The 547,888-nt window shown below is 33.5% G+C and overlaps 13 protein-coding genes, 2 long non-coding RNA genes and 1 pseudogene across 38 annotated transcripts in view; 9 read left to right on the top strand and 7 right to left on the bottom strand.

Moving 5' to 3' along the window:
* slo (calcium-activated potassium channel slo) overlaps nucleotides 1-1,114 on the top strand; it is a 106,935-nt gene extending 105,821 nt beyond the window's left edge. For all 6 annotated transcript variants that reach the window (XM_087410415.1, XM_011063477.2, XM_087410412.1 and 3 more), the window contains one exon: nucleotides 1-1,114. This exon is cut by the window's left edge and continues 4,302 nt beyond it. The gene's annotated coding sequence lies outside the window, so the exon portion shown is untranslated.
* Nucleotides 1,115-3,854: 2,740 nt separating this feature from the next.
* LOC105150428 (lipid storage droplet-1) lies at nucleotides 3,855-11,592 on the top strand. 3 transcript variants are annotated; one of them, XM_011063518.2, is made up of 9 exons: nucleotides 3,856-4,000; nucleotides 4,160-4,272; nucleotides 5,798-5,940; nucleotides 6,197-6,382; nucleotides 6,663-6,885; nucleotides 8,162-8,331; nucleotides 10,117-10,374; nucleotides 10,835-10,936; nucleotides 11,138-11,592. In XM_011063518.2, exons 3-9 carry the CDS (start codon nucleotides 5,812-5,814, stop codon nucleotides 11,267-11,269), a joined length of 1,200 nt encoding a protein of 399 aa, XP_011061820.1. In that variant the 5' UTR covers nucleotides 3,856-4,000; nucleotides 4,160-4,272; nucleotides 5,798-5,811; the 3' UTR covers nucleotides 11,270-11,592. The 3 variants fall into 3 exon arrangements, with proteins under 3 accessions (XP_011061821.1, XP_011061820.1, XP_087266543.1); XM_011063519.2 differs by lacking the exon at nucleotides 4,160-4,272 and having other exon boundaries at nucleotides 3,855-3,962; XM_087410417.1 differs by lacking the exon at nucleotides 4,160-4,272 and having other exon boundaries at nucleotides 3,858-4,000.
* A 3,206-nt stretch (nucleotides 11,593-14,798) lies between these two features.
* On the top strand, nucleotides 14,799-18,073 carry LOC105150429 (lipid storage droplets surface-binding protein 2). The gene is made up of 4 exons (XM_011063520.2): nucleotides 14,799-14,951; nucleotides 15,957-16,311; nucleotides 16,462-16,675; nucleotides 17,354-18,073. The coding sequence occupies exons 2-4, from the start codon at nucleotides 16,000-16,002 to the stop codon at nucleotides 17,611-17,613; spliced, it is 786 nt and encodes a 261-aa protein (XP_011061822.1). The 5' UTR covers nucleotides 14,799-14,951; nucleotides 15,957-15,999; the 3' UTR covers nucleotides 17,614-18,073.
* Nucleotides 18,074-19,960: 1,887 nt separating this feature from the next.
* Nucleotides 19,961-23,793, top strand: LOC105150430 (lipid storage droplets surface-binding protein 2). 3 transcript variants are annotated; one of them, XM_087410166.1, is made up of 5 exons: nucleotides 19,983-20,088; nucleotides 20,819-20,856; nucleotides 21,705-22,039; nucleotides 22,521-22,770; nucleotides 22,881-23,793. In XM_087410166.1, exons 2-5 carry the CDS (start codon nucleotides 20,829-20,831, stop codon nucleotides 23,135-23,137), a joined length of 870 nt encoding a protein of 289 aa, XP_087266292.1. In that variant the 5' UTR covers nucleotides 19,983-20,088; nucleotides 20,819-20,828; the 3' UTR covers nucleotides 23,138-23,793. The 3 variants fall into 3 exon arrangements, with proteins under 3 accessions (XP_011061824.1, XP_087266292.1, XP_087266293.1); XM_011063522.2 differs by lacking the exon at nucleotides 20,819-20,856 and having other exon boundaries at nucleotides 19,961-20,088; XM_087410167.1 differs by lacking the exons at nucleotides 19,983-20,088; nucleotides 20,819-20,856 and adding an exon at nucleotides 20,870-21,208.
* Nucleotides 23,794-24,468: 675 nt separating this feature from the next.
* On the top strand, nucleotides 24,469-28,920 carry LOC105150432 (Lipid storage droplet-2). Of its 3 annotated transcripts, none has more exons than XM_011063523.2 (4): nucleotides 24,469-24,945; nucleotides 25,660-26,026; nucleotides 26,162-26,447; nucleotides 26,758-28,920. In XM_011063523.2, exons 2-4 carry the CDS (start codon nucleotides 25,724-25,726, stop codon nucleotides 26,994-26,996), a joined length of 828 nt encoding a protein of 275 aa, XP_011061825.1. In that variant the 5' UTR covers nucleotides 24,469-24,945; nucleotides 25,660-25,723; the 3' UTR covers nucleotides 26,997-28,920. The 3 variants fall into 3 exon arrangements, with proteins under 3 accessions (XP_011061825.1, XP_087266295.1, XP_087266294.1); XM_087410169.1 differs by lacking the exon at nucleotides 24,469-24,945 and adding an exon at nucleotides 25,070-25,332; XM_087410168.1 differs by lacking the exon at nucleotides 24,469-24,945 and adding an exon at nucleotides 25,070-25,390.
* A 41,063-nt stretch (nucleotides 28,921-69,983) lies between these two features.
* Nucleotides 69,984-434,507, bottom strand: LOC105150439 (uncharacterized). 6 transcript variants are annotated; one of them, XM_087410153.1, is made up of 16 exons: nucleotides 431,730-434,507; nucleotides 168,379-168,567; nucleotides 166,669-166,832; nucleotides 143,942-143,988; nucleotides 122,034-122,173; nucleotides 90,931-91,092; nucleotides 90,534-90,590; nucleotides 86,115-86,181; nucleotides 84,303-84,471; nucleotides 83,568-83,796; nucleotides 82,559-82,816; nucleotides 80,439-80,537; nucleotides 77,862-78,200; nucleotides 77,074-77,286; nucleotides 75,042-75,192; nucleotides 69,984-74,449 (listed from the first exon to the last, which is right to left on the bottom strand). In XM_087410153.1, the coding sequence occupies exons 1-16, from the start codon at nucleotides 432,225-432,227 to the stop codon at nucleotides 73,704-73,706; spliced, it is 3,528 nt and encodes a 1,175-aa protein (XP_087266279.1). In that variant the 5' UTR covers nucleotides 432,228-434,507; the 3' UTR covers nucleotides 69,984-73,703. The 6 variants fall into 6 exon arrangements, with proteins under 6 accessions (XP_087266279.1, XP_087266282.1, XP_087266283.1 ...); XM_087410156.1 differs by lacking the exon at nucleotides 431,730-434,507 and adding an exon at nucleotides 363,500-371,957; XM_087410157.1 differs by lacking the exon at nucleotides 431,730-434,507 and adding an exon at nucleotides 242,551-242,635.
* Nucleotides 156,994-193,248, top strand: LOC147908248 (uncharacterized). The gene is made up of 4 exons (XR_015546317.1): nucleotides 156,994-157,632; nucleotides 158,888-159,282; nucleotides 189,056-189,212; nucleotides 191,252-193,248. It is a non-coding gene; the product is annotated as an uncharacterized LOC147908248 (long non-coding RNA).
* On the top strand, nucleotides 234,632-242,354 carry LOC105152124 (odorant receptor 49a-like). 3 transcript variants are annotated; one of them, XM_087410159.1, is made up of 7 exons: nucleotides 234,632-234,686; nucleotides 235,270-235,566; nucleotides 236,174-236,782; nucleotides 236,976-237,083; nucleotides 237,183-237,335; nucleotides 240,000-240,081; nucleotides 240,236-242,352. In XM_087410159.1, the coding sequence occupies exons 2-6, from the start codon at nucleotides 235,294-235,296 to the stop codon at nucleotides 240,066-240,068; spliced, it is 1,212 nt and encodes a 403-aa protein (XP_087266285.1). In that variant the 5' UTR covers nucleotides 234,632-234,686; nucleotides 235,270-235,293; the 3' UTR covers nucleotides 240,069-240,081; nucleotides 240,236-242,352. The 3 variants fall into 3 exon arrangements, with proteins under 3 accessions (XP_087266285.1, XP_087266286.1, XP_087266287.1); XM_087410160.1 differs by lacking the exon at nucleotides 234,632-234,686 and having other exon boundaries at nucleotides 235,294-235,421; nucleotides 235,500-235,566; nucleotides 240,236-242,353; XM_087410161.1 differs by lacking the exons at nucleotides 234,632-234,686; nucleotides 236,976-237,083 and having other exon boundaries at nucleotides 235,294-235,566; nucleotides 240,236-242,354.
* On the top strand, nucleotides 242,999-246,948 carry LOC105152125 (odorant receptor 94a-like). 3 transcript variants are annotated; one of them, XM_087410163.1, is made up of 6 exons: nucleotides 242,999-243,082; nucleotides 243,692-243,991; nucleotides 244,488-245,096; nucleotides 245,289-245,396; nucleotides 245,694-245,846; nucleotides 246,517-246,948. In XM_087410163.1, exons 2-6 carry the CDS (start codon nucleotides 243,740-243,742, stop codon nucleotides 246,565-246,567), a joined length of 1,173 nt encoding a protein of 390 aa, XP_087266289.1. In that variant the 5' UTR covers nucleotides 242,999-243,082; nucleotides 243,692-243,739; the 3' UTR covers nucleotides 246,568-246,948. The 3 variants fall into 3 exon arrangements, 2 of the variants coding, with proteins under 2 accessions (XP_087266289.1, XP_087266288.1); XR_846907.2 differs by lacking the exon at nucleotides 242,999-243,082 and having other exon boundaries at nucleotides 243,102-243,991; nucleotides 246,517-246,619; nucleotides 246,773-246,948; XM_087410162.1 differs by lacking the exon at nucleotides 242,999-243,082 and having other exon boundaries at nucleotides 243,586-243,991.
* Nucleotides 434,508-442,760: 8,253 nt separating the features above from the next.
* On the bottom strand, nucleotides 442,761-444,904 carry LOC105152123 (uncharacterized). The gene is made up of 2 exons (XM_011066220.2): nucleotides 444,796-444,904; nucleotides 442,761-444,316 (listed from the first exon to the last, which is right to left on the bottom strand). Exons 1-2 carry the CDS (start codon nucleotides 444,808-444,810, stop codon nucleotides 443,429-443,431), a joined length of 903 nt encoding a protein of 300 aa, XP_011064522.1. The 5' UTR covers nucleotides 444,811-444,904; the 3' UTR covers nucleotides 442,761-443,428.
* Nucleotides 444,905-451,197: 6,293 nt separating this feature from the next.
* Nucleotides 451,198-453,731, bottom strand: LOC147908247 (uncharacterized). Its single transcript, XR_015546440.1, has 2 exons — nucleotides 453,335-453,731; nucleotides 451,198-451,719 (listed from the first exon to the last, which is right to left on the bottom strand). It is a non-coding gene; the product is annotated as an uncharacterized LOC147908247 (long non-coding RNA).
* Nucleotides 453,732-458,072: 4,341 nt separating this feature from the next.
* Nucleotides 458,073-510,310, top strand: LOC105152121 (juvenile hormone acid O-methyltransferase-like). The gene is made up of 7 exons (XM_011066216.2): nucleotides 458,073-458,815; nucleotides 459,081-459,128; nucleotides 506,630-506,818; nucleotides 506,901-507,072; nucleotides 507,988-508,120; nucleotides 508,266-508,419; nucleotides 509,778-510,310. The coding sequence occupies exons 3-7, from the start codon at nucleotides 506,632-506,634 to the stop codon at nucleotides 509,960-509,962; spliced, it is 831 nt and encodes a 276-aa protein (XP_011064518.1). The 5' UTR covers nucleotides 458,073-458,815; nucleotides 459,081-459,128; nucleotides 506,630-506,631; the 3' UTR covers nucleotides 509,963-510,310.
* Nucleotides 471,100-478,946, bottom strand: LOC105152117 (circadian clock-controlled protein daywake-like). Of its 2 annotated transcripts, XM_011066212.2 has the most exons (6): nucleotides 478,619-478,941; nucleotides 476,336-476,481; nucleotides 475,288-475,374; nucleotides 474,757-475,023; nucleotides 473,678-473,833; nucleotides 471,100-472,852 (listed from the first exon to the last, which is right to left on the bottom strand). In XM_011066212.2, exons 2-6 carry the CDS (start codon nucleotides 476,403-476,405, stop codon nucleotides 472,704-472,706), a joined length of 729 nt encoding a protein of 242 aa, XP_011064514.1. In that variant the 5' UTR covers nucleotides 476,406-476,481; nucleotides 478,619-478,941; the 3' UTR covers nucleotides 471,100-472,703. The 2 variants fall into 2 exon arrangements, with proteins under 2 accessions (XP_011064514.1, XP_087266550.1); XM_087410424.1 differs by lacking the exon at nucleotides 475,288-475,374 and having other exon boundaries at nucleotides 478,619-478,946.
* LOC105152118 (uncharacterized) lies at nucleotides 484,023-519,585 on the bottom strand. Of its 3 annotated transcripts, XM_087410423.1 has the most exons (6): nucleotides 519,203-519,585; nucleotides 489,054-489,161; nucleotides 487,035-487,124; nucleotides 485,830-486,096; nucleotides 484,945-485,103; nucleotides 484,023-484,357 (listed from the first exon to the last, which is right to left on the bottom strand). In XM_087410423.1, exons 2-6 carry the CDS (start codon nucleotides 489,121-489,123, stop codon nucleotides 484,209-484,211), a joined length of 735 nt encoding a protein of 244 aa, XP_087266549.1. In that variant the 5' UTR covers nucleotides 489,124-489,161; nucleotides 519,203-519,585; the 3' UTR covers nucleotides 484,023-484,208. The 3 variants fall into 3 exon arrangements, with proteins under 3 accessions (XP_087266549.1, XP_011064515.1, XP_011064516.1); XM_011066213.2 differs by lacking the exon at nucleotides 519,203-519,585 and having other exon boundaries at nucleotides 489,054-489,480; XM_011066214.2 differs by lacking the exons at nucleotides 484,945-485,103; nucleotides 519,203-519,585 and having other exon boundaries at nucleotides 489,054-489,480.
* On the bottom strand, nucleotides 489,623-495,927 carry LOC105152119 (protein takeout). Its single transcript, XM_011066215.2, has 5 exons — nucleotides 495,708-495,927; nucleotides 494,348-494,434; nucleotides 492,846-493,115; nucleotides 492,179-492,337; nucleotides 489,623-489,945 (listed from the first exon to the last, which is right to left on the bottom strand). Exons 1-5 carry the CDS (start codon nucleotides 495,781-495,783, stop codon nucleotides 489,797-489,799), a joined length of 741 nt encoding a protein of 246 aa, XP_011064517.1. The 5' UTR covers nucleotides 495,784-495,927; the 3' UTR covers nucleotides 489,623-489,796.
* Nucleotides 495,785-501,691, bottom strand: LOC147908246 (uncharacterized; annotated as a pseudogene).
* Nucleotides 519,586-547,888: the final 28,303 nt, after the last annotated feature.

The raw sequence follows: 547,888 nt of genomic DNA, 5'->3' as shown, positions 1-547,888 counted from the left end.
AGCTGTAAGACAAAAATCTCGAATGACTAGTCTCTAGTGTTTCTTTTTCTTTTTACGAGTTCCTGGCGAAGAACACATTTATCAGTGAACCATGAGAATGCAAGCAAGTCCTTCGCGTTTTGAGTGCCGGAAAAAGTTTCGGCGACTCTGTCTCGCCTTGATTCTATACGAAAATAATACAAATTCGTGCGTTAGATTATGTGAAAGTCGTTTATCAAGCGACGAAAAAAGAAAACTCGTCGGAGCCTTGTGTAGGATTTTAGATGATCGGTCGAGATTTGTGTCGCGCGCTTGGCAAGCCAAGTTAACAAGATGACAAATTAAAAAGAGCGACAATGCCTATTGATTTACTGACAACGTTTTCATAGGTTATTATGTCTCTTTGGCGTGTATAAAAAAAAAATTATGAATTGTTGCGCAAAACAATTACGGTAGTCCTTGCTTATTATTTAAAAATGTGATATATTATTCGGCAAATTTATGCAAATTATGCAATAGACTTACGGCTGGCCAGTCGCGTGTCACAAATTACTCATGCACTCTCTTTAAGAATTAAATCACGCACTGATTCAATCGATATCATCAACTGTCATGTTCTCGTTGTGTCGCGCGGAGCAAATCTGACGCATTTGTGTGTATGTGGAAACGTGTGTATCTAAACAAAGTATATACTTTAAAGTATATACATATATATATATATATATATATAAATATATATATATATAAATATAAGCTCATGAAAAATCGAATAAAGAACCCGCAGAATGGTTCAAGATATAAGTATATATATATATGGGGATTTAAAAAAATGTAAAAAAAGAAGAGGGAATTAATGGCGCGCTGAGCGTACGCCACCTCATTGACCTCATCTAATGCTTTTTTATCTGTACATTTACAATTTGTGTACCAATGAGGAACGTTGTTTAATCATGTTGTTGATGTTATTGTTAAAGAATGAGATTCAATATTGTACATAACTATATATTCATTATAATTGATGATATAAATAATTATATACATAAAAGAGTAAATTCCCCAGAGAGTCCCTCTATGCCTCGCGTTTCGATATGCGGATCCACGTCACTTTGTAATAAAAGGACAAGTACTTTACAAACCTGTGTTGAGCAGGATGAAACTGCCGGCATAACAATCGAATATACAATGTGATTGTACATTCATGCCATGAAAATCGCGTTAAAGTGCTTCTACAATCCGATAGTACTGTTTCTTTTTAAATTGTTTGTTCGATATGCTGGCAGAAGTATCCGTAAGCTCATGAATTATATTTGTCACATAGTTTATAGCTACATAAGAATTTGATAGTTCAATGAAATAGTGTTAAAAGAAAGAATTATTTATTACCGGAAAGTACAATATACTCGTACATTGATTTGTTATTATTGGCGAATTGCATGTCAAATGCTTATTAGCATGTTGTATTAAATACTTTTAATGATTGGTAGATCAATATAAGTGAAAGTATTTTAATACGAGTACATATTCTAATTACTATTTATGAGAAAATATTTTTCTGACAAATTGAGATTGATATGGCAATTAATTTTTATAAAGAATTTTTAATGATTTGTATGAAGAAGTGAAATTTTATAACTTTTTTATTCTATAACGCAACTAGATACTGTATTAATTCAACAGATTTTCAGCCAAAAATTTAAAATTTTTTTTGACACTTACTTCAGCTTATTAAATATAGTAAAATATTTATTAAGAAAATAATATATCAATTCATTGCACTATTTTGAAAGCAACAAGAAAGTTTAAGAGGTAAGTGCAAAATATATATATATATATATTTGATATATATTTTTTATTGTCAACAAAAACAAGTTCCTTTCTTCTTTCACTGTTTTACGATATATATCTTTATAATATATCTACCATCTTTGATTTTATTCATTACGAATATTATTTTAATCTTTTCTGTGCTATGCCCGTATAGAATATAATTGAATTATAAAAATAATAACTAAATTAATATTTTATTAACTTATCTACTTTAAGACAATTGGATCCATAAAGTTTTATATATTCAAAGCTTTAGCTTGAATCGAAAAATCATTTCGCTTCTTAGTTATCTTTTCACATATTGGTCTAATTAATATCAATGTTGTTTATATTGTTTTTATTTATATTTAAACAAAATATATTAGACAAATTTTTAAACTTTGATCTTGTTTCAGCATTAACAAAATAACGGTAACAAGAGAACAAGTTACTTTTAAAAAAATAACTTTTCATTCTCTAGTATAACCAAAACATCTTTAAAGAGCCATCTTTCCTGAAGATGAATACCGCCAATTTTCTAATTGACGTTAGCTGATGTTAGTTAAATCTAGCAACACACTTTATTGTCAAGCAATAAAACAGTTATTCTATTAACTCGATCTTCTGAATTCTTATAATTACCTAATGTTTCTAACTATTCAGTTTCTGGTTTGTTTTACGTCTGCATAGTTGCAATCATACTATACATATATGTATATATCTAATATTTATTTATGCGGAATAAAATTTTGTCAAGGTTACGAAACATTTATTAAACAGCATGCTTTCTTTACGATTATATATAGGTAATCGTAATTTTTCAAAAGATTAATTGCCTAATTAATTAATATGTTTATACATAATAAATTAATAGAATTTTTAGAATTTAGTTTATGTATATTATGCTTTTTCTTTTTATACGTTATTTTTTATTAACTGAGAAATATTATACTGTATGAATCAAATATACATATCAAATAGAATGATATTTAATGTCATATAGTGCTACAGCATTGTGAGACGAATTTTTTATTCCTTTTATATTTGATAATTCATATAAAGACAAGGAAATTGTCTCGATTTGTTATATTCTTTTTGCTGGGAACATTTTAAACATATACATATATCAGCGATTATTGAATAATTTATTATTAAAGAATTAGATTAGACAAGAATAATTTCATCCAAGATAAATAAAATCAGGGTTAGACAAGATAAGCACAAATTAGCAACAAATAAATTTATAACATGGACATATTTATCTTTGTAAAGACAAAATTGCAAAGTGGACTTTGCATAGCAATTAAAAGCGTCTGCCCGAGATAATTTCGAGTTTTTCATAGTTGGTTTTTACTTGATTCATTTTTGTAAGCTGTCTAGCGTCTGGGGCAATAATCTACGATGTCTTACATTTAACCAACGCATCAAATTTGACGTGATATCCTCTATAGAATGAGAATAAACAAATAAAGGAGTTACTATAGAGTGAGACAAACACAATTATTAAACTACATTTATATATTTATACAAATTTATTATCTAAAATATGATAAAAGTCAAATTAAAAAATCATTTTAAAAAATTAGATTTGAAAGTATCGTTGATACCTCAAATATCGTTAATAATGTATATCGCAATATTTTATTGATAAGAGATACAATAATAATTTAAATATAGTTTGGAAGGACTTGAAAGATCAATAAAAATATTATGACCGATTTAATAAAAATAAAATAAATATTCTTATAAATTCGTAATTATGATACAATTATCAATAAGAATTTTGAAGAAAACAGGAACATTCAAGCATTAAGCAGTCACAAATTATATCTCCTTTCAAAAAATAATAACATAGAATTAAAACCATCATGGTTTTGTCAACCACCCATTTTATTTGCAAATGCGAAATCCATTTCACACAATTGATTCAGTGTCTACGTCTTTTTCCGATTTCCACGCACAGAGATGCGCATAGAAAAAGATTTTTATTCGTGCGTCATTAACGTCCGTCGCATTTATATATAATTGATGTGTCATAGGTCAAACCGATAAGATATCCAGTATTTGTAGTCTTCGTCAAGCAGTCAACGGCGCGTTCTGTGGTCGAAACGCCGAGTTTTCATCCGATAGCAGATCCGGACGCGATTGGCTCAGTTACATATATTCAAAACCCACAGGTAGCTTTCCTCCCATTTCATCTCGCTTTTGCTCTTAGGTAAGAATTTCCGCCGTATAAGTACCCATCTCCACTGATTTATTCCGAATTGATAATTTGTATATACTCATGCATGCGTGCATATTTATATGTGTACAAACATGTGTGTGTATGAGTATCTGAATGTGATTGTATAACTGATTATACAATCACATTCAGTTGAACCGAAAGCGAAGTAAAAAGGAGGAAAGGGTAATGCGATCTTTGTGCGAAATCAGCAATTAGTAGTGATTGACTTGAAGGCGAGGAAAGAAACAGCGAAAGATAAAAATGTGAGTAATACGCAATCAATAATTTTTCGCGTTAAATCTACTAAACACCGCTTTGACGCTTAACAAATATGATCGATGATTTATAGTTGCGCGATAGATCAGATTAGGATTTAATCGGAGACGAAATTACGGCAATATAATTATTAAATAGAATATCTCAAGGAAGATAAATAACAAATTATCATTATATAGGTCAGAAAAATACTTATTATTTACCTAGATATAGCAAGCTGACGTTATTTGTTCTGATTTTGATATCAAATAACGTCAGCTTACTAATTACAGGCTAACTACAAGTGTACAAATTATTTTATAAACAAAACGTAATAAATACATCGATACAAGGGCAAGAATATAATCTTGCAGATGAGTAGTAGATAGTACAGATGCAGTGCTACATATATGCACATGAAGAAAGTTTGACCTCTGCGAGAAAGTAAGAATATCCGTCCATCGACATAATCGCTAGGGAAATTTCACCGGAGGGAGTTTCCTCCTCAGTTCGATTGTTCTCAACACAGTAAACTACAGGTGAAAGTCTCGTCGAGAGTTCTACGGAATAGCGACGAGTTTAATAAATTTCTTCTCTCATCCTATTATCAGTGAATTGTGCAAATCTAATAGTATTTCATCCAGTTGAGAGAAGATTATTTGATGCGTGCAAAACAGTTATATATATTGCCTCAATATTAAATAAAATCTTTATTACTGTCTCCTCCCGGTATGACCTCCCTTATCAGTTCACAGAGCGAATGCTGAATGAATCGTTTCTTTTGAGCGACATATGGCGTCGTTTACATTTAGCGAAGAAAACATGTGTTTTTCCGTGCACTGGTGTTTTAGCGATAATCTTTTCTTTATTAGCCACAATTAGAAGGGAAGGGGGTATTTTACTTATAAATATGAGATTTTTCTTTCTTAAATTAAATGAGAAAAAAAGGAAGAGAGAGATTATTTGATCGAAGCGCTGCGTAAATTTTAAATAGTATGCTATTTTATAAATTGTAATACATAGAGAGAAATATACTAAACATGTATTAATTGCTTACATGATGCAATTGCTTGCATATTAATATTGCATGATATTAAGAACTTATTACAAAATGCAAATACACGTCCGAAGAAATTAAATATGTATGTTGACTTAATGTTAACCATTTTAATAAGCCATGTTTTCCAGCTGTTTTCGAGCAATTTTTTAGCGTATATGAATTTATGAATTTATGAATATTAATTAAAACATTTTTTAAAGAATAAATGTATGATTGATCAGAGTTTTTTCTTCCAAGAAAATATGTATAAAAGATAGATAAAAATCTGAGATTCTTTTAAGAAACTGAAAAAGGTTCTTCTAGAATTAAAAAAAAAACATTTTTTTTTTAATATTTGGCAATTGTAAAACTGTAGAAAATATTAAAATATTAAAAATACACACATTAAAATATGCTAGATTATAATGCAGATTATTATTGGGTTAATGATATTTTTTTTATTTTATAATCCAGCATTAATTTTTTAATTGCAGTAACTATTTTCCATATGGGGGAAACAAATGCGAAAAGGCGGCATTCGAATTTGCCGCATTTTGAATCTGTGACTAAGTTCTCCAGTCTTCCTATCGTAGAAAGTGGTATATATATCGCTGGTAATGTGTATACCAGAATAAAGGTACATTCAAAATAAAGGTTTAAATTCTAATATAATACAAAATGTCGCTCATCATGCCATTACAAAAATGATAAATTTTGCTTTCATTTATTCAAATAAAATACATTTGCAGAAAAAAATCTTCTTAAATGACAACAATAAAAAATACAAGTGCAAACAAATAATCCTATTTTCAAGTTAATTATCATTTAATTGTCATTGTTTTCTCATTTTTTTCAATAAGTTTTTTAATAATTTAAACTGTTTCTTTCTTTAGCGTTCGAATTCTTTAATGAACTGGAGTTTAGATACGGCGGAGCAGTCATTAGCAATTGCTACGGCAAAGGCAAGACCAGCAATTGTTGCACTTAATGGACCCATTACGACAATTGATCAATTATTATGCAAAGGTATCGACATCGTTGAGCAGAGACTACCGCCAGTGCAGCTTCCTCCTTATGTTGTAAGTTTATAAATCTTTTTTGCATGACAATATACGAAATTTATGTGGAGATATATACGTATCCTTGCAAATGTATTCATAAAGTAGAGCATAATTACATTCATATTAATATACAATTAATTATATAATTAAAAGAATATTTATTTTCCATTACTATTATAAATTCAACTTAAACAGAAAAATGAATTTTGTGGAAATTAATTAAATTGATTGGTTTATCTTGTGTAAGATTAATAATCTTAATAGAATCGTTGCAAGTTAATCTTGTTTCATGCTCTAGATGTATTTAAATACGCGAGACTATGTAAATGAGAAAATTGTAAAACCGGTTCTAATGCGTGCCGGAAGTATCAAGCAAATCGGTAGTCAAGTCCAATCTACCAACGCCGCTGTTGATAGATTGGACGGTGCGCTGACAGTTGCGGACGAATACATGGATCGTTACTTACCAGAAGATCCAGCTGATAAAGATTCAGCTGATAAACATCAAGCTGACAAAGATGGTAAATATGATAATAGGAGCAATATTAGATATTGTGAGCATTTTAAAAAAACATTTTAAGAAAATATTTCTTGCATAGAATGGAAAAAATTTTATCTATCATTTGATAAGTTTGTTAGTGTTTTATGTATTTTGGTATAAAAGTTAATTATTTTAATGTAAATATTGAAATAGTAGGGTGCTCATATTACTCAGCCAGTGCTCATATTAACTTTCAATAGAATAATGTGGACATTCCTATAAGTAATATGAGCTCAAAAAATTTTTTTGAAAGAAATTATGTGTTATGAAAAATAAAAGATCATGTTATTAATTTTTATGTGCGCAGTTTCTTTGACATCTTAAAATGAAATTATCATTATATTTATAACGTACAATATATTTGTTTATCCATTCATATAACATCCATTTATAATACCGAACTATACTTTATATTTAAAATATCTTTCGTAATTAATAATATTTAATTTTTTTCAATTAGAATTCTATGTTGTTAAAGTTCAAAGTGGTAATTTAAATAACATAAAATAATTTATCTTTCAATTCGTGAAGATTGATAACAGATTTATGCATGCTCATAATAGACGACCTATTCGACTATATTTAACAATAATGGTTTTAGGAGTTTATGAGATTAGGTTGAATATTCTTTATGAATACTGACATATAGAACAAGATATTCTATCTTAATATAGGAAAATAACGTATTAAGTAATATCAACAACATAATGATTATTTAATTCGCGATAAATTTCTGAAATAAATAAAATTTATTTAAATCCCAAGTATATTGAGATGTTGCGAAGATCTTTTCAGTTTTCACAGCAAATTACTAGTACCAAATACTCATAGCAAAAATATAAATGGTGCTCATCTTACTTGTAATGCTCATACTATCTAATCCTTCTCTATAATTCAGATTTTTTTAATTTTATAAAATTTTGCGTATGTAATAATATTATATTATATTTTTTAATCACGTTGCATAGAATTGAACTTTGTTTAAAAGGCGATATCATAGTCCATTTTTATTTTAAAATTGTTTTAAGTAATGTCTTAAAATGCTAATACATAAGATTCTCTGATTGGTTTATAACATCTTAATACTGTATTTTAAGAATAGTCTTAAATGTGAGATCCGACTATAAATATCGATCAAGAATAATTCATTTTATGCATATTATACATATTATATGTATATGATGTATTATTTTATATATGACTAAAGCGTGCGACATTAAAAATAAGTGTTAAATGCTTGGGAATTCGTGTTTTAGAAGTCAGCTCCAATAAAACCATAAGCAAAACGATACGAACGATTAAACATGGCGCGAGATTCTCGCGAAACCTACAAAGAAGATTAACGCGACGCACTTTAGCCGAGGCGCGCGCACTCAAACAGCAAGGAACAGAGTGCGTCCATGTTCTTATATATGTGATGGAATTGGTAAGTCTCGAGATTTAATCGATTTATCATTCATCAACATACTCATACACAGTTTAATTATGTTAAAGTGTGCATCACATGTATAATACATTCAGCTATCGTCTATATCTTGCTAATCCTTATAATATTATACGTTGTATTATGGTAAAATTATTTAATTTTTGATGCATTATATTTTAAATCGTACATATTCGTACATAATATATATAGATAGAGGAAAGTGGGGGAACTGTGCGCACCTAAAGAAAATTTATTGCCCTGGAATGGTTTTCCAAGTTTAAAGCGATATAAGTTTAGAAATAGAAACTATAAACATTTTTTTACATTACGTATCCTCATATCGAGATTTTCATTCAATAAGGTTGTATTTAATCAAAAGAAAAAAACGAAAAAACGAAAAAATTTCTCGCGCGTCGAGTGATTATGCGCAAAACAAAAGTCGTACGAAATGAATGAATTATGGAATGTTGACAAAGAAATCAGAAAATATATTCATTATAAATATATTTTAAATATACTAAGAAAATATATTAAGAAAAAATACAATACTAATATAATGCACATAGACCTTGGCAAAATGAAATGGTAAAATAAAATAATAATGCCAAACAGGAACAAAAAAATTAATGCTATAATCATATAGTATATAGAAGATGGGTAATTGTGCGTATTTCAAAACACTTGCACACAGTTGCCCGTCGCGACCTGATTCGATATGAAATACGATTATTTCAACAATTCCTAACCAAACTTAATAAATCACAACTTAAAAGGTACATATAATAATAATGTACTTTAATAACATAACTTTAATAACGCAACTTAAACAAATTAAAAATATGGACATACCACCTTATTTTCTGAATGCTAAAATAACAAGAAAAGATGTGATTTCATTTTTTTATATTTCTCTGGCTAGCAATGTATTTACGTCATACCTTTTGTAGTTACATCTTAAGAGAACGACTTTCTGCGTAAAAATTTCACCACAATAATGTCTTCATCTATTGGAAAAGTACCAAACTCTCTAGGATGCGCACAATTACCCGCTGCGCACAATTTCCCTAGATTTTTTAATTTTTTAATAGTTATTTTAATAGTAACATATCATCTATAACTGATTAGAAAGATGTTTGCGCAAAATAATCGCTGACAAAAAAGAATATTACTGTCGTAGCTATGAGACACTAAATAAGACATTTTACACATATTTTATGTCCGAAAAAATAATAACTATAAACATTTATATGATAAGTTACTTAAAATTCTTCCTTAAAAGCAATGTTTGCATATATCGTGCAGACATATTTTTCCATTGCGAAATTGTTTTGAGATTCTAAGAAAATCATTTTAATGTGGGTCACATAGAATGTAAAAATTTATGCTTTTATAAAATGTATGAATATATATTAAGATATTCAAACTTTGTCATTTTTATATCTTTTTGTATTTTAAATTTAGAACTAATTGTTTATACAAATATCTATATAAATATCTATATAAACGGATTTGATAAGAAAGTTTTGATGAGAATAAGCTCGGAGATAGGTACATGATCGAGATCACGAGAACGTTCAGTGAACGTTCTTCGCATAATAAATATTTACAAATACACACAGATCATACAGATGAAAAGAAACTCAAATATTAAATCTCAATATAAATACTTACTATGATATGATCATTGAATCTCCTCGTGATTTCGATATAATCACGTGCCCATTTCAAAACTATTCACGTGAACTTAATATATCGAACGAGCATCAATTTTTAATGTCTGCGCAGATAGTCACGGATCCAAAATTAGCTATGCAAAAAGCAAAAGCGTTATGGGCCTCATTGAGTCAATCCGAGCCTGAAAATCAGGCGCGTCCAGAAACGCTCGAACAGCTCCTCGTGCTTTTAACACGCGAATCCTCACGACGCATAGTGCATCTAGTAAATGGTACGGTGACATTGGCAGCGAGAACTCCGAGGCGTTTAAGTCATCTACTTGCCCAACTTTCTCATCAATTACTTGACGTCGCAAACGCTTCATTGCAGGTTACATCAACTTCAATGACCCGGCTTGATTTATATAACTCACCGCCTCGCATTTATATAACTCAATCAATATAAAAAGAACGATATTTTTAATGCATAATTATAGAAATTGTAAAAGGATGTACTTTCTCTTAATCGCACATGTTGATCAAATTAAGAAAAATGATTTAAAGAATAAGATACGCACGCGCGCATAAAATAAAATATTACTTTTATAAATAAAATATAACTTCAATCAGTGCTTATTTTTTAAAAATACAATTTAACGCGTGTTTTTATATTTATTTTAATAATAATATTAGGTGTTGGAATTAATTCGTAGCGTTTTACAAGTGATGGGAAGTACTTTCATTAATGTATTTTTTAATGCTCATGTGAAATAAATAACATTCTTTCATTAAAAAACGCTACGAATTAATTCCAACACCTAATATTATTCTGTGTATATTATATTTTGCAGATGGTACCTGCGCTTATAGGTAAGAGCAATACGGTAAAAGAACAAATATCTATTATACGCTCTGGTATTGAAAGGCTGAGTTCAACTGTAAATTTAATGTTGGTAAGTATGCATTTGTAATGTAATTATTTGAAATTGTAGATATATTATTTAAAGAAAATATAAAAAATTTATGAAAATGCTTATATTGATATAAATCTCAGTTTTCTTTTTACAATCTTGATAAATCAATTATCGGAAGATGTTTTTAAATTAAGCAAACATCTTTTCATCGCAGTATATACAATAATAATTTTCTTGCAGGAAAAATTTGCTGCATTTTTGGCTGGTCGCCCTAGCCCTCAAAAGACACCACAAATGCAAAACCGTGAGCAGAACAACCACAACAACCACATGTCAGAGACTTCCGATCCTCCAACGAACGGTATCGAGTAACAAGTCTTGCCTGAAAACTGCTACGTGCGGGTTTCTTTCCCCTTCTGGTATGGTTTTCAATTACAAGGTCAAAGACACGAGGATAGAAATCGCATTGCTGCTCATTCATTAGCATAACATCTTATCGACCGCGATTATAATATTATTTTATATTCGTGATACAACACGTAATACAACAACAGAATATATTTTATCAATGGCACAGTACTCGTGCTATACTCAATTTATACTTCTTAAGTTAGTCATTAGTCAAAACTAACGTCTACGATAATTAAATGTAAGTGAAGAAATAAAGGACCGTTTTAATTGCGACATCACACAAATTTATATTTATTTTTTCTCCCATTTATTTTTAAGGCAATAAAAATTGTATATTTAAAAAACTTGATTAAATATAATTAATTAAACTGATTTTTAAATTCTTATAACAATACCTTTGAGAATTTTTGTTTATATTTCTACATTTTTATCTATCAATGTAAATATTCTTCATTTCTCAATTTTGTGCGATCACATAAAAAATATATGTTACAGAAAGTATTATACGTATATTGAAAGTACACTTATATATTAAAAAAATATATTATTAAACATATTTCGTGCGTTATAAATCAGATAAATCTATTATTTATTATAGTTTAAAATATTAAATCGTGGACTTTAATATTTAGATGAAAACGTGAGACGTCTTATACTAACATCCCGAAATACTACGCTTTCTTCAGATTTCTTTCAATAGTGAAAGTAGAGAAATCCTCAGGTTACAGAACTGTTCAGGTTACAAATCTGTCATCCTGTGTGTCTCAAGCAAGTTGCAATGTACAATTTCAACTTATATTAGCAGATAAAATGCCGATTATTTTTTTATTAAATACTAATATTGAAAATAATATACCAGTGTGTAAACATTAATTTTAAAAAGTATATTTATTATTATATTTTTTGTTTAGGTCTTATTTATAACTTCAATTTAATAGTTTTGTAGAATATTGAGAAGCTAATGTAAAATTATCTATTTTCTATGTATATATATATATATATATATATATATATATATATATATATACATAAAAACATATGTATTGTTATAGCATAATAATAATATTTATATTTAAATATTATAACCTTTCTTATTATAATTTTTGCGAAGACTGTTTACTATATATATTTTTTTGTATAAACATGTTTATAACTACAATGTGTTGTAACTACAATTTAAGATTTTTTTATATAAAGCATACTATAAAACTTTAAAAAAACATTTTACGTACTATTAATAATACATTTTTTAATAATTTAAATAATTTTTAAATAATTTAACATACTTATGTATTAATATATTAGGTGTTGGAATTAATTCGTAGCGTTTTACAAGTGATGGGAAGTACTTTCATTAATGTATTTTTTAATGCTCATGTGAAATAAATAACATTCTTTCATTAAAAAACGCTACGAATTAATTCCAACACCTAATATATTGAACTATGATCACAACGCAATAATTACGAAATTCTCAAAAGAACTACTTAAACGATTGAGGTCAGATGAACGAGACATATCGCACTTATTTGATGTTCACGCAGTGCTTCATGCACCGCATGATAAAGCTTATCTATAAATCACACTGTCTAGACGAAATAGTATTTATATGTGTATGTACATGCATGCTGTGGACTCTGGAATCTAATGGAGCAGATATAAAAGCAGCTTCAAATCACTCCTTATTATGAAATCATTGTGATAATTATATAGTTTAACCTTGAACTGGTTATCTAATAAATTTTGTTTGTGGTTCAATATCAAAGTTTACAATTTTTTAGTTGTTATGTATGTTTATTTTTCTTTAAATTGATATAATTTAAGAAAATTACAGTACGACTACCTATTCATTCTAAGAAATATCGCTTATAATAATCATTTATTATTATAAAACTGAGGAAAAAGAATAATAAAAATAAAATACAAATAAATAAATATTAACAGTATAAAATAAATTCTTGCTTTTAGTTGTTCTTAAACTGTTACTTAGTTATTTTCGATCATCAAGTATTACATATAGATCAATTAAAGATGATTGATTAAATTATTTAATAAAAATTTATTAAAAATATAATAAAATTACTTAAAAAATGTGTAATAATTGTTATATACTAATTAAAACAATAAAATTTCTTATATAATTGTATAATTTATTAGCATTATATCAATAATAGAAAAGAATGATAAAACTCTAAGTAAATAGTTAATTTTAAAGATTTCAGGTTTAAAAATCTTTGAAATAAATATTTTTGAATCAAGATTTTTTTACGGAATCCGGATGTTCAAATTCTTTTGATAATTTTGAATCATCCGTGTCTGTTTATGCGACAATCACACTAATAATGATAATACAGACTAAATTATCTATCGGACTATGTAGAATGGACGGAATGGACTTTCTACTGAGGAGACAAGATAAAAAAGAACAGTAAAGAACCATATCCCCTTTTTACAGTATTGTACTAGAAATATTTTTATAAGAATATCTTTCTTAATAATGAAGCATTAGAAAGCAGCAAAGAAAAATTATAAATAGTTTTTTTAAAACTGTTATTTTGCAAATTTAAAAGTGCATAAATTATTTCACATAAATTATTTAATATTGTTATGATTTATATATAAATTAATATCCGTTTTTTTCTATTTAATTACATAATGAAATAGAGTCTCTTACTTTGACTTTTTTAAATTAACTAATAGAAATATCATATATATCAATATAAAGGGTGTTTTTTTAAGCTCGATAGAACTTAAAATTGTAAAAACTAACACAAAAATTAAATTATAATCAAAAAATTTTTTTTAGTCGAAAGATCAATGCATGGCATTAACATTTGAAAATGATTTCGGACATATGGCCACCGCGGCTGTTTAATTTAATTTTTTGTTTTATTTTTTACAATTTCAAGTTCTATCGAGCTTAAAAAAACACCCTTTACTTGTAGAAGGAGAGCATTTATTCTTTCAATGGCATATTATTCTATTGGATTGATCTTCGCGTGTGTTACGCATTCTTTTTGGAAAAAAAAAGATATATTACCTAGTCAACGGTCAGATGATATTGTGTGAAATATGTTCGAAAGTTGATGCTGAAAGAGAATGTTGTACATATAACAGATAATTAAAAAATTTGTATTAAAACTGTGAAGAAACATTTATTAGAGAAATATTTATATTTCTTTTTTAAAAAATATCACATCTACAATAACTTTTCAATAATATTAAAAAATATATAAAAAATTAAAATTTGTATAATAAATTTTTGAGTTTGTATAAAAAATTTAAAAAATATGATGTTATTAAGAAATAAATAAAAAATCAATGTTTATACATATATGTGGATATACTTTTTATTAATTTTTTTAACTTATTTTAAAAACAGTTTTGCTTGTGGAATGAGCAACAAGTACTTAAGGATCTGACCATGAGGATGTTTTTGTACGTGCTAACCACAGTTAACAGATGTCGTACTTCGGTCAGTTCACAGTAGTGGCTTATTCAAATTGCGTTTACTGCGCAGGCGGTTTTCCATGTTATAAGTGTTCAACGTGCGTGACTGGAGTCAGCATTCGTGCCGAGGTATCAGACGCGTTCGAGAGTTATACCAGTGAACTACCTGTTGATCCGTGTGTAATCCAACACTGTAAGTACCATTTTACGATAAAATATAATAATATTTAATTCTTTATTTATTGAAACTTTATCTCTGAATGAAAGTAGAAGTTCCATTCTACAGTAAACTGTTATATTTAAAAAATTTTAATTGAAAATTACAAAAATAGTTGTTTCATAACATTTAACTGTTGTTACATGTACTTACATATTTTCGAGAATTCTTGCGTGACTTATAAAAAGTTATATGATTATATAACATGTTACACAAAGTTATCAATAATTTTTTAAATATATTATTTTTTTAATTTTGGAGTTGTAAATTGTTATTTAATCGAAAATTTAATCAAGAAAATTTTTCATTTTCTTTTGAGTATTCAATTAAGTTATTTATATATACGGTCTTAATAAATCGTTTATTATTATTTAATTTTTGTCATAATAAACAGTGCTTTGAGATTGTTTAAATAATATTATATAATTATTTGACAATTAATAAAAATAATAAAGATAATTGATATATATTAATTTGACAATTTATATGCATAATGTCGTAAATATCTATCGATTTTTCAAGGACTTTGTCAAACTGGAAAATATTATGATATCAGTATTTAAAGATATTATTTATGTTTTTATTTATTGTCATGAAGAACGTCTAGAATTTCTCTTTCAATATTTTTGTAGAGTGACTTGATAAATTGAATGATTTAAAATTTTATGCTTTGACAAACTAATTAATTTAAAATTTTATTTAATGTAAAAATGTATGGATGTGAGAAATATTTTTATTGAGAAGTTTTAGAAAGTTTAATGTAAAGATTATTTATTTATATCATTAAATGCGCCATAAGAATATCAATAATTATTTTCAATGTCTAAATAAATCGATTTTGTTAAGTTTTTAGTCTGTTTTAAAATAATTTATTATATTTTTTTATGTGTGTGTTTAAATATAGTTTTAATAAAATTATAATTCTTTAGAAATTTTAAGCAAATTAAATCACTCTTATAATGTATGTTTTTATTTAAACAGATATTATATTTTCAACGTACGCGTGATAAACTTGTGTGAAAGCATGGCGACGGAGGTGGCGCAACTTCCCCATCTAAAGGTCTTCGATCGCGTAATGGAATTACCCATTGTTGAGTTAGCGGTTGTCAAATCCGCAGAAACGTATTCCAAAGTGAAGAGTTCGTATCAATTGATGAATTGGGCTTTGAGCACGGCCGAATTCTCACTAAGCACCGCGACAAGACAAGCGATGCCCATCGCCGTACCCATTGCGAAAAGACTTGAGACTCCCATCAATTTCGTCGATAATACGTTATGCTTTGGTCTTGATAAAATTGAAGAAAAAGTGCCGTTGGTGAAGGAGAAACCCGCACAGGTTTGTGACAGAACTTTTTTCTGTCATATAATTATAATTAATAAACATTAATTTATTACAACATATTCAGTTTGTATTTTTTAATAAATTAAAAGTTGAAATTAAAAAAATAATTACAATAATATATATTGGATATATTTTTTTTCTTAGATTTTAGAGAAGGCGGTATCAAGAATTTCACATGTAAACGATTTGATTCTTGAACAAGCGACGAATTTGCGAGACATCAGCTGGAATACGGCTAATCAAATACTCGATACACGCTATGGCAGTGTGGCTGTGAGAGGTATAGATAACACGGCCATTATCGTTGATAAACTCATTGACAGATATTTCCCCGCAACAGAAGAAGAAAAACCGATAGGTAAAGCATAAAATTTTAATTTTTTGACATTTTATTGAAACAATTAATGTTTATATATATATATATATATATATATATATATATATACCACTAAATAATGTACTGTAAAAAGTGTACATAAATTGTATAATTAAATTTTTTATTTTTTAAAACATTAGAATATTTTAAGCAAAAGTAACTTTACAGCATAATGAAAGTCGATAGTATTACGAGTCAAGAGAAAGTTAGTGAAAGTAGCTAACTTGACAATAAGAGTTTATCGTCATAATTATGGTAGAGAGCCACTGAATATCTATTTTCCCTCTCTATTAGTATTAAAATTTTATTTTTTTGTAAAGGTTTTTGTTTATAATATAAATTTTATGTAAGAATGATTGAAACTTTTTCCAATCATATAACTACTTATCAAAATTATTAAAGTTTTATAATATAAAATATTTATCGTATTTAATAAATAATTAATTTCTACATATATTTTTATTTACATATTACATTCATATTTATATCTATATTATTGTAATTAAATTATTAAAAGTTAAACTAAATAATTATATGAATTTCTTTAAATGCAAAGATAATATGGTTGTTTAATTGTTTTTAAACGTGACCTTTCTTTATACATTTTTACATTTTACATATTTTTAATACATTATCTTAATTATAAATATTTTATTACAGACATCAACTCAGCTGAGAAGGATAAACTGTTACATACTTTACAAACGGTCGGTCACCTATCCAATAAAGCTGCTCGACGTGTATACCTAAACATAGTAAACCACTTGAATACCATCAAGAAGGACGGTTTATCGTCTTATGTTAGCAGTTTAGTTGAGTTCCTTCGACTCACAAAGTATCTTCACACTGTCAATGAAAAACCACAGGCTAATGGTGAAGTAAACCAAGAACCACACGACGAAAAGGAAAAGAGCGAGTAAAAAAGCACTACTTCTATCTCTCAAAATTTCTATACATAATGGTTATTTAAACCATCGAAATTAATATCTTTTATATTTTTTATGTACGTGGAAATAATAGTTTGTATTTATTTTTAATAATTATGCACATATAATTGTTATTTGTTATTTGTATAATTTTGGTAATGTTATAAATATTGTTAAGAATCAAATTACTGCGGTCACACATGCTAATTTCTAACTGCCGAAGAAGTAATCGTCATACGAAAATATTTCGCGTCAATGGAACGCTAATTCATAAACATTCCTTTACATTATTCGCTATAATAAATTATATATTAAAAAATTGTAATAAAAAACGAGATAATATTCATAAGAATAAGATGTAGAATAAATGTATAAATGATTTATATTTATATATTTTGTATAATCTTTATGAAAATGTAAAAAAGCAGATAATAAAAGATACAAATGCAATAAATTTTAAAGATTGTTATCATAAATATTAAATAAAATAAAATAAATTTTAAATAATAGCCAGTAAATAATACAATATAATTGTAACTTGTGATACATATGTATATACATATATATTTTTTATATAATTCACAATCAGGATGCATAAATTTCAATGAAATAATTGGAAATTATAAGATTTCAAATAATTATCGGATCTCAATATATATTTAAATATATTTCTAAAATGTAATTTTATATGGTATACCTACATTTTTATATTTATACATATAATATACATGTTGTATGTATGTATATATATATATATATATATATATATATATATATATATATATATATAGAGAGATATTCTATTTATACGTATATAAATAGAAGTGTTCCGTTTGAAAGTTCAGAACTATATTCTTTCAATTGACATAATCTTCTTTTAATTATTACACAAAAATTTTCACATATTACTATTGACACAACAAGGATATTTTTCCAATTTTAAAAGCAAATATTAATAAACATTTTGTATATGGATATATGTAACAAATATAATAAAGATAATTATACAATACAAATTTACATTCTGTACATTTAATTAATACACTATAATTAATACATTTTAATAAACATGTGGATGAAGTTTAATTTACTATTCATTTTCTTTATTGTATTTAAATTGTACTACTCTATGATAAAATATTTTTTTATTATTAAAGTTTAAAGAAGTTCTTAAGAATATAATAATCTTAAGAATATAATAAATTTGCCATTTATAGAAATTAGTTTACATTTTATTATTCTTATTTTTTATATTTATTAAAGACATAATACAAAAAATTAATTTATTTCTGCATATATTTTATCTAGAACAACATGAATGAACAATAAAAGTTAAATAATCGTCTATTTTTTATATTCGTTATAATACGATTATTGTTTATTAGTAATGAATGATTATATTCTTTACTTTTTTTAATCGTATATTATCGCGTTCGATATAAAATTTCTTGAGCTAATGAAGCTAACATATGGAGCTAATGAAACGACCGAAGTGGATACGAACAATGACAATAAAGAATATCTCGTAGCAATATTAAAAAATTGCGTCAGATTCATTATAAACAGCATCATCGTTACTTCCAATTATCATTCTTCGTAGGGTCAATTTTGTGGACTATTCATTCGCTTTCCACGTGTATTATTTATAGTAGAAGAGTACAAGTATGCGACCGCCACGTCACGGATGAATATTGCGAGATATCTCACTGCGCAGAAGCATAAATGGAACCATAGACGTACTTATAAAATGTAGAACCTAAACATAAGGATGCATCAAACTATATATATGATGCAACCGGATAAATAATATGATGTAATACTATGATGATATAATGTAAAATATAAGAAGTATTTACTTTAAATATGAAAGATAAAAATAGTTTTTTGAAAACGAGTTTCTCTTTATTTAAAGAAACATTATTTAAAACTTAAACATTAATTTATAAATTATTTTTGTTGCTTTATTAAAAATGTCAAAATAATTTTCCAGATTATGCTTAAATCAAGCATAGATATAAAAAATATATTATAAAAGTATTATATATTAACATTAGCTGAAGAAATTTTAATTCCTTCTCTAAGATTTAATAATAAAATCAAGTGATTGTATTCTATTAATAATAAAATGAAATAATGTTTGTCTCTCATAATTTCCCTATTTCTTGTAAATTTAGAATAAACGTTTAGTAAGTTTAGAATAAAAGTTTTTTTTTAAATAAAATGGATGTAAAATAATTTCTACTGTTCTACAATTGGATCTAGTAGAGTCCACCGCAGTATAACTTCGAAAGGATAAAGGAACTAGGAAGATATTTGACGTTACTGTTTCGGTCTCCCCACTTAATGATGTTCCCCCAATACATACCGGTTTTCACACAGATATAACGACAGTCTTATCCGGCGTCTTGTGTAAGTTGGTCGTATATCGATAACTTTCAACAAATTCTTCTCAGCAAGTCATTTAAAAATGTAAGTATCTATTATAAAATAAAATAAAATGTATGAAATAAGAAAACAATAAAATTGAGATATTGAAAATTAAATTAAATATTTCAATTTACATTATGTAAAATGATACATTTGCTGACACAATATAAATAAGTATTTATAAAGTAATGTACATTGCAAGAAAATATTATGTTATTATGTCTTTTATTTTATCTATTATTTTGCATAACATTTTTTAATATGACTGCTATTAAATAACATTTTACATTAACTTAATTTAATAATTATTGGTGATGTTATTATATTAACTAACACGTTTTGTTATATTTTAAATATTCAGTGAACAATTAACGTGTAATTATATATGTATAGTAATAAATTATATTTACATAGTAATTTACTCCTATAATATTATGTTGATCTATGCTCGAAATGTGATTTCGTTTCGAGTAAATTCTATGTTATAACTTGATCCATAGCTGAGGTTAATATTCACAAGAAACATCAATAATTTTCTAGAACAAAAGAGAAGGTTTGCTTTATAGATTATTCTCGTATATACGCACAGAATTAGCATCTGGTTGTCGCAATGTATTACATAGGATCTAAGTTATAAGAATTAGTTTTTAAAAATAATCTGAGAAATAACTGAAAAAAACATTATTTCCAAATAAATATCTTGTACAGATACGTTTTGTACAGCGATGCAATAGCAACACAGAATTTTACTTCATTATTTCGTCTGTTCCAGCGGATGAGTCATGTATTACGCGCATAATCTCATGATTAGTTGAGTACATTAGTTCGTGTAAAGAAAATCTAAATATTTGATTTTGCTTTACATTTTACATTCTTTTTTTCGGCACTGTTATGCACATGGATAAATGTGTGAGATATAGTGAACATTTATGGTATCATACATATGCAATATATGTTTCGCGATGATTTTATTTATTGGTATATTTTTTGTTTTCCTCTTTTGTTTTTTTAATTTGCCGATCGCACGCATATAGATGCATTAAGAAAAAGATGGAGGAAATTTGGTTATTAAGTTATATATAAACAATGGTATCAAAGTACATATCTGGCTTGACACATATTTAGATAACGATATGAATGACTGATTCATCGGCTACCGAAGGTACAAAGATCGTTGCAAAAAATACTTGCAGGCCGCATTACATGCATTTCTGTTTAAAATATTTAAGTGCATACTCGAGCGTGACGCACATAATTATCATAGTACAACCATTTTTAAATAAAATTTAAAAAAGTTTAGCGTGAATGACTCAATAATGTCTTAAATTTAATTAATGACAACTGCACATATTATCGTGCACTGTTATCATAATTTTACCACATTTCTATAGTTTTTATTTGTACTTGTTACTGTATAAATATATTTGTCTGAAAAATGGCATAAAATAAATTTTGAAATTTTGAAAATTTGAATTAAATTTAAGGAGACACAGCTTTAAATTTGTTGCATACATATATATATATATATCAAATTTGAGTATACTTTAATACAAATATTTTCTCTCAACAAAAAAATTTTTTAAAATTTGATACATGCCATTTTTAATACATGATAATCGATATAAATGCCAATTTTTAATTTAATTCGGTTTTTACAGAAAGAATGGCAGATGCCGCTAAAACAACACCAAACTCCCCCGATGGTCCTCGTCTTGAGGTGTTGGACAGAGTAAAAAACATTCCGGTAGTCCATTCAGCGATCGAAAAAACAGGATGTACTTATTCTTACGTTAAAGATTCTCATCATTTGATAAATTGGGCGTTGAATCAAGCCGAAGCAGGGCTACATTATGCGACCGCCACGGCCGCGCCGATTGCTGCACCCTTGGCCAAGAAATTCGAAGGACAGATCAATGCTGTCGACCAGAAACTATGCGAGGGATTGAACATAGTCGAACAAAAAGTTCCGATCGTAAAGAAACCACCTCAGCAGGTAACGCTAAAGGAAACCTGTTCCTTTTTAGTGGGGCAATGATCTCCTCAGAACAGTAGAGAGTAGCTACAAAAATCTGAGCATGTATTATGGAATTTCGGAATAGATTCTGATCGAAATTGTTCAATTACTCTCTAAATTTCTATTGTATTTTCTAGAAAAATGGAATAATTTCGAAATATCCGTTCCAATCCCATAATACGTGTCCTGAATTCCTTTAATCCTAAAAATTTTTTCTTTCTGATGTTTATTAAAAAAATTTTCTGAAAAATTTGATTTCATTATGTATCTTAACTTTTTCTTTTACAAATGTTAATAAAATAATAATAAATAAATAATTATAATTCATATTACAATTATAATTCATTATAATGTAATTATAATGCATAAATAATACATATTATAATACATATAATTCATATAAAACAATCTGACTCATGTACCACTTGTTGATTAATAAATGGCTTTCTGGCATTTACAGATATATGATGCCGCCAAAGCGGTTATGAGCAGCTCTCTACAGCCGACCATCGAAAAACTTAATACAGCAAAAGAATCAGCTACGCAGCAAGCATCTACGTTAAAAGAGATCAGTATAACTAAAGCGAATGAACTTCTAAATACACAATATGGTAACATGGCTGTACAAGGCGTTGACAATACCAGTATACTTGTCAATCGTTTATTGGATCATTATTTCCCACCGGTGGAAGGAGAAGAGAGTACACCACGTATGTTCTCCAAAACTTCATAAATTTAGCATTATATTTATTAATTAACATAGCATTATATTTATTAATTAACCGATATTATTTTAATGGTCATGACGATGTTATTACAGATCCCATCTCCGCGGATGAGAACAAAGTTCTTCATACGGTGCAAACGATTGGGCAACTGTCAACGAAAACTGCTAATCGCGTTTATCATTCGGTTGCCGCTCAATTGAAGACAATAAAGAAAGAGGACGTAGCGACGTACATATCCAGCGTAGTGTCCATTCTTCATCTCACACAATACTTACATCCTGAACAGAGACAAACAGACGATAATGAGACAAATAGTTCGACAGAGAATAAAGATGAGGAGAAAAAATAAACCGAAAGACGCTTTATTTATTCAATACGTTAATTTACGTCCAAATCGATACATAATTTAATTAATTTGTTACGCACTTCGAAGGAAAGTATTAAAAAAAAAATATATAAATTATGAAAAATTGAAATGATACGAAAAATTTTGTAAAAATTTTATAAAAGTTTAATATGGTGTATATATATTTTTAAGAAGGAAGAAATTTTTAAGAAATATTTTTAATACTTTTTATAACAAAAGTATTCTTTTAAAAATACGTCAGTATCAAAAAAAGTATACAATGTTTTTAATTCGAGTAAATTCGAAATCAATGATCTTTGCTGATTGTTTGGATGTATTTATGTATTGTATTTATAATATGTAAATTACGATTTTGTGGTTAGTAATAAGGTATATAATTTTAATATTTTCTATATATGTGACAAATTTATATTAATGAAAATTATGAAGTTTTATTAGTTTTTACAGTTATCAGAAAGAAATAAACCACCGATGCATTATTATTATTATCAGAATCACACTTGTTAATGCATAAAATATAAATGTATTTCAAGTAAAACATATTATATTAAAAAACTGTGAATGAAAGATATAAGTGCGAATATATATTTTATAAAGTATTATGTAGATGCATTTTAAAATATAATTTTGGAGAAAAATTTTTTTATATTATTATTTATTCTCTTATTATTGATTCAAAATATAAAAATTGAAAAATTCAATTTTATAAGTAGAATTCAGAAATGAACTGTATATTTATAATATATGTATAACTGTGTATGTAACTGTTTTTATAATATATGTTTAGAAAAGATTGAATTTATTACAAGTATGTATTAAAGTCTCTATAATTGCTAGTAATTATCGAGACTTTAATACATACTAGTAATTATTTGGTAAAAACGGGCTAAAAATTTGCATAAAGAGACATAACTTAGTAATTTTATAAAATATTATAATATTATAAATGTTACAAGATAAAATTTACTAAATTAACTTGTTTGAATTTTCAATTTTGTTTAGTAAAATTCAACAACTTTTATTTATGTATGTAGGAGATGCAAAATTAACATTTTTTTAAGGACCCATTAAATTAAATTATCCCTCCTGTAAATAGTCGGCACGCTTCTAGCCTGGGGATTTAGTACAGAGACGAACCACGTTTACTTTCAATGATACGATTTTGTCGATAATGTCAGAAATGTATAAGCTGCGTTCCACTTAGCGCTTGCAACGCTCGCGAGCATCGTTTGTCCTTATTTAACATTTGATAAACGACAAGGATGAAATGATTCCATGAGCGTTGTGAGCGTTAAGTGGAACGCAGCCATAGTCATGTAGTTTCTAAACTGAAAATGGATGTACGAGCGATTTCGACGGTAACAGGGAAAAGGCCAGTATGGCCTCTCTCAGATTTCTTTCTGGTATAGATTACTTCAGTCTTTATATTACCAACGCACGATTGCTCCGAAATGAACTATCAAGAACTTAACAGTAAAGGCGTAATCTCTTGGCAAACAATCGTATTTCGCTTAATCGGGTGACGAAAAATGACAAGAAATGGAATTGCATCTCTCTAGCATTAAAGTTTATATAATAAATAATTGAACTCTCGCGGTCGTTTGTCGGAGTAAACAAATAGTGAAATGAGTCAGTGATCAAGGTACAACTGCAGCTATGTTTAAAGAAGGGGACAACGAAAAAGGAGAATAAAAGAAAGAGAAAGTATAACAGAGAGAGGGAGAAATACAAAGCCATAGGACAGCTGAAGGGAAGTTGGCGTCCAGTTACTGTCACAACGATCGTATCCGGTAAGTGTCAAACTAACAATTTTCCTTTATCACATCGTATCACATCGATCGGAGCACCTGTCAATTCACGACCATGACATTGATCTTGAAACGCATATGTTTCTATAACTATATTCCGATGTTTCTATCGATCGAGAGCACAAACAATGAGTCGTAGTAAGCCACGCGAATTCCTACCGCTCGCTGCTTTGTACTCCAATCACGATATTAGTTCTCGCTTAGTGTGTTTAAATGAACTTTTTCTTCTTCTTCGCGAACGCCGTTCATGTCTTGCTTGAATTGCAATTCATATATAAAATGTGTTAATGAAATCTGAGTTAGTATTTATTATTGAGCTGCAGATAGAGTGCTTAATGTAATAATGACACTTATGATGCAATAACAATGGTGAAGAAATTTTATTGATAATGACTTAAATATTATAGTGGAAGACAATTGTTTCTACGTTAGTATATCATTCGTTCTTTTTTTATTTGCATTCTTTATTTGCATAAATAATTCATGCACACAGTTTATACTTTCATAAAGTTCATAATGCTCTTGTGTTTTTCTTAAACGTTTGTTGAATTTTTAATTTAATTTAATTTATAGCCACACAATGGTCTTGCTATATGTATTAAAATTAGTTTTAAATTACAAACTTAATTACAAACTTAATTTTAATAGATGTAGCAGGAATTAATTAATTAGAATTATAATATCTTTTTGTTACAGATTGTGTAGTCTCAAGAATCAAGAGGTTATTCGATGAGAAGAAGATTTCGATTTAATTATAGCCATGAATATGGAACTCTCTGATCAGTTATATCGAATTCAAGCCGTTGATCGCGCCCGTAAAATACCCAGCGTGAATTACTTATGGGATAAATCTACAGAGGTGTACGAACGTGTAAAAGGCACAAACACGTTTATAAATTGGGCTTTCGACACCGTTGAAAGTGTGTTGAATACGATGATAGAGAAGTCTCTACCAGTCGCTCGACTGATGGAGAAACCAATTTATACTCTGGATAAAACATTATGTCAGGGCATCGATTTTGTCGAAGGGAACTTGCCAATAATTAAAGAAGAACCCAAACAGGTTATACATATATATATATATATATATATATATATATATATATATGTATATATATATATTTCCACAGTATGGATCTTTAATTATTTGATTTCAAATTTATAAATGCATTCATTTTTTATGTTCTTTCTTTTCCAGATATTGAATCGCACCAAATCTATGGTATCTGAACATCTCCGTCCTGCGGTAAAAACTTTTACCGATTTAAAACGGGAAACCAAGCAGAGAGTAAGGATTATGACTCTACTTACATATTATAAGGTCCACTACTTACGTATCTACAGCTGGCAACAAGCCGACAGAGTCATGTCAACTGAAACTGGTATCAATATTTTAAAGACTGTTGATAACACTACTGATTTTGCTGAAATTATGTTGAACAAGTATTTACCTCCATCAGAAGAAGAGATTCATACAGATACAGGTAATGTTATATATCAATTGTTACAAATAGAAATTTAACATAATAAAATTAAAAATACTACTTAATAACTTTTTGTTTATATCTTTAAAATGGAATACATAAGAAAATATGAAAATATAAGGAAAGTAGCTTTAAATAAATGTTATTACGCATGCAAATTATGCAACATTTGAATAAGATTCTCTTTCTTAAATGCAAGTCAACCGTAATCGTACATAATAGACATAAAATTATGCAATAAAATTACCGAACTTTAATTAAGCCAGAAAATATTTTTCCTTTAATAACATTAATTAATTTATATTTCTAGAGCGATTATGTAGTGAACACGTTAAGCTGCATCATACGATGGAAAGATTAAGTGAATTCAGTACTCGAGCATACAGACGTATTTATTACGCATTAATGGAGAGATTGCAGCACATGTATAAGATAGAAATACTTATTTTGGTATTACATGTTCTTGTGGTCATTCAGGCGATCAAGTTTTTGGAATCGGTAGTGAGTTTAATTTTTAAATTATTTAGTGACTGCCTCTTTTCGTCTTAGAAATACGTTCTAGTCCGTTTTATAATCGTTTATGCAATAGCACTTAAGAAATCAGACTATTTTTATTACTTTTACACGAAATTATTCCCGAGTATATTTTACTTGCAAACTGCGAATTTTACTTAATGAGAACGTCGTGAAACGTGTGACTATTCGCGGAATAATTTCATGGTCCAAAATGAATTAAAAAGAAGCCGTGCTCTCAGCCATGATATATGGCAACTTTTTCTCATGATATTTCGCATTTGCACATTTCCGACTTTTTAAATAATCTTCCAACTGCCGTTTTTTAAGAGAAATAATCCAATTATTTTTAAGAAGAAACTACATCTCTATATATAAATTAATATAAAGATAATCTTCTTTTTAAATATATGTAGGATATTTTAACTTTTTTTTTCTTTCTCTTAATCGTAAACATTAACCTAAACTAAAATTTCGAAATCTTACTAAAATTAAAATAATTTTAATATACATAATAAAACGTTAAATTTTGAATCATAAGCTTTTAAATTAAAAATTAAGAAATTTTGATACATTAAACAAAGAAATATTAAAAAATCGTAGAATTTATAATAAATTATTTAAAATGGCATTTTAATTTAAAATTATCAAAAAATATAATAATAAAAGAAAATACATATAATAGTGTTTATATTAGTAATGTAATATCCTGTATATTTATTATAATATTATTTTTACTTTGTCATTTAAAATGTTTTAAATGTGTGACATAGATTAAAAGAAAGAAAAAAATATCCCTGTTTGAGTATTTATCTTTATATGTATTTAACCATTACGTGTTACATTCAGATTTTTAATCGAGTTAATAATATTTCAAATGTGTGTGCTGGTCGGATTGTTAGACTGTATATTCGCAAGGATGAATCAGCAAAGCGATTATCGTTGTTCTTTTTTTAAGAATATAACACGATATATTTTTCGATAAGATTTGTCCGTGTTTTTAAAGATCTAGTTGCGCTTTTCGTATCCTGTTATTATGTGACGGGCATATGTATTCGAAGGGCGTGGTACTCGCACATGACATAAACGCTTAATAATGTCTTATTTCTGCCACTTCTTTTTGTTATTTAGATTTATATATAAGGTTTGTTTTTTACGCAGATAAACTATTTAATAAAATGTAATGTTACTGTTGAGCAAAATTGATCCCGAATAGATAACAGCATTTTTATTGTATTGAGCATAGTTGATCTAGACATTAATGCAATAATATATATGTTTAGGGATAATTATGGATGTTAAAACAAGTTGAAAATTGAGATTTTAACTATAACGACTGTGATGAAAAAAAAGTGATTAATTTATTCCTATTTTATATCATATCATGTTATTTTGACTTGGATAACATAAATATGAATAAATTAAACATTACAATTATAAGATTTTGCACACTTGATAATATTAGAAAAAAATTATATAATAAAAATATATATAATTACATTAAGCAAGATGATTTGTAATTAGAGTGCAGAAATTTATTTTAATCTTGGATAATATATTGGAGTATTTGTTTTATTGAAATTTGTGTTATTTTGAATTAAGTATTATCTATTTTGAATTAATTGTCTCTTTCTCTTGTATGACGAAGTTAATAAAAAAATATAGAAAAGTTTTTATTTGGTTTAATGAATAATAGACGCAAAAATAACTGCCACAATAAATTTCAATTTGGAAAATGTCGTAAAGTTTCACATCCTTTGCACTCTATTTATGACAAAGCGATTAGTGACTTATAAGGCGAACAGACTACATATGATTGTACTCATTACATTAACATTATCATTAACATTATTACATTAACATTATTACATTATTAGTAAATCTGTAATTGTTTTCATTCTCTGTACTTACTAATGCATTTGTATAAATAATTGCATATAAAAATGTAATTAAAAACCTACTATCAAAGCACATTTATTTACCCTATGTTCGCGATTGCTGTATATTATTATTTCTGTAATATTTCTATAATAAGATTTATAATAAGGTGTTTAACGTGTGGTCAGCGTTGAAATTGTTATGGCAAAACAGACAGTAAACAATCGATATAAAAATCCGGTTATCCGGTCACGGCTGCTTTTTTTTAAACAAACCATTTCTCAAAGAGTTGGTCTCAAGTCGAGAGATAAGAGGCTCCCGGGACACCAAGCGTTGAAGAAACGAGAGTATATTTTTCTGATGTCAGTGTCGGAGCATTTATCACGTCCCGTCTTGCGATCCGTGGAAAACCGGGATGAAGTGATGCGCGATGAAATCGTATATGCGAAACATTCGGCAAGCTCGCAGCGAGAGAAAAGCTCATGTAGTCGCCGGCGATACAACAGGGCTTTCGCGGTCTTCATTATGATATCTTCGTAGTTGTTTCACATTTAATTCCGTTGCAAGCCTAGGAAGAATATAATAAAGAAGAGATTAATATGTATGGAGTTGTCATGAACATTTTTCATCAAATGAAATCTACTTTATATCTTGGCAGAAAAGCAATGGAAGCTTATACACTTTTTTAATTGTGTGTTTATTTTTTATTTGATTAAAATTAATATATTTCTCAGTTTTCTCTCTTTTTCCTTTCTACTCTCTCTTTCTATGTTATATTATAACAATAAATTCTCAAATTCTTATTATAATAATTAAGTTGTCTCTACTAAACAATTATTAATCCATTGCGGTTATAAAAAAAACTTGAGGTTTTACTTGTCAATGTTAATTTGCTAAAAATACAAATACTTTCTATTATTCTCGCAGATAGCATTTATCTAAGAGGCAACATCCATATAAAATATAGGATGACAGGTATTTGTGCCAGATGTATCTGCTTGCTCGTCACTTACTCATTTAAATTTATTCTTTACATCGTGTAAAACGTGGTACTGGCATATCCGTGGTTTAGGCATTCGTAACGGACAATATAACGTCACATTAATCATCGGAAGTCAACGCGCGTTTCTCTGTGCCTCTTAAAACGTCATTCTTCCTGCCGGCCTCATCACAGCGTATGCATTTGCGAATGGACGGACGTCTTTTCATTAACGTGCTCGCAGATAATCCTGATGTACTACTACTTGGATGTATACGATGCGCGCTGCAACTTTCTCGAGGAATGCGGTTTGATGGGTGTAGCGTTGCAAAAAGAGAAAGAAATGACCATTTAATGTTGAAGCGATGCTTACGCATTATACTGAGTTGTAATGTATGCGAAGGTATTACTTCAAGAAATTGGAAATAGGGTCTCTTGAACCATAAAGCAGCGGTTCTCACAATTCCTGATTTAGCTGATTAAATATTTGAAAAATTGTTAATTATTTTAAATATAAATTGATCACAATTAAAATAAATGCAGATTAAAAAATTTTATTTACTTTATTTTTAATTCAAGGTATCTTCTTTTTTAATGAAATGATAATTGAATGTCGAATACAAATAAAATTTAACATGATTGTAAAAACGGATTTGGAACTTAATCAAGTTTTATTCCATATCATAGTCCCCTGCGTAAAAATATGATTAAAATAATGAGTAAAAATATTAAAATTAATGAATTACTTTCTGAAATATAAATAATTAAAATATTTTAATGTATAAGTCAGTATTATTAAATGTTAGAGAATTAACAGAAAAAAATATTTTACTATTACTTTTAATATTATTTAATATTATTTAAATTAATATTATTACGACTGAACAGAGATCTCGTCGATATTCCTCGAATAAAATTAGGAATAAAATAAAGATCGATCCATGCCAACAGTGCCAACTCATCATTCTTTAAATAACAGCGATTTCCCGGCGATGTTCGTGAATCGCGTTTCTGACAGCGAATATTTCTCTATCTCTCCCGAATATTGTAACGTATATAATAAATTTCAGCGTTGCATTTTTTGTAAACGGAGTTGTTTATTACTCGTGAGAATCTCTCGTGTACGCAAGTATCCGCGAGAGCTCGCGATGAACGGATCCGACAAATGCAATAATATTTAAATAAAATTTTAATTCTAATAAAACTAACAAAAAATAGTTGTAAATATAGGTATATAAACGCAACTAAAAAAATTTGTAATTTAGAAATAAATGAAGAAACTATTATACTTTGAGAAAAATATCCATTTTAATACATTATATTAAGAGAAAAATATCAAAGAATTGCGAAATTGCTTACAACGTTTTTTCTTAAATATTTATTAATTACGAAAAAGTTAAACAAATTAATTATGATGACGAAATATACATTTCTGTGAAATATATCTTATTAATTATAAAAAAATAAAATAGATATGTGCAGAGAATAAAATGTTATTTTACCGTAAATTTAAATAAAGATTTATTTCAGTGAAATAAATATATTTCTTACAAATAAATTTTTAAGTATCTTTTTCTCAGTGTGTCATTGAAAATATTAAGATTCTGAATAGAAAGTTGTTCATTGAAGTTTAAGGATAACAATTGTAGAAATTGCTTCAAGATCTTTTTTAACTTTTTTTTAGTCTATATCATTCTTTCATCTTTCGATATTTCCAATAGTTTCAAAATTATTGATTTTGAAGCCCTTTTGTTCACGCGAGATCCCTGAATGCGCGCTACTGTGGCCATGTAGCTATAAATTCTTAGACCTTCATAAAGTTTGAAGACTTTCAAGATGTGTCAAGACTTTAGCGCTATCGATACTTTACGGAAGTTCTAAAGTATGTTACTGCTAAGAATTTCTTTTTTAATTCCTCCTTAGGGGATCAATATCCTAGAGACTTCAAACAATTCTACAAAAATTCTTTCTGAAGGTATTTTTCACGTATGTGCGATGCGATAAAAATTCTTCGATTATAAATATTAATGCAATATTTAACTTCGTTTAATTTATTATTTAAGCTGGTATAACATAATTTCAATTCAAACATTGAAATTAATATAACACGACCAATTTAAAAAAGTTGATTTACTTGATAAAATAGAGATAAGAAATATTCCGACATTTATTCTTTATCCTGGCATGCTTTAAGATATATGATGTCGCAAAGTAAAGATAGGAAGGGACAAAACAATTCAATTATTCATCGCAGACGCTCAGCGTATACGGTCCACGGTTCAATGAACATCGACGCTAAAAAACATCGGGAACTAGCAGTGGTTTTCGCACGTGAATAAATCATCAGTACATCCCCGACAAAGATACGCGTTGGTTGCACAGAACACACGTGTTCACGAATTTTCGCTGGTCGCGTCGCGGCCTCGTAAACAGCTTCTTGCCAAGGTGCGCGCTTTCCTGGTGGTTGCGGGCCGTTTTAGAAACTATAATGGATTATGGAAGGCGGTCTCTGGCCCGGCTGGTGGTTAGTTATACAGGCGGCAAGGAGGGCTTCCGTACCCGCTGAAAGATCTATGGCGAGGCGGTAGATAAGCTATGCTTCATAAGCAGAGATGTTATCTTCATAAAAGCCGCAGGTCGATGCCTTCTTCCGCCGGTAGTCGACTTGTATCACGCGCTATATACAACGTGTACATCACACAGAATATACTATATTGCGTACCTATACAGCTATTTGTACCCCGATATACGGATGCCAAAGAAACAGTACTCTGATCTTTGTGAAATGAAATTGATTTTTGTACGAAAGATATATTTATCGTGTCACGTTTCGCATACGTACATTCGTTTGCAAACGAAGGTATTAATGTTATAGAAATATGTCGCTCGGATTTCACATAGTACTTTGAGCAATTTTTGAAGAGTATCTCGAATATCAAATGAAGAAATAAGTCACTCCCTTCGTGCGATCGTAGTCACTTCACTTCGTCCAACAAAGAAGAGAGTAACGTAGCTAATCTTTCGCTGAATTCTTCCAGTTCTCCATGCAATTCTTTCTCCATTGCCGCAACTGCGCTGGCGCCTGCGGCAGTGTCATTTATCGCACGTGCCGCGCGAGGAAATAAAAAAAGTTCTTGCAATTTCCAACCTGTGGCGTCCTTTATCCGACCGTCGACCTTACCGTAAGCACGTAACGCGGGTATTTCATCGAGCTCTCACTCTGGTGGCAGCCTCCTTTTTGCGCCGTGGCGCAACCGACGACCGCTCAAAAAGCGCCGGGTACAGTTCTTGGACAGGGTCCAACGACCAAACGGAGAAATTGGTTCCAGCGCGTAGCGTAAAACCGCGAAGCTCGCGGTAAATAGTCGTATTTAAAGAAAAAGCCGGCCGGCGATAAACGAACGATGCTGCACTGTGCAATGCCGCGCCAGGATGGCTGGCTTCCACAAACTGTCCTTTTAGCTACCGGCCCGCTTAGAAATGCCAGTGAAATTTTAATAAATGAGAATTTTTCGCATCGCCGGAACTTTTAATGAACCGCAAGCCTCTGTAGACGCTGCATCCGGAAAGTAAGAATGCCTATATATCTTCGACGAACATCGACAATCCGTGAGAACGTGCGCAAAGTACTTCTTCTTGATTACTCGTATTTCAATTCCTGGCGTTCCAGTATCTTAGTTGAGTCCGTCTTGTTCAGAAATTTGCATATTGTTGTAAATAATCGTTCATTTTTTACGTTAATAATTTTGAAACTTTAATGTTTGGAAAGAGGATAAAATATTTTTTATTCCTCCTTGAATATTTATTTCGCCAATATTAAAAATATTTTATTTTATTTTTCTACACCATATCGATTTATTCATGTACTTCTATTTGTGATGCGAAGAACATTTTTTTCTACATCCGCATTTTTACATCTGAATACATATTATAAAATTGTAATATATATATATATATATATATATATATATGCATGACAGAGAGTCATATTGTCGGCAATTATATACTCTATATATATTTTTTGTCTAGCATATTTTTCCATCTCTATATGCTCAAAGATACCGGTTGTGTAGTGCCATACTTATGAATATGCTATTTTCCAGTGCCGACGCGCATACTATGTTTATTCCTGAGTGATCAATACTGAATGCAACGGCCGAGTCATTCGGAGTTAGAATCGATATCCTATCGTGCTTTTGCCGCAGATCCGGTAATACCTCTAACGCGTTTTTCGCAAACGCTGTAATGCGAATTCGATAATGTCGAAGAAAACCAGCACAGGTTACATATGTCTGTATTGGTTAGCGTTTTTGCATTATAATACTATCAATCATTTTGTTAAAAGCACTATTTAAACTGTAAGAATACAAGCATTCTATAATAACAAAGCTATGTAAAAATTGCACAATTGAAACAAATTGCATTTTAAATAATTAAAGTTAAAAAATTATTCTTGAAACACACTTGTATAACAAAAAAGAAAACAATGAAGAAATATTTTTCAATTAAAATAGAGATAAATCAATTCAATTTAACACCCTCAATAGCAAAGGGTCGCATTTATGTCACAATAGAGTCAGAAAGAAAATATGATGTCACTGTGAGATTGTCATAACAAAATAACACATTTGCACATTACCATGACACTGCTGTGACATCACATTTGTGATAAAGGGGACATACGCACATCACCATGACGTAACTATGATGGTTGCCATGTAACTACGATGTTTTTTGCTATAGGAGACTAGAACGGCAATGCCATTATAACTCCATTAATAATTTCTATTTTTTTCTTTTTTTATATTAGATATAGATACACAAAATATAAAAAATATATGAATACATATACGAATAATTTTAATAATATAAATAACATCAAAATGACTATTCTCTAATCGAAAACAAGGATGGATAAGAAATTACGTATCTTCGGCAGTTCTAACGAAATACCATCGATTGTTACAATGTTTAAGGTTAGGTACAATAGTTTTACACTAATAAATATTACAAGTGTTGTTGTTTATGCAAATAGATCTAATTTTGGTTTTACTTTGAGCTAAAAAAATGTAATTTACTTATGCTGTATATTATATAGCTTCCACGTTAATTATATAATTACGTTTTCTGTTTTATTGCACATTTTCGTTAATTAGCAGCAGTAAATACAAATAGTAATATTTCTCAATTCTATCGAATGACCGGAAAGTAATTCAAATAAGGTACAAAATTTCAAACACTATAAACATTGACATATAATTAATTACACGAACAATCAGTGCATTAGCCTTAAATACGTAATGTTTGACGTAACGTTTGATATATTTGCATCTCTGCTGCAAAAACATTATGAGCTAAAGCAAGAATCTATTCATTCACGATTTATTTACTTCCTTTACAGCTTTTTTTTAAAAGAAGTGTAGTTTATCCTGCTGTGAATGTGTAATTAAAATTTGCGCGGGCTTGCGGTTATTACATGGGGAATCCGCCGACACGTAAAATCATGCAAAATATCCAGCGTAAAAGCTTTGCCGTCAACTCGTCTCCGAACAGAGCACAGTTAATGCACTGGAAGTGAAATAGCAGCTGTTCCAATTTAAATTCGGGAGGAATACGAGTGTGCCCGTGATCTGCTTGAAGGCAAACGTTAAAGTTTACGATAACAAAAAGGAAGGAAAATACCCGTAGAAGTATACTGAATACGATGATTAAAACTTTGGGCTTGGCAGCTTATTTGTCACAATTTGTAACAAACATATGGAACATATCATGCGCAGTCATTATTTTATCCTGATTATTCATTATTAATATCCAAGTGATCCCTATTTTCTACTATTTATAGTAGTACTCGATTAATTAGACTGTTTGACATTTCGCGTATTTATCCAACGAAAATACTTTCAGTTCTTTACAAAAGTACTTCTCATCTTTTTATACTTTGTTTTTGCGTCCTGACGACACTACGCGTACTTTCACCGCGACAAATTGTGAGGATCGATAGACGTCTCTCAACCCTCTGTAGCACCCTCCGCTTCCCCTACACTCCCTGGACTATTTAATATTTATTTATTCAAATATTCGTCGTGGCCCGTTTCCACGTGTGCGCAACGTCGACGTCGACGGCGATACTCTGTGCCGTGACATTCGCCGCGTCGACGGAATTTTACATTTTTTTTCATGGACTTGGGCTTATGGTCACGTCGACGCTTTCCACCCGTTTCATTTCGCGATTAATGCACGACGCAACGTGTTTGCGAGGCACAAAAATGTAAAATCCTGTAACGATCGTCGGTTTTAAGATCGTTACACATCGCCACTTTTCATCTCTTTATTTCAATATCTTTGGAATGTTGTCCTCTGTTTACTTAGAATTTGCCTCTCTTTAAACTTCGTAATTATGTTTAACTTCGTATTAGGCGTACAAAAAGAGTTTATTGGTCGAAGAAAAGCAGATAAGCGTCAGAAAGTTTTCCAACTCTATTCGTTTCTCACAATTTATTCTTTAATTCCCTTAACAATTGGGAATTGATTTACAACTTGGCTCTCTGTATCTAAAGAAATAAAATTCCGACATTATAGGATTAATAGTTTCTGAAAGGATGTTGCATTGAACGGGGGCCGCATGATGCTTCCACGTTCAACTTCGCAACTTCGGGCGACGTTAAAAACGTTATTAGGGCTGCTATCACTTAGTCGGGCGCGAACTTCCGCGCGTAAAAACTCACGATCGACAACTTGCGTAAAGTCGCGACAGCGAAACCGACGAAGGAAGAGAAACTTTCTTGCCGCTTCTCCTATTCGAAAGCGTTTCCATGGATGCGGTATCGCGTCATCGTCGTTATCGGAAACCTTTAACGGGCCTTCAAGTTTGTTAGAAGTGACGCTTGTATTAATTTGTTCTCATAACCGTGGCGAAGAGCTTTTAGGAAAAAGAGAAAAAAACGAAAGGGTGGAGGCGGCTAATGCGGGGTTGGAAGAAGCTCGGACGATGGCTGTGAGCATTTCCGCAGACAATTTATTTGACCGGTTGGAACGATCAAACTTTTTCTCCGGGACCATGTGAAAAATAACACCGCCGAAAGCGTCCTGCTGGAACAACGGGACTATGTCCGGTATCCGCTCGACACTGCGCGCTGCGACCGACGACCTACGGAAAGGAATGAAAGGCAACCGTAAGCTTGGGGAAACTAAACCTCCCCTTGACGGCTTTCGTCGTTTTCTTCCTTTTCCTCCCAACCATTCTAACTCGAACTACATCGGAGAAACTGTGGTAACTTCGGCGAATATCAAAGCACGTATACCTTTGGCTTATATGCCTTGATTTTCATTCCTTTCAGCACCGAACGAGATTTTATTTGATTAATTTTACTCTTATCTGCACTACAATAGAGAAGTTCCTCTGAGGAAACCAATTTAAACTTTAATATTTAAGTCATATACCACTACCGAGAGTCATTAGTGACCGTTTCTATTTTTTTATTTAGATTGATATTTCTTGTGTAAGAAATAAAATTCTGAAACTTTTTAAATAATTATGTTCTCTATATTGATAAAATATTTGGTTTCTTAGCATTTTTTATTTTTATAATAATTTACTTAATTTCTTTAGTGAGTAAGTCGTAATTCTGGTGTTAGACAGTACAAAATAAATACAATATTAATATAGTACATTATTTATTATAATTGTATTAATTAATTAATTTATAACATTAATTATACACAATTTTTTAGTTAATTGATTTTACTATATTTGTTTACACAAATTCTATTCGTCCTTTATTAATACAATTATACTATTTTATTTTTTAAGCTGATAATTTATTTATGCTCAAATTTTTCTTTTTAAAAAGAAGACTTTTAAAAAGAAGTTTACAATTTTACAATAACATCATTCCAAAATTGAAAAGATATTATAATATCATTCACATCTGTGTGGAACATTTGATAAGCAAGTGCAAAGAAGCTTGCTTCATTTTACTCATATAGACAAATTATATGATCCAGGAGTAATTTTTCAAGAGATAGAATTCCGCTCTCACGATCAGTTTGCGTTCGCAATACACGGTATGATTACAACATCACAGTTCTTAACGACTCAACGCGCCACAATTGTACGGATTGTAATTTTATTTACGCGGATCGCGCGGCGCCAGTTTTATTTATCGACGCAAAACTCAAGTACGCGCGCCGCATTCTCGCCCGTCACTTCCAATCTCGGGATCCGCGGCCAGCATTAAAATTTCATCCGCGGAGCGAGAGAGTAATTACGCGGGAAAAAGTTAAAAAGTAATGTTACAGCGAAACGCCAGAAGTCCCCGCAAGAATGGCGCGTAAACTTCTTAATCGTATTACCCGAGGAAATACGCATCCGGCTACATTATTTAAGACAGCGCGGTTGATTGCACGAGCCAGTATCTCGCCCAGAATTAGATACTACCACCTTCCAAGCGCTCTTACAATTCCGCCGATGCAAAACTGTTATTGCCAAGCGGTAGAAACTCTTACTTGCTCTGACTGATTGTGAATTGCATTCAATGGCATTTGACGTTAAAAAGAAAATAATAAATTTCTCATTCTCACAAAATTACCTTTTCTATCCTCTAAAAATAGCAAATAGCTCGGTGAAAGATTTAAACGAATCATTAGTCTTACGATGATCCATCAAGGGCGAACCATATAAATTCGATTTTATGCGCAACGTCACGATTGCGCGAGCGAACATTTCCTGTGATTGTCGAACTACCAAGTTTCGTGCGAAGTACGATGTATAGTTCCCGTATATATATACTTAGCGATGTACTTCGTGATGGAGGCTCTTTGACGCACGGTCGTTAAGCACGTAGCAAGCCGAGGTACGTTCGGCGAGGAACAACGATCCGATGAAATATTCTCGCGGTGCGGCAGCGTCTCGTTACCGCGTTGCTTCATCCTCCCGCTGTTTCCACGCTATTCCTGATTCTTATATACCGGTGCTGCGCGCACCAGTCTGCATTACGAAATTAAGTCCGAAGAGTCTGGGAGGCGGTAAAGGCATTCGACGATTTCCACTTTCTCGCCATTAGCCGGTATACCTGGCCGATCGATAAGGAACAGAGCGAATCTCGTCGTTTTCTATTTTTGCCAGGCGTCCAATCACTTGGCAGTGCACGATTGGTACTTACTTAATGATCCGATGGCTCTTTTCCAATATTTTCACAAAATTAGAAATTGTATGTACGCGGAAAATTAAAGGCAGAATAATTTTCATTGTCAAAAACAAATTTTATTATAAACAGATCTAGACTTTTAAACAGTATATCGTGGATGTAGTTAAGAATGGAGAAGCTTCTAAATCTTAAAGAACAAGAATAATAATTAAAACTGCTTAAATAAAGACTATGAGTATTCTCGAGTTTAACGAGTATCCTCGAAATTAGTTTTTGAAATGGAAAAAAAAATTGAAGATGAAAGTTATAGAAAAACTTTTTGAGAATCCAAGATGGCTAGTGTTATAAATTTAAATTTTTTCAGGTTGAAAAATTATTTTACAATTTTAAGAGAAAAGTAAAGTAAATTAGTAAAATAAATATGTGTGATTTTGTAATTTTTTTCTGCTAGTAATTAATTAAAAATAATAATATAAAACAAAACAAATCCAATAATCTATACTATTCGACTACCTCCCTCAAATTCAAGAGCCTCAATTCTAATCTACTCTCTCGCTCTCTTCTATAAAATCTCAAACAAAATCTCCGTATGTATTGAATTGCCTTGTTGTATTAAATATTGTCACATTGCATTACAATCAAAAAAAAATATTACAATATGTGTAAAGATATTAATAAGCAGTAGTGTTAAATTACAATTTTGTTAAATTACTTCAAATTTGGTAAGCCTTATTTCCGTTCTTACTTTATATATCATTTTAATTAAAATTATAGAGTTAATAAGTAATAATTTATTACATAACGTTATTACACATAATTTGCATAACGCGCATAATAAAACACGACCTAATATAAGTACCATTTATTTCTGTACCGTTACTGATATCAAAAGCCTATGAGGAAAAACTGTGCATTAACATTTACGATCATGCGTAATAAATTACATTTCTTCAGGTATCTATGATGAGAAAAGTTACGACACGCAATAAAACGTAACAGTTTATATTATGATTTACATAGATTGCGTTAAAGCCATTAGCACTGCAAAAGAGTTCGTACGATATATCTCGCGAGCATTTATTCGCGACGTTTGTAAACCAGCCACGAAGAAAATTTTACGCTTGCGAAGCATGTGTCGGCATTACGCAATTGCTTCGTACTAGTAATATCACCGAACACTAATAGTAACACTAGTAACACTAGTAACACTAATAACTTTGTTAAAGAAGAAAGTGGAATTTAGGTAAACCGGTGTCTTAAAGTGGATTAAACAAATAAACGTTTCTATCGCTCGGTAATCTTCGCGTACAAAAGCGCATTTCATCTTTTATAATTATTCGCCGCGGGATATAAAAGTTTTAATCTCGCTTGATTATTACACCAGCTCACCGTCTCATCTCCGTTTTTATTAGTACTTAATCTCGGAAGAATAGTCGTATCTGTAAAGCGCGTTCACTAAAACACGGATTCCTACTTTCTTGCAGCACTCTGATACATATCCGCGACAAGAGAGACACAAAATGTATACGTTAATTTACTCTGACGACATATCTCTCCGCATGTATTAAATTTTTATAAAGAATGGCAATGCGAGTACGCGCCCCAAATTATTCCGTCGAGAGTTGATAAACACACGTGAAAAATATATTACGCAACAGGACGTAATTATAATTAATAATTAGTTTCTAGAGGCTAGAATAATTATCTTAGAATATGTATCTTAAGAATATTATCTAGAATATGTATCTTAAGAAAATTTATATGTTACATATTTGGATCACCAAGTGCAAGAACAAGACAATGATTGTATCAGCCGCGTTTATAATCCACGTGATAATAACGATTCCTCATATGTTTTGAATCTGAGGACCGACAAAAACCACCCTCTTCGTAGCAAACATCATTCATCATTTTCAATAACGCTTTCCTCCTTGCTTTACTTCGCATCTAGCGCGTTGACGCGACGAATGCCTTGAAAAATTCATCACTAGTTAGTTTCGGATCAATACGTGATTAATCATAATCTATCAATTTGGGAACCGTCTGCCAATTTACTAGGCTCCGACCACGCCTATTTACTATCCACGACCAGAACACGGTCAATTCAATTGATAACAAGCGAAGTATATCCATTTATGTTCGCGTTGTATCTTTCTCGATTAATTGACTTAACTCTATCGGCTTTAATCATTTTCCTACTTCAATATCAACTTTTACAGAAGGTTACACTTATTTAAAATATCACTTTACGTATTTTGCCACGTAACTTCAAAGTTGTACAATTTATTGAAGACGCAGGGATATCGTGAATAACAAATGCGATATCATGCATCGCAATGTACGATCGATGTCTGCACGTTGAAATAACAATGATCGTCTCGGATAAACAAGATCTCGCTTTTCGCCAAATGTCTACTTACGTTCAACGCATAGCGATGATGCATCGTCGCAACGGGAGGAAAACCGATATCACGCGTAAGAAGTTGCACGAGAGCAGCATAAATCACACGAAAACAAAATCTAAATGCCACCGTTCTATTCCCTCAAGTCATGCGATGCGTTCTTTCTTCTTTTAAGTTGTCGGTTACTATGCGTCCCTCAAAGTGAAAGGAAAAACGGAAGCTGCGAGTCGTTACTATACTAAAGAGACGCGGCGCAGGAAGTCATCGGCTACTACGAGAAAACGATTTAGGTCCCACAAAATGCTCCTTAGAGCCCAAAGTTCGTTCCAATTAACCCACCACGTTGTACGTGATATTAGTTGGATGTTGACAGTGGCACTGATAGGATCTCTCGACAGCCTGTGTATCTCGCACTCGCTTATTATTCATTAAACTTTAAACTACAGCCAAGCAAGCTTCGTCAAGGCAGGTCGTCTCACGTTCTATTCGATGCATCGCGAATTTCCCGACACGGATAACATACAGACAGTTTGTTTACACTTACAAAAAATGAAGAATACTAGCTACCGCGTTATCGATACGAACAAATTTAATATTTATTATTCACAGCATTTCAGGATATCAGCGTTTAAATCAGTATTTAAAGATATTATTGATTTGTAATCCGTGACGTAAGAAATGTCTAAAAAATGTTAAAAGTTATTGTCTTTTTATTTAGTTGAACAAGAGACATTCACATGTCCCAAATTTAGAAAAGTAAAAACCATCTTGCAGTAAACATAATGATCCGAGGAATCGATTCCAGTTGTAAGTATGAATGATTCGGGTATAAATCTAGTTAGAGATATATTAGAAAATGAGATAAATTTTGTTACAAATTATACTTTTGTTATAACAATTTCCTTTTAACTATTCTAATCTAGAAATTGTTAGTGGTGTTATTTTCTATGGAGGCGACGTTCGATACGGGAAATGACAGGCGTTTGCGGCGAATTTCGCGAATGGTGCACAGCTATGTAGCTGCTTCTCTTCCGTCGATCTCGCTTCCGGTCTGGCTCATTCTGCTTTTATTTTCCAATGTCCTTTCTCTTTTTCGTAGATATCGCTGGCACGAGAGCGCACACACTAGCGAATCGTCCTCTCTTCCTTTTTCTTCTTCGTACCTTGGTCTCTATTGTGTCGTTGTGCGCATCCGCTTCTGAAATTTTCATTCCGGCCGCTGCCGAACAGTCGTTTCGCCACGTACCACCACTGGAGGACCGGTCAATATCGCTTCGAGCGTTATCCACCGGCGTTTTGCAATATTGAGCCTGCGTGTCGTTTCTCGCTCGTGTATAGCAGCCAGTGAATGGATTAACGCTGCCACGGACAGGAGAGAGGTTTCAGTTCGTACAGATTGAACAAACTTAAAGAAGGACTACTGTACGTCCAGTTTCAAAATTCTAGGATTCCTTTAATTGTATTAATGTGCAACACTGACAATTTTCATCTTATGTATATTCAGATATATATATCAAGCAATTACGGATTAACAGTTAAACTGAGACTGTTTCAGCGACTCCCTGGCTGTTTATCTTGCCATAAGTCAACACGTTCATAATTATAAGTTTACAGTAATTAATCCTTGATGACTGGCATACAGACCGTAGTAATAGTTACAAGTACACATTTGCGAAGTAATTTATGTTTCTGAGGCTTTTCTGTTTTGCGAAGGAAAACTCTCGCTGGTTGCTAACTAAAAAACACGCAACCACGAATGGATTAACGTCATGCTTTAATTGACAGTCCATTATGTAGTCCGAAGTTTTAATTAACTGGAAATTTTGCTAAAATCCGTTGTTTGGACAGAAAGTTGCGGAGTAACTAGAATTAACGCATAATTAACCAATAAAAGCAATGTTTATAAATTAGTTGTATACTTTAATTCGTGTAAATTATATAATCATGATAGATGCATTAGATATCTTATTAGATATTTTGTATCGTACATAAATAATTTATGTCAAGGCATATTTTTTATTATTTAATAAAGGCAGTGTATAAAGCAGTGTATAAAGCAGTGTATAAAGCGGTGCAGAGAGTTCTTTCGCGGTTTTTCTTACGCTGCATTTCTATTATCTATTCTTGAGCACACTTTATATTCTCGATTCATCCCGCGTAGTTTGCGCTAGATCGGACACCGGCGTGTTCCCGCGACTTACCCACCATAGAAATCGTTCTCTCAATTGTCAGCGACAACTTCAAAATTGCGAAGAACTTCCTGCGTCCACAGGAAATTCGAAAGTTGGTTGATGTGGCGAGCTCATCGGATGCTAAGGGAGAACGGGTGCACGTATCAAGGTAAACACCGATTGGAAAGTTAGTTGTGGTCCAAATGGAGTCTCGTCTGTAAAAGTTACCGGCCGACAAACAAATCCCTCTTCGTGGTAGCGATAACGGCGAAGCAGGGGAATTGGTCGTACTGTTTCAAAGTGGGTCAATCCGGAGGAAAGACGCGGTCAGTTTATTTGGTCATCTCTAGTCCTGGCAGGAAGGATTATAATATAATCAAAATCTTTTAAATTTTTTAATGATTAACGAGCAAGAAAGAATCACTTACGAAGTAACCCAGGTAAAGCACGTAGTCATAATTAATTATAATAATATTATAGAACATCATCGAGATGTCATTTGTTCACTTAAAAATAAACTTATAAGTAACAAATGGAGTCATGATAACGTTCTTGTGATATTATTATGACTTCTATTTGAGAACAAGGGTAAAAATTATTAGAAAATAGATTGATTACGTTACCTATATAGACATACTCTCTAAATATTTTAGAGTGAAATTCTATTTGAAAAATAAAGTGAAAATAATTACTGAATCGTTCAAGTTGAAGTGATTTTTCATTTATATGGAGTGTATTTTTCCACCTTGTATCGTGAAGTAAATATATATATTTTCACTCATAATAAAGAGTAAATCTGTTCTACATCACTGTAACAATTAAAAACAGTATGCGCCAAGCGAAAAGTTTAGTAAGCGAGTCACACTAATCGTCATTTTGTCGTCGTATTGTATTTGTCATTGTATTTTATTAAATCGATATTATGCGAAAATATTTCTTCCATTAATATTCTATATTCATTAAACGTTCACTTAATTTATGTGAAAAGTAAAATATCACTCCATTTCAAATGGCAGTATTTTTACTATTGATTAGAGTACTTTCCGTTGGTCTTGGAATGTGATTTCACTTTCAAAAATTTAGAGAATGTAGAGAGATAAATATTTATTATAATTTATCAGATAAAAAAATAATCATTAACGTATCACATAAAATAAAACAATAATAAAAACGATAATTAAAAACTTTTTTCTTATTATGTTTGTATTTTAAATTAAACGATATATCTATTCATCTGATTCTTCATTTCAATCAGCGATATTAATACTGAAATATTATATTTTTAATCTGAAACTCGATAGAAAAGTTAACGGAGCACAATATTATACACACAATGTATTTCATACGAAATTAATTCATTGAATACGTACGGTGTACAACTCACCGCGTAAATTAGATTTACTTCCATTACCGTTCGTATTACTATTCCCAATATATCGCACGTAATTCCATCACTTTCCACTTTACACCGGTAACTTCCGTGCATTAACGCGTTACTTGCGCATCAAATTGAGACACCGTAGCTGCTTGCGTTCTATTAGGAGAAGAACGATGGCGCGTGCCCTGAACGATCCTGGAGAACGCGTCGGATGATTGCAACGTTATTGAAGCCTATCCAATATCCGACTCATTATCGTCGTCCTCATCGTCGTAATCTTCGATACCACGTTCGATCCTGTTTACCGAGACCTCGTCCTCATGCCTGTTAGCGAATATTCGCGAAGCGATGTGTCTCTTCGCAAGCTCATTTTAAAGCGATGACACTGTCGGATATTCAAGTTAAAAGTATATTGCCACACATGGCTGTATAAAGAGCTACAGGCTGCCGTATAAAAATCCTGGAGATTATGTCCTTTACATACATAGGTTGACGTTAACCTGCCTCGGTACTCACCACACTACATCCCTTTCTTCCATGTTGCATATATCATGGGATTTGAGTCTGTGCTCGCGCAAAACAAACCACTATCACACTTCTTGCACTACGAATTGCATTGATAGAGTAGGATGCAAATCGGTTCAGAGCAGTTACTTATTTATCTTAAATTACAAAAATTACAATAAAATATAATTTAGTGTACTTCATTTTTAAGCATAAAAGAAATAATTAAAGGTCGACATAACGCAAATCAGCTAACTATAATTTTTCACAGAGAAAAAACGATTTTGTTGAAAGATCTAAAATTTTGCTGGAAAGAGATTTGAAAATAATTTTGTTGGACCATTAAAATAATTATGTTGGAAATTAAAAAATGATGAGCAACGTTGTAAAAATTTTTCTATTCTAGCAACCAGTTTGAATTTCCAACAAAACTTTGATGGTCCAACAAATTATTTTCAAATCTATATCCAGCAAAATTTTAGATCTTGCAACAAAATTGTTCTTTCCATGCAATTAAGAATAAAACAAACATTAAATCGTTTTTTTGTTATGCGTGTCGCTGGCTGCCTGTATGGACAATTAAACGTTACAAATGAATCTGCGCCGCATTAATTTTACATAAGGCAGTATCGTCCACACGTAATGCATTCCCGCGTAATTTTATGGAGTTCCAATTAACATTTCGCCTACGTTAACCTATGAAAACGGCGGGAGAAAATTTCCTACATACGTCTCCTGAATTTAATACGGAAGTCGCGAGCGGGGTATGCGCAATGTAAATGTAGGAAATTATATTTTATACATGTGTATGTGTGTGGATACATAGGATTAACGTGTTTGCAGTTACTGCCGTGAGTTTAGCATGTAGCACGAATTGCACCGGAATTCGTCTAATTTGCATATAAATCGTGTAATAATATTATGCAATAATAATATGGATTCATGAAATATGACTTGTTGATCGATGTACGATAATGTGTATAAATGGCAGCATTACGGTCCGAAGCGCGATGACAGTATCGAAAAATTTAGTAACTTTATTGTTAATTATAATATGTCGCGGATCGCGCTATCGATGTACTTGGATGTATATATTATTTACGATGCCTGCAATTGTAATAACATGATCTATGCGGATTTTATGGACGCGGAAATGCTATTTCCGTAGTTTTGTGTTATATAGCAAACGCGTTCTACAGGCACCGAAATTCTGTTATTTTTCTCGGGTGTATTCCTTACTCTGTAAAATCTTCTTTCATAAATTTTACATCCTCGCATAGCTCACTGAAATCATCCTCATACACTCTCTGTTTGATATCCTGTGATTTCTGTAATTGGCCATTTTCAATTCATACTCTTGTGCACTTTTAGACATGCATGTGAATGTACTATATGTGTAGTGTTGATGAAGTTGACATGATAATATTTCACATATTGAACATTATACAACGCCGCACGACATGCTGCTGCAACATTTTAGCTGATTGGAGTAAACTCTCAATAAATTTACATTCATATTGCATACGTAATATAAATATGTGAAAGAAATTGGATCAATAAATTCATAGAATCCTTCTTAAAGTTAAATTTTATGCCAAAACAAAATCTAAATAAATAAACCAGCCATTTGTTGAAAAATATGCAAAAGCGTGACGCACAATTGTCGAGCAAGAGTTGCTGATAGATATTGCTGCATGTTAATAAATTTTCCTTTTTGCAAACAGATGGTGCAAACTTGTGACGGCGGTCGCACGAAGAGCGCGATTCCCGAATTGTTTTCGATCCGCGAGTGGAGCAACAACAGGGCGATAAACCTTTAGTGAGACGGTTACTACTAAAGGAGACGCGGTGGAAAGCACCGGGCCGAAGAATTCCCCCGGGTACTCGAAATCACCGCGTTAATTCCAAGGTGTCTGAGAAGTGGCTGAGCTAAGGCTGCGGCGCGCCAACGGTGCATACGTAGACACGCCTTGGATGCACGTCTTAGCAAACTCGCGCGAACACCTTGGCGAGTATGCGCCAACTCGCCGAGCACATCGTACTTGGACTTAGTGTTGGTGAATAGCGCAGGGATGGTCGTGGAAATACGCCGAGACGAAAGGCCATTCTTGCTGTGAGTGAATGAGACCAAGCTGCTTGTGTCAGCGTTCCGTTTGTTCCCGTCTCATTCCAGAATAACTGTCGCGAGGTATTAGTTGCAGTTCGGGCTTCGAAGGCGTGACACTTCGACATTGTGGAGTCATTTGTGATAAATGTATTTGGTAATCGGTATCTTTGAATCTAAATCGCTGTATTAATTTTGGATGTTCGGTCAAATGTAACAGTGTCATTGGCAAGAAGCATGATGTAAATAAGATTAATTTTTCTTCTCTAGAATATCTTTAGGTACCTTTTTTAGGATAAATATTTATGTAGAAAATTAAATAATATATTTAGGCTATATAAACCTAGTAAAATAACATCTACGAACGCACACGCTCATACACAAATTATTTATCATCATTTCATTTATAGATGTTGCTCAGCAAAATACACTATCATTTTACGGGTAATTAAAAATCAAAGCTATCAATTCTCGCTAAAGAGGAAAATATCGCACTTTATTTTACATATCCATTCTGTGAAAAGTACATACAAAACAATTTATTTATTTATACTGCGTGAAATTAATTATATACCATTTCTCTCTTCTGACATGAAAACCTATGACTGCAGTGACGGATTAAGCGCTTTAATTAATATTTGATATCTTTAATATAAAATGAAAATGAAATACAGATTATCATTTATGCACAATATGATTTTATCAAATGATTTGTTTTGACATGATCTCATTATTACAAACAAAACCACTTTGTGTCAACATCTCCATTTTATCTACAATCTGCAATTTATAAATGTTATTTTCTCTCCATATATGTATTCCAGACAAGATGAGCAATTCATTTCCGTTAGTCGTTTACAATATTGGATGTAGCTTAAAATTCAAGGTACATTATTACTGTCTGGCGTTTAAAGAAATTTGATTATCTTCAATATTCCTTGGCGATATTTCAATACCAAATTTTATAGCGGTTCTCCTTCTCGGTATTCGCGTAAAATTTTCGATTGCCGATGCCCCAGGGAAAACATCAGTCAGATGCGCGAAGAGAAAAGAAAATATTTCCGTCAACGGAGATAGAACAATTCATGCATAGATGATCATGAAATGTGAGGGTGAGGATTGATAAAAAAATCTTGAAAATCAACGTGCAGCTTAATTAGTAGGATTTCGTTTGCATTCAAACGTCAAAATGAGAGAGGATTATTGAAGATTTATGGCTTTCGTACTCTTCTTCGTTTTTAATATCCTCTATTCGATCAACTTTGTCAATGCTCCTATTATGCGAGATGTAGGAATATTATTAAAGATATTACATAAAAATGGAGATAATGATATTCCAATGAAAATACCAGTTAGAGTTTGTTGAACAAACATTTCTCTAAATCTAATAGCATAAAAAATAATTATAATAATGTTAAATTTTAGTGAAAAATATGCAAATATTGAATAATGTAATACAATTAATATTCAATTAATATTGTTCACTGTATAATAATAAAATTTGAAATTTTGTAATACTTTCATTATTATGTTCTACACATAATTGATCAATGTATAAATTTTTTTTTTTGGTGAAAACTAAACTCATTATTAATCCTGTTGTAGCTTTAGAGCGTCACGGAACTATGACTCGTTGTTTTAGTTTTCAACCGATATTTAATTTTCCGGATACTCGCTTGGATTAAGCTTAGAGATCTTTCTATTATATCATAATAATTCTATCAAATAGAAAGAAACGATACAAGGATATGCGTGAACGCACAATTCCGACAATTCATAGTGAATTCAAGCATAGTTCTCATAAATTTTTTGAGAATTGCGATGAATTTTGGATAAACGACGATGAATGCATACATAATTTGATTTCGCAAATGGACAAGCATAATAATACACATAGCCTTCAAACATGTATCAATGATTTTATCACAAGAGCATTCAAGAATTGCTGTTAAAGCGTTCTGGATCAAATCTATTATTTTTATCTGTTTTACTAATTTTAGTAATTTTTTTTTTTACTAATTTTATTAATTTTTTTTAATTTTTTGTTTAGTCTATTAAAATGGAAATGTTTATTCTTTTATCAAGTTATTTTATTATAATTATTTATATTCAAATTTAAACCCCTAATTAAAGATATAAGTCAGTATTTATAATCAGTTCTTATTTCAAAATCGAAAAATAATATCTTAAATAATATCTTAAGACGCTAATGTGGTTCTGTAATTTAATTTATGATATCTTAAGACTGTGTTTAAGATGATCGTAAATGTAAGAACGGTCTGTGAATATCGACCTTTTCTTTTGACTATTTGCAAATTAAGGCTTATATTGGTTTTTTATGCAATTGGCACACAATCTTATTTCACTTGTTACATTCAAAGTAAAATATTGATTATTTCTTTATAACATAAGCCAAACTATTGTTAGTTTCTTTCAAAATTCTCCTAACTGCAACCTCACTCTCGCTACTGCATCTTCTGGTTCATCAAATTAGTAATTCTCATAAGCTCGACAAGTAATTATGTTCTTGTTTGGAGCGTACGGCACCCAGCAGCGATTGAGAAGTTAATTACGCGACGACAAATAAGGCAGCCTTATAACTTGGGCGTAAATACAGTTACATAGCATGAATAATTCATCGTTACAACGCGAATTATATAGCACAGGAAATGATATATAATCACATAACATTTATCTCGAATTGTTTTTATTAGCTCTTCATTGTCTTTTATTGCTACATGGGTTCTACCTTAATAAAATATTATTTAATTAAAATCTGTACATCCATCACAATTTATTGTTTATTAAGAATATTGAACATTCTTGCTGTTATCATAAAAACATTATTTTGTTTCATTTTCAAATTATGTACATACAAGTATATATAATATATATTTATACAATGCTTACAAATTTACAATAAAACGTAATAAACGATTAATAAAATCCGATTATCAATTCGATACATATACGATACATGAAAATTACATTTACAGTATTAAATGGAATATTTTTGAGACGCGTGATTGTATTGATGTCTATTTATTTGAAACAGTCACTGCAGTACTGTGTGTGTGTGTGTGTGTGTGTGTGTGTATGTGTGTGCACAGTACAATCAAATAACACAAAAATTTAATGCTTAATGAATATTACGTACAGACAAGTGTTAAGAGTATCAAATCGAATATTCAGCCTCTGTTTTAGTGCATTAATTTCAACTGTGTTTCAAAAAATTAATCTTACAAGAAGTAGGAGAATATTTGGTATTTAGTACTGAGTAGTACAAAGTGTTTGTTTATCACATCTCAATTTATAATATTTATCATCAAAATTCATGATTTATTATACGTTTTATTTTATCGTTATAAGGATTGATTATAATTTTAGAAGCAATGATCAAGCCTCATTGAAATCTCCTTCTGTTTCAAGATTAAGTTATTTTTCTAGTTGCACTCACACCAACGTAATCCGAGAACCATTTTTCATTTTCTCCCTGTTCCCAAATTTTCGATACAACAGCATGATCCGCAATCCCACGTTTTTTTTTTATTTAATCCCTCGAAATGGTCACGTATCGTATTTGATTTTTCAACATTCGTCGTTTACCTAAAAATTTTTATTTTACCTTTATAAAAACTAAGCTCTTGAAAGCACTGCTCGGGTCTCGTTTATGTTTTGCCTACACCACGGCTAATTCCTTTTCTTTCCTTTACTCTCACACGGAGACCCCACAGCTAACAGTTCCCCATTCTATTATTCCCGTAACATGCCCTAAGCCGCATAAGAAATTGACTAATTACAATCGAATGTGAGGAGAATAATTAACTATGACGGGTCAATTTCTCACGACTTAAGGCTTACTGTTCTATTATAGACGTCATTTAATACGATTGGTTTTTATATTTAGATCCAGTCAGAAACTACGAATAAGTATTTAATCAGATTAAAGATTTTTATAACAGTTGCAAATCTGCTTCTCTCGTTAAACATTATTGACGTCACATAATCTAATCTATATTTCCTAATTCGTTCAGTCGATTGCGTATAGCGATAGGTTGAATAATAGTGATAGTGCAAGTGCATTATAAAATCATTCAAGTGATAGAGATAGTGCGATTATGGCTTTGTTCCGATATATACCGCTAGTAGTGAAAATCCATAGTACATTGTGGCCGTATCAGACTAGATATTAGAGATCGAGATTGAAGCTGCATTCAGTTCGAATGCTCACACATTATAAGCTCCATTCTATTTTTTTCTTCAATATATTACAAATATTGTAATATGTTATAAAGACAGAATAAAACTTACTCACTCCGTGAGTTCAAACGAACACAGTCTAACAATTGAATTTGACAAATGAAAGTAAAGTTGATTTGTCAACTTCACTGAACTTGATATCGGTTTTCTTTCTTTTGATTGGTTAAATTCAATCTCAATCTCAATCTCTAGTCGCAAGGCTTTATTCTCGATGAAATATCGCACATACGGAAATACTATAGTATATGTTATATATATATTATAGATTTCCCTTATATTTTTATATGCAATATTTTTCAAGAATATACTTGATACGACATAATGTGGATTATAGGTTCTTAATACTGGCAGTATATATATTGAAATATACTGGAATATGATCTATGTGAAATAAACAAAGGTAGAAGGATGTATACTAAGAATACATGCTATAGCAGAAGAAAGAAAAGATATATTCGGAAGCATATAAAAGGGAAGTGATAGCGACATATTTAGCCGGTGAATGAATTACTTGTTGCATTCCGCTTATCACTTATCGCTCAACATTCATAGGACGTTCGGAAATCACCATAGAATAACCACTTATCGCATATCATTTATTAATTATTAAAGCAATACGGTTAATTTCATAATTACAAACGCAATTGAAAGCTGTTGCTTCATTTTGATGCATTATTCCCTATTGTTATATTTTCTATTACAATACGAGAAGGTATTGTCTGCGACATAATATTATTCTATATTATTACAGAATAATTCAATTATCGGATGCTGTATCAGTTTGTTATTAATGAATTGCAGAATATTTAATCCGTTACTCGTGCGAAAATTATTAATGGCTCATAAAGTTCATACAATCTCATTATTCCACGCACTTCTTTTCTCTGCTCGATTAATGATTTTCTGCGAGATCAAATTATTCATTATTTGACGATAGGATTATTTAGCATTATGCGTGCCTTCGTTTCACGTAGACAATCGACCGATTCATCGCAAAGACGAGGAAGAAACGTTGATCGGGTTTTTACGCGCGTCGCGCAGTCTTGCAAGCGCACCAGAACTTGCATCACCATTTTTATAGCGTTTCAGCGGACATAAATGAATTTGCTTCCCCCGCGTGACGGCTCGATCCCGATCTAAATATTATGCGCATAATAGAGCACCCTATAACCCAGGCGAAGCCGAGCTGAGTAACACGGTAATAAATTGACTCGGTGCATCGGAACATGCGCTTCTGCATTGTACATAATCCAATCAGAGCGCATCGTGCTTCCGTAAACGGCGCTACACGTTCGTCTTGTTGTTTGTATGTCGTTTTATGCACCGGAGAACACCAATCATAGCACACGCACATGATCCGAAGGCTTACATGTATTGCGAATTGCTTTGCAAACCAAAGATACACATTTGACCGGAAATGTTATGACTGCGCGCATTCTATAGTACTTCTTGAATATAAGAAAGATTGGTGATTAGAAATTTTACATTTCTCTCCATCAGAAGTGACAGTTCAAAATATTTAAGTTTTCCAGAAGAGGGGAAAAATTATTTTTTAATAAAATAATATTGATTAATCAAATAATATCGATTAATCAAATAATAATAAAAAGAATACTTTATCTAAAACGAATACTAATATTTTGTTTTTTTTTTTCGTTTCACTTCTTCAAATTGATCCTTTTTTAGTTAATACAATTTCGACAATGTTTTATAAAATTAAATTAGTTTATTTTTTATCATTGATAGGGTAATTTATTTAACTCATTCATGCTAATAATTAAAAAATCACGTTTTTTGTGTTGTATTATTTGTGAAGTAAGAAGCAATAATATGATATAATTATAGATGATTTGGTAATAATTAACAGTGCCAAACTATAATGTATTATAAGTTTTCTGTTAAAAATTTATTATGATATCTTCAATGTGCATATTTGAATTATTGATTTAAAAATTAATATCAATAAATTATATAATCATGTAAGTATCATATTTAGAATGAGATTAATAGACTACTAACGCTATATTAAAGATATTGTCTAAATGACATTCAATTCTTCGTATTATTTTGATTGACGCATTATCAATAACTGCAAAAAGAATTAAACGTTTGAACTTTCTGAGCAGGATTCTTCCAATAAACTCAAAAGCTATCAAACTGTATCGATTGATTTCTCTTGTATCGTGAAAGGAAGAAAAAGAAGAGAAAGGGGAAAGATAGTCTAAGATTATTGACGTAAACGCGATTCTCATCTCGCAAGGATTCACATTTTTGCAAGCTACTTTTGGCAGTATACCCTCATTTCGTGGCCCTTGTGGGACGCGTTGCAGGAACTCGGAAAAAGAAACAGCCGGCTGATGGCTTCTGCTAATTTACGGTACCATTAATCACATTCGCCACTTCCATTCTGCTGTCGCTAATTTCGCACGGTGCGACCACCAGCAATTTTTCATCTACCGAGACTAAGGTCACACAGCTTGCCAGGAGGAGGAGGCAGTATCCGGAAAGAAAGGGGTTCCTCTTAATTCCCCCGTGGAATTCGCGGGCTGCGCATATGCGCCTTTCATATTGGCTTTGGCTCAACATATGTGTATAATACATATACATATATATGTAAGGACGCTTATATTTAACAGAAAATCGATGCTGTTCTTGATTCGCTGCACTGTAAGTTGTGTATTATACATTGTATATTTAAAACATATCGATATGCAACAGACAATGTATATTTTGCCAAGAATATCAATATCTTACAAAATTGCAGTGTTTCTTACAATAATCATAAATATAATAATTTAAGGCAAAGAACTTTTTACATACTGAATGTTAATACTATTCGTATATTAATGTCTTTATTTGATACGTTCTGTGCAATATTAATTTTAAGTAAATTGACTGCCACGCTGATATTTCTATTTGCGTTTGTTATATTTATTAAATAACATTTATTTTATAATTAAAAAGAATGACAAAACTATTATTATAAAAAATAAGAATATATTGATAGCGCATCATAATTATGTATTCACTTATATAATAAATTATTTTGCAATTATGTTTCTTTTCATAGTCAAAAACGATCTAAACGGAAAGTCTAGCATAAATCATTGGTAATACACGCGGTATGGTATTACATATACGATAATTGTTACTTTATATTTTCACTTTTAATATTTATATCTTTAGTATTTATATTAAAAGTTTTTAAAGATAAAAAATACGCACTAAAAAACAGTCAATATTAATGCTAAATTATTGGTAATTCAATATTTTTAAATATTTTCATGCATCTTCACTTATATGTTTTGGATAGTATTGTTATACATCTGACTGAATACACACATACATAAAACAAAGTTCAAAAAAATTTCTACATAAGAATATTCTTGATAAAAAAGCGCATGTACGCAATTTGTTTAATAAAAGAGCAGAAAAAAATATTACGTGAACGATATCGCTGATCTTTTAAACATCTGTATGGTTAAAACTGTATATAAGTTTTTTATTGTGTGTTTTTATTAGGATTTTATATATACATATAAATCGCTGAAAATACGCGCAAAAAGAATTTCAAGAAAGACGTGTAACTTTGGCGCAAATTGATCGAGGGTTGTAAGTAGAACCGAAAATCGTTCTCTCCCTCTTCCATCATCCCGAAAGACGTATCGCACGTACTAATTCGACGGAAGTTGTTCGTCAGCAAAGGAAACTTAGCGCTTCTTTTTCCACTGCTCCATTTGTTAACAGCGACCGTTAAAATGACGATTATCCGTTTGGACGTAGATTGAACGATGAGTTTCCTTTTTTGACATAAGGATTATCGCGCGGATTATGTCATCACCAGAGCCGTGTGAAACAATGGTGAAATATCAAGTTTAATTTTTCTAGAGCTGTTCTATAAACGTTAATGTCAAAATGAATTATCCGCTTGAATTGAGCATTTCAGTAAAAGTTTAATTTGTTTTCAGAAACCATTCAGAAATAGTTAATTATTCGTAATTATCAGCATTATTTTCTACTTTCAACATGAGTCGGATGATTTTAAGAATTTTCATTGTCACTGAACAATCTCCAAAAATCATAAAAGCAAATGTAACTCTGCACTGTTAGTGAAAAAAACTTAAAGTTAAACAAACAGGAAAGTAGTTTACCAGCTTCGGTTTCAATGTCCAGCATTTCATTGATTATTTCTACTTCGTCAATTATTTCCTTAGTTGGACCTTCAATAGTTCTAAGAGTCTTCTTCACACAGTTACACAATTATACCAGCCAGTGCAACGTTGCTCGGTTAAACGTGATCAAGTTATTCGAATATCGATCCGCGTACGAACACGTCGAATGTTCAGGATAATTCCTAACGATTACGGGAGCTCCCGGACGTTCTTCTTGAAATTATGTGCTGGTAAGAGCTTCTTATTGCACGGCGACACAAATCTTTAGGAGCAACGAGTTTCAAAGGATCACATAAATCCATCTGACAGATTCATTCATTTTAAGAGGCCCGTAGGTCCGCAAGACGTCTTCGCAATCCATTTAGCTCACCCACTTTCCGAAATTACAAAGAACGCCGGACGCGACTTCGCGCACGTCGACAAAAAAATTGCTCGCTGACGGGAAGAAATACGTTTTATCGAAGACGATGCAATAAACATTTCCTCAAACGCGATCGATGGTATACAGATATCTCTATAGATGCTACTTAATCTCTCAAGCTTTGTCTCGCCATCATTTCGCGACGTTACGAGATTCTTGATTGGCCTTTTTATCACTTAGTTCAGCACATAAGACAAGCAGGGTTGAGGAACAACGGGGATGGAAAAGTGAAGAGGGCGATGTAACCAATTTTTTGTTGAAAATGCTCTTTTGATCACAAATGAGCCTTTTCCTTATCTTTCTCTACCTTTGGCCGTGAATAGAAACGCCAGGATATTGAGATTCTTCGTATTAGCTGAAGGAATCAAAGGCAATTGCTGAGAAATCCGTAGCCTCAAGACGGAATCGACTCCTTGAATAGATACCTCCGTTCTCCTGATTCTTCCTCCTTGCGCAATCTCTCTCTCTCACTTGGTATATCTCTCCTATCTTCTTTGCGTCCGCTGCTGCTTATTGCTTGTAAAGAACTCCTTTCCGTTTGGCATAGCTTACGTTCGGCGAATTTAGGACGACTCGGAGAAGGAAGTCTCGAAAAATAAGAGTTGCAGCAGACGGTTGATCTCTGCTCCTCTCTAATATCGTGGATCAGCTGTTTGTAAAAGTTATATTGGAAAGATCGTAGCTGATTCTTCAAACTTTTCTGAGTCTTCTCTTAATCCAAAAAAATAGCTCACACTGATTTCATCGTTTCCAACAAACTTTTCCTACAATCTCAATATATATAATAGTTTCTTAATTAAATCCTTTCAGAATAAATTAAAGTTCTTACAAATAACATCCAGAAGAATGAATTTATAATTTAAACATTGACATGTGATTGAATAATAAATATTAAAACAAAATGTAATAATATTTTCATGCAGAAGTATTGCAACAAAGAGAGCTTAAAAGTAAAATAATTAAAAAACTTCTTTTTATATAAATATTTATAAAATATATATATATTTATAAAATATATATATGTACGTAATATATATATAAAACCGATGTATGTGTACAGTAAAATATGTTTAATATAATTATATTATATCCATAATATACAATATTCAAATATAAATAAATACATTCTTAGGAATTTTTTCAATTTTATAATTTGTCACATTTTATTATTACAAATTATCACTGCTGCTCTATATTCGTACAATAAATAATAAATAATTATCACCAAAAGAAATATTTTCTTTGATTGCTCACGTTTTCCTTAATTATTTCACACTGACTTCCACCGAAATAATCAGGTTAATTACTTGTCCTCACAAGCAATTAACCTGATTATTTCGCTGGAACGATTGAAATTTTGATAGTTGACTATCCGAGAAATTCTCGACTTAAATATACAAAGAGAGGTCGAAGGTCATCGCAATTTCAAAGCTTTTGAGCTAAAGACTTTCGCGACTGACAACTCTGTTTTATATGCGGAAGTCTGTTAATGAGTGCAACTATCGGTTAACTCTTAAATCAACTAGATTTAAATGACTGGGTCACTGAGTTATATTAATTACTTCTTTGACGAGGAGCACGTTCGCTTTCTTATAAGTTTGTTCTTTGATTTGTTTTTCCTTTCTAATTTTTCTCGTAAGTCTCAGTTCCTTCTCTTGAATGTACCGGCGAGAAATTCGTTATAATTTGCGTTAGAGCCGCGATGTTTAAGCAGCTTTAAAACGGCCCAGAAGCCGTGAGATAATTAATATTCGCCGGCAGCTTTGCGATGGAAAAAGCTGCATAATTTCAATTCCGCATAAAATTATCGCTGACAGCCATGTCGCGTTTGTAATGAGACGATTAGCATTTTATTCAGGTATTTGTATGTTACATGAAAAACTCTATCGGTAATGTCATGATAATTTTCAACTATTTTGTACAACGGTTTGTTCATAGTTCTTATAACTTTAAAATACTTTTTATCATTTTTGAGTTATAAATGACATAACTATGTATATATCATACGTATGTTTAATTTCATGTACTTCAATTTTATTTAATCGTGTGAATCAGTTTTAAACACATAAGTATTTCATTTTTTGTTTATTTAAATTTCCTTTATTTATTTTTTAAACTATATGATCAATGTATTTTACAAATAGGACTTTAGAATTAAGACGTTTCTGCTCTTATAGTATTAAATAAATATACTGCAAAACTCCGTGAAATTTTAACGTAAGGAGTTAATTTACACGCGACGTATAAATTACCCTTAATGCAGTAACAATTTGCAACTGCTTAAAAAAGTTATACGAGATTAATGAGCACTGTTCAAAAGGCAACATTGAAGGATTTAAGAGCCTAGTGACTACAGGTCACGCGACTTGACAAGTTTTCGTTTTTTGAAGCAAAGCGAGAGCGTCGTATAAACTGGTAAAATGTCGCATGTACGCCATGGCGACGCGCCGCGCCGTGATCATGCAACGACCGGAATCGTACTAGTTGTCACGTACAAACAAGCAGTACAGTTCTTGACGTAAAATACGTTTTTATTCGTCACAGAGAACTGCTGGAAAACAGAGACGAGTGAGCATACGGTGATTTATGCGCATGTGGCACTGACATTGTAGGATGATACCATAGCTCATTTCTAATGAGCTCTTACCATTTATAAAAATTAAAAACATATGTATTATAACATAAGTTCATTTATAACTTATTTGACTTATGATGTTTTATGATAAGTAAAATTATATAACATATCTAATTATATTTTTATATTACGATTTTTTTCAAATTATATATATGTTTTGGTGGATGTATTTGTACATTGTATAAATCTAAGCTTGTGTAACTTTGTCGATTGTCAATTTCCTTAATTTCTGCTATTTAAAATTTTAAATTCTTGGAATCGCAATTCTTGGGAATTTGAAGTTTTCAGAAATTCTAAAAAATTTGGAAGATTTTTATAATTTTAGTATCATCTCTTTATTGATTATATTTTTCTAATATATCTTTTTTCGTAAATTTAATCTGTTGCATTAAAATTTAAACTTAAATAGTAATAAATCGTGATTCTTAAAATTTTCTTTATGAGTATTTAATGTAGGAAGATACAGAAGAATATACTTATTTAAGCAAGATTTCGCATTTTCAATGCAGATTTTGTTTTTAAATGTCATAAGTATTTTTATAAATGTATTCGGTAATATAAAATTTATACATTTTCTAAAAAAAGTCTCAAAAAATTATTTTCCAGTTTTTTAGAAAGTCTTGAAAATGTCTTTTAATAATATCTTAAAAATATCTTTTAAAAAAAGACGTCTTTGAGACATTTTTTAGATATGCGAATGATCTGAGTATCACATAATTTCATATCTTTGCTTGTAATATATGTACAAAAAAAATTAATCAAACGTTGGAGGAGAAACCTCTCCTTTAGAAGGAAGTTTATATTGGTTTTGTGGAACTTTCTTACGACAAGAATGAATGACCTAAGGGGAGAGATTTGAATTGTGAGTATAACGAAAAGGCATAATATAGTTAGGTAATTGAATGACACAACGGTTTCGAGACCCTCAGACATACTTCGAGGCGTTTTCCTGCATAAGGATGCTTTTCTCAATACATCAGCGGCTAATGATAATTTCTTGTAAAAATATTTTATTTTTTTAGTCGTTTCTCTCTCATCAGTCACGTAAACTGAAATTCGTGAAGTTTCAGGATCGGTAGAATTGCGCTTTAATTAAAAAGCTCTCATAATATGAAGGGTGCTTTATGCGGTTGTTGGAATTCTTGTCGATCGTCCTCATCTCCCAATTGTAGTTTTGAGTCACAGTCACTACGAATGCTCTTCTCAGATGTGTCTTGTCTTGCTAATCAGTTTGGAGATATTATTATTTTTTCTGTTGTAAATTATCATGTTTTCTTTATTAAATTTATTTAAAAAAGATCAACAATACATTTTTTAATAAACTTATATTATTTGAAAAAATATATGTACATATTAAATGAAAGATAAACAAGTTTTATATTTTTTTGTTATGACGAATAAAAAATAGAAAGATATTCCATAAAATAGAATTAATTTTATATATTAAAAATATTATAAAACATTTTTTTTGCTATGAAAATCATTATTTGTCGATAACACAATTATTAAAAATTAAAATTGTTTGCTCATGTATTGTCAAACTTTTGACAAAAATGTATTATCAGTTATATGTATTATCAGTTATAATTCAAGCTTATTATTAAAAAGATATTAGAACTATTCAACTATCTATCTGTATATTAGCTTGTTAGATAAAACATTCGACTATAGGCGAATTATACTGTTCATCTCCTTCTACTTTCTTCACAATTCCTGCAATTTCGTTCACATTTCCAGCGATCCCTTTTCAAAATCTCCTTTCAGTACTGCCTGATTTCAGTCAGACTGAAAAATCCGTACGCCATTATCCGGCCCGAGTAAGACAGCTGCTTCAAAATCCCGTTACAAATCGCTGCACTCTATCCACGAGGATTCAATTGGCGATATTACGGGATCGCTTTGTCGTATTCGTCCACTGAGACTCTGGATTCAGTTAATAAAAAGTCGCCAGAAAGATACGGGATATTTATCAAGAACGGAAATGAACAAAGTAATCCAACGTTACTTACAAAGAAGCGAATATCATTTCTTCGACTTCTCGCGAGAACTTATTTTACTTTGATATGTGGTATACTTTATTCTAAAGGATGTTATACGAATCTGTTTTTCAGGGAAACTTTATTTACATAAATTTTTTAAAATTTTTTAAAATTTTTTATTAAAAATTACGTTTCAATCTATCTGATTTCATTGATATATAATATCATTTAAAATCAATTATAAATATCAGTTAACTGGTTATAAATCAAATCTTTGTTTTTTGCCATCTATATTGAAAATAATCGTACTAGCGTTTTTGGAAAAAGTAAAATTAAACTATGGTTAAGATATTAAAGAAATTAATTGATAAAAATAGCTTTTGCGTTGAAATTATGATATTAGTCTTGATACTTTAAACGCTGAGTTATCCGATTGATGATAGTATGTAATAGGTGTGATGTTACGCGATAAATGAACCAATTTCCCAAGGATTTAGCCTGTCTCAATATTGACAGTTTTAGAGGCGCGCGTATCAAGGTTCCTGACTATCCCGGATCACGTCGGAGTCGAGCTCCTCTGAGAGATAAGTGGTTATCGACACTAGCAGTGGATTTCTTAGATGAAAAAATCGTCTCGACCTTATCCTAAGATATATAAATCGCTTACCGTGTGTTTCGGAGGTATATCGATATTTTCTTGGCATCTTCGATCAATGAATTTATACCATCATCGCTACAGAAAAGTTATTTATTACTTAAATTAACGTAAGCTTTAGGGGGTTATTTATTTTATACGTGAAGACAATAGATTTTACTCTATCATTACTTGCAGTGCACTATCTTTCATCGACGTTCTCTTATATTATCGTCTAGCCATATTTCTTCATCCTTTTAATTCGATTTCTATTCAATCTAATTTTCAAACAACTCAATTTACAATATGTATCGCTAACAATAGGAAAGATCAGTTTTCAGAAAAGTATATATAATATTATAAATTGTATGTTTAATTAAATTTTTTATTATACGTAGCACTAAATCGAATTATTATAACGGAATTATTTAAATTGAATTAACTATATTTTTATTACAATTTGTTGAATATATTCGCTGTATATATATTTGGCCTTTGCATTCATGCGAGGTTGCAATTCCCTTTTCACGATACACAAAACAGGAAGTTTGTACTACAAATTTGTCCTTTCGCGAATGCGTCCGTTTTCACGCTGTGTATCATTTACGTGCTCTGTGTACACTTGTGCTCTGTGTCTACGCTCACATGGGAAATTCGCACGAGTGTGTCGCGCGTATGTAGCTGAAAGCGCCAGGCGTGGCCGAATTAGACTGCTTGTTCATTGACAGGCTCATCCGCACTTCCGGTAACTCTCCCGCTTCTACTAATTAATGCTTATGTGTACTCACATTCGGGAGTAGTCAACGTGAGATCGATAATTCGGCTAATTTGCTGATTATACTGAACTAAGCTTTGATATTGAGGCTAGCTCGTTAATTTTCGTAGCATACAAAGTTTATTTTAAAAAATTTTTTTACAGAGGAAAATTCAATTGTGAAATATAACGCTGTTATTTTAAGCGTAACAGATATAAAAAAATTGGAATAAGTTAGTTCTATATACTTTGTAAAAATAATAAAATTAACTTGATTGATAGATATGAGATAGATCTAAATTGCCCTATTAAATTATTTCAAAATATTCTACATTATCTCTATGTTCGTCATTAATAAATTTGAAAACTGTAAGTATTTATTTATCTGTATACTCTACGCCATTTATATTCTGATTTATTTCTTTACAGAAAGAGCCAGTATAGAATCCTGAAATAGTCGTATTTTTAAAATAAGAGAAATACAATGAAATGATAAATTATAATAAAGCAATTAAATAAGAAGAAGCGTTAACTACGGTAAAATTGAACAATGGAATTATAATTCCATTATGTAATTTGTTTTAATTAAATATAATACATTTACTTCAGATGATTGCGCGTCGATTCTTCTGGACTTGCGATTAAACTGAAATAATAATAATAATAATCTCACAAATTAAATTTGATCACTGCTTTATAGAATTATTGTTACGCTATATTTATTATATATAATAAATCTTTAAGGAAAAACTTTCTAAGATTTTAAAAACACATTCTTGCCTTCTAAAGATTAAAAGATATTTCAATTCATATGTTTCGATTTTAAAATAAAATAATAATTCTCTCTCTCTCTCTCTCTCTCTCTCTCTCTCTCTCTCTCTCTCTAATAATTCCCGATTTCAATCTTCGTTTGTCAAATTTTCTTTTTCAATCATTTTATTCTGAGACGAATGTCGAAAAGCGAAAATTAGCTTTTATTCGAAAAATGGAAAACGCATATACAGCGCATCCTAAAGTGCTCTTTTTCCTAAATCGTTTCTTTCTCCTCGAACGATTTTGTCCCATGAAATGACATAAGGAACATACTTCGGCATCCTTTCCAGCGGATGCACCCTTCGCATCTGCCTCGTATTGTGGAAATCTCTTTGATGTTCCCTAGGCACATGTGGGTATCCATTGGCTCGGGAATAAACGAAAATTGTCAGAAGGGGTACAGATCGAATGCCCGTTTTTCGTTCCGCGATACAGAATATATCATTAAAGATTTTTCGTTTTGTTGCCAGTTTACATCTTGTCGATGTAATAGCACTATAATGGCGCGCCAGCATTCGACGAGCTTTGCATATTGGATATCACATTGTATTATTATATGCGTACACAGATTGGTGCACGTGCATGTCGTTAGCGTGACTCGTCGGACGTATGCGAGAGCTGACTGCATCCCGGAACTGTCAGTGCTGTCCTTAAAACATAATAATTAATTAGCAAACCGAGCACGCGCCACGTGGATCTATCGACGTAGCGAAACTACAGTTGATATACCGCATCAGCAAGTTTCGTGGAACGTTATTATATCTGTGCACCGAGGATAATTATTCATGTTGATGGAACATCGTGCCTGGCGGAAGTTACTGCGATCTGTGCCGCTTTCAAATGCAAGCGCGCAGATTGAAAATCTCCGCGGAAAACGCATCTGCTTTATTAATGCAACTGATAAGTTATGAAATAAAGATTCAAGGTGCGATTTCATCTCAATGCAAGTCTGGACGCGCTCAATAAATGTTGCGGTGTATTCTTGTTTCTCGTACGCGCACATTATCAATTGCGTTATGTGCTCGCATCGTGAAATAAATTAGATTTCGAGTGCCGCGGATAAACTGCCATTCCTGTCGCGGCAACGGAATTTATGGCCGCAAGCCTTAAAGGTGCCACGTTCTACGTTATTAATGACTGGTTTGTATTTAATGCGCGGCAGTCGCGCTCCCGCACGTATTCTTTATAATACGACCGTATCGATGGAAGAAAATACTATTGATCTCGCTGGCAGTTTTGATGCGAGATTAGAACGCGTGACCTTTCTTGTCGCGCTGATTATTTTAATGTGAATAATTTTTCCTCGTACATAAAAAGATACTTGTCGAAAGAGTTCCTTTTGCATACTTACTATTTCATTAAAATTTTATAAATTTTCATTAGTATTAAATATCAGTAAATTATTACTTAAATTAGCAATATATATAGTTTTTATTGAACAAATTTTTAAAAGCATTTTTAAAACAATTTATACTGTCGAATAAAAACAAAGGGGACATTTAACAATCAAAATTACATAATAAAAAAGGCATAAGAATCAAATGTGGAGATCGGTGCGCAAAAAATTTAAATCGAATATGTAATAAAATTAATTTACTTAAACGGAAAGCATAATTACTTTCAAAATAAATAATTTAGATAATAATATTAATCATACGTTAAGATTTTTCTACATAATATTTATTTGAAATTGTATATGTCTGATCGAAAATATTTGCTGTACAACCATTGATTTCGTTAACTACAATACCAGTCGTCTGAAATAAAACAGCTCAGACATCCTAATTAGAATCGCGAATTCTCGATCGTGAACAACGTGTACCAGATACGGTAGATATCGACACTTCGATCGAAATTAAAACCCGCGTACTAATTAACGTAGATCAGATGTAATTACCGATGCTGAGAGAAGCCAAGTATCACTCTTGGTGTCTCGAGTGCTTCGTGAAAATAGCGCGTTGGAAATCAACCACTGGCATCCCTATATGTATACGCTGATTTGGTATCCGCTTCACGTGTTCCCGATTGTCTTACATTCGACGTTGCAAACGCGCACTCGTGAAAATGCCGGGAAAGTCAGACGCAAAATAGTAATTCCAAAAAAAAAATAGCTAAAAGAAATGTCAAATTGTGGGTACGGAATCAAATAAAGGCATATACACGTATATAAGTCTCCCTGTGATATCAAATATTCCGCTTCCGTGAAACCCGGATATCATTACTTTACATTCGTATATCTCGGCGGTAGTCTCGTCACGTGATACACATCGAGAAAAATCTGATAGGGAGGGAATAAAATAGAATAAGAAGCAGTGCATCGCGTAGATATCTCGCGGCTAGATTCTGCTGTTGGAAGTAGTGACGCAAGGAGTTAGCATACTCTACAAATGTATATGGTTGAATATAAGAAAGAAAATAAGAACAAACTACGAACGTTTCGTACTAAGGATCGGATTATGGGAGAGTTTTCTGGAACTCGAAACTTCAAAACTCCTAAAAAAAACACAAGTTTCGCGCTAACTTCTCATACGAATTTAGAGCGCTGTGTGCTGAGAGCATGCATACCGAGTACTTTCACCAACTGTGTAGCGTCCTATGCCATCATCTAGCGTTCTATTAATCTGAATCTGTAACTACGGTGTGCGGTTTGCGTATCACAGTAATGATATGAAACATCGAGTTTCCCGTTCTCCGTCATAGTGTGACAACTTTACGTTTCTATCACGATATTAATGGAATGTTGTTTCTGTCAGAAACGAGAAACTATGAGACAGGACGCCATAAGTAAATATAATCCTCGCTCATGACTCAACGCGTGTGGAATTTCGTTTTGGATGCAAGAGAAGATATATATCCCAGATATGTGATGAGTCCCTGGCGCAGCATACATGATTGATATTTCAAGTGTCAAGTTTGCTACGTGCAATTCTCTATTACATACTTAGAGTTTTGTATTTACTATAATGAAAGTCCTTTATTTTCGCTGTAAAGTGACGTAACACGACATAACAAATTAGAAATATGAATATCAACATTATGCACTTGCACTTTAATAAAAATTTTAATAGAAAAAATAAAATATTTAAAAAAGAGCTGAGTTTTTTCAAGAAGCATACAGAAGTACGAAAGATAAATCATTTTCTCTAGTAAAATTTTCTTATTTTCTATTCACTTTAGTGCTATATTATTCAGATTATCAATAATTAATTTTAAGTAAGACTTCTAAAGATTTTTATGGACATCTGTTTTGATGCAAATAGTTGATGTATTTTTACGTTATGTGTTTATTTAGTACTATTTAGTAATATTTAATGAAGGAAATCTCCAAAGTAACCGGGCAAAAGATTAAAATCATTATTCGTAATATATAGAAGCGAGTTGTGAAGGGTAGTTTGTCGCCTATATTGGCACTCCCTGTAAGTACATTTAATCCTATTATCGGCTAACGATTGTGGACGGTCATAGTTGTCTTAACTTGTCTAATTATCAGTGCCCAACTTGTTGCTCGCAAACTGAGCAGAACAATAGTTGTTCAACAAGGTGCGGCTAGTTATCAAAGTTTACTAGGATTCAGCCTTTGAGGGTCCAATTAGTCGGCAAGCCATGTAAATTTCAGGTACTTACCTATCGTAGATAGCTTCAAGTTCGATAATAACGAATTAGACACGAGACAAATATTTGCTGATACGTATAAATATATAATGCGCCTGATATCCCCCGTGGAAAGTTCGAGGCTATCTAATACTACGATTTGCAAATATTTAAAAAATATACTCTTGTAAAGTAAAAAACCAAATATACAGTAAGATTTATAGTAAAAAAAAGTCATTTATAGCAACTTTCCAGAATAAATATTAATATTGTATTATAATTTACAATATAAGCAGTTTAGAATTCTTCCTAAATTGTGTTTGTACAAAAGATTTCTAATTTTATTTGAAATTTGTTCTTAATTTTCCATTAATTTTTTAATATATGCATGTAACTTTATCATTTACATATTATTTAAATATTATATTAAACATATAAATGTGACATATCGAATATACACGCAGCTTCGGCGCGTTAGTCCAAAGACAATATCTGCAAGTGTTATAAAAAAAATCTGCTATCACACGAAGGATGCTTTAACGATATCTTCCTGTCACTTAATCGCATCGTCCGTAACTTACGACTACGATCTCCGGCCATCGCGAAGTCGTATTGCATGCCCGGAGGCTATCGTCGTTACAGAAGGCGATCTGCAATTACTGGATATTAGCTACCTCCATTGGCAATCTGTGGCGATCGGAATGCTTTCATTAATACCGCAGAGAATGTAGTTATTTAGGGTGGCACATACGGCAGGCTTACACAGAGACGTGATTTACGAGCCGTCTCGCCGACTCTAATATAGAAATAGATGAACTGATCGCGGCTTTCTCGACATAACGCCCCGCAGGTTGCGGAAAGGGGGTGGGAATGAGGGAAAGGCAAGGGAGAAGAAAAAAAAAGGACGTTCTGGTTTTATCTCGCCTCGGGTGTAAAGCAATCTCGCAACGGAGCTTCGTCCGGCTCTCAACTATGCGCGGTGCCGATAGCGATATCTCCTTGCTTGATTCATTAGCGTGGACAGTAATTAAGGTTGTTATGGGCGTGCAAGAAGCGCAAAAGTCCCCGTGCGAAGTACAACCGATCGTTTTGCCCGATCGCGCAACCGATAACGCCGGGATCGGTTGGAGTGGACGGACGGAATGGATGTCCGATCGCGATTTATGCCACGCCACAATATACGCGTAGCGCTCCGCGCGATAAATCTCGCTTAAAGAAATACAGCGCGGACTCAGCGGGACTCGATTATATTATATATATTAAAATTACGGCAATGAATCGCGTGTCAATTCCGTACAATTGAGATAACGGTGAGATACGGCGTCTCTCCGTAACGACTTAATCGATCAGAAATTTGCAGCGACTACTTTCACATACATTGATTCTTGTACAAATAATTAATATGTAATATCGCCGACGTATTCTTGTAATAACAGAGCACGACGTTTATAACATTGTAAATAAATTGCCGGGCAATGTATCGTAAAATATCATAAAACATTTCTTTTTTCATGTGAAACGAGATGTAACGAAGCGAGTAATATAAGATACGTAACTGAATTCATGGCTGGGCTGAATTACCCAGAAACCGTCGTGATTGCGCGACGCGCGACCCTAAAAGTTAAATTAGATCTCACCCCCGGGGGATGAAGAATTTGCTCACGTGGACCACGAGTTGCGGGCAAAGAAACTCGTCGAGTTATTACCGCCATAATCTAGCGTACTAAAAGTTCCCGCTGTCTCTCGGGGTACGAAATAAAGCTTACGAATAGACACGTACACGCCATAACGTTCGGAGTGATCCTCGAAGGGTGCATTTACATACATTACTAAGTGCTTTTTATCATACTTTCTTCGAAGGATCGTCAGTCTGTCTCTCGCGCGATCGTCTCGTTACGATACAGCTGTTGGCCGAACAACTTCAAATGTCGATGACATATTTCCGGCAGGACGCGGAGAACGTGCCGGTGAAATTAAACGGAAACGATTTCGTACGTCAATTAATGCATGCGATAATGAGATCGCGAGATTCTATCATTAATTGTCTCCAATTAAGAGTACGGGGGTGCGGCTCAACGATGATATTTAATTGCACGTAGGGACAGTGGACAAGCTCTTTGCGGACCGATGCGTAAAATGTACATTTATAATTTAATTTAATCCATAGGAAATGATGAGGAATAATGATCGTTGCGTCGGATTGTCCGAGTACTGCGAGAGACGGCTGCGTTTCCCGGAGTTTCCACAATTACGAGCAATGACGAGCGAGCAGACGGATAGTTAAATAAGAGGATCTTTCCCCAAGTAATGGCAGATAACCAAAGTGAAGTTTGCGAGCGCGGAGTCGTCTGTCACCCGGAACTTCTTGCCGCTAATGGCACCGCGTGGCAGCGTGGCAGCGTTAAAGCGGGAGTTGGTGTCGCGTACTTTATGAAACGACATCGCAACGCTTAGCGTCAACGGAGCTCGTTAATTGGACCAAGAAACCGTCTAATTATTCCGTTTGAGCAGGATATTTTCCAAAACAGAGACCGCAAGAAGAATCTTCGTGCGTCGCTTTGCATTGTTTAAAATCAAACAGCGTGATTGTTCTTTGTCGATTACTTCAGTACGTGTGTCACATGCGTAGTTGCAAAGCCCATTGGATGTACCATTAAATTCTAGTGCAGAAGGTTCGTTATATTTATTCAATAAAGTAAAAAAAAATTCAATAAAAAATAAAACCGAAAGAAATTATCCCCCAGGCTTCAATATACTCTTCTTCTCATTCAGAAAGAAATTCCTTTTTCAAGAAACTTCGATTCTCTGACTTTATTTAATACAAAGGGCTCGATGGAAAAAGGGAACTTTTATACGAGTCTAATATAAATCGTTATAAAAAACCTATAAAGAGAACGACTGCTTGTTTATAAAACAACGGTTTAAAATTAAAATTTTTTTTTAACGAATTATGCATTAATTACATATATTATACTATTAATATTTTTCTTTAGCTGGTTTAAAATTTTAGCAGTCAATTAAGCATTGCTTAGTTGCGCTAGGATTTTGAGATTACACTGTACATGTTATCTTAATGAAGCACTTACCGTTTACCGATGTAGCTGCCCCTTTGTCTCCTGGAGGGATAATGAAGCGGATTATGGATTCGGAAGTTTGCCAGGCGTGATTTTCACGAAATGAAATATGCTCAGATACGAGATGATTTTCATTTCAATCTCTTCCATCGTTTATTTCTATTCACAGTCAATAAATTAACACTTATCGTTGGAAATCATTACGAGAACCGAAATACGATGAGAATTATGTGTGATTCGTGTGTGACCATCTATAAACCCCGCAATTAATCAATAAATACAAAATCAGCTTATAAAAAGGTACGACGATGCGCGCTAATTCGCGGCCGCGATTCGCCGTTTTCTAAATCTGTTGTGTTCTTTTATCGTTTTATTATTTTATGTACATTATATTCGTTAATCACGCGAGAAGAATGGACTAGACCGCTACGTAAACGCTTAATTTCATTCGACCCTAAGCGCCGCACTTCGTGGCATTCACGATCGACGAATAAAATTTATCTAAGCGATCGCTTCGCTGTCTCGGGGATCGTGCATGGCGACGCTATAGGCCTTCTTTCGCCAACGACTCGCTTCTCCCTTAAGGGTACGCTTAAATTATCTATTTCGATTACTGCGCCTTGGGTCTACGATTAGAATGAATTTTACTTTACATCAAATGCTGCATATTTTTTGTTCTTCCGAGCTAAATAAAATCACTATCGTGTCTATATTCGTATTCTCATAAACTCGTTACTAAATTTAACATCACGTCGTCTATACTCTCGCCTATACTCTCCCGCCCTTCCTTTCTCTCTCTTTCTCTTTCACACATCTTCTTTCACGCATACACACACACACGCACACACGCACACGCACACACACCACATACACACACACATGTGCGCACACGCATATTCAATTTTCAATCATCCCTCTCATCCTTTCTCGCTGTTTCAGCCCTCCCTTTAATAACAGCCACTTCACTCATTCTCTGCACATGTTGGTACTCTCGATGGAACGGATAAACTAGCAGACATCACCGAAATCGACGTACCGTTTATCGGATACGTTCTCTCGGTGCCTCTCTTTTGGATCATCGGATCATCGCACAAACTCGATAAAAAAAGTGCCCGCTGATGGAGCTTACGCGCGGGCAGGACGCGACGTAAATCTCAATATTGCGAAATTCGATCTCGGCACGAAAATCGCACGCTGCGGCCGCGATCGAGCGTTAATCGCATTAATCAATCTCGACGTCGATGGAAGCAACTTGCGACTACTCGTTCGGTCTAATCACAGCCGATTTCCGGGCCGATCGGGAATTCATTGTCCCTCCTTCAAAGCACTCCTCGTGCGATCGTAGCGCAATGACGTTGCAGAAGAAGCACGCTCTACGTTATATGGATGGCAATATTTGTGTAAAAAGTGTATGACGTGTGTCGTGCGAAACGTTTTCAACGTTAAGCTGTTATCGCGATAACATATTTTAAATACGATAAATATTGAGATCACGGCAGTGATCTCCACAATCTCCAATTCATCGATCATATTAATTCATATGGAAGTCTCGCTGTTTGGCTTATAACCAATACATATCAATTCATGCTGTATAGCATTTATTCACTCTCTGAAGGTATATCTAACACTCTTGCCGATTGTTATTCCTTGATCATCTAAAGTGATTAAAACCGTGAACAGCAATTGATTTTTTAAATACTTTTTCAATTAACTTGTCAATATATGACTTTAGCGTTTATCGTAATATGGCATCGCGATAACTCTTTAATATTTACTGATCGCTTCCGCATGCTATCCGCCGATATTGTGTCGATCGTTCGTTCGCGGCGGGCGCGCGTTCCTCTCACGTACTTAATTTTTCTTTCTTCTATTTTAATTAATAATGCGCTTCGTCGAGTCGTCGCTGCGTCTCGTAACAGTTAAAATTATTACTTACGATTTATTATTATCCATCGGGCTTCTCGGCTCCTCCCGCACCTGTTCTCGCAGCCCTGATTCTCTGATTGCGCTCCCGCGTCTCATAAATTCATCTATGATTTTACACTATACAAGAGATGTACATAAGATCCAACGGTACGATATAATGTGTCGCGTATGTATATTATAGTTTTAAGTTTTGGCAAACGGGCAAGATCAATACAAAACATCGTTATGTCCTACGCGTAATATTTCCTATGTACATACAAAATCTTTATAACTTTCAACGTTTTCCTCCCGTGGCGTGGTCAATATACACACATGTACAGGTTTATCCATCGTGTCGAAGTACTGACGAGTCGCATCGACGATGGGGGATTGTCGGTCGTTAATAGTAAGCAAAGTCCGAGTGACAAATACGGCGTAATGCGGTGCCGTTCCATGGAGACTTCGGGTTCTCGCTACTCTATACAAAATTATATGCGAACGATGGAAAGTAAGTAGGAGATATTTCCTCGCGAGTCGATGTTCGAGTATCGGGCTTTATTGAAAAGTCGCGTAAATCAGCTAAGTAAGTGAAAAACGCTCGTAAGGCATCCTGTGATAATCCGCATTTACTCTATTACTGTTTAAGATGGATCCTCACGAGTCTGCGCGCCGTATTAAGCGAAAAATTGTCTCGAGTGTCACGGGACGATTCATAACTGTCTTGTTTGCGCACGTTTAACGCACGTCTTTTAGCGACGAGATCGAACAAACGTACAAAAAGCGAGTCCAAAATATACGAGATAAGAGATCGCCGTTCAACGAGAGACGAGAACTCGATAACGCTGGCAGTTTTTGACGAACGCTCGTCGGACGAGCTATATAGTATTTGCAGTGATTAATCGCGAGGTCGTCCCAGACAAAGATGAAACCGACAGATAATATCGAACGCGAAATCAAAACGGACGCATAACGTTATATTGGATCTTCATTCATGTTTCCTTTTTCTTTCTTTTTATTTATTGTACGTAAATGGATCGCGACGACGATTCACGTAACGCAAATGACGGTCGCTTGTTTCTTCTTTTTCGTCTACCTATTCAACTTTAATCGATCGTTATATTGCTACCGTATCACATAGTATTCGCTTATTATTAATTACACGGCTATACGTTAGGCGCGATGTGACTTGGCGGTTTCGAGATGCCAAGAGCTATTCGAAATGCATCTCATTCGGACCGAAACGGACGTAAACGCGAAGAAACTTCGCCGATGCTCCGGGGAGTCCTTGTTGCAATTGTTAAAATTTCGCTCGTTTCGTGGAATTCTGAAGTCTCAGTTCTTTCCCATTGCACATCCAAAGACACGAAGTAACAAAATGTCCCCCCCGACATTACTATCAAAGAGATATTACATCGAGAGAGATATTAAAACTTCCATTCGTGCGCTCGTGACAAGAATTATCAAACAAAGTGAGACCCTTGGTACTTTGCCAACAACAATAATAGGAAATAAGATATTGCTTTGATATAATATTTTAAATGGAGATGCGATTGAGCGCACAATAATCATCGCAACGAGCGGACATAGCGACAACTATCAATTATTATATGTCGTTTGCAATTTCGTTAGAATTGCTTTAACTTTGTGAGTCATCCAAAATGGAAGAAATATCTTATACGCTAAGTACGCTCGTCAGGATCGCTAGTTCGAGAACTACATCTCTCGTTGGATATAAAATGTCTGAGACATTTTGATCCCAATATTATCCAGATATCTCATGGACGAATCGTAGGCATCATAGCCTGAAGATGATCGTGATTGTGTAACCCTTTGAATCCGAACTAAGGCCGCTCCATTGCTCAATCTCTTTATTTTCGTATTTCTTACCTTCGAGTTAAAGTCGCACCACGACTCGTCGGCCTACAAATTTGTTGTGCCTTTCCTCATTGATAACTTCCGTCGTTGTTTTGATTCTTACCGCCCTGGGAAGTTGGCGACGCTCTGCTGAAGCTACCGAAGGTCTTGGTCGGCGAATCCGATGCGGCGCTGGCGGTAGCAAGTACTTTGTCCCTAGGCGGAGGTGCCGAGCTAATGCTGGATGAGCTGACACCAGAATCGCTAGATTTCTCACTGAGACAACCGCGTTGGCTGAGGCCGGTGACATTGCCGGTGTTCTCAAGACCGAGATCACTGGTACCACCGACCATGTACTTGACCATACCGCCCAGTTTCTGGCTGCCTTCGCAAGCGTCCTCAATTACCACCGTCTCGCCAAAGTTGCCTCTCTTCGCGATGTACCGCACGTTGCCACCCCGCAGTAGAGGCGACTTGTCAAATTGGCTCTCTTTCTGACTCGCTACTGAGCTAGAGATCGGTATGTTAGGATGAAAGTCGTCCTTCGTATCAGTTAGACTGCCGTCCGTACCGCCAGCACTGCTGGTGTTCTTCGTAATTGCCGTCGCGTTGTCTAGATTGTTCTCTCTCGGAAGCTTTGACGACGTCGTGGTTGATTCCGGGCTGATGGTCCGTCGACTGGTTGTATTTTTGTGTGCGTCGTAACAGCCAGAGTCCCGTGGAAACTGGCGTCGATTAAACGGGGAACAGTGGCCAGACGTTTGACCGGAGGTTAAGACCAGGCGACTGACCTCGTCACCCTCCGAACTCGAGGCCAGGTCACCTTCGCTGCCCGCTGTAAGAATAGGCAAAAAAAAGAGCGCACACGCGTGTGAAAATTCGTGATTTAATCATCGATTTAATAAATTATTAGATATTAATAATTTTAAAATGCATTCTGAAATATGTGTAAATATACATTTTTTATGTGTGTGTGCAATGCACTTCTGTAGCAATTTAATTCTTTTTAAATATTTTCATTTTTATAAAGTACCTAAATAAAATCTGATGGAAAAATTAAATAAAGTTAAATAAAGTAGAATAAAAATAAAATTAAATCAAAACAAAATACAAAAAATGAATTTTTTGACCGTTTATTTATTATTGAATTTTATAAAGTTAAATAATATTTCAAAATTTTTTATTTTCATATTCCACATTTATAGAGAGCGAGGGTTTAAAGTGATACTTTTTTTTATCTCCTTTGTATTAAATAATAAAAGCTAACTATCCTCTTTATATCAAATTACAATATGATTTTAAAGATGTATAACATGTATTAATTGTAACATGATATATGCAGTAAGACAAATAGCAATGATGATGAAAAGGGCTTTAGGGAGACGTGAATAATACATATGTAGCTGTTATACGTTCGGTATACTCACATTGAAGATCGTGTAGGAGTTGCACGGCGGTGAGTATCTTGGCACGATGCTCGGGTTGATGTATACGCAAATAGTCCAGATCCGCTGCCTCTAACTCCCTGAAGAGCTCCAGATCCTCGTATCCGTTCAGCACAAAAACTGGAATATGTTCCTGCGCGAGCGTAACATTCATCTTTGAGACGCTACCCCCATCTTAACAGAGCTTTGAATAGTTTACTTGTACAACGAAATGCGCTTGCAGTTTAATACACTTGGAAGAAGCTTACGGAATTCTTATAAAATTATCTTAAGAAGCTTACAGAGAATTCCCTTCTCAGCAACATTTCTCACACTTTGATTGGAAAATAAATGCTTTGATTTGAATTAAATGTTATATCTTCACGATTTGAATATAGATAACACATTGCGAGTGAAATAATCTCAAACGATAAATAAAATTATTTTGAAAGAATAAAAAGTACCCTTTTTATATTTCATAATGTAATTTTTTTCCCATTTACTTTTGTAATTTTTGTTAATTTTTTCCTATTTGACCTTTGTAATTCATGCGGGAGAAAAATTCATTTCTTTGCAAAATAAATGTCTTAATATAATAATAATAATGATAATAGTTACGTAATAAAACTGTGCCTAAAAAGCAAGATAAAAGATCTCCATGAATTTGATTTAGTATACGGAAGCATTATAATTATGACGGATTCACTTCAAAGAATCTTAATTGTCTCGTGATCTTTAAGATATTCAATAATCAAACATTTCAGACGTTACTGTACAGTTACGCGAGTTTTAATGACGGTCTCAAGCAATCAGCCGGGAAGAGGATACTTTGGATCTCCATCCGCTGATATAATTCGCACAGAGGGCCATTCGGGCTTCAATTAAGTGTATACCGAGACGCTGAAAAGGCGCACACGAATCTGTGACGCTCATTAAACGATCGATCATAGCGGCTTAATTAAGTGGCACGGCTTCCTGAATCGGAAACGACGTTTCCGGTACAACGACTCCTCGCCCTATCATTTCGTCCCATCCCTTCCTGTCGCTTCCGTACCTTCGACTCTGGAGACTTTGCGAGACACGCCTCTTAACAGTGAATCACGATCGAGTCTAATCTGTCGTCGAATCGCGAGACTGTACATAATATCCGAGGAAGCTACCGAATGTGCTTTTAGTCGTAAATTTTATGATTGAATTTAAAGTCAATTCTTTCTTCTAAAAATAATTGCAAGCAACAGGTAATTATAAACATTTTTGACGTGCAACACAAAAAAATATTAACATAATTAATATCAATAAATGTGAGAAAAAAAATAAACAATATAACAATTTAAAATTTATTGAAGTTTTAAGTATTATATAAAATTTTTGTTAAGGTAAAAATAAAATAAAATTAAAAATAAGATTTGGTTGTCTATTTAGATTCTTGGAACTTAAAAATCCCATAATTATTGATACTTTCATATAAAAACAATTGCCAATTTTGATAATAATTTGATTTTTAAGATTTGCGATTGGAAAGATATACAATGCAGTTTCAGGATATTTTGTATACAGCGAACGTTGGAGATAAATCAGAAAGAAAATGAATGACCAAAATGAGGTAAAAGAAATACCAAGACGTACAGCAGGTGAGGATAAAAATGAGCAAGGCGTAGACAAGAAACGAGAGTTGGAGAGAGAAAAGGAGATGGATAGGAAGGAAGGAATCGAACAAAAAGGACTCGTCATGGTCTGCGGGACCTGCAAGTTGTATAAGGTATAAGCTGGAAAGCTGATGCGATGGTGCGGGAGGATACGAGAGAAGAGATGACGGGGAACGGGGAATGGGAGCGCAATAGGGACACCGAATAAAGAAATATATAAAAGCAAGTTCTCTACTTTGCATTCGACGCCATGCAAATGCGAATCAGTTTGTTCGAGCCGCGGCGAGATATTGCTCTCCCTCCCCCCTTCTCTCTCTCTCTCTCTCTCTCTCTCTCTCTCTCTCTCTCTCTCTCTCTCTCTCTCTCTCTCTCTCTCTCTCTCTCTCTACCTGAAGATTCATTCTCTGCAAGAGCTCTTGAACGGAACCCGGCTTCTGCCTGTATCTCTGACCCCACTTGCCCCGCTCCGGTTCCCCTCGCCTGGGCACCCTGTCGTTCAGTATCTCGACGTTTATGAACTTGAAGTGGCCTATCCTGTTGTGTACAACGCCCTTCCATAGTCCGCTCTTGTTCATCTGTACCACATCGATTACGTCCCCTTTCTGAAACAACGTTGCGAGCATTCGTAAGGGAAATCCTTTCATTACGATACGTTCGATCAAACGTTATCAAATTTCCTCTTTAGATGATTTGAAAAACAGAAACCAGAATACGCGAAAAAAATTACATACGAATTCCAATATAATAATTAATTTCTATACTGAAAAAAGAGTCCGATAATAGCTACCAAATATTGAGTGAAATAATTTCAATTAAATGTTCGGTTAATATAATAATAAAAAATAATTTTACTTTCTTATAAGTATTTAGCAAGTCACATCAAACATAACAATATAATCATTTGGTAATATTTATTAAACATTTAGGAAAGTAAAATTATTTTTGATTATATTAATCAAATGTTTGATTGAAATTATTTCATTCAACATTTGATAATTACTACTATAGATTCTTTTTTCAGTGCACTCGAGAGAATTAAAAACGGCGAGTAGTAGTGAACATAAAGGTACATTGCCAATTATACAGTTGTACTTGCAAGTAATTACGACAAATTTACCATAAGGCTGTTAACGTTTACGGAGTTTCGCATAGAATTTCGATTATCATGAAGATGGACCTTGAACTTTAACGCGTCCTTGTCGTAAGGACTGGGCGTGTAATCCACCAGTGCCCTCGCTCGACACAGGACGGGGCCGATGGACGTCGGGCTGACGGCATCTCTGTCCTCGCAGGATATCGAGCTGTGATTGCTCCCTGCGCGTACCAGAGCCTGCGTGCTTGAACCGCTACCGCTCGGCAGGCTCTCGACGCTGCTCGCACTGCACGGAAAGGCCTCCGAGGAGGCGCGATCCTGGCGCAACCTCGAGATCTTTCTCTGCACGTCGTGCCTTAAATTCCTCGCACGGCCTGCGATACCCGCCCTGGCATCGCCCTCGAGCAGGGCGCTGGCCTCCGACTGGAAATTTTAATTGAGTTTTGGAGAACATCGGGGTCGCACCGTGCCCGGAATACGTGCTCCATCGAATGCATCGGGAAAGAAGCGGCGACGCGCTGGTGGCGCGTTAATTAAATCGAGGAGCTATGTGAAATAGGGATCTCCATTGGCCGAGCCGTTTTCAATAATGCATTTATGGCGCTTTGGAATGTGACACGATAGAGAGTTACGCGCAGAGCGACGCCTGACATGAAAACTATACCATCTTGATTAGATCTTGGTGAGTCAATTTGTTTACATTTAAATAATCATAGATTATTGCACGTCATCATGAAATAATTGTAATTTGCCATCATCTATTAATTACAATACTTGGCCGCCTTATTATTTATCTCTATTATGATTAATTATTTGCATCCTTTTTCAAAACATTATCACATAACTCCTCAAGTTTTCAGAAATAAAAATATTTTTCTTTAATATGTTGAACGCAGTTGGAAAGATTGTGTTAATTTAACACAACATGAATATATTAGAAAGTAACACATATATTATGTAAAAAAATTAATACAAAAATGTAACACTGACACAATTTGTAAGTAAATTGTGGAAGCATTTTTTTCAATAAAATTAACATTTAGAAAATATTAAATTAACACGTAAATTATCATTTATCTCAGAATTTACGTTTTAAAATATATAATTTTTATATTATTTGTTCACTTATTCATAAACTATGTTATTAGGTGTTGGAATTAATTCGTAGCGTTTTTTAATGAAAGAATGTTATTTATTTCACATGAGCATTAAAAAATACATTAATGAAAGTACTTCCCATCACTTGTAAAACGCTACGAATTAATTCCAACACCTAATATTTTGAGAAAAAATATTGAATATTTACTTAATATAACAATGTAAATAATATAATCATATTATATTAAAAGTTGGATATATACATATATTAAAAATTCAACAAAATTTTAATAAAGATGTGAGTAGATCGTTTTTTGAACACAAATACAAAACGTTCTTTACTGTGCATGTATTTGCAACGAAAACGATCATGAGATATTTCGATAGAAGCAAATTATTCTCATTTCCAAATCTATACGCTGACATCACTTTGTCAATGGAGTAGATAAATGTGTTAGAATTATTTCATTTGTTTGAATATTTTATAAAATAAGATACTACACGAAAAGCATGCTACATTTGAAGCAGAATAATAAATGGTGCGAGCGTGAAATCCTCAGAGAAAATCAATGTGCGTTCGAAATAAGAATAAAGACAGAGTACGCCAATTTCGTTTGCGTAAATTGCCATGCAATTCAATATGTTAGAATAATACATACTCATTTATATATATACGTATATTTATTTCTATTCCCATTAACTTTCAATCATGATAAAACGACAATTACGCCGTTATCCTGTTATCAATAATAGGAGATTATATATTACCGTTATTGTCGTAAACGACGTGTTTATCAAGTAATAGACATACTCATTATGAGATATATACTAAAACTTGTATACTTATGACAGACAATCACGATGTAACTGTGATTTTATGCAAATATGAATTAATTGGATAAGATCAATAAACTCCGTTTTGCGTTATGAAAATTAAACGCTGAATACTCACGATTGAATTGAATATTATGGGTTTCACGATAAACATCTATTATTAAATGTAAACAATTTCATATATTAATCAACTTTCTAATCTATCTTTCATGTATTAATCGACTTTCTAATCTGTCTTGTTTTTTAACCTTTCATGTGAAAATCATTTCGCTAAATTATAATACTTAGCTATTAATAGCAGCAGAGAAATTTGTTGTAATGTATAGACCGCGTTTTAAAGAATATGTATGCTTATATCAAGATCTACTATTTATTTATTTCTGGAAATTCAAGGCAGAAAATATTACATAATACTTTTAGTTTATTTAGAGTGAGTACTCGGAAGCGCAGAAAGATTCTTGCCCTTCTATGACAGAACAAACAACAGAGAGGGAATGCAATACTTTGTGATTCTACTAATCGCCCGTCAGTGACAGTTGTGTGCACAGGCATGTTTTTCTTAGTTATCGTACTGTTTGGATGTGCTGCCTGTATCTATTTGTATAATAGTGACTGAGGACGCCATGCATCTGAGTATATACGTAGAAATGACGAAGAAGGAAAAATGCGGAAAAAATAAAACTAGAATCTGCACGTTTTCCCGAAGGACTACTTTCATACGTTACGTACTGTATGTACGGCGGCCGAATGTTGACTTTCGAGTTCTTCTTGATCTTCATAATCGCTACTCTGGCTCGGTGACAATCCCTCCTCGCCGCTACTCCGACTCTAAAATGTTGACACTTCGTAGAAACAGTTCTAATAGCGAAATACGGAAGGAGGAAGCGGACACACTATGATGGATCTAATAGCGCGCGGATTTTGTTAGACAGGGCGACGGTTACGGGCATATCGCTAAGTAATATCGGACACGCGAGACCGCCACTGGTGGTTCAGAGCAGGTATAAGAGGCACAGAGGCATAAAGATATACAGTACCCAATATCAAAAATATTATACCGTACGTGCAAGCGCAAGGGCTACCTCGAAAGTTTTTTTTTTTTTAATAACATAAAATTAGTACGTAAACCTTGAAATAATTGCAATCGATATACGAAAATGTAGAATCTTTTATCTAAATAGATCTCCCTAAATACTTTAGAGTAGAATCTCTCTAAAAAATTAAAATTGAGCCAGTTTTAAAAGAGTTTAATTTTCAATCTTTAAGATTTCAATCTTCAGAGTGACATTCACTCTAAAAGTTTTAGAGATTCGAGACTATGTTCATTATTAAAAGTATCTATTATCCATTTTCATCTATTATCCATTTGTGTATCACAACTTCATAAATAATTGCACAATAAAATAATTTACGAGATGTGCATGGATGAAATCTCTGTTAAGATCAAACTGTTTTCAAATATTTTGAAAGTGTCTACATAATATATTAACTGTTTCCAATGTTAAAACATTTAATGTTTCTTTCGAGGTAACTTTCGCGATAAACTAAATAATAGCAGCAGATATACATGAGTTAGGGGAGTTAAGTATATAAGTGTTACACACGACGTGTTAACCACGTTATACATTCGATATATTAATAGAGAGAGGGATTGCGTGTTACATGAGAAAATAAAGAGCGTATGCAGGCTACGCCGTTTAGATGGGTTAGTGATATACTTAATATTGGCGTGTCAGTGTGTGAGTATTATTTATACACATAGAGGCTGTCAGTGCTGTGTAGGCGTCAGAGCAGGAAATGAGGCACCTTATTCTGGGGTGCTCTGATCAGATTATGAGGTTCTCCAGTTTTTGCTTAAACGTCAAGCACGATTATTATAATGTTGCACGCCCAACTATCACGATTGAACTACAGTAAAGATATAAATCAAATATACATATAGATATGTGTATAAAGCGCAAACCATGGATCATGCTTTGTCAAAAATTTTAAAGGTATCATATTTTTATCAATCAATCCTTTATAATCTCTAGTTTTAAATATTTTAATGATTATATTATAAATTTTATTTCTTAAATTCATTTTATATTTTATATATTTTTATAATAATACGTTATAGTATTTTATCTTTGTTATGATAAACATTGATCGACAGAAAAGAAGAATGAGAAAGAATTATTAAGAAAGCATACATTTCCCGGCAATTCAAACAAGACGCTGATAAATGCTGAAGCTCTACCACGGTAGTGGTATCCGATCGTTATCAAGTTTGCGAAGTCGACGAAGAATAACGTTTGTTCGGCGGACGAGGAAACTGGTAGATTCGACGTGATTTCAACGCAATCGCCACATTGTCGAGCCGTCGTGCCCGATTCCTCGCAAACAATCCGTAAATCTCCGTGGATTCTCATTGTCCGTCCGACGGATGGATCGAGTGGCTCTCAGCGCCTGGATTCACCGAGGCAACACGCCGGAAACTGACCGGAAAACGGCAGCATCTCACTCAAACGTAACAACCGTATATATGGCAATCGACCACGATGCAATTTCTCCGCGAGGGAATCTCGCGATCTGACATGCATGAGATAAGCTGAACGAAAAATCCATATTCACGGATAATACGAAAATCCTCACATTTATTGTATCTAATTAATCAGGATACTCCTCCGTCTCCTGTTTTTGAAGACGCTCGACATAGCTAAATGTAATAAATCGAGCACATACGTCACGCGCCAGACAAGCGTACACAGGTGGGTTAGAGAGAATAGTATGGAAACTGGCCTGGATGTGCCTGCGGGAGAGGTGATAGGGAGAGAGCTACGTCATCCATAGATTCGGCAGATACGAACATATCTGGGAACCGGGCGGCGTTGCGCGTTGCTTTGCGGTGACGTTGCGTCGGTGACGGTGTTGGTAACGGTCGTGCTAGCGGCGGGGTGACGTTGATTGGGTCGGGGTGAGACCGAGTGGTGATGTTCGTGATGATGGCGATGGTTGTGACGGTGCTCGTGGTGATGCTCCGGCCGATCGGGGTGGCGACCGCCCACCGAAGGCTGGTCGCTCCTACTCGTGTCCACCGACACAGTCGACAGTCTCGAGCTCACACTCTGCAGCCCCAAAATTAAATAAATCACGCCGTGACGTACGCCCGCGAGAAGGTAGGCGCCAACCTTTCTCTCTCAACCCCCCGCCCCCCCATTGTCCGCCTATGGGATCCGAGCCGGTCGGATCTGCGCTTCTCACAGGGGAGATCGAATTTGGGCGAGGGCTAAGGGAACCCAACAGTACCCGCGTCCTCTGCGTGGTGCGCTTATCGCAATACAGTGACTTAATGTAATTTCGCTATGGAGTGACGAGTACGATCTAATGGGATTTATCCAGGATTCGGTCCTTCCATATTACGCCTCATTGCAATAATATTACCCACGACTTAATGAGATTCGTGACTTACTTGGGATATGGTGATTTGGTAATTTCAAGCGACGGAATTCTGAAGGGTAGCATGTGTCGTTTTGTTCACTTTGTCAAAGTTCACTTTGTCAAAGTTCAGACTAGTTAACCACACTAGTTAACCAAGACTAGCTACCCCTGAACGTAAATAAAAAATTACAAAAACCATAACACAAAAATATCACCGAGCTTTATTTTTAAGGGACACTAGTTGACTACTTATTCACCATATATATTAACATTCCGCCGCTTATACTAACAATAAGATATTAAAGCATTATAAGACGATGTAACTTGATTGCACTAGCAGCAAAGGAATTTTCGCATGAACGCGACAATGTTTGTACTGCAACATTTACGAAGTGATATGAAGTTACCCGGATTGTCGCTCGATGACGATGGACTTACCTGCACGTCGCTACTCGCGTAATCTCCGCTCTCACGAGAAGCTCTCGAATGCGTTAAGGGTATGATCGTCGGTGGATTATTGTGACCCTGAGGAACAATAAGACCTCGCATTGTTGACGTTGCACCTTTCCTCGAGCGATCGCGCGGCAAACTGATATCACCGGCTGTTCGAAGAGATATCACACCCTCACCTCGATTCTCCGGTCTCATATTCAGCGTGAAACATACCCTATTCGATTATGTTATTTAATCGTAATGAAAAAATCTATATTTTTTCAAGATTCATAAAACTGTACCACTATACTTATAAAGGAATGTTGGAACTGTCCCTCACCGATTCTGATAAGCTTTGAATATGTTGTAGAGTACAGCATCAAAAACAATTAAACTCATATTTTTTTGTCTGATTATCTCAAGGTTTAGGGATCGAAACTATTCCTGAGGGTAAAGATAAATTAAAAATTTTTCAAAAAATGTAAATAAAATGTTATTAAGAGTATGAAATACCATAAAACTTTTGTATAAAGCATTTTTATATACCTCATAGTTTCGAAGATATTCGGAAAATGAAAAAAATCAATTATTTTTAAGATTGTTCAATTCCTAAGGCATGAAAATAAAAAAATATGAATTTAATATTTTTTTATGTTCTGCACATACCCAAAGCTTATAAAAAAAATGTCTATATATTCAATAATTCAGATTTATTCTTATTTTAAATTGCGAAAACATTACCTTCCGTTTTGAATAGTTGCGGTAGGTACTGGACCGCCACTGGCTCCCATAAGAAAGTCTTCGGGATCTGATTCATAAGGTGGTTCGTCATACCAATGACCGCCTGGTCCAGGACCTAAACTACCTGCACCTCCGCATCGCGCGTCTTCGTCGTACATGTACGTGTCATCTACAAATCATTGTTTTGTTTTCTGATTTACGAATATTGACTTGCAAATTAATAATTCTAATTCTCGATTAAAAATTAAAATAAAATAAATATAATTAATTTTTGTGTGTGAGGCATCCTATCAAATTTTGCAAAAACTTAGAAAAAAAATTTCAATAATTTTAAATTAAAATACCGTTAGAAAGATAGCATTCAAAAAGAATAATATTTTTAAAAGATAATATTTTTAATCTAAAATATATTAAAAGAATATAAAAAATAAACAAAAATTGCAAGTTTGTTAATTTAAAAATAAATGAATGTTTGTGTATTATGTCCTAATGATGTACTAAAATCTTCAAAAATGTGTTAACAATTATAGGATTTAAAATATTAATCATGAATGTACTGAGTAAAATTACATTTAATATTAAAATTACTTTAATTTGAATTTGGATCTACTTCTAGTATAGAAACCTGGGAATGACAAAAGTGTGCATGTCATTATGTAAAGGAAGAGAGAGGAAGAGAAAGTGTAAGAGAGAAGTAGGTAGCAAAGAGGATTGGAAAATGAAGATGGCGGGTACTAACAATAACGAGATTAGTCGCATCCCGTTCGCGACGTGCTGAAGCAGCTTTGTGCATAGGAAATAAAACAACTACATTAATGATAAATCGACAAATAAAGAACATATTCATGGAATATATGAAATAACATTAGACGTTGTAATTATCTATCTTTAATAATTCTCATGTATAAAATATTAAAATATATAAATATATAAATTCACATGTTATTAATTTTATAAGTACTTCTTCTTTGTTTCATTATTTAATTTTAAATGTTTGAGAATTTCTCCGATATTTTTAATAAAATATAAATAAACGTCACAAATTATGTGAAACAAGCTTTTAGTAAAATTACATTTAACTATTTACTTCCTCTTAGCATATATTCTCACAATAATAAAAGTAATACAGTTAAGAATGATAGCTAATATGATTAATGTCAATAAGTTTTATCGTTTAAAAATAATAATGATGAATAAAATATTAATCGTACTTATCTTCTGTGTATTTAAATAATTATTAAATATAATTAAATAATTTTTCAATTTACATTTTAATAAGTTCTTTAAATAATATAAACCATATGACCTTACAATCTAGATTTTCAAAGAACGCTTGTTATTATATTTTAACTTGCATTATTATTTATATTCTATGTCATCTTATATTTAACATTCAATGTTAATTAAACAAACCCTAAATCAAAAGTTTTTTCCTTCTTCTTTTCCAGTACAAACACCTTTTTGCGAGGCGTAGGAATCATTCTGGTACGTCTCCATTTTATCGCAAAAAGCTGAGGCTACGGAGAGCGAGATTTCGCGAAAGATTACGAAGGGAGCCATCAGGAAACGAATGCTCAAAATGAGTCTCGCGAGAGTGAGCAGCTACACATACGAGGTGTCAGGCATTTGGGAGTCGATTCTCATACCGGCTGTGGCACGTGCACGTTTTGTTCAACGTGTACACACACGTTTACATTTCCGTACTCACGTACGCGCCTATACATACACGGACAGAGAGCAAGAGAGGGCGGGTTATAGGTCGTGGAGAGACGAGGCGACAACTAGCGGGAGGTTAGTCCTTGATGTACTTACCCCCAGGGAGCTGACCCCGTCCGTCTCGTCCTAGCTGCATTAAACCCTGCCGGATATCCCTCAGTATCTGAAACAGCACAATGTCGACGTCGTGAGTAAACGTTTATCCGGCATTGTGATTAAAACTGCAATTAGCCGCGTTCGCTCTAGTGTTTGCATGCTGCGGAATTGCTTTCGTTGATCCAACGTAATCCCGTAAGCATCGATGGCGAACGCTTGAAAGATTGATCACGGGATACAATCGCCGATTAAAAATCGTACTAAAATAAATTTGATGTTACGAAAAATTTGTTATTCTCATTATTTATTTAATGAGAAATAAAAGAAAATTTTCGAATTGTCATCAAAGATACACTGTTATATATTTGAAAAATTATATTGTATACGAAGATATATAATTAAGTGAAGATGATGTCCCCGATGTAATCGATGCAGAAGAGAACTCATTATCTGAGATTTCTCATTACATAGTAGGAGTATTTGTAAGTTGATTTTTATGTCTTCTTCTTAGATCAAGTTCGCAAAGTTGTGCAATGATTAGGTTTAATCCTTGAAATCCCTGATGTAACTTTAAAATCTATAAAATGTTATTTAAATACATCAGAATCTTTTATTAAACTTTGCAGCATGTCCAGATATTGCTTCTACGCAAATTGCTTTTCTACGTAAGTAGCTAATTGAAGTAATGGCGCGCCTAAGGACTGAATTTCATGCCGGGAGATGCCCTGCCACCGGTAGCGTAATCACGTGTAATCTAAATGGTATTACCGAGAACTTACATGCGCAGGTTCTTTCACGGCGGATAATCGCCGTTATCCGGTCAGTGTTGGACCACCATCGATGTTTTTCAGATCTTCGCAACCATACGGCGAGGCAAAGAGATGGAAGAAAGGATAAAGAGAACTGTGTACATGTATCGCGGTTTCTCTACGGTCGATGACCGCGAGTCCTCGGTAATCGGTGGAACAAAACGAAAAGCGATTATCGATCAGGATGCTGCAGACGTAATGTCCTGATGAGGGACAGTCCGGTCGAAGGTTGTTTCCTGGGCGAGAAAAAAGACCGGAATAGCAGTCAGGGCGGAAGAAGATGAGAAAGAGAAGGAGATTGTTGAGGTGGTCGCCTGCGGCTGGTCGGTCCCTACCGAACCGAAGTTGAGGCTAAAGCGAGGGATAAGAAGCAGGAGCAACGAGAAGAGAGAACAGGAAGGATGACAGGGAGAAGGATTAGAAAGAAAAAGAAGGAGATTCTCTAGGGAGCAATAAACCCGCGGAGGTGACACTAAAACTTTAACACGGATAGCGACCTTTATTTCCATATTGCTCAAAAGGAACATGGCTGCTTTATTTCTTCCAACGGACTCTCCTTCGGTATCTCCGCCCTTTTCTCATTCTCACCCCTCTCCCCCTTCCGAATTGTCGCACCCCCGGATTCGCACGGCTCGTGATGCCACCGGTTTTCGGCAATTTCCAGTGGCCCTCCTCTCGCGCCCCTCCTCTTTTAAAACTTCGCAGAATTTCACAAAGCTTACGTCCACGTAATTAAAACTCCCAGCTCGTGCACCCAGTTACGATGTTCGCGCCGTCTACTTTTACGCGTGCGATCTTTCCCTCTAATGGGCAGTTTTTACAAGCAGCGATGGTAGAGGAAAGAGAAAGAAAGAGAGAGAGAGTCTCTTCTTGTATGGAGATTCTCGAGGATACGCGACACACGTAACGAGCTGCAAGCTGCGCTGCACCACGGCATAGTGTTACTCTCGATGTTGTTACGTGCGAAGCGTGTGTAATGCGTCGCTCGAGTGTTCTCTCGCGTGAAGCAACGCGTTATGCGCATACGCGTGCACCCGTATTATGCATGAGCCACACGATACACATGATTGCATCAAAACGGTCCCGTTTTACGTTAAAACTGCCACTTTTCCTTCATTACTGGGTATCTTTTGAATTTGCAAAATATTCACCGTGTTATTTTCTACGCAGAGAAAATTCTTCGGTCAATTTCAAATATATTTTATTTTAATGAAAATTGATTAAACGCAACATCAAATATCTTGATACAGCAATTTGAAATGTCATTAAAATAAATTTTATTTTAAATTTGAAAAAGAACAAGATTTTATTTTATTATATATCAATGTAAAATTCAATTTTATGAAAGTCCTATACATATATTCTGTTTATATATCCTTGCATTTACATGAAAAGAATGATTTTGTTGAAAAATGTAAAATTTTGACTGGATCTGAAATCAATTTTTTTTATCATAAAAATAATTTGATTGAAAATTAAAAAATGCTGAGCAGCGCTACAAATGAATTTTGATATTCTAATAAACAGTTGGAGTTTTCAACAAAATTATTTTATTGTCCAAAAAATTATTTGTTTATCTGATCCAGCAAAATTGTAAAGTTTTTAAACAAAATCATTCTTTCCGTGTAAACATACATGTGTTAATATGTATTTACATATTTTATAAATTACAATAAAAATATTTTATGTTTGTATAGTTCTCAAAAATTTAATTCTTTTATCGGAAAATATTGCAGAATTACGATAGTACAGAATATGGCCAACAAATAATAGCATCGTAGATAAGATAAACTGAGAAGAAAGACTTCGATTTTTATACGTGCGGCTAACTTTTTAACGGAGTTAATTTTTTAATAAAACCGCGCGGTCGCGACATTATCCCGAGTACCTCTTTCAAGTAGTTAATTTAGTCTGTCCCGTGGTTTCTCTTTTATATACATATTCATTATATCGCAGATAAATTAACGATGATAAATTTTATACCAAAAATTATCATTAAATATTGAAAAGGGTATTGCTTATCAAAGTTAATCTTAGAAGACGTCAGATCGGATAAACGGAACAGTGAAAAGGGTTGCTTATTAAAATTTTCAGGGAACCTTCGTTAAGAATTAGCTCATCAATTTTATTGAGAAGTTATGTCGTTCTGATAATTTCTGCAACTTTCTACATTTCCTTACTAAAATTTTTAAGTCCAACGCTTCATCAAATTTTATCGTTTAATGCTGTGCATTGATTAAATATTTCCTCTTTTTTTCCTAATTAATCATTCTTTATTTTATTAAATAACTATACGGAAAGATTTGCTAAAAATTTAACTAGATACAGATCTGAAAATAACTTTATTGGATCTTTAAAATAATTATGTAGGATATCTAAGCTAAAACTATCAAAACTTTTTGCAGCATTCTTCATGTTTGAGAGTTCTACATAATTATCGTGATAGTCCAATAAAATTATTTTTAGGTCGGTATCTTGTTGAATTTTTAGATTCTTCAACAAAATCATCCTTGTATAAAATAATCAGCAGTAAACAGTGTAAGCTATATTAAACTTGCTGAAATAATGTCGCTATAACACGCAATGTGCCAATTATAGTTTATAGTCCGTGATTGTACGTACAAGACAAGAAGAAGAGAGGCAGAAATCTCATGCTGGACGGGTATACGACGCAAAACCACACGAGGGAAAATAAGAAAAGCAGAAAAAACCCGCACGCGTATATCGCGAGAGATCGTGCATAAGGAATTCACGACGCAACGTTGCGGTACGCATTGACGATTATGATGATATCATGTTGATCTGGCTGCTTTGCATAATGAGAGGTATCAAGTTGGCGAAAGACAGTCTAAAGAAGGGGGTTAGTAGGGAGGGTATGACGAGAAACGAGCTCGTACGCACTTGGAACGGAGGAAGACGTAGAGGGAGTCAAGGTAAAGGGGGGCCTTGGTGATAGCACATACATGCAAATTTCGTCCTGCGAGAATTCCGATGCGGGAGGCAGGATTGTATCGGATAAGGCTACCGGCTCCCAGGGCCAATATCAGTCGAACGACGGGAAGAGGGTTGCCGTTGATCCAGGCAATGTACGGGGAGGGAACCGCGGGAAGAAAATAAATGGGGCACGCGGGTTGGGTTTAATCATGATAAGACTTCCTCCCATCATCCTTATCGCGATCGGTTACGCATGATAACGAAAATTGTCGCTCTAACGCGAAACGCGGGACGTGAGTGTGTTCGTCGCACACAATGCGGTGCGAGATATATCCTTAACGGAAGCGTCATTTAGTAATTTAAAGTGAACGGAAACAAGGGCAACTCTTTATTTAGGTTGCGCTCAGAAACTTCACCTGGGTGCACCTATGTGTCTATTTCAGCCTTACTGTTTACCGAATGTTAAACAAAGATAAAATAAAGTGAAGTTTCTGAACGTAGCCTTGTCAGGCGGGATCGAACGGAGCGCAAACGCGACTGCGATCATTGGTGATTTTTGGCATTCTTTCGTCTCCGCGAGTTCCTTTACAAGTAAGTTCGTTAGCAAAAACCGAAGACAAAAATTTCATTATAGACTAGGACGATAGAGATTGACTTATATAAGACGTGCACTCACCTCCTCATGCTCTTTGTGAAACCGCTCTTTCTTTCGCAGCGCCTCTTGAACTTTCAGCTGAAAAATGCAAGGGATGGAAGCGTTCTTAAGTTTCGTTTAAAAAGGTTTTATCGGCGGTAAAGCGACTTCTTGCAGCGGGAGTAACTTGGAGCATTTCAAGTGAATTCAAGAATCACGATTGTATAAGAGCAAGCGTAGTTTTTACTCAAGAAGTCTAACGGAAACTTATTATATATTATCCATCTTCACTTTTCAATAAAAAAATATTTTAAGAGTTATCTGATATCGAAAAGAATAAAAGGCAAGTGAAATGCATAAAATATTAACTTATAACTTAAAATACATTTAGTGGCTTTAAGCATCATTTTACAAAATATATAAATGAAATATGGTTTACCCTGTGAATGGTTTCTTCGAAACTATTTGGTTGACCGCCGTTCATCTGTAGGTATCTCAATCGATCATAATCTCGAGGATCCACCATCGAACGGAGAATCGTGTGTCCCATGTCAGGTCCGAGACCCAAACCGCTTTGCAAAACACTGTCAGGTGTGTCTACCTGTAAAAAATAAAGCACAATTGAGATTATTAAGATGTAATTATGATAATAACGTAATTGTCATTAATTAACTGAATATTGTTAAAGAGTACATTTACATTAGTAACGTTATATTTTTCTGTTTAATCTTACAAAAGAAAAAGAAAAAATAGAAATGCAAGATACACAGCGAAAGTCATGTTTTTGAAAAAAATATAGAATTTAAAACAGAATAAAGTTTACAAATAAAAATATTGCATATTAAAAATTTTTATATTAATTTGAGAAAGTTGAAGTCATATTCCAATGTATTTCTTTCTCATTTTATATATTTCCTTATCTTCTACCCGTTTATCTGTCTTCTCTTCTACGATATAACATCACGTAAATTACTTTCACGCGGAGAATTCAATTTATGCAAACGTTATAAAATAATGAGAACCATTGTAGTCATAGTCGAGACATTGATTACAAATGATCGTTTGTAGAGATTCTCGCAATAGTTTATTGCAATCGTCGTGGAAATGCGCCTTCGCGCGGATATATTTTTGTACGGAGGTGTAACATTCCTTTTCATAGAGCGTCTCCTATTCTATAGAATGTCGAGCTCCTTAAAAGCGGCTGCCATTTATTCTCGCGACGTTCCTCTGCCGCTAATGGGGCTCGTGCATAAGATATTCAGGACGCGGAGAGGGTCGCCATGGAGATCGTCAATTTCTCGTTCTTCAGTCCCGCGGGAAGAGAGTGAAAGAAGAAGAGGAGGAAGTACAACGACGTCGTGTATTTTGGAAAAACGTAACGCGAGATTCTAATCGTGCGGGCGAAACGGGCGACGTTACGAGCGCTGCGTTAGTCGAATGATTAAGTAGAAGTCTGAGAGTTTCGTTCCCGCAGTAACTTGAAGACAAAGCTCTCAAAGTATTTACAAAGGACCACCTCTTCTACGAGATTAGCCTGAGTAGAGAAATTCATCTCCCTTTCCTTACTATTTTAAGCGCTGTCTTCACTGTCGTCATCGTCGTCGTCGTCGTTTTCGTTATTGCTGTAGCGTCGTCTTACACGAACCGTCACTGTAGAGAGAAACGGTTTACGATGAAAATTATCGCGTTGATACTCTGTAAATGCGGTCTACAGAAATTATTTCACACAGTCTCTTCAAGACATTGTTACTGAAGTGGTACAGAGATAAGAGAACATTTGTAATGATTGTACCGTTGCATTTTACATGGATAGTACATATATTTCCGGTAAAGAAATGTGCTTTCAAAATTGAAATTGCGGAGCGTTATGATGCAATGTATAAAGAATAAAATATTATTAAGTGCTGAAACAATATTGTTCTGTGTTATCATATAGAATGTCGATACTGAAATTTTTTCCACAAAGACAACAATTTTTCATCATCTTTTATATTAAAATTCTTTATTTATGTGTTTCGAATAAGGTTCAGGTTCTCTTACTCTTTTTCATATTGCATTTCTTAATTCTTCTCTCTTAAAAGATTTAAGTATAGAAACTACTCTTATAAAATTCATCAATTTGACAAAGTCTTAAAATGTCAAATTTCTGAGTAAGTCACGTAAAGAGGTATTAATATGCTAATATAGATGAACGCTCATAAACTAGAACGCTTCACGTATCTCGTTAAAAATTAATGAGTTATCGATTTTTATCGATGATTAATAAAAAATCGTGATTAGAATATCGTAAATTATGACACGCTGAGAAAAAGATATAGACCTAATTTTATTTGCAACAAAACTGTTAAATATAATATTTCAACTAGGCAGTGCTCTCCATCTATTCTATAATTATTATTTAAAGAGCCAATTATTCGATAATACATCTATTATAATTAGAATAATTTTAATTATATTCTTTGGACAATTTTTTCAATATATAAAGGAGTTAATACGAGAAGTTAACCTTTTTCCTCTAAGCTTTATCCTTTTATCCTCTTTAGCTCAAGTTTATATCCTTCATCGAATGAAGAAGCGTCCCGTTGTGAACAAATATCGACCCATCCTGCGGTAATCTCGATGCCTAAGGAAGAGAAAAAGCCGTGTTCTGCAGACGCAACGTCGGGACGATTACCTTGCGGTATGCGATTTAATTAAACCACGTGGTATTTATGTTAAACGGATTAGAACCGTTTGTTTGTGCTCGCAGACTGAGCTTGCTCCACGGTAGCGGCCGTAGCATCCACTAAGCCTGAATAATACCTAGAGACAAGGCTGAGAATTTACGTCGCTCCCCTGTTTACCGGCGCGATGTTGACTTTTTCTTCTGGAGCGGACGGCGAAGCAGAATAATCAAAGAAATTCCAAAACCCCGGAGATGCGTTTTAAACGCATCTCTTATCCGCGAATCTCTCACGAAGTCTCTATGTAATCTTTCGATATGACGATGTTATCGCGGATTATTGCCCCTTATGGTATGCCATGGAAGAAGAATAATACAAAGAGATATCTATATATTGTCATATCTCTTTGTATTATAGTTATCTTCCCAAACAACACGCATGTCCGGAAATGAAGAGACTAAAAGACTCCTTTAGACGCTTTATGTCTTAATTTCGGACTTTTTGTTCTCTCGGTTAGAATTACATCGCAATCTAATGTCATTGTACTGTCCACATAATCTATTACAATTGATATTTTATTTTTATTTCTATTATTTTTACTTGATAATAACAAGATATATTCGTTTATTTATACAATCTACGTAGAAAGAATAAATTTATTAAAGGACTTATCTAAAAATGTAGATACAGTAGATTTAAAAATAATTTTGTTGGACCGTCCAAATAAATTAATTAATTGTTGAATTTATATAAGGAGTAAAGTATAATAAGTTACTTTTTAATGAGTAACGGATAATAGTAAAGAGTTATTTTTCAAAAATGAAAGTTTCAATCCTGGCATTACCGTCATGAAAAGTTATAACTTCAATATTAAATCATTATTACAAAAGAGTAACATTACAAGTAACGTGTCACTTTCAATCCCTATACAAGTAATTATGTTATTACAAATTATGTTATTACACTTATATTATATTTAAGAAAAATTCAGGCATGATAAACAATGTTGCAAGTTTTGACATGCCAGCGATCAGTTTGAACGTTCTACATAATTATTTTAATAGTTCAACAAAATTATTTTCAGATCTGCATTTGGCTAAAATTCTAGATACTTCAGGAAAACCATTCTATCCGTGATAAATTTAAATATTTCAGGATAATCTAAAAGATCGTTGAATATTGCGAAAAAATCGTGTTGTGAACTCTCGATTAAACGAATATTAAGCAATCTGAGGAATTCCCACGCTAATTACGTGCAACGAATATTCCATATGATAACGAGGGGATCCTATTACACTTACATTCTTGCCTCATCGCGAGCTAAGGAGCACGCGGCGGTTTACAGATACAAATAGCAGTCGCTCCGAGAAACAATTTTGCTCATTCATCTACCGCGGTAAGATCGACATGGTAATACATCTTGTCTGGAAATAAATGTTGCGATTGCGAGTATGCGAACGTGCGTCTTAGTACGCTGTTGATTTCCATCAGTTAGCGTCCGACCTGTGCGACTCTGCCGTCCCTTCCGGTCCCCTTCCAGGACGACCAGGTATAGGGCGCGAAAGATTAAGCGATCGTTCTCCTTCACCGTTACGTAAATCACAATAAACCTATCGCAATCCACGCGGTCTGGGATAAATGGCGGAACGTACGGCATGCTTGTGTACGGGAAGATCCGTTGGCTGGAACGAAGGATGGTGTCCGAGGGGATGGACCGCTCACGTGCGATCGAACGCGAAAGGAGCGAGGAGCAGTTAGAAAGCACGAGAGGAGGAAATGGCACGGGGAGAGGTGATGCGGGGGTGGAGAAGGGTCAGAGCATGTATATTTTTAAGGCTAAGCAGTTAACTGGCCACCTGGGGCGGACTCTCCTTACAGGATCGGTTTATAGCTACTCTCAGTCAGCCACGCTGTGCCGCCTACCGGTTAATTTATCCCAGCATTGTTATTGCCCCAACGCGGTCCCGGAGAAAGAAAAAGAGAGAAGGAAAGCCGCCGCACCTCGCCGCACCGAGACAGATACGCCCGCCGCGTAGCCTCGTGACAAACGCAATTAAGAATCTCACGACTTCCTGCACCGAGAGAAACCTGTAATCTGGTCATCTAGCCAACTCCGTAGACTCCTACCGGGGAACGCCCTGCGGCACAGGATCGCCGTAACAGGCCGCCGGCAGTTGCATGGAATGCACCTTCGAGACCTTCGTTCGGCGCAACGACAGTGGTCGTTCCCGCCGGATCGAACTGGCGGGACTCATCCGGATCGCCTCCCCGTGCGACCCTTATCAAGATCCGAATCGATTTACGAACATGGTCGAGTAACGGCACTGGCGACGTTAAACTGCTGCGATTTGTTTCTCGGTAATAACGCTATTCCGCGCGAAACACGATAATCGCGTTTCAGGTGATAGAGACAACCGGACATACCTATGGCGGTTTATGTGTATGAGGATGCAAATTATCAATTTTATTATTTTTCTTGCAAGAAAAGTATACGTATACCATGAGACAAGCGCGCGGTTAAATTTACCTTCTCGAAAAAGTACGCCGTTAACTAGCTTTTGTGTAATGTAACTTAATGTAGCTTAATAAAAGAAATCCTTTTTGCAAGGACTTTTCTAACTTCGTTAAAAAAGACTTTGTAAAAAAGAATCGAATTTCTCGCCAAAAGTTTGCGTAGTCAACGTACGATGTACGCCAGAGATCTATTAATATAGTAATTATAAGTTATAACATGCGAAATGCGATTATACAGCTTGCGATTTCATGGCCGGGGTAATATGCAATTTGCTCATCCGTCTGCTTGCCAGTGCTTGCCGGATCCTCTCAGATCGCCGGAGGACACGGTACCCGCGAATAAGGTTACTACTGGATTGAACTACGGAGCTACATGTAGAATATCGTTTCCAAAGTTACGTGTAATGAACATGCATGTGCGCTCAATTAAAATAACTATAGATTACTAAAATAACTCGGTTATGAAAGTATATTATTATGCATCGCCCAGCTTTTACAGATAATCTAATGAATTAATATTAATCCAATGTGCTCTCTCCCATATTATATATTAATATTAATCGAATTTTGATAAAAGTTTACTGTGTGAAATTTATTCGGCGCAATATCAAATATTTGAAAGTTGCTATGATGATTTGTTTTTATTTATTTTGAAAATAAATAAGGTGTTATAATGATATAATTTTTAATAATACATTAAGATAACATAATTTTACAAATTCTGTAAAATCTACAATTCCTTTTAATACGCATACATAATTTAAAAAAAAAAAGATAATTTTGTAATAGGTTTTCAAAATTATTTAGCAGTAGTATAGATCATTATTCTTTTCTCGAAGACATTCTCTGATTGACACGACAGATTTATATTCCATTAGCAAATATTTTTAATTTGATGTGAAAAATTTTACCAAGTGACACCTTTGACTCTTTTTATTTCTACATATTTATATTCTCAGCCCATGTTGGTCCTAATGCCGACGACCACTTCGATAAACAGACATGCATCGCAAAAGAGATCCAATCCTGTTTGGAATTCTGCCCAAGTAGCGTTGGTGATAGCCCCAACTCTACGTACTTCGTATTGCAATACGACGTGACGGTGGATCCAATTCTCGATTCCAGTCACGGGAGTAATCACGGCACTTAGGTAAAAGCGAACGCGAGGACGAAGTCGCCGCGGTGACCGCGGAGAGAGAAAGAGAGAGACGTAACGATCTACCTAGTACGATATCAATGTGCACATACATACGTAAGCGAGAAGCTGGGGATCTTCGCTGTGGGTACGTTGCGGTAGTCGCCGATGGTTGCTGTTTATCGATGGGACAAAGTGACTTCGGACACGTCGAAACCGCGATGTGCTCCACCGCATAGACAGCGGCTATTATCAGAGTAATTGAAACGTAAAACGTGCCGAGGCCGCAGATGCTTTCCTCACGAGTAACCGCATCACACGTCGATTTGACACTGATCGAATGTCTAGACGGAAGATAACCTTGTCACATTAGTGTGACAACCCCGTGGAAAGTTGTGAACTATCGAATAAATATCGGGTGCCACTATAGAACTTCGCTCTGACCTCGTAACCGAAAGCGTTGACAATCAAATGGTACATTCGGGTCACGGAAATGATGGTGCCAGTTAAACGAAATGAGATTGCCTTCTGTCCGCTGCGAAAATTGGCACTACGGAAAGGTTGTCGGTGTATAAAAGTAACTGAGAAAAAGTAAGAGCGGAACGTGTTTATCTTTTCCATGCTTCTCAGCAAGAATAGTCTCACGTGGCCCAACATGGAAAAAGTAGATTTTAATACTATATCTTTAGATAAATTATGTTCTTTTTATCGATCATTCGTTACATTCAAAAATATTCTGTTTAAATTAATTTAATTAAATTAAATTAAACAAAGGGGTCCAACAAGAATGACATTTTTGCGAGACCAAACAAAATTTCTGTTATCATGATCAGAAATTCTGTTTGTTCTTCAAAATGCCATTCTTGTTGGATTCTTTTATTGATTTAGTCGAAACATTTTTTTAAGTGTGTACTCTAATTTCAAATACATAATTAATAAAATAAATACAATGATAAATTTTCAAAATTTATTTATTTTATTAAATTGTTTAAATATACTTTTTAAAAATTAAGATTATGATATGCTTGCATTAATCGATTTGTGTTAATTAACTTATAAACGTCTCTCAACTATACATACGTTTCAGTTATTTGTTTCGGATGAGATATCTCAACGAGATTGGTTGCTCCGACAAGTATTGGAAACTGCGTACAATATCGCACATATCACGTGCCAGAAGATAAATGAAGCTTGCGGGAACTGCGCGGCAGTGAATCTCGGACAAGGTTTACGAACGGAGCGGCGGCACGAGATTATCTAGCGCATCGCAAAATCTACGGTGCATTATATAAATTTGGAACTATTCGATAAAATTCAATCCCGAAGCACATTCCGTGCAAAATATATGGCGCTGACAGTAGTGAACATATATACACACAGATATGTATATATATATATATATATATATACACATATAAATTCGTTGATGAAATATCGATCTTCTACACAACCAGAGAGAGAGAGCAGCATATTACCTTATATTACTCAATATAGAATTACTTTGAGCGAGTTCAGAAGCGTAATCATGATACTTAGCGAAAACTATGTTAGAAGGATGGAAAGCTGCGGTTATCTCGAAAAGTAGCGTCGGCTGCAATAATATCATTGTGCACATAGGAAAGGAGGCAAGCGAAGCTTGCAAGTAAGTACAAGGCTCGAGAGTGCTGCGAAAGTTGCTATTTATGAGCCAGTCAGCGAGCAGCAGAAACTTCGGTAGTACAGTACAAAACTCGACAAACTCGCGATACGAATGATGATGATGCAGACGGAAAGATTTTTGATAACGTTAACGATATGGATTAATAAAGAAAAATTTCTTCTTTACAAGACTGATATGAAGCAAATAATGAAATTGAAACGATATTTCGTGGATACTTCACTCAGATATTCTTGACACCTGCGCTATTATTCTCTAACGCGAACTTAACGCGATGACATGAACTCGGTTATCATTTGGAAGGGCGATATCTTTTACGAGCACTTTACAATATTAGTTTCATGCAGGAAGCTTCCCAAAGTAGGCCTTGTAACGTGTGAGACATATCTGTGTCCTGGAAGTGAAAAGATTAACATCATATATTTGGACACACGCTATATATTTTGCTCTGAAATGAAAGTTCCTAGTTTCAAGACTTGTATTACACTTGGTATAACTTGGTAGATGCGCAAATTTTTAAATTTTGAATCATTATCATTCTGTTGAAATTATCTTTAATAAAAATTTATTAAAATCTCAGATTTTGGCTAGAAAATAATATTAATTGAAAATCGCTAATTCTGAATTACCAAATCAAACATAACTATGAATAGCAATCGCGCTTTAATTAGTTACACAAATAAAAGATGGATTTTTAACGTTTGTGAGGTTTCTTAACGATATTTGATAAAAAACAAAACAAATATATAAAAATATATAAGAAAAATATATAAGAAAAAAGAATAGATAATGTCCAAAATTGTATGCAATAAAAATTTAAAAAATATCTCAAATAAAAATAAAATGTTTAAAAATAAAAATTAATTAATCGAAATAAGTGTTCTTAAAAATACATTTTCAGGCTGTTAAAAAGAATTTGATAATATAAAATTTATATTCTATAGATTTAAAGAGAACACTTTTTAAAAAAATATTTTTTCAAAATTTTTTTAAAAGTAATGTTAAAAAAAAAATTATCTGTTCGAAAATTCATGTAAAATTCTGTGCAATTAATCAAGTACACAGTTCTGTACTATTAATTTAAATTAATATCTAGCAATTTATAATAGAACTCCTTTGATTTATAAAGCAGCTTCGATTACTTATAATTATATGTATACGATTTATAATTTAAAGGAGAATTTACATCAGTATTTCTCGCAAAGCGAAAATAGGGTTAATGATGACGTTGTAAAAGCCTCTTGTAGCAGGCAAGCATGATATGTGTACAGTTTTTATGTGTACAGTGATTATACGTAATAAAGGCATACCTGTGGCAGCAGAGAAACGATTCGTCGAAGCACTTCGCCTGTGCGTGTACCTTTAAGCGCAGAAACGGGTCCTGCGAGATTCGCCCGATTATTCGGTCATTTGAATCTTAATGTTGATATTTGCGAGAGAATGCGCGACCATTTACCTTGACAAAGTATTCGTGGCAGCTGTGAGGGAACATGGCAGGAGGCGCGCCGGCAAGCTTAGCATATACATATATAATAACGATGTAAAGTACTGCATTCGTAAACGTAGGTTGTTGTATAAATAATAATGGAGTTGAAGTCTCGATGGCGCAAATATTATAATAAATTATTAAGATAGAAAGAACTGCTTTATACGCACAGCGTGAATTACATGAGATAAAAATCTATGTAAGAAAAAAAATTAAAAATCTTGACATTATTAAAATTAACTACACGTAAAAGACACAGAGTTATGAAAAGCACATAGATTAATGAAAATATCTCTGCTGCAAATTTATAAAACATACTTTCCGTCTCGACGACGAAGTAAAATAGTAAACGTACTTGTTGAATTTTAAGAATTGAATAGAAAATGTGAGACTCAAATATTTTCCTTATCCAATTTCTTAAGAAGTTCTCTTAAATTTCCCCTTTCCTTGGAAAGTTTGCACTTTCCATCAGATATTGTGGTCTTTAATTTAAAGACTAGAATGACATGGACGGAAATAAGGTATAAAATGAGAAGGAAAAAGATCCGTCTGCGACGTGGATTTTTCGAAAGCAGTGCATTCTCTTCTGGAAACTCGTCCACTGACTGTCATTAACCATGAAGAAGATAGCAGATAGAGACGGTCTGCATACAAGCCGACTGCACCTCGTCTAAAATTTAGCTAACGAGATGGGACGTTACGTCGCTAGTATCTAACGACGAGGGAAACGAGTCCCAGTTATGTCTCGAGCGCTGTAGGGTGTGTTGAAACGACGACACCTGCGGTGGAAGTCGGGGACAAGTATATGCGAATGAAAGTAAATGAACACCAGCAGTGCAAGCTGGAAGATACGCGTAAGCTAATCGTCGTATGTCGCTTGAACCAGTGGTTGCCCGATGTCTGCTTTAATTTCAGATACCAAACTGATCACGCTGGCGCATAACTTTTCGTTTACATCACTAACGCATTCGCACAATATTATTATATGAAATTGTCTGCAGGCTATAATCAAGAACAATCGGAATAGAGAAGTTCTCTACGAGAACATTTCTCGTCATTCGTATTTTGAGTATCGCTGATGCAGCAAGCTTCTTCGAAGGTCATCCGAGTCTACTGTGTGGAAAATTTGAATTTTAATAGTAGTACTTATGAATGTGAATCCATGTTCTTACTCGCTCCTATAAATTGCACTGTCTGTACATACAAGCGGAATGTATTCTGCAAGACAAACTTCTTACTACTTGTTATACAGAATGTGCTACGTTCTTTAGTAGATAAGAAGATCGTTCATTGTGCACAAACTGTTTCATGAGAATTAAATACACATGAGCTAATAATCTTTACGTGATTTGGGTTCTAATATTATTTTATATTATCTCATATCTTAAGCTATTTATTCCTTTGTAGATAGTTATATCTGTTATTGTGAGAATTATATGACTATCCATTCTACAGAATGTAATACAAGGAAAAGTAAATAAAAACGGTATTAAAATATCATTCACCAAGTGTTTCTCAAATTAAATATTTAAGAACATCGTATAATTTCAGATTATAATAAGCTGCCTTATAAATCATACTATAGAGAAATATATTGTAGGAAAATTTATTACAGAGAAACTTATTGTCATATGGAATCTATGAATAAATAATAGAAATGTATGTATAAATTTTATTCAATAAGTTCGTCGTTATTTTTTCAGATTTATAAATAATTTATTTTTATTTTAATTATTTTATAAATAAATCATTTTATTAAAATTGTCATCGCATATTTTAAGTTTATACGAATACTAAAAATATTCTGTTTAACATATATCGATTTTTAAAGTCGTTCTAAATCGCAAAATATCTTACTTTACATTTTTTGCAATATGTTAATCCATATTATAAAAGGAAATGCTTCTTCCTTAATATAGAAATAAGGACACATGAGAAAGAAGGTGCATCGTTCGATGCAAATGAAACGGCGAGGTCGTGAAAAGCCATGGCCCTCGTCAAAATGTTTTACGCAGCGCAGAAGGTGTACGTCATAGATATGTGCCGCATGCCGATCATATTTCATGCAAATTTTTCACCCTCGTGCTCTTTTCAGCAAGTAGCTTCGCTCGAGGAGCAGTTAAGATACACCATTCGCCATTCGCTCGCGTTCGCGCAAACTTTTCTGCTAGTACGGAAGCTTCGAGGTTCGCCCGGCTAATTATGAGGGTTATTTCTTTTGCCGCTGACGCACGAAACACGGAAATTTTCTCGCCACGTAAGAAAACGCAATTTCCATGGTTGTATTCTCTCGGTCGGTCTTTGCTCATCCCTCTTTGTCAAGCGATCTAATTTAATGATAATGAAAGAGAGAGAGAGAGAGAGAGAGAGAGAGAGAGAGAGAGAGAGAGTTGCCCCATGGTTTATTCTGATTTCATTGCGTGCGAAATGTGGTCATTCTTTCTACTATAGCGTGCCAACATTCATTGCCTTGACTTTTTCCATCTCATCGGCATCGGTACTTATGCGACATAGTAAAATCTCTCCATCATCACGAGTTCATGCTCGTTTCGCGTGTAATACGCATTAGTTTAATTAAATTTCTACTGTTTAAAGTAGTACGTTCTTTTTTTTTTAATATGGAATATTCGAAGTATATTATCTTCTAAGATTTTTTTCGGAATTGTTTACACTGACAAATATGAAGATAATTTCAAGTCATAATTTTTTTGTGCGCTAATATTGCATCGCAACAATTCTTTTATTCATTTTATAAAATCTCGATTTTTTGAAAAGCAACTTGTAAGCATTGTGATTTCTTTCCATTATACTTCGAACATGACAATTTACGTAAAAAAATTAAACGCAAATTGTGCTATAAAAATATACTGCTTGCAATAATTGAAGAGTTCCCTGGAAGAACATTCCATTTTTTAAATATTTTATAGAAAATAAAACATTTTTTTAATTTTATGAGAAAAAAATATGTAGTCAACGTACAAGCAACATTTTTCTATTAAAATATCACTTTTTATCAAAATAATGGTTACAATGTTTTTCTAGAAAACCCTTCAATTGCTCACATCAATATATTTAATTGATATAGAAAGCAATTACTACAGTATCACATATTAAAAACGCATTTTTTCCTATAGCAATTATACGAAAAGAAAAAGAACTCGAGATTACATAAATTACAAAGCGTGCCAGATTTGAAACAAATGTATATCAGTAATAGCCAGGGGGTTGCATATCAGTGCAATATTTTTCACCGTATTAAACTAAAGTCGAGCTTATGTCGAAAAAAAATGCAAATCCAATGCGAGTTTAAAAGATAACCGGTGATGGTCGCGCGCCAAGTCGTTCCTCGAGCTCAGCTATGTTTATGAATTGCGAGCAAACAGCTTTAATCCGAGCCAGGACCTTCGATAAGCGGCTTTCTCGAAATATCTTTTTGCATCGCCACCCTCGTTTGCGTACGCACGTAACCAACGGTACGGCTGGTTGTGGTCGCCCGGCAAATCGATATATTCGCCGTACCGTTCTATGCGTGCACGCGATCGACACGGAGGCGTTTCGACTGCACGCGATTTAATAATAAATTCTCATCGCATTGAACACTGTTGAAATAATTCCCACGTGGCGACGATCTCCATCCTCCGTTGGCACTAATTCGGATGACTCGCAAAGAGAAAAGGCGGGCGGTGGTCATTCGCGGAGGCAAGGGTCAACAATACGCGGTCTCTCTCGTCTTTCCACCGTAATTTCTAAAGCCGGCTGGACATCGTGCCGGTATTTATGCGGACCGTATAGGTAGTGCGATTAGGTTTAATCCTCGCGTGTGGTGAAAATGTTCGTGCCGCGTCGTCGGGCACCACATCGGTGCGGCGTGACGTGGTACAGCACGATCGTGCGCGCAGGAAGCGTAATATGAAATTTCGTTAGTGGCAATAAAAAGGAGCGTTTACGTCCTGCCTGAATTGGGTCGTTGTTTCGGAATAATGCCCCATGCAAAAGTCCATAAAAGTCGTGTCTACGCGGTCGAATGACGGCGTACAATTGATACGCGGAATACGCGCCAACGTGAATTCGTGCGCGCTACCTTTTACGACTTGACAAGTCTGAAAAGCTATCACGATAATCATCATTCCTTGTGACGTAAATATCCGTTTCGAAATTGTATCGTATAAAAAGAAGAATGGTTTCGCGGGCGAAACTCTTTTCAATCGTACCGCTTATAACTTCCGCTCTGTAACTTCCGAAAAATTAATTCAATTACGTATAAAAGAGATACAGCATTCCATTAAAGTAACTCACGGCACATTGGATTGAATTTTACACTTCCAATATAATATATAATATATTACGTGTATGTTGTAAAAGAAAAATTCATTATGAAAATGTTTTTTATGAAAATGTGAAAGGAATAAATAGTTTCTTCTCTTAGCCGCATTTTTCTTTAATAAAATTGTCACATATAAATATTTCATAAATAAATGATTTTTATATTATCAAGTTGCAATATTGTCTTTTTTTCAATTTGTGATTTGTATTTTTTGTAAACCATTAACTTTTCAATATTAAATAGTAATTTTTTATAATATTTAATATTTGTATGATTTAATATTTGATTTCAAAAGAACAATATTCAGATTCGATATTTTTTATACGCATTAAAATTAATTCATTTGCTTCAAATTGCAATATGTAAATGCAAACAATGTAAAATCTAATATTTATATCCTGCTGCGACAATGTTCTCACAGCCGAAAGAGGAAATTAGTTAATCTAATAATAGAGAGAGGTAGATATCGCATAAATTAGAAAGCGCTAAAGATTAATATGGATATGATACGTAGTGCGGAGATAAATTCATCTCGAGTCTTAAGATATAACGAGAATCTTCTCTGCCATCTTGGAAGTCAAACATCGATGTTTCTTGCCTTCAATTAATGCTGCAAGATGGTACAACTTCCAGAAAGTTTGCGTGATATAATGTGAGCTGCGAGATAAAGCCTGTGCAACGAGAAGACCAACGTATGGGAACGTGGGAACATTTGCGGTATAGTGCGTATCAGTCGTTATTTAACTCTCAGCATGCTGTAGTTTTGGAGAGATGAGTGCTAATTAAACAAGTTTCTTAAACTTATCGAAAAGATAATAAAAACATCATATTGCGTGATATCGTATTCCATGCGTTAATAGCACTATAATATATACGGATTTATAAAAATATAGCACTTCGATAAAAAAAAGTTTATAGTAATTTATTAAAATTTATACTAACAGTTTATACTATTTATAAATGTGTTCAAATGAAAAAAAATGTTGCTATTGTAAATATCATCGCTTATATTTTATAAAAAATGACACAACTAAAAAATGCAATTTTCGATTATATGAATAAATTAAATAAAGATTATTACCACATATATGAATAAATTAAGTAAAGATTATTCTATCAATCATGAAAAGTGAACTAATTTAACTTCATAAAAAATCGTCCAAATCATCTTAGTTTAAAAAGGATGCTTTAAGGATTGTGAAACAAAAATTACATTTGATCATGTTAAAAATATATTCTTTGTATCGATATTATTGAATTAATCAACAATTTCCTGTTCAGTTTTTTTCCCATTTCTCGGGTTTTTGAGTTGTGTTTTAAATTAAGGCAGAGACATATAAAATACTTTTTCAAGTGTAATGAAAATTTGTAATAAAAATTAAACAATTCCCGAAAGATTAAAATACTAAAGTAGAATACTAACTCTCTTTTCAGAATGAATGTATTAATTCTCGACGAGATTTTCCGTATCCGCTTAATTTCCTTATCTTCTTTCGAAATGAAATGGCACGCTGATAAAATCGATACAGCAAAGCTGTACGACACATGACTATTTCAACTTCGGGAAATATGGTTTTATACAATTTTAAATAAAAGTGATAAAATTGATAAATTTCTGAAAGAATTTAGATTCGATATTTTATTAGAGAAAATTGAATAAGAAGAGAATCATATTGCAAGATTTTCAATGTTCAAACAATTAATGAATTAGATTTTTTTCTATAGATTTTCTATAGTAAACTTCATCTAAATTTAATTAAAGATGAGTCATTCTATCATCAATTGTGTGTCTGAAGACTTTATCATTATTTTCATTTCAAACATCCCGTATATATAGAAAGATATCAACAAGATATTAGACTACGCTTAGTCGAATAACCCGTCCGTTTTTAACGAAGAAACTTTTATATACATCCCGTGCTACGAGAATGCATGCACGCCGACGTAACGCTGAAGTAACTTCTGAACAAAGTTAACTCCGGAGATATCATAATCACAAAGCACGCAATACTTATCGCCCGAGTGTATCAGGCGATATCGAGATATCTTAGGGCGTTCTCCAACATGGACGGTCAAGTATAGAATTCTCTCTTCTTACGAGGAAGAAACTTAAAACTGAAAGGATCGTGAAGTTAAGATAACGTCAATTTTAAGCTGGCGTTATTAAAGAACGTCGGCATAGAAAAAAAGATTTCACAGCTGTGATACACATAATGGAAAAAAGTAAAATAGCAAGATAGTAAGAAAAGAAAGGCTGAATTGCAAAAGAGATGGGAAAGAGAAAAGAAACGAAAAGCGAGAAAAAGATATTGTTAAAGAAGCATGTACATGAAAACTTCATATCTAAGTGTCCAGAATTGCTGAAGAATCCGGCGAAAATAGAGCGAACAGCCAGTGGAAGGTGTACAAAAGGACTGAAAAGGACCCGGTCAGGGATTCTGGGATGCGCGTGCACTGATATCTTGTTTAATTAAGCGAACTCCACAGCGCGGCGTCTTGAGGTAAGAAGTCGACCTATTGTGAAGCTTCAAAGCCTACAGCGGCCGTTACTCGCCACTGAAGAGAAGATTCACTCGTCTCGCTCTTCTCCCTTTCTTCTCCTCTTTTTCTTGCTACTCCTCATTCCTGCTTCGTGGCCCTTCGACTTTGCGCTAACAAATACCGTTGATCTCACGTGTATGTGTGTGTATATATACTAATTTTATGTATACCGTGTCAATTCCGAGATCACGAGAGAGAAAGAGAGGGGGGGGGAGGAGAAAGAAAGAGACAGGCCGAAAAAGGAGCACAGATCTGTATCTGTGTAGGTATATACGAGCGAAATGAGAAGGAGCAAAAATAAAGCACAAAAAAAGCATCGTCGAGGAGAAACGAGGCGACGTCCTAATTACGTGCCGCCACTGCCTGCATGGCTATTGCTGTGGTTGTTGCGGCAAACGGCACTGCAGGGCGCCAGGGTCCGCACAGTTAACGAAAGGCGCGGACACTAACGATTCGAAGCGGTTCGTATCCATGGGTGTTCCATGGAGAAGAATGAGGAGAAACGTCGATCTTGGTCGGAAATGTAAAAAGAACGATAGCAGATAACAATTTCTAGTAGGTAAACAGAGAAAGATACATAGAAGTTGTGTGTATCATGTCATGTATCAGCTGCTACCTTTTGTTATTATTTACTTTAGCGCTGTTATTTCAATAATAGCTATTAAAAATATTAACACGTTAGAAATAATAACACGACACTGGTTACAAATATTTTAATTGCATATGTAATTAATTAAAAACTTTAAGGCATTATGAATGAATTGAATAAACATTATCCTATTAATCATAAAAAATGAACTAAAGTATTTAATATTTTTCGCAATAAGTTCTTTCCAAGTTTTTTAAAGATGCTTAGTATCCTATATATAAAATTAGAATTACTATTAAATTAAATTGATAATCAATCTAATTTAAAATATTAATATTTCAGCTTGTGAATTTGAGATTGCGTTTCGAGTTTGACAAACCGAATTAATGCACAGTTTAAAAAATGTTTCCAAAAATTTGCACGTGAATATTAAGCACCTACTTTGATCGAAATTAATCTTATTTCTCTTAATTGATTTATTCTCGTCTAATTTCGAATATATTTCTAATTATAGTTGAATTAATTGTAACTAAATTTATTTAACTTTATAAAATATCACAGTTCTCAAGAAGAGTGGCTTTTTAAGAGTGTGTGAAACAAATATCATTTGATTATGTTGTAAAAACTAAAAAATATTCTTTATATCGATATTGTTTGACAGGTCAATACTGTTCTGTCAGATTGAAAAATAGAAATTTTCTTCTTTTCTCCTTTTCTAGACTAATTCTTTTAGTTGTATTACTTCTGAAGTAAGAGAGCGATACATATATAAAATTAAGTTTGTATTTATTTGTTTATCATTGCATCAGAGAAATTGTGCATGATCTAATGTGTCCTGATGCGTCACTCAAATAGTTTATGATTTATGTAGCGTTTTGCTTAAAATATCATCTTCGTGAGGCTTAACGAATTAATATCGTCACGTCATGAACAGCGATTTCTGAAGCTAATTAGTGCACGAAAAGGTAACGTGAACGAATATAAATCATATATATATACCAACAAGTTGAGACAAATTGCACTTCAGAAAAAATTCTGGCGTTATGTGTCACGTGAATGAAATCACATGCATTATGTGTGGTTTTAACGAATCGCTGGCTCTATGGATTCTGCAATGCATACCATCGGAGAAACTTGGCAAGTATTTTGAAATATTACAGCGTTGAGATTCAGGAACAGACAGAAAGACCGCATACGCTCTCTATAATTATTACTTCGTAGCTACATGGATACATTCATTAATTGAAACGACTGAGGACTGTTAGTTCTTGTCTCGTGAATCGATGCTCAGACGAGAAAATTGTAAAAACCGTGACTTTGAAAGCTTTGGTTGGTGCGAGACACTGTGACAGGGAAGCCAAAGGTGAGATAAAGAAGAGTTTTTCTGTGCGCGAGGGTAACGTTCGAAAGGGTGGCGAGACTGGTGAGCGAGTAGAAGTTCAAGGGTGGCGACACGAGGGTGTCGCGCTACATCGATCGCACCTGAAACATCCACCTGTCGCGGTCTGTTCAGTTTCCTTTTCTTTTCTACGTAACCCCTCGGGTCTCCCTCTCTCTCTCTCTCTCTCTCTCTCTCTCTCTCTCTCTCGCTCTCTCTTCTAACTCATCATCCATCCTTGGTGCGTTGCAAGTACCAGGATTCTCTTTTAACCCTTCGCACTCTTCGATCGTAGTACACGTGCGCCCTTCACACGTGCGACACGCGTTTGCGTAAGCACATGTTCCACGCCGACGCTCCTACGCGACTTTATATCAGAACCCGACGACATCCAATTGTCCCGGGAATTACCAAATGAATAAGTTACACGGCAACTTTAACGCCGGCCTAAAAAGCCTCATCAAGTTTAATTAATTTCTCGTGAAGTCAGTTTCTTGTTGATCCTGCTGGAGGGGTCCTTCGTAATGGGTTCTTTTCTCAGACTAGTATCACGACTTTCACGGTAATTACAATGTACATCGCATACTATATACCATGACACGCGACCCTAAATAATAATTATATAAAGTTCATAAAAAATGTGCGGAATAATTTCGGAGGTTTGTATTATAGTTACGTATAAATAGAAAATATAATTCGAAGCTTTTCGTTTAAATAAACAATAACTTAGAATAATTAAAAAAACATAATTTTAAACATAATAATTCTCATGTTAAACTATTATATAAATAAAATTCAGATGTAAAAAATTAATGTCAGATTAATATTGAAATGTGAAATAATTAGCAATTTGTAGAAAAAAAGATTTGATGCAATAGAGCTATTATCTAACCATCCACTAATCGATATTTAACTATCTGTAAATAGCGAATCATTCAACTGATCGCTTGTGTTAGACAGAAAGCGAGATGATCGGCGTGTGCAGATGAAGAAACCATAACGTAGCGTTGCAGGGAAGTGAATTAGATGTAACCGAGGTGCCCCGGGTCGCACACTACTGCGGCCAATGAATATGAAACAGTCATTAGCGCGCCAATCTGGAATCACTTAGGTGTGCGCAGAGTGTGCCAGACCAGAGAGAGACAGAGGGGGGAAGAGAGAGAGAGAGAGATGGAAAAGCATTGGAGGCTGAAGCATTGAAATGCATTGCCTGCAGGCCGTCGACGGGCACTGCCGGGTCGTATGGGATAGGCGCTCGCGGCACCTATCGCCCAGGAATACGATCACCCTCGAAATGGGAACGGGAACACCGTTTTATGTGAGTCTGGCGCTCCCATGCTCCGACGATAAGATCGACGCAGCGTTCACGCGTTTGTCGGCTTTATTGGCCGGTTGCGGGCCACCGATAACGCAAGATTACATTACGATCATAAAGTCGCACATCTCGCTGGTGTATCCGCGTAAAGCTCTATCGTCCGCGATGGCTACGCGCTCCCCAGAGCAGCTGGGCGAAGCGCTGGCCCGTGATGGGCGGATGGTGAGCGGCTGCCGGCTACAGCGGCACGTACCTGCCGGTTAAACAATTTCGCTTTACGATCGAAAAACGTCGCCTTTGGGAGAAGAGCGATCGATTCCTGAAACGAGGAACGTGCCCCTAGCCAGACGTGTCGCACGCTGGCAGACGAAATAAATCGGGTATTGTGGATCGTGAAACTTATCGATAGTACTAATCTGTCGAAGAATATGAAAAGAGAAAATTTTAATGACGTGCAGCAATTATAAATATCTTTAAGATAAAGAGAAAGAATGAAAAATATGCAATCAAGTACGTTATGTAACGAGCTTTGAATCATTATTTCCTTTTCGTCATAAATATTTATGTAGATAATTAAAATAATTAAATATAGTAATGTACCTAATAATAAATACGATAAACCTGAAAATGAGCGCATTAAAGTATTTGTAACTTTTAAAATGAATTATTAAAATTGTTTAATTCTTTAATGTTGAGAATTAATAATTAGGAACGAATAATAATATTTAATCGAATTATATTTTCCTACAGGAAATTCAATTTTAAATTCGATAAATATTTTAGTAAGCTTTTCATGCTTTTGCATAAATTCTGCTCAGAAAATTGTATACGTAGACAAGAAAATAGAACGGAACAAATCTTTATTTATTTACCGAGTGTTATTATATGAAAATTATTTAAAAGATAGAATACAAAATTTCACGTTCACGTTTCATTTGCAGTTTAATCCTTTAGGCAACTTCCCGAGCTGTTACTCTACTCAACCGAGTAATTCAAATTCTCCATCGTTACCTCGGACTTTCAAATTTCCCGAGGATTTGCTTATGGAAACGCGTAGGCCGCAGGTCGATCGTGGCTCTGTACGCTCTTTCCGACCCTCTTTTATCCCGAGGCTAATTCAAACGGGGATGGTGCCTCGAGATGCATTACCGGTTAACCCTGGGCTGTCGTAGATCTACTTAACTGCGCCCGTAAGTTTTTCGAACTGCCTCGTTGCCCCGACCCGGCAGCATTGCAATGTGCCCGCTGTGTAAAGCGGTTCGACTTTCGGTCGATACGAACTTCCTACGTACGCAGATATCGGATCCAGAATCGGATTCCAGAAGCAAAAACAACTGGCTATATCACTCCAAGTATCGTATACATAAAAAAGTTCGGATCGGAAAACGCTGCGAGAAAATCGGCTTAATTGCGCGCGCTGTCCCTCGCATTTCCGTACCTGCGTAATTAAGAGGATTCAAGAGAGAAAAAGAGACACAAGAAGAAAGAGTTAATTTTTTTTTGTTTCAACCCGAAGCGATTTGATCCTTACTTCTCTCTTTCACTGGACACTTTATATTCGCGGAAAATCAGCCTTAACGAGATTCCGGCCGATAACGAGAGCCGGCTGATACAATTCTCGTCGTAGCGTAGCCGCTCGGACGCCGTATAACCAGCGGCAAGTGCTGGCAGGCGCAATGCGCCGTGCCGACGATGTAAATGATACCGTAATGCACTCAGCAAGAGAGACATGGTTGACGATATCGTTGGTAAGTAATACGCTGTCCTGAGTAAAGTAGCCCTTACTGAGAGAACAAGGGCGGACGGAAAAAAGAGACTATGTCGAAAGAAACTAAATTATTGTTAAAGCGTTATAAAAGCTCAAGGAAGAAGGGATGTATATTTTTTATTTTAATGACGCTGCACAGTTTCACACTCAGAATGCAATGACGTGCTTTGCCAATGTTATTCACTTCACGATTATAATAGTAACAAACGGAATTCTGAAACTTCTCTCATCATTCGCGAAATAGAATAAAGTTTATAAAATAAAGAGAAAATAAAAGAACCATCGCGAGTCTCACGATACACTTTTAAGAGGATTCATCGAGGGATTTATCGCGGGAACGAAACGTGTTGCTCCACGTGACGCGACTTTTCGAGCCATCGCCGTGAGCGATGATGCACACCCGAAATTAAATTAGGATGTCTGTAGCTGCCGCCACCGCCGCCGTCGTGCGAACCGGAGAGAGTGGATTGGTTTACTGGAGGCGAGCACAGGAATATATTTCTCATGTGTGGCGGAGTCTGTGCTAAGTTTATCAACATGCATCGTATTACGGTTGAGATACTTCGATTATCTCGATTGCAGTGCACTTCATTACAAGAAAATGAAAATTTGCATAATTGATTAAGAGCGAATGTTTGACTTGATTTTATGGGAAACATAAATATTTTTCACTTATTAAATATTTTTTGTTAAGTGGAGAAGTGGAATATAAAGTGGTCGTACGATATTATTATTGATACTAGTATATTATGAGAATATTATTATTAATACTAGTACATTATGAGAATAATATTTATGCAAATATAATATTAATATTAATATCAATGTAAACGTTACACAATGTATATTATTCAACGTCTATATTGTAATGTGATATCAACAATATTGGTCGTGTGAGAGCTGCTTACATATTTAAATTTAAAAAAATAAAGAAAGAAGTATTTAAAAAAATCTTTTAGTAAATATTAATTAATATATTATTTATATTAATTTGTATGTTAATACATTTTGTACATTTAAAATAATTTATTAATAAAAAGAACACTGAAGAAGTTATTTTTCTTTGAGAAATCTAGTTAAATTCTATTTTCATTTGAACGGAGTTATTGTCGCAAAGGAAATACTTTCTTGCAATAGCTAGGGTCACGAGGTTAACAGCTGACTGTATTTCACGCCCCTACCGACCTTAGTATTAGCATATAAAGCGAGGTGATTCGTCTTATTTACATTTGGGAGCCTTCTTTCGTCGAATGTTTACAAGCCCAACCGCGAATAATTATCTCGTTTAAGAACCTACTCTCTTTGATTGTCACTGTTATTTTAAAGACAGCTTTTAAAGCACTCGCGTATGTTAAGTGCAAGTCTATATTTAGACAATATAAGTATACTAGATTCATATATGTATATGAATTTCGCGAAATATTATATACTATATTATACTAAACTATTTATGTATATATATAATATTTATTATAATAATTTTGAGAGCGAAATAATAGATGCTAGAAAGAATCGAAAAATATTTTTATATATTTCGTTTTTACTTTTCATTCGTTAGTATAAAATTCATAAATTTTTGAGGTTGACTATATGTAATAGATTTTATTCTATATGTCATTACACGTAGCATTTCAATGTTTATCGACTCAATCATTCTCTATATGAGACTTTTATTAAAAAAGAAAGGAGGACACGTTATTTGCTTGCTGTACTCGAAGTAGGTTGAAGTAGCTACGAACCTCTCGATTCGCTCTAAACCACTTTAAATTTACATATCTTTGCCGGCAGCCTTTGTACATCGCGTGCTTACTCATCGAGAGCACGCTATCCATTATAATAAAAAGCGCATCACTCGTTGTTATCTTTCTTTTTTTGGCGAGGAACGCGCGGCAAATCTCACGATAATATTCGACATTCACGAAAGTGTTCAAGAATGAGGCGGAACAGACTTCGAATGCCATTTTACAGACTCGTGATGTGTCTCGTGCATATTCTCGTTAATGCTTTTCGTTCCCCTAGTAATGGTTTGCAACCGCATTTCGACGTACAATTTTCAACATTGCGGACACGATGACATCCGCAACTGGATTAATAGCGAGAGCATGGAAATGTGAATTGGTGAAGCGATAGTATACACATTCGTAATGCATACTTTCGGATTAGAGCTGGAAAGATATCTCGGATGGGATAAATCCTAGAAATACTCGACATAAATTCTTCAAGTTGAGAAAAAGAAAAGCACAGTTGCTTCAGTTGCTCTCAAAGATCGCGTCTCTTGTGCCCTCTCGTGCACATTGCAAGTGCTTGTTATAGAATAAGAGAACAACGTATCGAGAGAGATAAATGTAGTTCCGCTTGGATAATTCTTTTTGCTTTTGAAAATGTTATTTAAGCGTTTATGTGCTTATCGTAGCATTGGAAGTACAATTAAAGAGAAAACACGTTGTTATCTGCGTTGGCGCTCAATCTTATACTTTGTTCCTTTTTCGAATATTATACGACTTGAGTAGAATGTAGTAACTTACGTGTTAAGCTTGAAATGCAATCTCCTGGAACGTGACCAGACTACCAGGTTAGATTTATGTTCACGTCAATCAAGAGGCGCATATTAATTTTTGTCAGATCCAACATTGGATTTCCCTCCGACAAGCAGCACAACTGAGTCTTTAATAACGGTTTCAGAAAGTCTTGACATAGTCTTGTAAAGACTTTTTTTTTACTGTCAAAGTGTTATTTCTAATACTTTCATAAACGTTTCTTGCGAAAGTAGAATCAAGACTGTACCTTAATCGTGTTGCATTTACGGCATCCTATTAAAAATTTTATGAAAATCCCAATATCAGACGCGATAAAATATATTGGATCTTTAATCCTGAGAAGATATTCTTTCCCAAGGTTTCTGAACAATAAGGAACAGTGTCTAATATTATGAAATTTCATAATACAGTAAGAACACTTAACTGGAACATAGTCTTGACAACGCGAAAACTTTTCCTAATTTTTAAATAATAACACTTTGGAATAATTTTATGTTTCCCTTTTCTTTGTAAACTTGAAAACTTTTTCAAAAAAATAAAATTAATAACAAAAAATGTATTACGTCCTAAGGATCCATATGTTTCTTTAGCGTCAAAAAATATGTATTCCCATTATGAATTAAGAATGACATGGTTAATAGAAAGTTTCATGGAGCTAATTTATTTTTGTTTAATTAGAGATATAAATTTTGATCGCAAATGGCTTTGATTGAAAGAAGATTAAAAATGTCTCTGTGAATCCTGAGTGAACATCGTACGGCGAGTATTCAAAGTATTCGAACGTTATTAGTCACCGGAACGACCTATCAACCCCGACAACTGCAACGACGCGAGCTCTCGGCGTTGCTGTTGCGGTCACGCGAATCGCTCAGCGAGCAAGCGAGTACGCGTTCGCGGTGAGTACGCCATTAGATTCTCATCTGGACGCGCACTACTACTACTGACAGCAGTCAGGCCCAAACAAGACGAATGACGCGATGCGGTCAGTCGCGTCGCGTCGACATTGCAGTCGCGACGGGACGGAGGCACGTAGAATACGCGGATCGACGCGGTGCACGGCAGAAGCGGTTCATACGGCCGCTGACAGGCCGCGATATTCCATCTGGTGGAATCGCATCCTCGGAGAACTCGTCGGACGTGGCTGGCTGACCCATCACAGTCGCGGGCAGCGATCGTTGCTGGTAGCGATCCTCTACCGAGCAATGGACTCTTTCTCTCTCTCTCTCTCTCTCTCTCTCTCTCTCTCTCTCTCTCTCTCTCTCTCTCTCGCTCGCTCGCTCACTCGCTCGCACCATATCAGCCGCTGCGGCTAGTGAAACCACCAGACACGGCGGTGGTCCACGTCAAGAGGAGGAAGAGGAGAGAGAGAGAGAAAGAGAGAGAGAGAATAGAGGCCGAAGAAGAGAAGGCCGCGGCAAGAGAGATGATCAAAGCCCCGTCCGCATGTCAAATGGAGAGTCCGACCTCTCCGTTGCAGCGATGGCTGACCAACAACTCAGATGATCCCCCGCTACCGCCGAGTAACCTCTCGCTTCCTGGCAAATCTCACTCGGTCTCTCTTTCCCTCCCTTTTCCTTTTCTCTCTTTCTCTTTCACCACCTCCGTCACCTCTGAAATCGCTGCGGCGGTGTGGAAACCGCAGTCTCGCTGCGGCTGCGACGACCCTCGTGTACGACGTGTATCAGCCTCGCTACGTGCCCGCCGGCATAATTCAATTTTCGTCACGGTGGATGCCACCGGTTCGTCTCACCGCTGTTCGTCGTTCTTTCGTCTTCAAGTGCATCGACTCGCGGCACGGTCTAGTCCTGCGGCCTAGCCCGGCCGCGAGAAGGAATAAACGTGGCTCCAAGAAGATCGTTGCTTCTTGAGAGTGAGTGGCTCGGAGGCTGGACTATAGTAAGGACTCTCGAGAGAAAATTTCAGTCCAAGTACTATTGACGTTCTGGCTTTTTCATACACGAATTCTGCAGGCGCGTATCTGTTGTACTCAGTTATGAATAAAAGAGAGGTAAAATTGATAGTCTTGAACTTAATAACGCAAATAAAAACCTATTAATCTTTAGACGTTTAATCTTCGTTGAAGTCGCTCCATGATAAGGCTATAATACTTAAGTAGTTTACACAAGTTTTACAGTTGTTGATCCCGCGCTGGGAATATTAGAAAATATAAAAATAAATGTATAAGTAAAGCTCGATTTTTCATTTTCCGGTTAACGTGTGATTAGACTTAACTTGATGATAATGTAAAAATTCTTTTCTTCTAGCTACGTTTAATTACTGAACTGATGATTTTATAATGATAATTTTTTAAAGATTAAATAAAGCTGATTAAATAGGGTAACTTCGGCAAATAGAAAGAGTGGGGATAATTTTCCCGTAACTACTCTGTTACATGCCTTTATATCAGCCTATTAGTATAGCGTTATTTCAGTTTTTTACTGTTAATATTAATGAAATTATTGTGAGTTGAATCGATTTGTCACTGTGTTAAGTAATACTATATAGTAATAAATCATAATCTACATAAAATGATTACTGTAGGACGTGCAAAAGACTTAGTAGTTATTTCGTGATACATGAGTGTAGAAAAATAGTAAAGCATATTGTATAACAAAATACAAGTATTTTGCTCTTGTATTCTTTGTTTAATTTGTTGTATATCCCTGTTTAGGATATGCAGCATTTTTAGCGGGCGGGATTTATGCTCAAAGCATACAAAGTGTGCAGATTAAATTCAGTGCATTAAATGCAATAAACGCATTATATGAAATGTGTACTTCATGTCATAACACTTGTAATACATGTGGGAAGATTGTAATTATTATTTATTACTTCATATATATATTTATCATTCTTATTCCTTAATAAGATTTTAACGCATTTTATAAGTTATTGTATTATTTTACATGTTATTTATATGTATTATTTGTAAATTTTTCATGAGTTTTCATTACCGTACATACTACTCTCCCCCTATGAGTAGCCATATATCCCACACCTATGGGATATACAGCAAAAATGCAAGAGTTTAAAAAAGTTCATTTTTTAATACGAAATATAAATATTTCAGATTTCTAATATTTTCTTCATAATAGTACAAAGTTTACTGATATAGTTCGTTTACTTTAAACATAGTAAATATTACTTAATAAATTAAGTTTTTGATAGGTGCGACGTATATACCGGAGTTACCTTAACTAGAAAAATACAATTTTTACATTATTATGAGATTAAGTAAAATTAAGTCATAAGTTAACCAGAAAATAAAAATTTATACCTTAGATAATAAAAGTGGTAAATATGTTTTTATATGTTATTTAAAAGAATAAAAAAAAAGTAGAATGTTTTTGCTCAACTGTTAAAAAATTTAAATTAACAGAGTACTGAATGTATAAATTTTTTAATGTAAACTATGAGCAAATTCATTAAATAGTATTTATGTTATGTCTTCATGTAAATTACTGAATTTTATATAAATAGTATACAAATTTATAAAAGTAACTGACAGCTTTTAAAATTCTCATTTAAATTTTTCCGGGTTTATTTATATTTAATTACGTACGTGACTTTACTCATTTTGTTTTATGTATCTATATATACATTACTTTATTAAAGCTGACCGTATTTAATCTAAAACTATTTACACGGTCAATTAAAGAAGTACGGAAAGCATTTGCACGTTAAGCATCCATCTGTATTTATACTTGGCTAAGAAAATACCAGGTTACGAAAATCTTTCTAGAAATGCACGGAAAGCTGCGGAAAGTTGCGATAGAAAACTAGTTCTGTCATGCAATTTCTCAAGATTTAATTTCGAAATCGCTTATGCATTCAACCGTTTGTTATAATTGAAAGAATTGTGATGAAAAATTTGAAAAAAGACGGGAAAATCTAATTAAATTTCCCCATTATTTGTTTCGGCAACTTTCGTGTTTGCATAATAAACAGAAGCGCTTTCATACGATATTGTGAAAACTTCACAAATTTCTTGCCACGTTTCTCTTCTACCTGCGCACATAGGCGAAGAAGATAAAATCCATTTCCTCTCTGGTTCATGTATCCATACGGGTCCATAGCGTCGCTGAAAAATACGCCGCTTCATTTTATCGCCGGGCGTAATGCAAACACATTTTTCCGAATTGCATACGCATAAATTTACCTACGCGGGTCAACGAGTTAACGTTCTCTGTTCGAAGATGCATTTACGCTCTAAATTCGGATACTGCCACAGTAGTAGACGCACACACGCACAAGCACGCATATACCATACATACACACGTGTATATATTTTAAACCAAGCGTGGGAATCTCATTGCTGGCACTTGCAGGATCGCCGGCTGCCCGCATTATGCACGGGTGCAAACGCGTGCATACACATTGATGTGGCTCGTGCACGCGGACGGAATACGCATACAGAGATCAAGAGCAACTCAACCTCGGCTTGTTTGCCGTTAATACACGAAAGCGACGTTACCGGCGTGTGTCAGTATGCATGCCTCCGGGAAATGTTCATTTACAGGAAACTTTTCATCGGATACTAGCCACCGGTTTATAATTTTAAGCTTTGTTTACCTACGAGATTTATTTACAGAAATCACGCGTTTCAGGAAACACGCGTAATGTATAAGTATGATACGGAATATCATATTGAAATGTACAGAACTCGTGAAAAAGGTATATATAAAAAAAAAACTACACACCGATTGTAATTTATCAACATATGTGGAAACAGTAATTTCGGTTATTTGCCAATTTAAAATATTCAATTGTAATCTTTTTCCTCAAATTTCCGGTTTCAATCCAAAGCAGATAATGTTGATAATAACGACCGTTCTATAAAAGTCGTATGAAATTAATGCAGAAATAATTGCTTCGCGACATTTTGCCTGCAACTGCATTTAAATCGAAATTCCACCCACGCGCGAATTGTAACGTAATAAATATTCACTTCTGTTGTTTCACGTTTCCGTTATCGAGATGGCTCGTGAGTTCCAGGATCGATAAGGGTAACTATAATTTGATTACACTAATCGTGTCGCGGTGCAGCAAGCTGCATAAAAGTAATACCTATAAGCCGGCGTAAATGATCGCCGAGCTGAAATTTCACTAGGAGCGATACAAACTGCAGTCCCTAAGCTTATTTCACGATATCTTGGGTATATATACATGTCGGCCGACTAATCTACGGATAAAATTAGATGCACCCGCGACGGCGGGCCGCGTGGGACACGCGAAGTCGTCGACACAGGTTAACAAATTGGCGACACATGGGAAATCTTAGGTATCTTTATTTCTTCAGTAGCACTTGCAGATGCATGTTCTTCTTTCTCTTCTTTCTTTTCGTCGGAAATGTATAGAATTTGTCACGACACGTTATTTTCATTCTTCAGACTCGCAATCAATTCAAAAATTTAAATTATTACTTGAAGTACGTACACGTAATTGCTATTAAATAATATCTTGATGCACTGTAGGAATGAAAGATTTATACGTGGCGTGAACGTAATTATTTTGATCACCTATATGGATTGCGAAGCAGAAATAGAATAGATTATTGAAGATAATAATATTGCAATAACATATGTAATAATTGGTGTTACTCGACACTAGCTATTTGAATCATTCATAACAATTCACCAAATAGACCCCTTATATAGTAACAATCGTGGTTTACTGTAATAGTTTGCACAGTTATTGTACAAGCTAACAAGGCTATCGACCGTATAACAGATTACGATAAACAAGAATTCTAGATGAAAACATGGAAAGCCATTCTTCTCTAATTGAATGATTGTTTAGAGAAATGTATACGACTGATTTTTATCAATATTTTTTAATTTGCGATTTATAACATCGCAACCGTTATTATCGAGATCGTATGGATCAATGGGGAAAAGAAAGTGGAGGAGGGGCCTTATCATCGTGAATGCGATAAATCGATAATTGTTACACCGTGTAGAATCACGCGTGCCGCACGCCACAAAACGATTAACGGCAGCTTTTTTTTAATTGGATACATTTTCGCCGAATTCAGTGGAAAATATTTCGTTGAGTGAAATACAAGAGCGAACCACGAAAATAAACGGGCTATAGTTGTGAATCGCGATCATCATTGTTCGGATTAATGCAGAGAATAATATTTTTTGGCAAATAAAAATAAGATAAAATGCTAAATAAAAATAAGGTAAAATAAATCTTTGAATTACTAATGTATAGAGATAAAAAAGTGGTCGCACTTTATAAATTAGCAGATCTAATGTTGAATAAATTTGTAAAATTCTTGAAAATTGTTTCGATCAATACCGAGTTCGCTTTAAATATAATTTAAATATAATGTATCTTCTAATATATCATGCAATTCTAATATATTAATTTATATTTCTAAGAGAATACAATTGCGAATCACTTATCAATTTTATAACAATAATTTAAGTTGTTAAATCTTGAAATATGTGTATACAATTAATCTATACAAAAAAAATATAGAATAGAAATAGCAGTCAATTCACGTTAATAAATCAATAGATAGATTTTATAATTTTTTTTATACTCTTATATTCATAGTTGAAGAAATTAAAACAAAATTCTAGCAGCGGTCCAAATATAATTTCATTTTGCAATTTTTTTCTATCAGTAAATGTAAAAAAAATGTAGAAAAAATCCATATAAAAATAATTTTTAAATTCTTTGGAACATTAAAAATTATTCTAAATCTTGAGATTAATTTTTAAACCTTAATATTAAGTATTATATTAAATAACGTAAAGATATTCCTGATTCAGGTAAAAGTTTGTTTCATTTGATGTATGCAGTATAATTCACAGGCCAGTTTAATAGTGAAAAAACAAGTCGCCATTAACGCATGTATTAAAGCTGAGCTTGTATTTCACTATTGGACGGCACAATTCACATGAAAAATGAGTAATACCTCGGACTGACTTTTTCAGAAGACAAGAGATGCTTTTCACGAAAAAAATAGTCGTGCATACTAGATGGACAAGAATTCTTCCGAGTTCCGTCATTCGTGTGTCGGCAGTTCGATGTTGGCTGGACATGCTTAGTAAAAAGCGCGAGCCTCAGCAACGGTAATGGAAATTACTATTGTCGAGAAGCTTGCGCGATTAATATTTAGTCGTTAGGATCTCTCACGCAAAAGCTTCACGCACATGATAACGTCGCACGGTCACGCAATTACACGACATTGATTTACGCGGACGCGTTTACGATCGCGGATTTGCAAAACGGAATTAAACGATGTCGTGCGCGCGTTCGCTTTTGAAAAAATTTTCTTACGCAACGAAAGCTGATCCTTTGAGTCATAATAATTAAATCGAGTGCAACGATAAGCAATTTCACCTTATCTCCCGTATATCTGTATAACAAAAGTGCTAATAAAATGAATAAAGAGCTCTGGGAAATTTCGAAACTCGTGCACTCTGTGCATTATTCCGGTCTCGTTGAGCGCAATATTTCAGAAGTTCGTGCTTTTTATAAATTCATACTGAATTCAATTTAGCATGAATCGATCGACCCGATGAGAAAGATATCTCATCATTATCTTTTCAAATATAATTTTTAATATTATGTGACCGTGCATACACACACACACACACACACACACACATACACACTTACTCTTTGAGGTACGCCTATTCTTGCGCGACTGTGTCTGGGAGAGCCTTGTGCTTGGCCTTGTTTCTCTTTCCTATGCGTCTTCAGCCCTCTTAGTAACCTCGAAAATGTTGTCTTCTTCTTGCTTGTATTTTGTCCTTGCTCTACAACATGGATAGAAATTATTAATGAATAGATTATTTTAAACAGTAATGGAATATTATATAAATTTAATGCATAATACGCGATAACTGATGGCAAAGGCAAATATTTTTTCGATTATCACGCACAATAATAATTACTTATCAATTTCTATTTATTTATTTATTTATCTCAAACTCTCGTTTGATTTCGCGTATATTAAAATAAAGAATTATCCTTTTGCAATTTAAATTAACCGATTTTACTGGTACGTTTTAAAACCATATTGTTCATTTGATCAAAATTTTAGAATGTGACTGATCAAGAATGAACAAACGTATGCGCAAATAAAAATTTATATCTCGATTATTTTGCATTCCAATTCTTGAACAAACAGACTCGACGATATCATATTTGGTGCGGTAGTAAAGGTAAAAAAAGATTTAGTTGGATATTTCAATACTGGAATATCAGAGGCCTAAATTTAACAGAATAAAATTTCTAATTACTTTCGGTATTTGCAAATGTTTTTATTTTGTGGATTTTATACGATTTATAGAAAAGACATATAAAGTCTGCATTACTCTTTCAATTTTCTCTGTAATGATAAATTAGAAAATCTATCAATTTTGTAATTCTATTGTATTTTCGGATTGTTTCATTTTTTTTTAACGATTGTCACAATTTATCTAGTCACGTTGGCTTTTTATCATTGTTTAACAGCTGTAACCATATTCGCGGATTAAATCGGCTTAAACGCAGAGAGCTTTATATAGTTGCCATTTAATGACCGATGCGTGTGAAGACCTTTCTGAAATTCCCAATTTGAGTAGCCACGCCACAAACTACTACCAATCTCGCAAATAATCGAATAAATCTGGGTTGCCCACAACATCACTATTCATTAACGGATAATTCAGGTGTACCGTTAGTTATCCGACCGCCCCCTCACAATGTCGATATATTGTATTTAGAATCAACGCATCCATTTATTAGCACTGTCACAGCGTTGCCTAATTAGTAACCTTTACGACGCGAGCGATAGCTGAAACGAATTATCAAGCTTTCAACTGAAGTTATTACATTAGGCTTTCAAAAATTAAACTATTATCCGCTGAAAATTGTACAGATATTAATTAAAATTGATTATTTTTTAAAATATTTTTAACATTTATAAATATACATAAATAAAAAATGTTTTAGGCCCGGTTACATCAACGTTACTTTGACTTTAAACGAGACTTAAAACTCTCTCTAACTCATTTTAAAACCGAAAAGAGACAGAAGCAAAGAGAGTTTTAAACTTCGCTTAAAATTAAAGTAACGTTGGTGCAACCGGGTCTTAATCACTCATATTAAACATACTGCGTATATTTATTAAAACGTTCATTTAAAAAAATATACATACATGAAAAGAACGATTTTGCTAAAGTATCTAAAAATTTAGCTAGATACAGATCTGAAAAAAATTTTGTTGGACCATCAAAATAATTACATAGGAAATTCAAACATAATGAGCAATGCTGCAAAAAGTTTTGACATTTCTAGCAACCAGTTTGAATGTTCTATATAATTATTATATTTTGATGGTCCAATAAAATTATTTTCAGATCTGTATTTGCCAAAATGTTTAGATATTTAAATAAAAGTATCCTTTCAATGTATATATAAAAATAAATCCTAATGAGATAATCTAATCATTTTATTTTTATTACTAATTACTTAATATTAATGTTATATTTCGTAAAACAAAAAGAGAAAAAACCTTTCGACTTGATCGCTTCAAATTATTACTTTTAATCCTTTAATATCACGTTTTCCCTTTTTCAATTTTTTTCTCTGCTAAAAAAATACTTAATAATTTCGTGCTTGTGTTATTCGAGGTAAACTTCATTTAAATTAAAGGTAAACAATATGCACATATTTGCGAAAATACTGGGAAGCCAATAAAAGATATTAATGTCGTTGAAATCGTTACTGAGCACCTAGTTATGTCATGGCCCACGTAATTACAACAGTATCGTACAATGTCCCGATAGTGATAGTATTACAAAATGGTGTTAATGCGCGAATGGCAAACTGAATTTTCCCAGACCAGGCGACAAAGTGTTTACCGGATGGTTACTATTGGTTACGACATCCGAGTCGACATAACCAGCGATATCGTGATTTAATCAAGGACCATCGTAAAGCAATAATTAATGCCGCGCTGTATCGATTTCGTGCGAAGCGACGCGTTAGGACAGTGTAACGTGTTAATTAGAAGGTCGCGGCAGGGGTAGGAGATGCGCCATTATGCATACACGTATTTACGTAGAAAATTATTCGCGCGAGAAGGGAAACGAATTAACGTTGCCGCGCAATTATTACAATCCGCATTTTGCCGTGAACGCGTCCGCTGTTTCCGCAATAATAGCATCGCGTCACGGCTCTTTGCGGTGACAAACATTGAACGAGACTTTAACTTCTTTAAATGGCCTTCGCAGCTGCTGTTGGATTCGTTAAGTCAGATATTTTTGAATTGCATTACGTAATATATTTAATTATTATATTTACGCGATGTTAACCCTGCGCATTTTTTTTTTCTTTTAAATACAGAATACTACATGCACCGAGAAATTAGTTGTACCATTTATATACAATTTTTTTCCGAAAATATATAACTTTACAACTACTTTCTACAATTTCAAATATGTTAAGAATCACTTAACAATTTTTATAAAAATGATGAAAATTAATTCTGGAATACACAGAAACAATTTTGCTGAAATATCTAAAAATTTAGCTGAATACAGATTTAAAAATAAATTTTATTGGACCGTCAAAATAACTATATATGATGCTCAAGTTGATTACTAAAATATCAAAATATTTTGCAGCATTGCTCATCATGCTCCAGTTTTCTACACAAATATTTTGATAGTCCAATAAAATTATTTTTAAACCTGTATCTAGTTAAATCAAATAGTTCTGTAAAATCGTTCTTTCCATGCACTAACAATCTATCGTGTGTAATAAAAACTCGAAAAATCATCGTGTCTACTAAAGATTAATTACATGACAGATTCATATGATAACATTTTGATAACACTAATATTCAACCTAATCAGAATGCAAGATAAACTAATGGTAAAATATCAAAACCATTTTTGGATAGATCGCGTTATTTTTCGAATTAAGAAACTAATCGCCTATCGTTCGAAAATTGATTCGCTCCTTTACGGCCGCAATTATTCGTGGCCGCAATTAAGACGAGTTACAAGGATCTTCCACTGTATTTCGTATGTGGCTTAACGGATCACCGTGCGGCAGTGTCCGGACGATCCTTACCTGACAAAGGTTTCCAAGAGCTGCAGAAAATACTGGGAGCTAATTTCCGAAATCGAACCAGATGTAACGATCGTACGCTCGTTCCCTTACCCTCGCCGCGAGAAAGCGGGCGGGTACAACCATGAATTCCCCAGAAGCTACTATTATTCTAGAGAGGATCGTACGTATTTTACCCGCCGGTCGGCGGGCGGCACGCGGGGGTGGACGAGCGATATGGGCAAAGAATACAAGAGACTCGCGGGACTACGAGAGTCGGAATGTCGTCCCGTAATATCGGAAATATATCGTCCGGGCTGTAACCACAAGTCATGTTCAATCGAATGAATCGTATGGAATAAAAATAAACCTGCCTACACCGTGGAGACGGCCAATACTCTCTCCGTCGGTGAAGGCTGTGGCGCGGGTTACGCGCGGATGAAGGGAGCGGACGCGATGGAGGAAGAAATTCGAGGAAGAGAAAGACACCAAGGAGAGAGAGACAAGACCTACCGCTTCCCGGAGGGTAGACGGCCCAAGAATCGAGAGGAGGGAGGAACTCGAGGGGGATCGAACAAATGTTCCGGCGGCACATGCATCAAATCCTGAAGTTGCGTGAGAGATGGAGTTCCCTGCTTGCTCAGCGGCGAGCCGCGATAAAACGGCCGAGCCGAGTTCACCCTCTTCATCGTCGTCGTTGTCGTTGACTCTCGCTCCGACTCGAAGCCAAGCGTTCAAGCAGTACTTATCATGCGCTCATGAAAGAGAGGAACACGTACAAAAAAATGCTTAATACATCTTGCCCCGTGATAAAATCCTGGTGCTCTTGAATTAAACGTTATGAACCTACCGAGATAGCGCATCTATCTCTTGCCTGCGTTCTCATGAAATTTCGTAGAACGTCAAGATAATCCTTAGCAAGGTTTCGTGCTTAAACGATCAATGTCGATCAATGTTTGCGTGCATCCATCTTGCCGACGTCGATACGAATATTTCCACCACGAAGGAAGTTCGACGAGGGTAACAGTTGCTGGGCTGTGCAGGAAATTGAGGTAAGAAGGAAACGGGAAGAAGATCCTACAGAAAGGGAAGAGAATACAAAATTCTCATTGCTAGACGAAATTTGTGTCGTATGTCGTCGTCACTCTTAAAGAATATTTTCAATTATCATCGTACGTTTTATAATTAGATTTTTATCTTCTAGAAAAATACTTGTAATTTTCAAACCTATGTCAAGGAAGAAAAAATATTAAAATAGTATTTATTAAAATAATAAATGCTTAGGATTTTTTGATTTTGTAATAAATAGTGTTTTCGTAATAAATCTCTGTCTAATAAAACGTACATATATATATATAGACATTATAAATTATATACTAAAATCAACTCAATAATTATACATAAAATGTCAAAAAAAATATCAAATCAAATCAAATCGTATAAATAAAAGTGTACCAATAATTTTATTCCAAATAAAACGATTGCTTAGCGATTAATTTTTTAAAAATAATTTTTTCCTTAAAAGCCTTATTAATAATAATATTTTTCTTGTTTAAAATTAATATGATGTTGGTTAAAATTAACTTTAATTAACGTTCATTATACCGAAGATTGCAGGTAATAATTAACCGTGATTATAACAACATCACGAGAATTACTTTACAATCCGCGCTTTATCTCCGCGCAAGAATATAAACATCTCCGTACGTTTTGACGGTGATGGCGGAAGATAGAGGTACCCGAGAAAGGCGATAGATGCAAAAGTGAGAGCAAAGTGAGACACACGGGGAGAATAGAACTGCACCGAAAGACAAATACGGCGCCAGACTCGGTTACGTTACAGCCGGCTGCATCCGCGCGCGACACTCTCTACGCCTGCCTTGGATCTCGTCCTCTTATTCTTCTCTCGGTTTTATAGAGGCCGTCGACCCTCCATCTCTGTCTTTCCGACACGTACTCTAGATTGTAAGTACGTACCCCTCGAGCTTACGCGAAGGTGGACACGAAAAATTATCCAATCCCCGAGATTCTACCCTGGAACGTCCTTCGTCTTGGCTTCGCGCGCCGGTAGCGAACTTCTCGAGCATGGATTTAAACGTCAACGCGAATAATTCCTCTCTCTCTCTCTCTCTCCTTTTTTAGAAATATAACTTACTTCTTTATTCGTTTAAATAATACTTTAAGATTATACGAACTTATTAAAAAAAATACACATGCAAGATAAAATATATCTCTCTCTGATGTATTAATATTATTTCAATGCACACAGAAATGATTTTTCAATAATATTAAAAAATTCAGTTAGATATAAATCTGAAAATAATTTGTTTGGCCATCAAATAATTATATTAGAAATTTAAGAATGATAACAATGTTGTAAAAAATTTTGATATTCTAGCAATCAACTTGAGCGTTTTACACAATTATTTTTATAATTTAACAAAATCATTTTCAGATTTATATCTAGTTAAATTTTTAGATTTTACTTTGCTAAAACGTTCTTTCCGCGTATAAAATGAATATAGCTATGTGTAATGGTTTGTTCTTATTGGTGATACATCACACTTCGAATTTTTTTTAGCATTAAAATATTGTTACATAAATATAGGAATGCAGAAATGCGTTTGAATATCTCTAGCTTTTCTTTTAAGGAATTTACGAGAGCTTCAAAAGTCATTGTAATTTTATTACATGAGAAATAAAACATACAATACACAGGAAGTACCCGTTAGTTGCTTTTGGTCCATTTCAATTAGCTTTTCGTTGCTCGATGATAAAAGTTCAGATAGAGCGCACGTGTAACTGAAACTCCGCGGTCTAATAATTAGTTCTTCGCGAAGAGTGGTAGGAATAGTGCGGACGGCTGCCGACAAATTCAATTGGTTTCTCGTGAGGGTACCCCTTGATTATAACTGGACCACTGGGGAAAAAGAAGCGGGCAATGATATTTGCCCGGTTTTCGACTCTCGGCACGTTTCCCCGTAAATTACGAGGAGAGTTTCGTGCGCCCTTTTCCGCGGCGGGGGTGTGTTCTCGATTTTCCGCATTGTACCTCAACGCGAGAAGAATTTCACGTGCCGGCGGAAACGCGTTATTAAAGTCTGCGATTTTCTACCCCATCTTCCCTCATACTCTCCCTTGCTACTTGCCCTTTCTCGCTCTCGCTGTCTGGTATGCGTTCGGGCGAAACTTCCTCGCTGCTTCTTCGTTGAATTGTTTTAAAGCAAGGAAGAGAGTGAATGAGAGAGAAAACCGATGGCAAGTGAATGAAGAGAAGAGCGAAAGAGAGAAGGACAACAACGGGGTGGAGACGGAAAAACTTTTTACACAGAAGAGGAGAAGTTAACATTCTTCCCTCTGGCCCGGCCGCGTAAAAAGGAGATGTCGGGGTCAAGAAGCGTCTTACGTATTCTGCAAGCTCAGGTTTACACGCCCGAGTTATGGCCAGAAAAATCGGAAGTTCGCGGCCAGAAAGTGACTGCCGAGTGCCTCGCGTGTGACGCGCATAATAAAGTCGCGAAGATGCAACTTGGGGAAACGTTTGTTGGTACCCGGAAGTGAAATGTCGAGGAAGAAGTGCCACCAGCGTGCCAAATTTGATTTTCAGAGAGGGACGGAGTCGGCAATCCGGCTAGAGCATACTTACATAGTGGAAAGACAATGTTCCTGGGCCCTCGGGGGGACAGTCGTAAAACCTCGCAAACACGAACTACTTTGGAGTAGCGGGATTCTATAAAATGTACGTGATGCTGTCAGACATCTTGCAATTGGTCCTTTCGCGAGAGTCTCGATGATGACATAAAGTTCGCAGACAACAATTAGAATTTCGATGAGAATTTATAATCGCAATATTCCTGGTTATCGCTAGTTCCTTTATATTTTCTCAAACACATATTAAAATTTAACTACCTACAGTTCTGAAAATAATTTTATTGGAAAATAATTTAATTGAATAATTTTATTTTATCAAAATATTTGTGTAGAAAATTCAAGCATGATGAACAGTGCTACAAAAAATTTTGATATTCTAGCAATTAGCTTGAGTGTCTTACATAATTAATGGTCCAACATAATTTATTTTCAGATCTGTATCTAGCTAAATTTTTAGATATTTACTTCAACAACATTTTTCTTTATTCTTTCCGTGTTTAATAATTATTAAATTTTTTAAATTCAATTTTCAACATTGCGTACATTACATTTTTCATATTCTTAAGTTTCTTCGAATTTTAGAAATGAAAATATGCGGAAATATTGCATTTGCGAAATCCACAGGCGTAATTCTACTTTCAGGAGAATTTTCGTCAGCTCAACATCGACTACCCTTCTCGCCTATAACGCCTGCGGACCCTCAAAGTAGAGGGAGAACAAGTCCGTTATTATGAAAATCCTTAGCGGGCGAAAGCCGGGTTATAAGCATGAATAAAATAAGCGGTATTAAAATCCACTTTCTTCTCCCCCTCTCCTTCCTGCACCTGTCCCATCCAACGCCTCTTCGTTTCTGCCCTACGTAGGCGCCCGAGTTCGGCTTCGCGGGCGGAGTAATGGCATTCCTCTTCTCCTTTCTCTTCCACCTCCTCAACAATTTACTTCGTTTCGAAGGGCTTCTCTATCTAAGCCCGCGGCTGTTCTCCCTGTCTCCGTCGCGTCGGTTACTCGATAAACGCGACTCGGCGCGAGATCTTTTGGTGCATGGAACGAGATCTACGATAGCCGAAAGAAGCAATTGGTCGATTATCGATGATCGTACGGAATTACTTAGATATCGGAAATAACCAGGAAAGAATAGTAACGTTTTGGGAATTAATAATTCATCAAAGTCTTTCAAAAAAGTCAGAGAAAATAATAAAAAAATAAAAAACGTATATTTCCTACATTAAAAGAATGACTTTGAATGACTTAAAAAATTTAAAATTTTAGTGAATACGGATCTAAAAATAATTTTGTTGAAAATTCAACCTGCTAGAATATTAAAATCTTTTTGTAGCATTACGTATTATTTTTTAGTTTCCAACATAATTATTTTGATGGTTTAATAAAATTATTTTCAATTCTTTATCCAGTAAAATTTTAGATCTTTCAGCAAAATCATTTTTTCTATGTACTTATATCAAATATATGTACAATATATAAAAAATATTGAAAATTGATAAATATTTTCGACTACAATTCTTGTGATACCAATCTGACGATAGAAAACGTAAAAAAATTTACGTTTTATTGATCATACAATCTCACTATTTGACAATGAGTATCATTAGTTTCATATTCTCGTCAGCGCGCGATTTATTTGCGCACGTACCGATGCTGAAATAAATTATTCGAAGCCTAACCCTTACCCGGGGGAGTCGAGCGACCGGGTTTTAGAGGTAGTTCTATGGTAATGATGGAAGTACATGAATATTGAAGAAGTAATCTTTGCGGTTTACGGCATGTCCTTTTCGCGGCGCAGCCTCTCTATCGGTCCCGACGATAGAGTTGGGTCAATATCGATTTAAAGTTCGCTATTTTTTTACAGCGTCAAATAAATGGACCGACTGAGATAAATGACGAGAGTATGCCGATATTATCGGGCGATCCATTTTTCACTCGAACGATATTGTTCGTATCGGAACGTGGCGGGCGGCCTTCGAGAAATGAATAATTAATTATACGGTCGTAATCAGTAAAAATATTTGATCAATATCGTTAAGTTGAATGAAACCCGATTTAAATCTAGAATTCTCTGCTGCTAATATTGCATGTTCGATGTATGCAATAATAAAATAACGTGCGCCCGATGCTAAAAGCAAATTCACTGTGTTCTAACGAGCAATTATGTGATCATATAAAGCTTGATGTGTCGGAAATAAACAGTAATTGTATGGATGTCCAATTAACATTTATATATCTAGAAGCTTTGTATTCTCTATTATTTCTTTTAACGATTCGACGAATATCACACGTTGCGTCAATGTTATATTTCAAAAAGTTGAGACTATTATTTCTCTTTCGAGCTATCGATTAGTGTTGATTACGATTCCTTCAATATCTTTTTTTTTTATGAGTATACAACGTAATTTTAATAGATACAAAAGACTTTAAATGAAATTAGTGTTAATCGATGTTGGAGAAATTAATACTAAGTAAAATTTCAAGAGCATATCGCGATCCTAACAAAATAAGAATGTTACAGATACGAAGTAAAGAGAGGAAAACGTGAAGGTTACGAAAGTTGGATGCTCTCCAAAGCATGTAAGCAAATGGTGTCCCAACATTGAACCTTTTCGCGTTCAAGCTGACGGAGGGTTAAACATCCCACAACATCCCACAGAGACGTGGGATGTTTAATCCTTACTTGATCACGTACTTAAACACACAAGAGTACAATTCTTAATTGTTTCAAGATAAATCACCCACAAATTCTATTTAAAAAATAAGGGATCCTGCAATTTCTAATTTCAACTTTTAATTAATTTACTTCAATTACTTAATTAATATATATATGATATATTGTATATAAATAATTTACCTAATTTTTCGAGAATTATATATATATATATATATATATATATGAATTTATTTATATAAACCATGAATCTATAAAAATAAACGAATATCTGATTACAAATTATTGGATTGCGTTCCAGATACAATTCAATTTATATAAGGATGATTTTGTTAAAGTATCTAATTCTCAACTAGATACAGATTTGAAAATAATTTTATTGGACCATCAGAATGATTACGTAGAAATCTCAAGTATGATGAGCAATGTTATAAAAAGTTAAAACATTCTAGCAATCAATTTAAGCGTCTTACATAATTATTTTTACGATCTAGCAAAATTTCAGATTTGTATGTAGCTAAATTTTTAGATATTACAACGAAATTGTCCTTTCCATGTACATTAATTGTCTCATCGCGTCTTTGCGATGTACTTAACCGATCCGGAAGTGACAGCAGGGTGATCAAGATTGAGGTAATCGACGAAGCGTCCAAGGAATGTACCAGGAGTTCGACGAACATTTCGAACTCCTTACACGGACGGATGGATAAGATACGAAAACAGATGGGTAAATGGAAAGCGAAGGATGGAGAGCGCGAAAACTGGATGTGCTCCAAGTGATGTCGCGTGCACGAGCTTGCGGTTCTCGCGGCGTCACGTCGAGAATCGCGTCGAGAGGCTTTTGCCGGGTGCGGTTACGTCGTCATTGTCTAGTCTTCCCTATTTCGTCACGCTTTTGCCGTATCGGAGCTCTGTCTGTGTCGTTGCCATGACTACCATCGTATCGAGAAAGGTGGTGCGTACACAAAAGTATAAGACTCGCTCGTTCTTTTTTTGCGACGTGTCCGCCAAGTACGGGGTGACGAGGTTCAAAGTACAAGAAGCACTTGCACCCTTTTGCAAAGAGGTTGCGGCGAGACGTGAGTTTGCGCTATCGAAACGATTACTTTTCATTGCTGTGCTCCTTTCTGCAATTCACGCCTGTGTCTACTATTGTTTTAATTGGAAGCGAAATACTTCTTATTTACAGGAATGTTCGCGAGATATAATGATGTTTTTACGGAAAGAACGGTTTTGCCAAGTATCTAAAAATTCAGCTGAATAAAGTTCTGAAAATAATTTTGTTGGACCAGCAAAATAATTATGTAACACTCAAACTGTAGTTGCTAAAATATCAACATTTTTTAGAGCAGAGCTCATCATACTTGAGTTTTCTACATACATAATTATTTTGATGGTTCAACAAATTATTTTTAAATCTACCTAATTTTTTAGATACTTTAGCAAAATTATTCTTTCGTGTTGAGCATCTCGGGGAAATATAATAATATCGTTTTATAAATATTATATATATCAAGTTTTATAAACACAATATTAAAAAGTAAAATGGATGGAAGGGATGTTTAACAAGGTAAATGTCATGTCCGACATTTGCACCTTATTACAGCAAAAGCTGGTCTACAATGGCAAGTAATAATGATTCAATCATTCATGTTACAGTAGATACATTATGCCTACTATAGATACATTGCCTTACACTTATCTGATTAATTTTATTACAGAATCTCATTATTTTTTAATGCTTCCCATGCAAGTATATCCATGCTATTCTGTTAAGAAGATTACGATCTTTGATCACGTATCTTAATTGTATACACTTTACGGAGGAAGTTATTACTCTTTTTCATTTTAAATTGCACCGCGTTCCGGTAAATGCCGCAAAGAATAAGTTTCACCTGCTCGACCCTCTTCTCACGCAAAAATTAAATCGTTACGCGCCGAACAATATGCGTGCCTAATTTCTGAAGATGCATAATGACAATAATACCGGTCGGGTGCGTTTCTGAAGAAGCCAGGAATGCGGATAAGGGGATAATGAGAATGTTTCGTAGTAATGACGCCGTCGTCGAAGATTCTTCGTATCTCGTACAAAACATCATTGTATTCCACGTACGGTAGCGCACCGGGAAACGACGTGGGTAGGTCTCTGCGGTCGCGAACGATACTATTGGCGATCGCGATACCATGATTGTCACGCGGATAACCCACGCATGCAAAGCAGTCGCAATTAAGCCGGGATGATTTGCATAAAGGTATTGTTTAATGGGAGAGAACGACCGTGTAGGTGAGAGACAAAGAACAGAGCGCGTCGGCCGAGAGAGAGTGAGAGAAATGTCGGTGATGAGCTCACGATAATTCGATTGCATTCCGTTGCGCTGGACGACGGTCAATGTTCAACGGCAAGGCAGTTATCGGCATTGCGGCGAGTGTCAATTAGTCGCAAATTGTACACGAAAAGAACAATTTTGTTAAATTATATCTTAAAAATTTAATTAGATATGGACTAATGTTTTATTAATGTCTCTTATTTGTTCAGTACCTCGAAACCTATTCTCCCGCGATGGGATGGTGGAACCTATCCTTCGCGTTGAATCGATTTATTTTACTTTTAAAGTAAAGCACGGCACGGGGAAAGAGATGCGTTCGCTTATCAATCATTCACGGAAGAAAGTATCCTATCATAATCGCGGAGCCGCGAAAAGATTAACATGCGCAAAGCGCACAACGGAAGAACGATCGCGGTTGGGCGAGGAACGCGAAACGAGGCGTCGGCGTCGGCGTCGTGCTTTATATCCTGCTTGGAAAGCCGGACGTCAATCTTTCTTAGATTAACGCATTCCCTACTGGCGTGCGCGCGCTCGTTCCGCGAGCGTTCGGGGCGATGATTTATGATGTTATATTTCCCCTTGCGGGCATTTGAAATGGAGATGTTTCAATGGTAAACGTTCATCGGGGGAGGTGGGGGGAGGGGGAGAGAATTCCGCTGCGACACGGCGCGGCGTCGTGAAAAGCGCGGCCTCGAGTAGCTGTTAGCGGAAACACGGCTATTACGGACGTATCGAAGTTATTAATTTCCGCCGCGCTACGTTACACCGCCCTCCCGTCACGTCCACGTCGCCCGTCTGTTTCGTAACGAGCGCATCCCTTCGCCGACACGTCGCTCCGTGACTTTGCAAAGGACGGGGAAAGTTGCACGAGCTTGAATAGAATATTTGCAGCTACATCCGTAAAGCACCGTCAGTACGCAAATCGCTTAGTCATTGCGCGATTGATCGAACCGCCAGACATCCCAACAAATAAATGCGATACGAGTATTTTCGCGTTTAATATATAATACGTACAATAAGTGGTGCCGACATGGATATTTCCGACGATGCGTGGCTACATTCTCCTAAAAATTAATATTTCCACGTTTTACCGCTATTTAAATATGTAAGTCTTAATTTCAGCAAACTTTTTGCATTAATGTTACCGTGATATTTTGTTTGATATAATATTACTATCGATACGTAAATTTTACATACACACACAATGGAATAGGTTACTCTTTAAATTAATTAACAAAATGTTTATACATGTTACATTTTAAATGACAAAAATATTTTTAAGTCTTTATAAAAACAAAAAACGTAATTATTAACTTAAAAAAAAAAGCATAAATGCACTATCAAATTCAATCTTAAAATGGAAATGTAGTTCAATGTTTCCTCATAACACTTATTAGTAAAATATGTAATAATATAAAAAATTTAAAAATTAAAATCACTTATTATACTCTTTGTTATAATATTGATATATAGTTAATTAAATTTTTAAACGTTTAAACGTTTGTCCTTGCTAGTCTAACTTGACAAATTAGATCTGATGACCACTGAAAGCACATAGCATTCAATGACCTTGTTCACTTGTAAAATTTACGATTGATAATGTTTTATATAGAGTTAATAAATTTGACAAGAATATATTTATGAGAATTAAATCCACAAAAAAACCTCAGCAATATTGAATGTTTTATCGGAATATTTATCATGCAACTTTGATATCAGTAATAGGAAAAGATAAAATTTAATATTTTTATATTTAAAAAATTTTTCGCTAATCATTTATACTTAAAATGTTTTCAACGTTTCATCAAAAAAAAAATTTTATCAATATTTTCCCTATATCTTCGCGCAAAATTTTTCCCAGATTCTTCCAAATTTAAAAAATCTCCCAATCTGAATCCTGAAGATAAACGTACGTCCATGAAACACAACACGCGAAAGGATGAGATATGCTGAGGAATCGTGCGCAAACTGCTCTATTTACCCAAGTTTCCTTATTTGCGGTGCTTTGTTTTACGAGCTTTGTACGAAGGTGGAGCGCTATAAGTCGTAAAGTAGTATGATGGCGTTAAAAGCATATACTCGTATCTTTTTATTACCTTCATCATTCAATTGATGTGCCACTAAGAAAGTTAAGCTTATGCCGCTTTATCACCTACACCTCGCTAAGGGACTCGACTTCACTTTAATATACGGAGCTTAATTCCTCTCGCTGTGAAAGCATCTTTAAGAAAAATAGCTCCTTTCTTGATACTGCGTAATGGCCATAAAGTATCGCTGATCGAAGTGTCGACATTGTGGAAAAATAATAAAAATATGATAGATCTTTCGGTCAATTTCATCGAGTCATGTAACACCAATCTACTATAATCACGTTACTCTTTCAGCGATATGCGCCAACGAGAACAAAACAGAACTCAAAAACAATACTTTATTTTTCGCTACATTTTCAGATTATTATATCCCTTTTCACGCTACATCATTCGAGATGAAAAACCAATCGGCCAAAGCAACATCGCTAAAAGCACAATAACTGGGCCGCGAATCGCGACGGATAAATCGTGTTACGGCAATCATTGCAGAGCGCCCATGCGATTCGCTTTTTCCTCTTTGCGCGAAAGTTCCTGTTGATTGCCGGCAGTGATTCAATTGCTCGTACGGAAACACAGTCAGGACGCGCGCCGGCCGTCAGAGAGCAATTGCGTTAAAAAGCCTTGCCGTTGGGTTTGTCGTTCGAGAAAACGCGTTCAGTTACTTCCTTTTTTCTCTTTACTTTGGCCGAATGTATTTTCGATCGGCTTTAGCAGCGAAAAACGGCCAATGGAGTCGCAATTTGCCGCGTCGTTATCCAAAAGCCCGAGGGCTGATCACACATCTTTCGCAGCAAACGGAAAAAGAGACGGAAAAATAATCAAAAAGGAGTCCGCTCATACTAGTGAGAAAAATTTATTTCTGCTCGGGTCACTCTCAAAGGATCAACGTAAAAAAAATTTAATTTCGGCAAAAAAAATCTCACAATTAATCTGATATGCATAAATTCGTCTCTCTATACCATCATTTCGTTACATTGTACGGAAAAATGCAGATTTTGAAAGATTTAAAATCAGATTATTTCTTCTTTTCATATCTTTTCTATTGGATCTTCCCCTCATTTACATTTAAAAATTACCAATTCTTTGTGAGTCACCGTGTATATGGAATACAGAACTTTACACGAGACGACAAATCTAACCGTACGTCATAGAATACAAATGGAATCGCCATCGTTTGGATTTTAAATGAAAGCACGGTATGTTGGAGCAATTCACGGCAAGGTACACAAATACGGCTTTCTCTATCGTGGTTCCAATCCAGACGGACCAGATCTGCTTTCCCACAGATGCGTATTTAGCAATCGCTGTATTTAGTGGCCAAGGAATCAATCCACTGAGTAAGCATTCCAGCAATTGGATTTGCAACGACTATCAATTCAAGCATCATGCATATAATGCATTATATGTCTTTATAACATCTTTTCAAGATGCAATTTATCCATTTGTATAAACAGCGTCTATATGTATATATATATTGAATATAAAATCTTTATTGTTATTAATAGCAAATTTCCCACGCCATTTAATATTACTTCAAAGGATAAAATTCTAAGATAAAATGTTAGCACCAGTTACATATCTGTAAAAAATAGTGATTCACAACACATATCGTTATTTTTATTTCAACAGTGCTCGCTTGTAGTATACAGAATTTTAGAACGGCTTCAAGATACGAGAAGGGCAACACACTATCATCAGTTCCGTCACAATAAGCGGAACGTGACATTGGCAAAATGCACTTGCACGAAGGATAAACGCATCAGTCTAGCTGGATTCGACTCTGCAGGAGCGATACGTTTCGTCACAGAGGAATATTCAATGTTCTTACAACAATGATCCGCGAATATTGTTCTAATCGATATATACGGCAGGTGCAGTCTCTTTTTCCTTTTTTGACGCGCAAAAAGTAACTACGAAAAACTCCTTTATCACAAAGCGATAATCAATTATTTATACAATCATTGGAAAAAAATCTTACTAAGATATAACAACTTATTTTCCAATAATAAGGTATCAGCAATTAATACTTTTTCTAACGACTATCCTCAATTATATATACATATTGTTCTTTTATTCCAAAAGTGACATAACTTAAATAACGTGCAGATTTTCAAGTTATTGCCATGAATTAAGTAAATATTACCTTGTCAATTATTATAAATGGATTAACTTAACTTCATAAAAAATTGTTAAAATCCTCACAATTCAAACAAGATATTCTAAGGACAGTGGAACAAATATTATACCTGATTATACCTAACCATACATATTAAGAATATATTCTTTTTACCGATAGTATTTGATTAGTCCATAATTTTCTGTTAAGTTGAAAAATATTGTTCCCCTTTTCTAGAAAATTAATTTTTCGAGTTGTGTTACTTTTGATAAACGAAAGCGATATCTATAATGACAGAAATTCTTCGGTTCCGTTCGTTGCTGTTCCTGTTCGGAAAGCGAAAACGCGCACGTGATCTCGACAAATTCGACATACGATGCGCAAACGTATGATACATTCATTACCATTCATCCCCATGCGGATACCGGTACTGGTGTAGCGCATTACTATCTGAGAAGAGCACGATACACATGCTATACAAGGATAAGCGCACTTCCCTAATTTCTCTCTCTCTCTCTCTCTCTCATTCTCTCATTCTCTCATTCTCTCTCACACACATATCGTCGCGTCTCTGCTTGGCCGCTCGCCTCTTACTTGGATTCCAGTCCAGACAAACAGGTTTGCTCTCTCACAGTCCGCGCGTTTCGCCAAGCAAGCACAACCCGCGCGAGAGTATTTGCGTATCCCGGCAATCCCTGCTCGAGGTTCGGGCTCGGTTCTGGTTGGTCTCGGCTCCGGTTGGTCTCCCGGCGTTGTGTACTACGCGACAACTGCTAAGTGCTGCAGCAATCCTGGCATCGACGTCTCTTACACGGAATTACTGTTAAGCGTGCGCCGCTTCGCGCGTTTCCGCCCTAAACTGATTAGTCCCCACATTTCAGCGTAGTATCTCTGCCGTACTGTACGATGCTATGAGGGGTAGGGTCGAGAATTTCACGAGGGCGCCTGAGAAGCTCGTCGCTGGTCAGGAACGCCAGAAGACGAGGGGTGTCAATGATTCGCCGTTGAACACGTCGGCTCGAGGAATTTTGGAATTTAAGTAATTCCTGTAAAGGTTACAGGAATCATAGTAGAGAAAGAGAAAGAAAATTTATTATGCTATGATATATACTCCTCTCTCTATATTTGATTCCGTATGAATGTAGAATATTTTTATAAAACATTCCGTAGTGTCATCAATGTACTAAATATTTTAGACAAATTAATACATTGTATAAATGAAAGATATACGTAAAGAAGATACATTTTTTATTTCAGTATTGTACAAATTATACGAACAGATCCGTTTTTTCGAATAAATTAGCTAAATCGAATTAATAATATATGTAATAATATATTCACTGAATAAATTGTGATAAAATTAATTAAATCAATGCTTTTGTAAAATTAAGATCACCCTGCATTCCAGAAAAAATTAAAATTTTAGAAGCAATAAAAAATTAAATTAAAGCGAATTTGTTCAATGAATATAAAAAATTCAACCCAATGAATAATCAAAAGCTCGAATGGTTTTAAAGAGACAAAAATAGAAAATGAGACACTGTTAAAGATAAGTATACACTGAAAAAAAGACTAGTTGCTGCAGCCGATTAAAAATGCTATGCTATATTTACATGCTATTTTACTATCTAAATTGTTGCAACAACCAATCTTTTCTTTCAGTGTATTATCGTAATATGTAGGAAAAGAAAAGTGAGAAAAAGGGGAAGAAGAAGAAGACAGGAAGGTAAACAGAAGGAAAGAAGGGAGAACTCCATCTCAATTATGTATTCATAGCTAGAAAAGATATAACGCGTATGAAGGTGGTGGTAGAAGTCAATAGAAATGAAATATCAACGCTCTAGGTCCCCCATCGCTCGGTCCTACCGTCCTCTTCCAGTTCTCCGCCTCTCCAATACGAGATCTAAAGTGTTTTTCGATATCTCGAAAAATTCCGCCGCGCCACGGCGCGCGTTTCCCGTCTTGATTTTATTTCTTCTCTCCCGGGTGCAAGGCCGATTGCATGTGCGCTAGTAATATACGTAACTACCTTCTCGAGCGTGTATCTCACCGGCGAAAATCGGTGGTGGACCCGAACGCCGCGCCATGCCTCGAAGGAAAATACAATCGTAACTTCGAATATTTCTTATACGATACGATATATGAATGATATCAGATAGCAGTAAATATTCATTCAAAATACCTTATCGTACGCAGCAGATGCGGAAATTCATATTGGAATACATGAAGACCCATATTTATAACGGTCACACGAATTATACGCATTTTGAATCAGATGGAATATTTAGTACTTTAAATGATATCACGATACATCAATGCGATAATTAATAAGCATATTCACGTAAATCCGTATTTTTAATTTTTCAATTCACGTTTTCAACTGTGGAGTATATAAATTCAGCATTTTCCAATCATAGAATTTCGTACTTTTTCAATATACTTTTTCACATTTAGTCTTCGTAATCCGTAAAAGTTGAATATAATCTCAATTGATCTTTGATTAAAGTCTGACCATTGAACTATCTAAAAGTAGAAACTTATAATAAAATTCTACCTTGAGATAGTTTAATGATCACACTTTGATCAAAGGTTAATTGAGACTATATTGAACTGAATATGAAAACACGATTACTATGAATTGTGTATAATATAGCTCTGTGAAATGTTATATTTATTCATTTCATGGTTGCATTGTCATCGCTCGATGCCTTCCAGGCCTTTTCCTCCTCTCAGATTCGTTCATCGCATCCACAATACTCTCAAAAACAGAGTTAATTACGATCGCGTGTGGTAATCACCAGAATAATCGCATAGCACTTTGTGGTATGCCCGACGTTAATTACACGCAACGCGTATTTTGCTATTACGGATTACAAAGTTAATAAAAAAAAAATATATATATACATATAAAACTCTATAATCCAAAAATGCTGAATTTTTATCCAGTTGACAAACATTAAAATACGTGTTTATAACTATATTTATTAATTAAATGTATCGTGATATCATTCAATTAAAAATCATTTATAACAGAAAAGTTAAAAAATAAAATATAATTTAAAAGTTTAAAAATAACGTTTTAATACAATATGATGCCATTAATTAAATCAAATTGACGATCATCCAAAATTGTAAAATTGAAATCTAATATTGCAGGCGCAATATACAAAAAAATTTATGTATTATAGATAACCAATATATCATGGTTTTCCATTACGTTAATTACTTAATCCAACGATTCACTTATTACTCCGTACTCTCAATTTGAAAGTATTGAATGAATTATGTTTAAGTCAACAGAAAATTCAGAACGTGATATGGGACATTAGAATCTAATAAAGTTTTCGACTGCAGTGAATTTGGATTAATTCAGGATTAATCAATTAATTCGGAAGGGTCATGAATTAGTTTAATCAGAAATCAAAGTAGAGCATGTGACGTCATCAATTGACCCCGGATCGATTCAAACTACAGTACGTTAAAGAAACTATTGTCTGTACAAATAACATAATAAAATAATTTATAATCGCACGAAATATCTGCTCTTATAAATAATAAATGCATTTACAATGCATTATCAATTGCCAGAGTTAATTAATTACATCGATTGTAACTATGAAATGTTGTTGATAGTAACTAATTATTCATAGAAAATAATCGCGTGTGACATTTCAAGTTAATGTTCTGTTGTTCCTACTTATTATTTCTCATAATTTCTAACTGTTTCTAATTAATTATTAATATAGGATTTGCATAGTAATTATGCACGGCAACATTATCATTTTTCTCTTAAACTCTTCTCAGTCCTAAAAAATATTGCAAGATTCAAACACTGTTAACAAATAATTTTCTTTTAAAAAATTATTGAATTATGAAAAATTAAATTGTGTATCTTGAAATAAACTTCGTCTGAATTTCTCAATCGAATTATGATTGCAAATATAACAAATAATTTTAAGACAAATGTTTTGTTTCTCCTGAATCTTCAGAGGAAAGCGATAATAAATACGAGCCTTACAGAGAAAAAAAATTGTATAATATTATAAAAATTAAGAACTGAAAACTAATCTTTATATTATTCTTATCATCCCTACATTGCGTTCAAGAGCAAGAACAGAATATTCCTATTATTTGTGCAAATATTACATTTTCAGGAAAATAATCTCTTAAGTTTTTAATACTATAAATAGATTCGTGAATAATAATATTATTATTCTTGATGTTAAGAAGTTTAAAGAGTTATGGGCAACCGCAAGTTAAGCCATCGATGAACTTCTGGTTTGAATATGGGATTACAGGTACGTGTTCGTCGATCGATATTATCCGTGTATTGTATAACAAATGAGACGCGAGACAACAATGTTATCCGATGTGCAGAATACGACACCAATTGCGTGAAAAAATGGTAATCGGCTACCGATAGCCATTCAAAGGCGCGTGTTGCAAGATTCTATCTCGTACATTCCTATATAACGACATAGCAGTTGCTGCACATCGCAATACTGAGGATGGCAGGCAAAGTCCGTTCGCAATTGCTCCATTGTTAGACCATTTAGATATGTTTCATTGGTAGAGACGTGCACGAAGGAACGATACCTTAGTCCTTTGGAAATCGTGTTCGTATCCTCGTATGCATGCCCTCGCCACGAGAATCGTGCAAAGCATGCAATCAATGCATTAAATAATGCTCCTGCATTCAAATCTAATGTGGCTTGGTTCCTTTCGTAAGTCTTGTACTTTAGTGTAGTTTTCTCAATCCATTACGAAGTTGCTACGTTCTCGTAAAATGATTTCTACGCCACGAGTATGTCGAATAAATCAAGAGAAAGAACATAATTGAGGATTCCGTGTTCAAAATGGTCCTCTATTAGTCGTGATTTATGTTGAATTGTCATGGAAAGTCGAAAGTATGGAAGTAACATAATGTACGAGATAATTGAGGTTTTCTAATACTGACATAATATTAATGCTATTGTGATTAAACCAAGCATAAAGGTAATGCAACATTTTTGCGTAAAGTATTTCTTAATAACACGAGACATGTAAAAATAAGCTGCTTTACTGCTATTATCATTAGGGGCAAAAAAACCGATATATTTTGCTCCTAATGATAATAGCGGTAGAGTAATGATATTTTAAAACAGATATGCTAATTACACACACGTCCCTAATTGCAAACGCCGCGTTTTACTATTCAGCATCTTGCTTTATTATTCAGCAATTAAAGTGCATAGGCAAATTACGGTTAGTAGGGTAATTCACGATCGATGGAGTTATCTCTTTCAAACGACCTATTCGTGTTAATGGCGATATATAATAACGATATATATATATATATATATATATATATATATATATATATACTGACTTGATCTGAATTAATCACCAAATAAAAATACAATATTACGTTAATAATAGCGTATTAATATTTAGATAGCTATATATATATATATATCGGTTGCCATTCGACAGAAACAGCACTTGTAAACTCATGTAAGTATTCCAGTTTCGTTTCGCAAATGAAAGGATAGAGGGACGAAGCGACGGAGTTCGCGTTTTCTCTTTTGCGTCTCCTAAATCTTAAACAAAGACAAATGAAGCTGCGAAGTCTAGGCGCGACTTACCGTTAGGAGGGAACTCGTAGAAGAACGCAGATCTCGGGCTCAGACAACTGGAACAGAGGAAAATTACGGTTAAAATATGCTAACAATTAAAGGAACGGCGCCGCTTGGCACGCCGCCCGACGTCTACGCGCTTTTCCGCTCCGTTTCCCATTCCTTTTCATCCGCGACGATATTTCGCCGTGGTGCCGCCAGTTACTGAACAAACACACGGTCAATATATATCATACGGTCGCATCGAAATGATGGGTATCGATGTTAAGCGTAATAGAGCGATTGGTTGTCGGGATTTAATACTTCCTTTGATACGCGAAATGGATCGGTCAGCGCGCATTTCGATACTATTACGTGCCGATAATGAATTTACCAGTGTTTAGGGAGTTAATTTCAATTTAGTTAGTGCGTATTATTTCAATTTAATACGTATTACAGTAGCGCGATTTGGTTCCTCGCTCGAATTTAACGCAGTCATTTGCATAATACCTAAAATAGCGTAGTACAGTATGCGGAATATCTTCCTAAGTTCATGAGAATTATTTTTGCAAAATACAAGAAAACAATCCGATTTTTAAAAAATAAAAAACTATTTGGCATTTTGCATAAATTGTAATATATTTTATAATTCGAAGTAATTTTTATTTTGGCTAATGTGAATCGTGTTGAAGTTCCAATTCATACACGATAAAAGATATTTTCTATTTGTGTTAAAAACGAACAACACAATACTAAAATTTTGGGTCGAATTTTTAACATATTCGAGTGATAATTTAATATGCAATTGTGCTTGAAAAAATAAAAATTTTCTGTTAAATTGATGTTCAATATTTCTTAGTGTTAAAATAACATAATTTTAGAATAAAATTTTCTTAGTGTTAAAATAACACAATTTAGAACAAATAACATATAAATATAATAATATTTTTTAAAATGTTATAAGATAAATGAATAAAATGTGTTAATGTTAATTTTAATGGAGAAATATGACTGTTTATAAATTGTGTCAGTGTTACGTTTATGTATTCATTTTTCATATAACATTTGTGTTACAAATATTTATCTTGTGTTAAATTAACTAAAAAATTTGAGTAGATATTTGGGATACTCAAATTGAAATATGCTAAATTTAATGCAAATTTTCCAACTGTAAAGGCGACAATATTCGTCATTTACATTTCTTAAATAATATTTCATTATAATAATAGAAAACAAAGGTTGTTCTGTTCCATACAATTCGAGTTTTGATCTCCCTACGGGCACCAAATTAGGTACTGATGGTCAAAGGTAACATTATACATGCGGTTTAACAAACGCGCAATTCTATGTACCGAAATTATAGAATTGTCATTAATATAGATTTCCGTGGCGATATATATGGTTTACATAACCGTATGTTGTCCACCGAATATTCACGTGATCTTTTTCTCCTCTCTCTCATGTATCTGTAATTGTCTATGTCTATGTCTGACTATCATGAACAAAATACTGAAAAGTGATTATATGACTATTAATGAGTGCGATGTATGTGCGCTGAAAAAAATTTCTAGTTGAAAATGTATTAATTAGAATTAATTAGAAGATTCTGATCCATGAATCAGAATCTAGTTTTCTCAACTATAATTATAATAAAGTTAACCAGAAAATGTTGATTATTTTTTTCATTTTCAATCAGAAATTTTCTGAAAAAAAAATCTAGTTGCATTAATTGGAATTCTGATTCCAGAAACCCATATCTCTATTCCATACGAGCGTCCTAAGTCATTAGACCATTACAAGAGATCTGGATTCAAGTCCCGGCTGAGATAATATTTTTCGCAATAAATTTATTAACAGTTTCAACATATTAACATCTTTATAATATGATGTTTGATGGTAGCACCAAATTATTAAATTGCTTGTCAATTCAATTCGCGATTATTAGAGTACTTTTAATTGCGTTTATAATCCGGAAAAACAATTCGGCGCGCAGTTCTACAATATTGAGAGAAAAGACTACAATATTGTATATATAAATACATATGTAGTGTATATTACTAATTCAAGATTGAATTATTGAAAGCAATGAAGATCCAGCTTCGACCGTAATAGGCATTTTTCTAGAATTAAAATGTATTAAATTTGTGGGGCCATAAACCTCATTTATTTGAAAAAATTTAAAATTTACAGAATGGCAACCATTTGAAATTAAGAGTCAACTTTCACGAACTTTTTTTCGCTTTCAATCTATTCAAAGAAATAATTATTTTGGAAAATTTATGGCATTTTTAAGTTCATAGCCCCATAAAAATTATCTATTTTTCGTAGGAAAAAACTTCATGTCAATCGGATGATTGAAGCTGTACATTTTCCGTCAGTTTGAAAAACGAGAAAAACGCGGTTAAAGTTTTACTTTATAATAACTTTTTGTTAACATATTTTATAACATATTTTATAACTTAATTTAATCAACGATTCCTAGCCTATAAGTCAATTTCTCCTCCTGTTTGAAGAAAATTAATTTTAAATTTTGCTTCATTTAAATCCTTCTTCTTTTGATTCTCGCTTATTTTACGTATAATATCTTGATTTTCGACCGATGCAAGATCCAGTTCAACAAGTGATAAATTGCTTTAAAATTTTGAATATTGCAAAATCCTTTTACAGGCATATTTTACATACTTTAGAGATGCAAAAAGTGTAAAAAAAAAATCGATTTTTTTACCCTCCAAACCTCCCCTTAAGGCACTAATTCGGCTCTGTGATTGATTTATGACATTTTTAAGATTATAAATGGTTTTAAACATAAAAACTGACTATGAATGACTTAAATATAAAACGAATTACAATTATATATCTAATTGTACCTCTCGTTTTTAAATGTTTAATCAACAGCGACAGTACATTTAATTGAACTCTTAGCTCGTAATGTTGGATTTTAATAGTACAGTCGATTTTTTATAGTAAATTTTAATAGATAAATTTTAATCTATAAAATAATAAATAAAATACAATTAAATTGTTATAATAAAAATTGTTGTTAAAGCTTTCACAAGTTTAAAAATTATTTTGCATTTTTATACAGTCCAGAACAATATAAATATTGAAATATAAAAATGTGTATTGAAATTCGAAGATCCAGGTTGTGGACAAAGAGTGAAAAAAATGCCGGTGAAAAGTTAATAACAATTACGTTCGTTCGACAGTTCATTCGCACATACGCGAAAAGAGTCTCTTTCTTTCCATTTCCAAAAATGTGTATATGTTCATGTTTGAAGTTGTTCATGTTTGAAAATATGAAAAGAGAAAAAAATAGAGAGTAAAACAATGGACGCGTTTAGCCTATTTTAGGGAATATTAATTGATTTGTAAAACTGACCGCCAGGTTATATTTTATTGTAAATGGAAAGAGATAATTCTAAATAATAAAAAAAAAAGAAAAAGACTATTTGCTTCTATCGTATATGGAAAAATTCAGAGTCACCATTCTTTTTCCTACGTTCTGAATGCGCATACAAATGAGTAATTGAAATATAACCAGCATAACGACTTAAACGATCCTTTTCCATTTAACCGTACGGAAGAGTATGCGTAAATTCCAATGCACATCTCGGGACACATGAAGCATCGTGTCGCCGTAAATGGCGGTATTCACTGAAGTATTCCAAGTATCTCCCCGAGCCAGTAGAAGCAGTCGATCTCTTACGGTAGATCACGTTGGAATGTGCGCACGCGGCGATTTCCGACGTTGCAGTGTTAAGGGTCGAGCGCGCACTAATCGTCTTATTGGCTGATCCAACGTTCCCGTTTCTACCGAATGTCCCGCACAAAGCGATGCAGCGTAGGAAGTCGAGAAGTGTCGCAGTAGGTACAAACACACGAACTCGCGCATAGACGACAGGTGATGCGGGCGGCAGAATGGCCCGCGGAATGAAGAGAGAACGGCGAAGAGGTCGGTAGTTCACGTACCAGAGAATCGCTAATAGTGCGTCGTATCTTGCTTCAATGTATCCTGATACAACGCGCCGTAATACTAACCGCATACTAATAGGACCCTTTGACGAAAAGCTAACATCTCTCAGCGGGTAAACCACGTTGCAATTCCGGTTGAGCCACTCCCAGCCTCCTCGCCGGCGTGACGAGGTGGATCTCTTCCTGTGTCTCCACCGGCACCTACGGTCAACCATTCGGAATCGATTGCCTGGAGTGGTCCACTCTCCTCAATGGATTCGTAATAGATTCTGCCAGCAACACAATACAAGAAACGAAGAACATCCGTCATTCTCGAGCCAAAGATCGGCATTACGCTCGGATTACCGCGACAGGTAGCCGGCTATCATTCGTCGATCGCAAGGAATCAAGAAATTTTTATTGGCAGTTTATAAACTTATTGAGAGGACTAAAACCTACAGCATTTTTTTCCTAGGTTTTACTTCTCTCTTGTGTAAGTTACTAAATCTTTGATTAAATCTTCGGAAAGTTATTAAGGTACACCTTATTGAAACTCGAGTTATTTACTTTTGAGAGTTCTAAACGTCGCAAGATCGATCGCCACTGATTTGTCACGATTCGTACGTACGACTGTATTGGACTTCCTTTCCCGTTGAGTTCACAGCATCCAGACTAAGAAGGACCGATTACTTCTTTTTTAGTTAACGGCGAATGTCGCTATGTGCCAAGTAGCAATCGATTTGGAAGCTGTTAAGAGTCATGATTACTACAGCGAGAACGAACGTTGGAAGGACGCCGTGCTTCCAAGTCGTACGACACAAATGGATGGTAAAATGTTTCCGCCACCCGCGCAAGGAATCCTGATGAAGTCGAAGAGAGTAAGAGTAAGTACGGAAACTGATGTAAAATATGCAAGACGGCCTATCGGATATTTCGTATGCGATTGAAAACTGTAGCAAGCTCTACTCGCTTCTGACCTGTTTGGTACCGAGCTCGAGAACACTCGGATATGCAAATTCCGGTGAATCCACCACGAGTATTCTCGACCGTTGTGTTTTTCGTGTTACATTTCATTTCTTGTAGTTTCTTCAGGAGATGGACTTTATATTCTCTTATATATACTTAATATTTTCCCCGAAATATATTCTTGAAATCTGATCAGATTTATTGTATCTCTCTCTCTCTCTCTCTCTCTCTCTCTCTCTCTCTCTCTCTCTCTCTCTCTCTCTCTCGCATTTCTCTTTTCAATATTTTTGTATTTTTTTTTAAAGCTTCTGGATTCACAAACTACAATAATATTCGAAAACTAATAATGAATAACTCAGAAGATTTATAATAAATATTGTCTGTTTTAATATACTTAAGAAATGCTTTTTGCTTGTTACTGTCATAATAAATTATGATTATTCTCATATATTTTTCTCATGAACTATTTAAATTAATATGAAACAGTTTGGAATAAAAATCTTGCATCTTTTCACCTCCAGCGAAAGCATGTTGTATAATTTCATGCACGAAAAAAAAAATATATACGAGAAACTTTATTTTACATGGCGCGAAACATGGCAACTAGCTAAATTGCAAACTAGATTCAGTATTTTTTATGGTTGAAGACATGCCTGTGGTTGACGCCGAATACGTAGTACACAGTTGGCGAGAAGGGCATAGAAACGGCACGTATTCGGTGTGCTGCATTAACGTGATTCCAGTATAATCACGCGCGATACATTTGTAATAATGAATGAATTCGACGAGAGAATAGCAGTTTCCGTCGTTATTCATAAGCGCACGTTTCTCGTTGAAACAAAGTCCGTTGTTTTTGTCTAACAAAAATAATCTCGTGTTTCATATAAAATGCATGTTACCGCAAAATTCACATTTAGCATTATGATATTGGATTACGTTTTTAACAATCGCATTTCTTCTACATAAAAGCAATAAATATCTAAATTTAAAAACTACAGTCACGAACGTTGATTCAGCTTTTTAACAGAAACAAGATTCAGACGTACATGAAATAGTTACAAGTATAGTTTATTTTTTTGACACTATCCACTGAAATATGTGTTATTAAAATATGAATTGTCTAGTCAAAAGATTTAACACGATAAACAATATATATGTGTGTAGTCCTGTTATTTTATCAGAATCAAAAGTTTATGCTTGCTAAAATAATTTATTTGATACTAACAATAGAAACATTTATATCACATGAATATCTATTGAGTTATTTCAATAAAATGACATACATAATCAACAATCCTTTTTCTTTCCTCTATTAAAATATTCTTTAAATAATTATTATAATTGATATGTTACATAAAACGATACATTTATACGAAAAAAATTTCTTAAATGAGTCATGTAATTGTGAAACAATAATAACCGTAGCATAATGATAGAAATCATTTTTTTATAATCGTGCATATGATTTTGTTATCAATGATAAACAGCTTCGCAACGAAAATAATGAAGTATCGTTCGGATAATCAGGCTAAGCATTACAATTCAAATCTGCTGCATTTGAAATCGTTCTGCATTCGGTGCCATGTAAATACATCTATACGAGAATATATCATACGTGCGAGAAACAACAGCGATTCCCGGCAGCTTCATTCGGCAGATTGAGGAGGGTGGAGCAACGCGGGGATCAAAAAATCTGTTTTGTCCTGCGGGATCGATCGGCCGGAACGCATGGCCTGACACAATCGCAGGCGGCCGGATGCGAACGAGCCGAAATATGGCAAAGGACTAAAACTGCGATTACACGCGGGATGACGGGAGCGAGGTCGAGAGTTTCGCGGCGCGGATAATCGAGCGCGCGCATTCTGGCGTCGCGACGCTATGCAACGCGATGCGACGCGACGCGACGCGACGTATGCGCCGACGAGTCGATAGGATTACCTGGCCGTCGACACGACAAAACCGACCATCGGCCGTGGCTGTCAGCACGTCAGTCAGGCTTTACTTCGCCGCGTTATTGTCCGTTTATTAATTTATGACCACGGTCCATGCGATTGTTTATAACGCAAATGCTTCGACGTCCGCGCATATGCAGTTGAGCCGCTCAGCCTAACATCAAGCGGCCGATTAATTCTATTATAAATTATTTCGAGAGCCTTATTATTAAAGAGATATATCGATAATTCAGCTTGACGAAGTCGGAAACATCATTGAGAATTAAGCGCAAAAGAAAAATCGAAAGAAGCAGTGACGTTTTGCGCTCATATGTACAGGGTGATAGTTAAGTTTATGTCAACAGTTTTCAAAGATACAAAGTGTAAAAGTTGAAGGAGAAAATTTTTTTTCCAAAAATTTCGGAAAACACCCGGATTATTTCAATAAAACTGTTTTATCAAAATAACCCTAGTAGTTTTTGATTTAAATTATTGAAAAAAATGAAATTTTTACTTCAATTATGATACCTATATCTTTGAAAAATTTAATTAAAACTGAGTAATTTGATTAAAACTGAGTAAAAAAATAACTTATAATCATTAGTTTAAAAAATAGTTGCTATATGAACGCATGCAGTTTGCTGAAAAATAATCATACAATTATGAAAATATAATTTTTGTAAGCATTGAATTTTGAATCCATTATTTAATTAGATATAAAACAATCATGTATTACCAAAAATAAAAATTTTAAAGTATTATTTAAATTTTATACAAATATATATCTATTTTTGCTAAGATCTTTAGAGAATATATATAATTATTTTAGAATAATATATTTTATAAAAAAACATATAATTATTTTAGATAATACATAATTATTTTATATCTATAATTAAATAATGGGTTCAAAATTCAATGCTTACAAAAATTATATTTTCATAATTGTATGATTATTTTTCAGCAAACTGCATGTGTTCATATAATTATTTATCCATTACTTACTACCATATATCCATTACTTTAAAAAATAATTGCTATATGAACGTATGTAATTCGCTGAAAAATAATCATACGGTTATGAAAATATAATTTTTGTAAGCAATGAATTTTGAAATCATTATTTAATTATAAGATAATTATGTATTATCTAAAATAATTGTACATTTTTTTATAAAATATATAATTCTAAAATAATTCTAAAATATAAAATTCTAAAATAATATATATATTCTGTAAAGATTTTAGTAAAAATAAATTTGTATAAAATTTTAAAGTATTATTTAAATTTTACATAAATTTATTTTTGCTAAGATCTTTAGAGAATATATATATATATAATTATTTTAGAATTATTTTAGAATTATATATTTTGTAAAAAAATGTATAATTATTTTAGATAATATGTAACGGTCTTATATCTAATTAAATAATGGTTCAAAATTCAATGCTTACAAAAATTATATTTTCATAATTGTATGATTATTTTTCAGCAAACTGCATGTGTTCATATAATTATTTATCCATTACTTACTACCATATATCCATTACTTTAAAAAATAATTGCTATATGAACGTATGTAATTCGCTGAAAAATAATCATACGGTTATGAAAATATAATTTTTATAAGCAATGAATTTTGAAATCATTATTTAATTATAAGATAATTATGTATTATCTAAAATAATTGTACATTTTTTTATAAAATATATAATTCTAAAATAATTCTAAAATATAAAATTCTAAAATAATATATATATTCTGTAAAGATTTTAGTAAAAATAAATTTGTATAAAATTTTAAAGTATTATTTAAATTTTACATAAATTTATTTTTGCTAAGATCTTTAGAGAATATATATATATAATTATTTTAGAATTATTTTAGAATTATATATTTTGTAAAAAAATGTATAATTATTTTAGATAATATGTAACGGTCTTATATCTAATTAAATAATGGTTCAAAATTCAATGCTTACAAAAATTATATTTTCATAATTGTATGATTATTTTTCAGCAAACTGCATGCGTTCATATAGCAATTATTTTTTAAATGAATTATTATAAGTTATTTTTTAACTCAGTTTGAATATAGATTTTAATTTATTTGTTGCAGAAGTAATTTTTAAGTAATTCTCTTCATTACGCAATTTAGATAAAAGGAGAGTTATTTAAAATTTAGAGAGAGAGAGATAAAATAATTACATATTTTTTCTAAAATAATTACATATATTCTCTAAAGATCTTAGTAAAAATAAATGTGTATAAAATTTAAATACTACTTTAAAATTTTATACAAATTTATTTTTACTAAGGAAATAATTGCTATATGAACAAATGCAGTTTGCTGAAAAATAATCATATAATTATGAAAATATAATTTTTGTAAGCATTGAATTTTGAACTCATTATTTAATTATAGATATAAGATAATTATGTATTATCTAAAATAATTATACGTTTTTTTATAAAATATATAATTCTAAAATAATTCTAAAATAATTATATATATATTCTCTAAAGATCTTAGCAAAAATAAATTTGTATAAAATTTAAATAATACTTTAAAATTTTATACAAATTTATTTTTACTAAAATCTTTAGAGAAAATATATAATTATTTTAGAATTACATATTTTAGAATTATTTTAGAATTTTATATTTTATAAAAAATGTATAATTATTTTAGATAATACCTAATTGGCCTAAATCTAATTAAATAATGGGTTCAAAATTCAATGCTTACAAAAATTATATTTTCATAATTGTATGATTATTTTTCAGCAAACTGCATGCGTTTCGAAAAAATATAGTACTTTATCTAAATTTTTAATAATTCTCCTTTTATCTAAAATCTAAATTATATAAAAAGAGAGTTACTTAAAAATTACTTAAAAATTTTATACAAATTTATTTTCGCTAATATCTTCTTAAAAAAATATATATATTATTACAATAATTATTTTAGAGAATATATAATTACCTTAGAGAATGTGTAATTATTTTATAGAATTACTTTATATAATTATTTTATAGAACATAGAATTATTTAAATCATTTTATTTAATAATGATTTAAAAATAATCATTTTTAAATTATTGTCAAATAAAATGATTCAAAAACTAGCGGAAGAAGGTTAATATTACACAAATAAAAAATAATATTTACCGCCAGGTTGCTCCATCAGTGTCCGATGTCTCTCCCAGACCTCCACCTCCTCTCAGAATGTGCACAGGACACTCGCGTAAAACACTCGCGAATACACTGTAATCGCGCGCGGACTATAACTTGAGTCCAAACTAGAACGGCACTCGCGAAACGCGCGACGCGACGAACCGGCTGCGGTTCGTTCATTTCAAGTAAATCGGCGACGTTAGCTTCCTCTTTGGATTTTTACACGAAGAGAATGATTTTACTCAATATCTAAAAATTTATCTAGATATATACATTCATATCCGAAAATTTTTAAATATTTGAGAAAAATCATTCTTTTCGTGTAAAATATCCTCTGAGCCCTCTCACCACGTCAAGGTGTACCCGTGAGAGGGAAAATAATCTGAAAAATGTAATAAATAGCTATATTACTATGCTATTATTGCAATCGGTTAACTTTTAGAAACGAATATCACGTCTGCAATCCTCATCATTATCATTGCGAAAAAGTCAAAGCAGATAAAAGGGCTGAATCTTTTATTTATTCATAGATAATGTCTGTAAGATATGATTAGAATCTATAAAATAGACTAGTGATTAATAAGAGGAAGAAATGTTTCTTTTATTAATTGTTCCAAAGTTACGGTTAATTTTTTAACAGATCGTAATGAAAGATGCACAAAAACAAAAATTAATTAAATTATTAAACTGTATTAATTGTATTGAAAGCGGGAATTGCGACTTTTTTGCATGAGAGTATTCATATCAACGTTACTTTTCTATGACTCGTGTGATACCGTTCGTACAAACAAGTAGTCGTGTCGCATACTGCTCCTTTTCACATTTCTTTTTGAAACATATAATAATCGCAAAAAATGCTAGGTATAATACGAAATGTTGTATTTTATGAATATTCACATAATACGATTACTAGTATGAATAATTATTCATAAATACAACGTTTCGTATTGTATTAGACACTCTTCGCGAAAAAGATTTCAAAAAGTAATGTGAAAAAAAGCCGCGACACGGCTACGTTGTTTGTACGAGCTTCGGTAAGGGAATAATAACTGCGCGATAACTAGGCGTAAACATGACGCGCCGTTCCGTGCCACCTCGTACCATCCCCAACCGAAGGTCACGCGCCAACCGTCTAACTGTCGAAATACTAAAGTTGACGCCTATTACAAAATCTGTAAAATAATCTATTCGTTACGTTTTAATATTCTTCGATGAATATTACGCGATGCTTTATTATACGATTTACGTTTTATTTTTTGAATTCATTACGCGCACAACTCTATATCTTAGGTCGGTATTCACAGTCGAAGTATTCATATTTAAGACCGTCTTAAGTATAATTTTAAGAAGTCACGAATCAGAGGGCCGTATTAATGTCTTAAGACATTACTTAAGACAGTCTCGAAATAAGAATGGATTGTGAATATCGTCATTGGATATCTAATTTATATATCTGTAAATGTATAATACGAATTATATTTATAACATTATTATATTTCTTGTTTCATAATTTAAAAAATGTTTGCGTTTATCTTTACTTAAAGAATGTATAATATATTATTAATCTTATTATTAATCTTTATTCGAACGTAAATCGTCAAAGAGAGTAATAAAGATTGAGATATAACTCTGAGTACACACCTTAGTTTTGAGAAATATTACTATTTGAGCATCCTTATGTAATTATCAGTTCGCGTTCGTGAATCTCTAATTTTCGTAGATTAATGCGCAAGCGCCTCACGCCACACGTCCGTCTTGCTGCGAAGTCGTCGAACAAATGCCAACGTGATGACGTAGCGGACCATCACGCCGCGCCCCCCTACGCCTTCGCCTCGCGACCCACCGCTTTTCGTCGCGCGCGACCCCCTTCCCCCCCCCGAGCTTTTCGCCAGATGTTGTTTAGATTACACCCGCGTTTGAAAAATATTGAACGGTTAGTACAATTATTCAAGTATTTTTTATGATTTTGACAAACGGATATCGCCGTACATTTCGCGTTTTGCTTTGTGGCATCTCGGGCACAATTCTATATTACTTGCATAATTCTTTTAAACGAATTACTAATTATTAGATATTTTTGATATTCCAATATTGTCTCAATTTTCATAATTCTTTTTAATGATTCATACTTCAATAAAGATTGATAAAATATTCTACATATGTTTTTTATATAAAGATACATGCAAATTTTCTCAATATCGTGAAACAATTTGTGCTGAATACAGCTTTGGCTAAAAGTACTAAACGTCTTGTTAATCATTATTTAATTTTTCAGTTATTCATACTAGTAATAAATTAATTTAAGACACTACTACTACTGCAAATTATCCGTGTTTCGGAAATTCTTTCTTAAACTTACGCCGATCATGGCTCGATAAAATAACATACGAATTATTTAAAATAAAAAATATAAAATAAGTTCCAGAAACTTATTTAAAATCGTAGGAATCTGTAAAAAGAACAGGTACGAAAAACTTGTTTAAAATAAAAGATATAAAAATAGTTTCCGGAAACTTATATAAAATATTAAATAAGAAATAAGTCAGAAGTGTATAGTTATTTAAAATAATGAATTAATACTAAATAACGCTTTTAATTTTTTTATTTAAATTACATACTTTAATTTTCGTCGCTTTTGCAAGTAAATGAAAATTATTAAACGGTTCTTACGTACATTTTGACATCTTTAGAAAGTATTTGTAAAGTTTGATATTTATAACAAATTGTATATAAATTGTTATAACTAAATATAGTTGACAAAATGAGAAAACTGTATTTTTTTATACAAAAGTGTAAAATTCCGAAGCAAAAATATTTAAAGGATAAATATGTTTCATATATAATACATATAATAATATATGTTTTTAAACATGTACATTATTTAATATTTTATATAAGTTTCCGGAAACTATTTTTATATCTTTTATTTTAAACAAGTTTTTCGTACCTATTCTTTTTACAGATTCCTACAATTTTATATTTTAAATAAGTTTCTGAACCTTATTTTCTATTTTTTATTTTAAATAATTCGTATGTTACTTTATCGAGTCATGATGGGCGTTACAATAGGTCTTAAATTAATTTATTAATTGAAAAATTAAATAATGATTAACAAGATGTTTAGTACTTTTAGCCAAAGCTGTATTCAGCACAAATTGTTTCACGATATTAAGAAAATTCGCATGTATCTTTATATAAAAAACATATATAGAATATTTTATCAATCTTTATTGAAGTATGAATCATTAAAAAGAATTATGAAAATTGAGACATAATGTTGGAATATCAAAAATATCTAATAATTAGTAATTCGTTTAAAAGAATTATGCAAGTAATATAGAATTGTGCCCGAGATGCCACAAAGCAAAATGCGAAATGTACGGCGATATCCGTTTGCCAAAATCATATAAAATACTTGAATAATTGTACTAACCGTTCAATATTTTTCAAACGCCTAAATACGCTATAAATAGCACCCGGCGAAAAGCTCGGGGAGGGGAAGGGGGTCGCGAGGCGAAGGCGTAGGGGGGGCGCGGCGCGGTGGCCGATCGTCATCCTTTTCGCTCGACGACTTCGCAGCAAGACGGACGTGTGGCGTGAGGCGCTCGCGCATTAATCTACGAAAATTAGAGATTCACGAACGCGAACTGATAATTACATAAGGATGCTCAAATAGTAATATTTCTCAAAACTAAGGTGTGTACTCAGAGTTATATCTCAATCTTTATTACTCTCTTTGACGATTTACGTTCGAATAAAGATTAATAATAAGATTAATAATATACATTCTTTAAGTAAAGATAAACGCAAACATTTTTTAAATTATGAAACAAGATTAAATATAATAATGTTATAAATATAATTTGTATTATACATTTACAGATATATAAATTAGATATCCAAGGACGATATTCACAATCCATTCTTATTTCGAGACTGTCTTAAGTAATGTCTTAAGACATTAATACGGCCCTCTGATTCGTGACTTCTTAAAATTATACTTAAGACGGTCTTAAATATGAATACTTCGACTGTGAATACCGGCCTAAGATATAGAGTTGTGCGCGTAATGAATTCAAAAAATAAAACGTAAATCGTATAATAAAGCATCGCGTAATATTCATCGAAGAATATTAAAACGTAACGAATAGATTATTTTACAGATTTTGTAATAGGCGTCAACTTTAGTATTTCGACAGTTAGACGGTTGGCGCGTGACCTTCGGTTGGGGATGGTACGAGGTGGCACGGAACGGCGCGTCATGTTTACGCCTAGTTATCGCGCAGTTATTATTCCCTTACCGAAGCTCGTACAAACAACGTAGCCGTGTCGCGGCTTTTTTTCACATTACTTTTTGAAATCTTTTTCGCGAAGAGTGTCTAATACAATACGAAACGTTGTATTTATGAATAATTATTCGTACTAGTAATCGTATTATGTGAATATTCATAAAATACAACATTTCGTATTATACCTAGCATTTTTTGCGATTATTATATGTTTCAAAAAGAAATGTGAAAAGGAGCAGTATGCGACACGACTACTTGTTTGTACGAACGGTATCACACGAGTCATAGAAAAGTAACGTTGATATGAATACTCTCATGCAAAAAAGTCGCAATTCCCGCTTTCAATACAATTAATACAGTTTAATAATTTAATTAATTTTTGTTTTTGTGCATCTTTCATTACGATCTGTTAAAAAATTAACCGTAACTTTGGAACAATTAATAAAAGAAACATTTCTTCCTTTTATTAATCTCTAGCCTATTTTATAGATTCTAATCATATCTAACAGATATTATCTATGAATAAATAAAACATTCAGCCCTTTTATCTGCTTTTTTTTTCGCAATGATAATGATGAGGATTGCAGACGTGATATTCGTTTCTAAAAGTTAACCGATTGCAATAATAGCATAGTAATATAGCTATTTATTACATTTTTCAGATTATTTTCCCTCTCACGGGTACACCTTGACGTGGTGAGAGGGCTCAGAGGATATTTTACAAGAAAAGAATGATTTTTCTCAAATATCTAAAAATTTTCGGATATGTCTGAATATATATATCTAGATAAATTTTTAGATATTGAGTAAAATCATTCTCTTCGTGTAAAAATCCAATGGGGAAGCTAACGTCGCCGATTTACTTGAAAATGAACGAACCGCAGCCGGTTCGTCGCGTCGCGCGTTTCGCGAGTGCCGTTCTAGTTATTGGACTCAAGTTATAGTCCGCGCGCGATTACAGTGTATTCGCGAGTGTTTTACGCGAGTGTCCTGTGCATATTCTGAGAGGAGGTGGAGGTCTGGGAGAGACATCGGGCACTGATGGAGCAACCTGACGGTAAATATTATTTTTTATTTGTGTAATATTAATCTTTTTCCGCTAGTTTTTAAATCATTTTATTTGACAATAATTTAAAAATGATTATTTTTAAATCATTGTTAAATAAAATGATTTAAATAATTCTATATTCTATAAAATAATTATATAAAGTAATTCTATAAAATAATTACACATTCTCTAAGGTCATTATATATCCTCTAAAATAATTATTGTATATATATTTATTAAAGAAGATATTAGCGAAAATAAATTTGTATAAAATTAAGTAATTTTTAAGTAACTCTCTTTTTATATAATTTAGATTTTAGATAAAAGAAGAGTTATTAAAAATTTAGATAAAGTACTATATTTTTTCTAAAATAATTATATATATTCTCTAAAGATCTTAGCAAAAATAAATTTGTATAAACTTTAAATAATACTTTAAAATTTTATACAAATTTATTTTTACTAAAATCTTTAGAGAAAATATATAATTATTTTAGAATTATATATTTTAGAATTATTTTAAAATTTTATATTTTATAAAAAATATATAATTATTTTAAATAATACATAATTGTCTTATATCTAATTAAATAATGGATTCAAAATTCAATGCTTACAAAAATTATATTTTCATAATCGTATGATTATTTTTCAGCAAACTGCATACGTTCATATAGCAATTATTTTTTAAAGTAATGATTATTAGTTATTTTGTTACTCAGTTTTAATTTGGATTTTAATTTATTTGTTACAGATGTAATTTTTAAGTAATTCTCCTTTTACATAATTTAAATAAAAGGAGAGTTATTTAAAATTTAGAGAGAGAGGTAAAATAATTATATATTTTTTCTAAAATAATTACATAAAATATATATTATATAATAAATAAATATAATATATATATAATAATTATAAAATAAATATATTTTTTCTAAAATAATTACATTTAAATAATACTTTAAAATTTTATACAAATTTATTTTTACTAAGAAAATAATTGCTATATGAACACATGCAGTTTGCTGAAAAATAGTCATACAATTATGAAAATATAATTTTTGTAAGCATTGAATTTTGAACCCATTATTTAATTATAGATATAAGATAATTATGTATTATCTAAAATAATTATACGTTTTTTTGTAAAATATATAATTCTAAAATAATTATATATATTCTCTAAAGATCTTAGCAAAAATAGATTTGTATAAAATTTAAATAACTGTAAAATTTTTATTTTAGATAATACATGATTGTTTTATATCTGATTAAATAATGGGTTCAAAATTCAATGCTTACAAAAATTATATTTTCGTAATTGTATGATTATTTTTCATGAATTATTTTTCATGAATTGTATGATTATTTTGCATGAACGCATGCATACTGTATGCGTTCATGTAGCAATTATTTTTTAAATGAATTATTATAAGTTATTTTTTTACTGAGTTTTAATTTGGATTTTAATTTATGTGTTGCAGAAGTAATTTTTAAGTAATTCTCCTTTTACATAATTTAGATAAAAGGAAAGTTACTTAAAATTTAGAGAGAGAGAGAGAGAGATAAAATAATTATATATTTTTTCTAAAATAATTATATATATTCTCTAAACATCTTAGCAAAAATAAATTTGTATAAAATTTAAATAATACTTTAAAATTTTATACAAATTTATTTTTACTAAGATCTTTAGAGGATATACATAATTATTTTAGAATTGTATATTTTAGAATTATTTTAGAATTTTATATTTTAGAAATATTTTAGAATTTTATATTTTATAAAAAATGTATAATTATATTAGATAATACATAATTGTCTTATATCAATGCTTACAAAAATTATATTTTTATAATCGTATGATTATTTTTCAGCAAACTGCATACGTTCATATAGCAATTATTTTTTAAAGTAATGAATTATTAGTAATTTTTTTACTTAGTTTTAATTTGGATTTTAATTTATTTGTTACACATATAATTTTTAAGTAATGCTCCTTTTTCCATAATTTAGATGAAAGGAGAGTTATTTAAAATTTAGAGATAAAATAATTATATATTTTTTCTAAAATAATTATATATATTCTTTAAAGATCTTAGCAAAAATGAATTTGTATAAAATTGAAATAATACTTTAAAATTTTATACAAATTTATTTTTACTAAGGAAATAATTGCTATATGAACGCATGCAATTTGCTGAAAAATAATCGTACAATTATGAAAATATAATTTTTGTAAGCATTAAATTTTGAACCATTATTAATGAGATTTAAGCCAATTATGGTATTATCGAAAAAAATTAACATTTTTTATAAAATAAAAATCTAAAATATTCTAAAATATAAAATTCTAACAATAACTAATCATAGTCTTAAACGATTTGCAATTTGTTAAAAATAAATTTGTATAAAATTTTAAAGTTATTTCAAATGTTATACAAATTTATTTTTGCTTAAAAATAATTGCTAGATGACGCAGCCATTGATGCAAAATAATCAACAATTATGAAAATCTAATTGTGTAAGCATTGCAATTTTGAACCATTATTATTATGATCTAAGATAATTATATATTATCTAAAATAATTGTACATTTTTTTATAAAATATATAATTCTAAAATAATTCTAAAATATAAAGTTCTAAAATAATTATATATATTCTCTAAAGATTTTAGTAAAAAAAAAGTTTAAAGTATTATTTAAATTTTATACAAATTTATTTTTGCTAAGATCTTTAGAGAATATATATATATAATTATTTTAGAATTATTTCAGAATTATATATTTTATAAAAAAACGTATAATTATTTTAGATAATACATAATTATCTTATATCTATAATTAAATAATGGGTTCAAAATTCAATGCTTACAAAAATTATATTTTCATAATTATATGATTATTTTTCAGCAAACTGCATGTGTTCATATAGTAATTATTTTCTTAGTAAAAATAAATTTGTATAAAATTTTAAAGTATTATTTAAATTTTATACACATTTATTTTTGCTAAGATCTTTAAAGAATATATGTAATTATTTTAGAAAAAATATATAATTATTTTTTCTCTAAATTTTAAATAACTCTCCTTTTATCTAAATTATAGAAAAAGGAGCATTACTTAAAAATTACATGTGTAACAAATAAATTAAAATCCAAATTAAAACTGAGTAAAAAAATAACTAATAATCATTACTTTAAAAAATAAAAGTCTTATGAAAATAGTATTCTCTAATTCCTTTCTTTCCTTTATTAAAATATTGTTTTCTTAAGTGATTTTTATGCGATAAAAATTTCTTAAATAAAGCTTTCGTCTTGATTTAGTGTGAAGAATCATCCCTTAAAATCTTTTAGAGTATTTATAACTATACCACCCTGTATATAGAAAAAAATTGTGAAAAAGTTTGAATAAACATGCGAGTGAAAAGTCTAAATAAAAAAGATAATATTTTTATCACGATATGCGGCTGACATGCATGAATCGGCAGATGAATCCCACGAGAAATGAAATAAGACGCACGCGTCCGAAAAAGAACCGGACTGGTTTACTGCATTATGATAATGACGTTGCATTCACGCGGGCAAATATTCTCTGGTGAAAAGACGTGACTGGTCGATCGGGCTGGTCGGTTGCATCATCGCCGAGTGATCGTTAAACGCATCATCGACCGCGTGACAAACGGTCAGCGGTTCGTCAGTCGTGTGCGCAACCGCGTATAATTAATGCAAGCGATCCATTCGTCAATCGGACGCGATATCCATCTACGCGTTGCTAATGAATTCCACGATCATCGTCTAGTCGCTTCAACGCGTGTTCCAACAGCAGATGAATTCTCTCGTTTGAGAGACGGTTGCGTGCATAGTCGGTTGCAGAGTATTTTTCTGCTTCAAAATTTTTCTTTAGATTATATTTTGTTTTAATATTTATTTTTTCGATATTGATTGTAAATATTTATTTTAAGTCTTTTATAAAAATTCATTAATACGAATAAATGAAATATAGTCAGGATGGATCTTGATGCCTGATATTTGCATGAATTTTTACAATTTTCTGTGCCAATTATTTGTCGGTCTTGAAACAATCTTAAGCTGGTATTCATAATCGATTCTTATTTTAAGACAGTCTTAAGTAACGTCTTGAGATGCTAATATAGCCCTCTGATTGGTTTATAACATCTTAAGACTGTACTTAAGACGATTTTGAATATAATATCTATACATATAATGAATACCGGCCTTAGACTGAAGCTGGAATATGTAATATCACAAATTAAATTGACAAGCAATTTAATATTACTGATGTTAATAAACATCTTTAAAGCATCGTAAATAAATAAAAAAATTCATTGTTTAAGAAAAAAATTTATTTTGTTAGCATATTCTAGATGCAGTAAGTAAATCTAAAGGTAGACAACTCGCTGATCAATTCGTCATTCCAACAGGAATATCATTATCGCAGCTTCGGTGAATTTATTAGAAATTGTTACGTCTATCACATGAAAGTCTTTGGTTGAAACGTTAAGCGTGAAAGACGATGCCTCGTCGGCTGTTCAATTTCTTTGCGGCCTGTCTTGTTACGATACAACGCAGTACATACATACTTTATAGCATCGCGATAAATTACCATGAAGTCGGTAATTATTTTTGCGTATGTGAGTAACGAAGACTCTACTTGGTTCGTTGTAACTTGCTGAGTGTTGCGATCAAATTTATGAGCCTATTAAAAATTTCTGGCTAATGTTCTTCGGGGCGTAGAAATTTTTTCAACCACATAATTTCTCAATGAATACGCAATAAAGACGTAATACCAAGTTGATTTTTATTATGTCGTTGATCATCGTTATTCAATCATTTTCATATTGACTACATTAATATATTATATAGTACTACATTAATAATTTAGGTTGTAAATGTCACGTGATAAAGAGAGCAACTAACGACCATATAAAACTAAATACAAATGATTTAATCACTTGTATTCTGTAATATAGAAATATAATATTATGTTAAGTATATTTTTAATTTCCTTAATACCTTATACTGAATTTTGAAATTTTTGTTTAATTGTTTGATTTCTATAATTGTGAAACTGTTTTTGTTTTATTATTTTCTATTTTAAGTCCGCATCTCCAGACCTTTCTAATTTAAGAGAATAATAGACGAGCACTTGGCACTTGAAAAATGCTATTTTCGATTCCTGTTATTTACAGCGACAGAACTCCAATTAAATTCGCAAAAAGCTTCGTCGAATTGATCGTTATTTCCAAGCAATTAATTTTATAGTCGCCGCAAATTAGTACTACACCTAGATTGGATAATAATTAATTGGTATGTCAAACTTTGTACAATGGTAGATGTTTGACTTTATAAAATTTTTAAACTTTTATGTGTACACAGTAAAAAACATTATATATTAATATTGGAAACGGTCCATTCATGTTCTTGTTAACTGATTGTGTTAAATTTCTCAATATATTTAAGTGTTAATTTAACATAACGTGATTATTTTAATATTTTGTGTTAAATTGATATTCAACATTTTAAAACATTAGAAAGTCTTGTAATTTGTAAAAAAAAATGCTTTTTTTATACTATATAATCTCGAAAATCATTTATAGCAGTTCTGTGAATATCATTATTAGTGATCCGTTTGATTTTACGGTAACTTCTAACTACGGCGGTTTTCTCATGAGAGATTTCAATAGTATTAGATCGCGTTGTATCATTATGAAGCCGAGTCATAGTACCGAGGATGCGAGTACGGTCCGTGGAGGTGTATTCATTCGCAAAAACGAGCGTGCTTATCGCGACAATGAGAGGAGAGAGCAATTTTATGAGTTCGGTGCCGTGGTTATTCGCGCGTACGAAAATAGTCGATGGCCATGGTGCGATAATGGAATTTAATAATGCGATATGCGTTCTCTCTCTCTCTCTCTAATATCTCGGTACTCTCTCCTCTTTCCTTTTCACCCTCATCGTCTTTCAGTTTCTCTTCCTCGCAAACGATGTGGCGCAGCACCGTTGAGCAAGTGCATGAGCATGTCGGGCCAAGCGCGTTCAGTGGCTCGGTTCGCCGGTTAATTAGCCATTAAATATCAAGCAGCCGGTACGAGACTGCACGCAGATGGTATTTCGGATCAGTTAGAGCAGTTAGCAATGGGTAATTACGGATAATAAACAGACTGCGCGACTGCGGCAGAGTACGGCGCGCGTGGCGTGTTGTATGAATGGTCCGGAAAGCCGAGTTGCGTTTGTACTATGCAGAGATGCATAAAAATTGAAATATCATAAAATATAATGGATTTCCGATGTCTGGAAAATTAATATGTTCTCTTTGGATTTTTGATACGAGAGTTAAGATCATCGTAAATTGATACGAAAATTTAAAAAACTAAAATCCTAACATTAAAAAATTTAAAATTAAACGTATAAAATAAAAAAAGAATAGGCTCTTCAGGAGAGAAGTATTTATTTCGCATTGACAACCCAATTTTAGATTGACCGTGTTTTGAATCTGATATATCCGTATATGTCATATTTCTTTGTACAAAACGAATATTGAGCGCGTCACAAAAATACTGCGCTTCATGAACATGGAAATTCGGCAACGAGAATACATTCGTGATAATCATTTTGCATTCGTTTCAAGGTAGATTAATTAATCGGCACGCCCAAAATATCGAACCAACTGGATAAACCATTAGCATTAATATTTCATTATTCTCTCATCCTACTCTGGTGTTATCTGACTATCCAGATTGAATCCAGTTAAATAAAATCGTCCTACTATTTCAAGCTTTCTCGAATTTGCTCTATTCGATGAATGTGTTCGATGTCGAATGTTACTGATCGCGATTTGAGAGTGTGATCGATTGCGCCGCGCTGGGTTGCTTTTATCGTAACAAGTCTAGCATTCAAGTGAAATAGCAACTATTACAATTTTGTAGTAATCGTATATCTCTCATTTACAATTAATTAGAACATTTGATAACGAGAAACTAAATTATGTATTTAGAATAAGTGATTAATATGTAATAATATTACGATTATTATATTATGTATATCTAATAAATAATAGAACAATTAGAATAATTAGATGGAGAATCAAATATCACAATCTTCATTTTAGAATTTTAAAATGCAAATCTTCTCTCTAATTAACTTTAATTTATTTTACTGAGTGACATACCTCCATATAAACATTGCATTATTTTTCTTGCAATCGTGTTCGTTCATTGTTATTTTACGCTTTACACGCTAATGAGCAGAATTGCTTTTAACATAATTTACATATTACCATTCACTTGAGACCATATATTTACGGATAAGTCGTTGATATACGTGTATATAAAACGTATATAAAACACGCATACACATATTAGACGGTCTTGTTACCTTTGATAGGTTGCCTGAGGTCCACCCGGTGTCATGGCGGTAGTTGTGTTTTGTGTTGCGAGTGCGAGTTTCTGCTGTCGATGTTGGAGCATCTGCCGGCTGAAGACCCCGTATCCGAAGCCATAGATTTCGTCCTCCTCCTTGTCGCTGAGGCAGCTCGAGGGCTGCACAAAAATGGAGATCGTTCGTTCTTTTCCTCTATCTATAGAGGCGGTGGGGTTTTGCTTGCGAAGCAGTACTGGCTACTACTTATGTTGTAAACGGAAGAAGATAGGGACGGTATTAAGAATTCGTTATACAAAAGTAGTGTTGTGCTGCAGAATTTTATGAGGAAAAAGATGACATAATCGGACGTGAAAATCAGTCTAATCGATGTTGAAAAAGAAACGACAAATCTAAAGATCTAATTATGTAGAATGGCTTCCATTTAATTATAAATCTATAAATCTCCAATTTCAAATTGTAAAAAGTAATTATTATTGTCGATTACAAGATTGTGAAGTTCCAAGCAAATAATTATATTATATTAGAATTTTTAATTTAAGGCCTACTAAAATACTTGTGATGTAATAAATTCAAATTAAAAAGATAACTTAATTAAATTTTTGATAAAGTAGAGTTGACATAAAATTTTGTATTATAATTACACTAAAATTTTGTATTATAATTACGCTAAAAATATTTATAAAGAGAAGTGTATAACATAATTATATAATATTTACAAATCTATTCATTGTGTCATGTATCCATTTTTGCAAAGTTAACTTTTTCTATTTTAAATATTCATGAGATCGTTGTTGTATCTAATTTAAAAAACATTAAAAAATTGTAATGACCAATCGTTTTCGTGCTTAATCAAAACGTGATATTCTGAAAAGAATGACTTTTATATTAATTTTCCCAATCGACACATCATCGATCTTCGAAGCAATCTGACCTTAATAGTCAATCGATTGCTTGCGTTTGAAAACTCGATTAGCCGCGGGGAGAAAGACTGAGTAACGAACAATAACCGATTTAAGCTGGGATCGATAGGGTCTACATGGTTAATCGCCTTAAAGCACTTTGGAAAGTTACTCATGGAAGAGCCACGAGCCCACAAACGCAAAGTGTTTGAACTTCCTTCCGTGAAGGATTTCCCGTCAAGTCTCTCTTTTGCTAAACATATCGTTGAAACATATATAAAAGATAGAGATACAAATCAGCATATTAAAAAAATATTAACTAAATCAACACAATTATATTTCGTATAACAATTTCTCATTATAAGGCTTAGGCACTACTATTTGTTACCAATTACCACAAAATTATTTATTATCTTAGATACATATTTATGTACATATATCGTTACAAAGATTGTTGAAATATAATTTTAGTCTTATGAATACGTTCATATTTCATCGATTGCTTGATAAATACGCGATTGCCTGCGTCTGACAATTTTCTTCGTGATAAAATTGTTCCCGCCCATCAGAAAAAAGAGACAAATGCTCGTATCGAATCAATAGAACGTGTTCTTCTTGCGAGTTCTGTCCCTTCAAAAGCAATTTGGCCAAGTGTCAGGGGAGTAGAGTAATAAGAAGAAATCGCGGCGATAGACAAGCTACTATATGTCACCCTATAACCGCATTATGCTAGCCGCGGAAGCAATAAAAGAAGAGAACGTCGCGGGAAGGGGCAAATAAAAGCGAATATGAGGGATTTGCTCACCGAGTATTTTCCGGGCACGTAAATGGGCTGTGAATGACTGGTGGTGAGCTGGGTGTTGGGCATTCGTGCGGAAGCGTTTGTTTCTCGCCGGCGTAGTTCCTCGAGCGGCTCAAGAACATCCCCGTAATGCGTCCTGAAGAGATCTGCATATCTTGAGGCAAGCCCTTCCAAATACCCTCTCTCGCCCTCCTGTAACACACAATGTCAAAATAATTAGAAGTTATCGAAAAAATTCTACAAATGAAAATGTTTGTGTATATAAGCATATTCATTATTTTCACATGTAACGTAAAATAATATGATTTCATTAAGATATATAATATGATTTCGTATTAGCTAAATCTGTAAAAGATTTCCATAACGATAGTTGTCAAAAATTCATTGTTGACCTCAAATTTTTTAAGAGCTTGCTATAATCAGCAATAGCTGAATAATAAACACACTTTATTGTTATATTGCAATGTCAAAAACTGTTTGCATGTGCTCAAGTAGATTTGTGTAAAATGCGTTATAATTTTCTCATTAGTTGATAAATTAATAAACGATTGTAAATTTTTAAATGCAATCGTCATAAGATCAATTCATATTGGAAATGTGGAACGCATTTAGATTAATTATTGAGCTATTTATTAATGAAGCCTGACAAAAGCACAGAATTATCTCATATATTGCAAATAATAATAAATGACAGAATGTGTTATCTGAATAAATGAGGTAACTTTTCGAAATAATCAGATATACATTGTTACAATCGTAACATGGCGATAGATTTTGTTTTTACTACATAAATATTAATTTTTTTTTAGCATACATGCAATATATTAAATATTAAATCTGTTTTCTCTTGGCAGATAATTCGCATATTTCATATATGCACAATTTAAAGTAAAAAAAACATTTGAAAAATACCATAAGTAAAAATATAAAGTGTTAGAGACAAGCGTTGTATTTCTGTACGATAGTTTTTAATATTGACGATGTTACATTAAAGATCAACTTCTAATCAAGTAAACTGATATTCTCGAAAAAACATCTTCGCGTATAAAAAATGTGTGTATACACATTCGCCCTGTTTTCCTGAATTGGACCAGGTCGGTACAGTAGTATATGATTCCAGGAAAGAAGTAGACAACAGGAAGTAGATAGAAGAAAGTCGAGGATAGAGATCGACGTACGAAGGTTGGTGTCACATTAATATTTCAGGATTCCACTTCCGCCGACTCTTGATTCGACTCTCGGCTCGTTGTAACCATGGAAGGGCTGTGTCCCTTTTATGGCCGCGAGGAGGAAGTGGAGGCGGAATAGAGAGGAGCGAGGAGTTGGTGGGCGTAGGGAGGATCGTGAAACGGGAACGCTTTGTCTGGCGCGAATCGCCTCCTATTTACACTTTAAGCGGCCTCCATCCATCCTCCACATCCGCCGCTGCCGCCACCACCGCTGTCGTCTCTCCGCTAGGTGCCAGCAAACGATATTCCACGGCTACCATCGCGGTCGTCTCTCCCGGATTTAAATCCCATTTGTAAATATTCCCTTCGCGGCTGTGAGTGAATTACGTGGGAATTATGCCCGACGCGAAGAAGCGGTTCATCTTCCGCGCGCGCCCGTTCCAATTTCGCAAAAGGCGCCGACAGGTTTCACGCAGACTTTGCGACAAAGTGCGCTACACGTTTAATTTCTCGATGGTGAGATGGCAAAATAAAGAAGATATCTCTCTTGCTATGTATAAGAATGTAAGATGTACACGATATAAAAAATACTCTTTATTGATAATACTGAGCAAGCGAGTGACAAAACAGCTATGGAGATCGTTTTTTACGATTGTGCACAATTGTTGTCTTAATAAAATCGGTTCGTCGAGTTATTAATCAACAGGACACTTTAGCGATTTTATTTCACATAATTCGTCATAATAATTTACGTTTTTTAGAACGCGACTCACGGTGAAATAGAATACAATGTAAAGATAGAAAACGCGAACGAAAAACGCATGCGCATGACTAATCCTCTGGGATATGTGACATACGACATACATTTCAACAATTCGATAGCCGTCGCAAAATTATATCGCAAATGTTGCCAGATATGCGGCTTCATTCCGCTAAAAGAATTCACGACGCGCTCGACATTACATTGTGTAGTATTAGTAGAGTAAATTGCATGAAAAAATATACAGAATATTCCGTATTAAAATTATACGTATTATACGTATATAAGTAACTAAAATAAAATCTAACCTGTATTCAAATAAAGGCAAATAAAAGTCCGAATATAATAGGCGTATTATATCTTTTTTTTTATGACAATCGACAATTTAATTGAATCACTAAAAAGCTCACTTTACACTTTACATCTATAATTTGTGGCAGATTTCAAAATAGAATTGTGTTCGTAATTTTATATATTCTATTTTTAATAAAAATGGATTACGAAAATGAGAATACATCGAATATGTAAATGAATATACTCGTATAGTAGCAGCTACAATTGCAGCAAAGATTCGGAGGCGACGCAGAGCCGTTGCAATTACTAAGATATAATTATTAAAAAAAAAAAGTACCGAATAACACCCATTCTCTAAAAATCGTAGCCAATATAGCTCTTCCTTTGCTTCACTCCCAAAATTAATCTTGGAAGATACACGATTCCATGAATATAACATGATATGTCATGATATGTCATGTCTTGATATGACATGTCATGTATTTCAGCGATGTTCGCTATTAGTGGAATAATATCAAACTTCGAGCATAACTTCGTTATATACGAAAATTAATGGAGTGAAAGTAAAACGCCAGCTTTTATTAGCTGTATGAAATGAAACCTAAACACGATATTATAAAAAAAACTTGCTATGGAAGTTATTTTTAGTAATATAACTCTTTTTATGTACACGTAGCTAGTTTCTAACAATAAGTTCTTATAATACATCGGATTTCACTTCTTGTAATAATAAGAGAGAGAGAGAGAGAGAGAGAGAGAGAGAGAGATTCTGATTGTAGAATTATATTCAAAAAGGCATATCTGTTTTCATTCTCTATGCTGTATGTAAAGATTTTTGAAAAAATCCCTATTGCATTTTTACAGGAAATATCTACACTGAAAAAAAAGATTGGCTGCTGTAGCAAATTAGATGGTAAAATATGGCATAGCATTTTTAATTGGCTGCAGCAACTAATCTTTGGTTGCAGCAGCTAATTTTTGTTGCGCTAGCCTATCCGTCAGTATAAGATTTCGATAATCTAATACAATCAAAAATTGATTGCTGCAATCAATTAAAAATGCTGTGCCATATTCATTCAATCTTTTCTTTCAGTTTATGAAATCCATCATATATATCGATTATATGTATATATAAAAAGAGTTCAATTATGTATAACTATATATCTGACACCCTAATACTTCCTTTAATGTTATCACAAATTATAAATCGACTTAAAATCTATTTTACATTCAAATCTGTAAACGCGTGTGATACGTAATACGTCGGATCGTAGTGCGCCAGATATTCAATGAATCGATAGGAATAGAGTCATCAATTGCAAAACGTCAAACGTCAAGATTTTCATTACGATATAATCTATTCCGAAGGTTCTACCTCGGGGAGAGTTAGAGAAGACATTAAGGTGAGTGTCGAAGACGCGCGAAGGATGAAACGAACGGAACGAGTCATCGTTCCGCTAACCGCCCCTCTCCTTTTCTCATCCCTTTACGTACCCGTTTCTCTCGCCCCCTTTTATCGATAATCCGCGAGTATTAATTAGAATTCCAATCTTCCGATTTAATACGATGTTCCACCTCCCCCCCTTCCCCCCGTTCCAACACTTTCCTCCGCCGTTCCAGGCCTCTTCCTTCCACTTCCTCTTTCTCCTTTTCCGGGCTTCTGCCCGTCATTTCCCTCCGAGGGGCTTAACGGTCAAACTGAAACTTTCAAATTGAGAGCGCATAAAGCGAACGAATTTTGCACGCGCGGGCACGACTCTTTGGAACTTTATCGCATCGTAAATTAAAATTTCATCCATGAACGGATAATTGAGGAGTGATTAAAGCGTTCATTTTGCCAAGCTGCTTGGCGAAATGTCTGTAGAAATGTTCTTGTGGTTGGCTCCTATCCCGATTCGTTTTGATATCTCATCAAAACGAATCTTTGCAATCACTATGTTTGTGCTTCGATAATATGATTTCAAGCAGCTTACGTTTTTTTCTTATTATGATAAATCTTTTTTAGCACAAGTTATTAACAAATAATACGTATTTATCCATATTTTTTATAATTAAAAAAGAAAAAAATGAATAAATTTCGAGGAGCAGATTGAATTCCCAAACCTTCGCCTAGAAATGCTCATGATATAACGAGAACGCAATTCCTTTTGATTATTCTATGATTCTTCGCCATGTCCTAATTCTTCAATTTTTTGGAAAAAAATGTATGTCCGGCGCCATGCCATATAATTGGATAACAGCGAATTACCGCGGAAAACATAATTGCACCGGTGGTCCACGCCATCTTTAACGAGCGCCGGGTTTCAGCGATTAACCGGATTTTACAAGGGACAACAAGATTTCTTCTGAAACGGCAAAAAATGGCGCACAGGTTCTTCCGCGCAAGCTAAGTACCTGTGCCATGGTAAAAGTGTAAATTCTCCGTGCTACCATTCTATCGTGTTACCGTTCTGGCAGAATCATTTCATTCTAACGAGACAGTGGTATACAACATTAGCTACCCGGTTCGAGTCGACGCTTTGGACGGACATCCGACGAACAACCCAGCAACGACCGCCCCCTCAGTAGCTCGATAACAAGGCGCGCACTGTAATTATGTTTCGTCTCCTCCCCATCATAGATTTTCCGTGAGACTACACGACACACATTGCTATTTGAGGAACACCGTTCCTTTAACCGAGAAAATTTTACGGATAATAGAGACACTTTTTCAGCATGACAAACGACGCCGTTGCGTTATTATGACACATACACACACATTTATATATATATATATACGCCTTATCGTTTATCAAGTTTTTGTTAAAATAGATCTTCATTAACCGTCGCATAAAGCGGAATGAAAAAAATCGCGTAGAGAAAAAGACAAAAAGTAAATAAATGAATGAATGCTAATGCGTCCCGGATGAGCATTTACGCAATGCATTCCGTAATTCAGTGTGACTGCTATCGCATATTTCCGTGCTAAAATTTTCCGCGGAATATCGTTCGTGCTATTCTGTATTACTCGGAAAATGAACGAATCGAAAAATGACTGCACTTTTGTAGCACAGTCAGCATAGAAACGAACTTTTCTACGTGAAATATTATCTCACTTGCAGAAAGGATTACGCTGTACTGACAAGTAAGCTGCTCAGAGTTGACGGGTCGATAATGTTCTGAATTCTTCGTTGCACTTTTCGAGACTCGTTTTTCAGAGATCACAGGAAAATCGAGCGAAAGAGATCGGAAGGGAACTCGGGAGAATAAAATATACTTCTGCCCTATTTATCTATCGCTCACTTCCGCTCGCGGCAAAGAGTTGGCAATTCCTTCGGTTAACTTTCGTATCGACTCTTCTTTCTCTCCTCACCCGTACTGTCGGAATTCAAAGTGGTCAGCGATGCGCGCGTGATCCGCCTCGCTCAAGAAGATAAAGCCTCGCGAAGCCGCTAGTCGTTAAGAAGTGAGGGAGCGGATCGAAAAATCAAGCGCGTCCGTCGGTTCTCATATTTCCTTTGAAGTAGGCAAACCCACTTTCAGAGTGTTAACATTGCCGAGCGCGGCACAACTTTCCGGAAAATTATTTTACTCCGGGCGAAGGCAATCCCTATTGACTCGCTCGCGATCGCTTCGACGAGGTTGTGCGGGATGAGAACGAGCGAGAGGATGAAGAGACGGTTGGGAGGAGAATGAAGGAAGTAGCAGTAGAGCAAGGGAAGAAACGGTCGAGCTGAGATAGAAGAGTGGAAGAAAATTGAAAAGTCAAGAAGCCCTTCCCTCACCCCGCCGACGTGCTCGAGTTTAACCGCGTACTGCAAGACGAGCTTTACTCTCTTTACTCTCTTTACTTCTTTTTATATCGGTCTATTTATCCATCTATACCTTTTTTTTCAGTCTTCTTTCTCTTTCTACTTTTCTCCATTTCTCGATGACTCGCCTTCTTCTTTTTCTTTTGTGGACTCTGCTCTTTTACATCTCATTTTGTTCAACCAGTACGTCGTCATGGGCACGCTTTTCATTCCTCGAGCCGAGGAAGTTCATCGACGGTTGCCTACCGATGTAATTGCAAACGAAATGTCGTGTAATAATTTCACAGTATATTTCCCGATGGAAATTATACTCATCTCGAGAGTACCGCTTTTAATGTCCTTCCAGATTAAATACAGGAGTACAAGGATCTTCAAGCGCGAAGTATTCGATAAAATAAAGTATTCACCCCGTCACGTCGTGTGCTCGGTGGCTACCCGATCTGTTTTCATGGCGGAATGGCATCCGTGAGCCATTCGCCGGAAATGAACCATCTCTCGTAGAGACGCATATCGATTTCGCATACGAACGGCGACGCTTCTCACGCGCTTGAAATCCGAGGCGCGAAGTAGATGGCGGTTTTACGATAATTGAGCGGCCCGTGGGGCACTCCATCGTTTCTACACTGCCGGCGTGATAGAGGACGGAATTATTTTCGGGTGGTCCCTCCAACGGGCGTTGCACCCGCCATTAGCGGAGGCAGAGCAGCACCCCGACGTATTCATTTCCTCACCCTCATTATTTACATATACTTCATTTACTCGCTTTCCCTTCCCACCGACGCGCCAGCTCGCCATCGACGAAATGTAATCCGCGAAAAGCCAGGCGGGTACGGCAATCATGATCTTCTCGCACCAGACGGTTCCCCGGATTCATGCTCGATCGAGGACCTCGGTTAGATAGCAAAGAGCGAAATCACGTACTTATTGTTTTCGATCGATCGGATACGGCTAAAAGCGTCGGAAGATAGACTTGCTCGTTAAAAACGCATCGCTTATCGAGGGGGGACAGAAATCCTGAGAGGCTATTATTTCGTACACTGTTAATGCACGTTCCTCTTACATTTCTTCTTTTCATATTTTTTGCATGTTTCCGATAATATATGTATTTTTTTTTTTATAAGATAACTTACAAATGTGGTTATAAATATATGGGCTTTCATTTCAATATTTTAAATGTACTAAAGGCTTTATGTAAAAACATAAATATTTTATTAATCAGCAAAAACTCGATTCATTCGATTGAACGTGACTGTAATCATTGAGCAATTATTTGTAAAAAATTAATTAATGCTGATAAAATCGAAAATTATAATAATATACTTCATTACTCGTTCACTGTACATTACTCGTAATTGCAATGTATTATAGATAAAAAGCATGTATAAATAAAAAGTAAAACAAAGTAAAAGGGATAATATATTGCTAAGAAAGATTGTAAAAAAGAAGTTTTCCAGATGAACTATACATAAAATAATAGAAACAGTTTTTAATACAAATAGAGAATGGTTTTAGGTTGAGAACTGTTGGCTTCGATAGGGCAAGTATTTCACGTAGTTTCAGTACCGCAACGAGGCGAGGGCGAAGAATAAAACGGAATGACGGTAGGATAGACGCTAAGAGGCAAAGGTCGACGAGTAATGCGCAGCAGACTGGTCCACGAGTGGCGTGGCGTAGTGGATGGTTGGTATTTCGTCCCTTTTCAGACTCGACGAAAGCCTCGACGTTAGGATTTCGGCGTCAGGCTTAAGAGCTGCCGCCTTAATCTCCGCTTGCCCAACCAGCCTTCTACACTCCACAATCCCTTCGTCGTCTTTTCCCCGCGTCTTATTCCTTTTCGGACTCTCATCCTCCTTGCCGTTGGCCGCCGTCAACATCGCAGCGGCAGTCTTCCGCCACGGTGCAAGCACGTCTCGCGGCAAAGCTCCGTGCTTTCCTTCTTTCTCAACTTTTATTTTGACCGTGGTGGGACCGTAGAATGTTTACGGAACCCGGAAGTTAACGGCGGCTAAGAGCAAAGATTGATGCCATCGGAGATGGTGAGGATTCTTCTAAATGGAGATTGTGAGATGTGATGCATGTACGTCGCTCGAAATGCTCGTTCCCGTAAGCTCGGACAGCAAAGGGATACCTTTTCCAGCATTGTTTATTTACAATTGTGTCTATTTTTCTCGAAAACATTGAGATATTTTAACAGTAGGAATCTTGTACACTGAGAACAAAATGTTTTAATTTAACAAATAAAACGGTCTATCGCAAAAATGGTATTTTAATGAAACCAAACAGAATTTCTGATCATCATAATCAGAAATTCTGTTTAATCTTATCAAAATGTCATTTTTTGGGTTGTTGAATCAAAATGTTTTTTCAGTATAAGTATCATGATATTTATTGATTTTGCAATGTTCTATAAAATTGCAAAGCTTAATAATAAATATATGATAGATACTTTATTAATTAAAAAATAAATTTTCATGATTAGCAACAGTTAACAATGAGTGATTTTTCAGTTAAAAGAATTCAATTTCTTATAAAACTGTGACTGGTGAAGTGACGTCGCTTATAAAAATTATCTTCAAATCTCTCCGATGCGTCAGACGATTTCCAGAGAAGCATCGTCGAAGGTCTCGACGTTCTGATGCTACGGGAATCCTCCACCCACGCTCAAACAAATACATACATACGTACGCATACTTCAAAACAGAGTCGGCGTCTACTAAATTTTAATCACAAAAATGCATTGCGCATTGTGCCGGTTGTCGGTGGCTCCGAGGACGTGCGACGGGGATAGACGACGCTTGTTGTTGGTAGATGGATATGTCGCGGGAGGGAGGAGGGGGTGAAAGGGTGCGAAAGGGTGGCCCGACGTTCGAGTGGAAATGACTGGAAGGATTGAGAGGAACGGAGACGCGCGAAAGCGAAAAAAGAAACGTCGATGGATAGAAGGGGTGATGGTGAACAGGAGAACGACGACGATGGCGAGAAACAGCGAGGATGGAGAACAGTGTATGCGTGCATGAATGGATTGTAGCATTGTTAAATGCACGAACACGGCTCTGGAAAAAAAACGCTATTGTCAGTGTTTAACGCACAGCGTCGTTCCTCGCCATTCGCCGGACTTCCGAAAAGTTTCCCACCGTCTCTTTTCACGGTCTTCATGAAGCACTTCGGGGCCTTCTCTCCTTCCTATCCAATACGTGTTTTATCAACACACGAAACTTCTAACATTAAAAGCTTCTTGTCTACGACATTTCCGACATCATGTATTGTTCGTCTTGTAATATTAATGAAAGATAAAAGCTACAGAATACAAGATTACGTTATCTCTTTATATCGGTAGTATGCTTCCTCATTTTTTTTTTTGGGAAAAAATTAAAAAAACATATTTCTTTCAATTATCCTGTATATCATATGAATTGATCAACATTAGTGATACGTCATATTTTTGACATTATAAGAATAAAATGTGTGATTGCGCGATTTGTTTGTATTAAACGTTACACTCGCTTTTCAAAACTTTTAATTTTTCACTTTCATAAAAATGTCCATACATAATGCTTAATACGTTATTAATATTACATTGTTATTGAATACTCATGATAATTTTTTTATTATTGCTTATGCACAAAAAGGAGGAGGGGGGGGGTGGGGTAACAAAGCATAGTTTGAAAATGTATAATTCATATCGTTTCTGTTTCCATTTTCCTGTTCTATTATTTGTTTCAATTTTCACACGAAATATAAAATTGGTTGTTATCGTTTAATGCAAAAATAGCGAATTGCAGTTACACTGATATCGTTTAATATGTCAATAAATACTCGTAAAAAACTATGCCAAAATTAATTTTCCTGCTTTCAATATTTCAAATTTTAAATTAATTCTGAAATTTTCTAATCAAAAATGCTACAACAATTGCTAATTCTAATCTGAATAATTGCGTTGCACCGTTTTTGACCATTGCAAGAAAAATTAGAAAAATTAATTTTAACAACGAGCAAACATACATTTTTTATTTAAAAAGCATAATAAAGCATAAATTGCATATCTTTCCTAAAACCTTATAAAAATTATTTTGTACGTAAATATATTAGGTGTTGGAATTAATTCGTAGCGTTTTACAAGAGATGGCACAAGCAGTACACTATTTCGTTGTTACCTATAGTTCTGTATACATTGTAAACATCTATCATAGGACGTCATTTGCCGTACATAACCTTTCTTGAAATCATAAATAACAATACTGTATAATTCATTGAATATGTCAAAATTTGTGCCAGATAAAGTGTTTTTGCGGGGAGTTTTGCTTCATTACTTTAATATGAACAAAAGTGCAGCTGAAGCTCATCGTATTTTAGTGGATGTGTATAGTGAACATGCTCTGGCTGAGCAAACGTGTAGGAAGTGGTTTGCACGTTTTAAAGCTGGTGATTTCGACTTGGATGACAAGGAGCGACCTGGTCAGCCGAAAAAATTTGAAGATAACGATTTGCAGGCACTGCTCAATGAAAACTCATGTCAAACACTTAAAGAATTATCTACGTCATTGGAAGTTGACTTCTCAACAATAGGAAAACGTCTTAAAAGTTTGGGCATGATTCAGAAGGAAGGACATTGGGTCCCATATGAATTGAAACCAAGGGATATTGAGAGACGTTTTCTCACGTGCGAACTGCTGCTTCAACGGCAGAAAAGAAAAGGTTTTTTGCATCGGATTGTTACCGGTGACGAAAAGTGGATCCATTATGACAATCCAAAGCGCAGAAAGTCATGGGTTAAGCCCGGCGAACCATCAACATCAATGGCAAAGCCCAATATCCATGGCTCAAAGCTCCTGCTCTGTATTTGGTGGGATCAGAAGGGTGTCATATACTACGAACTGCTGAAACCGCATGAAACCGTTACTGGAGATCTCTACCGACGGCAACTGATGCGCTTGAGCCATGCATTGAAGCAAAAACGGTCGGAATACTTCGAAAGACACGATAAAGTCATCTTGCTGCACGACAATGCTCGCCCACACGTTGCAAAACCGGTAAAAACATACCTGGAAACACTTAAATGGGAAGTGCTACCGCACCCGCCGTATTCTCCTGATATTGCACCTAGCGACTACCACTTGTTTCGATCATTAGCTCATAGCTTGTGCGAGCAGAAGTTCACATCTTATGAAGATTGTACAAAATGGTTCGATTCCTGGATTTCATCTAAAGATGAACAGTTCTTCCGACGCGGTATTCATTCACTGCCCGAAAGATGGTCAAAAGTAGTAGAAAGTGATGGGAAGTACTTTCATTAATGTATTTTTTAATGCTCATGTGAAATAAATAACATTCTTTCATTAAAAAAACGCTACGAATTAATTCCAACACCTAATAAAAGACGAAAAAAATAAGTGAATAATATGTAGTAAGATAATATAATATATAATTTAATTTACATTTTCCGATTTTTTCATACTTCTCTAATATTCTCTATTTTTCGCTTCTTTACATATATTCTTCATGTATCTGCTGGTAAAAGAAATCACTAAGAATTTCGTAAATATTATATGTCTTCTCGATATCCCATTACCTTTACGACGTATTTCAGTATTCGTGCAGCTGAGACACGTAGTTATCTAAACTATGCAATTTCGTGGGCCTTGAGGGAAGTGGGCGAAAAAAATAAAAGACAATTTTAATTTAGATTCGGGCCTCGGAAACCTGATTGAGTAGCGAGCGAGCATGGAACCTTTTCGTTGTTGCGGCGCGAGTTGTGCGGAAATAAGCCTCGAGGCATACTGAGTATTAGGCGTACAAGTCCGCTCATTTCCGGCCGTAATCACTGAAGTAACGCTAGACCCTTGTCACATCTGGAAGTGGGTATATTTCATTTATTTTCAAAGGCCGACCCTTTGAGCAATCTCTGTGGCTTGCGGCTACTGAATCGTCTCATCCGCTACGGTTGGTTTTCACTCGACTGTCGGTATATGGTTGAATTACGAGCGGCACAGAGGCGGTGCAAAGAGCAAAGGGACAAGATTTGAATTGCTAAAATACCTTTTCTAGCCGATAAACCGTGATCTTCCTACAAATTTTTATACGGAGGAAAGAAGAAGCGCATAATTCAGGATACCGAATCCTCTTGCTGATCTACAGGCTCTATATCTTAAAAAAGTATACGATAACGCGCACAATTCATTTTAATACGAAACTCAATATTTAACTGTTAAATTTATCTTTAAATGTAGTGTAAATAACACTTTACTTTACTACTGTGCTGTTGCTTGTATTTCCTCTTATGGTTTTTTACGCAGTTGTTGCTTGCATAAAACGTACTCGTTATAGAATATCGGAAACGAAGTATTTTAAAACGATCATTTCTATTATAAAATAGGAATTAATGGCACGGGCTGAGTAGATATAGGTTTCGCGTCAACAAAAGCAATTCACGATGATCAGTGACACCGGCATCATCAAACTACGACACAAAGCGCAATGCTGACAGGCAATGGACGACACGCGTACTCCCCTATTGTGCATTTGTTGCATGCTGTTCATTCAGTTAAGCGTTGAGTTGTAATTCAGTCATGCCGATACGTCCATTTAACTCGTTTTGTTCAAGCTGACATATTAATTTATAAAAATAAAACGAACACTTTTGACGAAAGAACAAAACGGACTAATGCGCGCGAAAAATAGTAATAAAATCTTCGATCAAGTGGCCAAATTTTTTTTTAATAAACTATTCTATTAATAAATCGTTTTTTTTCCTGCAAAACACTATTATTCGCTCCATGTATACAGAAAATATAATTTTGCTGAAGTATCGAAAAATTCGATAGATACAGATTTGAAATTTGCTGGAACATCGATAGATATATATTTGAAATTTCCTGGAAATAATTATATATAATAAGTTCAAACTAGAATGTCAATATTTTTTATAGTATGATTCATGCTTGAATTTTTTACGTAATTATTTTGATGGTCTAACAAATTATTTTCAAATCTATTTAAAGATACTTCAGTAAAATCGCTCTCTCCGTAAAATACCCAAAAATATAATTACATTATTATATCTATCTTTAATTAACACAAAAACCGCGGGTTTAAATTAATCTAATCATGGTTTAAAATACATCTAGAGTTACAAGTAATTTTAGAGTTACAAGTAAAATTACAAGTAATTTTATTTTAATGATGACAACCTTCCCTCGTAATTATGATTATTTATGAAAGGCCAAAAATCTAAAGTTCCACGTGCAGATCCAAATTAAAAAGAAAGAATTATCAGATAGATTAAAAATAGCACAGTCGCGGTTTCAGTGTTAAATACTCCCATAATGTTTTAGTGTAATATTTCCCTAATATAATTCGACAAATATATCACGCCAGGTTTAGAAGAAAAAAGAGATTGGAAATGTCAATAATTTTTCCACCTGTGCTACTTCGAAAACTCACGTTCAAGTTTACACCACGCAGAGTTCATTAAAAACACCCGGAAAACGAACGTTGATTATATCGCACATGATAAACTGCATTACGAGTAGTCTGATCTCCGTAGTCTGATCTTGACTCTCGTATCGTGAAAGTTCAATAACCATTAGCGCATGGCTGTTCCGCGGCATCGGATAACGATGCGTTCGCGCTCGAACTACGCAAGCTTAACTACGTCGTAAAAGAGACAAGGAGTCATTAGAGGATATTCGCGTGAGAGTGAGATGAGAAAGATGAGAGACGAGTCGGAGGCAGAGACGAGCCAGTATCATTCGCTATCGAGATAATAAGACGGAAAATCTAACGACGAGCGCCGAGTAGTTAATTACCTGTAGACGCCGCGTAATGCAAACATTAATTAACATACACAATGTGAATGAAAGGAGGGCGTACGCGCATTACGAACCAGCAACAACACACGTGTACCTGCATTATCCGCTCGATAATATCCGCACGATGTCCGGAACACTGAGCACTGCTAGGACTAACCCTGGTAACCACGAAGGTCGATTGTAATTCACATACACATTACACATACACACGTATCGATTTTTTTATTTTCTCAATATATTTTATTTTCTCAATATCTTCCCATAATAATATTTAACGCGAAAGAGAACAAGACAAAATTACAGTTAGCTTCTCACCATGTGTGCCTCCTTTCACACACTCACCCCTATATCAGTCAATTCTCTTCCTTTTTCCTCTTAATCTTTCCCCTCCCGTCTATATATCTTGCTTTGTAACCCCGGCACCCGTGAGAATAATGAGAGAAACCCCGTGCTCACCCCAGACGCCGTCTCATTAAAGACGGCACATTCAGGTGTCAAGTTTGAAATTTTAATTAGTAAAAAACCAATCCAATTCCGCGCGCACCGCGTATAACCGGTCATCCTTCCTTTTTGCGTTGGCGTTCTCTCTTTCTTGCCCTTTTTCTTTCGCGCCCTCGCTCACCGTGCTCGCCGGCGTGGCAATGAGAGTCGGCTGTTCAAAAGCCTCGAACGTTTCAATTAATGCGGCCGCAAGATCGCAGTCCCTCGCTTTCGATCGCATTTTTTTGTTTGAGCTTTGATAGCTCTTCGCAACTTTATGCTTACAGAAAATTTCAGCTATACTTATAAACGTATTTCTATCTCTTCAAAGGAACCGTCATTTTTAGCTTTTAAACATTTATAATTAAGAAAACTTTAATTCTGTGCACATTAAAATAATTTATTTCATAAACTTTAAATTAGAAAATAATATGAGTTTTTCTTACATTCCTTATATCTCTTGCATTAAATAAAAATTTGAATTATAATTATACTATAATCATTTCTATTTTATCAATTAATTAATTAGAGAGTAACTAATTAATTAATTTACTGATTAATTATATTAATTATAGACTAAAAAATTAATTTAAATTATAAATGCGTAGCAGATTAAATTTTTTGCTTAAACGTTTGTGTAAAAAAATAATTGTTATACGATTTTTATTTACGTAAGATTACACTGCAACAGAACAACAGTTAGTTACTGTTATTAAATAATAACAACGTTTATGGAAAGCGAGAAAAGCTGGATTTCCGCTCTCATAAGCGTCCATTCATAACGTAAAACAAAGCAAATTTAGTCCTAAAATGATGAAAGGAAAAGCTTTCATAATCCTGAGCAAGCTTTGACTAGCGCGTTGAGTATTATTAATCCTCGAACAATCTGGCATGTTATAATAAGCAAAGCACCTAATTATTAACTAACTCAAACTTACAGTTTGTGATTCACAATGAAACTAGATTACGCTATAATAATTTTAAAAAATGTAATAATTAATTCACGAATACATAACGATTCAAAATATTTCATTGCTCAAAAGATTTCACCAGCTATTTTATCAGCCTAATTAATAGCAATTTGCCTAAATATAACACCAATTTCGTAATTCGATCAATACACGATTGAAATTATTTTATCGTGGACGGTTATCAGCAGAATCAAGTTTATAACAATTATTACCATTGTTACCACTAATGAATATACGTAATAAAAACACTTTATATATTATGGAGAATTATTTGTTAGTATAATGCATACGTTAATTAGCGTCTATGGTGTCAAATTGAAGATAATATATAAAGCAAAAAGTAGTATAAGTAAATACAATATAAATTACAGCACTTCTAAACATTTAAGAAATAAAATTGACAGAAATAGAAGAAAAAAAGTAATAGAAAATTATATTATAAAAGAAAGAAAATGCAAAATACTTGGAATATTATGCAGACTTTCATTTCTAGAATAGCGTGATTTCACGTCTAGAATAGCGTGATTTACAAATTTGATGAAACTTTCATTGAATAAAGAGCTTCCTCGAAACTTACTTCATTCAATTATATCGCATTACTCGAAGAGATCTTATAGAGGTATATGGTAGTCAATGTAACTGAGTACTCTAAAAGCCTGGCCGGCTGTTTCCGACTCACGTTCAAGCACGATCCTAGATAGTCTACGATAAAAGCGCAATTGAGCTTCTTAAGTCTCTCGAGCGATTCTTCGCAACGAAATAACGCGATCGGAGAGAGAATCAACGGCGGAGCCGTCTCTCATTCGCTAGCCGATTGTTCCTCGAGCGGGGCATGCTTTTCTCAAGGCAACACGCGCGCGCGACGCGCGGTCGAAAGAGAAAGAGAGAGGAGCAAGAACCGGGAAAAAGAGGGTAGCGTGCGATTTAAGGAAAAGTTGGGAAAATCTTGGAAATCCGATTACGGGAGCGAGTAGCGCCGCTGACTGGTTGGCAGTCGGAGCAGCGGTAAGACGGAGAGCTCAGAGAGTCCAACCGGCAGCCTTACAACGAAGGAGGAGGAAGTAGATGGAAGAGCGGAGGCGGCCAGTAAAGTTGTAGTGAATCAGTTTCGGTGTCACGTAGGTATTCCGTACCACGTCCTCGTACAAGGAGAATAAGGCGTGGGCGGCTGGATCGTAAAGGAGAGTATCTTGAGTTGGTGTGAACCGGCGAAGAGAAAAAGGTGCGAATGTATTGTATATACGCGGCTGTAAGAGAAAAGAGAGATAGACACGCAGAAACCGTGTGTAACCATAGAGGGTGCGATCAGGTTCAGTTGAGGATACGATATATATCAACCGACAGCGCACCGTTATTCAATTTGCAGGTCGGTTTCGTTGATTGCGCACCTTAATGCCATTACCATGGTCACCACCTTTGGATAGAATCCTCTTCCTCCTTCTTGCAACGATAGTTCGAGACGGTGGTTGTATTTACACGTGTGTATGGTTGCGCCTCGTTCAAGGAGGTGAAACGTTGTTGATAACGACGACGAGAACAACGATGAAAACCACGACGAAAACGACGACGACAATGACGGTAATGTTCTACTTATTGTTAGTAACAAGGAAACAGTAGTTAGTCGTGATCAACATGGCATATCATCTGTTAAAGTTCTTATATACTCTCAGAGAGTTACCTTCTTACGTGATGTACGACACGTGTTCCGTGAAATGTGATCGATAAGGTTTTCACAGGTGTGCTTGATATCGCGATTTATTGCGTCAAGCAATAAATGTCACTTCCATTCAATGACTCGGTTATAATCAATTATGCATGTAACATAATATTAATGCTTTAATCTTTCCCACCACAAATATAAATTACAAATTACATAATTGATAATATATTAGATATCTCTATACTGCATGCTTATGCATGTCACTAAAATTATTATTTAATTAGAATTGATGTAATGATCAGAAATATTCTCTAAGAGAACAATTAATGTGTCTTTAATATATACAAATATATGTGTGTGTTATTTTTTAAAATAATTAAAGAATAAAATAAAGATTTTTTAGAAAACAAAAAAATACGTATTTCATAAGACAAGCTTTCGAATTTAACTTGTGTCACTTTTTCTAACTAAATATAACCTTAAATACAGATCGTATCATAGAAAAATAATATAATATTCTAAATAAACTTTTAGTCTATTAATATATAATAGACTATTAATATATAACCGTGATAAGTGTGATTAAATCAGAAAGCTGCTTTTTTATACAGTATTTACTTGATGTCAGAGTCATAAAGTTATCTTATCTTTACGACACCCTTTCCAGTAGAACTTATCTGCAATACTAAGTAAGTGACATGATAGCGGAACGTGATGAACGTGACACGTGGCCGAGAAAACACAAGCATGCGAATTAGCCTCACTTGCTCGAAATGTTGGCATGGCAAATGCAATTCAACGCTTGTTTGATGAGCCAAGTGAACGAGCGCGCAAGAAAGAGGGAAGCTGAACGGAAAAGAGAAGAGGAGAAAGCGACGAGAATAACTGAATGGACTAGTCACGTGCTACGCATGCACGCCGTTACTACGAGAGCACGTGTGCGGATGCGAGATCGATCTACGCGCGTCTTGGAATCCCCTGCTTTCGACTGTCCGTATCGCGTATCGCGCCAAGTTATCGATCTTAATTAATTTTAGAGAAAGACATGACATTAAATTATTATACTTGTAATATAATACAAGATACATGAAATGTCGTATCATTTAATTATATATATATGACATATTTATTTTTAACAAAATTGTCAATTATACCATAGAACTAGTATAATTTATTACCATAGTCTGAAAATTGTTTAAATCGTATGACATTTCATGCAGCGGATATATTAAGCAATTATTCATTTTCTGTAATATGAATGAACAACTCACAGAAAGAACAATTATGTTGAATATCTGAAAACTTTAGCTAAATTTAGATCTGAAAATAATTTTGTTGGACTATCAAAATTATTATGTAAGAATTCCAAGTATAATGCTGCAAAAAATTTTAATATTTTAACAAACAGCATCCTACATAATTGTTTTGATAATTCAACAAAATTATTTTCAGATCTAAATTTAGCTAAAGGTTTCAGATATTCAACATAATTGTTTTTTCTGTGAGTTATTCATTCATATTACAGAAAATGAATAATTGCTTAATATCTCTGCTGCATGAAATGTACGATTGAATTAAACAATTTTCAGACTATGGTAATAAATTATACTAATTCTATCTCTGGTATAATTGATTGACAATTTTGTTAAAAATAAATGTCATATATATAATTAAATAAATAAATGATACGACATTTCGTGTATCTTGTATTATATTACAAGTAATTTAATGTCATGTCTTTCTCTAAAATTATCTTTAGAATTATTTTCAGATCTATATCTATCTAAAATTTAAGAGCATTCTTTAGCAGAACCGTTCTTCCCATGCTCCGTATATGAAATTGCATATGTGGAACAAAGTATAACACATTTGTTCCTTAAATATTATAAAATCAATGTTGTATTACATTCATATATATGTTTCTTCAACACTATTGTAGACTCCTGTTACGACTCTGCTAAATATCGCGTTTGATGTGAGGCAGAGGCGATGACATTAGCGGTACGAATTACTGGTGCATTAATTTCGTCATTCTCTCTTTATTCGTTCGAGGGGAATTTCCCAGCTGAGCAATACAAGTGTATGACAACACCGCGCGATATTTCGCCGTGTCGGCGAGTACAGATATATACGCAACAGTGCGCGAATGAACACAGTGCTATTCAGCGTGGAAACTGTTCAGTAATTTCGTTTCGTAAAACGCACTTCGCTATGATTCGCCGTCGAACGGGAGGAAATGCGTACGACACGAAAAAGAGAAGTACCTCGCACTATTTTCTCGAGAGGGAGTGAAGGACGAGTGTATCTGAAGGTACATTCGTTACACAGCGGGACGCTCTCGAATTAGTTCATTTTTACGGTCGTACAATTTTTGCTCGTTTATTCACCTATCCAGCGAGCCCTGCGAAGTGGCCCGCGGCACCGCGACGCCGCTGTCTCTCTCGGTACCAGTCGCTTTACCGCGAATTTATTCCGCGGAGTTAATCACGCGACGCTAATTTTTACCCAACTTTGTTCATCCGCACAAGGCGCCCGCTGCGGCCGTTTCCGCCCCAACTTCCGCGGAATCGCCCTGAAGCCACCTCAGTTTTGTCGCAGATCTCACCCTTGCTTGAACCTAGAACTTCCTCGTTCCTATTTCCGTAATTTACGAACAAACGCGCCTCTTCATTGTGAAATACAAAGATTTTCGAAAGTTCCGACAATTAGCCATTGCTCGTTTCTTTCTCGTTCTATTTAATGTTCTTAACGTTTTTTTTATCATTTAACGATTTTCTTGGCACTTTACTTTTCCAAACATAGAAATTCATCCATAAAAAGCAAAAAATAGCATATCATTAAGACCGTGTTCTGCGTAATGCATCATTTTATTTTCGTCTAATTTTTTCGAACAAGTATAATGTGATATAGGATGCGCTTTATAGGAAGCTTTAAATGTGCTTATTTAATTAAACTTCGAAGTGACAAGTAATTATCTAATAAAGCCAATCACACAATTTATCATTTATTTTAAGAAATAAATGTCCAAATTGATAATCTAAAATCCAATTCTCTATTATACATGTATATTCTGATTAATACACTGTTAAATTGATAATGTCAAATTATATTCAATTTGACTAATTTTTAATTATTTCTGCACTACTACTCAATATGTCGTTAATTTAACTCATTTAAAAATCATTTAGTTAGTCAAATAATATAACTCAAGAAAATATATTAAATTTGATTCAAATTTAGTATTTATTAAGTACATACGTTGATATGGACGTTGTTTACTTTGAAACTAAACGGATTGATTTACATTTGGATTTATTATTACATTATTAACGAATTTATTTACAAATGAAAGCTAGAAATAACAAAATGTTATTTAATTCAAAGGATTAGTTTAGCGTTTATCTAACAGTGTAATATGACGATAAAACAATTTTGTTAAATATATACAATATATATATATATATATATATATATATATATATATATATATATATATTACAAAATAATCATAATTTTAATATTTTGTATTATATTCTTTTATACAATAATTAACACGTTCAGCGTTAAATGTTATGAGAAGCTAATCATACCAAATTGACTCAAGTTAACTTAAGGCGAAGTAAAACGACGATCAATGTCGTATAAGCAGGAGAAAATAAAAATAATTGAGTTTATACGCGTTTTACTCGATTAAAAGAAGCAAGCGCCGTCCTCGCTCGAATTAATCAAACGTCTTCTGTAATCTAGAGTTGGGCGTCTCGGAAGGCAAGGACGAAAAAAGCCTTCCCTTCCAAAGAATTCGCGAAAGAACGCCTTTAAATTCACAGTCCTAAGACCGAATGGAGTCGAAGGAAAGTGCAGCCGGCCGAATTAACAGCGCCGCGTTTTTCTCTTCGTATTCGAGGTAAGATCTATTCTACTTATACAATTATCTCCTTAATTGTACTGCTCTTTGCTGCATCGCCGCATAAGAACTTATCTACACGATATACCGACGAGATGGATAATTACAAATTAACCCAGTTGAGGTGTCGTCCTCGAATAATGTTTTGCCACGACGTTCTCGCTGGCTTTGCCATTTGTCTTTATTTACGACGTCCGAATCAACGTGAATCTATCGAAGAACGGGAGATAATACATTTTCAACAGCTTTATCTATAGAATCTGATTTATGACGAAAATTTCGTGCCAAAACATTCCTCTTATTATCAACTAAAATGTCTATCAATAAAGATCTAAAATTGTAAGATTAATTAATATTAATTAAGTTAAAGTATCAAGAATGTAAAATATTCGAATATTTTTTTTCTATTTTATATTTATAAATATGTCGAATGAATAAGAACTACAGATTTCTCTTTTTTAACTATTAATTTATATAAGACACAATTAAATTAGAATTTGTTGAATTTTTATAATTTAAAATAATAACTTACGAATTTTGATGTGATTACATAAAATAGAATTCATAGTAAGAACACTTCTTAAAATATTAAGACAAATAATAAATTGTGCTACTAACAGAAAAGATATTGTATTGTAAAAGATTTTGTAAATTCAAGTATCAACCCAGACACAGTTATGACTATCGAGACTTTAAAGTGTGATATTCATCGGAGCGAATGAAGCACGTAGCTGTCGTAAAAAAGAGCTGCATGTATCGTAAACCAAATCACAATTTGCCCAAAGTAATCTCATTCGTCTGAAAGTCGATAAAAATGTCAAGTATCAAACCAGTATGAATTATCTATAATTTTCTTCTTTCAACTATTTACATACAGCATAATATATATACTCGTATCATTCGCGATAGTTTCAATGAAATCGTAACTCCGTGATTATATAGATAAATCTTTAATTTGATAATAATTCATAAAATTGATAAAAAGTTTATAAAGCACATTTGATATATTCAATATGTTCACAATATTCGCTAATCTATTTCATTTTCCCAGTTTTTATGAAAACTCGAAGCGATTTGTTTAATGCATATTTTATAATCCATCGTATTATCAAATGATTTTACATTAATAAATTTAAGAATATTTTTTTCATTGAAATTTTATATTTATTGTAATTTAGTTTTTCTGAAAACTGAATCCAAATTTCAATGATCAAGTTCGTCCATTCTCTTTCATTTATCTCTCGTTGCCTTTATCTGCACATTTCTCACAGTGAAATTCTCATCGCTCATTCACCTGACACGCAACACATGCACAGACACGTCATACGTTATATGTACGCGTTTATGCATTCTATGCGAAATTTTAACAATATATATTTCGAACTATAAACGTGATACATAGTGTTGAACAAGAAAATCTTTTTACGCGTTTGCCTGAGAAATTTTGTTAATATCACAGCATGTATTTTCATTACGTAATAACTCTGTACGTTTCTTTAACGTTATAAGTTTTGTTTCATTTTATGAAATATTTCATTAATTTTAAACAACTATATAACTTCAATATCTAAATAGAATAAGTTTCACATATATACGATTCACAGAATGAGAAATTTTATATATTTAAAATTATGTCTATATATTTATAGTCATGTAGTACATGTACTATAAACTTATTATACCTACGTTTCAATACTGACACTTCGTTTTTATCAGTCGTGCAATTTTTTCATTAATCACAATGATGGCAGTAAATCAATATCAATTAAGAATCGGTCAAAAGTTTGCCAGACAGCCCAAATATTTAATTAAAAAATAACAACAAGGATAGTTCGTCTTTGTTCTTCGTTTTTATCTGCACGTCTTTCATAGAGAAATTCCCATCGCTCACCGACCCAACAACGACGTGACGTACACACATACATACGGATGCTGCATGCTCTATATGCGTTGTGTGCGTGGATATCGATTCGACGAGCCTCGCCCCGAAGCGCGGTCGAGATATCGTGCATTTTCAAGGTCTGAAACACTTTCCCCAGAGAGATGCACGAGCAAGGGATGGCGGTGAGAGAGAGAGAAAAAGAGAGAAAAAGAGAGACGGAGAAGGTTTGGCGGAAGGTGCGAGTGCATTTTTTAGAAGGCCGCCAGTCGTTCCGAGGTGCGTTGACCGACCGTTTTCATGTCTGAGACACGGAAGAGACGAAGGAAGGAGATCGTGTCCGAGAGGAACGAAAAGGCAACGAGAATACTGATAGGTGAGGCAAGGTATACGGAGAGAGATACGAGAAACCCTCTCGGTTCTCCTATCCGCCTGTTCGCCCTTTTGGAAGGGGTTGAAAGACCGGATGGAGGACGCGAGGGCAAGGGCGGTCGTAGGCGGGAGCGATGATACGTGCGTAGAATAGCCTCGGCATTTTGAGCTCCTCAGAGATTTGGCTTGCCGAGTAAGAGCTTGGTGCCGCCACGCCGCCCCATGTCTCACCTCTTTTTTCCTCCCTCCCAACCGAAGTCATCCATTTCTCTCTCGCCGTCTTCTATCTCGCGCTGTCCCCGCATCTCCCGTTCCCTATCGCGACAACTGCGGCGGTGGTATCTACCGTTTCGTGCCTCGATTTCTTTCATCGGTCCTCCGACTCTCTCGTGGAGCCCAGGGCGGTTGAACCACTAGAGGCAACAATCTTAAAATATCACCCCGCGGGTACAGCGCGGCATGAGTTATCGCGGTATTTAATCATCCCCAATAAGCTTGCGTTCCTTGCACCCTCTAGATTTTCTCTCTGTCGCTTTTGTCTCCCTAGTCTTCATCTAGACAGGGTGACCTGACAGGGTAACCTGACGTTCATTTTCGAGAATACATCTTTGTTTTTAGATGTCTCATAAAAAAAATAATCTCGTAACTCTTTTTAAATTTGTTCCACTTAAGGACATTCGCAGTAAGATTTATTTCAATTTGTTAATCCATTTTGTCGTATTAAAGGCATAGTTGATTTGTTGAATTCTAGTAAATAAATTAGTATTTGTAACAAATAAATAAAATACAATTCAATTTCTATGATAGTAAAAATTCATTAAAACTTTCGTAAATATAATATGTAAGAATTGTTTCAGATTTTTATATTTTGAAATAATATAAAAAATCCGCATTAAAGTTTAAAGATTGCAAAGAATGAAAATTTTATATCGGAGACGTTAAAATCATGACATAAGTACTATATAAGCCAAATATAAATATTCTGCGTAATTCAATTATGACGATTCATTTAAAATAAAATTATATTATCAAAATTTATTATTTTAAAAAATTTATTTTGTTTCGTATTTATTTCGTTGTTTTATATATTGTTTGATATATTTTATCACATACAAGAGATTATATATATGTTCTACTTTCATTCTTATTTTATCAAAATTATAAGTTCCTTGTTTTTTCTCTGCCGCTTTCGGCACAAAAAAAATCTTAAAGTCTTAGCATCAATTCTTTCTCTTTATCTCTTTTATTTTCGTCATCTATTTTCCACTTTTCCTATCGCGGTGTATTTTCGACTAGTTCTCCAATGAGAATTTACCAAGTTCAATGGGATACGCCTAACGACACGCCCGAGTACGTTTTTCTTCGGAAGTAATTAAGAACGATTAACGGAAGTCCGTTCGACGATACTCGACGCTGGGACTGTGAAGAAGTTTTGATGACTTTAAAGCGTCTCGAAGGCCATTCGGGTCGATTAATAGCTCTCGAACGGAGCCGCTTTCTTGGTGACAAAGAAGTTTCCTCGTTTTTCCTTCGTAATCCTGACTCGGGCTAACAAGAATCCGCAATAACGAAAGGTGCTGCACTTATATATAGCTACCGACCTTCTTTATCGATATTTATCGTTCGGGCACGGGTGTTGCTAACGATCGAATAGTCGTGCGATTTTTTTAGGTGCGCATTTTAGTGGACCGCGCAGTTTTCGTATAACGCGCAAAAAGAGCATTTCATCGCATTAATTTCTGTTATATTTTACGGAATTTTTCTAAAAAGTAAAAAGAAAGAAAAGCGTATTTCCACGTCATATATTTTAATATTTTCTTCTCTTAAAGATTTTTTAACGATGACAAACTCTTGCAATCATTGAAATATATTGATTCTTTTAATAAAAAATTGAAATTTTAAAGAAATATAAAATTTAAAATAATTTTGATGCTACAAGAAATTCTACTTTTGTTTCAATTAAGTTACTTTGTAACATAAAGTAACATAATCGACAATTACTCTCTTTCTCTTTCTTTTCTCTTTCTTAATCTCTTGCTTTTGTACAACAAACTTGCGGAATCCATGAATATGCTTCCTGAATATCATTTATAGAATTAACGAGATTAGAGAACCATGGAATCGTGAAGGGAGACTCGAAAGGAAGTTAACTTTCGCATCGTATTGATGAGCGACGTTTGATTCGTCGTTGCGAAGGGGATGTTTTAAACAGAGTTTCGTCATCGAATGAAGACTCCTCTCAAGGAATAAAGACAAGTCGTTTTTGAGGAGAAAGGAAAGTGGATTTCATATGGGGATGCAGTATAAACATTTCATGGCAGAAATTCTGATGGAATGGTTGCGTCGTGCAACACACCAAGAGTTTGCTCGGATAAATACAGAGGACATGTTCGTTTCATATTCGAAATCACTTGCAAGCATCGTTATTTCCGTATCGTCTTTGCGGTTCGCACGTGGATCAATCTCACAACGCGTCGTCATGGTATCAGGACCGTCAATCCAGATACATTTTACATCGACATATAACGCGCGGTCCAGATAACTATGACATGCACCGTTACTCGAAAATGCGATAAATCCCTACGTTATAGCGATCAACGTGGCTTTCGAGAGAAGCGTACAGAATGTCCTAAAACTTTTATGTTGCGATCAATTTAAAAGCAAATTTTCAACTATGATCTGATTCATTCTTCAATTTTATTTTCTGTTATTTATATAAATGTTATAAATATTTATATAAATGTTATATCAAATACTATAATGCCATAATATATTATTAACCAACATATTAATATAAACCATGACTGGTATATTTTTTTAATTTTCATAATTAATTATATTTATCTTAGTGTTATTCACGTTATTTTTCAGATTCGACGTTATCTTAATATAATAAATATTATAATATTATAATATTATAATAAGTCATGATAAATGTTATATCGTTTATATCGTGCTTCAAATATATATATTTCTTCATGTGCATTACATTATATCTATATTTTAAACTCAATACCCGAAATCGAATATCAATGGAATATCTTGAATTTCAGGTTTATCGAATAATATGTAATATTATCTTCTTACGCATTTATCATAATTATTTTTCTCGTAATGGAATGTAAACTACAAATAATTTAGAATAAATACCAATACGTACCAATAAAAAGTTTATTTGTCAAATAAATTTGTGGACGAAAATTAATTAAAGAATATTTTTATCCGAAACCAGTTTTACATAACGCAAAAATTAATAACGCATTTAAGGAAGCCTTGCGATAGATGAAAAATGAAATATCCGCTCATAAAAAAAAGGATATCAGCTGGTGAAAAGTACGGATAAGCAGAAGCGTATGCTAATGCTATGCAGTGTTGCAGACTGCGAAAAGCAGTTTCGGCATAAGCGGAACTGTACGTGGGGAATGTAATACAGTCAAAGAATGTAGGCGAAAGAAAAAAAGACTATTCGAAACAAGAAAGTGAAAAAGAGTTGTGTTACGAACAAGAACTTACTTTGCCATACTTGGCGCAAATACTTCGTTCGGTAAGTTAGTTTTACATAGACATGCGACAATTACATGTTCGAGAGTAAGCTTCGGTAATTAATCTAACCTAATAAATAATTGTAATTTGTATATGCATAACGTTAAATCTCGGAATAAATTTGATATTCTATTCCAATTAATAACTCGAGAAATCAATGAATATCCTTTATAATATAATCGGTGATTTAATTTTCTGAACATGGCTTAGCGGATTGACGGGAATTAAAGAGGAGCATTTGTATTGCAATTAAATAAAGATTTATCTTGATAAGATTCTGTCAATTCTGTATTCACGTTAATTCCTATCAAATTATCACGGATGAATGTCGTTTTGTTACAAGAGGAACGATAGCAGATCGATGATTTGATAAAAATCGGCAACCATTGATTGTTCGCACAGTAAATTCGCGCGAGCAGACGCGCTTGAAATACATTTGTCGACTGCAAATCCAGCTCTCGGTTGGTTTTTCAACCCCTATCGGCCATCGGTATGTATCCCGTTCAACCCCACGACGCCCCCGAGAGTCGCCCACCCTGCCATCCTCTTTTGCTCCCTCGAATCGGCGAATGGGGATCCTTCGCGAAAGTTTACGCGCCCGACACTGCTCGAATAGACGCTTGAATTTCCCTGGTGAATTGCGCGGACGTAGTTGTATGTAACTATGCCGATTCTCCCCCGGGACGCTGCCGAAGTGTCAGTCCCAGTGATTCGCTTGAAATAAAATCTGCTTCCGCGTCTGACGGCGGAGGAAGAAGGCGTCTCTTGCGTTATGAGAAATTCGAAAATCGTAAACCGAGTTTTTTGACTAACCGATAAGACGAAAACATTTGTGCTAATGTCTCAGACTGACGTTATTGATTTCAAATTAATTAAACTTCAGATACGGATAGTGATAATTTTTATAAATATAAATAGGAAATCTTTATTATGAGAAAAATAATATATAGTAATTATACTTATATACACGACTAACACACTTCGGAAAAAGATAAGAAAACTGTATCCGATCGATTAAACATAGAAAAAGCGTTTACTTTAAGGGCGATCGAAGCCGTGCCAGGAAGAAACTTGAACACACGAGCCTCCCGAGACGGCCAATAATTTCTCTACGCGAAATCCGCTTGCGGCTAAAAAGGCGAAATCGAGCGAATGTTTCTGATCCTACTAAGAAGTAAAACGTGTGTTTCATGTGAAAGGAATCGGATGTATCAAGTTTTCGTGTTTATTGCAGTTAAGGTCCCTAGGAAAGCCTTCGGGAAACGAGACATTGATTTTTTGTTATATCCTATTAACTGTTTCTTACTGCCAGGCGTATTCGGATTTTCAACAATAACCAATTAGATATTTGTTGAACAGCACGAGACATTTCACAATTCGTGTGATATGGAGATCTGAACGATATGCATCGCACAATTCGTTTTTGCGAAATTCGCGCAAACGGTACTCTTCTCACCCTGCTAGTCTTCACCTTTCTGCTGAGAAAAGACACGCGCACAAAGGAAGGGTAACCTCGTCATCGATACTTTTCAACGAAATCCACCCAAAGAAGTGGAAACAGCCGTTTCATCGATGGTAGTACAAGAACGGAACTTCTTTTTCCGGCAACGTAAAAAGGGAAATCCGATATTCAGCCGAAAGGTGCACGATGCTACGAAGGGAGAAATTACGATCAAAGGGAGATCGGCTGTGTGGAATAATAGCTGTATCTTTCATCGTGCTGAAATGTTTCTTTGCAATACTTTCCACGTCTGGGGGTTTTTCGCACGATAACGCGCGACGACGATATCGCTTGATGTAATGGGGTTGTAATGGAGGTTCTGAGGTTTATGGACGGTCACAATAGTTTTCGTGTTGGTCTTATTATGAAATTCAATACTATGTCCTGACAAAGCTAGATTGGCAAGACGGTGCGAACAAAAAACTGTTTCCATCTGTTACTTTCCCATACTATATTATTTTAAAAAACGTATAATTTATTATTTTTTAATTACATTTATCATAAATAAAACATTTCTGTTATTCAATTCTACATTTTGTAATTTTTATTGAAAATAAGACAAAAGTTCTTCTGAAATTTGTTTTTCTGTATGTCGCTTTTTGTTAGACACACGCATCTTTGATTCTATAGAATTATCTTTTAAAATTCATCCTGAAAATATGTTAGTTGTGATACAATACAATATTAAAAAAATTTTGACCGTACACTTCAATAAAATTAATCAATTAATTTATTTTATATTTTATTGTAGTTTTATTAATGAATAAGAAAAATTTACGTAAAATTCGAAATACAATGCTGTCCTAAAACTACCATATTTTCAGAGTAAACTCTAAGAAAAAATTCTCTCCGTGTAGAATACTATGTATGTAAATTTTTCGTATAAGTGAGTGGGATTATTGAGCTAAGCTATGTCTTCAGTGGTCATTAGATCCCTATTTGCTATGTTAAAAGCTAGAATAAGAAAGAATCGACTTTTAAAAATTCAGTCCGTTATATTAGTTTAAATCCCTTCAAAGTATCATAATAGAAAGCTTGATAAATAATTTCAATTTTTAAATATTTTTTTATATTATATATATATATATATTTTTTTTTTATTAGTAAGTGTTATAAGACAAGACACATTGGCTTACATACTTCATGTAGTTTCAAGTTTAAATTTGGATAGCGTGTTTGTTATTTCTTTTCTTTTATGTTAATAATTAGATTATTTGTAAAGATCTAGATTGTATTATCTAGATTGTAAATATTGTAAACATTAAAAATGTGAAATGTATGAAAATCCTGCGTTACATTAATTAAAAGTAGCCTATTTTTCCGTGAGTAAAATGTATATATCGATAACAACACTGTATGACTTAACATAGATAGGATAAAAAAAAACATTAATTATTTCTATGATTCTCAAAAAATCGTTCAAAAATATACGATAGAAAATCAAAGACAATAAAGTAGAATAAATGGAAATAGATATAAATTTATTAATCAAATTTATCGAGTTACCAGATTGAATTAATAATTCTTTTTTATTCAAACAAAAAATTCCACTTATCTTTAAACAATGATCGATGCAAAATGATTAAGTGAGAAAATTTTCTGTTCATTCATTCAACCTGACAAAAACGGAAGCATAATGCGGGATAATTAACTCAAAGTTTTTTAGAAAAATCTGACGATGTCGCGCATAACACATCTTCTGCCTCAACGGTCCGATATTCCGCTCCAGTTAGGCCCCGTTGATGAATGCGACGTTGGGTAGGGACGAAGGAGATTTTCTTCCGGGGTGGCCACACCCTTCACCTCGGGCAGACGAACATTAAATAGACGCGCTCGCGCGTGGTGAGTCGAAACTTTTTAATTCACTATCAAGATGCAAATTCTCCTGTCGGACGGGGCAATTTATCCCGTCCTTTGAGGTGGCTGCTACTTACTAAGTAGTTCGCGGATCTTGACTTTCGTATATATCCGACAGGGATGAAAGCCACGAAGGCCGCGGGCAACCCTTGGCGACGACGGTAACGACGCTGACTACATGAGGGTCGCGGTCGCGACTAAAAGCGCTGCTCTACTCGTCTTACTATATTCTATCCTTCCGTTGTCCTTATCCACCTGACGATCAATTTCGACAAAAGTATTCCCAAAAAGGACTTTCTATACCTCCGATGACACGTTTATATTTTTATTTGTTTCGTGGATAGCGTTACACTCATAAAAAGAGCACTGGCACATTTTAACTTAATCATAAATTTGGAAAAAAATTGTAGAAGACAAGAGAGTCTCAAATCTCATCAATGATTTATAAACTTCTCCGTTTCTCACTTGTAAAATTCAAGACGTGTAGCTTAGCACACTGCCGTATGTCCTGACTCCTTTCAATTATTCAATGTAAAGAAGCCAGAGATAGTCTTTATATAAAGAAAGGCGCGTTATAATCTTACCGAAATTAGAAGGTAAAATATTATAAAGAGATTGAATATATAATAAAAACATCATGTGTTTAAATAAAACATTCAAGCTATATTTAAATTCAGAATAATTTAATCTGAAGGGTTTTTTTTTGTAAAAGTCAAATAAAGTTTATATTACTTTAATAATATATCAATTTTTAATTAATTCTAATAGAGAGAAATTTTTATATAAAATGTTGTGATTAAACCAACAAAAGAGCCCAACAAGAATAGCACTTTGGTGAAGACAAACAGAATTTCTGGTTATAATATATAAGCGATCAACAAAATATTATTTTTAAGTCCTTTTGTTGGCATACGTAAGATTTTTCTCCGTATACAACATTATTTTGTAATGTACTGATCAAAATTTTAGTGTACAAAATTATAGTATTATGCTTCACATTTTTTCATTTTGCCGAGTTATAAGGTTCACGTATCATAACTTCCTAATGCCTTAAATACCTTCCCGTAGCGGTTCGTTCTAAACCATAAATGCTGTAATTTATATATTGCCTGCATAAGTTCCGGATGCGCCAAACGGAGGATGGATGATAGCCCGCTAACTTGCTGAGTACTTTGTCAAAAGTAATTTGTGTACTCGTGTTTCGCGACGATATCGCAGCGTCCACGGCGTGCAATGAAGATACATCTACGCGAGACGCTGTCGTTAAGTTGACCGTTGGCAGCGCAGTTGCATCGGAACGAAGGAATATCTCGACTTGATTAGCGGTCAGAGGACGGTGAATTTTGGGTGGGCCTGTGTAACGTTTGGTGGAGCACCGCACGACGCATTTACATCGCGCTGTACGCGCGCAGAGCGAAATATGCAAAACAGATTATCTAGACGACCACTCGCTCGGTGGTCAGAGCTGGATAACCTCTCGGAGCTATGCGCACACCACGTTGAGTCGTTAGATTATTCATTAAAGCGTCCTTTATATATTCAGCCAGCGGTGGCCAGAGTTTAATGGGCAAGCGGTTGGTAATAAAGCTCTTAATTACTAATTCGCGCGGGAAGAATAGCCAAGAATTTAGGTACGCGGGCGTTCTTCACCGCCGTCAGATGTACATGTGTGCACGAGTAAATAAAATATTTATACAGTCGCCGAGAATTGTCGCGCCTTGCGCGTTATCACTTTATTCGTTTCGACCGTCGCATCAAAATTAGCTATCTCATAAACAATTGCGTTGCTCTAATTGAGAACTTTATATTAAAGTATATTTTAATCATTGTCTTAAAGTAATAATGAGTCTTCACTTGCAAGTATTAAATAATAAAACGTTTCTCATCGTCTCACCGAACGCGACAGTGCTTATGATGAATTTATAAATTTTCCTATATTTATATTCTCCTACATATGCGTCTACATTAAACTCATTTAAATTAAGAAATACGTCGCAGTTTTATATTTAAGAAATGTTACAGCTAAAATGGTATAACGAAAGATATATGGCACAATTTCATTTTAGTTACCATTATTATCGCCGACATAAATGTATCTACGATAATAATGACAATAATTCATATTTTAGCTTTTTGTGAATAATTTCATATTCCAGTCTTAATCACCCTTAATTAATCTCTTGCGCGTGTTTTGTACAAGACCTTCGAATGCTTAATAATTCCATTATTAAAGGAATGAATTAATAACGAAGGCAGAAAGCGCGAAAAGATCTGCGTGGATCACGGGCTGACTAGGGCGACGTTTAACGGGTCCGTCAGTTTATTCCGGCAACGTATTGTGGACACAAATTGTATATGACGTGTCGTTATAGTAATTAACTGGAGAGCAAGGGGAGATGTGCTTGCTGCTCGCGTTCTGAGGCGACTCCCAGCTTTATGCCCGGAAACTTCTCCACCCGGATTTGCATAACCACCTCAGAAATTACAGATGCATGCATTAAAGCGGTACAGGCGGTTGCGACCAATACTAAATTCCCCTGACTGTCTATTAATTCGCAAAATGGGTATTTTGAGTACTGGCACCGTTCGCTGCATTCGTTTCCGGTATTACGGATTATCGTTAATCATGCAATGCTGTTGTTAGTTCAGAATGTATAATTGCACGAAACGTGATGAATATCAAAACGTTCTATGTCGTTAGGCGTAACGTACGTTTACGTGAATGTCTATGTTGAATTAAGAAATGATTCATAACGTTTACTTCTTTGTCTGTAGCCTACATGATCTGATAATAAAGTTCTCGGAATACAATAAAAACACAGACTCAGTTAACAAAATGTTATGTTTATTATGTCTCAAAGTAATCCCTCATATACATTCATACATCAATATATTTCACACATCTTTGATACAAAATCTTAAAAGCCTTTTTTAAAAGTCCATAGTTGGAATGCTATTTAGAGCACTCATCACATTCCTTTGAATAATCTCAATGTCTCGAAAATTTTTACCTTTTGTCATGTTTTGTTAAATTTTAGAAACATAAAATACGAAAAAATCAGATTTGGCAAATAAGGCTGATCTCTAAGCTTTTCCTTAACAAAAAACTGCTTCGATGACTCTCTTGTGCGCAGGGACTGTCATGCAACTTTCTTGGCTAAGAAAGGGACTTTTGAGATTAATCGTCCACACTGTTAGATGTCAAAAAAACAATAGTCCCTTAAGTTATATAATTATTTTATTATTTTTAATTTTCATCTATTAACCAACTTCCATCAAAGTATAAATCAATCCATTTCTGTGATTAGTTTCAAAGTAAACATCGTCCATATTATCATATGCACTTAGTAGGTAATAATAATATAAATTAAATTTAAGTCAATATATTTCCTTGAGTTAAATTATTTAACTTAGTTTTAGTCAAATTAACAACATATTGAGTAGGAGCAATGTCGACCTATAGAAATAATTAAAAATAACTCAAATTGAGTTTAACTTTGCATTATTCATAATACATTATTTGCCAGAAAAAACATTTTCGAATTTCATGTTGTTTCCAAAACTCAAAAACATAAAGAATAAATATTTCAAGACATCAAGAAATAATATGACGAGTGCTATGAGCAACTGCAGACTTTTTTAAAAGTTGTGAAACTTTCAAAGATGTGTAAAATTTTGATGTCACGAGGGACTATAAAATATAACATTTTGTTATCCGAGATAACATAAATTTTTTTATTGTTGCAGTCTGGAGACTTTATTGTCAGACCATGTATAGTTGTATATCACGTGTCTTGAAAAAATTCGGGTCAAGAATTCGGCGCTTCTGTTTATTGCCAAACCACAAACTGTGCATTAATACAACACTTTTTTGCAAAAAGATTCATTCGTTGTTCTCTATCTTTCGCAATAGCTCATCATACATTACAATACATTGTTCAAAATTCTTACTAAAAAAAAGAACACTTTTTCCTATCACAGAGTTTAATAGATGCGCGACGTCATTTCAAGTAACGACTTGCACTCGCTATTTGTTACGGGCGGCAAATAAAGAAATAACTGAGGAATACATTGAGCGAAGGCGCGTACAAAATAGGAAATAAAAGCCGTCTGCGACACGTTATTCTGCAATTGCATTTTCGCGGATAATACGTACCTACACACGTTAGTATACCGCGCCACCCAAGCCGTGACGCGACGTTTCCGGCTTTACGACATGCGCGAATAGGCTTTCGCACGCTTCCCTTGGCGTTTAATTACACACCAGCCGTGATTAACTTTTTTTTCCTTCCGCACTTGTGGTAATGCGCAATTTCAGAATATGCTTGCCATAATCGAATTACGTCTCACCGTTCGTCTTTCCTTTCCGCATAATGTATACGTAATATTCGACGCGCGCCGCGATATTCGTTGCGATATTCTCGAAGTTTCTCGCTTCCTAGTTCAAAAAGAAAGGCAAGAGATCGAGCCGTTAATATTAAATTTGTTTTACGCTCGGCGCGTTCTCGATCACTGCATATCGATCTTTCCTCAGCATTACATTACACAACCACCGCGTTTCTGTTCTTTTCCCGTCGTCGCGCTTTTTATTTCATGTTTTCGCGTTGAAACGTCTGCTTTATTATATATATATATATATATATATCCATCGCACGTAGTGTCTATCGCCACACCATAGCTCCATCGATGGATTCAGATTACAAAGAATAATAGCTCAATAAAAATGCATAAGGAGCTAATTTCGTCTGCCCGAATATGCGTTCATAGATTAAGAGGTCGTCGAGTTGTCGAATATAAAATAGTCAGTTGGGAAAAAGGAGACAGAGGAGTTAGGGGAGAAGAAACGGGGGCTGAAGACGATAAACAGGATAATAAAACCGCAGTAAGCTCGATACCTGGCAAATTGATCCTGCCTTTCGTTTCGAGGTGACGACAGACGGACCATCATCGCCGTCGTTCCCAGGGGATACGCCCGGCTTGTTTAAATGCAAATCGCTTCGTCATCTCGGCAAAAATAACTCTAGTAATTCGGCAACGGCCCTACTCGCCTGGTCCAGGATGAATTTCTCTTCCGCATGGCCGCCGCCGGATGATATAATCACGCTCGAAATCTTCCTGTAAATAATACGCTCTCGTGTGCCTTAAGCCCGGTTATATCAACGTTATTTTGACTTTTTAGGCAAGATTTAAATATCTTTATCTTTCTTTTTAAATAAATAAAGATAGATACAAATGTGAGTTTCGCTTAAAGCCAAAATAACGTTGGCACAATCAGTCTTTAACTCTTTCTTCAGAGCATGAAGAAAAAAGATATCTGCATTAAAAAGATAGCGAATTGTAACGCATTACTATTCTCAGCGATTTAAATTGTGCTCTTATAGCTTTCGATACGCCATCAAGCTGGTCGAGAAACTAGTAATGAAGAGCATCAATATAGTAGTTTACGAGCGAGTAAAATTTTAGATCCTGTGGAAATACAATAGGTGGTCGTATTAAGACTCGTATTCAGGATACATTATGTATCTTGGACTAAACGAATTTCTGCGCGTATGTACGTGAAAAGTGGATAACGCACTACTTTACGACTAACTCGAACAGAAAGTTGTAAACCAACGGCACTGTAACTTCGCCCGTTGGTGTGCTATTTACATTATCCCGAAAAAGTTTCTGAATTTTGCCAGTACGAGAAAGAGGAAGGTGTGTTCGTACTACAGATCATTTCGTGACAGGTTTTTCTTTCTTCCTAGAAGTTGCTCTGAAGTTGTCGAAAACAGCAGAAATTTATTGCTCTGGTTAGAATCGCGCACACAGATTCACAAGCAGCGATGTTATTCCTAGTATTCGAAGAAGTTTTCTGCACGGATAATAGGAAATATATAATAATTCGAAAAAAACTGTATCTCAAATACATATCTAATTGTATTTTAACTTTTGGATTGTGAGATTTATATATTCAAATATTTCATACTGATTATTTCATGCAACTTAATATCTATTACAAGTTTTACAATTGAATCGATTAGAGTTCGAAAATAATACAAATCCATAATTTTCTAATAGATATAAGTAAAATAATGTATTTTATAAAAATATACATCTACAAGTTTTACATCTTTTAACGTAGTGTATACACATATTTCTCATATAAGGTAACCGTATCCAATATGGCCTATTATTCAATATATATTGTTTGTAGATATATTGTTTGTAGATATTTATACAGTAAATTCAATGGCTAGTACGTCGTACAAGCTGTCCATGTGATTTGTTTGTATCAGTTAATTGCTCAGTTTGTGCATTCAGTTGTTGTCAATAAAACCAGATACAGAACGTCGTGGTATAATATTTGATAGGTAAGTTATTGCTTTTCATAACTACCAAGTGATTATTATTAATTTCCACGGTTAATATTATTGTAGCTCTGTACTTTGTAAGATAGAATTAATATGGCTAATTTAATCTATCGAATATATGCATCGATTGTAATTTTTAGTTTGTTTTTTTTATACTTTTTTTTATTTTGTAATTCTAATCTACTTGTTAAATATCGTGAAAATAAGTATTAATAGATAAGTAGATAAATCAATTAGAAAAGTCTTTTGTGTATCTTTATAAGTCAATAAACATGTCAATATATTATCTAATGCATTTTTAAAAATAACATTGGAGCAGTTTGTTTTTTATTTTTCTAATGTTATAAAAAAAGAGGACAACAACTATATGTGTCCAAGATGATCCTTGTTAATCTTTTTAATCTTCATTGTATCATGTAAGTATTTAAAAATGTCTCGTATTTTTAATTAATATTCAGAAATATTTTCTCTTTTGAATCTAACTACCAATTCAATTTTGAATTCAGTACAAAATTATGGAAGGCTATATTAGGTACGGTGAAGGAGGTTACCTTATATAATAATATTATCTCTTAATCTCAATCTTCATTGTTTTTAAGAGGTAACATCAAGTCATCGCGTTTTCAAACTGATTAGAGCGTCTGAAAGAGACACCTAAGAGCACAGAAGAAATGTGCTCTACGTTTTATCAACTTGGCAACGAAAACCGTTTGTGACGAATAAAAGATGGAACACAGAGGAATCTGCGAGAGTTAAGTAAGTCGACGGTAGCCAATTGAAATCGCACCACACAGTCGCGGCGCATTCTGGCGCGAGTCAGAAGAAAAGAGGAATGGAAGCGGTTTGGCCGTGGCAGTTCTTGGACTGGCGTTAATGGCAGAATCATGACACCGAACACAACGTGACCCGGCATACAGTGTGGAATCTGGGTTAACGGTTTCTACGTTTCCACGTTCCATCGTCGCGCCTCGATAACATTAAATTCCGCGGTCCCGTTCTCGACGGCGGCCACGAGTCTGAAGACATTTTCTGATCTCGATCGCGCAATTCCGGGTTTAGATGCCATGATATCTCCATTAGGAGGCATACGAACCAACCAGTTATGTTTCCCGTCGAATAATCGTACATCATTCGAGCCTATGAACCATGCATTTCGGAGCATCAAAATGCATCTATCCGACTATTCATATGTCTTGATTGCCACATAAATAAGCGAATTCCGAGCAACGGATTGCGTTTCTCTGTAGTGTACTGTAAAAACTTTTAACTCGGCTCGTTAACTTAAATAAGTAAGCGTGAAATATTTTTACTCTCTTGCAATATTATTATTATTATTTCCCTTTTATCGCAAGGGTTTGACAGAATTTCCATTGCGCGGAAATTTTGTCTTATTCCTCAGTAAAAGACACGCTTTTAGCTCTTCCACGCGAAATTAGCGACGATCACAGTAGAATGAATTAAGACAATGCTGAAAGAGACAATTGCTGATAATTTTGAAAAATTTTCCCTTATATTCAGCGCCAATACAATGAAGCGCCGGGTAATTACGTTGTAGCACGTCATCGGTGGACGGCGAGCTTACTTTAAATGGCGTCTAATGCAGGTGCAAAACTTCCGCCATCTCGTAAGGAAGTTCGCGGTGCATTTACGGTCAAAAGCGGATAACGTAGCGCTCAATGAACAATGAATAATGTTCGTTCCGTACCCCGTTTACACCGGTCCCCGCGCGGGGCTCTTATTTGCAGAGCAAACTGCGCGTAGTACGTCAGACCGATTAATCTCGAATGATGAACGGCGCCTTCGCACGCAGCCGTCACGGGTAATGTGACGAATCAATGATCATCGGGGCGCTTTCTCGCGCGAATTCGCGGCCGATCGACGAGATATCAGATCGATCCCCAAAAAGCGAGCTTTTAGAGCATTATTCTTTAAATAATTCACCGAAATAATTGCTAGACCATTAGCGTCCGTCGGTGCAATTTGCAGCGATTTTACTAATGCAGCGAAGTTTATCTTCAATTATTCTCCGGCTACCTCGCCGTTGCAATTTCGCAGCTTCAGTTCGATGCAAAGAGACGTTTTTTCCCCTCTGTAATTTTTATTATTCAATTCGCGTCCGTCGAACGCGCTTTTAGAATAGCAGCATGCCTTCTCTTAAAACAAGCGCCATCGCATTGAATTCATTTGTGGTATGCGTTAACTTCCTAGTCGCTTTGTTTCGTCGTACACGATCAGAATTTTGAAAAAAATGCAACAAACATTGAACTATCGCCATTAAATTGACATTTTCAATTAATCCTGCAACATAAAGCTGTTACATCCCGATAAAATCCTCTCTTTCCTTATTATAAATATATGATTTATACCTTATTTTTATCTTATCTCTAGTTTAGTATTATATTTCGTCTTGGTTTTGATATTTTGTACCAATTTTATTTTTATTTCGAAACCTTATCATACCTTTTATATATTGTAAAATTCTTTTTCCTTTTATAAGAGGGCATATTTAGTTCCTTTTTTAGTTCCTTTAAACATTCAAATCAACGGATAGCTCACGTTTGTATACTTACTTATGCATCACATAGATAAAGAATATCTATTCTTCAATCTTTCTTTTTCTTTTGAAGGCCCTTTTTCTAAAATAATAATTAAACAATAGCATATATGCCTAATAATTAAGTAGTATTATATTAAGACTTTCCCGAATGTGCGAGGATAAATATCTTTATTTTTTTTTCCTTTCTTTTCTTTTTTTCTTTTTCTCCATAAAATTAAAACCAATTTAAAATTTAGAATATATCATTACTTTGCTTCGCATAAAGATGTTAATTAAGAAAATCAAATTTTTATTCTTATCATAAAACCTAGATTCGTAGTGTCGAGAGTAGGGCTTACGCGGAGCCTTGCTGTCTTATCTTAAGAAAACAAGTGCGAGTATAGGCCCTACCAAATCTTGAATAGTGTTGATTGGGAAGACATCCCCACACTCATTGCCAGAATATAAAAGAACTGCAAAAGGTTGTCAGTCAGTCAGTAGAAAAATATAATAATTTCGGAATAGAGTCCGAAAAGGACAGTCGCCTTCGCAAGTAGGAATTATATTTGCACTCCCCTCATATAAATTATCTCACGTTTTTTTTTCCGATATATATATATATATATATATATGTATATAATTACTATTTTTTTCTTTTAAAAATTTAATAAATGACAGTATTAACTTATTAGATCAATTTCAATTTCATTTAAAATCGATCCGCGTGAGCTCTCATATAACTTTCGTAATCCTGCGAGGCTGGAATCTAAATTTCTCCTACAAATTATTATCCATTCTTTCCTTGTAATCATTTTCAATCATCGCACAACCTGATCTCCGATCCCCGGGTAAATTAATGCTTAAATGCATTGACCTAAAAAACGGAGGACTCTCAATTTCTATTACATGTTACGTAACAAAGCATTTAGTAAAGTACAATATTCATCAAATTTTTTTCAGGAATGTAGAATTCTTCATCAGTCTATTACCTTTTCTTAGATGTTACTTTCACCGTTAATTGTTAACTAATTCACAGATTTCACTAAAGTTCCGTTCAAATTAAAAGAATGGAAATTGATTTTTTTTCTTTAAATTTTAATTAAATAAATATCATAAACTGATCTAAATAGTTTTATGGAAATTTTATACATATATATGCAGATTTTATAATAAAATAACAAACTCTGTATGTCATAGATACTCTATAACGATAAGACTAATTGCCTAAAACTGGTTTGTATCGAGAACGATATGCTAAACACAAAGGGGTAAATACATTGATGTAACGTAGTGTGTGGCATTTCTGAAGGGGTGCATAATCACGCATGACGCACGAGCAACGTGAGGATGGATCGCTGGTTTTTGTCACCCCCGAAGTGTCACGAATACACGCATGGAGTAGGGATGCGGAAAAGCACATGCAAAATCCTTTCGTCATTCTCGAGATAAAATAGGTTTTTTCTTATTTTGCAATATTTATTAAGGAAAGCACAAAGGAATATTGATTTTCTACACGAAATACGTGTATATAGAGTATATTGGACGTGATGGTATCATTGTCTTTTATTTACATATTCCATGATAAATCTTTAAAAATTAATTATTCAATCTTATAAAACAATTATAAAATATTTAAGCGCAAATTAATAAGATACGATAATTCATTTCTGATATTTTTAAGTGCATAATATTTTGAATTATAGAATTGTAATTTAAAATTAATTATATGCCAAAATATTTAACAATAAAAATAATAAAATACGCAAGTTTATGTTTATAATAATTAAAAAAATAATTAATTAAAAAATGAAATCAATTTATGATAAAATTTTTGAGTCGATCATTATTCTGTATAATCACTGTTATGTTCACACCAGATTGGTATAGCACAGCAGTATAAATAGTAGCCAAGAGAGTCGACGGTGCGACCTGTGCCTCTTAATTCATTTGATTATCTTAATGTAGAGTTGTGGACCACGGGCTTAGGTAGTCGTACGAACTTAGCCCCGGGGTTATCTTTATTCACGCGATTTCAGTACAGTACTCCTGCGTAAATTTGACAATCTCATCCAGATCTAACTATCGCTGGTAGTCCGCTGATACGTATCCATTATTATGTTAAGTACAAATATGCGAAAAAAATGATTTAGCTAAAAAAATTTAAAGATTTACAAATAGACCTACAAATCTTTGAAAACAATTGTGTTTATCAAAATAATTACGCAGAACACTGCAAAATGGATTAATTTATATCTTAATACACATAGAAGTTAAAATTAATAAAATATTAAATTCAAAAGATTTGACATTGACTCTTTTGACATTGATATATCAAAACTTTTCACAATATTACTCATCATGCTTAAGTTTCCCCACATAATTACTTTGGTCCAACATTATTTATAGATCATATTCCAATTAAATTTTTAAATACTTCAGTAAAATCGTTTTCCATGTAGAGAAATAATGCTACGCTATTTAGTTTAACAGATAATCTCTGCTAATATTCTATTAATTACGATAATTGCCCAGACAAAGTCTAATTAAAACATAAGAAGTCTTTAAGACGTCTTTTAGATCCCAAAGGCGTCTCTCGATTTTGGACACTTTATGTTGTCTAGACTATACGTCTAAAAATTTTGGTTCGTTAAAATTCAACGTATTTCAGTGTTTTATACTAAATATAGAATCCGCATGTAGCGATTCCGGTCTGTAGAATGACTGTTTAATTTACGCTTGGCGCTCTAATTGAGCGAAGACGACCTCGTCTCGGCTCCATTTAGAATGGCGCGACCGTCGCGGATGGCAACATTAAATCTTTCGCAGAAAGAGCGGCGTCAGAGAGGGTGGGTACCAAATTTCGGGGAAGGACGTGTCTCCGGGGCGGACTGTCGCACACTGATAAAGCGTTAGGAATCATCAGGCGTATTGTGCTTACGCACGCTCGTAAATAACCCGAGTTACTTACGGTCGCCAGACCGAAAATACCGCCACGGCAGGGAACTCGCAGGCCCATTACACGGCCGACCAGGCTGGCTTCTGCGACTCCGAGACAGTTTAATGCGAGGGGTGCGGCTGCTGGTGCACGATGGCGACCGGGGTGGCCAAGGACGATGGGTGGGAAAAGGGAGAGAGAGATCCAGGGGTTTAAGCAACGATGAACGACGAGGGTACCGAATGGCGGTCACTTGTTAATGTTATGTTCGAAGCCCTCGGAGCTGGAGGGCTGTGTCGCGACAAAGTTCGTTCCGAATATGCTGTAAATTAAATTGATACTCGCTGGTGTGCGCGACACCCTCGTCACCTCCTTGCTCCCTAATCTCTCGTGACGTGCGCGCGCGGGGTAGTAATTTGCACGCGTTATATTTGGCTAATTCAAGATCATTGGGGATCTATATGAATTAAATTGAGTTAATTGAAAGCTCATTCATTAAAATTTATTAGCACGCCGACCCTCCTTCTATGTCCTTCGTACATAGTTGTGACATCAGCATTTCCTTGAACAACTCAAAACTTTCACACAAATGGAGACTTCACTTTTCGTTTCAGCCATATTCATCGTTTATACGAGAATTATGTAAAATGTAACGGAAAGAAAAAGGGTCATCATTCTGTGTCTATATGAATACGAGACCGTCTTTTATACGCGCCTTTTGTGCACGATTAATACAGAGGTATGTAAAGGTATTGCATTCATCTGATCTTTCTATTAATTACATTAACTTAATTTGATAGTTATAAATCATGTCAAACTAATTTTGCAACTGCGATATGTCTTAAAATCTCGCTGACTGAAAAGTGAATGAAGTTCGTTAAATTCTATGGCCCCCTGATATTGCGCATCCATCTTCGTGTCGCGGAGCATCTCGCGAATAACACATAATGGTTTTTACGGCTTAATAATAAATTTACAAGTTGTTACCCCGGCCGTATACGATTAATCTTGTCTAACTAGATGACGTTTTAGAAACTCGTGCCGTGCAGTAAAGATTAATCATCCGTATTCCGACGGTTACGATATGGAAAACTTATATAACCAAAGCCCAAGTTTTCAGACAGGACGGTGCATCATTCAAGCTACCTTTTCTGGAAACAAGACATTTTTCATGCCATTTTCTGCTTTAATAACAGAAGACTGCTCATCTGATAAAACCGTAACAGATCGTTATGTTCGGACATAGACAAAAGTTATTGATTTTTAAGCTGCTATTTAAAAAAACGACAAATAAAATTTTTTATACAATTTTGATTTTCATTTCTCGTATGTCAAGAGTTAAATAAAGTTTTCTTAAGAGATATTAATAAGCGTGTGCAAGTTAATGAGTGCAGTCGATAAATAATCAAGTCTACAGTTTTTGCGCTCAATTTACGTCAATCACATTACAAAAGCATGATTAGTGAGCCATATGCATTATTAGGATGTTGACAAACATGAAAATAAGTCTACTAAAATAGATATGTAGCTTTAAATTATTCCGGCTCATTTCTTTGTAAAATGTAGGAATTTGGCGATTTCATTTTTGCCAATATAAATTTATCGTCCAATAATGCATAAAATAATAATGCATAAAACTCATTGAACACGATTCACGACAAAAATGCTTTTTATGGCGCGCATAAGCCTCAGTTGACAGAACATACAATTTACTAATATAATTTACCATATTGCATGAAAAGAAGTTACATTAATCGTTTTTTTATCGATCGACATGTTTATCTTAGATGTAATGTATTTCCACGTGACTAACTCTGCATGCAATCAGTTTAAATCGAAGTTTCGAAAGCACTTCTGCTCTTTTTACTTATTCGCAAACCTGTGGATGGCATCGCGTACTTGTGCAGGAAATGGCATGTCAAATTTAACTTTACTCTGACGAATGCATGGTGAGGTCATAAAATTCCAAACGTTTTTCCATAGTCAAATTTCGATGACGTCGCTCGGCACGAAATAATTATTTCGTGCTCGCTCAATCGGCTACAGTTTAACACTCGACTTGTCGTTCGGTTCCAGTTGATCGCCGGTCCGGGACGCACCAAATCGATGACCGGCCATCAACGAATTTGATGCGAATGTCCGACATAAAGTGCTAATAAAATGTTCGAGCATATTAACACGATGCCCTCGCCAGTACATAATGCGTTTTATTACGAGTATACGTTTTAGTACTTAAAGCTTTCGTCACGCCCGCACCAAAAAGTATCGTTGCCGCGACAATTAATGGTTTTTTTTATTTCTTTCGCCATCTTTAGTTTTAGGGCGTTCCTGTCGCGACGTACTACGATCGCTGATATTTTTATCGGCCACATTTTTATTGTCTGTATTACCACCGTAAACCGTCGAGAGCGAAAGATGCAGTGATATGGAAAATATGAACATTTTTGCACACACATATTTTGGACTACTCAATTTTTCTACTAGTAATATGTCTGAACTATCAATCTTTATGTTATCAATTTAAGTAAGCATAGAATGAAGCGCATCGATTATTGTTTATTATATTTTTAGTTTTAACATAATTATTGAAGATAATTTAAGTATTTTATGCATAACGTTATTAAAATAATAGATGTATTGGTCGCGAGATATCTTGTGATATCGTTTTGCGATAATCCATCAATTTTAATATCAATATAAATAATATTATTTCAGCTCAATATTTTATATATGATGTTTAAATAAATCGTAACTTTTCCGATGATATAAATGTCTTTATGCAAAAATGTTCGGAATATACGATATTTTCATTATTTAAAACGTAAAACTATACCGAGTTCATAGACAGTATCTTGCTGTTAATTCTGAAAGAGCGGCAAACAAAAGAATCTTCTCAATCCCTGCTCTGAGTAAAGAAGATACTCAACGAACGTTTCATCTTAGACCGACACTTCCGATCAACAACTTCCGACAAAACGAGCCGCTCGTTTTCTGTCATTATCTGCTCGAAATGGTTATCTTCGGATCGTTACAACCTCTGAGTAGCGAAGTGGCGGCTTCCGATTTCCGTGCCTCCTCGATACAGGTTCGTTACCGTAATTCGTTGATTCGGAGAAGAATCGAAAGTCCACTATCATAACGTGACGTGTGTAACTGATTCAGCTCTCGCAAGTTCCCAAGTCGAAAAAGGATGGCGAAATTCGAAAAACGTCTATACCGAAAACGAAGAGAACGAAAGAAGTCGGAATCATGTGTAAATTGCACAGTGCGGCAAAAAAGAACTTGTCAAGACGGATAAATTAATATACGATAAAGCACCGTCTACAATAAGATTTTAAAGTAAAATTTAAGCCTTAAGCTGTAAGTCTCAAAAGATAATAGATATAGGAAGTATTAAGCCTTAAAAAATTGACTGGTCATAGTCGAGTATTCTTCTTACTTCGATTGTGATTGATTAATTTCTTAAGACATCTATTATGTTTCAGGACTAAGAAATTGACCAATCAGTAAAATGTAAGAAGAATGATCGACTATGATATCAATTTCCTACGGCTTAAGGCTTCAAATATAAATTTTATGCCTTAAAATTTTTTGTAGGCGCCGTTTAATGACGTGCTATAAGATCATCGTCGTCGTTGTCGTTTGCGAGACTCTCTCGTTACGCCTGTCGGAATTTATTCGCAAGTTCTCTTTGAACCAGACAGTCATTAACGCCGCAACCACCGCAGGCATTAAGACTTCTCTCGCGTCTCCTCCTTCTCGGGCTCCCTGACTTTCTTACAACCCCTGCCCTTTTCGGCGCCCTTCATTAAAGAAAGGATCGTACAAATAGTATATATTCGACCGTAGTGCGATTTTCAGGATCAGCCCGCGATGGCGTTGCGTTGCGGGGTTGCGCGTTGACCCGATGTAATTAATACTCGATGAGCTGAGTGGTAATCTTAGCGCCCTCGCACCATTCCTGTTGTGTCCCTCATGCATGGATTTCTCTTGGTTATATTGGCCCTCTGGATTTATTATCGTGCTGCACGATTGCTTTTGCGGATTCATAATAGTCCAGTGGCTCGCCAATAGTGCTTCATCAGAATGAAAGTAAAATACAAAAATGTCTATATACTTCACTGAAGTTTAGGACTTTAATAGAAAAAAATTAATACATCGATTGGATGTATCAATTTAGATAGTTTTAAGTTTCTCCGATAGCGAAAATTACTATTGCAAAATAAACAAATATTGCAGGAAAAATAATTCTATTATTGTTGCACAAGAACGTGGAAAGAACGATTTTGCTGAAATATCTAAAAATTTAGTTAAATACAGAGCTGAAAATGATTTTACTGAACCGTCAAAATAATTATGTGAAAAACTCAAACGTGATGAGCAATGCTACAAAAAGTTTTCACATTCTCGTAACCTACATAATTATTTTAATTAGCCAACAATAATTATTTCCAGGTTTATATTCAGGCTAAAATTTTAAATATATTATCAAAAATCTTTTCGTGAATTCTTTTATTTATATTCGACAAGGAAGAAAAAGAGCCAAGATTTTTTTATATCGTTTCGCCATTATACTTCTCGTTTAATACACGTTCTGACATTTTAAATCGTGCGTATATCTCGCCTGCAACGGTTAACTTCGTGATTGTTATATTATTCCTCGGAAAAGAAAGCCAATTTCGTTGCAAAACTAATCTACCGTAATAATTTTTTCCCGTCCTTATTATTTACCACGAAACGCCCAACGAAATAAGAATTGTTTTCCAAGGATCATCGTGGTCGAGTCGCGAGATAATGGTAGCAATAATTACGGAGTAATACAGCATCGAACGACCACGTAAAGATGATTTGTAGATTCTAAACGCGAACTCCCCAGGCCAATCAAGCTGTACTTCCCCCGCGCCTTCTTCCCTCCCACATGCATGATTGAGAGAAACGCGATTGCGATTATACGGGCGTGCATTCGGTGATTGTTTCTCCCTGCAATCTCGTGGTGAATCCCATTGTTCGTCAGGACGATGCAGCTCCAGTTGAACGGCGCCGCCGTTGCGTATCGTGCGAATCCGCACTCGCGGTAAATAACAAATGGGCCACGTCCACCATATAACCATGATCCATGAGCAACGGGCGGGGGTGGTGGTCGCGGGTGGAAGCGCGATAATGCCGTTGAACAAGCCGTGTTGGTGCGGAGCCATTTGATCCGCGACGGAAGAACGCGCTCTTGCACGGCGGAACCTGAGCTTCGCAGGAACGATGAATTCAGCTCACCCGAGAGGCGGAAACCTTGCTGCTTTGCTACAACAATGCCCGAATGCGCGAACAGTAGATATGAATCGGCGAGCTTGCACGCGAGCGCAGAAGCGGAATTTCCTTTTCCATGTGTTTCTGAATTCTTGATTTTTGTTTATGCAATTAATGATTGCGACATCTTCAAGAGACTACTTAAGATAATAAAAAAGTATAAGTGATATAAAATAAATAAAATATCAACATCGATTGAATTAAACATGATGTAACAGCGTATTCTTCAATTGACCTGAATACTTCTTCGTATTTTTTTACGAGACACATTTTCATTATTTTTCCTATTCTAGATATTCTGATATTCTGTTTATAATAAAAATATTTTGTAATAGATTTTTTCAGATAATTATTGCTTTAAAGATATTTATACCAACATTGACATTATCGCTAATATGTAAAAACGCGCATTAAAAACAAGCATAAAAGCGTACTATTAAAACTATCATTAGCTAATTTAGTACACTTCGGACATATAATAATTAATGTTTTACATACGTTGTAATAAAAAAAAAAAAAACGAACACATTATTAAAATGAATGTGATTTTATACTGAATATTTTCTAATAAATCTAGAAGAGCAATCTGGTATTTTCATGCGTTATTAATCTATTATAAAATAAATTCTTCTATGAAATTCTTCACTGATCAACATCCTAATTCATGATTCTTAGATATTAAATAAAATTTAAAAAATGCAAAAACTATTAGCGTTGTTTGAAATGTTACGTTAAGAGTTCATTCCTAAGTCAACTAGCATTCTCATATTCTGAATAGCTACGGCAAACGGCTGTCGGTAAAGTTTGATCGATGTGAACTATGGTGACCCGTAAGAGAGCTCCGAGAACGTAGCCAACCAAGCAGGCGAAAATCTTCTCGCGTGTTGGAAACCCGTTTTATTTCCTCGCCCGGCATCGCGAGCGGTGCACGTATCTCTGTGCCCGATTCGGGCCGAATCTGAATCAAGCCAATTTCAATGGTAGAGGAAAATAGTCCTCGAATCCCCTTTGAGTGCCCGATTTTAAATTTTCGACGCAATCTGCAAAGCGTCACCGCGAAAGGGAGGTCGTCGGCGCGCATACGAGAGTCGACTCCTATGTATTTCAAGATCTATAGGGTGCGTGCAGTTTTGCATCTAATACGACGACGGCGAGCATACGACGAGAATGACGTTGAAACAAGAAATCCGAGAGTACCTCCAAGCGACGGAAATTCCTGTCGCTGAACCTGTCCACGGAGAGGCATCGCTCTCCGCCTGCGTATTTCCTTTTAAACAATTTCTCTTTATGTATGTGGACGAACGAACTTGTATGACGATTCATGCGGATTGCGCTCGGCTCTCAGCATTTCTCGTCGCGTTATTACGTTCGCATGTACGATAATTTAATAGAACACATTCTATAATTAATTTCCTCTCGAGACTATTTCAGTATATGTTATTGGTTTCTACACGGATGTGTCTATATACGATCATATCGGATTCCTGTAATTCAATACTGAGCTGTTATATGGTAATATCAGAGCTGAACTTAGAAAATCCTCTCGAGACAAGAATTTATGGAAAAGACAATATCGACAAATTTAATTTAATGTACAATCAAATTCGGAGACAAGAATTAGAATTTGATTACTAGATATATTTTTTACCTTAATTTAAGGATGCATTATACCTAATTTTTACAACAACCTTTATGTGAATATTTATACTTTAAATAAATTATATACATGTATAAAAGTTATGCAACAATCTATTTTTCTTGTACATATAAAATACGTTCTTATTGTTTATTTACTATATCTGTTATTTTGATTGTTATAAATTAAAATTGAAAAGACAATAAAATTTCAAATTTTTATGTAAGAAGGTACTTTAAATATTTAAACTATTTAAAATGATTTATGTAAAGTTTCATTGCGATTCAGAGATTAATTACAAAAATTTAGGAAAAATAAATATTTTATTTACACAACTGTATATCGAAAAGGAAGCCGAATTTACATAACAATTAATATCTGCATCGCAATATAACTCACATAAATCATCTCGAATACTTAAAATAAATCCATACAAAATTAAGACTTTTATGATATTTTATAATACATTTTCATACATTTTTATATTACTTCGTATTGAAATAACTTTTAATCCAGACGGTGAACCGTCGTTAAATTTTTTATTATTTTGCGATCTAGAATAACCTGTTTCATAACTTTTTCATTATTTTGAAAATATATGTAATACATCATTAATTCTTCGTTTGCAATCATATTTTTGCTTCTTCTGTCTGCAATCTGAATTTTTGTCCAATTTAATTTTTTACTGTTTTAAGTTTTAAAAAGTGGGAAAAAATTCAGTTTTACTTTTCAACATTTTTATTGCCAAATAGTTTTTGAAAAGTTAAAATATATATTTAGAAAAAATTGAAATACGCAAAAAAATGAGGAAGAAATTTGAGAATGAAATTTCGTTTATGCTAAAAAAAAAACTCAAATTGCAGACAAAGGGTTAAAAAGGGGAAAAAGAAATTGTATCAATATCAATATCATTCAACAATCGGCGAAATAGTAGAAAATTGTCAATTTAAAATGCCCACATGTTATAACCATGAGATGACAAAACTTCTCTCGTGTCTCGAGAGGCAATAAAAAGTTACGTAGTGCTCGTAAAAGTTAACATGTACAACGCGAGCATATAGCTTCTGTTAAAGGATTGCAGACAAATAACATGACCTTATCTACTGTCTTAGTAAGCAGAGATCAGCATAACAATTTCGTCTCCATCATCGTGCCTTTACAAGGTTCGCGAGGTACTCGGCGAAGGTATGCGTGGAGATAAAAATATCTCTCCGTCGAGAGAAAGCTCGCTGGGTATGAATAATTCAAACGCACTTCCTAGATAGCCATGTGACAATCGGGAAAAAGGACAGTCAATCGTTCCTTTTATCCTTCCTTTTCGTGCTGTGCTTTCGCGGGGACCATCACGACAATGATGACGACGTCGTCTGGAGCGCGAGAAAACGTTTCCATAACGCTGCGATGTTACGACGTACCGTAAAATTGCTCGATGAATTTCCGGCAATCGAGCACGAACCTATATAAGATCATAATTCGATAAACGATGGGCACTCGGCTTCCACGGCGAATATACATACACATGTACATGTACTATTACGTAGGCCTCGGTGATGGACGAAAAGAAAAGAAAAAAAGGAAAAGGGTGAAGGGAAGTAGGAAAGGCAGTCGGTGCGTCGCGAGTAGCCCTGGTGCAGGAAGCACGTAACAAAAGAACAAGGGAAGGCTGCCCACAATGAATAATGGATAGACGAAATATGCTGAACCTCTGCGTATATATAGAACATGCTTTCCGCCTGGATCCTTCCGCCTGCTCTACTCGCGTGTGAGGGTAGGGGAAAATAAAAGATAAAGAACAACATGTTGCCGTGGTAAGCTACTCCTTTCAGCCCTCCGGTCGTAAAAAGTAAACGTCGGGTGTGAAATCTCATCCACCGAGCTTCGTGACGTCACAACGAGCGTGCGTCTATACACACACATGTGTATTATATATATATATATATATATATAAGAGAATATATATATATAATAATATTATAGATAGTATATATATATATATTGTGTGTGTGTGTGTGTATACACATCCGTGGTGAATATAATATGTGCGTTCACCACGAGACTAGTAAGAGGAAACTAAATTATCGCAAGGGCCACGTATGCGGCATTCGCGCGATAGATATTCTCGGGGCTACGAGCGTAGCCTGAGAGTTACGAGTGGCGGGCTACTTACTTTAATAATGTATAATTAGAGAACCCAAATGCATTTCGTTATATGTAAATATTATCAGGGACTTGGCAGTTCGCGTGCTTTACGCGCGGCTGTGGTCGAAGCTTCTCTCCGTGCTCCGTTTAATAGATGTATTTCTCCCCCTTCGTATGTTTTAAGCACACTTCAAGGCTTACTATACTTACATTTTGCATACGTACGGAAAGAATTATCGAAACGAGTTTTTTTTTTTTAATATATATGCATTACATGTACACAATTCACATAGAAACTCGATATTTATGTTACGCTATAAAGGAACAGTTACATAAATTAACTTCAATTTACATTACATAAAATTTATATTAAAAATATGAAAATGAAAAGCAAGCAAATGCATACATTCTTTTTAATGAGAGATTTTGCATAAGAAGAATATAGGTATTAATTTTTTTCAACGTATTGAAAAATGGATTTTTTGATGATTTTTCATGGTAATGAACGTTTCACATTAAAATTCCGAAAAATATAAATTTATATAGTGTCTACATATAATTTTTTAGTAGATATAAAAAAAAATATAATATTTTTTTTCGCAATGATAATAAATTCATATTAACCAATTAGTCAAATTATAGCAATGTTTTATAATTAAACATCTAAATTATTTTTACAGTGAAGCATCTAAATTATTCTAGTAAATTAATGCCAACTGTCTCCATCTCTCTCTGCACTTTTCCTTGTGCTTACGTAAATCCTTCCTTGCGCTTACATGTAATGTAATGCTCGTATGCGGACCGGAAGAAACGTATTAAAAGGGCGATCCTCGCAGCCCGACACTGCGGATTAACAACAGCGACTGACTTCGCATGGATGCGGAAAAGCCGCAAACGCGATGTCGCTGTTTTCTTTTCGCGCTTTCTTCGACCAGCAGCTTACCGTATTTGCTGCCTTCTCACTCTTCCGCGTTTACTTTCATTTTTTGTCTCACTCGCAACGGTAATCGAAGAACGATGTAAGCAGAATCACTTTGTGTAGGTGGACTGCTAATTAAGTAATTATTCTATCCTTTGTCCCGACATTTTACGTCGATAATAGTGCCCTTTGCAAAGCAAATGAGAATAATAAAATAATCGGAAACAATATCGAAGTGCAATGAGTGATAGATGGAAAATATAAAATGGAGAAGAAGTGAGAAGACATATGTGTGAAAGTGCAAAAGCACAAGGAGAGAGAGAGAGAGAGAGAGGGAGGGAGGGAGAGAGAGAGAGAGAGAGAGAGAGAGAGAGAGAGACAGAGAAAGAGTAGAAGAAAAAGAGAAGAGATGGAAATGAGTGGCAAAAAATAAGAGTGGAGGCGGAACGAAACGGTATGAAATAAAAGGATTTGCGCTTTATAATCGTGAGACTGTCTGGCCACGATGAATGAGCGGGCCGTTTAAAAAAGATTGGATCTGCTGGACGGCTGGTGGGCTGGCAGTGTGCCTACCATTTCCACTTGTCTCTCTATTCCTCCCATTTCGTTCTTCCCATCCGCCCGCGTCGTCTTCGTCGTAGTCGCAATCGTCGCGTTGACGACTTTGTCCGCGTATTAATGGATAAACGGATTCGATTTCGAGCCAATGAACTCGACACGATCGAAACGCGAACTCCATCGGCGGAATCGTCACTTTTTATATCGCTTTCCTTTTATCGTCGTACATATTCGTCCATTCGTTACGGTTACATGTATAGACCCGATACTGATGAAAGTCCAATACGAGACAATTTTTAATGCCGTGTAATACTTCTGTGGTTTCCCTCGTCGGAATGTTCCGAAATGAATAACAGAGCGAAATGATTTGGCGTCAAATAGTCCCTCGATTTCTGCATGATTTATGACGATCGAAAATATACCAAGAACATTGTAATCTAATTGATTTCCTGTTTTACTATTTAACATTTGCAATGTAACGATAAAGATCATTTTTAATGATAATAAATTAATTAATTTCAACATATCAATTTGCTAAAAATAATATATTCATAAGTGATAAGCAACCTCCCTTATTCCAAATAAAAAATAAGTTCATAAAATATTAATTCAGAAAAAGTGTCCGAGATTGATTATTTAACAAAAGATTAACAAATATATCTCTCTAATAAATATTGCAACAATAAAATCTCGTAACACTCACGATAAATTGGACATTGTAAAGGAACGGAAACATTGTCAACGTAAAAGAGAAAAAGCATCTCGAGAGAAATAGCACACTTATCGTCAACATTGGTCATTCTCCGTTCCAGAAAGGTTCAACGAAGAGCTCTGCAATTGGTATCGTATCTGAAAGCAGCCTTTGAAGATGTTTCAAAGGTGCTTCTCCCCTAGCAATACGAGAGTGATAAAAAAAAAAAGATTCTAGATGTGCAGCACCGTTAAACGACGACGCTCGCGACGGTCGCACTAGAGTTTCATGTGTTTCCGTTGAACGGAGAAACGGACGTCCCTGAACCCCTTTCCTCCTAAAATCCTTCGCTTACGAGTACGTGATAGATGCGTTTGACGTGAATCGCCTCCACGGTTCCGCCGTCGAAAGCGCGATAACGGGCTTCTCGTTTTTCACTCCGAGGGAAGCCGTTGCTTCCGTCTTCTATATGATCGACGTATCTTTAAATCATAGCGCCGTGATATCTCAGTGGTTCTTACCAAGGAAGGATAAGCTGCTGAGATTACAGATCGATTAACGAGTTAATTTCTAAAATAGTGCTCTCACTTTCCGTCGCAGTTCTCGCGTTTTCTTGTTGAGAGATCGTATCTCATTGAAATAACAGGAGTGGCCACTTTCGTCTTATCTAACAAGTAAAAACAACGACCGGAGTAACGAATGTACGATTTTGTACTCGAGATTATTCTCTATTCGGGTAATAGAATAAAATTGGAATATTATCTCGCGTTGAATCTCGACGGACAGCTCGCGGTGTCGTCTATTGAATATCTTGTACCTGTACGCGTTCTGGCATGAGAAGAGCTTGGTAGCACTTGAACCCTGGCACTGGTCAGACTCCCTGTTTACCGACACGGTGATAATTACTGATACCGCTTTAACGTCTGCGCCGTGTCCGTGTCTCAAGGCTCAGAGCCATGGACGCAGAGCCATGAACATCACGGCGCCAGGACGTACCACAGCTTGTTTATATAGAAAGCGGAAACTTCATCGTACCCGTGGACCACCCACACACGCTACCGAGACCACCGTCATGCGTGCTAAAACCACCGTACGCAGCCGAAGCAAACCGATACGAGATACTCCGTCGCACGAATTATAGGCGCAACGTGATGTGTCATCAGTCACATACGAAATTCGACACCGCTCACGTTATCAAAATTATGGCCATGCAGATGATTTCATTATTGAACGCGTCATTATTGAACGCATTATTAGTCACGTTTGATGCAATAAATTCTACTTTTTTCATAAGTGCATCTTTGTGATAAAAAAATAAAATAATTAATAAATAAATCGTTTTCAGTGTTAATAAAATTATTATAGAAAAGAACTATAAAAAATTTTCATTTGTTATATTATATAAATTATTAAACGAAATTAACTTGTAACTTAAAAACATTAATAATTAAATAAGTTCTAGAAAATTAAATTGTTGAAACAGTACTTCTTGAAAGATTTCTTTCTTATGCCATTATTTTATTTCTACATTTTCATGAGAAACAGCTAAACCGAACGTATCATTTAACCAACAACGAAACAATCTCTGTAATGCACAGATATTCGCTTCACTAATAAATAGTAGCCATTCAAAGCTACTGGGAAACAATTCAACCAGAGTCTATACGTAATCGACATGCTTATTCTCATTAGTCGTCTACACCCCATAGATGGTATTTGAGCAATGTAGATCGAATCATCGCTAATATTCAGTTATTGCTATGCGTCTTATCTTAAATGCATGCCGATTATGATCATCATTCCCTTGATCTGAGAGAGAGAGAGAGAGAGAGAGAGAGAATCGGAAATTAAAGTTCATTGTCAACAATATTAACAAACAAGTTTTTGCATGATTAATTTATTAAATGTTCTAATTCAGATCAAATTTAGCAGATATTATTTTTTTTATTAGAAATTATTATTTCCAATAATTGCATTAAAAAAATTGGCAATAATAGTTTAAATCATTTATATTCGCCTTTAACGTTTGTGGAAAATAGGAATAGTTCGATAAATTAAAAGACTTCAATCAATAAAAATTTTCCAATACGCCAAAGACACGCGTACAAGTTTTCTCGAGTTTGCCGTACGATCGACATCGCAAAGCAATCGGAATGACACGAATCGAAATAGCGAAGCTCGTGTACAGACAGTGGGAAAGAAAGAACATGGAGAGAGAGAGGGGGGGGGAGAGAGAGAGAGAGAGAGAGAGAGAGAGAGAGAGAGAGACAGCAAATAGCGAATACGGCCTGTCGAAGATAATCGAACATAGCGGGGACCCTTCTGAATCATCAGCGGCGTTGCTTCTAATTTGTACTCCTCGACCCGCAAACAGGGGAGGCTAAATAAACATTGACTGAGCTGACAGGTGAAGAGAAGGAGGTGAAGAAGTGTGGAGATGGAACGAGCGCAATCACAGCAGTGAGATTCGATCCGAAAGAAGAAAGTTTATCCGGTACCCAATCAGAATTGCGGGTTTGTACCAATAGATTATAATATAAATATATGCTTCTTTATAGACAATCATTATTCGATCGTTCCTTTTTCAAAATTAGATATACACAATAAATATTAAAATAATAAAATTGATAAGACTCAGTATATTGGTTTTCTGTTGAATTATTAATAAATCTATATGAAAGCAATAAAACCGCGTTTGGTTATTCATGACATACAACCTCTAGAAAATTTATGCTCTTATTATTAATGATTAACACAATTTCTGAATATTTCATCGATAATTTACTAAATAATTAAAACATAATTTCTACTACATAAATATTTATAATTTTTTATTATCTAAAATAAATTTGATTTGAGAATTGAAATAAATAATTAAAGTAAGTTGCTCTCATATGATAATAAACATAGAATAAAACTTTATAATGTGAAAATGATCCTTTTTGAGCTTAAATTGAATATGGCCAAAAGAAATATAGAGTCGGTTAAAAAAAACTTTCTTTTTATATTCTCTTGGACGATATTCTCATAAATTTTTATGAGCATCCTATAGAAATTGGAAAACGAGGTGTCTTTAATAAAAGTAAACGGTGCCAAATTTTAGCGAAGATTTCGTAGCCGATACAATTACGTCGAACGCGTTTAAGCTCAGAGTATATCGTCACGATTAGCCGAATGAATTCAATCGTAAATGTAACCCATGCTCCACGTAATGAACACATTCAGTTTAGTCGTTCGCGAAAGGTTTGCGAGTGTATGGCGACGCTGTTGCACGTTACCGATCGGCCTGACGCGGTCATTTAAATACAATTACGAGCCATTCCGCATCGAGGGTCGTGTGCGGGTCACAGCACCGGGAACGCGACGACGTTATTAAAACGAGACTGGAATGAGAGCCGATGTTCCTTCACCCAGTCAGGGATTTCTTGAATTTCTCTGGATTAATTCTTACGGCGGAGCTTCGGGCGACTCTAGGTAAGTCTGTTTCTGTGCACGAATCTCTTATCGTTCCGATGGTCATTACATTTGCATCCGCATCGTCCCAGTGGCTGCGGGATGGTGTCGCTGAACTTATTTGGGACACAAAACACGCCCGGCAAACTCGAACGGCTCAAAACTGAAATTATTCAATTAGCTTAAAATCCCGGTAGAGACCACGAGTGGTCTCATTAAAGATCGGGCTCTAAGAGGATTTCTCCATGAAGTAGGTTGATACAAAAGTCCGGAAGCACAAGATAGCGATGAGTACGATCGCTGCAGTGACCTCCATGCAGCAAGATTGGCAACAAGCACGATGAAATCGTCGGCATTGAGCTCTACGAAGACAGTACGTTCCTAAATTCCGTTTCTCAATTATTTCCTAGAAAAAAAATGGAAGGAACGAAGGGTCAAAAGATAGATAATGCAGTAGCGTTTACTGAATACAGTAAGCTTCTCTCAATACGTACAATAAGCTTCTACTGGCACACTCGATACGTTTCCAAAATAATCAAAGCTACGAAAACCCTACAAGAGCAAATATAAAGGCTGCTTGCATCACTTAAAATCCCTTAAAATTTTTGTAAATAAAATTTCCTCGTAAGAAAACAAATATATATTCGGACGTTGAAGAGAGAAAAAGCGAAGATGCTGAGTACAGGCAAGGAAAAGTACAAGCAACGCGAATAGACCAATAATTTAATCCTTCATTAATAATGTGAAATTCATCGTAGTCTACAATCTGGGTTATTGAGGTTTACATTTTTTTCAATGAAAAAATATAGCAATAAATTTCTATCTGAAAATCTGAAGACACGGTAGTGTGTAAGACAAGGTAGGCTAAAACAATATATTGAGTCTCTTTTTGCGTGTCTTAAGACGTAGATATTAATAATTAATAATTAATGATTTAATATGTAGATAACTAAAAGATTTCTTTCTAGGTAAATTATGTCTATTAAGTAACATATCGATATTATTTTTTTTTTAAATCTTGATAATCCTCCAATTAAATTTCCTGTTACAAGAATTCTTATTTACACAGAAATATTTAATAATTATGACGTACTAGAAATACAGAGAATATACGTGAAAGTTATGTTTATATCTACGTACATCTATTTTCATTGTCTACGTTGCTTTCTGCGGATGATTGCAGTATCACAGATCCCACTGCTTACTCTAATAGGAGCGTGCAATAGCACATAAATAGCTCCGGCTTTAGGCGTAGTCCTCTTACTGACCCCGCTCGTCTCAACCCCGGCAAAGATCCTGGTATATACCGTCTGCGGTAACTGCCGCCCGTAGTTCCGGGATTCCTTATGTAAATGGTTATCACAATAGCTGCAAAACGAGAGCAGAAGGAAGGAGCTGAAGAGAGAAAGGAAAAGAAAAGGAGATACAACTGAAGGAGAAGGCAGGTGATAGGGAGCCAGGGACGGCCGATAAGGACTCGCTGTCGAGCTTTCCCAAGTCGTCCGCCTACCATGAGAACTACGACACCGCTATCGCAAACTCCGTGTAAAGGGTGCAGTTAAACTTTATTGGCTACGGCAATAGTACAGCGAGACAGCGGGGCCACGATTCTGCGAAAAGATTCGCGCCTTAAGAAGTAGCACGACAGGCGAAACGTGTCGCGGTAAGATCTCGAAACGAACGCTCGCAATCTAACGGGCTACAGTCACGTTTGAATCTTGAAATTCATATAAGTGAGGGCTGCCCGTATGCGGTCGGAAACGTGCAGCGTGATATCGAATGAGAAAATGTGAATTGCAGCGCGGTGTATTGTTAGTACATACGCGAAGCGCATTCAGGGTCTCGCATTCTGTTTTCTATCCATAGATTTCGTGATCAATAATTTAAAATTGACTTCTCTCTCTCCCCAGAGAAAATTTATTTTGGTCAGTTATATACAATTTGTAAGATTGAATTTTCGATAAAAAAAAAAAAGAAATGAAAACCCATTGGATAAAATATACATATTTTAAATTAGTTATTAGTTTTCTTAACTTCAATTCAAAATAAAAATTGCTAAAAAACTGTTGTGAAACTTCAATCATTCTTATATTTCAGAATTACTTAAATAATACATACATTTACCGTAATAAAATAAATAATTATACAACATAAATTGTGGTTTTATATAAGCCAGTCGTTTTATCATGCATAAAGAGATGCGTAAGCATAATATACGACTTTATTTAAAGCACAACACGTTAATGTCAGTTTAAACATCTGTGTGTAAAGTGTAATTAACCGTGGATGCCATTTTCGTTTACGAATTTCCAATATGCACGTCCATGAGCAACAAAATGTTAGCTCACCACTAAAATCGGATTCCACCGAATACGTTCACGTGGTGCAACACGGAAATGGCGAACAAACTAATTGGCTACGTACCTGCGATTAAATAAAGTGTATACCGTGGTAATAGCCAATAACACGCTTTCCTCGCACATTTTATCGGGCGACTATATTTTCTATAAATAAAAGGCGAATATACTTTTCCACGAATGCAATTTTGTGCGAATGCAATTCTGCGGCAACGCTGGCGACCTTTGGCGTTCGATGGGATTACTGGGTGTTGGGAGAGCAACTATTTGCAGTTTGGCCAGACGAGTGACCATTTCAATTAACATTATTCGCACATCTTCCGCACCGAAAGCCCCGCAGACCGGTTTCAAATTGAAAGGGCTACAGGAGAACATTAAAACCATCTCACACAATGTAGACTGTTTGAAAAAAGCGTTCAAATTTATACAAAAATGTTTAGTTTTCAAATATTCTACGGTGCAAATGGCGTAGAACGTTGATATGCTGTTTACTATGGATGCATCCGTAAGAAAAATAGCAGAATCAAGGATATTACACGCATGCGGGAAAACAATTCATTTCGAGTTTTTTATAGCAATGTCATGTTATACTACAGGCTGCGTCGTATTTTTTTATGATAACGTAATTTTCATTCGCCAAAAAACAATTATACGAAAGTTTGAAGCTCACGGTCTTTAAGTGCATTAATCGTGCAAGTTCTTAGGAATATCATAATTAACGTTGAGACGCTGTATGTGCTATTATACAACGTGTTTTATGTATCCACACTTAACCCTCGAGACAAATAATGAAAGAAATACTTAATTTGTATAATCAACCATTGAAAAGATTTTTTAAGAGATTTTAAGAAACCTTTTAAGAGATTTTTTTAAGATTAAGTAATATTTTCGTAATTTTATACTCGCATTAATTAAAAATTGTTTATTTAAAAAATATAATTTTCTATGTCTACTTTTAAATGCGCGCTTAGTGTTAAAATGAGAGAGAGAGAGAGAGAGAGAGAGAGAGAGAATGAGATACACTTAACGAAAATTTAATATAATCTTTCTCAAGTTTTTTACAATTTAATAAAATCTTTATCATAAAAAATTGATATAGAACATGTAGGACAGATTTCATACTGCGGATAAGTTACGGTTAACTCGTTCAACTAAGCATAAATTTTCCGACGTTGACTCATCGATTAGATATTTCTGATTTATAGCCGATAAATGCGGACGAACGACAAGTATACAAGGCAGATACAGCCACATCGCTGGGACGATTGTGAGAGTATCCGTCAGATCTGTATGGATTGAAACAAACTCAAATATTCCATTCCGTGGTACGCATAAAAATTCATAAAGAGCGTGACTCTGCATTATTCAGGGTGACTCGAGTATCAGGCTATTGAAGGAACGAATAAAGGAGGAAGATCGTTATAATTTCAGAAGATTCCTAGAATTCGTATGCTGTCGATACGTTCCTTTAATGCGACTTCTCATATCCTTTTTTCGTTATGATATGACTTTGGACTTCGATCGATTCGCGATGTATTAAGCGAATAATAATATCGTTCGTCTTGGGCGAATCGTTAAAGCGAAATTGTATACCAGTAACGCGACGCACACGGACAAGACGTATAAATTTGTGTACAAATAACTGCGTTTAACATGTTTGGAGATGGTGCGGATTCAAATGCAAATATCGCTTTAAGCGCGGCTTTGCGCCAACAGCTACAAATTACCTGTATTCCGAGGCCTTATGATCATAACCGGAGTACAAATTATATTTATCGCTTTAGCTGTATTCACGCAAAATTGTATCTCGGGGTGCGTTAGCACAATGATTATCGTAACGCAAGAAATTAAGTCGCGATAATTAATGGCTATTAAACATTTACGTGCTTCCTGTCAGACTCCGCTACCTCGTACTTCCTCCAGCGTCTATTCATATATACAACTCATTTGTCTTGTTTACAAATATTAGCCAAGTTGATATAATTCATTACCTTATATGAGCTAATATACGTCCGTGGCAATATTGTTATTCCAGAACTGCATATCGGCCTTCGGGTAATAACCTTAATAATTTTGCAGAGTTTGATTAAAATTTGTGTATTTAAAAATTACAATGCGCGACAAGAGGAGACTTTAAGTAAACAAATGTTTTTTTTTTATAATAACTAAATACATTTTAGTCGTTTATTCGTAATTTGATTCGATTATTTCAAAGCGATAAAATTTGTGTATATTTTGCTATTATTGAAAATTGTTGCAATTCATAATTCCCACATATTACAATGATATTCTTTGGATGTCAAAGTATAACCGATGTCAGAGAGTTTTCATGAATTTTAAGTTCTTTAATTGTACGTGACAATGCAGCAAAATTCGCGGTACGTTTTTATTTCGATTCAGCGAATATTTGACGAGTGAATACATATCGGCCGGAGCCGACTTTATTCAAGCAGTGGTTACACCTACCAATTCAGACACACACGCGCATTGCACGTCGAATTTCGAATTCTGAACTGACGCGAAATCCCGCCATCGCCACGATATTTTCACGAATATTCGTCTATCCGCCAATCTGATAGCCAAAGTTTGCTGTCGTCCAGGGATAAAGATCGCAATGTCCTTCCATGAAGCGAGCGTGACGGACGAGAAAATTGCCATTGATTTTGTTGCAAGTGCACACGATGCCGGATGTCACGAGGGTTACCAAGTCACGTTCTCGTCAAATCTTACCGCGTAAGCGTTCCAATTGAAGGGTGTCTGCGAAAAATCGGCGGTATACGAAAACTGCGAACGGGAAGAAAATCAAAATAAAATCGAAGAGCGGCGAGAGCAAGAAAGAGACCGGCAATGATGTGGTAGAATGTGTTGTAAGATCATGTCAACCATCGGCACCACTTGGAATTCGAGACGAGGGAGGTCGAGTGAGAACGCGACGGAATTACATTTTGACGGCGTCGTTTGTCAGGAGTGGCCGAGATTATTAGGTTTACGAGTGGCTGGTCTCGCAAGCGTCCATTGAGAAAGACGTACGGCAAGAGAGAGACAACGACGTCGACAGAGGGAAAGTATATATACGGCTGAAAGAGGAGATAAAAGAGCAAAGAAGGAAACGAACACGAAAAAGACGAATAGGGCGCGCGAAGAGAAACCAGATACAGAAGGAAGAACGTGAAGAGAGAATCTAGCGGTTGGCCAAGCGGATAAGCCATTGAGAGATTTCTCTCTTACCTTACTTTCCTCCATTGACGTCGATTCGAAGAAGTAAAGCTCCCGCCGGTGCTTCGGAAACATTCCTCTCCTGCACTTTCCTCATTCCCCGTTTTTTTCCTTATCATGTGCGCTATACACGAAACGCCCCGCGCAATTTTACGATTCCTGCGCGAGTTTGTCGATCGTTATTCAGGAACTGTCCCAATTATCGTCGTGATCGCGGCGCGGGTTACATCGACGGATTTTTCAGATGTCTGCTAAACTATCCGATATCGAAATAAAACGTACCGTGTCGCAGTATAACCAGATAGCTGACAAACATCTCCCAGGTGAGCCGCGTCGTAACAAGAGGAAACCAAAATTGCATTTTCAGCGCGTGACATTTTTTTGTGTGCGCGCAATTTCATTCCGCAATCGACATTAATATCTCACACAAATAAACGCGAGATAAATAGGATTCATTATACAATATGGAATTTTCATACGTGTTGGTTTACAGTCTAATCGAACGAGCGATCACGAGTTTCATCACAACTCGCAAAGATTATTCATGAATATTGTATAAGAAGCTGATGAAATCTATCGTTTCACATTCTCTAATTTCTAAATAAATGGACAATCTTGCATCTATTGAAACATAATAATCTACATGAAAAAACGGTTTGTTAAAGTGTCTAAAAATTTAGCAAGATACAGATTTGAAAACAATTTTCTTGAATCGTCAAAATAATTATGTAAAATATTCAAGCTAGAATCGTAAAATTTTTTACTTATCGTGTTTAATTTTTCTGTATAATTATTTTGATGGTTCAATAAAATTATTTTCAAATTTGTATCTACCTAAATCTTTAGATATTTCAACCAAAAAATTGTTCTTTCCATGCAGATACAAATTATAATAAATGATCAATATATACCATACTATTAATATACATTTATACGATTACAATGTGTATAGTTTTCACTGGAAGTGATAATATTTCATATGCAGAAACGAGGAGCTATCTCGAAAGCTCAGCATGGTACAGCGAGGGTAACCAAGAATAAAAATTTAATTCTAGCCATTGAAGTTCAGATTCAAACCGCCATTGAAGTTCAGATCATCTCTCATAAATATTCTCTGTAATTCGTTAACGTTTCACGACCTCGACATATCATTTGCTTGAATAAGTCTGTGAAGAGAATTTTTCATATCCAAAAGAAGACAGGAACAGAAAGATAAAGAAAAAGAAAGAGAGAAAGGAGAGGAGGGATACAGTGGATGGGTCACCATGGATCAACGATTTTCAACCCCCAGCAGGATTTGTCCACCATCTATCCATCCACTCTCTCCTACGTTTCCATGAATTTTCTGAAAGCCACGAGGTTAGTTTACGGTTATAATTCACGCCGTTTTGGGCTATGGTCGACAGCGGGGACGGACGTCCGCGTCGGAATACGACTTCCGTTTGCCACGTGACACGAACGCGAGAACGGGCGTCGGATGAAGAGGGCGACGAATCGCCACGCAACGGGCAGAGTTTATACGGCAAAAATGAGCTCGCGCAATCTTGCTAAGTATGTAATTCAACTAACAGAATGTGAAATTGCTTTGCAACGATTTAATTATTGCATTATCAGGAGATATGATAATGGCTCGCATTAAGAACACACACAGCGATATAACACTGAAAGCGTCCGAATGTAGCTATAAGGTTATTATTTATATGGCGTGTACGCGAGGTTAGTAAAAATGTATTTTTATAAATAATGATAACATAAGCATGATGTAATGGTACAAAATATCGTGTGTAATCATATCGAAGATTCGTCGTTGATTAATCAGGAGACACGGTAGTGTCTCACGCTAAGACCAAGCGCATTTATATTTCATGTATACGCGCATTATGACTGTGGACAGAAATACGATGACAGATTTCGGAGCAAGATTAATATACCGGAGGAAAGTAAGTGCGCAAAAATACTATACTAGATATTAATAAACTAGATTTTGATTAAAAATACGGAACAGTTAATTTTCTCCACGTGCATATTGTGACGCAAAGTCTGAATGTGTGAAACTATATTATATCATTTTCTAAGATACGTAATTGTCGTTGTCGTGTTTCTCGCTTTCGCCAAATATCATCGTAATGCGTCTGCGGAAATGGGAGAAGATACACGCAGAGAGAAGATATGCACACTGCGCATCTCCTCTACTCAATTCTCACGTGACTCTCGTCTCGAATTTGGTACCACTACTGACACTCTGTAAAGGCGAATGACATTATAAATGTTTTCCAGAAAAAGAACAGTGTAACAAAATGATGATAAATATTATTTACATTCTTGTTATTCACTAATGGTAAACAAAAAAAAAAGAAAAATGAAATGATTTACTATGTTTTACTGTATCCTTGTTGACAACGTCTTACAACTAAATATATATATTACATACACATTTGAATATACATACGACTACTGATCAAAATCGTTTCAGATATAAGTTCAGTATATAAATTTTATACAAAATCTCTATTCTTAATATTTCGTACCGATCGGTTTCTTTGTTTTGTTTTAATTTTTAGTTATTAGTTTTTGATTAGGTTTTGATGAAGAGATCAATAAAAGGAAACTCTTAGTACCTATCTATTGTATATTATTACTATTGTGTAAGAATATCAAAAGATTATTATTGAGAGACTTCGTTTGCAAGCAAAGATTAGTATTCTTTACATCAATTCGTTCTATTATTTTGAGCTTAAAACTGTTCTTAAAAATATTTAGTCAGGTTACAAAATCTTCGATAATTCTCTGCAAGATGAAGAGCGCCTACAAAATACTGTATCTACTAATTTCTTTTATAGTACATCTTGAAATGCCATTATAAATAGTAATGCCACAGTAGTAGTATCACTTTATTAAATTAACAAGCAATTTAACAATCCTTTTGATGCTAGTAAGCATTTTTAAAGAATATTAATAATCAGATGTAAGATTATAAGAATCTTAAAACTTGCGAATAATTTATTGCGAAAAATATTGCCTCAGCCAAGGTTTGAACATGGAATTTCAGTAATATTATTATTCTGGTTTTGCTCATGATGGCGTTTCAAGACCGAAAAAAATTTCAGCAGTAATATGCAGAACTACATACGTATATAAATTCACACAATATTTAAGCATTATAAAATCCAACTTTGACTGAATGTTTAGAAACAGGAATTTTGGTATTTAATTAAATTTATTCTGATTGATCTAAATTCATATTATATTTACTATTATCATCTTTTAATGCTTAATCAATATTTAAACAAAAGCGTATTACAATTTTATTAGTTATTGCATTTAAAAGACTTTCAAGTGCACTCTCCTAATAATATGTGTAAAGGGAAAATATCGTAAATATCAATGAAAAAAATATCGAGCGCAGGTGCTGAACAGAAATCTCCTTTTTATAAAGATATCTGCTTATATTCTCAAGTTATATAAGCATCAATATATACGTTGTGAACAACGTTTCGATTGATAGCGTAAAAAGCATTGTTTATCTCAAAAATAAAAAATATTGTTGATGTAAAAAAGATAAAATTTATGGAAAATTGTGAAACACTATTGATCAATATGTGCATATGTTTAATAAGATTATTATGTTACACATTAATTCAGCAAAATGTATAACAAAACATATCAATAATACATACAGTAAGATAAAATGTCAAGCATAGATGATTGAATGAAAACTCTTTTATTCCGACTTTTCTCTGCTTATATCCTCACTACTAAAGTGTATGAGTATCAATATTCTTTCGGTGTTGTGCGCATAGCCAACAAAGGTATACTGACAATATTATGATCAATAAAATAGTTTTTCTTAACTCATACAAGAAAAGAGAATCGTAAATCTGTTTTTAATAAGTTAAATAAGAAGAAATAACCCTAATCTTTTAGAAAAAATAACCCTAACATTTTACAATGCAACCTATGCGGTCCCGCGGATCCGTCTTGCTATTCTCTTTGAAGTGCAATTTTCCTTATGTTTATAGTTCATCTATAGGCATAAGAAACCTAAATTATGATCCATTTCAAACAATTTTATCGAATGACATATACAATTGACTACAAAATTAGTCGTTAATTTTTCAAATTCTCGATAGACCTACAATGCGAATAATAAATGAAAAGATACATAAAAGCAATGCTAATGCAAGTTGCAATTCTTCAATAGTTTGGATTTGGCTTGACAAAATAGAAGGTAAATTCTCTTCCTTTAACTTTGCACCATTAAAACCGTCATATTGTACGTATCAAATACTGACAGATATTTCTAGCGATATTTCTTAGTTGAAAGTTTTCTAACATAAAATTTTTTCTTGAACGCAGACATTACGCAGCGCTTAATATAATATACGTATTTATTCAAATTTTGTACAAAGTGACAATTTTTTTAAATTTATCATTTTTTTTTAGACGTTTAAAATATATTATTCTAAATTTCTGTAACAATAAGTGTTATAATAAAATCGTAACGTTATAATGTGACTTGTTATTAGTTATAAAAATAAAAAATGCATTCATCCCAGTTTTTATAAGTACAGAATGTTAACATTATTGGATATATTTCCATTAAAATTATATTTCGATTAAAAAGATGTAATTATTGTAATTATTGTTAAAGCTACCAAAAAAATGGTATTAATAACAAACATATATTAAAAAAATAAAAATCGAAGATATTACTTCTCATTAAGAAAACTCAAATTTCTTCTCTGTTAATTTTGTATTCCAAAACTTAAATTTCTCTAATATTTAAAAAACATTGGGTTTTGTCAATTTAGAGGACATTCCTTTGAGTTATATGTATGCCAGATGCAGGTATTAAGATGATTAATAAACGGTTGAAAGCGTATCGCACGTATCAACGTTTCCTTCGATCTTTGCTTACCATCACTGGGTGTTGGCACATACCAACAAAGTTCGGCAAATCAATGTACTATTGGTCAGTTTGTGTATTATTGTTAATGATTATTTACTCAATGCTAAGCTTGCGTATGATCTATATCGCCAGACATAACATGAGGATCATGATGAAATACGTTAACTTCGTAATATCAGGATTGAGCACCGTTCTCAAGGTACTGTTTATAAGGAAATAGCATTCCATTACATAACAGAACAGATTTAGAAAAATATTTTACATGTATACAATAAAACATTAATAAATTAATTTTTATATAAATTAATATACGCACATTAATATAATTAAAAAAATAAAATATAATGCAATACACAACATAACAAAATATAATTTTACAACATAATAAAATATATGATATAATGTAATATATTGACGCATTAAACTTCAATATATTAAAGAGATTGCAAAATTATATTTTTCAATTAATTTAAAAAATAAATATTACTTAACATATATTTTTATGTACATATATTAACATTTTAAAGAATCAACTCAATTTAGAATTGAACGAAATGAAAATTTAAAACAGAAACAATTTATAAAAAAGAAGCGAGCATAATTAGCTAATCGATTAATTTTTGTTATAAACACTATTTCAATAAATATTATTCTTTTGCAACATCTTTCGAGAAAAAAAAGAGAAATTTTGGTTTAAAATTCAAATATTACAAATTTAAAAGCGTGATGTTAAGATACTACTTTCTAATTAACTGATTTCTGTTTTTTCGCACGGGAAGAAACATGCATTTCTGGTCTTCTTTAAGGTGGCAAGCTTCATAATAAATCGTGAGTCTTTGATAAATTATCATCGGACGCTCAATGATCTTTTTGAGGAGGAGCTTATGCAAAACGAAAAAATCTCGACAATAATATTTTCGTCCCTGCGCACAATATATACTATGGCATATACATATTTCGCCATTCTGGCAGTAATGATGTTTGCATATTATAAGTCTTCGTATATTTGTATCATCCACAATTTTCTCCATTTTCATTCATCTATGAACTGTACTCTACCAATCAGCGGGGGATTCGGATTATTCTCGATCAATTCTGATAATTTTTTATATTATCTACGTTTGTTCTATGAGCCAGGCTTAATGACACTCAGCAGCATAATAACATGCGCTGTCGATAGCACTTTTGGCTTTTATGTTTATCAGTTCAGCTCGGTACTACGCGCCATGATATCCACTCTTATGAATCCTCTGTCCACTGAGAAGTTCTCGGATCTCCTGAAAACGTGCGCAGTAAAACATCAGAAACTACTTCAATGTCGCAACTCGCTGGAACACATCTATGGACCCATCGTCTTTTGGCATGTTGTTACCAATGCCATGCTAATTTGCGTGTCGATATACGACTTCACATCAGTATGTAAACATTAATGCAAAATATATAGATGTTTTTATTTTGTTATCCAATCCACTGTGCTATGTACAGTCGTAACCTGTTATAAAATATAGAATCAAAGGTTACGTTGTGCTTGAAAGTTTTTCACTCCACTAATGGTATTACTTTACACAAATAGTCACTGACATAATATTAATTAAACATTTGCAATAGTTATCGGTCTTTAATTTTCGAAACCTATCTTCAACTGTGATATACGCTGCAATAAAACTACTTCAAACATATATGTACGCATGGTATGGCACTTTTCTCACAAATGCAGTAAGTTTTTATAATCTAGTTTTTATGATCTTCTAGTTTTTATAATCTTCTTAAAAACAATTATTATAATTCAAAATTGATCATTTTGGATACATTTAGGGTGAGGATTTTCGTAATGGAATATACTTCAGCAAATGGCCCAATTCAAATCTCGATCGTCATGTAAGAACAAATATTATTCTGATGATGATACAGAAACCAATGACTGTTAACGCAATTTTTTCTCCCATAGATGTAATCATGTTTATCAATGTAAATATTTAAATTATATTTCAATTTATATAAAAAAATCATACAAAAAATTTTCATTTCCTGAATTTTTTGGTCGCTGAATACGAATTTAATTTTCAAATCTCTGCTTTGCTCTAATACGTCACAATTTTGAGAAATTTTCAATTGTGAAAAGATTTTTGACATGTATGTATTATAGAAATAAACCTTTAAAGTAGTTTTGAAAAAATATATATACATATTTTTTTAAATAATTGACATTTTCTGAGATATTGCGCGGATCGAGCAAATGCTTTCAAGAAACCGGTTTCTAACTTATTATGTCAGGATTCTTAAGATAAGTTGGATAAGCGAAATGATATAAATTTTAGCTATTACAATTGGTCTACATACATGATACTCGTTATAAGCACTTGGATTATATACATAAAAAAATCAATATTATTTTAAAACGGTTTTTCTTAAAATTACAATATATTTACAAAATTGTGGAGAAACTCTCCCGAAGAAACGACTTGATACTTTGTACATTTATTACGGATACTTTTTTTTGCAGTTTGTAAACTAGAATTTGTTTATATTTATCAATTATATAATCCATATAGAAAATGCTCAAAAAATGTTGAAAACATGACTTTCGCCTTACTGCCACTTTGTTAAATTTCTATATTTAATATTTTAACTCAAATACTGATTTAATGACTGCGTACCAATGCAGAATACAGATGAAAAAGAGTGAAATATTTTAATTACTGAACTGCCAGGAACATTTCTTGCAATTTTTATGTTATTCTTGATGCGCAAAATTTAATAATACAGGAGAGAAGAATAAAAGAGTGGGATGTATCATTTTACCTCTAAAACTTATAACACAAAACTTTCCATTAAAAGAAATAAAAATTATCTTAATCAGTTGTCTAATTTATTCGCAATTTACTTTAAAAAAATCAACTTTTACATCTTTGAATGAGGGAGATTCTTTGAGAATGTCAGGATTTGTGGAATTTTCAGCTTTCGAAAGGAATTTTTTGTGTCGGCTATGATTAATAAAATATTCATAGTTAAATATGGGATTTTTTTTAAAAAACTGCGAATTAGATCATTGACCATTTATCAAATAACTTTCAATTAAAATTCAAACCTAAGGGTTTTTTTTTAGATCGCTTTTAGGTCACTGAATACAAATTCAAAATTTAATATGGATATCAAAACATAAAAATCTGATTATTGCAAAAATTTTTTGCATAAAGTCTTTCATTATTTTGAATTTGTCAATTTTGACATCGAATTCAACGATTTAGAAAACTCTTAAAAAATTAACTTAATAAGTAACTTAATTCATCTCTTTCTCTCTATCTCTCCAGTAATATAAACTTTATATAGTTAACCACATAATATCTAATAATAGATGATACATAAACATATTTAATTTTGATTACAATAAAAATTCTAGTTCATCGCCATATAATACTGGAAGGAGAATGCAGTGAAATTTCTTTGATTTGTCATCTTGACAGACCTAGAGAGAAAAAATATATAGGAATGGAATTCTCCTACTATTATTCTATGTCGAATTTTGTTATAAAAGAGAGAAAGAGAGAGAACAGTAGTGTATTTTATCCATACATTAGTCAATCTCTTTCTAGGCCTGTCAAAATGGTTTCAATGTTATGCTCCGTCCGTTATATATCAATATATACATTACATGTCGAAACAATAATATGATAAAATATATGCAAAATACTTTTTTATAATTTTAATTAGAACAAATTTCAAATGTCAAAATTATGATATGATGGAGCAATTTAGAAACTTCTAAATTACATAAATAGATAAATTTAGAAAATATCAGTAAGAATATCAGATAAGAATCTCTTGTAAGCGGCTCAAACAAATTTTGAAGGAAGAAATGATGTACACAAAATGATGTAATTAAATAATATTAAAAAAAAATAATTGTTAATAAATTTTTTTCAATTTTTAAAAATAATTATTTCATAAAAATATTATTAACATGGATGAGGTGTATAAATTTATAAGTAATTTTATAGTAAAACTTTTATATAAAACATTTTTTTTATTTCTTAAATAGTTCTTGAAATACAATGAAAAAGTTGAAAACCGTTTTACATATAAGGGATGATTTCAAATCTTAAAATCGTTTTTTAGCAGTAACTGACATTCTTTAAATTTATCTATTTATGTAATATATGTATGTGAATGTGTATATATATATATATATATATATATATATATATATATATATATATAAGCTTGTGACTTTTTAATCATTTTTAGTTTTATCACTGTTATTACTTTAAAATAACACATCTATATTTTAATTTTACAAAAATAAAGATTCAAAACATAGAAAAATACAAATTCCAAAAAATTTGAATAATATTCTATAAAACAATGAAAATTATTTTTAAAATATAGGATGATCTGTGTATTATAGAATTTCTGCAAAATAAAGAAATAAAGAACTAGATTTTTAATGTTATTATTACGTCAATTAGAAGATTATTTTATCTGTGAAATTGATTTCTTCGAATTTTTATTAATTCTTTTTTGCAAAGTTTAGAAAAGTGTCTACATTGGTAATATTTATAATATTAATAATATTTACATTTGCATATTTTTCTTATATTAATATAATTCTAATTATTTTGCTTTCTTTAATAGATGGTGAATGCTGCAATATCCTATTTTTTTCTATTTAAATCTATTAATATATGGAATAAAGATGGATAGAAATAGATGTTACGTAAGTTTTACAAACACGAATAATTCGTAAAATCATAAAGTTATTATTGTGTTATTAATATAATCTTAAAAAATACAACAAATGTAATCTATTAAGATTGATTTTATTATTATAATAATTAATGATTAATCTATATTTAACTCTTTCTTTACAGCACACGTAATCACGAATATGATTCCTTCCTCTGCATGAAGAAGTCTACCGTACACTTGGCATAGACAGAATGAAACGTGTGAATAGATAGTGTCATAAAGTGTAGATAAAAAAATTAAAATGTGAATACAGATAGTGTCATAAAGTGTAGATAAAAAAATAAATAAAGGAATGACCTTATAATAGATAATGTATAACCTTATGAGCTTGAGATTGGAGATTAAAGATTGAAATTTGACCAATGGAGACACAGGAATTTTAACTTCTATATATATTGTTTTGTGATTGATCAAATTTTAATCTTTCAATTTTCAATTTTAATCTTCAATACGTAATCTAATTCTGGTTTTAGCGATATTGCTTATTTCGAGTGCGTTCCGGATTATACATGAAGTGCAGAATGTATCATTTTATCTTTTTTTATTATTCGGTGAACAACAGAAACAAATAATATATCATGCGTTTCATTCATAACTCGGAACGCATCTTTCGTTTCCGGGCAAGGCGTGAGAGTTTTATGAATACAGTCTTTCGAGAGAGTTTGACTGAGAAGATATAGAGTCGTTCTGACGAACAGACGATCCGATACGTCCGAGTATCTCTATACGTGAAATAAAGATCTTAATTATTTATACGTATGACTGAGAATATATCCCTTATATTTTAAAATGTTTTTATTTTTTGTCTATGAGCGGAGATATTGCTCAAAGTTTGAATGTGTGAAACTTTATTCTTTTTTTTAAATACGTCATCGTTATCGTCAACGCCGCCGTAGAGTGGAGGAAATATCCTTTTGGAATTTTTGGCGCAAAAAGCACTAGAATGATAATGGCATAAGAGGCGCTGGCGATAGTCAGCGAATTACAATTCTTCTTCATCATTCTGCACTTTGTACAATCAGTGATGCACATAAAGATGTTAATTAGTGCATAAAATAAAAACTGTTCATCAAGATTACTTCAGATAAGTTTTATACTAATTCTAAATATTTTATTATACCTAAATCAATTTTATGTATTGTTCTTTATTTTCAGTTATCAGTGATTTGAAAAGACTAATGAGAAGAAATTACCTATACTGTGTAAGAATAGAAAGACTATTATCTCAAGTCTTCGTCTACAAGCTGACAGAGATCGATTTCCTTTACACATTAATTTATACTATAATTCTGTGCATAAAAATACAAAAGTACGATTATAAAATTTTATATTAATTTTCTGGAAGACAAAGAGGTAAACCGATATAAAATGTGAAATATTATATCGTAACCTGATATTTCAATAATATACTTTAAAACATCATTATGAACAGAATCAGAGTAGTATCACTTTATTTAATTAACAAGTAGATATTTAATAGCTTTCTTTTATGCTGAAAAACATCTTTATAATATGTTATTAATAATTAGATAAAAATTTTAAAATCTGTAAATAATTCATTGCAAAAATGATGCCTCAGTCAGGATTTGAATCTGAAATTTCAGTGATATTACTATTTTAATTCTGCTCATGATGGCATTTCAACACCGAAAAAGATTTCAGCGCAGTATGTAAAATCAGATGTATATGAATTTGCATAAAAATATTTAAGTACTAAAATTCTGCTTTGACCAAATAGGAATTTTTGTATTTAATCAGATTTATTTTCAACGGTATAAGTTCGTATTATACTGTTTATTATACTCTTAATGTTTAATCTATATTTAAATAAGATGGTGTTACAACTAATTATTACGTTTATTATAAAATGCAATATTTTATATAAATGTATTATTATATATATAAAAGGGACAATTAGACTTAAGTTGTACATTAATAGTAAGTAAAGGGAAAATATATCAATATCGTAAACATATTAATGAAAGACGTATCGAGCAGGTGATTGAATAGAATCCTTTTTTATAAAGATATATGCTAATATCCTCAAATTATGTATTATCAATATATATGTTGCTAATGATACAACAACAATGTTTCGATTGACAGTATAAACTATTTTGTCTCAGAAATAAAGATAATCGGTAATCTCTTTGTTATAAAAAAGATAAATTAATGAAAAATTGTGATCATCGATCAATATAACGTGTGTACACATATATATTTAATAAGATTATTAAGCTGCACTTAATTCAGCAAAATATATTAGGTGTTGGAATTAATTCGTAGCGTTTTACAAGTGATGGGAAGTACCTTCATTAATGTATTTTTTAATGCTCATGTGAAATAAATAACATTCTTTCATTAAAAAACGCTACGAATTAATTCCAACACCTAATATATTTTTATAAAAAAATATATATCAATAATATATACATACCAGAAAGATAAACTACCAAGTATAGGTGACTGAACAAAATCTCTTTTATTCAGACTTCTACTTGTATCTCTTCACTCTACCAGAGCTCTAAGTGTATAAGTATCAATATCCTTACGGTGCGCATAGTCAACAGGTATACTAACAGCATTATGATCAATAAAATAGCTTTCTTGACTTAAGAAAAGAGAATTGTAAATCTGTCCTTAATAAGTTAAATAAGAAATAACCCTAATCTTGATGCGTTTTGCAGTGCAACCCATACGGTCTGGCGGATCCATCTTTTCATTCTCTTTGAAGTGTAATTTTCCTTATGTTTATAATTCGTCTATAATTCCAAGAAACCTAAATTATATTCCATTTCAAACAATTCTATCGAATGATATATTAAATTGACCACAAAATTAGCCATTAATTTTTCAAATTCTCGACAGACCTACAATGCGAATAACAGTCAATGAAAAGAAATTTGAAAGCAATGATAATACAAGTTACAATCCTTCAACAGTTTGGATTTGACTTGGCAAGATAGAAGGTAAAGTCTCTTCCTTTGACATTGCATGATTAATAGTAAAATCATCGTTTTCTACCTATCACAAACACTGATAGATATTTCCAGAGACATTTGAAAGTCTTCTAACATAAAAATTTTTTCTTGAACATCGCAGACATTATGCAACAGTCAACACAACATACATGTTTATTTAAATTTTATACAAAATAACAGTTTTTAAATTATCATTTTTTTAAACGTTTGAAATAAATTATTCTAAATTTCTGTAACAATAAGGATCGTAAAATTATAATGTTATAATGTAATTTACTATTATTAATTATAAATATAAAGAATACATTCATCTCAGTTTTTATAAACACGCAGGTTCGGAAGTTAACATTATTGGATATGTATATCTAATTATACTTCGAATATGATTAAAGAGATTTAAATGTAATTATTATTATTATTGCAATTATTGTTAAAGCCACAGGAAAAATCAGTATTAATAACAAACATATATTTGAAAAATAAAAATCAAAGATATTTCTTCTTATTAAAAAATTCAAATTTTTTTCTGTGTCAATTTAAACTCCAAAACTTGATATTTCACTGATATTTAAAAAACATTGGGTTTTGTCAATTTAGAGAGCATCCCTTTGAGTTATATGTATACCTGATGCAAGTATTAAGAAGATGATTGATAAACGATTAAAAGCATATCGCACGTATAAACGTTTCTTTCGAACTTTGCTTATCATCAATGGTTGTTGGTATATGCCCACAAAATCCAACAAATTAATGTATTATTGGTCAATTTGTGTGTTCTTATCAATGATTATTTATACAATGATAAGCTTGCATATGAGCTATGTCGTCAGACATAACATAAAGATCATGGTGAAATTCGTTGGAGTAGCCCTATCAGGATTTAGCGCCATTATTAAGGTACTGTCTAGAAGGAAATAGGAATTTTATTATATAAAAAAATAAAATAAGAAAAATATTTTACATGTAATAAAATATAAATAAATTAATTTATAAGAATATTAATATACACACGTAATATGATTAATATGATTAATTCAATGAATCTAACAGATTACAAAATTATATTTTTTAATTAATTTTAAAAATAAATTCTGCTTTACATATTTTATGTACACATATTTACATTTATTAAAGAATAAACTCGATTTAGAATCGAATAAAAGAAAAATTTACAAAAGAAACCATTTGTAAAAAAAGGAATAAGCGTATTTAGCTAACCAATTAATCTTTTTATAAACACCATTTCGGTATATAAATATTACTCTTTTGTACGTTTTTTGAAGATAGGAAGAAATATTGATTTGAAAAATTTGAATATTAAACATACTATGTGTCAATATCTAATTAATTTCTATTTTTCGAATAAGAAATATCATCTCTTGTTTTATTTAAGGTGCTAAGTTTCAAAATAAATCGCGACTCTTTGATAAATTATCATCGGACACTGAATGATCTTTTCAAGGAGGAGCTTATGCAGAATGAAAAAGTGCAGACAGTAATATTTTCGTCTCTGCGTGCAATATCTACTCTAGCATACATATATTTCGTCTTTTTAATAGGAATCATAGTCGCATATTCTAGGTCTTCGTATATTTATATAATTCAAAATCTTCTTTACTTTCATTTACCCACGAACTATACCCTACCACTCAGCAGGGGATTCGGATGGTTCTGGACTGTTCCTGACAATTTTTTATATCATATACATATGTTTTACGAGACAGGTTTAATAACACTCAGTTGCATGATGGCGTGCGGTATCGACAGCGCTTTTGGCTTCTATGTTTATCAGATCAGTTCAACAATACGCGCCATGATGTTCGCTTTCACGAATCCTCTGTCGACTGAGAAGTTTTCGGATCTCTTGAGAACGTGCGCAGTCAAACATCAGAAGCTATTGCAATGTCGTAACACGCTGGAGCACGTTTATGGACCAATCGTCTTTTGGCATATTGTCAGCAATGCTGTGCTTCTTTGTTTTTTGATATACGACTTCATATCAGTACGTAAATACATTAATGTAAAATATTGAGATATTTAATTTTATTATCTAGTCCACTGTGTGCAGTCGTAATCTGTTACAAAATACAGAATCAAAGGCTGCGCACTGCTTGAAAGTTTTTTACTGCGTAAATGGTATTGCATTACACAAATAGTCACTGACATAATATTAATCGTTAAACATTTGCAACAGTTATCGGTCTTTAATCTTGAAAACGTTTCCTCATCTCTGTCATACGCTGGAGTAAAATTGCTTCAAACATTTATGTACACATGGTATGGTACTTTTCTCACAAATGCGGTAAGTTTTTATAATCTACACTGTTAAATCTGTAGTGTCAGATTTAACCTAATGTGAGTCGCCACTGCACCTACTCAATAATATTGTTATATTGTATTAAAACAATAGTTATATTTGCCACTATATAATATCAAATTAATATAATGTAGTGTTAAATTTAATTATCATTTTAAAATAATGATATATTTAGAAGAAGAGTGCGACATACACTAGATTAAATTTGATATTACAGATGTAACGAAGCAGTAAAATAATAAATGTAACTCAAAATTGACTATTCTGGATACATGTATTTAGGGCGAGGAATTTCGTAAAGAAATATACTTTAGCAAATGGCTCAATTCTAATCTCGATTGTCATGTAAGAACGAATGTTATTCTGATGATGATGCAAAAGCCAATGACTATAAATGCAGTTTTTTCTCCCATCAATGTAACTATGTTTACCAATGTAAGTATTTATTACAATACAGTTCAATAAAAAAAAACATCAGAATAAGATTATTTACTTCCTGTAATTTTTGGACGCTGAATATGAATCTCATTTTCAAATTGCTCTATTACGTCACAATTTTGAGAAATTTTCAGTTAATTGAAAAAAGGACTATTTTCATATGTTTTATTATTATAATTACTATGTATGTGCTTCGTATGTCTTAAAAATCTTTATGTACAACTTAAATTTTTTTTCGATAATTTCTATCAACTTGAACTTTTTCTATATTGAACTTAAAATTTTTTTGAGATTGATGTTCAATTATAATAATGTCCAATGGTTGACTCTTTTTGTCAAGCCGAAACCCTATAAAATGGTCAACTTTTTAATAAGACTCCTGATTAATCGTCATAGTCATATCGTGATATTATAAGCGAGAAATAGCACGTTAAAGTTTTTTTCATGCCATTTATATTATAACTAAAGAGAATTTAGATAAAATAAAATGGTGACATATTTTAAAATACTCATTATTTTGTTTTATTATAAATTCTCTCTGTAAAATTGATTTCTTTGAATTTTTATCAATTTTATTTTTTTTGCAAGATTTAAAAAAATTTCTATGTTGGCTAATAATATTTCTTGGTTATTAATCTAATTCTAATGATTTTGCTTTCATTAATAGTTCGTGAATACTACAATGTCCTATTTTTTCCTGTTGCAATCTATGGAATAAGGACAGAGATAAGATGGATAAAAATGTATAACGTTAGAAATGGACACTATATGTACGTTTTATAAATCTCAGCAAATTTGTAAAATCCTTACGTTATCATTTTTTAAATTAATATAATTGAAAAAAATACAATCAACGTAATCTATTAAGATTTATTTTTGTTATTTCAAAATTTAATAATTAATCTTTAACTCTTTCTTTACAGCATATTTGGATGCGAGTATGATTTCTCTGTAAGTAGCAGTCCGCCGCGAATGTGCACTTTGCGTAGAAAGAATGAAATATATGAATAAATAATGTTAGGTAGATAAAGTAAAATGTGTAACTTGATAAAATAATTTTTTAAGTGTTGAATAAAAATCAAATTTAAATAAAAACAAATGTTTCCCTAATTATAAATATTATACTGTCAAACGGAAAAAATATAAAACCACATTTTTAATACATAATTAATCCAATAGAAATTGTTTATACAAATGATAATATCACTAGAGTTAAGTAAATAATAAAGGCAGTAGCACTTTCTGCGAAAGCAAAATATCATGTAATTCAAATTTTCGAGAACTAACTGAAAGTGCGACTTCATGAAAAATTTTTAACCAATAATAGCATTTTGCTGCGCACAAAAAGTCAGAGAAAGTACACACGTACAAGACACACAGTACAGCCCTCCTCTATTCAACTCTCGCGTGGCTTCGTCTCGCACTACTACCCTGGTACTTTGTAAAGATGAGTAACGTTGTGTGTATTTTCTAGCAAGAGCAATGTAACACAATAGTAATGAACATTACGTCTTTGCTATTCGCTAAGAACGTTAAGGATAAAATAAATGATTGTATTACAGTGCATCCATACTGGAAAACGTCCTATAACAATTGTACCTTAATGGTTATCTACTTTCGCTTACGAAACATTGGACCTTCTTCAGTACTTGTCATTAGTATTTCATACAATGACTTTCTCTAATAGCAACATCAACATAATGCAAGACATTATAATAGTACATAATGAGTATGTTCAAGACAACAAAGTCTGTTTACCGAGCGATTAAACATGATTAGTTCTTACTTCTAGTCTAATACATCCAATTAATTACATTCAATCGTTCTCCGAGCAGGTTAGTTACTTCATTTGATTTAAACACGATCAATATCCCAATTATTTTTTGCTACATTTTGGTGCATTTAAAAGTTATGTTTATACAAAGTAAAAATCTATTGAGAGCGAAACTTCTCCGTAATAATATCAGACAAAATGATAGATTTGTAAAGTCCAAACTGACTCAATAAAAATAATAAATGGCTTTACAGCAAATGAGCAATAATAAATCTAAGTTTCAATTTATTGTTCAACTTTTTCTAATTTTAAGAAATCGCCAAATGAAGTGTCTAACCTGTTTGCAAAATGATTAAATATAATTAATTGTATCTATTGGAATTTTAATTGTAAGAATTTTTTATAACTTCAATTATAACAAATATCTCAAAATTATAACTTGATGGAGCAATTTAGAATAGAATAGAAACCAGTTTTGTTCTCAGCATCCAAAAACTACAGAAAAACTATAATCTCATAATCTTCTAATATTGCAAAAAAAGTCATTTTTTATTGAAATAAGTATTCGGTCTATCTGACAAGAAATCATCACTGTTTTAATAAGACTTTGTATATACATAAATTACGTAATAGAATTTAGAAAATATTTAGAAAATATCAATTGCGGTGAAAAAAACGATTTTAAGCATTTTTTAAGCAAAGTTAAATAATATTTTTAAAAAATAATTATTTAAAAAAAATTTTCAAAAATTTTTAAAAATAAATATTAAAAAAAATATTTAAAAAAAATATTATAACGTAGATGAGGGTAATTTTATAGTAAAACTTTTGTTTATAAAACATTTTTGATATCATCTGTAGTCGATCTGAGACGCTACTAATATAAATGGTAAGGCGCCAAAATATTTGAACATTCCATATGAAATAATCCCCCCTAAATTAATTCTGTAAAGAATTTATAAATAATACTCTATCGAGCAAAGATATTATAATTATTTAAAAATAAAATCTACGTATTATAGAATTTATCCAAAAAGAAAAAAAAATAAAGAATTACAAGATTTTAAGTTCCAATTATGTCAAATAGAAGATTATTTTATCCGTGAGTTGATTTTTTCGAATATTTTATAAAATTTAGAAAAATCTCTACATTAGCTAATAATATTTACAATTGCTTACTTGTTAATTCTAATTATTTCACTTTCATTAATAGTTCGTGAATACTACAATGTCCTATTTTTTCCTGTTGCAATCTATGGAAAAAAGATGGATAAAGATGGATGCTACGTATATTTAGTAAACGCCGGCAAATTTGTAAAATCATTAGCTTGTCATTGTGTATTAATATAATTTAAAGAAATACAATCAATGCAAATTTATTAAGATTTAATACATGATTAATCTACATTTAACCCTTCTTTTATAGTACATGCAGCAAACCCATGATCTTTTTGTTCGATATGTTCGAACATCACAGTTCGATCATCAGAGAGTTCAATAGATTGTGTGTTTTCGCAATCTTTTTGGCGTCATTACCGAGATGTATAATGAGTATCCGTGTGGTATCGAGTTGTGCTACGGGGTAGCAGAAAAGTGCAAATGGGTTTGCGAAAAATACAGTAAGTAGAAAGGGGAGAACAAGAAGAGAAAAAAGAGTGACAGGGAACGCTCAAGAAAGTCGAAAAAGAGAGGAATTCCATTGGGGAGAGAACGTCCGGCGCAGTAAAGAATTCTCTGCCGCTGCTCGCTTTTCCCATGCGACGATAAGACAGCGCAATAAATATTCTCCTCTGCAGATCTGCTACCGGCGATCTCGCGCGCGAGATAGATGCGGAGTTTGGAGAAATAAAGCCGACTCTGACGGTGGCGCGACGCAGATGACCCGAATTGATTTCGTATCGCGACGCCTTCCGCGCCTTGGTGGCTCTTACCGTTGCTTAAAAGTCAAGCGACGAACATACGTGCCCAGTTGTATCATTTGGAGATTGTGGAAATTCAATTACACGGTCTTCTTTCCCCTCTTTTTGTTTTCAAACCTCGTTCTACTGTCTCGTTAGTTGATTTCACGGGACGACAAAGCGGAAGGAACAGGGAAATACCGGCTTGACGATAAGCTCGACGATAAGTAGAGGAATTCGGGAAAATTTCTAAATGGAATTTCTGATAAAGACGGAAGCGGGCGCAATGCAGACGGTATAACCTAGGGCAAGTACGCCCCAGCCGAAGAGCGAAATCATACTTTTCGGTATTGCTAAAACTATTTCAAGAACGTGGTGTAGAATAACGGCTCTGCACTTTTTAAACAATTTCAATAATCTCAAAAAGTGACCTAGGAAAAGAATCTCTCTGTACAGATAGATTTGAAACCATTTTTTAATTGCAAAAACTTTTTTAACATAAACAAATTTTTTGAGAACCCCAATTTTAATGTGAGTATTATAAAATTCTCATTGGCAATATAAAATTTTATCCTTCGTCGTGAGTCTTCACAATTTGGATCTTCAAACTTCAGTTCAAATTTTTATATTATTCTGGATCGTATGAAAATCTAAAAAAAAATTCTTTCTCGTGAAAACTTTAACGAGTTTTTACCCTATAGAAGTTGAATTGTATTTCACTTTTATTTATTTTTTTTTTTACAGATTTAACCTACTAAAATTTACAATTAAAAAATCGACTATGCACTCAAAAAAATTTCTGATTGAAAATGGACAAAAAAGATTTTGATCATATCAATCAGAATTCGAGATAGTCAGATATCCAATTATGATGACTGGAATTTTGATTGATCAGAATCTTCTGGTTCGTCCATCTTCAATCAGAAATTTGTGTCAGTGTGTCTTTGAAGTCCAACATTGGTGAAGGTTTAATATAAAAATGTTATCAGTAATTAAACATTTTCCTTTATCAATATTTAAATTTCAAAAATAAAAGTTTTTATTCCATTTTGTCTTTTATAAAATTGATAAAATGTTATGCGGATCTATTATTATTAATGAGGCCTGGACCGTTATTTGTTAGTGGTCAGTATCCTTATCCTTGTGCAATAGTATAATAAATTAAGCCGTGAATACGAATAATCCTGATAATGCATTGTTGTACATTATTGATATTACGACAATGAGTTTCGTGCGTGGGAAATACCGCCATCGGCAAATGGGTTGCTTCGAGTTCGTATAATCCCGCGTATTATGAGAGCAGTGCATATTATAGTGCAGAATTTGCGGCTATTTTCTGATCTAAAGCGCTGTTTAATACGAATTGACTTTACTACTGCATTGATTACAAACTTTAGTCGATACACACCGCACTAGTACAGTTCATATATTAATGTACATTACATAGATCTAGTAGATAAATGAAAATTAATAGAGCGTACGTTAAAATGTAACATTTAAGAGAACAGGTAATATATTTTTTTAAGTATAAAATACCATGCGATAAAAAATATTTTTTAAAACAACAAGACAATGTTTCTTATCCGTTTAAAAATCACTTTAGTCTTTTACGTGTCACTTCGCTATTTTAAAGGTCATAAGGTTGTGTTATGGTCCGCGAAATATATGTGGACACCAGACAAATATTCCGACAGAGATAATTCCATCAAAGTAACACGCTGGCGCTCGCGAATTAAATTGCCTGCGTATATTTGCCTACAATGGCGCCGACTCAGCGAGGGCATGAGGAAATTTTCGTTTTATAATGACGCAATTAAAGCATAATGCAGCGACGCGCGTATCACATTACGCAAATGCCACGGGTGGATGTCCTGACAGGTGAAAGACGGGGGAGGGGTACGATAAAGGGGTGCAGCGCAGCACCGAGTGCGAGCTTAGCGGGTATATAAGTGTACACCCATGTGCATAGCCGGTGCTATAAAGAGAACACGCGGGGATTAAAGTGGAAGGTTCGTTGAAAATTAACCGTAAACTCAATTAATCCTGAAAGCGACGGCGTCGTGCTCGCGTACATTAGTGCAGGCATTACTAAAAAGAAGTTGTGTTTTCGAATCAGTAGTAGTTAGTGCGACAAACTAAAAATCTTAAACCGATAATGATACGGCCATGCTCTTGCTATTATTACTTTTCCCATTGCGAATATGTGATAGAGGATATGATTTTTTTTTCGACAATGTCTGATAATAGTTGAATCAAACGCTAAATAAACTCAACAATAGTCTACAAATTGTTCTTTTTCTGCAGTATCATATTAGCATAATTTAAATAAAGCATCGCATAGGATTGAATAAAAGGATACATTCTTTTAAAGGAGAAGCAAATTATGATGCTGTTTATTGCTTGATTTCAAACGTCGAGCTATACTCTTAGTTATAAACACGACAGTCATTGTATAAAAATAAAGTAAAGATAGAAATGCTCCTTGAAACGTATCTTGTGATAAAGATTTAATGAAACGCGCGGCATGAGATAAGAAAGAAACAAAGATGCAATATCTTTTTCGAGTGATTTAAACATTGAAATGTCCGACTTGGAAGGGAGTAGAATCGACAGTAACCAAACAGAATTGTTGGAAGCGTTTCTCATATTTTATTAGCAGCCTTGCCGCGCTCTACGGCTCTTTTTACATGCCGGTGCATTTTTAACAGGTATGACTTTATAAATACAAAACTGTGAGTGTGCTGCAATTCAAGGGGCGAATACCGTTGCCGCGTTCTCTATGACAGCCGCTATCGCGAGAGTAATATTTAAGCGATGAATATGGGAGAGGCGAGGCGACGGTGTGCAATAATGATCAGGAAATACGATGCCGTGGTATCGTTGAAACACGCACCTGTTCAATTCCCTGTGTAAGCTACGCAGTGTCTAGATCGCTTATTATCTCATAAGGGGATCGTCTTTTAAGTACGTCGTTGTTTAACCTTTATCTGGATAACTAGAACCCGGATGCTTTGATATAGGTATATGAGTAGAGTTGATGCAAACAAACCGGATACTTTGTCGACTATACTTGGATCGATTTCATAAAGAATTCATATCACACATAAGAATTTATTTTTTATTACAAAACGGTAATAGGGTTTTACTTAGATTTTATTAGGTTTGCATGTATAATTAAATATCATTTTGATTATACTTGATTTCCTTAATTATTTGATATATTCAATTCACTTATAGATAAGTATCGTATAAAATATAGTCATATTTTAATATTACTAATATTTTAATATTATTAAAGTATTGTAATTGTAACAAAATTTTACAAGCTGCAATAATATTTAATGAGACATTTATATTTGTGTAATACATAAAAATATAAAAAGTCATCTTTAAAAACCAGCGAAATTGTTTGTACAATTCCTAAAAATTTCGTGAGGACAAAAGTAGAAATTTTTACAAATTTCCATTTGTCAAAAATCTTTTATTAATTTCATTTATTAAATATTTCAACAAAAATTCCTTTTCTTTTGAATTTAAAACACGAGCCTAGTTATTGCTTAACTAACGATGCATGTTTGGCCTGAGATAATTAGCATGCATAACGTTGTACAAGCGACGATACATCGCATATGAAACTATTGTCTGCTGTCGATTGCTTGCTAATATCATCTGCTAAAGGATCAATGTTAACGACCATGCATGTAATATATCGGATTCCCATTATAATCAGAGAGTAAGATCGACTACAGCATTGCAAACGTCAACTAGGTTGATTGATAAGATAGTCACGTAATATCGTACAATTATATTCACCTGTCGCTATTGCCGGCGAGAATAAATCAATGCAAGTAATTGCGCGATAATATGTTAGAAAAAGTAAAATGAAGGTGGTGTGCAAGTTCTTAACCACATCAAATACACGATATCAGTCATAAAAACGATGGGAACTCGCATGTAAAATTTTGAAAAGAAATAATTTCATTACATAAAACACTGTGATGATGACAAGTCTAATTATATGAAACTACTGTAATAATCAACACTCCAAAAACGGATTTAATTAAAACGAAAGAGCATTTGCGCATTTAATTCATACACTCTGTACACGGTGCTAAATTATAACGCGAAGGTAGCGTAGCGGTGTACGACGTAAATTTACTCTCGGCGGAAACACCCCATCCCAAATTTTTCGATGGAAACGTGGCAGCGCGGTAGTACATGGTCCTTTAATGGCAAAAGGGAGAGTAGTCCTTTCTGGCCGGTAGCCCGGTAAGTCTACGGGTGTAGCAGTTCGTTAAGCTTGTGGCCGTCTCTGAATGAAGGTAATGGAGTGGGCCGGCCTGGTAATCTAAATTTCTCATGTCGGGGGAGACGTGTAGCCCAGCGACACGGCATATCGCGCCGACGCTCCGCTCTTTTCGTCGCCATCCTGAAGAAAACGCGGCCCTCGACGAGGTCGATCCTCGTCGAGGTCGATCCTCGTCGAGGGATAAGTCTCGCGCGTCGCGCGCGTTCGAATCAGCCGCTCGCAACCGTAATAAAAATTCACGCGGGTCGGCCATCATGCGACCGACACGCACCGCGTATCTTTATGGTGGCCCATAAAGCCGCGTAATTGTGAAATATTGCCGGGCACGGGCGACGGGTTGGTGATGAAAAAAAAAAAAGAAAAAGAAAGAACGAGACGACACGAGAGGAAGCGAAAACGGAGAGGGCAAAGGAAAAGACGCGCGAGCAACTCACCCCCGATGGAAGCCGTCTAAAAATGTCGCTGTCCAACACTGGCACTAAAAAAAAGTCGAATAAATCAAACGGTATTACATGTACAGATAATGTAAGATCGCGACTTAGACGGAGCCAGAAGGAGCAACGCCAAAAGGGATGAACGCAGGAAGAAACGAGCTGAATGAAAGCAAGTCGCGACGGCGCGGTCGTTTACGCGAGTTCCCCTTTAACGAGTCATGGCATGCGATGGCAATGGCGATGGCGACGGCGACGGCGACGGCGACGGCGACGACGACGACGACGGTATAAGCCAGCTGAATTACTACATCTGTTACCGCATTCGCGATGTGCCGCGCCGCATATACGCGAGCCCTCGGGTGATATTCTCGTAATCACTGAGACGAGCATGCCTCTCGATCATCGGAGAACGGCGCCCGGAAAGCTGGAATAGAGAGAAGGGAGAAATTGGTTCGTCAACGCAACGACGACGCGAGGAGCTATTAGAGCGAACGACAGGATTTCACGTCGTTTCCCTACTTCGTACGAAAGATAATCATCGGTCGATATTGCGTGATATAAAACGGCGATAATATGATTTATGGGCCACCAAGAATGTAATCCTGGATTCTCTGCTTGAAGTAGAATTATCTCGATACGTTCTCGGTATCGATCGCACGGAGAGATCCGTATATGATTTAGCAGCTGTTCTCAACATTATTCTCGATGACTGGATTTGCAGGACGTCGATCTGGGATTACGCGCGATTGGAAACGAGGAAGTGAAGAGCAAAAAGGAAAATAGTTCGTCAATGCGCCTTGAAAATTATTCCACAAAACGTCACGTATTTCTATCTGAACTCAATAATAAGGAATTGATGTCGACTCGGGTATCCATACGCTTTTAAATTGGAGGTAAAACGGTTATGCAGTTTCCATAAAGCTATTATTGCACGCTCAATTGGGTATCGTAGAAACATATCGATTCTACGATGCATCGATCCTTTCCACCTTTCATTTGAAAGTTACTTTTGTCATGTTTTCCTCGAGAGATGATTATAGTCGTCGCCGAGAAGCACGCAAATCAAACTACCGATCGCATTAAGATCACGACTTTTCATATTTGCTAGTCTTTATCATCGAAAATAAATCTTCACTAAACGAATTTTGTATGTTTATTTGCTACTAAGAAATAACGCATAATAATTTTGAAATTAAAGTTTTTAAAATAAAACCACAGAAATAAATTACACAAACATATATAGATTATATTACATTACATAAAAACTCAATAAAAGAAAATATTTCTATATTTAAATTAAAACAGGATTACTTATATGAGTATATCAACTAAAGAAGAGAAATGCAAGTTACCAATATAATAATAAATAAATGTATTTCAAATATATGACTGCGCATCGATATGATTATTTTCGGACTTACAATCATACTGAAATAATATTTTTACATTTGATAATATTTCCCTCAAAAATTTTTTTCATTTACGTATGTACAAAAAGAAAAATTTTGCTGAAATCTAAAAAAAAATTTAGATAAATACAGAATCTGAAAATAATCTTATTGAACCATCAAGATAAAAATTATCTAGTTAAATTTATAAATATTTTAGCAAAAACCACGCTCCTTTTGTGGCTAATATTATAAATTTCTTGTGTCTGTGTGCAATCTTTCAGCCTTCACATATTTTCATTATTCTATTAAAGAGAAAAATGTAAGATATATTCATTCATTTCTTCTTTTAGCAATCATATTTTATCTATTCGCATATTATATAAAAGCAAGTAATGCGTTTATTATCTCATTAACCTCTAGCTTTTTATTCAACTCTTTACCTCAAACTTTCAAAGCTTTGAGCTGTTCACGAGGACAAGAACCGGACTAATATACGCGAAGTGAACATGTTGATTTACACGTGGCTGTATTGCCTTATGGTATTTCGTTCCGAGAATGAGCCGGGTGATCCGTTTTATCAATATTTTGCCTCGCGTTTACACCTTTAGCCATCACATTATTGCTCGCCGTGCCATAAGCCCCCAAACCTTCATCCTGACGCGCTGGGTTCGTGATCAGACGGTGAATAGGAGAGCCGGTTACCCGTCGCGGATGAAGTCGTAAGCCGACGGTCGTGTGATTCAACGACCAGGTAGGATTAGGATCCAGAAACGGCTCGCCGAGCTGGCGCTCGCAGGAATTCGCGAGAATACTAGAGAGAGAGAGAAACGAAGGACTCAACAACCCGACTCGTAGGAAAAGCTAGGAGGGGGTTTCACCGCGGAGGGAATTGTAAAGGGAATGTACGATCGGAAGTAACGAGTTTTGCCATACTCATGCGCCGACATTACGCATAGAGTTTCACTTGGTCCAGCTGGGATTAGAAACTTTGACCTTTTGAAAGGTGACGACAGTGTGACAGATCCAAAATGAGGAAATATATTATTGAGAATACATTTATTTCGCGAAAATACATGATGTGATTTTTGAAAACGTCGTACATTATTTATATTATACACGGTAATCACTTGTTCTGTATTTTCAGATTTTGTGCGACACGTACTCGCATTCTGCCTATTCGACATGGAACTATTGCCAGTTAATAGTACAAAGCTAGTTAAGCCACTGTTGTTCCGTAGCACGGAGCTGGATCAATCACTGCTATTGTATAGTTTCAAGTTAAAGCAGCAGACACATATTGAGCATATCACTTGTAACATCCAAACATGAAATAGCATTGATTATCTTCTTCGTAAAGATAACACAATTAAAAACAATCAATTGTTGCAATCTTTTAACGTAAATGGATTTAGGCTTTATAGAAATAAATAATAAATTAAAAAAACCAATAGGAGCCAGATGTATACGTATTGAATAAATGTTACATGTGAATAAATGAGTTTATTACACAAAGATAACACAAAAGTAGATATTTCAATCTTAGTTTATACACACATACATCTTATGCATTTTATTCAATTTATAATGTCGTATAACCTTTTAGACGTGTTTTATAGAAAGAACATCCGCTGGAAAATTCAAAAAGATTCTACATTTTCGCATGTTTTGTTCGAGAGTGAAATGCCGGCGCAGCCTTTTTCGATATATGTCGCCGCTTTCACTGGGGTCAGAATAATTTATGTAAACCACGATTCGTTTGCGAGGATGCAGTGGTTAATATCGCTTTCACGTATTTCCGAGCAGGTTTGCATCGGTGGTCGTACCTCAAGAGAAACGCAGGCGCAAACCCGTAGAATTTCGTCGCCTATGACGTAGGTGTCCCTACGGTTAACCAAGCTATCGGACTGTTTCTCTCCTATTGACACAAAATCATCGAACCATCTGCGGCTTACCTGCTCATCTATCGATACTATTGACCAATCTGCTTGACGGATTAGTTCGACATTGCTCATTCGCAAACGCTTTAATAGAAAGCATAGATGCAAGTAAAGCACGTTAGCATGATAAACGATAATGCACACCTTGGAAACGTGTTACTTTAAAAATAGGTGTTAGAACTATCCCGTTACGGCAGGCATAGTAACGTAATTAATCTTCTACACGGTAATTCCATTTTAATTAATCTTCCTCTTCTCGGGATTACGCACCTTGTTTGAATTAATACAAGAAGCGAGTGGCGTTCGCAAAATTCAACGCGGCACTGTTACCGTAATTATATCAGAGAATCTTTACGAATTAATGTTAGCGCGATACTTTGTGTTTTTGTGAGCTACTCCGAACCGCGAGCTGTCTCATTGTAGATTTATAATCGCAATTGCACAGGTTGAAACTGCAACACTGAATATATATAGAATGGAATTTCCGTTATGCCACAAGCTAGTTAATCCCGCAGTCGAGTTATTTAATAAAACTGCCATAACCAGTATAATTGATATAAAATCGGCTCCAGTAAAGTCCTTTTTGCACTATAATATGTATATAATAATGAGTATTATCATAATTTATAATAATATCCATCACTTTGACATGTAAAATATGTATAACTGTATGCTACACGCTAAGAATATAAAAAATGATGTGCTTTTAATAAAGATAATTTAGTACTTTTAACTCACTATAATAATCTGTACAATTATAATTCGACCGACCGAAATTAGACCAACAAAATATGTAAATTAAGAGAAATAATCCTATTTTTGGTCAAAGTGGATCTTAGTGTGCTTAATATCACATCTATTCTAGAGAGATTACTGTGAAATATAATTACATAATGTAATTAAATATTATCAAGTATATATATATATATATAAGATTGATTGTAATCAACCAAATTACGAACAAAGGTATAATGCAATACATAAAAAGGATTGTGTTACATATCTAAATCTTATCCTAGCGTCAGTGGCAAAATTATTTTAATAAACAGTCCCGAAGTTGGTTTATTCAACGCTGATTTATTCAACATCTCGATTCCAAGTACTCTCGCCTCTCATTATCGATCATCAATATCACTCAACGATGTCTGAATCCTTTGTCGCACATTCAATTCGATCGTTCACAGATTCCGTGGAAATGTAACGCGAAACTCGAGAATCAAAGTGAACTTTGCACGGTTAACCCATAATCAGTGCTCGACTCGCGCGCCGACATTAACGAGGGCTGATCCGTGGCTTTCCCCGCGGTCATCGATACCGATACAGCCCCGTCCGAATGCTTTCCGGTAATTCAGCACCGCCGTGCTCAACCACAAATTATATGCATTTTATCGCGCGCCGCTCCGAGCGATGCCGGTGTAATAGGGAGCAGGACGTGCGTGCAATTTCTCGCTACCGCGCTCGCTATCGGTCTCGTTGTTTCATACTCGTGTTTCGTACCGTTAGGGGAGAAGAGTAAAAGTACGGAACTACACCTCTCTCGAGCAGTGGTGCGCGGCTTTCAATACGTGTACGCATATACAGCCGGCTGCGGTCGGTTTGTCGGCCGGCCGCAATGCGATCATGCCGGCGGCGCGACACGATCGTTTCGCGGCTTGAAAAACTACACCGCGGGAATAATCGTTACGATTCGTGCCGCGAGCTATTCCTCGCGGTTTTCCTTCATTCCCCGTCGGCCATGCTCTCCTTCATCTCATTCCGTGTTCCTCATCCCTTTCTCTTCTCTCTCCTTTTCGATTCTCTCATTTCCCGCTCGTGGTACACGAGCAGGTGTCGTGACTGAAACGTACGTTCGTATACGCTCGTAAATCGGATGGAAGAACTGTAGTTAAATGACTGTTCGGTAACTCATTTCCTCACGCTTGTCCTTACCGCCACGCCATCGTCCCTTTACCATGAAAGTAAAATGCGCGCGGTACATTCCTTTCGTCGCGCAACGACGTGCAAATATAGGGACTACGACGATCGCGCGGCTTTATAGCTCGTATAAGACGGCGGGAGGCGCGGTTCGGATTACAGCCGGGGGAATTCAATAGATATCTTGCGAATATTGCCGAGAGATGTGTGCAATAGTCCTCCGCAACGTGTAATAGATATAATACAGCCAGTCCAATATGTTCGTGCCGTTAATGAAGCCGATATTACAGGTGGAAGATCTGCGCGCATGAGCAGCGATTATTACGTAAAGCTAGGTGATGGGTCGTCAAAGTGAATCAAGATTGATCGTTTCGCTTGATAAAGGACATGATAGGTAAGCTTAACGCCACTTTAGTTCCAAATGAATGAATCCGAACATGTCTCTTCCAGTTATTCTCTTGCGCCGCTAAATGGCGTAAGTTTTTTTAATACGTTTAAAGAAGACCAATTATTCTCTCCCTTGCGTCCTTCTCTCCTCTCTCTCTCTCTCTCTCTCTCTCTCTCTCTCTCTCTCTCTCTCTCTCTCTCTCTCTGAACATTGGATCTTACAACCGTCTCTAAATCCATAAAAGCTCCCAAGTAGATAGTTACATTAATATCATCCTTTTCTGCTAGTAACGGTCGACTTTCCGACAATGTATTTTACAATGAGTTTCGCGGCAATTTCCGTCCCTTCCGATCTCCTTACACATTTAATCTGCATCAAGAGAAGGTTGTTCCGATATTATTTATTAAACGTTAGTCTTAATGACATAAGATTAATGTTTTTATCCTCGCAGGCTATTGTGAAAATAATTTCCGCAATTCGTGCAACACGGTGAGTTTCGCAATTTACCTACCCCCGTTATAAGAGCCGCACGCGGATAATACGGGGCTGTCATATAGTTGAAACACGCGTGACCGTAAATCCGAAGAAGGGTGGTACTTAAAAGGCTGCACGTCGCTACGCCTCCCCGTTATTCACCCCTCGCGACGCTCGTTTTTGCACTGATGCAGACAAGCGGTATGCAGAATACACCGTTTTCATTCGTATAGTCAATGATGTGCAAATGTTAGACGCATAAATTAGAACTTCTGCATTAAGTACTATTGCCACGAGAGATTTCAACAAACTTCATCATTTCTGCAATCTTAATCCCCCATCTGCAATCCAGATCTTTTTCAGCCAGTAAAATTTTTTTTGTTATTCTAGATTTTCGAAAAATGTAGAAAAATTTAGGATGATTTTTATCTATATTAATATTATCAAACAAAATATTATGATTTTAGAAAAAAGAACACTCTGTCTTCTTTAGAAAATTGAGAAATTTCGCTTGTATCAACAAAGTTGATTTTCCAATTTCCGACGGAAAGTTAAGTCTGTTACATCTTATACATCGCAACCTCCGAAACTTTTCAAAAACGTCTCGTAATTTCGTTCATATATACATATATATGTATGTTACATACTATAATAGAAAATGTTTTCTGGAAATTAGGAGAGGGAGAGAGAGAGAGAGAGAGAGAGAGAGAGAGAGTTAATGGGGGAAGTTATAGTAAATAGAAGTTGAAGTAAAGTAGTAACAGAGTTTATTCTCACTTAACATCTTCGAGATGTTTATTCGCCGACTTATTACGTAAAGCACATAGAGGCAAATTATCGCTATTAATAGCTATTGCATCGTCATAAAAGAAAAGATAACCGACTTTCTTTATTCTCGATAAACATGTATTACTTACACAGATATATTCGATGGATATTCAGATATGAATGACGTCCTTGTATTCTCGTAATTTTGCAGATCACTTTACGAACGTTGATTTATGAAATGCTGCTTGAATTTTAACGAATTTCGCGTTCAAAAGTCAATAATGCAATCAAAAAGATTATAAGCCATTTACAAAAAAAAAAAAAAATTTCATCGATAGGAAAAAAAAGATAAAAAAATAAAAGTATTTATAAAAAAAAAGATGGAACAGTTTCTTCTTTATTATTCTTTTCATCATATTTAACTGTTGATTAAATGGTCTGAATGTAATCTTTTTGTAATAATTTTCCAAAGTTTCTCCCGTCTTCCTCTTCTCTGCTTTTGTCACAAGTACATTTTCATTAGCCGCGTTCTCAGATCTAGCGTAGAATCTCATCAAATCAACGTTTTCATTCGCCGATCCGACCCGCGAGTATTGTTACGCGTATTCTGCGTGGTGCGGCGAACAATAGGAGACAAACGTGCAATCTAGACAGAGGGACGAGGAGAAGAACACGAAAAGGGAGGAAGAGAGAGGAGTTGCCATTGAACCTACACCGCGACGTCGGCAGGACGTGGTTGTAATGGAAAGACGCGCGCGGAGTTTCGCGCGGCGGAGGAATAAGAGGATACCGTTGTGAAAGAGGGAATAAAAGCTAACCGCCATAAAGCCATTGATAGAGGTCGTTCGAGTCGGTCGTTAATGGCATGGAAAAATAGCGAAAGCCAAGCTAACTTTGCGCTATGGCTAACTCAGTGCCGGTCGTGGCAGCTGCACCCCGGATACCAACGAATAAAGAATACAACGGTGGTACACCGTACGTGGTCTTCACTTTTTCTACCGTAGTCTGCTCGTTGCGCACATTAACTTCTCCATCCTCTGTTCTTCAACGCGAGTTCTCTTTCTCGCTGTGGTCGACTAAACGTCCTCACTAGAGGCAACCACGCGGAGAAAGTACAGTATCGTTGCTGGTGATTGCAAGGTAACAGCGAGGGAGGAGAGAGGAAGCGACGTCATGGTGGTCGTGATGTATAGACATGACGATGTATAGACATGAGCTGGCTAAATCAGGATACGTTAGAGAAGTCGTAGACGCTAGAGAGATGGAGAAACCTTGGTAAGCAACGACCACCGGCATACTGTGTACTTTCTTAACTGTCTGTCGCGTTTTCGAATGAGCCTCTTTTTAGTCCATCACCTGAACCGAGTGTACACACTGTTCTGGGTGAAGTGAGACGGTCTCAACATTACCGTCATCACATCGAATATATCACGAAAATGTACGAATGCTGAGAGTGGCATTTTTCAAAGCAAACAACGGTTGAGATATTGTAACAAAATGTATCAGTCATTGTAAAATTATATTTCCATAAATCGACATGAAATATGAATTTTGTCATTTTCTGTATGACAAACTTCTGAAATTAAAGACCTTTGTTTGATCATCACGTATTAATTCTTTCTTTTCCAAAATATATTCATAGAGAGTAATTTTTATTTTAAAGCATTGCTTTAATATGTAAATTAAACGATAATTGATACGTAATATGATTCCACACAGTTTTAATTAACTTTCTCTAAGAGTTTTAATTAAGCTTTATAATAATATAAAAATATTACAAAGAATACAATTTCGAGTAAACATAATGCAAAATGAGTTAAAATAGGAGAATAGCGATAAATGTCAGATAAAATATACCGCAAGATGTTGTCATACTTTTTTAGATCTATAGATGCGAATAGAATTACGGAAAGCCGAGCTCGTACATCTTTTTACTCAGCCAGGATTTTCTCGATAATGAAAGAGCAAAGAAAGCAGAGACGACATGATGTGGCAATCAATAACAGAACATGAAGATTACTTATGTCAAACCGGAAGAAAAAAAATACAAGTACATCGTGGATGGTACACATGGTTGAGCACGTAGATTGTGGCTCGAGAAATCGTCGTAATTAGAAGGCAGTTTGAATAGCTCGTGTTATTACGTTAATGCCGAGCGCACATACGCATTGCGATATCTCAACATCGTTGCAACATCTTGCAAATATGAAACTGCAATAGACACATAATGTGCCCGTAAACACGCCATAAGCACAACACAATTGATGTGCAAGTTATCAAGAGATACTGCATGTTATGCCGTAAAGACAGTCTCTTGGCTATTCACAGTTATTTAAATTGTGAAGACTGATTTGTTTAGATTGTTTTTCCTTTGCAAGGATTTTTAAGAGATGTCTTCAATTTAAAATATTAAAAATCGATGCTTAATTTCTTTTCTACAAATATCAATAGATGTTTGAAGGCCTTCTTTAATTCCCGTAATAAATATATCTGTCCCTCTAAGAGGAGAGCCAAATATTTTACTGATTTCGCCTAACTTTAAATATATTTTAGTTTTTATTCCTCACTAATTCATAGGCAAGTAGTACGACGCAATATTCAAGTATTCACGAGAAATTTGCAACAAGTTTCTAGTGCGTCTTCTGTATCAAAAAAAAATTCTGATGGCAATTTCTGCTCGACTGATGTGAAATGAACTAAACAATTGCAAATAAAACAAGATTATATGATATAAATAAAATTCCTTATTCGATTCGGTACACTTACTGTCTGTCAACCTCGTTCACAGATTCACAATCAGTATAGAAGACGCTCGAGAAACTTTCGATGAAAATTTCACGAATACTTGAATATTGCGTCGTACGTTTCTTATGAATTAGTAGAGAGATAAGTACTAAAATATATTTAAAGTTAGATGAAATCCGTGTGTACAATATTTGATCCTCTCCTTGTAAATGAGGAATCCAAGACAATAGATTAAAACAGTAATCGTTATGTTACATGTGAGATTGTGTGAATCTTTTGCGGGACAGATGAAATGGCCAACCGACCGGTCATTGCGGCTTATGAAAATATTACAAGTTCGTGCATTATGATTGCATAAAGTTTGCTCGAGCGGGGGCGAATCTGCAAGCATAATTTCCGGCTATAATAATTAATGAGACTCGCACACGGCAAACCTCTCTATATGTGGCTGTGGAAGGAAAGATTTATCGGGCGAATCCCCGGGTTACTGTGGAGCTTTCTCGATTCCGTCGCTCTTGCTAATTTCCGTGGCTATTCCCCTCTAATTATAAGATTAATTATAACAGAAATGTCAGATAGAGGATGCTCTAAGCTCGATTATTCCATTTGTTCTCTTCAGCTATCGTTTCCTATTTCGATCCCACTCGTTCGTATTACGGAAAAACAAGTCCCCGTTATTTGAACGAAATGAAGAGCTTCGTCGCTAATTACATTCTCTTCGACAATAACGTTCGAGAATGCGTTATTGTCGCGAGTAAGGTCAACAACCGGCGCGCCGAGCGATATTTATTATTCCGAGCCAATTTCCGGAAGGTTATACTCGGGTCTTATTGAGACTCTCAATACTGCACTGAGAGAGATCCTTGCGACATTATCGGAACGTATACACTGCGTGTACAGACCGGTAGTAGTTATCCGAGAAATCGAGGAGAACTGTCGACATGATGGCGACATCATCATTCGCCTAGGCAGCCCACTCGATCACGTTTTGCTTTCCTTGACTGCACTTGCACGTACGGCACTTTGAATACTTGCATCAGTCGATGCTGGATCGCATTTATATTTATCCAAATAAAATACGAGCGTACGCGTCCATTACAATGAATCAATAGTGAAGTTTGACTTTTCAATGAGAGATATCGATTTAATAATACAAAATCCTGTATAAAACATTACCTCGCACGGTAGCGAAAGCGAAAAGCGAAAGCACTTTGCATTTATACTGCAAACATAAAGTGGATTAAAAAAAAATGTACTTGTATCTAATGAAAACTCTCGCACTCAAAAAAGTGATCTTGCAGTTATAATTTATCTAAGTACAAAATTGTCTAAATACAAAAAATTAGGTAAAATAAATAAATTTTTAGCAAGTACCTACTGTGATATTGGATATGTATTACATCATCTAATCATATAGATGACAGAGATAGAATTTAGATTTGTGCTATAAATTCTATGCATATGATACATAATTTTCTATCAGATACAACAAACAGCTATGATTCTAACTGGAGCAGCAAAATTTTTTTTGGAGTAAATATACCTATATAAAATTAAACATTTAAATTTGCAAAACGATATGCATGTAAGACTTGTTAATGAGAAAAATAATGACGACAATTAAAACGTTTTTAATTTTCAATTTTTTTTTTATATTTTCAGTTTCGAGACGTCCAAATATATATCAAAGTAGTAAATACGGCGCGACTTCGTACGCCCTTTACGTTTTTGCTAATGGGCACACGACCAGCTTTTCCCAGCGCCTCGTTTCCCGGTCATGCTTAATTTGCAAGAGGGTTGGGATCGCCTGATGCAATCGTACCTGTTATTCGTTCGCGTGGAGGTGCGCGAGTCTTCGCAGGGGGTAGGATTTACGACGTGTGCACAGCTCGGGCGAAACAAATGCCCGTCGACGTTTTCATTCCCTTGTTGCAAAACGTCAGCTTTACCTCCATTTTTGGGGTGTCATGGCGAGCTTTGCACGCCTCCTCGTAGCGAGGAAAAATAACGGACTATCGACAAATTATTTCGCCAGACTATTTTCGACGTGTGTTGCGCGTTTAACTCTCATTTTTATTGCAAAAAATTCAAAAAATTCTCATATATAATCGAAGCGCGATTTCGAACAATACGCGTAACAATTTCCAGTGCTTTATTAAAAAAATATCTAATTATGTGTATGTGGGTGTAGTGATACTAATATTTTATTTATTAACGTTTCTATCTCTTCGAAAACGTAAAATATTAGTATATACAAGAATAAAACATAACATGTTAATGCCAGTGGCATCAGGAGAAATCAGAAAATGATTGCGGATGGTCTATCTGTCAATAATCACCGTGATTTTCCACAGTCGACAGTTTGCCGTCAAAGCGTACGTTGTTTGCAGATTTGTACCCGATTGTCGCACAACCACTTTAACCATTTATCGAGCCGATTCCAATTCCGCACGTACCAACGACGACCGTTCATTTCGCGCGCACGATAAATTCCCATCTTCCGACAGGCGTCTCCCCGTAACAAAAAAAAAAAAAAAAATCGTGAGACTTACTCGGCACGCTAATTCGCGTTAGCGTCGATACCAACGGTGCCGCCTGTCGGCAGCTGGCGAGGTACCCGGTATATACACGACATTTCAATCCGCAAGCGCCGAAAGCGGTTTATCGCAATTTTCTTTTTTTTTTTTCGCCTCTTTTTTCAATAGCAGCTAGCCACGACGCGTGTACAACACGAGTTCCGCGCGGATACGCCCGGTAAAACGGTTATTCCCAGGTGAACACGTGGTGCTGATGTAGAGCGAGAAGAGAACTGGTTGGGTAAACTCGAACGGATGCGGAGATCAGTGAGACGGACGATGATGGCCTCAATACGTTTTTTTCCCCTTTTTTCGAGAAAATCGGGAAGAAGCTTTCGTCACCACTGCAATGACGAATCTCATCTGTGATCACAATTAATAGTGTCAACGCTGTTGTTCCTTGTTTTCTCGCTCGCTTGCTCACCAACTACCTCCCATCCTTTTCTCTCTCTCTCGCTCGCTCGCTCTCTTTCATTCTCACAATATATCGTGCGGTCAATTTTCCGGTTTTTCCCGTGGGCCGAAAATAACTGGCAATAAGCCGCTGTACGCGCGTGAGCCTTTCCACATATTGAACCCAAAGCTCACCGAAATATTCGACCGACCTGCATTGAAAGGGTGCCGGACGATGTCTGAGTGAGACAGACAAGAATCGCCATCGAAAACGCCGTTTCGACGATACGTTTTGGGAATACGTTTGGACAATGCAATATTGAAGCAGCCACGAGTCATTAAGCCGCGGCGTTATCAGAAGGTGCAGGAGGGAACAAGTGGAAAACCAGCGCGAGGGGAGGAAGGGAAGGGTGGCAAAGAGCAGAGATGGAGCTAAATTGTCGAGAGTGGCAGTCGGAAAGGCTAGGCGGGGAGGGTGGATGAGGAGCGTCTGCTACGCGCTCGGAATAAAACAATGCTCTTCCTTGAGAGATGCCGCCGACGCCGTCTCGCTGCTGTGTTGCTGCCGCCTTCGAGAAAAGAGAAAGAGGCGGAGTGGCTGCTTGAGACAGATAGCCCAGACTGATGTATATACATGCATATTGGAGGCCACCACCTGCACTTAATAATTTAGAAGATCAGCGGTGGATTTCACCTCCGAATTTCGAAGCCCGCAAAATGAGATCTACTTTCGTATTTCCTCAAATCAGTATTTTCTAATTCTTTTAAGTCACGAAAAAATTGAAATGGACAAAATTTAATTTAAAGTTATAAAGATAAATGTATGTATATACGCACATAAAATTTAGTTAGACCCTCTTAATTCTTTTCATATTTTCTTTCATTTTGTCAATCTTGAATTATGAAGTAAATATTTCAACGTTCCTTCCGAAAAACGAGTTGCTTTATATTATATTTTAAATAAAATTAAATATTATCTTCGCATAAATTATTTTGCGTGTGTAAATATTCATAAAAGTAAAAAGTAATTCGTAGTGAAATGAAAATTTTGGTGCTATGGCATCATTTGCATTCTATAATTAATACGATAATCAGGTTATTATTATTACAATAATGATATTATTTTATCGTAGTATATAATCCTGATGTGCTAAATATGTTATTAAATCCAAGAAAATTACGTGTGATGGTTACTCGATATGAAATCGCACGTGTACACGAGTTTATATATCTCGATAATTAATTCCTCTACATGCTCTAATCATTACTGTTTGCACTGATTTTATCCACGAGATCATCAATAACATATTGTCGATAAATGGCTTTGAGTGTTAAAAAGCTGCTGAAGCTTATATATTCTATAATAATACCAAAATTCTACAGTCTTCCCAAAAAGTTTTAGACTCGTATTTTATATCTTTCGTTCAACTTTAAAATCTAATATTTAATTTTAAAATATTAATTTAAATAAAATAATAAATTTGCACACATCTCCACATGTATAAACGTTGGATATTATCAAAAGGAACCAGTATATTTGTATTTATTAGCCAGAAAATATTCTTTAAGATGTACTTTTAATGTCTCGAAATTGTTAATATTGGCTTTACAAGTCACTTAAAAATTTATAATAATATATGCACTTCGATTTAATATAAATAATATTAATATGAGAAAAAGTAGCCAATGTGCTTACCAATTTATCGATCAAAAAATAATTATGGCAAGTTCGATTGTAGAGCTATCGTTACCGGAATAAATGTCCGTAATATTCCTGACATCGTTACAATCCCTTTTCAAATATCTTCTTGTCACGGATATATTATTCAACGTATTTCGATTCGTTTGACATCTCGATTAAATATTTCATACAAAGCGTCGTATTTTCTAAAGTTAATATGTTTTATTTATGTGATGTCCCTGCAATTTTCTTCTAATATTGAGTGATGGTTTAATGGAAGTATTAAAATAAACAGCTGAAAAAGCAACGTAACAGGCTCGATAACGACGATGACGCTGACGACAATGTCGTTGACAGTAATACCCCGCAGGATTACTTCCGTGCTTAGAAACAGCCGGCGCCGTGCTGATACTCCAACGAAGCAAACGGATTAATAGTTTCGTCCCTGTAACCAACTAGCAGCGAGTGCAGGAAATGCTCGCGCGTCATTATGCGAATATCGTGTGAATGTGTATCCAGTGGAATCAAGGAGCGCGGAAGGTTTTGGTTCGAAATCTAACTTTCTTCCTTTTCTCTCTCGCCTTGGCGAAAGTAAATCCGCACTTCCGTCTGACGAAGGAACAATATCGATCGCAATGAATCCTGGCAAAGAGAGCACTCGACGTTGTTTCTTTTTAATACTGAGATATTGGCAAAAGAATAAGACGTTTGAAACGTGCCCGATCTATACTTCGGTTAAGGATTCGCTCACCCTTAACAATTGTGATACAAAGCGATATTTTATTATCATAAAATAAGCAGGTCTCAGACAATAAAATTAAAGAGTAATTTTAATTTACTGTAAAGAAATATTATCATCGCTTACTTGTATTGAAAAGAGAAGTACCAACAGCGTTCATTGCCAAAGGGAACTTACCTGAAACAGAAAATGTTTTACTTAGAAAAATATATACTATATCTTATAAGAAATATTAAGAATAAATTTTAACTCTTTGAGTTGACGTCAAAATTTGTAACATTGATAAGACTCACTTTAACGTTAATTAAAAGTTAATAAATTTCAAGGAAACAAAATGATACAACTCGCATAAAAAATAAATATTAAGTCTAATTTAATAAGAATAATCAAAATTGTTGCAGATGTACAATAACATTAAGAAAATTAAATTGATATTTTTTTACAAAGATATTTATGATACTGAATGAGGGGTTTAATAAACCCACTGTCAGCTTTGGAAAGTTAAAATTATTCTTTCGTAGCACCCTGGCAAATATTGGAGCCGTAGCTCGAGTCTTTGCCACTGAAGATCCATCTCGGAGCTCACGTATGGGCGAGAAAATTATGTTTTATCGTCCTTCTTCTCGACAGCGCTTCTTAAGATACGTAGAAAGCTTCGAGAAGAAACGTGGCACTGATTACGATGGATGATAATGGCGGACTACCGATAAAGTGCAGCGCAACGAGAGCGAGTTCAAGGATCACGCACGGTTCTTCGCGTTTTCGTAAGTATGCCCGTGCAGCCGGTTTCCACCAACGAGCAAAGTTGCAGTCAAAGTGCAGAATCGTGTAAATCGGTCGGTGCGATTCATCAGGGGAGGTCCCAATGACGGCAAACTCTCTAGTTTTACGTCGGAGATTAATAATGATAAGATGTGCAATTCTCTGAGTCGCGAATTATTATTATAGTATTGAATAGCCTAGGTGGCACGTATCTTTAAATATGTACTTGACACCTATCAGCACCGCGAGAATATAAACGTCTACAAACGCGTGAATGTCAAAATAAATATTTTTATATAATCTTTTGGGCTAATCATAAATTTATGTGTATATGTTTAATCAAGCATAACTGCTAATCCTTTTTATCATCATTAATGCGATAAATAGAAATACTATTTTTTAATCATATACTAAAACCTAAATATTTGTTTACACCTTTTTATAAACTTAAGTTAAGATCGGTTTTTTGTATTGTTGATAAGAATTCGTAAAAGAGAAAGGTTGCCCACATTCAAGAACGTTTTGCTTTCATCGATCTCGAAAGAGAGAAGCCTGTAGTGCTTTTATATATTTGGCAAAACAGTTTAAGTTGGATCTTTGAGCGACGGTACGGCATAGACAGACTGACGGAGATCGATTGCTCTAAGCTTAACTATTATCTGCGGGCAGGATAATTCGGCTTACGAAAGTATTTATAGAATCGTTGAAATTATACATTTTTTAACAAAAATTTCTATTAGTATTCTATAGAAATAAATTAATTAAATTAATGATTTTCGTGAAGATATTTCGCAAACTTTAGCAAATTGTACTAAATTTGTCATATTACTCTTCGTCATATTTTTTAAATATCTTTTTTATATTCTCACATCTTTCATGAAATCTTATACACAGTCGACGTTTTTCTAAATCAATCTTTTTTCATGATACAATTTCCGCTTTTAAAATCTCTCTAAATTGAAGAATATTTCGACTCGTCATCTTTTTGACCTTCGTCCAGTTCTGTTGAAAGCTGAAGTATTTGGAACCATAAATACCTGTCGTTTCCGCTTCGCGATTTCGGAGTTGGATACGAGCAAATATCCGTAAAATTGATACGATTACGAGCTTAGGTTCCAATCTACGAGCACACAAACCGTCTTCTGCCTCAAAACCGAGTTTCTCCGATCGCGATGTACCTATAGATCTTCAGGATACTTCGATCAGCGTACGGTATTAGATACGTCTATGTCTTATATATAATACTCACAGCCGCTAAAGCGGAATACTCGACTGGGACAAATCGGGATAAAAGGATCTCGGTGGACCGATTCGACACGATACTCTATTAAATGCACGGTGCTGCGAGCGAGCCTCAGAAGCCAAACTTTATCTTCGTCATGTCGGCTAGATAAACGACGTGCATTTCAGACATGAAGTTTACGAGTATCGAACTGCGATCGGAAAGATCAGTTTGCGTTGAGTACACGAGTTTCCTAACAGGCTGTGTACTTTGGTTGAAATCTCGAGTCTCGATATCCGATAAAACGATCGCGTGATAGAATCCCTCGGAAGTCCTGAAAGCTTCTTAAAGATCCGGAGGGGAGGACAGCCGGATTTTCCCGCCTTCGGTATTTACGAGAACTTTTTCTCAATGTATTCGTTGAAGCAACGTGGAAATTAAGAAAGCAATGTGTCAACAATAAAAAATTGAAAAATATTATTTATATTTTTATGCAATTTGCATCCATGTATTTTGCATTAATTTACTTTTTAAAAGATAAAAAAATATCAACACGAAAAATTATGTGCCACAGTGCAATGTGACATGTGTCCTATTATTTAACAATTTTTCTAGTGCACGGAATGGAAGTTAAAGTAAAATTTAGCTAGATACAAATTTGAAAATAATTTTGTTAGACTAAAATAATTAAGTAGCTCAAGCTAGTTGTTAGAAGTCAAAATTTTTTTGCAGCATTACTCATGCTTGAGTATTTTACATAATTTTGATGGTGTAATAAAATTATTTTCCGACTAGTATCTGCTTAATTAAATTTTTAAAATTTTAGCAAAATCTGTCTTTCAGTGTATTCTAGTTATAGAAGATTAAGTAAAGTTGTCTAATATAATAATTTATTTAATATGATGAATACGTGAGGTAATAGAATATCAATCATGTATTGGAGTCTCTCAACTCTTCTAATTATGTTTGATAATCAGAATTGAGCACTGATCATATCTGTAATATGTTAATCGCATGGAAAGTTAACGTAAAGTTCAACGAGGCAATATTATGTTATTTGCAATCAGCACGATAGTTTAACGGACGGGACACCTCGCTTGCCATTAAATTCGTGTATTCGTCGAAGATCATTTTGGCGATTAAAACGCGCGGGAATTTTCGGAAAACCAAAATGAGTTATTGTCGAAAGTCATTCGTATGAAACACAGCTGCAGCGCGTTTTACTGCGCCGGATTATAGGCTTTATGACGTAATTTAATGTCGCAGTTGAACAATTTGCAGCGCCGCATTACACGGAATTTCGTTCGTTAAAGCAAATACAATTACTGAGATTCCACGGTGCCATAATTGGATGGGAATACCCGCTGCTGAAACTTTAGTTATAACGTATGAAGCGTTATCTGTTCAGCGATATTTACTTATCCAGCGTTATAATGTTGTGTTGTTCTTAATTTCCTGAATTCGCATTTCATCCTATTCATATGTCGATGAATTTAATTAACAAACCGTTTACTCACACATTTAATAAAACTAGTATCATACGCGACCTTCAGTTCAAATTAATGCACAATATTTGCGTATCTTAAGAACTCTGCTATAAAAAAGTTTCATGATAGTTCAATAATTAAAATTTATAAATTTAAAATTTATTATTTTAATATGATAATAATGAGATAATAACACAGAAAATATACATTGACAAAAAAATTTACTAAATTTTAATACATATATTTCTTTGAATAAAATTAAGTAGGAAACATTTATTTACAGTAAATAAATGTTTGCTTAATACAAAAGTGATAGTTAAATTAAATTAATGATTGAAACCAAATTAATTTTTGTATCAAATAAACATATATGTTTATATTTAGTAAATATTTACTTAAAACTAATCGAATAAATATTTATTAAAATTTAATATTCTTCTCAATACAAATAATTGATCAGTATTTATAAACTGTTTATAAAATATTTTCATATATTAAAATTATAAATTATATTGACAAAAATTCAATTTTGTCGTTTTTTTAATTTAATAATTTGAGAAAACAAAAAGCCGTATTATATCTTCTTGAATACATTATAAAAATAAGAAGACTATTAAAAGGGTATTGTAAAAAAGAGTATTAAAACAAAATGATTAAAATGAGTTCACGGTGATTAAGGTAAACCGCTTTCTCGCATCCGATTTTAAATGGAAATCGCGTTGACGGTCTTTCCATTGGTATAAACATCCGCACAGGATTTTCCAGTGGACTACCGTGAAACTACTTGGACCAATTTTCATGGACGTGGTAGGACCTTTAATGGCGACTACGGAAAGCGGCAAAAAAGCTGGCACCAATTTCCTGAACAAATATCTCGCAGTGAGAATTGTCTGGTGCGATTACGGTGCTGGAAAAGTATATCGATTTCTGAACAGTGCGCCAATGGAAATGGTGCAAACTTAAGTTTGCGTGAATATAAAATTTCCTATGACACAATTTAATTACTGTATCAAAACATTAGCCATTATTTTATATATTATTTTATTTTATAATAATTAATATTTGTAATCACGACATACTAGTTATTTGTGGAAAAAGCAGAACATATCATAACTAATAAAGATGCACAATCTAAAGATTTAAATCTTAATGGCTGTTCTCGAATATTATTATATATAATATTATTGTTGTCATATATTATTCATCATATACATGATGTTAAACGTAAAATATCATTGCAACGGATTATAAATTGTAACAATATCGTCAGACAAACATGTCTCATAGATTAATATAAAAAGGAATATGGAGAGGTTTACGACAGTGTCAGTTTGGTCTTTGAAACGCTAAAACCCCTTCATTCATTTAGGACTCCGGCCTAGTGACGTTAACTCAGTTTACGATCACCGTGGCAACATTGTCGTTTTGAATTGACGTAGGTGGACACTTATACGTATGTTACCACGTGTACCGTACCATATGGATGTATCTCGGGTTTTATATGAAGGCGCGAGAAGTAAGTCATGAGCTTTCGCAGGGCAAAACGTGCTTTGCTGAGGTTATTACCTTCGCGGAATCAAATCCCCGCGAGGTACGTGCTCCATGTTAATACCGGGCGGTGAAGCAGTAACAGAACGGAACTCGTTACGGGTTCATTTCGTGAAGGGTTGAAAGGCCAAGATGCGAAGGCGGGAAAGTAAGAAAGAGGTAGCGAGAGAGAGAGAGAGAGAGAGAGACCGATGTTTGAGACCGAATATAGTTCGCAAGCTTACGATTGCGCGCGAAAATGCAAGAAAATCTTATTTTCCACGACGCGTCGCATGTACGCGTCAACCTCGATTATTTAGCTTTAAATATTTGCGGTTTTCCAGGAGATTCCGCGTCATTCCATTCTGCAGAAAATCGATGCTTCGTTTATATGTCATATGAAATGTAAAAAGACACAATTATAGAAATATTGACTTTGTACCAAATGTTCTACGTCAGTATATCAGAATAATTTAGAAATATATTTAATCATGTAAAAACTTTTTTCGCATTCAAATTGCTATATTTATCAGTGCAAGCGAACAGATCATAAATATATCAGAATTTCTATTCTTTTTATTTCAATATTTTATTTCATTCAACTAATGTTAAAACTAATAATCTATTAGTTTGTTCGATTCTATTATAGTGATGAAAAAAAATTATTTCGCAGATATAACACATAAAATAAATGAAAAATAAACTTTTAAATGTTTGCAGAAAAATTAATTGAAAAATATTAAATTAAATTAAAAGATATAGAGAAAAACTTAATCCGCAAAATGTATTGTTCTACTAAATCAATTAATCATTCAACGATGACATTTTATTAAAAGCTCATATAATTATGTACGTTACTTTAATCAAAATATCACAATATATTCCAGATGTATAATTCAAGAGCATTCCAAATTCGCATATGTATCAATATCTTAAACCATTAAGCGAACTGAGAGTTACTCACGATGAATGATTCAAGACCGCAAAACCCGCCGTTTATGAGTCACTCCTTACGACCTACGGCTAAGGTCACATTTCTGCAAGAACCTACATATGAAAGTAATTATCTGGAGAGACGGGGACAAGGAAAGCTGACTGCGTTAATATTTATAGTTTCGAAGAGACCCATTCAGCGCACCACCCACCCGCGCCGTTAGCTCAGTTTAAGCAACCTCGGAACAATGAGGTCCATCAAGATCAGATAGTCGGCGTAATACAGGATCAAGCGGTGCAGCGATATTATCGATCTAATACAAACCCAAACTACTTTGTTAATCTTAATTACAACGGCAATAAAGAAGCACGTACTAGCCCGGGTCTCTCCTTTCACGCGAGCGTGCTTACGGTACTTTGTACATACTTAAGGCGGGCAGATGTGTACATCAGTGGCGGTGGCGACTTAATCGTAGCTCCACATGTGTGCACGAAAGCGGGCCGATCTGGGAAAGCGTGGCTGACAGTGTTAATTTCAGATGATAGATACGAGGGCCGAGGTGCAATGCAAATGAGCCTCACGCGATAGCGGCAACAACTTTGGAGGCTTGATGCATGCGAGATGCCCGCTTTCGTCGTGTCCGGAGTCCGTTCGAGTCCCACTATAAAGCGGGTCCGTGCCGCGCCCGGCTATCGGCTCGACTTCCTATTTCTCGTCTCTCGTGTAATTATCACGTTACCGGGTCTCCTGTTCCGCGGCACCACGGTAACCAAAGTAACGAAGTGCCGATATTACTCTGGGACGACCGATCGTTATTTCAAGTTACGCGCTCGAACACGATATCGATGTATAATACCATTAAATAAACATTACGCTGCATTAACACCGCGTCAGGAAGGTTTTTATAGTACAATCGAGTTGCGTTTACTACTCTAGAAGTGAATTCTAGGTACAGAACGTGCATGGCAAAGCGCGAGTCGAATCGTGAATGCATAATGCGATAACTCATCTCTACAGCTTCGCGTATTTCTCTTGAAAGATAAGTTATTTGCGTAAATAATTTAATACGATCGCGTGTATTCGTGTCAACGCATGAATTAATTGCCATTACTTGCGGAATATTCACATGAGATTTATTTAATGCGCTCTTTTATATTGGAAAAACAATATTAAGCGTTGAATTGGAGAATCGTAATTTATGAAAATGCTCCCATTGTGTGAAAAAGTACAGACCCTTATAAATATAAAAATATGTTCAGAATTAAATATTAAAATCTGTCGATCCATTCTACATTTATGTTTATGTATTATTCATACAAGCGCTAGTCGAGAGAAATTCATTCTTCAAAACTTCATTACAAAAGTATTACTGAAAATAGAACAGATAAACAATTTAATCAAAATATTAATTATATGTATAATAATGTGAGAGCGTTTACGGTGAAATGTTTTAAATTGAGATCCTTAAAAGAAATAAAAGAAAAATAATTTTTCTTCATGTAGAAAAAACGGACAATATAATTCATCCCTCATGAAGCACTTCACATTTCGTTTAGTCAGCGATTCTTATTTGCCATCAAATATATTTATAGGTACTGCTGCATATACATATGTACAAAATATTGCACGTAAACGAAAATCGAAAAGTCTGCGGATAACAGGATGAGGAAGCAAACGGGGAGAGGCTGTAACGATTAAGAGAGCACCCATTTTTCAGCTCGGTCATGCTCGGCGATTAATCAGTCCTTTCTCTTTTTCTCCCTGACTTTATTTTCCACGCCCGTACTCACTTTCTTTGTCTGCATTCCTCTTTGCGTCGATTGACCTATAAATCAGTAGTGTTTGCACTCGCGGCGTTTGTCGCACAAAGAAAGAGCTCGAAATTCCTGTTTAACCTGTCCGCGCATTCGCTTTATTTCCAGTACTACCACTCAGTTCTATTTCGCGATGTCCCCTTTGTCAGTCGTATCGCTTTGATGTATCTTAAATGCAACGCGCATTGTTGTCCATGCTTCATGTTTAAAGGAAACTCTGAGGAAAGGGGTGGAACTGTAGGGACGTATGGTGAAAGATAAATGTCACGTTATTGGACTGACTTGTTTGTGTAACTCCACCAATGCAATACATTTCGCTGGTATTGTATAGAAAAATATGGGCTACAAGCTCCTTTGATATCCATTCTTCATATGCGTCGTTGAGCAAAAATTGAATCTCATTTCACGAAATTGAGTTTTCTCTATTCGAGAAAACTAGCAAAATCAAAGCGCATAATCGAGAAATTTACGAGATTAGGTGCTGATTAGGTATCAACGCTTGTGGAGAAGATGTGCCAATTTCGCGCGAGTTGCTAGCTATTTGATTTCGGCCGAGTTTGCACATAACGAGAAGGGTTGACAGCAGCCGCGGCGACGGTCGGGGATGCCGAGGGTTCAACACCGCGCGGTGGGTGCACAGTTTATTATTAATTTACGAGCACGCGCGTCGAGGTTTGTTTAACACCCTGTTAAATCGCGGAGAATATTCATGACGTTACGAGAAAATTGCGGAGGTATCGGGCGAGACACTTTTTTTCCTACCTCGCTTACGCGACCTCCCGGTGGCCGCCGTTGCGCCGCTTCCTCGGTTTACCCTCCCCGGTTTTTTACCCTCCGCGCCACGTCGCGCTGCACCGCGCTGCACCGAATGCGTCGACTGCAAGAGGATTTATGTAAACCGCCTGCCGGGGCGGAAAATTGCGATAGGCTAAAAATTGATGGAATTTCACGCCGCGGTCCACGGACGCGCGGGAGTGCGCGCGTATACACATCGCGACGAGCAAAAATGAAAAACAAGGGGACGTCGGCAAGTGGTCACCCGACAGCACACTTGCAAATCACCCGGTTGAGGAATAAACCGCGATTGGGCTGATGCGCATATATGCGTGGTACGTGTCTTTTTTTTCTTCTAATCCGGCCGATAAGGCCGATTGAACCGCGTCGCGGATGGAATCTCGCTGAAAAATATTAACGCGTAAATTGTTCATCTGTATGACGAGATGACGGATTTCAGGTATTCTAGTCGAATTACGGCGTTCTTTATGCGAACCCCTCACTACGCCTTCCCCTTTCGAACAATTTACCATATTCAGTCTATAATAATTATTCTTCCCCTCTTTCGCCTATCCTGGCAGTTTTTCTTCCAAGTTTAATTGAAAGAACGATATTCCCTGTCAATAACGAAATTAAATTGGATGCATAAGATTGATTCTTGGAATCTCAATTAAATTTCTTATAAATTGAATTAGACCTCGATCGATACACGTATCCTGTATCGATACACGCCAATAAAGTAACATGGCTGTTGAATCTGTTAAACATTGTTATTGACGGCTCGTAATTTAAATCTTTTCCATTTTCGGACGCTTGTCTATAAATTTGTAATGTGCGAATATATAGAAGCACAATTTCCTTTAATGCAGACGTTCGAACTAAGAATAATACATGGCAGGAATGAGACTATCGAATTTGATAAATTGGATCTCGTACAACTAAAGCGTACTAAATGTATAGGATTCCGAATGACACATATGATGGAAATATATAATACTGAGAAATAGTTACACGCTATTCCCATTAAAACTCTTGTTAATCCCTTCAATACTATATGCATAACGATATAAACGAAAATCCCTCGTCCCACAGTGTTTCCTTTCACCCGTTATCCTATCAAATCCACGTGTAAAAAAAAATGATATTTGCAATCAGATTTGTAGACATGCCTTACTAATCGCGATGTTTCGCCACACAGCTCATATTTACATCTTTTTTTTTTCAAATCCGATAAAAAGCACACATATTACATCTTTATTACATTATATACAAAAATCTGTGATAAAATAACTTTTGCATAAACAATTTGTAGAGCAAAGGGATATTAAAATAAATTAACCTTCTGCGCAAATTAAAATTTATCTCATTAAATGAATTTAAGTAATGAGGCGCATGATAATTAGCGATCAACACTGATGAAAATGTAGTGATCGGCCTGCTCGTATTCGGTCGGGGAGTTGGCGAATTACAGCTCTTTACATCCATAAATAATCGATACGATAATCATTGCATCCCCGCACGCGGCGGCGAGTGCGCCCTCGTAAATGCGGTTTATTTTCATCGAGCGTGCATCGTCGCTTTTCGTGAATTATCGGCCGAAACTCTTAATTAAACAGTGAAAGCGCTATTTGAGCGTTTTGTTCGACAGATTTGTTCGTTCGTAGGACACGTATCGAACGGACGTCCCATTGTTCATCGTCGGCTCGTCGTTGCTTCTTCCATCCTCTTTTTGCGTAGTAAAATTTAATTCTGCGCGCGCTCGTCAGCCATTACCAGTGGCGGTGGTTAGTCGTTAAACGAAGGGAGCAAGCGAGTTCACTGTCGAATGAATTCCAGAACGTGGGCACCGTCGTTGTTGCGGATGTTTGATTCATAACACACCGTCGCGTCTGATCGTGGCAGAGAATGCGCTTAATTAGCGGTTTCAATCGAGCTCCTAGCCAAAGCAATCGTTGGCTAAAGGGACTGTTACGGATGCGGGGTCGTCAATGTTACACTGTTAACGGATAGAACAGAAGGGACTATGAGACATGGTAGTTATGAATGTAATTGGTTTCGGAGATCTGTTCGAAAGTTCCACTTCTCTTAACTCGCTGCATATGTATACACACTCGTAGTTGATTGATATATACACAATAGTAATATATTCGGTTTTAATCTTGGAAATTTAATTAAACTACATTTTAGAGTATCGTATTTTATCGTATTTTATACTATATGAATAAACTAAAAGAATGTATTAAATTTTAATAAATTTGTTTAAATAATACTAACTAATATTTACTAAATGTAAACGTACATTTATCTAATACAAGAATTATTAATTTAATTTAAATATCATTTTTTATTAAATAAAAATAACGGGCCTAAATGGAAAGTTCTTTATACAATAAAATACTAGAATTCATCGTTGTTGCAAATGTTCGATTCACAACTATTATTATGTGTAATTTAACAAGAAATCTATAATATATTTATTAACGCAGAATTTAATTCATTTTGGCATTATATATATTTTGGATTTCTCTCGGAAACATCGAAGAAGATTTATACAATATGTAATCACTAGATTTCGATTATATCATATAAAGTATCTTCTCATCATGAGTTACGTCCAAAACTAAATAGTATCTCTGGTTTTCATGACAATTATATGCGACATGGGTGCACTCTTAGTTACATATATCCACCTTTCTGCCTCATCCATAATTTCTCATTCACGAGAGGTATAACGAGTCCGACGTTTTCGCGTGCACTTTCAGCTTGACCCGCTTTAACCAGTACGATTAAATATCTTCCTCTAGGTCAGTTACCTGATCTCCGAATGCTAAACTTACGCCAAAGCTTGCGTATTTCATATTCCGCTAAAGATCAAAGCTGTCGGTGTCTCTGCAGAAATCGACCCGCTTATATATATTCCATGCCGTGGCAAATGACAAAGGTCTATTTCCCGAATGGAAACGGAGCACATGTCTGCTTCTCCCGAGAGAGCGAGCGAGAGATACATATATAATATTCACTTGAGCACTCTCATGGCTCTGACAGTGCCCGCGGTCCTCCCTGAATCCCTCCTCTTTCGATCGTAGTCGTAAATATGTATGTTTGCGTTTGTTGTTCTTCCACGCGACAAACAGAAGAAGCGCTGCTAGCGATAGTAATAATCGTAACGAGTAAAGAAAAATATCACAGTCTTGACTTCGTAAGATTCTTCCGGCGTCATCAGGCGAAACGTCGTCCGCGTGAAAGTATTTTTATACCTCGCTAAGCCGTGGCATTCATATGCAATTGTAAGAAGAGAGTCGACAAACCTTCCGGTTCCATCGTCGCGTTGGGATTAAGTAAAGTGCATTTTGTTTCTCTGACGCGGAGAAATGCCGAGTTACCCGTTTCGAAAAGGAATCAAATCGAAATTTCTGAAGAGAAATGGACCTCTTTACGAGGAAGAAATGCTACTTCTCATCCTCCAGAGATGTTTCAGGAATTTACGACAATTGATCTTGTGAAATTAAACTAGTTTTATGAGGCGTCTCCTTGATTTGAGATTTACGATGCATCGAAGTACATCACCTGAAGCAAATTACGCTGTTCCAAGTTGAGTTATAAGCGAATTGTTTAACATTCCCTAGTGAAGCTACGTGTTACGATAGCAGTGCGTTCCAGGCATGCCGAGTTTTCGTTTGCACGCTAAATCGCGCGTTTGATTAAAGGCAAGGTTTAATGAAGCATTCAGCCACCGTTTCGGGCCAACGATAATTTTACAACGAAAACAAGGACAATATCCTCATGAGAAGAAATTTAAAATATCTTCAATACCAATCTAAATTTACATTCTGTCACTGACATCACATAAAAAAACAGAATGATATAATGATATAATGATATAATGATACAAATAACAATAAGTGTGAACAAAATATTGTTTCAAATGCTATTTTACAGATTGATGCAATATTATAAAAGTTATTCGTATGACAAATTTTTATGCGACAGATATTAATCCTTTGTGGACGGGTGACCCCATTTGAGGTCGTCCCCTTTTATTTTATAAATTGCTCGTTCGATTTTTAGCTTGGCCTATAGGATTATTTGATGATACTTCATTCGAATCTGAGGTCAAAGACAAAAATATATAAAATGCAATCTAATATGATAGACAAAAATTTTTTTAAATATAATAGTAATAATTTGAAATAAATATAAATAATTTGAAAAAAATATCTGATCATCAAAACATACACAAACAGACACGTCACACACACAACTTGGTTTTAAGTAATTTTTCATTACAAAGTAATCTTAAATTTCTATTTCTGCTTTGCTTGAAAGTGTTATCAGTTATCAGTATTACGAAATTATTAGTACTTATTTCCAATTACATTGACTTCTAAATTCTGATTATGTCCTAGATCTTTCTGTCTTTATATATGTATATTGAAAATTTATTATATTTTTAAAATTCGATTTTCATACTACATTCAAACTCAGCAATAGGTATTAAAAATCTCTTAAAATCGAATTTCACAATAGTCAGATTTTTTAATTTAAATTTTGGAATTTTAAGGTCAGAATTGACTTCAGCATCCTGAAAATTCTTAAAAAATAAGATCTTGTATAAGTTTCTTTGTTAAAAAGTGCTCATTGTCAAAGGATTGATAAACATCAGTCTCATTAGCGTTGCTAATTTATTTAAATTGTGCAGTATTTCTATAAAGATTGTCACGTCTGGCAAATTTGACATTAGCAATTTTTTTTCTAAAATTCATAAAAAATATGGTTCGAGTGAAGCGAGTACTTAAATGAATCATCGAGCTCGTTTTATATGAACAGTTAAGGGTTAAAGGTTGACTTTACATGTAACATAAAATAAATCCTTCTCTTTTTCTTGAAAGCATGAAACCGTCCTAAATGATTCGTGAGAGCGGGACTTGCACATAGACACAAAAAAACAACCATTGGGCATGCAAGTGGAAGAGTAAAAAGAGCCAACAAGGTACTGAGACGAGGGTAAGAGAAGAAAGAAACAAGGTAGCGGCTTGCTGGGCTAGTTAATCCACTTTTTTACATCCAACCGCACTTCACTTTCGTGTTTTGACGGTGTTCATAGCTCAGAGAGTACCTGCGCAAAAATTCGACGGGAGTTTCCTTTCGGCACGTATGTACACATCTCGCGGTTCCCGTAATTGTTCTGAACTAAATTTCATGAATTTCGCATCCGACGCTCGTTTTCGATGACGAAGCGATTCGCGTAACACCAACCAGCGTGCCTTATCGCGCATCTTGAGCTTCTTTGCACGCGAATCTCTCGAGATGCGAATTGAACAGTAACAAACGATCGAAACCAATGTGATTCTGGACTTTCTCTCAAGTTTCTCAATACCAGTATTTTATCGTAATACATAGTCGTTACCACATAATCTTTTCTGATAAAACATTGTCCACAAAGTTGTTTCACAGAGACTAAATGTTTAAAATGAGAGTAAAGGAAAACCATTTAAGTTTCCGTAACTGACAGTAATATGTTCATTCTACTTTTATTTCAACAAATCGTTGTGCAATTTCGATATAGTGAGTGTACAAATAGAAACTATTTTATCTTTTTTTTTATCATAGATATACTCTACTTAACACACAACAAATAAGAAATAAAGGCCATAAACGATCAAACGAGATCTTTAGTGCTTAAATAATTCGAATTTATACTCGTATCAAAACCTGTAATACTGCGTATCGGATTTAATTTTCTTTCTTGAAACGCATTGCAATCCTAATAAAATTAATTTAATAATACTGATGCTTACAGGCATTCTAGAAAAATCTTAATAATCTGATGCTGATAACCAGTTTAAAACTATAAATAATTTTGTTGCGAAAAATATTATCTCGACCAGGATTTGAACGCGGAAAATTAAACTACAGAATTGCATATGTAATATAAATTCACATCAAATTATTTAAGCACTAAAGATCGAACTTGATCATTTAGGGCCCCTATTTTTTATTTATTGTATATTCACATTATAGTTTCAAAAGATACTTTAACACATTATATAAGTACATTCCTACTTTGCATTTTATCGTGCTTTTTTACTAGCATTGAAAGGATTAATTTATATATTTCCAATGTTCTTTTTATACATACGTGTACACATGATGATTTTTCATAAATGCTTTGTTGCAATTATGACAAAAACATTATATCTTCACTGCGGGAGCAACTTTCAGAGAAAAAGAAAGGAGAACGAAGGTGTGTATCTTGGAAGATACAAATAAAAGACAATGTAGTGCGCATCAGAGAAGCAGCTGCAGTGCGGCGTGCACCTGCAACCGACCTAGATGCACGCAAGTTTTTCGTGGAAGTCCATTCTCGATGTGCAGCGAAAGTCGACCATCGCGCAACCTTCTTAACGAATTGCCACGCATTCCGTTGTCGTCAATGGCGATGTGTAACATTTAATCGAAAATGCTTTTTTCGTGTCCTTTGATGCTTGATAAAAAGATCCGTTTACCCGAGAACGCAAGTGCACCTGCGTAAGAATCGAAGCAAGACCTTTCTCTTTTTCCGGCGACTCTCTGTTTAACATAACGCGAGACATTCCGCGCAGGTTCGTGATATATGTAGATAATGACACCCTAAATAATCTATTATAAATTATAAACCAGATTACGCGTTCGTTCGCGAAAACGTTTAACGCGCCCGAAAACGAAAGGGGTCGGAAGTTTGCCTATCCTTAGATGTGTACGGGAATCGTGTTCTCCAAGCTTGCCTGTTTGACTTTCCATTTTCCACTCGAGTCGGCTCTTTCCGTAGTCAGTAAGCGAAAAGTGGAGATAAACACAATGGCACACAAACTACGGTAAATAGAAATTCTTCGTAAAATAGATCCGCCCTACGTGCGTTGTGGCACGGAAATGGAAATTTATCCCTTTAGCTTTAACTTTCAGCACGACGTCACGTGCACTCGTTGCCCGCACCGGTAATGTTATATTTCTTTCTTATTGGCCTTCTCCTCAGGTAAAGCAAAGTGCTTTGTTATGTGTGAGCTTTGTTACAATGAATAGAGCACGAATCCATTTCTGTCCCACCTTGTTGACTTTCCATACTATTACCAGTCCACAAAAAAATTTAGGGACTAGTAATTTTGTAATTTTGTCATTTATCAGAGCTCGCAATCTTCTCACAAAAAAAGCACGACCCAATGAGTGCCTCTTCGAAGAAAGTAAAGAGATACCTTCTTCCAACCTGCTGATCTGGATAAGGATTCTTAAATCATTGCAAAAACGACGACAGTCACGTACCAAAGCCGCCGTATCGGATCGCGTAAAAAGGCGATGTGCCATGGCTTCACTCGAGGTAAGTTTGAACAACGTCGCTTTGCGGAGGTGGTCACGGCACGTACCACCGGGAAGGATATCGGATGAAACCAAATCCCTTGTAACCAACCAGGTGAACAAAGGATTACCAATGGCGGCCTAGATAAGGCCTGTGCCCAGTCCGACGACATGTCTAATTTACATCTTCCGAGTACTCTTCGAGAAAGTCATATCCGTTTCGGTCGACATCGGCATCCTCCGCCACATGCGTTGCGCACAGAAGGGTTGCTAAAAAAAAAAGATCTAAAAAAAGGGAGAAAAACGACAAGACGTAAAGGAGAAGTTAATGAGGGACCCATTTCGTAGCGGATAATATAGGGATTGGACCCCAACAGCACGAATCTTCCTACTTAGGTTTAACCGGAAGAAGGAAAGGAAGGGGAGGAAGACGCGAGAGAAGCTGTCATCAATTAGCCGGCTAGGTTTATTGCTTAATGAGCCAATAACCGGCTTAATGAGCCACGATTATTTACAACGGACAAGCAGCGTATCACAACCAATACTATCTGTGTGATACAGGTACAGACCTCGCCTTTGTGTTGTAGGAGAATATTTTCTAGACAATATTTCTCTTTAAAAAATGCAAGATTCAAATATAAATGTTTTGTGTTGAATAACATTGAATATTATTTTGTCACACGTATGGCAGCGTATCGTTTTTTAATAAAAAAATGTTTTAATAAAATTAATTTTTTAATAAAAAAAATATTGATTGTGACTCTTTTTCTTGCAACTATTGATATTTATAGTAGTATAGCTAAAATTATTGACCTTAAAAGTGCCATTTCATGCAGCTAATAAAAGCTGACGTTTTATTCTCATTAATTTTCGTAGGTATACAGCAAAGTTATGTTTAAAGTTTGATATTCAACTAATAGCGAAACATCGCTGAAATACATGACATGTCATGTCATGTTCATGTCTTCCAAGATTAATTTTGAGAGCAAAGAAAAGAAAAAAATAATGTTCGAAATTGCGATTTTTGAAAATGGGTGCTATTAATGCCGGTACTTTTTCTTTTTTAATAATTGGATATTAGCAATTGCAACGGCTATATGTTGCTTTCGAATCTCTGCTGTAGCTGTTACTATACGGTATATTCTTTTACACGTATTTTTATTTTTGTAATCCATTTTTATTAAAATAAATTAAAAGCTAGGGAAAATAAATAAGTGTCTTCATTAACTTAAAGCCAGCGAAGATACGCTCCATGAAAAGGAGGCAGAAGAAGAGCAAACAGCTTTTGAACGTTGCTTTGATTGGGATGAAGTAGAGGTAAAAAATTAGCTTTCCTTCGCTGCATGAAATTGCACCTTAACTGTTTCATGTGTACATAAGATTCATTTTTACACGGTATAAATTTCCAATTCCAGTCACTTTTTACAGAGACCGTACATCTAACACGTTCTTAACGGTGCAATAAATCTTGCCAAATTCCACTAAGAAAGACGAATGAGAAATACTTTGCTACAACGCCACATATTTTTATACGTGACATCGTCGTCATTGTTGTTAACTGACTAGACCAGCATCATCACAAGCTGCGACTCACTTTGGGAGATGAGAGATATTTCACGCGTTGGTCCATGGATCATTCCATGGCGATGAAAGACAGGGTAAGGAACGACGCTCTCAGAGCGTCCCTTTACATCCCTGTGCTCGGTTAACACTCGCCACGCGCGATTTCTCGGCTTCCATCTACGTCCGGGATTATAATACATTAACGAGATGAGCGGCGAGCAGATTCGTCGGATTTGATGCCGTGGCAAAATTGCCGCCGAGTACTTCTACCCGACGGGCGTAAACGCACGGTTCCAAGGTTTCCACGTTTAAAGCGGTTGCACACCACCGAATCTAACTCGTGCTGAGCAAGTGTGCCAGTTGTTTGACGAGCACGTCGCGAGTTTCCCTCACCATAGCTTGTTAACCAAATAAGCTAATAGACGTAAACATATTAGCCGCGCAAAGTTGCCAAACTGATTTGGAAATGCAAATTTCTAAATGGATGTAATATACGAATCTTTCTCTTTCATATCATAACATGATATGGTATGTATATATTTCGTTATATGTATATATTAACATTTGTTTTATTTAAAAATGAATACAATCTTTTAGAATAATTTTTGAGCTAATTTAATTATGTGTCCATTTCATAATGTAATAGCTGTGAGTAAAATATATTTTTTTCGATAGTGTTCGAGTTAGTTTATTCAGAAGATTTTTAAAGTTAACAAATAATTAATTATTGAGGTACAATAAACATTTGTTTATTTTTTTAAGAATAATACGTTTCTCTCAATTTCCAATTAAATCTGTACTGTTTTATGATGAACCTATTTAAGAAGAAGCACACTTCGAAAAGTTCTTCTTTTCTTAAAGATATTAAATCATGTATTTATATAATACATTTATACATTATCAAAAATTTAAATTAGCAATTAATTGGAAGATTTAATTTCGAATTACTCTGCGTGAATAAAAATTATCGTTCATAGATGGTACATTTGAACGGGTTGTATCATTTCATTTGAAAAACATTAGAAAAGAATCGTAGATTAATCAAGCAATGGCGAGTCAAACGAGAGAACAGAGACGGAAACGATAGAACAATAGACTTTAACGGAGCTATGACAATTAAGATAAAAGTTTTCAGATTCCCTTTCGTGGAAGCAGGAATCGATACTTTCCTCGTTTAGATGAAAGTCTTGCGTTCAACCTCTTTTCTCCGCCCCAATCTTATCGCGTTCCGCTCGTAATTAAGAAAGTCTTCGAAGGAGTTGCCAAAGTCCAGAACGATCTTTCTTCATCGCGAGCTTTTCCTCTGTCGGATGACGTAAAAAGATCGAATGAAACGAATGACAATCACGGACCCCTTAAATTCGACCCAAAGCCCTTTTCGTCAAAACTCGTTCTACACGATTAACGTCTGATCTTGATCAATTTTTCCGACCGTAACCTCTCATATAATCATTTGTAAAAATAATAAAATGCCAGTTAATACTCAAAAGTATATTATTACATTATAGAGATATAAAATATAAAGTAAAAATAATAACTGTACTTTTCAAGAAACCATTGGGATTTTTATCTCGATAAAGTACCATTTTGTTAAAAATAAATTTAAAAAATCAACGTATGATGAAGAAATATAATATGAAGAAGAGAAGATATTTTAATTTATAAAATAAAGTGAGAGAATTCACACATATACACACGCACAGACACGACAGAATGACCTCGTGCCATAATTTAAAGTTTCATATTGAATAATGTGAGGGCTACTAAAAGATATCTATGCTATCAAAAATAATAAACGCCATAGTCAATTTTTGTGAAAGAGTCCATCGATGAATTGATAGTCCCGTGGTAGTGCGATTTTCAATTTCAACGCATTCGCTATAGAAAATAGGAAACAAGCATATCTATTGCACGCGAGTTTACTCAGGAGATAGACCGTTAGTACATATACCTACACGTAGCGCCTCGATTAAATTGACTCGGGCAAACCACTACCTGGATCGACGAAATATGGCCTAATATCGAGGCCGGCATCGAGGGATGGTAGATATATTCTCCGGTAGACATGGTCGTATCGACGATTGGTAGCATTGCGTATGCTATTTCGTAATTCATGAACGGGCACGCAGTTTCGCGCAAAAGCTCACTAAGTTTATGCATAATACACGAAAATTGTACGCGTTTCAATAATACGTGTACGAAATTATTGTATTTAAATATGAAACACAAATGAATAATTGTGATATGCATTTAATTTTAGCATTGCAGAAACCATTTTTTCGCGTTTTTAGTTGGTTTTATTTATAAATCATTCATAATTTAACGTACCGTTAATAATACAATCGTATAATACATAGAATAGAAACTAATGCATTTTTTTTATTTTGAACGGTTAATTCGATTGTGATCTTAAAAGGATTGATATACTTCGTAAAATTTTTTATATTCATTTAATGTACTTAAATGTCTTCATTATAAAATAATTTTGACTATTTTCTATATTATAAAATAATAATGACTATTTTCTTCTAATTGATTTGTTGATTTTTCAACTTTCTCTTACAATTCTTTTTGTTTTTGTTAAATTTTTATTCCTTGTGACTCTGAGGAGAAACGATAATATAAATATAAAATATCAATGCATTGGACTATAGAAAACAATAGGAAAATAAACAAATAGGTTTTTATTTTTTTTCCTTTCCCTACGGAAAAAAATCATCCGAGAGCAGCGACGCGTATGTGGACAATCTATTAAAAGCAATCTTTAAAAATACCCGTCTTTTACATATAACTTTATACGTGACAAAAGAGAAGTCATTTACAGCACAGCTGCTACAAATCGCAAACGATTACGTATATGGATCGAGTCGTGATATAGAAGGTCGGTGGATCTATGTTGCCCAGTTGAAATAGGTTACAATCGTAGAAGAGCACCGATGTTCTGTCCGACACTGAATTGTGCCGTTTGATATCGCAATGCTGAGTTCCAGGCACGTTCTTCGTACAAAACGTTATTTCGTACGTGGGAAGTACCGACTATAAAACTGCCACAATATCTCAGAATAGGAAACAGGTCTCTTTCCGTTGGACAGGAAGCTGTTGAACCTCAATTTGCTCTGTACGAACAGTACGGTTTGACTTGCGATTGTTAATGTTAGTTTTAAGAACAATCGTATTTTCGAATGTCTATATTTCCTGTTTAAAATGTCATAAAATATGCGAATTGCTTGTATAAACCAATAAAATATATGGTATCTGTAAACGTTAACGTAATAAAATTTAATTAAATAATAACAAATTATAATAAAAATGTTATTTTAAAGTATATGATTATATAATAAATCTCATAAACTTCTCATAAATAGTAAATCAATTTTGTTTCTTATAATCTTTTTACTGTTTTTTTTATTTTATAACTTATTCATTTCACTTTTTATGTGTAAGATATTCGTTTTTTCTTCCCAAGTTATTCATCGATTTAATTCAACAAGATTTTTATTTGAAGCATCGCACTGAGTAAATTCGTGAAATCTAGTTTGCTGGATAGTAGTTTAGAGCAGCAACCAAGTAGAGGATACCAAGTACCTTGTCCTGTTATTAAGAGGACAAGCGACCGTCTCGCATGTCGATCGACCATCGGTCGAATCACCGTCACAGCTGTCTGCATCGAGGCGATATGGCCGGTTCTCGTGATATCGTATTCCTTCCTCGACACGAATTGCGCAACAAAATTACCACTCGAAATTGGAATTATCCTAGAATTACCATTGCCCCTGGAGTGATCGCGGGATTGTCCGTGTATCGATGTGTACGGAAGCGAAAGCAGTGCCTCCACTAACGGCCCCGCAACACGCACAGGTTTTCGCGGACTTCCTCGTTCGTCGACGGCCCGAATAAGCGCCAAACGTTTTGTATTCAACGCGCTGCAACGGCTGTGTTCGCGTTTAACCACAGAGAAAGAAGCGAACAAGAAAACGTGTCGCGCACCGCAATGCAATTTTGGACAACGGACGAAACAAGAGACCGCCTGGGGAAATACGTAAATTAATGGGTAAGGTAATTGTTATGAAATGTCACTGCTCATTTGTGAACAATGCAGCCGGCGCGATTAATCTTCCATGAATCAAATTTCATTTATAAAATTGTTCACTCCCACTTAGAGTTGTATAATAAATAAGTAATTATATATTTATTTTAAATTATTATAATAAAATATAAACTAAACTAGCATTCGGGAATACAGCAATTACAAATAATATTACAGAATTCTACTCCAACATTTTGTTTCTTGTCAACAATAAAATTTCATGAGACTGGAAATCGTCCAATGATATATTTATATGCGTTTCGCCTTTACAAATTGTTAATAACGTTACCTAAATTTTGTTTACTGTTAAATTACGTGCAATCGGTTTTGATTATCGCTCTTTCGGCTTAATTTGTACGAATAAATTCATCGAGGTATTCAGCTACAACGCCCTCTCAATAGATATTTGATCGTAAAAAATTCGTATTGGAATTGTATAACAGAATAGCCGCTTAATGAATCTCCAATATCAGCATTTTGATTTCCATCGATTTCACAAAATTTCGATAAACGCCAGTAGATATTAGTGATTCTATAATTACCCACAATATGAAAATACAGACAATTGTCTTTTCTTTCTTTGAGTGTATTTAAATTTTCTTTACGTTTAAATTCATAATATATTAGGTGTTGGAATTAATTCGTAGCGTTTTTTAATGAAAGAATGTTATTTATTTCACATGAGCATTAAAAAATACATTAATGAAAGTACTTCCCATCACTTGTAAAACGCTACGAATTAATTCCAACACCTAATATAAAAAAAAATATATTAAAATTTATATTAATCATTAACTCGCAAGAATTAACTGATAATTAAGCGATTGCTTAATTATCAGTTTTATGTAACATTTACATATGTGATATATTAACTACAGTGTATGTAACATTTACATATGTGATATATTAAATCGAAATATGCACATATAGATCCAGGCATAACGATTCGTTCAAATAAGAGCCTATCACAAGATATCGTTTAAATACTGGTGACGACTATTCCCAAATCAATTTCAACTACAATACGAGAGGTCGGAAAATGAGTGAACTCTCGCGTTCCTCCGACCTTGCCGGTACATCGATATCTCATTCTATCATTGATGGAATCCCCTATAGAAATCATTAGAGTGCGAAGGTAGAGAACTTTTCCTCTCGAGAAAATTGCTCGACGCCCAATGACGGTTTAAGTAGCATCGAATCTCTTAACCATGGCGTTGATAAAGCCAAATATAATATGAGTCAATTTGATATATATATATACTTGTATATATATAATTTAACGTTAAATATGCGAAAAGAGGATATTGACATGATTGTAAAATAGGAGGTAAATTTATCAGATATAATCCTATTAAACGTAAAGCTCACAAGTATTATAAAGCACTATATTATAGTTTTAAAACATTATACTGGCAATGGATAATTTAATATTATATAATGCTGCATGTAGCGAATTTAATGTTTTATAATACCATAGACATTACAAAAGTTGAACAATAATTCGAGTTAATATAATAATTATTAATTAAAAACGTAAAAATTTGTAAATGATTTTTTTAGCCTTTAAAATTTCACAAAACTAGTTTCAAATGACTTCAAATATCAATTCTTGTAAAGTTCACTTCATACTCATATTCATTTAGCAGTTTTATAACGAAAAATTCATAAAATGTTGTCAAATAAAGTTTTACACATGTTACACAATTACATTTTTCGATTGTAGATAGAAATACAACTATTAAAATAGGAATTAAAAAATAGCGCAAATATTAATTCTTCCATTTTTACTTGATATTTCATACAATAAATATTTATTATTTCGTAGTGATTTCAAATTTTCAAATATATTCTTAATGTTTATAAAAGAAAATAATTATAAAACAAAATGAGCAACAAGAAAAAATACGTAATGATAACGAATGTTAGTTGAGTAACAAATAGAGTTTAAAAATACAAATTTTTTATTAATAATAAATGTCTCTATTCTCTAATAATAAAGTTTCTAAAATGTGACTATTATATGTGATACTTAATCCTTTTTATTTTCTATATATGATACATTACTTTCGAAAATAAGAAAAAGATGAAAAAAAAGTAATATATTTATTACTCATTACAATGACAGAAAAAGTAATCATGAAAATAATGTTATGTTTATGATATCTGAAGTCCATCATGTCTCATTTTAATAATATCAGGTTAAAATGTGGTAATACAGTAAAAAGTAGTAATGGAATATCGAATTTATAAACGCAGTAAATAAACAGGCACTTTGATGCTGATAAAGGAGAAACTCTTAAAATAAAAATAACATGCAGTTTAAAATTAACTAATTGAGAATCATTCAAACATATAATAGAGTTGGATAAAACATACATATACTTGAAAATAAGTCTGAAGAGAAATGCTTTTATATATTTAAAAATAGATGCGAAATGATGAGAAAGAGATAAGATCGTCAGACAAGTTATAACATACATTACATACATGATCGCATATTTCTAAAAAAAATTATCATATATTAAAAAATATGTATATCTTTTATATATATATATATATATATATATATACTATTATAAAATTAATGTAATTTAAAATTTCATTTCTTTTGTACAATATATATAGTCTATACATTATTTTTATTTTATTTAAATAGGACAAAAGAATAAATGTTTCTCGTTTTAATTACGCATGTGAAGTTTTGCACTTTGAGGGAAATACATGTATATATAGGTCAAATCATTCACACGGAGGTTAAAGACCAATTTCTATAATAAACAGAGGAAACAAAAACCGTTAATATAATTTTTTGCATTTCTTGTAAACGCTGTATTTGTAGCTATGAGTCACAGAGCTGCATATTTTAAGTGTATTTTTAAATTATAATTGACGTTAATTAACATTAACGGTGATGAGGTCTCAACCTCGTTTCCACCTTCTCGTCAACAGTTTGTCTTCCTCACTTCTCGTTCCTTTTCTACTCCTGTTCTATGTACCAGTCTTTCTTGCTAATTACGTTAAGCTTCCCTTCCTTTTAATTCGATTTAATGGCTGATCTCACAATTACTTTGTCAAGTTTCGAGGGTAGTGTCGTTCAGACTAATTTCAAAATTTCATTGCAACATTGACTTATATCAATTTGTGCTTTATTACTTCCGTCCTTTCATATGACGTTCTATAATTATAATACATACTTGGATAATATAAATCAGTTTTCAATAAAATTTTAAAGTAAATATAATTAATAATGGTCGCATTTTTTCGCATTCCTCGCTATGCGATGAAATACGTCGATATGACAGGGTGTAAAAATGGACTCATTGTACACGCCGTATATGGTTATTGGTTTTACAAACTAATTAACAAATTCCTGTTAATTAAAATTTTGCCCGCAATGACGTACGTGTGTCCTCGCAGATAGGCGGGGAAAAATTATCATGGCTTTGCACAATTAATAGCTCACTGATAACCGTCTAATTAAGCCCACGATGTTGTCCGTTTTACTCTTGAATTTTTAAGCCGGAAGTACAGACTTCTGCATAACGTATTATGCACTATGTAAGGTCCACAGAACAAGAAATGAAAATAAAAATAAACTCTGATTGATTTATTCTCTTACGTCTTATACGTTATGCAAAAGTCTATACTTCCTTCAGTGTGTATCTTTAAAGCGAAATACGTCACATGCTGTAATGTCGTCTTTTGTAACACACTCGTGTTGATTAAAATTATGTTGTCTGTACAAAGAAGGGAAGTATAAATTGTAATTTGTAGCGCGTTTTTTTTATCTTTTGCAATAAATCTCGAGAAAAAAAAAATTGTTCCTCAGTGTAGTTAGCTTGTTGATACATAAAATTCTCGTTTCTGTAAAATAAACCTATAAATAACAAACTTGCTGAAATTACTTCTGTAAAATCCAGGAATGATAGGCATCCCGACGGACAAACTACTTTAAAGTTTTTAATTACAACAGACGTACATTTTATAGTAATTTCACTTCAACACTTGCCCATTTCTAGCGTCAATGAAAAGTGCGAATATCGTTTTTCACGAATACGTTCGACCGCTCTCACGATACCCTCGGCATTTAATAGCATTTCAAGAGGACGAGTAAGTGAAGTACCTTTGGCACGATTGCCTTTAACCGGAATTACTTTATTGGTGGTTTCAGCCGCGAGCTACAATCGAGAACGAACGAACGGACGATCGTACGAACGCGAGAGCTAACCAGGCTCTCCTTCCCCCTCCATCGAATTCCATCGTAGACGTCAATTCGGACCATCCCTTTTTCCTGAAAATTCAATTAAAATAGACCGTTTGGCCGTAGAGATTGGCCGAATAGGGGAGAATTGAATAAGAATAGACAATACATCTACTGGCTTAAGCGCTCTTCTCTTCTGTTTAGGCGAAATACCTATATAATAGAAAAATCTGAGCTTTCTAGACATTATTAATCGTATCTCTAGCGTGATAAAAAAATCGATAAAAATCAATAAATGATAGGCAGAAATTAAGACATATGTAATTGTTCTCAGTTTCTCTTGTAATGTCGATACTTGAAAAATTCGATAATAGAGAGTGTAACAATCTATGTATTCTTCGAGTCACGTTGACTTTTGATAAAAATACGAAAACCCATTTGATACCCAAGGAAAAGAAGAAGAAGGGCTCAAGACGCAAACCTTGTAGAAACTTTCACAACGCGAAACGAAAATTGCACGGTAGCTGAAACGTCTACGGTGCGGGCTGAAAGCTCCCGTCGAGATAACTCATCCCGCTTCACTTTGCCTTTCGTCCGCCTGTCCTTAACCATCCTTTACGCCTGATCGAACTCACCCGTTCGCCCTCAAACTCCGAGAATGAGTCCGCGAACTCTCAGAATCAGATATTTCGTTGCGTTACGCACTTGACTGACGGCCTTCCTCGCTAGAACACCTTTTTCCTTTTTCTCCACTCGGCACTCCCCGTTCATGCGATTATCCACTTTGTGAGTCCTCCGGGCAGGGAAAACCTACCATCGTTGGTGCGAAAAGTTAGCCGGGAATTATTTCGTCAGTTGTATTTTCGACGAAAGTTTTCGTCTCGCGGACGAATCCCGGACGAAACCCACGGATTTGCACGAACAAATGTGCTCGTTCGCGAGGAGATATAGGAGGTATGAGCTAACGGAAATAATGACGTGCACTAATTCGCTGCTAGTTAATACCCTCTGCGTGACGTATGAATATTATGTATTGATATTACGATCGTACACGTTTGTGGATAACAATGACATGAGACACGTATAATTAATAAATATATTAATTATCTCGTGTGTAGTGTTAAAATACAGCAATACATTGCGCTTAAGATCAATATGTATCCTTTTTTCATAATAATAACGTTCCAACAAAAATAGCATATCACAAAATCAATTCCCCGAGCTCGTTTAGCTCGTTTATGAAATTTTTCAAAAATGTTTGTTTTAGCCGGCAAATGGCACACATTTTCGTGCAATGGATATATTCGATTTTTAGGCAATAAAATACTTTTATGTAAATTTAGAGATAGCCTTTTCAGTAACAGTGTTAAATGTTATTTAAACTTTGTATTTTGCTTCACTACATACAAAGGAATATTAATTCCTGCATAACAATAAATATAATAAACTGACAAATTTTCTTAACCGCACTCTTTGATTATTAAAATTAAAAAACTCGTGTTATCCAATGACAAACGATCCGTTTTTTTAGAATATTTCACATCATTTATTTTACAGTCACTACGAAGAGAAGACGCTCAATAACAGGAGAATCGCGAGGAAGTTGCCACTATCACCTCTTTCTGAAACTGTTGTTCCGAGCGTGATATATGTTGTATCGGCGAGTGTCTCAGCGAGCGAGATGAATGAGCCAATTTTCCAAGGCTTAAGTTAGAGACAATATTGCGAGGGCAGGCCATACGCTCCGCACTCCCCGTGCTTTAAACTCAACAAGACAGGGTAGGACAAGGTTGAGGGCTAAACTTTCCATCGCCTTGGACGCGTAGTAGCGTTTAAAGCGCGCCTCTCCATGTAGCCGCTATATCTCTTTATCCGTGCCATACGCATACCGCGTTGTGATAGTATGCATCCGTGCAACGTACATTTCACCGGGCGTTCGCTCTCGTCCGGTGCGGATGAAACGCAGAGCCGCCTCGAGGGGACGGGGATGAAGAGCGTGGGATAATATTATGGTTTCATTGGTGCACCTGAGTCGCGTTACCGTCCGCGCGCATCTCTCTCTCTCTCCCTCTCTCTTTCTCTCTTTCTCTCTCTCTCTCTCCCCTTCCCCCCCCCCCCCTCTCTCTCTCTGTCCTGCTTCACCAATTTGTCTAGTTTGCACTCTCGAGGATCTTTATTTCAGATTTATTCGCCACTTGAGACCTGTACGCTGGGGCAACGTACCGCGAGATGTTGCACGATGATGACGTTCATTCTCGTTGTCTGAAAATACGCGTTATGAACGCTATCGATTTATGCACACACAAAAAATAATCTTTATGAAAAATCAACGGATTTTAATTTTAACAATATGTAACGAATAAATTCTTGAAATATTTGAAAAATATCTGGATAAGTAATAATCAATAATCGGATGCAACAAGGAAGATGTTGAAGCTGGAGGCAATGACAGCTGGCTTTCATCGACGCATAATTATTACCACTGCGCTTTCAAGGATCGTAGAAGTGCGCTGTGTTATTCGAATCCGTGTAGCTAGAGCTCGCATTTATCAAAGATGTGACGTTTCAACTGTACAGATTAAATGGGGCTAGATGTTGCATCTTTGATAAATGTGTGTTCGGAATACGAGCCACTGTCACAGGTTGACCAGATTGCATCCCGGAGGATTTATTCGCGATCATATAGCATTGGCACAAAATCGCTGACGATATAAAGGAAAACGAGATAACTAGGATAGCCAACGAACTTGCTCCGTGATGGTTTAGTGCAGTTTACCAATATGGTAAATTAGGATTTGAGGCAACACACCTTAAATCATATCGGATATAATAAATCGCGTAATATCATGAAAAGTTTATAATTTATATGTCTCTATATATTAGATATGATCCTAGCGTAATAATAAAGAAATAAATTAAAAGTTACACGACAAAATTTTAAATAGTTTGTAATATTTTTCAGTTATCTATATCGTGTATAGAATCCTCACATTTTTACTTAACATTATTTTTGCTATTATCAAATAGCAAACTACTTTCTAATTTCAGTATTGGTCATCTATCTGCAAGATTTCTCAGAAAAATGGCTGAAGTTTTTCAAATTTTGTTTTTGGCAATAGTTACTCAACTTTAGATCCACCGAGACAAAGTGAGTTTATTCAAATCATGTGTCAAGTTGACTCTATAAGGAGGATCAAAGGTCAAAGTCAATTTTAACAAAGTTACAATTGACTTTGACCTTACAATACAATACAATAGTTATAGGTTTTTTGTTATTATTTAATCATATCCGTTGTAAAAAGTTTATTTCAACTAAATGTACTAATTTCATTATATTCTGAAATACAAGTTACATAAAGCCACGAATAGTCATTTCCAACTAATAATACATAGTGATATAGCCGAGAAAATTAATTATGGATTCATACATACCGTAATTTAACCAAATCATACTCTCAATAATTCCATCATAGTAATGTACCTAATAACAGCAGTAACAAATTGAATGAAAAAACGCAAGAAATCCGGTCAGTCGTTTCCATTTTTAATATTTGAAATTTGAATATCACACATATAAAACAGACTTATATTTTCGTATATGAAACGCGAAGTATCTAAATGAAATGTGCACGGGTGATTTTGCCATTTGCCCTCTCGGTTTCATCGCGCATATTCATGATTTGGACAAACGACGTGACGTATGGCAGGCACGAGATGTATATACATATATTTTTAACGGAATTAAACGGCGCGCCTGGCGATTTATCGGCGATAAATGATCAGAGTGTACCAGTTGAGGATTTATCAGTAATCCGCTTCGCGAATGAAGCGGACATCTCCCCTAACGGCATCGGACCTTGTCTGGTGTCCCTGTCCCGCGATTGCCGAAAACGCTTTCCCTTTCCACGATCCGATTTCGCCGGCTATCAGGAAGTGTCTCTTTCCACTTCGTCCTTAGTGATTGCGCAGGGATAAACGAGATGAAGAGCATCGGATAATATTATGGTTTCATCGCAAGGCATCCGAGTCACGTTACTCAAGGTGTTTCCTAGTCCGCAGGTGCGCCGCGTTTTGTTCCGCCACTCGGCCAGATTGCACCCTCAAGGATTTATCCGGGATCCGATTCCAACTCTTTCGCAAGGATGTATTCCACCTCCGTGATTATTTCGCTTCGACTTTAGAAATACACCTCGCGTTCATGCTCGCAAATCTCTTTCTTAGAAATATACGAGTGATCTCTCATTCGGTTGAACAAAAATATCAAGAAAGAAAGAAGCAGGAATGAAAATCGAAAAATTTTATCGATGTCTGAGAATCTCTGTAAATATTATCCAAGACGTATCGCTTTGACATTAAGAGTACTTCCGATATAGGATTGGTGTGGAACTTTGTGTTTTACTTAAAGCGGCGTCTACAATGAGATTTTAAGATGTAAAACTTAAGCTTTATAGTAAGCCTTAAACCGTAAGAAATTCACTATTGCAATTATAGTCGATTATTCTCCTCTACACATTCGACTGTGATTGATCAATTTCTTATATAAGATTTACGCCTTAAAATCTTATTGTAAACGACGCTTTATGTTCCCTTAATGTTCTCATATCTCATCATATATACGACATGCATTGCAATATGCGGAGATTATCATACCTTATACAGACGCAAAATGCGAAGACAAGGAGTTAACAGTAAGGTAGTGTTATGGTTTCGCTGAATCACTCGAGTCACGTTACCAGCTGCTTCCGGAACCACAGGGAGCTTTGTTTCACGGCTTCGTTGGATTGCGCCCGCAAGGACTTATCTCGTTGATCTGCTTCTTCCTTTTGCCGCCTAGAGATATTTCCTCCTTATTCCTTCGATAATTCTTTTGTCTCTTTCCTTTTTATTCTTCTCTCGCTTCCCTCCTCTCGTACCTCGTGCACCGTTCGACTTTATTCGCACTGCGAATGACTCCACGGTATCCGTCGCGAGTTACTCTCAGCTCGTTTATATTACAGCGAATCAGCGCTAGAGATGCGGTTCACTTCTCGTACCTTGGAAACGTGACTGGTGTATTCGCCAATGAAATATAGATTCACCGAGGAAAAAGCTGTAGATCGGCAAATTGTAATATTAACATGCCGTTATTAAAATTTACAATAGTTTATATTACAACATAATGAACGAATACAATCGAATAAAGCAAAAACGAAAGATTATCAACCTTTCCAAATATATTAAACAAATAATTTTGTAAACAAATATAATTTAAATTTTAAACGTATATTAAAGCTTCATTAAAAAGTCTAATAAAATAGCATGTTTTTGTAAGTTATTAACATACAATTTACATACATAATTTTAATATTATTACATGAAATAACATTAATACAGATTTTAATTATAATTGCCTCTTTCTTCGTATTACAGGCTGTACGAAGAGATGCTTATAAGCATAAATAAACCATCATTAAACACGCGAGAGTTCAAAGTCTAAAATTAACTGCATTTATGCTCATACATCGGCAGTCATTAGCAATCTCGAAGCGTATGCCGAATACCATAACAATAACACGTGTCGCGATAGCGATGTGGGAACGCGAAGAATTTCTGAATATATACATAATGAGCACTTCCTCTCCCAAGCGCGCGCGTCTTCTTAACATTCCACAAGTCTGTTTTACGAGCCGCGGTTACCGGCTCGGAGTTTTTCCAGAATTGTCAAGTCCGTTCACGTAGAACTCGATTTATTTCTCCCGTGTAATCGAGTCGCGGCTGCTACGCGCATGTAAAAGACGAACGCGGATGCCCGAGAGCTGTATTGGTGAAGGAAGCGCGTTCCTCGCGAGGTAACGGGAGAGCGCAGGAGCCGCCAAGGTAGACCGAGATTGGACGTATGTCTATGCGTACGTGTTCGTTCCTCTTTATGAAAGGCAAGTAGCTAAACCGCTTTCGATTTGTAATCCGGACAGAGACGCATTCGCGTCTAGATTTACAGACGGCGTATGTTCAGGCAGTGTACGAGGAAAGGAGAGGAAGGAAGAGAAAAAGGTAGTACTCCTCTCGTTCTCTGATAAAGAACGGAAGGAATAACTAGAGGGAAAAAGGAGAGAATGCGGGAGAGAAAGGGGAAAGAGGGATGAGAACGAATCGCCATGGTATTCCGATTCAAAGGAGCAATAACGGCGAATCCGATCTGCTTTCCAGCTTCCCTTTTGGTCGGTGGTGTTCCGACCACCCTTTTTGCCACCGTCAACCACGTCGCTATCCTGCACGCTTATCGGATGAAATATCGGCCGGGCGTATATATGCAGACGTATACGTGCGTACGTATGGATAACAAATTTCGCGCCTACACACCTCGTTACGCGGCGCGTTCCTCTGCGTATCCGACTGCAATCCGTCGCGCAGCATCGCTACGCCATCCTTTCGCCGTCGTTTCTAGTCGTTCTCATCGTCGTTCTCGTCGTCGTTTTCATCGTTGTTTTACGCGATCATGCCGACGTTTGTTTAACACATACCTATATTTGCCGGCGCCTGCTTGTAGGTACGCAAATTAAAATCTCGAAATTCCTCTCGTTCGCGAACGATAGATATATCGAAAGGTACATGTCGCGTAGACACGAAGTGCTCGCAATGTAAGTGAAAATAATCGACATTACACACGTAATGTTGCTTTCGCTTGGTGTTTCTTTCTACTTTTTTATTGGATCCACACAAAATACATATAGCTAGTATAAAATCATATAGACCAATGAGAGCAAGCTATGTAAATCGATATGATATGATTTATGGATGTTCATTGATTCAGACGGTCTTATCAACGGTCTTATGCTATGCTATATTATTCTTATCGCATTTTGTATGCTGTAACTCTTAATTAGCTTCCAATTTTCGAGTGGTAGCGTATACTATAATATTGAACTCAATAACAATGTATGGTAAAATCAGATATTAATGATAGAATTATGTTCAGATACAATTATGTTCATTTATGTTGAATTCATTTATTTTAATGAAAATTTTAAACAAATTGTTATTATCTTTTATTATTATAGTAATTAATTGAAAAATAAATCTTCAATATATCTAATGATACTCTTTTTACATCCTCCAAATTTTCAACGATAAATAACTTCATAATTATCGCATATTTAGGAAAAGAATCTGTGTCCCGTGAGTTTAATATTTCGACATAATGAGATTATTAATGAGCATAGATATTATCGATGCACTTTTCGGAAATTTATTGGACATATAAAAATTAATATTCATGAATATGAAAACACGGTAATAATAAATAATAATTATTTATTCAACTCAGGTTTTATCACGTTGCCTGATATGCCTGAAATTCGATTAGTCTTAATTTCAAAATTTCATATACATTTCAATCGTTATTAAACTGTAACTATGTCCGTAAATTCGAATATACATAAAATCTTTTTCCAATGCACATTCTCGCTCTTCGATTAGCTTTGAAATATTTTTTAACTCGCCTCTGTAAAATTGCATTTTTATCCAGTCATAAAAACAATAAAACTCTGAATACTCATCCGATAAAACAAGCATGGTACTCTTGTTGTCGCATTTTGTACAAAAATTAAACGCAATCTATTGATTTAACAACTAATAGTAATAAATACAATAATCAGCTTCCAACACATATTTTTGTCACATATTTTTTTAAGAGTTAATTCATTATACTTTTAGTAATTATCGTAATGTCGATATGTTTTTGTGAAGAACAAAAAATTATCGATCCATTTATTCGATCATTTAATTATCTTAAATACAATATTTACTATCGTATATTATATTTCAATTTTGAAGATCAATTAAATTTAATTTAACTTGCCTTAATCGACTGGGCAAATTGAATATCGCACCCGCCAATTAAATTACTCTAAAGGTATGTAAGTGCAACGGTGCAAAGTTCGTAATAGGAGCCCTGACGCAATCAACACTCTCCTGTAGAGAGGCAAATGCACTCTCCATGCTACGTCGAGACTTTTCATCTCATCTCCGCGTCTCGTTCCCTGAAAAATACAGTGAGCTACGCTTCTCATTAAACCGCGCGTATGCACGTAAGTATCGTTCGGAAATACCAATTTATTCAGGTGAAGGTAAGGCGAGGAGGGAAAAGAGCGTAAGAAGAGATGCGTACGATATAAAATCCTGGGCGCTTTTGTTTAACGAAAGAATAGATGCACGAAACGCGAATGTCACATGTCGGAAGTCGGGTAATCAAAGTCATGCACGAATAAATGCGATGAAAGCAACGGGTAAGTAAGCTTCTCGTTCAATGAATTGGCTTTTCCTTTTCTCCTTGAGCATCACGCAAGTCTCTTTCAATATTCTTTCTCATAAAACGATATCGTAGTTTAATAAAATCAATAATGCGGTTCTTTTTCTTCAAGAAGAAGATATAATTAACGGATAATGTAGCGCAAATTTAAAACCGAAAAAATCAATTGTCTCTTTTAGAAATACTTAATACTTATGAAATTCAATAAATCTTTTTAAAGTTACTATAAAAAAGTTTTATTTAAAGTTATTATAAAAAATTAGCATAGAACAGCACAGATACCCCAGATCAGTTTGATGATTGAATGCAATTATATTTTCTTTAAAAAGTTTTTCTTTAGAAATCTCCATCAAAATTATTATATTCGTTTTGATAATTATTAAGTAGATATATATATATTATACAATACCTACATTAATTATATGTTGCATCAAGAAGTGTGCAAGAAACTAAAGGATGTAATATTCCTGACATACTCATATTCTCTACTCGATAGTTTACTCTCAAGTATCGACATGTAACTAACATGAAGGATAAAGTGTTGAACGTCGAAAGCAGTCAGTACTGGAAGTAAACTATCCTCAACCGCGACGGCGCGGCGGGGGCGTCAGCTTTTTCTTCATCCTGACGAAAATTCCATCCATGCACACTCGATCGCTGGATTGTCAGTAGGTGTGTACGTACAAGCGTGCCTTAATCACCAACCTGATTTACGATCCGCAATCATGCGAGGCGATCGAACAAGCGCGCGTGTCTCATGCGAGTATATCCCGCAGTGTTTCATTTTTCAATGAAGTCTACAACGAACGGCCGTTCTCTTAATCTTCCGAAGAAAAAGAAGTGAAGCACAATCGAAAAAATTATCTAATAACGAACCCAATCCCCAATTCCGTGATTTCTCGAATCTTTCAGAATGCTCGAATCTTCGAGCATTGTTACAAAAATATCTAAGAGATATAACTAATACTTTAATATGTACCACAATATCTGAAACTCATTTTCTGTCAGTATTTATTATCATAATTCTTCGTTCAATTTTCATCTAATGAGAGAGAACTGCTAGAACTGTTGAAAGTGCAAATTGCATTCGAAAGTGTGCAAAAAGTTAAAGATTCGACGTAATATTCCCGACGTACTCGTATTTTCTACTCAGTTTAGTTTATTTCCAATCGACATGTAATTAATATAAAGGATAAAATATAAAACACCGAAAGTCAGTATAAAAAAATAAACTAATTCTCTACTCTTATTTTCGGTTGATAAAAATTTATTGTGCTATTATTTATATTATTTGTATATTCACATATTTCCAATATTTTATTTTATAATGTATATTTAATATAAAATAAAAAAATATAAATTTAATATAAAATTTAAAAAAATTGAAATGATTAGTAAAGCCGAAATAGCACCATCAACGATTCTACTGTTAAATTACATATCGAAAACAATGCGTTTCAAGAACAATCGAATTAATGCGACTAATTCGCCCTTTCGATCAACGTATTAGCGTGACTTACGGGAGAGGAGGCATGTCGAGAGACACGACAGAAAGGGGCAACAACAATAGTACCATGAAATGACCGGCCCCTTTAAATGACCGTTGGCCTGTGGCAGAGTTATTTGCGTACAAAGATCCACGAACAAGGGGAGGGAAGCCAGTTTGCATCCCCATTTGCAAAGTCCAGCATGGTCCGGACTACCCGTTTCAACGCATCGTTGGCCACTATGAGCCACCCTCACGCGAAGACTATAAACAAAACTAGGAACGACATACACGACTCGGCCTTTTCCTCCTCCTGTCGTGTATCCTCCTCCTAGTCGCCACTACACCACGAGTCGTAAAGCGGAGACTGGAAACAAAAAAAAAATGGATAGCACAGGAGTCCGTACCACTTCAAGTAACGTGGTTTTGTCCCCATCGTTTGCTCTTTACTACTCCACGGTCCCATCGCTTGTATCTGCGCCCTCTTTTCTTTCTGCATTCTCTCCACGTTTAGCTAACATCCTTTCTGTCTCTCTTTTTCTCTCTGCCCCCTCTCCCCCTCTTCCTCTTTCTTCCTCTTTTTCTTCTTCCTTCTATATTCGTGATTCTCTATAGCTCACTCGAAAACAAGAAATGTATGCTAAACTTATGCGGCTTCCGCGATAAATTTGCATACCAGATACTAGGTATTCGTAACCGTGGAATAGAGCAAGCTGCGCAACCACGATAACACCAGACCGTAGGTAAGATACGTTACGCCGGGTGCTATGCGGACGCACATACGTGCACTTACACACGACTGATCCTGCGACGTCGAACGTATAGACTTCTGTTTCAGCATGTTGTTTCCTCTACGCTCCGTCAGATTCTATTCGCCGGCAGTTTAAGACTCCCCCGTGTCAGAGGATCAGTATCGACGTCGTTGGAGATACATCCTCTCTACAATCTCTCTTTCTGTAACGCGTCTCAAAAGCGCACTCGAACGGACAAGGATACGTGTCGGAATGGTACACAATGGTGCACGTCGTCCAGTGAAGAGACTGCTGCTACATTGCAGCTACAGAATTCGGGAAGCTTCACTGAATAAAGATTTACAGTGAACAGATGATCGTGCCAAGGAATGTTACATCCAAGTGTTGCGCATTTAAAGATGTGACCCCGCAATAAATGTAAATAGGAAATTCTTTAATTATAGCGTTCGTGAATAAAAATATATTTAAGGAAACAGCTAAAATTATGAGATTTAAAAAATTAATATAAATGAAGAGAAACGTCACAAATTTTATGTGCTAGAGCTTTTTATTCCTATCACTTTCAAAATTTAACGAAAATATTCAAAAAATTAATGTAATATATATATCTATATATATATATATATACATACATACATACACACACACACACACACACACACACACACACACACACACACTCTAAATCTGAATGATCAGTGGATAATCATTGATATCAGCGCCACTAATAATCATCAGTGAATGAAATGTGAAATCCTTAACTTATTTAACCTTTATTATGTGATCTAACTAACCTTATTTTAGTGCATAAATTCAATGAATATAGTATTGGAAGATTAACGTGCAAATATCAATAATTTAATTATATAATTCAAACATTCTTCCTTTTTTAGTACACTGATTTAGAAACCGATTCACTGATTATGCATTGCCAAGTATGCCATTGAGTAATTAGTGACTATCCACTGATTCAGATTTAGATGTGCGTGTATATATATATATATATATATATATATATATATATATATATATATATACATATATATATATATATATACATATCTCGTCATCATGTATGTTAATGGACATTATATTGTATACCTACATATAAAAGTCGACTTATAAACGATATTAACGGAAAGAAGATGTTAATTCGAGAAGCACCAGAATCAAAGTACTCGACTAAAACGGGGTCCCACGAGCGTATACATACGTCAACGATTTCTATGGTTTTGAGGGAGATATTTTCCCACTGTGTAACATTGGCGATGTTGCGAACCAAAAGTTGGCAGGATTTATGAGGCCGGAAAACGGTACGCGTACCGTGTTCCAATAGAAATCGGAATGAAAAGTTTCCTAGGTTTTCCGACCTCCTTCGATATTTCCGCTAACCACCTGAAGCCGGCTATAAAAATGGGTTGCGAGATTTCGTCAGTGATAAATTACACGTGAAAGAATTATTCTGACTTATCACAAGTCTTACAATAACATCAAAGAATTTATCTCGTAAGTTTGCAGTTATATAAGTAGGTAATATGTTTAAGAATAGGAATGTGCACGCGCGCGTTCAGAAAATCTATATAATATATTCGATTTGTTGTCAAAAGTACAAGTATAGAAAATTATTTCATTATACGATTGTACTTTCTTTATATTCTTTTCCTGCTTTATAATAAGAAACGTATAAATAAATCTGGGAAATTATATATATATATATATAATTTCCCAGATTTATATATATATATATATATAAAACAAATCTCTCGACGAAACTTAAGCACTTTTGCAGATTATCACGCCATTGCAGCAAAAGCAATGTAAAAGTTCAAGAGAATAAATAGAATATAAATCATGTCTCATACACATACCAGACAAGTGCAAACGTCACGGACGCTTAACATTTATTACATCACTGCAAATTTTGCGTTCCATTTATCACAAGCAGAAAGGCTGCCGTTTCAACGCCGGAATATTGCGGTATACGAATATTGCGAGTGTGCGTGTGCGCATAAATGAAATTCGATTCGTATTTATCTCATTTATGTCGTTTCACTCGTAACGAAAAATCAGGAGTAATAGGTAACTCGTTCGCGCTTGGCTATTCGACAACGCGATCGTTTTCTATCCTTTTTTTTTTGTTTCGTCGGTATCGGACTGATACGACAACGCGCGTATTTCCGCAGTTAAAAAGAACCGCCATGAGGGGAACATTTTATGAGTGCGATACTGCTTCGTTAGTATCATCCACCGTAGATATCGGTGACTGTCGTGTGTGGTCGGTTGCGGGGGAAGTTCGATACCGTACGGAATATACGATAATGGTGCATGGAACAAGCGGCAGCGAGCGTAAGCGGGTAGATTGGGCGAGTTCTCTCTTGCGAGTATTCGATTGTCACCAAGTTTTGCTGTTATTTCGTCAATGGTCGCATTACGTTGGGTCGATAGCGCATGGACTATCGCGGTTGGTATAGCGCGACTACTTAGATTGCAATTTAATAGCTGGCTGATCGCACCTGAGCCATGCCTTTACACTTGAAACAAGGACTTTATTACCTCCTATAAATGAAATAAAGCAACGTATAATTAATAACACAGGCACATTGCGCAGATAAATTTAATATAAGATATTTTAATTTAATATAATATATGAAATATTATCGGTCATACATAGTTCGTCCAGATAGCAGAGAATATCTTGAAAATGATAATTACAAAATGAAAAAAAATCAAGATATAAAAAATAGCAAAAGAGCATAATCTTATAATAATATTCAAAACAACTTAATCGTGAAATGATTGAAGTTGGTATGGATTAAAGTGTAAAAATTTATTTCCCACAATAATATTTATTGTTAAGAATGTTCATATGTTATGTACAAGCTTGAAGTATCGTTAATAATTACTACTGTGCAATAAAAATATAAAAGTAGCTTTTTTATGGTATTGCAGTTATTTCCTTGATATAATTCCTGTAATATATGGCCAATAATAAATGAAACGATATAAAATGTCTGTTAAGTTACTTTCGCAGCGCAAAAAAAATTGCAATGATATGCATATGTATGTAAACGAATCAAAATTTATCTAGAAATATTACGTTTTAAATTTTACATGCACATGTCTCTGTTGGCACAATCGATATATGCGCCTCGTTATTCTTACGAGTATATGGAGCATACAGAAATCCTGTTGAATCCAGGAGCGTTCTATTATTCCGCCGTATCGAACGACGAGAAATAACAAAATGTGTCGCGTGAATTGCACGGCTCGACGAAGAATTGTAGAAAACGGGGCAAGTGAGTAGCAGGTGGCGAAGAAGATCGGGACCGATCCAGTTTGCCCTACTGTTCCTGATATAACATCTCTCTAAACGTAAACCGGCACATTTCTAGACTCCGAGGATAGAATTTTTCATTCGTATTTTCCCTCTCAGTGCTTTGCCAAATCCCGCCCTCGTGTAAGATAAGAAGAAATCACATTTATTGTTCATGTAAAATGAGATAAGCCGATGTCACATCTGGTTGGTACGATTAGGAAAAGTAAAAGCCACGTACAACTTTGCGAATAAAGAAGTATATAACTAAATTTAAATATATAACAACATATAAAATATGTAATAAAATACGAAATATGTTATAACATATATAATGTGAAAAACAAAATATGCTGGATCATCTTTTCGCACGTTGGCCATCTTTATAATATCATGTTTCAAAATAAAGATATTAAATTTTTCAAAATTTTCATTAACTTCGAGAAGAAATACATGGTCTGACAATAAAGTTTCGGGACTACAGCAATAAAAAAACAGACATATCAGATAACAAAATGTTGTATTTAATTTTTTTATATATAGTAATCTCTCATACATTAATACATTTCACACATTTTTAACACAATCAAACCAAAATTTTTAAAAAATTCATAGTTAGAATGTTGTTCAGAGTTCTCGTTATATTCCTCTGAATATCCTCGCCGTCTCACTACTTCATAAAATAATTTGGTATAAGATATCTGTGTTTTTTTATTACTACAACCCGAAACTTTATTGCTAGACCATGTCAAATACATTATTATATGAGGACAACAATTGAAAGATAACAACTAAGTAGTAGATAAAATGGAACGTTTTATAATCTGGAAATTTCACTGAGCAAAATGTAAATCGACCGGTATAAAAGACGCAAAAATAATTTGTGCCCCAAAGGACTGATATTAAATGCAAGCATCGCAGATAAGCTTGTGAGCATAATTGCGATCATGCAACGGAGTCACCACTCATTTCCCAAAGGCTGGAGCCCATTTGTCAGCGAGAGAGAGAGAGAGAGAGAGCTCTCTATCCCGTTCTCCCAGCATCGCCCGCGGAACGACGAAGATTGGCAAGCTGCGATTCTGGCGCGGTAGAAGCGATTTCCATCGGACGTTACAACGAATGGGCCAATCGAAGGGAATCGATCGGATTTTGCAATCAGAGACCCGAATCGTCCGTATGGCTAGCGCGTACGCTCTGGCTTTATAGGAAGCAGACGGAACTGTCGCCATTCGTGCCGTTTGGGGGATTGCAAGATACACCCCATAACTTACAACCCCCCTAGCGATCGCATCAGCGCTTGTCCTTGATTCCACGATTATGTTACGCCCGCGAATCTTTCCTACAGTCAGTGCAGTGATTTCTTCTGGGGTTTACGTAGAAAAGACACGAGAAAGCGAGGAAAGTGAGGGGAAAGGGAGAGAGGCTGTAGGTAATTTTCCAGACGATCGTCGAGCTGTGTCAGACGAAGGAAGCACTCGAGAATGAAACAGTTCTTCAGTGTCATTCCGTTGATACCTCTGCAATTCAAACGGAAGCTCGAGATGAATCGAGGAGTAGCGCGAGATCTCTCTCGCTTGCGAAGATTATTCACGGGTTTCTTACATACCACCGTCACAATACCACAGCGATAAGTTAATGCCAAAATCATTTCAATTTAAATTGAATGATTTTCAGAACATTCATGAAGAAGAAATTATTCGCTTGATCAAACATCTTTAAAAGTATACATATTGCAAAGAGAAGAAGATAATTATAAATGATAATAAAATTAACATTGATGCAGTATAATAAACTTAAAGAGATATTTTCTTTTTAGAAAAAACTTTTTATTGCCTTATTTCAAAAATGACACAATTCAAAAAACCTAATTTATGAGTTATTACTACAAATAAGTTAGGTAAACATTGCCCTATCATTCTTACCAAAAATGACTAATTTATAAAAAAAATCATCAAAACGTCACAACTTAAAAAGAATGATTTAAAAAAAAAAATCTTTCAACTTGACAGAAAGTCAAGTTAAAAAATAGTTTTTATCCTTTTCTGAGAAACTTAATTTTTTAGTTGTGAACTACTGCAAATTCTCAAATGCCAGATTTAGATTGTACTTAGATGGCTCAAGATGTGCAATACTCATGTGCATACTACTTTTCCTCTTTCGGTCATCCTGCCTGCTAATTTCAGTATTCACAATTAAGAGATAGAACATCAGCGGCATTAGCTCAGCATTTCGGATCAGGATTAACGACCAACAATTTTGCATTCAGTCTGATAACTTTTTTCCACCATTCATCTGTCCGCTGATATTTCGCCATGCAATCTAATTACATTCAATCGTACGTTGTTCCACAATATTCAAATTTGAAACGTTCACTGTAATTTTATTACGCAAATTGTCAATACGTTTGATATTGTGAATCGTTGGATCATTTGTCACATAGATGAGGAAATCTTTAGAATGTAAAATACTTCAAACAAATAAGTAATAATGAATACTTTATATTACTTTATTTTACGATGTATCGCATTTTTAATCTATTTTACTGAGAGCTTTTTATATTCGCGAAATAAATAACAAAACGTTGTTTGAAAAGTAAGAATTCACGGTATTTCATATATAATATAAATTAATTTTTTCTGTTCAAAGTATTTCCCGTAAAGAATTATTATATCACGGTTTTCCTCGTAAAATTTCCAAAAACACAATTTTGTAATATTCGTACATTCGCTGATATGCGATGACTATAAAAAGAGACAGAAAAAGAGAGAAAACGTGCCGCGTTAAAGGCGCGCTTATTGATCGCGTCAATCGTCGAAGCTTTTTATTCGTTTCGGAAGCTAGAGTGCATCGCTCCGTATACAACTCCACGCACGTTAATTGCTTCTCGATACGCTGCACTCGACATACGACCGAGAGATAGAAATTTGTTGCGACACAACCGGCGAAACACATTGTCACCTCTTCTCGCCGGGTTTTTTCACGCGTTTAACGTGGCAATCTAACTTAATATATAGTCGTAGAGCTGAACATACGTGAATTTTCGTAAGAAAGCGTATAGTTAACATAGGGTGTGCTGAGGAAATAAAAAAATCACAACTATGAGAAGAAATCAATAAACAAGTTGTCATTGTGATTTGAAGCATGGATCTTTTCTATTATCGTCATTGCAAATTTTACATCTTGTATGCCCGCAAAAATTCTAGCCTATGAATATCGGAAATTGTATCTTCATCTCGTAATACGCAGCGATTCGAAATAATCGAATGACTTTTTCAGTTCGGCGCGACAATCGAGTAAACGCTCGAGCTCGACGGATATAGTGAAATACGTTTTGTTATGCCATTTCATAAAATCGTTGCTATTAGAAGTTCCTTCGATTTGTCAGAATCGAAAGAGGGAAAGAACATAGACTATCGGATTTCATCTTCGAATACGATGCAGATAGAGGTAGAAATATAAATAATCGTCCAATTTGCTCAACTGATACTCTTTCCGTTTCATCGAATCCGATTCTAAGATGTAAAAGTGAAGAATAAAATCCTCGCGAGAAGAAATCGTACTGTTGCTTTTCGAATAGATCAAATACTATTTCTAACTTCCTCTCTTTTTTCTCTTTTCTTCTCTCACTTCTCTCCCCCCCCCCCCTATCCTTTTTTTCACTCGTTTTCCCTAATTAAGATTGACTTATTAAATAAATTATCCGAACGCGTCAGTTCTCTTATCTCCAACATATCAAAAAGAGAGATGTAATTATTAATGATCTAATTCAATTAATTTATCATGCCAGCAATTGCAATCTGCATTTTCACTTCGCAATTTAAATTTGATATCTGAAACCGATTTAAAATATTTATTCAATTTACATGCACTCTATACTATTCGCTTTAAGAGAAACTTTTTAGACAAAAAAAGGCTCTCTCTCTCTTTTTCTCTCACTACGGTTTTGTTCCTCTTGTTCTCTCGTTATCAAAACATCGCGCCGTGATTTATCGCAGCATGCTCATATATGCGCAAGACTTACTATAAAGTGGCTCCCTTTGGAACTTCTCGTTAAGGCCAACGAATTAAGGATTTGCCAACATTAAGTATAGTAAGGATATATGTATTATATTCAGTAGTTTTATTCATCCTGTCAGATGATTGTGATAACATTCTCCCAATCTCTTGTGTTATTCTTTAATTATGTCGCCCAACGAACGGCTGCATACATATTATATCTATAAGTGTGACGTATTGTTACCATCGCGTTTACAACTCGATTAATAATAATTAATGAGACTTAATACAGACGCGAAAAGTGAATCAGTTGTTAATAATACATTAATCATTATCAATTTACGTCCGTCGAGCTTACCGAGTAATAACTGTTTTATGGAAACGTGTGATAACGTAGAACATTGGTCACATTGCCGCGTCGTGACGATTAGTGCGATGATTAATGCAATCACGGATTTTCGAACGGTTCGACATGCAGTTCGTTCGTGCAAAAGTAAAAAATCGGAAATCTGTTGTATAAACGAAGAGATGGATAGAAATCGGTCTAACAAAAATGGGAATGAAAGCTGACGAACAAAAAAATGGAAGAAGGGTTAGAGCTGTGCTCGACGGAGATTATATTGACATAAAAGAATATAGTTAACATTTCAACCGATACATCGCCGATGAGTCAAGTATGCCGCGGATTGCCTAGGATCAGAACAGCGAAGAAAGGGACGAAATCAGGGACGAGGGACGAGGCGGGAATACGGGGGGAGGTGGTCTCGACTGTATGGTTATTACCATCAATAATGGCAATTTGGTTTGCAAATGGCTCGAAACGTCAGGCAGAACCGTTCCTACCTACAATTTCCCTCCGTTTTGCGGCAGGAAAGCACTCGCCCTCTCTCGTGCAGTCAGCCACATTGAAATGCCTTGAGTCAACATTTGCCTACGCTCGCGCAAATTGATTTTATTTAAATCCCAAGTACGAGGGTAGAAAGGCGTCTTTGGCCAGGCACTTAATTGCGTTATCGCGAATCTTTAATCGTAACGATCGGACATCGGATATCGGGACTGCATTGACCGCACCAGCAAATTGGCAGTTCGTCCGCAAATCAAACTTTGAGGTATAACCATCGCAATGTGTAGTCATGTTTCTTTCATAACGCTTGGTCTTTTGCTATTTCGACGTATAGAGGAAAACTTTAAACATTTTTCTTACTACACTTCCAACTTTCTTCTCTTTATGTGCATGTATACGTAAATAAGTATAAAGAAGAAAGAATATATGTTTTATTAGACTCGGATATGTGTGTAATATCTATTATATGACACATACGTGCTATAACTTGTCTTTTTATCTTAAGTGCTATTTTTACTTACAATCTAAGTTAAGAGTATCGGATTTCTAAGTCACGATACAAATTATATTATTAGACATTCATGCATCGATTACATGAATAATTTTACATTTTACATTCATATCAGGAAAATCTCTTCTTCCTTTTACCTTTAAGTTTTCTCCTTAACTTTCCGGTTTTCATGTAGTTTGAAGTCCAGCTTGGCGTAACATAAAAGCAAAAAGTAACATAAAAGCCAACATAAAACGTTTCGCATTTTACAACGATTTTTCATATGTGTTATACGAAAGTGCATGCGAAATAGGAATTGCATACACGCACAAGCATACCCCATCCTACCTCCCCTTCGATAATCCCGACCATCTTGTCACACATCATACTTGTATTAGTACAGAAAGTATATAAGCTATATTTTATATTTCAGATACTCGCATTAGCATACATGCTACATAGTTTGGAAGTATGAATTCTACGTTAAAGACAAACGATATGAAAAAATATATGGACAGGATAACGACAGAGAAGAGATCGGAAGGTGCAACTACATGTTCCTCGTGGATGCTCGTAGGTGGTTTCAGCTTAACGAACCCCCGGAAGCGGACTCACCACCGTCCCAATTTCTCGAACGGATCCTCACCCGATTCGGGAGCTAATAAGGTTAAGAGGCAGATAGAACGTGGAGGAGCGTAAGTGCAAGGCATCGGCTACGGAGTCGAGTTAATCTCACGTGTTGGGAATAAAGTTAGCGGCTAGGTTCCCGTTTATCCCACACGGAAGCTCAACCGAGTCATTTTCACTAGCTATTCGATCTCGCCATTCCCAACTACGGTGGTATAGATAGCTGTACAGCCATTAGATAACAAGAACCACAAGGACTTGGATAAGAAACTGACTCTACCATTCTGAAAAGCGCAATTATGAACTCGTGATTGTAAACCTTCTCGAAAAGATACATCGGTTATCCTCCGTCGAAGATAAATTCGCGAATAAAATATCTATTAATTATATAAAAAGGAAATACTCACACATAGATAAGTTTGTAAGAAATTTTCATAATGTATAGCATCTTTAGAATTTTTAGAATAATTAATTATTCTATGTAAAGAATAAGAATTGTACTCTATGTATTAACTATTCTATGTAAAGAAAAAGTTGAAAAAATGTACATTTATGTTATTAAAAAATATTTATATTAATAAAAAAGCATGTACAATAAAGAATTTCAATGTTAAAATTACATAGTCTGACTGAAAATCGTCAAGCATACTCGATATTGTTTGAAAAATATTTCTGCAATTCTTCTAAAAGCTTTAGATTTAAAATTTTTTTCTGAATATATAATAAATATATTTTTCTGAATATAAATATATTGTGTATTTAATTTCACGATTTATCAAAATTCTCTGAGCAATAAATATCAGAAAATTGCCCTTTTCATTTTTTAACTGAAAAGTTATTCATGACAAAGATACGACTGGATCACATCTAAGCTTTCAGAGGAATCGCCGACGGAGAAATAAATAGAGTCGAGACGTTTGCAAAACGAGCGTGAAACGAGCTTTCTATCCCTCGGCTTTCAGGAGCGTCGAAGCCTAAATTAAAAGGGGTAGCTGCTTGATCCTGCTAAATCCTTTTGAGCAAAACACTCGAAACTTTGCTTGCCACGCTCAAAGTTGGCGCATACCTTCGTGCTAACATCCGCAAAAAGGTTTTATCTATTGAATCACCGAATGGATCAATAAAAAGAGAAATACAATTTTCCAATAGAAACGAATATTGGAAAGAATTACACGCTATACTATTATGTTTTCTACATACAATCAAACGTAATGAAAATTTCAAATATTTTCTCGCAATTAAAATATTCATTGTTTATATTCCATATAGTATAAATTATGAAATAGAAAAACATGATTGCTAAAATCAAAACAACGATTTACTATAAAATATGTAAAACAAACATGCACATCGATTCTACTAGTTTTTTTTAACATTGCATCAAATTTTGGACTAAATTTCCCAGAAGTAATGCCATCTCCATTTAAGCACAATGAACGTATTTTTGTGCTAATTGTTGTTCCTGATCCTCTAGAGCCCGCAGCTAGATGTTCCTCTCGCCCCTTTTGTCGATGGACGTCTGGCTTGTAATGGCTAAAAGCTTTTCGCAAAGCAGAGTATTCCCTGATAAACGATTGGTATATTCGCGGTATCCATTTAGCTGCTTCAAAAGAAAAACGGATATATCATATCGCGAAAAAAAATTCCATAAAAGTTGAATGATCATTTACGTGGCCATTGCTTCAGACCGAAGAGTAGTATACGTGCAAGTTAGTTTCATTTTGGCCATCTGTCGTAAATAACAACACAAAAGTAGAAGAGTAAATGGAAAAAGAATTACCATTTTAACTCAATTTAGTTAAAAACCATTCATGAAAAACAAACCATCTTGTTTGCCGAACCAGTATTTATAGTAAAACGATCGTAGCACAAATTTCAATTTGAGTTACAAAATCGTACGAAGTTTTAGTTATATCCAGCATGCATTTAGTTATATCCAGGCTGGTACAAACTGCCAGCTCAATTGATTTCGCTGTCGTCGAGATGTGATAGTTCATCAAATTTATCATGTGTTCCACGCACGAAGTACGCGTCTCCCCATCACCGCGTGATAAACCAGCACCGTCGCATTATCATGGGAAATGTATTCCTTGCATAAGAGGCGTAATAAAGTCCTATGGGAAAACGGACGTGCGTTTCCCCATATTACAATGGTCTGAAGATGATTCTTCCGCGCCATTGAGTTATTGCACCTTCATACGTCCGTTTCAAACTATTCTTCCTTTACACATCCTGCTACTTTAAGTTTAAAAATCTCTCTCTCTCTCCCCCTTCCCTTTCTCTCGTTATAAATATAGCAGCTTTACTGGAAAATATATTTCGAATACTCTTGTTATCAAACCAGTGTTATCATACACACATACAGTGCTACAATATATTTTAATTTACTGTAAGACGGTGTAAAATGCGCGCAATAAATTTATTAAGTTTTCCTCAAACGGGAGTGTTACGTGTGAGCAATACCAGTCCATTCACGACCACGTGATCACGTATGTTAGATGTGCTGACCTTATGAAGCACGATGTACATTTAGAGTTGACACAAAACTAATTTACAATCTAATCTTTCAAAGAATTTAAACCCTCCTCCTTCTATCTTTATTTTTAATTTAATATTTCAGATGCAGGCTTTAAATTCTATTGCAAAAATAATGTTGCACTAGAAATGTTAATGTTGCATATATGCATATATTTGTGTAATAAACATTTCTCATATTTTCACTACTCAACAAAAGAGATGAGCTTGATAGATCATTGCGTGCCAGAAATGTGTTGCGCAGTCCGTATAGCGTCGAAATACGCACCATCTTAGGCTTCTCAACGGTCTTGGCGGCAGTTCTGGACGAGTTTAGATTAGTTTAGTTTAGTTTGCAACGAGTTTCGCTCGGCAATGCCGCCGCCGACACCGCCGCGATTAATTCGCCGCACTTGGATTTATGGTTTGGTCTAGCTGGTCATTTCTCTTCGTCAGGTACGCACCAACGCCAAGCACGTATCCACTTCCGGCTGCGTGCAAACTGTGCGAATTCGCATTATCGGACCTCCTTCTTGGGCGAACAGCGCAAACTTCCTTGACCATTCTGATTTAGCGATGAAAAGCGATTGCAGTATCTATTGTTTCTATGTATGTATAGATAATGCTGGTTCAATGAACGGATAAATGTGTATATCTTAAAAGGAAACATTCTTCGAAGACAATTATGATAAATATAAATCTCTTTGCTCAATAAATTTTTATGATGATAAATAAAAATACAAATTACTGTTTTGCATATTACTATTATTATTATTATAGACTATTATTCTTTAGAAGTATTGAATACATATTTCTCAATTAAGTAAGAGAAGCGCCAATTATCAAAGCAAGTCAAAGTTAAATGTTGGAATAGGTATTATCGATACATATTTTTCGAATCCCAATTTCAAGCCGTATATCAGAATTATAAATGATTAATTTTTATCATAGCGTTAGATATCAATGTTATTTTTATGATTCAATATTTAGATATAGGTATAAAATAAATAATTGTTTCTCCTACAATAGAAAAACGAGTTTCTTTCGACAAACATTTACCCAAACTTCTGCAGTAAAACTCGGTCGAAGTCGACGAACTTTGGCCGTCGTAAGCCAGAGAATGTTATCGAGAACTTCTGGTGTCTCTTATCGACGCGACTTTACTAGATGGCTTCAGGTGCGGAGTACAAATTGAAAGACTTCGTCGTCTTAATAAAGAAGACTAGTATATACTAGTATATATACGTATATAACACGACACGATATAATACGATCCACCTTGTCGCGGTACAAATTAACTTCGTTACTTTGTCGAGAATGATGGTGACGCGACAGTGCTAAATTAATGAAACATTTTCCACCTAGACGGTGTATAATAGGCACAAATTGTCGGAAATAGCCGATAAATTCTCCGCTCCACTGGGAACGAGATGTCCGCAATAGAATACGTTGAACGCGGATTATAGACTGAAATCGATGAAACCTCCTTAGGGATTCGTTAAGACGGAATTCGTAAGAAAGAAGTCTGATAGGGCCGAGGATGAGATCAGAAAAACGAGGTGGAAAAACCGCAAGGAGTTGCAAAATAGTAAGAAGAAAAGAGCAGGAGACGAGGGAGGAGAGAGAGAGAGAGAGAGAGAGAGAGAGAGAGAGATCGCCTAACGGCTTGGAAAGAGGACACTTGATAAACGGTGATCATCACGGTAGGCCGTTAGATACTCGACGGAATGCCATGGATGTGGAAGAGGCCGGGGTTTCCCCGAGGACTAGTATACGGGCGGGTTAAGTTTCCATAAATAGCCAGCCAGAATGTCCCAGCGAAATCCTGGGATTGACGTTTCCGTCCTTGCCCATGCAACGTGCGACCCCGGAGGGATTCTCCCCGACATGCGTCAGAAACGCACGTACATTTCTCTTTGTACATTCCCGATTGCACGTATATTGCGCATTCGAGGCGCTAACACAATGCGCATTGTGCGCCTGCTGGAATCGCGCGGCACCAACGCGCGAATTCTGCAGTACGGTTTTAACGGTAATTGGAAACTGCATCGCGCGACATGTATATCTGAATAACTGTTAGGTTGTTTCGCGTATAAATTCGGTATGTTCTTTACCGTTTCTGCCGTGCAATTTCATCAACATGTTTTCTACAAAATGTAATCAACATGTGTGTGTAGTTTGATTTGAATAAAACAGAAAATATTTATGATCTTGATGTTAAATTGTGTCCGTTTCATGAGGTTATATTTTAAAACATTCTACATTTTAAAACATTCTACATTTTAATTACTATGTATTTCGTTAATAATTTGTTTTTGATAGATGGATATTATATGGTTACAAGAGATAATAATAATATATTAATTATAAATTATTACATTTTATATTAATTTTAAGTATTTTATGCTGTTATTTATATAAAAAGTGATTTAAATTCTCCATTTTATTTGATACTTTTGAAATCATACCCATAAATTCGACTTAGCAGTAGCGGCAGTATGAAAAAGGCATAGAGTATTTCCTAGAAGGATAGATTGCCTTATATAACATATCAACTATGAGGGCAGACAGTGTCACTTTACTTTATCAGGACAACGAAAATAGCGGGAGGTTTATAGCCCTCATCGCTGCTTATGAGGCATTCTAACTCACGAAACTGTGTACTTTGTTTCGAAAACGACGAAGACGAAGCGTCGTAAGACGATAGCTGCCATTGAATCACCTAGTCGACGAATTTCAGCACCTCGCAATGACAAGTCGGAAATTCACTGCGGCATTTTCTGCGGACTTTCGGCATTTCGAAGTTCGTCGGGCGTCATATAACGGTAATAAAACCCTTCGGGATTCTTGAGAGCTTTTTCCTACCTCGACATTGTCCCATCTCTTTTGCGGAATATTACTATAGCTCTTTACCCCTACGATGTTTCCATCGTATGATTTGAAATTCGTGAGCGAATGTGAAAATCGGCAGCGTAAAAAAAGAACTGCATAGTCGTAAAAAATCGCAAGTACGAAAGAAGTTTTTTTTCACGAAAAAGACTCGAAAAGACTTTAATACGGATTTTTATTCGTAATCAATTCTTTACATAAATTCGATAAATTAAATATTTAAAAAATATTTAAAGACTTGTAAAAAGCTTTCCGAGATGTAATAAAAAGACATTGTTTGCGATAAGCTCGAGCTGTCCTCTTTAGAAATGTTATTATTAAATCTTTTTGTACACATAATATAAAATATAAATCTATCTTTTTACAAACTTCCTTTTTATGAAGAAAGTTCCTGCATTTAGTAATGCGTAAAATTTGATGATTATGAACTTTGCAGCTCGTTTCATGATGGTAAAATAACTTCTAAGTTAAATTTATCAGACTTTTAATGATAAACTTCACTAATTCTTATAAATACACATACTTATATAAAACAAAAATTAATTAAATTAATTATTTCTTATTTATATTTCTGGCTTCAAAGTATGTAAGAGAATTATAAAGTGAAAAAGCAATTTTTATTGAATCTAAAAATTTGGTTAAATACGGATCTGAAAATAATTCCGCTGGATCATCAAAATAATTTTGCAGGAATCTTAAGATGATGAATGCTGCAAAATGTTGAATATTCTAGCAACCAATTTTATCGTCCTACCTAATTGTTTTGATGGCCCAGCAAAATTTTTTTTCAGATCTGTACCTAGCTAAATTTTTAAATTCTTCAAAATTGATTTTTGAAAGTATTGGTTTTCCTTAATAAATCGTTTATTATTACTTTGTAAAAGTAACTTGTTTCTGAATTCAAAAAGTAACTTATTATCTTAATCAAAAAGTAACGAGTCAACAATTTCCGTACTTTTTCACAAAATTTTGATAATACCTTTTTTAAAGTGACATCCAATTGTCTTGGTCACTAATTGGCCAGTTCAGTACGAAATCTATAGTAATTATAATAGTTTCATGCATGGTTAATCGCAACGTAACATTTTCTTCTTTTAAAACTCGCTTGTGTACGTTTCGCATTGTACTTGTACAAAGCAACAATATAAGTAACGATTACGCAAGAAAAGTAACTATGTTATCATTAACATTACAAATAAGAAAATATAACATCATTACTTATTCATTACTGAAAAAAAGTAATAAATAAAAAAAATTGTAACGATAACGACGTTAGTAACGTATTACTTCCCAACCTCGATATCAATCTTAGTTAAACTTGGTCGTTCAGTATAAATACCAACAGTACTTAAAATTATTGATTCTCCGTTACCAGCAGCACCTGGATAATATTTGACAAAAAGTGATAAATTTCAAGCACGAAGTGTCCATGAAATTTGATAATAAAACGATCTATCTCGAGGACGCGTCTCGCAAACTCATGTACCAACGTCCATTTAAAAATAAAAGTTCACGTAAGACGTGTGTATACATTCGAAAGAAATAGATCAGCGCGTCGGCACTCTTCCACGCTCGGTGTCGAAAAGTCCATCTTTTAGTAGACGACAGACCCTCGTGAACTTCGACATCGCGAAGAGACGATGGATCCCTTCGGGGCTTTCGCAAGATCCCCCCTGCTTTCCGTGGCACGTCGAATCCACTTCCTCTGGCCTTCTCGTTCTCTTTCTTTCTCTCATGTTCCCATTCTCCGCTCGTTAAGATCGCGTTTTGCTTCGCTTGCTGATGGTGCCGCCGACCACCCGCATCCCTTGTATCGTCAATTCAACTGAGATCAAATACGACGCAAGAGAATGACGGCAGCGAGTACGAAGAGGGAGAGACCGACCCAAGGACGATTTGTTTCCATTATGTCCGCGCGCGCGCACGAATGCTCACTGTGAAGATGAGAGACAAAAAGGAATGCTACCATCTTGTCTCTGCTCTCTTGGATTTGTTCTCGCACGTCTCTTTCTTCGTTTTTCGAGCGGTGTGAGCTACGCGTGAGACTCTCGAATTGATCAGGGAATACGTAAGGCGACCTTGATCTCATCCGACAGATCGAGACGAGAAGGCGAGAAGAACGAGGGAGGCAGATGGGGATGCTGTACGTATGTATGTATGTATGTATGAGGTATCGAGTGCATGAAGAGCCTCGTGAGAAATATCGCGGGACGAAAAGAGAGGTTAGTCGAGGGGGAAGGGAAGGCTTAGCCCGGATTTCAACTTCGCCCACCGTATGATTTTTATTGCAGATACTCGGATTAGCATTGCGGTGTATTTGTTGAATGCATGATCATACAGAAGAATTGGAGTGAACTTCAACAACACGATACACCTGTTCGAATATTCGATAACATATCAGAATGGATGAAAATGTCAAGAGAATGCTTATATACTCTCTGCGATATATCACTCGAAAAGAATTGTTCTTACGCAGTCTCTCCATGCGTCTCACGTGCTTGTAAATGTAACTTGCTATAATTCATGTTTATACGAGTAAATAAGAAATCAACTCATTTTCCTCATTTTGCTAGAATCTTGAGTTTACAAAAGTTCATTATATAAAACTACTTGATATTGTAATATTAAATTACAGAAAGTAAATTACAGAAATATAGTAAACGTTTCTTCTATAAAGCTGTTAAGTTTTTAATAATACACCTGAATTATGTTGAAACTCGTCTTTTAATAAAAAATAAAATATTGATTAAATGTATTGTAGATTAAGAAGTGAATCATTTCATTTCCTATATTTCGTATTTTATATGCGATTATTAAGCTTTTAATTTTAACGAGAGATTTTACTTTCTAATAAAGTAACTAAAAAATATCTTGTTTTCTATAAGGGACTGCTGAATTTAATTCTGGTCTCAGAATTCTAAAATTAAAATTTTAAAAAACTACTCTGATTATCATAAAACTCGGTTTTAGAAGATTCTTGAATGTAGTCTAAAAATGTCGAATTTCAAAAAGATAGTAAGTAACTTTCAATGAAAAAAATTCTAATATAACAGGACTCATATATAATCAGGGTTTGGAAAATCAGTACTAATTATTTGCATAGCACTGATGAGCTCCAAATAAAAAGAAATTGAAAATTTAATGTTACTACGCAATCGAAAATTATCTAAAATTAAGTTTTGTGCTTGCATGCGTGTGCGTGTGTATAATAATCAGATTATTGTTTAAAATTCTGTCCGAATTAAATTAAACATTTTTAATTTTTAATTTTTAATCTCAGATTCAGAATAAAGCGTTATTAAATTATCTCACAGGTCAAGTTTCATAAAAATCGAACGAACAGTTTACAAAATAAAAGAGAGTGACCGCGAATTCGTTCATAAAGAGTTAAATGTTTAAGCATATATTTCTAAAATAGCAAATAAATTAATACAAAAAACAAAGCTCAAATAATTACTATGATTTAGCTATATTTTACATATTTGTACTTAAGCGACAATTAATTGACAAGCGAAAACACACGTAAAACGAATGTATCATTAAAATTCTAACGTCATCTCAAATAATCATGGCTGACTATAATCTCGCGAAGCACCGTAAACCACTCGCAACGGCACGCCCGAAACGTCACAAGTTAATGGGAACTTGCGGACCACACTGCTAGTGTGCATATAAATATATGCGCGCACAAAATGCTCACGGAGCGACAAAATGCACTCGCATCCGGACACGATTGATTTAAGTGGACACTCGAGCGAATAACGGTACATAACTGTCAGCATTTCACCGCAAGTACGAGCAAGAAAGGGTTGTCTCGGGCCATCGCGGAAAGCATTTGCCTTATAACGCAGCCTCATATTCCGCAATTTTGCAGCGGAGCTCGAAAGAGGCGAATAGAAGGCAGGAAGAGAATCGAGAAGAGAAGGCGAACGAGTCCGAGATTCCGTGGTAATTACCAATTATTACGGTGATTCACGGAGCGAGAGGGTACTTCGTAATTCCGTTCAACGTGTGTGGATTATGGGAAGAGCGTGGTGTCCTCTTCCCGTGTGGCACGCGTGTTGCATGCGTTGAATATGCGACTAACATTTCAACAAATGGATCTTCCCACCTACATTGCTCTAACATCAACATTAAACAGTACTCGTGTTAACACGCTTATTTCTTTGAGTATTCGTTGTTTGCGTCTAACACAATTTCGCTTACGTCATGTTAAACATTTAACGCTAATTAAATGTTTGGTTAATAACACTAAAAATTATTTTACTATTCTAAATATTTAGTACTATCAAACGGTTATCGTATTTAGGAAAATAAAATAATTTTTTCATTATATAATAATAATCAGATATTTAGGATGAAACAAATATATGTTTGTTTCACTTCAACTTATTGTACCGATTCAAAATGCAGAAATAAAAAAACAGACTTTTAATTAGCATTATTTCATTAAACATTTGGTAACGATTAAACTCTTTTTTTCAGTGCTTATGTATATCTATTTAGAATTACACGTAATTATATACATACAGAATAATTCAAAGTGCTTGATTTTAATTTTAGTAATAGTAAATTTGTCATATATATTTTTGTCACATTTTTCACAAAAAATTAAAGCAAGCCATCATTGTTGTAATTCTTTAATATACTTAACGCTGCATATTTAAATAATTATTCAAATTGTAATTCTAAAAAGCAGCTTATTTTACATTATTTTATTTAAATACTGACTTACATATATATATATAATACTTTATTTGTAAATGCAATCTCATTGTTATCTATCAGTTTCAATGTATTGTGATCCGGGTTTATGTAACGTAACACTTCATCGATAGTGAAATTATTGACAACATCGGACGTTGATGTAACTTATCGTAAGCTAAACGAAATCGATCAGGCTTACGCGCGCGTATCACGCAAGCGTGTATATACTTTCGCGTGAGCGGATAATTAATCGATGCATTATTAATGCGACTTTCACAGATACCTTGATGAAGCCGTGTCAACAATCGTTCGTGAGTCTTCACTTGCATTTACGTACGCGTATTCCATGAATATTGCAGCAGCAATACGTCGTTACAGTCTGTTATGGACTACAAGTTAAGCTTAAACTATTAAATTTGAAATGAAATTAATGTCGCGATCGATATTTCCACGCAAAGCCAGGTGAGAAATACCTGAGCGTGAAATACGTAATCAGCGCTGGAAAATGTGCAATCGTTATATAATTCAATTTGATCCAGACGTCGAAACGGAACTGGATTAAATGCAATGATCAGTGCAATCGTTCTGTGAGATAAAAATGTGTGATAATTAAAACAGCCTATATCGTATTAAATGTTATCCATTAGCTTTTGATATTATACAATATACATTTTGCTGTATAAAAATTATTTACAAATTCTTAAACATTTCGCACTAAATTTCAAAGAATTGGGAGTTTTAATTTCCAATTCTTTGAGGAATAAGCTCATAAATATAATGCAAATAGTGCAATATATTAGTTCATAAGTGTTTTTTTTTTTTTTAAGAACTTTTATGATACGAGTTTTTGCTATATTTATCATAAAAATTATATAGTATTAATATTTGTGTGGCATTATTAAAATGTGTATAAAAAACTGCCCTTTTCCTTTCCAAATATGCATAAGCCATCTACAAATATTTATGATCGCCATGTTTCTTAATGCAATTAATTAGTAGTGTACGAAAGTTGTTTAAATTTAATCAATTTCTATTAATACGACAAATATAGTAAAAAAAAGATCTTAGAATAAAAAACAAAAAAATATCCTGCTCTTTTTTTATGTAATTAAAGTGTAATTACACTTTACATGAATGAAATAATAATATAGAATATTTCATCATGGAAAGAGCCGTGTTCTTTGTAGTAGCACATAATTATTAAGGAAGATATAGCGTTCACAAAGACGGAGATTGCTTCGCAAACGAAATTATTCGCAAACGAGATTGAGAACCGCTGGGCCTCGACAGTCGTCGTAGATATACATTGTATCTCTAAAAAAGTGAAATGCGAATCGAATGCATCTCACAAGTCACAACCGTGTGCGAATTTTTCGTGAAGTGCGTCGAATGCTGCGGAAACAGACAGCTCTGCCGTAGCTGCGCCGACACCGAGACACCAAAGAGACTCGATCAGTGAAAGGAACGAAAAATCGTAGAAGGGAGAAATGAAGCTGAAGTTTGGCCCGATAGGAGGCCTGAAACTTGATTTGTAGCATCCGGCTACTACCGTGGATTACAGCAAAGCGACCCACCCTCGTTCTCGTCCTCCCTCCACGTTGCGCAACTTGACATTTGTTAATGCGTTTCCGATGCCGGATTACCACCGCACGTCTCCGTCCGATAACCCATCCCGTTCGCGCTACCCTATCGTAAGAGCGGTCGCTAATTTATGCGCATAATCGGCTGCGTTGCGAGGCCGAGCCTTGCTCTTCCACGCCGCGCCGCCAGTAATCCGCTTGCACGCGTGTTCGCATCCCATTTTCTTTTACGCGCGATGAAAGCCTGCAAATAAACGCATCTTGCGTTTCAGATTATTTTTATCGGTAGATATTGTTACAACGTACGTATTTGCATTACATATATATATATATATTTTTTTTAAATATATTAAGTTATATTTAAATTTGACATGTAATTCAAAGTTTACTTATATAAATACAGATAATTTTATTTTGTCATTATTATGCGCCATTGTAGTTTATCCTGAAATTGAAATTTGTTTTATTCTTAATAAAAAAATATAAACTCATACCGGCTATTTCTGTGGCGGAGTCGCTCGTTCGTTGACAAGCTTTATTGTCTAGAAATATGAAAACAATAATGCAGAGCTTTTCATCTCTCAGAATTTATAATTCACTTCATGCCAGAACTTTACTGAAATTGCAAAGGAAATGTTATATTAAAGCTATTGTTCTATTTACACATAGTTAAATCTCTCTCACATTCAATTGATACAATAATACATAATTTGTTTTATTAACGTATAATGCAATCGAGAACAAATGCAGAAGTTCGAACAATACTAGATATAATTATCACAGAACTTTCAGCAATTTTCATTAAACCATGAAAGTATCATCGATTTTATTAATCTATTCCTACGTTTTATTTAAAAGTGCTAAACATATGAAAATTAATAAAGAACTATTAAATAAATTTAAATTCAAAAATACTGAATTAATAATAAATTTTATTACCAAAATATAGAAATGAAAGTAGGGAATTGCGAAGAGCAAAGTTAAATAAAGCTGACGATTATTTGTCAATTAATGGAAGTCTTTATTCAAAATATTTTACAGTTATTTGGCTTCGAACAATAATTAATATTCATATATTATCAATACCTCTAAATTATAAGCTTTTTAAACAAAAAACAAAATCCTTATCGTTTAAAATTACCCATCGTCACGAGAGATAATGTTGAATTGGTTTCATTTTTTATTTAAAATTATAGTTTATATTATATTAATAATATATAAATGTTAATTATTGTATAATGGTTTAAAGCCAATATCCTTTAAATAAAGACTTCTATAATTGCTAATAATCGTTAGCTTTATTTAACTCTTTCCTTGAGTATTCGCAAATTTCTCTCATTCTTCCTAAATTATTATCAAAAAGATATACCTAATAATATTTACCTTAAATGGCGTATGCGTTTTATGGTCATATGTTATGCGGCAATAAGCGTACATTGGAACTATACGAGAAATGAGATGTTATCACTATTCTGACTGTAGTATAGTATCGCATTTTTTTTTATCCCATGTTCGCAATTCTACCACTCTTCCTTATACTTAATATATACATGTATATAATACAAAAAAGTATATACAATACATACATTATTATAATTTTAGAAAAAACGGAATTCAAAGGAATAAAATATTAAAAACATCAAGTCCATTATTTTCTGCATGTAGAACACTTATCAAGCAATCAAGCTACTCGTATATACCAAACGTGTCCCCACGAGAGTGAACACCTCATGCAGAAACTTACTTCAAACTTATAGGCAAGATCTTATCGACACATGCACGAGGAGAAGAAGTTTAATGCTTCAATATATCTACTGCCTTTTTTACGATCCAGCATCTACTTTGCGCGGAAGCCTAAGGTTTATGGAAAATAAAAGCTTACTTTTGGCGTAAACGTGTGGAAGGCGAATTCGCCGTAAAGGAAAAAGCTATCATAAAATTAGAATATGATAATTCCCATAAAAGGCACCATTTCTGCCAGCACGGTCATCGGCATCAAGAAGACCCTATCCCTAGATCGTTGCCGAAGGTGACCTCGTAAATTTTCAATCGCGAGTACCAGGCTCAAATGCATCACGCCGTGATAGAAATCGTTTATCGTTCGTTTCACGAGGAATGTCTCGGATTTGTTTCGATCGCTCTTTCACGCTTGCCTTCGCACGCATATGTTCGGATACGATAAATATCAAAAACGTGATATCGCGCGACAGACTGAGTAAGAGATCGTTTCAAACAAGAAAATGCTAGCTACGTTTATGCATTCAAGTGCTAATGTATAAAACATTTTATACGTTTTTTTTTTAAATAACATTATACTTATGTGATAACATACGTTTTGAAGAAAGGAAATATCTCATAACACAAATCTCTCAAAAAATATGTGATATATAATACATGTATTATATCAAGCTTTATATCTCTAAACATGAATAGATGAAAACTTCGACAGATTCTTTTCTACATGCTGAAAAAAATGTCTGTTTGAATTAATTGGAATTCTGATTGAAAATGGGTTTATCAGAACTTTCTGGTTAAATATATTAGAATTTCAGTTGTGATAATTGGAATTCTAATCGATATAATCAGAATCTTTTGATTCATCCATTTTCAATCATTTTTCTCAATGTATATATAAGATTTTATCTACATATTTCTATAGATATACTACATATAATACAAAAATTGATTTAAACTTTAATCACGTTGAGTAAGTATTTTAGATACATCGATTCAAAAAGAATACTTTCAAATACTATTTTATTATAAATCTTGTAGAAATATTCTTATAAAAATAATGTAATCATTTCTATTTATTTGTTTCACTTCTATTTAAAATATATTATAAAATGTCATGCACATCTATTTATATAAAAATCGGAAAAAATTGGCATATAATTTAAGTTTGGAGTTTGAAAGAAGGTGCTTTAAAAAATTGATAGCAAATCGTATATTATACGTATGCACATAAAAAAATATTGTTAATATATACAGTCAAGCGTAATTAATGATAATTTCCTGTTATGAATTTTTTATTTTATTTTATTTTATTTTTTATTTTATTTTTGAGTTGACAAGGAAGTAATTGCGTTTTTTTAACTCAAAGTTGTATATACCATATCTTCGTCAATAATGAATGAAATTTAAATTTAAAAAAAAGATTTTAAAGTTTGAAATCTCTACTTTTAAAAGCTTACCACATTTTTTAAGTTTATATGAGTTTGGTAATTTTTACGTACCAAAAATTACGAGCTGAAAAAGACGAAAAATTTTTTTCTTACTTTGTAGGTTTGTAACATGCCCAAAATAAATTTTGAGAAAATTTTCGACTACCTATCGTGAAAGCTTGATACTTTCTCTACAAAATCATTTTTTAAAAATATTCCTACGATTTTTAATTACTGGATTATCGCGGATTAAATAAAAGGATCATTTTGACTTTAATTACTCATAACTCCGTTAAAAATTGTTGTATCACAATTTAAAAAAAAGATTCTTAAAGCTGAAACTTTACTCTAGATATATTTAAATTGATTGGTAAAAAAGTAATTGCGGTTTTTACTGATAGATGCCTTTTAAAAAAACGCAATTATTTTCTTCTGCCAATCCAATAGATTACAGAATTTAAATTTCTTGTCCTCAATTTTTCAACTCAATAATACTGTAATAGCAAGCAATAATAACGAAGATACATCCTGCAGCGGCACAAGGCAGTTCCATATACATATACATATAACATATACTATTATATATATCACAAGGAAAGCACAGAGAGAGAGAGAGAGAGAGAGAGAGAGAAAGAGAGAGAAAGAAAGGGGGGCGGGAGCTTTTACACGAGCGAATACCGCTGAGAAGACGATTAATGGCGCGAGGGTTAGGTGTTAACGTACGGTAAAGTGTTTTATAACTTCAAAGCGGCATGCGCCTTGTCTTGTCGCGAGCGCCGCCTCATTTATTCTTCGAGGACCAATGGCGAAAAAAAGACGAGGACACGGTACGCGTTGCTCTTGCCGAGGAAAACAAGAAAAGCAAACGGTCGAGGCAGAAGTGGCGCGTTGCGTTTAGATCCTCTGCGCCGACACCGTCGCCACTTAGGAAGTCGACGTTCCCGCCCCTCGTAAACGGAATCTGCCAGGTAATTTATCACTAATAATGGCAAACCATGTATCGAGTTAAATTTAACGTTGCGTCGGTGTTAATCAATTTTATCAGAGAAGATAAACCAAACTGATGCTTCCTTCCGTCCGCGCATATCATCGCTTTTATGATAAATCACGTCAAAAGCTCGCATCGCGGTCATCGCCAAGAATAGACATGAATTCGGTATTTATAGTAGATAGACACAACCTACAAAAAAATCATAATTAGAAATGGGACATATAAAAAATATTTAAATTAGAATATTTCGGAGAAATGTCTTATAATTCATACTTTATTTTCGTAATGATCGAAATAACCGTTTTTTAATCTGATTTGATCTATCTAAAAGAAAAATCATAATAAAAAATGAAGAGGTAATAGGAAATATAAATGTGTCAAAAATCTGGATCCATATTTAATTGATAATAACTATAGATATATTAATTTTAAATAGTAACTTTTTTGTAAAATGTATAAAAATTGAAAATGATGTCAATTTCGTTTCAATTTTTAATGCCTTAATTTTAGACGTATCCATATATTATTTTTTATTAATTAACATTAATTTTTAGACTTGATACTAAGACATTAAAAATCTTTGATTTTCTCTGTATGCTCTTCCACTTTTCAGATTTAAAGAACATATTATGGAATTTTGCATGTCTGAAATAAATTCAATATCATTAAGTAAAATGAAACATAATAGCTATTGATTAATGTAATCCGCAATATAATTTGAAAAGATTTAATTTTTTTTCAGTTGCTTGAATTTTTTAATATCATATTACGCGCGTGCATAAATTATATTTTTATGAAATACAGTTATATTATAAAATGTTAAAAATCACATAACCGTCTATATTCTGTTTTAAATTCAATAATAAATTCAATAACGAATTATTATCCTTATCGTATTTAATTTTTAATTAAAAAAATAATCTAAATATAATTAATTTAATTTAATTCCACAATTACAATTTCACATGTAGCCTAAATAAATGCCCTACACACAGCAAATAATGGATTTGATGTTTTTATTATAATGTAATTAATAAACTTTCATAAAATTCATTTTGTCCTAAGTAAGTTTAAATATCCTAAATTTCCTGCGTAAGACGTAGTACATATGATCTTTTGCGATATATGATTCTGCATGTACAATCGAGAATTTCTACGTATTTCTATAAATTACATATTTCTAAATATAAATATTTATGCGCGGTATAAATGCGGTTTACTCATTGCAGGCAAATTGCCGATAAATAAAATCACGCTTCGGTCGGATGATCTCGCCATTGGCGCGAGGAAATATCTCTATACAACGTAACCTACTTTTTAACGGCCCTTGAACACGAATGGCTCGACCAGCCGCGCGAACGACGATGAAAGACAACGCATCCGGCGAGATAAATCCCGACTAATAATTTGGCAATTAGACGCCGGTCGACCGGATAACAAGTTGGTCCGGTAGAACTCGTCGAGATCGGACGGCTCGTGCGATTGAAAGGGTGAACGGTGAAGCGTCCCGTAAAGCGGCGAGCAACAAAGTCTGATTGGAGCAAGGCGATAAAACGGTCGTGATATTCCCAGGGGCTTCCCTCATCGTCTATCTCTCTCTTTCTCTCTCTCTCTCTCTCTCTCTCTGTATTCACTTGCACTCATAGTACTCGTTCTGCTCACTTTCCTCCAGTTTGTCATTTTTTATTCCTATCTCGCGCAGTTTTCCATCATTTAGAATCGATCACCTTCCTCATCATTAGGCCTTCCCCGTCGATTCCGAACACGAGAGACTCCATCTCTTCTTAGTTTATCAATCCCTTTGCCAATCTCATCCGCGTTGTCGGTACTCGCGGAACGTTAGCGCGATCTTGTTTGTCTTTATTACTTAGACCGCCGATAGGCACGTCTTTGGCGTACTTGGCGGAAGATGCAGCTCGTAACTTCGACGATGATTATCGAGAGGATTGCGGAGAGAAAGTCAAGGGAGGAACACGCATGGATACGATTTGACGCGGTGCGTCTATTACACCGTGACGTAATGTTTACTCTGCAAACACGAGTCGGGACTCGCGAATCTGAATTCAATTCCGACCCTGCCGTAAAACGAGCGCCTTCAGGTGCCTTCAGGTCTTGAGACGAACAAGGGCACCTACACGCAAACTACACGCCTTGGAAACGTCGTGCAGGTCTCACGAAATCTTCCCAGGGATCGAGAAGTAATATAAAAAATTATGTTTATATAATTAATTACTGAAATTATATGAAAATAGAAATGTACTGTCATGAATCTAGATGTACAGTATCTCTCTATTAAACTTTATAAAAGACGTCTCATCTGCGGGCACAAGATATAATTCTGAATTTTATGTCGCTCTTAGTGGAAAAAAATGGAATGTTTTCATTCCATTTTCGCTGGAACAAAAGAAAAATAGAAAACGAGAAATTGTGTATTTTTCAACGGCGATGTAACTTCAACATTTGAACGTGTGAAACAGAAATAAATCGTAAATATTTAAATCACTGACGTTCAAACAGTAGTGAGAGAAATTGCGTGATCTTTGTGAGAGAGCGGGTCATGCCATATCCACGTATTTCGATCGTTCGAGCATACTAAAAGAATAAAAACTGAACTTCCGATATGATAAATTTATCAGCAGACAGACATGGAAACGTTTGCTCCCCGACAAGGCATTTTGCCGAATGTCAAAAGCAATTAAATAATAACCAACCTTTCAATTCTCACTTGATCGTAAAGAGCGCGTGGTTAAACCAGAGACGCGTGTAAAAGGTACATTCCAGCAATTGCATCGCTCAAAGGGATCGCGATACGCGATGCCGCACGTGACTTCCACGGATTAAGCTACAACGGCTACAAGCAAAATCTGTCCATGACGGCTGCGTCGGCAATTGCCATTTATCCACGCGAAAGGGCATAACTGCTTTTCGTTGATCAAAACGCTGCGCGCGCGTGTATCCTCCCGAGATATACGCGAACGTTTACCGCGACCATATATATATATATATATACATATATATATATATATATATATATATATATATATGCGCGCGGATCTCGACAGCCCGCTCGAATAGCGCATAAAATATCAAATGCAAACGGTATCGATAGCAAAAGCAGGCGAGGCGGGAAAGCCACAGACATGGAAAGTTCAGGAACGCGCGTAGTAATTAATACCGTTTCGCCGCTCACACACTGCGGAAAGGACGATACAATGAATTTCAGAGTACAAATTCAAGCCAGTATATCAATCGTACTGCGAACAAACATCGGTTACCAGTCACGCTTCTTCCAAAAGTACTTTCCGTTGAAATATACTTAATTAAATATGTCGCGCAATTTTGGAAACGCATCTAGAAAAAAAAGTTATGTTTAGATTAAAGAAATCGTTTCTTTCACAGATTTTTTTAAGTTAACGTAAAAAACCTTTGGAAAAAAATAAAAATTTACTTGATTTCAAGAAACGATGTACAAATCGGGGAAACTTTTCTTTAATCGTATAGCAGTGCACACATTTCTTTGATTCAAACAAACATTTTTTTTAATCAAAGAAAACTTTTCTCTAAATGTGACATTAAAAAAAGGACGATCGATTCAATCGAACGACGGCTCGTCGATTCAAAAAATGAAAACCCTTACTGAGAAAAATATCTGCGATTATTCCGGTTAAAAATGGATGAATTAAACTTTTCTGGTTAAATCTAGTAGAATACTAGTTGTGATAACCAGAATTCCGATTGATATAATCAAAATTCTCTAATTCGTTCATTCGATCCAAATTGATCTGGTTTAGTGCAACCAAACATTTTTTTCGATACTCGACTGGGTCATTAATTTCTTGTGTATTCCTTTTACTAGAAGCACTAAGTAATTAGTTATAACACTTATGTACAATTTTGTTTAATACACAACATTATAAATACATTCTAAAAATATTAAAGTATGTTGTATAAAGATCAATAATTTTTGTGTACTTGTAAAAGTAATGAATCCAAGACAACAATCCACCGTGTACAGTAAAGATATCAGAAAATCGCGTGTATTAAGAATTAATGTACATCACTTCTCTTCGCCAAGATATAAACGAATTTCTGTACAGTACTGTTTTACATATATATTACGATATGAAATATCTATTCGCGAAAGTAATAAAAAGCAAATTAAAATAATTAAAAAGATATCACAGAATATGACGTTTTATGAATATCATAATGCTTTGCTTGTAAAAGTTAATATCAAGCGTTATTATATACAAAAAATTTTTAATTCAAGATTAAAATTAATGTTGTGTCTTTCTATTAGGTGTTGGAATTAATTCGTAGCGTTTTTTAATGAAAGAATGTTATTTATTTCACATGAGCATTAAAAAATACATTAATGAAAGTACTTCCCATCACTTGTAAAACGCTACGAATTAATTCCAACACCTAATAATATAAATATAAAAGTTTACGAACATAAATGCGAGCGCTCTATTTGAAAGAGAAAATAAAACCCATATTTCTAAACGTGAATAAATGTTCCTTTTGAATTTTTAAACGTAAATGTAATTACATATTTCCAGAAAGCGATTGTCGATTCAAGTATCATAAGATTCACATTCAAATAGATTTCAAATAGAATATTGATAAAATCTAATTGTAAACTTAGAAATCGTTACACGTCGGTGAATTCTTATTTTTTTATTTTAAAGATTGAATTAAGAAGATTTCAACTAAAAGAGAAATGTCCAAATATAATATTTAAAAGAGAGCAAAAAATTTAAATAGCAATAACCGTAAGATCAACGACATTCTTTTTCTGCATTATTAAGATTTTGTCAGATCAAATCTCTCTTTTGCTTCTCACAACTCATTTATTTTCAGATTTTATCTCAATTTTCGAATTTTATTGCATTCAGAAAAAGTTGCTTGGTTTATTATAAAGTATCACTTGTACTTTCGTATCTGGGAATTTAGGGACACCTTGTATAATAAAACTCGCTATATGCTATCGATAAAAAAAATGCGACGTATGATTCGATTGTGAAAGATGTATCTCGAATTTTGTGAGCCTACTATTTAATTAAACCAGTGTAGAAACGCCAAGTCGCATAGGAGCTTCGTATTACAAAGCGAAAGGCGTTGTTCTAATGAACAATATAACTATGACGAGACTCTATCGCGAATCGAGCCGAGAAAGACAAAAAGAAAACTATACGTAAAGTTAGAGATTTATAAAAAGGAGAGTCTGGTCACGAGCAATTTTGTCAAAGCAAGAGTGAGGAAGGATATATATATATATATATCTTATTTTAACTTATACTTTCTCATTCTAACTTATACTTTTTATTGAAGTTGACAAAAACAACGAGTCAATCAAATGTTTGTCATATCGTGGTCAGATTGTGTTATAGGGTCTTCAATATCTATAATATGTCACGTGGAACAAAGTTAACGAGACGGAACGACGATAGAGCGAGATAAAGCAAGAGAAACGCAGACCGGATGGCGAGGGGGATGCGAACAAGAAAAGATAGAGACGAGAAGAGAGTGTACGAGAGTGCCGTTTTTATTAAGGATCCGCCGAGGAAGACTGACGACGCGTAACCTGTTGATAGCGAGAACGACGGTCCCGTAGCCGCTGCTAATTGCGAAAGTGGGACAATAAGATTGAAATTACGAGAGCGGCTCTGGGACGATATCACCTGGATTGCCGGATGCAGGCTGCAGCTGCAGCTGCGAAAAGTTCAAGCGCGCGCGTTACAGCTGCGAAACGGCAATCTCGGAATAGCGCGTTTACGATTATTACGACGCTCCTCACAGCGCCGGGGAACGACATCTCCATAGAATTCTCCGCGACGTAAAAAGCATCTTTATCCCGTCCTGTCTCTCGATCCGTGTCTCTTCGCCCTCTTCACCAACGGTTCCGCGTAAATCCTCCGCACCTCTCTCGCCACTCAGCAAAATCGCTGATCCTCCCTTTATCGATCCCTCCATAGGTTCGAATCTCGAGGGGTTACTAGCAGAAACTCGATGATGTTCGACGGGAACTTCGCGTTCGACGGAATTCGCACAATTGCGAGATAATGTCGGGATGCCATCGCTTTCGAATAATTTCTCTCCGAGCGCACAAAACGAAGCTACACCCTCCGCCCCGTTTCGTTATTCCTTTCCTTTCGTGTAATATACGGAGTATATATATATATATATTGCTCTTATATAGATATTGTATAATGTATAACAATAACGATAAAATGGATTACCGGCGCATTTCTTAAACATTTTTATAACGCTACCTATATTTTTATATCATTCTTTGTTTTGTATTTTGCAAGACATCAAATATTTTCTCTGAGAAAAGTAATCGTTTCAAAATTGTGAGATATTATACAATAAAAATTCCTACAATATTAAGATGTAATAATATTGTAATTACAAGTAATTGTAAAAGTAAATAGCTAAAAACAATTATGTGCATTTTCTTTTATTTATAGAAATACCTAACTTTTCAAAAATAATCATTTCACAAATCATCTTGAAATAATTATCAAAGAATTAATAATGATTAATTTATTAACAATGTAAAAAACAAATTTACTAATTTTATAAATGTCCTTCATTAAATATTATATAAGAGGATTTTTTTTTCTAGAGTTTCAATTTAAGCTTTAAATATAGAAATGTAGAAATATCAATATTATATAATAAAAAATTATATAATACAATATTATATTATGCAAAAAAATTTCACGCTTCCTATATAAAACATTTGTTTTTTGTAAAAATAAACTTCTGATTTGTTCAAAGAATTCTTATATGAATGAAAATGGAATGCTGCGGTGAACATGCGGGTGCTACATTATGTATATTACTCTCATGTCACACGTAATGAATCTCTTTTGTAAGCGCCATCATATGCAGAGACTGACTTCTATTTTATCTTTAGCTTTCCGACTTATTTTCTGGTCTCGTTGAGACGTAAGTACATTTAGTAAGAAATTTACGTTATTTTCGAATTCCTTGCTTCAAATAACAAACTAAATAACACGTTCTCTCTACTCCCGCGATTTCCGTCTTCTATCTCTCGATTTTCATTCCTTATACGTCTCATTTTCGATTTTCGTGTGACAAACGCGATGCCGGTGGGATGGTATTGGAGGTAGTGTTTCGTGAAATCGAAGGTATATTAAACTCCATTCCATGAGAATTGTGAAGTGTTCGTCGCAATAGAGAAAGCGAGCGAATGGAAGTGGCGAGGCGGGGAAACGAGAGGCGGAAGATCCTTTGATAATTTAGGCCACGCTGCGAGTAGAAGCGGGACCAACGGTATTATTACGGTAATGTTATTAAAACTTCGCTTCTTCGACCCCGGCGCCGCGCCGCCCCACCACCGTCACGCTTTCGTCCTTAATTAACGAGTTAAGGACGAAAAGTTAGGGCCTGTAAACCTTGAGGAACAACGACGGGGAGCCCGCGGGACGCAACGAATGACGAAATTAACGACTCGTCCTTCCCACTCTAGAGAGTCCCGTTCCACGCGAGGCGAGAACTTTTGGTTAACTTTCCAACTGATGTGCTCCCACTCGATCGATGTGATGGTCTGAAAAAAGTCCACTGAGTCCACTGAGTTTTTTGTCTTTTCTGTCTGTTACATTTCCTTGTTACATTTAACATAGGAAATTCAGGTCGTTTCGAACTGAACCGCCTCCTGTTGGGCCTCCTGTTAAGGCTTTCGCGATCAATGTTCGACGAAACCCGTCCCGCTCGTAACAATTTTCGTTCAAAGCAATGCCTCGCGCCTGTATATCTCAGCTTTTCGATCTACTTTCAATCTATTACCACGCTACAGTCCAAACCTTCGCACGCAAAACTTGTAATAAAATGAAAAACTTCTCGTCTGTCGTTTTCCTTCTCGTCCTTTCCGCGGTACTCCGCGGTACTCCGAACTCGTAAAGCGCCTCAGTTTATTAAGTAATTAAATCATTCGTGCCACTGGCGCAGCGCAAATTAACTTTCTTACGAGTAAATGAAACTTGTTTAAAAACTTTCGAGAGAATAATGAAGATTCTTGTTTGGCTGAACGTATCTATCCGGAGAGCGCTCTTGCGAGACAAGAACAAATAACCGGCCGTGGAAGAAAGGTCGTATTACAGTCGGGGGTGAAGTATCTCTTTTATAACGCGGCTCCCTTGATTAATTTCAAGGATCGTAATTAACTCGCAGGAGCGCGTCGAGTGAGAGGGAGGCAGGGACTATCGAGTTGCGTCTTTCGCGCAAGACCTTCTCAAATCTGAATGTACAATTTGTCGAATTAAATCTAAATATATAATACGTGTCGGAACACCTGTTACACACACATCGCGAGAGCGAGAGTTCGCAGATTTTCACGTAACAGTTGATGGTAACTCCGGCGTAATGAAAATCGGCGTGGCGAATCGCAGAAGCCTTATGGAAATTTGCGATAACAGTAACTACTAATTTCCGAACAAAACTTTAGAACCGTTTCTAACCAGCTGAAGAACGCGTCGATAATAATTTTAAAAGTTCTTTAAACGTCCAATTAAACTTTAAATTACTTGATGATAATTAATAGAATTTACTTTCGAAGTGACTGTAAGATTATTAGAGGCTGCGCGTCGTTAATTGTTAATCAACGATGAACTTCAATCGTCCTATTTCGTCGTCTTTTATTTTTATCGCGGGGCAGTTTTCGAAAGGTTATTATTAATTTCGTTAGTTATCCATTTAATGCGGGAATACAATTTTCGCGTTATTTACAACTGCAGAGATACCGTGTGTGTCTTGCTAAATACCGCGATTAATTCGCGCATATATTAATTGAAGCCTCATATGATCACCGTTTCGGATAATCGGTGTTCAAATGAACGAGAATTTAGTACGCTTGCAGATGCGTTTCGTGCAGAATTTTTATTTATTACGTAAATATAGCGAGATACATGCTGCAAATGGCGAACGTGGTCGGATCGATTACCAACGAAAGTCATTGCAGAAAATTAACGTTCTCTTTTAAAAAATTTAATCATCAATGTATTATCAATATCTAATTACCTATATTAATTGTTATATTTATAGAATACATTTATAGAATGTATTTGGAAATTTAAGAAACATATATAAATGTATATAAATGTATAATAAATTTTCGAAAAATTTACACTTGATTTGCTTGTTAAAGCAATCATTGACTGCACAAAAATATTAGCACCGGCCTGAAACGACAGATGGAGGGAAAAGGATGAGATCCTCCGGCGAAGACTAACGGCATACCTCTAATTAGCACGCGCTTGCGATAGCTGGTGATTTAAATCGGCAAAGAGGAACCGCTCCTTGGGTGATCCTTCCAAGAGGTGCTCGCTCGTTACGAACTAATGTTGATACATCGACACCAGCGCAAGAGGAAAGAGGAGGATCATTTCGTGGCTCGGTCGATCAGTCATGGGGAGCTACACCCCTAATTAAGCTCGCGTTAAAATCCCAACAGTAATCAAGCCGAGGAGTCATTTGTCAGCGCTGCGCCGGATGGGAATCGGCCAACGAGATTATATTCCCGTGCTCGACTCTTATTCCACTGCGCCGAAAACACGGTTTGATATTGACTTTATGCGAGCGAGCGTAGAACTCCCGAGCCCGAGTCGAGATTAATGCGCGTCGGTATTTACACGCAAATACGGTGGATAAAGTGCTTCAAAATTCGGACACACCACATTTGTTTCCATTAGGTTATTTTTACTCTTCTCTAATGTGCGACGCGATTAAATCAGACATATATTGATGCGACATAGATAAGATGTAATTACGTAACTGTATTATTTTCTTCGATGTCTACTATTACTCTAACACATTACCCTCGTGCATGATTATAAATAATTTATTACATCTCATATATCTTACGTCTAACAAGACTGAGCAACGATAGCGATCACTATTGTAATTTATTATTTCTATCAAAAAATCGTAGACTGATATTATTAAACAGAAAATATTCTCGCTACTTCGTTATTTCTCACATTAATAATTCGTTAAGTGGAAAGTTAAGTTGACATTCTACCCTTCGTCCTAAAATAAGGTTGTAACAGGATTATAAAGTATTCAAGGCTTGTGGTTGCAACATCGATAATGAGGAAAATGATTTAGATGAATACTAAAAAGCAAGATATAAATGAGAATTTTAAAAAAGAAATTATTTTTATCGGTAAAACGCTTAAAATTTAATTTCAAGATATCGCTAAAAAATTAAATGTCAAAGCTAAGTATATCACTGTTTTTCGATTCGATGTTCATCGATTTTTGAGTAAATTATTAAATCGTGTCTCCGTTTATTTTCACTTTCACGTTTAAATAGTATTTTACCAATTTTTATTCCAATTTTAATCACGTATTAATTATTTTCGTGTAAAATAAACGTTTAATCTAATTGAAATATTAAATAGGTATATAATCGTATATGGTTTTTTAAATATTATATTACGATAATAGCAACAAAATTATATCATTTGTTAAAAAATCAAATTTACGTAAGTCATGCATATGTGTGTGTGTGTATCAATTTACGATAATATTATATATAATAAAATATAAATAAAATATAAAAAATCATTTTATTGAAATATACGCATAGATAATTATTATTAAATTTAAAATTATCAAATAGCTAATAAAATAAAGTGTCATAATATAATGAGAATTATTATTATAATTAAAATTGTTATGATACAATATTAAATACGAATTGCCTCTGTAAGCAACATAAAAAAAAGTTTATATTCAGTGTTTGTAGAATAGCAGCTTAACTTTTTTCTGCAAAATTGTTACATTTAAAGTATTAATTAATAATTACATTATTCAATTCTATTTCAGTACTATTGAATTTATGTTTCAATTGCTAAAAACCGTTTTCTAGCACACATAAATCATTAAATCATGAAATAAATTTGAATACAAAAATACTACTAAAGTAAAATTATATAAAATAAATTTCTCAATTAAAAAGCTAAAAAGATAATTGTACTAGAAACTTTTAAAATTCAAATAAAGTTAAAAGTCATATTTTTAATCGAATATGTCTCTATTGTATTGTTTTCATTCTTCAACATTCCCTTACTTCAATTTAATTATCGTATGTTTAACGAATTACGTTGATCCAAGCACGAAAAACAACTCGAAAGAGAAAAAAGGAAAATACAAAAAAGAACGGTGAGAGGAAATTAGCCAGCACGAACACTGACAAAAGAGGCAGAAGGGGACAGACAGAAATCGTGAAAACGAAACGGCAGCGCGTTTCCGATGTTCCAATTACTTTTACTCGTGTAACCCCCACAATGACGAGATTGGGCCATGCGCGCAAAGTTAACCCACTTTATTCCGAAGTGGGAGGGAGCAAAACAGGGACGCATAGTGGAAATTCGCTTTTCCAGTCGACCCCTTTCCTCTCGAATCGTTACACGCCGACAGATATGTACACTCTGCCTCGAAATAACGGCTGAAATTAGAGAAGAAGTGAGAGTGAAAAAGAGAAAGAGAGAGAAAGAGAGAGAATGAGCGAGAAAGCATTATCGTGTGCGGATAGACGTTACGCGAAGTGACGCGAGGCGATGGTGCCTGGCATAATTATTATCGATCACGAATTACGCTGCCTGCGGGAACATGGTCTCTCCGGTCTCGCGGTGCCAATCTGCCGGAATATTCATTACCGCGAGAGCTAATCTCCGTCGTAATTATCATCAGCCCGCACCCGAGACTTGGCGCTATCGCCTCGAAATTTTCCAGGTTACTGCGAAACGAAAGTTTCGGGCGCAAATGTTTGCACGATCGTCAGTCGTCAGGGATGATGGCTTGGCAGAATTTGGAATTCTAGGCGGATCATACTGAATTCTGGCTGTAATATTTGAGAAAGCTGCTGCTGGTATTTTTATCGTTTGTATTTGCTGACAATCAAAGTATTCAGCTGCAGCTAAAAGCATAATCAATGGTTCTATGGTAATGCAAAATTTATATTCAAAGTTTTACATTATTTTTAAATTATTACTTAATAATAATAATAATATCGAATAATAATATTCGTGTTTCAACGTAAAAAATTATATCTTGCCTCTCAACTCAAATCTAGAAATTTAAAAAATTCGAAATTATCCACAGAGATTTCTCTCTTTTTCTGTGTCATTTTGATTACAAAAAAGATATATACGTTGCATCTATATTATACACCTCTATACCGTCGTATTAATCTAACGCATGCAGTGGTGACCCATGTCATTCGGCTTTGCGATTCGCAGCTTGCCTTAAAATTTTGCGCACGAAAAACTCTGCGACATGTCGACAGCAAACATAACTAAGGGAATGTGTTTGAGCCACATGGGAAATATGTGTCCGACGCATACGCGTGCAAATGCATCGAGGGTCACACGAACGTGTGCGCTGTCCAGTACAGTTTGTCTATCTCTCGATCATCATCCACCGAACCCCTCAACACTGACCCCAGACTCGAGGAAGTACGCAAGGGTGGTGCACATTCATCCCCGACGTCGGATCTTGCCAATTAACGCTCAACGCTTCGCTCTCGAGAGGGCTAAAAGATATTTGTACTTGGCACAATTTCGTTACTAATGACGTGTCCTCCGAGCAAGCGCTAGCTCCAGGGAAATCCATTTATGAATATAAAAAAATATTGTCATCACATATTAAAGTCACGTATGAATTTGCAATGAATGCAATGAATTAAACGAAATTGTGTGTTACTACCGTGGTGCGTACTGTCGTACCGTTTCATTAAAATTTTCGATGTAACAATCGTTACCCCTTATTGGTTTAAGCAGTCGTCAAGTTTCCAGTTTGAGAGTGCGTAGTTTGGCCCCCGAGGCTTCGCGAGGATTCGCTTTCTGTTCGTAGGTTCACAGGCGATGATTAAAATCTGACAATCTCACGGTTTACTCAGCGCAAGATATTTTCATGGGAATTGAAAACGTCTTTACTTACCTGAAACACAAAATTATACAAATCATTAGTCAGTGTTATAAACTATCATTATTAACAAATTAATAAAATTTTTTAAACACATATCATTTTTTACACACACACACACACACAGACACACATATATGTATGTATTAGGTGTTGGAATTAATTCGTAGCGTTTTACAAGTGATGGGAAGTACTTTCATTAATGTATTTTTTAATGCTCATGTGAAATAAATAACATTCTTTCATTAAAAACGCTACGAATTAATTCCAACACCTAATATATTTTTTTCATACTATTATATCATATATGTATTATGATAAAAAAATATAGAAAATTCGAAACATGAAAGTCGAATCTGAATTCTGTTACTTAATTTCATTAAAATCCCATGCATATTAAATCACCATTTACGAAATAAGCTCTGCAGAATTAATAACTGTTTATTATTACTAAAAAAATTTTCTGGTTGAAAATAGACGAATCAGAATTTTTAATTAAATTTATTAGAATTCTAATTTTTTAAGATAACCGGAATTCTGATTAATACAATATTTCTGATACAATATTTCTAAAATCTACTAGAATTCTTATTTTTATAAAAATAATTATAACAATCCAAATTCTAATAGATTTAACTAGAAAATTCTGATTCAGCCATTTTCCATCAGAATTACTATTTAATCTAACCAGACCATGTTTCTCAATCCATATATTAAAGTTTAACACTTAACAGATACATGCGAAAAACAAATGCTGCTTCAATTCATAAAATATCAAAGCTTCAAAGCTTCAAAGCAAACAATTTAAATATTACTTGAATATTGGAGCAATCAAATGAATATTTCGTAAAAGAATGGATATATAATCTGTAAACTTAGTTTTAAAAGTAGATCTGATAAAATCAAGCTTTCATCTATTAATATATAGAGATATATTATATAAGTTGACAGGACGATGTAAAAATTTTCGATATGCGCGATTTGCTTTCCCTTTCATGCGAATTCGTCTATTGTGACACGAAAGTCTGTCTTATGATTGTGCTTGACTGATTTCCGCGAGTCACCGTCGTCCCAATGGACCCGTGAATTGCGCGTGTAAGTGTTTCTGTCGGTCATGAACAAGAGTAGTTTCGGAGTTCGGAGACGCCGTCGCGACGGCAATGAGTCTTGAATAGTTTTACGGCTGCCGCTCCTCATAATGTTATACTTGATTCTCTCTATCTCTTCTCCTCCGCCTATTCGCCATTCTTCTTCGCATTCTTTGCATTGCCGTGATCGTTTTCCTTCTTTCTTGATGTATTAACCATTTAGAGAGACATTAAATAAAAACGTGAGTGATCCAACATCGTAAACCACATTGTGATAATTAGAATAATTAGAAAATGTAGACGAAAAGTACAGTTTTACTGAAGTATCTAAAAATTTAATTAGATACAAATCTGAAAATAATTTTGTTGAATATATAATATAATTATATTTGATAATTAAAATATAATTATCAAATATAATTATGTAGGAGTTTTCGAACTAGTTGCTAGAATGTCAAAACTTTCCCTAATATTGTTCATCATGCATGAACTTCTTACATAATTATTTTGATGAATCAACAAAATTATTATTTTAAAAGTATCTAGCTAAAAATTTTTAAATATTTCAACAAAATCATTCTCTTCGTTTTAATTATATCACGATTTTTATTCTAATAATTTATTTATTTTTATTCTATTTTCGTCTCATTAGCAATATATATTTATACGCTAAGAGAAAAGTATACTAAATCTTAACAAATAATTATTTGAATGGTATCGATATAACATTTATTTATGGAAAAGAAATATTTGCTAAATAAAAAGTAATAGTAAAATTAAATTAATTTAATTTTTGTATCAAATAAATATATACTTAGTAAATATTCAATTAATATTATTCAAATAAATATTTATTAAAATTCAGTACATTTTTCCGTCAGTGTATAAAAATTGTATACTTGAAAGCAATAACGTAAAAGATGCATACAAAGAGAGGCAGGTATACATTGTTATCGTTATACTATAATAATCTATTGTACATGTATTACACAATATATATTGTCACAAAAGACCGTATATCTGTTAAAATTGATTGTATATTCTATCGCAAACAGATGAAAATAAAAGAATGATGAAGAAATGAATAAATTTGGACGAAACGTGTCACCTCGTTGAACAAATCCGCGATAACGAAACCCGGTCTCACTATCTCGCGGCAAGTTCCCTTCGTAGTAATAAACGCGCCTAATTCTCTCGACCGCGATGTCGAGTCGAGCGACTTGGCACGGTCATTTCTTACTTCGTTGATTCTCGCTCCGTTATCTCCCGGAGAGTTCCTGGCTGCAGACCTGTCAACGTGCGTCCGCGGGATAATTTGTTCTCTTTGCACTGCATCGGAGACAGCGCGATCGTCGCGAGAAAACTTTTCGCGCGGAGTTATGTCCGTACTTTCTTCAACTGTGTCATCAAGTCTCGAGAAACTAAAAAGAATGTTAATCTGTGTGTTGTTATCGTTGGACGGCGAAAAACGCGGTTTTTCTTAATAAAAATAGAAATGTCTCAAGAAAGATTGGAAACGGAAAGCAAGCAAAGTGCAGATCTTTCGCCAAGTTTTATGCTGAAAGAAGATTACGTCATGTGCAAACTTAATTTATGTTCCGACATAACAAAAACTGAATGCTTTCGTATACTTATAGCAAAACTCGTAAGAAAGAAACTTTACCTTGCAAAAAAACGTTAATATTATGTTTTAGCTGACGCTCATTAAGTGACAAAATTAATTAATTTAATACAAAATATTAAAAACTGATTACAAAATCAGCACAAACTATCACTTTTATAATTTACATGTAAAACAAATTGGTTCATTCTTGTGTGGCTATAGTCTAATCAATTGAGGTATAATGATTATTCAGTCAAGCGATAATTCATCGATAATTGAATTTTACAACGTAATTCGATAGCGTCTTCACGTTAGAATATCACTTCCGCATTCAACGCTCATTGACCTATAAATCCGGCATTAATGCTGGCATTTCCGAGGATCGCGTTCGAGAAAATCCTGTTTAAACGGGCCGCGACGCGGATTGGAACGCATAATAGAAGGCATATCGCGGAGAGCTTGATTGCCCTTAGAGTTGGCCTCTGGGAGCTTCCCCTAATCGTCTACGGCCGATTCGCTTGATCGAGCAACCGTGTCGAATTTTCCGCTTGAGGTAGCTGAAGCTCCGTAACCCCGCCTCCGAAATCTCCTAGGATTTCGCGGGCGGACGCTGCGCCGAAAATTCTCGCGGAAAATAGGAGAGACACGAACTTTCGATCTGATATCCAACCGAGCGTGCACACGTTGGCTTCGGAGCACGCGTAACTCTGCCGAAAAGGGTACCGTGTCACGTTCACATTCGAGTCTCGTTTAAACGCATTTGGAAACTTCCTTCCGTATTCCATCTACGAAACAGTTCTTATATCACGATGGCAGATTGTTTCTCGTGGTTTCTATATGTCTTTATAAAAAGTTCTGTTTTGATCACACATGATGAATAAATTATGTAGCATCTCATTGAATATCTCATGTTTCAATATTCGTTTCGATCCATATTTATATGATACTTTATATTCTACGGAGTAATAAAAATAAAGTTTGGCTACAAAGTTGTGTTATTAAATTATTAACGTAGATTTACAAAAATACAATCTCTGAAATGTTAGTTGTATCTTATTAAAAATAATAATTAACATTCAAAATGACCACGTTCAGCTTTGATAGAAACTTTAAAACTCTTCGGGAACAATTTCCACGGATAAATTCTATCAGCCAGTAAATAGAACGGTCTTCAGTTCGTCAACCGACGAAAATCTTTCAATATAGTCTTTTTGGGATTTAACAAGATGTAACTAATGTAACTAATGTAAACTTCAGTTTTTTTTTTAAATTAGATACGTAATTATCTTCTAAGTAATAAGCTGACATCATTTTGATGATATTAAAATAATGTCTTTAATATAGACATCATTTTCACTACAATTAATAATATCAGCTTGCTACCTGAATTATGATTTCATAAACACACAAAAGTTAATGGGTACTTTTTATCTATATTAACGCATTTTTCATGAAAACAATATAATTCATGAAATAATAATAATTAACAAATTAGTCTTATAATTGCAATAACATTTCGCTTTTTCTTAGACGAATCAAATTAAATATTACATCACCATGTCATAACAGCGCGTTATCACAATTTACGGAATAGCCAGTGTATTTAGAAAGTTGAGAAAATTTGCTGTAACTCGTTTGAGAAGTAGAAAGTGTCTTATACTACGATGTTTAATTCACTTCTCGCAATGATGTATGTCATAAAGCAACATCCGTCACACGTGACTCGTGTGCATCTACATTTTGTAAAGCTTGTGGCTAGTACACTTGGTTGCTAGAGGAAGAGAGAGAGAGAGAGAGAGAGAGAGTTCACTGTGCAAAGCCGGTCCATCGTCTAAAATTAAGCATCAGTACGAATTCCATAGCCGCGTCGAGTAGCTACCGACATGGTCTGTCCATTTCTCGTGACAAGCAGACAAACAAGCATTGCTGTCGGGGCGAAGGAGAAATTCCGGAAGACAGGTCGATCCTTCAAGTTACCAAGGAGTAGAAGCAGAAGAGAGACAGAGACAGTGATAGACAGAGAGAGAGAGAGAGAGAGAGAGAGAGAGAGAGAGAGAGAGAGAGAGGAAAAGACAAGAAAGTCGAGAATAGACATTCATCGTATAAATTCACTCTACATATCAACGTATGAATTCGTCCTGACAAGAATGGAGTTCATTGACGTTTAAGAATAGCTAATTTTAAGAACGAATGTAGAGCAAAATAACAGTCTTAATTTATCAAAATCATAAATTGCATAAGTTAAGAAAATTAATGATAAATATATATGCCAGAATCATATGTCATTTATGTAGTAAAATTACAACAAAATAGAATACAAGGAATATATATATATATATATTGCATGTCAAATAACAACCAAATATATTCGCATATTGCGGCGATTTGCTTTAAAGGATAATTAAACACCACGAAGTGTAGCCATTGTCACCATAAAAATCGTGATGGGACTGCGGTCTTCGTGGTAAACCGCAAATCTGGCTACGATTCATATCTGGCTTTTGCCAAATCGATAGAGAATGGATTAAAACGATGATGCAATTACGAGTGTGAATCAGCTCAAATAATAGTCGATATATTAATATGTATTATCGACGAGAGCAAATTGCTATTAAATGAACTATTTATCCTAAATACGAATTTCAAAGATACAAAATGTTCATTAAATATTCTGATAGGAGAAATAGCATAAATTGATAACATAATTTAGGAAAAATTAAATTACAATTATTAAAAATTAAAATATTTTATGAATAAAACGTTTTTTTAAATGTTTAAAAATAATCATGGCATAACTGCTTATATAATCTTATGTAATTTTATCTTATTCGTCAATTACAATTAGCATATTATAATGCAAAAATTCTCGAATTAGTTTACTTATCGCATTTTAAATGTCTTCTTCTTGAAATCTTAAATTGCACGTAAGTGGGTTAGCATCTAAATTCTTAAGTCTAAATTCTTAATTCCTCATAATTCCCAAGCGCACGAAAGTTTCGACTTTTTCCAGCACCGTTCTTGCGACAGTACATCCTTACTAAAGTTCCGAGAATTTATCGAGGCGTAGATTTAAAAGTTTAGGAATTACGACAAGAGAGTCGAAAAACTTAATTCACACACCGATCTCATTTCCTTACGACTTATCTCGATCGACTTTTCGTTCTTCTTTATTTTGTAGACACAGTGTAAAAGAGATTTAGATATCAAGACCTAGTGTGTAATTTTACATCAAGTATATCTTTCGTCTTGTATACTTTTTTACATTATAGATAATTTTGAGAATTCTTATAAATGTATCATGATATTCGTATATTTTATTAAATAGCCAGAGACGAAAGGATAAATCTTTTGACAAGGAATGATATGAACAAGATAACACGATTAATAGTGAAACAATTTTCCAAAGAGATCGTGTTTTCACTGTTAACAAGGATCAAGTAAAGAAGACCAATAACTACACTTGATGTTCCAAAATTATCAAATTTTATGACAATTTACATATTTTATTTCTTAAATAAATTTAAAACAAATTGAAATTCTAAATAAATATTTAATATTAATTTTTTATAATTTAAACATTGTAATTTAAAAATGAAACTTGACGCTTTTAGTTTTATTATCACAATTTTCATAAAATTGAACTTAAAAGTTAAATTTAAAATTAATTTAATTAGAATAGATTTTGGCTATTTCAGAAATTTAATTTAAACTCCACTTTATTTTTGATAACTCATTTTTGAAACTATAAAATTTTTATTAGACATAAAATTTTGTTAAAAAGAATTAATTTTATCGATAAAATAATTCGAAAATTAAAGATAGAACGGTAATCCTGAAACATTCTATATATATATATATATATATATATATATATATATATATATATAGAGAGAGAGAGAGAGAGAGAGAGAGAGAGAGAGAGATATATGAAGTAAAATGAAGTAGAGTTGCACTGAGTTGAAGTGAAACAGTCTGAGACGAGACTGAGCGGGTAATGCATCATATTAATGACAACACCAATGAGGATCTCTATAAATTCAAGAGTGTTGAGTGCTGCACCAATTAAGTTCTATGTCATTAAGAGAAAATAAGGGATGACGCACGCCTTACCGTGCGTTACGTTTTACCATTTCTGTTATGCGAGGAGAAAACGTCTTCGTCTCTGAAGGAGAATGGCAGTCTATATCCAAGTTCATCAGCTATCCTTTGTAATTTCTGGTGCTGTATAAGAACAGTGAGTTATCACTCGCAAGAGGAAAAGAGTTGAAAGATCCTTTGTGCTGGAGAGAGAGAGAGAGAGAGAGTGTTGTAGCAGTGCTTAAGAAGAGCATCCATTGTGTGGCACATACGCGTTAACACATACGGAAACGGTGTAATGGGGGACTATAATAAACCGAGTTACTTACTGAGGGCAAGAGCTATAATAGAGAGAGAGAGAGAGAGAGAGAGAGAGAGAGAGAGAGAGAGAGATTCGCTAAGTACAGCGCTAAATATGCTTGATAGAATCGAAATAGCGACTAACGTAAGATTATTATTTGCAACAATTTGTACGATCAAAAAAATGGCTAAAATAGCCCATCACTAAACGAATATTAATAAATGTTGATGTCTAACTCAAAAATTCATATGGATTCACCTCCTCATAAATAAATAAAAATTTAGAACAATAAAAATATTAAATATCAAAAGTACATCATTAAAAACGATAACAATATAAGCATATAAATATAGACTACTTTTATTTATATTAGGTTTAATATAAATAAAAACATTCCAAATTTAACAAATGGCGACTATTTTACAATAAAAGATTATCCGTTACGTCATAACAGAAAAGGTATTCCATGGCCACTGTATTATTGAGCGCAACAAATCACCCGTCGCTTTTCAATTGTGTGGCGTGCAGTTTTGCTGCAGATGCGTTTTTCCGGCGCATCACGGTGATCGGTTTTTTTCCCTCCGATACAATGCTAGCTGTCGCGACTTGGCCAATAAACGTGTCGACAATCCCATCGAAACGAGCCGAGAAGGCTCGTGCGACGCGCGGCATTCGCGTTGAAAGAAGAAAGAGCTAGGTGAACGCGGTCGAGTTTGAGGTAGCTTCAACAGCGACCGCATCCACCTGTTCACGAAAGCGATTAATCCTGGCGCCCGTTCGTGCGTCGGAAACGATTCGAATTAGAGACGGCGCTCTCACGGAGGCATGTTCAGCCAATGAGAATTAATCCAATAAATTGTCTACACACAAGAAAACTAGATGGAACGCACAAGATGCCGGTGTTCGATTGTAAAAAGAAGAAAAGAGAGAGGATATTAGCATTCGCGAAGGCAAACGCAGAGAAAAGAGAAAAAAAGAACGAAGAATGAGATAGCGATGAATCGTTAGAGAAGATCGTGGCATGAATTTTTGCAATTCTTTATCGTTAACCAGAAGCGAAAGAATAAAGTATTAAAAGGTTGCGCGAGGATGGCTCGACCGTCGATTCGTCAGCGGTTCGCTGGTCGAAATCAGCGGGCATGCACGCGAGTAGCTTGGGATCGGACCCAACCAGTTAGCTGGTTAACCACTTAAATATCTTCAGTGGGCGAACTGTGGTACGCAAGTGCAGCGCGAATGCAGCGCACGGCAGTACCGCATACGGCATTAACGCGATTGGTTCGCGGCTCAGGAATTGGAGCGACCGCGGCACTCGGCTGCTACCGCGCCACAGCATTACCAGATTTACCGCTAATTACATAATACCCGACGACTTACGCTGCTGCATAAATCACGCAGCGCGTGACATCGCTTAACCGTCCTATAAATCCGTAGTACCTTTACTGTGCGCCTATTCGCCACCGTTACCGTCAGCTTATGCGCGTACGCCGTACTCGAAACTTCGTCTGGGAAATGCATTTTCCCATTTCTCTCACGCGTACGTCCGCAATAGATTACACTTTAACAAGTCGATGCACGCAGGGATAAATTAAATTACGATCTGACTGTAGTCATTACGTTAAGGTTAACAGTGAGGTGAAGATATAAAGACATACTTTTCATTTTATTAGCTTTCATATTATCTCTTATTATCAATATCAATAATTAATAATAGTGCAAATAATGTGGAAGAAATTATTAAAGCAAACGAGTAAAAATCATTTCAAATCAGCATAAATTTTTATATTGATTAAATCAATAATTGTTTCACCTAGAGAAGTTTCTGTTATAAATTATTTGATACGATATAAATTTAAAAACCTAAAGCACTGCTCTCTGTGTGCACAAATTTATAAAATTATGGCAAATTGATAAAACTATATTATTAAATATAACATCATGTTTAATATAATGTAATCAGTGTGTATGACATAATATAAATTATAATACAAAAAATGTATTAGTATCTGTCGAGATAATGTTGTATCTAATTACTTCTCCTTGTTCTCTTTGTTATTTTGTCCCACGGCTTCTATATAGATACTAATGCATAAAGAACCTTTCATTAATTATTCAGAAAGTAGCAGTTTTGTCGTCGGTTCCGTCAGGAGATCAGCTTTCAATCTATGCTACTACGGTATAATAAGATTGAGGGGAGTCCGGTAGTCAAGTATGGAGAAATATATAGAAGTATTTGTGGGACCATCGAGAGAGAAAGAGAGAGAGAGAAAGAGGAGAGAGGACAACCGTGCACCACGTGCATCAGACCGAAGAGCGTTAGGTGCAATAATGTTGGTGTGCCGCGTCGACAGCCCGTACGTCGGAAGAACATTAAAATCTCTTCATACATATGTATAAACGAACTCAGGGTGGAGCAATATTAAAAACGGGTTCGAGAAAAATAGAAAAAAAAAGAGACAAGGGAACAAGATGCAGAGAAGCGGGAACACGTCAAGGCACCGATAGTGCGTAGGTCAAATTGAATTTTTTCTATTTCCTTTAAGTTTATTTAATCGATTAATTCGTACATTCACACAGAATAAAATGTGTAGGGACGAAAGTTTTAAAGTGAGGCCATCAAGAAAAAATCAGTAGAATACCGATTTGTTTAATAAGCAGAGAGAAAAAATGAATTGACGACAGAATGTAACGCAAATTTAATAACTAATGTAAATTATAAAAATGCAAAGATAACAAATCGTGGAAAATATTTAGATACTCTTTTCATATTGTTATAAAAAAATTTTTCTTTGATATTTCACCTTTGCAAGAAAAATTTCAAAGCAAATTTTAATAAGATGAATTAAATACGCGAATTTTTTAAATATTTATGTTAGCATGTATAGCTGTTTCATTTTTTATTTCTACATTTACGCTAATTTTTAATGCCTCCAGGTACTTTCATAAAATATAGAATTAATGAAGCAGCGAGCTGCTCAGAGTTATATGTATAAGGCTCAGAGGTTAATGGATACTCCTGTTTCAATCATTTACTAATAGGAAGTAAATATAAAGTATATGGCTTCGTGATATTAAATTTCAGACTCCTGAGAACTTAGAGAGTAAATGTATCACGTTGATATCAAAGTAAATAGTAATATTAATGTATGATAACATGATATATAACAAGACGCAATATGATGCTGCAGATAAATTTGATATGTAAAATAACTGTTCTCGTAAAATAATAATTAAATATTAAAATGTATAAAAATAAATTTATAAATATATATTTAAAAATTACTTGTATGCGTATAAATGAGAAATGTATCGATGTTACATCAAATTACTAGCTATTCATTGACTGAATTAGTCCGGAAAGATTTTATTCAATTTACATTCTAACATGTAGTTATTAGTACTGAAAATAATCGGATTGAATGATCATTAAATATTATTGTATAAATGTCAATTTTTATCACAATATTTTTATTAAATCAATGTGAATTTTTATAAATTAAATTACTGATTGAAATAATTAATGAACTGTAGAAAAGAAGTATAAATTATAGTTTTCGTAAAATATTTAATTAATAAGTAATCTTTTTATTATTAATTTTAAATATCGTGTCAACAAAATAGAAACAAAAAAATCATTAAACGAAACTTTTTTTCTAATATATAGAAAAAAACAATCCAACACTCTTGGTGTAGATACCTGCACTCTGTCAAATAAAAATTTATCAAAGACAAAAGCATTAAACGTCACCATTTTTTAGAGCGAACATCTGTGGTTGATCCATAAAACAAAAGCCTGTGACTATAAACACGCGAAACAAAAGAGGAACGCCCAACAGAAATTTACCGAAAAATTCCAACAAATTGTGATCTTTTTTTATATGTATATTAATTAAACTATCATCATGGGATATTTATGAAAACAATAAAAGACGCTCATATTTCTATTATTTTTCATATATTTATATATTTTTTCTATATTTTTATATACGTATTTTTTTGATAAAATAATAAACATACATGCAATCATGTAATCATAATCGATATAGCTTTACAAGTGTTTCTCGCATTTTCTGTGCAATTAAATCCGATAAACGCGCAGTAAAACGAGAGTTTTAATAATTTAATAGCTTCAAAGTTAATATGAATTACATGAAATGTATGTAATATGAAAATCAAAATATAAAAAAACCATTATTTTTGGCTTCTGCAATATATCAGATGACAGATAATCAATATGCATTTAGTATCTTCATGATACGCATACGTGAAACAATTAAATAAGGAAGGAATTTGATGGTAGTTTTATCTTATTTCTTAATCACCCGAACAATGACACTAGTGATAGCGCAAAATTTTACGGTCTAAGGCGCCCCAAGGTGTCTTCAAACCTGCTCACAACCGTCGGGGATATAACGTACACGGCCGTAACTCACCCCTTTCCTTAAGCTTATTCAACCTGGGCCGCATGCTTCTCGACAAGCGTCCGTATTACATTACTTTACGAGAGAGGAGGCTTTGCAAAATAGGACAATGCACTAAATATGCTCGCCAGCCGCGGCATACAAATGTCGGACGTGTTTCTTCTGCGCTTTAGTTCTTCCTAAGCATTCCTCTGTTTATGCGAATACTCGCAGATACAGGTTCGGCTCGAACAATTCAAAAACGAGCCGCACTAGCCTAGATCTGTTTCGCGACTGAAGAAATATACTTCAAGAAGCATTTGCCTGTTCTTTTAACATTATTATTGCCTACGTGAAGCTAAAAGCTATGGTATAACATGTACATGCAGCTTACTGTGCATTTTCTTGTCTATAATACGTTAACTTTATTATACATTTCCATATCTATGTATTATCGAATGAATATCGAAATTTTCGTAACAAATATACCAGTTGCATTAATAATTATCAAATTATAAGTAATTAAGTACTCACTCGAGGACTTCCATTAATTATTCCTTAAAAGTAGGAACAAAAAATGTATCTTTTTTAACTTATTGCTTATTCTTAACTAATCTTAATTAAAATTTCATCTGAAATTTGCAAGAATTTAAACTTGAAAAATTAAAAAATTAGAAAAAAACTTTAATAAAATTTATTGAAAAAGCTTTAAATTGACCAAAAAACTAGAAGTGAAATAGAAATGATAAAAACTTGAATGCAATAAAGAATATTACAATTAAAAATGAATTAATAAAATATTAATATCATAATAATATTTTAATATTCGTACCTGAAATAAATATGGAGTAGTCAAGTGCCGCATGACTGAATACACTTGGAAATATAAGAAAAGCTATATTATTATAAATAGTAAAAAAAACATGATTAAAAATTATAAATAATTCAATATATTATTATAAGCTCGTAATGTAAAAACTTGGCTACAAAAAACTTGACTCTATTATCGAATTATGTGATAATAACATTCTGTAATACAATAATCGAAAATATTTAAAAACAAAAATTATCTTATTAAAATTATGATATCGCTAATTAAGAATTCGTTATAAATCACTGTATCAAGCTAGATGTATAAGAAATATCACCGTAAAAAATTATTAATGCTAATTTGAAGATCCTTGTAAGAGACTATCTCGCTTCCTACTCTGTATGTTTAATTGAAATTTAGAATCAAGACTCTCAAAATACATATATTGAATCAGCTAACTGATAGAAATCAAACATTAAATCTTATAACAACTAGAAAGGATTGTTTGTTAATAAACTTGGATATTCGAGATCAGTCCAATATGATCTCGTATGCGGTAAAGCAAATAATAAAGAGAGCGATGAAATTAGTTATCTGTGGAAATAATAGTAAGAAAAAAGATAGGTACCATTTCGCGACGAGATTTCATACCGCGCTGCTGACTATCCCAGAGGTCTCACTTATAATTCGAAAATTTCGATTGAGGAAACCCATTAAGTCTAATGTACCGGGAAGTACATAAAACTACAGGAAAATTGGGAGAAGCCTGCGGAGGGCATCCATGGTCCATATCTCATGCTGCTCCGCACACTTCCCAATAAAATTTTATCCGGTACTTCGGTATTAATTCGACCGATCTCTTCCTGGCGTCAGCTCGAAAGATTACCACATTGCTATTAGAATTATTATATATCGATATTTGATATCAATATTAGGAATATACACATTTATATTAGCCTTTCAGAAGGTACATTAATCAATTCCATTCTTTGCAAATGTCTTAAATTTACTGGAGAACATGATTGGTTTGTAACTCAATTTTCTATTACTATCTACTTTTTATTTCATAGAATTAATAAGTTTAGTTTCGAAAAAGCTCATACTTTAAATATCATAAAATTACTATTTAAAATGTAACATTTTTATAAGATTTTTATTTCTTATTCTTATAAAAAAACCATGCTTGAAAAATATATTAAGAAATATGTAAAATTAATCAATATCTATATTGCATTACTGACGATATTATTTTAATTATTAGCGTTCTATAAAAGATATCTGTGAAAAGCACCGATAAAATATTTTCAACTATTTATTCGCGATCTGTTTTGACATAAGGCAACGAAATTCAGAACGCATGATGATGAAGCCGTTGCGGTATGCGAACTCGCCCTGTATAAATGCGCACTGTGTATGTATAGACCTAGTTGGCCGAGTAATAACCATTCGTTCCGCTTATAAAGGCATGCATCAAGGAGGCAATAAAAGCGGCGCGTACAGGGAAAGTATTTGTTTTCATTTACATGGGCACCCTGCCAGAAAGGGACGTCGAGAGGAGGATGAACATCAGGAGGAAAGGGACACGAGGAAGACGAAGGAAGGTGGGACGTGGTATACGTAGAGCTTTCGAGCGGAGGGACCGCGAAATCCCGCGAGCTATTTATGGAATGGTTATTGAAATCCTACGGACGACGGGTCCTGCATTCGCAAAACATGTTCGTACGCGCGACTTGCCATCGCGGGAAACGGTCGTCCCTCGCGATCAGCCGAGATCAGCGCTCTCGTTGTTTTTCTTGGGAGAAATAACACGAAATGCCCGATGAGCAGCTAAAAGATTTTACTGGGGATTCGACGATGCTCCGGTATGAGTTCGGAAACCATTCGCGTGGAATGGCTATTTGCCTGACTTCTAAATAAACGAATGAGCAACGCACCATGTGCGTTTGCCCAATCGTGTGTATCTGCACATTTTGTTTGATACTTTATTATTAATATTCAAACATTTTTTTGTGACAGATTAATTTTTACACGAAATAAACTGTTGTTATTTATTAATAACAATTTTATTTCTCTCGGTAAAAATTAAAATAAAAATAATTACAAAGTAATATATAAAAATCTGAACAAGAAAATTTTCTACTAATTTTCAACAACAGTACAATTTAAGAATTAAAATAATACTAAGGAATTACTTAAATAAGAAATAAAATTTCTTATACCTATGTATCTTTTCATGTACAAAAATTTGTCATCATTCATTAAGCCAATATACCAAAAGCAGTATATTTTTACGTTTTATTCCGATTTTAATTCTAGAAAATTTTAAGAGTTATTATTTGTAGACATAATTGGAGAAAAACACAATAATAACAAGTAACGAAATCCGACAATGCTGTCAAGAAAATACAACTTTCATCTTCTTTACATTCAAACACAAGTTTATACGCCGAACTATTTGCCTTAAGATATATCATAAAATCTTCTGCAACGGACGGAGAAAAATTCTGTTTTGCTATCTCGACTCGACTCGCATAACACTGGCGCCGCGCATACACATTTCCCAAGAGGGGGGGGGGGGGGGGGAAACGGTGCGTAGAATTTTTCCTCGTGGATTTAGCTCGCCTGCCAGTCTCCATATATACCCATTTCCAGAGGAAGTTATTGTAATAAAGCACAGAGTACGCGCGCGAGCGCGCTAGGATTTGGCCTCGTCGCCTTCTCTACTGCCGAAAACGACCGCATCGCACGGTGTGAATCAAATAACAGAAGCGGAAAGAACTGAGAAAAAAAATCCGATTTTTTTCAGCGAGAATTTCAGCGATGTGTCGAAAAACGGTGGGAAATAGTGAATTCGCGCACTTCACGCTTGGTGCGTTTATGTCGCGATCCGCGAAATGCAGATCGCACCAAAGAGAAAAATTTTATTCCATGGATGCGCAAAGTGCATCGAAATTCCGCTTGTACACTGTTTGTACACTATTTGGCCATTCCAGCCTGTATTTATTGATAAATACATTTGTTCGAACACTCAGCTTAATCCGTATTTATTTAGGAATGTATCCTGTGATTATATAATTCCGCTGAGTTTCAATAAATATCAATACATATAGAAAAAGAAGCTCACATTTTATAGAAATGATGTTACGATGAAAGTGATGCGATTAGAATAGTTCAGTGTTTCAACTTCAACATAATGATCGCATTTAACGGAGTGAATAGTTCTGAATTACATTACGGCAACAGGTGCAAATGCCAGATATTGGCAATGAAAACACGCGGTAGTGTTGCTTTTCTGACTTTGTCTTCAATCTAGAATTAAATTATACGTGTATACCAGAATTTATATAAAATTATATAAATATATATTCTTTATTTAAAATTAAGAATAAATTAAAAATAAATCCATATTATTTACTTAAATCTTTTAAATATAATTTGCAAAATAATAGTCTTTACACAACTTCAAATTATTTTATTTTTAATAGCATTCGTAGACTGTATAAACATTCTGAACTGCAAATCGGTCTAAGAAGCAAAGCGTAACATGCTAAAAAATAATGAATGTGATATAGCAAATGTGTCTGCACGACACCCTCGAGCAAACGTAGCTATCTGCTCAAGGAGCAGCTGGAAGCTGCTGGTAGCATTAATTAGTGGCACCTAAGCGGCATAAATTAAAGCTGAGTCACACCTCGAAGACCATGAGCGAAGAACACCCAACGATGATAAAAGAAAAGAGTCGAAGGGATGAGAAGAAAGAAACAAAGGAGTGGACGGAGGTAAAGAGACTCTTTGCAATACACTGTTCATTCCACATTAAAAAGAAGGGGCGAGGAAGAGAACAAGGGTACAGGTGACATGGACAGAGAAAGAAAGATAGGTGGGTCTTCTTGGATGACAATTATTTCTTGAGTACACGTCGGGACACGGTGAGAAGCATGGCGACCGAGAGGTGGGCGCGTTCCCTTGCCTTTTAATTTATGGTAAAAAATTTATGTCCCGTCGACATTGTATTCAGATGTCCGGCGACCCGAGAGAAACACATGTTCCGTATCCATGGGTTTCTTCTGTCGGGTTCAGAAAGAAACGAGAATAGGGCAGGCGGGGTGGTCCTGCAGCGACGATACGCGAACACGTCCATGCCTACGCCTTCGCCATTGTGATGTCGCTTTCTGAAAGCTGTCTGACAGGACGCTATACTACCGTACGACATACGGACGAATGAATTCGGTCGCCTGATGCATTCATTAGGGAACACTACGCGCATAGAAAAGTTAATCGAAAAGAATGTTTTATAAATATGCGAGAAATAAAATATAAATTCCTGTTGTATATTCTCTCGATATAACGATATTACTGATTATAACAGCAATGATAGATTTTTAATATAAAGATTGGGAAATCAAATTGTTTCCACATTTTAATGCTATATATTCACACGCTGCAATTAAAGTTACATAAAACAATAATGTGGATTTTCAATATAACAAAGATCAGTGCAATTCAGCTCTAAAGCTACAGTTGCAGGAAAAATATAGATTCAAATATGCAGATAAAGTCTTCGTGTATTTTCATTGATAATTTATAATAGATGAAAGATGTAACATTCAAATTAGGAATACTAATTCTCTGGCACCGATTTTTCCGAATGGTTAATTATCTGACCGAGTTTTTATGCGCTAATCTAAACTCAAGGTATTTCGTCTTCTTTTAGAAAGTTTAATTAAAGACTCTTCCAGTTTTTCTCCAATATAAAGTTCGGATGGCAATTAGAAAAGTTTAAACATCATTAACTGTATCTTACTGAAAGGGTTCAAAAAGTGAAGACGAGAAACTAAACTAATCTCTTAATGAAGTAAATGCAAAGTTCTGAGAAACTATTGAAATTACGAAAACAAACCTGATGAAGAACATTTCTACATATAAGAATTTTATATTATAAATTGTTATACTCGCAATTCCTACTAATTTCATTATGTTTTTTCAATCACAATGTGATTTTTATAAAATGCAGTAACTCCAATAATAGTACTTAGAAAAAAGTTTTAGTAGAATCAAATATGTATGATATTTTCGCTTGAAATATTTGTTACTAAAAAAGAAACATAATTACTTATCCGCAATAAAAGCCAACAACGTATTTAAAATTATTCTTAAAACGAGTAAAGGATAATTACTACGGGAGAGAACTTGATACTCGGGGAATTTAATATATTGCGTAAAGTACATTTTTTTATCAGACTTCGTAAACGACTGAACGAAAAGGCCATCGCTTTTAATTATCGAGTTTCAGAGCTTTCACTTTTATGTTGCACACAGCGGCGTCTCACATTCCAGCGCGACCACAAAGCTTTTTCCACGTGGATATTTCCTTTTACGAAACGTACGTAGTACATACATACGTACGTGGGCGAGCGAAAGTCGATGGGATGCCGGAATTCGAGATTCCACATACGATTGTAAATTTGTCAACGCACCCGATACCTCTCGCTCGATATCCTCCATCCATCGAGAAACCAAATGTTCCCCTACATTTTAGCGCTATTCACACGCCGCAATTGTTCAGCTAACTTTTACTAGTACCTGGAGAGATGTGAAGGCAAAAGCGTCGAACCCTCGTGTTTGTCGTCCTTTCGGCGGAACTATTGATTTCTGTGAAACGTCCGTCGAGCCTTCTCCACTGGTGCGAATCATTCTATTTCGAAGGGGAGACGCGTCACTGAGTGGAAAGAAACTACCACCATCGTGCGTCATTGCTAAGTTCGGATAAAACGCTCACGGAAGTACGATTGGAATTTCAGGCGAAATAATTCATTCTAAACGAATCAGCTGTTTCGGACAAAGGAGTCGCGCGCTCCGCTTTAATTGATTTGATAACCGTGTCGCCATAATTGCAATACGCGTGAAAAAGCGGCGAAGTGTCTTTTATCGAAGCGGTGGATGCATCGGTAGCGGCGACGGGAAAAGTTGATCGACCGGAAAATTGCTCTTCTAATAAATGGAACGTTGGGCTATTAACATTCCCGATACGATGCTGCAGTGAATATCTTCGATAATGGATAGACTAAGGGTGTCCTAATAATAAATGAAATATGCAATTTTATCGCAATTAAAACTGAATATTATTGTACGTAAACTTCACGGATATAATTTACGTAATTTGCAAGCATTACTGTTTAAATCACTTACTAGTTTTAAGAAATTTGACAAAAATTTTTTAAATCATTTAATTAAAAAATTGTAACAAAAAATGTCCATCAACTATTATTACTAAAATTAATAACAAGAGAAGTAATGCATTTTTATATAGAATTTTAAATAGAAGTTATGAGAAATTTTATTTATCAAATATGTCAGGATATTGAATAGATATTTAAAAAATTAATATTTTATTCAATTTTTCCAAAGAAGAAGAATCCACTCTCAGCACATCAACAATTACCTTTTTTACTTAAAAAGAAAAGCAGTAAACCTGAATAACCATACACAGCCCCCATGCTACTTTCAAGAGTTATATAAACCTCTTAGCTTAATTTGACCTCCCACGCTTGTCAATTTATTAGAAAGCACGCAAACATTTTTGTGTGCAAACTCTTCAGCTCGTTTTAGACTACGTGTAAAGTGTGGGCTAAAAGTTTCACGAGAATCTTAAAAACCTGATAGGATAATGTCCGACGAACGAAGAGAAAGAGCGTACTAAAAGCTCCGACGTCTTTACGGTTGTTTCGCTAAAAAATGAATCGGATCGCATCGCGACCGAGAGAAATGGGAAACGAAAGGCTTTCGGGTTAAGAGAGGAGAGAAGTAAAGCTCCCTCCTCGATCACGTCTCGATAGGTGACATGTAACCATCTCGGTCCACCAATAGTGACGGCATGAATGGCAAGGGAGCAAGCGATGTGCACAATAAAACGGTTGGTTGTCGTATTCGTGCCCAGCAACTTAAACGCAACACACCGCGCCAGGGTGGACATAAACGACAGCATTTCGCGGGCCGAAACGCCAGACAGGTAGACGGCAAACAACAGTCTCACCACGAAGCTGAAGTATTTCTATTATACATAATAGAGAGTCAGGCCCTCCCGAAACGACTCTTGGCCTCTGAAGGCAGGTGACCCCCCGGCGAGTACGAGATGGAGAAAGCAACGCGTACAAACCGCACAGCTTGTACACGTATACACACACGCAACGTCCACGTCGCGTGCATACGTGCATACGTGCTCGTTTATAAATTTACTCGCGTACGCGGCTGACTTTACGGCGGCGCGTCCCTCGAAAGGGTAAAACAGACGCTGGCGACTCTATTCGTGTACACTTCGTACAAACGAATAGACATTATGTACACGTATATGTATGTATTCGTGTAATGAAATGTCTATCTGTGTAGAGGAATGACGCACGCTTACCGAAAGGCTTGTGCCCGAACCCCTTTATATCATCGTGTGTTTCTATGCAAGGGGATTAATGCAGATTCGCGAAATCGGTTGGCCACACACTAGCCGATGCGTCACTATGTGTGGCTGTTTAACTCATACGTACATACATATTTGTGACATTGTTATATACAAGCGAGAGCGTACATAACAATCATGTACCAAAAGGGATAGCTGATGTGCTCTTGTACATAGAGAGCCATTTAGGAAGATTTCGTACCTTTAAAGGAAATGGTGAACTTGGTAGATCCTCACCGCCATCCATCCCAGCTTGATCCACACGACCCAGTCACAGTGGTCATTTGTGGTGGTCATTCGTGCCAGTCGCCCGTGAGGGCCGGGAACCATCTATCCATCGTGAGAGGATTTAGATAAACGAGCAGAATTCGCCATTATGGATTGCTCGTAAAATTCCGCTTTAAATAAAAACTCGGACCATGCGAAATCCTCTAGACGTAAACCTGATTTTCCTGCAGGATTCGCATCAGTCAATATCGCTTGGATAATTCTACAGATTTTAATCCATTTGTGATATTCCAGTTCATCAACAGGATCCGTACGTGAAAGGACCTTTTAATATTCTTTCATTCTTTTTTTTTATTTTTTTTTTTCAATAGAATCGCGAGCTATCAAGCCACATTTTGCCGCAGAGCGAGAGCAAACGCTTTTATATTTCATGTAATTATGAAACGAGTTTATCGAGCTAGATTAAAAGTACAGAGGCATTATTCAAGAGTCAAATTCTCTGTACATTTACAGAATGATACGTGATAGCGGTATTCATATTTAAGGAAAAAATAAGCGGTCTGATTAAGTTATTGTAATTCAATTTACTTCAATTACAATTAAATAATTAAATTTTATCGAATTAAAAAATTTTTGCGTGTTTAATTCAAATTAAATTTAGGTGTACTATAACGCTATTTTTTTAATCTACTGTTCTGCCAACTGAGGCGCTTGTGTTAGAATGGAGATATATATGGCTGTTTGTAACGGAAGTCGCAAGTTTTTTGTAAGACGTTTTGTAAGACGTTTAATAAAGATTAAATATATTAAAATATATACTGTATATATTATATCTAAACAAGTTTTAATAACTAAACCATTGGTACCAAGTACGAGCCTTCCATAAGGGAATTAGTACGATTTCAAAAATAAATATCTACATTGATCAACACAAATTAACAATCGTAGATCTATCTAGAGTTATGTTCTTAGTAAAAAATCTATTTTAATAAATGCGAATTATTGCTTACTTAAATAATATACTTCAAAATAATTCTTCTTATTATAACTCCTTTGTGTAACAAAACATTTTAATAAAAAATTTTAAAAATGTCTAAATGAAATTTGATATTCAATTCTCTACGTCATCAATCAAAGAGTGTATGATTTCATTTCTTCAAATATGCATTTCTCTATTTTTGAAAGAATGAGAAACATGTCGTAACTTATTCTCAAGCCAATACTCACGTTTCGAAACGGGAGTGTCACGGTGAAGACTATGCGTATTTTAGAAGTGTATCTCAAGTTCCCACGGGAATATTCGTGACGTAGCTGTTTCTCAAGAAACCAATATCTCATGAGTTCGTAAAAGTCATCTAGGATACGTCACTAGCTTCAAGAATAGAATATCGAAACGCATTACAATAATATATGCACAAGAATTAAATATTCGCTATAAGTTTAACTTAATTTAAGACACCGATAGGACGTAAAATGTTTACAAATTTCTATAGGAATTATTTATTATTTGTTTATTATATAAGCTGTTAAATAGTAAGCGTAAGTAATGCAAAAAAAATTTGTTAAATCAAATAAAACCGAAATGATTATTAAATTTAATAATGAAATTATTTGTTCATATATCTTCCTAATTCAATTCCTAACACAATCTCTATAGTATTTTTAACTATTTAATTATCATCAAGTTATATTATCAAGTGTTGTAGTATTCAATAAGAGAAGAAGTTTTACTTTACAGTTTTAATTTACAATATTTACTGGAAAATTATTCTTTTTTTTTTTTTAATCAGATATAATAATCGATTGTTCTTTTCATTATCAGTCACGCTTCTGAATTTCAGTCCTGATGCCTATTGTTATAACGCGACTGATTTCGTTGCAGTCGTCCTCAAATAAATTCCTTAATTCCTTTTGTAAAAAAAAAAAGGAGAATAGAGAGCCACACGGGACTCTTCTTGCATGGTCGGTACGGCCAGGTCAAAGAGAAGACCTGCTTGTACCTTAATGAAAGGTTCTTCGTCTGGTCTCTAGCTCTTTGCGACAGCGCCATTGTGATTATGGGTACCTCGACTCTATCAGCTTGCCAGTGCAATTATATAGGAGTGTAAAGGCTATTACGTATACAAGAAAAAAACTAGGTGAAACAAGACGAGATATAGGGGGGGGGGGGGAGAGAGAGAGAGAGAAAGAAAGAGAGAGAGAGAGAGAGAGAGAGAGAGAGAGAAAGAGAGAGAGACAAACAGACAAGAATGACCATGCACGAATTACACACCGTTTCACTGTAATTGCGGCTCGCGGTAACCGCGCTACGTATATGCGACTGCATAGGTACAACACGATAGATATATCGTGTTCGAATACAGCATGTACTCCATGCAAATATTACAGAGCGGTGGTGTGAAAACCGCACATATATTTTTAGACGCAAAATCCTATATTTGATCCGCAAGCGTAAATATTGCTGCGCAATTAACTAGCTATATTACTTCTGTAAACAGTCATTTTGAGCATTGGCAGAAAAATATTTAATACCGTCCCATTTATTTAATATTTCTCTAAAAAAATATAAGAGAGCAATTCATTCGCAAAGATAAAGAACTTGAATTTTGGTTTCAATATATGTTATATCATGTCACAGAAAGATATAATGTTAATAATAAATATACATATTACATACGAAACTTATCTGTGCTTCAAAGCGTATTAAACTTCTGATATTACGATGATAATATTAACATGTTCTGCGTTGAAGTTACAGAATTTATAATGTAATCTCTTTAGCCGCTTCATGAGATAACAGAAAATAGACCAGTCAAACTATTAAAATTTGTACATTTTATATTAGATTTGCCAAAAATTATGCTCACTCAAATTACTGTTAATACACTTTTATAGCCGTTTATAACTATTGTTGTATTAAACAAATAAAATAAATAAATAAACTAATATACATAAATAAGTAATAACTACATTAATATATGTTATGTTACTTTCTACTATATAAACAGATTTAAAACTAAATATGTTAATATTATTATTAATACTAATAATATCCACAAAAGTAATATTTTTATTTCATAACTCATTCTTTTATTTTCATAACTCAATTATAAAAATCAAATATCTACCATATTTGTAAATTTAAAAAATGTGATAGATAAAGAGATTAAAAGCAAAGTTTAAAAATAAAATTATTAAGTAATGGATTAGATGTATAATAAAAAGACAAGAATTAACTAATATAAAAGATGAAATCAGGCGTTGCATCATAAATTTTTTAGCCGAATAAAGCACGAGGTCTCTAGAGAGTCGTATGTGTGTATACTTTCGGAATTAGGGATCCAGTAAGATCCCAGGAGATTTAAGAAATACGTACGTTATTCATCAAGGTATTCGTCTCTAGAATTCAAATGTGCATACTCAGTTATTTAAAGATTTTATATTACTGAAATTCATGATACATATTAATGATAGAAACACATTTTTTGTAATTCATTTTAAATGAAAATAAAAAACAAATTTAATAAAAAAAAGACATCATATTATTCTTCGTGTGTTGTATCTATGCCTTCAATTAAATTGTCAAGTTGGCAATGAAATTATTAAGTGATTAGGTAAAATATAAAAAGACAGGAATTAATTAAGATAAAAGATAAAATCAAGTGTTACGTGATAAATTTTTTGACCAAATAAAGCATAAGGTCTCTAGAAAATTGTATATGTATATTGTGATTTTATAACTTAAACTACGTTCTATTTCTTAATGAAATAATATGATACAAATATGAATAATTACTACGAGCTATTTTGTTCTCAAAATAAAAAGTGTTACATTTTATAATAAAATAAAAAGAAACATTACCAATATATTTCACAATTTTATAACCAATAAACAAACTTTCTTTTATATAAATTTTATATTTTCACCAGTTTCAAATTCGGCTCTCTAACATAGTGAAAGAATTAATTCAGTTATGTCAAAAAGACCATATTTCCACTTTTTTGAGAATTCGATTTTCTGTCACCATTCAACACAGAATCAATTTGTGTCGCACGTTTTATGTGACAAGGCCATCTCTAACAACATAGCATACGGTTCATCCAGCCAGCCAATTATCTTCGTTCTGTTCCCGAAAATGTCACTTTATCATTTATTTTACCATTTTTTCATTCCGTGTAAAATTTACTTTTATGAAGAAAAAGAAAAACGGACTCATTTAAACATTTTTGTTTTGCACAACGAAACAATAAAATTATTAATATTTATATTTTATTGACATTTAGATTAAAATATAAAAATGGAATACGTAAAAAACAAAACGTACATAAAAAATAAGGTAATATTGTATAAAAATGTCCTAATAAAATCGTGTTAATATAGAAAAAGGTGGATAAAAAAGAAAAAACTTCAAGTCCAGTGGAAAACAAACCAATCAAATATCCTGATGGTACTGGAAAGATGGATGGCTGAAGGAAAGAGGATCGAGATGGACATTCGGGGAAATTCAGAAAACGGCAAAACGCACTGCAGGCCCACATAACATACGATCGTTTACGTTCGCATTTCACGCAGCGGCGAATCCGTAGATGGACTATGGTGGAGAAAGAGAGAGAGATAAAGAGGGAAGGGGGTTAACGGATATTCTATATCGTATAAAAATGATAGGTAAAGATTATGGACCATTGTGTTGTCGAAGCTAAATTTCACACTGGCAAGAACTTGACGCAATATGCGACGGCAATATCCAATTTCGCCTGCGTTCGAATTCGGTGAACTGTGTGAACAAAATATCATTGAAAGATAACAAGACTGAACAGATAATATATGAAGTCGTTCGATAAGATTGTGCGTATTTTGTCATTAAATATATTCGCCCATTTAACGTGAAACGCAAATATTTCTAAAAATTAAGATAACAAAACGCGTATAAATAAAATAGCAATAAAAACAAAATTGAATGCAATTAGTTAAACAATATCTCACTCTAATCTTTTCACTGAATTGATAAATAATGGAGTAAGTTGTCATCGCGGTTTTGCATTCTCACTCAAGATACGCCTAATTAATCATGTTTCTATGTCAGTTCGATGCATTTCGTGCTGCGCTCTTCGATGTCGATATAATCTTGCGAAAACGAAAGTGGCCGTCGATTCCGTATCGGTTTGCGGTCGAGAGCCATTGGGAGACCGCAGTGCCACCCGCGTGGTACCCGGCTGGTCAACGGATAGAGTAGACTTCTTCGGAAAGTCAAGTGTGAGAGGAAGTGAATAGAGATGTGAACAGAACGGTTGTGGTAGCAAGTGAGACAGAGACAGCAGAAGAGGAGACAGAGAGATGAATGAGAGAGGAGGACGGGATGGAGGACTCTCTTCAAACTGAGAGGAGTATGGCGTATTTTATGGGTTCTCTCAAGCCACATTGTCGTTTTATTTCCTATTATTTAAGTGCCAAGGCAGGTTAACAAAAACCAGTCGCCGTGCCACCGCATTATTCCCAGCGTCCACGAAGCATGATGCGTCTAATGAGTTTCTCGGCGGTCCGTCGAGCCGTGCCGTCATCTTCGTCGACACCGTCGTTTTCGTTGTCGCTGCCGACGTCCTTTCAACGGCCAATAACGCGATTACCTCGTTCCTTGGTAGAAATTGCTTGAAATTTCCTTCGCCAGCTCTTTTCTCTGTCCGCTTCTCTCGACCAAACGATAATTTACCCGTTAAACGACGTCAAGGATTAGCTTAGCAAATATGTAATCGTACTGTAATAGTAAATATTCACTCTAATGTTACCAATCTTTTACCATAATTTTATTAATCCGCATTACACAATTGCATATGGAACTATTTTTTATTTTCAATATTAATCTCATCAATCTCTCTGTAGAAAAAAAATGTTTAATTTTTTTTTTACAAAGTGAAGAAAAATAAAAAATTTTTTAAATTTTATATATTTGTTATATTCTTTTTAAACAACCGTGATGTTTTTTTTATACAATAGAATTTCTAATAAAAAGAGTGTATTTTCTCTTTTACTTTATATTCTTTTTGTACTGATGCTTATATGCTATATATGTTCTCGTGTTCTTCCCATTCCTCTAATAGAACAGTTTCTCCTTTATAGTCTCAACAACCCTTTCAGTCGTATAAACTTTGACTGATTGCACGTTCTGCAATTCACTAATTACGCGGTCGTAACAACAACCTGTTCACACTATACTGACATATAATAACACGAATTGGGATAGACTGTTCCGATTAGAAACAGTACTAATTATAGTTAGCACAGTGGTTTGTACATTGATTGAATAATTCCTACATATGTCTCACACCATTGATTATTCCTGTCTACTAATATGTACCAGTTAATCCTTAACAGCTTATATCTATTTTATTATACATATACCTCGTTGGCAAGTTCTCTTTAGTCCCTTCCCGTTAAACAACAAATATTTCAAACTGAGTTCTCTTCAAAATAACTCTTGGATTAAAAAATAAATAAGTTTATAAAATAAAATAAAGAAAAAAGAATATCCAGAATATATAGAAGTATAAAGGCACATAAAAATAACTAAACCAATAAGACGTAATCAACATTTTGGATTTGCTAATACATTATTGCTTTACTGTGATTAGCCTATTACCATTTATACCTATTACTGCTTAAGTTTTTGGTGTATGTAACTTCAGTACATTATTTAAACAAACCTTAATATTTTCGAGTACATAAATGAAATTCGCAAATATTTAAGAGTTGGAGTACATATTCAGATCATTGTTATGTTCAGCAGAAAAGCAGCTTTGCAACTGTTGTAAATTCTTTAATGTAATTGGTTTTACTTTATAATTTCTTACTGAATCCAAACATACGAGCTAAATCATATTAAAGAATTTTACAACAGTTGCAAAGCTGCTTTTTTTGCTGAATGCAGCCAATGTCTAGCGAGTGTGTTAATTGATAATGTGAAAAATTGCAGTTCTTCAGTGAATGCCGGTGCGGATCGATTCGCGATATGCCGGCAATGAATCCAGAATCGTGTCGTTAGCCCTTGGCAAGTCCCGTTATTAGGATGGTATGCGGGCAGACCGGCCGGTCCATCCGGCGTGAAGAGGCGCACGAGTAGGCGAACGGGCTGTGCGGCAGAAGAAGCAACAACAGCAGAATCAAGCAGCAGCTGAAGCGGATGGCCGAGTATCTGACATTGATGCATGACGTAAAAATTAAAAGAAGACAACGAACGGCGGCGAAGCGACCGGGCAACATGCGCCCCGGCAAGACGCAGCGAGTGAAAAGGCTGTTGCCGACAATGAAGCGAGGACTGAGAGGAGCTCGACGCGTTCGAGTGGAAGAGATGCAGCGGCGCAATAATCCGCGTAACGAACCGGTCACGCTTTTTCGACAGCTCATCGTTTTTCGAGAACCCTAAGAGCCGCGGCGGTTAGATTCGCCCTCTCGCACGATAAGTCCTCTCGACGGATCGCCACTCCTGTTTCTCTCGCGAGATCGTGCAAATAGAAGAGAATATACCGACCGGCAGTTCTCGCGAACGAAATAAACTGGATTGCAGCAAGTTACGTAATACGTGATATCCAAAGGTGTATTCAAAAAAATATGATGTAGCTACATTTACGACGGGCGCTCTTTAATTAAAGCTCGTTTCAGGCGTGAAAACTGGTTTAACGCCTCAGTTGAGCGGGAAATTTATATTATTTCGCAGCGTGGATTACTCAGTTAATTTTTCAACTGCGCGAATATCGAATTAAATTTAAAAATTCACTTCAAAATATTTGCATTTTCACGTGTATTAGTGATAAGTTCATATTTACAGATCATCTATACGCAGATAACATAAATAATTATATAAGTTAGTTAATTTCTATAAAAAATTTCAAAAATTAATACAATGAAAATAGAAGGCCTCTCTTTTGCGCGCATTTTCGTGCGCAAAATTCTTCAATTTATAGTTTATAACAAAATTTTCAATTTTTATATTAAATTTTAATTTAATATTTACATATTTATTTCTAAATAACAATTTTTTTAATCGATCCTTTAAAAAACTGGCCGTTGTAAATTTTGTTACTAATTAATAATATGTATATATATGCAATGAGTGCAAAATGTATTCGTATAGAGAAAATATTTTTTAAAAGAACTTTATTTTTAAAAAATAAATATTATCGAGCCAGAAATGAGTCATCGAATTGATGTTGAATTAACATCGATACGATGATTTCAACATAAATTTGACGTCAATTCGATGTTTAATTGACGACCAGTTCTTGCTGTGTAATTAACAATTTATTCATAAAGAATTATTGTTAATTAATGTTTATTTTCTACAAATAAGACTTTTTTTATAACAAATTTCCTTGTACAAATACTTTTTGCTCTCGCTGTATATATGTGTACATATATGTATATATGTGTGTGTGTATGTATATATATATATATATATTAGGTGTTGGAATTAATTCGTAGCGTTTTTTAATGAAAGAATGTTATTTATTTCACATGAGCATTAAAAAATACATTAATGAAAGTACTTCCCATCACTTGTAAAACGCTACGAATTAATTCCAACACCTAATATATATATATATATATATTATTAATAAACAGTCAATACATCATTCCACTATTTAAAGTACTCGATCTATCAATTTGTATTTGTAATATTATACCGCGCTTTCAATCCAAAAATAATGAGCAAATTACATTTTAATTAGTAAAAATTTTAAATACAATATATTACAAAATACACTTGAATCTATACACTGTTAAATTCATAATTCAAAGTCAAATTATACCCAATTAGTTATTTTTAATAATTTCTACAAGTCCACTGCACTTACTCAATACGTTAATTTAGCTAAAACAATGGAGATAAATAATTTCATTCAAAAAAATATCAATATTCAGTTTATTTTTACTAACAATGCATAAGTTAATAAGAATGTTATTTACTTTAAAGTTTGAAACTAATCATAAAGCAATAGAATTAACTCATATTTTGACACACATGAAAATTAAAAGTAACAAAATATTTAACTCAAGAGATTAAGTTACCAATTGCTCCATTGATATCTAATAATGTAATCAATAAAGAAAATATGACTGAATGCACAAATATCGCAATAAAATAATTTATAATTTCCAGTTTCTGTTACTTCGATTCTGTGAAATGGATAAATCGTGTAAAACACTTGTTTTGATAAACAGTCACTGCATTTACAATCGTTAATCGCGACGATCAGTTCACTGATCGTGCGCGTTGATAGTAGCTAATTAATTATTCATAGAAAATAATCACGTTTGGTATCTTCTAACACTCGACGCGATTGATATTTCAATGGATAATGGACATATGAAACGATTTCAATCTCGTCGCATGAATAACACGATCTTGTATATCAAACAAATACAATGGCTGTTCACACAAGTCAATCTCACCAAATAAAACATTAACGTATTATAAAATGATTATACACTGAACATTCTTCACTTCAAACTTGTTATTAATGATCGTTTACATACGACTTCTCGTTACTCAAATGATCCAACGAGTCGTATATTACTCCACATTATAAAGCGCAAAATAATAGGCAAATTACATTTAAACAAAAAGTTTAAAGCATACACACGAGATGCATTCGAATTCAAGCCTCGCTAAGTATGTCGCGTAATTAATTATCGCCCATATCGTGAAATAATAATTTGTAATCCCCATTCTCCGTTGTACCGAGTATTTTCTATTCCAAACGAAATAAATCATGCAAAATATCTGCTTCGAGATTGTTATCTAAATATATACATTTACAAATTGCTCGAACAATCGCTCATTTCAACCTAATTATAAAGCGTTTTTTAATACTTGCCACAGCTACGTTTAGAAAATAATACACGACACACAGAAGCAGCTCACGTCACAACCTGTTAGCTCGAATCTCACTGAGCGAATGATGGCGCGATGACCTTACGTGAATACAATGCACAGTGTATACCGCAATAACAAATACCAAGGCCGCGCGTCAGTAGAATCCTGTCGTTATCATCTCGAAATTTAAATAATTTGTATAATATAATAATGTGAAATATTCTGTTCCTTACATTTCAATAAATGAACTCTGTTAATAAACATAATGCGCTCCGTTTTATTGTTGCAGTACCTACATAGCGCTTTGTTTTGTGGATTAATTATCATCATCTAAAATAACGATTAATTTCAACTGAGAGAATGTTTCAAAATGGAAATATTGTTACTCGTTATTCTAATTGATATGCACGTAAATGTAATTATTATTAATAAGTTTTAATTGTTAGACTCTAATTATTTAATTTTTCTTTTTAAAGACACACACAATTTGAATAGTTAATTAAGCACTTCATTTAAAAAGATTTAATAAACTGTTATTTAAAAAATTAAGTTTACCTTCGTTTTGTTCGAAAAAATTAACGTTTTAAAATAAACTTTTAGTGATTTAAAATTGAATTTTTTAAGTAATTACCTCAAATCTTCAGAAAAATATTGTAAAACTATTAACATACCTATGCATATAAACTTCTCTCAAGAAGTAATTACTGAACTGAGAGAAATAAAATTCAGATTATTTTTTAAAACTTCATTTCATCAACTATTTTTTAAACTTCATTTGAATTTCTCAATTAAATTGGAATTGCAAATATATAATAAATATAACATTATAATTTTTAATGTATTATAAATTAATTCTCATAATATAAATTAACTTTCCAAATGTGTTTATCATTAAAATCATGTCTCGAGATTGGTTTCACAATCGAATTCTTAAACAGAATCATAAATATTAAATACAGTATCAGAGATCATGCACAATCTCCTGCTCCTGAAATTGGTAGTAGCAATTCCTATACATATAATCTTAAAAAAGCAATTCTAAAATATAATCTCATGAATACACTTCCGCTTTTTGCTTGCAGCAATCGTTACACCGTACGAGTTACATATAGTCTACTATCCTTCTATCGAAATCGAGCGTGTCGAATGACGTCGTATAATAGATTTCGCTCGATTGATTTCATGCAAACGGCCACTCTCCTGCACTTTCGCCGATATCATGAAAACATCGAGTCCCTTCAAATTTTATATGCATACTTATTTCAAATACTCGCAATGTAGAGACTCAATAAATGCAAAATATACATTTATATTTATATGATATTCGTATAATAAAAGTAACATTTTACTTTATGCATCATAAATTTAATCAATATCTCTGCAATATGCTGAAGGCATACTTTAAAATATATTTATGTTCCAAAAAAATTTTACGAATTTTTATAGATTTCTTGTACCAGAATATCATTTAGTAAAGGCTGTCCTTTTAAATTATGCGAATATAATCTAATATATAGTGAGTGCAAAAAGTATTCGTACAAGAAATTTTTTATAAAAAAAGTTTTATTTATAGAAAATAAACATTAATTAGTAATTTTATACAATGAATACATTCTGCATGTCTAGTATAAAACGAACGAACTTTGCATGTATTCCTGATTTTAAAAGCCAAATTTCTCAACTGTACGAATATTTTTTGAGCATCCAAACAATACAACTTTTAATTTTGGCTTATTTTTCAGAATATATTTTCTATAATTAATACACATCTTTTTAGTATATATAATTTTAAAAAACATACAGTCTATTTTATTCTTTATGAATAAATTGTTAATTACACAGCAAGAACTGGTCGTCAATTAAACATCGAATTGACGTCAAATTTGTGTTGAAATCATCATATCGATGTTAATTCAACATCAATTCGATGATTCATTTCTGGTTCGATAATATTTATTTTTTAAAAATAAAGTTCTTTTAAAAAATATTTTCTCTATACGAATACTTTTTGCATTTACATATTAAAAATTTACTTCTCGACAAGTTATATATAATCACAGGATATATATATATATATATATATATATATATATATATATATATACATCAAAAATTGATATATATAACCATCAATGTCCATAATTACCAATAATATAAAAGATATATTAATGATTCAGTACCTAAGATTCAATATTAAATAAATATTAAAATTAGTAATTAATATTAAAATTTTAACTATTAAAACTTTAGAGGCTAGTTGAAAAGTTAGAGGTGAAAATACATAAAAATATATTTAAAACAATAGATATAAAACCAAAAGGTTAAATAAATCCAATGTTTTATACTTAATATCAGAAATAGCATTCAAATATAATTTATATCGAAACCCATTCATAATTTCATATTACTATATTCGAAATATTGACTATTATGTTTATTTATAATTGATATTGCTTCAATATTAAAATTATAAGCTATTATTAGCTTTTTCTAATATAAAGATATTCATTTTCATTTATTAGGAGCTAATCATTTAGCAGTACGATAACGAGTTTCGTCACGATCTCAGTGCTACTCACACGAAATATATAATTCACGCAGGATGATAATTCGCGGAGTTATACGGATGTTTGATGTCCTCGTAATAAAATCTCGTTTGATTGTATATACAGCTAGATTATCTCCAATCAAATATACATTAAGTGCAATGTCCTCTTTGCGAGTGAATCATGAATATTAATTATACCTTAGGAGATTGATCTATGACCGATAAGACTTCGGTCGTTAAAGAAGTAGAATGACAAATTCACGTACATCCTACACTGATAAATCATAAAATATAAAATTTTCTATCACGACTGGCTTTTATTTCGCGTTCACGGTTATTTCCTTGAAAAATGACGACTATAAAATCTCTCTCGTGCTTCGAAAAAACAAAAAGAGACAGAAAAAAAGAAAGAGAAAGAGAGAGAGAGAGAGAGAGAGAGAGAGAGAGAGAAAGTAAAAGGAAGGCGACAATTAGATCGAAACTCGATAAACCAGACACGCGAATTTCTCGTAAGCCTGGTAGATATCAAGTACTCTTATTTTCATATAAATCTACCTTTCTCACTATCTTCATCTACTACAACAATTTCGTCTAACTTTTGATTAAGATAACTTTTGACTGCACAAAAGAAGCAATGTATATGTTGACAATAGAAAAAATTTCTATTTTCTTTTTTATTCCATTTCACTTAAATTTTTTCAATTTATACATATTAAAAATTAAGTTTAAAAATTTAAAAGAAAAAACGCTATTTAGAATACTTAAAATATTCTTTATCACTCACCAATATGTTAAAGCAAAACAATCACTTGCATAGAATAGAGGAACAACTTACCTGAAACAAAAAATAGAATTAACTTATTAACATAGTATACTCATTATTATATTATATTATATTACATTATATTTAAACAAATTATTAAATCACATTCATTTCAAATATCAATGCTGTAATATCTATAACAATATATCTCAGTAATTTTTACGATTAAGATACAAGTTGTTTCTAGATATTCCTAAATTTTATTCAAATGATAATGATCAATACTCGTTTTATTAAGTAAAAATAACGGTAAGACAACAAAGTAGCAAATCTCTTGAACTCTCGCATGTACTATAGCATCAAAATACCGGTTGCCGTAACATACGTATATATTTAATGACTGTAATAAATAATTCACACTGGATCAACTTTCTTCCGCATACATAAAGCTAAACACGTAGTTGACCAATACATAGCTGTTATCCGTAGAATATTTTTCAAATCTTTTCATCACGGAACAACGTCGGGATTTTCGAAACAAAAGATAAATGATTGAAACCTGTTTCATGCTGATAAAATCATAGATTTACAATCTTGAACATAATATTTATATTTTATAATACATACATTTGATCCATCAATTTTATGCTGTACATAAAATTTGCGAAAAATTATACTCTATATATCTTAAGAAAAACTCAAACATTTTATTGTCATTAAAAAAATTAATAATTGAAATATCTGTAATATAAAAACACAACCTATAAAATTCATTTGAAAGTTACAAAATCGTACAACATAAAAAATATACAAATTAAAAAATTGACAAATACAAATGTACAGGATGTGCAATAATGTACAATAAAATTTCTTCATGCTATGGGTATGAGTTAAATATGAAATATCGCCAATGAAAATAGATATAGCATCGAGAACTTTTGAGTTCATTGTACTAAGAATACATATAACATCTAGCATATGCCACAAACACGCTAACTTTCCTGCATTTGCCAAAGTTGATAATTTATTTACCAAACAACTTCTAACTTCGGCAATTTGTTTTCTTGATGACAATGTTACTTGAAAACTAGAGCCATCTAAGCGCCATAACGGGCTGACGACTAACATACTAATCCTCAAAGTTTCTAGATGTTTACATCATTATTCTCACATTTAATATTCGTAATTATATCATGTCTAATAAATTTAAAATTATTTGAACTAAAAATGAAACATTAAAAATCAATTTTCCGTCTACGTTTACTATCGTTTTTTTTTCTTCTCGATATTCAAATAAAAAAATATTTTAAAAATCATATAAAGTTGTTTATGTGTTGCAAAGATATTTTTGTATAATATCTTTGATATAATACTTAAATATGCAAATATACATTAATATAAATATACATTAATATCTTTAAATGAATGCATTGATATGTGTATAATGAACCTACGTTAATAATTATTACGATTAATTGCACGGTGCTATTCCATCTACTCTGTGAACGCGCACTGTATGTGCGCCACACATCTCATTATATGAAGATTCGTGGCTGTGTGTGGCCGAGCGAAAAGCAGGTTATTCAAATTCTCCCTGAACGCGTAATTATACGCACGTTTGCTGCACGAACAGTCACTAACGTACTACGGCCAACGTCTACAAACTGCAAGTAACACGTGTCGCAAGTAAAACGTGTCTCATAGCATGCAAAGTGTTCGCCTACTCCTCTCAGCTACTCGCAACCAATTGCAATCGATTTGCGATTATGTCAATACAGATGTACCAATATTGCAGATCAAACAAAACCCGGTTCACAAGTCGATTTAAAGTTGATTGATTTTTAAAATCGTTTGATTTGATATCTTAGATTTTTCATTAATTTTCGAAAAAAGATCGATATTTTATTAACGAGGCAGTATTGATAAAATATCGATCTTTTTCAAAAATCAATACTATATAAATCTGAATCAATGGATAATCACTAATTACCCAGGGCATACTTGAATAATCAGTAAAGTTCTACTAAAAAAGAAAGAAAGTTTAAGCATTATATACCTAAAATACTAATACTTGCATGTTAATTTCAATCTTCTAATATCACATTCATTGAATTTATGCATTAAAACAAGGTTAGTTAGATCTATTACGCAATATTTGCGAGTTAAAAAGCATTATCAAGTAAAGGAATTGTTGAATATTATTCAAAAACTATACTACCTCATTTTGTTAAACAGATTTGAAATCAATGCAAAAAATATTATAAGAAATTCTCAGATCAATTTAATATAAAAAAATAAAATTTTAACGTAAACTTATTATTAATTATAGTAATTGTAATTTGTAGCAATTATTTGCACGAATTAAAATATATATATATATATATATATATATATATATATATATATTAGGATATTATAAAGCAAAATTAAAATGTAGCAGCTTGCCATTAAAATTTAATATTTTCAGACATAATCGTTTAATTCAATAAATTTAACATATCTCTCTTTCTCTAATCCGATTATCATCAAATAAAAATATAAAACTATATATTTTTATTTTCATCTATATTAAAACGTATTTTTATTAATACATTAAATAACCATAGTCGATTTCAACTATTTTCAAATATATCTATTAATGTAGATATATATTCAATATAAACTTCAACTAACGTTATTCATAGCAACAAGTCGCCCATTTCAGGAACCATGTAGCATTGAAATACAGATAAATTCTGCATTATTAGCGATATGTGCGAGAACATATATTATATTACATGGCATATGCGCTTGCCACGAAATTCACACCAGAATTATAATAGTAATAGAAATTGTACGCCATGTTTGATGACGCTTCTCTATGTTGAGGAAAATTAGTCACGTTGGCGTCATTAATTAATCAGAATATCATATTCTTTATTTTGACTATATTTCACTATAATATCTACTTTTTATTAATCTTTAATTAATGTTTGCTTATTTTCCAAATATTCATCAAATACATACAGAGTGATCCACTCAAATTAAAAACCTTGGACATTTCACTTATTTTTGATAATACGAAGAAATATTTCAGATAAAATTAGAACGGTTTCGAGGAACATATATTTCGGTTACCTTTTTCCAAGTGGAAGTCAAAAAGATATTTCTAGCTTAATACTTTTATATGCAAAACAATTAGAACAATTATATTATGTAAAAAAAATTATACAATTCGATTTAAAAATAAAGATTACATTCATATCTTTTTGGAGCCTTAACCTTAAAAAAAAATAACGTAACAAAAATACATCCCCTCGAAACTGTTCTATTTTCATTTAAAACTAATTTTCATTTTTTTTATATTATTAAAAATGAGTGAAATATTTAAAGTCTTCAATTTAAATGGATTCTGTACATATGTGTGCATATAAATCGTAAAATAAATTTGTAAATTTTGTAAATTTTGTAATATTGTTTTTCAATTTTTTACTACAAAGAGCAAAAATTTGTTTAAATTATACCATTACATATACAGTGTAATCAAGTTTATTTCACTATATTTAAATTGAAAGACAATATTATAAAATTTGCAAATTTATGATTTTTGTTGGATAATAATTTAATATATTATTATTAAAAACCATATAAAAATTGATCCGTTACACAATTGTGTATCAGGTTTGAATAATCACCGATCGCGTAATTATTCGTACAGTGCAAATGCAGGCATTGCAGCCACAACAGCAACGGCTAATGCAATTCCACAGAATCGCCCGCTTCAAGATTCGCGCACGAGGATCTATGGACGAAATCCGAAACCGCGACGAAATCCCCGACAGAACTGGTTGAATTATTCACAGGGTTTGTCTATCCTCGCGAAGCAACAACGTGAGTTCGCATGTCGATAACGTCGTCCTGACGGTGTCAATTGCTGAACAAGACACGACTGGAGCAGTGCAACCGTTCGAAAAGAGGTAGAGATGCCGAAAATATACTGCTCCGCGTGAATAAAAGAAGAATAAATACGATGCAGAATTTAGTTCTTGTACCTTTCAAATTTTTTGCTTCAAACAATTACTTCGCAACTTTTATCAAAATAGTCAAATTTATTTAAAGAATGTTTGTAAAAATAAATAAATTATTAATGCAACGTTTATTACAAATTTGTTACCTTCCCCCTCTTTCTCCTTTTTTTTTTCTATCACGAATGGCATTATATCATTTAAAAAATTCATATAAGTCTCAAAATATAGCTTTTTATTTTATTTAAACAACATAATAATTTAATTAGATAAATATAAGTGCGAAAAGAAAGCAAAGAATATTTTTCCGTAAAAAGAAAACGTAAATAGATAAAATGTACACTTAACATATACCACGTTTTAAAACATTCTATAATGCTGTTTACCTACTTCTAAGCGGCTTATCTGATACAACTTCTAATTAGTCGTTTTCACAAAGCCGACGCTAAACATGAAGTATATCTCGCATTCTTTTGCAGATTATATCAAGTTTGTTAATTTTTAACAAACTGCTTTACAAAATATTTATTAATTACTATAAGCCGTGCTTGTAACATTTTTAACTTAGAAAATAAGAAAATATATTATCTCTAAAGTAGGTATTGTCACGGAATATTAAATTATATTAGGTCATCTAAAAACCGCGGATACTTTTTAGATGACCCAATAAAATCATCATTAAGAGATTACGTAGCAGAATTTTTTTATTTGAAAATAAAAATATTTGTTAATCGAAATATTTTAATGCAATATTTTGTGTGTACGATTTTAGAAATGTAAAATTGCAATATAATACATACGCACAAAACATTGCATTAAATATTAAAATATTTCGATCAACATAATTTCCAAATAAAAAAATTCTGCTACATAATCTCTTTATATTCATCGTTTTAACCGGACAATAGGATAGCTCGGATCTCAAATGCGTCTTTTCATTCATGCAAGATAAATTTTATCCGATCAGGTGAATAATAATAGTGGGCAGTGCAACGATAACAGTTGATGTTTTCTCAGCAACGATCGCCTAACTCTCTCTGGTTATCCGCGCAAAAGCAATTGTCGCGCTTGGAAGGGGACGACCTCGTTATCTGAACCTTTGACAATTTCCAATTCAGTCTGGTGGATGAATTCGTTTTCGCATACACTTTACCGATAAGACGCCGTCATAAACGTGTTTCGCCTCCAGGTATTTCCCCATTCAAGAGGATTGCTTTCGTCGCGTGTCCGAGTAGAGCTCAGAAATAGCAGTATCCACACTGGTAATATATCGCGACGTGGCGATCGTGGCCATTTACTTCGTTCCCGAGGTATCGTGATCGATATCGCCCAGCGAAATCGCGACGCAGGGGATTCCTGCCTGTCGTCAGGGCTTTATGGAGGGTTTACAGAGTCAAGCCGCGGTAAAAAGGCCGTGTAGCGAAAGAGAGGTAGAGGTAAAGCAAACTATAGGGACAGAAGGGCGAAGAGGACGAAGAGGCTGATATAAGACGGCGCGCAGAGGATAAGGCTGGCGGAATAAAAAGAGTTCGACCAAGTGTATGCGGACACGCGAGAGAGCCAGATATTACGGCGTGCAAACGCGTGCATGATGTTCCTTTTTATGGGCGCACCCACTCGCGAGTGTCTCCCATTCTTCCCGTCCTAGGCACAGTTCCACAACTCACGAAAACTCACTTAACTCTTAACCGAGGTTTCTTATCTCTTTCCAATTCTAGAATTGGAAAGAGACAATGAATAAGTTGAACCAAGTTGAACCTCGGTTAAGAGTTAACCGTGAATTGTGAAACTGGGCCCTAATCCTCCATCGGAATCACTGCCTTACACGCTCGCTCGCCGCAGTCGTTCTCCCGTTTCTCGGACGGTCCATCGTACCTCGGTTACTTGAACATTATGTGAGACTGCTTCTATAAAACCACATTTTTACAGCGGCACACTTCATTCGTTACGGCTGTCTGGTCCCTCTCGACCCTTCTCTCGTCTTGCCCATTGCTCGTTTACCACCCACATTTTATGGACCCGCCCGCGCCATCACGTAAGAGTGCATCCTGCGGTGTCCCGTTGCGTCCACTGCGGGTTCGACTTCGAACACGCGGACTCGATATATTGGTTTCACGTGTACATACATAACGCCGAGAAGATACGCACTCGTCGGGAAGGTAAGCACGATCCTTGAAATATCAGACTCGGAGATTTTTACGGGTCGATTTTATGCACTTGGCTCGTTACGGCCATGGCGAAATTGTCACGCCCGTATAGTCGCAATGAACGGTGCAGTAGCGTTATTTCGCGCAGTAATTATAGCGATATAATAAATGAGGTGGCTCGTTTCCGCCCAAATTAAGCCCATCTATGTGCGAAATTCAGTTGCGAGTTTTACCGCTTTTGAAGGTAACGAGAATTCAGCTGAATTTAAAACGAAATGTTGCAATCATTTTTTAATTTTTATATTTCCTTCGAACGATAAATAATTATTAATTTGTCGGCTCATATCATGTCGGCTCAACGATGTGGATTTATCCAAAGGATCCAATTCCCAATATAAATTCTCCGAAAGCGTAGAGAAACAAGATTACGTTCATTTTATAGACTTTCATGTTTGAGGGTAATTGCGGAACATCAGGAGGAGGATGCCTCTCATATTATCGCGTGCATAATAACGCGACCGAGATTACATCGTCAGAGACAGTATATTTAGTAAACACATACGACGCTTCATGGTTTTAAAGAGCAACTTAGCAGGCTGGCAAGACGACGGGAGCGCATTACTTTAGTGCTGTACGGTGACACACACGCGCACACGTCTTTTGCGAGAAGATTCTTGGGACCGCACAGTTGCCTGCGGATACATCGCGGCGCATCTTCATGCTTTCAGAGAAGCGAAAGCAGCACTCGACTGCTGACTTTACCTTCTCGAGAATCTCGCATTCGCGCATCTCCTTCTAATACAGCTAAGAGGACGACGCTAAAACTGGAAGGAAATACGGCGACAACGGATGCGTTGTGACGAGTTGAACATCATGGGATTGGTTGCCTCGAGGCGAGAATTTAGAGACCAGTAAGTTCGACCTAACTGCGATATAAATAATAATTCTCCCTTCCACTTGTTTCGTCCATATCTCTCTCTCTCTCTCTGTCTTTCTCTCTTTCTACGTCTCTCTCGCATTCCACGTCTCTTGGAATAAAACGAAACAGCCGACGGGTTACTGCCACACGAAACATTTCTGGACGTCCGGTGACGGCAGAGCGAAAAATGCCACGTTGTCGAAAATAGAACTCGCCGGTAAATAAAAAAATAGTAGGACGACAAACGATGACGCGTCAACTCGGTCACGACACTGCGTACGTCGCCGCGTTCGATTCGCGCATGCCCTTTCACGCGAAATGCGAGCATTTAGGCCAATTCGACCGTAGGACGCGAATGCGAAGGGATCGTACAGCACGTACGAGAGATTGTGATTGGATCGAAACGTGCAACTGACACGCGCGTGTCCGGCGTCAGCTTCCTTTTTCAAAATTCGAACTATCGTTTAGCTCACGGAAAACCGGTTTATCAATACTTCATCCTTCCATCGTCAAGAGAAGAATCTATGCCATTTTTAGCCTTACAATACCATCACAGAAAACAATTTATTTTTGTAGATTTTTGTAATTTAATGAACGTTCTATCTCATAATTGTAACTAATATAATTGCTAAGAAAATGATTATAATAGACAGTAGTACCATTACACTTGCAAAATTAATCAAAATCTTTTATATCCCACTGCATAAAAATGTTTCCCTAGATATATTAAAAAAGTCAATTTTTACAGAAAAATCATATATACTTTTCTTTTTTTAATTTCTTAATAAGAGTAACAAGCGCTGAATTTTAACGCGACAACCTAATTATAAGAGTACGATAGTTATAATTTCGCTGATAAAGTTTTATATAACGTCACTAAAATTTGATACAATATACTTAATTAATGGGCAGTATCTTCTAATTAAATTGCTCTTTCCCTAACATTTAGAAGCTTACGAGTACATCGCTTTGCGTCGCGTCCTCATAAATAGAGATGACACAGTAGAGACAGCAGGAAAATATACAGTGGAAAGATACCTTATCGCGCCTTATCATAGGCAATATCGTTCCTAATCGGATAGGCGCTTCGATTTACCGGGCAATAGTGACTAAAGCGTCATCAGTTCGCACGAGTGGAAAATCCATCGTTCGGATCTTCGAAGGGATACTCCACAGTATCCATAGAGGGGGAGGGAGGAAACAGAAAGAGCGCTAGCGAGAACGGACCGGGGTGGTTTGATATTAAATCCTGGTGACTGGCGTGTCCTGGACGAGACGAGGAGAGTCCTCGCAACACCAGATGGAACTGACGCGCTGAGTGACGTCAAATTAAAACACGCAGCACTGACGCGACGATTCGACGACACCCCATATAACCTCGCGTCGCGTCCCCTCGCCCCCTCTCGACGGCCCCTTGGCACAACCGGTTTCCTACCTCTACCTCCCGCAGATTCCCTCGTCGCTGTACCACGGTCGCATCAAGCACGTGATCGCGATAGCGGATCCTGCAGGCCGCGGCTATTCCGCACAATAGGACGGACGTATAGCTTTTTTTGAAAGCCGCATGGCACATTTTACGAGATATCAGTAGAGATTCGACGACGATGCCGTTACATCGGTGACATTTATGTAGCACGTGACACGCGCCGTGCGTGAGTAGCAACGGTAGGTGAAGATAAATCGTTTTGTCGATGGCTGCGACTTAATAAAGATGACGGGATGATGACGACATGCACCGCACAATCCCTCCGATATTTGACGATTTTATCGAACGGTTCTTGTCTCTCACTGCCGAAGTAACTGATAAATAATTTAAGTTTTTTTTTTGTTTATTCTTTTCTCAGTACCGTATATATGAGAAAATCTGATTCCTCCCCGCCCCCTCTCTCTCTCTCTCTTTATTGAAAAGTACAACTTGGTAAATATCATTGGTAGTGACGTAACTAATAGCTCCGCAGAGGCTCACAGAAAATCTCAGGGCATCATAAAGAAGAAAATAAATAAAGAAAAGTTAAAAGAAAGAAAGACCAGAGGATAAAAAGAGAATAAAAAGGGAAAAAGAAAATAGGACAAAGATATAAAGAAGTAAAAGTAGATAAATAAAAAGAAGGAAACTATCGAATTCTCGTCCATGTTTATAGAACATTCAATTGATCGAGATTATAATTTAAATATATATAATTTAAATATATAAAATTTTATAAATAGTTTTATATTCTCTCTTTCCTTATTTATGATTGCAAGTTTTAATACGTAAAAATAATTTTGATAAAATAAAAAAATAAACAAAATAAAAATAAAATAAAAAATTTATAAAATGTAAATACATAAAAAGTCTAAAAAAATGGAATTTAAATTTATGACATAAAATATATATATGAGAGTTATACAATATAAGATATAAAATTCAATGTAAGTAAAATGTCAAGATGAACCTTTGCGATTGTTTGTGCGTAAATTATATACATAAAGCGATAAGATATAATTCGCAAACCATTGAAAGTACTTAGCAAATTTAATTAAATTGCAGTTAACTACTTTAATAAATACGTTCCAATTGTTTGCGAATTATATCTTATCGCCTTAAATATATAATTTATGCACCTAACAACTACGGAGACTTATACAGATATTTTACTTGTTTAGATTCATACTTAGTGTCACAAAAACTATTATTATAATTTATTTAATTAATTTATTTTAAAATAAAATAATCCCGTTTCTAACTTCAAAAAATGCTTTTCGGTTTTGATGATGTACAGCGCATGTCGGAGAAATATTTGTGTAAAAAAAAATCAGATTATCGATTCCAGTCGAGGCAAACTCCATTCGATAAGCCAGTTTTCCAAACAATAAAATGGATTTTTGTTCATATTAATTATCGAACGTTTCATATAAATGTTCTCGCGGCGCGAATATCAGTCTGTCGATTAACACAAGTGATTTCTATTTAACAAAATCCACGCGGTATCACCGATATCCGCTGAAAGCACAGCATCGGTCATCGCACAAACGTCATCGGCAACGACCCAAATAGATAACACGTACTCGACCTATACCTATTGTCTATGAGACATAACGATCCAGCGCGAGTGTGAGCATCAAGCGCACTTCGCCCAAGTGTATATTGAGCGGTGCTATAATAAAATCGATAAGCGATACGCGATTGCATCGTTTAATTAAGACTGATCGCGGTAACAGCGTCCATAAACGAAATAGTAAATGTATTAATGTTCGTTCAATTTTAGCGTGTGATTTATTCCTAGAGATAAGGTATTCATTCCCTCAGAACGTGAGATTCATTTACCAGTAATTATACAAGATGATATCGCGTGCACAATTCTGTGATCATCAACTTTTTAATGAAATTGTGATTAATTTTTCTTAGCAGACAAAATTTTATTAGAATACTATCTAATTTTCTCATTTATTTGATGCTAAATGTATATCATATAAAATATCAAATAATTTTCATTAATAAATAATGTTTATTAATAGAATTAATGTCGAAAGTTAATTAATGTAGAAAGTTAATTAATTGATATGAAATTAATGATGGAATAAAAACAAATAAAAAAAAAGCATTTATTTATAAAATCAAGATTAAAACTTAAACTATTTTTATTGTTAATCGCTTTGCATTCAATAAATATTTATGCTAAAGTAAGGAAAAAGAAGAGAAAAAAGGAAGTCCTTATACATCTTTAATGAACGTCTTACACCACCCTCGTCTGTACTTCCTTGAGAAAAATCTTGATCCTTATAGTGCAACGACATTCTAAGACATTCTGCATGTGTAAAACTGTACGTCTATATGCACGCCTTCATAGATAATATCTCATAGCAATTAATTACACACAATCAGATCGTAATAATTAATAGTGCACGGTCGACGCTACTTAATTCACTTTGTTCCATTAATATTTCCTTGCGACTATTGTATTCAACTGTATTGTATTGATAGAGATGAAAAACGACTCGAAAGATAATTAAAAAAGTGAAAAATATGAAGATGTAAGAGATTTATTTTTAAAAAATGATGATCTCAAACCATTCTGCAAATCTCAAAGCATTATTTGCCTATCAAAGTGTTGATATATTGCGCACCAATAATTAAAATATTTTCACATTATATTTCTTTTCCATCGTTAATTTTTCTATGCTTATAAATATAATATTTAAAAATTAATAAAAATTACAGTGCTCTCATTATTTGAAAAATTCCCGAAATTCGATATAATTACTTGTGACGGTATTTTTTCAGCATTTACATATTTAGGGGAAAAAAAGAGAATGACTCCGGCGGAGTGTCAAATTGGCCCGCGATAAATAGACGCGCATGCAATTAGACTAACCGCCGTCTGGCATTTCAATCGAAAACGCACCCTTCGACGACACGCCGTCGTTCACCGAGCAAAGTCACAGATAGATCGGGACACGTGCGGCTTCATTATTATTTCCCCGTGCATAGGAGAGACAGGATCAAACGGGGCGAGAATGCAGCGAAAGAGGAACGACTCGACGGCACACAATGGCTCGGTGCCTGATTGTCCTCGACGCGACCGACGGGAATGACTCACAAAGTCCCCGATCGCGCTCCTGATCCGATTATTTATCGTTGTCAAAAAGCTCGGGGACCCGCGCGAATCCCGTATACCAATCCGCAAAGAGACCCTCTCTTGCCCCCGGAAACCCGGAGCCATTCCTCGTCGTGTGCGGAAACGTTAATCTCATTACGACTCGTCGCTCTATTGGGACTCTGCAGTTTGTGTTTTGACACTTTAAGAATGGTATGGCGTTATAATAAGCCCCCGACAATATAAACCCCCCCTTTCGAAAGCTCGGAATGTACGTTTGCGTTAAGAGGGATTTAGATTTTGCGTCAAACTATGACATTCATTTGTGCATCGCATCATTCCGAATATTGTGTATTTTAACGATATAATGATGTATCGTGATCTATTTGAAAATAGTTTAATTTTTCATCGAATTTTATTAAATATGCAGTCGGTATATTCATCCTTATGAAAAGGATGATTTTTATTGAAGTATCTAAAAATTTAGCTAGAGCTAACAAAATCTGAAAATAATTTTGTTGAACCATCAAAATAATTACGTAGCAAGCATGCTGAACAAATACTGCAAATATAATTTTAAAAAAGCAGTTTTTTCAAATTGCAGAAAGCAAACTAAAATTATTTTCTTTTCGGAAAAAAGTAAACATGGTAGATCTTATGGACACACATAAATTTTTCCAACAAATTTTTCTATCCTTTGGAAAGGAACCGAAAAAATTAGCGGAAAGAAACGGTTTTTTTTTCCCGAAATTTTAAAATTATAACTGCAGAAAGATTTGACATTCTAGCAATTAGTTTGAGAGTTGTAGTTCTTACTTATGGATCTAATCATTTACGTTCAATCGCTCTACGAGCAAGATTCTAAGATCCATCGAAAAAAAAATATTGCAACTATTCTGTCCATATAATTATTTTGATAGTCTAGCAAAATTATTTATAAACCTAATTTTTAAATATCTTCAACAAAACCAATCTTTACGTGTGTAAAATCAAAAAAGCCAAACAAATACGTTCTTGTTTGTTATATAATATGCTTGTTTGTCGTGTAAGGTATCGTTCAGCCTTTACGTTCGCGATCGTATCAATATATGCCACTGACACACAAAATACATATCGTAAACGTATCCCACTCTACAAAGGATCTGTTCCTTTCGCCTCGACAATTTCTACGGGAAACATGAAGCAACACAGCAGGATCGAGAGTTTGCAGGGTCGACAAAGGATATCGATACCCGTTTTCAAAGAGCCGTAATAAGCGGTTTATCGTAATAGATCATTAACGCGGCTACTACGCATCTCTATTTATCCTATTCTGTAATATGACGGCGATTAAATATCGCTCGATCGAGCGATTCTCTAAAAGCGCGCATATTATAAACACATTACGACAATCCCTAAACTCTGATATTCATCCAATATTTCATCGAAATACCAAGTAAATACCAAGTAAAGCAAAGCGTAAAGCTCTACTTTAGAAAACCTATACTTTACTATATCAATACTTAACATCGGCAATGCGATGGAACTTGCCAAAGAAACCAAGGGATTTCAAGGGAAACCAAGCTCGATAATACGAGAAATTCCGCGATATGAAATGTCAGATCGACGAGTAATCGCTTAAAACGCCGGCCGTGTTTGCGGCTAAACGAGAGCTTAATTAGTTCGCGTCGGCAGCTGCTGCGGCAGCGCGCGCGGAGATCCGCTGGGTTAAAAAACACCGCGATACCGGATCCGCAGCTATTACGCGTCGCTTCGCTTCAAAACGAAATTTTAATTACGATTCGTGCGAGTGTTGTCAGAGTAATTAGCGGCGGGCGTTCAGTCGCGCGCACGAGCGATCGCATGGGAACGAGGATGTCGTGTAGCGCGGCGTGCTCGCGTTTACTAGCACGCATTTTACGCGTGAGGATGTGCGGTAGCATTTTTGTTTTATTTAACAAGCGTGACATGGAGGTATTTGTTTAGGAATAATTCGTTATTGTACGAAATTGAAGGTAGAACAAATCTTTTGTACGGAATTCGCAGTGCTTCTTGCTGCCATTAATCCTAAATTGTCAATCAATGGTGAGAATTAATTCATAATTAAAAACACAGAGAAGAGCAAAGTGCTTTTATATTTAAAATAATATTCGAGAAATAGGAAGTCGAGGAATAGGAAGTACTGCGGAATGGAAATTATTTCATCTCAAAGTTCGTGCAAAGATCTTCCATCTCTCGCGACAACTGATAACTTTACGACATCGTTATTACACCTCAGTCCGATTATAATCCACCTCGTTACTCCGACATTTGCAAAAATGGTTCATTTCAGATTCCATCGATCGATACCACAGGAATTTCAGTTTCTATCATGTTTGAAAAGAATACCTAAATTATAAAAGATAAAGAATTATTTCACTTGCGCAAATGTCACAAAACTCGTTCAAATATCAAACGTCAAAAGAGCAGCCGTTTGCTAATTGAGTTATCGAATATTATGAAATTCTTATTCAAAGAAACAAAAAATAATAGAATAAAAATAAGTAAATAATAATAATTCTTTCAAATTATAATCAATTATAATGTAATTAGAATCTATTCTAAGAAGATATTCAGTTCTAAAGAAGAGAGCAAGAAAACTTTACAGCTAACTTCCTTCCTCTTTACTCTTTTAATCCCCGGACAAGCAATTCCCGACATTAGATGTTTAGTATCAAGCTATTGAAGCTATTGATATCCGTGATGAGGGTAGGATTACTATCGCTTGCGCTATTCGCTTTGGAAGGTCATTTAGCTGCGAGGCCGGTCGATAGTGGTAACATCAAAAGCAACTTCAAGTAAACGGCGGGTAAGTAAATCTCTTCGAGGCTCGAAGGAGCTTCGAAGGTGGAATCAATGGACTTAGACGAGTTCGTTGGCAAGCAAATAAATTTCTGGTAACTTGCCAAGCGAAGCGAGATGCGTTGGCTTTAGGGCGGAGCGTGCGAGCTCAGACTTCAAGCACCCCGATGCGAAATCTGGAGGGGGAGGAAGATCAGGAATGGCATCCGATTATTCGAGTATGCAAAATAACCGGAATCCGAGTTATTGTTATTGGTAGGCATGTTCCTTGGCGGCGCGTTCCTTTCCTCCTCGGCTTCGAACACACGACTCGGCTCGCGCACGCCGCATTGTCTCGCATTAAAAAGCTACGAATTTTAACTCGGTAACATCGAAAAGCAAGCACGCATTTCTCGGCTACACCTACACCGGATAACTGATTAAGTCTTTCGATTCGCTGAAAGGGTTATCGGGTTCGGCAAACGGTCCATCGTCACGATATACCTCTCTTCTTGTGATGGAAACACAAGATGCATGAGAGATCTGATTACATGCAAAGCCGTATCTCTTACAAGTTGGAATTAAATCAAAATGATTAATATGTATACCGTTACCACAAGCGAATTTTAGTTCGCAACGTAATTGATCTTAATGTCATTGTACATCTCGCGTCTTGATTTCTTTTTATAAGTGTAATATTAAATTCTCTTTTTAAATTATAAAATACGTTTTAAATTAATATTGGTAGAACCAATTTTAAAAAGAATATATAATTGCATAATTATAAAAATAAAAAATACAACTTTAGCTTGTATTTCATAATTACTGATTTTTATCACGACTTTTTAAGTATAAAAAGTAATTTTCTACAATTTCTCGGTAACATTAATTACTAACATTATTTGATCGATATATTCAGATATACTGAAAATAATTTCATAGCTGCATTTCAAGACACAGCTTGGTATTAGATATGTAAATGATACCATCGCGCGCGGGTGAAGCCGATAGTATCGACCAAGGCGGTGACAAGCAGAAATCAGTGCAGCTAACAGTGCAGTATTTTTGCCATGTTACCATCTTTTCTCATATCTTTATTGCGTACTCGTTTCAAGTTTCGTATTTTTACACAGAAGATGCTTGTAATCTATCGGGTTAAATATCTTTCGTGTCGAAAACAAATAAAGTTCTTACCTGTAATATATACGTGTTGTGTATTTAAATAACAAGATTCTTGTACATGTTTGAAAATTTTCAGTAGAGAAAAAATCGTAGATTTAGACTCTTTTTATTTTTTTTTATAAAAAATCAGAGCTACAGAGTGCAAAAAATTATTAATTAATTTATTAGTGTAATGTATTTTGTAATGTATTTAGCCTTTAAATAAGTGGGTAACCATGGCATAGTTTCATCTTAAAAATTGTTCCGGAAAAGGAAAATAAAAAGTATCGTCCAGACATCTTAAAGTTGATAATATTTTTATACTTTTTTATCTCATAAGGAAATATAAATAATATAATTTATAAATTTAATTCCATACATACTCTTTAAAATTTTTAGAGTGAAAGCTCTAAAGAATAAAATCTCATTCTTAAAGATTGAAAATTGAGCAATTCTTTTTTTTTAATTGATACAATTTACACTCTTTAGAATGAGATTCTACTCCAAAGACTTTAGAGTATTATTTAAAAAATATAAAGATAAAATTATTTGGGATATTTTGAATATCTATACGTAAGATTAAGATGATACAAAATCTATGATTTCATATGTGGAAATTATAATTCATTATTCCATCATTATCAGAGCCAAGTTCGACATTGGTGAGTTATTAAATTTAAAAATGCAATAGAGAAACTGAGAAAAACAGTTTTGCCTCTGTTCCCTTTGGATATTTAAAAATCAATATCACAATATTTGATGTCCGTAAAAACGAAATTATTTCCATATAACACATAGTCTCAATCGTGTTACGAATTTAAAGAGCATCGTGAAAAAAAATAAAAAATCATCTAATAAATCAGGATAAACAGCAAACAAGTATTTGTTCCAAAAATGACGCTCCCTTGTGGTTTAAAACAACAAAAACAATTCAAGGGAACTCTAACATATGCTACAGTGCTACGTCGAATCGTCGCACGTACATTTTTCGCGAAATCTAACAATTTCGGCACAAAAAAAAAGCGGAAGATCGCACACGCATGTAATCACGTGGTTCGCGAAAATGCTAATACTTGAAGTTTATCGATTCGCCCTTTTCCCGACGCGACGATGCCGACGACTCACTTCGCATTCGCCAAGAAATCGTCTTATTTTCGCCCGGTATATTTTCATACGTCCATTCCTTTTTATTTCTTTGCGCAGCGCGCCAGATCGCGATACGAATCGCAACGCGAGCAAACGGGGGGGAGACCCCGCAGAGAAAAACTTTGCCGAGTCTACGAGTTGGGCGGAGGCGGCGAGGTCACAAGGGGGAGAGAGCAATCGGGAGAACAGCGGAGAGCGCAGAAATGCGCAGGGGAACGATAAAAAGCCAGGGGGGTACATAGGGGATGGGAGGCTAAGGCGAGGCGGGCCGCCACGCCGCGCAAAAAGCTCAGAAAACGATTCGTCTCTCGGCGAGATGGGATCGCGACGTGACTTCGAATCGCAGGCGCGAGCGAACTTCCGAGGCCGCTCGGCGCTCCGGAGCACTGGGATTGCGTAAATTCGGGTGAAGTTCTGTCGGCTCCCAAAGCTTTTCCAAGGGTAGCACGAAAATCCTCGTGGCCTCCTCTCACCACCAATCGACGCCGGGGCCTGACGGGTGGTACCGACGAAGTCACGCGGATAACTGAAATACGCCGACTGCATAGCGAATGAAACTCGGACGGGTCGGGAAGCCCGAGGAAGTTCGCCGCGGTACGCCGCGCTATGGAATGAGAAAACTTTCTAAGCTGGTTTAGACTCAAAAAGACATTTGTTCGGACTGTAATCTTGCGGTAATGCGAATCGCCAGTGCTATTTGACTCACATTCTCGGATACCTTTTCGATATCCCCCTCCCCCCGAAATCAATACAATTTTGATAAGGATTAACGAAACGAGTCGAACGAGACAAGATAGTCCTGGTTGCTTGGCAAAATTTCGCGATAAATGAATCGGGCACTACGGTACGAAAATGCAGTTCGCTGCCGAGAGTTGGCTTTAAATTGTCGACGCGAGATCGTGTCACAGTCGACGGCCAATCAAAGTTGCCAAAAAAAATTATCGAGTTCAGGTACAAAGGGATTGAAATATACGCTACTGTAAAAAAAAGATGGACTTCAAAAAAAATGACGAAACTCTAAAATCGCATACATTTTATTTTATTTTTTTTAATAAACTTTCAATATCGTTATAACTTGCCAAATATTTCATGGATTATTTGATGTTCATGCGGTGATCGATTGTTATCGTCGTACTGTAAAATATTCCATTTTCTACGCCACATAAAAGTGGTTAACGTAAATTTCATTCCCCGACTGCACGAGAATAAGAAAAGTAATTAATGTAGGTAAGGGAATAGTTATCAACGTTAATAGGCTATGCAGGTGAAATTATGGCCATCTGTACGCATTGAGAAGGGAAGGGTAAAGGCGAGGATAGAAGAGAAGAAGAGGATAACATCGACAAGGATAAAGAAAGAAGGTTTAGCCTCTTGGAGGCACAAAAGCCTTTCCACAAACAATCTAAGTTGCGTACGCAACGAATTATTTCACTTTCGCGTGTTGGACGATTATTATCGTCGGCTGCGAAATATTTCATTTACCACGCTATAGTAAAGCTAGCCAACGTAAATTTCACTTTTCACAACCATTCAGATTCAAGGAGTAAAAGAAAGGAAAGTAGTCGTTATCTTTAATAAGCAATACAGGTACAAAATTATGATTAACCAATGTACTAAAAAAAGGATAGTACGCGTGGGAAGAAATGTAATGAGAGAGTAGAAAGTTTAACTTTGCACGAGGCCTTTACCCAAACAATAACATTTAACTCGTTAGATATCTTACGAATTATTTCATATTCATGTGTTGATTAAGAGTCATCATTCGTCGCGAAACATTTCATGCTATTTGCCATAAGTTTTATCCCTTTTATAATCATTCCTGTGCATAAGGAAGGAAATATTTTAATAACACGGATAAGAAAGGTAATCATCAACGTTAATAGGTGATGCAGGTGAAATTACGGTCATCCGCAATGAGAAAGGTAGGCATGCGTGAGGATAGAAGAGACAGGAAGGGAGCGACCGATTGGGGATAGGAGGGGGTTTAGCCTTGAAGGCACAAAGCCTTCCCCCGTTGTCCTAACGAGCCCGCCAGCCGGTATCGTATTTCACGGGCTGGTGCATGCATAGTAAAGCTTATTAATTCCATTTAACGGGCTTAAGTCCGGCTCTCCCTCCCCCTCCCCCCACCCGCCCACTTTTGCACGGCAAAGTAGATCAGGAATACGAGTAGGTATACGAACGAAGGAGGGCCGAATCGGCCGATGTTGCGATCGACCTACCCACGGCAAGCGTGAGAAACGAGTCAAGGGGAATACTCTCGAGGGGGCAGCGAACGACGAAAAAGAAGAAGAGGAAGAGGTAGAGGACGGGGACGGGGACAGGAGAGAGAGAGAGAGAGAGAGAGAGAGAGAGAGAGAGAGAGAGAGAGAGAGGAGAGGGAGGCGGACGCGATGGAGACGATGGCAATGCGTATACGCGCGCAAAACCTGATATCATCGTCGTCATCATCGTCGTATACTTCGCCCACCTCGGCACGGCGTCCCCATTTACGGTACGCGAAGAAATGCGCGCGTCCGCGGTGGTAACTTGGTCTCCGATATAGACCTTTCTATGGATGTCTCGTTTTTTCCTTACCGCCCCTTTCGTCGGCTCCTCCTCCCTTGCATGATTGCGAATACGCAGTTATATTGAAATAGTATCTGACATTAGCACCTTATCTTTCTTTCCCAGCCGACTGGTGAAATATAGACGGTACGTCCGGGCGTCGCGAGAGGCGAGAAGGCAGAGGAAAGGAGACGGAGGATCTGGCGAGAAGAGAAGACGGTGGCAGACGGTGGTACGAGAGAGAGAGAGAGAGAGAGACGGGAGGGCCAGAGGGACGAGAGATGGTTTGCATTAAGGCAAGATCGTAAGCGAGATTCCTTAGGCCTCGTGATTTATTTGAAACGAAGTCGAGCGCCGTGTGCAACGACCAGGGGGACCGAAGCTTCGGCGCATCGCGTTCCCGAATCTGAACGTGAGAAGGAATCGCGGTGGCGATGGCGACGCTGATGACGAGAACGATCCATCTTTGGAGGGAGAAGAGGATTGGGAGTCAAGAACACGCGAAAAATTATCGTGACATCTAGCAATACGACAGTGCGTGACCATCATTTTCGTGAAGTATATTTACGATGTGCACATATCGACGTCGGGATCCGGCGAAATCGATATAGAGCGAAATGAATTGGTGAATAGAGTGCCAGCGATGCTGTCAATAAAATAAAAAATCAGTGTTTAATCCAACAGGAAATCTGATTCCCTTTGATTTGATATATATTGTTACGCGATATATTTAACACACTTTATATTAATCAACGATTGCTTCTTTAAATATATTGTAATAAAATGTTAAAAATTCAAATGTTTAAAATTGAATTTAATGATAATAAAACACTATCAAAACCAATAGAAATGTGATAAATATTATACATATTCATTAATTATTGTTTAGACTATTAACTCTATTAGCCAATATTTTACTCAAGATGTATTATTATAGTCTATTTAAAATAAAGTTAAATATATTAAATTATATAACGTTCACGAATACAATAGTTTGTTTGACGTAAAAAGACTCCAAGAAAATAAAATTACGTAAATTCGATTATTTTAAGCCAAGAAAATGGCCGCAAAAATGGTAAAAGATTCGTTGACTAAAACTTCTTAACGGTACGACTTTTGCAGCTTACGCTAATTATCTTTCCTAACTGGTTTTCAACGGGCACAACCGCCAGCCAGCGCCAACGAACAACTTCCCAAACTTTTTCTCTTTCCTCGGGGCGAAAGGGTTAAGAAATATAACGGAATGCCACATCAGCCGTAATAGGGGCCGTGGTACACGATACCGTACTCAAAGTTTACGCTACTACGCGTCACGGGCGTTACTCCGCTCTTTCGCACACGCAGTCTCCTGTTTGTATTCCGTGCAGATCGGATCGAAGAGTCGCGCGGTATCGAAAGCGAACAGTGTGATGAAGGGACAGAAAAGGAAACCGGAGCGAGGAGAACGCCCGCATCGAAGCGGCCGGCGAGTTCCACGCGCCGGATTACAAAGGAGTCCCTGGACCAATTAAAGAGCCGCTTAGGGGATAACACGGAGCGGACGCGATGGACCACGTGTATCGGGAGTCGGGAGGAGAGATGAGTTTGCAGGTGGAATTCGGCGCGCTCAGATACCGTGGCGAGATGTTACCGCCGATGGCACGACGGTGGACGGGCCATGGATTCCACCACAGATTGGCTGCGAGTATCTGGAAGGCAATTAAAATGTCGAAAGAAACAATATTGCGCCTTAGATGTTCCCGCCACGGAGCATTCCAGCGAGGCGAACTTGGGAACACACTGAGACGAGACATTGCGATAGAATCGATCGTCTTTAGACAGCGTCGTGTGAAAATATGTCTTCGTTTGCAATCAGTTTGCATTCCGAAACGCAAAAATTGGCCGCATAGTTCTGCCTTCGCATATAAATAATATCAGCGCAAAAATTAATATCGAGACTTATCGACAGTATGGAAAGCTGCACTGAAATATCGACTCGACTTCAAATTACATCAGGAATCCGTGATTAAAAAATTCCTCCGTAACCTTGGTGTGTGGTGTCCTGTGTACAATTCCTACATCACCATTTCTCTTCACGTCTCAAATTCATACCACCTTTAGTCAGTCCGTTTATTCCATGCTCTCCATGCTCGTTCCTCCTTTATCGTATTACAGTCTCTCCGTGTCGTCTTCTACATCTTCAGCTTTCTGCGCTCGCACTTCACCGCACGTTTTTCTTGCGCGTTTCATCGTGCACGTCGCTGACGGTAGACATTTCGCCAGATCACCAAATCCCTCGATGCCTGCACATACCGTCGTGTCTTAATATTTTAGGATATACATATACAAACGTACACATGCCCACAAGTCACAGATCCACAATGCGTGTTAAACGATTCTTTCGACTGTCTTGCGATTTAGTAACAACGAGTGTGCCCAAATTCCATCTCGCAGTGTTGATATTTCCGAATAAGGTCAAAAAGGAAAGGAAGAAAAGTAAACGTAGCTTTTTACATCAAGTACATATTCACGAAAAATATTACTTGTTCACATGTGCAAATATATAAAGAGAAGAAGATATATTACGAGACTTTTTTCTGTATAAAAATTAAATTTCTCCAAAATCAAATAACATTTCGAATTCAATAGCTGCTTCTATATTTGAATACTAGATAAAAGTTATAAATAATCATTAATATAATTAATATGCCTAATAAATTGGTATAAATTTTCATTAAATGCCAGACAAAAATTTTGCGACATATTAATTCTAATATATTTCAGCAATATGTAAGTGTGACATAAGGAATATTTAAAAAACTTTATTAATTTTCTATCTTAAATTATGTTCTACTTCCAATTAAAATTTATTGGGAACATATGAATCTATTTAAGGAATGTCTTGATTAGATCATAAATGTAATTTTTAAGCCACTTGCATCAAACGTGAATCAAATCGATGATGTGCGTTTAGATATTAGATAAGAGTTATTATTCTTTACAATGATGATAAATAAAGAATACTTAAACGTATCACGATTTCTACATGTTAATTAGAAAATTATGTACAGTTTTTATATTCAATATTAAAAATGTTGTCAGGTCTTAAAAAAAATCTTTGTATAAAATAGTGCTGAGAGAATAGCTCTCAATCCATAAAACGTTTCATCGATACGTGTATCGATACGTGTCTCGAGAGTTCTCGAGGAAGAGTTTCCAGGAACGGATACATCTTGATTACATTGTCGATTTGGCGAGAGACGTGAGTCCCTTTAGCACGAATTGGCGAGTGCAATTGCACCCGTAATTGGAACTGGTGCTCTGTCGTTGAATGGAAATACGAGTGGAGTGCGTTCGGCACGCTTCGTTGACCGCGTAATTCTCGCACTACACAGCAGTAGGATTTTCAAGGGATTAGTTTTTCCTATGTTACCTCTTGCTCGTTCGCGACTGCGATCCCATTAAAACTCTACGCCAGAAGAGTACCAATGCTAAACGCATTTCTGGAGTGAACGAGATGACGCAAAATAGGAGCATGGAGCAGATATAGAAAGGAGAAAACGAAAGAGAGAGAGAGAGAGAGAAAGAATAAGAGACACAGGGAAAGGTGAGTATCACTCGCTTTGCGATATGAATGCTTAATCAAGAGAAAAATGTTCTGGTACCACCGTTCGCGTTATTTACTCGTAGAAACGAAGCAAACTGCCTCGCGCTCGCAAGTCAAACGTGATTCATGAATTATTAAAACTAATTAATTTGGGTTACTCGATTTTAGTCAACTGCAACGCCCGGGGAAAAAAAGCCGGACTGGGGATACGGATGAAAGCGGATGCATGGGTCGTTCAACCGCTACCTGCAGCGACGTTTTAATTAAAAAAGTCAGAACGACGAGCGCGTGGACGCAGCGAATAAAGTATACCCCTCCCTCCTTCTGACCACGGTACACGCTTCTCCTCATCGATGACGATGGTAATTTCAGGCTTTCGAAGGCTGTTCAATAAACTTGCTTGGCTTACTGCGGCTGTAATGATAGCCGAACAATTTCCAGCGGAACGTAACTTACCTCTATCTCACGGCAAGACATGTTTACAAATTCGTATGTCGATAAAATACGAATACGGGAATGGACGGATCGGAATGTATCAAAGAGCGTACGAGAGCACATGCTACGTGGTAGCTTAGCAATACGGTGGCTCTGAGTATGATTTAATTAGTGTGATCCGGTCTGGTCCTCGAGGCATCCGCGTAAGAGGTCTCCTACACTCGCAACATACTCCTTACCCGTGTCTTACACCCTCATTCACCTCCTCCGGCGAGTAAATCCCTCCAACTATCCTCGCAGCACGCAATCCTCTTTTGCATCAACGACGATCGCGAGTAAAAAGAAACGGAACGGAAAAATTATACGGTACGCGCGAGTCATGAAGTAACGTCAAGTAACACACCGAGCGCAAACGAGATTGTATACTTTATTGTAATGCGCCGGCATTACAATTTTAATAAGTATGATCCGCGAAATTTAATTATATATTACACGCGGCTCGTGCGCGCCTGTGTATAAGCCTTGAAGCGCAATCAATTGCGCGCACATTGAAGCTCCTTTTGTGGGCAAACGTGCGCGAGACTTTGTCCTGCTGCAGTTCAAAATTAAGGTCGGGCTTTAATTCTGGTCTTTATTCAAATGCCGGCGAGCAATGTGCTATTTTAAGACGGAACTTTGCATCGCACGGCAGTGAAGTTTTCAACCGGAGGAAAACAGGTCAGTCTGTATATGGGATTGTGAGGGGGTTGATTCGCAAATACGTCGTTAGAAGTAGTATTTCGCGACTGAAATTTTCTCGCTCCGGACAATTCTTTCCAACGTTTACAATTGCGCTCGAGCTTTACCGTCGCTTTACCGTTGCACGTCGTTTGCCACCTGCGAAGGAAAGAATTTTGTTCGTGAAAGGTTGCAAATCGTTGTGCCATGTTATAAACTAATGCGCTCTCATGCATTTCTCACAACTGTTCCTTTCGCAAATAAGTTCGTAAAATGTGTGAGCAGAATCAAGTAAATTTTTTAACATTACGAGCAACTATTTGTTTGAAACTTTCTAAGACAAAATTCAAACAATACTAATATTAATTAAGAGAAGAAAAAAAGTCAATACTGCACGGAAAGAACAGTCAGTGCTGAAGTATTAAAAAATTTAAATAGGTACAGATTTGAAAAATTGTTAGACCCTTAAAATACAATAATTATGTAGGATAGCTCAAGCCGACTGCTAGAAACTTTTTGCAACATTGCTTATTATGCTCAAGTGTCCTATATAATAATTTTAATTTAATCTAACGAAATTATTTTCAGATCTGTATCTAACTAAACTTTTAGATACTTCAGCAAAATCGTTCTTTTCGTATTATTTTGTTGCGAAATATTAAATTATACAATCTAACGAATCCTCAACATCGTAAAAATAATTTAAGACATAATTCATCGTCCTACCTTCTCATAATTTGTACATTTCAACGTACTTCTCTATATACAAAAATAGAAACCAATATTTGCGTATCAAGCGTTATTTATCAGTATTGATGAATTCTGAATAAATCATGTTATTGTCGTATCTTCGCTATACGGATCGCGTGTCAGAAGATTAACATTGTCACTGTTGACTGGCAACGACTACATCCGTTTGCTTCGAACAAAGACCATGTCGGAACAAAGGTAGATCTGAGATTACATAGCCATGCTTGTGGCATTCCTTTTAGACATGACTAATGCACCTAACTGACAGTTTCACGACTCAGGTGTTTTCGAGAACCGCAATGAGACACCGTTCATCCCGAGTACTTACGCACATGCGGTCACTCGAAAGGATCTTTCGTTATTTCCTTCTCACTTGTCTCACTTTTACGCTATTTCTTTCGTTCGACACCTATGACGGCTATATTAATAGAATTACGACAAAAAACAATACAGTTTATTAAACCTGACATTTTAGCTTGCTCGAAATTCAAGTGCAACATCTTATTAAACTAAATTATTAAATTACACAAAACTCATTGCTTTAAAGTCATTGTAATAAAAAAATCGTGAATGTTATATCTATTAAAAACGATTTAAAAAATGTATAATGATAACCAGATAACAGATAACAGAAATCAATATTTACACGAGTGATGTGTATTGTAAAAATTGTTTATAGTTTTTTATCTACGAGAGGGATAAAGTAGTTTTTAGTTTTTATTTTACCTTTAGTTTTTTAGTCTATGTGTTATATTGAAAAAAATCGATAAACAAATTTAAATTTTTCTAGCAAAAGCTAGTTTGATTTTGGAAATTGCAATACAGGATAGTATATATGTAGTAAAACTAGGTGACATAATTTTGGTGCTATGAATATTCCTGAAAAAGACAAAATTGTCTTCTAAAAAGACTACCGTTCTGCAGAAATGGAACATGCACCATTAGGCACAATTTGAAGAAGAATAGAATTGTTTCTCATATGGTTCATATTATATAAGTTGAATAAAAATCTTACATTCAATTGAATTTATGTGTTCCATTAATTTTACCAAAATTCATATTTTAGTGATTTACAAATAAAATTCTTGATAAATTTAATAGACATTAAATAGAAAAAGTTTTTATTTTTATAAAACTAACTTTTATTAAATTAGAAATATTAAGTTAAAATTATCATGAAATTTACAAATTTAGCAGATTAATTATTGAATATTCTATATAAAAATTATGATTTACAAAATTATGTCTAATTGCCAGAAAAACAAAAATTAAATTTTTTAGGTTTATTTTCTGTAAATACTGTTTCCGTCGTTATTAAATTTATTATAAAAGATTTAAAGAGTTTAAGACATTAACAGCGAGCAATTGTTTTTTATTAACAATTTTTCATAATTTTGATGTATCTATGAATTTATGATAATGCAAATTATTGTTACATCTACAGAATAACGACAATGATAAATGATTCACATCAGCACAGATGCGGCACTACGTTTACAAACAAGCGTTAAGTGTTTTTTTTTCCGTATGGAAACTCCGCAGTTTATGGTAAGAAAGGACATCATTGGTCACGAGTGTCAAACGGTTGATTGCACTTTGTCGATCTGTTCCGATTAAGTGACTCGGATATTGAAAAGACGACCATTTGTACCACCTTGACGCAGCCTTGGTGGTCTCGTCTCGGGTCTCTTTTCACGCGACCTTGGACGGCTCCATGCAGGAGCGACGCACTTTGAAAACGAGGTCTCGACACGCACACGCAAAGAAAAACTTATCAACTGTCATGTGATTATACGGAACGAACGAATCATTCAAAATCTACATGCGAATCATACATAAAAACAAATTATTCGTTTCGTTTCTTTAATTGAAAATAATTAATTAATTCAAAAAAATTAATTCAATAATAAAATAATTAATTCAAAATGATATTAAACAATCTTCTTAAAAAAAAAATTTAATCCAATGAATTGAATTGATTTCAATTAATCTGTTAATCTAATAGTATTTTTCATAATATTGAAAAGTTTGTAAATTGTTAGAAGTATTGAAATGTAACGTTACTATTCGAAAAAACATGTTCAAATACAGCATGTTTTCAATATTTCCAAAAGTTTGTCGTACATTGTCATTGTGACAGGGTCAGTTCATAAAGTCTGTCGTCGATAGACAAAAGGATGAACAACTGCCGCAAGTTTCGGGAAGTAATTCCCGGCTATATGATGTAGTCATAATGTGAGTGGTGGTCTTTGATGAGGCAGCCGGCTGCGTACCTGTAGCATCTGTCCAGTATACCTAAGAAGCAAGCAAGCAAGCTGTTACCCTGCACCTGCGTTACTGTACGACCTCTAGGCGCTTGATAGAGAATGCAATTTTTTTTCTTGTCCAAGTCACGCCTGAAAGGTCGCACGCGTGATCGTAAATCAACGCCTGCGCATCCCTCGTCTCCGTTGATAAGCAAGGCTTAACCGGGAATAACCTTTCGTAATTCACTGCCCGTGCTTACGTCACGGACAAATTGAATTGGAGAGCCTAATCTCGAGGAACATAATGGAAAGCTGGCATTAATTTCGATGAGCTATCAGAAACGTAAAGTCCTTCAACATCGCATGGTTGTTAAAGTTACTAACATTAAACTCGTAAGGAGATATAACTATTAACTATTAAGTTTAGTAATTTATGAATTAGTGTCTTTAAAAAAATGGTCTTTTTTATATTTCATAATGTTACATTGAATAAATTTAATGTACATACCACAATCTAATGTTCGATTCTTACATAGGTAATTTTTTGTTAGTAGATTTATTTCGGAAGAGCCTAAACTTATTTAATTTTGTTTTATTTTTCCATTATAGAAGATAAATATGGAAAAATATAAAAAAAAAATGATATGAAATAATTTCAAATAAAAAAATTAAAATAGTGTAACAAGTTAATTTAATTGCTTTTCAAAAAGTTAGGTAAAATTAAAATGTAAACTTTTTTTGTGCCATTTACTAAAGTTATTAAAAATTATATCGGTAAAAAATAGCATATCTCATCATGTTATAAAACAGCAATCGATTTTACGCTGATGCTAAGACAAACGTTATCTATTAGCCACGTCATTCCACAGATGTTGAAGCAAAGTAAAATAGTTGGGCACCTAATCGATAGAGTTATCTCAGTCGAGTGATCTGAGCGCTTCGTATCGAGAAATCCGAACGAGTGCTACGATAACATGAAATATCATTGCGTCAGCGATTGCGAGTCACGCACATTAGTGAGAGAAATTGCAATATAAATTATACATATATACATGTTATGTGTAGATGTCGTTTCCTTATATATTACATAAAGGTCTGTGCTTATCATTTACTGTACTATCTAAATTATATAAGAGTTTACTGCAAACGCGTAATGTATAATGGCAACGGCGATTAATATATCTATATAAAAGTAAAAATTAGAAAAGATTCAAAAGAGAATATAAAAAAAAACTAAACGTAAATGTAAGTTAAAAGTTTGACGATGAATCATGCGCAAAGTATGAATGCTAAGTGATATTAAATGAAGGACTGAGAAGTGCATTTGGATGCTAAGTGCCTTCAGCGATGAAAGTGGCTACTTAACATATGATAAACAGAGGATTGAGATGAACGATATATTTAAATAAATGGGATATTTTCCAGCCAGTTGTTGTAGAGATAATAATAGTAACATGTCTTAAATTGTCTGCGTTATATTGGAACAAATGCCGGCATTGTCTACACAGGATCTCCTTCGTTACGATTTCACAAGCGACTGGTACCCTCGGTACGTGCACTTTTGTGTGGCATGCAACGAGACTACAATCCCTTTCTTATGTATCAACCTTGCATGCCTTGCACTTCCACGACAAGCATGCAGAGATAAATAAAGCATCGCTGTTAAAGAGTGTATCCGTGAGCTCTCGGCGCAAGATCGAGACGACAGCTCCCGCTCGTATCGTTACCGGGAACAACGACCAGCAGAAATGACATCGGTTGCCTCGGCAAGACTATCTTACTCGCTCCTGAGAGACGCAGCGAGGAGAAAGGAATGGCGCGACCGGATATCATGAAACGATGACGCTTTAACGATAGCCGGCATCTTCTCACAGCGAGTCGTTAAACCGGGTGACCCGCGGTTATCGCAGTATAACGTGACAAGAGCGCTAGTAACGAAATTAAGGGCGTGGGCGGTTTAAAGCCGGGTAAAAATGCGACGATGAAGTCCGGGCAAAGTACAGAAGACGCCGACGCTACATGCCGACAATTTCGTCGAGTCGTTCGCGCTGATACGCCGACAAATAATAAAAGGACGAGCGCCGTGAGAAGGTCGTTAACGGTAAGAGTCGGCGAGAAATTACGTCGGTCCTTAATTAAATTTCTCGATCTCATTGCGTTATCGTACGGTACGGCGCAGCGTGGCGCGACGCGATCTCGACGGGCGACGAAACGGCGCTTAAACTGTCGTTATCGACATAAACGTTGATCAGGGCCCATGGCAATCGACATCACTTACCACCTTAGCGTGAAACCCTCGATAATTACGGTGTACAGACGCGCATGGAAGGGTCTTTCGCATACACATCGTTCCTATATGCCACGCCTCGCTGATTTCGGTCATTCACTGTATCTGACCCGCATGTATATGAATTTTTCAATAGAGAATTGATAGAGATGTATTCTACTGCGGTAATAATATCACGCTGATGTTCGCTGTACATTGACATATTATTAACAATGCAACGTACTGTTTGTTAACTCAATATAATAATGTTATTATTAATGTCATCATGTAAATGTACAAATACATCCGTAAATTAGAAATATTCTTTTCATATCGAATTGTATCTATAATTCAATATATTTAATGTTGTACTTTTCTTATATTGTATATGTTTATATTTGCACTACATTCATAATGCAATATTGTTCAATCTGAAGATAAAATATTGCAAGAATATAGATTATAGTAGAAAAATTTAGTTTCGGTGTTGTATGAGTATTTATGAGTAAGACAAAAATTGAGTCGACAAAAATAAACTTTATAATTTTAATAAATGTTCAAAAAATTGAGATAGTTAATTTAAACGCTAAATTTTATATCTTTAATATACGTTGTATAACTTCAAAATTAATTAAAAATCTGCAATCTCTATCACTCTAATTTCAAGCATAATCTTCTATGAGCAGAATGAAAGAAATTCTAATTTCTGTTTGTAAATGCATGTTTACTTTTGCATAGCGTGTTTATTTGTGTCATCAAATCTCCATCATAGTAGTCGTCATGAAAGACAAACAGAAACTATTTCGCTAGCGTTTGCAAAAGTTTTTGCTTTACACGCTCTACTGAAACAGTAACCGCAGACAAACAAGAAGTACTCTTTCAAAGAATAATTCCACATACAGTCGACAACAGCTTCTTGCGGGAGAGAGCATCGAAAGCGGAGCAAGATCGATGCTGAGACACTGACAAGAGTGTTTTCTTGCACGTCGATAAAGGAGGCAAGACGAGAAAAGAGATTGAAGACACGAAAGAGATGGCTCGCTTCACGATAATGATAGATGGAAACCTCCCCGTCTAGGCTCCATCACGTGGACCGATAAATTATGGTAGGTCGGCCTGGTGAGGAGGTGAAGCTTCCTCATAGGAGACTTAAGGCAGGTCAGAGCCGTCGTGTGGAAAGCTGATAGATTATATAACGGATGAAGAAGCCGCGGAAGAAACACGAGGAACCGATCAAGCCAGTAAGTGGCAAAGTTTGCCCGATTTCGATGTCTATTAATTCTATCAGATGGATCGACATCTCTCAAAGAGAGCTCGCCGCCGATTCCGGAAATAAACGATGAGGTCGGTGCAAGGTTGCCCGATGTCGAAACTGCGCAGCGTCACGTGGCCGCACAATCATTAGCAAGGAAGACAGATGGGTTAATAGCGTTCCCTTGGCACGACCTCGTTTTCAAAACTCATCGCGGATCCTCGTTTGCTCGAATGGCCGAGTACGATAAGAGGACGATAAGATGTGTGCTTTCGCGAGGCTCATTTCTATTATTCAATCCTCGTACGAAAATTAATATCTACCTTTCCGATGTCTCTTCGTTGTGTATGTGATGAGCCCTACTTTAGATACACATAATTCATTCCATGCCATTGTAATGAATTATACATATCAGTAACTGATTAGAGTTATTGTGAAGTACCAACGTTTAGTACAATTACCTACAATTGTATACTTATGGTAACGTTAACATTTATCTCATTATACACGCTAGCTCTTTATGCTACTTCTACTCAAGTAGAAATCAGCAATGTAATTTATTAGTTACCAGTCTAAAGTATATTTAACAATGTATCTTTGATTGTTAATTAACGTGCTGTTTTTAAACTGTGATGATTAACGAAAAAGTTATAACCTGCCGATCCCAACCGTAATCTTTTTTTCTTTCGTTCCATCATTGGATATCAGCAAGTCGAATGCAACAATCAGGAAGCATGAAAGTCGTCACGTCTGAACGACTCGGTTAAACGCTCGTCGATGATGTAGCGCGGCGCGCTCACGACATGGGAACGAGATCGACGCAAAGGGTAACCGCAAAGGTCCCCGTAGAACCGTGCGAAAGCACTAATATAGGAGATCGATGTATATACAAAGCACAAGCTCGAAGACAACCGCAGATGACCGGAAGAAAGTATCTAGTTAACGCTAAAATCTCCGTGATAGCAATGAGTCTCGCGGCAAGACCTGCAATTTTCGGAAAGCTATACATCCGAGGGATCGCAATTACAAATTAATAAACGGTCTGCGGTACCTCTCGCGCAGCCCCCTTCCGGCATGATTTATATTCCAACGTGTACGCTAATTACCTCCGTTGACCCAGCGCATTCTCTTCTCTTCCCCTGGTCTACCATCCCGTGCCATGCCGGTGCGCGATAGCTTCCAGCGATCTGGCAAACTATAACACTTGCACCGGCAAGTGTAAAGTTCAGCGAGCAGGTAAACCACAAAGTTTAAACAACATCGGATGCGTTCGGCGCATTCTGCGAGAACCACCCTTCTGTTACGTTGCTGTTTCTCGTCCCTCGTCGTCATCCACCCAGTTTCCGCTCTATTCTTGACGGGTTTGTCATTTGTCATAGCGTGCCCGGGATCCTTCCCTTCGACGATCCCTTTGCATAACCATCGGGACCTGCCTCTCGACACATGCCATCGGAAAACTTTGCTTCCAGCAGACGCACGCTGCGTCGCGTCGCGCTACGTGCCGCATATCAAACGTGATGTCATTTCCCATCGCGTTCCTCGTCGAGGTCGAAGCGCGTACAAAAGGACGTAGATTTCAGAAAGGCAAAAGCGATCGACGGTCTCACTCAAATTACGGCTTTGATGCGATTTTGCACCCTCGAGAATCGATCGTTGATAGAGCAGTGCGCAATCAAATAGTTCCACGCTTTTATTTCCAGAAGATAGCACGTAATGTAATTTTATTGCAAGCGTTACTATGTAAAAGGATGCTTTTACTGCACAAGACTGTTGTATGAAAGGTGCTTTAAACCTTTTGACAAATAACGCGCCGTAAATTTTTTTTTAATTTATCAATTTAATAAGTTTAAATTTGAATAAAGAAATATTTTAACCGTAGCTTTTTATTTTCAAGTCGTAAAAAGTGTAATCATTATTTAACGTTTTTTTTAAATTTCTAACATTTTAATATTCATAACCTTTTTATATTTTTTTATATCTTGGAAATGTTGAAGATATTAAAAATAATAGACATACATATCTCACCAATAAATCTTCAGTCTTTTTGCTACCGTTTTAGAATTTTAGCGAAAAAAATAAATCGCACCGGGCTTATGTTTCAAATTCATTTTACGGAGATTATTCAATTTTTCATTGATCATTCAGTAAATTCAGTTGAAGCGGAGAGAAACGAGAGAATTGAGAAAGACGATTTCGATGATCGTGGCTATTGTGGAATTATCAATAGCATATAATAACGTCAGATGATAGAACGGAATCCGAATAGAAATATATATAAATTTTCCTCACACTCGTGCAATCTAACTGTTCCGCGCCCACGCATTACGATCGACCTAACAAACTATTTAGCAAACATTTTTCGCATATCGACGCGTCGCTGGAAGCTATTGCTGCAATATACGTGTCGGCTATAAAACGCGATTTATTATGATATGTATACGCGAACGTGATACTGCGTGCATACCAAGTATCGGAGAATATAGGAAAGTATTAGTGCAAGCAGGACAGATGTACGTATATTAGACCATTGTTTCCGAGACACGTATCGCATTCGTGCGCGCTATTCGCGAAAGATACGCTCGCGAATTATCGCCTTTAAAGAAGCGAGATAACATCGTCTCTATATATACGGGTTATCGAACGTGACGCAATGGAACGGCCGACTGTCGGAGAAAATAATTGGGCGTAAAATACATATCAAACGATATCAATTGTGGTATCGAGTATACTGTAAGCAGTAAGCACGAAATGCACGCGATATAAAATTTCTATAAGATACAGAAATATGATATATACGTTTGCCCCATATGCTGTGATATTGGGTAAATATATCCTTAGATCATCCGATAGATTATTTCCACGCGTACTCTTTCGATCCTTAGTATACGGTTATAATACTATTTCACTATTAACGTCCATGTTGTATCTATTTTTTGTGCGATAAATCGGGATATCTCGACTCGACTCGCATGTACATAATTATTGTGTTGACACGCTTTTCGTGCAGAGAGTATATTCAGTATATTGAAGTATTATTAAAGAATCCACTTTAGAGCACTCTTTATCGAGCACTGAGATAGAAATAAATCCAACGGATTGTCTCGCTGGCTTGTCACGAAGCTTGTTGATTGACAGTTTCTCAAATGAGTGCGCGCAAAGAGCCATTAAAAATCCTGTGATAAACCGTTCTAAAGATAAATTTCTCGTATCCTTAAATGAGATGTCTTATCTCTTATACATGGTGTGGATGGATGGGTCGATGAAAAAAATGTTGCCAGTCAATAAATGTTTTGCTCGCCAACATCACTAACGCATCGACATAGAAACGTCAAGCTCGATGGCGCGTGAGTCTCAACAGCTGTGATATGCGCTAAAAATATGAGAAGAGTATCCGGAGCGTAAGCTTTCATCCGTGCGAACGGACGACGAACGGAACTTTAAGAAGCAGAACTTAAAAAAATGCAGATAACGATTCAGGCGCGCGTTGGAAGCGATTCGCTTAGCACCGAAAAGAATGACCGGCGCGGGGTTGAAAAGCTAAATCGGGATGGGGTTAAGATGATGAGGGCGGAAAGGGCGGCCACTTCCTTGGCGCAAATTATTGTAATTTGCATCGGTTAACTCGGTAATTACTTGGGGTTATAGGTTAAAGGGCCATTACCGCCTTCTCGCGGGCACAATACCCGCGCGAAACCGGCCTCCGGGTTTCTCCCTTCTGTTGCCGTAAGCGTAATCAACACCTGCCGTGGAACGAACGCGCTTCACCTGTATATGTGTACAGAGATGCCCTGGGCTTCACACGTACTTTCTCTCGACAGATAGCAGATAAGACTAAAAAGAACGCCGTTTGTTTGAATAACGAGGCATTGATAGATTCCAAGTTACCGTTACCGAATAAAACAGAATAAAGCACATAAGCTACTATTTCAAGATATAATGAAATTGTATTTTTCTTTTTATTTAATTTTATTTTTATACGATAATAGATTACAGTTTAATTTACTCGAATATTTATTAATATTATATAAAGAAATGTCAAGCTTGATTCGGCAGCACTCGTTGAATGTTAAATATTTAAATTCGTAAATTAACAAAATTTCCTCAAATTTGCAATAAGTATAAATCATTCAAATTTACAGTAAATTATAAATTGACGAAAACTTTCGTAATTAATATATGTTTAGGACACATTCTGTGTATTATGCGTGCAAGCGGAAAAATAGCATGACAAATATTCTATTTGTATAGCAACCGTTGGATTATCGTTCTTCCCTCGTTTTCACAAAATGATACATTGGCTTCCATCATTAATTGATTATTCTTATTACGTCATATTGCTCGCGCTAGGCGCCAATTCGTTCCAGAAAATGTGAAAGCGTCCCACAAGAAATAATTGTGCCTTTGAGCATACTAGCCCGCATTCGTATGGCAAAGAATAGGGCGCGTAAAATAACCATCCGCCCTCGACAGCTTTGTGGCCTGGGAAACTTCCCGGAGTAAATCCGGGTTAGGATTTTTCGGGAATTACTATGAGGGGATCGACAGATGCTGTTTGAAAAACCTGCGAATAATACTCTGAGAATCGAGAACTGATTTCGACGATTCGTCGATACTTTGTACAAATATATCTGAATTTCTTACATCGCATTCTGTCCTTAAAAAAAATTACATACATACTTTTACTGATTTTATTATTACTGTAAGCACTAGGAACTTGGAAGTTAAAATAAATTAAGAATTTTGAAATTAGATTATTATTAATAATATAAATAACGTAGGTAAAATAATTTAAAAAAAAGTTCATGATTTAGAATACTGTACTATTATACGAGTACATGCCACAAAAAATATCGTAAAACCTAAAGTAGGAAGTCTCTAAATAATTTTTAATATTTGCATCACGTACGAATTTTGTAGTTTCGAATAAATCATGCGTCTTTTCTTTACATGTACCTACAATAAACATCAACCAAGTCTTGTAATATAGCGATGTGTCATCAGTCGTTCTGCTCAGCATGCTGCATTATATGATTCTGCAGTACTGATGTTGCTTCAAAGAAATATATGATCTCAACTGGACGCGGAAGAAATTTAATGTTCCTCTTTGCCATTATATCATCCACATGATTAAAATTTCATACTGTACCAGGAAAACTCTTTTAATCAAAAATTTAAGAAATCTCATAAATTTTACATTAATTTATGTAATATTTTTTATGCTCAACCGCAACGTGCGCATTAACAAATTATTCGTACCCAATTATATGTTGCGTAATTAATAAATTAAAAATTCATAAAAAAATTATTCATAAAGATGACACACGACAGTAAATAGAAATAAAGGTGTCGGTATACGCAAATGGAATTTAAATTTATAAATACTGTTTTATATTTAAAAAGGTTATCTTTTATAATCATTTAATTATTTAGCGACAGCATAAAAAACTAATCTGCAGTGGATTATCTTTTTATGTTGTTGCTAAATAAATATAAAACGATTATAAAGGATGATATCCATTGAAATATAAAACAGTATTATAAATTCTGTCGAGTTGTTTTGTTAAAGATATCGATTAATTGTTACCGAAACATTATTAATTTTCTTTGTCGATAAATAATTAATGCAACCTGACACGATTTATTTTATAAAGCTCCTTTTTATGTCACACAATAGATATGCTGTGTTTATGATGCGTTATTAGTCTTGAGAAATACATAGTGTTCGCTAACGTGGCACGCCTGCAAAACGGATCGACCGTTTTTTGTCGTTCGTTCACGAGAATAAAAAGAGCGTGGAGAGTAGAGAGTACGCGATAGCGAGTACTGAATATAATCGAGCCACCGGTTGTCTTTGCAGAGAAGGGGATCCGCGACGTTCCGTATGTTATAAAATCGATCGAAACGAGATCTTATGAGTACTGCTGGTACTATTATAAAGTACGCGGTACGCCACTCGCTACCACCATTACGATATTGTTTCTTAACGCTCTCGTCGCCTCGTTTACAATAATAAGAAAAAAGAAGAAGAAAAAAGAAGCGCGGCAGGAGAGCTCGCGCGACAACGAGATTTAACGGAGAACGAGAGACTCTCGGAAGTAATCAGACATCTCGAGACTCTTGTACGCCGGAAGTCGAGTAATAGCCTCGCTTCGTCTCTCCGAGGTTCGTTGTCGTGGACGATAAAAGTGGCGGTGGCGGCACGGTTGCCGGCGACGATTTCCGCGGTAAAGCCGCGCCATTTTTCCAGCCGGCGGGCGAAAGTAAATCTGCCTCGTTCACAAATCGGATGGAATCTGGGTCCCGCGTCCGGGTACATTCGAGCAGGTTGTGATGGTGCCCGTTCCCGAGGATTGGATCGACGCGACGCCGCCAGCGTGGGAGAACGGGCGACTTTTTCGGCGACTCTTTCTCTCGCGCCGTGACAAAGCGGAGTTAAAGACGGTTGATATATCGTGTGCCTCGCGCCCAGCTACCCGGAAACGGTAATAAGTCATGCCGATCGTGCGGCTAACGGGACAGCATTAAAGATTCCTGACTTACGGCGGTTCTTGTACGCTGCCACCTGCCAACTCGCCCGCGTATAATATACGTTGTGCCTTTCGTGATGCGGCACATCGGAATTTCGTGCCATTCGGAATTTCATATATTCGTACCGAAATAACAATACGTGTCCTAACTGTGTTGTTACGTCCGAATCGCGTAGAATGTACATCAAGATTGTTGATATGTTTCATGTTGATTGACGATTCCATTATTAACTTGAATGTACGTAGGATAGACATTATCGATTTCGTGTTAAATTCGTTCTTGACAGCTGCATTGTGTCTTCTTATAATCGCGTAATACGATCGAGTATGTCAGATTCTTATAAAACACTGAGAAAAATTTCTGATTGAAAATAGACGAACCAAGAAATTTTGGTATAATCAGATTTTGGTAATCTCAACTAAAATTATAATACATTGAACCAGAAAATTTTGATTTGTCCATTTTCAATCAGAATTCCAATTAATGCAACCAAACTTTGTTTCCAGTGAGTCAGTGAGTAATTAATTCTCTGTCCGTAATCATATTTTTGCTCTCTCTGTTCAGCCCAAATTTTTATAGTACTCTAAGCTTTCAAAAAATATGGAAAAATTTCTAAATTATCTACTTTTTAATATCTCTATTACATTACTAATTTTTTTATAAGATATTTTAAGAAAGAAAACCAAACTTCGCTTTCCTTTATTTTAAAGTTTGAGAGTAAAATTTCGCTTGTGCCAAAAATGATCCAGATTGCAAACGGAGAATTAATAATATTTATTAAATAACTTCGTAATTTTTAAGATCCACTTTTCACATTAAATAAATTTTTTGTTAATAATAAATTTCATAATTTATAAACTCGCACAAATTTTTCTATATTGGAGCAAAATAGATTAGTTCGAAATACCGATTGAATAACAAACAAATAGATTCTCAAGTAACAGAATAGTCGAAAATTACTTGTTCATTCGCTGTAATTTCGACATTAAGATTCGAAATGAGCTCAAACGCGTTGGCACGCGCGGATAAACTACGTTACATTACGGACTATTACGTTTCAGATCTACGTTTGACATATGCATTGTCTAATCTAATTTTGTGAGATCTACATAGAGATGGAAATGCGAATTCTCGATGTGAACACTGTCCGAATATGCAGGCCAATCGTTGGATTTCCGCCAGAGTTGAATATGCTATATTCAGATTTTCGGTCGACACACTACTCGATTAATTGGCCACTCCGATATTCGAAAATCCATTTTGAGGATTCATTTCGAGAGGGCGGCCTTTGAGTGCTATGTGCGATTAAAGAGGGTAGCAAACTATAGGCAAGGCTCTCATTGCTTTTTAATCGATGACTAAATATATATTACTAAAAATCATATCGTTCACGTGCGAGCTACTTGTCATTTTCCGATATAGAATTATAAACGACGAAATTGTAAAATACATCGTACTTTTAACAATGGAAAAATAATTTTATTTTCACATGCGTACTACTTCACGCACAGACCAAACACACTCATGGGTCTAAAAGTCCTCGATGGTAGAACTAACCCGCACCCTAACTCACAATGTCTCGCTACCCTGAAGAATTTTGACCAGCCAGCATTAGCCCTCGAAGCTTTTTGCCTCCGTCGGCATTGCTTAATCCCCAGTAACAAGAGACTGTGCCTTTGTTTCATACCGTATTCCAACACTAGTAGCAGTAACCCACACACCACCCTCGAACAATCGATCGGTTGGAGCTGATAAGACTGACGAACCTGCCGACGACGATTTTATCGTCTTGGGGTGTGCAACGCCACACCGATATACCGGACGTTATAACGCGGAATCATTTGAAGGTGCATTTCTTTTGACGCTCAAAAAGAAAGACAAGTTTTTTGTAATGTAGCATGAGACATGTTATCGCCGCTAATCAAAATGCGTCGCATAATATGTTGATGGCGCGAATAGATGCTGTGTATTCGAAACATGGCAGAAGTTATCGTGCCTACTTTGTGCTATATATATCAATGTCACATGAAAGCGATTAACAAGAATAACACACAAGAAAAAAAATTTCAACTGTTTTAGTATTGTATAAAATAACGATATATTGAGTAAAGTCAGTAGTGATTTAAATTTGATATTATAGATTTAATACAGTGTAAATCTCTTTCTGATAAAAATGGAAACAAATTTTAGAAATTGTCCAATATTAAAGTTAAATAAATAATAAATTGCGAAATAATCATCAAATTGATTATAAAGAATGTATATTAAACTAATAATCAAGTCAAAGCACGAATGTTTCCGGAAATTTAACCGTAGCCTGTTATAATATTTGACATAGGAATAACTATCGATTCTATCCATGTAGTAGTTGCAAGGAGGATAACCGGAGTACCGTGCGCTAATCGATCGACCAGCCGCAATTGTGTTCGCGGATAGACAAGCGCGTAATCAATTTGGTGAAGCTCCACGAGAGAAAGACGAGAGGGAAGATGCACGATCTATCGCGGGTACGCAAAATATCGTAGACCGCCTGCCAGCCGGCCAGCTGGCCCGCAATACCGTATCAGCAGGCGCCTCCAGTGAGTAATAAACGTCGATAACAGAAGCCAAGCGGAATGCAGAACGGCCGCGGCTCTTAGACGCATAAATCGATCGGTTCGCATTTTCCATCTCGACCAATCATCGATGTAATCGATGTAATCGATTATTCGGGCTCCTTTCGGACTAGCATCAACTCGTACCACGATAACGGCGATATTGTATGGCACGAAGAACAAGAAGCCGTGAATAGCTTTGGAACTCCGTTGGTGTTTCCGCGCAGAAAGGGTTACTCCCGCGAGTTCAGCACCCCCGCCCTAACATTAGCGTTGCAATTAAACATGTTTATTACCCGAGTAATACAATCCCGAGTCTTTAATGCCGGTTAGATAGCGCGCGGCATGCATTGCGTGCTAACTCTGCTGGAGGTCTAGGACGAGGGGACCTGCCCGTACTATCTAATGCGTCTACTTAAATGCTCGCTCGTGCGTACGTAAATACTCACGCGAGTGTATATATATATATACGTATATGTACGTACGTGTACGCTTTATTACTCTGAATACACCGAAAATTCAAGTGCGTAAGTAAAAAGTGACTTCAATATCGTGTGTGATTAGTTTTCTGTGTAAAAATAACACAAAAATGGATTTTATTTAAACAGCAGTATGGTGTAGTATAGTATCATTTTTATACATGGAAAACTAAATTATACTTACGTATTAAAGTCACTTTTTACACGCTTGAATTTACAATGTACGCGATGTGTTCAGAACGCAAGATATCCAAAATCACAAAAAGAACGGAGTAACACAAAGTGCATGGTCGAACGGACCCGTACTTTGTCGGTCATTTCGAAACCCTTGCTTCGATGGAAAACGTAACATAATGCATCTTAAGTACATACCGGCGAAATATCAGGACCGGTAAATAAACGCTTCATTAATGACAACTTCCTTTCCAACCCGGTTATCTTTTTCTTTCCATCGTTATTTTTGTAAAAAGTAAAACCAAGTTCTCAAATGAGCCCCGTTCTATAAACAATTCTCCTAATTTACGGACTGTTGGCACGCATGTGTTTTTCGGAGGAAAAAGAAGTAATGAGAAAGGCTTTCGAAGAATTGGCAGACTCCGATATATTGACTCAGTTTTTGAATGACTATATATAAATTTACGAAATTAAATTAAAATAAAACTGATAAGAATTTATCGCGATCGACGGGGTGCAATTATATTTTATAAAATAATAAATTAATACGTAAAAATAAATTTAACATTTTGGATGAAATTTAAGCCATCTCAAGTTTGAGTCAATCCATTCAATTTGTTTTTATATATCAATTTATTATTCTATAAAATATAATTGCACACTCTTGATCACACTAGAGCTTCTGCACTTCTTTATCTTACTATTTATTACCTTACTTTAATTTAATTTTGTAATTTCATTTTCCAGAATCTTTGTTACTCGTTTGTTTTCATATATGAATTAATCAAGCGTAAATCCATGATGTAGAGTAGAGGTATACACGTTGCGTTTATGAAAGTATAATAGAACTTCATATACAATATTAACTCAGAGACTATTAACTAAAACTTTCTATAAAATATTTTACAAAATGTATTACAACTGCGTTATTATAACGCTGATATTTCCTTATTAAACTTTTTTTATTAAATACAATTTCCTTCATATTCTGCAGCATTATTATCTTTACAGTTTTAGCCATTACTGTACTTCAAGAAGTTTTACAAGATTATTAAATTTTGTTAAAGTTTGCAGTTACTGTTCAAAGTTCCAAGTAGTTTATTTACTTACTATCATTCGTAATTTTTTTAAAAGCTAAACACATCGTGATTCTTTCGCGTTGGGAATGCCATTCCCGTAGAAAGCATAAAAGGTCAATCTAGCGTCACGGGGCATTTTCCTCTATTCTCGAAATCTCAGGCAGGAAGGGTGGGGTTTACTTACTGCTCAGAGACGCCGAGCCTAACGTCTATACCTACAGTCACCCTTAATCGAGACTCGAACCCTCGTCTTCGAAAAGTTCGGAAGCAGTAGCTCGATGCGGCTTGTACAAAGTCGAGGGAGTACACAACGAGGGAAGAAAGCATGGGAGGGAAACGAGGTGAACAAGATAGCGAGAAGGGGGAAAAGGGGGGCAGGAGGAGTCTGTGAAATCCTTGAGAAAGGAAAATCCTATCCTGCGTGTATCCGCTCGTAACGAAGCGGGCTCTCGCGACTTTGGGACAGAATCCACAGCCAACTATCCCCTCCTCCCCCACCGTTTGGCGCAGTGGCTTAGTCCTCTAAGACAGCGACTAATGGCCTTCTCGAATGAACCGCACCGTTATTAATGTCAGCGGGATACGTGTGCTGAAATACAAAGTGCGTAACACTCGATTGCTGCAAATCGCGTGTGAGTACAGTAAACTAATTAATAGCGACTGTTTCGATGGAACCAGTCGCCTGGAAAATTAAGAGACCCTCCAGACAGACTACAAAAAATGATTTTTATAGCGCATTTTTTTATGTAATCGAAAGTATGATTTATTCGCTTGCGTCGGTTAATCGTGAAGGTTCGATCTGTGTATAAACGTACTGATATTATAGTCGAACTTTTGATGTAATAAATTTTCATACCAACAATGATTAATTAAAAAGTTACGCCCCACACATAGAATTCCAAGATAGACATAACTCTGTGGAGATATTATTTGGGTTCTCAAATACAAAAAAAAATGTTAATGAATATTTAATTATATATATATATATATATATATACTAAAAATTATTTAACAACAGAATAATTTTTATGTCCATGTCAGACAAAAATAATAATAGATGTCTTATTCGATCTTGGTTGTAGAATCGTAAACGTAAGCACAAATTTTGAACTATTCTGTAGTGGATATTGAATCAGTTTGCTTGCTTAATCTGATTGTCGGCGTACTCGCAATAGCGTGTGAATAGAGGAGAAGGCATAAGTACAAATTGAATCAAAACGAGACAAACACCGAAGTCAATCGACAAGCCGACAAGCACGGTGCACAACGAAGCAAAATCGAGATCGAGAAACGGAGATATGGTGCACAGAATATTCGATAAATGAATACTCATGATTAGATATACTTCGTGTTACATAATACGATAAATAATACAGCGTGTCCCAAATTTTCGTAATCCAAAATACCATAGAAAACAAATTCTCGAAAATTTATAAACTTTTAATTGAAAAAGCAATTTTTTAAATAATAAGAATTTAAATATAAGTTATAGACTACGTTTAAATGATTACTTGTGAGTTTTAGGTCTCATTTACAATATAGTAGCACAGTTTGTGTTGCAGATCACAAGCTTATGCGACTATTGTAAATGAGATCTTATTAGTAAAGTATGCGTTCATTAAACTACCGCACGTGCGACTCATGACAAGTGGTCGTCTAAACATATCTGCAATTGATCATATCTAAAGCCTTATATTTCAAACGCTGCTTAAAATAAAAATTTACAAATAACTTTTTTACTTAATTTTTCGACAACTTTCTTGCCACAGTATCTTAAATCGCAAATTCTTGATTCTCTATACACCCTGTATATACGCATAACTGTTCGCTGCACTTGTAATGGACTTTTCAATCTCTAATCTTTTTCTATGTAACTATGAATCATAATAATCTTAATGTACGTTGATTTTAATTCGTTCAACCCAATTTGCAGCATAAGACGCGATTGCAAAATGAGTGACTTGAGGACGAATGATCGAAATATGCGCGCATAGTTTAACACGAGAAAAGCGTAATTTTCTCTTTGCTGCCAGCACGAAGGAAAGGCACTAGAACTTTATCTTCCGGTAGAAGACTGGTTTGCATAGATGCACCGTAGCGTAATCGATGTCACAGCTACTTGGTACTTTCAGGTTAAATGCGTATAAATTCTTCGCTCTCATAATTGGCGCGTTAAAAGCGGGAGCTTAATTAAAAGCGACGGTAACGGCTCCTCGCTTTATCACAACGACTCGCGACGATGTCTCTTCATTAATGCCACTCCAAACTCACTTCTCTGCAGGTATGATAGCGCGGCGTATCGTTCTCGTCGAGTTCCGAAGCGAAACGGTTGGAGGAAGCTAGGAGACGTACGAACACGCTAATGTTGAGAGACGGAATCTTGGCGTCCTGTCAAGGCACGGAAAGAGAAATAGAGAGGAAGAGAAAGATAGAAGATTCGCGTAAGACGGATAGGAAAAGGAAGCTGAAGACAGAGAGACAAAGGTGGGGTTATTAATGGTGGTTGCCGCGAGAACCATAAATTCCGTGTTCATACACTCGATGCATCCCCCATGACGTTTCCAGACTCTCCTTGATTACATCCTCAGACCTGACGGACCGTTTACAAGGAACGATGAAGTAGAACCGGGACGGCGCGGCGCGGCGCGGCGCGGAAAGCAGAAACGAGAAAAATACGCGATGATAAGCCGCCGAAGTGGCGGCAGATCCGGTCTCGCGATGCGCGGGTGGTGGCGCGAGACAACGATTAACAAATAGAGGTGCGCTTAATAAATATTCACTAGAAGCAATCTCGGTGGGCAATCGGCAACTGCCTGTTGGAAACCCGCCGGGCACTGGCTATCGTGAAAATTTGAATAATAATCACCACACGCCACACGTGTATTATACAGAGACAGTGTAACTACACGAGCCACACACGGCCGACGTAACTGTCTTGCATCAATCATACGACCGCGTCGTCGCGAGCGACGCGTAATATCTGCTATTTCGATCCACGCTCTCTTGCTCCCCCGAGCCCGACTATCCGGCCGTTCTCTCTCTCTCTCTCTCTCTCTCTCTCTATGGTCGCCATTCCCCTTACGGAATAAGAGAATCTCATTCCATGTGTTCGATATTTCATGAAAACGTGCTCGGAAGGCTGACTGCTAGGTGGAAAGGAATGGGTTAGAACGGAATAGAGAACAGGGAACGGAAGACTCAGGAAAGAGCCGCAACGCGCTTGGCCAAGGGATAGGTATATCGATTGAACATTCGTTCAAATATTTAAAAGCTATTACCACCGATACGCTATAGTTATACTATAGGGAAGGTCGATCGGTCGAAGTACAGTGTCTCTGTCTCAAAATATCAAACACCATCAACTTAGATCCAACCTATATTCACGCGTTATGCCTAATAAAAAAACTCGAACAGATATGAGAGACACGGAGACACATAGATACAAATGTACATAGATATATAGTGAAGTAGACTATTAGAGAGAAACGATCGCTGAAAGAATCAATGATTCCATTGGCCATTCAAAATTCTTACTTAATTAGCTTTTAATTATAAAAATAAATTTAATCAATTGAATTTTGTTTAAATTAAACTTTTGAGTTTTCTACTATTACTAATTACTAATATATTCTCTCTCTCTCTCTCTCTCTCTCTCTCTCTCTCTCTCTCTCTCTCTCATTGCCATCGTTGCAACTATATAGTGTCTGATAATTGTTCTGACAGAGAGTTCGTGGACATGTAGAGCGGATTAAACTGAGACGGAGAGTCCTCTACCATTTTGCAATTTTCGCAATAGTTAACAAGATATTAATTGCTAAAAATTGCCGAAAATTGATCTTCAATAATTTTTTATTCAAATACTATCAACTTTACAGAAAAACTGCAGAAAAATTGTTTATTTTTTTCTCATAGAACTCTACATAGAATTTTTCTCATAGAATTTTTCAGTACTGCAATCAACTTTTTAATACTGCATTTTCTCATTTTTAACAAGATGAAAATGCGGTATTAAAAAATTCTGAAAAAATTGTAAAAAAATTCTTAGAGCTCCATGAGAAGAAAATAAACAATTTTCGTCTCTCGCAGTTTTTCTGTAAAATTGATAGTACTTAAGTAAAAAATTGTTGAACTCTGTCGGAACAATTATCAGATATCCTGTATAAAAATGTGACTTACTATACCATATATTATGCTCTATAAAAAGTTTAAACAGGAATTCGATTGCAGTGAAATCCGAAAAGAATCCAATAAATATTTAAAGGCACTATCTGTGTCACTCACTTGGCAAAATAAATATTTATAGAGCAAGAAGTTTCTGAAAATCGCGGTCGTTTGCTAGCGTGTAGTGATTCCGACTGTTATTACGAGAAACAGAGTGAACACGACGCGGATAGAAGCGGGTTACGATCGAAGTTGGCGCAATTCAACTCTCATCGGCGTAAAAGAGTAGCACGCTGCTGCCGGGAGAGTAACGACCACTCCCGTGGGCGTGAATAACGGAAATTCGCCAGACGAGTTAGAGACGCCTCGAGGATGAAGAGGTGCTTGTTCGATCGCTTTATGGCGCTCACGGAACTCTTCCTATCTCCCGTTGCAAGGTCGAGTCGGAAACGTGTGAGCGGCACGCCACATAATCGTCGGATATTTAATCCCGTCTCGCACTCTCGCGGACACGTTATCTCGTCACAGAATATCTATTTGCTATTTGATCATATAACATTTTCAACGCTCTCTCGTTCTAGGCATACAACAATTTTTTTTGACGCTTTATTTTTTTTCTAACCTGTTTACCTCGAATGTGTACCACCTCTTTCCGCTTCGCACAATTCCAGAGGGAAAAATTGTTACTGAACGCTAGGTCAAAAGGTTTCACGAATCTGTCTATATCCTACTAGCGGCAAGCGATGAAAAATATATCTACATGGATATCTTTAAAGCATGATACTCCGTATCGATTAGAGAGAGGTACATATTTGTTCTACTCGATTTTATTGATACTGATTACTGAGAAAGAATATAAAAGAATATGAAATTTCATAAATTATATTTTGACAAAACAGTAAAGTACTGTTAATTCATTACATATTAAACAGAAAAAAATGCACAATACAATACGATATATAAGATCTATTTTCTGAGGCAAAACTAGTGTACACGTTTGGAATTTAGGACGAAACATGTTTGGCATTTGGCAAAAGTGAGAGAAAGAGAGTTCTAGTACAGGAATAAAAAACAGACATTTATTAAATAACACTGTATATAAAGAAATAAATAGATAACAACTTGTCTTCTTTTCTTCTAAAAGGTAAAGTAACAAAATTGGAAGTTTCGATTTAAATTATCAAAGAAAGATTCATGTGGATTACATTAACATAAATCTCATATTAAACGTTTCTCTTAACCACGTCTGCCGCACTTATCTGATTAATTTAATAAGATCGTAACAAGGTCGCTTTTCATAAGGGGCTCGCTTAACGTAGATTACATCTTTAAAACTTGGAGCTATCACAGGCAGCCAGCTGTTCTAACCAACAATTATGAGAAGGTGTGGCGAATAATGAGCGGTAAGCTCTCTCTAAACAAAAAAGGAGAAGAAAAACAGTTACGATAAATTCTCAATCGTGAGAATGTATCGTGAAATTTTCGAGCGATGTTTTTTCCGCAACTCGGTGAACGTGCACGCGGCTTACGGTTCAATTTTCACGAAGTGTTAGTTGCACCGTCGTGGGCTACGCTCCAACAACCTTACGGATAAATAGACGCGTATTGGCAGCGATTGTATCGCGAGTAATTGTACGCAGTCCCTACGGTTGGAATGTTGATTAGCGAGGTATGCGCGCCAGACGAGACGCCAGTCTAGACGCCTGCAGCTGGACGAATCATATCTTCTTTGTTGCGTTGTTGCGCACAATTGTGCCTCAATAAGAGTGCATACGCACGGCTTTCAAGATGGGAAATATCATTTTGACAACAGTCAGGTCAGTCGGTAGTCGCGCGTGCATGCATGCGAGAGCAAGAGAGCGGCCAAGTCTCGTTCGCGATGCCGAGAGGCGAAAGATACAGGTAACGGCCAGACCACCGTGCTCCCTGAGAGAAACAGCATTTTTTTTTTATTCCCTTCGCGCTCGCGGTCATTTGCTCGCGTGTATACATGTTCCCTGCGAAAAAGTAGTAACATATGGGGACGTAGAAAATATAGAGTCCGCCGCGGAGATGGCCAGCCGTATAATTGTGTTATTCATATGTTGATCATCAAAGCCAAGAGAGGACAGTGATGACACACGATTGTCTCGACTCTGAATCATTAACTGCGCGTCGATAAAGTACCCACGTATAACACGAACATGATTTTGATTTATAATGATTACACGTGAACTTTGTGAAATTTTTATTCGTTGCTAGTTATAAAATAAATCGCCTTTCGAACATTTGCGGGTCACACGTGGTCGAAAATTAGCGAATTTACGAAATACGAGATAGAATATGTAAAAACTTCATCGTGATCCAGTTCAGCTGTCGCTGTTTTCTGTCAAATGAAGTTACGATGACACGCTAATAATTTGCACGATGCAATTCAGAGGATATTTTACATTTAATATTTAAACTTCGAAATCGAAAAAGTTGAAATTACTGCGGCTTTCATTATTATCTTTTGCATTGAGACAAGAAGATATTCATTATGTAATGAAATGACCGATTTTCAAATTCGTATTTTCTTAAGTTATTAAAGTTATCGATGTCTTAAATAAAAAAAGAAGCTACATTTATCAAGAACAAAAAAATTTGTATTATCCTTTAAATTAAAATAAAAAAAAAAAAATAAAAAATTAGTTTTGTTCTGTTTGACGCTTGCAAAAGAATCGCGAATTATATATGAAAAAGGAAGTCGGAGATGCAAAATTTGTCATTTGGTTTGTATCGCTGAACCAGCCGCATTAAAATTTCATAAACAGTGTACACGGAAAGTGCACTCGTGCTTATTGGGAATGTAAATGAAAGCGAGTATCATTTGGTCCACCCAAAAGTTCATAAATGAATCGGCGTGCATGAGTAATCGCACGCTCGATGACCCTCCATGCAACTCGCAGAAACTTTTCTGCACTTCAATTTTCATAGCTATTCGATCGATTGGTCACGCTATCATGCAAAGAATGTATTGCAGCGTCTGTTTCGAGACAATAATACCTATATTAAAATACTTTTTTTATATTGCAATACAATATTCGTAAAGTAATAAAATTTGGATCAATACAATCACGTGTATAATCATGTACAGTCGTAGCGTTAAAACTGATAAAGGTGAATTATCACAATTTTTTACAAATTACATAATAAAATCCAACAAATTTAATTCTTAGCGCAATTTTTTTAGTCAATTCAATGTTCATTACAACTTCTTTCTGATAATGTACAACATTCAATATTTTTTTCCCTGATTAAACTTCTGTATTAAATTCCGATAAAATTAAATCTCTCTATATTAGAATATTTTTCAATATATTTTTCTGCAGCGTTACGTGTGTATCTTCTATTTTTAAAACGTCGAAATCAAAAGTGCAACTATTGTTCGCCTGTACGTAACAACAAGCAAGCACAAAATTGTGATAATTAAGCTGTCAGTAGTTTTAATAAATTAATTTCAGAAATCCGCTTGGAATTTACACAGAAAAAGGATTATCTGTTCAAGTACTGTTAAATTTGATACGTCAAACTTAATTAAACAACATAGATTAAAATTCGACAATTAATTATGTTTTAAATCAACTATTACTATTCTCTCAATCTAAAAATGCAATAATTCTTGTATATTGTCATTCTAATTAATAATCTATGAAAATCTGTTTGTAAACTGCGATACTTCACAATAGCTCTTTGCACAATTGTTAAACGAAAACATTGTTCCTATTATAATCTCCGTTGTCAAGTATAGGTATATGGTTCGTTTACAAAACAGTATTTCTGGGAAATCATGCGTTTCGCGAGAGGAATAAATTAAAGTTTGCGAACTAATTTAAATGGACATCGACGATGTGTAAAAATAAAAACCGCCGCGCATACTCGTAAATTCGCGATGCATTCCAATTGCGAACTTCAGTTACGCAGCGATTTGCAGTCACTATGAAAAATTTCAGTAAACAAAATTATTTTGCAAAATGTTTCAACAAAACACTTGTCACGATGTTATATCTACACCACTTGTCGAAAAAAAAAACGGAAAAATTGTAATTGTATTTGAATATTAAAAAGATAATTTTTTTGTTACATCGCGAATGTATCTATCATTGTTTTCTCTAATCAAAAGTTGCCCAATGCAATTGCAATAAGTGTGCAGAATATTTGTATCTTCGAAAATTTGAAATATAACTGTCATGTTAATATTGTAAAAATGATGTTGTGAAAAAATTATATAGATGATCTTGATTATACAATGATAATTTTTATAATACATTAAACTGTTGCATTTGAAAATTGCTTTTTTAAATTCTATAATATATTACTAACAATTATTTTTGTTCGTATAAATTTCTTACGTCTATACTCTAAAAAATATCGGTGTGGATAATGTTATACAACATCTATATAATTCTCATCATACTGGTATTAATATTAACCAACATGATGGATAATCCTTGATGTTTATACCGTCATGATATGTATTTAAAACCCATGGTGCTAAGTTCACAGTATATTGGTGCTAATATTCACACCAACACAGTAAGAATTATATAAACACCGCATGATGTCAAATCCATATCGATATTTTTTAAAGTGTATGGTACCTTCCAGTAATTAAATTCTCTTTTGTATCATTCCATTATACTTTTCATTGTGTTTTGTTTCAACAACATGTCTAAACAATAAACTTAGAAAATAAGAATTTGCCTAAAAGAAATGACATATGTTATGAATGAATATTAATCTGTAACATTATAAATGTAATATCAAACTTATGCGCACAATAAAACGTACACGCCCTTCCGAATATGAAGCGACTGTCTTTCCGTCGTCTCGCCGTGCGGTTAATTAACAAACGTGGATACATGTGGAGAATATTATGCGCGTGTTCTCTGACTCATTAGTAACAAAGCGGGGCTTTAAACTTGTTTCCAGAACGATAAAGCTCTGCGGCTTTGTAATTCTGATAACGAGCGTATGACTAATCATTCTCGAAATTGTCGTTTGACGCTGTTCGCTTTTATTCCCGATGTCCAATTAATCGCGCCCACATTTTACATCGTGTCGAATAATAAAGTATGCAACAAATAAAAATTTTTCTATGCAGATTGAAGATCGAAAACAAAATACAAATCATCCTCAATCTTACACTCAATGTCATATAAATGATTCTTGAAATGTATTTCTTAAATTATTCTTGTATTTATTAAATTATTGTTTATATCATTTTAATTATTAAAAACACAAAATTCATTTACAAGTACACAACTCATTCGATTTTTTCCATTAAATGAAATACAAAATTTCGAAAATTTATGAACATTCTAACCTTCATGAATGTCATATTATTCTTTATGAGAAAACTATTAGGTGTTGGAATTAATTCGTAGCGTTTTTTAATGAAAGAATGTTATTTATTTCACATGAGCATTAAAAAATACATTAATGAAAGTACTTCCCATCACTTGTAAAACGCTACGAATTAATTCCAACACCTAATATGTTTAAAAAATTCAAGGAATTAAAACAGAGTTTTTACACAACTTCACGCGCCTCACATTATTCATCACATGGAATAATAAAAGATACAAAAAAATAGCTTTAAACATGAGTCAGTGTGAAGAAAAATTGTATACGCGAGAAATTTAAATCTTTTCATTAAATTTTCCATCCCGACGTGCTTCTTGCATCGTAAGCGAATATATATCGGAGGAAATGTGTCAAGCTATACAACTGAACCAAATTCACACGATAAGCATGATGCCTTCCTCAAACTCAGAGTACCCCTAATTAAATCCACCACTAATTTTACATCAGACAATGGGAATATTGTCCTCCATGTACCTTTACTTCGATTCACCCGATCGATTCGTGATTTCGTTTCACTCGCAGTCGCTCGCATTACCATCGCGCTTTGGAACTATGTGTGTATATATATATATATATATATATATATATATATATATAAATATGTTTCGAGTATGCATGTAGGACTTGTATATCCTTACGGTATATCCAACTTCATTAACAAAATTATGGGGATCGAAATCTCAGCGGGGCAACTTAACTACATTAAGAGCTTCTTACTTGTTAAGTGCAGAGATAAGTACAATAATAAGTACATGCACGTACATTCGCGAGCATTCTTTATTTAAATATTTCGTATCGCGGAATCTTTTTCGTATATGAATATAAAATTCACTCATTTTTACGCAGGAATAAAAATATACAGAATAAACCGAAACAACGCAGCATTGAAAGTCGAAAAGAAAATTATTTTCAGATCTGTATTTAATTAAATTTCTGTTAATATTCTTTCTGTGTAAGAATAATTTTGTTCAAATATCTAAAAATTTAATTAAATACAGATCTGAAAATAATTTTCTTAAACCATGAATAATTATGTAGAGCGCTCAAACTAGTTGGAACGTCAAAACTTTTGCAACATTTCTCATCATGCTTGAGATTCCTAAGTAATTATTTTCATGGTCCGATAAATTATTATTTTCAGATCCGTATCTAGCCAAATATTTTTAGATAAAATTGTCCTTTCTGTGTAATAATACATCCATTTTAAATTTTACTATTTTGTCTATACTTTGTCTAAAATTTCTCCTTTCCTTTTTCGAAAAAATATCCACGTCTTTTTAGAACTCTAAAAAAACCCATTATTAAAATATATATATAAAATTCAGTGCAAGGTTATTTCTGTTATACCTGCCTCTATCCTGTTCTGTTTCTTGACTGCACTAAATTACAACAGCGCCGGATAAGACGATGAAATAAAAATGAGTTTCTCATTTTTAAACGCGTTTTTCCTTGTTATATATTCTTTCTTTCATCTAAAACCTTAAATCTTTTTATATACTTCTCTTTTTCGTATTCGCAATTTCCATATTCCCCGCAATTTTATAGAATATAAACCTCGCGAATATGAAGCTTTCTCTGTATAGATATTTCCTACTTCGCGAAACACACGTGAAAGCTTTCCGGAGAAAATGTATTTCGACTGACAGAAAGTCCCTTAGCGGGCATATCGCTACATATCCGTACCTTAATTAGACCAACTGCATGGAAAATGTTTTACACTACATTATAAATGTAACAAGGTCGAGATGCAAAGATACATGTGTAACTTTGCATTGTGTTGCTGACACGTGATAAAGAACGAAGAAAACGTGTAACATCATACCTATATATACGAGTACATTAGAAAGTTAGAAAGTAATAAGTTTAACGCAAAAATTAAAATTATTCGTCAAAATTACATTAATTCTTCATTATTCTAGAATGTCGAGAACACTCCCACTTATTCTGTTAAATGTATAAATGCTATTCATATACATTATTCTATTTAGCGTAAAGAAGAGTGCAACTTTCTCTTTTTTGCGATCGTTCTTCATTTTTCTTCATGAAAACCAAAAATTATCATAATAACTACATTGAAGGAAAAATTGGTATATTGCAATAAAGAATAAATTATTCACATTATTACGAAATTGCTGTAAATTTACAACTTTGTATCAATTTTTCCTTAAATTTAGTGTCACTTATTACCGAGACACTATCGTCTCGAAATAATTTTTTATTTCTATGAAAACAATATAGTATACAAGAAAATGTAAAAATAAAAAAATTCACAGTATGGTTACAAAAAGTTGTACCCTTCTTATTTCACAATTAAAAAAATTTTGGCATTTATCTTTATATAAAGGATTTATAGAATATTATTAATCTTTATTTAAATCGTATATAAGTCATCAGACAGAACAATGAAAATTGAGATATAATGGAGTGTCAGAAACATTTCAGACGAGTAATCGCGTTAAAAAAGTTATGCAAGTAACATAGGAACGTTAAACGTTAAAACTTTCGTTAAAATTCTTAAGAAATTAGACGCATAAGAAAAGTGAAAATGTAATATAAGATCGACCATCTTGTCGGAGGATCAGAGGAGAATAAGAACGTGCATAGAGGCAGGATAAAACATGGCACGCTTGTTCTTATCTCCGGCTGGTAGCTAATGCAACGAAATAATGAATCAGGGGATTATCTACGCTCGTAGGGCGTGCCACATGAGGGCTGCGAGTTTTCAGCATTATCATCGTCTCAGATACTCCCTCCCCTTGTGACTGGCACACCTGAATGCCCATCCGATAATTCACTCGATAATTCGAGTATCATTGTCGTGGCTAATCGCGATGCGTATCGTAATGTATTAAAGACGACGCGTGCTCGTCGACGTGAATAACGTGGGGAAAATGGAAGAGAATTATGCTCGCGACACATTGTCGGGCGTATCACGAAGAGCAGATAGCATTATCATTTATGAAGTTGGAATTAATTAGCAATTTAATCTAATTACATATGCGTAACGTAAATAGGTAAAATTACATATAATATAGTAAATGTACAGGGGTTCAAAGAAATAAATTTAAATACAAAAGGTTTAAGCCAATTAGAATAATCATCAAGTGTGTAAAAATTCTTTTGTATCATAAATTTTGAATACACAGTCTAGTGTTGGTTCTAATTAGCTTGCATTTAAAATTACTTATTTTCAAGATTAATATGTTATTTAAAATTACATATTTTAGAGCCGGTTGTTCCATCTTCCATATAAACTATGTGATAATTTATCTACTGGATAAACAAAAAAGTAAAAGAATGAAAGAGCGAGCTAAAGTTTACCGAAAGGTGGAATAATCTAGCCTTAAAGAGGTAATTTTATCTATTTACGTTAAGCCATAAATAGGCTATTTTTATGCCGTTGTTAAAAAATACAAGAAAATATACAAAGCCTTAGAATGTCAGAAAAATATACATTCTCTATCAAAAAATATATATCATTCCAATAATATTCATTTTACTGTACGTACAGTGCAGTCAAATTATTCTCGTCATATAATATGCAATTTAATTTACATAATAATTTATGTTGTATGCTTTAGACTTGTATTATAAACTTGATACTTGTACATGCGCGCGTATATCACGCGCGTTTACATAAATATATATAAACTGTATATTCTAGAGCTTTTATACTAATCTCATTTTAACCAAATACGAATTATTCCCGTGTTCGAAAATTAAATCGTAAATTCGTGAATTAGTAATTTTGGAAAGTAAATCGAACTGATTTTGTCATTTCAAAGTATAAATGTATAAATATAATCGAAAATAAATTTATTAATTTCGTAATATTTTTCATTTTAATACTGTATTATTAAAAAATATAATTGAGCGTTTTTTTTTCTGCAAAATAACAACCGTTGGCTCTTCGTTTACTTTTCTCTTCGTTACTCGAGCTTGCTATCTCAACTGTCAATTGTCAATATCGTTTTCCAATCTAAGACTTCAACTTATACGATATTCGTCGATATCTGTATTCTCTTGCGACAGACTACATGTCGGAGTTTCCCTTCAAAGTAAATTGACTTACCGGTGTGGTGTATGGTTGGCAGGCCAGTCTGATGCCGTCGTGTCTGAGCTTCTCCTGCAGCAGCATCCTCAATTGCATCCTGGGAATTCTCACCAGCTCGGCCTTACCCTCCTCGTACTCGTCCGCAAACTTTGTCAGCTCCTGACCGCCGCTGGAGGAGCTGGCCGTGGGCGACGCTCGTTGCGCCTCCTTATCGCTGGGTGGTCTGTCGGACGACGTCCTCGACGACTTGGAGCTGATGTTGTCGCAGCTGTTGTCGTTCGTCTCCTCCAGCGTGAAGTATACACTCGCAGCGCCTTCCTCGCGTAGAGTCTTCACCGATTGCAGCAGACGCGCGCGATGCTTCTGATTGAAAACGCCGATCGCATCGAGATCCGGATCGCCGATCTGCTTGCAGATCTCAAGGTCATCGTAGCCGTTATCGATAAACGACTCGGAGTACTGGCCGAGGTGGAGCGACCGCAGCCACTCGACCACAATGTTGCTTGCCATGGTCATCTTAACGCTTTCTCACGTTGTACGCGCGTGGGCCTCGCCGTGGGACTACGCCCCCGCTCGTTTGTTTCTCTTCAAAACCGTCTTTCCCTCTGCAGCCGTGTCCCTCTTTCCCTGTCGCACCTCCGACGATTCCGTTTCGCGACGAAATCCCTCCTTATTATCCGCTGCACTCGTCGGCGGCTACTACCATCCCGCGAGGTCGCCCTCCAGTCGACGATGTAACGTCCATCGAGGGGAGAATCGTCGAAAGTAGATCGATTCAGCAAGTAAATCGGGCCCTCTTTCTCCTAGAGCGACATTCTCCTCTCACGATCGGCTGCGGTATTAACGAGGGTCGTCTCGTCGGCGACCCTGGAACACGCGGGGCGTCAACGGGGGGGGGGGGGAGGGAGGTAGTTTGCGGCGGTCACGTTCGCCGCTTGACATGTACCGCTCCTCGGCTCATCATGAAATACACGGATGACAGACTCGAGATCGCTCCTCTCTTCTCTTCTGTCTCTCTCTTTCTCTCTCTGTCTCCCTCCCTTTACCGCTTTGTCGTCTCGTCGATATGCCCGGAGTGCTTTCCCCCGTTCGTTTCCGAGTGCGGATTCTAGCGGATAGACGCAAAGACGGAACAGCACTGCGAAGAGCCGGAGGGTGAAGCGTCGAATCTCGTTCTACTTCGCGCGGCGCGAGAAACATAGGCGGGGAAAGATTCGGGGGAGGAGAATTTAGAGGGATCACACACACGCGACAGTCAGTTCTTTCCGTACGTACGACGACAGCAGCCCTGAGTCTCGATAAATCCCGTCGTGCTCCGCACCTTTTGCTCCTCTCTGTGCGCCGGGACTCGTGGAAATTAATCCGACACGTTGCCGCTCAATGATGCGGTTTATTTCTATCCTCTCGTTTCCCTTAGGCAGTTTCTTTTTCCCCCAAATTTATTGCTTTCGCAATACTCAGGCATCAGTAAAGTTACACCACCGCGAAAATTACCAACTCGATGATCTACATCATCGGAATTACATGATCGGCGATCGATGGAGAAACGAGATGCTTCTTCTTGTGTTATTTTTCTCAGAATGGATGTCCAATCCACAAGTAGAATCACGATACAATGACTTGAAAACGGATCAAAAAGAGTGACCTGCCTTCTCGCGGAAAATGGAAGGCTCCAACGCGACGCACTATTTCATAGTATTTATCGTCTTCTTTTGTTATGGCATCTGCCCTCGAGAGAAGTCAATACGGTCAGAGATTCGCGAATAAACAGAAGAAGCGTTACGATATAAAACTGAAATACATAGCTTAATTCAGGACGTTTCGCGAATCAAGATTGTAGTCAGCACTTTGACGTCGGTACTTATCGTGACAAAATGAAACAAATCGCCAACTTCGGAGACTCGCAAGGTCCGACGGGAACAAATCCGGGCGATGATCGTTGACGAAGATTCGCGAAAGGTCCCGCGAGCGAATCCTGCCGTCAAATATCCGACGATGGAAGACGATCGTAGATCAGCGCGAGATCGACGTCGAGATCTCGATAAAGACGGACGACACGACGGATCCCTTCCGTTAAAAGCAACGAGACTTGGCAACGTCGGCGGTGCGACCTTCCGTTCGTTTTCTATCGCAACGGTTTTGAAACTCGCGCCACCGTCACTTAGGGCCTCGTTCACGCGACAGAACGACGAGCAGTCCGCCTTACTCCGGTTACTCGTTTCCGATAAACATTACGTACACAAAACGAATAACAAAACAAAATGAAAGTCGGACACGTTCGCCTATTGACGACGCGACGAACTGTCGGCGTACTTCGCCGGTACAATTTCTTCGAGAATTGCGGCTTCTTCCTTCGGTAGAACTTGGCGCAGTCACTCGCGACGGTCACGGTCGGCTATTCCACGCGTTGAAGTTTCCCCCTTTTGTGCACAGACACACGAATGGATTGGGACGCGAACTGGAAAACGATCGTTCGGTCGAACGCGCGATCGTTAAGATTTCGAGAAGAATCGAAAAACCACGGCGGCGACGACGACGGCGGCGGCGAACGAAGAAAGTTCGTTGGTATCCCTGACGCACGGGTTGCCCGATCGGCTCGCGATGTGCGAATCGAGATAAATCGCCGGCGGCGATAAATTGACGACGACGAGGTGAACGTGCCCGGTGATGTTCGCGATGAGCGCGCGTCGCTCATAGTCAGAACGAGGAAGACGTCATCTCGTCGTGGCTCGACGGAACGCGCGAAACACGATGCACTACTGCGCGACACTACCGCGACGCGGCACACGGCTCGACTGACACGAGAAACCCACCAGAGGGAGCCCCCACCCGTCTACTCTTCGCGACCACTCTATCCCCACTCCGCCGCCGGCACTGTCTCGTTTTCTCCCCACTTGCGAGATTTCTTGATCCCCCCACCGTTCCGCGAATGCAACGTGCAATTTTAGCCGGCGAGAGAGAGCGCCGGCGAACTATGTCAGGATGCAACAGCCGCCGGGGTGGATCGGTCTCGGTCTCGGTCTCATTTTGCGACACCGGGTGCGGAATCCTTATTCCTTGCGAGGAGGATCCCGAGGATCGGCTGTTCGCACGAATCTTCTGACGAAAATTTGAGAATTTCTGAATTTTCAAGAAAACTTTGGGGGCTCTTCTCTTAAACCCTGAATGAGAAGACTCTCCGCTCTCCGGCTTCTAAAGATTCTATCTCACTGTTCCGGGATTCTCTTCTAAGCTCACTTTAGACGATCTATAAATCCGCGTTAGAGATTTCAAGATAGAATTTTATTTATTGTTTTATATTCTATCTATGTAATTAATTGCATTTAAAGTTATGGCATGATTATATATGTGTATTCTGAGATTTTAATTAGTTTCATATTTTTACGGAATTATAAATAGAATTATAAATAGAATTCTGTGATAAACTCTGCTGTAAATTATAAATTGTTTAAAATGGATTTGTGTTTAGAATTATTGCAGTCCTTGTCAATATTTCAAGAAAATATTTTAACGATAGAAAATGTTTTCTGATACTGTCATTAATGAGAATGTTTCATAATACTGTTTTTAAATTTTTCTAGTACTTTAATAATATTTATTTTAAATAACAAAAAAAAATTCCTTTCGTTACATAATTGCGTTGCACAATTATATTAATGTTAGCTATAGAAAAAGTAGCTTTGTTGTAAGATTTTTTAATATGTTTAATTTACTTAGATCCAGTGAGAAACTAACAAGATCAATCATGAAAAATTTAATTTGCAATAATTGCAAAACTGCTTTTTCTGCTAAACGTAGCCATTTCAACTATGAAATTAACGATTAAATATATTGCTCCAAAATTTGATTAAAACTCTGAATACTGCTTTTAAATTTTTCCAGTATTTTAGTAATATTTAGTGTAAAATTTCTTTTATTACACAATTATATTGTATTAACGTTGGCTACGTTCTACAGAAAAAGCCGCTTTGTTGTAAGATTCTTTAATGACTAGTTTATTTAGATTCAGTAAGTAACTAAAGGTAAAAAATTAATCATATTAAAGAACTTTACAACACTCGCAAAACTGCTTTTTCTATTGAACGCAGCCGTTTCTATTATAAAATGTATTAATGGTTTAAAAAATGAGATTATGGCTTTAAAATTTGATAATATAATATGATTCAGAATATCATATTATATTAAATAAATTTCGACTTCGACTTTTGCGCGAAAGGATCAAATTAAAGAATAGATTTTAATATAGACAGCGACGAAATCCGCTTATCGTTATCGGTTTCCGTATTAAAATGGCAACGGTTTCTTGATTTCACAGACATGGAAGACATGGAAGACATGGAAGAGAGAAGCGGAAAAGGTATATATTCTTTCGTTTCTCTACAAGCTCGTTCCACCGCGTTGCGTGATCGTTCAGAAAACACTGTGGTCATTGAACGAGAGTTAGTATCGATGATTATCTGCGACAATCGTAATCAATTTCTTTGTCAGAACGACGACATTTATAAATGAACGCCTAACGGCAATGGTACAAGGCTTGTGACCCACGAGGCCAATAATCTGCACTGCTGCCAGTCAAACGGCCGGGCACGTTCAGCTCTCTATGTGCTATTATATCACGCTCCAATGAAACTGGACTGCACCGAATGCGATAGGAACGGCAATAATTCGAGGGTCACGTGATTACCACTTCTTCCCTTTTTCCAGGCAAAAATCGAATGTTCCTCAAAGGAAAACTTTCCGCGAAAATAACGAGTAAGACAACAAAAACACAATCATATATTTAACAGCAAAAATACGAAACATTATTGTTTATTAATGAAATTATTATAGATGATCGTGTAATTTCTTAAAAAGTAAGAAGAGAAGAGAATTAAAAAAAAATATTTACATGCAATTACATGAAATTTGCCGGATTTAAGTAACGTAAAATAAATTTCAGTATATTTTATTTGGATGAAATTTCAGTATACTTTTTCATCGCGATAAAGAATCAAATTTTATTAAATATTTATACGGAATTTTTTAATTTATAGTAAAAAGTAATAAAAATGAAAACAGTGGAAACTAAAAATAATTGATAATAGTTTTATTAATTGTGGTGGCTACACTAGTCATTTTATTTATAAAAATAAATGATACAACTCAAAATATAATATTTTATATATGTGTCTCACTTGTATAAAGTATTATGGGCTATCTAGAACTGCCGAGTATCTTTTCTCGGAACATGTGTTCGATTCCGATCGATTTCTGTCAAAAAAACTGTCTCGTGATCGCGGGCCTCCCCCCCCCCCCCTTCGCGGGAGAGAGCAGGACGACGACCACGTGCGATCACGAGATTCGCGATCCGCGTGCCCAAATATGGTAATATAATAAGGGGGACGCGAATGGAAAATTCCCGAACTCGGAAACTAACGGATTTTTCCGTGATCACCGTTAGTTTCCGAGTTCGGGAATTTTCCATTCGCGTCCCCCTTATTATATTACCATATTTGGGCACGCGGATCGCGAATCGCGAATCGCGAATGCTCGAGATCGAACACATGTTCGACACATGTTCGACACATGTTCGACACGTGTTCGACACGTGTTCGACACATGCACGATCCTGTAACTAAACGGCAATGCAAAAATAAGCCTACATAATATATCGATTAATTATTATTATTATTATTATTATTTAGGTACTCTCTCTTCGAATAAATTATTACGATTAAATTAAAATTGTTTTGTACAACAATTTTACATAATATATTTGTTATACTATATACGAAATATGACGTGTAAAATATAATTGAAAATAAATAGCGTTATGTTTTTTTAATTATTTGCTGTAAAACGCCAGTCGTATTTGTTTTTTGAGAAATACGGACACGAAACCGATAGCAAACACTACTCTTGGGAAATCTATTAAATGACAATGCTAGTCGTGCGGAGCTTGCGAACGATGATCGCCGATATATGCGTGAGGTCCGAATTAATTGAATGATCGGCATGGACGTACCCATCCTGCTATGACGGCAAAGCAGGGAGTGACAAGTAGCTCTCAATAACGTGATATGACATCGCGTGTCGTGGACAGGAAGGACCCTTTCAATGCAACCCTCGCTATTTCCTCGCTTTGGTCGAGTAATTTGCTTTCGAAGCAGAGGGATGAGATTGGAAGACGGGTCACCTGTCAATATATTAACTCGTTTCCCCGCAATACTACGAAATTATTATGAAACGGCGAAATAAAGCTTCCATCGTTCACGGACTGTTTCAGATGTGATGTTCCAAATATTTGTAAACGTGCGAAATTCCACGGTAGCCGGATATTCCTGATTATACAGGATAAATCATATTATCAAGGCCTCTTTGAGTTCGTTATTGATGTCAAATGGCACGATGAACTCCATTAAAATATTTCACATCAACGAAATTTTACGCTGCTACGATGTGTGTATATATATGTGTGTATGTGTGTGTGTATGGATTCGGATACATTATCATACGTGCACGGAAAGAACGGTTTGAAGTATCCAAATATTTAGAGAGAATAGATCTGAAAATAATTTTGTTTGGAACATCAAAATACTTACGTAGAACGCTAAAACTGGTTAAAATGTTAAAACTTTTTACAATATTGTTTTCAACGCTTAACCATTCTACCTAATTATCTTGAAAATCCAACAAAATTATTCTCAGATCTGCATCTAGCTAATTTTTTCATACATTTCAGCAAAATTCTTTCTGTGAAGATATTTTAATAACTTGTTAGATGATATAATCGCATGAGAATATTTTTGAAGAAAATTAAAACATTGTGATAACCAGTATATGTTAAAGAAAGAAAGAAATAGATAGAGATTCCAGTAAAATCATTTTATACAAGTATACTTCGATATTTGTTAAATGCTATTTTTATAATTTGTACGAATAAATTCATATTCAAGTAACATATAAATCAAATCGTTACATTAGTTATTAACAGATCGTTAATTTTACAAATAAGGGAGTAAGGCTGATTAGCATTCCGACGATTGTCTGCTGAATATGATAAAACATGCCCTCCTAGGACGGTTACCGCATACAGAGCAAGATAAACGTAGGGTCCTGCAGGATTCTGGTTAGGTACTCGATTTATCTTTAATCGGTGCGTCGACAAGACCTTTGCAAAAATTTGCAATTTGCTGATATATATCCATAAGAGATCATCATTATTAAATTCTCGAATTAAAAAATGATAATTACCTAATAGAGATCAAAATATTAACTTAATTACATAACTTCGTTAAAAAGAAAAAGCGTATATTTTTACTATTAATTCTTGATTTATTCATTGTTTTTTTTTTTTTACAAAAATAGTGTATTATATTGTTAGCAACACAATATTCTATGACTGTATAACGATCTTTATAAATTCTAATCGATAATTCTATTGGCATTTAATCCTGTAACTTTCATACGTACGCTGTTTCATTGTTTACGAGTCTAGCAACGGCGTGTTTACGGTGTGTTTTACTGTTTCAAAACAACCAATAAAACGGCACTTCCCGCTCGCTTCGTCGTATCGATGGTCAAACGTCGCGTAGCCTACAATGCTGCAACCAGAACTGCGACTTCGCGCGATCGTTGCAGCTGCGGCTATCATCGGTCTGAGGTCGACGTTGCGATAAAAAGTCAGCTGGGGTCAAGATGCTCAAAATATTGACGTTAACTGCTGATTCGTTTGACTGTGAATCCAGAGGAAAAAAAAACGCTGCGCCCAATGCTGTGAAATGGCGATCGTAAATAGCGGGTTCGCGCCCTGACATAAAACTCCGAACGAGCCGGGTAAGCTTAAGGCAGACAGAGTCGTTTTTAGAAAAAAAAAAAAAACAGCAGAATGCATGAGTTTATAAGCGTTATACACATATATCAGCTGCGTTAACTACCGATATAAAATTCAAGAAAAGAGATTTTGACGCAAACTTCTTTTCCCTTTTTTCTTTTTTGCGCGACGCTCTACCGGTCCGCTACGCGACACGTCCGGGTAGATTGCGATATTCTAATTAAATAGGTGAAGCTCCTCGTATTTCAGGATGATTCATCGCCGCTAGACGAGTCATTTTCATCCCGTGTCATTAACACATTAACACATTACGGTGCGCGACTTGTTGGCCTGAGATTGCACCGGTTGCTGCACCGCAGTAACAATTTTTCGGCTCCGTTCTGCTACATTACGCGACTCGCGCTCCGAAACCTGAACGGTGCGCAATTTATCGTTCCACCGATATTTTTCATCCAAAAAAGAGAACGTCGCGTGGCGCCCGCGAGTCCGGTAGTCCCGGCGATCTCTCGTCGCCTTTCCACGAATAATTTCGTGATGGTTATCGTTAGTTCAAGACTGTGCTTGTAAACAATGCGAAAGTAAAACTTTATTTTCGTTTTCTTTGTCTTAATGGATTTGATATTCAGATGAGAGTTTGATACAACAACACAGATTTTAATATTTAGATTGATGACTGATGAAGTAGCGAGACTTTTTGATTAAAATTTAATTTGTCTGCAATACAAGAAATCAACCGCTCATAGTTGAATGTGAAGATCGAGAATTGACTATGATTGATCAATTTCTTATCCAGAAAGGACGCTTTTGAAAGTACCTAAAAATATTGATACAGATCTGAAAATAATTTAAATCATCCAAATAATTATAATTGCTAGAATGTCAAAATTTTTTGCAGCATCATTGTTGAAATTGCTACGTAATTCTTTTAATGATACAACCCAAATTATTTTCAAATTTGCATTTAGCTAAATTTTTAGATACTTAAGCAAAATTATATTTTCTGTGCATGGCTTACGACTTACTCTCTCCAAGCTGATCCTTTAGCTTGATGAATATCATGATTTTTTTTTAAGTAACAAGAGATAATAAATGCAGTAGTCAAATTCGACCAGAAATTTCAAAAAATTCAAAGATAATATAACACTTAAACCGATCATCATACAAAACTTTGTAAAACTCTATTGAGTGAATAAGTATTTATAGAAGTGCAATCTACAAAAAGAATTAAATGTTCTACATTTAATGATAGATCATAAAGGGCAAGCTGTAAATGATAATGACAGCAGGACCGTTTCTGCGAAAATACTTACTGTAAATATCTCGGCTGCCCATAATACAAGATTAATTTCTGTTTTTCCCGGTGCGCGCCTTACGTAGCATGAAGGGGTGCTGCGAAAGATGCCTTGGAATCTGCGTAATTAAGCGAGGGTCTCGCGAATAAATTTACATCGTCTGTAAATCCTTCACATTAGATAAATGCTTACAATTAGCTCCGTTCCTGCTACGCCTTGCGCGCATTTCGAATTCACGAAGACTGTGCCGTTTTTAGTAATTAAATAATATTGCAACTGTTATAATTGCACGCGAGTAATTATTCACTTATTTTATGCGATTTACTCGCATCTTTTAATTACATTAATGATTAAATACGCACGCGTGGTAATAATAAATTTGTAACAATCAATAAACTTTGTGTAAATTAGAACATTAATTGTTTTTCTAAAATAACTCTGTATAAGTTTTCGTGCAATGTTAGAATAAAATAATTTCCACTAAGGAACACAAAGAAATTATAAAATTAACAGAAAACGTTTGTTATTATCACATGAAAAACTTTATTTCTATGTGTCGCTTATATTTATTTGAAAATTATTTGAAAATAAAAAGGATTAAAGCAACTATTAACAAATTTTAACATCTGTATGTAGACTTTGTACTTTTACATACAAATTTGTAATATTGTTACATAAGATCTTTCTGTACTGATTGTGAGTTACTGGAAGAACCGTAAAAGAGAGATTTCACAAAGATATCAATGATGGCAGTTTAACGACATATTAACCCTAGACATTGTAACCCTAGCCGTAGATAAGAGATAAGAGAAATGCACTTCATTTCTGGACAAGGTGCATAAAGGACCATCCTTGGAAAAACTCAGGTTAATTCAGCGGCCTGGCGAAAGTCGTAAAATAATGAGTAACTGTCCGTTGTTCAGCGGGGAAAAGAGGAGAAATCACATACATGCGTAACTGCAAATGAATGTGTTACGGAGCTTTCTAAGGAAATCTGCGTGTGTATGGTATATTTGTACGTATCCTCCTGTACAGGATATCTCAAAGAGCGAATTACGTATCTTAATCATATTATCTTTCTTTGATTTATTTAAATTTAAATAAAATGTAATAAAAAATCATGATTTTGTCTCTAAAAATATATCATTTTATTAAATATTTTAATAAATTGAATTCATATTTGAACATATTAGAAACATATTTCTATTAAAAGTACAATATTTTGTTATTTTCTATAATTTATAATTTTAATTTAACCAAATATTTTTTAATCTCGATCAAACTTAAAAATTATTTATGTTCCTATTAAAATTATCGCCATATTGTTAAGCCTTAATGATATGCCTTAAAGGTATTTTGAGACGCTCTATATACATAAAGACTAGTAGCTTATCTTGAATTCGGGGAGTAGGATTTTGCTGCATGTAACTTTTGAGTATATACAAGCAAATTTATGGAAATCAAAATAAAAAATTTTAGATTATACAATGCTGGATATTGATAAAGAAAAAAATAAGATAAGAAACGGAGAAAACAACAAATTCGACGATGTTGCTTATTATATAACATCTCAGCATTATCACTAATACCGTTGTGTATTCTTTTTGTAATTATGAACATTTCTTTCTTGTATAAATACGTGTAAAGTAAGTTGGAAATGGCGACTCGAGCACTTGAATACCTGAGAGCCGGCATAACAGCCGGAGGCTGTACGAAACGGTTATGTGGTTGTTGTTGAGTGTGCTAAAGCACAAGGTCAAAGTTTCGGCAATTTAGGATGCGATGCGGGTAAGGAGGTAGCAACTTTAATCACTTTTGAATCGGGGTAAATCTACTCGCGTATCTCGACGGACCCGCAGGATCATATCGTGTGTAGTAACTGCTTTACGAGAGGATTCCAATATAAGGGTATCAAGGATGCGTAGAGGAAACAATCAAAACTGGTTAAATTAACAAGTCAAGATATATTCTTTCTTATACATATAAAACAATTTATAGTTGTACTTAATTACTTAAATTTATTCATAATTATCTGAATGTCTATGGCACACGATGGAGGTATTTTTTATATCTTCATAAAAGAGATAAATAAATAGTTATAGATTGATTGTATATCATGCTTAGAATACGATCCTATTGTAAACGTGCAAACGATACATCTTGAAAGAATTGTTAGCAATTTTCTTCTGCCTACGTGAGATTTCGGTAACAGGAAATATCGAATAGATCGTCATATTTCTTACTTCTCGCGCGCTCGTATGATTATTCATCTTCTTGGATTCTGCATAATATTACTTTCACGTTTTCAAAATGTAACACTTTCTCTTTCCCTTGTCACTGTCGAAAACGTGAAAGTAAATGCTAATATATTTATATACTTTGATCTCTTTTGTTTTTGTGGTTTTAGGTGGAATTTTAATCGAGGGCACGACTCACGAAGACCTTCCGCAGTATGCGAATCCATAAATATCAAGTGAAACGCGGGATAAATGGGTATGGCGTGACTCGAGCCGCCGCGTGCCATATATCCAAGGTCTCGAAGACGGTAGATGTATCGCATCGGCGTGCAAATCGGAGATGTCGCCTGTAACAGATTCTTTCGAGTGCTTTGCTTAAAAGAATTTCTTCGCTGGTACCGGATAAGAGTATCCCTCGCTGCCGGGGTCCACGCTCACGGGAAATCCCGAGTCTATGGGGGAGCCGAAATTATTACCACCGTGTACGCCAGAAATGGCAAATCCAGAATTATGTCCATTTTCTAATATTGTGCCGGTTCCTGCCGCATCGACAGATCCAATCCCAATGGGAGCGATTGGTCGTATTAAGGACCCGGATTGAGGACCGGTTGATATGATAGGTTGAGAGATTGGTCTAGCGAGCAGCGGATATGGATCAGAGTTAACTGGTATGGATTGCGAGATTGAAATTGAGGGTGAGCGAATTGGAATCGGAACCGGATGCGGAACTGGGACCGGGTGCGGCACCGGGTGTGGTACAGGTACGGCATGAGATACCGGCACTGGAACCGGACGGGGTACGTTAACGGGATAGGCTTTGGTGACGACGAATGGAACCGGTTGGGGTACTGGGACAGGGACAGGATGCTTCACTTCAACGGGTACGGGATGCGGCACCGGTACGGGGACTGAGCGTGTTATGGGAACCAGTTGAGGTATGGAAATTGCAACTGGAACCACGCGACTCACGATGATTCTGGGTACATGGTGTAAGGATCCGTGTTCCACACCGATGCCGAAACTTGGTCTGTAACCATGGGGTCTTCCAAAATCGATTTCAGGTCCAATTCCTCCGTACCCGTGTCCATATCCGTGTCCATATCCATGCCCATAGCCACGTCCGGATCCATGGAACCCAACGTCACCATGGAGGTTGTAATTGCTATGACCATATATCGATGATCCTCCGTGTACAGAAGCACGTTTGTCATGTTTTTTCTCCGACACATCAACGGCGAAAGCGGAGACGAATAACAATGAAATCTATAAGCAACAATTTGATATCTATTATCAAGAGAAAAATTATATTTTTTAACATGAAATTTCTATATTATTTTGGATATCTATAAGTTAATTATTTCAGTTTTCTTAACACAAGTGGTGTATATTGTAATCTGTAGAGATTATTCAGTTATATAATTAAAATATTTATATTACATAAATAAAATAGATTTGCGAACGGCAAATGATTAAAAAATGGAATATATAAATAAGATACAATATATAATATTAGCACAAAAAATTATACTTTGTTTTTAATGTTTTAAAAATAGTTTAACAATCATGTTGTAAAACAAGAAAAAACATTTACATTTGCTAATGATAAATTGAGCAAACTGAAGAACTGTACCTTTTTAATGTACTTATGGCAAATAGTAAAACTTCATTTTCTTACATTCGATACATTCGCGCTATTGAGATATTGGTAAAAAAGAAATTTGTCGAAAAATTTTACTACTCACTAGGAATGTCTTCATGGTGAACGTGCTATGAGAAGATGACTCTGAATGCTTCAAATCATCGATTCCTCGGTTTTTATACGACGACACACTACTTTCACTAAATATCTACTGCAGCACGCCTTCTGATCTAAACCCATCACATTCTTAAACTCCCAAATTTGCTTAATTGATCGTGTAAGGAAACTGTTTACGAGATTCACTAAGTAAATTGGCGAAAAGAATATTCATGAATATTCATTATTCTGTTGACATAAGTTAGCACTGTATTTATAAGATTTATTTAATTGACGGATTTCTTTGGGGTTTTCAATATATTTCTGAACTTTTAAATAAAATGTGATTTACATTTATATAATATTATAGAAATCAGGAACATAACAATCCTTAAAATTACATTAAAAGGGAAAAACAACAAATATAAATACAGCACAGTAATAATGCTACACAATTAATTAATGTTAATTGTAATTGAAAAAAAATCATTTAATACAATATGTTTCGATTCTTCTTGGGATCATCTTCAGCTTACAATTGATGATCCAATTTAAGATCCAATTTAACCTAATATTCTGTCAATGTAGACCTAGAGATGAAGAAGTCTTGTTAGAGGAATTAAAAAATAAGTATAGCTACAAGATTTGAAATTATGTTAGTGAATATATATTTTACTAAAAGAAAGAAATATTAATATAACAGAAACGCTTCAATTATATAAATTTAAAATAAAAATAAAATCAAATTTTTGTATGTACGCTAAAATTAAAATAATTCTCTTGTCCGTACGTTAACATGATGCAAGTGAAAAGATTCATTGTTTTCATTGCAGATTGTTATATAAAGTTTTTTTTTAAATTGAATCACACTTGTAGAGTCATTATTATTACCAATAATATTTTTTTCTGGTATCTGGAAATGTCATTTCCATGTTACACGATTGTTTTCCATGTCCAACATATAACAGTCCATGTTCATGCATATACCTGTAGAACACAAATGTGCTTCACGATCATGCTCCAGATTATACAATCTTATCGATTACTACGCTTCCAGTAGAGAAGAAAAATAAATGTAAATTGTTAGAAATTTTATTTAAAATTATTTAGAGTAATTAGTAAAATATACACATGTCTTCAGGTAAATGCTAGAATATTAATAGACAGATTTTTATATTTAAACTACATATTAGTTTTAATTGGTTAAACACGTGATGCGATGTCATTAAAAAACTGTATATTGTTATTTAAAATGTAAAATTTTTTGTACATCTATAAAATATCAAAAAGTAATGTTTTTAATCGCTTATTATTTTATAAAAATAAATAATAAAGAAGGCTCAAAATTCTTTAGCGACTATGCATACATAAACTTATCGATGACAGATACAGGAGTCGTGTTACTTAACACTGCAGACACCTGCGTTAATATCTTTCTATTTGCTTAATTTGTCGCGATCAACCGTTAATTGTCTTTTTACTTACAGTTCAGATTGTTGGAGTAGAGCGCTAGTGGGACAATAAATCGGTAACCATACGGCGACAATTAGCAACGTCTCGTTGAGCATATTACGAGGACTGCGTGCCATTTCACAGTCGTAATCCTAATTTCCTCTTACTTGAGAATTAATTGAACAGACACGACGATTCAATATTTTTGCGAAGTATGCGTCATTTGAGTTTAAATAGATATAATTGCAGCATTGAGAGACTCAATGTTCCTCACATAATCTATTTTTGTAATAAAAATAGCGAAAGTAAATTTAATAGCAAATAAATTCACTAAAACATCTATTTAAATATTTGATTCTTAAAACATACTAATGAAGAATCTTAATGATTATAAGCTTATAATTTCAAATAGATAATGCTATTTTAATATTAATTATATTAATAGCTTCGAATAAAATTAATTATTATATATACATGACAGAAAATAAGTATATATTTTAAATATCAGTAACAAAAATTGCTTTAAATGTGTATGATTAATTAACGTAAATAAATAAGAAAATTAAATTGAACTGCATTTCTAAAGAATTTGCCGAATACTGCGTTGATTACATGCTTCAAGAATAGTAATATTATTACTACAAGTGTTAATTATATCGGAGAAACAGCATAGACTTGGAGAAACATACTCAGAGAAACGAGTTTTCCCTTAAAGCTACGCAATTCAAACGAGGTATCACGTTGGAATGGATAAAGCGCGTATTTAGCTGCTGGCCAGGCGCCCTCTCATAATTAGCAGTTTCCAAAGGATTTCCACTGAGAGTCCGCTAGCAGGCGCCGCCAAGATTTATCCGCGTCATCCTTTTTATTCGGGTATTCACGAACGAGGTGCCGAGAAAAAGAACAGATAGTAAATGGAGACATATTCCTGTAGGAGCGCGCGAAGCACGGTCGATGCAGAGCGGGAGCTAATGTCAGAGATTAGAGGTAATCCGTTCTCGGCTGGCAATCGTCGAGGAGGATCCTCCTCGTTCGCAACCGGAGCGCAGCTTCGATCTAGATACTGCAGTCGTACTGTCGCAGCGTCGGAGGTTCTCCTTCCTCCTTGGATCCAGGTCCGGATCCTGGCCGCTCTTTTTCACCGGCAGATACATTAGAAGGAATTACGGGGAGAACGCGTTCCGAGTGACGTGAGCATTAAGACCGCGCAAGACACGGCTCCGTAATTACACTAATTACGGAGTCGTTAGGATTCTTTATAAATACTGCGTCTTTGTTGCCTACTCTTTTTCTCACGACCGCTCTCACGAGTGCGAGCTTCGGAAATGACCGCGGAAGAAATGCGTGTCGACAGCTTTATGGAAAATCTTGCGGTTGTGCGGTCCTTGTTTCCTTCATAAACAAGTTCCCTTTTGCATTTGCTATTATTATCTAGAAGTTAATATATGCACTGGCGATGGTATAACGTGGAAAAAATCTTGTCCTCTTTTCTGCGCATTGTGTGATTTATTTGTATAGAGTATTTATAGACCTATTAATTCTTCCTCTGCTAAGATTGTCCAAAGCATAATTATGTAGCTATTAAACATTTAAAATTAAAAGATTCTCTTATGCAAATTAGAGATAGAATAAATACATAATAAAATTGTGTTTATTTCATTTGCAATTTACTTTAAACCGAAAATAAAATTATAATATGTGTGATCTATTTATCAATATGCTTATTATTAAATATTTAGAAAAATATAATTAATTAAATTTATTTCTAACCGTTTTTAAATATAATACAGAATATTATCGTCTGTAGTGACGCGTCTATAAATCTATTATTTCAAATTAAGACAAACAGAAAGTCTGGTCATTGAACGTTAGATTGAGTATTCCCTATTTAAATTAAAATTCAGCAGACACTTTGTAAACTTTCGTGTTTCTCTAAACTTTCACTAAACCAGTCTTCGAGAAAATCGAAAATGTGCACCTGCGAACAGTTCGTTTCTCCCAATTATAAAGTTGACTTTGCTACAATATATGAATAATTAATAGAGCTTGCTAATTAAAACATCGAATAAACTGTGTAAAAGTGTCATTCACGAAATTTGATGCAGTCATAACTTAAGCGCGATTTCGCTTATAAAATTATCTTCATATTTTAAATACATGTATAAGTTATAAAATATACATACATATATATGTAAAATTAGAAAGAATTGTATAAAATTTTACACAAAATTTAATGATCTTCAGAAAGCAAATTGAATTTGAAATATTTTATTTTTTAAAAGATGTAATAAATAATGTGAAAAATATTGCCTATTTTTATTTACTATATAAAAAAAAGCTGTCAAAAATATAAATAGTGAATATTAGATATCAAGATGGCAAAAATAATATAACGAACCATGATTTGTAAAAAATTTTTAATTACCTATAACGTATAAATAAATCAATCCGTCAGTCATTAATATGCTTGTAAATTCTCGACGCATCTTATGAATCAGTAAGACGATTATACGTAATAAAATATTACATGATACGTTTAGATATGCCTTGACACGGTTCCATTCGTTATAAACAACGCATTTTCGTGGATGTCGACAGAAATTCATAAACCTCTTTCGTGAATTCATACGTCATTGTTTTACGGCACTCAGAATGACAAAGACGACGAGATGTACAATAGAATGACGTTGCGTCTTCGAGCTGATGGTGCGAGCAGGAGAAGAGAAAGTCGTCAGGAAGAACTCGATTTAACAAACGCCGAAATAAAAACTTTTCTCTCGCTTAGCTTTTCGTACCGCGCGCAAATCTCGAGCGTATTTTCTCACAGCAGTCCTCGCGATCTTGACGTTCTGCGCAAATTGCAACCACTGACAATCAAACTTACCATCGTGCGAGACATCGTAAACGACAAAGGATCCGTAATCTTGTGCTCTTTCGACGGCCCTGTTTTTATGATGGAGGGGCTCAACGAAACGATTTTTGTGATGCATTTCTAAAAATGATGGTGAGAAAATTCGCGCTCGGATCGACGAAATCCGAAAATGGTTTGTACGGCGATTACTTGTTCCTGAAAATATCAACGTATAAATTTGAATCTCGAATCGAGCGCGGTCTTCGACGCTTGTAAAAATAGCGGACAATAGTAAAATCGGACCATTGAAGTATAATAAAGTAAGTATTTCGCAGAAGTATAAATAAAAGTTATTGGTATCTAGATTGCGAATATGAGATGATTTGTATTACGTTTATATTTTCTTTAAATTTGCCTATTATTATACCCATATCTGCTTATTATGTTCTGTTTTTTTTAAATATCATAAATTTATTTGAAAGCAATATCTATAACTTGAAAATAATACTTTGTTAAATATTTAGTAACACCGAAAGTGCTCAGAAAAGTAAAATGACGAGTTTTTTTCAATATACAGTATAGATTCACGGAAAAAAAAATAGATTGGATGATATAGCAAAACTATTATAGCTGCACGAATTTAATAACTACACTAACAAAAAGATTTGATGATTGGATTTAATAAATTGCTAACGTTATTCAGCTGTCAACTTTGCTACTTTAACGTAGAAAACTGATTGTCCGTATATTACGACTGTATTAGATTTGCTGAATCAGTGAAATTTTCAGCTGTGTTTTTCTCCGTGAATTGATTCGAGAGAATGTCGATCTGTCAACGATTATCTCAAGGCAATTTAAAATCTAAAAATTATTCTGTATGGGATACATGTGTGTGTATTTTAGTGTATGTATTACGAGTACGTAAGGCGAGCAATTTGTAGGGAGTGCTCGCAAATGCTTTCATTCCACTTTTTATCAGGTCTACATCGCAAATCGGTCGACTTCGTTGTGGAAAGTTTTCGTAAATTTCCAACGACTTGTGGAATTGTCCTATAACCAAAATGAATTCTAGGACGTCGTTGCTATTGGGGTGGATGCTGCAGGCTTTGCAACAACGATGTAAACGATGTAGAGCGCGACGCGAATTCGCATCGGCTGGTAATCGTATTAAAAGGGGTGAAGCACCCAAGATCGAAACTTTCGCGAGCGAGGTAACGCGTAAAGAGGTCGGGGATAAGAGAGGCGCACAGGCGGTAAAAGAGGGATGACGGGGAAGACAGAGGGGAGAAAATAATGGAGGAGAGAGCCCGACGAGAAGCGACAGAGTCGCTCGCTTTGAGTTCGCCCTGAGGACTTCTTTTAGAAATTTCGTCGTGGCGGAGTCGCCCATCGTTTTATCCGTCGTGACTAACGGAGCGTTAATCCTCGAAATGAATCGCTAAAAAACAGTTTATTTTACGTAGCATAGAGCCCTCAATATTCTTTTACAAACGAAATTCGCCAATACTCGATAAAAAGAAGAGTAAGGACGGATATTGATTCCTTAATCGTCTAAAGCGAGGCCGAAGGGAAGCATTTCTGAAATAATATTTCTGTAATATCTTTCTTAGCAATACGTTTAATAAGATAAAAGAAACGATCTCCAATATACATTCGATTTGCTTGATTAAATTTAATATAGACATATCACATAAAAGAGCATATTTAAATAAATAATTTTAATAATTTTAAGAAACATAAAATTTTGTATAATTTTATCTAACAAAACAACCATTGTACGTATAAAAGGAATTGAATATTTCTTCAATTATTTTGAATATCAAATATTTTGTGTGTGTTTGAAAATATTCACATAAAAAAATAATTCACGAACAAATTTTAGAAGCATTTATTAATTAAATATAATAAATCTCTGGACAATTTATTAATAGAGATGAGCTGTTATTTTTTTTATCCGTTAATCCGTAATCAATTAATGATAAAAATTTTGATGCTTTAAATACAAACTTTTAAATTTTCTAATATATTCTACAGTATTTTTTTTATTTTGTATTATTTTCCATTTTCGTTTACATTATGCTACATAATTATTTTACAATTTTAAAATAATGTGATCAAAAATATTATTTATTTTATTTTAAAAGGGAAAACTTGAGACTATTTAGAACAAATACCATTTTATATTTATTATATATAACTCTTTTGAAAAGAGAGAGAGACGTGTTAATTTACGCTTATAAATTATACGTTACAAAATCTTTACGATATTGTTGGTACTACATAATTGGTTATGTATACATTCCGCATTAATATATATTAACTTCCTCTTCGTTGCGACGAACAAGGAGAAGCTCGTGGGAAAATTCGAGAAACTTTTGGCGAGCCCGCATTCGCTCTCTCCGACGTTATACCGTTACAACTCGTTACGGTATCCAGCATCATGAGAGCTTCATTGTCAAGCTCTGTACCCTAGACATCGTGGACTGATGCCTCAGCTTAATTGGAGTGTTACATACTCTGTTTTCCCTCAGTCGTTCCTCGCTTCTCTCTCTCTCTCTCTCTCGTTGTTGCAAATACGAGCGAGCGCCCGTCTCCGAACTTGTCACAAATTCGACGAGTTGTTGCTATCTACAAAATTTTGCAGAGATAGAATTAATTGTATAAACGTTTAACTTCTTGCGACGATCGATTCATTATCTGGAGCATGAACGTACCAAGAGTTGTCGCGAACTTAAAACACAGCAAAGTAATATTTGCAATGCATTATATCTAACAAATATTGCTATTTCTAATGCTAAAAGATTGATGTCAGTAACACATAAATAATTTTGCTTGATTATTGAATGTGACTATAAGATGTATAAATAATTGTTTACTTTTTAGTTTACATGCTGCGTGGCGCAATACAGTTTGTTGCATATACCGCGCTTGTTTTAATACAATTGTTATTGTAGTTATTATGAATACGAATACTTATTATTAAATAATTAATTAAAGGTTTATAATAGCACAAACGATTAATGCCATCTTTGTTACTTTTAGAACAAAGAGAACTCTTGACATTCAATGCAATGAATAAGGTTCATTATTCAAGATAATTCTCATAATATTCTATCATTTAAAAGCATTTGTAAAACTATTTATTACTTGCTAAATGATTTATTGTGACATAAAAGCTACAATAAGACATTAAGAGATATTAATATTTTTAACCGCATTGTCGAAAAAATTTATAATAATATATAATTATTTTATGTGTAAGAAAAACAAAAAAATTGTATTGTATATAAATATATTTTAAATTTAAGGTTTGACATATTTTTAAAAATAAATATGAAATATTTGGTAAGACAAAATATAATTTTTAATATGTATGATTGCTTTTAAATGAAACATTTCGCTGATTATATAAAAATACTTATATAAAAAACAAATATGATAAACTCATTTCTTGTCTCTTATTTTTGTTTAAATTAAACAGAATTAATTTCTTTCTTTAAGTTAAATAAAAATAAAAATAACGGTTATTACGTTTTCTGTTTATGCAGTACCAACATATATTCGAATTGGGATGACGTAGGCATGGTGTTCTTTCAATTTTCCACAATCTTTAGCGTGCCTTTCAGCTCTTAAGTGAGAGCAAAAGAAGTCACTTGTAGAAGCATAATTAGGGATCCCAGGCAAGACTAAAAATATTTTTTACTAAAAAATAAAAAATGCAACAAAAAGGAAAAAAAATATTGAAATTTAGGCTATAGACTTTAGGGTTTGCGATGGTATCTAAAGAAATGAGGGAAGTGCGTCACGCGACGACGACTCGTTTTAATTAAATGTCTGTAATTACGTTTCCCGCTAATTGCCGCGCAATGCCCTCAGAAACGTTATACCTCAAAAGAAAATTGGGATCTTGCCAAACTTTTCGTCGACATCCTTTTTTCTTCCTTTCCTGTCTAGTGGTGTCAAACAGCTCGTAAGTATTCTCACACGACCGTAGTAGAGCGTGTTCCTGCAATTACTCAACGAAAATGTTCCTAGATCCTGATTTTTACTCCGCTTCTAACTCGACGTTTCGAATAAAATTGCCGGATTAAATCACCGGCGCGTTACGTGAAACATTTTCTAAAAAAAATAGACATCTCTCAAACAATTGATTCATAGTTACAGATTTAACTGAAAATTATAATCGCATCACTCTCTGGTACGTTCGCAGAAACTCGCGAAAATCACAATTAAACGACTCAACTGTTTTGTTTCTAACAGCGTCGCTCTCCCTTTCTCTTTCCCTCTCTTTCTCTTTGAGCGCAGCTTGAAGAGACGAAATATATAAGATTACATGGAATGTTATATACCGTGCTCCCGCGGAGTCTCGCATAGACAACACTAACTTGAATTCCATTTAACACTCCAGATGATTCCATTCTGCCTCGCTTCCTTTTCTCATCGATCTATTACGCGTTCTATGGCGTACAATTACCAGGCAGGAACAGACTGGTTTGCCTTACTACGTGCATGAATTTACTCTTGCATTAACTGTTGGGAATAATGCCGTTCGCACTATAACAACTAAATCACGGGAATTGCTTCCACCATTTGTCGATTGTTAAAGTGCTCAGAGCTAACTCTCAATCATTAATACGCTGGAAGAACGTTTCAACATTTATCAAGCATCTGTTTTGCGAAATATAAATTCCAAGCTTATTTAAATATGATGCCAATACAAGATTAATTATGCAGGTTTTATTTCTTAAAAAGTTTTAATTAAATGCAAGATGCGACATGATATTTTTATTTATTGGGAAGATTGAGATTGTTGAAAACAAGAACAAGTTTCGAGTTATTCGTAAGGTTTCGTTAATTTATTAATTTTCTTCTGCGACTTCTAAAAAATTCATGAGCAAAGATGAGGTCAATAAATATTCACTCGGAATACGAAATAATCCATAGTAATGGGTCTTGATAGAGCAAAATAACTTTTACTGTCGCGATGAAGATACGAGCAACATTGCATGAGTGTACAAAATAGATTAAATGCGAATTATGTAATGGAATTTTATAAAAAAGAAATTGCAGTTTAAAAAGGATTACAATTTGTTAGCTGTCAATCTTTTGTGGTCATAAAAAAAAACGATTAATCATATTTTATCTAAACTTGAATAGAAATAGAAATTTCTTTAAAAAATTGTTAGATGTTTTTTTTCTTAATAATTAGAAAATAATTAACAATTCTTGTCTTGTATCATGAAATTCTAGTGCAACAATATAAAAGATAAACTAGTTTCTCGAAAGAGCAAGTAGTCGAAAGTGTAAGCAGATATCTATGTGTGATCGACCTCCGAAATGCGGAAGTTTACGAATTCCACATAATTTATGAAAGTAATCTCCACAATTTGCAGTATCTGCCGACAGCCACATAGTTTCATACTCTACAGCAGGACCGACCGCATTACACCACATATTTGGTCACATAATAGTCTCTATAGGAACCAACCTCGAACATATAACTAATAGGATTAGATTAATCATCTTTACTCTATATAATTATTGACATATGCCTTATGTATATTAATACAATCAAATTTAAGCATGGTATTATAATATTAAACGTTCTGGATAGGACAGAATAATTGATGTGTTCAATTAACTTCTCGTGCGTCATTAAATAAATAATAAAATTATAATCATAGATAAATTCTATATCACTACCGAATAACATTTTTTAATAAGTATTTTAAACACATTACTTAGAGAAATATTAATGTGTCTGAAAAATTACAATAGTTCTAATATTTACTTTTTCGATTAAAGTACGACGAATTTTATTTTTCAATTGAATATTACGTTTAATGTGGGAAAATATTTATTCATGGAGAATTTGAAATACAAAAAGTAGAATGTTCGATATCAATTTTGTAATATAATAAATACGTCGTATGTGATAAAGTGATTGAATGTGCAAGAGCTCGACTTACGACTTTTTTTTACATAGCATATAATCGTAGTGAAGAATATTTTCGGCACCGTGTATCAAAGTATTTTATAAAATTACGTCGAATAATTTGGTGTTTGCTCGCGCACCGCGAGCTGGCGCGTCTTTGTTTTTTCGACAAGTCGTTACGACTTTGTATACGCGAGGTCGCGCAGTATTGTTATTCGCTCTCGTGAACGAACATGTAGTGATTCCACTCCGCATATTGCCGTATTACTTTTCGAGACATAATCGTGACACAAATGCCGTCAAAAATCAAATTCGTTTCTTTACGATAATTGAACATTATAAACCCCGTGAGAGTAATTAATTCCACATTTACCGACTCGTAAGCGTATCGAAGTGTTGACTATTTATTTCGCACAATTGATTATTCAAATTAGGAGTTAAAGCGTAGGAACTGGGAATCAATTTAATATTTTATCGTAACACTACGAGATTTAAGATAATAACAATAATTATTTCTTTATTTAATGATGTTCAACGTTTCAATTTGAGTATCTCGTTTCAAGTTTTAAATCTTTCGTCAATTTATATGTACATATATAGTCGAATCATTTTTAATACTTTTAGCCAGAGCTGCATTTAGCGCTAATTTTGCAATATATTAAGAAAATTTGCATATTTTTACAGAAAGAATATATGGAATATTAACCTTCATTAGTATGAATCATTAAAAAGAATGAAAATTGAGACATAATATTGGAATATCAAAAATACTCCACGTGAATAATTACTAGTTATGTTTAAAAAAAACGTGCAAGTAATATAGGATTGAATAAGCGTGATGCCATAAAACAAAGCGCGAAATATCGTTTATACGACGTATATCCGTTTCTGAAAATCATGTAAAATAAGAATAAGTAATTGAATAAATTGAATTATTTTTCATTCGCGACAGTTGAGTATCCGGCGCGGCGACGATCATCGAGGGGGAGCGCGAACGTCGCGAACAGCGAGGGGGAGCGCGGTTGCTACGTCATCACTTCGGTATTTGCTCGGCGACCTTGGAGGGGAACGGTGATAGTACGAAACGATCTGGGTATCGCATTAAATTCAAAGTATGTAAAATAATATATTGGGTATCAAAGAATTCTCCGCATTTATTTAATACAGTCATTAATAATTTTTATCAGGATATGTATATTTTTATTTAATGTCTCGTTAAACATTCGTTGCGCAAACGGATCGTTCGGTACTTGCTTTTTAGGACGCTTTTTATAGCGAAATAGGTGACTTGTTTACAAGTAATTTTTGCGACTAGAGAAAGATTCTTTCGATTCAAAGAACGTTAAAGAAAAAAAATATAATTTTTTGAAATCAAATAGAAAAATTTATTTGATTTCAAAAAGTAATGTTCAAATCAAAGAAATTTTTTCTTTAACTGTATAGAAAAAAAAACATTTCTTTGCATCAAAGAAATCTTTTTCATCTGTCATCATTCACGCGACGATCCGTGCACATAACGATTTCGCGAAAGGTTCTATATGCTTTATTAGTTTTTGCCACAATCACGACAAGTATTACGACATTAATTTAACGTGCAACAAACAGAATGTTCAGTATCGATTTTGTAATATAATATATTTATTATACTTATTATATATTTGTCGTATGTGACAAATTGATTAAACTCGGCTATTTTACAAAGTATGAAAGCGTGGTGAAGAATATTCGACGTCGTTTGTCAAAGGTATCTTAAAATTATGTCGAATATTTCAGCGCTCGGCTGACGCGTCTTTGGTCGTTGTTTTTCCGGTACACGGCGAGCCGTTACAGCTTTATGTACATAAGGTCGTGTAGGTCGCTCGGTATTGTCATTTGTCCCCGAACTATCGAACGAACACGTAGTGACTCAGCAACTCCGCGTATTGCCTTATTACTTTTCAAGACGTGATTGCGACAAATGCCGTGAAATATCAAACTCATTTCTATACGACATTTGAAAATTATTAGACTCCACGAGAGTAATTAAACTCCATGTTGATTAAACTCGTAAATGCATCGAGGTGCTATTCAAATATTTCGCGTGATTGGTTATTCGAATTGTAGGAGTAGAAGTGGGGATCGTATAATTTATAACTTTATTGTAACATTACGATATTTACGAATAATAATTATTCCTTTAACAATGTTTTAATTTAAGTATCTCGGGCTTTAAATCTGTCATCGATTTATATATAGCCGGTTCATTTTTGCATTTAAAGTATGAAATAATATGTGAAGCAATAAACTGAGTATCAGAGAATTTCGCATTTATTTAGTACAGCTTTTAATTTGATTTTCAACTAAATATTCTATGCAATTTTATTTAATAACGCGTTAAACGTTTACCGAACAGATCATTCGATGCTTACTTTTTGAGATGTATAAGTGACTTCTTTATAGGTTACTTTGTATACGTTCCATCTCGTGTTCCACTTAACGTTCGCGTATCTCGTGAGCATTATTTCATTCTTGTTTTTTATCAATGTTAAATAAAAATGAAATAATTAGGTTGCCAATTTAAAATTCAAAAGTATCATATTATTTTTCGATTCACGCGGCTTATAAAATTATCGATTTTCACTGACCATAACGGCAATCCTTATTTAGATAAATTCGAAGATGTATAATTCGAAAAAAATTGTGCATTTGAAAAAATTATGTGTATCAGATAAAAATTATATTTTAACAATTATATTTTATTTATTAAAATATATGAACATCAAATAAACGTAGCTGAAATACTTAGCCTATTTTTTTTTATTTAAACAATAACATTAATTATTAATTTTATTTTGTGATATCTTTTTTATTTAAAATCATATTTTCTGCCCGATTTGGCAGCGATTTTACCATCAATATAAGTTGGCTAATATATGTGGCGTGGAATTCTGAACATATATTTTCTTAATGTTCATACGAACGCAAATTTCTGTCTTGATCATGTCCACAGACAGTGCCGCAGCGCTATCAGCGTACAATTTTCTATCCACATGATAAAAATGCCTATATGGAACTTAAAATTAAAGTTTTGTTATAAAAAATCTTTCTTCATTAGATAAATTTAATTTACCGTCATTTTATGGATCGGTCGGTAAAATGCATGTACCAACAATCGGCCGGAGAGTGAAAATACCGGCTAGGCCGATTTATTACTAGTGAGTTGGCAACCCTGAAATAAGTGAGCATCGCGAACGTTAAACAAGCAGCATTCTGTGTGATTTTTATACGCTGCAACTTCGCAAACGGTTTTAGTCTTCAATTGTGTTAGTTTTCAATATAATTGCAATAAGTACTAGAAGACGTCAAACACAATTCTTTGCAAACGATTCGCCAACGTTATTCACCATCTTTTGAAGACTGTTGTCGATAGTTTTGTATCAAAGTAGGTATTTCGGCATCTTTATGTGTTTCGTTTTCATAGTCATAATTAAATTTTATTTTAATACTTTTTAATTACTTTACATCGACAGTTTATTAAAATTCTTCAATCGATCAAAATTTATAATAGCTTCGCTATTTGCAAGATGTTACAAGTATCAAGTTATAATCATTACTGTGATCCTTTTTTTCATAATATGATAAAATGTGCATCAAAAAGGAATAGTGCGGTTACACAATTATCATAATTGAATTAATTAGTGAGTGATTTGTGCAAATCGTGAGTATTGTGCAAATTTTTGGAAAGGAGAGAAGCTAACATAGCCTGAGAGGAGGAGGAAGGTCTATCAGGCGTCAGCGGAGCAACTAGCGGTGAGTATTATTTATTTGCGCAAAAGTAATGATTCTTTTTCATTTACTTGAATTGTTTTATCTCAATAATGTAAAAATAATAAAGAAAAAAATTTCTAAAATTTTATTATGAAATATTTTTATAAAGATTTTTTAGAAATTATAATGACAAATTATAATTATTCGGATAAATATTTATTTAAAGAGGAATGAAATAATTTATTAAAATATTTATTATTTTAATTAATTGCTGTTATCACATAATTTGAACATTATATTGTTACAGACCAATGTAGTCAACGTAGCAGATAACTCCGCTGTTACACATCGGTCGGTGAGTAATAACAACATTTCTTTATTGAGATAATGGATTTGTGACGATTATTCTACATTATATATGTATACCTGGAAGGTTTGAAATTTTTTCGTGCAGCCGGGCATTTGCTCAGCTTTCTTTTGATCGATCACTAGAGTCCAATAGAAGATATTTCCTCTTCAAAATCGTTCTTGTCTATATTAGCAACACCGGCGAGTCGTTTGATTTGACTATATTATTTTATTATTCAGTTATTTTACTCAATTATTTTATTATTCATTGAATGCGGCGATAACGTGATTATACACTGTAAAATAGATTTTCATATCGATTAATACTCACAAAGCTTTCTTAGAAAGTCAAATGGATACTAAATTTCATAAGTACAATTAATCATTCAGTACGACATATCAAATTTACGTACATACAATATTATCAAAATTATGCAATTGAACGGAGGAACACTCAACGTCTATCGAATATTTATTATCGCGTAGAATAATCGTGTAGAATAATGATAATTATCACAAACATTCGCGATATAATGGAAATCAGAGAAATTGTACGTATTGTAATCGGATATTGCAAATATCATCAATCGATTTATTCATCACTTTCGCTAAAGTGAATTTAGGTTACAATTTATCTTTTTGTTGGTTTACATCAACTTTTATTTATCTATTCGCTCGAATATTTTCTTTAAAAGTTTCGCAAAATGTGTAAAACAGTATATAATCGAAAACATTCCTATAATTCAAACATCTTATCAAAATGTATTGATATTTTTTTTATTTGCGTTATTTAAGCTTTTTAATATAAATGAATTAATAATAAACAGATGAGTAACATACGAGTTTATTGATATAATCCAAGTTTAAAATTATTTTAAATTATTTTATATTATGTTATAATATATATAATATATAAATTAAACTGAAATGAAAAAAAAAATAATAAATACATATTTAAAGGAAAGAGGTTTATCGATTAAGAAATTTTTTCATTAAAATTGTCGGATACAAAATTGTATGTAATTAACGTAATTTGTTAATTAAAAAATTACGACTTAATTAAATATACAATTAGTATTTTTGTGATATTTTTATATCTTTCATTCATTTTATATCTATTCATTTCATTTACCAAAATTATACAAACAAATTTTGATTCTATAATAGTAACAATTACATATGATTTTATTTCGAGATGCAATTATTAAAAAAAATAATAAGAAAAGCTGTTAATTTATGATTATAAATTTCATTTTATTTTAATATTATTATAATATATTAATTCTACCATTAACCACATATAATTATTAATTTGGATAATAATAGTTTTATTTGTTTTAATTAATATTTAATTCCGTGCACAATCTATAAATATTCAGCGTACAAAAATAGTATTAAAAAATGCATTCTAAAACAACCAGCGACTGTTTACACAGTATTCATCGAGTTTTACTGTGATAAAAAACGCACAAAAGAACTTTTCTTGGTTTTATATTTTATCGTAACAGTGGCGTGAAGAGTTATTTAATTTTGCGATAATAAGAGGAAATGTTCACGGAAAACTTCGACTTTATAAAAAAAAAGAGATACCAACTCGGGGATATTTTTATTTAATATATAAAATCACAAATGAATTAAACAAAGTCTTTGCTATTAATATTACTACAAAGATTATGATAATATTAGCAACGAAGACTTTGTCTTTCAAGAAAAGCGCAGTGTTTTAAAAAAATATGAATATATTTAAAGCTTATCTCAATAAAAATGTTCAATTTAAAAAAAAAGTGTATTTTTACGATGAGTTCCTTTGCTTAACGAAAATTGGCTGACGCTTAAGTCTTTTGTGTAATTAAAATTAATTAAAATAAAATACAAAATATAATGGAAATCTTGCTTTAAAACTATACAGTTGTATATCGTTAATGTATACTACATATGATTTTTCTGAATTAATTCTTAAATTATTATTTAATTAATTATGTTATTGAATTGTACCAGAATAATTTGTCATAGGATTGCCTATTTGACAAATTTATTTTTTTTTCATCTGTTGTCTTATTTTTTTAAAAATTTTTAATGAAATTCTCCCCGCTCCCTCCCCATTATTTAACAAAACTAAAACTAACAATAATAATTATTAGGGAAAATGATTGACACGAAAGAGAAAAGAGAACACATCGGATGTCTAAAATTTTAATATATCTTGCTACATTACGTGTTTCTGGAACGTGAAAAAAAGTTTATCTCTATCACATATTCCATAAAGTTATTACATTTATCACTTAACTTTCATTATCGACTTGACATGTCAAAGATAAATTTAAAAATATCTTTTAACTCTCCTGGATTCCCAGGAGATTCTCCAACTGTAACAAAACATAAGTATCTCGTGGATGTTCATATTCAGTGTATGAATTGTCATAATCATAGTTATTTCTTTTGTCAGCATACTTAACATGCAAATGGCCAGCGGTAATTTCTGAGAAAATACGCTACTTTTAAACATGCGCGTAACAGTTTCTTTCGTACATTTGCGGGTAGAATATTAAATTGGTACAACAATGCTGTTTTCATAATAGAATGCTATTTCCCGAGTACAAGAAGACATTTATTTATCAAGATTGCGAAATAAAAATCTTTGTAATGTCTGTGTTTTATTAAAATAATTTCTGAAAGAAAGGAAGTTCGAATATTTTTAAAAGAATTTTATAGCAATTATCTTTAAAAAATATTTATGTAATACTAAAGCGAAAATAATTTCTATTTTTTAGTTTGTTATAAAAATCGAATAGTACCTTTTTTTTTTAGACAAATGTTGAATGTAATTAGAATTTCAAATATTTAACACATCATTTGCAGCTTTATTTTGTTTTTATTGTATATTATATATCAAATCGTTTAAAGTGTATATCAAATTTCAAGCTGAGAACTCAACATTAAATATTATATTTTGAAATTATTGATTATTTGCTAATAATATAATATCTTTATATTAAATAATGAATTTAGCAGTAAATCAATTAGTAGATATTAAATGAGATTAACGCCAGAGTTAACAGCGTGAAAAGTATATTTATATCGTGTACTTTTCAATAAATAATAAACTAAATACTTAAAGTTAGAATATTCCATGCACAGGATCGAATACCGAACTTAATTTTCAATCAAAAAATACTCGATCAATTTAAGATTTGTTCTCGCTTTTTATCATTAATTTATTTCTCTCTATAGTTTCCATTAAATGTCTATCTCTTTTTTATCGTTTCTTTATTCTTGCAACGCGCTCCATCTCTTTTTTTTACGCATCGGTTAATTCTTCAAAGGGAACCATCACAGTAGCATGACAGAAAGGCGCACCAGCGAGAGTTTCCGGGAATGTGCAATCTTAAAGATACATTCGCAGTGTCCAAAGATACGCCACAAGATCGGACCTCGTGGATTGTTCGGTAGGAAACTCGGGGGTTCGGCCTTAGTTATATATAAGATAATAGTCGCACGTGGGGTCTTGGGTAGGATGAGGTGGACTCCTCAGCGACGCCCAAGGGACAGATATATTATTACTAAAGGGTAGGAAATTTAGGAGCCGCGAGCCCTCGATGAAGTGCAAGGGACCGTGCGGTGGAGAGAAAGGGCCCGGAAAGGGGGAAGTACGTGTATATGGGATAGATGGAGAGAGGCCGGGACAGTGGAGGGCTTTGCATTAGTAGAGTGCGGTAGCCGCATTGCTCCTTTGAGACTAGGCGGTCCGCGGTTCGCGGTTAATGCGTTTGTTTCGGCGAATCGATAGAGAACGTAAAACCGACAGTTGCAAGACGCGTGGATGTTTGATATCCTTATTATATTCGCGACAACGGTGGTACTTGCGAAATGTTCCTTCATGCGTGACATGTCTTGACCGAGCTTACGTTCGCGCGTCTACGTCTGTGAAGATTAAACCATTCAGGGGCGAGTTAATTTAGATTAGAGACTTAATCGATTAATGGTTACTGTTACGCATGTAATTCTAATTCTATTAGAGATAATTCAAAGAAAGACATCTTGTCAGAGTGCGACGTTTAGAAGCATTCTTCATCTAATCTTCCTATTTTAATGCTGGTTCGCGATTTACTGCAATGTAACTTGGAGTTTCTTTTTTCAAAACAAACAGTATAATAACGATGAATTTATGAGATTTGGTGATTAATTAGATTCTGAATTAGATTCTGAATAAAAAACTTCTTTATTGTATTTGCATTTGTTCAAACTTACATTACACACACGCACTCTCTCTCTCTCTCTCTCTCTCTCTCTCTCTCTCTCTCTCTCTCTCTCTCTAACTGGCTATTAAAAAGTTATTTCTTACAGACTATCTTACAGCTTTTCTGTTACGCGCGCTTTTAATCTTACTTTCACTTATCTTCTTTTTCTTTTATTAAAAATTTTTTTCTCAACTTCTATAAATTTTAGCTGAAATTTCAATATGGATTTTAACTGGCTTTAATCATTACGTATAATACATTTACGGTATTGCAATTTGTTATACAATTTTTATCTTAGTAATTTTATTAAAATATAATAATAAAACACACAATCAGGTTTTTTTTGCTAAGATATGCTTAAAATGCTGTTGTCTTAAATGTAATTATAGACAATAATTAAATAGAATGTAATATCAGGTTGATTCGAAAATTTATAAATGCATTATCCGCGGTGTCACGAATAACTACTATTATAATACAGTGTAATAAGAAAAGAAATTAACATTGTAATAATGTCTGCGAATGAGAGACTTTTATATAACTATCGAATAATTCGTTGCCCAGTTGCATTATATCGGGGATATCGATTCGAGATGGAGTAATGTCGTCTCACTTTTCCCTAGGGCCACATTTCGAAACGCGTTTCATCAGTTTCGCTATTCTATGATTTAGTGCTGTGTTCTTCCTGGGGCTGCTTGTAACGGGATAAAAGAAAATGTAGAGTGTGCAAATAAAAGCTACAATGGCAGAGAGAGAATGATATGTGAATATTCAGATATCTCTTGCGGTTCTTTGCGATTCTCACTAGTAATGCTATATGTTGTATAACGGTACACACCCGCTTTGTTATAACGTCAATGCGCGAGAAATTTAATCTAGGCATCGTCAGTAAACAGACGTATCAAACGTAAAAGATACTATTTTTTTCTTGGTACTTCCTTATTCATTATACTAATTGCTGTTGTTGTAGTTATATTCTTCTCCGCAATTTTAATAACGTGGCGCGTACTTATAGTTTTATTTTAACAACAGTGTATGTAATTAATTACATAATTTTCTTTCTTATTTTGCATTTGTAAATTAATTTTTTACAATTATACACTAGTCAACAATGATAGTTTTAAATCTTGATTAATAATTTGGAGGGAGTCATCGGGACTCCTCGTCTCATCTAATTTATTATCAAACGCGCTTTTTCCCGAAGGATTTAACATCTACTTTTTGAAATCGTGAGTCTTTTACAACCTTGGGATTTCGAAACTCACATAAACTTTCCAACCCCTTCGCACTACGCCCTGGGGCAATCCTAATTTTTACGTCAGATTTTTACGACCTACGGGTTTCCCAAGATCGCAGTTTTGCACATACGAATTTCGACGGTATTCCAGTTCGAAGTGATGAGCATCAGCATTGAATAGCTTCGTCGGGCGTTTAAACGACACAAATAATATTCATGTGAAGTCTCGGAAATAATAATTCATAATTCTACATTAAAATTGTCTTTCATTAAATCGAAAACTAAAAGCATTCCCCTTTTAATTCATTTCTCGTTCTTATTCGCTATATAGACGGACAGTGTCATTATATTCTCCCTTGTGGAAAAATGGAAATAGTATGACATAGCGAATTTATTCGTGAAAATGAATTAGTTCTATATAAGTTTGTCAGAGTATCACAGTATCGAACACGTGCACAGCAAGTCGGAAAAGTATCGTAAAGGTTATCCGCACAGGGAGGTCAGGGTGTGAAGAATGAGAATAAAAAAGCAAAGACAAACTGCTGAATAAAGTTCTATTTTTTAGCGAAATACGTGTGTGTGGCTATTATGAAAGGTTGAGACCAGATAAAAGTGGTTTGAGGTCAAGTTGATTTATGCATTATATATCAAGTATTATCGTATATAAAGATAAATTACGAATTGTAACAAATAAATAAAATTTACTCATAATTTATGGAAATTATACAACAATTTTAATTTTATGTTACGTTTCTTTTCTCTCATCTTTTTTCAAAATTCTACAAAGATGTTCTTTCTAAATTTGTAAACAAGTTTTGCATAAGTATTTAAGATATTGCGTAATAAAAATGTGTTAATAGATATATTAATAACATGTTAATAAATATTAATCATATGTATAAAACTTTTAAAATAATTTCATACATAAAATTATGATGACTATTGCCACATTAGAATGATAAGATTTGTTTGTTATCATATACATATGTTTAGATTTCGTTAAAATGTCTAATAAAATTATCGAAGTCTAGAACAAATCATCGAAATTTCTTTTGTCAGAAAATTGCGTTGTCATCTTTCATGAAAACGTATATCGTCTGTTCAACTGAGCTCTTCGCGAAGAATTATTGTCGCTGGTTAAGTGGCACTCCTTCACTCTTGACTAATTTATGAGCGGATTGTAGTAAAACAAAGGAATTATGAAATATCTCTTGTTGTTACATGTATGTGAATAATATCTATTCGATATAAGAGTCATTTTTATAAATTTTTATATCAGAAAGAATCTAAAAATAAAAATTTGCGTTTATTACACACATTTTCTAAATTTCGTGTATTTAGTAAATATTTGAGATATCAGTTTCAACTAAAAAAATAAAAAAGAAAGAACGGATTAAATGATATTTTGTTAGCAATGAGATGTACAATATATGGCAAAGATATAAAAGACATTAAATAATAGCAAATTTGATAACTCTAATCGAGTTACGTGAAATTCTATTATAGCAAAGCGAAAGGATAATATCGATAATCGTGTTTACCGTACTAAAGTGGTCACCGATTTTCCGAGAACGTATCTCGTTCCTACGGTTGGAAAACACGTTCATCCTTTACGCCCGGCGAGCTTGCGCTCGTTTTGTATCCTTCCGCCTGCTGCCAGGGTGAAGCCCTGGGCCTCCCGTATCTTCCGAGAAATAAGTACCGTGGATAAGCTTAAAAATGGTGAATTTCCTGAAAATATCCTTGCCACAACGTGCAGCCCATCTATCCCATGTTCACGTAGCTGTTTGTGCTTATGTATATCATCCATGTCTTCCAAGATACCTATGGAACATCGAGGCTGTACGATGATTTGTAATAGCGAAGGATTGATGTGTGTACGCGCGATATCAAGCAGGTCATTCTTCATTAACTAACAGCAATGTGTTCTGATAGGTGATATTCAATCTCAGGAAACGAGCAACTAGAATATAACACGATACAACAATTTTATATATTAAATTTAAAGTTGCATACTAGACATTAAAAAAATGTAAAGATTATGCACGAGGAAAAAATTCTATTTGTTGCTTCTCGTAAAGAAATAACGATTAGAATTTAAAAAAATTATTACTTCGAGAAATAATGTGTTTGAATCAAAGGAATTTTATATAGTATCCATCGAAAATGTAGCATTGCCATTGGCGTACTCTCTTTACACGCGAGAGAAACCGTGTTCGCGACGCCCGCGCGTTTAACGTATAACCGTCTAATTAGCACCAATTAAGGATGTCGCCGACTGTGCGTCGGGACGACTTCTCGCGGAAATTTGTTTGCGCGAGGCGCGGCAGTCCGTGGTAATCCCTGTGCTTCGCACCCACAGAGGCGCGACGTGCTAAAGTGAAAGAATAACGGAGTACCTAAATATTTAACCGCATTAATCGCGACATGAATAATTTATGCGGTTGCAAGATCGCACGAGCAACTCTGTAAATGGTACAAAGGCAAATGGCGTGTTCTCTGTCTTCTTTCCGTCGATAATCCGTGAAAGGTTAGGCATGAATTCGGGAGCGAGATGGACTAACAAAAAAGCGAGAGAGAGAGAGAGAGAGAGAGAGAGAGAGAGAGAGAGAGAGAGAGAGAGAGAGAGAGAGAGAGAGAGAGAGAGAGATAAAGAAAAAGAGAGAAAGAGAATATGGTAAACTGGACGGTGGTCGAGGGTTCAACTGAACGACGATCATAAAAGCTTGATTAATTAGCCATGTCGACGAAGCTTTCGTGATGTTACCCCGCCCAATCGAATGTTACTGTCGGTGTCTCTCCTCATAATTCTTCTAACTACTATTTTGCGTAAACAAAAACTCGAAGGGAAAGAGAAGGCTACGTTAAAGGCGATACTCGGCCGAAAGAATTCAGCTATTTGAATTATTCTAAAAAAACAAACATTAACACTATTTTATAATTTAGAAAAAAAAATAGGTACTTATAAAGTATGGGCAAGCTATATATATAATAATAACTCATAATCACACATATTGCATAAATAATAAATAAATTTAAGAAAATAATTATATTTACTATAATTGCATTTACTAAATAAGAATGTATATTTTATTTACACCATTTATGTTATTATTAATTTCTTATTATTAATTTCCAATATTAATATTATTATATTAATATTGGAAATTTATAGCACAATTTATGATACAATTCTTTTTATGTTTGAGAAAACATTTACTTTTATGTTTGATGTACATGATGTTATTATTATATATATAATATTATAACAACAATAATCATAAAAATGGATCCTAACCTAATTATTTTAGCTTGCAATTATAGGCACAAATGCCAAACATTTTTCCCTCAGTAAATTTCATAATAAATATTAGTAATAAATATTTCTTTATCAAATTTAATTGGATTATTGCTAAATTTATTACTGCTAAAGTTACACATCATCACTTGAAAATCGAGACATAAATCTAGATACAAATCGCTTGTTTCGAGCTATGCAGAATTAATCTCTTGAAAAGTGGATAAGATTCTATGTCTCTCTCGTCACAGGAAGAAGCACATCGGCGTGTTACCGCGTATCTTATGTAAATGTTCGGCGAATACACGTAGAGGCACGTGTCCACGGGGACCAGCCAACAAATTGAGATTCACGCGTCTACCGACTTCGTCGGCCGACATACGATCGATGTTTCCGTCCACGTACGCTCTGTATTCTGGTATGCCTCACCCGATGAAGGGAGGTACGGAGTCTCCTCTACCGCCTTTCGCTCGACCTCTTCATATTTTTATCTTTTTATTTTTTTGTCCTGTCAACGTGATAAATCGCGCCAGATTTAATTCGGTGCGGTTACCGTGCGGAGAAAATCATTCTAAATTAATTGCACTTATCGCGGATTAATTGCACCTCGTCACGCGTAGCAAGTATTAACGCAGGTCTCATAGATAATGTATTTGTGATTTATTCAGTTGCGTGGCGGAACTTGACGGTTTCTATCACGGCAAAATATCGGTTTTGTCAATCTGAGCTTCGCTTGTCGAAAGTGATATAATATAAGCCAAAATTGTCGTGCCGTCGAATTTGCATGAACAAGATATTTACATAAGCATTTAATTTCTTACAATTTTTATTCTACATGATTAATAGTAATAATTCGTAATTTAGTGAAGCTGTATACTTCCAGATTGATAAATCGAATTGCAGGAGCTTTTGTTGGCGGCAAGTTACTTTGAGAACCTTAAAATTTGAAATTACTCAGTCCCTCCCCTGAAGATTGATGACTATGTGGGTTGCCATTCGCGCAGAAATTTATAACTTGCATGTATATACCGGTTTCTATACATGAACTAAAGGCGTTATATGATTTCTACTAAAGCTCCATTTCAAATCTATAAAGTTCAAAGGCGCGAGATTGCACGTAAAAATTTATGATAACGTCCAAACTTCCAATCACAAATTTATAACTTTTGATAAACATGCGTGTACATGCGTAAGTAGACGTTTAAAACGACTTGATAACTTTGCATTTTATGTTTGTGCGTCAAGTTTTCTCTCAAATGTATTATTATACTCACATATATTAGATTTAAATGTACAATTATTTCGCTTTAAATGTTAGAAACGACGAAAGCATTACAAATTTTAATTAATGTATATTTTAATTTAAAACAAGCATTTAAATTATAAATTGTTTTGAATAATATAACAATGATTAATTTATTATCGAATAAGAAATGATTCTTTTATTTTATTATTGTTATAATTATTTTGGTTGTGATGTAAATTATAAAGGTAAATATTAGTATTGACACATACATTATATACAATTACATTAGATAAAAAGACATACATACTATGATTTATATTTCTGCTTTTATATTTATATATACACATATATGACATTATTTAAATTATATATAAATTAATAATTATATATAACTATATTATATATATCTATGTTATATCTATATTATATATGTAAAGCCGAAGCACAAGAATCTTAAACAATTCTACTTTAATTTAGTTGTAAATGTTTCTTTTATATAAAAACTGTTACACAATTTCAAAATTTAAAATAAGGGCCCCAAGATGTTACATATACATATAAGTGTATACAAGTCGCAGATAACTAAACTAATGTAGTAACTAAAGGTACAAATAATAAAATATAAATTAATAATATGGCTCACTTAGAATAAATCAATATAAATAAATAAAAAGGCCTTATTTTTCCTAAATATATATATAAAATCTTATTTTTTCTAAATATATTATACATATAATCTTATTTTTCCTAAATAACTTATGTAATATTATGATTTTTTGTATTTTTAATCTAAGAATCCGATAACTTATGTAACATTATAATTTTTTGAATGCATCTTAATATTGAGAATGACTCGACGTCGAAACATTTGTTATTGCATTTCTATATATTTATTTATAATATTACATAAATTATCTAGTAAAATTACAAATATTGATACATATCGGATGCTCCTGTGTTCCATCTTAGTTTCAAAAAATGTGTGGTCCATTAAAATTTTGATTTGATTCTAACAGCTGTTAAAAAATTGTTGGTGAACAGAATAGTTTTTCAAAGAGGAAAAATGAGATTATCACTCATTTGTCAATCACATTGAGCGATTTCTACATTACAAATTTTATTGGACCACATATTTTTAGGAATATTAAATTCTTAATTTATTTTTAACTGGCTCGTAGTCTTTTTATTTATTTATATTGATTTATTCTAAGTGAGCCATATTATTAATTTATATTTTATTATTTGTATCTTTATATTTAGTTATCACATTAGTTATACCATATGTTCATGCGACTTGTATACACTTATATGTATATGATATAATATCTTGAACCCTTAATTTAAATTTTGGAATTGTGTAACAGTTTTTATGTAAAAGAAACATTTACAACTAAATTAAAATAAAATTGTTTAAGATTCTTGTGCTTCGGCTTTATATATAATATAGATATAATATAGATACATATAATGTTTTTCAAAGAGGAAAAATGAGATTACCACTCGTTTGTCAATCACATTCAGCGATTTCTACAATACAAATTTTAATGGACCACACATATTTTTTGAAAATAAGATGAACATTCGATATATACAACATTTAAAATTTCAACATTTAAAATTTTACTACATAACTTATGTAACGTTATAATTTTTATGTGATATTATAATTTTTAAATGCGTCTTAACATTGACAATGACGTCCGATCGGCGTCGAAATATTTCTTATAATATTTCTTTATAATATTTATTTCGGAATATTGTTCTTAATTTATTTTTAACTGACCCCCTTTAACTCGTAGTTCTTCTATTTATTTATGTTGACAAATAATAAAATCACGGAATACGCTTTTGAGAACGTAATCAAATCATTTTGACTGTGCTGTAAAATTGAATTATTATCATGTACCTGAATTGTGCTTAAAAAAGTAATTACTATCCGTATAAATCTGCTTCAGTAGCTGCACATAGAATGTCTTTATTAACAGAAAAATGTTAATTTTGTTGTCAGTATTTACAATAGAATCGACCAACGCTACGACGTTTTAACACGACAATTGTCTTTTGTAAATTTTATTTATATTAAAATTTTTGTATCATATTTATATTATATTCCTATTTTATATATTTATATTTTTATCATAGCTGCTTTACATGTAATATAAAGTATTTTAAAATACAAATGTTAGATTAATTAAAGCTTTGATTTGAATTTAGTACAGGATAATTTCATATTTTAAGTAAAATATGTAAAACAATAAAAAATATCGCTTTTTCCGAAAATTTGCAAATAGAATTTCAACCTTACAGGATTACAGAATTACACTAAATATTGCTCATAACTATATTCTCATTCAATCTGATAAGAATTTAATTTCTTGATTAAATTATAGTCTGTGAACGTTATTGAATTTATGCAAATAGTAGACATGTAATTACGCTGCGCTATAAATAAATCGTATATAATGATTTATTCCTTTTCACAACATCTCAAAGTAAAATATCTTCATGATATTGACAAATTTATTCATTAAATTAGTTAGTCATCATAAAAAGAGCTACAGAAACTTGCCAATTGAATCGTAGATTTAGTTATCAGTAACTCGAAAAAAGCGAAATTTAGTTCGGTCGTTGTACGCTGAGGAACTCAGAGTAAGCAGTTATATAACGAAGGTGTAACGTGGTCCTTCCTAAAAGTTTATAACTTTATTACGAATATTCTGAGAGGCCTGGAAAAAATTCTCTGATGCGAAAGTTTGACAACTTCTCGCGTATTTTAACTTTCTCTTCTTGACTTCTGTTCGCGGCAAATTCCGTGCCTCTCAATTTCTTTCTTAGATTTGTCGTATTCTATTCTATTCTTCTAGCGCGCACACACACACACACACACACACACACACACACACATATATATATTATATATAATATTTTCTATTCTACTAAACCTCTTCTGGAGATACAAATATATATGTTATAAATATCAATTTAACGTGTACGGAATGAAGAGCTATATCTAAAAAAAGATCTTTATTTTTTACTGAGGTTACAAATTAAACGATTTTCCACGTTCGTATATGTTTCATTAATCAATGAAATTTGAGCGTAAACTAAATGAACAAAGTTTTATTGCACTCTCTTTATTTCTAATCAATTAATTGCAACGACAAAATGCATATGAATACAACTATACGCCATTGTGGATGTAGCATTCTTTGCAAAAATTGAAATTCAATATTGTTGAATAAATATTGAAGTTCAATATAATTTCTATTTGCAAAAAGAATTTATTTTTTACAGAAAGAATTTATTTCGAAATTAAAGAAAAAAAAATGGCAAAATTGTAACCAAAACCTATAAATGAAATTATTATGAAAGAAATCTAGAAAATTAATTGCACATTGATTAAAACATACTTTTTTCTATTTCTTCCTTCTTTTTACTTTATAAAACTTAAGTTTAAAGAACTTAAAAAAATTTAGTAATATAAATCGTGGTTCTTATCATATGATACTCTAATTTCTTATTATCTATTTATATTTCTTAATGTATAGTAAAATATATGAATTTTATGGAAATACTTTTGAGAAGGAAACTTTTGAAAATAACTTATTAACAAGGTCAGTCAACCATGGATCCCATACTTCAGACGTTACTGGTAACATTACTCGATACAATGGTGGCCAAAATTCATTTACAAAATTTACGGCAATATTATCTGAAATTAAAAATTGATATATAACAATATTTAAGAGAAACAAATAAATATGTAATTACAATATAAGTGTAATCACAAATGTAATTATATTTATGTAAATAATTATTTTTGTTTTCTATAATCCTCTGGTTGAAAAAATAAATAAAAACATCAAGATTAAAAATAGTTAAATACAATTTTCGATGTTTGCAAATAATATATTTTTACCTTTTTACTTTTTTTTTAAATCAATGATTAGCTTAATAACTGCATTATTATATAATTTGTAATTAATATATCATACCGCGAAAAGTTTTCTAATATTTCGTCTATATCTACAAGAGATTTCTGAAGAAATTTTCTTAAAAACAAGTTTATAAGATAAAAAATGTTTAATTATATATTCTTTTTAATTTCATGGTATATCAAATTATTTTTATAAAGTGTATATATGTGTACAGGGTTGGCCATATTCGACGGAAAGATGTTTTTTTTTTCAATCATGGGAAACGTCATTACTCGATCTAACATCTCTTTCCCATGATTGAAAAAAAAAACATCTTTCCGTCGAATATGGCCAACCCTGTATATATATATATATATATATGCTGTGTGTGTGTATGTGTGTGTGTGTGTGTGTGTGTATAAACGTATACTAATTACTCATTATCAATTTTTCTTAATTATTCTAAACTAACTTTTATCGAAATAATAAGATTTACATTTAAATGGTAAATTAAGTGCTTCTTCTATTATTATAATATTATTTAATATTATTTAATATATATTAGATAAAATAGTAAGAGAATAGTTATAAATATCTAAAAAACTTAATTTAATACTCACTAATTTCTTTATTGTCTTGGAACAAATCAAAATATAATTTAAGTTTTTTAACTGCTGGAAGTACACGGACATGTTCTACAATCCATGTATCATTTACTACATGTCCTGTCATATCCCATGTTCCATTGACATCATTAGCAGTCAAATTAAAGGGACCTATATATACATAAATTATGATATAATAATATAAAAAATGTATATTATGCAATCATCGTGTATATTAATAATATTTCTGAATAAAATAACGATAGTTGTAAAAATTTAATGCTTTTGAGGTTTCCACGAATATTCATTTCAATGGTATCAAAGGGTTTATGGATTATTGCCGCAAATCTTCTGATAATTAATACTATTTTTTAAGAATAATTAAATTAAAGAAATATAATATTTAAGTACATTTAATACTTTAATATTTAACATTTAATATTTTAACATACTTGTCAGTATTATTTATAATTATTATTTTATAGGGACAGAATTTTAATTCTGTTTAGACTTATTATATATTGTTTTTTATTTTTATATAGTAGAACTGGTGCGCACTCGATGCACTTAAAGCCGTTCATAATCGACGTAAAGATGTATTTAATAATAAAATATAAAAACGAGTTAAACCGCGAAATCTTCAATACATTTTATTATGCTATTTGATAACATGTACATCAGGTATTTTATTAATTGAGATCTCACTTTTACATTCAGATCAGTGTACAACGGCTTTAATGTCTACTGAGTGCACAGCAGTTCTGTCAAAAAATGGTATTAAAATGAAAAACGGTATTAAAATGTATAATAAACATACATTTTATATATATATATATATATATATATATATATATATATGTATGTATATTTTATATTTACTGCCTAATTTACGAATTAAATTATTATTATTATTTTAATTGATTAATAATGAGATTGTAACAAATCAAATTGTCGTAATTCTTTGTTTAAAGAATTTTATACGTTACACGAATATGAGCGTATAACTAATTTGAGCGTATAACTTTATATTATGTTCAAAATAAATGATGTAGCTTTGTTTGTTCATGTAGATTGTGCAAAATTTATTATCATACCTTCACTAGCAATTCTGAATATACCTAGAGTACCATTCATTTTCACAACACCTTTTAGGATTAATTTCGGTACTAGTGCGTCAATTTCTAAACGGAAAACATCATCAAGAAAGTGTGTTCTAATGTCATTAACTTGAACCTTCGCCAAACCGGTTATGATAGCATTCATCAAAGCAACTTCTGCGTGTATACCCTCTGAATTAAATAAAACTTGGCCGAACTTGTAAACTAATGGATCCAGTGATGGAAGGTCAAATTCTGGAAGTCCTACAAAATGAATAAACTATTATATTCACATTTTTAAGCAAACAAATCAAAGAATTTTTAATTATTTTTAATTTGCTTTAAATAAAGTGAAATTACAATTCATAAATTTATAGATTTATGATATTTTATTTACTATTAACGTTGATAATATTCTTCGTAATATTCTGTTCATATCGCAGTAGTGTAATTTTAAATATAAATAAACATATTTATTTAAAAGATATGTATAAATTAAAATAACTTATAAATTTTTAATAAAGATACCTTTGACAAACTGTGGAATTGCTTCTTCAAAAGCTTGTTTTAAACAAGCGGAATAATCAATTGAATTTCGTTTGCAGATGGTTGCAGCTAAATAGAAATATATAGAATAAAATGAATTAGTAGTAAAATTATAAAAATTAATAAATTATTTTAATAAAATATAATTCAAAACTAAGATTTAAAAAATATCTATCTTTTTGACAAGTATATATGTATATTCAATAGATTACGTTTTATAATAAAAGAAAACACATACAAATATTTTTTTACTTTTTTTTAAAATGATGTAGTTAATAATATTACGATATGCAATTCATCATTTATAATACTCATCATTTTTACGTATTATCCCTATTAAAACTATTATTCGTAAATGTGAATAACATTCATTTTCCTCAAAAAAACACGTGTCTAGCAAAAAAGTTACTTTTTATAATAAAACGATTAATAAATACAGAAGAGTAACTGTCACAATATTTAATTTAAGTATTTCAGGATAAGTTTGTATAACTGATCGTGTAGTTGTGTATTAGAATATGTTTTTACTTGTATATGTTATCTTAAAATTGTATAACATATCTATTATTTGAAGACATTCTTATGTCAACTTGACATTGATTTTGTACAGTACATTTTGTACAAATTTTATGCGAATAGAACGATACAAACAGATTTATAGATGTCAATATGCGATAATATTATTAACTGCTTAAGTATTGCGCAGTACGATAAATTACTTGCATCATAGATTTAACAAACTAATATTTTCATATTTTACAACGCATAATTATTGTACTTGAAAAACTAATTTATTAAACTGGAACTGATTAACATAAGTACACTAAATCAATAGCATAATCAATAGTGATTACTGTTATAAACGTTAAGAAAACTACGCAATCATGTTGCTTGGCATTTTTTGACATGAAATAAGAAAAGTGCGATTACGCAATTTGACATTTTTCTATCGGATTTTGTAATTCAGTTAGAAAAAAAATCGGAATTCAGTTAGAAAAAAAATAAAAAAGAATTATTAAAGAAGACTTACGGAAAGTAAATTCTCCAGATGCTAATCCAAATAATATAATACTGAATACATTAAGTAGATAGAAAAACATGTTGATCGTTCAGTATTCCAACAATTATGTAGTTTGATCGTATGATACACGATGAGCCTTCAGCTCTCAAGGTTTTCTGAAACAATAAAATGTAACGTTGATATGCACAGATATATAAATTCATTAAATATCTAAGCTGTGTTTGATGTTTCGATTTCTGATCAAAGAATAAATTATTTCTTATAGTTTTTTAAATAGTGAATGCATATGTATATAATATATAAATTATATATATTATACATATATTTAAATATAAGTAATTTGTATAGGAAATAAACTTTAATAAATATAAGATAAATAGAAACTCTTGAAAATATTAAATACAAAACAACAAGTACAAGAAGAGCAATTTTGTGCAGTAAATAATGCGCAAAAATTTTAAAAAGACGAAATATATAATTCATTTGATATAATTATATAATTAATATGGAATTCAGTACATTTTGAATCATATTTGAGTTATCTTCAGCAATAATTTTGAGCGGGCACATTGATCAATATTTTTAAAATAAGCATCTTGTTGAAGCACTAAGCTAAGTTGAGTAAGCAACTTTGTTGATCGATTAGAATCGATTATGAAATGCATCTTGAACGTAAGAGCAATGCAAAAGCGTACAACAAAAAAAGTATATATACATATATATATATATATATATATATATATATATATATAAGAATAAGTATTCTTTATTCATAATTGCATAATTGCAATAATTGCCTTTCCAATCAGCCATTCAATTGCATATTTTTCTTTGAGTGAAGAATTGATTGTCTGAGTATTGGTTGTCTGATGGTTTAACGACATATACGTTTTAAAAATATCGACTTAATGTATCCACTTAAATTATTACGGCAGAGGATGATTAAGAAAGAAAAGCTACTGAGATTTATATAAATATATAATTATATCTATCAAATTGCATATTGTCTTTTTAAAATTTTCATCTTGTTTATCACGCTGCCTCTTAATTATTCTTTTTATTACTAGTTACTAATGATGTAAAGTATCTAAATACATGTATCTAGTTATTATATTTAAATACTTTTTATGCATCTGCATATATAACTACTTACATTTCTTAATTCCGTAACTGTAACTGTAATCAATTATGTTTTTGTATCTCATCAAAATGTACTTAAAATAATATTTTAGATATATTTTTAGAGGCACTCAACCAATAGCGTATTTGATTTACTGACTCGATGCGACTCTGAGTCAATGGTTCTGTAAAAGAAGAGCTTAATTGTGCAAAAAAATGCAGCTAAAAAGAACAGATTATTGACTCGGAGTTGGGTCAAGTCAGTAATTCGAATACGCTATAATTACATGATCTAAGCAGAAATTAATTCAGCCAATGAGCGAGTTCATAAGAAATTAGGTTACAGACGATAAGTTTTTAGTTTAGTTGGCAACTCTCAAATTTAATCAGTTGATCAAGATTGACATTGATGAAAACAGAGAGAAACCATGAAATTGATTCTTAGAAGATTGCAAAGATTTAGTTAAAGATTAAAAGTGACAATAAACTTAGATATTTTTTATATTATATGTATAACACTATATATATATAAATAATATTAATAAAAACTGTATGTGAAACTATAAAATAATTCTACACAAGAATAAACAAACGTAAATATTATTTTACATAATGAACTATATATATATATTTAAAAATATATTTGTTAGTATGATAAGATAAACAATTGTTTAATACAATAATTAATTTGTTTGTGTAAAAAATAAAAATCCTTGTGCCTATATTACACATGTATGATGAAATTGTTAATTAATTATTGCGCCGTTATGTTGATACAAAAGAATTTTATACACTAGAACTTCGTAATAGAGTGCGATTTTGAACAAAGTTGTGCCTATTTTACTTCCAAACCACAAAATTCGGGACTATATTGGAGGTCGCGGTTCTATTGCTACCTCCATTCATACTTACATGTGTACGGTAAGGTTTTAGTACCGAAGTTCACTATTACGAAATTTCAGCGTATAATTCTCTATAGATATATATTTACTAAATTATTATTCTTTTATTAAAATCAAGAAGCATAAAATATAAATGTAATTAAATTTAAGTTTTATAATTGAAATTGAAAGTTAATTTGTAGGTAAAAAATGGATCGAAGAAAGTGGCAATTAAATGATTGGAGCAAGAACGCGAAAGAAAGAGAAAAATCAATGCTTTTGTAATTGTTACCTTTAATTGTATTTCTGTCGTAATCTAAATGTTGAGAATTAGTTTCTCTAATGTCGGCAAGTTCTTTCAATGCTAATAAGTTCCTTCAATGTTGTCAAGTCCCAAGTAAAGATCGTGTTTAGACTTCGCTCTCAGATCTTTCGTTTTGATGTTTAAATGTTCAGATGGATATTGTTCCACTTCTAATAAATCAAATTTTCAAGACTTGTCCAGACAGATTTTGCACATTTTTGTTTTGTTCTTTAAAAATTATTATTTGGTCAGATCTTATTACACAATGTATTTTGACGTAAGATTCTTGAAGATTACATTTGTCGAACTCGCGAGCTCAAATAATTCCTCAGTTCTTGTTTCTACGATTTTTATATTCCCCCTCTAGCTTCGTTCCCTTTCTTCTCCGTTTTCATTTCCATTATTTAACATTCACTGTATTGATTATTCAATATATCGATATTATCTAATTTTACTTTTATAATTTAAATGTCATTTTTATGTTGGCATTTAATTCTAATTTTTCCATCAATAAACAAATTATGTTTTTATAATTTATAATAATATTTTTATTTATGTTCTAATGTTTTACATAAAATTGAAATGAGAGTTAATAATAGATTGCTTCTCGCAATCAAAATAGCATTATTATCAAAGACCCTGATAATATCGGAAGTAACTTTCAAGTCTTATAACTTGAAAAGTACTTAATAAAGTATTATTAAATATTATTAAGTATTATTAAGTATTATTAACTTGAAAAGTACTTAATAAAGTATTATACTTTATTATAGTGATTCGTAAAGTTAGCTACAAAAATATGCAATCAAAATTAGAAATTTCTATTTAAAAATTTTATGATTTTTACGTGATCTATATAATAATGCTATCCAAGTCATACTAATTTTGATGTAAAATTCACTACTTAAACCCCTCTTCTTACAACTTCTTTCATATGAAATATTTTTTCTTTGAAAATATTTTATTTTCAAGACAACCGATTGTAAATCGGTTAAATTAAAATGGAATACTCTGTATAAGAGAAAGTAAAAATGTTTACACAAATAAGAGTTTAATGCCTATTACGGTCAAAGCTAGATATTAGATATTTTTAAATAATTTTTAAAAATTTTTAGTTTATGTAACTCTACGTAACTATTCCCTGGTAGAAATTTGTATAGTTTAACTGAACTAGTCAATAACTATCTAGTATTACTGATTTTCATATTATGTACCTAGTAGTATTACGTATTTTCTTTATGATACAAAAATACTGCTTAACAACTAAACAATATTAGTTAAAGCAGTTTTACTCTTCAATATGTGAGTCAATTCTTTACAAAAAGTTTGTATCAATATTAAACAAGTAATCCATTTTTTATCAGTTAAATTATGCAATGCTCACGTGTAATATAATAGTGTAATTATACTCGCTCTGTAAAGCATATACTTATATAATATATATAATTAAAAATATAAAAAGCGTGAAAAAACGTGTACAAAAATACGAGCGAAGAAAAAGAAACTTAAAGAATTTATAGAGTTTATAGCACGTAATCTTGTTACAAAGATTTTAAGAGAGATTAGAGAACAAGGAATAAACATACAGGCGATGCATTTCAACTATCAAAAATCGTATGCATAGCGGTTTCTAATTAAAATCTATATTGCCTGCACTTTATTTCCTGTTATTATTGCCTGTGCTTATCATTGCGTTTAAACATTTGTGCCCTTTGGACAATAGCGATAGCAATAGAAATAACACAGAAACAACCTATTAGAAGCCGTGTGTTCTAGTATACATATGGTTTCTGATAGGTTATTCTTGTATTATTTGTATCTATTCTCTTGTGCAAAGGGCATTTAGGAGAGACCGCGGATAAAAGTAACATTTTGACTTTAAAGTGTTATAACAGTTAAAATATAATATTTACATTTAAAAAATATGTACCTTTAGATGTAAAATTTATTTAGTTACAAAATTTCTTTTGGTTTAATTTTTTTGAGTAACTAGAAAAAAAGTTATGTTTGTTTAAAGACTATAAAGAATTTTGTTACAACCGTCCCAATCGTCGGGAACGATAGTAACGATTATGACAGTAGAAAGGGATAATTGTACATTTGCCAGAGGTACATAACACAGCTATTAAGTCATACTCTTTTTCTTCAGCAGCACGGAATGGATGATTGGTCCTTTATAACTTCTTTAAATGTCTGTTTGTATAAAGACACTTCTTTTATATATGTTTTTTTCTTGTCTTGTGTTTTCTTGTTAATGGAATTCTATGAAAAAAAAAAATACAAATAATATTGTACAAAATAATATTAAAATAAAATATAATATGTTTTAATGATTATCTGCGTTGATAGTTTCACATTTGAGTTAATTTTTATCCAGGTTTTTATTTAAAAAATTTACTATAAATCATAAAATATCATTAGGGGACAGTAGTAACATCAATGCTTGGGGTCAGTTGTAATATTACAATTATCCTCAAATAAATTTAGTAGACTGGTAGTGTCTCGGCGCTAAGCATTTAGATTACATAATTTTTTTTTATCTATTTATTCCTCTTACTGCTCAATAACTAAAATCAGATTTTGTATTGTATTTCTTTAATTGTTTAATTTTTAAAAAGTTCAATTCCTTATTTTACTTGAATCTAACTCTTGCGTAATAGTAGACCAATCATACATATGCATAAGATAAACAGACTACGATTAATTTTATACATTCTCTCGTATAATAATCTTTAATCGATGATGTAGAATTAAAAATAACTTATGATGAAACGTTTGAAATTTGAAATGTCATGCTTTTTTCAATAATAAAAATAGGTAATAAAAACTTGTTAAATTGATAATCGAGTGTCGATTATTAAAATTTATTGTTGTCGTTTTTCCGTGATTTGTACTGTAGGAAGAAATAAAAATAAAATGTAGTGGGAAATAAAAAAATTAGAAGTTAAATAGTGCACGCACAGCGATATCTATGTTATGTAATTAAATCATTTAGTTTTTGAAGTTACATGTTAATTAATTATTCTTAAATACGGATTTTTACATATTCATTTATATTTAAAACATATAGATTTATTGAATTTATATAATTTATTGAATTTTATTACGTTCTTAATTTAATATTATAAGTTATAGAATATCAGAGAGAGAAATATCCATATATTTTTTGCATTTACAAAGTTAAGTGTGTAACAATTTTATAAGGAATTTGACATTTTTTTGTATAATAAATATATGAATTTTATGGAAATATATTCGAGAGCGGGAACATTCGAAAAAAATTTATTGGCTTGTTATTAGCTTTAAAAAATCAATCAATCATGGATCCAATAAATCTGAAATAAATGGCAATTACTCGGTATAATACTGGCCAATATTCATTCACAAAAGTTAAAGTCAAATTATCTAAAAATAAAATAAAAATAATATAAAAATGTGTTCTAATTTACTTCAAAAAACAAATTAATGTAAAATTACAATATACATATAATCTTAGTTTTATAGACAATAATTGTTTTTGTTTTGTAGTTGCGAAAATAAGGAATATTTAGATAAGAGATATAAAATATAATTTGAATTTGTAAAATAATATATTTTTTTTTGTAAAATATTTCTAATTTTGTAAAAATTGAAATTAGTATTTTTATTTTTTGATATTATGATTTGTAACAAAATATATATTACTATGTTACGAATCATAATATCGAAACATAATATGTAGAAAGACACCATGAAATATTTTTTAAATATATTTTCTATATTTAAAAAATTTTTGAAGGCAGCTACTAATTTTGTGACGATTGCTAAGATTAATTTTAATTCTTTTCATTCCATTCTCATTGCTCGAAGAACTGATGCGCTTGTCCAGGGAGGGTCGGCAAAGCGGAAGATTTCTTTTTATTTACGTTTTGATTAAAAAAACATTTAAATGTTTAAGTTTTATAATTTTATTTTATTTCAAAGTTGATTCCTAAAAAAAATTATGAGAATAAAAAAGATTTCTGATTTTAATTATGTTATTTTAATTATGTCATTTTCCTTTCCAAAGAACCTTAACACATCCGCTTTGCCTGGAGTTCCCTATACCATTCATGTTTGAAATTATTATTATATTACCATAATAGTGATTTTGTGTAGTGGACAAAATTTATGTGACTGAAATAATTAATATATTCAAGTTAATGTATAGTAATTCCGTAATATTTTCTTTAAAAGATACATATGTACTGAAGAATTCTTTTTAAAAAGACTTACGAAGTTCAGTTTCTCCGGAGATAATCCAATCATTGCAATGTTGAATAGATTAAATAGAAAAACATAGAAAAACATTTTCTCTGTATAGTATATCTGCGAATAATGCAATTGATTCTGCGAACTGAGTTACACTGAAATCTCGTAATAATGAATCTTGAAAATCTTGAAGCATTATATAAACCCCTTTTACCCAAGTAGCACAGCAGCGCTTGCAAAGCGTTAAAAAAGCGGTTATATGCGTATTTTAGCATTTTGTTAACACTTTGTAAGCATTGTGTGCTACTTGGGTACACACATTTGAGTAGTGTGAGTGGAGGTAGCAGTGGAATCGTGGCCTCCAATATGGTCTTGAAGTACATAGTTTAGAAATAAAAGATGCACAACTTCGTTCAGATGCACTTTATTACAAAGTTTTAATGTATATATAATTTTAATTTACATTATTTAAGAGTTTTAATATTATATATAAATCGTAAGATCAGATAACGCTAGACATACAAAAAATAAAACATAAAAAGAGTTTATATCAAAATCTTAATTTTCTTTTATACAAATGTTCTTTGCTACTTATATGTTGTCGTTAATGTTTTTACATATCTGTATGCATAAAGAGAAAAACAATTGTTTAATAATTAATTTGTGTGCCGTATTGCACACCTAATATTAAAGATGAAGTAAATTTATATAATTTACTATAGAATTCTGTATAAATTATCATTTTTATGCAGAAAAACCTTAAATTTCGAAAGCTGAGAAGTAATAAATATACGAATAAAATTAAATTTGTTGAGTTTAATATAATTTTTATGTTAAAATTTAATTAAGTCACATTTAAAAGAAATATATTTATTATTTTACTGTGAATTTAACTCTTACGTAATAGAATAACAGACTCATTATGTAAATATATGAAGTGGAAAAAAATGATTTTTATTATTTTCTTGCTATATATGTATTATTTTTTTATTGATAATTTATAAGAGTTAAAAACAAATGATGATGATGAACATTTTTGAAACTTTTCCTTTATTGCGAACTAAAAGAAACATTTTTGGAGATGATATATTGATTATTCTTAAGGATTAATTATGATATCTAGAGATATAAAAATTAGAAGAGAAATAATTTTATATCGCAATTCATATTTTAATATATATATTTATTTTGCTTTTAAACAATGATTTAAAAATAAAGATTAACTTATAAAATAACTTACAAAATTGTAGAGAAGTAACCTGTATATGTTTGCGTTTAAAATTCTAAACATTTTTTATTTTATACGATATTTCTACTCTACTGACTTATACAATAAACATATAAATTTTTATGGAAATATTTTTGAGAAGGGCACTTTTGAGAAGAACTTATTTGCAGAGTCAATGAAAAACAATTCCAATCTATCGAACATGGATGATATTACCATTGGATAAATTGTTAGCCAGTTTTCATTTATAAAATTTACAACAACATCAGCTGAAAATAAAAATTGACATATAAAATGACAATGTATGATTTTTAGAAAAAAAAACCAATTAGAAAGATAAATGTAAGATTACAATATATGTAAATGTAATTAATTTTGATGTAAGATTTTATATTTGCAAAAATAGCAACAATAAAAATAGCAACGATAAAAAATATTAAAATAAATGATTTAAATTAGTAAAATATGTACTTCTAACTTTTATCTTATTTTAAATCAGTGATTATTTCGTTATTATAATTTGAACAATGCATAATTATATTAGTTGGAGTTGGAATTAAAAAAGAATAAACATGGTCAGTGATAATAGGCTACAGTATTACTATAAATATGAGAAAAAAATCAGTCTCATTACTTGATGGGCGAACTATATGTGTACAAATTATGGATTATTAATATTTAATTAATTATTCTAGGTAAACTTTTATCAAATAGCAAGAGAATTTTGTATGTAATACATAAATGTATATATTTATTGTTAAATAGGAAATCAGATATGAATCTTTGTTCAGGTAATTTAATTCCCATTGAACAATACGACAATAAATTACGTCTGGATTAGTTTAATATTACTTACTGATTGCTTTTTTTTCTTTGATCACATCATCATAATACAATTTAAACTTTCCAATTGACGGAACCAAATAAAAATGTTCTACAATCCATGTATCGTTTATTACATGTCCTGTAAAATTCGTAGTTCCGCTGACATCTTCCAAGATTAAATTATAATATCCTGTTAAAAATAATTTTAATCATAAAAGTACAAAATATTTTTTAATAAAATAGTAATGATTAAAAAAAATAATGATTATTTCTTTAAAATTGTTACTGTAAAAAATTGTTTATGTAAAAAATAATAATTATTAATTTTATATTAAAGATTAATTTATGTTATATAAATATATATATATGTATATATATATATAAAACATAATTAATATTAATTACATATATATATATATATATATATTAAAGATTAATTTATGTTTTATATATATAATTCAATGACTCATTTCTCGCTGGATAATATTTATTTTTAAAAAATAAAATTTTTTTTAAAAGTATTTTCTCTGTACGAGTACTTTTTGTATTCACTGTATATACACACACATATATATATATATATATATATATATATATATATATATATATAATACAAAAAGTATTAGTGTAGAGAAAATATTTTTTAAAAAAACTTTATTTCTTGGAAGATGTCAGCGGAACTACGAAAAAGTATGTATATGTGTGTGTGTGTGTGTGTGTGTGTGTGTGTGTGCGCGTGTGTGTGTATGTGTGTGGCGCGCGCGCGCGCATTATAGTAACTTTGCCAATTTTTTTAAAGGAAAACATAATTCAAATATGATCTTTATAATTAAAAATACACTAAAATATATAAATGTATAAATTATGTTCTTAATTCCGTCTATTTAAATTATAATTATAGAATTTATTATCGTACCTTCATTAGCAATTCTGAGTGCATTTAAGTTACCATTAATGTTTACAGAACCTTTTGAAGATATCCTTGGTATGTTTATGTCAGATTCCAAATAGAAAATGTCATCAAGAAAATACGTTCTTATATTTAAAATACGAAGTTTTGATAAACCAGTTATAGTGCTATTTAACAAAATTAATTCTCCATGTACGTTGCCTGAATTCATTACAAATTTGTAGTTTTTGATAGATAACGGATCCACAGATGGAATGTCAAATTCTGGAAGTCCTGTCAAGATAAATAAATTAATACCAATATCCATATTTTTAAGTTATTTGATTAGAATATTTTTATTCTTTTTAATTTTTTTAATTCATAAGATTTTATAAAGAAAGAAAAATGTATTGAAAGACCAATATACAAATAATAATAATTTAGACCTATATAAATAAATCAAATATGCAAAGAAAGAACTGTAATACGATAGCAGCTATTCTTTATGCCTAATTTGTATGTAAATTTTAATTATACACATCTTTTAATTATATGTATAAATTGCGCGCTGTTTACTGATTTGAAACGTAATCGTAAACGCTGTATATCTTTCTGTAAATTTCAATGAATTGTAATTTTTTTTTTTCAATCAAAATGCTAAATATATAGAATCTAATGTAAAAAATGCCAAAAAATTTTTTTAATAAAAATTAATAATGTTAAAAATTCATTTAAAAACGTAAGCAAGTATTTTACGGAATGTTGTACAAAAAAGAGTTTGTTTTGGTCTAAAAATCATACTTTTACCAGAAAAAAAATCTGAACAACAAAAATAGATTGTATTATAAAGAGAAAATCATTTTTTATACACACAATTAAAAATCCCGTAATATCATCTATATAATTTTCGCTCGGATGTAAAAGATCCGTTGAAGTCGAGAATTAAAATGTTCATAGTATCATTATTGAACCAATTTAGTTGCAATACTTGATAATTTCATTTTAATTGCATTTTAAGTCCGATAATAATTAAAAAATGTATTTATAATATATATATGTGGCTGTTTCTTTATTTATTTTATTTATATAATTCGATTCACTATATTAATGTTCATGAGTTATACAAGCTTTTGTTATATTATTGTTATGAAATTATGTGTAATAGTGAACATATTTTATATTCATAAAATATATAAGTTAAAATAAAACTTATAAATTGTTACAAAGTATACCTGTTACAACTCGTGACCATATCTCCTCCATAGTTTGTTTTAAACAAGCTGAATAGTCATCTGAATTCCGCTTGCATGTAACTCTTAGAGCTAAGTAGAAGTGAAAGTATTAGTAAATGAAGTGAAGCATTAGTAAAAATATAGAAATATATGAATTGTTTTAATAAAGACATTTAATTTCATGATTAATTAGGATGTAATTACTTTTTATCAAATATATATGTATATGTTATCAGATGTTTATATTAAGAATATGAAAGAAAAACTTTTTTATTCTTTTATTTTTATTACAGTAAATAATGAGTATATTTATAATGAATATAATAATAGTGCATATTTGCATTATTTAAGAAATAAAAATTATAACTTGCAAATGTATTATTTGCTTATATAGAACAATATATAATAACATCTAATGAAGAAGAAGAATTTTTTATAATAGAACGATTAACGAATATAAAAGGATAATTATTATAAAAATATTCAGATATTTCAGCAAAAATAATCTTTTTGTTTATTGCATTAATATATGTAGGTTAAAGATATACAATAATTTCTCAATAGTTTGATATTATTTTTATGTAATTTAATAGTGATTTTTTACATTCAATAAATGATTTATGTAAATATTGGGAGTATAAATTAATTCGGTTAATTTTCCAAAAGCTGGCTCCGGCTGTTGTGAATGGTTCATAATGACAACTGATTTTGGCGTTTTCAGAGAGGTTAGACATCTATCTGCTAATAATATTCAGTTTATATCGCTTTGAGTTTCATACAAAAACCTTGATTTTTACTGTGTTTGAAATGTAGAATTTTGTGTTAACGAAGCAGCATTTGCGGGAGGTTCTAATTTTTTGCTTTAATTGGAAGAAAAGTGTAGCTGAAGCCCATCGAATGCTTGTCGAAGTTTATGGTGACACTGCTCCAACTGATAAATCATGTAGGGAATGGTTTCGACGTTTCAAAGGATGGAGATTTCAGCGTTGAAGACAAGCCTCGCTCTGGACAATCAAAAAAATTCGAAGACAAAGAATTAGAGGCATTACTCGAAGAAGATCAGAGTCAAACGCAAGAGGAGCTTGCAGAATCATTGGGAGTAACTCAACAAGCCGTTTCTGCACGATTGAGAGCTATGGGAATAATTGAAAAACAAATTGGGTGCCTTATGAACTGAAACCGAGAGACGTTGAAAGGCGATTTTTCACTTGCGAACAGCTGATTCAAAGACAACAAAGAAAAGGTTTTTTGCATCGAATTGTGACTGGAGATGAGAAGTGGATATTCTACGACAACCCCAAAAAGAAAAAATACTACGCTAAGCCCGGTCAATTGTTGCCATCGACCTTAACATCAACACCAAAGCCGAAACATTCATGGTTCGAAGATCATGCTCATGTATCTGGTGGGACCAAAAGGGTGTTGTTTACTATGAGCTGCTGAAACCTGGCGATTCCATTACGAGCGATCGGTATCGGCTACAATTGATTCGTTTGAGCCGTGCATTGCGAGAAAAACGGCCGGAATACGAGCAAAGACATGATAAAGTTATTTTTCTTCATGACAACGCTCGGCCTCATGTCGCTAAAGTCGTAAAAAAATATTTGGAAACGCTCAAATGGAATGTTTTACCGCACCGTATTCTCCGGACATTGCTCCTTCTGATTACTGGTTATTCCGAAGGATAACACGATTTGGCAAGTCATCGGTTCACTTCTTTCGCAGAAATCGAAAATTGGCTCCAAAATTGGATCGCCTCCAAAGACGAGTTTTTTCGAGATGGAATTCGAAAATTGCTTGAGAGATGGGGGAAAAGTAGTAGCCAGCGATGGTCAATACTTTAATTAATCTGTTTATTCATTTTGTTTTGAAATAAATGCATTTTTGAACATAAAAAAATGAACCGAACTAATTTGTACTCCTAATAAAACAATTGATATATATATATATATATATAGATTAACCGTATAATAATCTGCTTAAAAAAAATAAAATAAAGAATGATTAAAAAAGACTTACAAAATTCAGATTCTCCAGCTGAGCACAATGCAAATATTGCACTGAATATACTGAGTACGTAGAGCAACATGTTCTTTGTTTAGTATCCAGCGAATAATGTGATTGATTCTGGAATTTTACATAAATGAAATTGTATTAAGATTGAATGATAATGACTCTGAAATAAAAATGTTAATTTTAGAGATCAGATTATAATTTTTTTTATGCAAATGTTTCTATGCTATTTACATATAATCGTTAGATTTTAGATTATCGATGTGGGTATACTTACACGTGTATAAGAAGAAAAACTATTTAATAATTAACTTGCAAATTTATTTTATAGAATACATTTATTATTGCATGCATATATGAATTAGATAGGAAAAAAAATCATTAACTTCATTATATTCTCGCTACATTATGTAATTAAAATTTTGATTGATGATGTGAATAAGAACTAATTAACTAAGAATAAGTTATAATATTTTCAAAATTTTAGTTAAAAGAAAATATTTTTTCGCAAATATGATATTGATAATCTAGGAATACCAAAAACAGGTGTGAAATAATTTTGCGTTAATAATTAATACTTTTAAGTTATTTGTTTATTTTGCTCACAAACAATAATTGAAAATAAAGGTTAACGTACAGAATTTTAGAAAAATAGCCTATATACCTTTGCATTTATTATATAATGCTAAACATGTTTTTAATTTTATTAACACTTTGCACTATAATGATGTGAAATAAATGTATAAATTTTATGGAAATACTTTTGAGAAGGAAACTTTTGCAAATAATCTATTAGCTATATCAATATAAAACTTGTCCCATTCTTTAGCCATGATTGGTAATACTGTTCGATAAATCGTAGGCCAGTATTCATTTACAAAATTTATGAGAAGATCAGCTGAAAATAAAAGTAAATATATAACAACATTGCAGAAAAAAACAAATTAGGAAAATATATGAATAAAATTACAATATATAAGTGTAATTGTAGTTACAAGATCAATATTTGGCAATGTTTAGTAATTAATATCTTGTTAACTATTGCAAAAATTGCAAAATGGTAGAGGACTTTTTGACTCAGTTCGATTCACTCTACTTGCTCATGATGGGTGACGAAATATGTTAAAATGACTCTGTATAAGATCTATTCCAATAAAATTACTTAAGTCTATTAATAAATCCACAAATATGATTGGCTATAGAAATTGGCTTAAACAAGCTTATAAATTTATCAAAGTTTATAAAAACAAAAATCAACATGATAAAAATAATAACATTATATATAAAGTAAATTGTAATAACTGCGTTGCCTCATACGTTGGCCAAACGAAGAGACAATTATAGATAAGAATTAAAGAACATCACAATAATATAAAATTAGACCAGTCCAAATACTCAGTAATCTTGAAACATATCACGGAAATTAATCATAACTTTAATTGGGAAAAAGTTAGTATTCTTGATTTTAGAAAGAATTATCGTAAAAGAAATATTTCAAAAATAATATTAAAAAACAAAAACCAAAAAAAAAAAATTAAATTTAATGAAAGATACTGAGTTATATTGGATATAATTATATATAATTCTTATTTTAACATATTTGATGATATACGTAAATTGTCACAGTTTTGAACAGACTTGTTTTTATATTCGATTTTATTGATTTATTTTTATTTGACCTACGCATTACATCAATCAATTTTTAAACAACAGTCAACATCTAATTTTTAATGTGCTTGACCTTTGATTGAGAGTTTTAATTACAGTATTTTATATAAATTAACGTAAGTTATTATTTGATTCTGTACCTCTTATTCATGCTAATAATATATTATTTTAATAGATTTACTCCTTCTACAGAATATTATAAAATACTCGTAACTAGTGAATTCTCAAATCGGTTGATACAAGTCTGTGACAAACTGGATTTCAATCAAACTTAGAATTTGGCAAAACTATTTTATCGAAAGACATAATGTAATCTATTGTTGATTGAAGTATTTTTTTCTAAATCTTCTTATCTTATTATAATCTGTCATAATACTTTTTGAATTCTTTATATACTGATACTTCACCACTGATGTTTTTTTTTAAATTTTCATTGTATTTGTTATTTAATATTGATTGTTATTGAATATTTGATTTGTTAATTTAAAATTGTATTTCTGCGTTTTAATACTGAAGAAGGCTTTGTAAGCCGAAATATTTGTGTAGAATATTATTTAGTATTTATATTCTCATGTTAATTATATTAATTTAAAGCTATTCTAAGCTCGAAATAAATCATGACATTATTTAATTTAAAAAAAATATATATAAGTATTCTTACTCTAAGATAGGAAACAAGACCGTTTATATTAAATAACATTACAATCCGAAGCGCCACTACGGTCTAAGTATTAAGATGTTGAACTAATATATATATTATTCAAACGAATGAATTAATTTCAGAAATAATAATTACGTGTCGATATGGTTGTCGACATTAACGCAATTAATCCGAAATGTAATAATCCCCCCAAAATTCCCCAAATTAATCTTAAAAAACTGTAATAAACTTATTGCGAAAAAATATTGCCTCGGCCGGGAGTCGAATCCGGATCTCTTGCATTCCGTGCGAGCGTCCTGAGCCTTTAGACTATTGAGACCTTAGCAATAATTTTTCGCAATAACCGATATATATCGAGAGTAACGCATTATTTCAGCGCGCGTTTATAAACAATTATTTATAATATAATTTCTAACCGTACATATGTACAAATTATGTACAAATTATTATTATATATTATTATTAGTATTTAATTAATTATTTAAAATAATTAAACTGATAAATATTTAGTTAGAATAATTAATTAAATACTAATAATTCATAATTTATACATACGTATCGTTAAAAATAATATTAAGAATAATAAAGATATATGTAACTTGTAAATTAAAATATCTGTATATTTTAGAAATTAAATTAAATTGTTGATATGTGTTAAGTCAGATAATTTTTTTTTCAGAAGTCTTTTATGTTGAAAACATAGTTAAGTAAGGAGGTATATAATACTTATTGTTAAATTAGATATGAGTCTTTATTTAAGTAATTAAATAACGAATACATGTATATTTGAATCAATACTTACAGAACTCTTTGGTGCTTTCAGATAAATCTTTATAATATATTTTAAACTTTCCAATTAACGGGGTGATATGGAATTGTTCAACAATCCATGTATCGTTTACTACATGTCCTGTTATCTCCCATAGTGCTCTGACATCATTCAAGGTTATATTAAAATTACCTATCATATAAATTATTTTAATGATGGAAATAGAAAGTATTTGTATCCATATTTCAACAATAATTTAAAAATAATTAAAAATATATAACAATATTAAAATATAACAATAATTTAAAAAAGTCATGATTATTTCTTAAAAAATACTCTACATAGGGAGACCGGGGCTAATAGACTCATTTTTCAGTTTCGAATTTTTACAGACAAAATTAAGAGACTTATCGAAAAAAGAATTCTACACAGTTACATTTGATTACCTAATAATAAGAAGAAACTGATAACTGATATGAAAAAAATGCATTTTTCTAATGCATTCCATCCGATTCAACTATAAGCCCCGGGATCAGGGATAATTCGACTAAGATTATTAAAATAAAGATTAATGTATTTTTAGCTACATCTTTGGCTACATATTAATAAAACTTTTTTATAAAAATATATTTTAAACACAAACATTCCAAAATAAATTATATTTCTTTGTTTATGTAAATTATAAAACTTATTATCTTACCTTCATTAACAATTCTGAATATACTTAAAGAACCATTTATTTTCGCAGCACCTTTTAGAAATAGTTTTGGCATTTGTACACCAATCTCCAAACGAAAAACATCATGAGAGAGAAACTGCGTCCTTGCATTAAAAATACGAGCTTTTGATAAACCGATGGCAGTGACATTTGACATAATTAATTCTCCTCGTAGCTCGCCAGAATTAAGCATAACTTTACCGTATTCGTAAAATAATGGGTCCATAGGTGGAAAGTCAAATTCTGGAAGCCCTATCAAAATAATAAAATTAATATTAATATTTGTATCTTGAACTAATTTAGTTAAAAAGATTTATATTCCTTATTTAAAAAAAAAATGTAAGACTTTTAACTCTTTTGAATCAAAATGATTCAAGCATCATCTTTCATGCTAGATTTCAGAATCTTCCTGATATCGGAAGGATGCACATCTACCATCGACTAGAGTTCGAAGCTTCAATTATCGATAGAGATGCTTAGCTTTTTAATCGGACCGTTAGTATGCGTCTAATTATTCACGCAAAAAACGTTTTTTTCTCGAGTTAAAATCAGCAAGTATGACCAATGCATTATTTTTATTAAAAGATTTATGATTTATATTTTTGCATTAAATTGCAAAAATAAGGAAATTGTAAATTGTGTCTTTCAAGTAAGGATAAAAAAAAACAATGAGTAAAGAATGTCCATCGTGTCTACGATTCATGTGTAATAAATATTCTCTAAATCTGAATCAGTGGATAATCTACTGAAATGGCATACTGCATTATCAACATATTATATTAGCACATTTGATATGGGACAATCAGTAAAATTCAATTATAAAAGAAAAGAAATTTGAGCATTATATATTTAAAATACTGATATTTGCACGTTCTAGCACATTGTAATTCCAATCTTATAATACTGTACATATACGTTGAATGCGCTACACTGAAGTAAGGTTCGCTATAGGTTAGGAACAGAAGTTTGCTTCTATTACATGTAAGCAAATTTACATGGAAGCAAATTTCTGTTATTTTTTTAATAGTGTATGTTAATTAAATAAATAAATCAAAACGTAAAATGAATAAATCAAATAAATAAAAAAAAAGATTAATATGGTTAATCTTGGTCAATTAAGAGAGACCTTGGTAAATCAAATAAGCAAAGAAAAGATTAATATGATTAATCTTAGTAATAATAATAATAATAATAATATATATTTGTTTATTTATATGTCAACTCTAAATACATTTTTTTATATGTATACATTGCGCGCCACTTATTGTAGGATTTGTAACGTTAAAATAGTAAGTTTTATTTTTTTAATTGCTTTAAAAAAGACTTAAAATTTTATGAATTTATGTAAATCATTATTCATATTGATTTATAGGTTTAGAAGCTTTTCTTACACCATAGTAATGTAATTATATGAAGTAATAAATATAATTTATTTACAAAATCTGTAAATAAGACTAATGAGAGTTTATAAATTCCTAGTATACCTTCAATAAATCGTGGCCATGCTTTTTCGAAAGCTTGTTTTAAGCAGGCGGAATTATCAGCTGCATCCTGCTTGCAAGTAGATACAGCTATTAGAAGTAGAAATAGAGTAAATTAGAGTAAAATATAAACGATAAAAATATATATGAGTAAAAATATGAAAACACAGCAATTGTTTTAACAATATAAGATATTTCAAAATATTATGTTACAGAATAATAATTCTTTTTTAAATGTAATGTATATTATCATGTGTATTTACAGATATTTATATTTCAAGTACAAAGAGAAAATTCTTCTTCAATCTTTTTTTAAAATATTAAATATAATTTTTCTTTTATAATTTATAATACTCTTGGTTTACACACTTGGTGTACATGTAAAAATTATTATCGCGAGTGTAAATGAGAATACTCGCTCAGCGAAAGCACGAAATAAATGTCTAATAAAAGGAAGTGACACTCGTATAATGGAACAATTAACGAATACAGAAGAGTATCTAATTATTTTATGAGGATTTAGATATTTCAATAAAACTGATCGCGACGATCGGTTCTGCATTAAAACATTTTTTTATTTGTGTTCCCGGTAAAAAATTTTGTATGCATATGTATAAATATATGTGTGCGTGTGTGTGTATATATGTATATATATATATATATATATATATATATATATATATATATATACACATACATACATACATGTATAATCATCTATGAAATATGTCTATACATGTTCGTACATCCCTCTTTCTTTTGTAAAATTACTTTTTAGTGTAATAGAAATAATAATAGTAATGTGAAAACATTAAAAAAATTAAAAGAGTAATTTTCATACCGTTTATTTTAGAAAAAAATCAAGTTTGAAGAAATGTAAAAAAATTATTTATGTATAGTTATATATAAAATTATGCATAATTGTATATGAACAATTTTTTATACATTTTTCTAAATTTGTTTTTTTCTGAAATGAACACTGCGAAAATTATCCTTTTAATTGTTTTTAATGTTTTTACATTACTATCATTATTTCTATACTAAAAAGTAATTTTACAAAAGAAAAAGAGATACATGAACATATATATTTCATATAATTATACATGTTTATGAATATTTATGTATGTTTATACATATTTATACATATTTATACATATTCATGCATAAAAAAATTGTTTATCGAGTTCTATCTTAATCATGTATCATATATCTGTTGAAGTTATTCTTTTGTGTCAATTCTGCGTAAATTTTATTCAATAAACTTTTTATTCAAATAAAATATTCGATTGAAATGAATCACAGATATCTATACGCAATATAATATTGTAAAGATTATAATAAAAATTTTTTAAAATATACTTACGAAGCGTATATTCTCCAGTTACGAAAAATCCAAATGCTGCAACACTGCAAATTGCACTAAGCGCATAGAATAACATATTCTTTACTTAGTATTTCTATGAATAGTTCGATCGATTAAAAACACTGACTCTTATATATCTTCACAAGGCTAAATATAATAAAGTCAAATGACTGGTAAGATAATAACCAATGCGATATAAAAATCAATGCGAATGCTGTATTATTGCGCGTAGTTGAATCACAATACATTTATTAATCATATCTTCTTATTAATCATATCTTCGTGTATAAAAGAATTAATGACAATAATTAAATAAGAATGTATTCATACTGTCTCAAAAGTATAGTAACCGATATCTGATACTACTGCGTCAAGGATTGAGTTGAGTAATATTTAAAGTAGTCCCCTTGACGCGAATACACACACCATACAATCTCACGAACAGACTTTCTTGATCACACCGCCACCTTTTCGTGTCGCTTTACGTAGGAACTATTTTCCGTTCTCTCCGCGCGCTGTCTGTTTCGTTACATACACTCATATAATCGTTCTCAAACTGTATTCCTACATTGTATCAACAATAAAGTGTGTTTAACAGAATCTTTAGAATTGTCAAAGCTTTCCTCTCGATTTGCTTTCTAGTCTGACCTAATAATTTCATTTTAAATATGTATTTAAAATGGAAATGGTATTTTGCATTTTTCATTTTAAATAGTTTTTGGGAAACTATTTTTATTTTACATTTGAAATAAAATCATGTCTATCATTTATAAAATAGGTAATTGGTTTTTCTTTGTTTTCACAAACTTTCTTCAGAATTATTGATGTATAAAAAGAACCAAGTCCCATTGGCCAAAGATTTTTATGAATATCCAAATAAATTGTAAATTAAACTGTAAAGAGAAAATTAATTCCAGATAGTCCATAAATATCTTAATAAAAAATAAATATTCCAGCTTTATGTAAAATACTATATATATTTCTAAAAATGTAGATATATTATCTACTCTTAACATCTAATTTTGACCGGTGCTTCTCTTAATTTGATTTATTCAAGTGAACAATCCCATTTCCAAATCTTAATTTAAAAAATTTAAAATATTCTTGTCAGAAATACTTTATTTATGATACTATAGTTCTTTCAAATTCCATTGAAAATGGATTTCAAACGTAAAATATTAAAAAAAAATGTATACCTCCCTAGCGGAAAGTTTTTACGAAAAATTATGCAGATTGAGACAAGATCTTAGTTTGTTATAGATATTAGTATACAAATTTTGTGTTAAATTTAACACATTTCATATGTCCTAAACGGTCCACTCAAATTATTGTTAATTTAACATAAGATGAATATGTTAGAAAGTAATACAAATGTTATGTAAAAAATTAATACAAGAAGCGTAATACTTTGACACAATTTAAAAGCAAAATTAAATTGACATATTTAAGTTAAATTTAAATAAAATTCGATGTCATTTTTAATTTAAGCGATGCCTATGTGATATTTATCATATGCGATACACAGATTTAATTATTATATTTACTGTTACAAAGAGAAAATAACACAAAATATTTGTACCTTTTTACATATAAAATATGTAATTAGCTATGCAAAATATATTTCTTCATTAAAATTAACATTTATAATATATTAAATTAACACACATTTTTTTCATTTATTTTTTTTCATATATTTTTTGAAGATATTTGCTTGAGGCAATTAAAATAAGACATTTTGTATATTGAACGACATTTTTGTATATGTGTATAACTTTTGAAAATGATTTTGAATAAATGTCATTATAATATTAGAAAAAATCGAAAACATACTTTGTAGTAGAAGATCTTAATTAAAAGAAACTCAAGAAATTTATTTAAATATGTTGTATACTTATGTTTAAAAATTTATTTAAATATGTTATATACGTTTAAATGCTAAGATAAAATGGAAAATAACTTCATGATTAATTTACTTATACAAAACTATTATACACAATGCATATTTATCTAAAATTTGTTTACATGTTATTAGTACAAAAAGTAGAATAAAATTTTCTATATAATTATTTTAATATTATTATATTATACAAATTTATATACATAAGTCTAATTTTTACGCAATAGAAAAACATTGTCATCTGTTACGCAAATATGTAAATATAAAAAAAAGAATGTGATCATTAATTATATTTTTAGACATGTAGTAATCCTTGACCAAATGTAGTAATTCTTGACTGATAATTTATGAGAGGTAAAAGCAAATGATAAAATTTAAAAACTTTGTTTTTCTTATTTTTTTTTATATCGTTTTTTTTTGCACACTGAGTGCATATTAAAGCTGCTGATTCAAATTGTGTAGAAGTCAAATTCAAATATTTTGAATTATAAAATACAGATTTTACTTAACAGCACAATAAAATGTATTGATAATTAATCCATTTTTATACTTATATTAAACATACATTTTTATGTCAATTTGTGTACGACGGCTTTAATGCACCTAGTGGGCACTAGTGAGCACACCCAAAAAAAATTAAAAATGTATATAGACTGTTCAAATATGAATGAAACTTTTTTGTGTAAATACAAATCAACATTGGTAAATGCTCTGATTATACAATAACTCTGATTATGAAATAATCTCTCCTGTTACTATAAAAGAGTATGATTATATATACTCTGATCATATAGTAACAGGGGAGAGACAATTGTTTCTTCGTTGTTGCAATGTCCAAACAAACAGTACCAAGTGCCGGTGTGTAATACGTTGTTCATATGTTGATTAAGTTTTATGCAAAAATGTTAAAGCGGGTATTAAAACTTTCGAAATTTTAAACTGCGTCCACAGTTCGGAAAAGAGGTATCAAAGGCGCACGTGCGCAATAACATTCAGTATTATAATTTGTTTTAAAATAGAGAATTTATGTTTTTAAAGCAGAAAATTTGTGTTTTAAAACAGAATTTGTGTTTTTAAAGCAAAGAATAATACATGTAGGCAATCGAGCTATAGGCAATAATACATGTAGGCAAACTTGACTCGTTTCTGAAATTTTTATTTGTGCGCAAAAATATATGCAAATAATCGAGCTGTAGCAATAATTTTTGTGCGTAAATGTCAACAAAAGTGATGCAAACGATGTCGTAGGCAATCAATTTGAAAGTAAACATCCTTATCCTTTCCAGGAATAAAAAATATATTTGAATTAATTTAACACTTATCTTGTCCTAATAAATTGTCAAAATATATTTTTAATTTTCCAATTGACGGAACAACACGGAAATGTTCTACAATCCATATATCCTTACTACATGCCCTGTTAAATTTTATGTTCCTCTGACATCATGCAAGGTTTCATTAAAATGGCCTGTTACATAAATTATATTTACAGATTGATAAATGTAGATTTTTTTAAATAAAATAAATCTAATTTAAGAAATAATCATTTTTTTAGTAACAATTAACAAATTATAACACAGCAATTATTAATTTTTTTAGAGTTAAAATTCATGTGCAATGTTTAAACACACACACACACACACGCACACACACACACACACGCACACACACCTTTATGTACATATGTATATTATTTAATTTCTAAAATTTTAACTATCCCCACAAAGCACACTTTATTTTGAGAATATTCCAAATTGTCCTATTGACAAAGCAATCTTTATATTCGTCCTATTAATATCTTAAAATACCTTCAAGTCTTTCCACACAATACAATTCTCCAAGAAATATCCTAAGGATGCCCAGAGTACAACAAAGGTTTGCAATTGGAGAGTATCAGAATTGAAAGAAGTAAAAAATGTCATAGTTACTTTGGACACAAATGATATATATGACGTAATGTCAATTAAAATTAATGGAGATAATTATCTCATATAAAGCTTACAAAGATTTTTATTGTACTATATTAAGGTTGTATTCGAAAACTTTACCTAGGTGCGTGTATCTTATCCTTATTTAATATAAAGTAAACAATGAGGACAAAATGATATACAGAGGCACTCGGGTAACATTTCCGAACACAGTCTAAGAATGTACAGGAGTCCGGTAAGTTTTGACAAAGTGCTCGTGTGTAGATAGAACGAACTAAACTGAATCGAAAAGTCCTCGACCAATTTTCGCAATAGTTAACAAAATATTAATTACTAAAAATATTGATTTTTTTATTAATAATTTTTTACTCAAATCAACTTTACAGAAAAAATAGCAAGAGACAAAAATTGCTTATTTTCTTCTCATAAAGTTCTGAGAATTTTTTTCATAATTTTTTAATACCATATTTTCTCGTGTTGATAAAAATAGTTGTGAATAAAAAAATGTAGTACTAAAAAGTTGATAAAAAATTTTGAAAAAATTCTTAGAGCTTTATGAAGAAAATAAATAATTTTTGTCTTTGTTTTTCTGTAAAGTTAATAGTATTTGAGAAAAAATTATTGAAGATATTCAATATTCAGCAATTTTTAATAATTAATATCTCGTTAATTATTGTGAAAATTGCAAAATGGTAAAGGACTTTTCGACTCAGTTTAGTCTGCTCTACACATAAACGCTTTGTCAAAACTTAGCGGACACCCTGTAAAAATTACGAGATAATATGTATTATTTCAAATTAATTTTTTATTTTCATTATGTAATAATGGAACAATAGCATATTTCTCGTTTCCATAATATAATGTCCTAAAACATTTTTCTTTTATTTTAGATAACGTACGAGATCACATGTACGAGTATATATATACGCATATATTAGTACTTGTGATATCTTATATAGTTTCTTAGATATCTCACGAATGTCATCTAAGACGTTCGTGGGATCTCACACATGCGGATACTTGTACATCTCCTGGATATCCGCTAGATAACTGAGATCATTCACCGATGTCACAAGATTATCGCGATATCCCAAAATGACGTCCGTTAGAATGTGCTGTTTGAATCTTAATTAGTTGATAATAAATTTGTAACAAAACAGATTTTAATAGAAAAAATTCATAGTTTGATATGCAAATATGATTAATCTTTTGTCTTTCTCTTTCATTGTAAATAATAATATATCAGATAAATAGTATATCTGCTCATTCTACATAAGCTGTGTAGAATTTATTATCTTACCTTTATCAGTAATTTTGAATATATTTAGAGTACCATTTATGTTTATGGCAGCTTCTGTGAATAACTATGGCAACTCTGTGTCAATTTCCAAATGGAAAACATCATTAAGAAAATGCGTTCTTACATCAGAAAAATGGATATCTTTGATAAACCGATGGCAGTGAAATTTGACATACTTAATTTTCCACGTATCTTACCGAAATTAAGTTCAGCTGTAACATGTTTGAAAACTAATGGATCTAAAGTCGGAAAGTCAAATTCTGGTAGTCCTACAAATAAGTTAATATCTATGTATAATTTTAATATCTATGTTTAGTATCTTGGTTTTAATATCTATCTAGAGGTAGTATGAGGTAGTATGATAATTGTTTTCAGAGCTGGAGGGGGGGGGGGGGTTGAGGAGAGATAGAATCAGTCTATTACCTTTATACGAGATCTGCGAAATCCGATATTTTAAAAAGTTTGATTCGACCGACGAAGACAAGATCGCGATCGATCCAGCCAATAAAGGCAAGGTCGCATTTGCATATGCTCACTTAAATACCATATGTATACAGCTTACAATGGCAAATGTACTTTTGCAGAGTCTTATGTAAATGACGCTTTAAATGTAAAAAAATCGAATTTTCGCATAGATGTAATATATGTAATAATACGTGACCTCTCGCCCCCCCTCCCAGCTATGATAACAATTGTCCACCTCAACCTGAAATTTCTTTGCAATTAATATCTCATTGTAGAGTATTATTTGGCGCACAGTTCAGTCGCAAAATTGAGGATCTAAAATATTCTTTCGCTGCATACAGTGTAAATAAAGAACACTGACAATATTGTTTACTTTGCAAACTATATCATGCATTTCTCCAAGATATTATGACAGATTTTTTATTGATATCTCCTTTCTGGAAATCAATTATGATACCGCTTTATACATATTCACAAGTTTTCTTAGTATCACATAAGGTAAACATATCGAAGTTTTTGTTCTTATGTAGATATATATTAATTAATATATTAAGATATTAATTAATTGATTTCAGTACAGTAAAGTTGAGCATATCACCACAAGCATTTCGTCACCTTTTATTTATTTTCACGGATCAGAGATATCCGGCTAATCTGGTTAATCCGGTTAATCCTGTTCTTTCGAAAACTACAGTTTTCAAGAATTTTTATATAAATAATATATAAATACAATGTATGAAAGCATTGAGTATTTATAGCAGTAGATACTCATCTTTATAGTGCAAAATATATGTATTACGTTCAAGAAATTTGAATGTGAACAAAGAAATCAAAGAATCTGGGGCTATTGAAATTAATAAATAGTGTATATCATCTTGTTAATGTAAGTACCTCAAAGAATTATAAATACTAGTCTATACAAGTACTGTGTTGTCAATAACATAAAAAGATCATTATTGATGCTATGTATGCCGATTTGTAAGACGCAAAAAATTTAATACCTTAGCAGATTAACTTATTTCTTATTCTAATGATATTAAATGATATCTTAATTTTAATTTTTGTAATTTTCTACAAAATAAATTCAATGTAAATATGATATAAAAAAATATACCAATGTGAGTCGACACTAGTTATTCGTGTGTAACGATATATACATATATATATATATATATATATATATATATATACACATATATATATATATATATATATATATATATATATATATATATATATATTAAAATTAGATACAGATGTCAACCCTGATATTGGGTTCTCTTTAGTGTATAAAATATAGTTGATAGAATATAAAGGAATATAAAGGATATAAAGGAAATATGTATAATCGCCGAATTTTCAGATCATCGCTAACTTATTGTCACTAATTAAAATCTTCAATGTCGCCTGTTATATTTCATTTTTCCATAAAATAACTTTATTATTTATTTACAATACTTTATTTACAATATATATTTATAAATATATTAGATAAATAAGAAAAGAAGAATCTAAAACTCAATTTGTTATGGATCATTTAGCACAAAAAATTATTAAAAATTTCGAATAAATAATACATTATCATAATATGGTATTTCAATTGTATTATGTATAATATTAGGTGTTGGAATTAATTCGTAGCGTTTTACAAGTGATGGGAAGTACTTTCATTAATGTATTTTTTAATGCTCATGTGAAATAAATAACATTCTTTCATTAAAAAACGCTACGAATTAATTCCAACACCTAATAATATACCATTTTCTTAATGTAAACGAGAAATATAATAATTTTCAATGTTTAACAATTAATTTATCTCATCAAGTTTATTTTACATATTTCTTACTTTAAAATTTGCGAGTTTTAATTATTTGCTATATAATAAAAAATTCGCCAAATTTACATAAATAATTTTTTATAAATTATTTTCATAAAATTTCCGAACTTCTATTATTTGAAGTAATTAATACACATAACCAAACTTATTTGTTTACATATTATTTTCTTGTTAACTTTAGTTTATACACTTCTAATTATATAAAAAATATTTTTTATTGTTTATGTTTACATATATGTGTATATAAGACTATTTGTCTTATATTGTCTTTAACAGTAAGTTAAGATAAGATTTAACAATGAAAATTTTTATTTTTGGTCTGATTGGATTTATAATAATTATGTAATCCGTTTATAAACTATGTTAATAAATAAATTAACAAAATGTGAAAGGAACATGAATGAAATCAAGAACTTCATGACTATATTCTTTTTTATGTAAAGTGCATAAAAATGAGATATCAATATCAACCTCTATAAATACATTCTTATATATATATATATATATATATATGTATATATATATATATATATAATACAATAAAAAATTTATAGATATATATATATATATATATATATATATATATATATGTATATGTAAATTTTTGCTACGGCGAATTTTTTAACCAATAATTGATAAATAAAATTATTATAATTTTTTTATTATTTTGTTACATATCAATAATTTTAATAAGTAAAAAAAAGATAAAATTAAAATAAAGATATATCATATAAATACAATTATTTTCAGTAATTATTACGTTTCTAATTGTTTTTAATTGTTTAATATAAATCATTATCACAGAACGTTTTCTTATTAATTATTACTTATAGTAATTATAATCATATATGTATTCTACTTAACACATATATGTACGAAAATATATTTCGGTCAAAATGACCAGGACGCGCCTACTAACGTTAGTTTCGAGACGCGCCTACTTCCGAATTAAGGGGCGAAACACCTCTTTGAAAAAAAAACGATATTTGTTTTTCGAGTACTGAATACCATCCGATTTCATTCATTTTTGTACGCGACAACTACTAAATTTCTTACTCGTTTTAAACGATTACCGTATGTGAATAATGCATTAATTCTGACTGAAATTTGACCTGAAAAGGTTTGAAGAGTGATACTTTCCAAATGTCATATCATCAAATGGATGATGGCACTGTCTTATAAAAATTTATCAGATTTATCGAACCATCTTCTATTATAAGGAGATGGATTTGGAATAAAATTATTTTTAATTCTTTTTCATGGAATAAATTAAGTATCAAAGAATTAATAACAGGTTAATGTATATATTTTAAAAAGTTATACACTTTTGAAAATCTGAATACAATCATAAAGCATAAAGAAAACTATACAAATTTTATTTAAAATATCTTTTCATACATTTTTATTGTTTCGACGACAATTACTTACACATGAGCGGATATCGTATATATGAAAATGTTTATAATTAATTCTTGAAAATGGTATGTTGTAATATTATATAATTTTATTTTACATAATTAGAAAAAAATTATCTTTAATTTGATAAAATAAAATTCGAAAAATTTGAGAAAATTATGGGAGTAGTGGGAATATTTTGTTATAAAAACAAAATGATTAAAAAAAATATTTTTTTACAACATCGAAATATTCTTGAAACCATACAACTTTTGTTTAAAAAATTTTTTTTCATCTTTTATACTTCCGACGGTATTCTATTTCAACTCGAAATAGAAATACTGTTTTTTTTCAAAGAGATGTTTTATTCTTTAAACATAAGTTAGTGCATATAAAAAAATACGTGTCTCTTAGATTTTTGTGTTTAACAATATATTTCACGGAGAATAAAATTGATGGTGAACAATTGTGTAACGTCCATTGTGCAGATAAGGCTCGCAGATATTTCTTTGACTAATTGCACACAAATATTTCCATAAACTTTTCTCAGAAATGAGATTATAATAGCTTAAAAAATTACGATCTTAATGATCACAATTACGATTTTAATGGTCACAAAAAAGTAATAGGTCAATTTCCGGAAAGATACTTATTTATTGTTAGGTAGAAAGTTTCTTGTATCTGCAAGTATCAATCATTAGTATTTTTTCATTAATAAGATGATTGGGGGGGAAGACGCCACACTTAAGCCTTTATTCTTGAATAACTTCTTAATGTTATTAAATTAAATTACGAAAAAATATTATTGGTATTTTCTAGAGACCTTTTTTTATTATTATATTAATCTTTATTATTGTTATATTATCTTTATTATATACAAATTTGTAAATTTAACGTTTAATATTTCGTATTATTGGAAAAAATTGATACATCATATCTTATAAAAGTGACATTTTCGCCCCCTATATATATATATATATAGATAAGATGGCCACCTCCTATGGGGAGGGGGGGGGGAGAAGATGTCATAAACAATTAAATAACGTAATGCAATGTAAATTTATATATTTTACTTATTTACAGTTCAATCAAGAGTTTAAGCTGTAAAAACACATAAAAGTACGATAAAACATAAATTATAGTCTAGTGACGACACTGTTAGAAATCTTCTTAAATTTCATTAAATTTTAAGTTACACAATTTGAACTTAATTTCATGATATTAAATTTAATGTATTTATAACTAAAAAGTATATCTTTGTGTACATATACATAAAATTGAATGTATTTTTTATGAAAATTTATGAAATTTAATGTACTTTTCATAAAATTTTATTTAAAAAATTATTTCATAAATTTAATGTTTACGTTCATTTCATTTAAGTAATTACTTTAATTTAATTTTCAGTTAAATCATTCATTAATTTTAATTGCTTTGTTTACATGTAAAAGAAACTCGTGAGTTATACTAGCTTGATCAAAAAGTTTCCGGAATCATTCATTCAGAAAATTCAAAATACAAGTTTATTCATCAAAAGTGATATTGTCCTTCAAAGTACTCTCCAGCGACTGCAACGCACTTATACCAGCGCTTGATCCAGCTCTCGAAACATTTCTGGAACTCTATTATTGGTATAGCTATCAATGCCGTCTTCGATTTTTCCATTACCTCCTTTCGGCTGTTAAAACGCGTTCCCCGCAGGTTTTTTGACTCGATCGAACAGAAAAAAATCGCAGGGAGCCATATCGGGTGAATTCGATGGCTGTTGGATGGTATTCGTTGTTGCAAACTCGTTGTTGCAAATTCAACTCCATTTTTAAAACTGTAAAAAATCGAAAACATGCGCAGAGTAGATGTCAAGATGGCGTAATTTTTACAAATGTCAAGCTATAAAATTTGATGGAAATGTCAATGATAGATGTGGCAACCTAGCCAAAAAAAAAGAACTCAAATTAGCTGACTCAGAGCATCACCGGATGGTCTCTTCCGGAAACTTTTTGATCAAACTGGTATTTCTAGCAGTGTAGATGGCGTTGAGTATATAAGTCTGCTGTGAGATATACCGCAGCATATTGTCTCTAAAATTATTACTTGACACAGTCATGGAGAATCCAAGAATCTATAGTGAATGTGACAAAGTACAAAAGAATAGAATATCATCTATAATCGAAGAGTTCAGCGAAGATTTAATGAATATATGTGGAAAGTGTATGGACATTGGCTGCGGTCCTGGAAATATAACAAAGGATTTTTTATTACCTTCTCTTGACTCAAATGCACAAATAATTGGTAAAAGAGTATTAAATTAAAGAAATATAACAAAAAGTGATGTTATAATTACATATTTAATTCAATACTACATTTCGTGAAGGTACGGATATTTCGGAGAATATGGTCAAATATGCGAATAAGACATTTGGTGACAAAAAACGACTTCAATTTAAAATATTGGATATTGAAACTAAAAATTTGCCTAAGGAATATATTTCTGAATTTGATCATATATTTTCGTTTCAAACTTTGCAATGGTGCAAGAACATTCGGTAAGCAATATAAAAAGTTGTTATACACAAGAGTAAATTAATTTTTTCTTCTAAACGTATTGTACGTGAATTCATTTTAGAATAAAACATATTCCAAATAAATTTATGCACACAATATTATTTTACATTTAAACGTAATTATTGCTTATAATGTTTTTTGATCATATTTCTAATATACCCAGCAAACGAGAATGGATTAAAATAGATTAAAATGAATTAAAATTTTTTTCTAACCGAATGCGTATTTTATATATATATAAATAGCGAATACTTTTTTTGGATTTAATTGGATTCAATTGGATACAATTGGATTAAAAAATTGCATTTCCTATTCAAAATTTCACATTTAGGATTGAAAAACATTTATTTTAACATTCGTGAATATATTTCTCAAATTAATTTCAATTCATTTTAATCCATTCTCATTTGCTGGGTAATGATATTTAAAAGAATAATGAACATAAAAGAGTAAAATATATGATTTTATCATATGTTTTGCATGATTGTATTAAGAAAAATATTTTTTAAAGATATATTGATAAATGTTAAAAAATAATAATAAAAATAGAGCTCCGAGCAAACATCTACATGCTAATTTATTAAACCCAGTAAACAAAGTTTTATTATAATATTTAGGTAATTATTCAGATGTATTTGATTCTAGACAATATATCGGTTTAAATTTAAATTTATATAAAAATTGTTAATATTGAGATTCGATTGGAATCGAAATGTTTATTAGAATAGAACTTTGTTTAATGTTTTTAATAAATTAACATTTAAACTTTGTTCAGCTCGTAATCTTATTTTCATTATTATTTTTTAATTATTTAAATATAGAATCTTTCTTAGTTTAATTATTAATAAATGTGTTCTTTAAAAATCAATTACATGTTTATCTGTTTTATTTAACAGACAAGCTTTCGAAAATATTTATCAAATGCTAAAACCTAATGCAACTATGCTTGTGTATGTAATAGCATCTCATGATATTTTTGAAATTCTCAAATTGTTGGAGCAAGACACCCGCTTTGCACAATACATACCCGTAAATTATAATATACATATTAAATTATTAATTAATATATTATTAAATTATAATTATTATTTTATTTATATTTTTACTATTTTTATATGTTTTATTACTTAGTAACTTTTAAATTATAAATTGTTAATAATTACTTTTCATGCAGAATTCGATGAAAAATATTTCGCCATATCAAGAGTCAAAAAATGCTCGTAAAGAGTTACGGGAATTACTTCAAAATGTCGGATTTACAGTTCATCATTGCAGTCTTCGAGAGGCGATATATTCCGACGAAAAACCGATACTACAGCAGTTTTTGGGTACGTTATTTTATAAAAATATGCAAAAAGTACTTTTATTGTTATCATATTACTAGTTCTTTAAGGAATTTTTTTAATATAATTTTATTTATGTATATTGTAATTTAACACTGATGACTAGTTTTATACTTATATATATATATATATATATGCAGGATGTCTGAAATAACGCCTACTAATCATATAGTGCTATTCCTAATAAAAAACTGAATCGAACAGTTTTCTACCATTTTGCAATTTTCACAATAGTTAACAAGATATTAATTTCTACATGCCGAAAGATATCTTAAAATTGTTTTATTCATCGCGCGCGATGAAAATATCTTTCAGTGTTCTTTGCAAAACATTTTGAGGCAATATAAAGGTTTAAATTATTTACAATATAAGGCTCCACAGATAAACTCAATAATGATAAAGAAATGCCAGCACTAGATATTTGTGTGTAATAACCACAGCAGTGTCGCTGCGCGTAGCTTAGTGTCGAAACATTACCAGTGTCTCCAGATATATAATAAAAAAAATAAAGGAATGGTTCAAACTTACAAAATGACACGGATTTATTAAACCCCTTGTATTATGAGTTGGTCACGAAAGTTAAAGTTTCTTTGTTTTAAAATTCTAGGTATTTATTAGTAATTTTATGTTTATATTTATTTTTATTTCTGTTGGTTGCGTTCTCATATTTGCGTTATTCTTATTACGTTTTAATACATTCGATAATGACATCTCTTTGTAATCACATCGTTTTTGTAACAGACTATCGTTAATCTAGTTTTAATGTAAGTTTTTAGAGAATTTGACTTTGTAATTTTAAATTTTAATCATACTATTTTCTGACTCAATTTTACTGAAGTACATCTAACATGGTTAGTTTGTATATCCGACAAAATGTAACAGACGACATAGAAGTTTTCAATTATTGACAACAATTTAACGATGATTTGATGACTTAGCGAGTAAACACGTTATTTTATATTTCTATGGATGATTATTAACATTTTTACATTGAGAAGAGGATCCAATACTAGGGTCAAAATGTCGGTATTTAAAATATGTATTATTGTATACGAATATTTAATGTTGATTTACATAGATATTTTCTTACACACATTATAATTTTAAGATGTTTTTTAAAGAACTCTTAAAGATATTTTAAAGTTGTCTTATACGTCGATTTTAGACATTTTGTTTATGTATGTATATATATTAGGTGTTGGAATTAATTCGTAGCGTTTTACAAGTGATGGGAAGTACTTTCATTAATGTATTTTTTAATGCTCATGTGAAATAAATAACAGTCTTTCATTAAAAACGCTACGAATTAATTCCAACACCTAATATATATATTTTTTTAATAGATTCGCTAATATGCCTCTTGACATTTATTGAAGACATGCCATATGACTTGATGAAAGAATTCAAGAACATACTTTCATATGAATATATGAGAAGACGGTTTTATTATAAATCAATGGATAATGATAAAGAACTTGTATTAGACCAATGTAAAGTATTAGTAGCTTATGCACAAAAGAATATATAACAATTGCATAAAGATAAGCCATTACAAAATAAGACGTTTATATATTGTATTATGTAACATTATTTTTTTAAACAGATTTCGCACAGATATATACTAATGTTACAATATTAATACTAGTAATAAATATGTACTAATATCATAATATTAATACTAATAAATAGATAATAATTTATTACGGAATAAATTATTAATAATTGGACTGAAATTATTAGAATAAGATTGTGAATCTAAATCAATATTTGTCATATAAAATTAAAATTTTATATAATAATCACAAGTATAAAATTATATATAATAATCACGATATGTATGTACCTATATATCTCAATTAAATATTATTTAACAAAATGTTTCAAGAACTTTATTTTATAAAAATTTAATATATATCTGTAAAACTATATTTGTAAAACTAAAAATAATAAATCTTCCCAGTAAATGAGAATGGATTCAAATGAATTGAAATGGATTCAGATTTTCAGAAATATTGATTCACGAATGTTAAAATGAATGCTTTTCAATTCTGAATGCATTTTTATTCATTTATAGGAATTGCATAGAGCATATTCCTGTGCCTTTCAATCTAAAAATAATATTAACTTTTTCTGTGCACACAAATGCAATTGTGAATATTGTTCAATTCAAAATTTTAAATAGGAAATGCAGTTTTTCAATCTAATTGCATCCAATTGAATCTAATTGAATCCAATTGAATCCAATTAAATCCAAAAAAGTATTCACTATTTAAAATACGCATTCAGATAGAACAGAATTTCAATCTGTTTTAATCCATTCTCGTTTGCTGGGTGATAATCGAAATGATTCTTTCAATTACTTGCAAATATAGATCTAAAATTTTTATAAGAAACTTATTTAAACATAATCTATATAAATCTAAGAACGTATTTAATTGAAAAGCTGCAAAATATATGTAAAAATATATCTAATATATATTAATACAAATTAAAATTTTACTTTTTTAATTCAAAAACAATTATTTTATTAGTTTATTGATACTTATTACTACAGACTTATTACTACATTACAGATATTATATACTACAAATTAAAAAATTTGTAGTATATAAAAATACTTAATATTATCTTTTCCAAGCAAAACAGTGATATTAATAAAACATAATATTCTGTAATATTTTTTAATTATTTAAAATTTATTTTTATTATTTTCCTGAATAGATATCTCATATATCGTGACATATATTGTGAAACAACTGCTGTTTAGAAATTTATATCTTGGCGAAGAAAAGTGATGTACATTAATTCTCAATACACGCGATAATTTTTTGATTCTTTACTATACACGATGGATTATTCGTGTTGGATTAATCTTCATCCCTTTCACAATTACATACAAATGATTAAATAATTCTTACATATATCTTAATATCTTTAGAAAATATTTATAAAGTTGTGCATTTAAAAAGTTGTATATACATATAAATTATAATTAACTACAGTAAAGAAAATGAGAGAAATGCATCTTTTTGTACAAAAATTTTTGCAATATTATAAACATAATAAAATGTTTCTTTTTAAACAATAACCTATTATGTTTAATTTATTATTTTATTTCAAATATACGAACGTAATAATATTGTGTAAAAATTTAATATTTTGTACAAATCTAATACGTGATCTGATTTCTCGTATATAAAAAATATTTCTCTCCACAAATCTAAAAGCAAAAGTATTCTTAAAATATAAATAAATGTAATAATGTTGTGTAAGAATTTAATATTTTGTACAAATTTAATACAACTTGATCTGATTTTTTTCTTGTACATCGAAAATATTTTTCTTCATAAATCTATAAGCAAAAGTATTCTTAAACTTTTATCAATATAAATTTATCTGTATAAAATGTTTCATAATATGTGCATAACTTCGGAAATGAATTCAGGACACAAAAACTTTATATAAACGTTTGATCTACATCTAACTTTGTTTTCGAGTAACAAACATTTTCATTTTATTAGTTTTTATTATAAACTAAGTTTTTTTTAGCCTAGCTGGTTTCTATCTAGATGTTTAGTATCAATTTAAATGAAGATAATATAATTGTACAAACAGAGGTTATAAGAAGTCGCAGTAATTCGAGCTCAATAGATACTATATATATAGATAGAGTCACAAATTTTCATCAAACTGCGCATTGAATGAATTTTTCGAAATAATGAAAGTTTTAAAATGCTAATCGACAAAATTATCATAATAATCTAACCTAACACTAAATTGTGTAAGCAATTTAATGTTTACATAATTAGCCAGAAATAAGATGTTTGTTTCCATACATATACCGGTTATTGCGAAGGTTGTTACTAAGGTCGCTCGGTAATCAGATTTAGGACGCTCGCACGGAATGCGAGATCTGGAGTTGACCTCTGGTTGAGTTAATATTTTTTGCAATAAATTATTTTATTTTATATATTTAATATATTTATCAGCAATTATTTAAGCACCAAAAATCCAGCTTTGTTATGATCTTTATTTGCTATTGGTTGTGTATTCACATGTATAATCCAATAAGATTCTTATTAATTATACCCACATGTTATTAAAATAACCTGTATAGTATTTTATCTAAAAATATATATAAATAAAAAAAAAATATATATATATATATATATGTGTGTGTAAAATATATATATATGTATTTTGATATACCTTTGCATTAAATTAAACAAATAATAACTTGTATTTACATATATATTTACAAGACTTACTTTTATTTTTTGTATTATATTTGTGTTACAGATATTTCTAATATTTTTTTAAAGTGATATGAACAAACATTTTTACGGTTTATTCAAGTACACTTTAAATTCTTCCAATCCATTCAAGTACACTTTAAACAATAACTTGCAAAGGGAAAAAGCAACTGATGTGTTTGATGAATTTGAAGAATATCTAAAATGTATATCTGGAAAATGTCTTGATATTAGTTGTGGACTTGGAGATATAACAAAAGACATGATTTTGCCGACTCTTGATCCAAACGCACTAGTAATTGATAAGAAAATAATAATTTATATAAAAACATGTAACAATATGTTAAAATAAATTGTTACATATAACAATTATTACTTCAGAATTGTATAATATAAAGTTAATTCAATTATTTTATATTATACAGGTACAGATGTTTCAAAAAACATGATTGATTATGCGAATAAAAAATACAGTGTACCGAAAAAACTCGAATATGAGATGATGTTTTAGATATACAAACTAAGAATTTGCCTACAAAATACATATCTGAATTTGATTTTATATTTTCATTCAATACTTTACACTGGTGCAATGATATCAAATAAGAAAAATGTTATCAACAAAAAAATTTTTTAGTTTTGTTTTCTTTACAAAAATTTTTATAAATAAGCGATATTAATAAATATGCACAGAATGACATCTATATTCGTACATTATAGAAAGAAATTTACATAATGTAAAAACGAAGTCATACACATTGCGTCACTCGTATATTAGAATCACATTGCTCATCAGAACTCTTCTCACTTTATCTGTTTAGTTTTATTTAATTAATTAATTTTAATTCTAATATTAAACTAGATTATATTTAGTTAATTATTTGGTATAATTTGCAGCTTCTATTGTGTTCTTTCTTGATTTTATTGAAGATACTATGCGACAAGAAAGAAAAATTTCAAAAAGAATTTGCAGATAAATATGCAGAAACATAAATTATCTGTAAACAAAAATGATCAGAATATGATATTAGATGTGTACCGCGCATTAATTTTTGCTCAAAAACGTATGTCATGAATATGTGCGCACATTATTCATTTTAAATGAAATAATTATTTTAATTATATATTTAATTTAATTTCCGATAAAATTATCCAAGATAAAATAAAAAAAATGTATTGTATTAGATGTTTAAAATGTATTAAAAGTTGCACAGCAACGTATGCCACAATTGTGTATGCACATATTATTTGTTTTGAATAAATATTGTAATTAAACAATGAATTTATGTAACATATGGTAAAATTATGTCAGATTATCAATTGTCTAAACGTTCGATTAAAAAATTTAACATTGTGTTACTGAAATTTTCAAAGATATGATAAATTCATTAGAATTTGTTCCTTCTGGCAATTTATTGTAAAACATGTAATAAAAATTTTTAAAAATTTAATAAATATATTTTGAAACCGTACAAACATTTTTCAATTCTAGAGATACAACAAAAAACATTATTTTAACTTCTAAATGCAAAAATACAAATGTAATTGATAAGATAAAATAATGGTAGGATAATGATAAATTCTATATAATAATATAATAATCATGTAAATTATTTCTTGATAAAGATATAAGTATTTTACAAAGAGTGTAATTGTTATTCATAATACTTTCTGAGTCTTCTAAATTATTGTGAAATAAAATAGTTATGTATGTGTACATGTATATTAAAAAATACTAATTTAAGTAGAAACTTAAGTAACCACAATTTCAATTGATGGTCGCTCATTCGAAAGACAAAAGAAAGTTATTAAAGTAAAAGAGGAAAGGCAATTTTATGGTTTATGCGCCTTTAGATGTAAGTTATCTATCACATTCGGTCAATTTTGATCGATATTTGACATAAGATCTTATCTTCTTTATCGAAGAATTCTACACATGATACAATAACTTGAAGTAAAAGGAATAAAGTTCTTTTTTTTACTCAACTTATACTGTGTGTATCAGTTCAGAAAATTCATTGATAAATAATAGATCTATATTTTCTGTTTCACTTTTTGTGTTTATTACAATATCAGACGTGTTTATTACAATATCAGACGTTAGACTGTCATAGTTTCGAATGATACCATGAAAAGAAAAATAATTTCCAACAAAAATAACAACGTATTTAATTTATCCCAGATATAAAAAGAAATAAAAGATTGTCTTTGGCAAAAAGAAAATACGGCAGCCAAAACGAGAAACTGTCTGGTCACCAAGAATATTATGGTATTATTGAGAATAATAAATCCTCGAGGATGAGCTGGAATTAATTGCAGGACCGATTGCAAGCAATTTACGACACTGATTGCAGCCGAGATGAGAGAACCATCTTGGGAAAATCTTTCGGACGACGGAAGAGAAGGAAAACGGTGTCTCTATCTTTCTTTCCCGTATCTCGCCTCTTCTCTTCTTTGAAGCGCGGATTTGAATCTACGTTTTACAGCGCAATTAATTCCCCAAGGAGAGTTGCATTTCTTGCTCCGTCGGGGCAAGGAAAAGGATTTGTGAACGGCAAGGTTTCCGAAGTCTCGTAGGAACTTGGCAACCGGACAGAGACAAGTGCAGGGAAAGGAAAGAAATCCGAGGAAGGATAGATTCGCGGGGAAAAGACCGAGAAGATGGCAAATCATTTCTATAGAGTTAAGAGATACACGACGTCTCGCGATGGTATTATCGATGACCGCTAAACGTCTCGCTTTATCTCTGTAAAGTCCTGTAAAGTTAATGATTTAAGATTTCCTGTATCTCTCAATAGGATTTATCAATTTCTGGAATTGAAAGAAAATGATACTTAAATACATAAACGCTGAATTTGTCAGCGATCGAAAAATATTTTTGACAAAAGGCGCACTTTACTATTTAGGTGAAATAGATGTGAATAGATGTAAATTTTTGTTACTTGCATAAAATTAGAAATAATTAAAAGTTAATGCATTTGTATCATTGCATTATTTTTACTCTTCTCAAAATAAAATTTTATACATTTTGAAATAAATTCAATTTTCACTTTATAAGCAATTAAAATTTTAAAGCAAAATGTACGATTAAGAATTATCTTTGATCATTAATTTATAATTTGTTTTAATAAATATTGTATAATATTTCTTAATATTATTTTCATTAAATATAATTTACATCAATAAAAAGAATTAATTTTTAATGTAATAAAAAACCAAATTATACATAAGTTTTAAATATTAGTCAAGAAAAGATTACATTTTTTTTTAATGCAACAAAAACATATGTACTTAGAAATATTGTTTCAGAAATAATACAAGAACTATTTTAAAAGCTGATAACTTAAATAGATTATCTTACAACAACACACTGTGTACAATACCTACACAGCAATCAAATACATTTTGAATCTTATTTAATGTTGTTTATTATATGTTAATTTTTTGTACAAATATAAAATTTAAAATTAAATTTTTAATAAAACAATGTCTAGTATATCAGCATGTGCTTTCTTTATGGTTTGACTTAATTTTGATATTCATTTTTTCTTTTCTGAAATTTAAAGTATATAAATAATAATTTTTTTTGTAATTCTAATGGTTAATAGTATGTAAAATTTTGAAATTTTATGACAAGTTGAATTCAAAGAATTCTTCCTAAGATACAATTTATTTATTGAATTTTCTTGCAGGGAGATAGAAAACACGATTATGGCGAGCGTTTCATAATCCAGACTACCTTCCATACGCGAAATTGAGCGTGTCGAAGGTTTTAAATCATTCAATCGCGACACTTGCCATTTTCATGCTAAATATTTTATACGAGAGTTACGGTTTCTTCGCGGCGATTTCTGTATAATTTACAATTCAGAAGATTTCTATATCCGCGCGCGGATTCGCCGGAGACCTGTGCTGGAGAGCGCGATGCCTTGAAGTCCGTCTTTTGCCAAGCTCACGTCGCAGCTTCAGGGACAAACGGGATGTGTATGGGACGCGTCGCCAAAGGAACTTCTTATTTGTGCGAGAAGTGCCGCCAACGGAGCCGCTTTTCCTGCTCGCCAGGGAAATCCGATACGAAGTCTATCCATGTATATTTGAGGACCTGCGGCGTTACTCGGCGCTCGGCAGAGCATGTTGCTCGCAAAGCGGACAGGACTTTCCCGACCTATTTACAGCTCTTCGACTTGCCATCAGTCTGTCCAAGATTTTGATCAGTTTGCGATATGACGAGTAAATTTTGTGAAATGGAACGCACAATCTGTAGTTTATATACTTTGAGAAGGGAAAAGATAAGGGCATACATATAGTGTTGATTACGTTGTCCTAGTTAAAGTTTTTAATTTAATTATTAATATAATATATCTTAAGAATACAACTGTGTAATTATTTATTTAAGTAAGAATAACTATTATTTATTTAAATTGAAATAATATTTTGAAAATATTTTATCTCTTTGCTAGAAATGAAAATGGTATTTTTGAAATATTTTAATAGCATTATATCTTTATAATATATAGATTAGAATATGAACAACGCGATCTGCTGTGTTGTCAAGATACCTCTCTAATTTAAGATTTTTACAAATTTCTGAGTTTGAAAATTCACCGCGTGTCATTAAATTTGTAATTTGTTTTTGATGTACATAAAGTATATCAAATAAGGCTCAGAAAGAAGTTTACAAGATAAAGAAAATCAAAGGAGAATAATATAGCAAAGAAAAATTTTAAAATATTGTATATAGTTTCTTTCAATTATCTAAAAACATTTCAGACATAATTTTATTTTTTATATTGTAACATAACATAATACTTAATAATTTAAAATAAAGCATTTAATATTACGTAATTAATTGTAATTACTTTTTATTACATAAACAGGAAATCATTAAATCTTTGTAAAATGATTATTATTTGCACAAAACATATTTCTGCTTTAACATTTCAAGAATTATCAAATCAATTAGTTATCATGTCTTAGTAAAGGCTTAGGACACTCGCACGGAAAAGATCCGGGTTCGACTCTCGGCCGAAGCAATATTTTTCGTAATAAGTTTATTACAGTTTTTTAAGATTAAATTTGGGAAATTTGGGGGGATTATTAATATTTCAGATTTTTTCGTTGAAAGTCTGACAATCATATTGGCACGCAATTATCATTTCTGAAATTAATTCATTTATATGAATATATACATATAATAGTTCAACATTTTAACATTCGGAACGTGGCGCTTTGTATTTAAAGTAATTAATTAGTTATAATTATAATTAATTAATTATATAAAATATTGATTCTCACACGGATATTCTTGTTGCGTCTAAAGAATTAATTTGACACTTGTTCTACCGAAGGACATTTTTAAATGTAAAATCTTTCGTTAACCAACTTTTCTTTTTACCCCCTATCATATGATAGAGGGATATCCTAAGATAAATATCCTTCTTAAGCATGTTCGTCGAGAAACGTTGCTTAATTAAAAATGTTATCTATTATGATCGGATAGGCACAAGATGTAAGATCCCTACAGTAAAAACCCCTTATGTCATTTGTCAAACGTTGTAGGAGTTCACAGAGATTACCAAATGAAACTAATTAAGAAGATAATGGGAAGATTGTATCTCACACTCCCCATTACACATTGTCCTGATGAATTACGTCTTTCTTCGAAACGGCTGTGTGCATTCGTTACATCCTGCCATTTTTTCAGAAGACTACGCAGAGAGTAATATTTAATCCTGTCTTATCTACCTATTCCAAATGTATTTTTTAGTCTATTCTTATCTCCTCTCCATACAGTTTTTACGTAGTTATATAATTGAATATAAATTACTTGATTTTTTTTTCGAGAAACTGAGGTATTAATTTCTGTCTTAATATAACATTTTGATTTAATAATCTTCTTTCAAGACAACGTAATTTATCATTAAAACCAATTAAATTATTCATATTTTTTCAAATGTTTTGCAAAATAGAAATAAAAATTTTATTATTAATTTATATCCATGTTATTCCAGAGAAAATTTATTTTATCGTTTTAAATAGAATGATAATTAAACTTTTAATACTTTTTTCTGTATTTTTTCTGTATTAAAATCACAAGTGACCTATGCTAGATTTTTCGTTCTTTATAATACTTTTGTAATATTTGTAACCATTATGAATTATAAATATAATAAATGCAAATCAAAATACCGTGAGTTACCGGACATGGTAATCAAATCACTTAAATCCGGAATGTATTACACAGATAATAAAAATTATGATAATATTTTTAAAAGACTTTATAACATTTTTTTAATTTAACATACAGAAAATGCTCTAAATAAATGTTATTACTGGAATATGTATATAATATACTATTATAATTAAATAATTCCACTTATAATCAAAAATGTATCTTAATATAATTTAATTTTTTAGTATATTTTATTTTATAGCAAACTTTAATTAAACTAATTATTCATTACGGTACACAAAGATTATTAATTAATAGTTGTATATAAACAATATTTACTTACGTGTCAAAATCTTAATTAAGCTTATGTTGAGACGAAGTCTAACCAGAAACGTTAAAGTCACATGCACCTTCGAAGTTGCCCATGAGAAACCAGTCCCGATAGCTCTACGCGCGTCGCGTGCAGCTACAGCAAACCGCGCCAAACTTTCCACCGTACGGTGTGGCTGTTTACACGAATCCGATTTAATCGAATTCGCCTAATTCAGCGGCGCGTCCTCGAAATTCCAAGTCGATCCTGACGAAGCCAGTTGCAACGAAGGCAGCAATCTCTCCGTGTCGCTCGACCCGTTGCCGCAGTTTGCCGAACAACGAAGATTGGCTGGTTCGAGCAAATTTAGCGGGGGTCAAATTTGCATATTGTGGACTTAGGTCCGAGAGACGCGTAGAGAGACAAGAGAACAAGAGAAAGAGAGGGAGAGAGAGAGAGAGAGAGAGAGAGAGAGAGAGAGAGAGAGAGAGAGAAGATTGCGAAGAGGGTCGGAGAGAGGAGCAAGAAGCAAGCCAGGGACCAAGGCGAAAGGGCACGTTTAACTAAACTATAGCGGTAACGATGGAATAGTTCGAGCCCATAGCTTACCACCGAAGGTGTGCGGTACTTTAGGCAAGAGATTGGGGAGACAAGGGAGGCGCCAAGCGTGGAGCTGTGGAGAGAAGATCAAGGAGAGGTAGGATGTCGGTGCAGAGAGGAGAGCTAGTACCAGTTAAGGGAGACTATAATGGGAAACTTCCCCGAGACCTCTGCTACAGCAGCAGCCAAGTCTTGTCGTTTCGCACGCAGTAGGTGCGCTTTCCACCTTTGCACCAGACTCCTCGCGCAAGCACGGAGCTGCATGTCATACTGCGGTCGTGTTTCCGGAGGTATATATGCTTCGGGTACACCAAGTCGTCGTTCGGAGTGTACGTGTGCGTCGTACGGTAGGTGCCGAGAAAGAGACTCGACTCCGCCGCTGACAAACTTGAGACTTTATTAATTCATTAGTTTCTCGCTCTTATTAATACTGAGCTAAGGAAGCGAGCGATACTATCTTTTTGAAATACCCATGTACACAATACAGTATCTGAGATCGATGCTGTAAATATTCGTCAACAGAATTTAAATTGCATATTTTAATTCTTTTTTAATTCATGACGCAAATAAAATTAGAAGAAAAAATTGCAGACGTTATTTAAATTTTATAAATTAAACGTTGATAATATGAATATCATAAATAAATATTTCATAAATAAATGCATTTATATCACAGATATAAATAAATATCTCAATAATTATCTTGAATACGAAAAGTATAAAAAACTGATATAAATTCGTCTGTTTCTTTTTTCTATTTTCTTTGAAGAATATTATATTTTATAGCTTCTAAATTAATTATTTTATTTTGCATATAATATTCTAGTGTAATATATAATTAAAATTATTACTTATAACAAATATTTAATCATTTGAATAGTTACAGAATAATTCAAATTGAGATTTTTATAATTATTATTAAAAACTGTTATTAAGACAATTATGCATATTATTATATTTACATTATTCATTATATTTTGAAGAAAGGTAGAGAAATTTGTTTTTACGTTAAAATTTCTACATACAAAACTAACTGTTTGCTAATTAATTAATCAATTTTTTTCATATATAATATGATTGGGAAGTATGTTAATAATTTCTTACATAGAACGGAAATTAACAAATCTTTGCAGAATATTTTTTTATAATGGAATCTTTATATTGCGAGTAAAGTATTTTTTTGATATGCAAAATATGCAAACCCTCTTCTCAATTCGATAATGTCGCATTTCAAACTTCCATTAAGCACTTAAAAATAAATTTCATTATTGACTTGCTTGATATGCAAATTAGGCGCTATTTCGAGGAGGTCTTTCGAGTTTTACTTCAGTTCTATTTTAATCGAAGAAAATGACTTCTACGACTTCTCTGTTTACCGTTTCTATAATAAATGTGTTAATTATTTTAATTAACTACTAATTGTAAACAATCACATTTATTAATAATTGTTATTAATTTAGTTTTATTGAAAATTAGTTAATTTTTGAAAAGCAAACAAAGAACAATAATAGGAATAACATAAAATCTTTAATATACTTTTTGTTAATATGATAAAATAACGCATGTTAGTAATAAAAAAAATCAATTGGCTGTGTAAATAGTAATTTAGAGAAATATCGCAATGACTATCAATCATTCGGGATTTGAAAGTAGATGTAATGACGTTGTTAATGACGGTCCATGATCGCAAACGGAGCATAAGACCATATAAGTTAATCACTGTACGTGTACAAACATGGCAAGCAATGCGTCTCTGTCAAATTGTAAGCACACCGTAGTTAGCCATGATTTGCTCAATGTCGATACTGCGGCCGTAAACAAACGACAATTTCCATTAGTATCAAATGACAAACACTTTGGTCGTGATCGTAAATAAGCGTTGAAATTGCGATTGTCTTAACTCATTCATGTCTAAGAACGTGTTGTGGCTGACATGCGACAAACATCGTGTAATCGGAGTTAAAAGAGGGAAACGAAGAATTGTGGAAATACGATTATGAAGAAAGGAATAATAAACATTTAGAACACATAAAAATTTTATTATTCAAATAAGTTCAATACGTAACTTTCTATTTCTTACAATTTTATGTACCTTACCTCTTTTTCTAAGTTCTAAGAATAGAAATAAAGAATAATTTAAACCGATATTAAAATTAATCATTGATAGAAATAAGCATTACTGAAATAAAATATTTATGTATAAAAGTGATCGCGTGAGTCAAAATATGTTTTTTTCTGAATTAATCAGAGACGCAGTAATTCCACAGATCGCATCCTTGTTCTTAATTAAGATTATTTTTGTTACACAAAAAAATAAAGGCAGTAAGACGTAAATAGTAAGCAAATCTATCAATTACAATAGAGATGTAAAGCAATAACATAAGCAGTAACAAGTTCAGAATGATTTATTTACTGCTTACGTCTTATTGTTTTTAAGGCTGATTACTTATCTTTGATCTTCAGATTAACATCAAAAACGAGAAAACATAGTGAAACATCTTGCAAAATACGTTAAAATGAATTATTTTTCAATAAAACAATATTTGCAATTAATAGACTTATAAAATATACTGAAAACTCACCTTTTATTTTACTTACAGACTAAAATCATACGCCAACCAGAAATAATTGATCACTCAATATAGAATCAATATCGAGTGTGTGTTGATCGATCAATTATTTTTGTCTGAGATTCAATTCATTATTGTGCTTGTTTTGTTTTTTAGTTAAACATAAATCAATTTCAAATATATACTTATTTATCACCGGAATACAAAAGGAATTTTCCGTATATTTTATAAATCTAATTTTATTAATTACAAATGTTGTTTTAAAAATGCTTACATTCTAATACAATTTGCAGGAATTTTTTTCTTAAGAAGACTGCAGTAAGTAGGCAAAAGCCTTATATTTTTTACGTGCCATAGCCTTTAGAAAATAACAAGAGCGTATTGAAGCTCCAGGAGAGATTCGAAAGCAACGATCGATTACCTGTTGTTTTGCAGTATATCTCAGCAATCGCTGGGAAGACATATCGCATTATACGATGGCTGTTAAATTGGGGGATATCCGCACTATCCGTAATTTCCGCCTTCAGGAGGTTGGTGCGCCGAGCGCAAAGGGATCCATCCAATCCGTCTCGATACCGTCGATGCCCATAACCATATCCCCTCCGTCGACTGAGGTACCGCGATACTTCCTAGACAGATCAATTTGTACGTCTCCTAGATCCGGGATCATAGATGAGCGTGTAATTGGGTGGCCCAGATCCGCGATATACAGCTGTTGGGAAGGGATAGTATGGACTGGGTACGCTTCATCGATATCAATGACGTTAACTCAGCCATGCTTCCCTCCTGATAGGCCGCCGCATAATTACCCAAACCCTACGTTTAGTCTAATAGTCGCGTCATCGTTCGATAAACATGTTATTATTAGAAAAGCGGATATACGGCGTATGTGCGGAGAAGCGCGCGAGACGCGTTCGCATATTCGCGCTAATTGACGCCGTCAACCATCTTCTGGTTGACGTTCTGGTCCTGGCACCGTGATGCTGCTATATGCTAATTTGACTGCTGTATCGAACTGAGACCATCAACAAATCGATTGTAGTCTCTTATTAATCTGCATTTGCGATAATCATTTCTCTTTTTATAATGCTGCAATGTAATTTTTATCGCGCATTATTTTGTATCCTTTACATACAATAAATGTCTTCAGTTAGAGCACAGTTCACTATTTATTTTCATCTGAAACACGAAATAAGATGATTTTGCTTATAAGATGATTTTGTATCTTTGAGTATTTTATAAGTTTTAACTTTATTTAAACGAAAGAAAATAGCGTCTCGTTATTATTCGTTAATATTTGAAAAACGTCTTTCTTTTTATACAAAAACATGTATTTTTATATAAGAACAATTCTTATCTATTTTACTTTTAAATAATAACATTTAGTTAATGTAAATTTATAATATCTAATGATTAATTTTTACAGAATGTCTTCATTTAGAATAATAAATTTCGTTCATTGGTAGAACACGCATAGCAGTTTTATTTTCTTATTATAATGCCTTTGATCATTCAAATTATTAAAAGGCTAATGTTCAATTGAATGTTAATGGATGAGTTAAGAAAGAATTATGAAAATGAAATAACAGTTAAAACATATTGATATCGTGAATATTTTCGATATGGATAGCATAATAAATGATATGAGTGGCTTCTTTCTTGTTCTCTGTAACATGAAACAAATGCATATTATCTCATAGAAGAATCATCGGTAAATGTTGATTTTTCTTCGGTTGATCTTGTCCGCGCGAAAATCGCCATAGAAACGTGACTGTGTGACGGCATTGCGGATAACGCGATAACGAGCGGATAATCTTCCACGGTGAGCTGACTAAACAGCGATTACACCCTTAACTTCTCGCCTTTCTCGTAGTCAAGAATTCGCGAAGTTTAATGACGATAAGCGGCGGCGCTTACGCGCTCGACGATCCACTTTCCACGCCGACCATCCGTATTACCGATATTATTCATCGAATAGGATTTCCATGGTGAGCTTTAGTCGCTCATACGAATAATTCATCAAATTGGAATCAAGCACCTATGCGGAAGCGCAGGATTATACTCCAAGATTTCCGTAGGGAGATAATAGAATATTCATTGCTTTCCTAAGAAAATGCGGTTCCTTTGAAAATTTATACAGCCTATTCTTTCTCTCTGCAAGCAGTCTATGTATGAATGATAATAAAGTTTTGTATTAATATCAGATATTTAATTAACTCCGGTTATGTATATAAATAATACATGTATAATTAAGAAAAATGACACAAAATTTGGATTTTTTAATTTCTTGAAATATTTTAACATGGGATTTTAAAAATATCTGAAGAAAATCAATCTCTCTCTCTTATATAATATTATAAATACTTTGTAAAAATAAGAATTAATGATTCCTAACATTTTTTTTAAATTCTAAAAACTGGATATGATATTCTTAAGTCCTAGCATGTACACGGTTTTGCTAAAGTACCTGAAAATTCAGCAGTATATAAATATAAAAATAATTTTGTTAGATCGTAAAAATAAATATGTATAATGCTCAGACATTGATGATAATCTGCAAAAAATTTTAACAATCTAGCATCAAGTTTAGATACAAATAATATTTTAAAAAAGTATCTAAAAGTAGCTAAAGTATCTAAAAACTATCAAAAGTATCTTTAACTAGATTTAAAAATAATTTGATTTGGATTATTAAAATAATTAGGACATTTTTAGTTCGATATAATTATTGTAATGGCTCAAATCAAATTATTTAGGTCTAGTTAAATTTTTAGATACTTCAGGAAAACTCTTCTTTCGTATTTAATAACATTCCTTTTTAATAAATCAAAATTCTCTATATGTATAAAATTTTTGGGTAAAAAATTACGTGATCTTCCTTCGTTCCATTTATTCGGATTTTTGCACAATTTTGTTTATAAAGGCGCAAGGATTATAATTGATCGTGACTAGTTTAATTACAATGTCATAATTAATTTAAACAGGTAAATATTTCATTATTCAATATTGATTTGTGGGAATGTAATGTATAATGATTGCGTTTGTGTAAATATTATAATAAGTTTGGGTAAATTAGTCATTACGCTATTTACTTCACTAATGTGTGTACTAATCTATTATTAAACTTGTAATACATAAAATTCGTACAGTTAAAATCTCTGTGCCAAAAGATATTTATTTCAAATACAGTTTAGGTTCAAATCGATGTGCTGTAGTGGGCAATCTTTTTTCCTATAACGGAGTATCGCATGCAATATTCTCAAATGCTTATTTAATGGCGAACAAGACTCCATTACCTACGTTTATGCCTCATATCGCAAAGTTATGGCACAATTAAGGCTAGCAAAAATCATTAAGGTTACTTCTTAATATCCAACTCAAACCACTAAACTATTAAATGCTTCTCATAAATAAAAAAATATATCTATAAAAAGTATATCTATTTTCTCTTTTATAAACTAATTACAATTTATTAAAACTTTTCGATATTTCAGAAAAAAAAATTTATACAAATATTTTCTAAATACATGCTTCTTCATCGTATATAATTACATGTAACCGCAAAATCTAAAAATACATCTTTTTTATATATATCACAAAATTTAACCGCATAAAATTGGATGTTATACAAAGATTTTATTTCTTTTCCTTTAACTTTAACATTGTTGAGCTCCAGATCTTTGCTTTTCTTACGCTCGATGAACTTGTGCTGAGTATCAAGACTCTAAGATAGATTCAAATTTTTGTATTCTGCGTTCACGTCGCAACCGCAATTGCGGTTGTACGCAGAGAAAAAGAATGTCGGGCATAGTTACGTTGCGACATTGTTGGAGGATAAGACATCGCGCTGTTTCCTCCCATGACCAGTAGGGAAACGTCCCGTTTCATATCATTACGCATATTTATTGCCAGCTTGCGAAACAGCCGCCACCGGGCCCGTGTCGTGGCCCGTGGGCCACGGTAAATAACCGTCTTTGAGCCATGGCGTATATATGTATGTACATGCGCGACCGTCCCAGTTTTAGCCGCGTTGCGGGAATAACAAATAAATACATCGGCGAAAAGTAGCTGCAGCTAAGTTACGTCGCTCGCTCGGTCATAAATAACGAAAGTTACCGCGTTTATAAGCGCATACTTGTATGGACCTCTATGCACCAAACGGGTGCACATTTTCCGCTCGTTTGACTGTGCGGCATCAAACGAGTGGCGTGCAGGTGCATTGCTTTCGTGAATCGCACGCGTTATTGCATCTTCATCGTGATTTCGTGATTGAGGACACATGATTGCTACTAGATGTTTCTCATTCATTCCATACAAGCGACGGGATGTGACTGATACATTCAAAAGCGGATCAGAAAGAAATTTGATAATTTGTGAGAAACATCGTAAAGTTGGGTACATATATATATATATATATATGTACTTAGCGAACAAACATCGAACGAAAATAGCGAATGTTCGGACATTCATATTTATGTTTATAAGTCGTTTGTTTCTTTCTTTGGTTATATCGAGTATCAACATTTGCTCAGATTTAGGTCGGTATTCACAGTCAGATCTTATATTCAAGACCGTCTTAAATACAGCCTTACGAAGTCGCAAATCAGAGGGCCGTATTAGCGTCTTAAACATTACTTAAAACAATCTTCAAATAAGAACGAACTATGAATAATGTCCTTGGTGTTCGCTACGTATATTAATTGAACTTGTACATTTTTTTTTGTTACTTGTACAATAATTCGTTATTAGTACAAGTTTAATATACATTAAATAACAACAGACTTTTAACGTTCATTTGTATGTGTACACTTAGCTTAAAAAGTAAAGAAAGTAAAGATTAAAACGCAGTGAAACATCTATTAAATGTATGATTTCTATTATCTTCTTAAATAACTAGCTTTTATAATGGATTTTATAATTTATTTTACATTTCTATAACTTATCATTATCTTATTCGTATAATATACTCTTTTGGGACTAACGTATTCATTACAAAAATGTTAGAACTGAAAAAAAGAATTGATCGACTGCAAAAACGAGCTTAGTAAATGTTAAATATTTGCGAAATGTAACATTACTCTAGCTTGCCAACTGCGACGCAATTTAACTTATGGAAAAAGAACGAAATGGAAGTTACAGTGATTTAACATAGAATTATGCAAGTGCGTAAATATTATCTTTTTTCGTTTTCAAATGGACGATTGAGATACCTATATGCTTTTGACAAATGCTGCGTAATTTACAAAATATTGCTGTTGTTTTTAACGTAGCAAAAAGAATAATCCTGTTGTCTCTACCATCACTATTCGTAGTAATATCTGTTATAAGCGTTTCCTGGTTCTATGTCCGAGCATATGGCAGAAACGCGCGCGCTTGGCATGTGATGTGCATCGGATATCATGGATGGGTAACATAGACTAAAATACATTGGAGCACCTGCATATTCATATGCAGGTCATATTCATGTAAATGCCAATGCGTACGCATTACGAGAAGCGTGTATTATACGGCTAAGTCAAAGAGTGCGTGGAAAAATGGACTCCCCGACGCGCAATCTATTTGAAACTTGTATCAAAGATCTTTTTCGCTCGTGTACATGCATAATTAACAAAAAAATTTTCATGTTTCATTTATCATTATTCACTTTTCTATGAACTTTACGTTGTATTACTTTTAGTGATTGCAGTGATACATTAAATTCGTTACAAAGGGATGAATGAGGAAACATTACTTTCTAATTGATTATATAATTTTGAAAAGAGTGATAATTTTCTTTTCGCGATGAAAACATATCATTATAGATAAAACATTTAAGTACTTTAATTAGTCAATTGCGTTTGATCAATGTAAGACAAGCGAAACATAGACGATACTAAAATGTATTATACTTATATGTTACAGGAAGTTTCTTATGAATGTAAAATGAGGTATACGTATAATGCAATCATGTAACCGCGTGTTTCAAGTCAAAACCGTTGGCACAAATAATATAAATTATAACTTATAATTATGAAAGTTTTGCAATTAATTTGAAGCGAGCATGCTCCTAGGATAACTGCGATGGCACAAAGAATTGCGCAGCTCGAAGTGCCGCGGAGTTTCAGGTGGATCCGCGTGCAGTTTAAGCAACGGTAATTTCTTCGATTGCACGCAACATGGCAAGAAACGCAAGAGACGTAAATTTTCTAAGTGTTCATGCCACCAGAAGGTAAAACATTTTCTGCTCGCGCGTAAGTAAATACAAACTGTTCTGCGCGCGTGGACAAGCGCGGGGCGAAGCCCAGAAGTTCGACCTGTACAAGTTGCCGAACCAATATACTGCTGCGGCCGACTAAATGAAGGAACTTAAGTGAAAAGTTTGTCCGTAACCTACGAAAATACTACCTAGTGCCTACGTATTGAAAATACGAGCGAAATACCTTAAAGGAAGTTGCGGACGGGGCAAAGGAATAAGGAACATTACGAACAGACATCGCTTGTCTTTCCACCGGTCGACGCGCGAAGGTGCCGCGCCGCGAGAAAATTTACATCTTCGCTATTCGGAATACGAAACGATCCTTCACGTTGAAGATTTCGGAATCCAGTCGCGTTACACAGTTTCTGTAAAGGGTGGGACCTTTTAGCATTCCGCCAGCGGATTTCGTTCGCGCGCGCTGATAATCAGAATGTCTTTTTTACGTTTTTCGTATGATTTTGCATGACCGACGCGTACCAAATAGCAGTCTCATGATACTCATTTGCGGAAATCTTGTAAAACGCATTAGAAAAATAATATCTTAACATAAATAAGAAAACAAGACTATATTCGGTCAAAACGAGTTTTACAATTAGTATCTAATGCTATTTTGGTATGAATTGGATAATATCTTTGTGTAAATTTTACAATTTCCAATTCAGGCAAATTCCAAGCTGATTACAATTATTTGTCGAAAAATTAACGAGCAATTTAAAATTACCGACGAATTAATGAACATCTTTAAAAACATTATAAAGAATTTAATAATATCTTAATCTATAAATTGAGATCGCAATGGATCTGCTAAAGAAGAGTTGTACATTGGTGAAATGTCTGATTTGAGCTTCTGACAGAATTTTGCATTCCAAATAGGTTCAAGCATATACGCTGTAAGTATGTACCAAATTAGATTTGTGTTGCACCATGTCATACAGGAAGACTAATTCTCTTGTCTCTTGGGGAAGATCGAGACGCCCTTTCCAATTACGTAAATTGCGTGAGCGCTTAGTGCTCATCGAAATCATGTACCTATGATCCATGTGTGATATAACTGGCATGTACATATATTCTCACCCATGTCAGATTTCGCTGTTTTCTTCCAATTTGGCAGACACGCTATTTGGGCATTAAGCGTGTGTAGGTGAACACGTGGTTTGCCGCCAGATGTGCACTTCGTTGCTTCACACCTGGATACAGGCTGTAAAATCCCACATTACAGAGATTTAGTGGTATTAGTGGGACGTATATATGACTAACGTAACATTGTGGTTATCCAATAATGTTGTCACATACTGGCGCGTGTTTGAGCCTCTGCATCAATCGTGTCGATATTTTTAACCGTATAAATCATAACCGAATAAATCATAAAGGATATATTGTAACGTCTACATCTAAAAAAACAGAAGCTTTGTTAACTAATATTACATTAATAATTTATGACATCAATTTACGTACAATGTAGCATGAATACATATTGACTATTACGTTTATTTATGTTTATTTTTGTTAGAAATACAAATTTAAGTAACAATTTTACGTAACAAGTTACAAGTAACAAGTTACAAGTAACAAATTACAAGTAACAAGTTACAATTTTACGTAAGCATTTATTAATTTTCATTATATTTATAATATTTAATAATCTTTACACTGGATTAAAAAATGTTAGTATTATTTGAAGCTTTAATAATTAATTTGTAAGGATTTTTAATCATATATTAACTAACAATTGGTACATAATTAATTGAAAATATTATTATTATTTTGTAGTAATACGAGTACCTATACGTACACAGTATTGTTATTTTTTTAAACAAAATTGATTATAATTTTTTTTTTACAAAACCAAATGAGCTTGATGAGCAAATAATCCTTTTTCATAAATTTTGCATAAATCGAAATCAACGTCGCGCTCAATGAGAAGGAAACAGAAATTAAACGGAGTATCAATAAATCAAGTTCTTCCTCTATCTGTAGCCGCAGAAGTAGTAACGAGGGTGCAGTTGCCACGTAATAGTTTATAGATAGACTGGTCGTTGTATTTCCCTCTTGTTCCATGAAGTGTACAGCTTACGATAAGACTTCGCAGCCGGGTCTCTGCAACGCGCAAAGCCAGATTCACGGTTTACTTTGAAATTGCAGGCGTGCAAGCCAATTTAACTGGCAAGAGCAGTCAGGTGTATCGGCGATTTATCGTGTATGTCATTTAAAAAGAGCAAAACATTTTTTCAGTTCAACGCGTGTATAATTGTAAAATTGTTTAATTATATAATTGTTTATAGTTTTTCTTGAGAATTGTTGCTTTACAAGTAAGATTATAAATTAAATAAAAATAAATTTTTAAATATTTTAGAAATGACGCGGATTAGTTGTAACGAAAAATTTAATTTTTACATTTTATTTATCCGCTGATAATCTAACGCAACAAGTTTCTTTAGAAAAACAAAAAAAGACTTGTATAAATAATACTTGTATAAACGCAATATTTATCTTCTACATTTTCCAAAGATAGAATAAAATTTAAGAAAATCTTGTTTACGTTTTGATCGCTAAACGTTTATATATCTTATTATGGCGTAGTAAGAAATAATCATATGAACAAATGCGAATTGTCAATCATGCTTTCGACGTGCTTGCGGTCTAAACAGGATAAACTCGCAGATCTCCCGAGGATCGAGCAGTAAGCGTGGTGATCGCCGGTAGTGATGCGATTTTGCAAAGATTCGTAAGCGGAAAAACGAGTGTAAATGTGGCGTTACAGAGGGCTAATATCACGTAAAGTATCTGTAGAACACGAGGATATCGGGGAGTTAGGCTGCGAGATGCAGCTGTAATTTAGAAGCGCGGAATGTCGCGACTATTACGCTCGCGACCACACATAAGCTGCGCGAGTGCGTACGGACACAACTATTTCTCTTTCGTGCATTTCTTCCTTTTTCTCGATATAAATCAACTCCGGCGCTACCGTAAACTTTATTTGAAAGTACCGAGAGAAGATTTAAAGCCGTAGACAAAAATAATCTCGAGAAGGAGGGAGAAGGAAAACGGACGGCAAAGTGGCGGTATGGAGGCCAGGGTGAAGCGAACTGTGGGCAGGAAGACGAACGAAAGAAGGACGAAAGATGCGGCAGAAGGAAAGAATGAGAGTTTTCCCACGTAGATAGGATACGAAGTAAAGTCGATAAGATGTATTGGACCGTGAACAACATTGGTTGCGGGGCTAACACTTCTTTACGTTAGCGCGAGGTGAGGTGGAGAGGATAGGGGTTAAAATTGCCATATACCCACTGCTACCATTGTCCGCCTTATCCACTGAGGCATTTCTCCGTAAATGAAATCGAAAAACTACAATTGCCCAGTTAAACGCAAGCGATAGTTGCATTTCGCTTATGTGTAATATCCATCCAGTTGGAAGAAAATTTGAGAAAATACGCGAGCGAGCTCATAAAACGACAACAATATTTCATGCTATATTGAAATTTTACACGAAATAAATATTCCAAAGGAATATTAAATTGCGTGACACAATTAAATAATATAATATTAAGTATATTTTTTTATTTCTAATTCAAACGTATATGTTTTTAGAGGTAATAAAAATGTTTTAATATAATTGAAATTATTTTTTGTTTTAAGATAATAAGAAATAATTCATCGCAGAAAAAATAATAAAGATATTAATAGTTTAAGTTAGTTATTATATTAATCATATTATATATCGTTATTATTTAAAATAATTATTAAATTTATTTTTCTCCTTTACTATTTTTTTCCCTTTCTCTTATTTTACGAATTATAACGAAATCTATCATTTTATTAAATATTATTTTCATAAATTAAAAATTATATACAATAAAAATAAATTTTGTCTCAAAATTGTAAGTAAAGTAAATTATAAATAACTAAAATTATAATTACATTCACTAGATACATATAAAAAATCACGTAAAATAATCAATACTACTTTTTTATGACAAAAAAATGTATCACAATGTTATATTTCAATTTACTCTGTCAATTTATTCTGTCATATTGATCAGTACGTGATGCGTTGCATATTTAAGCATACTTTGCAATCTTCAGGATAAATAACTCGAATAGCTCAAGTTCCACGTGGCGGTGAAATGCCTGCTTTCGTGATATCGTGCGCCTTTGTCCCTTCAACAAGAACAGCGCAAAGTTTCGTTGAAGCAGTATAAGTTGTCGTCAATCTTGAGGTGACCTGCGATATTTGCATAAAGAAACTTTTATACAGAGAAGAAAGGGAGAGACTACGACCAATTTTCCTGCAGCATGCCACATAACAGCACCCTTCGCTTTAGTATCCTTCGATTCCGACGCGTGTTTTCAAAGTGTCCAACAAATGCGCGCATAAATTTTGTGTGTATCGGAAACTTGAAACCTGTCAATGTTATACACAATGAATTATATACTTACGAAACTTTAATACTCACAACACGTCAAATGCATTGAAGGACAATATTGTGCTAATTTTTTTTTTAATTTCAGGTTTAATACAAGTTTATAGTATTTAGTTTTATTAAAAGTGTATGTATAATAGGACGCCTCAACAAATTAACAATTGGATTTTTAAGGAATATAATGTAAATTAAAAATTAATAATGTATATTCTAACTGTATACTTTTCAGAATTTCTTTTATCCTGAATTATTTATATAAAAACTATTTTTGTGTATTTAAATTAATCATTATTACTAATTTTAATTTTATCTAAAATTTCTTATCTGATAGTTTGCAAGATTTAATATAAAATACTTTATCAAAGTTGGATGTTTCGTTTTATCTTCTTATTTAAGTAATTAAGTAATTATACGGATATATTCTCTATTATACAATTTAGATTATTATACGTAGATTATTTTCAGTAATATATGTAAATAAGCTAAAATATGATAAAATTCCACGCGAGTTATGTAGTTCAGCAGAAATTGTTGCCTATATACGCATCGTTGCATGCTTATAGAATTTTAGGACCTTACACCCCCTGATATGACGCATACTGTACATGCACAAGAGAGTCGTTTTATTGCGCATATGGGATGGTTTAACTAAATTACTTTCCGCGTAACCGCTGAAGCGGTATGACATAGCCGCATAGTTCACGGATCAAAGGTTACTGCCGAACATTCCCAGGCTTTCATGTGCCGCAGTAACTTTTCGTTAGACGAGCCAATTTTCCAGCCATCAGGATAATCGTTAATTTTGGTTTTCGTCGCAGTTTATACTGTTAACATTCGATCGATTGCAATTTTCATAGGTATTTGGAAGTCACTTTACGTGGTAAAAGATTTCATTACCCAATGCGTTTAAGTTTAACCCATCCATTGCTTATGTTCTCCTGTTAGAATTTTGTACGTTACGAGTTATTTACAATTTCGTGTTAACTATTTAAAAAATAATTGCAGTTTACAAGTTGTATTATTATTTTTATTTTAAATGTTATTATTATGTGCCGCGCCTATGAATGTAGAGAGCATTTATTACATAAATAATTATTATAATAATGAAAATTAATTTTTTTACCTATTTTGTTTGTTATTCATATTAACGCTTTATGTAAGGAATGGGGATCATTGATTTATTTTAAATAATAAATAATATGTAAAGAAATCGCCTTCGGTAAAACTTTTTAAATTAAGACCTATTTCAATAAAAATTTCTTAATTTTAATCATGTATATACTTACACAGTATTTCACATTGAATAAAATTTTAGACAATCTTAGCTATAGATAGGCAATTTAGAAGTTCCGACGCGATGGATCCATAATCGGTTTTGCTTTGAAACTATAAAGGTCGGGCGTTATTAAATTAACGATGCAGTGTCTGCACCAAGAGGTACGGTTGTAATTCGTTACATGAAAAAGTCACGAGACCATTGGCGGACCGATAGAAAAACCCAATATGCATACTAATAACTACGAGGCTCCTGTAATGGTAATCCAACTCCGTAGGGAGATAGCCGCAACTCCCTGCTCCATCTGCGAACTGAACCATGATCTCTAGGAAATTTACCGCAAGGTTCTGTGTAGTGAAAATTTTACGTAGATTTAAAATATAGCGATTTACATCGACTAAGGAATATATTGAAAACGTATTGTCTATGTGTATAATGTTAATGTTGGAATACTTAGCTTATTATTATAGTAGAATACGTTTTGCATGTACACACAATTAAAAAATTTTTTAACTACGATATTGCAAACTTATTAAACGTAATTTATACCAGACACATAATTAATTCTATAAATTATTTTGATTGAAACTTCAAAAAGTCTACTTTCGGCATATTTCCACATATATATTATTTCATCTTATGCGTCTTTAAATATACATATAAATATTAATTTTGCGATCTATATTTAATAAATACTCATAAATATTGCATGAACATATTGTACATTTGTGTGTGGCTTAAATGTGGTTGTGCTTGAAGAAAGCGAATAAAGGTGGAACGTTCATAATAGGCAAGGGTGAGACGAGTGGTGGTAAAGAAGGAGCACGTACGTGTCAAGATAGGTTGGATGGGGTGGACGGGGTGAAAAGCCACTTCGATGATGTATCGCGTCGGAAAGCAAAGAAATCGGGGTAATAGGACTACCGAAGTACGTGAGTAAACTCGTATGTAGGTAAGGAGGCGTAGTGCTGCGCGTAAAAGACGAAGAATACGAAGCGGTACGAAAGAGAGTCCAATGGTTCTGTATGCAAGGTCACGGCGACAGGAAAAGGTCCTTATACCGCAAAGTCCAAGTACCTCGATCAAGCAATGAGAGATTTGCAATAGAAACATGCTGCCCCGAAGATCTTTTGTTACGGCGTAAAAATAACACAATGACAAAAAAATGTCTTGTTCCCTTTTCTGAGTTTGAAGAATGACTTTTTTAAAGACCCATCAGTTCTTTAATTTATTATCATAGTAGCATCAAAAAATGAATAATTAAAAATTTCATATATATCTGCAGCTTTGTAACTTTTATAAGTAAAACATCTGATATGAAATCTCTTATTCTCTAATTTTTATGTAATATAATTATATTTTTGTAAAAAATTAATAACTTTATTACTATGAAGAAATAAAATTTGTATTATTTATTAAACTGATGTCTGTTTATTATTTGCTGTTCGGTATATGAATGAGTCAATAAATGAATATTTTATTCTATTTTATGTCATTAATTTGCAAATAGATCATTCTTTACACTTGTCGTTACATTGTAATAATATGTTAGCCATATATATAATGTATTAGTAATGGTTATTACATTTTGCATATATATGTTATGTATATAATGACATTCTACATATTACACAATATGACACACGTCTAATAGAAACAGAAACAGAACATGGTATTATAAATAATATATGCGCAATGTTCTCGTGTATATGAATATTTTAACGGTTACCTCCATGGAGTTCGTGGAAGTGGTATGTTATTCGATAACAGTTGCGACAAATGTGGCATAATTTGAAACAATATTTGCTTATATTAAAATTGCTTGGCTCATTAACATGCTTGATCACTGAAGCGACATGGTCTATTAATTGTCCAAGCTTGGCATTTGTCGAAATTTGGTTGAGAGAATGAATAACGCGAATGTGAATACATGTGAAAAGGAAAGAAAAGCACATTCTTATTTTGCAGCGACAACATTTAATAACATTTTTATAATTAACATTTAATAACAAATACTATAGAATTTTATGTATATTTATGAAAACCACGAATATATTGTGAAGTTGTAAAATTTTCTTTGATGCTTCGCAAACCGGTATATTGCTTGACTAAAAGAGCACCCTTTGCACGGACGCCATTAAGGGTGGTTGAATGTCTTCTCGTAGATGACGTGAATTCCTTTCATTTCGACTATTCTCTGTAACAACTGTGAAACAGTCTGAGCGTCTAGAAAAACTGATGAGCTCGCATTCGTCGACCTCACCGTACACTTGCTGAGACGACAAAAATGTTAAAGAACGCATTTTTAAGCGCTGCGTTTTAAAAAGTAATGAAACATATACGAAGTGTGATTGGTCATTTGATCTTTACAAATTATTTTTGTGAAATGGAAGGAAATTTTATTTTAATTAGAAGAAAAATAATTGAACGTATAATCAGGAAAAATTTTAAATATTACATAAATATTACATTGATTATAATTGATAACACTTTAACTATGAATTTTCGGATTCATTTATTTATTTCTTGCGTAAATAAATCAAGAAAGCAATAAAAATTATTTCAAGGTATATTAATTATATCTTTTTGTATGTAATATTAATTAGTATCGAATTATCGAAATTATTCTGTTGCCTCATTGTATAAATTTTATCATTTTATCACATGCTTACGTAATATATTTTCTTAGGTAAACTTAATTTGCATTCACGTCGTATAAACATGATTGCACGACTTTTTACGACTCGCTTTTACGTCGTCTTCGTGAGAACCTAAGTAAAAAGTTTACAAACTAGCAAAGCATGAGTGACTCAACATATTAGAAGTTCTTTCGCGAATTGCTCTTTTCACGCGGTATATCGAGTCTCTACAATTTCGTTAATTTACCAACAAAAGTAATTGAGAGAAAAAAACTGCAACTGCTTTCGTAGATACAGATTATCAATACTACAGACAATTAATCATGATATCAAATGACTTGATTGTTTTAAAATTTTATTGGTTATTGAAATTACAAATATCCAATACAAAATGTGACGCTCTATGTAACTTTTATGTGTTTGTAAAATTGATTTATTTAATTTTCTGTCATACATTTCATAATTAAAAGATTAAAAACTTGTTATATAAGTAATAGCTATGGTGTCTTTAAATACATCATCTTTTTCATTTTTTTAAAATTTATATTCTGTAACTGCCTTGCTTCATTCTATCTTGTCTTACTTCGCTGCAAAGATGATTCTAACTTGTACTTCTCATGTCGAGGTTATGTAACTTTGGACAGGATTACCTATGCACAACGTTACAGTTATATATACCCCCCCCCCCCCCCGCCTCCATAAGTTTATCTGAACTTTGATTAAGCTACATAGTTAGTTTCGATTAATATCAAGATTCGTGATAGACAAGATGTACATGTCAACTTGTCCGATTTATTTCAAAAAATTTTATTAGGTGTTGGAATTAATTCGTAGCGTTTTTTAATGAAAGAATGTTATTTATTTCACATGAGCATTAAAAAATACATTAATGAAAGTACTTCCCATCACTTGTAAAACGCTACGAATTAATTCCAACACCTAATAGATTGATGATTACTAAATTGCGATAGTCAAAAATGTTGTAATTACCAAATTATATTTTACTATCGTATTTTATGATAACACAATAAACAGTTATTAATCCATATTGTCTCATTTTAAACCATATTAGGTATATCAAGCGTGGTAAATATTAATAGATTAATATCATATATATATTAACATAATAATTTATAATAATATTTCTAAGAACAATATGCCAATCGTCATGTGCGTATATAACGTATTAATTTATTGTAAAGTCGATTTTCGTATATTTTTCAAAATTTCACAATAATTCTGACGATTGATCGCGGTCATGTGATAGTATCAAGTGTTCATAATAATGAATTTAGTACCGTTGTCGAAAAGTAGAGCCATAAAATAAATCTCGCTGGTGCTGTGCGTCACTGAAGCATTTCATAGACGGTTATTACGTGCTTTCATTAAAATCTTTATGAAATACAGCGGCACGATTTTAATAGAGAACGTTGCGTAATACGACCAACTAACTCTTCATGAAGCAATCAATTCAAATTCAAGAAACACATGTTGCTTATATTATTTGTAAAGTTGAAAAATGGTATTTTGAATAAAAATACAAAGAGTAATATTTGAAAGTTGAAATATTTAAAATTTTAATAAACTACTTTTCTTCTTTTAGTATTTTTCTGCAAAAATTAGTTTCTTATTATAATATTAATGTAATACGCAATCTTCGGTCCAGTTGCAAATCTCTATTGTTAAAATTATTATAATTAGTATTAATAACACTAATAATTAATTAACATTGTAAAAAACATTGTAAAAATTATAATTGTATATTTTTTTAGATTCTACTGTGATCTCTGCAGAATATGTTTTTCTAAAAGTAGAAATAATTTCTAAAAAACAAAATATTTCATGAAAGCTATTAATCGTAGCATTGATAGATAAAAAACAAATGTACGACTAATTATATATATAAACTTAGACTAAAAACAAAATAAAATTTAATAGATCGAGGAAGAAGAAAATTTCATTATGGTATTTTATAGTACGACAGGTAAGACATTTTGATGCAATATTTGAGATATATTCGTGAAAGCTAGTTGCAAAAAATATCGTTATTTAATCGGCTACATAGATCGGTGGAAAAACATAAAATTGAGAGTGTTGCGATACGAGGACGCGTTTGCTTGAGAATGTGAAGAGTCATTCGAGAAAGTTTTCGAGGAGAGGGTGTACTAGTCGCACGAAGAGTACTGCATATCCGAGGTACTTCAGTGCATCGGCTCGAAGGTGGTGAACGAGGACGTTGAAATGCCGGTCGGTATGCGGCGTATTACCCTCCCATTTCCGTAATGTCATTCGCTAGGGCGAAGTGGCTTCGAACATCAAAAGGCGGAATATTTCCTGATGGAAAAGCGTGCCCGCCCCCGCTCGCAAAGGAAACTTGCAAGGGGAACCCGTACGCATAAAAGAAGGGTTCTCTAATAAAAATAAACCCGAGGCATTCGTATTTTCATAAACTTTCCGCGCGCGGTCTATCCGCGTCCGGACGGATAGGCGCGCTAAAAGCGTCTGCACTTTCTCGCGTGCCCGTCCCTAACGATGGAAACGCTATCTCGAGCTGGCAAAGTTTTTCAGCATTTTTCAGCGACGGTAGAGTGCCGGCGGAGAAGCCGACTGTGGGCAGAGCCACATCAAACGAACTGTCTAACGTGCATTATATCTATATATCACGGTTGTATCACGGGGCGAGAAGTGCGTGAGAGAGGTGCGCATCAGAGATCTCGGGATATACATTGGAAAATGAGGCCCTACGCAAAAGCGCTTCAAAAGGGCACGTCAAACGCGCGCCGGCTCTTCTGCAAATTAACACTTTCTACGTTTTTGAGAGGCACGTCGCCGTAATTCGCGATGCGGTCGTGCGTTTTTGCCGCCTTTCACAAGTGTTCACAAGCGCGGAATATGAGATAAGGTAGACGTTTTTTACTACGCTAGAACGTAAGCGTCAATTTTAGAAAATAATACCGTATGAGTTAGAATTAGCAAATTTTTAACAATAGTTATTATCACGTTGTTTCTAAGGATTCATTGATAATTTATTTATAGATATAATATTTATACATAAAATTTATAGATATAATCAGCAAATAATTTGGAACTGATATTTACTTATATTATAAAAAACTTTATATCCATGGATATTCTCCATGACGAAGACACAAATTCACAAGATATAAGATTTTCATCTAATGGGCGCCTTTCGAAATGCGCTGTTGGCCGTGGAACTTGCGTTTCTTGTATGTTCTCGTTCGCCAGAACAAATGGAACGATTCTCCCGACCAAACTTTCTACTGATCGTAGTCGATTCAGATACATCTCAACCCACTACTACCGTGACTCGTCGAACAGCACAAACTATCTCTTACTTTTCTTTCCACCTGTTCCTACTCCTCTCCTTTTTCTTTTCCTCTCCACACCTTCTGACCGTTTAACACATACTCGCACATACACAATGCAGAACGTATAAAGGGCTCACCACGACCGGCAAATTTACTATAGTAATGAAACTATCAGGTGGCCTGAGTTATATCGGAGCTTTGCCGCAAGCCCGCCAGCCAATAGCCCGTGGCCACTATTTGTCTGCTTGCCGACTGTGTCGATTAAGATACTTGTGCGATTAAATTCTACTTCGATTCTGACAACGCGTGTCGTCAAAAATAATTTTGATTAGACTGAATCATGGTTGTCAAACCACTCATTTGAATCGTTTTTTGCGACAGTAATATAATATAATTTAATTTAATTTTGTGTACCAATAGAAATATATTGATTGAAATAGGCAAGAATATACAACTGGTGAAGCACCAGCAATGCCACTAGAAACGCAGAAATAAAAAATGACAATATTATCTGATAATATATTAATAAAACAACATTGAATAATTTGAAGACAATAGTAATATGCGAGCAGAAGTTAATAATAGTGAGTGTAAGCTGAAATTTCGAAATATTATGTATCAAAATATACTTATAATGATTTAATAATAACAGCATCAATTATTGTAATATACAATTTTTTAAGAAAAAAAAAGAAAAAATAAATGATACATGTATTGTATATAATTTTTACATAATAAAGTAATTTTATACATAAGAATTAATATATATAAAATTTTATTTTATCTATTTTGATTAATTTGGACGTATCACATCTGTATAAATTAAATTAGACAATTACTTAATTCTTTAATTATAACATTTATCATTTTCTCTACACATTACATCTTAATAAAAAAAAAAGTAGCAATTTTTACATCGCAAAAGTTCAATCTCTATCGTATCACGTTGCAATAGCATTAAGAATAAATCGTTATTTCGAAAACTGATCGGTTCACCATTCCCATGTTTCTTTTCACATCAGCGCTCGCCGATGTCTTACGGTACGGAGGAGCTAAGGAAGTCAGCGTCTCGTGAAAGAATCGTGTATCGTCCTGCCATTCCACGTTCTACCACGTCGTGTCGTTCTACCTTTTCTTCCTGAATAAAGTCGCGAAATTTACGGCCTACTTCCCCCGATGTAGGAGAGTATCGCGACACCGGTGGACGCTGCCAGCTATTCGATTGCTTTCTCATCCAAGTACCAATCCTCCCGAGGTCGTCCTTGCGGAACCATTCAAGCCGTTAATAATATACTGCCTGTTCGGTGTATCAACGAGGCATATCGGTCTCGATTGGTAACCCTTAATAGTCCAACGACGAGCGAAAACGTATTCATCGGCGTTTAGCTTTTGTGTGATACTAGGAGAGATACGACTCGATTCGATCGACAAGACCCATCGCCGATGTCGGAAGGGTCTGAAATAACGTTGGCATCCCGTTAAGCAAAGATAATAACGTTCACAAGAGCAATAGCATGGAACATTGGAAATGGTAATACCATGAAATGGATGTACGACGAAATCGGTAGCATAGAGAGCCAGTGATATTGTATCCCACATGCGTCTAACCATCGGCAGACAAATTGAACGCACGGTTGCGGTGACATGACGCCGCCGCTGCGTCGCGCCGTGATGACTTTGAAATTATGGAGATCCGTTTGTATCGGGTGAAACAGTGGATGAGAGGATAAACTATCCGCTAATAAGTATTCGGTACTCTGCGCATAATTTGCAGAAAAACCAAAGATCCAATAATTGATGATCAATTAGCGATCATATGTAGTTAATGGTTAATTTCAAAAATGTATTTTTATTATCATAGTAATCATATTGATTAATATTTATATTAATATCTGCTGTAAAATATGCTTATAGATAAAAAAAATACATTTATTATTATCACACAATTATGTATTTATGATAAGTAAACAAATGTTCTTAATTAAATATCTTATTTGAGCAATCAATTGTGTTTAATTAAAATAACATGTCTACTTCTAGATATATATTTTATTATATAAGAATCCTGACTTAAATTTACATGATCGTATTGTTTGAGTCAATATGATTGACAATATGATGACAACGACCTAAAAAATAAAAAATAAAGAATTTTTATAGAAAAATAAATAAAATTAGGAAGAAAATTAATTATATTTTGAGTCATACCCGAACAAATCAGCAAGGTTAAATCGTTTATACGAGAAAATTGACAAACACTACAGAGCATATTTACGTGTTAAAAAATGCCACATTAATTTCAATTAATAAGACATAAACCAGACACAAAATGCGTTTAAATAAAATTTAAAGCAAGTATTTGAAGAAATTTTGTGTGTGTGTGTGTGTGTGTGTGTGTGTGTATGTGTGTGCGTGCGTGTGCGTGTGTATGTGTGTAACAGATCTGTACTTTATACAATTATTCAGCGTGCTGTATACAAAAATACAATATAATTTTGTAACTACAAATTTAATTTTTTTTACTTAAATTTGATAAAATATTATAATTTTTATGTGTAGTTTTACTAACTTAATTTAAATAAAGCCCGAAAGTGAAAAAGTAAGCCCTAGATATATAAGAAGAGTGTTTTTCTTACATGTGTAGATTGTGTAAAACAATAATAGTTGTGTCAATTAAAATTATCAACTTTTATATATTACAATAAATATAAAAGTCAAATTTCAAATAAATAATCCAGCATTTGATGCATTTTACTATTGAACTTGAAAAAGTTATACAATACTTTATCGGACTGTTGATTTATTCGATGGTACCAATATTATATATATGTGTGTGTGTGTATGTGTGTGTGGATATATATATATATATATATATATATATATACGGAATTATATATTAGGAATTAAATGGTTGGAGATTACATATCTATCTATATATATGATACGATAGTGGATATCACATATATGTTTATACAAGGACTATACACATAGAAATCGCCTCGAGGTCCATGCCACGTCGTACCACATAAACCGCTGATAAGGCGACTTTGTGGCAACCCTATTGGCCTGGTTTCTATCCTCCTTTCTGAGAAGAAGTCTGCAGCCAACGTATATATAGTGATAACGAGGAGTGTAGATACATACTGTGTATCAATTCTGCATCTACAAACGCATGTTGCTATCTCTCTTGAAATTGTTACAATTCGCTCTTATTATCATGATTCAAATGAATGCATTCATTAAACTTGCTACCATTGACATATCTCTCTCAATTATTATTTTATGATTTCAATCGTGTGTTTTAAAAACACTTGTCATATACACTTTTCACAATAGAATTGTAGTGTATTTATGACTATGTCTGTATTAATGAAATTTCAGATAAATTGTTGAGCAAATTACGGACAACGAAATATTTCACACATTTATTTCAATGCGCGTGACAATAACATTGCATACGATTGATTTAATAATAATAAGTGGTGACACGCATTTTGGTCTGATAATTAAGCAAACGTGAAAACGTTTATTACTTTTAAATCAAATTATTATTATAGAGAAAATAATTTGAAAATATTCATAAACATGTGATGCATCGATTATGTTTATAAGATATAATTTATGAATTCATGATTTATTATTAATTACTATTACACATACACACACACACACACACATTATCCTTATAAATAAATTAATAATATATTTATTAAATAAGGAAAGTTATAATTATAGTTTATAATATAATTTTTCAACAAGATTCATAAAAGAAAGAAAATTAACTCATCATATATGTATTATATATATAAGATCATGTGAAGTTTTGTGGAAATTATAGTAACATATTTCTACAGAAATTGATGTAGACTTTACAATTTCACCATAAATAAAAAATGAGTAATGTAATATAATAAGTAAAATCAATATGAAATTCCATTTCTTACAGAAGTTTTGAGTGTTGTAAAGTTTTTTTGAAAAAAAAACTTTATTAAATAATTTTCATTAAATTTTAAAAAACAGTATTGATTTATAAAATTTTGGTAAAAAAATTAATTTAATTTTTTTACTAATAAAATAAAGAAAATTATAATTTTGATAAGCATCTGCTTGGAATTACAAATCTGAAGAAGTAATAGAAGTAGTAGAAGTATAATTTCCATTAATCGTAATTAATTTAAAAATACATTATATTCTTCAGAAAGACATATAGATAGAAGTATGATTATTAATATGTACATCTCAAAAAATATCTTTATAATTCATTCAATTTTAAATGTTAAATTTCACGAAGTTAAATAAATGCAATCTGTCGATAATCCATGTAAAGTGTCCGATGACAAACATCAATGGAAATATAATTCCATCTATTGAAATCGTCTGTTTGTCATGAATTGTTTGTTGTAAATATTGAATACGAATAGATTTAATTGCTGGGTATGTTTAACGCAATACTACATATATACATATTTTTGTTCTTGCAATATCTGAAATTGTGATTTTATATATGAATATTAAATATGTATGTTTTTTTATATTAAAAAAAGATAATAAATAAATTATGTATACTTGTACTATTTTATAATCGGTTTGAAATATTCGATATATTAAAATACTTTTCGCAAACTCACAAATTATATGTTAACAAGAATCAAATATATAAATCCCCGAAATTTTGATGAATACAATTAAAATTCTTATAGGTTTTTATTATAAGTTATTCTTATAATGAATTTTCTTTTTGCTATTTAATTATTTAAAATAATAAATTGGATCGAGCATATCATTTAATTAAACATCTGCGTACCTATTCTATTTTTAAACAACTGTTTTGAATTTAATTTTTGAATAGTGTAGTCGTAAACGTATGTTAACAAAGTAAGTTAGATACATAGTTAGATATATAGTTTTGATTTTATTTAAATCTATATAATTTCCTAAATGTGCATAATATAAAAATAATAATCTATTTTCTATACTATATTTGTCAATAAATTAGGCCAGTAAAATCTTATTTTAATATAATAAATCAATAAAATTGATATTTTTTAATACACAATTTTATAATGTTTTTTTAATTAATAACATATAATCCTACATAAAGTTCTTGCTAAAAAGTAATCTTGAAATGTTGTACGATCGATAAATGAGAACGCTCAAAAATAAATTTACAACGTTTACATTTCAAACACGAGAGTCTCTTGCCAAAACAATTTTCGTAAAAAGCCACGTACACGTAAACAGCATGCGAGGAAGTAACTTCCCTCGGATAGCCCATAAAAACTTTATGAAGCACGTCAATTCCATCTACCCACCGTCACCGTGTCTTTCCAAAAAAAATAGGTGCTCGCCGAAAGTCGATCGTGGGATTTTCTACGGTAAAAGTTTCCTATTCAGACTGCAAGCTGTTAGCGTAGTGAGTGAGGATAGCACCGCGTCTGGATGGCTCCGTTCATCCGCATGAAAAACCAAGAATGTTCTTCGCTATAAGCTCGGCAATGATCCGGCAAACTCGCGGCAGTATTACGAGTTTGGAGAATTTTGATCGTGACCACACAAGCGAAAGTTTCAATCGTGTTTTTCCAGTGCTACTTCGTACTTTTGGTCATGTATGTGTATCACATTCGGAAAAGCATTTTTGTCGCGCCACTCCATTTCTTTTTACAATTTAATATAAAATCAAAATTAAAGACTCTTAAATGGATTATTTAAAATATTAAAATATAAAATGCTTGCTATTGATAAGAAGATCCAAGACTTCAGATTTAATAACGTTTTTACGTATTCAGTAATGTTTGTGACGTACGTCGCAAATCTTATCTATCTTTTTCTCAACTTGTTAACTTATATAATAATTTTTTAACATGAGCAAATCAGATAAAGACAATGTACGTATACTTCTGACAATCTTTATTCCTTTTCCATGTATTTCTTTACCTTTAAATGCATAGCAAGAAAGTCCTGCTTCTGAACGGAAAACGAGAAATATTTTGTGTCTCCATTGAATATGCGTATAGTATCCGTTTTTTGTGCATCTATGTACAGACAGGTAAGCGCATAAAATATTCACCAACTTGACATTCGCCTGCCAGTTATTCGCATTACCCGAAGGACAATTGGGTGCTCATCCTATCGTTCGATCGCGTTGCCCTCCCGGGGAATTATTTCTCCATCGCCTTTACAGTCTCGACTGTAATCCTGTGCGGTCGACGTGAAACAGAATAAAGTATTTGTCGCTCTGTCGCGGTATTCCCACAGAAACTTATTAGCGTACAATCGTGATGTCGAGGCGAGAATTGTACGCGCCGAGCGTACAATTCATACAGTAGATACGTGGCAACGAAACGTACACCATTGCATTGAACCATCGTAGTTGCGCTTATAAGTGTACATGCGGTGACACAACTCGGGGATAACTGGGATACTTATACAAATTGAGACGTGAAAGAAATACATATGTCCCTTGACGCGAGTACGGCGAGACTCGTCTTCCCATCTTGCCACTCTTCTTAGTCTTTCCGCTTTTCGTTTCCATATCCTTCGCAATTTTCTTTTCCCTCGTACGTTCCGGGAGAACGTATTTCCGTAACGTGTGTGCGCGAATAAACAAAACGGCAGTAATCTCCGCACGCAACCCGACCAACGCCCTTCTCTTTATCGTGGAAGCACCGTTTACCCGTTTCAATATCAGCTTGCTAAACGAGATCTCAAAGGAGGCACCCATCTAGGAGGTATCCACGAATTTCCCCGAGCGCTCCGCGAGATTCCATTACGAGATGGTACACGGCAGGAGCCGCGTTTACGCTCCACTGGCACGCAGATGCGTCAATCAGACCAGCAGGGAATTCGGCTGGTTGGTATTGAGTCGCGATAATCGAAAATGTTCATGTACCCTTCGGGTAAAACGATTGTCAATCAGATTGATCGATAGATAAGGACCATTCGTATATCCGCGACTCCTCCACGAATCTTCTGAAATTCGATTTTACGCGCGGGGTACAGCTTTGCTGGACGTGGTCATCACGTTAAAACTGTCCGGCGTTGACAATTAGTTTATGAATGTAGGTGACAGATAAAAACGCGGATGATTGATTGAAATAGATTATGGATATCGCTTCGAATGCAATGCATAGATATTTCTGTATTAATTTTTCTTGATCTCATTTTTTTAATATATAAAATATTACAAAGCTTGAAATTAGTATGCCTATCTTTAACGTTTAATCAAATTTTGTATTGTATTTGAAAGACCATTATAAGTTACTTTAAGCAATTATATGTCAAAATTTAAAAACTGCTCTACTGAAAAATTGTTAACTTTGAAATGTACTTTTTAAACTTTAAAAAATAACACGTGTTACTTTAAAATTTAAATTATTATTTTTTATCAACGCAGCAAATTGTATTATATGTAGATTATTGAATCACATTCCTTTGACATTCCTAAAATGATTTTAATTAATTTCTGTTTGTGATACCGTTATCAAGTCGAATTGATAACTATACAAACAGAAGAAATTTCGTGTTTCACGAAAACTCTGAAACGTGTATTCTTCCATCTGTTTCACACGAAATCCGTATAATCGAGGATGACGACGACATAGCTCAACAAGATAACGGATACATTAGAATGACCATCCATTGCATTAGTT

This window comes from Acromyrmex echinatior, chromosome 10 (assembly GCF_024713525.1).
Source record: "Acromyrmex echinatior isolate Ae372 chromosome 10, ASM2471352v2, whole genome shotgun sequence".
Classification (NCBI taxonomy): Eukaryota; Metazoa; Arthropoda; class Insecta; order Hymenoptera; family Formicidae; genus Acromyrmex; species Acromyrmex echinatior.
The sequence above is the reverse complement of the archived record's forward strand: the minus strand, read 5'-3'. Positions and strand labels throughout refer to the sequence as shown.

Excerpts from the sequence above, each read along its gene's own strand:
- LOC105150428 (XM_011063519.2), top strand. The coding sequence starts at position 5,812 with ATGGGGGAAACAAATGCGAAAAGGCGGCATTCGAATTTGCCGCATTTT. Across the intron at positions 6,383-6,662 it reads TGCAGCTTCCTCCTTATGTT|ATGTATTTAAATACGCGAGA; the intron begins GTAAGTTTATAA and ends TTCATGCTCTAG. Across the intron at positions 10,375-10,834 it reads TCGCAAACGCTTCATTGCAG|ATGGTACCTGCGCTTATAGG; the intron begins GTTACATCAACT and ends TATATTTTGCAG.
- LOC105150429 (XM_011063520.2), top strand. The coding sequence starts at position 16,000 with ATGGCGACGGAGGTGGCGCAACTTCCCCATCTAAAGGTCTTCGATCGC. Across the intron at positions 16,312-16,461 it reads TGAAGGAGAAACCCGCACAG|ATTTTAGAGAAGGCGGTATC; the intron begins GTTTGTGACAGA and ends TTTTTTTCTTAG. Across the intron at positions 16,676-17,353 it reads AGAAGAAGAAAAACCGATAG|ACATCAACTCAGCTGAGAAG; the intron begins GTAAAGCATAAA and ends ATTTTATTACAG.
- LOC105150430 (XM_087410166.1), top strand. The coding sequence starts at position 20,829 with ATGTATTACGCGCATAATCTCATGATTA. Across the intron at positions 20,857-21,704 it reads CGCGCATAATCTCATGATTA|AAAGAATGGCAGATGCCGCT; the intron begins GTTGAGTACATT and ends CGGTTTTTACAG. Across the intron at positions 22,771-22,880 it reads AGGAGAAGAGAGTACACCAC|ATCCCATCTCCGCGGATGAG; the intron begins GTATGTTCTCCA and ends ATGTTATTACAG.
- LOC105150432 (XM_011063523.2), top strand. The coding sequence starts at position 25,724 with ATGAATATGGAACTCTCTGATCAGTTATATCGAATTCAAGCCGTTGAT. Across the intron at positions 26,027-26,161 it reads TTAAAGAAGAACCCAAACAG|ATATTGAATCGCACCAAATC; the intron begins GTTATACATATA and ends TTTCTTTTCCAG. Across the intron at positions 26,448-26,757 it reads AGAGATTCATACAGATACAG|AGCGATTATGTAGTGAACAC; the intron begins GTAATGTTATAT and ends TTATATTTCTAG.
- LOC105152124 (XM_087410159.1), top strand. The coding sequence starts at position 235,294 with ATGCCAGATGCAGGTATTAAGATGATTAATAAACGGTTGAAAGCGTAT. Across the intron at positions 235,567-236,173 it reads GATTGAGCACCGTTCTCAAG|GTGGCAAGCTTCATAATAAA; the intron begins GTACTGTTTATA and ends GTCTTCTTTAAG. Across the intron at positions 237,336-239,999 it reads ATGTAATCATGTTTATCAAT|ATGGTGAATGCTGCAATATC; the intron begins GTAAATATTTAA and ends TTTCTTTAATAG.
- LOC105152125 (XM_087410163.1), top strand. The coding sequence starts at position 243,740 with ATGATTGATAAACGATTAAAAGCATATCGCACGTATAAACGTTTCTTT. Across the intron at positions 245,397-245,693 it reads GTACTTTTCTCACAAATGCG|GGCGAGGAATTTCGTAAAGA; the intron begins GTAAGTTTTTAT and ends ACATGTATTTAG. Across the intron at positions 245,847-246,516 it reads ATGTAACTATGTTTACCAAT|TTCGTGAATACTACAATGTC; the intron begins GTAAGTATTTAT and ends TTTCATTAATAG.
- LOC105150439 (XM_087410153.1), bottom strand. The coding sequence starts at position 432,227 with ATGACCATGGCAAGCAACATTGTGGTCGAGTGGCTGCGGTCGCTCCAC. Across the intron at positions 90,591-90,930 it reads TCGAAGAAACCATTCACAGG|CTGAAAGTTCAAGAGGCGCT; the intron begins GTAAACCATATT and ends TGCATTTTTCAG. Across the intron at positions 77,287-77,861 it reads AGGACGCGTTAAAGTTCAAG|AAAGGGGACGTAATCGATGT; the intron begins GTCCATCTTCAT and ends ACGTTGTTTCAG.
- LOC105152117 (XM_011066212.2), bottom strand. The coding sequence starts at position 476,405 with ATGTTTTTCTATCTACTTAATGTATTCAGTATTATATTATTTGGATTA. Across the intron at positions 473,834-474,756 it reads ATTCAGAATTGCTAGTGAAG|GTCCCTTTAATTTGACTGCT; the intron begins GTATGATAATAA and ends ATGTATATATAG. Across the intron at positions 472,853-473,677 it reads CCAAGACAATAAAGAAATTA|ATAATATTGCCGTAAATTTT; the intron begins GTGAGTATTAAA and ends TTTTAATTTCAG.
- LOC105152118 (XM_087410423.1), bottom strand. The coding sequence starts at position 489,123 with ATGTTGCTCTACGTACTCAGTATATTCAGTGCAATATTTGCATTGTGC. Across the intron at positions 487,125-489,053 it reads AGCTGGAGAATCTGAATTTT|CTCTAAGAGTTACATGCAAG; the intron begins GTAAGTCTTTTT and ends ACTTCTACTTAG. Across the intron at positions 485,104-485,829 it reads ACTCAGAATTGCTAATGAAG|GATATTATAATTTAATCTTG; the intron begins GTACGATAATAA and ends TATTTTTAACAG.
- LOC105152119 (XM_011066215.2), bottom strand. The coding sequence starts at position 495,783 with ATGTTATTCTATGCGCTTAGTGCAATTTGCAGTGTTGCAGCATTTGGA. Across the intron at positions 493,116-494,347 it reads ATGGCCACGATTTATTGAAG|GGCTTCCAGAATTTGACTTT; the intron begins GTATACTAGGAA and ends TTATTTTGATAG. Across the intron at positions 492,338-492,845 it reads ATTCAGAATTGTTAATGAAG|GTAATTTTAATATAACCTTG; the intron begins GTAAGATAATAA and ends TTTATATGATAG.
- LOC105152121 (XM_011066216.2), top strand. The coding sequence starts at position 506,632 with ATGGAGAATCCAAGAATCTATAGTGAATGTGACAAAGTACAAAAGAAT. Across the intron at positions 507,073-507,987 it reads CAATGGTGCAAGAACATTCG|ACAAGCTTTCGAAAATATTT; the intron begins GTAAGCAATATA and ends TTTATTTAACAG. Across the intron at positions 508,121-508,265 it reads GCTTTGCACAATACATACCC|AATTCGATGAAAAATATTTC; the intron begins GTAAATTATAAT and ends CTTTTCATGCAG.